Genomic DNA, 439728 nt, shown 5'->3' on the forward strand with positions numbered 1-439728 from the left:
CCCACCCACCCACCCGCTCTCCCACACGCCCGCCCACCCACACACACACACGCACGCACCCACCTTCCCTGGTGCACCTGTGAACAGTCCATTGGTGGGAAGCAGTGTGTATAATACAGTTTTACGCTGCAGTTCACAATATTCAAGATGTATTCGTGCTGTGGTAGAAAGCATAGTGAAAGCACATTTATCAGCCACTCACTTGTTTATAAAAGGAAGTGTCTTCAATAATCTCTAAGAATATACATTCTATTACAAAGTCTTTTACGGATCGCACTCCACAGCAGAATTTTTAATTTTGGTATCAAGAGATACTTTCCCAAGTAACTCATTGCATTGACAGCTGCATGCAAAATAATGGAACTAATTGCCCTACTTGACACCACTTTGTAGTAGATGCCCTATTTTTAAAATTTTTGTTTTTATTTATTTATATATTTACTTTCATTATCAATTGGTTACAATCAATACACAAATCACCGTGTGCCTCAATTAATTAATGTGCTTGTATGATACTTTCACATCACCTGATGTCCAGCAATATCAGGTCATGTTATGGTTAGGATCCAAGTCTTTCTGGGTTTTGAGCACAGAATGCATAAAATCATTACAGTTCGTCACACAATGAATACTGCATATAGGTGTGATAATGAGGGGAAAGGGGTAATTTTAGACCATCTCACAAAATAAGACAGCTTTCAGTTATTAGTGCTACAGTCAGACATCTGCTCAAGAACCACTTTTACCTTGCAACCAGGAGTATGTTATGTGTATTTCTGAGCTAGTCTAAACAAAGAGATGCAGAATTTTATTGAAAATATCAGTATAACAGTTAATCTAATCTAAGCTAAGCAAATTCCACTTATTCTGAAGTAGGTGCACCAAATAAAAGATACCTATGTATGAATATATTCTTGTAACAACGTGTTTGGTTTGTAAGTTTTTGGAGTGAATATATAGATGACATTACATTTAAGTGTCAGTTGTAACAGGGCCCTGAACGCTTCCACTGGTAAGAAACAACCAGTCAGCATGGACGGAGTCCACCCGGTCTAGTACAGTAGGCACTGGAGTGAAAAGGTACATTTGGGCCTGCAAATCAATGGTTAAATGTTAGGAAGTACCAGACACACACTAATGTGACCCACTGTGTGAAGGACACTGGTGAAGAATTACACAATTACTTCTCTGTGCAAAAATTCTATACAAATGAATCAGACACACGAATTTCACCATGTGAAAGTGGTGAATGCGATGAAAGTAAGATTTCATCTGTACTCCCAAATCTCTGCATGCTACAAACAACTTAATTTAATTGTGTATTATTTCTAACATTTATATTTACCGGTCTACTGAATAATGAAACAATATATGAACACAAGCAGTAAAAATGAAGGATGTTAATCAGCAATATGTATTCAACACAGCCTTGTAACAACTAGACCATGATAGAGGCTTTTAATTGAAGAGACACATGAATCAGAGTATACCCCATTTTACAGGTAAGACACTACAGGCTTTAAGATGCACCATAATTTTTCTCTAAAATAGTTGAACGAATAATATGTAATCAGTTAAAAAAGTACAATAAAGACGGTAATATTATTCTCAATAACCAATATGGGTTTAGGAAGTGACGAAACACTTTACAAGTTGTAAATGAACTAATCTCTGAAGTAAGTAAATGCCTCGACAACAAACAAAGTGTATCTGGTATTTTTTGTGACCTCTCAAAGGCATTTGACACGGTAAACCATAAGCTACTGCTCCAAAAATTGAATACCTATGTCTTCCATGGAAAATCTATAAGATACATCAAAAGGGAGAGAGAACTTGCTGTAGCTGGAAAGAAATTAAAGCAGGCGTGCCCCAGGGCTCGATATTAGGACCATTTCTGTTCTTATATTACATAAATGACATGCCTAGCAAAGTAAATACAGATACAACACTTTACGCAGATGACTCAACTGGTGTAGTCTGCTGCAAAAAGACTAATGAATTAGTATGGACCACAAAACAAACTCTACAAGAACTTGAAAAATGCATAAAAAATAATGCTATTGAAATTAAATCTTGAAAAAACCCAAATCGTACACTTCGGGACCAAACTAACTACTGAATGTATATCGCAAATAGAATATTCAGATAAAGAACTGACCACAGTTGATTTTGTAAAATTTCTTGGGATAACTTTAAATAAAAACTTGCAATGGACCGACCATGTGGACTGTTTATTGAAGAGATTAAATAGTTTAGTTTATGCAATGAGGGTACTACACAAAGTAACAGATTTAACGGTGAAGAAAACTGTATACCACGTGTATTTCATAACAGTTATAAGATATGGAATAATTTTTTGGGGTGCTGAAAAGACAAACCACCTTCAAATCTTCAAACTAATAATAATAAGAGCAATGACAGGAACCAATAGTAGACATTCGTGTAAACCACTATTCGAAAGCCTGGACTTCATGACAATCCCTTCCATCTTCATATATGAAATATTTCTCTTTGAACAGAAAAACTTGCATCTGTTTGAAGGAAATACATTCACACATGCCTATGAAACTAGACATAAATTGAAATACATGCTACCTTGTCACCAACTCACATTATATGAAAATACTCCATATTACATGGCTCTGAAGATCAGAAATAAGATAAGGTCAATATTTGGGGAATCCACATTAGAGACTATTGGCACATGCCTAAAAAGCAAATGTTGTTATAGTCTAGAAGAATTTCTAAATGAATAAAAAGCAAATGTTATAGTTTAGAAGAATTTATAAATAGGAATAGGGAGTAAGGATACGAGTACAAATGGTATACTTTCGAAGCCATATAGATACAAAGTATACACGTTCACTGTATATTCATGTTTATATATAGAATTATAGTTTGAATGGCGGTTTGTATTCCGTTCAATACATTCATACTTCATATACAGCAGGTGTGTAAAGTCTATGGTAATGATTTGGATGAGTTATGAAAAGATTTAAAATATATGTTGTATTTTTATTATAATAAGCAATGTTTTGTGGCGGCGTTCGTAGCAACAAACAATTCGTTGTAGAAACGGCTTACGAAGTCACCGCCACACTTTTAATAGCGGGCCGACCGGTCCGCTGGAACAGTGAACAGAAAGATGAAAACCCAAACACTCTGATTAAATAAAAGTCGGTACTTATCTTTATTAACGAAGATACAGAAACACAGTAGTGAACTCCGTGTCTACAGAAATCTGTCTAGTTCGAGTCGGAGCGGCTAGGTCAGCGTCGGCTGACGACAAACAACAACTCTGCTGCGATGAACACACAACTGACTAGCAAGTACACAATTCGGTGCCGAGTATACAACTGAGCGGCGAATACAGAACTGTCCTAGCGCTCGCGACTCCAGCGCTTAAGAAACCAGAAGCCAGCGGTGGCGCGCGCAGACTTGCGGCGATTTCGTGTCTCGCTGGCGCTGCTTATGCGGACGGCGTCCGGACTTTGATGCTGCCAACCTTTTGGCAGCGGGCTCGGGTGGCATTACTGGCTAGGATATAACACAATGTGTGTCACATTTCCTGCAGTATATAAAATACTGGAACAACTTAAGTTAAAGACTGACGAGTCACCAATGTTCTCAATCAAATGATTGTATAAAAATGTGTTATGTGACAATAAAGTATCTTATCTTATCTAAGCTTTTTTTTAAAACAAATAACATTTTATTGTTCATCAATGAAAACTCCAGGTAGGAATATCAACAGTATAGGGAAAGGCAAATTGCTACTTACCATAAAGAAGACACATTAAGTTGCAGACAGCACAATTAAAAGACCACATATATAAAGCTTTCAGTTACAGTCTTCATCAGTAAAAGAAACACACACCATTTGTACACACAAGAAAGCGCACCTCATACACACATGACCACCAACTCTAGAATCCGGCCCTAAATGCCGGAGTTGGCGGTCATGTGTGCAGTGTGGTTGCTTGTATGTATGTATGTCTTCTATATGGTAAAACGCAATGTGTCTTTTCCTACATTTTTATTATTAGATTTCAAAGTGAGACTAAAAAAAATTCTTAGTTTATAAAACCAAACTGACCTTTAAAGTCACTGAAATTCGTCATCTGAACTTTCTCATTCTTCTTCCTCCTCTTTGTCATCATTGTTGTCCTCTTCGTATATAGGAGGATCTTCACTGCCATCGAGAACATTACTTATGCCGCACTGCCTGAAAGATTTAATAATAATGTCTTCTTTCATTCTAGACCACAACTGTTATATTCACTGACAAACTTGTTTGATTGTAGATTGTTTTAAAGCTCCCTTTGGTGTGAATTCATGATGGGTTTCATCAATCATCCATTTTTTCCATTCCTCTCTCATACACACTTTAAATGGTTTATTTACACCAAGTGGATGCAATTATGAAGTAAGATCTCCCAGAATAACGGAAAGCTCTGTATTTCCTTTCTCAATTTCTCCTTCACAGAATTTTTCAAATGACTACTAAACTGATCTAACTCAAGAAGAGAACTTTTCTTCAATGAAGCACCTTTCCTTCTCTTCCAAACTCTGTTAATCCATAATTTCATACCAGCCTCCTCCATCCAACACTTGCCATGTACGTGAACAACACCACCTGGTAGTATTTCAGAAGGTTTTGGCATTATTTAGCTCTTGAAAATGATCAGTGGAGTAAGTTTAGTACCGTCAGCACAACATGAAACACGTATTGAATCATATTATTTTTTCTTTCTTTTCTTTTCCTATATGTAAGCTGTATATAAACAGAAAGAGCTATAAACCAGATGCCACTAAAAAGTAAATTAACAAGTTATTTTGTGGCAAGAAAATGTTTTGATACATCTTTAAATACCTGTATGAAACAAAGTAAGAAATACACTCTCCAATTTGTTAATTCATGTATTTTCCCCTTTTTGTTTTCGGGAAGTGGTAGTGTCGGGACGTATGCTTGAATCTATTGTACCAGAGTTGTTAAAAGTGTATTTTAACCATTCATTAAAAGTATTATAAAAAATTATTAGAAAAGGAATATTTATTCGCACAGAGTTCAACTCCTATCTGTTCATCATTTCATTCACCACTGAGATCCTGCATCAAGAGGTCCAGTGCAGACAAGAATAATTAACACCCTATCTGGAGGAGCATTCCTGCATTGACATTGTCACACTCAAGACTAAACACAATGGGATTAATGTGAAGGTAATGACTCTAGACTTGATAGGCAAGTATTGAACTTGGTTTATTTATGCTAAAAATATTGTGCTTCGTGTGTTTTAAGAACTTATAGATAGATGAACAGTTTCAATGGTTGCGGTGATTATTTGGTACCGCACCACTACTGGAAGCAGCAGTACGTAATGCAAATTATGTTTTTTGACCTTGAATGTAATGATATTCAAGTTAAAGTTCACCCAAGATTGTGCACAGTTTCATAAATTACCTTCTGAAATTTTCTCAGCTATTCTTTCCAATCAATTTTTCCAATTATTCAAGCAATTATTAATCCATTTCCACATCACCTATTCCAAGGACAATATTGTAGTGCATTTGTTCGTGTCTACTTGTTTTTATAGCTACAGTTTTAGCGCCTTTCATGGCAAACAGTTCTGTTACTCGGCATATCAGATTTTAGGGAAGATTCGTCAATATTCACTATTTGGCTTAGATCCCACACTGGTTTTCTTTCGCTGTTGAATAATAAAGTGATGGGAAGATAATATTTTCTCTTCATACTCTTGTGGCATTTTCTGAGATATTTTGGTTTTGGTTTACATGTTAAGTCCACGATACTTCATGAACATGTAGCACCAACCAACTCAACCTTAAAGTCTTTTTAAGTTCCACAGTAGCACTAGCTTACAAGCGTTTATTTGAATCATTTTTGTCTTAATTCCCAATGCCATTTTGACGGTGTCCTTGAATCCATTTCACTACATCATCTAGTTTTAAACATTTTGCATTCACCCCTCTATTTGCACATTTAGTCTTCCTAATTATTTTCAGTTCTTCTTTATTGGCCCACCAATTGCGAATGGCTTTTTTTCTGTTGGTGTAGGGCCAAAATGCCACTCAGCAGCTCCGTTTCCAAGTTCTTCAGCATATACTATTACCTTCAATTTATAGCCCACATTGTATGAATTTGTTTTATTTCTTCCAATTATCAAACAAGCTACTAACAAAAATATAGTACTGTTACCAATTACACAAATCACTTTCAATTCAAGTTCACTGGCACCGTAGGCTGCAATGATGCATCTTAAGCTAGACAGTGTTCTGGGTTTGTGATGGTGAGGTGGAGGGAGACAGTGTTGGCAAGCTTGTGAACCCCTGCAACTTGTGTTCATCGCATTGGTGGACTGCTGCTGTCCAGTTGAATCCATTGTTGCCGGATAGAGACAGGTTTCCCAGAGCATCGAATATAAGGCTATTTTTAAGGCTAGCAGGAATTTTAAATCAGAACACTGAATATTTTTACATTCGAGTATAAACACACCTGAATTTTGGAGGCAATTTTTTTGAAAGGGGGAGAAAAAAGAATAGTATTTAAGCCAATTGCGAATGATCATAGACACCAACAACCATGGCTTAGATGTCATTGGATGGCACTAGTGATAACAATATTATATATGTACAAATATACATTATACATGTAAGCATACATTGGTAGTGTTAGAACACATCACTTTTCAGATCCACTTTTCAGAGCCAAGTATGGTGTTCCTCTCTCTCTCTCTCTCTCTCTCTCTCTCTCTCACACACACACACACACACACACACACACAGTCTCAGGCAACTGAAACCACACTGCAAGCAGCAGCACCAGTGCATGATGGGAGTGGCAACTGGAGGACAGTGACTAATGAAGGTTGAGGCCAGGAGGCAGACTGTGAAACCCAGTGATGTGATCTACAAGCTAAGCTGCAACCACTGTGCTACATTCCATGTGGGTATGACAACCAACAAGCTCTCTGTCCATATGAATGGCCATAGAAACAAGTGGACCCCTGTTGCTGAACGCGCTGCCAAACATGACATCCTTCATTTCAATGACTGCTTCACAGCCTGTGCTATATGGATTTTTTCCCAGCAACACCAGCATTTCTGAGCTGCATAGGTGGGAACTTTCTCTACAATACATCCTATGTTCCCGTAACCCTCCTGACCTCAACCTTCGTCAGCCACTGTCCTCACCCATCCAGCCCATTCCCTGTCCCCATTCCAGAACTACACAGCTGGCATTCCACAACCAACCACTTCCAGTCCTTTTTATTTCTCTTGTTTTCTGCTACTTCCCCACTTCCCTCCCCACCTTTCCCCAGCCCTCCGTCTAACCTACACTTTATTTGTGACAGTCTTTTTGTTGTGCCTATCTGCGACTCAGCACCTCTGCATACGGTGAGTAGGAACTTCCCTATTCATAATATTGTTTACTTTCCATCCTGGATTTTCCATTGTTTAATAAGTGTAAGTAGCACCATTTAAATTTTAATTTGAATTGTGCGTCACTTAGATTAGATTACCTTTCATTTAAATTCAACAAACAATATGTAAAGGATGTATTGCCCTTCACTGTATAGAGGGGGTGTTGCCGCAGACAGGTGCAATCAGAAAGAATGCCAGATATATTCAGCTATTGGACTAAGTCTTTCATCAGGCATAGATAACCCTCATCATGCAAGCACAACTCTCACATGTGGTCACTGTTGTCTCCTGATGCTAAGTCCCAACTGCAACTGTGTGTGAAAGAAGCAGCAATCTTTTCTGGTGTGGGTAATGGAGGTACTGAAGAGACCTGTGGTGATGACAGGGGGGGGGGGGGGGGGGGGGGGGGAGATGCTAGGAGTGCCTGTAGGGGCATGTAAGGAATATGGTGAGGACAGGATAGGGTCGCTATGTACAACTCCAGGAGGCTGTGCTGGGTGACTGGGGAATGGAGAGGGGGAAATAGGTCAGGAGCGAAGTAGAGAAAGGGAAAGGACTAAGGGACTATGAGAGTGCATTGCTGTGATAGAAGGTATGTATAATACTGAAGTGGGAGCAAGAAAGGGGATAAGCCAGTGGAGGACAGGGGCATTGAAGGTTGAAGCCAAGGAGTTTACAGGAATGAAAGATACGTTGCAGGGAGACTTCCCACCTATGTAATTCAGAAAATCTGATGGTGGAGGGAAGAATTCAGATTGCACAGGGTTTGAAGCACTCATTAAGCTCAAGCACATCGTGCTGGGCTGCATGCTCAGGTAACTGGGTGGTACAGCTGTCTCTCGGCTGCCGGTGGCCATTCATGTGCACAGACAATTTGTTAGTTGTCATTCCCACATAGAATGTGGCCCCCATTGTTGCAGCTAAGTTGGTGGATTACATGGCTGCTTTCACAAGTGGGCCCTGCCTGTGATGGGGAGATGCCATTGACAAGATTGAAGTAGAGGTTAGTGGAGGATGTATGGGCAGGTCTTGCATCTAGGTCCTATTGCTGTTAATATGAGCCATGGGGCACAGTATGGATGGACTAGGATGTTGCGTAGGTTGGAGGGGCAGTAAATACCACTGCAGGGAAGCAGGGACTGATATTCAAGGCTCAATGAGTGGTAGTGGAAAACCTGGTAGAGAATGTGATTCTGTTCCTTCAGTAGTGGGTGGCATTGAGTCACAAGAACAGTGCACCTTTGTGGTTGGACAGCGAGTGTGAGGGGAATGGTAGGTGACTGAGAAGACAAGGCATAGATCTGTTTCTGGACATGGTGGGGAGGATAATTTTGGTGAAGTCCTAAGTAAAATTCATGGCATATTTAGGGAGAGCCTGATCATCACTAAAGATGTGACAACACTGGGTGGCTATGCTGTATGGAAGTGACTTTTTTTCTGTGGAATGTATAGCATCTGTTGAAGTGGAGGTATTGTTGGTGGTGGGTAGGTTTTATAAGGACAGAGATACTGGTGTAGCCATCCTTGAAATTGAGGTCAGCATCAAGGAAGATAGCTGGGCTGATGATAAACAGGTGAAATAAATGGGAGAGAATTGTTGAGGTCGTGGAGGGTTGCAGGTAGGGTTTTCTCACGATCACCCTCAGCCCAGATCACAGTGTCATTAATGAACCTGAACCAGGTGAGGGGTTTGGGTGATTAGGAAGGATTCCTCTGGAGGGACCCATGAAGAGAGTAATCAGCCACTGTGGAATGTGCTTGATGGTCAGGTTTATGTACTTTCAGAAGCATGCAGAAGATAAGAGTTATGGGAGTGGTGAAGATTAGGAGAGAGGCTCAAAGGAAAGTTTCTGGGATGGACTTAATTATTTTAGGAGCACTGGAGATCCTGCTGGATTTGTGGAATGGGTCATTGTGGTAGGGTCAAGGGTGGATGTATCAGACAGCTGGTGGGATCCCTTCACCAGGTAATCGGTGCACTACAGGGGATTATTTGGGGGTGAATCAGGGATAGGTGGAAGAGTAAACCTACCAGTAATAAATCTAACAGCCTGGCTCTGAATTGCTTCAATGCCATCCTTTAATCTGATCTGGTACGTATCCCGAACACCTTAAACATACTCAGGAATACGTCTCACTGTTGTCCTATATGCTGTCTCCCTTTCAGATGAACAGCACTTTGCTAAAAGTCTCCCAATAAATCGAAGTTCAACATTTGCCTTCCATTCTACAATCCCCATATGCTTGTTCCATTTCATATTGCTTTGCAAAATTACGCCAGGATGTTGAAATGGTGCAACTGTGTCAAGCAGGACATTACTAATGCTGTGTCTAAACATTACGGGGTTTGTTTTTCCTACTTATCTGCCATTCTTCACACCAACTAGAAATTTTACCTAATCATCTTGTATCAGCCTACAGTTACTCATCTTCGACACCTTCCTGTACACCACAACATTGTCAGCAAACAACCTCAGACTTCTTCTTCTTCTTCTTCTTTTGCTTCTGCCTTTGTCCCGAAGTTTTCATAGGGTCAGCATGGTTAAAATCAGATTTGGCAAGGTTAGTTTGAAGGGGTGGCTGTACTTCCTGCTGCCAACCCATACCCCCCCGGGATGGAATCAGTGCACCCCAGCTGTCTGCATCTAGTGTAAATTGTGAAATAGTGCGAATGTGTTTCAAATCTCTGTGAATCATGTAACTGAGGTGAGACATGAGGAGCAGCCTGGTATTCATGTAGTGGGATGTGGAAAACTGCATAAAAGCCACATCTAGGCTGGCTGGCACACCGGCCCTCGTCATTAATCTGCTGGGGGGCTACCCAAGTCCAGGTAGCAGCGCATTAGCGCTCTCGGCTAACCTGGTGGGTACTGCTGCCCACCCTGTCTGCCATATCATTTACGTATACAGTAAATAATAGTGGGCCTGTCATACTTGCCTGGGGCATTCCTGACTATACCCGTGTCTCTAATGAACATGCACCATCGAGGACAACACATTGAGTTCTATTATTTAACAAGTCTTCAGGTTGCTTGCACATCTGGGAACCTATTCCATATGCTTGTAGCATCATTAGCAGTATGCAGTGGGGTATTGTGTCAAATTCTTTTCAGAACTCTAGAAATATGGAATCGACCTGTTGTTTTCATCCATAGCTTGTGGTATATCATGAGAAAAAGGCAAGCTGAGTTTCAAATGAGTGATGCTTTCTATAACTGAGCTGATTCATGGACATAAGCTTTTCAGTCTTTAGGAAATTTATCATATTCAAACTCAGAATATGTTCTAGAATTCTGCAGCAAACCAGTGTTAAGGATATTGGTCTTTAATTGTGCGGGTCCATTCTTTTACCTTCCTTATTAACAGGAGTCATGTGCACTGTATTCCAGTTGCATGGGACTTCGTGCTGGGTGAGAGATTCACGATAAATGCAAGCTATACAAAGGGCCAGTCCCTTAGAGTACTCTTTGTAAAACTAAAGTGAGATTCTGTTGGGACCTGGCAACATTTGTTTTCAACTTTTTCAGTTGTGTCCTGTTTGAACGATTTCTTAAATGCAGAGTTTAAAACTTCATTTTGGTGTCTTCAACTCCTGGTCAACAGGTGGCTGGATGGAAGTGTTAGATCTGCTTAGCAATTTTTCTTAGGACCAGAATTTTCATGGTTTCTTGGTCAGATCTCCTGCTAAGGTATGAGGGTGGTAGTTGTCGTATGCTTTGTGCATAGACCTTTTCACAGGTACATGAATCTCTACTAACCTTTGCCTGTTGTCATTTGTGCATTCAATTTTGAACTGAGAGTTCCGCAGCCATTGTGTCTTCAGCATTCTACAAATTTTGTTGCTAAACAAAGGTGGGTCTTTTCAATCCTTACTAGGCACATAATTGTCGGGAGCAAAATTTACAATGTGTTTAAACTTTGCCCATAATTCCTCTATATTCATCATACTGGGACTACATGTTCACAATTCATTGTCTGAGTCAGATGCTAACAACTGCGTATTTGCTCTTTGTAGCAGAAACACACTCCTAACCTTCTTGATTGATTTATTAACTTTCATAACTGTAGTCACTATGATGACATCATGGTCACTAATCCCCATCTCTGTACCGATACCATCAACAGATAAAGTCTGGCCTGCTTCTATGTACAAGGCCTAAGATACTTCCATTGCATGTGGGCTGCTGAACAATCTGCTCAAGACAGTTTTTGGAAAACACGTTCGAAAGTCTTCACAAGACTGTATGTCTGCACACCCTGCAATTAATCCATACACATCCCAGTCTATACTCGATAGATTAAAGTTGCCTGCAACTAGTATTGCATGATCTGGGTATTTATGCACTACTGACCATAGACTTCCTTTGACTGACTTTAGAACTGTCACAGCAGAATTGGTTGGGTGGTGAAAACATCCAACAATTAACTTGGTTTCATCTAGAGCTGTTTTATATGACCAGATAACTTCACTGTCACACTGAGTTCCAACCTAAATAGAAACAATGTTTTTATCACAGTGCACACTCACCCTTCTGTGGCATCTAATCTGTCCTTCAGATAAACATTCCATGACTTGCTAAATATCTCAAAGCTTTCTACTTCAGATTTTAGGCACATATTATACTACACTATACCTGGGCCAGTGAAACATGTCACTTGACAGCTCACATGTAGTTAGCTCCACTGCGATTGCGAGGTTGCAATAGTTGTCACCGCACACGCCCACAGTTCTGAAGTACGGGGTGATCAAAAAGTCTGTATAAATTTGAAAACTTAATAAACCACGGAATAATATAGATAGAGGAGTAAAAATTGACACACATGCTTGGAATGACATGGGGTTTTCTTAGAACCACCAAAATGCAGGATGGCGCTCCACCCCATATTGATATACGCGTGAAAGATCTCTTGCGTGCGTCGTTTGGTGATGATCGTGCGCTCAGCCGCCACTTTCGTCATGCTTGGCCTCCCAGGTCCCCAGACCTCTGTCCGTGCGATTATTTGCTTTGCGGTTACCTGAAGTCGCAAGTGTATTGTGATCGACCTATATCTCTAGGGATGCTGAAAGACAACATCCGACGCCAATGCCTCACCATAACTCCGAACATGCTTTACAGTGCTGTTCACAACATTATTCCTCTACTATAGCTATTGCTGAAGAATGATGGTGGACATATTGAGCATTTCCTGTAAAGAACATCATCTTTGCTTTGTCTTACTTTGTTGTGCTAATTATTGCTATTCTGATCAGATGATGTGCCGTCTGTCGTGCATTTTTTGAACTTTTGTATTTTTTTGGTTCTAATAAAACCCCATGTCATTCCAAGCATGTGTGTCAGTTTGTACCTCTCTATCTACATTATTCCATGATTTATTCAGTTTTCAAATTTATACTGACTTTTTGATCACCCGGTATATTTCATATATGTAAGCTACAATCAACATCTATAGGTAAGAACAACAAAGTACGTTTTTCTAACAATGGAGAGAATGATGACGACAAAGACTAAGTGTTTGATAGTGTATGAAACTGGGAAATAAAAAGACCCGAAGTTTATGACAAAAACTATGAAAAGTCGTTCCAAATTGTGACCATAATAGCTGCATGTAAAACATCATACAATAGTGTGAAACTAAGCGTACCAAAGAACACACTATCCACACTCAGAGAGAAATATAGTGAAACATGCATAGCCTACTCGATTGGAGAGAGAAAGAATTAATTCTGTATACATTTACATTCTCCAATTTACAATGGCAATGGCGAAATTCCATCCAGTTCTCTTTGACTATCATGAGAATCAGCACCAAAACCGATGTCTTCATAATCGTCATTAAGAGAAATCATTAACTGTTCATTTTCATTTATAATCCTTTCTATAGTCTGTGCTTCTCTTATGCGTTTATCAATATGGTCTACTTTCTTCTTCCATGAGGCAGCATCTACAGTAGTAAGACCGTCATGTAGCTGTCTTTTCACTTATGTTATAGTAAAAGTCTTGTTACTTGTAATGTATGCCTTGACTTCACATCAAACCAATTCAATTTGATTAAAATGACAGTGATAAGGTGGTAGCCTAATTACCAAGTGATCCTGTTTGCTTGCAATTTCATCTGCAACGTATTTAGGCATCACAGGCTTATTTTGTTTTACGACCGAGTATAACAGCAGCTTTGTCATGCTCACATTCGCAACAATGTCTCTTGCCTACAACCACTGCACTGTAGTTTCTTTACAGTCACAAATGGTGGGAGTTTCGTCTAAAATTATGGAATGGTACGGTGCATTGTCTATCACAAATACTGTCGGAACACTAAACTGGAGCAACAAATTTTTAAACCACTGTAGAAAACATGGGTGGTCCATATCCTCATGATAGTCGCCAGTTTTTCTCGATTGAAAAACTAGAAGTTCTTCAGGCACGAAACTATCTGAAGATCCTGTATGAGCCACAATCAATCGGGACCCTCTTCCTGTTGGCTGATGACTGGTGTTATTCAGAGTATCATCTGTCCAGCATTTATCAACTGATTCTCCAGTGATGACCCATGTTTCATCTAACCACAGGACTGAGAGTATGTTCTTTCCTACAATTTTGTGTTAGAAAATGCTACAAACTGTAATGATATGAGCTTTTTCACGTAACAGTTTTCGTCCATTTAACTTTTTGAAATGGAAGCCCATACTTTTTAATACCATCTTAGGCTTGCTGGCTGGTGTTGGTTGGTTGGTTTAAAGAGGAGGGGAGGGGGGGGGGGGGGGTAAGGGACCAAACTGCTACTGCTAGGTCATTGGTCCCTTGTTCTTATTAAAATAATTCCACAAGAGAAAGAAGAGAACAAATGGCACTCACAGCACAAAACTGGGAGGAAAGGGAAAAGCCACAAGAACGACAAAAGGGCAACAAACACTACAATGAACAAAACAGGACAAGAAAACCAGAGAGAGATGCAAGAAACAGGTAGAAGGGATTAAAACAAGAGAGCAGATAGCTGTGGCTGGCTGACCATGAGAATAAAAAGAATAAGCGAGCCACTCTGCAACACATTGAGCCTTCCAGCCTAAAAGCACTAGGGTGGAGGACACAGAGGGACAAACGACATGCACTAAAACTTAGATAAAAGGATGAAACCCCCCTCAGGCTTAAAATGTAAAACTAAATCAGCCAATGAGACGTTATCTGCTAAAATTAATGATAATGAGTCTGGTAACCAAAGATTTCATTACAGGGTAGCCGGAATAGGACAGCGCAACAGAATATCATCTTAAGTGACGTTTTCCCCCCTGAGAAAAGTTCACTTTCTTTTAAAGAAATTAACAACTGCGCTATTGTGGGGTATTATTTCCTTCTATAGTATCTGTATATGTGCCAACGAATTGCACTGGTTTGGAAAGAATCAATATCTGTAACAGGACAAGGCTACTTTCTTTCCTTTCCGGGAGTACTTAAAAACACATTGTTTATCCCACAGGGGCATTGTTCCATACTGTTTAATTTAGTGTATAGTGAGTCTTGAAGTAGCACCCCTTTCCTTATAACTGTTCTTTGAATGAGTCCTACAGTTTTTGAGGTACACTCTAAGATTTTATTGGCAGGAATCCACGCATGCCCATGAACAGAAACGAATTCTTTTTCTTGCTCATAAAACTCACGCGTCCTCCATAGCAATTCCAAAGCCTGACTATTTAATGGCACTTGGTGAATGACATCATTTTGTTGACATTGTTTAATAAACAGAAACTGTAGTTGAGTTGGTAACACAACACAATACAAATGCAGACAGTCGTGCACTAACATACAATGTTCACAAGGAAGCTGGCAACATGGTAGTGTTGATGCCGGAACTGGCTTTTGTTCAGTGCTATTATTGGTTCAGAAGATGCAGCATCTCATGTTCCTCACTTATTTGTCAGTTATATTGCCAACTTTACAGCGCTTGGGGAGTGACATTGAAGTGACATGTTTCAGCGGCCTGGGTATACACTACATTACACTACACAAAACTACCCTACCCTATAGTATCACTGCTCTAAACTATTGCTGGCAAATGATTGATGTCAATAATTAATGAAAATAGAATAAACAGAAACTTTTCAAGTCTTTTTAATTAATCAAGAGGGGTTCATCAAGCTTTCCATGACAAACAAGAAATAAACTACACTTAGCAAAGATGTGAATAGTGAAGTGGAATCAAAGATACAGCTTCACAGATTTGTGGAACATTTGGAGGAGCAAGTAATATCCTTCTCAAATAGAAAAAGAACAGAACAATTAATGATCACACATGGTATAATTGTGAAACTGAAGGAAGAAAATAAATATAATTAGCACAATGTACTTGTAATATGCAGTGCATGGTGGAGAACAAAGTGGAAACTGAAGACTAGTGAGGATTTTGAAAAGGTACATCCCTACAGGGACCAGTAGTGTGAAGTCTATGGCTGGATGTCTGGAGAAAAAAATTAAGGAATTACTAAATGTATGTGATTATTATGGGCTCAACAGTTAGGCACCGTGCAATGATGGCTATTTGTGATACTGTGTGGCACTACACCACCGCCACCACATCCCAACACTGTTGGTTGCTGCCTGGGCAGTTAGACATTGCTCATCATGAACATTATCTACTGCATGACCATGTTGCTGTGACCAACAGGAAGGTTCCTTGCGTTTAGGAGAGGTACATAGAGTTCTTTGTTATTTAAGTTTATGAAAAATAGTTTTTAGAAGTTTGATGTTAGCTAATTATCAATAATATACATTGATGCAGCTCCAAGGAATACAGCAATGGCTGTTATTGAGCAGTCAGCAAGAATATTGCAAAAACTACTAAATAGTAGCTAGATGCACAGTCCCATGGCCATGAGACATGCATTTGCATGTCAATCTGGTTGTGTGTGTGAAATGTGTGTACTATTGCTAGAAAAAGAGCTATTGCTCAAAAGCTACTGAGAATGCTGTTTTATGTTAAGTGTTTCTGTGACCCACACATTGATCCACATAAGTGATTGGTTGCCGTTCTTATATTTAATACACACTGCCTCATCCAGGAATATTCATTATTGTTAACTAGTACCTAGAAAATTAGAGAATACAATAGATTGCTTCAAAAATTGTAGTTAATGATGGGTTGGAGGAAATGAAAGCACACTTTAATAACTGGATGGATCATTTAGGGAGCTGAAGTCTTTCTTTCTGAATAATTATTAGAACAGATGTTTAACTGATGCTAAAAGACATTAAGAATTTTCTCTGTGTAAATAAATCTGTAAAGCAAGGAGTGAAGGTCATGATTTAATACAGGGGCTGCATTTTTGCACTGTTCCCACAAATAATGTTCCAGGGAAATGTTTATATATCAGAACTTGTACTCTCTGTAAAGCAAGTTGAAGGCAGTCACCGAGCAGTAGCTGTGAACGCGCTCTCTCTATCTCTCTCTCTCTCTCTCTCTCTCTCTCTCTCTCTCTCTTCTCTCTCTTTCTCTCTCTTTCTCTCTTTCATTTGTTTTCAATGGCAGTATGTAAGTGTTGCTCATGTATCTGTAACCTTGGGTCAAATAATTACGTTAATTTAATTATGATAAGCATGTTTGAATCAAGAAACCTACTTTCCTCTTCCGTTAATGCCACACCTCAATTTATTGTGTTGCATTTTAGAGCTTTTTCAGGCTGCAGCAAAGGAGAGTTGCTGATGAATTGATTCGTGGCTACACCTAAACACTACTAGTGTTCAACTGACATTTATGTTATCAAACTTCTATTTCAGTGTCCCTGAGATCTCTTTTACCAGACTTTTCTAGCAGTATGTGTCCAATTTAATTATGCAAACTGCATAATTTTGAGATTGATCACTGGCGTCTGGACAATGCCATCCATCAACATTCTCGTATGTCTGATGGGAATCTGATGCTGAATGGCAGAATACAAATCTACTAATAAGCAAGTAAAAATTTTCTATGTATCATTTCAGAAGCTTTACCACCAGCATACATAATTTAAAAAGTTTTATAATACTTTTTTTTTCAAATATCAGTAATATTATATTGGTGCAGCCAATGTGATGCTTGAACAAAAAATTGTATGATGTTAATTGTTGATTGTTTGTTCTATTTTTCATGAATCAACTGTATTGTTGGAGTCAAGGAAAAACTGATATTGGCCACACAAAACATAAATGAAATTAACTATGTAATGGGAATTAACAGCAACATGGGAAAAAAGGGTATGGTTATCAACATGTTACCAGTTGCCACTGCTTTTGTAGTCTGCAATGTGTAGCTCATTTAATTCATGGTCAGTTTTGTATTTTCTGCATTTTGTGTAGTTTGAAGTGAGTAATTGCAGTAGGCATTATTGCTAAATGCTATACCAAAATGGCTACTTTTGCGCTGCCCGCAAGCAAGATGAAAACATGTGATAGTGGATTGTTTTAGTTTAAAGCATCCATCTTGTCATTTCAGTGATACAGAAATTAGTTTCTGGTCAATTTGAATACATAGATTCTGTAAATGATAGTGTTTCTGAAAATAACGTCAATGGTGGTAACAGTAGTACCGATCTGACAGTGGCAGAATCCAATGCTCAAAATGTGGAGGCAGAAGCTAATACCCAGGCACAAGCAATTGAAAGTGCTAAGCAAATACCTCCTCCCATCATAGTTCCCTCTTCTGTATTAGTCAATAAAACTGCTGAGATGATAAATACTCGTGAAGTACTTGCTTCACATATTAGCGACACCCATTCTGAAAGGGACAAACAACTGGCATTACAAATCTATATGCAGGGAAGTACTACTCTTGGTGAGAAAGATGTAGCACTGACATCTCAAACAAATAACACCTTGGCTGAACGTGACAAACAGTTGGTCACTCAGATTCTCACTCAGGTAAATGAGGAATTAGTAAAAAAAATTAAACACTGGATTAGAAACAATAGCATCCAAAATTACCAGCCTAAAGGATGCATATAAGGATTTACCAGAAACAAGATGTGGAAACAATACGATCAGTACACAAGGTGATGGAAGATACGATGCATAAATAAGCACAACCTTTCGATAGCCTGTCTGTAGAACCACAAGAAGTAGTGTTGAAAACCAGGCTAGACGAGCAAGGCGCAAAATTAAACCTGGAATTCACCAAGTGGCTTGAGCAGGAAGACAAAATGCTCACCAATGAAATAAACTCAGGGTGGAAAGACACAGTTCAATGCACTGGGAGCAAAGCGATGGCCAAACTCAGCACTGCAAACTAGACGATATGAAGCACATGACATATCACAACCTTCCACAATGGCGAGACAAAGTTTTGTAAGAGGGGAAAGAAGTGCACCGTGCAGTGGAAATAATACTACATCCATCAGGCAAAGCACTGACTATCAATACGCAAATGCAGGGGTGTATACAACTGAGATCGACAAAGCCCAGGGCCATACTTTGATATGTATAAGCCTATTACCCTGCAGTACAACAATTGCCTGATGAGATGGGGCAGCTGCAACCTTAACATAGATCTTTCAGGAAGAAAGCCTGTTAAAACACTGACAATTTCAGGTCTTTATCCCAGTCAAAAGATGTGTCAATCCTGTAGTTTTTAAACATTCATACCACAACGTATTGCCTAGGTCATGGAATGAGAGGCAGAGAATACATTTGTTGCCTCACATATACTAGGAGATGGTGCCTGATGGGCTACCGATGCCGCAGAGAGTAATTTAACAAGATACTGGGACGAGCCAGTCAGGCACAAAGATGTATTACACTTCTTGAAGGGAAATTTGCCTGTGCACAAAAGGAAAAGTTAATAACAGTCCCTGATTTTGACCTTGAACGCTTTTTGTCAGTGCTCGATACTATGGACTCAATACAAGAAGATGCGAAAAGCAGCACTGGCAACAGTGGCTCACAGTCCACAAATAAGAACAGGCTGGCCACAATAATAGCCGTAATGATGAGTTGTGGGGTAACGGAAGCATGTCGCAAACTGAACACACAAATCAGAATGACAACAATGGTGACCCACAAAGCGGACAGACATTCTTTCAAAGGCAGAGATGAAATAATAATCAGTACCATCACAGTTATCAAAGTAATCTAAATGGGAACTGACAAAACAACAATAGGAGTCAAAGCCACAATAATCAGTGGTCGCAAAATAATCAAGGGCAAGTTACACATGTAAACCAAAACAGGAATAACTATATTCGGGATGTCCAGATAATCAAGTTGGTTGAAGCACCACCAACAATAATGTCTGGGACATCAAACTAAACGCCACTGTATTGAGCTCCCTGATGGTAGTCACATGACGGAATGGGGGCAATAGTTTGAATGAACAGATAAACATGCTCCGATATAACAATGAGACTGACATCAGTCAAGAGCTATTTAATGAGGTAGACAATAATCTTGAAAGTCCCTCGGAGTATGTACAAGCCGCTGTTCAAGCATTTGTGGGAGGTATTCCCACAACATTGATTTTAGATACTACTGCAAGCATAAATGCAATAGAAGCTAATTACTTTAAGAAAATAGTGCAGTCTGTAAAATTTTCAACTTTGCCAGTTCAGAACTGAATGGTATCTGGTGCTATTGGCACCAGAGGCCAGACTGTTATGTTACAGGCACAGATAGGTGTTGAATTTGAGAACGCAGTGGATCAATGCACGTTTCTAGTCCTGAAAAATTTAACCATGTCCTGTCTCATAGGCATGGAATTCATTCAGTAATAAGATGCTAAGATCGATCTCCCATATGGGAAATGCCATATAAAGGTACAAGGTGAAGAGTTTGTTTTGAATTTGATAAAGACAAAAGCAAAAACGCAACAGAGTGTGCCAAGGGACGCAAGTTAAAATTATTAAGAATAAAGTGCTGTGGGTGCAAGACCATTCACAGTACACAAAGCTTTCACCTGAGCTGAAGATCAGTGGCCAAAATAAAATAGATTATTTGCTCATACGATGCAAATCCAATGAGACAGAAACCTTATCGGATGAACAGAAAATGAAATTATGTATGTTACGGGAGAAATGTGTCCAGGTGTTTTCATTCAAGCCTGCTGTGATTGAGGATTATGTTTACTGAATGGAAGTCATACTGCATAAAACTTACTGCCAAGAAACCTATTCCATCCCATGGTCCAAAAGGGAGGCTATCAAACAGGAGCTCCAGAAAATGGTGCAGTGGCATATTATAGAGCCTTCCCTTTCGCCATGCAGTAGCCCATTATTAGCTGTGGGCAAGGCAGGTGGAGGGGTGTGCCTTGTTCTTGATGCATGATTCATCAACAAAATAAGTGTTCTGGTAATAACCAGGCCAGAAGTTTTATTACCACCAAAAGGGTCTGAAGAAATATATTCAGCAAGGATGTTTGCCCAGCTGTCAAAGTCTGTTGTCTTTTATATTTTATCTGCCACTCTGTATTGGGAATGTATACACCTTCTGAAGTTTTATGCTGAACCTGTCATACAGTGAAAGACTACTATACAATAAAGAATGTGTACTAGTGTACCACAACTAATTGATATAAATACACTCCTGGAAATTGAAATAAGAACACCGTGAATTCATTGTCCCAGGAAGGGGAAACTTTATTGACACATTCCTGGGGTCAGATACATCACATGATCACACTGACAGAACCACAGGCACATAGACACAGGCAACAGAGCATGCACAATGTCGGCACTAGTACAGTGTATATCCACCTTTCGCAGCAATGCAGGCTGCTATTCTCCCATGGAGATGATCGTAGAGATGCTGGATGTAGTCCTGTGGAACGGCTTGCCATGCCATTTCCACCTGGCGCCTCAGTTGGACCAGCGTTCGTGCTGGACGTGCAGACCGCGTGAGACGACGCTTCATCCTGTCCCAAACATGCTCAATGGGGGACAGATCCGGAGATCTTGCTGGCCAGGGTAGTTGACTTACACCTTCTAGAGCACGTTGGGTGGCACGGGATACATGCGGACGTGCATTGTCCTGTTGGAACAGCAAGTTCCCTTGCCGGTCTAGGAATGGTAGAACGATGAGTTCGATGACGGTTTGGATGTACCGTGCACTATTCAGTGTCCCCTCGACGATCACCAGTGGTGTACGGCCAGTGTAGGAGATCGCTCCCCACACCATGATGCCGGGTGTTGGCCCTGTGTGCCTCGGTCGTATGCAGTCCTGATTGTGGCGCTCACCTGCACGGCGACAAACACGCATACGACCATCATTGGCACCAAGGCAGAAGCGACTCTCATCGCTGAAGACGACACGTCTCCATTTGTCCCTCCATACACGCCTGTCGCGACACCACTGGAGGCGGGCTGCACGATGTTGGGGCGTGAGCGGACGACGGCCTAACGGTGTGCGGGACCGTAGCCCAGCTTCATGGAGACGGTTGCGAATGGTCCTCGCCGATACCCCAGGAGCAACAGTGTCCCTAATTTGCTGGGAAGTGGCGGTGCGGTCCCCTACGGCACTGCGTAGGATCCTGCGGTCTTGGCGTGCATCCGTGCGTCGCTGCGGTCCGGTCCCAGGTTGACGGGCACGTGCACCTTCCGCCGACCACTGGCGACAACATCGATGTACTGTGGAGACCTCACGCCCCACGTGTTGAGCAATTCGGCGGTACGTCCACCCGGCCTCCCGCATGCCCACTATACGCCCTCGCTCAAAGTCCGTCAACTGCACATACGGTTCACGTCCACGCTGTCGCGGCATGCTACCAGTGTTAAAGACTGCGATGGAGCTCCGTATGCCACGGCAAACTGGCTGACACTGACGGTGGCGGTGCACAAATGCTGCGTAGCTAGCGCCATTTGACGGCCAACACCGCGGTTCCTGGTGTGTCCGCTGTGCCGTGCGTGTGATCATTGCTTGTACAGCCCTCTCGCAGTGTCCGGAGCAAGTATTGTGGGTCTGACACACCGGTGTCAATGTGTTCTTTTTTCCATTTCCAGGAGTGTATTAGCACTATAAGGTGCATAAGACTACTGACATTTGTTTGATATTACAGGCAGTAATGATCTTTTAGTTTTAAGTATTTTCTGAACATAAGTAGTAGTCAGGAAGTTTTGCTGTGTGTTTTCATGGAAGTATGTTCATGTTGTCGAAGGTGATGCTATGTAATGGGAAATTATTTCACTGCAGCACTAGAAATGTGAAACATGAAAATGAGGACTGAGTATTTTGTTAGTAAAAAGAATATTTTCAGCATTAATTATATGAACTCTAGAAGTCTGGCAAGTTTATTCTGGAAGATATTCCTGTACAGATCATTTAAAGTATAGGATACAGGAAATTGATGAACAAAAGCCAAATGAGAACTAAAGTTACACTTTTATACTTTGTTGCCTAGTACAAATATAAACAGCTGAACTGTTACTCACAAATAAGTGTACATAGAGCAAGAGATAGTAATATTCAGTGTAACTATGTATCTTTTGATAAGCAATTTTTTAAAGTTTAATTTCTATGGCATAAATAGATGATACACATATACATTGAATACTACCAAGTAAAGAACAATTAGTTAAACCCGGTAGTGAACTGTATGTAAACAGAGTGCATTCTCTAGTTACACTTGGGCTGCATAGAGTGATAATAAATTGAGCTGATCATTTATTGAATGGAAGATGTAGAGGCCATGCAGTAAATATATTTAGACTGTAAATATAAATATTTAACAGCCGAATGAAAATAGCTTTTCTCTTTGATAAATCAAGGCACTATTGGACTTATATTTTATTTTGTATGTAAATATTTATGTGCATGCTAATCTCTTACTTATCTATTTCATGTGAGTTGATATGAATTCCATTTTGAATTAGTGAACTGCTACGCAAAAGTATACTGGCACAATTTAATCAGCTTGATCCCTTATATATTAAGTGATGCAGGACCATGAGTTATGTGAGTTAATGCGGAGCAGGAGTTTAGATTTTTGCCACATGTGACTTTGGAGACATGTGTTAATTTCGTGATAGTAGTCTGTGTTGTATCAATTTTGTTTGTGTTTTTCTCTTTGCTGATCCATACCTACAATAGGATTATTTCATAGGTACATGGAAACAGGACAATAACCTAGGTAATGGTACTCAATGTATCAACCATAAAAAAGAGAGCAGTAAAAAATTTTGTGAACATCGTACCATGAGCAATGCATTGTAATGAACATGGGTAACAAACCAAATATACATGAGTGACACATTATTCATGTAAAGTACTCCATTCGTAAGAAAGACAATTGAAAAAACTATATCAATTAATTTGTACAAGAAATAATGGGAACTAGGGAACAGACTGACTTGTGTGAGTAAGAAAAAGGGACTTGTTTGTTTGTGAGTATCTTTATAAGTAAAGATTGTGACATGAATTAGTGGACAATGGTCACAATAGGACACTTGAGTGAGTGACATTGTGAATCCAAAATGTATAAAGTGAATAAGTGCTATGTGAAGTTAACAGTTTGTTTGTCAAACTCACTGTTGTGAACTGCATGCCAGCTGGTGCAGTGGGACGGTCCTGTGCAAATGACTTGTCTTCGATTTACGCATGCACGGTGATGCATGTACCCGCACACAGGAATGACTTAGTGAACTTGTAAAAGGTATTGTTGCGCTGGCGATGGATGGGTGAAGGACTGCCTTGTCAATGAACGAGCAACATGTGAAAGCATGATTCATTGTCAGCATGCACAAACTTTGCAATTGTACACTGAGTGAAATTTTTTTTTATTGTTTAACAACTCCAGGCAGTGACTCTGCAAGGACATTCTTGAGGTGCCTGTGGTGAATGCTGCAATGCGTGAATGAGTGCTGTTTGTTGGCAGACTTAGCAGACAAGAACTCGACTCATTTAGTTTGAAAATATGACCTGTAGACAGTGATGCCAACTAAAGATTAGTGAGAATTAAATTTCTCTAAAGATAGACCTTGATCACAAGAACAACACACAAAAGACAATAATGAAAGTAAACTCTGTTGTACCAATCAAATTTTTCCCTATGGCAGATCTGCAATATTGAACTAATTTTTGTATAGCTGATACTCATTTGCTTTGATTTTCATGTATCAAAGGAAGCAGCCTGTCATCACATCTATGGAGCAAGCAGGAGTGGGAGTGTGACCAGCCGCCAGAGCTGTTCACATACGTTCCAGCTATGATGGACATTCAGCTGGGCAGCGGGTTTCTTGCAATCCCCACCAGAGGTCACTGTGTGAGCTGACAGGCCTGCCTCCTCTTCAACAGTGCATCCCAAATTGAGAAAGTGTTATGATGTGTCAATCAGATGCACCGCACATGTTTCATAGTTACAGGAAAATCCGTCAAGATTCTTAAAGAAAAAAATTAGTAAAAAAAAAAAGACAAAAGATAAAAAAGGAGATAACAAAGTCAGAAAGAAATTATGTCTGTAATGTTCTATTGCTGTATATTTACTAAAAGTTTATGAACATTTTCTAGAAAGACAAATGTATTTAAACAATCTTTACGAAACAGCTGTACAAAGACAGTGAAATGTAAAGTATATGTACTGAACATTTTCTGTAAAAAAAAACTGCCAAGCAAACGGTGTATTTTGTTGATGATTCTATTGGAATATGATGTTTATTTACTCCTCTGCAGCACAATGCATGCTAATCTTACCACAGTTGAACCCCTGTTCTGTATTTCCTGAGACAAAATAAGAAACAAGTGTTCGAGGTGGCAATGAAATTCTGTTTTCTGAATAATTAATGGAAGATGCCACAAATGTTTAATTAATACTAAAAGACATTAAGAATAAATTTCCTCTGTGTAAATAAATCTGTAAAGTAAGGAGAGAGGGTCATGATTTAATACAGGGGATGTATTTTTGCACTGTTCCCACAAAGAATGTTCCAGGGAAATGTTCATATATCAAAATTTTTACTCTCTGTAAAGCAAGAAAGCAAGTTGAAGGCAGTCACCATAATTTGTTTTGGATGGTATAAAAGCAGGACCTGTGAGCTCTCTCTCTCTCTCGTTTGTTTTCAATGGCTGTTTCATAAAATGTAAGTGTTGCTCTCTTATCTGTAACCGTTGGTTAAATAATTACATTAATTTAACTATAATAGCCATGTTTGAATTAAGAAACCTACTTTCCTCTTCTATTAATGCCACATCTCAATTTATTATGTTGCATTTTAGAACTTTTTCAGGATGCAGTGAAGGAGAGTTGCCGACAAATTGTTTCGTGGCCATAGCCGAACACTACTAGTGTTCAGTTGGCATTTATGTTATTAAACTTGTATTTCAGTGTGACTGAGATCTATTATCTGTGCAATGTAATTATGCAAACTGCATAATTTTCTGATTGGTCACTGGTGTCTGAACGATGCCGTCAGTCAACAATCTCGTATGTCTGATGGGAATCTGATGCTGGATGGTGGAATGAAAATCAGCTAATAAGCAAGTAAAATTTTTCTTTGTACCATTTCAGAAGCTTTGCCACCAGCAGACGTGATTAAAATAGTTTTACAATACTTTTTTTTCAGATATCAGTAATATTCTAGAGTGAGTTACAGGATACCATCAATTGAGGGGAAAATCTTTAATGATAGATGAAAGGAAGTTGAATAAGTGGTATCTCACAAAATGGAGCAGTTATGAGTATATTCTTTGATAACAGAAATTGGCAAATTCCGAAGTTATGGAACCTGCATTTTCTCTGATATGAACCAATGTGAAAATTGATGGGAAGAAATAAATACATGAGGGCATGCTGTAGATTAATGTCATTTTACGTGAAAAAGCTTTTTACATAAAACAAATGTTATTGTAATTCTATGTCTTTATTCTTCATATTTACATATTTATTTCTCAACATAGTCACCCTGGGGACAAATACATTTCTTTCAGTGAGAGAGCAGTTTGTTGATACCATCACAGGAAAATGTTTGACTTTGTTGACTGAGCAGAACCTCACATCTGCTTGCACTACTTCATCACAATCAAAGTGAAGTCCTCAAAGGTATTTTTTAAAGTTTTGGAAACAGATGAAAGTTGGATGGGACCAAGTCCGGGCTGTATGGAGTATGTTTGACAATAGTGGACCCAAGTCACCAGAGTGTTGCTGATGTCACAGCACTTATGTGATCTTCCATTCTCATGTTGAAGGAGTGTGTGCTCCATGTGTGGATAAACTCTTCAAATTCAAAACTTGATTACAGCATGCTGCTTCTCATGCACCAACATAATTACGTTATACACCATTATGTTACATGCTACAATTCAGAGCCCTTTAGCAGCAGACAGCTGCAAATATGGAGAAATGAAGAATGAAGATGTAGAATGTTAATAATATTTGTTTTATTTAAAAAGCTTTAAGAGTTTTCCCATTAAAAACTCAGTGGCATTGTTTTTCAGCTTGCCCTTGTACTTACGTTGAGGGTAGATAATGGGGATACAAAGTTGCATGAAATTAGGGAACATGTATAATTACAATTGAAGCAAGTTGTGGATAAACTAGATATCATAGTAAAGAGCAAAAACCAGAAAATACAGGTAGTCCTGAAAGCATTCAACAGTTGGTCCATAATGTGATCAAACAGGTAACAGAAAAAGTTTACACAAAAGTCTTGGATCAGGTTAAAGAGCATATAAATGTCCTCTGTGGACACTAATTGCTATTACCCATACTTAGAGAACAAATGAAATTTGATGAGTGAAAAATTATTAATAGAGCTGCTGTTTTGGAAATAATTTAAATTCAAAATAGGCAGATGTGGTGCAAACACATTTCCTACTTTCAAACAAAATGAGGGTGATCATTCAGTGCATTTGAGATACACTTTCCAAATATCTAACAATAGTAAGAAAATTAATTAAATTCATTACAAGTCATTTGGAAGGTGCTGCAGCCATGGGGAATATTACAAAGAGATGAATTTAGAAAATCCTAATGATTTTGAGACCTGGCCTAATAATACAAATCTTCTGGAGTCCAGCGTAGGCTAAGATTAAAATTGTTAAAGTTAACACCTTAGTGTAGGGAATGGGAAGATTTGTGCCATTTCCTTGAATGTGATCTCAATAATTAAAAATATTTAGTGGCAACTATTAACAATAATATCTCATTAAGATGGTTACTAGTGTATTACCAGTTCCAGTACAGCAAAAACTTTTTTCCTTGGGGGGGGGGGGGGGGGGGGTTATGGGGAAAGATATCTTTGTTACTGAAATATTTACAGTACTTGCACACCAGAGAAGCTGGAGAGTAGAAAAAAAGAGGTTGATATGAGCACATAAGGAAATGAAAACTAAAAGAACGAAGAAAGCCCCACAGTTGGTAGTGATGTAGGCAATGCCATTTATGGCCATACAGAAAATTAAAATCCATATGAGAAACACAAGTTGGTGAGAACTCATTAGGTCTGCAATATTACAGTCATAACAAATCAGCCTCATTTAAGAGTCATAATAATCTACTACATAGTAATAAGATAACTGTGTAGATTTTTGCAGCCAGATTCGGTTAATATTCAAGTTTTCTGGCAATGGTACTGTGTTGTAATCTAATAACTATACTGGAGGAACTGAAGCTTTTGCCAAGGCTGCACTGGCCTTCTTCTGGGTGTACTGGTGTGTTTCAGCCGCGCAGAGGTATTTATATCTTGACATTGCCGCTCAGTGAGCATGACATTACATCACAGTTTTAAAGATCATTATTATAATTGGTCTCCTAGTACCTCCCGCCATGGAAGTCAAACACGTGCCAGAACAAATGGATGTGGTCAGCCCATAGAGGGCTCTGCGTCCACGGCGGCTATTCCATGCAGTGGCTCTCATGCAGCGAGGGCGCCACCGCTACGCCATGTGCAGACCGTGGCCAATAGCTGCTCCCTCCGGTTTCATATATAGGGACCTGCTCTGCCCTAGTCCAGCCAGTCTGGTACTCACTCTGGATTGTGCCTCTATCTTGGCGGTACTGCGTTCTGGTTGTTGCTCGTTGTTGACATTTGCCTGGCTCTGGTTCTGAGTGGATTTACTGTTTGTGTTTGGTGTTGTGGTTTCTACAAGCCTCCGTTGTTTATCTCTTCCTGGCTTTGTCGGTCATTGTCAGTTGTTGTTGGCTGTCGTCGGTTGTCATTGGTCTGTTGTCCAACTCATCCTTGTGTTTACGTGGTGGTGCGTGCTCCACCACCGGCGGCTTCCCCGCCTGGCGGCTCAGATCCACAGCCCAAGGCGTTCCCATGGTTGGTTTTGGTTACTACAGGTCTCTTAAGGTGTGAGGATGGAAACTTTATTGTTATAGGTTACTACAATGGATGGAGTGGGCATCTACTGTTATCTTCAACTTCATTCACTGTGTGCCATGACTGGTCATTGACAAATGAGGTGTGGGTTACTGTTTTCCTCCTGCTGGCGCAGGCCGTATGGTGACAGTTACTTGCTGGTAGTGCTTGCATCTCATGTTGTTGGTGCAACCTCTTGAATTCGGAGGGTTGTCAACCAGGATGGGACAAAACTGAAAACATCCTCTCTCTTCATGTTGTTAGGGTGTTTTAGTAATTCCATGGCTTCTCTGATTTTGCACTTTACGAAGCTCGGCCAGTTGGCAAGTACAGAGGTGTCATTACATTTTTTATTCTCTTGCCACAGTATTGCTAATATTTGGTCACTGCAGATCTGCTGTGTTGCCGTAGACAAATGCAGCACTCATGTTTCCATATGCACATTGCCATTGGCCTGTCAGTCTTGTCAGTGTAGACTTCTCCACTCTGATATTCCACCTTGTACATACCCACAGTGTGTAGAGCATTTACCCTGTCCTTGGTGGACCATAGCATTTCCTGGGTCTTGTGACTGCTGTAAAAGACAGGCTGGACTCGCAGCAGAGTGAATGTGTGTACCAATGCAGTCACTGACATTCTTCATGTAGAGTAAGTGCACTGATGGCTGCAGTTCATTGATTTCATGCCTATCTTGCTTTCTTTTGTTTGCTGCCATGGCTGAGTGGATTGATTAATATTTGTAACAATTTGGCCAAGAACACTGCATGCTGCTGTTTGAGCTCAGGTGTTAAATCGCGAGTGTCAGTTAGGTGCTGTGCATGGATAACTAAAGAACAAATAACTGAGTTTTACTGCACTTAGTGGTGTTTGTATTGGGCATGCAAGTATCTGTCCACATGTGTAGACTTACAAAATACCCCTTGCCCTAGCATGCCCTCCACGTCCTATAAACTTCCACATACAGGAATGGAATGGTGCCATTCTGCTCTACCTTCAGTGTGAACTCTATCTTCCCAAGCATTTCATTCAACTATTTGAGAAAGCTGTGTGTCTAAATTACACCATGAGGCCACATAGCAAATGTACCATCCGTGAATCTGAACCAGCGCCTAAGTATAAAGGAATGCAACAAAGTGCAGTTGCTTCAAAGGCCTCCATGAATATTTCACCTGCTAATGGGCACAGTCAAGATGCCATTGCTACACTGTCTGTCTGCTTGTAGTATTTTCCTTACAATTTAATGTATTTTGAAGACAAACATAACTCAGTGAGGTTGTGTAAGGTTGGTGAGATGTGCTCTTGTAGGATGTGAATGGTTTTGTCTATTGGCACATTTACAAATAGTGACTGTCAGTCAAAGCTAACATGATGTCTGTAGGTAAAATTGTTTTTCCCTTTGCATTCTATGAAGTGTGTTGATTTTGCCACCTAAAGATCTCAATTTGTAGATATTTTGCCATATTGTATGTAGAAGAGTTGATCCTGTTAATTATGGGCCTTCATGGATATTTTCCTCATGTATTTTTGGCAATCCTTAAATTCTAGGAGCAACTGGTACTTTGGGAATGAGTCTCTTGACTGTGTCAGCATCAATTCTGGAGTCCTTGATTGAGATAAAACACACCAGTAGACCAAGTAGAAGACCACTGCAACCACAGCCAAAATGTTGGTTTCTCTAGTATATTTTTTACATGATGCGGTACCATATCCAGAAAACTTTTATGTTAATAGCAGAAAGATTGCAGAAGCTAGGAAGACTTGAAGGGAAGGTCATAACATACATTTGATTGATGTCAAGGAACATCTCATTAACAGGCAAATTGCTTGAAAAACCAGTTACAAAAACTATAAAACAATACCTGCATCTACATACATACATTGCAAGTTACCATATGGTGTATGGCAGAGAGTACCTTGTACTGCAGCTAGTCATTCCCTTTCCTGTTCCACTTGCAAATGGAGCAAGGCAAAAATGACTGTCTATAAGTTTTTGTATGAGCCCTGATTTCTTTTGTTGCTAACCATTCCACCAAAAACCTCAACTTCATGGAATTTTGGTCCTGTCCAAAGGCCTCAGCTTCTGCCCCAAACCCAAGTTTAACCATGTTGGACTTGTCAAAGGTCTACTCCCCTTTCTTCAGTCAAAGCCAACCTAATCTCACGACTTAACCTTGCCTTTCCCAGTGCATATGAAAATCCAACTGCAAACCTGCCTCCTCCCACTTATTCACCCCCTGGTCACCCCCCCAGGGGACTCGCCACTCCTTAGCAGATTCGTGCTTGGCTACCACAGGGCCCCAGCCTTTGCAGCATTTTTCCCTTCCACGCTGCATGTCTATCCTCTTGCTATTCTTTTTCCCCTCCCTTGGGGAAAATGTCTGGGGTTTTATTGGGAATGCTCTGCATTGTCTGTCGCTGATGTAAGAACAGTCTCACAATTAATTTTTGCTCCCTTCTTCCTTTCATTGTTTCCCTTCTCCTCTCGTTTCTCCACTTTGGTTTTTGAAGTTCCTCTTTTTCTTCTTCCTCCCTGTGCACTCCTGAAGGCTGGCCCAGTTGTCTGACACACAACAGGTGACTGGGTAATGCATAATTCCCAGCCCCGGGTTGACAGGTAGGGTTTGCACGTACCTGTTGGTACAGGCTAGGCCCAGGGAGGGGTGATTGCCTGAGCTGCAACCTTCCCAAATTACTGATTGGTCCCTCTGTCAGGTGTTTGGGAGGTGTGGCCTGAGCTGTGAACAATGATCTAAGGCGGGTGCGCCCCCTTGGAAGGAGTGCGCCCTCAAAGATGCTGGCAATCATGGGGGTTTTCTTGCAATGAGTCAATCATCTTCACAATCAACATCTACAAAACATAAGTATAATGAGGCTAATAATTCAAAGACCCTTCCCACTGCACCATGGTTCCTCGTGGTTTCACATGCTGAAGACGGTTACTCCTTCACCATGGTAAATTTGCTTATTGTTCAGAAAGGTGTTGATGCAACTGCCGGCCCTGTGAAATCCTGCTCTTGTTTACAGAATGGCACTTTGCTTTTGGAGGCAACTTCCGATTCTCAAGCACAGCAACTGCTTGCCACCTCGCTTGTCCATGGTTACCCTGTTCGTGTCGAGGTCCATAGAACTTTGAATTCTTCCTGTGTTGTTATTTACACTAGGCTGCTCAACAGTGTAACTGAGGCCAAAATCCAATCTTACCTCTCTGATCAGGGTGTCATTGTCATCCACCAGCTAATAAAAAAGGTAGATTCCTCCATAGTGCCCACCCGCACTCTTTTTCTCACCTCTGATAGAGTGGTGCTTCTGTCCAAGATGAAAGCAGGCTATGAAATTATCACAGTCCAGCTGTACATTCTGAACTTGATGTGCTGCTACCAATGTCATCATTCAACCATACTAGAATGTCTTGTTGACACCCAGCCAAATGTGTAACCTGTGGTAGGGACACACATGTGAACAAATGTCCACCTCCTCCTCCCCACTGTGTCAACTGCAATGGCAGCCATGCTGCCTCCTCTTGTGATTGTCATGTGTATCTTGATAAGCAGGCTATGCAAGAGATCTAGGTAAAGGAAAAAGTGCCTTACCCAGTTGCTTGCAAGTTATTGGCTAATCACAAACCGTGCATTATATCATCTGGCACCTACAGTTCCATTCTTGTTACCCCTCACTCCATGAAGGACATGGTCACACAGACATGCTACCTCCAATTCAGCTCTGAGGTGGTGAAATCACCCAGTGTCAAGGTAGCTTCGCCATCCCCCTGTCCAGCTGTGGAACAAGCCATCAAACTCTCACCTCAAGGGGCTGAGCCACAAGCTACGCAACTGGTAGACCGGAAGCGACAGAAAGAGTACTCCCGTGAAGACCTCCTATGTCCCTCCACCCTCCCAACAACCAAATAGTCCTCTAACTGGAAAGGCTCAAAGAAGTCCACCAAAGGCAAATGGTCTTCTCCTTTGCTAACTCAAAGATCCCCTTTGACGCTGTCGCCACATGATACCGGCCAATTTCTGTGTCGCCGGCACGCACTACCAAGCGTTTTTCAGCATTGGACTCCACAGACCAACAGCACAAGGAAGCCATTGCTTCTGTGGACCCCATGGAGCAGGATCCTCCTGCTTCTGTGCCCTGTAGCAGTGATTCTTCACAGGCTGTCACTTGCAGCTGCCAAGGTGACACCCCTACATCTATTTCTCATCATGACTCTCCTCCATTGGAACATTCATGGCATTTGATCCCGCAAAGAGGATTTACAGCTGCTTTTTTAGCATCACAGCATCCCCTTGTACTCTGCCTTCAGGAAAGGAAATTGTGCCCTCATGACCGCTTTGAACTTTCACATTTCTTCCTGGTTCGTTTTGACCTTCCCCCTGAAGTTGGCATCCCATCTCATGGGGGTGTCATGCTGCTCATACGGTATGATGTTCATAGTCAACCCATCTCCCTGACTGCCCATCTTCAAACTGTTGCATTTTGCCTTTTCCTTCCCCGCCTGACTTTTTTCCTCTATGCCGTTTATGTCCCTCCGTCATTCAATGTCACCAGGGCAGACATCCATCATCTTATTGGGCAGTTACCTCCCACATTTTTGCTACTCAGTGACTTTAATGTTCATCATCCCCTTTGCGGTTCTCCCAGGACCTGTCAGAAAGGTGCCATCTTGGCTCATCTTCTTAACCACCTTAACCTCTTCTGCCTTAACACTGGAGCACCCACTTTCCTTTCCAACTCCTCGCACACCCATTCCCATTTGGACCTATCCTTTTACACTGCCCAGCTTGCCCATTATCTTGAGTGATCTGTTCTTTCTGACACCTGCTCGAATGACCATTTCCTGTGTGCTATCTGTTTCCTGACTCCTACCCCACCTGTGTGCACACCCAAATGGCAGCTTACTAAGGCTGACTGGCAGCTTTACTCCTCCCTGGCAACCTTCGAAGAACAAGATTTCCCCAGTTGCGATTACCAGGTGGAATATCTCATAAACATTATCCTAACTGCTGCAGAACTTTCCATTCCTCGCACTTCCTCTTTACCATACCATGTCCCAGACCCTTGGTGGAATGAGGCATGCCGCAATGCAATTTGCACGTGGAGACGTGCTCTCCACGTTTTTAACTGTCATACTATGATGGCAAACTGCGTTCAATATAAACAGATGCATGCAAAGTGTCATCGTGTTCTTCAGTATAGCAAAAAAGCTTGCTGGATTTAATTCACTAGTTATTTTAACAGTTTCTCCCCTTCCTCTGTTGTGTGGACCAATATCCGATGGCTCTCTGTGACCAATATCCATTACTCAATTTCTGGCCTGAAAGTAACAGATGATATCATTGTGGACCCTATTGCTATCTCCAACACCTCGGGCTGCCATTTTGCGGAAGTTTTGAGCTTTTCCCACTATCAACCTGCCTTCTTCCATCGGAAACAAGTGGAGGAGGCTCAGGCAATACCCTTCTCTTCTTCGAATCGTGACTGCTACAGTACCATCTTTACTATGAGGGAGCTAGTTCATGCTCTCAGTTCATCCTGATCCTCCACCCCAGGGCCAGACGCCATCTACATTCAGATGTTGCAGCACCTTTCTCTTGTGGGCAAGCTCTTTCTGCTTAACACGTACAACCACATCTGGGCAGAGGGTGCATTTCCCTGACATTGGCGTGAAGCCACCATCATACCCATATCTAAGCCTGGTAAGGACAAAAACCTTCCTCCTAGCTACCATCCCATCTTTCTTACCAGCTGCATTTGCAACGTGATGGAACTTATAATTCATGCCCAGCTGGTATGGTGGCTTGAGTCTCACAATTTATAACGAATGCACAGTGTGGATTTCAAGCACGGCATTCTGCAGTTGATTATGTCATTACTTTTTCTACCCATGTCATGAATGGTTTTCTGCAGAAATCCCATACCATGGCCATGTTTCTCAATTTGGAGAAGGCCTTCGACACCTGCTGGAGAACAGGTATCCTCCATACTCTTTGCATGTGTTTACCTGCCCTGTTTCCTTCAGGAATTTTTAAAAGATCGAGTTTTCCAGGTGCGTGTGTGTTCTGCCTTGTCGGACACCTTTGACCAGGAAAACGATGTGCCTGAGTGTTTTGTCTTGAGCATCATCCTCTTTGCTATCACCATTAATTCAGTTTGTCTCCTGCCAGGCATCTCTGGCTCTTACGATTTTGCCATCTATTGCAGTTCTCCACGGACCTTCCTCACTGAGCAGTGTCTTCAGTTATGTCTTGATCATCTTTACTCCTGGAGCATCAACAATGGCTTTCGTTTTCCTACTGACAAAACTGTCTCTATGAATTTCTGGTGGCACAATTGGTTTTTCCCACTGTCTTTTCATATTGGGCCTGTTGCCCTTCCGTTTGCTGAAACTATGAAATTCCTGGGGCTCATGCTCAATAGGAAACTCTCTTCATCTGCCCATGTGTCTTACTTGGCAGCCTGTTGTATGTGGTTCCTCAGTGTCCTCAACGGTACTTCCCGGTGTGCCGATCAAACTACCCTTGTCAGTTTGTACTGGCCCATTGTCCATTCGAAACTTGACTATGGGTGCTTTGTTTATGCATCTGCATGTCCATCCCTCTTACGCCGTCTCAACACCATCCTCCATCATGGCATCGATTTGGCCACTGGCTCCTTTTATACTTGCCCAGTTGGGAGTCTATGCTGAAGCTGTGGAACTACCACAGTCTTACCGCCATGACTTTCTCCCCAGCAGGTATGCATGCTGTTTGTCTGCCATGTGTGGCCACCCATCCTATGCCTCCTTCTTCAATGATTCGTTTGATCATCAGTTTGGGGCATGTATCTCTTTTCTGTTATCTCCTGGAGTCCACTTTCGACTCTTGCTACAGCAGCTTAACTTCACACTACGTGCAACTTTCCCGGAGGGTGTGAACCCTTCACCACCCCTTGGCTTTGTGAAGCAGCCCATGTTAACCTTGGTCTTCATTTGCTTCCTAAGAACACAACTCCACCCTTGCTCTATCACCTTCAGTTTCATGACCTTCACACGGAACTTCACGATAGTACCTTTGTATACATTGGTGGCTCTCAGACTGACGATGGGGTCAGGTATGCCTTTGTCATTGGCACCCATGTCTTTTGATGTCAGCTTTCAGCACACTGCTCAGTATTTACAGCTGAGCACTTTGCCCTGTATGAGGCCATGTGGTACATCAAGCGACACAGACTTTTCAACTGTGTCCTCTGCTCAGACTCACTCAGTGCCATTTAAAGTCTATGTATGCAGTACACTGCCCATCCCTTAGCGCAGAGGGTCCAGGAAAACTGTCACTTGCTCACTCTTGGTGGAGCCACTGTGATGTTTATGTGGGTACCTGAAGAATGCCCACTTTTTAACACTTTCAACACTGCCCTCTTTACACCCGGCACTTGGCTGTGAACTGGCATATTTAATGAATGTTTGAAATTAGATTGCAAAGAACAGGAAAATGATAGGAATATGGTTCTTGCATCATTTAAAAGGAAAAAGTAAGAGCTTTACATGATAGTGAGTTTATTTTACAATATAAAATACAAATGGGTGTTATAATTAAAAAAGAAAACACAAAAATATCGTGGATAAAAAAGTTTTACATGATCTCTCTCTTGAGTAATGCCATTATTACTGTATCTAAATTTAAAACAAAATATCACTTGACTGTCTAACTGCCGGTACCTGTAAACCAGAGTATTTTAATAGTTCAGATGTAGTTAGCCTTCGTGTGAAAATCCTGGAAACACTGTGGGACGCAAAGGCCAACGCCACAGTCCTTGCACCACCATCTACTTCCTTCCTGATGCGCTTACCCATCTCTTTCTTGCCCCTGTCTGAACATACTTTGCAATACCTAGTAGTATTCAACTTGTTTGCAGTGGGTGGGACCTTCTCTTAGAAAGTGCCTTGCAAATGTCCTCTCAATTTGTGAGGATGAAGCGGCTTGTTGCTGAAAAATATTTCCGCCCTTCTCAGGCAATTTCTTCCCCACTCTGTGAATAAAGTCTACTAGGAATACATTCTACCTAGTGTTCTCTTTATATAAAATAAAACTGCTGACAGTTGACATTATAAAAAACTGGAAAAACAGCTTTTACCATCACTCAAAGTTTTTCGGGCAAACGGGCTCTTCACTTTATGAACAATTGAGACATATACACACCTGAATCGTCACTTGTACTTTCGTCTGGAGAGTACGAATCCTCTTTGTCAGAATCATCAACTTCAGATCCTTCATCTCCACAAAGAATATCTAAGATCTCTGCCTCCGCCAACTCACTGCACGATATTTTCACGATCGTAAACACCTGTGAATGAACTGCAGGTAACTTCAACTTTGCAGTGCTCACAGCCGCTCCCAGGATGAGATAGCTGATAAGTGCTTGCCTCTTGCGGAAGAAGAACGAAATACATCCACATTAGTTGATGAAACTGCTTCGGAGACGCGCTAAATGTGCTTACGGAGCCAAATAAAGGCTTGCCCATTTCGGAGACGCGCTAAATGTGCTTACGGAGCCAAATAAAGGCTTGCCCATACGGTATACGGGCGCCGTCGTCAACGTCAGGGCGGCCGCGCCCGTGTGGTGTATGGGCACCGTGCTGTAAGTGTTAACTGTTTACGTTCCTCTTTGGGTTTGCTGTCTCAGTTATCGGCCATTTTAGCAAATGATGGATGGTCTGTTGAGTGTGGTTTACTTTTCATCTGCAAAAGCAATATGGCAAATGTCATTTAATTTTTAGTTTTTAGACCTCTGTTTCTGTATGGTGTCTTTTTTAGCTCTTTCTCCACATCCCTGTTTGTAGCTGTCTTCTATTATATCATTTGGGACTGACATATTGTTTTTTAACTCCTCTCTGTCTTCATGTTGTGATGTAACAGACTACTGAAACTATCGATACCACTGGCTGGTGAGGTGTGCGGTGCCATCAATCATCTTGAAGGAGCAAGTGAACTTTAACTACGTAAACATAAACTGAAATATTATTATTTTGTTACAAAACTGTTAATATGAGGACAATCATGAGGTATATTGACACAGAACTATATTATAAACACTTTTCATTTTTCATACTATGTTTTTCATATATGTATATGTGCAATGTGTAAAATATCAATATACAACCAAGGTTGGCAGTACTGCACAGTTTGTAAGCTCTGTGAACAGGAGCCGGTTGTTGGCGGGTGTAGAGACATTGGGCAGTTGGTGTTGAGATGTCTTATAATACGCTTGCTTTGAGAAGGTCAAGGATAGAGGGAACAAAATGATGTATTGGAAAAGCTGTTACATTGAAAATTATTGAATATCATCACAATCAGCATTTATAAAATAAAGGTTGTAAGTTTAAATATATGCCAGTTCTTACGCAGCAGAATACACACCCTGGACCTCAAATTGATTTAACAAACAGCGGATGGCAAGATTCATCACTGGACCACGATTGTGCAACAACGACCAATAAAGGTAAGAAAGTTATATTACTCTAAATTCAAATTGTGATGATACCTTTCTTTCTCCATGTCTTCAACCCTGTATGTACTCTGTTGTTAGAGTGAACAGCATGACGGGGGCTTGTGGTCGACTAGGCACACCAGGGAGACCACACAGGTTTAAAATGATAATTTGTAGCTTAATATACTACTACTGACAATAATTAATATTTGTCGCCTGGAGGAAGAGGTGCATTGCATATGGGGGCTTGTCCGGGATCTCAATTGCATTGTTTGAACTGATACTTGTTGTATGTTCACAGGTAACAATACATCAGGCGACAATAAATTAACTAATAAAGACGAAGAGGATAATGAATCCAATGAAGAAGGCAAATAACATTTATTAAAGGACGGAAGCAAATTACACAGCAACAAAAAGTAGGCCTACAATTACAACGGACATGAGACCACGCAGAAAATAAGATAAGTGCAGTAATTAATTTGTTCATATTGTGACTTGTTGAACGTATTTTGTGGGTTAATAGATTTCTAAATTTCTTAATTAAAAATGACAATAACAGAGGATCTTGTAAACAATCAGGGGGAGGAGGCAAAATCGAATGCAAATAGTGAAGCTAATTCCAGTGCAGAAACAATGGATACTGTTTCAAAAACCGATGTTCAAGAATTAGATACATCCACAATGTTGCAAGTACTGTTAAAACAAAATGCTGAACAGGTAAAACTAAACACTGAACTGTTTAATTCTTTGAAGAATGTAGTATCTGATTTGAAAATGGAATTGTCAGAAAATTCAAAACGGGTGGAAGAAAAAGTTTTGGAAGAAAATTGCCTCTTGGCTCAGAAATTCTTTAAAGTAAGTGAAACTATCAAATCAGAAATGGAATTAATCAAAACCAATTTAGAAGAACGTGCTAATGATATTGAAGATAGAATGGGGGACGTGGAAGATAAGCTCGGTAAAGTTGAATTAACAATCAAACGGGATGAGGAAGCAACAGCAAAATGTCTCAAATCCATTGTGGATGAAAGAAAAATTAAAGAGGGGGAAATGATTACCAGACTTGACTTGCATACTAAAAGTTTTGATAGCAAATTGTCCATGCTTGAAAACAATGTAATGGAAAAGGTTAAGACTGTTGAGCATAACAAAATACTGCAGTTAAAGACAATGAGCATGAGGTGACAAAATTACAGAAACAATTAAGTGAAATTCAGGATAATTTAGCCATGAAATCAGTGGCAACTTCTTTTAACGGATTTTGGCCAGGTTTTAACGTGCGTAATTTTTGAGGAGATGGAAAATTACACCCAGTTGACTTTATCATGCATTGTCATGACAATTTTTCGTTCGAAATGAGTGACACTGCAAAGATTAAATTCGTTAAAAATTTTCTTGATAGTGATGCTCTGACATGGGTGAATTTGTAGACCACTACTAATTTAACATACAGTCAGTTTGAAAAACGCTTTTTGAACAAATTTTTCTCAGAATCAGTTCAGGCTAAAATTAAAAGTGATTTCCTTAATGGACCTAACTATAAGGAATGTGATAGCACAATGAGGGAATTCTGTGAGAAACAGTTATGAAAATTGGCACATTTGGACAGACCTTTTGACGAATTAACGCAAACAGACACATTAAGACAAAGATTACCAAACAGACTTCAATGGGACTTAGTTTATGGACCAGATGAATTATGTGGAAAAAATAGATCTTGCATTGGAGAGAAACAAAAGGTTTAGTGGACACCACTATGAACAAAACCAAGGGGGGTGGAACCAAAATTTTAACAGTGGGAATAATCCAAGGAGAGAGAATGGTAATTATCAAAATAATTATAATGGGAATCATCAAAATTATTAGCAAAATTGAAATGAGAATTATCAGGAAACCCCAATAGGCAAGAGAATGGGAATTGGGGACGAAATGAGGACAGGGAAAGCAATAATTATAGCGGGAACAGGAATAGACAATGGGAAAATTCTGATAGAAGACAAGATGGGAATGGACAAGGCCGGTTAAACTAGGAGCCGTCCCGATGATGGCCTGTCAATTTGGGACGAACAGATTTAACTTTAGAAATCAGGGTATGAGAAACCAAAGTAGGCACAGACAGAATAATTACGGAAAAAGACAGATTATAAATATAAGAAGGACACCTGAAAATGTTAAGAGACCTTTTGATAAACAATTTTGGCAGCAAATAAGTGATAGGGGGGCAAGCAAAACTAATTGCAGACACATTAGTAATGATGATTCAGAAATCAGTGGAGATGTAATGAAGAATTTGTTCATGGAGGAAGAAAATGTTATGAGAGGTGATGTGGGGGGTTGTTCCTATGTTAATAATACTAATGACAGCTATGATACTTACGGAATTAATGCATTAATGTATTCTGATGAACTTGTTGTAAATGGTGATCTGAATGATGTGGAGATTTCTGTGAGTGGGAATGAGACTCAAGTACTGAATGGACAATAGAGTTGTAGAACTGAAGGAAGAAGGGTGTGATATTAATGTGAGGGATAATATTGAAGTGGTTGATGTTAGGGAAGTAGAATCATGTGTTGAGATATTGAAGGGTTCTGAAGAAGAGGCTGTTGATGCTAGAAATGCTATGGAATATGGAAGCGAGGTAAAAGTTTTTGTTGTGCTAAAGGATGATGCAGATGTCGATATTAAGGAGGAGGGTGTTAGTAATGAGAGTAATTGTACAGTACAGGAGGATCAGGAAGCAGTCATGTTGGTCAATACATCATCAGTAATCAACAGGATAGATGCTGAGAATGAGGAGGGGGTAATTATTAACATAGAAAACAAGGAACAGAGACTTATTTGTAGGTTGTGGGATAAGCTTAATGAGGGTAATAAAGATAATATGTTTTGGAGGCAATTATTGGAAATTTGCAAGAAGGTTTATCCAGTTTGGTGAGAGGAAGCAAAAGTGGCTGTAATATGTAAAGAATTGTTTATGGAGAATGATATCAATAATGTGTCTAATTATGTTTGTGAGGAGAAACCTGATTGTCTTGTGCACAATGTGCAGACTGAAAATACCTTAGCTTATGTTAAACAAAATGATGAACTAAATTTTAAAAGTGTGGAAGATGATTTATTGCATGAAGATGTTGATGAGCAAGAGAGTGAAATTATAGGCAGCCCTTATATACAAATTTGTATTAATGATTGGACGGGTTGTTGTCTGATTGACACATGGAGCCCCCATATCAGGAGTCAGTGAAAAGTTAAGGGATAAGAAAAAATAAAAACCATGAGTTTGCAGAATTGCCAGTAGTAGGGGTTAAAATCAGGGGGGCAACCAGGAAGGTTCAGTAAAACAGTAAAAAGTCAGATACTTTTATCTTTCAAAGTTGGAGATGTTATCTATGAGCAGGGTTGTCTTGTCATTCCGGAGCTGAGTGAAGATATAATTTTGGGCATGGATTGGATAGTGGAAGTGGAGATGGGATTTGACTGGGGAAGCAAAACTGTTATACTTGTTCATCCTACAGATAAAGATAAGAGGTGTAAAGTGAATTTCATTGAGAAGTGCAGCAATAGTCATAATCAGATCACGGGGTAGATTATTCTGAGGATGGGGGATATTTAGGTTGTTTTGGACAACAGACTTCTGATGATGTGGATTATCAAAACAGTAGAAAACAAAATTGCAGAAGCAGGGAATTTAAGCTATGAAAAGCAATCTGACCTTAAGGAACTTTTAAGGGAATATTCTGATGTTTTTAGTGACAGACCAGGCAGGCAGTTGTACTTAAGCCCCATGAACCCTTTTTCATGAAACCTTATGGTATTCCAACAAGCAGGAGGAAAGCAGTAGAGAAAGAGTTGGAGAAGATGGAGACTTGGGGGGTTATTCGAAGATGCAATGTGAATATAACAATTTGATTATAGCTATTGCCAAGAAAGATAACAGTGTAAGACTTGTCCTTGATTCCAGATTTCTCAATAGATTATTATGTAGGGAAACTGATCATCTTGAAAACATTGATGAATTATTACACAAGTTTGAACATGTAAAATTTATATCAAGTTTGGATTTGACCTCGGGATTTCATCAGATACCATTAGCAAGGGAATCTCAGAAATGCACAGCATTCCTATACGATGGAAAATGTTACACGTTTACTGTAGTACCTTTTGGACTTAATGTTTCTGTTGCAGAGTTTATTAGAGCCTTGGATTATGTTTTGGGAAAAGAATTGTTGAGTAAACTAACTATATATGTGGATGACATTTTGGTTTCGGGAAAAAATTGGGATGAACACATTGGGTTACTTAAGAGAATTTGTGAGGAGTTTAGGAAAGGAGGCATGTCTCTCAAGCTAACAAAATGTAAATTAGGTGTAAAACAATTGATGTTCTTGGGGCACATTATATCAGAGAATGGAATAATGCCAGATGATGAGAAAACTGAAACTATTGCAAAGTTTCCACTTCCTAGAAATAAGAAACAGCTGAAGTCATTCCTTGGAATGTGTGGATTTTATAGGAAGTTCTATGCTACTCAGATACTTAATGCACCATGTTTGTGGAATTTGCTTAAGAAAAATACCATATAGGATTGGGACAAAGATTGTCAGACTGCTTTTGAAGAGATCAAACATCAACTGATAAATAGTAAAATCTTATTTAGGCCAGATTTTGAATTACCATTCTGTATGATGACTGATAGTAGCAACTATGGTTTGGGGGCACATCTTTTCCAAGTGAAGATAGAGAATTTGGTAGAAGAACATAGATAAATTGCTTTTGCCAGCAGGACATTGCAGAAACACGAGAGACAGTACACCATTACAGAAAAGGTATTGTTAGCTGTACACTGGGCCTTTTCGAAGTTTAAAAATTATTTAGTGGGTCATGAGGTAATAGTGTTTTCTGATCACAAAGCACTTTCTTATTTACAAGAATGTACCATAGTAAAATCACAAGATGGGCACTCTTTCTTCAGCAGTTTAACTACACCATCAGATACATAAAAGGGAAAGAAAATTGCATAGCAGGCACACTTTCCAGGCATCCTTTGGGAGAATCAACTGGTGACAATGGTGATGAAGAGGGGAATGAATTTAGAATCCGGTATCTAAAAGGAATAAGTGAAGAGAAAGAGGTCATAAAAATTTGCAATTTCTGACGATTTCAGAACCATGATTCAGAGTGGAAGTTGGTGAAAAGTTATATCGGAAAAAAGGGAAGGGAAAAAGTAGGCCAATATTACAAAGTTCATAGAGGAGTACTATTTAGGAGAATGAAGGAAGATAGTGAGGTATGGAAATTGTGTTGGCCACATGAATTTGTTAACTTACTTGTAAAATATACCTATGAGAGTTATGGTCATTGTGGAGCGCTCAAATGTATTCAGAAAATCCAGGAAAATGTTTACTTTTACAATATGGCAAGGATGGTCAGGAAAATCCTGTCTACATGTGATCTGTGTCAGAATGTTAAGGTGACCAATCAGATGAGTAGGGGTCTGATGCAAAATGTAAATCCTAAACAGCAGCTTGACATTGTAGCTATTGACTTGTATGGAAGACTGCCAACTTCTAGAGGAGTGTTTATGTATGTGTTTGTAGTTGTGGACCTGTTTTCTAAATTTATTAGGTTATACCCATTGAGAAATGCTGCTAGCAAGAATATTATTTCATGTTTTACCCGAGACTATTTTAAATGTGTGGGAGTACCTAAGGCAATTCTCAGTGACAATGGATCACAATTCACATCCAAAACTTGGGAATCATTCGTGTATAGAGAGGAAATTAACCATATTCTTATTTCGGCTTATCACCCTTCGAGCAACCCAGCAGGAAGGTACATGCGGGAAATTGGGAGATTATTTAGAACTTACTGTCATACTGACCATAACACGTGGGTAGAACACATTAGCAAACTTGAAGATGTGATGAACAGCTTACAGCACAGTTCAACTGGGTTCTCCCCTTATGAGATACTTTTTGACAAAAAGCCACCAAATTTTATTAGTGAAATGGTTGAGTTTCCAACATGTACCAGTCTGACAAAACAGGAAAGAGAGGAAATAGTAAGTAGGAATATGAAAAAGCAAGGGGAAATTAGAAAAGCTAGACATGACAAGAGAGGAAGGATGAGCGAGTTTAAAGTTGGTGATCTAGTCCTTGTGAAAGGACTAGATCATTATGTGGAGAGAAGTCAAAATCATTATGTGGGGAACTAAAGAAATTCTTTGACATATATATAGGACCTTTTGTAATATCTGAGAATCCTCATCCAAATGCCTTTAGGTTGATCTATCCAGAATCTAGAAAACTTTTTGGTCTATGAAACATCACTGAGTTGAAACACTATAAAAGTCCGTGGTAGAAGTAAAGCTGTGAGGATGGGGCGTGAGTCGTGCTTGGGTAGCTCAGTCGGTAGAGCACTTGCCCGCGAAAGGCAAAGGTCCTGAGTTTGAGTCTCGGTCTGGCACACAGTTTTAATCTGCCAGGAAGTTTCATATCAGTGCACACTCTGCTGCAGAGTGAAAATTTCATGTTAATATTTACATTGTCAGATCTGTCGGAGCTTAGGTTACAGTTTCTATCTGGAATTTTGCCAGTCAGTTTGCAATGTTGTATATATTTATGGTTTACAGAATGAATATCTTATGCTCTTGTCTTACATAATGAATGCTAACTTGGAAAATTTATTTATGCTCATGCCTTTTGAAAATATCATTTTAATTGTAATATAGATAATTATGTTAATATGCACTTATTGCAGTATTTGGTTTCTGGAGGTCATTTGACCCAGTTTATTAATTTACTGATCTATTCACCCTTGTGCTATGTATCTGTGTTTGGGCAGAAAGTTTATATGTTTATTGTGTAATCCAGTATTGTGTCGAATTTGCACAATTGCTTATGCTTGTGAACTCTTAACCTTTGTATTGGTTAGCATTTGACAACTTTGTCTTATGCAGTTAACGGTAGAATTTTGAAACACACTATTCAGCCATGTGGCGTTATAACTGATTACTAGTCATATTTTGTTTGACAACATGTACTCTGTGCACCTAGGTAGATATCTGGTCAGGTGTACACTTCTGAACCAGGGATATAAATATAATTTGCATGATAAACATACTTGAACTATGCTTTTAGACCACAAATGTACATTATGCTCATTCTGCAGTTTCTTGTTGAGCCATAATGTACAGAGAAGTACTGCATTTGAATTGGAGAGGTATAACAGTAGATGAGATTTTTCAGTGGTAAACCTTTTCATTAGTGAACCCATTTTACATTTTAATTAACTTTCTATAAGCTTTATGCTACTTTATATTCAAAATTTCTGGAGTTGTGATGTTTTTGCTGTACCACTGAGACATCTCATTCAAACTTACGTTGTTTCTGATATTGGATCTGTAATACACAAACATTTATATAATACTGACAAACAATGAAAACAAAATATATAAGAAAGAAATGTACACTTGACACTCAAGAATCTGAAATCAAACTATACTTAACAATAACTGTGAACTTATAAATATGAAACTACCAATCGTCTGCATACATATATAATGATCTGTAGTCTTACACATGATATTAGAGCGAGGCTGAACAATTGTATTGCCTTTGAACAAAATGTTGAACCAATTGAAATCCTGTAGTCACATATTGCGAATAACTATGCTTTATCAAGATTTTACGTGCCATTCAGAAGAGACGGAAACTGTAGCATATGAACATCACGTTCAACTCATTCTTGTACAGTATGATGACACAAGTCAAATACCTATTACTAGGTGAGAAATCATAAGAAATATTCAGGCTGAGGTCGTAACGATGTAACTTTGCTGATGATACTTTATACAAAGACACTGGAAATGTGATACTTGCTGTATCAGTTGTCATTCTTGTGGAACAATTTTAATACAAAGATCATTCACTGGAACTGCCAAGAAGGTTGAGGAGAGAAGGTGTAGTAATGGAATTGCATGGTCAGCTCAGAGTAGTTGGACAGTGTATGATATTTGTGGCACAGGTGACTCATACACACTAAACACATTTTCTGACTTGTGAGGTGAACTCTTGTTGTGACTTTTGTGCTGCGACATACTATGTGACTGTTGGAGGAAGTGACTGGTGTAATGTGCTCATACTGCAAACTGTGTGACAGGAAGTATGAGGCTTTGGAGACTGCAGTATGTTTGTATGAACCAGTGTTCATACACATTTATGGTGATGCTAAACCAGTATCGGCAAGTTGTGAATACTCTGTGGTTCTCACAGAGACACATAGACCTTGTGGACATTGGTACTGGTTGGACTATTGCTCACAATGGTATCTCAGGTTACGCCAATAAGACATGGAACAGTTTATGGCTGTGTGCTGGTGGCAGAGAGGAGAAGACTCGACGATTTACTTGGTTATTCTATACTTTTATTGTTTGTGAAGCATGGACCCTAATTGAAGAACACTGTACATAACTACACATTACATGACATTACATATTACCTATGCCAGAAGTTTAGGGAAGTTTTATATATGATTGATTACCATTTCTATGCATTTTTAGGATTAGGGATGTATTCACCATTTTGTTGTATATCATAAAAAACTGAATTGACCAAGCAATTGCTATCTTCTATTTTACACGTATGAGAAAACAATGACATATTTGTGTGGATGGAGACTTGAACCTCCACAGAATTACTTATAACTACATTGAAAGAAATCAGCTAGTTTATACACATGATTTGATATGAGGGAAAGGTATGAGAGTTACAGGACAGAATGGATAAAGGCTGTACGGTAATGTGGAAGCAAGTACTATAAACACACAGGTTTGTAAGATATTGACAATAATACAGTTTATTTCCTTTCATTTTTGCACACTATATGATATCACAAGTTAGGATTAGATAATTTTGATGCACTCTTGTTTGTAAAGCATTATTCTTTAGGTTAGAGAGATGATGTGTTAGGGAATTATATTTTGTCTGATTCAAATTCAGTAAAAATTATTGAACTTTAAACACTAGTGATCCACTACTGCAAACCAAATCAAGTTGCAATCTGCACTATTATTTCTACATTTTGATGCAAGAGATGGCTGGGTTAACATGTTCCCATTGCATTGCCATCACTGATTTGAACTATTATATATCTTTGAGAAAATATGTTAGTACTGAGGATGACTGGGTTAACAGGTTCCCATTGCACTGTCACCTCTGGTGTGAATTATTATATAACTATGAAGATAATATGTTACTATTGAAAATAACTGGGTAAACCTGCTCCCATTGCACTGTCACTTCAAGATTCGCACTGTTATCTATTCTATATTACTTGTTGATGTGAGAAGGATGATACACATATTAAGTTGATGTAAAGTCCATATTCTAAAACTACTGCATTTATATTTTATGTTTAATAATAACTGGTAGAAATCTTTGCACATTTGTTTATGTAAATATGTAAGTCAAATTTGGTAATCGAACCCAGAATGATAGAGAACAAATGCCCTGGGTGAGGTACCATTATAAATATGTGCCATTAATTGAGTGTTATATAATTCCAGGATAATTACCAATGTACTAAGTCTGAAACCTGACAGATGAGGAGATAAATTCAAGAGGAGAAGATTGGTCGGCACAAGAGGACATCTGAAGAAGATTGTAGTATTTATGTAGTAGGGTCAGTGGTTCATTGCACTGCATGTCTGTCAAGATCTCATGTGAAATTCTTTCACATGAAATCTTGAAATCTCGAGGGGTGTGTGTAATGTAACGGACTGCTGAAACTACCAATACCACTGGCTGGCAAGGTGTGCGGTGCTGTCAATCAACTTGAAGGAGCAAGTGAACTTTAACTACGTAAACATAAACTGAAATATTATTATTTTGTTACAAAACTGTTAATATGAGGACAATCATGAGGTATATTGACACAGAACTATATTATAAACACTTTTCATTTTTCATACTATGTTTTTCATATATGTATATGTGCAATGTGTAAAATATCAATATACAACCAAGGTTGGCAGTACTGCACAGTTTGTAAGCTCTGTGAACAGGAGCTGGTTGTTGGTGGGTGTAGAGACAATGGGCAGTTGGTGTTGAGATGTCTTGTAATATGCTTGCTTTGAGAAGGTCAAGGATAGAGGGAACGAAATGATGTATTGGAAAAGCTGTTACATTTAAAATTATTGAATATCATCACAATCAGCTTTTATAAAATAAAAGTTGTAAGTTTAAATATATGTCAGTTCTTATGCAGCAGAATACACACCCTGGACCTCAAATTGATTTAACAAACAGTGGACGGCGAGATTCATCACTGGACCACGAGCATGCAACAACGACCAATAAAGGTAAGAAAGTTATATTACTCTAAATTCAAATTGTGATGATACCTTTCTTTCTCCATGTCTTCAACCCTGTATGTGCTCTGTTGTTAGAGTGAACAGTGTGACGGGGGCTCGTGGTCGACTAGGCACACCAGGGAGACCACACAGGTTTAAAATGACAATTTGTAGCTTAATATATTACTACTGGTAATAATTAATATTTGTCCCCTGGAGAAAGAGGTACATTGCAATGTTCTATTGTTTTGACTTGGGCACGTATGACCCCAGTTGTTTTTTGCGCCCTAAAGCAAAACCAAACCAAACCCCTTGGTCACCTTCGGGGTTCCTTTTCTTCAACTTAGCCTCACCTTACTGCCCCAGGTCCATACCTAAGAACACTAATCTTTCAGCAAGAGAAAGGACAGCCACACACAACTTCAAAACAGATCCTGACCTTATCACCCTTCCTATAGAAAAAGTCTCCACTACAGTCATGATGAACTGCAATGACTGTCTGACAGAAGGCTTCCACCAACTGTCTGGCTGCTCCAGCCATGAGTTCTGCCATAGTGACCCTATCCCAGAAGTCTGACATAAGCTCCAATCCCTACTGAAATCCTTAGGCCCATCCCTACTCTCTCACCTGAATACATTTTGTTCCATGCCCCAACAACACAAGCACCTACTACATGCTCCCTAAAATCTATAAACCCAACAATCCTGGACCCCAATTGCATCTTGTTATTGTGCTGGTACTGAAAGAATTTTCACTCCTGTTGAGCAATACCTCCAATCTATCACCCAAAACCTAACCTCTCATGGCAAAGATATCAACTGTTTCCTTCACAACTCTCCATACTCCCCACCTCATTACCTTCTGGATCCCTACTCATAATTGTTGTTCCCATTTCCATAAACAGCAATATCTTTCATGCCCATGGAGTTGCCAATGTTGAATACTACCTCTCCTGATGCCCTTCAGACTGTAAACTAATACTTCCTTCCTCATACACTTTGCCAACTGTATCCTGACACATAGCTACTTCTCCTTTGAGAAGAAGGTATGTAAACAAATTTGTGGCACAGCCATTGGCACATGCATGGAACCCTCCTATGCCAAACTTTGGTTAGTCTATCTAGAGGAAATTTTTGAAACATTGTGCCAGGAAACAGTGAACTAAAGTAAACACAGTCGTGGTTGATTATAAGTTGTTGGTTTTGATTTCTGGATGATCTACTACAGGGATCATCATCAGATCAACATTCCTTGGTGGTAATGGGAATCCCTGATGTGGATCAGACCTGTCCATGGTGGCATTGAGAACAAAGCAGTGATGATGGTCACTGCAGTAGATCAAAACTGGTCATCCTCAGATAAAAAAGTAACAACTTACATGTGACCACAGCTGTGTTTACTAAATAATGTGGAGGAAACCTTCCTAACATCCTAAAACCCCAAACTGATTGTCTGGTTTGGGTTCATTGATGATATCTTCATTATCTGGACTCAGGGTCATGACACCCTATCCTCATTCCTTCACAGCATCAACACCTTCTCTCCCATCCACTTCTCCAAGTCATCCTCAATGTACTATACCACCTTCCCGGACATCAACCCCCACCTCTCTGATGGTTACACCCAAACCTCTGTCCATATTAAACCCACTAATCACCAACAGTACCTGCATTTTGATAGCTTTCATCTTTTTCACACCAAAAAGTTTCTCCCATACAGCTGGGCCACTCACGGATGGCGCATCTGCAGTGGTGAAAACTCCCTTGCCTGGTATTCTGGAGGTCTCATGAAGGCCTTCACAGATAGGTGCTAACCACCAAAACAAACTTTCTGTGCTATATCCTCAGACACCTCTAATCCTCCCACCAACCCCAAAGAATCAGCTACAAAGGAATGTCCTTCTCATCATCCATTGTCACCTTGGATTGAAGCAACTGAACCATATCCTACACCAGGGTCTGTTGTATCTATTCCCTGAAATGAGGGAGATCCTACCAAAGATCCTTTCTGCCACTCTTAAACTTGTATTCTGTCACCCATCCAACCCCTACAACATCCTAGTCCATCACTATGTCATAGGGATCATATCCCTGGGGAACATCCAGGTGGAAGATCTGCCCAATCCACTGACCCAGCAGTTCCTACTCCAGTTCTGTCACAGGCTTATCCTACCCCATCAGGTCCTGGGCCACCTGTGAAATCAGCTATGTTATATACCAGCTCAGCTGTAATCATTGCATAGCTTTTTATGGTGGTATAACTACCAAACAGCTGTCCTCCAGATTGAACGATCACCACCAAACTGTGGCCAAGAATGAAATTCACCAACCAATGGCACAAAATGTAGCTGAGCACAAAATGCTCAATTTCAATCGATGCTTCACAATTGAGGCCGTTTGGGTGCTTCCCTCTACCATAAACTTTCCTGAACTAAGTAGATGGGAGTAAAGTTGCAACACATCCTTTTCTTTGTAACCCTCCTGGCATCAATCTCCATTAACCCACATTCCCCATACCCTCCATCCAACAACTTCCCCTTCCTCTGTCCTATCACCCTCTCCCAATACATATCTTCATCATGCACCACACCCCACATGCTCTCGCACCTACATATCACAAGCCTGTTTTTGTGCACCTGACACTCCTCCCTCACACATTCCTAGCCAGCACACCAGCTGCCTCACTCTGGGCCACTAGCTGCTCATCTGCAAACCCTCTCCTGCCTAACTCTCCCTCTACCTATTCCACCCCATCAGTCCACCTGCTGAACTGAAATCTCTGCATGGTGCATCCAGCTGGTATGACTCAGGGGCACAGGCATGTGTGTGCTTGTGTTTTGTTTGTGTATTAGCACTCTAGCTTGAGAAAAGATTTATCCCAGATTGTTGAAAGTGTCCTTCTCTTTTGTGTGCCTGTTGATGACTCATTGCTTTGTTATTCAATGAGTGGTCTTTTTATTCCTAAATGATTTACTTCTTTACTGGAAACATCCTACTATATGCTGGTTAAAATTACTCAGTGTTTTATTTGTGCAAGATTATACATAGTTGTGCCAACACTCCTTGATCAGTTAGTGCACCAGTTAGGTGCAGAATGGCATGCTCACTTCAGGTAGTGTGGAGAAACAAATGATAATTGTCATTTTATGAAATCGTCTGTGTGTCCAAGCAGAAATTCATGTGTTGTCCGTATTGTGTCACCACAATTGTACTCTGCTCTCTAATTTCTGCAACAATGTGGCAGATGAGTCTGGATATGCATGAGCCAGTGACTGTTGCTTTGGTTGATGGTTACATACTGGACGTACAGTAGTAGTTGGCAGTTGCATGACATCTTAAGATTGTCAGATATGCCAGTTTACATTGGTAGTGGACACAACTTTCTTTCTCCTTTTACCTGGAGAGTCAGCATTTTGTCACCCCATTTATGAACAGTCTGCCTCCATAGCTGAGTAGTTGCATAGAAGGCTACCATGCAGCAAACCCAGGTTTGATTCCTTGTACCGCCAAGAATTTTTCCTTTGTGTGAGGATTGGTATGGGGTGCATTCAGCCTCGTAATGCCAATTGAGGTGCTTCTTGACTGAGTAATAGTGGCCCAACTGTTGCAAAATCTGCAAAATGATCAGAAGAGGTTTGTGCTGACCACATGTCCCTCATACCAAATCCACATGATGCTGCAAGGCCAAGGGTGACACAGCAGCTGGTAGACTTTCCTTGGGACTCCATGGCCTGGTGGGGAACTCATAAAAATTCACTGAACAGGTATGGGCCTTGTTATATAAAAGGTCTTGACACAAAAAGGCATGTTTGCCATGGCCAGATCTGAGATACAAAACATGCCTCATTTGTTATGTTCCATGACATGTATTGGTTGCAATTCTTCCTTGTTTTTCTGAAGGCTCGTTTCAAATCCAGGTGATGTGTAGGAAAATGTGGTGAACAGGAGAAAGCACTTGTGTGACAACTGCAGAGGTTCACCATGCATGAACTCTGCTGCAGATGCCTGACATTCCTCCTCCAATGCAGTATACTGTCTGATGTGTACTTGTGCCATCCAAGAACCACTCAAATGACACATGATGGTAGCCATAAGCAAACAATGAAGGCATTCTACCATACCACTAGAAGCTGCTTGATATGGTGTCATTCTTATGAGATGAATACCGGATAAATGTGCCATGATATGAAACTCCTTTGCCTCCCACTGGTGACTTTGATTAACTATCACTTCCTAAAGGTAACTGAAACACACTACCCAATTGATGGTAAATGCCTGGCCCACACTCTCTGCTATTTGATCTTGAAGTGCTAAAACTTCTGATATACTCTTGAACCTGTCAATCACTGTTGGGCAGTAGCAGAAGTTTGGAAAACAGGCAGCAGGCTGACAAAGTCCATACTTGGGTGTGTAAAACAAGTGTCAATAATAACGAAGTTTCCATATCATACATGTACATTGTGCGTCACCTTGTGCTTCTGGCAGGGTAGGGTTCCCATTGGTCTTGATTTTTCTAAGGCAGACCTGATCTTTGACAAAATATCTAGGTGTCCCCAAACTCTCTTGGGTGACAGCAAAATGTTCCAGGTTTTCATCTTGTATAGTGTAATTTTTTTTCTTTCTAAATTAATTACCTGTCCTGATACAATATTTTGTTCACCTGCAGCTTTGGAATGGTGGCATTACACTTCATTTGCATGAAAAAACTAAACTGTATCATTTGTCAAGTTCAGTATAATATACAACTTCTTTCAGAAACTCTATGGTACCATGATCTTGTAAATAACTGTACATGTTCTGAATTCAGCGTGCTGTACTATAGTCTAACACTTCCATTACTTGTGGCAGCAACTTTGGGAAACTTTATTTGAATATTACTTACAACTAAAGAGATTCCGAAATCCAAAAGCATTAATGTAAGAAGGATAGCAACATGGAACGTCAACTCACTTGTTAAATGTGGTAAACTGAAAAACTTGAAAATGGAAATGAAACGAATGGGTATTGATGTACTGGGAGTCTCAGAAATGAGATGGCCAAACATTGGCGACTTTTGGTCTGGGGATTACAGAATCATACACACTGGAACAGCACAAGACAATCTCAGGATTGCAGGAGTGGGAATTATCCTCAATAAAGAGATGTGTTAAGAGTAAAAGGATTTGTTCAACATAGTGAGAGGATAATTTATGTCAGATTGGAAACTAAACCAAGAGACACAATCATAATCCAAGTATACATGCCAACTACGAGGCACGAGGATGATGAAATCAACATGATGTATGATGATATATGACCACCTTGAAGAAGTAATTGGCAGAATTAAAGGAGCTGAAAACCTTGTCATCATGGGAGATATGAATGCCGTTGTTGGGGAAGGTAAAGAAGAGGATGTGGCAAGGAATTTTGGATTAGGATTAAGAAATGAAAGAGAGGATAAACTTGTAGAATCCTGCCAAAGAAATAAACTTTGCATTACAAACACCTTCTTTAATCATCATCCAAGAAGAAGATATACTTGGAAAATGCCTGTTGACATTAACAGATATCAAATTGACTTCATATTAGTGAAGCAAAGATTTAAAAACCAAGTTAAGGACAGCAGATCATATCCAGGCTGTGATGTGGAAAGTGACCACATACTCATTATGATGACGACTGAACTAAAATTCAAGAACATTAAAAAAAGAAATATATGTAAATAGGATTTGACAAACCTGAAAAATGAAAATACACTGAAGCACTATCAACTAGAAACAGACAAGAAAACAAATACAGAAGGGCTGCAATGACATCCAAAGCAGCTAGGAAAAAATAAAAACTGGTATTTTAGAAGCAGCAGAAGAAGTAATAGGAAAAGAAAGGACAGAGAAAAGGAAGGAATGGATCCCTAATGACCTACTAAATATGATGGAAGAAAGAAGGAAACTAAAAAATTCTGTGAAGAAGAAGACCAAGAGAGATACAAGAGTCTGAAAAACAGAATCAACAGAGAGGCAAAACAAGCAAGAGAAAAATACCTTGATGATCTCTGTATTTCAGTTGAGGACAACATGAGAAAGGGAAATATTGACAAGGCCTATAAATGTGTCAGAGAGAAGAAACAAGTGTAGGGCTGTGATGGATGAAAATGGCAATATCTTGGATGACGACGATGAAGTTGCAAGAAGAAGGAAACAATATATAGGAAAACTGTACAGCAGACCAGAACTATCTGAAAACATCATGGAAGAAGAAACAGAAGTAGATGCACACAACATAGGTGAACCTATATTAAAGGAAGAGTGTGAACTAGCTCTGAAAAAATTGAAAAACAACAAATCGCCTGGTATAGACAATATCCCAGCCGAACTTCTGAAATCTGGAGGAGCAAAACTCAATCAGGATTTGTATAATCTTGATTCCAACATGTACGAGCAGTGTAAAATTCCTACAGACTTTGAGAAAAACATTATGATCCCCATTCCAAAGAAGGCAAATGCTACAAGATGTGAAAATTATAGGACGCTCACCCTAGTTACTCACGCCTCTAAAATAGTAACCTCCGTTATCCTAAAACATATAGAACAAAAAGTCGAAGCTACACTCTCCAAAGACCAGTTTGGATTCCAGAAAGATAGAGGAACCAGAGAAGCAATATTTGCTCTAAAATAAATAATAGAGAAATGATTAGATAAGAACCTGACAACATACATAGCTTTCGTAGATGTAGAGAAAGCCTTTGATAATGTTAAATGGGATAAGATGTTTGAGGTACTCAAAAAAGTAGGAATAGACTATAAAGATAGAAAAATGATATGGAACCTGTACAAAAATAAGACAGCAGTTATCCGTGGACGAACAAAACAAGAAGAGGTGCAAGGTTGCGCACTATCCCCTGTTATCTTTAACCTATACATTGAAGAGGTGATGAAAAAAGTAAGGGAAAATTCACAGACAGGTGTAGTAATTCATGGCCAACGAATAGATATGATAAGATATGCTGATGATATAGCTGTCCTGGCTGAAAGTGAAGAAGATCTTGTAGTCCTACTGAATAGAATGGATGAAGTTATGGGGGAAGAATATAATATGAGAATTAATAAAGCAAAAACAAAAGTAATGGCATGCGACAAAAAAGATAAAGTGAAAGTTCAAGTTCATGTAGGCAATGAACTGCTTGAACAAGTTGATAGATTTACTTATCTGGGCAGTAATATTACCAGCGATGGAAGGAGCAAGGCAGAAGTGAGAAGTAGAATTGCTCAAGCAAAGGCTGCTTTTAACAAGAAGAAAAACATCTTAACATCTAAGAGCATCAGCCTTGAAATCAGAAAAAGATTTTTGAGATCATATGTGTGGAGTGTGGAATGCTATGGGTGTGAAACATGGACTCTCGGGACAGTGGAAGACCAGAAGCTAAATTATTTTGAAATGTGGTGCTATAGACGCATGCTCAAAATAAAATGTATCGACAAGGTCACAAACGAAGTGGTTCTGGAAAGAGCAGGTGAGAAGAGAAGCTTCTGGAGTTTGATTGTTAAAAGAAGAGTGCAATTTACAGGCCATCTATTAAGACATAAAGGACTCCTGAACACAATCATAGAGGGATATGTCAAGGGAAAAAGACCAAGAGGAAGACCACGATTGAGGTACATGGATCAAATTGTGAAAGATGTGGGATGTAACATCTATAAAGAAATGAAGAGAAAAGCTGAAAGACGCACAGAATGGAGACAAGTCACCATTGTAGCTGTTGCAAACCAATCCTTGGATTGACCACTACAGAAAAAGAAGACTTGTGTTAATTGTGGGAAAACACAAGTACAAACTTAACAGAAAGAGGCTGCAAAAATTCTCATTTCTTCAAGGACCCAGTAAGAATGGTGTGAAATTTAGGATTGCATCCCATGGATGCACTGACATTGTAGTTCAAATAAAGCCTGACAAATATAAAGCTGCACTTCAGATTAATTTTCAAGGTCAAAAATTGATAACTACTTAGTGGTGAAGTTAGTTTCAGACATGGGAAAGCAACTTTTGATGCAGGAAGCCACATCTGCATGCCACACATTGATGCACAACCAGAGTTTCAAGTCCATGGACTGCATAACTGATATAATTAACTCACTGTTCGATGAGTTGTTCTTGTGCTTGCAGATGAAAACTATATAATTATTACAAATTTACTGCACCATTTGCTGTGAGAAAATAATTTCAGTGGCGATAGATTCTTCCACCCATGTGGACATCAGGCTGGTTTTTTTAGTTGTTAGGTTTTACCATCCATAGAAAGACATCATAGTGAGAGTGTTGGAGTTACTGAACTTTGGTGCTGAAAGTGCAGTGATTTTATATGTTTTACTGGTGTTGGAAAAGTTCAATCTTTAGAAAAAGGTTGTAGCAATTTTGGCTGTCAATACACACACCATTTATGGAATAAATAAAAGGCAAGGTAAAAAGAATATTTTATGTTGCAAGAAAAGTGTAAAAATGATTTAATCGGTGTAGGATGTTCTGCTCATATGGCTGTTCACTGGTAAAAATGGCTTACCCCTTGATGCAAAGCTCATAATTGGTAAAATCAATTGGCATTTCAATATTTATGGCGCACATTTTGAAAAACTAAAACCATTTTATGAGTTTGCTGACTTGAAATATAACAAATGTTTAAGTCATAGTGAAACTAGATGGTTCTCTCTTACATCAGCTAATGAAAGACTCACTGATGTTTTCGAAAGATTAAAGTCCTACTTCTGTTCCTTAACTAATGCCTTATCACCCTGAAGAATTTTAATGACAATCCTTTTACTTTCATCAGCTTTCAGTTCCTTTCTAGCCAGTTAGGTATTTTCTCCACCAGTGTTCTGTGTAGTGAAAGAGAATATGCAACTATAATTTGCAGATGAAATAGATGCATTGCTCAATAAATTAGACACAGAAAATCCAAAAGATTTTTGATATTTGCAGTAAAACAGTTAAATGAATTGAAAAGTGAGGGACTAGTGACACTTGATCAGTTTAGCTATAGCACCACAGCACTGCATGTATTCACGAATAATGAAACATTTCTGGAACTTCAGCCATTGGAGTGGATTGCCCTAAATAAAACCATCAGCTTGAGTAGTGTTCAGGAATTGTATTGGTCCTAAACAAAACCATCTACCAGACAAATGTTCAAGAACTGTATTGTATAGTTTTGTAAAATCTGTTGTAATTAACTGCACTGTGAATGAGGGAGAACTGTTTGATGAGTACTATTGTGTAAATAAATGGTGTGAAGATAACTGCGGGACCAGAATATGAAATCAAAAGTTAGTGTCAGTGAAGAACAGCAGGAAATTTTTATTCATTTTAACAATGAGCAAGTATGTCTGAAACACATTAGAAGTTTGATTGAATTGTTAGTAGTGTTTCCAGGTTCTAAAATAAATAAAAAAGTGTTTCCAGTAATTAAATTTTCATGTACAGATGAGAAAAAGAGCCCCACATTAGATACAGTAAAAGACAATTATAAAAAAAAAACACATTTGTTAACCACCCATGTATGTACTTCTACAATTTGATACTTAATGGAAATAAACTTCTAGAGCAGGTACACACCACTACAAAATACAGCTCTAGTATCAGTGAGTCTGTATCATCACCTACAAGGCAAAATGTGTGAACTCTGTGCTCATATTTACATCTAAATTGTATATTGTAATAAATCAAGCTGTGTTGAAATTTCTCTTTCCCTCCCTCCCTTCCCACCAATAATTCATAGTTTTGGACATTTATAAAGTTTTATAGTACTCGGGCGAAACTCTACCTCATAAAAAATTTTCTGTTTATATATTACTGGTAGCTTATGCTATGATATTATACCATGAAAATTATTTTTCCAATAAATGGAAGTAAAAGTGTATAAAACAGAATATTATCACTTATTTATTAGTTGTCTGAGTCAAATGGCTGCATTTATTTTGTTATCAATTTACAGTCAATATCTGATTAGGCATCAATTTGACATAAACCCAATAACCTTAGAAATGTCAGCAGTATTAAGAAAACATAGCCTGCCAGAGGTGACAGACTTTGTGAAACCGTAATGGCAGACATTTCTCAGTTCATGTAGAAATTAATAATAGCCAGAGGAATAACGATACCTTAAAAAGAAGCAAGTACATTACCATTATTTGCATGACAAGTCTGATGCTGTAATCAGATTTTCAATAACTTTATTAGTTTAAAGTTTAGTATTTGACTGTAAATTATACAAGTAACACCTAGCAATGAATTTCCAAAATCTAATCAGTTCATCCAATTTTGTCGATCGACATGTCTTTAGAAAGCTATTAGTGTAAACATAAATTGGTATGAATTACAGGCATATAACTTGAATAGTACATGAGTTATTCAAGATCAAAGTGGCTGACTATTATTGATCGCATCAAGCCATAAGTACTCCACAGTTACACGAGAAAACGGTAGCAGCATGCTCATAAATATATTTATTCATCTATGTCTTTGTTTATATCCTATATGTACTATCCATGAAGAAATTGGTCAAATATTTACTGTGTTTTAAAAAGCACAGAGACATTAGGCTACTGACCTGCTCTAGTTTCTATTTACTTGATATATGTTTATTTGATTTGTTTATGTATTTAATAATGTGTGTTAGAGCATGTTTATGGTTCAGCCATAGGAATATTTATTTAATTTCAAATAATTTAAATGTAAATCCAGTATTTTGTATGTGTCTCAATATGTTTGTGAGTGTGCATTGTCTTGGAGACATGGCGGGAGCGCTCTAATCAATCACAGTGCTCATTACTACGGTAGGCGATTACCGAAGTCAATGGAGGGGGAGTACTGAACGGGACGGCATGACAGATGGTCACACAGGACACTGGGGAGTGCTGGATGACAAGGCGCAATGGATGGTAGCAGGAAATACTTAGGGAGTGTTGAGCAGTTCGCGCGTGGTAGCGGGAGATAGAAATATTTCATAGTGCCGACTTGTGCAATTGTGAGATTTCTGTGGCTTCTACAGTGAAGATGTGGTATGTGTTTAGAATTGAAAATCTCATGAGCTATGTTGTTGTTCAAAATTAATTATGTGAAATAGGAATCTATTGTTTTCCTGTTATTCAACTTATATTTTATTTAATTTCTGGGCCATCGACACCAATAAGTGATTTGCAATAGTAAATGGCATTCTTAAAGGTACTTCTGCTTCTGTACTCATCATTTAAAGTCGTTGGAAATAGTACCTGTAGATTTTATTTAATTGCAATGTTTCATTTATAAATTTCTATGTTACATTCAAAATTCACAGTTGCCGAGTGCTAGGAACGTTTGACCATTCAATTCATGTGTATATTCATATTGTATACTGTAGTCTCAGCACTATTTAGCTTGTAATGTGGCAACTATGTATCCCAGGCACTAGACAACGAAACCAGCCAAAACTTTTAATATTTCGACTATGAGTCTGAGAGTTCGTATATTTTTTTTTTGAAAGCCCACAATTGGAGGTTTCTCAACTGGGAGTTGTGTCCTGCATTGCGGTAATTCCTTTGCTCTCTTTCTATTCGGCATACTATGTGAAGTGTAGAAACCTTTGCAAAACCAGTAGAGATTTCTGTAGAGTGAATCTCTCACAAAACACAGTGTGAGATTGGTCCCCTCCCACCCGCAAGTAGGTTTCTGAAAATTGTGAAATTACACAGTAAATTTCACAACTAACACATGCTATCGATAAAGGTCCTAATCTATCATGTTAAATGCAATTTGCATAAGGCTCAGAGTCTAACTAAGTTGAGTGCAGGGAACAGTAGTGGTTAACACGTTTAACGGTTAGCGGTATTGCAGATGGCTGGAATATGTGGTAACTGGCAGCAGCTACAGTTACTTCAGGTGACTTGTCCAATGGGAGATGCAGTTCAACAACAGTACAATGGCAGTGTCTTCGAGTACTCCAGGGCAGACTTCCACTACAACCAACAGCATCACCATGGCAGAGGGAACCATCTCAGATCAGATAAATGCCTGTGCAAACAGTGAGATATTGTTTAACTCTGAAGTTCAAGCTCCACTTAGAGATCTCATAAATATAAAATAGTCACCTAGTATGTGTAATTCTGAAAACCGAAGTAAGCCAGTTACTCTGAATTCAGAGCGCAAAAGTGTAACTTGTAGGAATTCAGGCAAGGGGACTGAATATGGGGGAGATATGCTATATCAGCTAATGCAAATGATACAGAGATTGGAAAATAATATGAATAGGCAAATAATATCAGTACAATTCGAACAGATATGAGTACAATGCGAACTGACATAGGTTCTGCTATGAAAGAGAAAGTTGAAAAAATTATGAGTAATCTTGGAAAAGCAATTGATGATAAATTAAAATGTGTCTGAGTGGATATGGGGAAAATTACAGACGAAGTTGTAATAGTAAAATCTAAAATTGAATCAGTGGAAAAAGATCTTGGGGAAAAAATGGATAAGATACAGATGGAAGTTGGGGGCAAGGTAAGCAACTGTATAAAAGCGCAAGATGCTCATAAAAGTGATATAAATTTAGCAATTAGTGACATTGCCAATCATGTAGGTGAGGGGGAGAAAGAAGTCGGCAAAATTAAAGATAAAATAGAGTCCAGTATCACTTGTGAAAATGAATTTAAAAAACAAATGCAACAGATAAAAAGTGATTTAAATTCATTAGCCTCCCAACAGTATCCCTTGGGCAAATACTGGATCTGTGAAATGTTACACAGATGATGGAAGATATCACCCAGTAAATTTCTTGGCTGCATGTAGGGATGCTTTTGTTCATGGCATGTTGGATGAAGTGAAAATAAAATATGCTAAACGGCATTTGAAGGGAGACCCACAGTCTTGGGGAAATGTTTAATGTAGTTGATGTGAATCATACAAAGAGTTCAAAAGGGTTTTTTGAATAAATTTTGGAGTGAGGCAAAACAGACTTGGATCCAAAATTAACTTTTAAATGGGCCAAGTTACAGGTACAGTAAAGGGACGATGACAGATTTTTGCAAGTGTGAACTTGGCAAGCTTATGCATGTGAAACACCCATTGGGGGTTTTAACGGAAATCACCATGTTAAAAAGGCAATTACCCGAAAATTTGCGATGGGATCGTGTCCATAGTCCATGTGATTCGGTGGATGAATTTCTAGAATTTGTAGAAAAATTAGAGAGAGCTTTGAAGCTCAAATCTCAGAGAAAACTGGGTGGTAGTTATCAAAATGGGAATCCAAATAATCATCACCAAAATAATAATCGTGAGAGAAATCGAAGGTATTCTCAGGGAGATAGAAGCCAGAATGAGCAGAAAGGTTGGAAAACAAATGGGATTGATAACTTTTGTGAATGGGACCCAAGTAAAGAATGCAGATTTGATGGGGGAAATTCACGCGTAGTGCAATCATGTAGCAATGGGTCGGGAAACTGATGTTCACCACATCTCAAGTCCGGGGAAGGTGATCTAAACAGGCAATGAAAAGGACTGGAGATAATGGTAATGAAAGAATTTTGATAGGTTTAGAGAAAGGCAACAAATATGTAATATGAAGTATGTTAAAGAGGAAGACTATATAGGTGGCTCTTTCAATAAAAGCAGGTGTGAACAGCGGAAGCATAGACTTGTGAAAGATTTAAGTAAAAGTAATGGGAATAAATTTGCAGGGAATGATGTAAGTTATGAATGTGTAATGAATGATTGTGTGAATGGTGATGAATAGAAAGATTCAGTGGTTTAAAAATAAGTTAAAGAGGAGATGAATTTTGTGAAAGCAAATTGTGTGGAGAGATCTGAAGAGGTATTAGCAAATAGTAGCACTGGCAGTAAGGAAGGTATTGTAGTAACAAGTATTTGTGAGTCAGTGAAAAGCATCGATGTGAGTGAAGGCGATGTAGCTTTGGTCTTGCCAATTGCAAGTGAGGGTGACTGTGTTTTGGCGGAAAGCATCAATGCTACCAAGGGAGGCTTAGCATTGGTCTTGTCAGCAGTTGAAGTTAAAAATGTATTGGCGGAGGTAGATGATTTCTGTTTAAAGGAAAAGAGTAATGGTAATTTATGTAATGATGTAAAAGCTGCTGGTATTGATACTTCGGAGGAAGGAATTTACATGTTTCTAGTCACAAATGAAGGTGAAACAAAACTAATTGATGAATGTGTGGATCTGAAACATTTGTCAGAGTATGAATGTGAGAATGTATGTAAAGTAGGATTGGTGTTTAATCTGGATGAAAAGAGTGTAGAAATGGCAGTGTGTGCTGATTTTTGTCTGATCACAGTGGGATGTAGCAAGTCTGGAAGTCCCAGAATTATATGACAAGGTAGCAGCAATTTGTGTAATGTAGTGGCAGAGGATAAAGTTGTGTACGATTCACGTAAAGTTAATTTGTCGACGGAAGAAAGAGAGGTTTCTGATGTGAATTTATGTAGTGATTTAAATGGTGCATCATCAGATAAGGTTGCTGAGATGAATAATTATGGTGATGATGGCTTAGGCATTGGTGTACTATTCCAGGAAGATAAAGTGTTTAACAGTGAATTGATATGTAATTTTGTTGAAGCTGCAAGTGTCAATATTTTGGAGGGGAAAAACAGTAAAGTTGTGTATGCTGTGGGTAGTGAATTGACGAAAGGTGTGGAAGAACTAAGACAAAATTTAGAGAGGGCTGAAGTAAATAGTGTGGATGGAGGTAGTTTGTGTAATGAAGTTCATATGAATTGGTATTTGAAGGAGGAGTGTGATTTTAGTGTGACTGATTGGCATTGTTAAGGTAGAATGTTATGGTTATTACTGCTGCATATGTGGAAACAAGAGAAGTTTAAAATTGCTAGAGGTTTAGAAAAGGGAAGGAATGAATTTGAAGAAAATATTTAATGAATTATTTTAGGATAAACATGAGATTGAGGGATAGATAGAACAGGATGTGTGTACGCTAGAATTGGAAGAGAGGGATGAGACATAGAAAATGCTTTATTAAGGGAGAAATATTTAGAACAAAAGGAAATGGTAAATGTACAGCCAATTATTGAAATTAAAATTGGCAAAGAAATGGTAGATACACATCTGGATTCAGGTAGTGATGAGTCAGCAGTGTTGGAAAGTCTTATGAGCATGATCAAAAATAGGAAACTAGTAATCTTCCCAGTCACTGGCATTCAGATTAAATCAGCAGTAGCCGCACGGGATTAGCCGAGCGGTCTAAGGCGCTGCAGTCATGGACTGTGCAGCTGGTCCCAGTGGAGGTTCGAGTCCTCCCTCGGGCATGGGTGTGTGTGTTTGTCCTTAGCATAATTTAGGTTAAGTAGTGTGTAAGCTTAGGGACTGATAACCTTAGCAGTTAAGTCCCATAAGATTTCACACGCATTTGAACACACACACAAAACAGCAGTTGGTGGTATCAGTAAGCCAATAAGACAACAAATACTTTTAGAATTTAAATGTGGAGAAAATAAATTTGAGATAGAATGTTTTGTAGTGAGTGGTCTAGTAAAGGAGGTAGTTTTAGATACTGACTTCCTGTGCAGATAGAATACTTAGCTTAATTGTGTAGGGAAATGCCTAGAATTTGAATTTTGGAATGAAAAAAGTCAAGTAAAATTTAAAAGACTTTTAACAGGTGAAAATCAGATTGCTTGTGCCATAGTTACTGAGGGTTGGAGTGAGGAAGTCAATATGCATAACAGAATTAAGGAAGTGATTGATGCAGTCAAAGGTGTATCAGAAGGGGAAAAGAAAGAGTTGTGTGGGTTGTTCTACTGCTACAAAGACGTATTCTTGGATCGACCTGGTAAAGTTACTGATTTTGAGTACTCTATAGAAGTGAAACCTCACGAACCAATAAAGTGCGAACTGTATGTAATACCTATAGCCAATTTGGATGCCATCAGACTTCGATTAAAACAAATGTTGGATTGGGGTATAGTTGAACAATGTAGGAGCGATTACTGCAAACCTATCGTTATTGTTAAAAAATGTGATAACTCGGTCAGAATTGTATTAGATGCGAGAAAAATAAATAAAGTAATTGTAAGGGAATTAGATCAGCCTGGCAATATGGAGGAACTGCTGCAGAATTTCAATAATATCAATTTAATGTCCAGTGTTGATCTGGCCTCAGGATTTTGGCAGATCCCATTGGCAGAGGAAAGCAGATGGTACACTTCTTTTCTTTTTGAAGGGCGAAGCTACCAGTTTAGAGTAGTACCATTTGGACTTACAGTTTCTGTGGCAGTTTTTGTAAGAGCAATGAGTTGTGTCCTGGGGGGAGAGTCTAATGAGTAAACTCATGATATAAGTAGATGATATATTGATCGCTACAGAAATGTGGAATGAGCGTTGTTGAGTTTTGGAGGAGGTACTCATGGCTCTGAGATGAGGTGGAATGACTTTAAAGCTCACAAAATGTGAGTTTGTTTGAGCAGAAATTCAGTTCCTGGGACATATCCTTACTTTGGAAGGAATTTTACCTAGTTCTGAAAAATTAAAGTCCATTGCCAAATGTAATAGACCCAAAAATAGGAAACAACTGAAGTCGTACTTGGGCTTGTGTGGTTTCTACAGAAAATTCCTGGGGGAGGGAGGAATGAATATTCCAAATTTAGGCAAATTGTTGAAGAAAAATACAGCTTGGCGTGAACCAAGGAATGTGAAACAGAATTGCAGGGTATAAAGGATAAATTGTGCAATAGTAAGATGTTGTACTACCCAGACACGAATCTCCCTGTCTGTTTATCATTGGACAGTTTGGACTATGCAGTAGGTTGTGAGCTACATCAGGGAAAGCTAGTCAATGGAAAAATTGAACACCGTAATGTGGCATTCTGCAGCCGCATGCTAAATAAGCACAAATGAGGATACAGCATATCGCAGAAGGAGATGCTCATGATCATGCTCGGATTTAAGAAATTCCACAAGTATTTAGAGGACAGAAAAGTGACGGTGTTGTCAGACCACAAGGCGCTGAGTTATCTGCAGGATGCTGAACGACCACTTAATGCGTTGGGCAATGTTCATGCAGCAATTTGAATACGAAATCCACTACATTAAGGGTACAGAAAATTGTGTCGCCAATGCTCTGTACAGATTACCAGTGGGAGCGGAAGATGATGGAAGGGAGGAGCCAAATGAATTTTAGTGTATATGAAGGGGGTAGTGGGGGAGAAAGAAATTCATGTGGTGTGCAAAGATATGCGGCGAGCACAAAACGACGATCCTGAGCTGACACACATTAAGGTGAATTTCGACAGCAAGGGATATGAGAAAGTACCTAAATATTTTAAGGTACACAAGGGAGAGTTATTCCAGTCGAAAGATGAAGAGATGGACAAATAGAGACTGTGTTTTCCCAATAAGTATGTGAAACAGTTAATAGACTACCTCCATTTAAGTCACAGATATTACGGGGCCGAAAAGTGCACCGAAATCATTGAGGAATACCCCCACATAAATAAGCTGGCCAGACAGGTCCAAATGCAGCTGGTGGTGTGCGACCATTGCCAATGGGTCAAATACTGCATGACCGCGCAACAGGGGGAAATGCAAAGCATTATACCCACTAAAGTGGGCAAGTTACTGGTTGTGGACAAGTTGGGCCCACTACCTACAGGATGCAGCAGCATGAAGTACATCTTTGTTGTGGTGGACATGTTCTCTAAGTTCATTAAAATGTATCTGATACAGAAAACGAATACTAAAACTCTGATCACCAAACTGGAGAAGGATTTCTACAAGAATATTGTAAAACCAGTAAGGCTGTTGTCTGACAACAGATCACAGTTTACTTTGAATGATTGGAACACACTCTTGAGTGACCAGGGTGTGCAACAAATCCATATATCTGTCTACCACCCAGCGAGCAACCCATGTGAACAGTGTATACCAGAAGTAGGATGTTTATGTAGGACGTATGCCAGCAATCATCATTCCAAGTGGGTGGAATACATGAGCGCATTTGAGGACGTACTCAACAGCGTAAAAAGTAAAGCTACAGGGTACTCACTTTTGGAAGCCATGACCAGGGTTAAACCAATGTTCATACTCACAGAAATGGTAGAATTCCTGCCGTGAAAAGCCAAATCAGCTGCTGAAAGAGAGCAGGCAGTAGTGGCCCACATGAAAAAGTTAGCCACTGAAAGGAAAAGATGACATGATGGGTGATACAAATCAATGAAGTACGAAGTGGGGGACAAAGTGCTTGTATGCACCAAAGAGCCTTTGAGCAAAGTGGACAGGGAGATTAATAAATTATTCGAGTTATACTATGGACCATTTGTTGTGGCATAGTGCCCACACCCAAATGCATACCATTTAAAATACCCTGTCTCAGGAAAACCTTTGGGTCTAAGAAACGTAATGTAGTTGAGACTGTATATAGAGAAAGGGGAGAAATAAAAAGCTGTTCTAATTTGTAATTAGTGGTAGTAATTTTGGAAGGACGATTTTATATGTTTTACTTGGAGATACAGTAGTAATTTGTTACTTTATTGTGGCACTGTGCATGTGCAAGAGGGGGAAGTTTAGGCACTGAGTGTGCGTGGAGGTCAGTGACCTCGTGGATTTAAGTAGTATATGTATTGTTTATGCTTTCTATAAGAGTGTGGCGAAAAATCTAGTGGTCAATCTGAAGGGTATTAAAATTGTAATTGTATGTGCATGCATATTTTGGTGCGTGGAAGAGAAAGGATTTATTAAAGTCAATTAAATAGAACTTGTCAGAATTTGAGCTTACTGTGATTCAATTGTTTGCCCTATGACTTTGTTCCTAAAGTATCATTTCCTGCTGGAGGGGATCTTCAGCAAGGATCCTGGTTGAGTTTGGGAAATGGTTTGTTGACGGGTTTCTACTTTTGATTTTCGCTGTAGACAGATTTCTCATGATAAACAGTGGAGCTCGGAATTCAGAGGCAGACACAATTTCTGTGAGGCACTTTGACTAAAGACTGATATGAGTTGATCTATATGTCATGCTAAAATCTGTGCGAGAATATGTAGTGCGACAGAATAATCAGTGCAAGAACGTGCCTTAGCACACAGTGAGTAGCACAAGAAGTGCTTACAAAATCGCACATAAGTGAAAGTGCTTTAAAAAAAATTTATTTCTTGTCCAAATAATTGTTTATGCATAACTCAAATTCAGGCATTTATTTAATATGCCACTGTGTTCATAATTTGTGTTAGTTTAAGTTTATTTCTAAATTCATTCTGCTCCAACACCACTACAAAAATTTGGTAAACACTATTGGCCTGGCGTTTTAACCATTTAATTCTGTTCTTTGTAATTTGTTTTATATGTACTTGTATGAACTGAAGGGTGCTACTTCTGAACATTCTGGCAAGCCAGAATGTTAATAAGTGGAGGTATGTGAGCTAACGGGCGAGTTGTGGTGCCCAGAAAATATTCTAAGTACAGAGTTGGTGTGGCCACTCGGCAAGCCGGGGCTTGTCAGCTACTGCGTGGTGCCAAATGTTACCCAGAGCAAGAGGGGTAACCCCAGCAATTGGTCCAGGCCAACTATGTGGCTGGGAATTCCATGTTGATGCTGTGACGGGGAGTGTGCGTTGTGTCGATGAAGGAGATTTGTATGCCGGGAGTGCCAGAGATGGCGGACTTTGTGAAACCGTAATGGCAGACATTTCTCAGTTCATGTAGAAATTAATAATAGCCAGAGGAATCATGATACCTTAAAAAGAAACATGTATATTACCATTATTTGCATGGCAAGTCTGATGCTGTAATCAGATTTTCAATATCTTTATTAGTTTAAAGTTTAGTAATTGACTGTAAATTATACAAGTAACACCCAGCAATGAATAGATGTTTATTTGATTTGTTTATGTATTTAGTAATGTGTGTTAGAGCGTGTTTATGGTCCAGCCATAGGAATATTTATTTAATTTTAAGTTATTTATATGTGAATCCAGTATTTTGTATGTGTTTCAATATGTTTGTGAGTGTGCATTGGCTTGTAGACATGGTGGGAGCACTCTAGCCAATCACAGTGCTCGTTACTAAGGTAGGCGATTACCGAAGTCAATGGAGGGGGAGTACTGAACAAGACGGCACAATGGACAGTCGCACAGGACACAGGGAGTATGGAACAGGACGGCATGATGGACGGTCACACAGGACACAGGGGAGTGCTGGACAGGAAGGCGTGATGGACGGTCACAGGAAATATGTGGAGAGTGTCGATCAGTTTGCACATGGTCGCAGGAGATGGAAATATTTTGTAGTGCCGACTCGTGCATTTGTGAGATTTCCATGGCTTCTGCAGTGAAGATGTAGTATGCATTTAGAAGTGAAACTCTCACGAGCTATGTTGTTGTTCATAACTAATTACGTGAAGTAGGAATCTATTGTTTTCCTGTTGTTTAACTTATATTTTATTTAATTTCTGGGCCATCGACACCAATAAGTGTTTTGCAGTAATAAACGGCATTCTTAAAGGTACTTCTGCTATTGTACTCATCATTTAAAGTTGTTAAAAGTAGTACCTGCAGATTTTATGTAATTGCAATATTTCATTTATAAATTTCTATGTTACATTCAAAATTCACAGTTGCCGAGTGCTAGGAACGTTTGACCATTCAATTCATGTGTATATTCATATTGTATACTGTAGGCTCAGCAGTATTTAGCTTGTAAAGTGGCAACTATGTATCATAGCCTCTAGACAACGAAACCAGCCAAAACTTTTAATATTTCAACACTGAGTCTGAGGGTACACAGTTGAGGGTCATATTTTTTTATTTGAAAGCCTGCAAGGGGGATGCTGGTGGGGAGGAGGGTGGGGGACAGGGAGTGAGAAAAGAGAAGGGTAGGGAAGGGGAAAGATGCTTTGGCAGAGGGTTGAACAGAAAGAGGGTTGGAGATGAGAATAGGTAGGAAGTGATAGGACAGAAGGGGTAGGAACTTTTGGGCGGAAGGTTGTTATAGATTGGGCCGGAATAATTTTGTGAGCAGATAATGTGTTGTAAGGGTAACTCCCATCTGTGCAGTTCCGAAAGCTGTCGATGGGAGGGGGTGGGGGGAGGATCCAAATGGCACTTATAGAAAAAAAGCCATTGAAATCAAGTACATTATGTTCAGCTACAGTTTGAGCCACAGGGCGGTCTACTTTGTTCTTGACCACAGTTTGGCAGTGGTCTTTCATCCTGGTGAGCAGCTGGTTGGCAATCATACCAATGTAAAAAATGTCCATTGATTGCAGAAAAGTTGGTATTTGATAGTGGCATATGGATGGAGTAGGAGGTTGTGCAGGTTGGTGGACGATGGATCACCACTGTAGGAGGGGTGAGAAGGGTCTCTTCGGGGCTTGGTAGTAGATAATAAAGCCCTGGTGAAGGATGTCATTCAGTTGTTCCTGTCTTGGGTGGTATTATGTGGTGAAGGAGCATTCCTTTGTAGTGGGGTGCTTGGGATGTTGGGAGGATTGGGGGTGTGAGGGGAAACAGCATGGAAGATCCATATGCAGAGTACATCTGGGGAATACTGAAGGCCTTGCCTCAGCATACTGGGCAAGGTAGTTCTTGTCACTGTGGATATGATGCCCTGGGTGGTCAGGCTGTTTGGAGAGGCGGGATTTTCTGGTGTGGAAGGGATGATAGCTGTCAAAAAGGAAGTTACTATTGGTTGAGGGGGGGAGGTGGTTATTGTGGACAGAGCAAACTCAGGGCCTTGATAGTCTTTCAGCATTACTTCAGTTATTTCAAATGTCTTTACTGAGGTTATGTTCACTAGCATAATAGACAATGATGTAGTTATATAGTGGTCTTATTATTTCCCAGTACCAAACAAATAAACTGAAATGACAAATTGTTTGGGGGTTGGAATCAAAGAAAATATTTATTATTGTTTGTGTTGGGAAACCTCTTACATATGACACATTATTTGAGTTTTTGAAATTTTCACACCCCATGAACCGAGGACCTTGCCATTGCTGGGGTGGCTTGTGTTCCTCAGGAATGCGGTTAGCCACACTATGTGTGCAATCAGAATGGAGGGGTGTCTTTTGAGAGGCTAGACAGACATGTGGCTCCTGAAGAGGGCAAGGAGCCTTTTCAGTAGTTGCTGGGGCAACAGTCTGGATGGCTGAGTGATCTAGCCTTGTACCATCAACAAAAACCACTTTGTTGTGCTGATACTGTGAATGGGTGAAAGCAAGGGGAAACTGCAGCAGTAATTTTTCCTGAGGTCATGCAGTTCTACTGTATGGTTAAATGATGGTGGCATCCTCTTGGGTAAAATATTATGGAGATAAAATGGTCCCCCATTTGAATCTCCAGGTGGGGCCTACACGGGAGGATGCCATCATAAGGAGAAACAAAACTGGCATTCTACACATCAGAGTGTGGAATGTTAGAACCCTTGATCAGACAAGGATATTAGAAAATTCAAAAAGGGAAATGGCTATTTTGAAGTTAGATATAATGGGAATCAGTAAAGTCCAGGCGGGAGGAACAGGACTTCTGGTCAAGTGAATACAGGGTTAAAAATACAAAGTCAAATGGGTTAATACAGGAGTGGGTTTAATAATGAATAAGTAAACAGGAAATTAGGAAAGCTTGTATTAACAGCAACAGTGAATGCATTGTCATAGCCAAGATAGACAAAAAGCCCACACTAAGACAGTACTACAACATTACATGACAACTAGCTCTACAGATGATGAAGAGCTTGAAAAAGTGTATGACGAAAATCGTTCAGATAGTTAGGGGAAATTGAAATTTAATTGTGATATGGGACTGGAATTCGATTGTGGGAGGAAGAAGAGAAGAAAAATAGTAGGTGAAGACAGACTGGAGGAAAGAAATGAAGGAGGGAGCCACCTGGTAGAATTCTGCACAGAGCATAATTTAATAATCACAAACATTTGGTTTAAGAATCATGAAAGAAGGCTGTATATGTGAAAAAGATCTGATGACACTGGAAAGTTTCAGATTGATTATATAATAATAAGACAGAGATTTGTGAACCGGATGTTAAATTGTAAGACATTTCCAGAGGTAGATGTGGAATCTGAGCACAGTTTACTGGCCACGAACTGTTGATTAAAACTTTAGAAATTGCAAAAAGGCAGGAAATTAAGGAGATGGGACCAGGATAAGTTGAAAGAACCAGAAGTTGCTGAGAGTTTCAGAGAGAGCATCAGGCAATGGCTCACTAGAAAATGTATGGGTAGCTTTGAGAGATAAAATAGTGATGGCAGAAGAGGATCAAATAGGTAGAGAGACAAAGCCTAGTAGAAACTGTTGGATAAGACAGAAGATCTCCCATTTAATTGATGAAAGGAAAATATAAAACTGTAGCAAACAAAGGGAATGAAGGGAATAAAAAATTTAAAAAATTAGATTAACGGAAAGTGCAAAATGGCTAAGCAGAAATTTCTAGAGGACAAATGTAAAGATTTAGAAGCATGTTTCACTAGAGAAAAGATAGGTGCTGCCCACAGGAAAATTAAAGCAGCCTTTTGAGAAAAGAGAAGCAGCTGTGTGAATATCGAGAGCTCAGATGGAAAACCAGTACTAAGCAAAGAAGGGTGGAAGGGCTATATAGTGGGCTATACAAGAGAGATGAATTTTATGGCAGTATTACAGAGATAGAAGAGGGCATAGATAAATATGCGATTGGAGTTATGATAACACAAGAAGGGTTTGATGAAGCACTGGAAGATGTAAGTTGAAACAAGGCCCCTGGAGTAGCAGATATTCCACCAGAACTACTGATAGCCATGGGAGAGTCAGCCAAGACAAAACTCTTCCATCTCATGTGCCAGATGTGTGGGACAGGTGAAATACCCGCAGACTTCAAGAAGAATGTAATAATTCCAATTTCAAAGACAATAGATGCCGAAAGGTATGGATAATATCAAACTATCAGTTTCATAAATCATGGTTGCAAAATACTAACATGAATTACTTACAGATGAATGGAAAAATTGGTGGAATACGACCTTGGGAATGATCAGTTTGAGCTCTGGAGAAATATAGGAATATGCAAGGCAAAACTGATCCTGTAAGGCAATATTGACCACATAGATGGAAGGTTAAGGAAAGGCAAACCTACATTTATAGCATTTGTAGATGTGGAGAAAGTTTTTGACAATCTTGACTGGAATACTCTCTTTGAAATTCTGAAGGTAGCAGTTTTAAAATTCTGGAAGAAGAAGACTATTTACAACTTGTAAATGCACCCAACAGCAGTTATAAAGAGTTGAGGGGCATGAGAGTGAAGCACTGATTGAGAAGGGAGTGAGATAGACTTGTAGACTATCCCAGATGTTATTCTGTCTGTACATATAGAAAGCAGTAAAAGAAATAATGAAAAATTTTGAGTAGTAACTATGGTTCATGGACGGGAAATAAAAACTTTTTGGTTTTCTGATGACATTATAATTATGTCAGAGACAGCAAAGGACTTCGAAGAGCAGTTGAATGGAATGGACAGTGTCTTGAAAGGAGGACATAGTCTGAACATCAACAAAAGTGTAACAAGGATAATGGAATGTAGATGCTATTTGGGAAGGAAAATAACTGATGATGGTCCTAATAGAGAGGATATAAAATGTTGAGTGCCAATGGCAAGAAAAGTGTTTCGGAAGAAGAGAAATTTTTTAACGTTGAGTATAGATTTAAATGTTAGGAAGTCATTTCTGAAAGTATTTGTCTGGAGTGTAGCCATGTGTGGAAGTGAAAATGGACACCAAACCATTTAGACAAGAAGAGAATGAAGGTTTCAAAATGTGGTGCTGCAGAAGAATGCTGAAGATTAGATGGGTAGATCATGTAACTAATAAGGAGATACTGAATACAACAAGGGAGACAGGAAATTTGTGTCACAGCTAGACTAGAAGAAGGAATCGGTTGATCCAACACATTCTGAGACATCAAGGGATCACCAAATTAGTACAGGAGGCAACTGTGGGAGTGAAAATCACAGAGGGAGACCAAGTGATGAATACAGTAAGCAGATTCAGAGGGATGTAAGTTGCAGTAGTTATTCGGAGATCAAGAGGCTTGCGTGGGATAGAAAAGCATGAAGAGCTGCACCAAACCAGTCTTTGGACTGAATATCACAGCAGCAACTGAATTGTATGACATTTAACCAACAATGGAAACAGGGAAATCTTCATGGTCTTTTTGAACATAATTTATTTATTTTTAAACTGTATTATGTAAACTATGGTATGCCATGGTATATTACTGCTGTTTTGAATAAGCTGACAGTAAACAGATTTGAATTACTGTCATTTTTGGAAGCTTATGTGTATTTTGAAAAAAAAAAATGGATTTTTACAGAAAGCAAAGTTAGACTGAAAATATTTTACTGGATATTATGATTACAATCAGATGGTGTTAGCAACATAAAAACCTATAGTGTCTTAGTGCATGAAAATGTTTAACAGAAATGAAAATGTTACATTTTTGCAAGCTATGTTGACTCCGTTACTGTTGTGGTGTCATTGTGAGAGAAAGGCTCAGTGGAGAATGTTGTTTGATGGACCAAAAGATAAACAAATTATGCAAACAAAAAGGTCATATAAGATGTTTGAAAGATCATTTATGGTGTAAAATATATTTCTTGGTTCAAAATACATTAATGTTATTATGGATGAGGTACATGGAGTATATTCAGAGAACTTTTCTATTTGTGGTGTATTTACAAAATTATGTGAAGCTTTTGGAGAGTCTGTGGCGTTTATATTGAGATGATGTTTTGTTAAATATTCTGCAATTATGAGGTTTATGATGATGATGATGATGATGATGATAGGGAGATGAGTATTAGGGACTTATTTTTTGCTCTCTTCTGTAATTTGTTATACTTTTTGTGATGGTATACTGTACATGATTCCAGTAAAGGCCGAAGGTGAATATATGCTATATGCTGAGGTACAATTTTTCTCTGTGGTTATGCCGATGATTATTATGAAGTGTAGGCAATGGCTCTGATAAATTGGTAGTATCTGAATTTCAGTTGACAGCTTTGTGATGAACTAGGCTTGGCAAGAGAAAAATTACTAAAATGAATTACTAAATATAATGTAATTTCTGACTATAAAATGTTAATATCTCATGAAAAAATTCCTACCCATTACCCTTCCCACTCCTCCGACAGTGGTATTCCCCCACCCACTGACCCTACACAGTATCCTTGTCTATCCGTACACAATCCCTGTTCCCACTCCTTTGTCTCATGGCTCATATTCCTGCAATAGACATAGATTCAAGACCTGTCCCATACACCCTCCCACTACCATCTACTCCAGTCCAGTTCCTGCTCCCAGCCCCTTGCATCATGGCTCATATTCCTGTAACAGACATAGATGCAAGACCTGTCGCATACATATTCCCACTACTACCTACTCCAGTCCAGTCATGAGCATCACCTATGCCATCAAAGGCAGGGCTACCTGTGAAATCTGTTATGTGATTTACCATATAAACTGCAACCATTATGCTGCAATATATGTGGACATGACAACCAACAAGCTGTCTGTATGCATGAATGGTCACCAACAAACTGTGACCAAGAAACAGTTGGACCACCTGAATACAACACCCAACACAACATTCTTCATTTCATTGACTGCTTCACAGTCTGTGCCATCTGGCTCCTTCCCACCAAAACTAGTATTTCTAAACTGCACAGGCGGGGACTCTCCCTTCAATATATCCAATGTTCCCATAACCCTCCTGGTCTCTACCTTCATTAGTCATTGTCCTTACTCATCTAGCCTCTAACGTTCTGTGGACGACACGAGACAGTGTGGTACTGGGATGCAAAACTCACACGTCTCTCACAGTTGACTTACATATTGTATGCAGCCGTTCTCTTCTCTGGTTAATCAGCTACATCGATCTCTCAAAAGCTTCTTCTCCAAAGACTACAGCAGATTACAGGAATTTTTTAAGCTACTTCTCTATTCTTGAAATAATTTGTATAGTTTCAATTCATTCCTGGTATATTTTCATCTGTCAACACAAAGCAACATTTACTCTTTTTCACATAAGTAAGTAAACCCTGGCAAGCCAACTGGTGTCTTTAAATGTCAGACTCAATAAAACACAAGTACAATACCATAGTAACAATCCAACAGTTTATGGACATTACATGCGTCCTGCCTCATGCACAGCTAAGACATGAAAAAATAAAAAATAAAAGTCTCTGGTCTCAAGTGAAACCAATACATGAATGTGCATAGAAATCTATATTCAATTGTTCATTAGTATTTTTACAATCAGCACAGACACCAACACATCAAAGAATACTATATAATTATTCCTTGAGTTCTCATCATCTCTTCTGTGGCGTTGGCAGCAAACACTTGTCATTGTCAGTGACTCATCCTTCTTACAGTATTCTAATAACAAACTTCTGACCTGCACATAGAAACAGGTGGATCATTAGAAATGTTCTCAATCTCCTGCACTCGTACCTAAAATATTGGGTGTTCAAGACAGTGGAAGGCCGAGAGGCACTACATATCCCTCCCCTTAGCTTCAACATGCGATATTTTATACATATTCATTATGTACAATAATATTACACAAGATAATTCATTATCTTTTAACAGTACCTCTCTTTCTACTAATAACCATGCATATTTTACAACAATTATAAAATGTGAACCTTTCAATCCGTGTTGGAGTTAGCTCTTTTCAATCTCCAAAAAATTTGTGAGTACCAAATTTTTCTTTTCTATTCCTCTTCAAATCATAAATTTCAGGTGTACATAACTCATGAATACTCTACTGCTTTGTTCTTATTTCCCGTACTACTTTTCCTAAGTATGTACTTACTCATTACTTATTGTCATTTGGAGGAACTCTGGGTAAAATAAAAGTGTTATCTTCTTGGACATTTGTGAACCTGAAACATAAAAAGGCTATTGTTGCATAAAATTCAAATCTACAAGACTCATCCCTTTAAACGTGTGACTTCTGTCACAATACTGCCCTTTTTCCCTTTAGGAACAGTACCTATATCTCACATGGGTTGGTCGTAGGAGTACCCTTTCTCCTTCTGTTTTGGTTGGTACACCCCTTTCTTATTCCTATCCTCCTATGGTACAGGTCAATCCCCTTCTTGGTGCCCCTGTCTGTGCAGTATAGGTCAGCCTTTCATAGGTCTGGCTATCCACCCTTTTTCTCATCCAGTAAATGTCGAGTGCGCCCTCTATATATTTCTTGAGTAAGCCTCTTGGTTCATTGCCCTAGCATACATCTTTATGTATATTATTCTTAAATTTTCTCTGGTAAAATTACAAATCTACTTTACGCCTCAACTCCACTTTCCAATACTCCATCTAATACCCTACAGTCCTCTTTCACTCCTCGTCCTACTATATAGACAGATATCATGCCCACATGTAGTAGATGCTGTGTCTACCTGTATTTATCATCTGCCAGTAGGTACTATGCCTTTTCTCAAAGGACTAATCCTGTCCTTTTTTCCCCCTAAGGTAAGTGTTCCCGCTCCCAGGATTGGAATGACTCCTTACCCTCTCCCTTAAAACCCACATCCTTTCGTCTTTCCCTCTCCTACCCTTTTTCCGGATGAAGCAACCGTGGGTTGCAAAAGTTGGAATTTTGTGTGTGTGTTTGTTTGTGTGTCTATCAACATACCAACACTTTCATTTGGTAAGTTACATCATCTTTGTTTTTGGATATATTTTTCCCGTGTGGACCCTCTATTTTTATATATATATATATATAAACACAGATGATGTGACTTACCGAATGAAAGTGCTGGCAGGTCGATAGACACACAAACATACACAAACATACACATAAAATTCAAGCTTTTGCAACAAACTGTTGCCTCATCAGGAAAGAGGGAAGGAGAGGGAAAGACAAAAGGATGTGGGTTTTAAGGGAGAGGGTAAGGAGTCATTCCAATCCCGGGAGCGGAAAGACTTACCTTAGGGGGGAAAAAGGGGTATACACTTGCACACACACACATGTCCATCCGCACATACACAGACACAAGCAGACATTTGTAAAGGCAAAGAGTTTGGGCAGAGATGTCAGTCAAGGCAGAAGTACAGAAGCAAAGATGTTGTTGAAAGACAGGTGAGGTATGAATGGCGGCAAATTGAAATTAGCGGAGATTGAGGCCTGGCGGGTAACGAGAAGAGAGGATATACTGAAGGGCAAGTTCCCATCTCCGGAGTTCTGACAGGTTGGTGTTAGTGGGAAGTATCCAGATAACCCGGACGGTGTAACACTGTGCCAAGATGTGCTGGCCGTGCACCAAGGCATGTTTAGCCACAGGGTGATCCTCATTACCAACAAACACTGTCTGCCTGTGTCCATTCATGCGAATGGACAGTTTGTTGCTGGTCATTCCCACATAGAAAGCTTCACAGTGTAGGCAGGTCAGTTGGTAAATCACGTGGGTGCTTTCACACGTGGCTCTGCCTTTGATCGTGTACACCTTCCAGGTTACAGGACTGGAATAGGTGGTGGTGGGAGGGTGCATGGGACAGGCTTTACACTGGGGGTGGTTACAAGGGTAGGAGCCAGAGGGTAGGGAAGGTGGTTTGGGGATTTCATAAGGATGAACTAAGAGGTTACGAAGGTTAGGTGGATGGTGGAAAGACACTCTTGGTGGAGTGGGGAGGATTTCATTAAGGATGGATCTCATTTCAGGGCAGGATTTGAGGAAGTCGTATCCCTGCTGGAGAGCCACATTCAGAGTCTGATCCAGTCCCGGAAAGTATCCTGTCACAAGTGGGGCACTTTTGGGGTTCTTCTGTGGGAGGTTCTGGGTTTGAGGAGATGAGGAAGTGGCTCTGGTTATTTGCTTCTGTACCAGGTCGGGAGGGTAGTTGCGGGATGTGAAAGCCGTTTTCAGGTTGTTGGTGTAATGGTTCAGAGATTCCAGACTGGAGCAGATTCGTTTGCCACGAAGACCTGGGCTGTAGGGAAGGGAACGTCTGATGTGGAATGGGTGGCAGCTGTCATAATGGAGGTACTGTTGCTTGTTGGTGGGTTTGATGTGGACGGACGTGTGAAGCTGGCCATTGGACAGGTGGAGGTCAACGTCAAGGAAAGTGGCATGGGATTTGGAGTAGGACCAGGTGAATCTGATGGAACCAAAGGAGTTCAGGTTGAGGTTGGAGAGGAAATTCTAGAGTTCTTCTTCACTGTGAGTCCAGATCATGAAGATGTCATCAATAAATCTGTACCAAACTTTGGGTTGGCAGGCCTGGGTAACCAAGAAGGCTTCCTCTAAGCGACCCATGAATAGGTTGGCGTATGAGGGGGCCATCCTGGTGCCCATGGCTGTTCCCTTTAATTGTTGGTATGTCTGGCCTTCGAAAGTGAAGAAGTTGTGGGTCAGGATGAAGCTGGCTAAGGTAATGAGGAAAGAGGTTTTTGGTAGGGTGGCAGGTGATCGGCGTGAAAGGAAGTGCTCCATCGCAGCGAGGCCCTGGACGTGCGGAATATTTGTGTATAAGGTAGTGGCATCAGTGGTTACAAGGATGGTTTCCGGGGGTAACAGACTGGGTAGGGATTCCAGGCATTCGAGAAAGTGGTTGGTGTCTTTGATGAAGGATGGGAGACTGCATGTAATGGGTTGAAGGTGTTGATCTACATAGGCAGAGGTTTGTTCTGTGGGGGCTTGGTAGCCAGCTACAGTGGGACGGCCAGAATTATTGGGTTTGTGAATTTTAGGAAGAAGGTAGAAGGTAGGGGTGTGGGGTGTTGGTGGGGTCAGGAGGTTGATGGAGTCAGGTGAAAGGTTTTGTAGAGGGCCTAGGGTTCTGAGGATTCCTTGAAGCTCCGCCTGGACATCCGGAATGGGATTACCTTGGCAAACTTTGTGTGTAGTGTTGTCTGAAAGCTGACGCAGTCCCTCAGCCACATACTCCCGACGATCAAGTACCACGGTTGTGGAACCCTTGTCCGCCGGAAGAATGACGATAGATCGGTCAGCCTTCAGATCACGGATAGCCTGGGCTTCAGCAGTGGTGATGTTGGGAGTAGGATTAAGGTTTTTTAAGAAGGACTGAGATGCAAGGCTGGAAGTCAGAAGTTCCTGGAAAGTTTGGAGAGGGTGATTTTGAGGAAGAGGAGGTGGGTCCCGCTGTGACGGAGGACGGAACTGTTCCAGGCAGGGTTCAATTTGGATAGTGTCTTGGGGAGTTGGATCATTAGGAGTAGGATTAGGATCATTTTTCTTCATGGCAAAGTGATATTTCCAGCAGAGAGTACGGGTGTAGGACAGTAAATCTTTGACAAGGGCTGTTTGGTTGAATCTGGGAGTGGGGCTGAAGGTGAGGCCTTTGGATAGGACAGAGGTTTCGGATTGGGAGAGAGGTTTGGAGGAAAGGTTAACTACTGAATTAGGGTGTTGTGGTTCCAGATTGTGTTGATTGGAATTTTGAGGTTTTGGGGGGAGTGGAGCTGGAAGTGGGAGATTGAGTAGATGGGAGAGACTGGGTCTGTGTGCAATGAGAGGAGGTTGAGGTTTGCTGGAAAGGTTGTGAAAGGTGAGTGAGTTGCCTTTCCGGAGGTGGGAAACCAGGAGATTGGACAGTTTTTTGAGATGGAGGGTGGCATGCTGTTCTAATTTGCAATTGGCCTGTAGGAGGATGCTCTGAACAGCCGGTGTGGATGTGGGAGAGGAAAGATTGAGGACTTTTATTAAGGATAGGAGTTGATGGGTGTGTTCATTGGCTGAATTGATGTGTAGGTGAAGGATTAGGTAGGTGAGGGCAATGGATTGTTCAGTTTGGAACTGGTATAGGGACTGATGGAAAGAAGGATTACAGCCAGAGATGGGAACTTTAAGTGTGAGGCCTTTGGGGGTAATGCCAAATGTCAGACAAGCCTGAGAAAATAAAATATGGAAGTGTAATCTGGCTAGGGCAAAGGCATGTTTGCTGAGGGAATGTAAATAAAACTTAATGGGGTCGTTATGGGGATGTTGTGAGGGTGACATGGTATTAGAAGGTGGAAAGTGTAACATGAGGCTGAAATGAAAATGAAAATAAAAATATATGGCAAGAGATAAGGTGAATTAGAAAGCAACTGGAGATCTGGTGTGAAAAAAGGCGAAAAGGTGTTGGTTATAGCTGGGCTATGTTGATCCTGAGGTGAACTTGGGTTGGTAGACAACAATGTGCACAAAGGTTATGTGGTCATGTTGCCGCCAAAACACGTTAAAGGGTGGAGCAATTCGGGAAAATTTCGAAAAAACTGCGTGTAAATGTATTAAAAGGAGTGGTTTTGTGGTGGCAAATTGTTAAAATGAGGCTAACAATTGTCTTACGAAGAAATAATGACGTTAAAACCTGTGGGAAGCGGCTAAGAAAGATCAGTGATGTGGGAAAAACGGAAATGGAAAAAAAGCGAAAGTTATTGGAACTAGCCAAAATGGCTGTTTAATAGCTGAAAGGAACTGTTTGTGAACTGGAAACGGTGGATTTTGTAGCAGCAGTATTGTTGAAAGCGGAAGAAAAAAATTTTTTTGGTTATGGTTTGGATCAACATAGCTCAGCTATAACCAACACCTTTTCTCCTTTTTTCACACCAGATCTCCAGTTGCTTTCTAGTTCACCTTATCTCTCGCCATATATTTTTATTTTCATTTTCATTTCAGCCTCATGTTACACTTTCCACCTTCTAATACCATGTCACCCTCACAACGTCCCCATAACGACCCCATTAAGTTTTATTTACATTCCCTCCGCAAACATGCCTTCGCTCTAGCCAGATTACACTCCCATATTTTATTTTCTCAGGCTTGTCTGACATTTGGCATTACCCCCAAAGGCCTCACACTTAAAGTTCCCATCTCTGGCTGTAATCCTTCTTTCCATCAGTCCCTATACCAGTTCCAAACTGAACAATCCATTGCCCTCACCCATCTAATCCTTCACCTACACATCAACTCAGCCAATGAACACACCCGTCAACTCCTATCCTTAATAAAAGTCCTCAATCTTTCCTCTCCCACATCCACACCGGCTGTTCAGAGCATCCTCCTACAGGCCAATTGCAAATTAGAACAGCATGCCACCCTCCATCTCAAAAAACTATCCAATCTCCTGGTTTCCCACCTCCGGAAAGGCAACTCACTCACCCTTCACAACCTTTCCAGCAAACCTCAACCTCCTCTCATTGCACACAGACCCAGTCTCTCCCATCTACTCAATCTCCCACTTCCAGCTCCACTCCCCCCAAAACCTCAAAATTCCAATCAACACAATCTGGAACCACAACACCCTAATTCAGTAGTTAACCTTTCCTCCAAACCTCTCTCCCAATCCGAAACCTCTGTCCTATCCAAAGGCCTCACCTTCAGCCCCACTCCCAGATTCAACCAAACAGCCCTTGTCAAAGATTTACTGTCCTACACCCATACTCTCTGCTGGAAATATCACTTTGCCATGAAGAAAAATGATCCTAATCCTACTCCTAATGATCCAACTCCCCAAGACACTATCCAAATTGAACCCTGCCTGGAACAGTTCCGTCCTCCGTCACAGCGGGACCCACCTCCTCTTCCTCTAAATCACCCTCTCCAAACTTTCCAGGAATTTCTGACTTCCAGCCTTGCATCTCACTCCTTCTTAAAACACCTTAATCCTACTCCCAACATCACCACTGCTGAAGCCCAGGCTATCCGTGATCTGAAGGCTGACCGATCTATCGTCATTCTTCCGGCGCACAAGGGTTCCACAACCGTGGTACTTGATCGTCGGGAGTATGTGGCTGAGGGACTGCGTCAGCTTTCAGACAACACTACACACAAAGTTTGCCAAGGTAATCCCATTCCTGATGTCCAGGCGGAGCTTCAAGGAATCCTCAGAACCTTAGGCCCCCTACAAAACCTTTCACCTGACTCCATCAACCTCCTGACCCCACCAACACCCCGCACCCCTACCTTCTACCTTCTTCCTAAAATTCACAAACCCAATAATTCTGGCCGTCCCACTGTAGCTGGCTACCAAACCCCCACAGAACAAATCTCTGCCTACGTAGATCAACACCTTCAACCCATTACATGCAGTCTCCCATCCTTCATCAAAGACACCAACCACTTTCTCGAATGCCTGGAATCCCTACCCAGTCTGTTACCCCCGGAAACCATCCTTGTAACCATTGATGCCACTACCTTATACACAAATATTCCGCACGTCCAGGGCTTCGCTGCGATGGAGCACTTCCTTTCATGCCGATCACCTGCCACCCTACCAAAAACCTCTTTCCTCATTACCTTAGCCAGCTTCATCCTGACCCACAACTTCTTCACTTTCGAAGGCCAGACATACCAACAATTAAAGGGAACAGCCATGGGCACCAGGATGGCCCCCTCGTACACCAACCTATTCATGGGTCGCTGAGAGGAAGCCTGCTTGGTTACCCAGGCCTACTAACCCAAAGTTTGGTACAGATTTATTGATGACATCTTCATGATCTGGACTCACAGTGAAGAAGAACTTTAGAATTTCCTCTCCAACCTCAACCTGAACTCCTTTGGTTCCATCAGATTCACCTGGTCCTACTCCAAATCCCATGCCACTTTCCTTGACGTTGACCTCCACCTGTCCAATGGCCAGCTTCACACGTCCGTCCACATCAAACCCACCAACAAGCAACAGTACCTCTATTATGACAGCTGCCACCCATTCCACATCAGACGGTCCCTTCCCTACAGCTTAGGTCTTCGTGGCAAACGAATCTGCTCCAGTCTGGAATCCCTGAACCATTACACCAACAACCTGAAAACGGCTTTCGCATCCCGCGACTACCCTCCCGACCTGGTACAGAAGCAAATAACCAGAGCCACTTCCTCATCTCCTCAAACCCAGAACCTCCCACAGAAGAACCCCAAAAGTGCCCCACTTGTGACAGGATACTTTCCGGGACTGGATCAGACTCTGAATGTGGCTCTCCAGCAGGGATACGACTTCCTCAAATCCTGCCCTGAAATGAGATCCATCCTTAATGAAATCCTTCCCACTCCACCAAGAGTGTCTTTCCACCATCCACCTAACCTTCGTAACCTCTTAGTTCATCCTTATGAAATCCCCAAACCACCTTCCCTACCCTCTGGCTCCTACCCTTGTAACCACTCCCGGTGTAAAACCTGTCCCATGCACCCTCCCACCACCACCTATTCCAGTCCTGTAACCCGGAAGGTGTACACGATCAAAGGCAGAGCCACGTGTGAAAGCACCCACGTGATTTACCAACTGACCTGCCTACACTGTGAAGCTTTCTATGTGGGAATGACCAGCAACAAACTGTCCATTCGCATGATTGGACACGGGCAGACAGTGTTTGTTTGTAATGAGGATCACCCTGAGGCTAAACATGCCTCGGTGCACGGCCAGCACATCTTGGCACAGTGTTACACCGTCCGGGTTATCTGGATACTTCCCACTAACACCAACCTGTCAGAACTCCAGAGATGGGAACTTGCCCCTCAGTTTATCCTCTCTTCTCATTACCCGCCAGGCCTCAATCTCCGCTAATTTCAATTTGCCGCCATTCATACCTCACCTGTCTTTCAACAACATCTTTGCCTCTGTACTTCTGCCTCGACTGACATCTCTGCCCAAACTCTTTGCCTTTACAAATGTCTGCTTGTGTCTGTGTATGTGCGGATGGATATGTGTGTGTGTGCGAGTGTATACCCCTTTTTTCCCCTTAAGGTAAGTCTTTCCGCTCCCGGGATTGGAATGACTCCTTACCCTCTCCCTTAAAACCCACATCCTTTCATCTTTCCCTCTCCTTCCCTCTTTCCTGATGAAGCAACCGTTGGTTGTGAAAGCTAGAATTTTGTGTGTATGTTTGTGTTTGTTTGTGTGTCTATCAACCTGCCAGTGCTTTTGTTTGGTAAGTCACCCTGATTCTTCAGCCTACTTATACAAAATAACTTGAAGGTTATTGGAAACCACGGAAAATAAGAAGGACTTCAGCAATGAATTATATGCATATTCAAAGAGGGAAAGATAGACTGGTACTCAGATGAGAAGTAAGAAAGGAAAAAGTAGAAACAGTTGCTAAAATCAAAGAAGAGAAAGAAAATAGCCCCAAAGACAGGAAAACCCTTCCCACCCCCCTTTTCCAGGATCCCTACTTCGCCAGTACTTGAGTGAGAAGCCAGAGGAGGTATGACGTTAAACGTCTTCTCCTACAGAATGGACATTCTCATCTTCACCTTTGAAGCCCCTGACGAAAAATCTTAGCATCACTATGGAACACCAAATGGTGAAGAATCAATTACACTTGTTTGCGAGGGTTGTCTGAAAGGTGGGGTGTGTGATTAGTGTTAGTCATGCATGTTCTTACACTACCCACCCCTTCCAAAACTGTTACAAACCCTCTCATTTACATTATATCTCACAAAAGGTATCAAATATTCTATAAAAATAGAAAATTATACACTATGATAACGTAGTTGTTTAGTTATTCATTTTACACTATATTTCATACACACATAAAGTACTCCATTCAGTTTATGACATCTAGATATTACTTTGTTTGAATAGTACCATGATGTTATACTTCTCACTCAAATAATAGTTTATCTGTTTCATTTCATGTCTAGAGATCACTGTCCATCTGTGACTCTCTTAATTTTCTCTCAATCTTGTAGTCATATCTGTTTTCCTACATACTAAAATTATAGGATAGTTTAAGAATTCAAGAATAGATTACATATAGTTGAAGAATTGAAGGGAATTCAGTTTAGGAAAACTAAGTTTGAAGAAACACTGAAAACAACTAGGGATCCAACTTTCGTTACTCCGTCCGTTAATACAGAATGTTAAGGGGAGCCGGAGGTGCCTATGCTGCCCATGTTAAAATCACTAAGTTTGAGGAACATTTATGAATAAACTACCAAATAGAAAAAAATGAATTTTTTTTTACATATAGAGTGATTTAGTATTGCAGTTATGACTGAGGGATTTTGGAGTATCTTTTCTAGTTTCCTTCCAATTATTTTTTTTATTAATGACCCAAATTTTTTTACAAATAATTGCTTTATAATTAAACTGAAATGAAACTACTTAACATATTGCCAAATGGCTGTGTTACAATGTAAGTTTGACCACTAGGAGTGCTGCATAAAAATTTCATCTCTCTAGCTTGAGTGGATTTCGAGAAAATGTTCCTTATATTTGAAAAATTCTAATTTACGGGAAATGGCTATCAAAGTTTCTCGATACATTCCTGCACTATAGGATGGATTATCAGGGTCTTCTTCTTCATCTTCCAAAAGCTTCCACTTCTGTCTTCTTTTCTGGCCTGTTGTTCCATCATACTTCATATGCCTTTCTCTTCTTTCTGCTCCTCTTATCCTTTCTCTGTCAATATTTCTTAGTGCTCGTACAGTGTTCACCCCAGCTGTAAATCCTAATGCCTTCAGAACTTCTCACTTCACACTGTTCCCTTGGTTGTAGGTTGCTATTGCATCATAAATGCCAAAGTGCAGTGTTTTTATGCTTACAAACACCCTTTTATGAATCACTTTCCAAATAAAATTGTTTACGCTCTCATTAGAATTCTGCGTCTTTCTGTGTAGACATTTGTGTAACAATTCTGGCTGTGCTAAGTCATGAAAAAATGGTTTTATTGCGTTTATCACAGCTGCTGGTAAACCATGTTTGTGATCATGGTCCTTTTTGGCATTATATTTGCACCAGGAATCTTTTGGGCACAGGCTGTGTTTAACGCATTCATTGGAAGAGGCAGTATGAAGGAACAATGCCCACACTGATTTTCACATGTCACTAACATTACTAGTATTTTGCCTTATAGCATACCCATAGTATCTCTGTAGACGTTCAATCACCTCATCAGTAAGCCTGCATCTCCCTCCTATTGTCTTTCCATCACTGAGGTTACTTGAAGCCAAAGTTTGTTTGAGCCTTCGAAGCCATGCACCCGTACGCTTTTTCACATGCCCAGTGCATTCCAACTTTTCAACTACAAATTCATTTCCATATGGTTTCAGTTCCTCTATAGTCTTGAAACCTGTGGAGTCACCATTCCCAAGGTAGTATTTGTAGCTAACGTTATATCTGGGAACTGAACGTTCAAAAATTTGTTTCACTCCATCCACTTCCATTGCTCCACTTGATCCACTAAAATTTGCCTCACAGATTCCACTGTGCTCTCCTTTGATTTTACTTTTGCACCTACAATGTTTTGATAATATTGCAACATCTATCACTTATGCACTATCACCACAAGTAGCAGTTACAACCCCATTCAGCGATTTACGACCCCTCTTTTGCCAGGAACCATCTAATGCCACTACCAAATCTCTAGAACCACCATTCATTTTTACAGATTCCTCCACTGCTTCCTTCACGGTTTTCAAAGCCACATCTTCAACAGAGGATGCTACCAGTTCACAGTAGTACCCAAATTTGCTTGGAGGCGATGGCAAGTTCATAATACCACAAAACAGTTTACCAGCAGCAGACCATTTTCCAATGGATCGAAGACCATACACAAGTCGAACATTCACATCAAACACTCTAGATCGTCCATTTTCACCAAAGAGACTGTCATGTGACTTGTGGAAAGTCGCTTGATATTTGCAACATGCACAGATTATCTTCATCTCACAAGCTAAACCAAAGTGCTTTATTATCTCTAGTCCCACTCCTACACTTGAACACATTTTGCACAGAACACTTTCTTTCAGCACAGAAGATAATAATCCAATATTCAGTACTTCATTAATATCATCACTGTCACTAAAATATTCACGAAATCTGTCACTTCCACCAGTCAGCTTCTTGCTAGAAGATGTCACAGGGCTATGGCCGGCCATGTGTTGCTTAGCAGAAGAACGCACTGTTTCAGTAATTGTAGTATCGCAACTTGGTATTAGTGTTCATTTTCTTTTCCCTATGTTCTTCCTCTTCTTATATACACGGTTACTAAAATGTGGCATCGTAACCAGAACAATGCTTTACACAAGAAGTATAATACTACCAACAACAGGCGCAACACTGAACTAATTCAAAATGGTAAACACCAAAGAGACGATTTCCACGCTCTTAGCGCTTCATTTGTCACAGAAAACAATGTAGCCAACCCTTGCATACTCGCTGTATGTGTAACATAAGGCGCTGTATGCGTAACAGGCCGAGAAAATCCCAAGCAGTTTGCCAGGAAGTCACGAGAGGGTGTTAGATGCATTCAGCGGGTGCCAATTTCCTCTGCAGGCGTGGGGGAAAATAACTCCACTTGTAGGGCGAGTAGAACAATAATTCAAAGTTTACATTAAAGAGGAATGTTCCAATTAATTTTCAGTAGCAAAAAAAAAAAAAAAAAAAAATTGTAATTTTTTGGGTTTGACCACCTCCGGCTCCCCTTAACATCCTTGGGAGTAGATGTGACTCCACCCAGGTCGCACAGATCTGATATTAACCTCACTTAATTTCTCACGGACCAATAATTCTCATTAAATTTTGTGTGAAAGTCTCCCCATATCAAAACAATCACCACTTTACTAGGTAACACAACATTAGGTAAAATTATTTTATGTTCTAATCTGTCCTGGATAAGTTTGAATTCTTTCCACGAGTCGTCTATAACCTTGTTAGTATCATTAGGTTTGGAAAAAGCAACACTCACAACGTTTCCAAAGATTATACTCTCAGCCATTTCTCGATCTATAATTAGCTCAAATGGTTCCACTAGATTACTTACATTTATCATGTCTATGTTGGCTAATTTTTCCCTAACATTCCATCCTACATTATTTACACATGAACTGACAGCTTTGGAAGTAAGATCTCATATACTAACACCTGAAATTTTTGATTGAATAATCGATATTAATTCCTTGGGCTGCTCTGTGCTCTCTTCCAAAGAATTCGTTTTCTGACTTACAGAATTAAATTAGACTTTACATAAATTTTTACAAAATTTTAATTTTTCACCACATTCAGATTCTACCTTATTACTATTATATTTTTGAACATTTCATTCAATCTCCAAAGTAACTATGCTTTTGCATCAGTTACTAGATGCTTTGCTTTGAGCATCTATTTTGACAGGCAACAAACCTATATTTGTCATTTGAATATTTAAAGTTTCATTCTGTATCTTTCATCCTGTCAGTAAATAGTTGATTAATGTGGATATTCAAAGAACTAGTGAGTTCACTCTTTAAATCTAACTTCAGATTCTCATCCTTATTATTAAGAGTGTAAAATTCAGTCTTTAACAAAATTATATTTGATTGAGTGTTCAAGGTTTCACTCTGGACATTTAAACTAGAGTGTACTAAACCTATTTCTTTTCTTAGAGCTTCATTCTGAGCATTTGAATCTGTTCTTTGATTATCTAACTTAGCACTTTGGTCATCTAATCTAGCACTCAGTTCTTGTCTTAAAGTGGTTGAATTTGCACTCTGTGCATCTAATTTTTCACTTAAAGTTGCAATTTGACCTGTTTGAGCTTTGATTAAATTCACTACTTCAGACCCATCTGGCACTTCCCTAGTTACTCTAATGGCTGTGGTTGGTTCTGAAGTTGTTGCTGTTCATGATCCATAAGTTTGTTGGTCTTAGACCTAGTAATCATCTAAAAGAAAATTCACCGCTGAGTAGAATAACTACACCAACAGTTTATCATTCCACCATCCCTTCAAATTTACCAGATAATTTGTGGGGATTGAGATGTTATGTACAGTAATACCGAACCCAACATTAAGTATTCACTCGTTTATAATGAATTAATTTTATTTTGATCATTTCAGTACAAACACATCCGCTCGAATACAGAGTTAGGAACACACTGAGATCAACAGTTTTCAAAGAAGTTCATTCTCAAAGATGAGGCAGTTGACTCTTGCAATTGATAATTGTCACAGAGCCCCTGCCAGTAGTGCGGAGTATGGTAAGAATGATGACAGGTGTGTGCGCACCCAGCCGGCTGATGGCGCAGGTATGCATGACCGATCGTGTCGTGGCAGGTGCTAGTGCGAGGCGTGATCAGACCGTTTCTCGATTTCCTGGTTGGCACAACCAGCGGAGGGAAGGAGGTGCTGCTGATGGCACGGTGGAAGCAGAAGGCGGCAGCATGTCGGTGGGGAGAACATCGTCGTGGCGAGGCCGTGTGGCGCAGCGGGGTTTTGATCTGATCAAAGGTGTGGAGTTCATCGAAGATGTGATGGCGATGTATTGCCAAAGTATTTGCTGGCAAGCGCTGCAGTAAGTGCAATGTGTCCAGTAACAGTTTGTTATTGGCTGTATGACATAAGGGAGCAAGCATGCTGTGGCTTAACAGGTTGCGTAAGAGATGCCGGATGAGCAACACTTGCGGTAGTGACGGAGTTACAGAGGCACTTGATGTCGCTGCAGGGGAGAAAACAGCAAGCTGCACATGACTGACCTCGGTGGCGGATGACTTCGGTGTAGATGGAAGCGTCACCTCAGAGTCCGTGGACAGTGAGCGTGTTACAGCTGTAGATGGCAGGATGTTCCAAGCGGAGTTGACAGTGTCGCTGTTTTGATGCGCGAAACAGCCGTGATCAAAGGTTGGGGGGCATGGCCATGAGCTCTGTGCATGAGTCTTGGCGACAGCAAGAGGTGGTGGAAGGCGGACGTGGTCAGCAAAACCATGGTCAGAGCAGGAAGGCGATGAGACGTAATGTGAACGTGAAGAAGTCGAATTGGCGGATGAACCACTGGTCCATGGTGGAGAGGCGACACAGTTCGATGGAACTGGAGCTGCATGTGTCCTGTCGCTGTCGGCACTGCGGTCGAGTCATAAGGCTGCAAGCTGCTCGCGTGAAACTGCTGCACGGTCATGTGTCGGAGCAGAAAGACGCTCACTCGTCGAAGCAGAAATGGCAGATGTGTTGGTCGTACATTGCGAATGTAGTGAAGAGGGCGGCAAAGCAAGCAGCACTGGAATGTGGCTGGTTATGCCGTGGTACAGAAACAAAGTGTCTGGAGCTACCACGGAAAGGTGACAGCGGCATAAATAAGTTGCTTGTATCACATCAGTAATGTAGAATTTCCACTTGAGGCGGCGTGATGATGACAGTTGTGACATCTGGGACATCGATCCATGTGGCGTGATTGTCAGGGTATTAGTTGTAGCTGGTAGTAACAGCGATGGAGTGTCAGCAGTCAGAGACGGAACATTGACAGGAGCATCTCGTTGCATGTTGTGCTCAGTCGGTGTCAGCTGCAGCATGTGTAACTGATCTTGTACCAACATGTTGTATGTCGCAATTTGCTCACGTAGCTGTCGCAGTTCTTCAGGCGAAAATGTATGTCGTGAAGCAGTCTGCTGTGTATCACTGAGTAAGATGGGGTCGAAATCAGAACCTGTCTCTATCAAATGGTAACCTGGCATACAAGACAAGTTTGGCGGCACAGTATTGACGTAACAGTTCAAGTAGAAGAGATCGTGCGTGCGATTGCAAATGTGAGACTCAGTACTCGGCGGCGGCAGAGTGAGAACACGTTCACTTCTGTATGAAGCATTGATACAGGTGAAATCGTCTTCTGGGGTGGGTGAACAAGTTGCGGGCGCAATCGAGTAGTGAACAGCCGGGCGGTAAGCGTGCATAGTGTCGGCGAGTTGTTGACAAGATGCGGGTGCGGTAGCAGTGGTGGGATCGTATGTCGCACAGCTGTTTGTTTTGACTGGGTCGAGGTCAGTGAGCCAGCAGGCGGTGGTCATGACGTCGCAGTCTGTAGTGGTCGAACAGAGTCGGTGAGGCTCGGGTGCTGCATAGAGGGAGGCATGGAACATCCAGTGTTGCACTGAGAAACAGCCGGCATTGTCGTTGGTGTAATTGGTGTATTGTTGTTGATCGGTAGGATATCCTTGATGAAATTGTTCCTGTGATGTTGGTGACAGGTGCTGAATTTAAGCTTCTTTCGCTCTGGTGTACTTGTCACTCAAAATTGTCACAGATAATGTCCAAAATTATATAATGATAGTCTCTGTTTGTTGCAGTCCATTGTTTGGCATGATTGTCTGATGTCAAAGCACTGCACAAAGTTAATTCATTACACAAAAGCAAGCGAAAATTGTCCAAATTAATCGGCGAAGGAACACTGCACTGTCCGGAAGTGAAATTACCGACGCATTGAGCGGATTTTGATGGACGACATGTGCACCTCGGTTGCATTGTTGATGTGTGAGAAGGAGACGAAAGTTACCAAAAAGCACGATTCACACAAGAGTCAGGAATTTAAACACTAATTACACCTCCTGTACACTGCATCCAGATGCGGCGCAATGTGAAGTCGATGGATGTAGAAATTCAACAAAGGGTTGCTGCATTGTTTGTCCATGGCAATGTTCCAGTACACATTTCTGACATTGTCAGTGGCGTTCGTGAGCATTGGGGTCACCAGTCTGGGGATTGAGATGTTACATGCAGTAAAATTGAACCCAACATTAAGTATTCACTCATTTATAATGAATTAACTTTATTTTGATCATTTCGGTAAAAACACATCGGCTTGAATACAGAGTTCGGAACACACTGAGATCAACAGTTTTCAAAGAAGTTCGTTCTCAAAGATGAGGCGGTCGACTCTTGCAGTCGATAATGCCACAAATTATTGGTTTTTGCTCACCCAGCGTAGAGTTCTATCTGCTTTGGTGAGTGAATGTGTTATCAGTGCTGGTGGACAGCACTGGTGCCGGCAGCATCGAATGTTGATTTCAGTGATGTCGTCAGCGAGAGGATGTGGAGTCAGCACCAGTGAGCAGCAGTTGCTGCAGTCGGTGTCGGTGGCTAGTTACTGGGTTGATGAAGATGCAATCTATGTATGTGGAGACTGCTTACTCTCCATCCCTGATCTTCTTAGTCGAAAAGTTAAGGTCTTCTCTCCAGTTTTCTCCACTATTACTTTCTTATGTCTTTTGCTGCGTTGCACTAACACCTTTCTTACATTTTTTTATTACACTCAATACGATTACTGGAAACAGTTCTCGTATCTGGTTATGCCTGGTTGCTATGGCAATACCTAATATCTTCTTTCTGTTTCTGTCTTTAAATTCCTGTTTTCTTCGGGTCCTGTCACTTAGGTCACCACAGTCTAAAGTTTTTCCGGATGACACGAGACAGTGTAGTACTGGGGTGCAAAACTAACGCGTCTCTCACAGTTGATTTATGTATTGTGTGCAGCCAATTCTCTTCTCTGGGTAATCAGCTATGTTGATCTCTCAAAAGCTTCTTCTATAGCAGATTACAGGAATTTATTAAGCTACTTCTCTATTCTTGAAATAATTTGTGTACTCGTGGAACACTTTCAGTTCATTCTTGGTGTATTTTCATCTCTCACCACAAAGCAACATTTACTCTTTTTCAAATAAGTAAGTGAACTCTGGCTAGCTAACTGGTGTCTTTAAATGTTGGACTCAATAAAACACAAGTACAATATCAAAGAAACAGTCCAATAATTTATGGACATTATATGCATCCTGCCTCATGCAGAGCTAAGACATGAAAAACAATAGAAGTCTCTAGTCTCAAGTGAGTCCAATACATGAATTTGCATTGAAATCTATTGAATTGTTCATTAGTCTTTTTACAATCAGCACAGACACCAGCACATCAAAGAATACTTCATAATTATTCCTTGAGTTTTCATCACATCTTCTGTGCCACTGGCGGCAGACACTTGTCATCACCTGTGACTTGCCCTTCTTACAGTCTCCTAATAACAAACTTCTGACCTGCACATAGAAACAAGTGGATTGGTAGAATGGTAGAAACATTCTCACTCTTCCGCACTCATACCTAAAATATCAGGTTTTCGAGACAATGGAAGGCCAAGTGTTTCTAGAATTTACACCGAAATTATTGAGGCACTACAAGCCCCTGTTCCCATTCCAGGACTACACAGTCCTCTGTTCTATCAACCCATCCACAATCTTTTTATTTCTCTCTTTTTCCTCTCCCCCCCCCCCCCCCTCCCATTTGCCCACCATTTAACCTCCCAACTGCACCTAGCTGTCCTAACCTCTCTCCACCTCATCCCTGTATGCTCCCACAAGCAGCACTTTACTGTCCCTCACCCCTACCCTGCTATCCCTCCCCCTCCCTGCCCCAGCTGCCTCTATACCTCCACCATCCAGTTGCTTCCCCCATCATGCACTGCTGCTCATGGTCTGGCCTCAGCAGCCAGACACTGTGGTCATGTGTGTGTAAGTGATGTTTGCATGAGAGAGAGAGAGAGAGAAAGAGAGAGACAGAGAGAGAGAGAGAGAGAGAGAGAGAGAGAGAGATTGTGTGTGGTTTTTGTCTATTTCTAATGAAGGCCTTGTTGGCTGAAAACTCACTTTCTGAGATTCTTTTTGTAGTGCCTCTCTGCAACTCAGCATCTCCACTATATAGTGAGTAGCAACTATCTGTTTCATTATATTGTTAAATATCACCCTGGATTTTCCATTGTTCACAATTCTTATAAGTGTAATATGAATGTGATGGAAAATGTAATTGAAATTAAAATGAATTGAGAATGTTCTTCATTATATTGAAATGTCTCCTCTGTACCTCCATGACAGTTTTCTTTGAGTCGTGCCGTATTTTAGCTGGAGGATAAACTGCTAATGTCAAAATGCCTTTTACCCCTTACCAGCATCTTGACTTGAAAGCATTTATCTCTCTCTATCTTTCTTTATCACTCTCTAAATTGGCATCAGAGGCATTGGGGCCTGGGATTTCAGAAACTTGAATGTGGTAGTGGAGCTAGAGAATCTGAAAAGGGAAGTGCAAAGGCTCAATCATGATATAGTAGGGGTCCGTGAATTGAAATGGAAAGATGACAAGGTTCCTGGTCAGATGAGTATAGGGTAATATCAACAACAGCAGAAAATGGTATAATTGGTGTATAAAAAGGAAGGTAGGACAGAGGGTGTGTTGCAGTGACCAGTTCAATGATAGGGTTCTTCTAGTCAGAATCAACAGCAAACCAACACCAACAACAATAGCTCAGGTATATATGCCAGCATTGCAAACTGAAGAGAACAGATAGAGTGTATGAGGATATTGAAAGGGTAATACATTACATAAAAGGAGATGAAAATCTAATAGTCATGGAGGACTGAAATGCAGTTGTAGGGGAAGGAGTAGAAGAAAAGGTTACAGGAGAACATGGACTTGAGACAAGGTATGAGAGAGGAGAAAGACTAATTGAGTTCTGTTATAAATTTCAACTAGTAATAGCGAATAATCTGTTCAAGAATCACAAGAGGAGGAGGTATATTTGGAAAAGACCAGGTGATATGGGAAGGTCTCAGTTAGATTACATCAAGGCCAGACAGAGATTCCAAAATGAGATACTGGACAGTTACACATATCCAGGAACAGATATAGACTCAGATCACAATGTAGTAGTGATGAAGAGGAGGCTGAAGTCTATGAGATTAGTCAGGAAGAATCAATACACAAAGGAGTGGGATACAGAAGTACTGAGGGATGACCAGACTCATTTCAAATTCTCTAAGGCTATAGATATGGCAGTAGGGAATAGCTCAGGAGGCAGTACAGTTGAAGAGGTATATACATCTCTAAAAAGGGCAATCATAGAAGTTGGAAAGAAAAACATAGGTACAAAGAAGTTAACTGCAAAGAAACTGTGGGTAACAGAAGAAGTACTTCAGCTGATTGATGAAAGAAGGAAATACAAAAATGTTCAGGGAAATTCAGTAATACAGAAATACAAGTCACTGAGGAATGAGCTAAATAGGAAGTGCAGGGAAACTAAGATGGAATGGCTGCATGAAAAATGTGAAGAAATTGAAAAAGAATGATTGTCCGAAGGACTGACTCAGCATACAGGAAAGACAAAACAAGCATCGGTGATGCAAAAAGCAAGGTTGGTAACATTAAGAGTGCAACAGGAATTCTATTGTTAAATGCAGAGGAGAGAGTGGATAGGTGGAAAGAGTACATTGAAGGCCTCTATGAGTGGGAAGATTTGTCAGACATGAAAAGAAACAGAAGTCAATTTAGGAGAGATAGGGGATCCAGTATTAGAATCAGAATTTAAGAGAGTTTGGAGACTCAAGCTCAAATAGATGACATTCCATCAGAATTTCTAAAATCATTGGGAGAAGTGGCAACAAATGACTATTTATGCTGGTGTGTAGAATGTATGAGTCTGAGGATATACCATCTGACTTTCAGAAAAATGTGATCCACACAATTACGAAGGCTGTGTGATGGTTCAACCGCTTTTGCATTTCACAGTTGTTTGCTTTCATTGTTCACAACCCCCAAATATACAAAGTTATATGGCCAGTGCACTATTGTTTAACTTTCGATTGGATTGGATTGGATTGTTTGGGGTAAGAGACCAAACAGCGAGGTCATTGGTCTCATCGGATTAGGGAAGGACGGGGCAGGAAGTTGGCCGTGCCCTTTCAAAGGAACCATCCCGGCATTTGCCTGGAGCAATTTAGGGAAATCATGGAAAACCTAAATCAGGATGGCCGGACACGAGATTGAACCGTCGTCCTCCCGAATGCGAGTCCAGTGTGCTAACTTTAACTTTCGATAAGCCTCATTAATAGGTTGCAGGTGAACATCCACATACTGCTACAGTAGTTTACTGTTGAACATCTACGAGCAGTGAAAGCCTAACCACAAAGTTTGTTGTGGTTCTACCTGCTTTTAATTTCTTAGTTGATCATTTGTTGTCCTCAGTGTCGATGTACTGGCTGAAAAATGGGTTATGTAGATTCCCGACACTGACTACTTTAAATGATGTAGCCGACAGATGTACAGTAGTATTTCATAGTACTTTAATTTCACTGTTCACAACCCCCCCCCCCTCCCCCCCTCCCAATAATACACAGTTATATGGCCACTACACAATTATTTAACCTTCGATAAGCCTCATTAATACTTACCAGGCAAAACTCCACATACTGCTTCAATAGTTTCTTGTTGGACATCTATGAGCAGTAAAACCTAACCACAAAGTTCACACTTTATGAAGAATAAGCAGGTATGTATGGAAACAGTAACTGTCATTGCTTTACACACAGCCTAATTATTGTAACAGTTATTTCAACTGTTAAGTCGATCATTGTTGTCGTTCTAACCAACACAGGCTCCTAGTCTGAAACTTGGCCGTAGACTGACTGATTTGTGACCAAAATCAGGCACTTATATATCATCACAGTAATAGATGCTGAAGGTGTTGAAGTTAAATTTACAGAAATTACCATTAAAACTTACTTGATTAAACTAACTGAATACATCGAAAGATTGGTTCTTTTTAATAGTTTCTTCCACTGCAAGAGTTAGGCCAATTTTTTATTTAAATCATGAAATTAACAAGTATAGTTACACAAACAATACTTTTGACAACACTGTTAATTACTTTGGAATTAATGAAGGGCCGGTTTTGCTAACATGTTTTTGAATAGAGCTAAATAGATACTTTAAGATTACTAGTATTTTGTCTTCAAAATGTTTACAATAATTACAGATTTTATATTTGTTTATACATCAACAATAGAATTTAAGTTACGAAACAATTACTGATTTCACCCTATAACAAAAGATACTAATGACGAATAATCAAAATAAATTAGAAAATCAATTACATACATAAAACTAAGCGCAAAATTAGCTCTGGCATTATTTACTTGAAAACTAAGGGCCAATCTCTCTCTTTTATGAAAATACAGATTATATTCACGTATGTTAATGGTAAACTGTAAAAAGAGAAAAAATGAATTTAAGGAGGCAGATGGCAAAACTAGAGGGGAATTAAAATTATTCCAGCTTGCTTTGTTACAAGTTCACTGTACTTGTAAAATAATAAGGTACACATGGGACAGACACTATCTTTTTTTTTTTTTAACACACGGCCTATTGGTGTAACGCTTATTTCACAGTTAAGTGGATAAATTTATGTTGATCTAACCTTCTGATCTGAAACTTGGCCATGGACTGCCTGTCTTGGGACCAAAAATTGGGCCCTTATATATCGTCATAATAGTAGGTACTGAAACTACACATTGCTCAAAGTAAAATTTACAGAAATTACAATTAAAATTTAACTTGGTAAATTAACTGAATACATTGAAAGATTGGTTCTTTTTAATGGTTTCTTCCACTACAAAAGTTAGGCTGAATTATTTGTTTAAATGATGAAATTAACAAATATCATTATGCAAACAGTACTTTTGACAAAACTATTAATTATTTTGGAATTAACTGCTAACATGTTTTCAAGTAGAGCCAAATAGATCCTATAGGAATACTACTAGTTGTCCCCCCACATGTTTATAAGTACAGAATTTATATTTGTTTATAAGTCAACAATAGAATTTAAGTTACTAAGCAATTACTGCTTTTGCCCTATAATGAAAGATGCTAACTAGGAATAGTCAAAATAAATTAGAAAATCAATTACATACATAAAACTAAGCTCAAAATTAGATCTGGTGTTGTATTCTTTAAAACTGAGGCCACCTTTTCTCTTTCATAAAAATGTAGAATATACTTAATATGTTTATGGTAATTAGTTAAAAGTGAAAAAATGAATTTTAAGGAGGCATATGGCAAAACAAGAGGGGAAGTAAAAATATCCCAGCTTGCTTTATCCATCACCCCACTCACTAGATTGACCAGATAGATATTGCAAATGGCTAACTGGACAATTCAATGACCACAAGTGACCCCAGACAGTGGGTCCAAAATCTACATACAAAAAAATATTACTTAAGAAATCTTATCAAAACTACAGTACATACATTTTTTCCAATTTATACTTATATGAACTGGCCATATGAAAATCCCCATACAAAATATTTACATACAGTGTATTGTACATTTGCACAAAATATCTACAAGTTATACTTTTAATGAAAATTATGCATCTTCATCATAAGCGATATCCTTTTTGGGTAAATAAGGATTACATTCAAAGATACATTTCACTTTATACAACTCCTGTCTTGCTCTTTTTTTTTTAAAAAAAAAAGAAAAGAAAAAAAAGCACCACTCATTGGTTGCACAAAGTTAAATTAGACTGCGCACTGCAGTTTAATTTTTTAGACAGAAATTTTCACTTGCTCAATGTTTAGTATTTTTCACAAGCACTTTCACACTTTTTATGAGCTTTTACACACTTTCTCACCAAGTTGTCCACACCTTCAACAGGTCTAAGTGGCAGTTAGTAAGGAAATGCACTGCTATCAGTTCCCTTGAGGGTGGTTCTCCTCTGCCACAGTACATGAAAAAATCAGACAAAATACCGTACTTTAGTTCACTTACTTTTACTTCTAACTTAATTTTAAGAAAAAAAATGTTTGACACAAATGGAAAATGATAGTCATTACATCATAAATAAATACATAGTTCTCATAGCATTACAATAATTAGCACTAAATTTGACTATAGTACAAAAGGTGTGGACTAAAAAAACTTTTTAAATCAAGTACACATTATACTACAAAACATTACTCCAAGACATAAGTGTCTGAAACTGGTTAAACCTGAAAGATTTTTTTCCCCATTTGCAAAATAGCAAAAACTCAAGGTGTGGATAGCATAGATTTACTAATCATTAAATTATGAAGAGAGAACAGAGTCACCATCACATAACTTAATTATTATTCAAATCAAAATTAAGGGAATGGAAGTTGTACCAAATCACTGACCTATTTCTCCACTCTGCGTACTACTCTCATTCAAACACAAAATTAAATCCTCACAAAATGTTATCAAATAATTGACCTGTCAGAACATCACATCAGTTTACCATCACAGTTATCAGTTAATCAGCAAAATTACTTTTCTTCCTTCCAGTATTACCACCTCAAGCTCGTAATTCCACCAAACACAAATAGAAGTTTTAAGATAATCTATAGATCCAACAGTGCAGGATTATTTTACATGTACCTCACTAATATATTGTTCTTTCTGTTAAGTTCTCATTCCCAGCTGCAGTGTCATGAATTGCACAATGTACACAGTCCCCAATGTTGCCTAGTTCACAATTAGATCATCAGGGCAGTTACATCACATTTGTTTGTATATAGTTATCTTTTTCATTACTCAACCATGTCTGTCATCTCCATTACTTTACTTACCTTTCTCACCTTGTTAGCTAGTGGAGTGCATTCTCAAAAAATATACCTACTGCAGAGACAGGCTCCCTAAACATTGAGACCCGAACATTATTCATTGTTTTATTATTTCATTATTGCTTGATTAACTAATAAGTAAAACCCTGCTCAGCTTATCAAATGCAAAATTGATTCTACTGAAAAACACTCCATAGTAACAGATCCTTATGCTAATGCAAACTTAACTCTCATTACTGATCAGACAAAATTATCACTTAGAAAAACTATTGTTTGCTTGCATTGTAGCCTGAAGGGCAATATACATACAAATCTTGCTTAGTCTTTCCAAACACATTACTCCAAGTAACTATGTTTAAAGTTGTAATTCCTTAATGTTAGAAAAGGCTGTACCATGACAATTCTATGGGTGGATAGTTATCTCCAAATACTGATTGCACAGAACACAAACACTTCTATTATACTACAATTAAAATTAAGATGTTTTATACTGCATATTGCCTCTGTCACTACATCCATGAGCTGATTACTTCAGATGGTAATTATCCTCCACATATGCTGACACCTTTCATTTTCAGTTTACCTTACATCTTTGACAGATATTCTTTAACCATGGTACTACTTTATTTTCTTCCATCCTCTTATGATTACGTTACTTATCACTAACACAACATAATATACATACATAATATTGGAGAAACCTTTTTCTAAAATATTCTTATATTAAAGAATCCTACTGTACAAAATCACATGAAAGTAGAAGATAGAATAATTCTGATTCACTTATAAACTACAGATAGGATAGTAAAAGAGTTTGACTGCCTCAGGAATCATGAAAAATGAGACGACAGCTGGGGTAAGTACTATCACCACATAATGAATCCAGAACTGAACACTGTAAACCACTATTTCAACAGCTAAAAATCCTGTCACTGCCATGCCTCTATATATTGGAACTAGCTTGTTTTACAGTACAGCACTTGGACACCCTCAACAGAAATGCAGACCGCCACACACATGGCACCAGAAACAAGACACAGTTACAAATTATAGCCCACAACACAAAATTATATGCAAATGGGGTTAAATGTATGGGCATTAAAATATACATCCACCTCCCAACAGACATAAAAAAACAAGTAAAAACCCAAAAATAATGAGAATTAAATTAAAGGAATTGCTACTAAATCACTGTTTCTACCCGTGCATGAATTTCTTGAAACAAAATTTTAATTACTTGCAATAAGCTGTTTATTCAGTTGTAGATGTTTCTACTTAGTAAGATAATTTAATAATTGTATTTTATCTATATTCTGTCTGTATCTCATATATGTATTCTGCTATGTGAACTATGTACCACAATATTTTAATTACTTGTAATAAGCTGTATATTCACTAGTAGATATTTCTAATTAGTAAGATAATTTAATTATTGTTTGTTACTCATATTCTGTCTGTATCTCTTATATGTATTCTGCTATGTGCAGTATGCACCACCGTCATCTCTCATCACACACCACTTTTTTATATTTTGTCTATATATCCTATACGTATTCTGCTATGTGAGTTATGTACCACTACTGTCATCTCTCATCATATACCATCTTAACACAATTTTTCAAATTGACTTGTCCTATATCATGATGTGCTTTGCTGTACAAATTGTATGATCTACAGGACCAATAATAAGTCAAATCAAATCAAATCAAACCAACACAGAATGTTGAACACCCAACTTGCTAACTACACAAGGAATTTGTTCCTCATATTACATCAATGCTGAGATTTTGAATCACCAAGAAATTGCACCCCAACAGCTGTCCTGCCAATTCCATTGTTAATAGTATCTCTTGTTTCACACCCTTTGATAGCTTACCAGTAGCACAAATAATTTTTGTTCCAGACATGTGAATCACCACTATACCCTCTGTGTTCGTAATAGTTTCAAAAAATGTCTGTGAAATTCCATTTAAGTTGCTACCACTGTCCAGTAAACACTTAACATGTATACTGTGTACACTTGCTGTTATTACAGGGTGCCACACTTCCTTCTTACTTACCATACAACAAATCCTCATTAATATTTTCCCTGGAAAAACTATCATCCTGCGTATCAAAATGATTATCAGACACGCTCTCAAACTCTAACTCTTCATTAGGCTTAATATTATCCTCCTTTATTCTTTCTTTGCTTAACACATTGCCATCATTATTAATTATAAATTCCAATACATTGTCATCATCACTACTGAATTCATCACCGCTATCATCATTACCACTACTGTCAGAATCAGACCCACTGCCACTTTCTCTATGCTTTAGATTTTGTATCTCTTCCACATTTATCTCCTTTCAGTCAATTTTGAACCTATATTTTCATTTAATTTTTCCAGTTTTTCCTCTACCACTACTGCACACTTGGTTTCTAACTCTGTTTCCACATCATTTCTAATGTGCTCGATTTGTTTCTCAAGTTTAACCCTACTTTCAGTACAAAATTTCTCAGACTTATTAATGCTAATTTCTCATTAGTATTGTGTACTACTTTCTTTATACTATTTCCCAACTAACTAATGTCCTTTTTCATACTATTTTCCAACCTACTAATGTCTTCTTTCGTACATATACTACTCAAACAACAGAAACTACTCATAATTTGTATTAACATCACTTCCACTTTTCCATCTGTCATAAACTTTTGGTCTTGCTGACTTTCACTACTAGGCTCCTTCCTCTTAACCTTAATGATTTCATCCACTTCAGTACTATTTTCATCCATTTCACTCACATCACCATACAATGTATACGACACTTTTATCATTCCATCTACAAAAGAACTTTCATCCCCATCATTCAAAGCTACATTCATGTTTGATTTATAATCAGTATCGTCTACAGAACCAGTCCCACTTAGGTCTTTCTGTTTGTTCAACAACTTAAACCTTTACAGCTTTGTTTTCAGTCACACTGTCTTGTTTGTTAAGGCCACTCATTATGTATCACTTAAAACAACTTTTGCTATGAAATTACCTTATTCTCATTCACTCTTCTTCTGCTACTCTGTGTTTGTCATCTTGATCTGTACTGCTGCGGCAAGTTGTAATTCTCTTGGCGAGGCATCTTGTTTATCTCCAGTCAGCTGTGTCCACCTGTGTGCGGATTGGCTGCTCCTGTACTCAGTGGCTGCTTCCATAGATCCCACTCGCTGATTGGTTGCTGTTATACTGTGGCCATGAAACCCATGTGCTGAATGGCTGTTGCATCACTGCACTGTAAACTGCTGTTGAGTTCACTGTTCAGAGTTTGCAAGTCCTATTTTATTGTGGCTACGTACAATATTCCTCACCCGGGACAGCAAATGTGGTGGTTCGCCTGCTTTATTTCTTCGTCTGTTGTCCTCAGTGTCAACGTACTATGTTGCTATACTGGCTGAAAAATGGGGGGTGGAAGTCAAACACAGACTACTTTAAATGATGTAGCTGACATGTGCACATTTGCATTTCACAGTTGTTTACTTTCACTGTTCACCCCCCCCCCCCCCCCCCCCCCCCACCAATATACACAGTTACATGGATAGTGCACTATTGTTTAACTTTTGATAAACCTCATTAATAGGTTGAAGGTGAACATCCACATACTGCTACAATAGTTTACTGTTGAAAATCTACGAGCAGTAAAAGCCTAACCACACAGTTCACTGTTCTTGTAGAATAACAAGGTACGTATGGGACAGACACTGCCATTGTTTTAACACACGGCCTGTTGGTGTAACACTTATTTCACTGTTAAGTGGATGCATTGTTGTTAATCTAACCAATACAGGTTCCTCATCTGAAACTCAGCTGTGGCCTGACTGTATTGGGACCAAAAATAAAGCCTTTATATATTATCACAATAATAGGCACTGAAACTACACATTGTTTGATGATTAATTTACAGAAATTACAATTAACTTTCCACTAAAAGAGTTAGCCTAAATTTTCGTTTAAATGATAAAATTAATGAATATTGTTGTGCAAACAGTACTTTTGACAAAACTGTTAATTATTTTGGAATTAATTGCTGACATGTTTTCAAGTAGAGCCAAAGAGATCCTTTAGGAATACTATTAGTTGTTTCCCCACATGTTTATAATTAGTACAGAATTTATATTTGTGTATAAGTCAACAGTAGAATTTAAGCTACAAAACAATGACTTATTTCACCCTATAATTATAGATACTAAATAGAAATAGTCAAAATAAATTAGAAAATCAATGACATACATAAAACTAAGCACAAAATTAGATTTGGTGTTATATTCTTTAAAACTGAGGGCTAACTTTTCTCTTTTATGAAAATGCAGATTATACTCATGTATGTTAATGGTAATTAGTCAAAAATGAATTTTAAGCAGACAGATGGCAAAACCAAGAGGGGAAGTAAAAATATCCCAGCCTGCTTCATCACATCTGCAAGAGCTAACAAGTGCAAGAATTATCACACAACTAGTTAAACAGCTCATGCATCCACATTGCTGACAAGAATAATATACAGAAAAATGGAAAAGAAAATTGAGGAAGTGCTAAATGATGATCAGTTTGGCTTTAGAAAAGGTAATGGAAACATACAGGAAATTCTGACCTTGTGGTTGGTAATGGAAGCAAGACTAAAGAAAGATCAAGTCACGTTCATAGGATTTGTTGACTTGGAAAAAGCATTCGACATTGTAAAATGTTGCAAGATGTTCAAAATTCTGAGAAAAATAAGGGTAAGATATAGGGAGAGATGGGTAATATACAATAAGTACAAGAGGCAGGAGGGAATAAAAAGAGTGGATGACCAAGAACAAAATGCTCAGATTAAAAAGAATGTAGGACAGGGATATAGTCTTTCCCCTAATGTTCAATCTGTACATCGAAGAAGCAATGATGGAAATAAAAGAAAGTTTCAGGAATGAAATTAAAATTCAAGGGGAAACGGAATCAATGATATGAATCACTAATGACATTGCTATCCTGAATTAAATTAAAGAAGAATTGCATGATAAGCTGAATGGAATGAACAATCTATTGAGTACAGAATATGGACTGAGAGTAAATCAAAGAAAGATGAAAGTAATAAGAAAGTGAAAAACTTAGCTTCAGGGTGGATGGTCATGAAGTAGATGAAGTTAAGGAATTCTGGTACTTAGGTAGCAAAATAACCAATGATGGTTGGACAGATGGAGCAAGGAGGACAACAAAAGCAGACTAGCCCTGGCAAAAAGAGCATTTCTGGCCAAGAGAAGTCTACTAGTATCAAACATAGACCTTAACTTGGGAAGAAATTTCTGAGAATATACATCTGGAGCACAGCTTTGTGTGATAGTGACCTCATGGATTGTGAGAAAACTGGAAAAGAAGAGAATCAGAGTGAGGTGGACGCTCGGGTGAGATACACCAAACAACACCTTATAATCAGGAGTTCATTTATTCACATCTTCACACAAAAAAGGATTACACAGAACTGGATAGCGGCACTACACAAAGATAATGTTTTGCTTAGTCCAAAGATGATACTAAGATTGATACTGGTGTCGATCTCATCGGTGCCACATAGCCCCCCCCCCCTACCCCACCCCACCCTCCGCAGTGTGGAGTACTTCTGAGAAGCCAGGGAGGGGGGGAGGGAGGGGATGACTAAGGTGTCGGCAGGGGTGGTCCGCGGGAGCCAGACCACGGTCAGCTCGACAGCGTCGTCAGGGAGCTGCGTGGGTAGATGTCATGAAGGAAGGTCTGGCCACCGAACCTGGAAGTCGTTGAAGCGCGCCGGGCGTCATACTGGGCGTGCTGGTCGTGCGGCGACAGGTAGGCCGGCGGTTTGCAGGAGGAATAGAGCAATGACAATGATGTCTCCGGTGGGTGTGTCAAACACACGAAGCATGTCCAGGTCAACATCAGGCGACAGGGGAACACATTTCACCAGGTGGCAGGGAATGGTGGAGGTTGTGTCATGAGCACTGGTTGAAGGCAAATACATGACAAACAGTGTGTCATCGCATAGTATTATAGAGATGTTGTGGATTATGTCTGGGGGGACAGGCAAAAGCGCCTCAAGCGATGGCACGTTCAAAATTGGGGGGGGGGGGGGGCGTGAGAAGCTTCGATAGGGTGAGGCAGGTGACGGGGGAGAGGTCAAAGGGACCAGAGACAGGCCTGGCAGTGAGGGTGTGATCATAGGGAAGCTTGCCGTGGGGAGCATATGATCACTCGACGGAGTGCGTGAGACCGGAGTAGAGGGTGAGGTCAGAGAAGAGCTCGACGATTGGAGCTCGAAGTCACTCGACTGTGTGAGGAAGTCCGACATGGAGGGAGTGGTCGGAGCGTCATGAGCCATAGCCATGACAGTGAGTGGCGTGGACGTGGCCTGAAGGGGCATAGAAGCGGGTTCAATGTGAGCAGTCTTGTCTGTTGAGAGAGACTGTAACAGTTGCATCTTTTATCTGGATGTCATAGGTGTTGGTTGAGTGCTGGAGAACTCGGTATGGGCTGGTATATGGGGGCTGGAGGGGAGCACGGTCACAGTCACCTCAGAGCATGATGTACTCGCAATTGTTCAGAGATTTCAGGACGTGAACCTTAGGGCGGGAATGGCTGGCAGGCGGAGGGATGTGGAGGTTGATAAAGTGGTGTCTGATGCAGTCTACGAAGGAAGGTAAGTCAGACTGAGGGAGAGAAGCGGAAGGGCTCACAAGTACGCCAGGGAGAACAATCTTCTTGCCGTATACGAACTCAGCTATTGTGCCTTTGAGGTCTTCCTTATAGATCGCATGAATGCTGAGTAGCACAAGGGGAAGGGCCTCTATCCAAAGAGAGTCGTGGCATCAAAGAGCCACCTTGAAAGTGTGGTGCCAGCACTCAACTAACGTGTTACTTTGCGGGTGATATGCTGCAGTATGGACGCACCAGATGCCAAAAATGTTACAAATCTCGTTGAACAGGGCTGACTCAAATTGTCTGCCCTGGTCAGTCGTGATGATAGCTGGACATCCGAAATGTGATACCCATGACTCGGTGAATGCTCGAGCAACAGTTTCTGCCATGATATTGGGGAAGGGGACAGCCTCGACCCAGCGAGTTGTTCAGTCGATAGATGAGAGAACATAATGAAAGCCGTCAGAGGGGGGGGGAGAGGACCGACAGTGTCAATGTGAATATGCTGGAAACGCCCAGGAGGGATCGAAAAGGCGTCGAGGGGGGGTGAAGTGTGCTTGTGTACTTTGCAGCGTTGGCACGCGATGCAGGAGCATGCCCATTGTTGACAGTCCCTGTTGACGTTTCTCCACACAAAGTGCTCCGCTACAAGGCGGGCGGATGCACAAACACCGGGGTGGGCTAAATTATGCAGTGCGTTGAAGACAGCTCGACAGAGTATGGTTGGGAGGAAGGGTCGTAATGTGCCCGTACTGTCATTGCACCAGATCTCACCAGAAATGCCAGGGAAGGTGGTGCGGACGAAGTGTAGTGAAGAGGTAGAGTCTGAAATCAGGTTTTGTGTGTCCTCGTCAGCGGGTTGGAGGTTAGGCAGTTCAGAGAGGTCTAACAGCGAATGAACGGCATCGACTCATGAAAGGAAATCAGCAACTATATTGTCGGCACCCTTTATGTGTCTGCCATCGGTGGTGAACTAACATATGAAGTCCATGTATCTGAAACGGTGAGGAGGCAGGTCAGCTGGTGGGTTTGAAATGGCCGCAGCCAGGGGCTTATGGTCTGTTAAAACATAGAAAGGGCATCCCTCAACGTCAGTCTTAAAATGCTTGGTCGCTTTGTAGACCGTGAGCAACTCCCTGTCAAATGTGGAATATTTCAGTTGTGCATTAGTGAGCTTGCATGAGAAGAACTGCAGAGGCGAAGTTTGGCTGTTGACTGTGTGGCTAAGGACAGTGACGATGACATTATTGCTCGCGTCTGTGGTGATGAAAAGCTGTGCATTGGGATGAGGATGCGCGATGATGCAGGCTTTGGCAAGAAGACTTTTGAGGGGAGTCAGTCATAAAAGGGGTCCATGGAACGGGCCGAGATCCAGAAGTCTTGGTGCCTGCCAAGGCGTCCGTCAGTGGAGCCTGAATCTCCGCAGCCCAAGGTAGATGACGGCGATAATAATTAACCATCCCCAGAAAGTGCCAGAGCTCCTTGAATGATGAAGGTCTGGGTAGGTTCAGTATTGTTTGTACTTTGTCAGGGGGTGATGAAATGACATCGGCAGAGACCCGAAAACCAAAAAAAGTGACAGCGGGTTGATGTAGCTGCAACTTGTCCTGGTTGGTCTCGATGCCTGCTGCCGCAAGAGTGTCCATAACAGTTTGCACATGTCGAATGTTGTCACCGATGGAGGAGCTGAACACAAGATGTGCAAAGCAGAATATTAGTTCGAATAGCACTTCGTTGATGAAGCGTTGCGAGGTCTGGGTTGCATTTTTCAGACCAAAGGACATGAATCAAAATAACCAGATTGGGGTGGTGATTGCTGTCTTCTCAATGTCTTCAGGAGCCATGGGGATCTGATGGTAGGCCCGTTTGCAATCAATGACAGAGAACATGGTCGCACCTGCGAGGGAACTGGTTAAGTCGGCAATGTTGGGTATGGGGTAGGTGTCCATGATTGTTCGTGCGTTTAGTTGACGATATTCTCCACACATGTGCCAGGACCCTTCTTTCTTGGGTGTCATATGAATGGGTGTAGACTAGCTGCTGGCAGAGGGTTCAATGACGCCGGAGCTTAGAAGTTCAGAAATCTGCTTTTGAAGGTCGGAGAGGCGCTCGGGACAAAGTCGATCAGGGGGCCTGGCATGTGGTGAAGCTTGTGAACCATGCCATTGGTGATGACGGAAATGTTGCCGGCGGCACAGGAGGTGGTTTGTTTACAATGAGCGGCGGGCGGGGCAGGCGAGGCGAGGTCGTGGTGTTCGGAGCCACTCGGCAGATCCGATGGGAGCCGAGGTGGCGAAGTGTCCCAGGAGTCAACGTGACAAGATGGCCGCCAGCCCGAAGCAGTGGCATTGTGGTCGGGTGAGCTCGGTAGAGCTCGTGAAGTGTTAGTGAGTCCTTTGTCCGAGGGCGCAGCCTGTAACAGCACGATCATGGACGAAGTGCTAGGCACAAGTGCACTGTTTGTCTTTTCAGTGGCGGTCACATGGCGGCGCGCAGGAGCCGAAGATGCATAGTTTGAGATGCTGCCCACAAAGGGAGGGGTAGGAGCTGTCAGTTCTGGAACACGTGACACTCGTCGCACATGCGCACTCGTGTCCGGCCGAGTAACAAATGCTGCCGTGTTGGGGGGGGGGGGAGGGGGGGAGGGGTCCTGTGGAACTGTCAGTACACGTTAAGGTAGACTTGATAGCACAGTTGCGAGGGGTAGCAGGAAGTAAGCACACAGAGGCTCAATTGCTGGGACTACAAGCAGATTCAGCACACTTACTGACCTTGCTTTGTCCTTGCTGCAGTGTCTGTAATTCCTTTGCTGTGTCAGATAGCTGGAGCCGAGTTTTGTGGAGCCGGAGGGAGAGCTAAAATTTTTCCTTGCATAGGTGAGCAACATTTTCAAGCTCAACAAGGCACTTGTGCGTTGTTTCTTGTAACATCGTCGACAGAGCCGAGCATGTACGGATGAGATGAGCCCAGACCGACGTGTTATGGGGGGGTTTGCTCAATGGAAAACAGGGGAAGTGAGTTTTGGATGGGTGTAGAAACACGGTGTTTCACACTAGGTCCGGTGAAAGTTTGTGGTGTTGCAAGAAGTCAATGCCTAGTATAGGTTCCTCAATATTGCATACTAAAAAGTCCACTCGAGTTTGCAGTTTGCGGAGAGTCAAACGACGTGGGAGGTTGAACCTGAGCATTGTAGTTTAGTAGAATTCACAGCTTGCAGTGAAGTATGATGAGGGCAGATGTTCAATGTCACTAAGGACATAGGCAGCAGTGATACAACGGTGCCTGTGTCCACTAGGAGAAAGTGTCCCGACAAAATGTCTTTAATATAAATTCGTCCATAATTATGTGATTGTTCCCAGACAGATTGGAGCACTGGGAGGTGCCTGTCATGCTGTGCGCAGGAGGTGGCACCCAGACCTACCTGCCATTGGCGTTTGGGTAGCAGCAGGGTGGTCTGCAGTTCCGTGCCACCTCACCAAACCCTGTGTGGAAGTAACAGTATGGGTAGTGTGGTTGCATTTCCTGCGGAAAGTTTGTTGCCAGAGGCAGTGGTTGAGGTTTGGTGGCCGCAGCCGGTTCAGTTTCAGGAGGAGGCGTGACTGAGGGCAGAGCCGTTGACATCCCAGTTGCTTGTTTACTGCGTCCTGGAGCAAGCGGAACAGTAGGTACAGTACGGCCCCGACCACGTCCATCCGCGGGATGAAGAGCCTGAACCTGAGACTTGCCAGGTAGGCAGTAGCTGGCGAAATAGAGCAGTGAAGCATCATGTAGTTTGTCAGCAATTGTCATTTGTTGCTCGACAGGTTCAGGAGACCTCTGAGCCAGAGCAAAGCGGATGTGAGGAGGTAGTTTATCTGACTAGATGACGAGGAGAGCTGCGTCAGATAATAGATCGTCACTGATCAGGGCCCGTAGCCATCTCCAGAATTGTGAAGGTTTGTCATTGCCTAGTTGCTCGACGTGGAGCACTTGCCGTATTGCTGTCTCTGTTGAGTGCGCAAGCCAACGTAGAGTTGTCTTTTTGGCTAGAGTGTACCAGGTAGCAGAGTCCGGGGCGTCGACCAGGTCAGCAATCATGTCCTCCTGGTCATGCAGGTGGGTGATAAGGCACAGAAATCTGGTTGATTCATTGAGTTTGAAATGGTTGAACACTTCGTCCACAGGTTGTTGCCCTGTTGGGATTGAACGGCGGCAGCGTCAGTAAGCATTGTAGAACGTTCGGAAGAACAGGTTGAGTTGAATTCGTTGGGGCACTGACTGTAACGAGCTGTTGTTGCTGCAGTATTCCAGGAGAGTGTGTCTTCCGGGTATGTGGCAATGATGGCTGGTCAGGTGGCAGCGTGAAGGTGACACATTGTCGTTGAGCATGATCCGTTGCGACGCGGAAGGCCAACGCGGGTGAGACACCGTAATGTGTCAATTGCGGTTGCGGAAGTTCGACTGGAGCCGGCGTGGGGACAACAGGTGAGAAAAAGTTCAAAGTTTGAAAACACGTGCTGGTCCATGGAAAACTCGATGTGTGATCAGAGTTGGAGCCACCTGTGTTGCAGGGAGGCTGCAGAGCTGCAGGCTGCCCAGAAGCACAGTGAGGAAAATGATGTCGAACGTCGGGTGGAATGTGTGAATGTTCACTGTTCATAGTCACTTCACTCTAAACGGTGTGCGGATAAGGTGAATATTGTGGCACAAAACACAGGCGTAGCAGTAGGACGGAGATGGAGGTCAGACACAGATAACAAGCCATTGTTCCTGTTGCAGGCCGAGGTATTGAAGCAGGAGGGCATGTGCTGATGCTGAACCGAGGCAGTCATGGCCGTGGTCAGATGCTGAGGAGGTGGACCTGTGAACAAAGTAGTGCCAGCCATGTGGCAGGAATCTGCATGGTACTGCATGGATTGCAGCATGGCAAACTGTTGTCCTGGCAGTGGTAGATTATCCAACGAAGCATTTGCAGAAATCGGCATTGATCCTGCACTGTACAGAGATCCGTAAGAGGTAGCTGCACCGTCGATGAGGGAGGGCACATGTGGTGGAAACGAAGGCATCTCATAGCCGGAGTCATGCACACTCCTAACCTCAGTATTTGTTACAGGCACGAAAACGTCCAGCGAAATTGGCATAATCAACGAGTGAGAGGCATCGTGTTGCAATCCTGGTGGGTGTACATCACCCGCAACACAATGCATGTCGATTACAAAATCTGGCGTTAGGCGTTGGGCCAACGCCATTGTTTGAATGTTGTGTTGATGTAATACACGCGAAAATAACTGACGCAGAGGCTGCAGACACAGTAAAATGGCGAAAACGGAAGACATTACAACTTGGGGTCACCAGTGAGGTGGATGCTTGGGTGAGATACACCAAACAACACCTTATAATCAGGAGTTCATTTATTCACATTTTCACACAAGAAAGGATTACACATGGCAGAACTACACAAAGATAATGTTTTGCTTAGTGCAAAGATGATACTAAGATTGATACTGGTGTCGATCTCATCGGCGCCACAAGAGCATTTGAGACATGGTGCTACGGTGAATGTTGAAAATTAGGTGGACTGAAAAGGTAAGGAATGAAGAACCTCTGCACAGAAACAGAGAGGAAAGGAATATGTGGAAAGCATTGATAAGGAGAAGAGACAGTATGATAGGAGATCTGTTAAGACATCAGGGAATGACTCCCATGGTACTAGAGGGAGCTGTAGAGGGCAAAATCTGTAGAGGAAGGCAGAGTTTGGAATACATACAGTAAATAATTAATGATGTAGGTTGCAAGTGCTACTCTGAGATGAAGAGGTTGGCACAAGAGAGGAAATCGTGGCGGGCTACATCAAACCAGTCAGAAGACTGATGATCTGGGGAAAAAAAAAATATTGGCAGCCAGCTATATTGTGTATCCTCATATCACTGACTTCTTCTCCTTTTTGAAAACTCGACAACAGATTACTACTTTTCTCAGTACTAACTGACAGTATTTTCTCCTTTTGGAAACCACATATATTATAACAACTTTTTATACACGGGAAACACTTCAGAAAGTTCTCTATCTGCTTGGCAAATGTACTGAGCTACAGTCCATAGCACACCCTACTCTCAAATTTCTTTCATTCCATGACTTTACTGTGCATTGTCATGGGTATCTTTTTCCTTGGAGGTTGGCACAACTCTGAGGCTGGATTCTGCTGCACAGAGTATACATAAACAGCAGCAATTGTGGCTATACTTGAGTCACCACTAGTGTCGCCCTATCCAATACCAGTACCATCATTTTAACAAAGTAATATGTTACACTATAATACCCTAAATATTCTTTCATATTTAAAAAAAGATTGAAAAAATATTAATTGTAATGTCTGGTTTCTTTGTATTGGAAATTGGATTTTACTTTGCAACCATTTTTATAGAAGAAGACAAGAATGTTATATAACTTCATATGTTTTATCAACGAAAATTTAAAAATATATATTAGTCTTAGATATTAAAAACTTTGATTGCAATCTGAGCCTATAATTTTTTTACAGTTGGTATTAAAATTTTTTCTGTAAATCTTCCCACTGTTTCCTGCAAAAGGGTTTCGATATCTTAATTTCATGTAATTCCAATTTTCATGATGTTATCCTTAAAAGAAAGACCTTTCACACTCAAAAGAATTCAGAAAGTTCACAAACCATTAAAATTGCTCTTATGATAAGTAATTTTCTAGTTTATTGTATGACTTTCATACAAATTCTGTCTCCAATATTATTTGAGGGGGTACTGTACTAAACAAAGCTCTATCAGAATTTCTCCTCTAACTGACATCTGCAATACCACATGATCTTTGGTCATATTTAAATTTCTTTTTAATTATAAAGTATGTAATTCATGATTTTGGAGTAAGTTGTCTAGTACAAGTGCAAAACTTTGCCTCACATATATTTTTCCATTTTTCCATTCATTTTCTACCATGAAATTAGTTTTCCAATAAATGACAGTAAAAGACTGTAAGAAAGAATATTATCACTTATTCTCATTTTGCAAAGTCATTTTGATGTTGTTCAAGACAATGTCCATATTTTTACTGATACTGATTTAAAATCAATATCTGATGAAGGTATCAACATAAAGCCAATTTTATAAATGCTGTAACATGCCCGGGAGGAAAGGTGGTAGATATGCAGAACTAATAAAAGCTGGCCTTAAGCACTTGAGCCTGTACAACACTCCATAAACACAGGGAAAGGGCTGTTTATTGAATGACTGTGTGCCTAAACCCATGTATCTGGTCCTTCCTGCAGTGGTTGATTTGCTGCTCTCTGCACTGCTTGCTATGATATGTCCTATAATAACTAGTGTCTAGCAGGGAGAGAAGCCACTCACACTAACAATATCAAGTTGATCTGGTAGAATTCACTGTATTCTGTCAAACACTTGCACCGGGTGGGGCTGCACTGTTGACATTTAAAATTATTAAATTATTCCATAATGGACGTGATCAGTACTTGTAATCCCTGTACATGTCTGTTATGACGTATAAGATTGCTGTCTAAATGATGGCATCCAATGTAAAAAATGGTGCATGGAATACAAAATAATCACTGTTCAATGGATGTTTTATCAGCCAGATATTTGCACAGTTCTTCCAACAGTACTTAACAATTCAATAGCTTATAACATGAGCGTGTGTGTGATGGAATCGTGATGCGGATGGTCCACAAAATTTCAGATACAATATACGAAAGACAAAGTACCTCCACTCGTGATATTCGGCCAGTCAAAATGATATTTGTTTCTTTCACTTAGAACTTGCAATTAGGATCATACCAGTCCACATTATTTTCCCATAACCATTGCGAAACAGTTGATTGTTGTTCTCCCGACATGACACACAAAACTGGAAACATCACCTTTTGTATAAACATTGATACTGTATCATGAAAACTGAAATTAAACACAAAACATGTGTGGCAAACATTTTCAATTACTTCACTATAACTTGTAAGATATGTGCTGCAGCCACGGCATCATAATAACACTCCACCCATGCTCCACGAAAGCTACACTATGACTCTCCGCTGTTGCTCTCCACTCAGCAGAGAGGCAACTATCAATAGTCAATGATACAACTCTATGCTTACAATATGTACCCTAATTTTACAATACTGTTATTACTTGTTATTTCCATAAGTCTCAAAGAGAATATAATTTGAGAAACATAAAATTTAAATTTGATGATAAATCTTAAAAATGGAAATTACCTAGATAGTAATTAAATCAATACAACTCTCTGGAAGCTTCCAGAACAATCTGTGAAGTAGATACTACTCTTGTTTGGCACCAATTGCATCAGACTTGTTCTCCATCTGAGAGAGTGAACACAACACAGGAGGAGCTGGCCACTGTTCACGAACAGTTGAACGTGTTGATGGCCGTGGTCAGTCGTCTTCAGGCTGCTGCCTCGGAGTGTAGCGGCAGTGGGGAGTCTGGTGCATTGCTTGGTACACCCCAGGTGTTACATGCTTCACCCACTGTCCCTGCTGTTGTGATGTCTTCGCGGGTACTGGGCGCGGTTGGGCCACCCTCTCCCCAAGGGGAGTGGCAAATTCAGCGGCGTTCGCGGTGCACGAGGCAGAGGGTCAATGTGGAGGCTGGCTGTGTGGCATCGCCTGCTCTGCCTGTGAATGGACATGTGGCTGCTCCTCCAGCAAGGTCCAAGCAGGCACACGGGGGGAGGGGTTTATTAGTGATTGGGAGCTCCAACACTAGGCGGGTGATGGAGCCCCTTAGGGAAATAGCGGAAAGGTCGGGGAAGAAGGCCAGTGTTCACTCTGTCTGCTTGCTGGGAGTTCTCATCCGAGATGCGGAGGAGGCCATGTCAGTGGCGATAGAGAGCACTGGGTGCACCCGACTGCAAATTGTTGCTCATGTCGGCACCAATGACTCCTGCCGTCTGGGTTCAGAGGTCATCCTCAGTTCATACAGGCGGTTGGCGGAGTTGGTGAAGGTGGAAAGCCTCGCTCACAGGGTGGAATCTGAGCTAACTATTTGTAGTATCGTTCCCAGAACCAATCGCGGTCCTCTGGTTTGGAGCCGAGTGGAAGGCTTAAACCAGAGGCTCAGACGTTTCTGCGGAGATCTTGACCTCCTCTATCGGGTGGAGAAACGTGGGGTACCCCTGAATAGGTAGGCATGCACTACATGCAAGAAGCGGCTACAAGGGTAGCGGATTATGTGTGGAGTGCGCATGTGGGTTTTTTAGGTTAGAGAATTCCCTCCCTAGACCCGACAAGATGACTCCAGAAACGCGGCAAGGTAGGAGTAGGCAAAATGCTACAGGGAATAACAATATTAATCTGCTAATAGTAAACTGCAGGAACGTCTAGAGAAAGGTCCCAGAACTGCTCTCTTTAATAAACGGTCACAATGCCCACATAGTACTAGGGACAGAAAGTTGGCTGAAACCAGATGTAAACAGTTATGAAATTCTAAACTCAGATTGGAATGTATACTGCAGAGACAGGCTGGACAGTGAAGGGGGAGAGATGTTTATAGCAATAAGAAGTTCAATAGTATTGAAGGAAATTGACGGAGATCCGAAATGTGAAATAATTTGGATGAAGGTCATGGTTAAAGCAGTCTCAGACATGGTAATTGGATGTCTCTATAGGCCCCCTGATTCAGCAGCTGTTGTGGTTGAGCACCTGAAGGATGATTTGGAAAGTATTTCGAGTAGATTTCCTCATCATGTTATAGTTCTGGGTGGAGATTTTAATTTGCTGGATATAGACTGGGAGACTCAAATGTTCATAACGAGTGGTAGGGACAAAGAATCCAGTGAAATTTTCTTAAGTGCTTTATCTGAAAACTACCTTGAGCAGTTAAACAGAGAACCGACTCGTGGCGATAACATATTAGACCTTCTGGTGACAAACAGACCTAAACTATTTGAAACAGTTACCGCAGAACAGGGAATCAGCCATCATAAAGCGGTTACTGCATTGATGAGTTCAGCCCTAAATAGAAATATTGAAAAAGGTAGGAAGATTTTTCTGTTTAGCAAAAGTGATAAAAAGCAGATTTCAGAGTACCTGATGGCTCAACACAAAAGTTTTTTCTCAAGTACAGATAGTGTTGAGAACCAGTGGACAAAGTTCAAAACCATCGTACAATATGTGTTGGATGAGTATGTGCCAAGTAAGATCATAAGAGATGGAAAAGAGCCACCATGGTACAACAACCGAGTTAGAAAACTGCTACAGAACAAAGGGAACTTCACAGCAAACATAAACATAGCCAAAGCCTTACAGACAAACAAAAATTACGCGAAGCGATATGTAGTGTGAGGAGGGCTATGCAAGAGGCATTCAATGAATTCGAAAGTAATGTTCTATGTACTGACTTGGCAGAAAATCCTAAGAAATTTTGGTCTTATGCCAAAGCGGCAGGTGGATCAAAACAAAATGTCCAGACACTCTGTGACCAAAATGGTACTGAAACAGAGGATGACCAACTAAAGGCCGAAATACTAAATGTCTTTTTCCAAAGCTGTTTCACAGAGGAAGACTGCACTGTAGTTCCTTCTCTAGATTGTCACACAGATGACAAAATGGTAGATATTGAAATAGACAACAGAGGGATAGAGAAACAATTAAAATCACTCAAAAGAGGAAAGGCCGCTGGACCTGATGGGATACCAGTTTGATTTTACACAGAGTATGCGAAGGAACTTGCCCCCCTTCTTGCAACGGTGTACCATAGGTCTCTAGAAGAGCGTAGCGTTCCAAAGGATTGGAAAAGGTCACAGGTCATCCCCGTTTTCTAGAAGGGACGTCAAACAGATGTGCAGAACTATAGACCTATATCTCTAATGTCTATCAGTTGTAGAATTTTGGAACACGTATTATGTTGGAGTATAATGACTTTTCTGGAGACCAGAAATCTACTCTGTAGGAATCAGCATGGGTTTCAAAAAAGATGATCGTGTGAAACCCAGCTCGCACTATTCATCCACGAGACTCAGAGGGCCATAGACATGGGTTCCCAGGTGGATTCCGTGTTTCTCGACTTCCGCAAGGCATTCGATACAGTTCCCCACAGTTGTTTAATGAACAAAGTAAGAGCATATGGACTATCAGACCAATTGTGTGATTGGATTGAAGAGTTCCTAGATAACAGAACGCAGCATGTCATTCTCAATGGAGAGAAGTCTTTCAAAGTAAGAATGATTTCAGCTGTGCTGCTGGGGACTGGCGTAGGACCACTGCTATTCACAATATACATAAATGACCTTGTGGATGACATTGGAAGTTCACTGAGGCTTTTTGCAGATGGTGCTGTGGTATATCGAGAGGTTGTAACAATGGAAAATTGTACTGAAATGCAGGCAGATCTGCAGGGAATTGACGCATGGTGCAGGGACTGGCAATTGAATCTCAATGTAGACAAGTGTAATATGCTGCGAATATACACAAAGAAAGATCCCTTATCATTTAGCTACAATATAGCAGGTCAGCAACTGGAAGCAGTTAATTCCATAAATTATTTGGGAGTTCTCATTAGGAGTGATTTAAAATGGAATGATCATATAAAGTTGATCAGCGGTAAAGCAGATGCCAGACTGAGATTCATTGGAAGAATCCTAAGGATATGCAATCCGAAAACAAAGGAAGTAGGTTACAGTACGCTTGTTCGCTCACTGCTTGAATACTGCTCAGCAGTGTGGGATCTGTACCAGATAGGGTTGATAGAAGAGATAGAGAAGATCGAACGGAGAGCAGCGCGCTTCGTTACAGGATCATTTAGTAATTGCGAAAGCGTTATGGAGATGATTGATAAACTCCAGTGGAAGACTCTGCAGGAGAGATGCTCAGTAGCTTGGTATGGGCTTTTGGTGAAGTTTCGAGAACATACCTTCACCGAGGAGTCAAGCAGTATATTGCTCTCTCCTACGTATATCTTGCGAAGAGACCATGAGGATAAAATCAGAGAGATTAGAGCCCACACAGAGGCATATCAACAATCATTCTTTCCACGAATGATACGAGACTGGAATAGAAGGGAGAACCGATAGAGGTACTCAAGGTACCGTCCGCCACACACCGTCAGGTTTCTTGCAGAGTATGGATGTAGATGTAGAATGTGAAGATCTTTGACTGATGTGGTTAGAAAGGCAATGGATCTCTTCGTAACTTTTGTGTGCATTCTGAATGTATGTTTTCCTAGTGATTTTTGACAGTGTTTGTGACTGCATATTGAATAATGTTAAATTGTAGTAAATAATTGGATTCTGCAAATAAGTAGTTATGCTTCAAGCTTCTCATTCACAAATACTGGGACCTAGTGAATTACATTTATACTACTAATATAACAACAAAAACAATCAATTATTGATAACATTATTTAATTGGATAGCTCAAAAATCTACTCTCAAAAGCAACAGCAGAACACACACATAAAAGACCGTTGTGATTGGCAAGCTTTTGAAGCCAATGGCTCATTCTTCAGGCAGAAAGGTTGAAGAAGATGGAAGAAGGGTGAAGGAAAAGGAATGGAGAGGTCTAGGAAAAGGGGTAAATTTTGCAAAGTCAACCAGGACAGTGGGTCAGAGGAGACTTACCATACAGGATGAGAAGGAAAGGCTGATTGTTGGGCACTGCATTGGACAAAATTTAACATGAGAGCTTAAAGGTGGAATACAGCATAATATGCATGACAGAGATTACCACTAAAACATCGTGCATGAGTTAGTAAGAGTGAAAAGCTAAGTGCATTGTATGTGCAATGTATGTTTTAGAAAAACCACTGAGATAATATTAACCTGTTTACAAGGTAGAAAGAACTTTTGGTATCGATAACTTCTGTTGAAGGTAGGTAATGCTAGGGGAGGGCATCCCTTTACAATATTCCCCTCACAAAATTTGGAAACAATGTGTTTATACTACATTCATGACAAAGAAAACAATTATATAGTCTTATAAACCTGCAAATAGATTAAAACTTAGTCAGTAGATAAGACAGAACTCTAGAAATCACATCATCTTACATACAAAGCTCATGACAAATAAAAACAGTTATACAGTCTTATAAATCTTCAGACACAGTGTATATTTTCTTCCAGACTAGGAGTCATTATGCATCCATGTTCAGAGTCTTGTCCTCTACACTAAATGTTAACAGTGCTTGTGATTTTACCAATTTGCTTTTTTTACCAGTAGGTCCTCTTTATCTTCACACCTAAAATGGGCATTTCCACAAAATTCTTACTATACATAATGTTGTCTCTAGCTTGTTCAGATATACCATGATCAATCTTAATGTAAGGACATCCAAAATCTGAATCATCATCTTTGTTATTAGAGATTTCATGGAAAAGGTGACTTTCAATTTCATCAAATGCTACATTCACACTATCTTTACATGGTTTTATCAACTTTATTGTTACCTTAGCATTACTTTGGTTTCTCATTTAGTCAGGCAAAGATTGAACACAATGATTGGATTCCATGGCACAACTAACATCACTTATTACAGAAGGAACACAAAACATATTACTGTCAAATTTACTTTTCCTGCTTAGCTCTTCTTTCATTTCATTCCACTAATTTTGATACAAATTTTGACTAACCACAGCTGACTTATTCCAGAATGCACATTTATCTATATTATCATCAATCTGGTACCAAGAAAACTTCAAAATGTTTTCACGTTTTTTCTCTAGGCTTACAGATATCTCACCTTTACTATATGGATAATTACTCTGCATAATATTAATGAAAAACTGCTTTGACTGGACTGGTATTCCATGACTGTCATTTACATCATCACCTACATCACTTACCTTATCTGTATTGTCAATAACATTCACAAATAACTCTGAAACTTCATTATTCATAAACTCCAAAAATACCTCATATTCATCATCATCATCACATCATCATTTTCTTCCAAAATTACTTCATCAACAACATCATTAACAACACAAGTCTCATCTCCATCAACACCTCCATTCATTTGCAATTAGCTACCAGTCTCAGACTTACCAACCTCAGTTATTTCACAGCTCTCATTCACATCTACATCAAAAATATCATCTAGTTCAGATCCAATACAGTTGTCACCCGACCAACATATATCAATAAGACTGTTTTCTGACCAAGAGAAGAAATCATTACTACATACTGCATCAAAATTCTCATTACTCTCAGTTTTTGGTTTGTAATAAGCACCTACATCACTATAATTAAACATATTATCCCAATATTTTTGATCAAAACATTAATGACAAATTTGGTATTCCTTCTGTTCAACTTCAGATACCTGTGCCATATCCTTAACACTGTTATTATTGTCTAATTGCAAGTGTAAATTGGAGGTCCTGTCCTTGTTGTTTCCTCACCCCAAAATGGTGGACCTTCTTTGAGGCAGACTGCCGTTTCCCAAGTGGTTACTCTATGATTGTTTCTTCTATTAAATTGCCCGTAGTTATCCCTGTGGGAGTGACTAGTCGATAGTGGACAAGACACTGAGAGATTCTCTTTACGAGTGGGGTTCCTTGGAGGACACGATCAATGTTCGTTTCCCGCGTTAACGTATGTATCTATTGTGTTTGTGTGGTACAATAAAGGTGGTCGTTCACAGTATAAATTCCACACAAGTGTTTTCCTTTATGTAGTGAAATTACTCCTATATAAGTGGTGACCCCGTAACTAAACAGAGTGACAGTAGGCAAGTTTCTTTAGATATTTTCCGCGATGTCTCGTATCGACATGTCGTCTGCACAGAACCTCTTCCACGACATCGACGGCGTCATACAAAATATCAAGAAAGAGCTTGACACGATGCAGAAAAGCCCTCAGTTCACAGTGCCACAGATGCCAGCATCTCAAATCGACTTCGCCCACGACATTACGTTTCCAACTGCGCCGCGTGTGCCGGCGGGTCCCGCACCGCCGCCACAGGATATTGCCTCGCACAACCAGCGCGCAGGAGACGCCGATATCAGACCAAAAGTGCTCCCATTTTCATCACCCGCGTCGGCACCGCTCCCACGAGTTTCGCACTTTCCGTTCGCCAGTGATCGTGGCCCACCCGCGTCGCAGTTACAAATTCGGCCCCACCTTTCGTTCCCGAGCGTCTGGAAATTTGGTTCGCTATTATGGAGAACATTTTCGTGCAGCAACAAATAGTCGACGATTTTGAACAGTTCACGCTAGTGATGCAACCTGGACCAATGTGTGTCGCCAGTGGTATCGGATATAATTATGCAACCCCCACCACAACAAACCTACGCCACTCTCAAGACGGCTTTAATTTTGCGTTGTACAAAACCTGTGGACCAGCGGATAACACAGCTCCTGTACCATGAGAAACATGATGACAGGTCGCCTTCAGACTTTTACTGGCATTTACGTGCTATGGTGAACCCTTCCGTGTTCTCAGACACATTACTTTTGCACATATGGCAACAGCAGTTACCTCCGCAGGTGGGCTTACCCTTAATCGCTTACGAGTGCCACCCATTAAGCGAGTTGCTGCAAGTGGCTGATAGAGCACACTCCCTGTTTGACTCGTGCGCCACATTGGCCGCCGCTGCAACCACCTCAGCCAACAACACCAGCCAAGCACGGCCGGAGCCGGTCGATGCGGCGCCTCCAGCTTGTGCTGACAAGACCGCACGATGAGCGCCGGACGTGACCAAAGATTTCCGATCTCTCTGCGCTTCCATCGATCAGCTGACTGCCCAGCTGCAGCGGCTAGAGCCACGCGACATTGCGGCGGCTGACACACACACATGCATCGTCACCAGCCGACGCGACCGCCGTGCCACGCAAACAACGGCACCGGTTATTGCTGGTTCCACCAGCGATTCGGCGCGCAAGCTACGAAGTGTAAGGCGCCATGCTTGCACCCAAACGCATCCCACGACCTGCTTTAGGTGCAGCCGATTGTGACAACAAGCAACTGCGCCTAAACTCACAGACGCATGGAAGAACACCCCCATTTCAGCACGAGCCTACGTTATGTGGATTGACTTCTCCCACAGCTGTAAGGTACGCTGCTTCACAAAGACTTTTCATTCCTGATCGCTCTACAGGATGAATGTTCTTGGATGACTCCAACTCAGATGTCAGCACTCTGCCTGTAAATTTCTTCCCTTCAGACAAAATGCACTGAAGAGACCACTTTGAAAGCAGTCAACGATTCAGTCATCCACACATATGGACAGAAAACACTGCCAGTGGACATTGGGCTATCAGAAAAATGCAACTGGACCTTCATTAAGGCTGATATCGACCAACCTATACTAGGTGCTGATTTCCTGGCAAAACATGCATTGTCCGTGGATTTACACAAGTCATTCTGTCAATGGATTTGTTTTTCTGGGAATACAAGGACGTCCAACCTCTCATGCATGCCAAAGGGTAGATAACCTCAGTGCACCCACCTGGGAGGACACCATAGCAACGAAGGAATCTAACCGGCAGATGGCTCAAACGACATTAAAACAGTTGATGACACAACGACAGGCTCCTGCTGTTTCAACCACAAAGGCGACACCCAAACCACAACAGGGAACAAGAAAGAGCAGGGCGAAGCATGAGACAGTGCACCACATCCGTACAACTCCAGGCCCACCAGTCTCCTCACGTGTTCGCAGGCTTGTACCTGATCGCTTGCAGGAAACCAAGGCCATTTTCAACCAGATGCTACAGGAAGGAACGATACAGCCATCCAACAGTCCGTGGTCCTCTCCTCTGTATCTCGCCCGTAAAAAGAATGGGTCATGGCACCCGTGCGGTGATTATTGAGCTTTGAACGCCTGAACTGTTCCAGACAGATACCCTGTGCCACATATACAGGATTTCACCCACTCACTGGCTGGGGCAACCATATTCAGTGTTTTGGATTGCCGTAAGGCTTATAATCAGATCCCAATGGCAGAGCAGAACATACCAGAGACTGCAGTGACAACCCCATTCGGGCTGTTTGAATTTTTGGTGATGCCATTTGGGCTGAAAAATGCTGCCCAGACATGGCAACGGTTCCTAGACAGCGTGCTAAGAGGACTACCATATTGTTTCGCCTATTTAGACGATATTCTGGTGTTATCGGGGAACGTTTCTGACCAGCAGAAACACATAAGCGAGGTGCAAAGCAGGCTTAGTGCTCATGGAATAACACTTAACAAGGACAAGTGCATGTTTGGGGAACCCATGGTAACCTTCCTGGGCTATAAAGTGTCAGCTCAGGGCATTTTCCCACTACCAGAGAAGCTGGGATTGTTGCGTACCCTACCACGACCTCAAACCTACCACGATCTCTGACGATTCCTAGTGATGATAAATTTCTATCATCGCCACCTCCCCGGAACAGCAGCAATCCAGACGCCACTGAACAATGCCTTGGCTGGACACAACAAAATTGGCAAGCGCCCACTCCCATGGACACCCGAGATGGACTCGGCTTTCAAGGCACTGCAAAACAGCCTTCACAGCGCAGTGGGGCTTGCACACACTGCACCAGGAGCTCAGCTAGCCCTAGTAGGGGACACAAGCCAAGTTGCAATCGGGGCAGCACTGCACCAGAGAGTGAAGGGTCATTGGCAGCCACTAAGTTTTTTCTCACAAAAACTACAGATGAGTCAAACTCGTTGGAGTGCATATGACAGGGAACTCCTCGCAATGTATGAAAGCGTCATGCACTTCCGCCCCTTCGTTGAGGGCAGGCAATTCACCATATACACTGACCACAAACCTCTCATGGCAGCTTTCTACAAAGTCAGCGATTCATGTTCCCCCTGCCAGGCCCACCATATAGAGTTTATATGCCAGTTTTCGACAGACATGTGTCACATCCATGGTGCCGACAACATTGTGGCAGACTATTTCTCACGTATTAATGGGATAAGTCCAATGTTGGATTATTCTGAATTGGCAAGGGCTCAGGCTTCAGATGCACATCTGCAGTCATTGTTGGTGGACCCGTCCACTGGCCTACGTTTACAACTTGTGGACGTCCCCTGCAGCCCATGTAAGGTATGGTGTGACACCTCCATGGTTAGACCACGCCCATACATCACCCCCAGTTTCGACGAAAGGTATTCGACAGCATTCACAACCTGGCACACCCGTGAACCAATGCCTCAGTGAAATTAGTGACGGACCGTTTTGTGTTGCCTTCAATCAAGAAAGATACACGGGAGTAGGCCCACAGCTGCTATCAGTGTCAACGTAGCAAAGTGGGACGCCATGTTCACGATCCAGTAGGACAATTCCCAAACCCAACGGCACGTTTTGGGCATGTACACATTGATTTGGTTGGACCCCTCCTCCCTTCACAACGTTACAGGTACTTGTTTACGGCAGTGGATCGTTGCACACGGTGAGCAGAGGCTACACCAATCAGGGACATTTCTACAGACACTACTGCACGGGCATTCTTAGAAACTTGGGTGGCTCATTTTGGGTGCCCATTTTTTGTTACCACCGACCAAGGACGCCAGTTCAAGTTGACACTGTTCCAACAACTGTCAAAACTCTGCGGCTTCCAATGAAACCGTACTACTAGCTACCACCCGGCCAGCAATGGTTTGGTGGAAAGGTGGCACCGGACCTTAAAAACTGCCCTGATGTGCCACAAGGACTCATGGACTCAAGCGTTGCCATTGGTTTTGTTGGGGTTACGGACCGCATTAAAAACAGACATCAATTGTTCCTCGACAGAGTTGGTATATAGAGAACCACTCCATGTTCCAGCAGAATTCCTTACACCAGTTCCTCTCCCAGATGACACACAACTACCCCACCTCTTGCAACAAATGAGGAAGCAGGCAGAGACGCTATGTGCAGCCCCGACGTCTCAGCATGGCACGCATCCAGTGTTCACACACAAGTCCCTCGATACTTGTTCCCACATCATGCTCTACACAGACCTGGTACGTCATTCGTTACAGCCACCGTACACTGGACCATACCAACTGCTAGGACGGGACACACACACAATGGATATCCTCCTCCAGGGAAAGTCGACCAAGGTTTCCATTGAGCGAGTAAAACCCGCTTGGACAATGGCAGCACCGACTACAGTCTCACAGACAACTTCAGACACAACTTGCAACGAACCCACACCTTCCGCAGAACCAGACAGCTGTGACCCACAGGAGCCCCACACCAGGGGACCAAATGCAGCAACGGAATCATCAAGCAGCACCCACACCCGCACTATCAGCATTCGGGCAGGCCGAGAGGTGAAGTTTAAGTACCCCGCCATACCGGGTGCTTCGCACTTCAGGGGGGGGGGGGGGGGGATGGGGGCTGTGTGGGAGTGACTAGTCGATAGTCAACAAGACATTGAGAGATTCTCTTTACGAGCGGGGTTCCTTGGAGGACACGATCAGTGTTCGTTTCCTGCGTTAACATATGTAGCTATTGTGTTTGTGCGGTACAATAAAGGTGGTCGTTCACAGTATAAATTCCACACAAGTGTTTTCCTTTATGTAGTGAAATTACTCCTACATCCCCATTATTCCTATTCTGCTGTTATTACCATTGTGACCTCTATCATTCTGATTGTTACTTCTCTCTACTGCCCTACCCAGTATGTCAATATGTCATAAAAATTGTTCAATACAACTGTCAGGCCTGTGTACTAAATCCCACTGCAACCTTTCAGGTAATCTCCTTTTAAGTGCATGAATCAATGTCATTTCATCAAATGGTTTGTCAGGGTGTGTTAATTTTTTAAGCTGATTCTTACAAAACTCTCTCAGAGTACTGTCCCTATACCTGTAATTAGGACCATTCAAAAATTAACTTTTAATTCTCCCCTTTTCAGCTGCCAACCAAAATTTATTTAAAAAACTTTTTTTAAAACTTTGATATGATTCCCACTGACTTAAATTTAAATTTACCCAAGATAGACATTTTTTAACAAATTTAATTTTTTGATTGTCACTTATGCCTGACACAAAACTATCAGTGGTGCAGAAAATCCACTGGATTAAAATTGTTTGATGGAAAACTTTTGATAGGGATGTTGGACCACACAATACCATGGTTTGAATACAGATTTTTGTGAATGCAATTTTCTTGAATGGCTGAAATTTTTTGATCTAAAACATTAGTTTCCATATTGTTTTCAACATTTAAAATTTTTTGAGCTAAACTATGGAAGTTCTGTTCCATTACACATCAAAACATTCAATCAATCAAAAACAAACTCTTAAACTTACAAGTAGCTATAGGACGCAGTGGTATAAGACCTACTGTTCTCTGTGTAACTGAACATTGGCTAAAAACAATGAAATAACTTGTATAAACGTAGAAATTATTAGTATCATACTTTTGCAAAAAGAATTTAAAAAATGGTGGTAGCTGCATGTTTGTTAGAGATTGCATCTCCTGCCCTGCAACTGCAACTCCATTGGAAAGGTATGCAACTGAAAAACATTTTGAGTGTAGTGGTATAAGAATTGAACTGCAAAATGTAACCTATGAAATAATGTCCTTATACACAGCTCCCAGTGGTGATTTCAGTGTGTTCATAAAAAAAACTTGATTGGCTGCTAAATCAACTTTGGAAGAACAAGTTAATTTTATGTGGAGACTTGAATATTGACTATCTATCTGAATCAAAATATAAAAAGGAACTAGAGAGCTTACTTTAATGTGTGGTTTATGTAACACAATTCAAAACTATACGAGGATAGATATGAACACTCAAACTGCCATTCATTACATAATTACAAATATTCAGTCTGGCAGATATAATTGTCTTATAGAAGATATGAATTTATCAGATCATAACTTACAGACAGTAATAATAAAAGAAGTGGGGAAATTAGATTCACTCAGCTTTATCCCTTACAGAGATATGAGGAGTTCTAACATAACAGACCTAAAGATAAAACTACAAAATGAAAAGTGGCCAGAAATATACTTATCTAACAGTGTTAATGATAAATATAACAGTTTACTAGATATCTATTTAAAAATCATTGAAGAGTGTTTGCCAACCAAAACTAAATCAATAAAGAAAAAGTGAGAAAATCTGCCTTGGCTAACAAAAGGTCTATTAGTATGCTGTAAAAAGATGAAACTTCTTCATGCAATTTTGAAAGCTCCAGATAGGCCTTTTCATTTTGTTGAATATTATAGAGCCTATAAACAGATTTACAATAAAACTTTAATAGCTGCAAAAAAAAAACTGTATAATGGAAATGTTATTACAAAAGCTCCCAACAAAATCAGAAGCACTTGGAAGATAATAAACGGAGGAACAGGAAAGTCATCAGGAAATAACAATAAAAGTCTTAGCCTAAAAATCAATAATGTTGTAACAGAAGATCCAATAACCACTTTAAACCAATATTTTACCAGCATCTCACAATAACTTACACAGGTTAACAACAGTAATTCTCTGCAAGCCCGAAACTAGTTGAGAATAAACAAAAGTCAGTCAGTAGCTCATGTTACCTGTATCCGGCATCTGAACAAGAGATAAGAAAAATAACAGAGAAACTAAAAATAAAGCATCCACAGACATAAAGGGCCTGTCAAATAAAATCTGGAAGCTAACTACTAGGGAAATTGCTAAACCCCTCTGTCACTTAGTCAACTCATGTCTCAAAAAAGGAATCTTCTCAGATAGAATGAAGACTGCCAGAGCACTACCACTATTCAAAAAAGGTGATCACATGTATTATAGATCAGTTGGCCTCCTTCCCATTTTGTCAAAGATCCTAGAAAGAAATATATCTCTTAGGTTAATGGCAGTTTTTGATAAAAACTGTATCATAAATGGTAGACAGTTTGGGTTCCAGAGGGAAAAATCTACAGTGTCAGCTGCATTTGAACTTATTAATATAATCTCTGCAGGCCTAGGTCAAGGCCAAATCCTGGTTGGTGTTTTTTGTGACTTATCTAAAGCTTTTGATCTTGTCAATCACCATGTGAAGCTACACCACTATGGAATTAGAGAAACTGCTCTTGATATCATAAAGTCATTTCTGCAGAACAGAAAACAAGCAGTGGAAGTGTCCCAAAATCAAGGGAAACAGCTATTAGAACTACAAGATATAAAACATGGGGTGCCACATGATAGTATTCTAGGACCCCTCCTTTTGCTTATATATGTAAATGATTTACCTTGTAATGTAGACAGTGAATTGAAACTCTTCACAGATGACACAACAAGCATAACTGTGAGACCAAGCTTACAGGAGGCCATAAGTAAAAGTAATCAAACAGTTGAAATGATCACCCACTGGCTTGGAGTCAATAGGTTCATTCTCAATAATGAGAAAGCTAACGAAATCCTATTTAGGAACAACAACAAGAAAGAGGTGAAGTAACAAATTTGCAAGAGCTAGATGTAAGAATAATTGAAAGTGCTAAATTTTTAGGGATCACCATGGACAGTTGTTTAGGATGGAAAGATCATATTACCAATATAAACAATAAAATTAGCAGTGCTGTTTTTGCTCTGAGACAAATTAAGCCACTAATAACTGAAGATGATGTGCACATAGTGTATTTTTCATATTTCAATGCTATAATGAGCTATGGTATAGAAATCTGGGCCACTTGACTGAGGAAATTAAAATATTCAAATTACAGAAGAGAGCAATTAGAATAATAGGAAACAAAAGAACAAGAGATAGTTGCAAGACTCTCTTCAAAAAATATAAGATTCTAACCTTCTACAGCTTGTACATACATAAAATTCTGCTCCTTGCTTGGGATCATAAAGTGAATTCAGCAGAAATGAAGATGTACACCACCACTACATCAGAAACACCAAGAAATTAAGAATTCCACAGCATAACAAAACTCAATATGAGAGAAGCAGTGGTTACATGGCAGTAAAGTTGTAAACTCTTTACCACCACACATCACTAATGCCAAATCAAAGGATAGGCATAAACAGTCAATCAAAAAACTGCTATTAGAAACCCCTTTACATTCAATCAGAAAATTTCTATCAAACGAAAATAACTGAAGCAAACAGGCATAGTACACTAACAAAAATGTACACAGGTATAGAGAAAATGTACAATTTGTTAACTTCTTAACAGCATTGTTTTATCTAAATATTTTGTTTTCTACAGTATTATTGCTGTTAAATTTTTTTATAAATGTAAACAAAATGGAATGTAGAATTTGTATGTGCTATATGATTGTATTATACCATATATATAAAATGATGGACCCACAGTATAGAATTATTGCAATTAAATGTTCTGTAATTTAGGTACATAGATTATGTATGCCTCATAAAATCCATTCAGTTTACAGTATCTAAAATTTTGTAACTATGAGTTATCTTAGGAAAACTATAGTTAGAATCAGTAAAAGCAATGTATTTTATTGAAAAACTGACACAGCAAGTATGTACTTGGACTTACTCCATAGATGTACATCATGAGCTGCTAAATAAATAAAAAAGTAAATAAATACATTTTTTCCATGATGGCATTCTGTTCAACTCTGATGTCATTAACATTCTATGTCTGTCTGGCAGTTTCAACAATGAACTTATTTTCCAAAACAATAAATTTATTTTCTAAGGCATCAGTTTTTTCATTCACAGTTTTTAATCCCTCTGACAACCCATTTTTTAGATCTGAAACCTGTTTACTAAGTTGGTTTATTGGGTATTGTACCCTGTCCATTTTATTGCAGTTTCAGTTCTAATTTCAGCTAGCTAAATTTACTAGTCTTATCTGTCTTCATTTCCTCTAGTTTTGCCAAAATCAACTGCAAAACATCAGATTTTACTGTTTCTTTCCTGACTATGCTTTCACTCACCTCAAACGTATTGTGACTGGGTCCCACAGCTTTCACTTTGCATCACTTCAACCCTTGTTTCTATTTGTGATGTAGCAAGCTGGGTATTTTTACTTCCCCTCTTGTTTTGCCATCTGCCTCCTTAAAATTCATTTTTTTCAGTTTTAACTAGTTGCCATTAACATATGTGAGAGTAATCTGCATTTTCATAAAAGATTGGCCCTCAGTTTTAAAGTATACAATACCAGTTATAATTTTGTGCTTAGTTTTATGTATGTAATTGATTTTCTAATTTATTTTGACTGCGCCTAGTTAGTATCTTTTGTTATAGGGTGAAATCAGTAATTGTTTCATAACTTAGATTCTATTGTTGATTTATAAACAAATATAAATTCTATAATAACTATAAACATTTTGAGGAACAACTAATGATAATCTTAAAGGGTCTATTTGGCTCTATTTGAAAACATGTAAGCAAAGCCAGCTTTTAATTATTTCCAAGATAATTACCAGTTTTGTCAAAAGTATTGTTTGCATAACTGTATCTGTTAATTTCATCATTTAAACAAATATTTCAGCCTAAACAAAGAAAGATGCAATGTCATCCACATAAGTACTAATGAAATACGATAAATTTTGGGTATACAATAAATCACACAAATGTAAGGGCTGTCAATTCGACTAAATACCTAATAATTACAATTATGAGAAACTTAAATTGGAAAGCCGACATGGATAATATTGTGGGGAAGGCGAAACAGACTGCACTTTGTTGGCAGAACACTTAGAAGCTGCGACAAACCCACTAAAGAAACGGCCGTCCTCTGCTGGAATATTGCTCCACGGTGTGGGATCCTTACCAGGTAGGATAGACAGAGGACAATGAAAAAGTGCAAAGAAGAATTGTGCAATAGGGGCGAGAGTGTCACTGATATGATCCGTGAGTTGGGGTGGCAGTCACTAAAACAAAGGCGGTTTTCTTTGCAGCAAGATCTATTTACGAAATTTCAATCACCAACTTTCTCTTCCAAATGCAAAAATATTTTGTTGACACCCACCAACATGGGAAGAAATGATCATCATAATAAAATAAGAGAAAACAGAACTCGAACGGAAAGATTTAGGTGTTCCTTTTTCCCACGCGCCATTTGATAGTGGAATGGTAGAGAAGTAGTATGAAAATTGTTCATTGAACCCTCTGCCAGGCACTTAAGTGTGAATTGCAGAGTAACCATGTAGATGTAGACCCTTGTAGGAGAAGAAACTGTTAGAAAGAAGCAATTTTTCGTTGTATTCAGTTAATTTAATGTGTTAAATTTTAATTGTAATTCCTGTAAATTAATCAGCAAACAATGGGTAGTTTCAGTGCCTATTATTGTGATGATATATGAGGGCTCTATTTTTGGTCCCAAGACAGTCAGTCCATAGTCGAGTTTCAGACAAGAAACCTGTGTTAGTTAGATCAAAAATAATGCATCAATTAAACTGTGAAATAAGTGTTACACCAATAGGCCACGTTTTAAAACAATGACAGTATTTGTTCAGTTTATTTGAAAGACTGCAAAGTGTGTGATTAGGTTTTTACTGCTCACAGATGTTCATCAGTAAACTATTGTAGCAGTATGTGGATGTACACTTGTAACCTATTAATGAGGCTTATTGAAAGTTAAACTATATTGCACTGGACATATAACTGTATTATTGGGGGGAGGGGGGTTGTGAACAGTGAAAGTAAAGAACTTGAAATGCAAATGTGCACCTGTTGGCTACATCATTTAAAGTAGTCAGTCTTGAACTTCCACTCCCCATTTTTCATCCAGTGTAGCAATTCAGTACATCAACACTGAGGACAATCAACAAAGAAATAAAGCAGGCAAACATCACATATTCATTATCTTAACAATCACACAAGTCCACAAACATCTTAATTTCACACATAGTTTGTACTTTTCGTTCCCTTTTTTTATTTATTTTTATTTTTTGTCTCTCATTGTATTTTTAAGGTCCTCTTTCAATTGATCTGGTCCGTCATTGTTGGTAGTACCTCATGCATAACCTAAAAATGGCACAAATTACTCTCCCTTCTTCAGCAACAGACAAAACTTCACTATCAGTCAATTGATCCGGGACAATGCCACCAATTGTAATCTTACTGCTGTAGCCACCAGAAAGATCGCGGGAGGCGCACATTGGCACAGCGCGTCACGGACGGTAGTTGCTGCAAGTAGAGTCCCGTCCACCAGAGGGCACGCGAGAATTCGGACGCGACCTCTGCCGGCATAACAACAACAACAACTCCGGCAGCACGGGCCAGGCCCAGTCAGTTCACATCGGGCAGGTCTAGCAGACAGTTCCCGGTCTACACTAGGTGAAGTGCGACGGAAACGTGAATCGTGTTACTACACTTACACTGCCTCCCCCCAACCCCCCACCCCCTCCCCCCCCCGCCTCCCGTGCCCCCCTCACCTTATCTATTAATGTTCACTCATTTCATAATAGATTCTTATAATAAGCTTCAAGAGGGTTAATATTTACAAATAACTTCTTTACTTATCTTTTCTCATAGTTGGCTCCAGTTAGTCAAGTCTAGGAGTTGGTTCTTGAGGCTGAAATTTTTGATATTGTAGTCCCAAATGACATGATAATACTGAAGAACTGCCTGTTTTTATCTTGATTTTTATTTTGTTTCAGATTTTTCTATATCACACCTTCCTTGCAATTTCCATTTCATTATTAAAAATTACATTGTTATTGCCAATCATAAAACACTTTGATAACATTAGAGGCATGCCCATTAGTACTTCATTCTGTGGTACTAACAGTATTTCAAAGAGTTTACAAACTTTCTTGACAAAAGAAGAATCTTCACCAAGTTTTTTCATTATTTTATAAATGAATCCAGAAATAAATTTAATAATTAGCATCAGATTGTGCAATTAATAATAGGAATTTTAAGTGTGCTAAATATTTCACAATTTCAAATATTTCTAAAAGAAAAGCAATTTTAACTGTACATATAGAGCTAGTACATATTGATTGTAATAACAAAATAAATTAATTTCTGAAATATAATACTTTGTAGACTAAATCATATTGAAATCTTTTAGAAAAATAGCTGAGATAATATTAACCTGTTCAAAAGGTAGAAAGTACTTTTGGTATCGATAACTTCTGTTGAAGGTAGGTATTGCTATGGGAGGGTGCCCCTTTATAATATTTAGATGGCAGTGAGCTGGGAATTACAAAAGTGGTAAGTATTTCTGCCAGTATCTGTCAAAGGAAGGGATATGTCATAATAAAGGTCAGTGAAAAGAACTCTTTCTACATAAAGAAGCAGGTGATAAGTATACTTACCAGTAACTGATAGAGCAGGGCTTCCTAAGCTGTGGTTCGCGGACCCCTTAGGGGTCCGCCGGCTTTTTCTAGGGGGTCCGCGGCCACCTTTCACCATATCGTGTAAAGTAATGAATAAAATTGTTGAATAAAAATGTGAACAAATTCATCACTTCTTTTCGTGTGAAAAACATGTGTACTTTTACTTCAGGTCGTATTCCCAAGCAGCCTTTGCGGTTCCTAAATGAGAACGCATACACAGTTTAGTGCCAGAGAATGCGGCTTCTCTGATCGATTGTTTCGCAACAATACAGGGGTCGTTTGTGCGCCGGCTCATGGCGCTAGATGCGCTGAAACCTTTACGCATGAGCGGAGTGAGCTTTGTCAACCAATCCCAGCGCTCACTGGCACTTATGCGGCCCCAGGCATCATTAAATGTTACACTTGCTTTGTCAGTGCACTACCTATTTCGTAAGTCGATTTTTGACCTTCAAGTTTTTTCATTCATCTCTAAACCAAAGACTATTGATACTTTGGGGGGGGGGGGGGGGGGTGTCATTGGGAACATGGCACTTACATTAAGAAGCTTTCAGTTCCCATAGCTTTCGCTCTGAAATTTAAAGTTACTGTGCTCTTGACTGACTAGGGGTCCGCCATGGATTTTCGATTGAAGAAGGAGTCCTCCAGCTGAAAAGGTTGAGAAGCCCTGTGATAGAGGATTACAGTTCTCAGTGCATTTTACATAGTCCAGCAAATAACATTTCACATTTATTTGCACATTTAGCTCTCAGTGATGATTACTTTGGATTACTTTGTAGGAGGATTAAATTTTCCACACTGTAGTCTTTCTTGTGAGTTATTTTTCAGTCAATTTTTTTCCCCCATTATGTTGCTCGAAATGACAGTGTAATAATCACTTGTCTGCATTTGTTTTCAGGTGGAATGTCAGTATATTTTTTCCATTCCTTTGATCAATATGACAGTGTAATAATCACTTGTCTGAATTCATTTTCAAGTGGAATATCAGTGTGTTCTCATCAAAGTTTATTTTGTGATAATTCATTTCATTCTTTGTTTCCAAGCATTAACTGATGTAGCATTAAATCTGCAGATAAGTTGTGATAAATTGCTTATGGTCTCCTGAAACTGATACAGATAATCAAACGTTTTCCTTGTCTCTTGGAACAATATAGTCTCATAAACTGAATCAGTTTAGGAAAAAGTTCACCTTTTGGTGGTGGTTTCTGGGTGGAATCGTGGTATAAGTATGTGCTTAACATGTGAATCTGCTAAAAAGTTGCACCATTGATAAATTAGTAGGCTTTCATGGTCAGCGTCATTTTGGATAAAATAATTGTGGCTACTGGGCCATGTCAATGTAAATCAAACAACTAGACTATCAAATTTTGATCAACTTGTTGCAGTCCTCTTCAGACAGTTTACTTCCATGTGCTGGTGAATATCTTCCTTTATATACTGTCATTTCTGTTTATCTGGTGACTACCAATGTTCATTTCTGGGATGTCATTGTACAATTTAAATAGGTTGTTATGGTGGGGAGGCTGTATGGTATACTACTGCCTGTGCTATCCTGGTGGCTAATTGGAAGGCAACTCTAGTAGGTGATAGGTAGAAGGTAGCATATTGGCTGTCTGTTGCCTGTGCCACTCTGGTGAGTGACATGGTGGAAAGCAGCGTATTGGCTGTCTGTTGCCTGTGACACTCTGGTGAGTGATTGGTAGGCATACACTCGTTGGTGATCGAAAGGCAATAGCAGATTGGCAGGTTGTATCCAGGGAACAGTGCTTTCCTGCAGCAGGGTGTTAAGGACGCACAGCAGTTCTATTGTGGCTGCTGTATATACTGTTAGACCTGAGTCAAGTGGTGCTGTTGGCTGATGAACACACTTGGTCCACTAGGCTGAAACTGTTGGCAGCTAGGTTGCAAGTCACTTGTGGCCATCCTCCCTGTTCATTTTGTTAGGGCATCTAATTATTTCAATAGTCTCTTATTTTCCCTTTCTGCATCCACCAGGAATGTGGTTGGCTGTTAGTTGCTGCACTGGATAATGCTGCCTGATATTTAAGTGTGGTTTCTTGTTCTAGTATTTCAGATTTTCAAGTTGTAATTCTCTTTGTGACTATAAGTGCACTACAAAATATATTGTGAAAATGTAGTGAGTTAACAACTGTTTTTTTTTTCTCAAAAAGACTTAGCCTGTTGGATAGCCCAAATTTCATCCTTTACAGTAATCAGTTTACTTTTTCTGAAAATTTAATAATGAAGAAATTATTTTTAAATACAATTTTGACCCACCTGAATTACTTTCATTACTTTCAGTTTTAAGTTCATTCATTTCCCAGATTTTACATTATACTTCTCCTGCCTCAATTTTTCTGATCCAAATAGCACATTTGATCATCTTAATATTTCACTGATGGAGAAATTGAATAAATTAGAGGAATTAAGAACCTGAGAAACAGTTCCTTGAACTTTAACAGGTTTAGAAATATGTAGCATACAGTTAAACAAAATAAGTACTTGATTCAATAGAGTGATACTACAAATAAGTGTGATGCTCAGTCACAAATTTTCCATACACGTGTCTTTTATACCTCTACCAAACAGCAAGTCAACTGTCCACACTTAGCTGTCATATGGGTAGCTTCTCCATGATGGAGTCTGCATTAACATCTCTGTATCAAAGTTCATGCATAGCTTTCAATCAGTTAACATTTCTATATCAGTTTGTGTAATCATCAAGCAGCAGTCACTTTGTCTCCATTCGATATCTCTTTTTTTCAGTTTGTTTCCTGTTACATACAAACTGGTCTTTAAAGTGAAATTTTAAGTGTCCATTTAAAAGATCAGTGCCACATTAGTCTAGTGCAATATTCATTTTTTTAAATATGTATTAAGAGGGCAGTAATACATGATGAATAACCAGTACTCCAGCAAGGACTGAGCAGTGTTACTGCAAGGCGGTAGCTGTCAGCATGGACCAGAGCGGCACTGTCGCTGCTGGAGTACTGGTTATTCTTCCTCTTTTACTGCCCCTATTAATATCTATTGATAAAACAAATATCACACTAGACACATTTTGGACCACTCTAACAAATGGACACACAAACTTCTGCTTTAAAAATTATATGTCAAAATAGGATTCAATCCAAGAGCCTTTGCATCCATCCCAAAGTGGTGTTCATTTGCCCACCCACCCTCTGCAACATCCTAGCACATCCCTATGTCACTTTCAATCGCAACCCATTGTCATAAGATTTATATCCCTGTGGAAGACCAGATACAAGACTTGACCTATCTGCCCACCCCAGCACTTCCCATTCCAGTACTGTCACAGGCTTACCCTACCCCATCAGAGTCTGGACCACCTGTGAAAGCAACCATACCATATTCCATCTCTACTGCAATCATTGCAAAGTTTTTTATGTTGGCGTGACTACCAGACAGCTGTCCAATAGGATGAATGGCCACAGCCAAACTGTGGCCATGAGCAAAGTAGACTACCTGAGGCACAACATGCAGCTGAACATAACATGCTTGATTTCAATGTCTGCTTCACAACCCAGGCCTCTTGGATCCTCCCCTCCACCACTAGCTATCCTGAACTGTGCAGATGGGAGTTATCCATGCAACACATTCTCCATTTCCTAAATTATCCTAGCCTCAGCCTATAGTAACATACTGCCCCACACCCTCCACCTAACACTTTCCACTCCCTCAGTCCTATCGCCTGCTCCCTACTCTTGTCTCCCACTGTCTTTGTGTGCCACCCTCTGCCAGTGCACCTGGCCATCTTTCCAAGCTCCTCTTCTTTTTCACTCTGTTCCACCTCCCCTCCCTTTCCCTCCCCTCCCCACCAACCTGCCCCATAGCTTTCCAATGTTGCACCAGTTGGCAGTCTAAGGCCTTGCATGCTCTGCCAAACAGTACTCTTCTCTCCCAGCATCCATACACCCCTTACCCTTCCCTGCCCCCTCCAGATTGCTGCTACCATGCCATGTGACAGTTGCATTCTGGTCTGAGCTCCTAGAGATGATGGTCAAGTGTGCATGAGGTGTGCTTGCTTGTGTGAATAAAATGTGTGTGTGTTCCTCTTTCATTTTCTGACAAAGGTAAAAGTGTCTTTCAACTATGCCTGTCTTCAACTTAATGTGTCATCTTTATGGTGAGCAGCAGTCAATCTTTTCCTTACACTGTAGATAGATTTAAAAACACACACACAATATTCTATAAGAGTTGCTTATTGTTGTTATTGTCTGTTCTCAGATTTCCAGACTATTCTAGAAGCTCAGTTCCAGTTATCACTGTGATTTTACAGAAGTCATAATGTAAGTTCTCACTTTAGTTAATATTCACTGCTTAATGATTGATGCACAGGAGTTGTCAATGAGGGTATTTCACTGTTTATTGCTGAAGCATTTACCTATTTAAGCCATAAAAATGTACTACTAGGTGTAAATTTCAGAGAAAAACACATTGAAACTGTAGTCAGTGAAACATTTATTTCCGTTTCCCATATCAGTATGATTTGGTACCTTTCATGCTATTAACTTTTTTAAACATAGGTTAAAAATATGATAGAATGACTTATAATATCTCAGTAATGTCTGGCAATTAATTACTAAATATGTATGTTGAAATGAGTACTTGTATTCCCTTTTTAGACTAGAATAACGTCTACAAACCTTTCTCTGTAGCTTGAATTCATTCCACATTTACTTGCTTCTGAGTACTTAATGCACTCCTGCTTTCTTGAGCACTCTGTTCCTATTCTAAACTTAAAAATCTAATCAATATATCAATCCACATCTTGTTATCATCCATTATCTTCAGTATCAAAACAGTATCTCAACCCATTAACAAACAACCATGATGTGCTACAATACGTTTATGAGTTTGGTAAAAATAATGAAGACAGGGCGTACATAAAGTCTGGAAACACTTTCAATTATTTATTGCACAAGAACTAAACACTGAACAGAGGTCATACATATTGCATTTTTAAGAGAGACTCTGAAAGTTGTTTTTACAAACCATGAGTGACCCAGCAGATGTCAATATGGTAATCAAATTCTTGCCATACCCCTCCCAGCATGGCATTGTCCACTGTGGCAGTTGCTTCCTGTATTCTCTCCTGGAGTTCTGCTACATCATGTGGTAGAGGCAGTACATACACCTGATCTTTAATGTGTCCCCTCAGAAAAAAGTCACATGGAGTGAGATCTTGTATTGGGGGAGTACATTTTATGGAACAGCTATCCCCTTCTGTAGCATGACCATGTTTGCGACTAGCACTGACTACCAGCAAATTACCAAAATATGCTGTGACGGTATACATGAAAAAAAAACTTTCAGGGTTTCTCTTCAGAATGACATATGTATGATATCTGTACAATGTTTGGTTCTTGTGCAATAAATAATTGAAAGTGTTCCCGTACTTTATATACACCCTTTATTGTTGAGCTTTTCCGGCATTACACTGAATGATGATGGAGTGCTCAAGGACTCAAAGATATTTAATGTACCAGGAAAGCCTCAAGCCAGTGAACTTTGTGAAACCATATTGTGCATTTTATGTTTTATTTAATCAAGTGCTGTACTGTTTGATAAGATTGTACAAAAAAGTAATTAAAAATTTTTATATAAAGTATACTGTGGACAAAAGCTATATCATTATGCATGTGAGATTTTTCCATTTCTTACATCTGATTTAACCTTTTTAATGAGCTCGCTTTCTTCAACAAGGCTTTTCTTTACAGAAGTTGAACATATTCTTCTAGATGATGTCTTGTTCAATTGTTCGAAGCTTCCACTTGTTGGTCTTAAAGTATTTTTCATCTGCAACAGTAAATTAAAATATAAATATGAATATTCCAGACAAGATGTGTGTTCTGTGAACCAAATCTGCAATAGCTTACAATGATGTGGAAATTTGCCACTAGGCTCACAAATATTATACATCTTCACAGTGAAAATATGGCTATATGTTGATCAGTTACATAACTGGATTTTTGCTTTAATCTTAACCTACAATAACCTTTGATGAGTACAACATAACCACACACAGATATTATCTAGTTACTAATTAACCTACCAAGCAAAAGGAGCAAGTAGGCAGAAATTATTTCATTTTTTTGAACTGGTTTCATTGTCTGGCACTATTGACACGGGAAATAGTAAAATATTTTTATGGATATATATTTGGTTCCTTTCTGTGCTAGAATAAGGTGAAGCTGTGGAGAGTGGACTCCATGTTTGTTCCTAATGTTACATTCATCCATTCATGCAGTACATTCCATAGATCCCAGAAATAAGGAGACTTTGTTATATTTACTAATGCTACTACTGTTTTCAAATTGTGACTAGTTCTTCCTAATAAACTCAAAAAAGGGTAAGTGCATTATGAGGATGTTGTTAGTGCTGATTTTTAGTACGGTTGACTAGATGAAGTTTAAGAATGGGCACCAGCATGTGTCTGAACAATGAGTACTATATGTCTTTGTGTGAAATAGCACCAAAAATTATTCCATATGATATTAATGAATAGAAGTGTGCATATTAACCTACTTATCCTGATGCTCTCCTCATCAAAATTGGAAAGCTCTCACAGAGCAAATGTTGCTGAATTCATGTTGTAATGTAGCAAATCAGGAAATATATATTGACCTATCAGTGCCAGAAATGATGCACATTCTGATACTCAGGTCACATATAGAACATTGATTTTATAAATGACTGCTAATATAACAATTCTTGCTTCCAATTTAATGTAAGATTATAATTATCATTACACTGAGAAAGACTTGTTCCCAGTTCTCAAATTCTCATTATTTTACTTACATATATTTTCACAGAAATTTCCAGAACATCATTTTGACATCAGTTTCAGAAATTACATTCCCAGAATATTTATTCTGTGGATATCAGATGTATGCTGTTCAGTACTAAATCAAGACTCAGAGTAAAGGTTAGCACTGAAATGTATTTCTTAACTAAAAAGTAAGTTAATGTTTTCTGAAATTAACTGTTAACCCAACACATCAATAAAATTTCATCCTCAAAAACATGTTTAACAACATTCATTTTATGTAAAAGATACTTAAATTTTTTGTAGAATGTATTTCTGTACCAGAGTGTATGCAAGGGTACTATTTTTAATTATGAGTTTAATTATACACATAATAACAATAGTAAGTTACAGCATGATACTTAGTCCAACTGAGTCAGTGTTGTGTCTTCAGTTTATCATGTTGTGCAACATATCTGTCAACATTGATGTGCTTAATGATGTTTTATAGTTTAATGAAGATAAAACCAAAATCAAGTATACATCATTTCATTAATTATAGTGCTGTAAACTTTGTTTCTTCACACAAAATAAATCAAATAGGAGTGTAATTATGTGAGGCAAGATTGATGATAATCACCCCTATAACAATAGATAAAATCTAAGTTAAGTAGCATTCCACTATGAATAGTTTCGATATTTTGTAATTCGCCACAAAAACTGATAAGAACTCAAATAAAAAATTTGCCATTTTTCATCAGTATGTTTAAATATTTTGTAGTAGAATGTTACAGTTTGGTACTCTACCTCAATTACCTCATTTTGAGTTTCACATTGCAACCATCTGCAAACTGAAGAACATTTTGAAAGGTCAAACAAAACTAAACTGGAAAAACTAAAAAATCATATTGCGTATTGGAAGAACAAGTTAAACAAAGATCCAAAGAGGGATACAGTGATTATTGATAGACTGAACTGGAACAACAACACTGCATACAGCAAAAGGATAAGTACTCTTTACTTTTTATTTTCATACTGAATTTCGTGCATTGACCGGAGGATTTTTTATTTTCAGCCAATTACTATTATAAAAACAGGAACTAAATAATGAGTTGGACTATAATAAAAAAGGAACATTAAGATTGATGACTTAAAAAGGGAATTTAAATTCAATCTCTTGAATTACAGATCACAGAAATTAGGAATAAAATTTTCAATTAAATCATACTTTCAAATTAGTGGAATCTCATTCAAAGGATGTACAAAATGATGATAACAATGTTGATGTAGCTAAAGTTGACAATCATACAATTAATTTATGTAATGATGTAGATTACATTGATGTCAAAAGCTAGACAAAACCTGTATATAGTCTGTGTGGAAAAAGCTGTCTGGATTTCATAAAAATTAATCTGCTTGGAAGATGTCAAAATTTTGTCATCAAATGCAGCTTGGTTGGAGTGAGATGTACTCAAATAAATTTTTTAGTCAGTTAAAATACAACTGGAAAAAATTTTCTGATACTGTAATGAACAATGTAAACTTGTGCAAAATATTTGGTTCCAATGAGAAGATACAGAATGCTGTCTTGCCAAATTCATTCACTATTCAGAAGCCACTGCACATGAGCGACTGTAAGCGGAGATACAACACGTTCCCGCTTCACTTGTGTGGCGGCAGCACCGTCCAACGCACGAAGGGCTGAACTACGGCACTGCCGACACAAGTAGGGGCAGCTGTACCGTTATGCGGAATTTCGGCAACGGTGCGTCGCACACCGGACCGCACGGGAACAAAGCTGCCACCAGTGCGAGCTAGTCGACGAGACGCGACACACGTCTCCCCAGTTCTTCCGCCGCGGACCACGTGCGTCGAGTCAACGTGACTCCGCCGTAAATGCGTACGCGCGGTCGTAAACGCAGTCGCCGTTAAATTGTCTTTCGTTTCTTCGCGGACGTTACGGCGCCTCCGGTCGCGCCAAGAGCAGAACATTCTGTGACGCGGTCTTTTGTCTCGCTCGGTCCACGCGGTCGCGCCACGGCTCGTCACTGGAGTGTACACCCTCCGGGATCGGTGACCGAGCCGTGCCGCCAGTGCAACGCGCCTATGTAGACGGACATTAGCGAAGTATATTATTTGTCATTTATTGTAACGGCAGGAAAAATAAATGTGTCCTGTCCAGAAACCGCTTTAGTCATTTATTGCCACAAAGCCTCTCCCATGAGCATAGTGCGTGGGCGCGGCGATAAATGCCGGTTCACTGCACATGAGCGACTGTAAGCGGAGATACAACACGTTCCCGCTTCACTGATGACCCCGACGTGATCTGAGGCTAAAAAAACACGTGGTGACAAACGTTCGTCGGTACGAGAGACGTGGAACCGCGAGTAGGCTTGCGCGCATACGCCCGCGCCGAACAGTGCTCCGTAGTAATTTTTTTTTTTTAACTAACTTTTTTGTATTGTTTTTGTGTGCGTATATTTTGATCGCGGACTGCTTAGTGTTATTTTTTTCTTTTCGTGTGTTTCCCTTGTGTTATTTTCACTGTGTGCTTTCCTCTTGTACGAGGATTCGACTCTGAACTAAGATGGCGACACTAGAGGAGTTGCGAAAGACCGTCGAAGAACTGCTCGCACACAACACGAGGCTAGAGAGTGAGCTACAGGCACGGACTACACGCACGGACGCCGCGCAGCCGCAGATAGCTCAGGACAATGTTGGCGCGCAAATCCCCGCCACACCAACGCCTCCTACGACCGCCGGAACGCCGACAAGCGCTGGACGGGCATTGATCAGGTTGCCTCCCTTTTGGCCGCGCGACCCCGTGATGTGGTTCAGCCAGGTTGAGGCGGTATTTATGAGCAACCACGTGACCTGCGACCTGGCGAAATTTGGGCACGTAGTGAGCCAGCTGGACCAGAACTATGCGGCCGAAGTGCGGGATATAACCACCGCCCCACCGACGCAGTCGAGCTACAAACGGCTCAAGGAAGAGCTGATCCGGCGGATTTCGTCGTCAGAGGAACAGCGTGTGCACCAACTGCTGCGGCAAGAGGATTGCGGTGATCGGAGGCCCTCGCAATTCCTACGCCACTTGCGGAGCCTCGCGCAGTCCGATATGGTGCCAGATTCGCTGTTGCGCACTATCTGGGTGCGCAGCCTCCCAGCTCAGGTGCAGGCAGTGATAGCCGCACAGACGGAGATGCAGCTGGACGCTGTCGCTAACTTGGCCGACAGGGTGCACGACGCGCTGACAACGGCGCCTAGCACCGCGGCTGCGGCAGCTTACGACTCCGTCCCCCCACCTCCGTGGCGGCCAGCGCCTCCCGCACCCGCATCGGATGCCGACCTGCACCAGCTAGTGCAAAACTTGACCGCACAGGTGGCAGCTCTCTCGACGCAAGTCGACCGGATGGCACGCTCGCAGCAAGAGGGCAGCACGCGCCGCAGCGGCAGCAGACCGGGCGACAGGCGGCGTGGCTCGCGCAGCCGGCAACGCAGCAACAGCCGCTCCAACGGTACCCCGCCGACGTCACACCACGCACAAAGCGGCTACTGCTGGTACCACGCCCGCTTCGGCAACGAAGCAACCAGGTGCCGCGCTCCTTGCTCGCACCCAAACGCCAGCTGCGACCGGACCTAGGCGCACCCGGCTGCAATATGATATCGAAGCGTCTGTTTGTTGCGGAATGGGGGGCAGGCGTGAGGTACCTCGTCGACACGGGTTCGGACCTCTCGATCTTCCCCCGTTCTATGTTACGAGACCGCAGGCGGGCCGAGGCACTCTGCCTTACAGCGGCGAACAACTCCACTATTAAAACTTACGGCACACACAGCCGCAATATAGATCTGGGCCTACGGCGCACGTTCTCGTGGACTTTTACCGTGGCCGACGTCAATGAGCCGATCCTGGGCGCAGACTTTCTCGGCCACTACGGGCTACTAGCCGACATCGCAAACGGCCAGCTCATCGACGCCACGACTAAGTTAAAGATAGCGGGACAGCGCCGGCAGGCTGCATACTACAGCGTTAAACCCGTGAAGCGCCCCGGACCGTACGCTGACATTCTGGAACAATTCCCCGACCTCACCCGCCCAGCCGGTGCACCGAGAGACATCAAACGTTCGACGGTGCACCACATAATAACCATACCCGGACCCCCCACATCGTGTCGCCCACGTCGACTCGCGCCGGACAGACTCGCAGCAGCAAAGGCGGAGTTCGAGGCCATGCTGCGGCAAGGCATCGTGCGACCATCGAGCAGCCCATGGTCATCGGCGTTGCATTTAGTGCCCAAGAAAGACAATTCGTGGCGCCCGTGTGGGGACTATCGCGCCCTTAATTCGCGAACGGTGCCGGACCGATACCCAGTCCCACACCTTCAAGACTTCAGCTGCGCCTTGGCGGGCTGCGCGGTGTTCAGCAAGATTGACTGCGCAAAGGCGTACACCCAAATTCCGGTGGCGCCCGAAGACATCGAAAAAACAGCCATCGTAACGCCCTTTGGGCTTTTCGAAAGCCTGTTTATGACTTTCGGTCTTCGGAATGCTGCCCAGACTTGGCAGCGGTTCCTGGACGGCGTCTTGCGAGGCTTGCCATTTTGCTTCGCGTACCTCGACGACATCTTGGTGTATTCCAAGTCGCCCGAACTCCACCGCCGCCACTTAACGACCATCTTTCAGCGCCTGAGTGAAGCCGACATCGTCATTAACCCCGCTAAATGCGAGTTCGGCGTGACGGAAATTGAGTTCCTCGGCCATTTAATTACGCCCACCGGATCGACACCGCTACCGGAGAAAGTTAAGGCAATACAGAACATGCCGCGTCCACAGACGCACAAAGAATTACGACGCTACCTCGGCATGTTGAACTTTTATCGTCGACACCTGCCCAACGCCGCAGCAGTGCAAGAGCTGCTGACTAAGGCGTTACAAGGTCCTACTTCAAAAGGAAAGACCCTCGTGAATTGGACAGACGCAATGGAGCAGAGCTTCACGGACTCAAAAAGGAATCTCGTGGAAGCGACGCTGCTCGCGCACCCGGTACATGACGCGGACTTAGCTGTAGTCGTGGACGCCAGCCAGGCCGCCATCGGCGCGGCGTTACAACAGCGCGTCGGCGGGAGTTGGCAGCCTCTCGGTTTTTTCTCCAAAAAGCTTTCCGATTCGCAACGTGCTTGGAGCGCTTATGACCGAGAGTTGCTTGCGGTGTACGCGGCGGTGAAATACTTCCGACCGTCCATAGAAGCCCGACAGTTCATCATTTTCACCGATCACAAACCCATTACCCACGCGTTCGAGAACAACCACACTAAGTGTTCACCGCGCCAACTCCAGCAGTTAGAGTACGTGTCGCAATTCACGACTGACATTCGACACATTTCGGGGATAGACAATATCGTCGCCGATTGTTTGTCCCGAGCGTGTGCCGTTATTTCACCCCCTGTGAACTTTGAGGACGTGGCCCAAGTACAGGAGAGTGACGAAGAACTACACCGATTCCGTCACGACACTTCCAGCGGCCTGCAACTGGAGCTGGTGCCTGTCCCCAGCTCCGCACGGAAGATTTGGTGTGACACCTCAACCGGCACGCACCGACCGTTTCTCCCAGAGAAATTCCGACGCAGTGCCTTCGACCGTATCCACGGACTGTCACACCCCGGCACCAACACCACTGCGACGCTCGTGGCTGCGCGTTTCGTCTGGCCCGGGCTTCGGAAGGACTGCCGTGAATGGGCGCGCACTTGCACGTCATGTCAGCGCGCCAAAGTCAGGAGGCACACCCACGCACCCGTGGGCACCTTCCCGAACGCGACACGCCGATTTGCACACGTCCACGTGGACCTCGTCGGCCCGCTTCCTCTCTCACAAGGCAAGCGGTACCTCCTAACAATGGTGGACCGCTTCACTCGCTGGCCGGAAGCAACGCCCGTCGCGGACGTCACAGCCGAGACCGTCGCCACCGCATTCGTCGACACCTGGGTGGCACGCTTCGGATGTCCCAGTCACGTGACAACTGATCGCGGCCGCCAGTTTGACTGCGCGTTGTTCACGCACGTCGCCAGATTGTGTGGCACCCGGTTACACAGGACAACCAGCTACCATCCGGCGTCGAATGGCATGGTCGAACGGTTCCACAGGACCCTCAAAGCCGCTCTAACCTGCCACGACACCTCATGGCCAGAGGCGCTTCCACTGGTGCTGCTCGGCCTGCGAGTCACGCCGAAGGAGGAGATCGGCGCGTCACCTGCCGACCTCGTTTACGGGCAATCCCTGACAATCCCGGGCGATTTTGTCGAAGATGCAAGACTCCCACGCAACGCCGTGGCACCCACTCTGGCGGAACGTCTGCGCAGTCACATGGCCGGCCTCCGAGCGCACGCACCGACGCGGCACGGCACCGGGAAGATATTCGTCCACGCCGACCTGCAGCGCTGCACGCACGTCATGTTGCGTACCGACGCAGTACGGCCACCTCTCCGACCGCCCTACAGTGGACCGCACCGCGTGATCGCCCGAGGAGACAAAACGCTGGTCCTCGAGTGCAACGGAAAGCCGTCGACAGTGTCAGTCGACCGCGTCAAACCAGCCTATGTCTTGCCCGCTCCATCAGCCACGCATTTCTTCGACCCGGCAGAAGATCTGTTCACGGACGACACGCCCTCTGCCAGCGGTCAGACGGAAAACGCACCCGGAGCCGCCGGTGACACACAGCTGCAGCCCGCTGTCATCGCGCCGCCACGTGCGCCTCCCACCACCACGCCCAGGCAGCTGGTACGGCCGCCCGGACCGCGCCCACCACAGGCGCACCGGTCGCCCCCACCACAGCCGCCAGCGGACTACGTCATGTGCGCCGGCCGCCGCGTCCGATTCAAACGGCCGTGCTGCGTCGCCAGCGCGCCACGACACCGAAACCGGCAGTCACGCGCCCGAGCCGCCGAACGCCGTCAGAATTCGGCGCCCACGAGCCGCCGTCCGCTGTAGAGACCCGACCTCCAGCTGGAAGTGCCTTCGGCCGGTAACTCCAGTCGAGCGTTTGTCACAGCTCCTGGACCCGCGTTCGCGTCTTTTGCCTCCGCCGCGTCGGGCGTTGAGGCCGGATCGGCACCCGTGCCTGCTTACCTCATTCGCTTCTCCCTCGAGCTCCGGACATCGCGCACCACACCGCCCGGCTTGTCCGTAGTAGCTCCCGGACCCGCATTCGAGTTCCGACGGTAACGCACTCGCGCAAGCGCCTTCGAGACGTCACCACCAATGACCTGCAACGCGCGCCTTCACGCGCATCGCCACGGACATTCGCAGCCAGTGCCTGCTGCCGCTGTCACTAGCCGCCAGCGCGAGGACACGCCCACCGCACGCTCGCCGGTCCGGCGCGCTGACGTCACGGGCCGCCGCCCTTCCGACGCCGACCGACCCCCACCAAAGCTGCCGCACTGCCATCACGCAGCGGGCGAACTTTAAACACACGCGCGCCACCGAACGATCGCCGCGTTTTCGCAGCTACGGAGCTCTGCTCTCCAAGGGGGGATCTGTGTGGTGGCAGCACCGTCCAACGCACGAAGGGCTGAACTACGGCACTGCCGACACAAGTAGGGGCAGCTGTACCGTTATGCGGAATTTCGGCAACGGTGCGTCGCACACCGGACCGCACGGGAACAAAGCTGCCACCAGTGCGAGCTAGTCGACGCGACGCGACACACGTCTCCCCAGTTCTTCCGCCGCGGACCATGTGCGTCGAGTCAACGTGACTCCGCCGTAAATGCGTACGCGCGGTCGTAAACGCAGTCGCCGTTAAATTGTCTTTCGTTTCTTCGCGGACGTTACGGCGCCTCCGGTCGCGCCAAGAGCAGAACATTCTGTGACGCGGTCTTTTGTCTCGCTCGGTCCACGCGGTCGCGCCACGGCTCGTCACTGGAGTGTACACCCTCCGGGATCGGTGACCGAGCCGTGCCGCCAGTGCAACGCGCCTATGTAGACGGACATTAGCGAAGTATATTATTTGTCATTTATTGTAACGGCAGGAAAAATAAATGTGTCCTGTCCAGAAACCGCTTTAGTCATTTATTGCCACAAAGCCTCTCCCATGAGCATAGTGCGTGGGCGCGGCGATAAATGCCGGTTCACTGCACATGAGCGACTGTAAGCGGAGATACAACACGTTCCCGCTTCACACTATTCAGAAGCCATCCAACTTTATTTCAAAACATATTTGTATGAGTAGTGCTGTGAATGTAACTAACTTATGTGGGGTTATTAACTTTGATGAAAAGTTTCATAGTTTTGAATTGTCAGTTATTTGAGGAGAAAAGAACCAGTTGTTTGTAAAGTTGGGAATTTGTTTGCTGCCATCAAAAGATCATGTTTCAGTTTTAAAGCAAGTTTATGGAAAGAAATAGCTATGAAATGCACAAATAAAATAATGTTTAACTATGACTGTATCATACAAAATGTACCACAGATTGTGTTAGCAAACAAAATTAGAGAGCTACCTGACAGCTTAATATGCAGAAGTGTTTAGAAATTTGTATCCATGTGAAAGACTGGGAAAAATTTCTTTTGTCACTGTATGAACTTAGGTTTTTCCACTTTGACAAATCTTTACTATGTTGCATTGAATTACTTAGTATATTTGCTTATTGTGTGATTTTGAGCTAATGATTGCTGAATGCTTACTGCCTTATGTAATATTTTATGTTGACAATATGATTTAATATGCAGACTGACATTCAGATTATGTGTTGTAGGGTTAATATCAGAGAGCAAGGTTGTGTAACAATGATTGTATTGTATTTGAAGTACTGTGCTAGGTAACACATTTGGCTAAGATTTGAATTTTAATACATTATGATTGTTTTTATGCTGAGCATACGTCTTTGTGTCTACTACATATGGGTCTCTGCACTCTTTATGTGATGTACAGTGGTAAGCCTAAGTCCTCGAACAGTTGTGCCACTGTTTCAATTTTCATTTTCTGTGCCGCATCCTCTTCTCTTCTGTCAATGTTTCCTTCAGCTACCATTCTGCCCAATTCTGTTTAGTTGGCAAGCTTGAGCAGTTATGGTGCTAAGCATATGATTATCATTACTATGCTCTCACACAAGCTAAAGATTTTTTTTAGATATTGTGTTATTAACTTTGCCTTGCCTGTCATTCTTTGTGAGATATCAAAATTATTTTATAGCTGTCTGGATATTATTCCTGATCTGTGACTACTCTGCAATTATCAGAACAAAAAGTTTTCTAATCAGGCATACTATGTCCTAATAGAAAAACTTTGTCATTGCTTTGCAGCTTAAGTTTTACATTGCTGTAGTGTGAACATTAATTTTGTATTGCTATTTTCTACTTCACTGGTATTGTCTGTTTTTTGATATGATTAATATTGAGATAGGAACTATAATTCCTGCATGCTTTTGCTTTGCTTGTAATAATGATGATTAGAGAATTTAATATGTTGTGGACAAAATTCGCATAAAAAGACACCGACAAAGCAAATTCACATGAATATGACATAGTGAAAGGCACAGCAAAATTCCTGACTTAAGAACAGGACTGAACCTACAACTTCAAATATAGAGTCAAATTGCCCTCAGAGGCATACAGACAGTGAAAAACTACTTACTTTTCTACAAGTTAACATATTTTGTATTATACATAAGATTTTAGAATTAGAACATTTATATAACACTGAGCAAGTAGATATTATATGTGTATCTCAGCATTAGTTAGCCTAAGAAAAAGTAAATACATTTGTTCCCCAATGGTATGTTGTGGGAGATGGGATATGTAGAAAATAGAGAAAGAATATTGGGGCTGGAATTTTTGTCAAAGATGGAACAAAATTTTCCTGAATAGATGTATCTATGTACTCCTCAGAACTAGATCAGGAGTTAAGTTGTGTAAAACTAATGAACGAATATATACTGGTAGTTAGTCTATATAGGTTGCCTGTTGGTGATGTAAATTTGTTTATTGAGAAATGTGAATTAATAGTTAAAAAGATATTGAAGATTAAGAGAAGAATTGCTATCTGTGGTGATTTCAACATAGAAATGGCAAATACATGGAGACAAGTCAGTAGGCCATTCTTGAATATGCTAAGACCATTGGACCTGTATTGTACAAATAACTGTGCCACACGTAAGAATGCTTGCATAGACAATATTGTTATGAATTTTGAGAGGAAAGATTTTACAGACTTGCAGGAAGTGGACTTGCAGATTATGAACTACTACTCCTTACACTCAGTAAGAGGCAATCAGTTAAAATTGAAGAACCTAAAGTAGTAATGGTATGAGGGCAAAAGGAAGAGTACATAAATATTTTTATTGATGGATTAGGAAATGCAGATTGGGACTTTATCTATAACTGTCAATCTGGGAAAAGGGAAGCTGAAATTGCCTTTGATAACTTCTTTAAAAATTACACAGATTTATGGTACTCCAGCTCATTAAAAAAAAAAAGAAGATAACCAAGTAAAATGAAACAGAAGAGACTGAACTGGTTTACAGAAGAGCTGTACCAGATGCATAAGCAGGCCTCTACCAAAGGGGTAGAACAGAGTGTGAACTTCTGGCATAAAAGCAAACATTGGAAAACTATATAGAAAGGCAATGTGCATAGCAAATAATAAAACAAAGGAATACACCAAAATGCATAGCAACAGCTCTGCTTGAACCTGAGGAATTAAATCAGTACTTTTCAAACTCAGTTAAAGAAATAAGTAACAGTATTAAAGCAACAAATTCATCTGCAATGGACTTTGTTGGAACACCACTGCCTGTTAACCTGGTACTTCAGTGGAGGGCTCTCACACCTGCTGATATTATAAAAGCTGTATCCAAAGTTTCAGGTTCTAAAAGTATGGGCTGTTATTGGTTATCAAATAACATCGTTAAAAAGGCAATACACACAATCACCAAACCATTAGTTTTTATTTTTAATCAATTTGTGGAATTTGGAGTTTTTCTGGATGCAATTAAGGTATCAAAAGTCATACCAGTTTTTTAAAAAGGGGACAAACATCTTCCCCAAAGCTACAGACCAGTCTCCATTGTTCCAATATTCTCAAAGATATTTGAGGCAATAAAGACACACAAAAAAGCAGCTCCTTTGAAAAACACAATATTCTATGTAACAATCAATTTGGTTTTTGCAAGGGAAGAAACTCAACATGGGCCATCTTGGAAATAATTTACAAAACCTTAAAAGCTTTTGAAAACAATAACATGGTATCACTGGTATCATGTGACCTAAGCAAAGCTTTCTACTGCATTCATATTGACGTGCTACTGAGGAAACTAGAGTTTCATGGGTTGAGAGGGAGCACTTTAGCTCTGATAAGTTCTTATTTAAGTAACAGAAAACAATTTGTCTTAGTCAGAAATGCAAATTTTTCTGTAATGTAAATCAGCTTATGTGTATGACAAGGGTCTATATGTGGACCCTTCATCTTAATTGTAGCTATCAATGATTTACCTAGTAATATAGCCCACCCTGTCGTATATTATGCTGACGATACAACACTACTTACCACACATCAGAATATTTCAGATCTGAATAGCCTAACAAAAGAAACACTTGTTAAGGCCCTGGACTGGTTTGCAGCCAATAAGCTCCTGTGCAATCCTGATAAAACACAACAACTTTTGATGGGAATATCAAATGAAGTAGGCAATAAATCAGTAAAACTCTTAGGTATTTACATTGACTCAAAACTCTGTTGGGAGTAACATATCAACCTTGCATTTGAAAAAATATCCCAGGTGGCATACCTTATCTTGAAACTAAGGGAGGTAGTGAGCTTGGAGTAACTTAGGGTGGTATACTTTGGGCAATTCCAGTCACATATTTCATATGGTCTGATTATATGGAGGCATTCCCCTCACATCAAGAACATTTTGAAATTACAAAAAAAAACTCTTACACATAATATGTAAAAGAGGTTATATGGGGCACTGTCACCTCCTTGTTTCCAGACTCAGAATACTCACAAAATTACAAAAAATAACTCTTATGCATAATATGTAAAAGAGGTCATATGGAGCACTATCATCCTCTTTTTTCCAGACTCACAATACTCACAATTACAAGTTTATACATTTATGTGTCTTTGCTCTATATTAAAAATAATGTTTCAGAATTTGTTGCCAGAGGGGAAATACATGAACACAACACCAGAGCTAAGAGTAATTTAGACATACCACACCACAGATTAGCAAGAACAGGAAATTCCCACAAAGTAAACCCATTCAAAATGTTCAATAAACTGCTAGTTCATGTTCAGTCCATGGACATAATATTTTTTTCAAATTAAGTGGTACAGATGGCTGCAGATCATCCATTTTATGACGTTAAAGAATTCTTTGAGATGCCTGAGGAGGATATTAACATTTAAAAGTTTTCTGTAGTTAAACATATTATTGTGTGCTGTGGTTAAGTCGTGTGTAATTGCATAATGTATACAATACACAATACACGATGTACAGGGTATACTATACTATACCATACTACACTATATTATATTATACTATAGCTTATTGCATTAGCTTTTAGAAACATCCTGTTGTAATTTGGTACACTGCCATGCTTAAAATGTGTACTATAAAGTATTGACATTAATTTATTTTATTATTATGTATGTACTACTACAGCCTGTATGATGAAGCCAATATCATTGTAAAATGATCCATGGTGAATGAAATTCTCGATACCTGCAGTTGCTGTGAAAGATAGAAATAAATGCAGCATGGTAATGTGGAACAGAGTGTGTTCAGAAGACATAATAAAACACTCATGAAACCCTGCTGTTTACAGCATGTCCTGTACTATATTAAAAACTATAATTGTGAAATTGTTCAACCAATGTCAGTAATAATAAATAAATGCCCCCATACCAGGGAATTTCTAGGCTTCCTGAAAGCAGCACATATAGTACCAGTTTAAAAGAAAAGTAATCCACATGAAGTCTCAAGCTACAGACCTATATCTACAACACCAATGCTAACTAAGGTGATGGAGTCGATAATTAAAGCTCAGCTATTAAGTTATTTTGAAGGAAATAACCTCTTTTATCACAAACAGCATGGTTTTCATAAGGGCAAGTCAACTTCAACAGCAGTACTTGACTTAGTTACATATATAAGTCATATGGTATTGAGGAAGCTGTTCTACAAACTCTCAAGTCTTACCTAAATAAAAGGTGACAGATTGTATCAGTGCAAGGAGCAAACTCAGGTGAAATAAAGTTAAAACTGTGTGCCACAGTGATCTGTTATAGGGGCCCGTTGTTCTTAATTTTTGTTAATGATGTAGGCTACAATTGGTACACCTTGTGGTTTAGAGGTGACCCAACTTTGTTCTGAAAAGGGGAGAATGTATTTCAAGCTGTTCAACAAGTGCAGGCCATGTTCAGTGAGGCCAAGTTCCTGCTCATCATCAACAAGATGAAAATTAATGAACACGAAACACAGAGGATGATATGTAGCCTAATTGATACTGGAGCACTGGGTGACACAGCAACTGTTAAGCTGCAGCACTTTTTCATTGTACCAAGTTAATTTGGCAACAGCACACTAAACATGTATGTTTCAAACTCTCACAGGTTCTATACCTCTTGAAGAAACTAACAAAAAAGTGTTATATTATAGCAGTATACTATGCAACATTCCACAGCCACATCAGCTATGGGCTGTATTATGATGCCATTATGCTGTTCTGCAGGCTGCAAGAATGTGCTTTTATTGCACAAGAAAGCAATGAGGATCATTAACTCAAGCAAAAAAAAAAAAAAAATAAAAAAAAAATAAAATAAAAAAAAATAAAAAATAATAATAATAATAATAATAATAATAAAAACTGACCATTGCAAATCAGTTTTTCCCAGCTTAGGAGTTCTGAATGTTTTCAGCCAATATATTTTCAATTGCCTTATTCACACAACAAAGACAAATCATGAGAGAGAAAGAGAAATGAAGTTCATCAACACAGCGCTCGCTATAAGGATAGTGTAGAAGACCTAGATGTTGATTAATTAAGAGGCAAAACAGCTTCCCAGTGGTGGCCATAAAATTAGTTAATGCTCTACCGAGAGATTTGGGGGGGGGGGGGGGGGGGGAGATTGAACATAGTTAACTATAAATCACTGAACACATGTGGAAAAAAACAAAACAGAACTTAATGAATCACGTAAATGATCAACATTTTGTTTTGCCATATTTTGTGCAGAAAAAATGTATTATAAGACTAACTCGTTCCACTTCATAGCAAGAGGTCACAATGTTGAGTCACGGAACATGCAAATAACTAACTAATTTTATAATTATATCTTATAAATTGTTAATAAGCCAACTACAGATATATTCTAACTGATGCATTATTTATCTAAATGGGGGCATGGTTATAACTTGATTACAATGGGTATCTTAGGTGCCAAAATACTTAGAACAAGTCCTCCATTGACATACTTCCTTGCCAAACTGAAACGTTGAAACAACTGCCAAACACATAGTCAATAATAATGTTGTTTCTAGAAGTCTCTTCAATTTTATGGTGAATATGGAATGTTCTCACATTTCTTGCATTTAGAAATCAAATAACAGATCTCACACCATAAGTAATGGGATTTTTAAAAGTATTTCAAATGCCATATTAAACAAGTCTAAAAGCGATAACACAAATAACTAAGAGCCAAATTGTTCTTTAATAGCAGGTATTCAGTTCACAGACAGTATGACTTCTTCTTTCTGGAACTTTATTTAAATTCAGGTACACATTGATGTAGTTGTAATTTTACTTACACCTTTACACTGCATTGCTTTACTTGCCCCCTTTACACTGCACCAGTCCCTGTGGTTCTCACAGCACTGGCTGGAGCTTCCTCTCTCTGCTGCCAGTCCTTCCTTCTGAAAGTGGCAAAGAGAAAGTATGCAAATAATATATTAATATGGAGAAAAGTTAAGATACATACATACAAAGGTTGGTAAAACAAAAAAGATGGGAGCTATTATAAACAGTGGATCTGAAACCTACAGACAAAATTTTTGGACTCTTTGGGAATATTTTCTGAATATTTTGGTATTAGGTACACATGATCTCCAGTGGCTCATTACACAGTAATAACAAAATTGTATTTTTTAATTTGTTACCTGAATTACATTTGTTTTTGTGAAAATACCTTCACAGTCGCAGAAATGCCTATGGTATCTTCCAAAATAACATGTAATAATTTTCTTTCTCATAGTTACATATATGTACAGATGCAAGAGTACTGTTGTTGTCACTGTAGAAACAACTCAAATAGTGCCATTGCATCATTCTTCCATTGCATTTAGTGAAACTATAGTGTCATATGGCAAGCATCTATAATCCTACTACCCTTCATACAGCCATTTATCATGAATGGCTGCATTCCTTACCCAGTCCCTATATGGACTGACATACAACATGGCATCCAAATAAATGGGGTGGATTGTTTTTCCCCCAGTCACCAGTGATCGTCCCATTTCCTGATGATGCGGTCTTGCCACATGAGTCACTGCCACTGCTGGCACCACATAGCTGCTGCGAGTCACATACCTTCAAGTGTTGGTCTCTGTATTCTTCCACAACCTGGTTATATCAGCTGCCACTTGGCCAGCCTATACTTGGGCAGGTGAAACATGTCACTTGACAGCTCGCATGTGGTTGGCTATACTGTGGTTGCAAGGTTGCGATAGCTGCCACCGCACACGCCCACAACTCCGATATACATTTTGTAAATCTAAGCTACAATCAACGTTTATATGTTGAGTGCAACTAAGTAAGTTTTTCTAACAACAGAGAGAATGATGAGGGAGACAAAGCATTTGATAGTATATGAAACTGGAAATAAAAACACCCGAAGTTAATGACAATATCTATGAAAAGTCATTCCTAATTGTTACCGTGATTGCTGCACGTAAAACATCATACAATAAAGTAAACCTAAGTATACCAAAGAACACGCTATCCACACTCATAGAAAGAAATAAAGAAAAACATGCATAGCCTACCCAATTGCAGAGAGAAAGAATTAATGCTGTGTATATTTAAACTCACCAATTTATGATGTCCATCCAGTTCTCCTTCACTATCATCATAATTGGTGCCAAAACCATTGTCCTCTTCCTCATCATCATCATTAATAGAAATCATTAATTGTTCATTTTCATTTATTATGTTGTCTACAGCCTCTGCTTCTCTTATGAGTTTACCAACATAGTCTACTTTTTTCCTCCATGAGGTAGCATCTACAGTACAGTAACAAGACCTTCACGTAGCAGTCTTTCCACTTCTGTTATAGTAAAAGTCTCTAACGTATGCCTTGACTTCAAATGGATTAAAATGACAGTGATAAGGCTCTAGCATAATTACCAAGTGACCCTGTTTGCTTGCAATTTCACATACAACGTATTTAGGCGTCATAGGCTTATTTTGTTTTATGAGTGAGTATAAAAGCAGCTTTGTCATGCTCATGTCTACAGCAATGTCTCTCGCCTGCAACAACTGCACCATAGTTTCTTTATGGTCACTAGTGTTGGGAGTTTTATCTAAAATCACGGAATGGTACGGTGCATTGTCCATCACAAATACTGTCGGAACACTAAACTGGAGCAACAAATTTTTAAACCACTGTAAAAACCGTGGGTGGTCCATATCCTCATGATAGTAACTGGATTTTTTAGATCAAAATACTATAAGTCCTTCAGGCACAAAGCCATTTGAAGATCCTGCATGGGCCACAATTAATTTGGATCCTCTTCCTGTTGGCTGATGACCACTGCTATTCAGAGTATCAATTGTCCAGCATTTCTCAACAGATTCTCCAGAGCTGACCCAGGTTTTGTCTAACCATATAATGTATGTCCTTTCCTACAATTTTGTGTAAGAAAATGGTACGAGCTGCAATGACATGAACTTTTCCGAGTAACAGTTTTCGTCCATGTAGCTTTTTAAAACAGAAGTCCATACCTTTTAATATCATCTTAAGTGACATTTCCTGCCCTGAGAAAAGTTCAGTTTCTTTTAAAGAAATTAGCAGCTTTGCTATTGTGGGGCATAATTTGCTTTTATAGTATCTGTATTTGTGCTGACGAATTGCATCAGATTGGAAAGAATCAATATCTGTAACAGGATGAGGCTGCTTTTTTTTTCTTTCCCAGAGTACTTAAAAACACACTGTTTCTCCCACAGGGGCTATCTTTGACATAGTTTACTTCACTGTCTTGTAAGTCTTGGAGTAGCACCCCTTTCCTTATAACTGTAGTTTCACTGAGTCCTAGAGTTTTCGAGGTACACTCTAAAACTTCATCGGCAGGAATCGACGTATGCCCATGAACAGAAACAAATTCTTTTTGTTGCTCATAAAAATCACTTGTTCTCCATAGCAATACCAAAGCCTGACTATTTAATGGCACTCCATGGCGAAATAGATTGTTGCTTGGTGAATGACAACGTTTTGGTGACATTATCTAAAAAACAAAAACTGTAGTCGAGGCAGTAACACAACACAACAGCAGGTGTTCAAGCACTAACATACAATGTTAACATGGAAGCTGGCAACATAGCATTGTCAATGCCGGAACTGGCTTTTGTTCAGTGCTGTTATTGGTTCAGAAGACGTGGCGCCTCGCATTCCTCACTAGTTTGTTAGTTATATTACCAACTCTATGGCGCTTGTGGAGTGACCTTGAAGTGACACGTTTCAGCGGCCTGAGCATAAACCAGCTGCAAATTGGGAGCCACTCCATGGCCAAGCACTAACCACCCATATTCCCTCAATATGGAACTCCCTTCACCTAGCACGCCAGTCTCTCTGGATTGATGTTTGCCTTTATCTAAAGATCAAGGAACATACTGACAGCTGCTTGTCAGAACTCTGGGCCATCACTGAGTGTCTCCTCTGCACCATTTCATGGGACATCACTTGCAATGTCATCTCCAAGCCATGGGACACTACCTATTTCTGACACTGCTCACAACCAAAGACAGAAAATCACATTACAGTGGACATGTCACACTTCTGGGGCATCACCAGGTGCCTCCTCCACATCTCTTCTTGGAACGTTCCTTCATCATTGTGTCAAAGTTCTCAGCCTTGGGGGACATCATCCTACCACTGACTGGCCACCTACAACCATTCCAAGGACAATGCAGTGAACAGTGATGGACTCTAAGGCTGCACCAAGTTACGTGGCTAGAGATTATTATCCTGCTTGTTCACTGTGCATCAAGTTATGCACCAAGAGACTGTTGTTGCATTTAACTTAATAAAATTCATTGTTCTGGCTGCCTGGGCTGATACCTAATAGTGTGTAGTTCCCACTTGATCATGATACCAAAAGAAATCATACACTAGGAACATATCAGCCAATGCTTCATCAGTAAACCTACCCCTTCAGCTGTTAATGTTCAATCAACTCTACCAGAGAAACAAACATATGACCAAACCAAGCAATAGTGAAAGCAAGCTTTAAAGGTGAAAAGTAAAATGGGCACTACCAATGTCAGCAGCAAGTACTATGGGTGAATGGAACCAGTTTGCTTCCAAACAGAACACACAGTGTATACTGCTGTCATTTGCACTGTTGGACAAATATTTTCAATGCAATAAAAATACAAAGATAATTGGGGTTAAGAAGCCATACAAAATGCAATTAACCTGTATGAGCCACTGGAGACCACAGGTTTCTGTCATCAAGAAACTCAGAAAATATTCCTGAATAAGCCCTGAAATTTCATTGTAGGAGTTAAAGGTAACACTGCATATATATATTCACCTCTAATAAATTATACAGAAAACTGTAAAACAATATGAAGTAGATAGAAGTACAGTATATCACTATTCTGGGATCTACTGAAATATTACTGAAATTCATCTAGCCCATGAAGTTAGTTACATAAAATGTTCTGTAAGTCTCATCTACAATAATACTGAGAATGCCAAGTGCACATTTTTACAAAAATTACATGTAGGCTGACAGACTCCATTTTGTACTCAACTGATGTGTTTCTTAAAAACAGCAGCAAATACATCATCCTCCATTTATAGTCATTATTTCCTTTTAATATATGCTTAATTTTGGAGTGAGTCTCATACCTATAAATATCAGATTCCACCAAACTTTTTGTACTGTTCAGTAGGTAGATAAACAAACAGTTCTATGGGTGTGAACCTCTTGTATTCTAGTGTTGTGGTACTCTACACATGGGGGTAGCTATTTCAAATTGTGGTTGTATAAGAAATGTACTGGTGCCTATCAAAACTATGACACCATGAAGGCAGTGTGCAATAAGCATCAAGAATTGGCATAAAATGTGCCACATGCTTGTTTATGCAAATAATTATCATTCAGTGCAACTGCATGAAATAACTGGAAGTAACACTATTTACATTCTGTATGTAAGGAAAAATTACACAGCAGATTTATAATTCATAACTCACATTTAAATGTTGTTTATTTGCAAGAAGATTGTGTTATTTCTTATGTAAGAAGGAGAAATGTCTACAGCATGTGTTGCAATTAGACAGTGGCACGATTGTGGCCTATTGAGACTGTGGTTTATTTTTGAGTGGTGGCACGATTGTGGCCTATTGAGACTGTGGTTAATTTTTGAGTGGTACTGCTGCTCATAATTGGTCAAAATCCCTTGACTGTCATACAAATATGGAATTGATAGGATCAGGAGGGCCATGCTGAAAGCCATGCAACATCTTGGTGGCTCCACACAGCTAGCACCTGAGAGGAGAGACATATTATTCACTCACCCATGCAGGATCATCAGCCACATCACCTACCTCTTGTCACATAATGTGATACAGCATCTGCAAATCTTCTGGGCCACAAGGCTGTACAGTTTACCTAAACTCCACAAAGAAAGCATTCCATTGTGAGCTACTGTTAATGCTATAGATTCTCCAACCTATAGGCTACCAAAATATGTAGCCATGTTGCTTAAGCCAATCATGGGTTGCTATGAATATCATACTAAAAACACTCACATTTTCATGGACATAATTAAAGAAATTAGAATCAGTCCAGATGAAATGATCAGTTTGAATGTGGTCTCCTTATTCAAAAAAGTGCTGTGGAAGACACATTTGTACAGGTGGTTCAGTAGACTGTATGTAAAATAGATTTATTTTTAGTAAAACTGTTATTCATCATTGGATCTTACAAACAGTAGCTGGGTTTGGGATGGTTGGTACTAGATACTAGCTGGATGCCAGCATCAATACATGTCATGTTCATGTGCCTTGGCAAACTCCACTCACATGGCTGGCAATGTTGATGAGGTAATGTTTCCAGAACAAGTGTCAATAGGAACAACCCAACAATCAAGAGGTTGAAAGTGGTCATGTGAGGGCTGGGTGCACACTTGGAAATGCAGTGGAGCCTAGAGCTCTGCCTTTTCTGTCAGCCAGCTCTCGACCTCAACAGACAATCCTTTCCTGTCCTCTTAGACACCATGTCCACACAGTCTGTTAGTGGCCTCCCAAGGTGCTGCTGTATCCATTAATTATTAGGAATAAAGCTGGAGAATTAGCCAGTTTTACTTTATTTATTTATTTATTTATTTGATTAGCCATCCGTAGACATTTTGCAATGTATGGATGTTGTCAGTTTGGATACAGTGATTTTTGCAGATACATTGACACTTTTATATGCATTTACAGAGTATACAAATACAATGACATTTATCACTTAAATTACATTCAAACAATTAAATATTCACTTATTGTTTAGAAACAGTGTTCCTGAAAATATAGTTTAAGGGTTTTCTGTAACAGTACATGTTGTTAATTTCTTTGATGTCCTGTGCAGCTTGTTATACATTTACAGAATATACAATACAATGTCATTATGTCACTTAAATTACATTCAAACATTTAAATATTCACTTACTGTGTAAAAACAGTGTTCCTGAAAATACAGTTTAAGAGTTTTTCTGAAACAGTACATGCTGTTAATTTCTTTGATTTCCTGTGGCAGCTTGTTATACAATTTTACACCCTGATACAAGAAACTTTTTTGGGTCTTATGCTTGTTTCTCCTATCTAGATGAAGGCAGTGGCTTGTTCTTGTGCTATAGCTGTGTAAAATGCTGTTTGTACTATAATTCACTATATTTTTCTTTATATATACTATAGTGTGGAACATAAATAAACAGGGAACAGTTAGAATACCAAGTATTTTGAATAGTTCTCTGCAGTGAGCCCACTTACTGCTTTTAGTTATAATTCTCACTGCTCTCATCTGCACTTTAAAAACTGTTTGTAAGTTGAGTACATTATTTCCCCAGAAAATTATCCCATAGCTTATGACTGATTGTACATAGCTAAAATATACAGTTCTTAGACATTCATCGCTGCATACTGAGGAGAGAACTCTAAGTGCGTAACACGTTGTAGATATCTTTTTTGTGAGTTTTTTAACATGTTCACTCCACCTAAGCTGGCTGTCAATATGCAACCCTAGGAATTTTGTGGTGGGCACTTCGTCTACAGAGGTGTTATGTAGCTTTAACTTAGGGGACTGTTTTTTCTGTTTATTCTAAAGCATATGCTATTTGTTTTCTTAATATTTAAGGTCACTTTATTCTCTGTAGACCATTTGTAGACATCTTTCAGTGATTCATTACAATTTTCCAACATTTGTGCTGATGTCTCACTGGTGATTATAATATTGCTGTCATCGGCAAACAATATCTTCTCTCCATGTCGGATATATTGTGGAAAGTCATTTATATAAATCAAGAACAACACCGGACCCAGCACACTTCCCTGAGGGACCCCAATATTAATATGCTGTGGATCTGACAGGTGTTTTTCTATGAACTTTGATCTACTGGAGACATGCGAGATCTCTACCCACTGTACTCTATTTTTAAGGTATGAATGGAACCATTTGTTGATTACCCCTCTTACTCCTAGTGCTTCTAACTTAAGTAATAGATTCTGGTGGTCAACTGTATCAAAGGCCTTTGACAGGTCAAGGAATATGCCAGATACATAGTTGCCTTCATCCAGTGCTTCTAGAACCACTTTAGTGAAATGTGCTATTGCCATTTCTGTATCTCTGCCTGGTCTGAAACCAAATTGGTCATTTGAAAGAAGGTTGTATTTGTTTAGGTAGCTCATAAGTCTGTTCTTCATTATGGACTCTATTATTTTGGAAAATGATGACAGTAGGGCAATTGGCCTGTAGTTCTCAATGTTTTCTACATCATCTTTTTTGTGTAGAGGTAAAATTTTTGCATGTTTCAGATAATCAGGGAAACAACCGGCTTTGAAAGATTCATTTATGATATTGGTTAGGGGGGCTTTGATACTATTTATGCATTTTTTCAGCACAGACATTGGAATTTCATCTAAACCTGCTGAATTTTTGCTCTTTAATTTCCTTACCACATTACATACTTCTTCCTCAGTAGTGGGTAGCAATACCATTGAATTTGATGTATATTCCCGTGTTCGTGGATTATGAGATTTTGAAAAATTTTCCTGTAACTTTGTAGCTATACTACTAAAGTAAGAATTAACCAAGTTTGCTAGTTCTTTTGGGGTACTTGTTAGGTTTTCTTTGTTCCTGATTTGGGTGTTTATTTGCCTTTGTGTTGCTGTTCCTGTCTCTTGTTTCACTATAGTCCATGTAGCTTTACTTTTATTTTTAGCTAGATTTATTAGTCTATCATTGGCCTTTTTTTTTTGCAACATTGAGCACCTTCCTATAGATTTTTTTGTAGTTTCTGTAGTAATGAAGAAAATCTGGATCACTGTTGTTGTTTTTTATAGAGTTTAGGTATTTAAAAGTTTGGGCAGATTTTCTAATTCCTGTGGTAATCCACTTATTTTTGGTGGATGTTCCAGTAGAACTTAGTGCTTTGGGGAAGGCTTCTTCAAATATTATCTTAAACTCCGACATGAATTTGGAGAATTTCTGATTCACATTATTTTCTGAATATACTTCTTCCCATCTTTCATGTCTTAATTGTAAGCAAAATTTTTGTATTGCTGCGTCTGACTAGACTCTTTTAAACATGTGGAGGTTTACTGGTTTTTCTACAGAAGCTTTTACTTTTATGATTTGGCATAAATGATCTGACAGTCCAAGATTTTTGACAGTTATGACACAGTTTTCCCCACCTATATCTGTAGCTACATGGTCAATGGTAGATGTTGAGTGTTTGGTTATTCTTGTTGCACAATTAACTAAAGAGGACATGCCAAAACTATTCAGAATATTCAGAAAAGTGTTACTGGTTTCATCTGCCTTAGCTGTGTTAATGTTTAAGTCACCACACAAGAGTATATTACTTTTCAGGGATGACACTTGTTCTAGGCTTTGCATAAGTTTTGAAAAGAATGTTTCTAAATCATCACTGGGAGAACGGTATACACATAGTACAATTAGTTTTTTGGGCATATCTACAGCTGGTATCTCTACTGCTGACACTTCAAAATGCTTGTCTACACTTAGTAGGATAATATCATTCCTGACTTTAAATGAAATACCACTCTTAACAAAAATACATGATCCTCCACCTTTCATTGAGTTTCTGCAATAAGAACAAGCTAGTACATATGAGGGCAAATTTATGTATTGAATTTCATTGACTTTGCACCAGTGCTCTGTGATGCAGTTTTACAAAGGAAACACCTGGTTTTCATTTCAACTACCCTCACAAAATAGATGTCTACAGATTCTGATCACCTGACAACTGGTCAACTTGCAAAACTGCTGTTAGAACTTGGCGTAGTTCATAACGTTTGGTCCGATATCCAAATTATTCATCCTTTGTGGATGGTTGCTGCATGAAATTCCTCAGTCACGAGCTGTGGTCTGCATGTTGTTCTAGCCTGTAGTCACTTTGTTTTAGCCTGTAGTCACAATTGGCGTCTGCAGTCAGTGTGATAAATTTGGACTGACTTTGTCAGAAAGTATTTTCACTTCTTTTGTTGGCATTAAACGTGCCTATGTGCACCACTCTGTGTGAATACAGACATTGGTTGCACCACTGCAGGCACAGAGTTGCATTTGTCCACACCTTGCCCTTTCCTGCTCCCCTAGTAGATCCTTAGAGCCAGCCAACCAATGGCAACACACTGTCCACGCAGCACAATGTGTCTTTGCACCACCTGTGCCGATTACTGTTGATGCTAGGGTCATGAGACACCTGGTGCTGTCATCAGGGGTTGATGTCATATAACATAGGATCATCAGCATTGCAACTGCCATCATCTGCACTATTGCTGCTGAAGCTGCTGCCACATCACACCATCCTGCAGCTGACACCACCATCACCACAAGTCAAAAATTACTGTAAATGTCACTAGCACTGTACACTTGTTCTCTGCTGTCACCTTGTTGTGAGCATCCTTTGAGGATCATTGCGGATAGGAATAAGTTTTTTCTGTTGGTTATCACTGTCCTCTGTAAAGTTATTTCTTGTTATCATTGCATAATTGTATTTCCCTGACTTGTAACCATGCCTGAATTATGTTCCCAGCAACAAGAAAGGCAGGAACTTGCTGCTGAAAGTGGTAATGTGGCTCCTGGTGCTGTTATAAACAAAGAAACAAATTCATTTAAAAGAACAATGTGAGGTGCTGAGGTCTGGAGTGACTACACAAAAAGCGACTCAGACTATTACAGCAGACCCTAAGGAATCTGCAGTTTGTCCCATGACCTCTCTCACTTGTACTGCAATCAGTTTTCTTGCTGAAACTTTTATACTCACCTTCTCGGGGAAGACAAATAAAAATGTAGCTACTTTCTTGCAAAGTATCCATGATGTAGGATATGCTTGTTCCTGCCTGGATGGATTATTATCAAATGTAGCCATATTGAAGCTATCATGAGATGCCCATACAAATATTGAATCTGTAAACTCCTTGAGAAATGCAGAAAAATTGGAAGTTTTTGTATGAGTGTTAGCAGAACACTACTCAGATAAGAGAGTTGTTTAGCTTTTTATGGCTGCTGGAAAGTTATTGAAAATGTGTGTTCCTGAATAATGCACATCTTTTTGTACAAGACTAAGTGACTTTAAATCCTTGTGAAGATTATTCTTGTTTCTAGTATTTATTCCATGAATTGAGCTGTTGGTTTGAAAAAGTGATATATTTTTAATGACAAATTTCATTAAGGAATAACTATATTGGGAAGCAGTAGTTAGTATCCCTAGTTCCCTAAACAGGCTTCTGCAGGATGTTCTTGAGTTCACACCACATATAACTCTTACTGCACGTTTTTGTGCCCAGAAAACTTTAACTTGGCTTGATGAATTACCCCAAAAAATAATCCCATATGACATTATGGAATGAAATTAAGCATATAGTATGCCAGCTTTTTCATTTTTATATCCCCTATGCCTGACACAATTCGCATTGCAAATAGAGATTTGTTAAGATGCTTTGTTCTGTGGTGTGCTCCTCCCAGCTGAAATTATTATCAAGCTGTAATCCCAAGAATTTAACACTGTCGACTTCTTCTATCTGCTTGTCATCATGTGTTAGGCATATACTTGTGGGACACCCGTTACAAGTTCTGAACTGCATGTGGTGTGTTTTTTCAAAGTTCAGCTAGGAACCAGTGATTAATGTCCACAAATATTTTATTAGCTGTTCTTTCTAAGACTACACTTGATTTGTTATTTATTGCAATGTTTGTATCATCAGCAAACAAAATGAACTTGGCATCTGGTAATGTTGCTGATGAAAGGTCATTCATATACACAAGAAAAAGTAAGGACCCCAAAATGGAACCTTGTGGGACCCCACATGTAATTAGTTCCTAGGTAGATGATGCCTGATAGCTTGATACATGTCTCTCTCCTAATAACACCCTTTGTTTCCTGTAAGAGATATAAGATTTGAACCATTTTGCAGCATTTCCTGTTACACTATAATATTCTAATTTATTTAAAAGGATATTGTGATTTACACAGTCAAATGCCTTTGACAGATCACAAAATATACCAGTTGCCTGCAATTTTTTCTCTAATAAATTAAGCACATTTTCACGGTAAGTGTATATAGCCTTCTCAATATCAGAAACCTTTAGAAATCCAAACTGTGACTTTGACAGTACGTTATTTGAGATAAGATAGTTATAAAGCTGATTGTATATTAATTTTTCTAAACTTTTTGAGAATGCTGGCAACAGTGAAATTGGATGGAAATTTTATGCTATTTTTTTATTTCCCTTCTTCAACAGTGGCTTAACTTCAGCATATTTCAACCATTCAGGAAATATTCCACTGATAAACAATTGGTTACACAGATAGCTTAATATGTTACTTAGCTCAGAATCACATTCTTTAATTAACTTTGTTGATATTTCATCATACCCACTAGATGTTTTTGATTTTAAAGATTTTATGATGGATGTTATTTCTGCTGGGGTAGTGAGGGTCAAATTTATATTATGGAAGTTACTTGAAATGTCTGGTCTGAGGTATTCCATAGCAGCATCTACCAAACCTGACAGCCCCATCTTTTCAGTAACAGTTATAAAATGTTTGTTAAAAAGTTCTGCAACACTATACACATCTGTCACCAGTGTATCATTTACTCTTATTGCTATTTGTTCCTGTTCATGTCTGGTTCTACCAGTCTCCTCCTTCACTATATCCCGTATTGTCTTTATTTTGTTATCTGATATGACTATCTTTTCGTTGTAACATATTTGCTTTGATGTCTGTATTACAGTCTTTAATATTTTGCAGTACTTCTTGTAATGTGCTATAGCATCAACATCGGAACTGTTTCGGATTGACAGATACAGTTTTCTTTTTGTTTTACAAGAGACCCCTAATCCTTGAGTAATAAGAATATACTCACCTCCTCACAGTATGGTTTCAGATATAGCCTTTCTACAGTCAAAGCAGTTGAGAGTGTGGTAGCAAAAATATACAATTGTTTTGAAAATAAAGATATTATCTGTGCAACATTGTTGGACCTCAGGAAAGCTTTCGATATGGTCTCCCACAACATTCTCATAAAAAACTCTACCATTACAGAGTGAGAGAGAATGCTCTATGTCTAATGCAGTCATTCTTGGACAATAGACGACAGTTAGTTAAGGTAAATTATCAAATGTCAGAATGGCTCCCAGTTGTAAAGAGTGTACCTCAAGGATCTGTTCTTAGACCTTCCCTTTTCATTATTTATATAAACGATTTACCTGCAGTTGTATCATGTGATGCAGTGCTATATGCTGATGACACGACACTCATCACATGTGATACCAATCTTGAAAATGTGCAACACAGCATTTCAGTGGCAATGGAGAGGTGCACTACTTGGTTTGAGGCAAATGTACTGCAGAAGAATGATAGTAAAACTGAAGCTATTGTATTCAATCTGAATGCTCCGAGTCATGGTAATAAAACAGTAAAATTATCAGGATTTCATATAGATCAAAAGCTCAGCTGGGATACTCACACAGGGAAGATATGTGGCAAATTGGAATGTGCCATATATCTGCTATACAAGCTGAGGAGCAGTGTCAGTAAAGAACTTCTGTTGTATGCATATTCTGTGTTCTTCAATTCAATTCAATTTATTGTCATCCATTTTATCATATACATGATATAGGAACTGTCATATAGAAAGAAAGAGAGAAAGAGAGAGAGAGAGAGAGAGAGAGAGAGAGAGAGAGAGCATGATCTATATTTTTAACAATTAAGGAAAATAACATTTTGTTAGTTACACTTTACATATTTTGTCTTCTTTTTACATGAAAGATGAGCAAAAAAAATTTACAAGGTTTATACAAAGAAAAATCCATTAAGGGGAATACCATTTTCTTAATTACACTTCAATATTTTTCTTAATTAAACTTGACATATTTTGTCTTCTATTTACATGCAAATTGGAAAAAAATGAAGGATTATGCAGAAAAATCAAAAGATGAGCACTATCTGTTTAGATAACAAAGAAAGTCATCAATATTATAGAACCCTCTGACCTAATAGTAGCTTCTTTAATTCTTTTTTAAATATATGTAGGTTTTGTATGCTTTTTATTTCTTTTGGTAAGGCATTGAACATTATTTTGGGTAGATACATCACACTATTTTGGTACAGGGATTTTGAATGTATGTTCCTATGCAAATTGTGCCTGTTTCTGGTCTGATAGTCGTGTACTTCACTGTTTAGAGAAGAGAATTCTTCATTTGACTTTAGGAAACATACTGATTAATAGATGAATAAACTAGAGAGGGTCAAAATTTTCAACTCCTTAAAGAGTCCTCTACAAGGATCTCTGTAGGCAACACCCTTCAGAATCCAAATACCTCTCTTTTGGAGCTTAAAACAACTTTTTGCAAAACCTGTATTCCCCAAAAATATAATACCATATAATAATAATAATAATAATACCATATCTTAGATTACATTGGCACCTGAGTTATGGAATACCATTATGAGGCAATTCTGTAGGCTCAAAATTAGTGTTTAAATGGTAAAAGAAAGCCATAAGGTGCATAGCAGAACTTAGCCCATATGAATCATGTAGAGATTATTTTAAGAAACTAAATATAATGACAGTGCCTTGCCTGTATATTTACAACTGCCTTGTCTTTGTTAAAGAAAATCTGAGTAAATTTGACTGAAGGAGAACAGTTCATGACCATAACATAAGAAGTGGACATACAATTAATATGCCATATGCTACAGATATCTTGGTCCTGTCTACTTCAACAAATTACCTGAAAATGCCTACACAGAGCCAGTAAATAAATTTAAAACTAGTCTCTTGAGGTGGATCAAAAGTAAAGTAATTTACTTTGCTTAAGAGTTTCTTGAGTTTGTAACAAATGACCCACTTTCCTTATGAGAATGAACTATAAATTAACTGAAAACTATACATATGCCATACTGTGCAACTACTGTATTACTGTTTCATGTACTTACAGTTAATTATCTGTATGATTATTTATTTGTCATTCACTGAACCATGTACTTCATTTATCTTGTAATTGACCTATTAGAAAACTTCTTGTCGTTATTTACACTTGCACAAATGTGTATTGCATCCATCCTGGATTATTATATTGTAGTTAGTAACATTTGTCCTGTCAAAGTTTATAGTATTATTATTGTTATTATTACTATGTAAACACTGACCATACCAATTACATGTAAATATGCTCAATGGTGGAGTAAAGCATTTGTATTGTATTGCATGAGTGTTTTGTTTCTCACAGTATCCACTAACCACCATATGGGTCACTTTAAGGAAAACAACTAAAAGAAACAGTATCATTTATACATTTTTTGCATTTATTTGTGATTACTGTTATTTCAATGTGCACTTTTTTCCTTTCATACAGTTCTGGAAATGCAGACACCTGTATCTACCAACCACTTAAGATACATCAAATTTGATGCATACTACTGATAAATTAAATTTGAGTTTACATTATCTTGTCCTTGAGGACTCCATTTCCCAGAACATTACTGTTGACAATCTTGTTCTCCTACATACGTGAAGAAACACCTCTTGAGAGTACGTTGTACTCTGATCTGACACCAGTGTTGAGTCGTCAGAGGCCCATGTATTTGCAAATAAATTTAAATACTCCATTTGTAAGACACTTTACTAGCTCCATTTATCCTTCCCTTGCTGCACAGTACAGATAAGTTAGAGCTGTTTCATGCAGATCACACAGAAGCTTGAAGGTACATCATTGTTGTGTATGTTGTCCACCACTTAGTGAATGCTTGGCAGTGCTGTAGTACACTTTATCTTTTTGAGTGAGCAAAAAGCTACTTACATCACAGGACACATCACCAGATGCAGCATGACAGATACAAGTGCCCATGGAAAGATGATGAATTTTCAGTCTAATTACTCATTTATCACATGTACACCTGGGTACAAAGCAAGCTGTGACTTCACCTCTTGCACATGCACCACCTTACTGATTATCTTTACACTGTTATAAAAAAGTATCAGTTACTCTAGGACCATCTCTGTTTACAGCCTTTGAATGTGGCAATCAATACTAACAGTATATCATAAATACTAGGAGAAAAGAGCAGGGGATAAAGAGACAATACACACAAAAGTATTTACAATGCTGATTGATTCTACACTCAATCCATAGGGAGGTACTAAGTTTTAGGTAAGTCAGTCATGAATGACTGCCACTGCGTTATGAGAGCTTCAACTCAACTGGGCTGTACTGCAACATTGTCTCACTCTTATTTTTACTCAGCAATTAAATGACATTTACTGGAAACAGAAAAGTAACCCACTTGATGGAACCTCACATCAAGTCAACACCATTTAAGATATAACACTGAGCTATTAGTAGATTGTTCTCTTTAAAGAAGGAATAAAGAATAATTGTGACAGATTAAGATCAAATTAGTAGGGAGTGTTGAAAACTAATGCCTCCAATTTTTTTGTTCTGTTCTCAATATTGGATGAGGTATTACATGCCACACATATTACTCAGACAACTTTCCCACTTCACTTACAAGTTGCAACCATCTGCTGCTAGAGGACTCCAAATTGTATTGCGTAACAAGGTAATATGTAACATAACTATGTCAGAGCATGAGAGACCCCCAGAAAACTGAAAGCATGAATTCAAAGAGTTCATCCATACATGGAACACCCAACCTTCAGTATGACAATGCCAGACCACACATGGGTGCTGTGACATGTGCAATAATCCAGTGTCTTGGCTTCACTGTCATCTACCATCCTCCATATAATATTGACTTGGCAACATCTGATTTTCATCTACTTCCAAAACTTACAGAACACCTTTGAGGACTTTACTTTGATAGAGATGAAGCAGTGCAAGCAGAGGTGAGGTTGTGGCTCAGTCAACAAAGTCAAACATTTTACAGTGATGATATAAATGTTCATAACATTTCTTTAGAAAGTTTGGGAGTTTTTAACAAAAAAATTAGGAGGTATTACTTTTCAGCATGCTCTCATATATGGAGAGTAAATGAAGTATGAAATTACAATGAAATCCAGACCATTAGCTGCTTACAGGCATTGATAAATATCAATGGGGACAGTTGAAAATGTGTGCCCTGACTGGGACTCAAACCCAGGATCTCCTGCTTACCTGGCAGATGCTCTATCTAATTGAGCCATCAAGGACACAGAGGATAGTGCAACTGCAGGCACTTATCTCTGGCACACTCCATGTGAGACTCACATTTACAGCTTACTGTCCACACACTATATTTGTAGTGCCCCTGCTCCAGTCTCTTTTCAATGCAAGTTTTGTTTAGTGCCTAAGGTGCATTTATCTCATTATTTCAATGTTTTGTGTGCTGGATTTGCCATGTTCTCTATTTGCTATTTTTTGTTATATTGCTAATTATGTTCAACATATGTAAAAATGCATAGGTCATGACAGTTCCTCCCATGAAGTTAGTTGAAGTTAAGTCAAGTAACTTGTGTGAGATGTATTTTAGTAGATGTCCACCATCTTCCTGGTATATTTTATTTGAAATATTTTGGGTCCATGTCTAGACATATTGATGTACCTTGGAAAATCAATATCAATAAATGGGCTACTGACAATTTCTCACCTTTTAGGAGCCAATTCAGCAATGATATTAAACCATCTATTTGGATTAATTTTTGTCACAGAAAGTACACCAGCACATATCATCACATCTTTTAAGTTACTTAATGAACTTCATTCTGAAATATTACACATTTACAGTGACATAGTTTTTATAATTTTGGCCAACTTTCCAACAATGTTTAAATATTTTAGTTCAGGCTTAACATAATTTTATCAGTCAATGATAGTAGCATCTATGATCATAAAGGATCACGTTTCTTCCTTTCTCTTATGTCCCAACTTATGATTAAAAGTGTTTTAGCCACACAGGGTAGCCGCACGGTCTAAGGCGCCTTGTCATGGTCCATGCAGCTCCCCCGTCAGAGGTTTGAATCCTACCTCAGACATGGGTCTGTGTGTGTTGTCCCTAGCATAAGTTAGTTTAAGTTAGATTAAGTAGTGTGTAAGCTTAGGGACTGAGGACCTCAGCAGTTTCATCCCATAGGCTCTTATCAAAAATTTGAATAAATGTTTTACTTCTTCCTCTCTTTACTAAAAGCACTTAAGCAAGAGAGTTCACCTGGTCACTCTGAGCTTTAAAATTCATGAAGTTTTGTGTTTCCACTACAAATAGGCTACTTAAGTTTCTATAAGTCCTTTATGTTCCTGTTGTTAACATTTATATTTGTATGTTTCTCTCTTTTCAGGATTACTGTTGCTATGCTCTGCAAGATGTTCTTCTCCATATAATTTAATTAGTACTAATGTGGACTAATTAGGTGCATGGTTTAGTTACAAGAACAGTTTCCTTTTTGGACTGAACAGTGACTAAGTCACCTTAATTACCTCACACATTATTTCGCTGTTGTGGACACCTTTTCCCTGTTCATCACACAGCGAGCTATTCAGGTGGCATGCAACATGCCAGACTGCCAAGGATGTTATGGGCTTGGACAGCTGATCACAACTGTTTCCTCTGTATAATTCCAAATGACATTAATTCAGTTTTCATACCTGCATGAGAATGTTCAGTTCGCTCTTTATGTTTATGAACCCATGCATTAATACTCTTAAATTGACAAGCTTTTTGGAGGATAGTGTAAATAACAAATTCTGTGTAAACTTCATAAGCTATAGTTCAATAGAAGTGCCATATGCCTACATGGACATCTTGCTTGAACGTAGACTCTCTAAATTTCTCTATTATATTACAAATTTTGGTGACCCACTACTAGGTCAACAGCTGATTGGACCCGACGTATACTGTTACAACTGCCATCACCCATGAGTGCTGGCTGTATAGAGTTGTAACTTATTCAGTATGACAATGGACCCACTGCCCTTTATGACGACTTGTTTCCTTTCATTGTGTTAGAGATGGCGTTCAATCCATGATCACTCAGTTGAGTGTTTAAGTGCAAGGTAACACACGCTTTCCATCACTGTACCATGTTACTCATTTGCCAGAATATATTACAGGTAATCACTAACATTCTTATTTACTTCCAGATGTCTTGTGTGGAACATACCATTTTACTGCTTTACAGCTGATTCAGCCACACGAGTCTCTCTTTATGTTTCAGCACTTGTGTTGGTGCATTTCTAGGCGATCGGTTTATGGTAGTGACTCTATTAATGTACCCCAAACTTGTGATAGCCTCATCCATCAATTCAACTACTTGAGCTGCTGTGGCTTCACAAGTCATTGCCAGTCAACTGATATGAGGTTCTATATTCCATTTACTTTGTTGATTACTGTTGTTGGCACTCCATCATTCTGAAACCATTATTCAGCTTCTGGTAAATGTTAGAGTGGCTGGACAATCTATTAATTCCCCTCACCAGGTTGTGATAACAGCTGCCATTAGCAATTAGATTAGATTCAGTTTTTGTTCCATAGACCCAAAAATGAGATGACCTCATGGGTGTGGAACATGTCAGAAATAATAACATAAAATGCATAAAACATTTGAATACAGTACTCATGACCCTGATCATTTGTCAGGAGAGTGTCAAAATAGGCAAATACATTACAGTAAACCAGAACTGCTAATATTTACAGAATTAATACACTGTCAGAATGAAACATTGTTATCCACTTTTAACAATTTTGTCAAACACAAAATACCTAATCTTGACTGTTGTGACCAAATGCTGGCAAAATTGAAATCTAACAGTCATTTTTATTTAAGCTGGTCTAACAGTCCCAGTTAATATATTCATCTATAGAGTAGAAGGAATTACCTATCAAAAAGTCTTTCAAATTCTGTTTAAACCGCACTTTATCTGAAACCAAATTTTTAATGGTTGCTGATAGCTAATTGAAAATGTGTGTCCCTGAATATTGGACCCCTTTCTGGACCAAGGTAAGTGATTTTAGGTCTTTATGTAGATTGTTCTTATTCCTAGTATTGATACTTATACTGGCCTATTGGTTGGAAGTAGAGAAATATTACTTGCACAAAATTTCATTAAGGAATAAATATACTGAGAAGTAGTGATTAGAATACAAAGTTCCTTGAACATGTTTCTACATGGTGTTCTTGAATTTACTGCACAAATGATTCTATTAGACACTTTTAAATGCTAAAAACTTTTGCTTGGTTTGATGAGTTATCCCAGAATATGATCCAGTATGACATAATAGAGTGAAAGTAAGCAAAGTATACAAGATTTTTATATTTATGTCTTCTACATCTGTTGTCTTTCTCACTGCAAATCCAGACCAGGTTAAGCACTTCAGCAATTCTGTGGTATTCCCTTCCCAAGTGAATTTATTATCAAGCTGTAATCCCAGAAATTTAACACTACCAACCTTTTCAATCTGCATGTCTACATACGTTTATGTTATACACATGCTGGAAGGAAATCTCTTACAGGTTTTGAACTGTATATAGTGGGTATCTTCAAAGTTTAATGACAGTGAATTAGCTTTATCTAATTTGTTAATCTCAGTGGAAATATGATTAGCAGCTATTTCAAAATCTGTACTTTTCTTGCTACTTTGTATCATCTGCAAAAAAAAAAAAAAAAAAAAAAAAAAAAAAAAAAAAAAAAAAAAAAAAAAAAAAAAAAAAAAAACTTAGCATCTGGCAACATAACAGACGAGAGGTCATTAGTGTATACAAGAAAAAGCAATGGGCCCAAGATAGAACCTTGAGGAGCACTACATGTAATTAATTCCCACTCAGATGAAGACTGACTGCTTACTGCACAGGTGTTTTGAAATGACACCCTTTGTTTCCTGTTAGTTAGATAATACTCAAACCTTTTTGCAGCATTGCTGGTGGCACCATAATATTCTAATTTACTTAAGAGAATGATATGGTTCACACAGTCAAAGGCTTTTGGCAGGTCGCAGAAAATTCCAGTAGCCTGTAATTTATGATCTAATGAATTAAGTACATTCTCCTTTCTATTTACCAGAACCCTTAAGAAACCCAAATTGTGACTTGGACAATATATTATTTGCATTCAGATGCCTAAGGAGATGTTTGAACACAACCTTTTCAAATATTTTTGAAAAAAAACAGCAAAAGTGAAATTGGTGATAGTTTGATGGTATCTCTTTATCCATCTTCTTGTAAAGAAGCTTAACTGCATATGTTCCAACGATAAGAGATTGATTACACTAATAACTTAAGATCAAACTCAACTCACATTAGCACACTTTGATAAGCTTAATTGATTTGTTGTCACACCCACTAGAACAGTTAGATTTTAAGCATTTTATGATGGATGCTACTTCTTTGGTATTATTTCCATTTTGCTGAAGTCATTTTTAAAGATTGGTCCTAATACCTTTATTACCAATTCTATGTCATTCACCAGCCACAGCTGGACAGAGAGCGTCAAGATACAACATTATCAAAATACATGAATACAACTCTACTATGATAGTAATTTAGTACCACAAGACATATTTAAGTTATAAATTAGATTACAATAATATCACAACTATAAAATAGATACAAGTATATAATGAAATTAAATATAACAGTTGCTGTTGGAGTCTGGAACTGAGCTGCAGCTCAAGTAAACACTATGCTATTACTAGAGAAGAATTCATCAATGTTGTAGAAGGGTTGCTCTTTTAGCTTACACAAAATAGTAGTTTTAAACTGGTTCTATGGTAAAGACTGAATGTGATCGAGTAGAGTATTAAACAATTTTAGGGCCACCATTGGGAAGCTGTTTTGTGTCTTTGCTAATCGACACCTTGGCATGTCAATATGTGGAAGAGGCACTTCAGTATATACTGGCTGTAAACAGTCAGAACTCCTAACCTGGTGAAAACTGGTTTACAGTGGTCTGTTTTTTTGCTTGCAGTAATGATCCTCATTGCTTTCTTTTGCAGTAAAAGCACATTCTTGCAGCTTGCAGAATGACCCCAAAACAACAGCCCATAGCTGATGTGGCTGTGGAACACTGCATAGTACACAGTTAGAAGGTACTGTTCTGGTACTATACTTTTTCAGTTTCCTCAAGAGGTACAGGACCCGTGAAAGTTTGGAACATACATGTATGGTGCGCTGTTGCCAGGTTAATTTGGTATCAGTGAGAAAGCCCAGAAGTTTAACATCTGCTGTGTTACCCAGTGCTCCAGTATTGCTGAGGCTGCATATCATCCTCTGAGTTTTTTCTTCATTAATTTTCATTTTGTTCATGATAAACCAGGCCTTAACTTCATTGAACAAGACTTCTGCTTGTTGGACTGCCTGTTCAACATTCTCTCCTTTTGAGAACAGGCTGTATCATCCACAAACTGCAAGGTGTGCCCATCTGAGCCTATGTCATTTACGAAGATAAGGAACAGCATGGGCCGTATTACCGATCCCTGTGTCATGACATGCTTTAGCATCTTCTCACCTGAATCAGCTCCTTGCACAGAGACAATCTGTCGACTGTTTCTCAGGTAGGATTCAAGAGTTTGCAGGACAGATCACCCTATACCATATGTTTTTAGCTTTCTGAGCAGGGCTTTATGTGGGATGCAGTCAAATGCCTTACGAAGCTCACAGAGTGCTAGTGCTATAGACTCTTTGTCTTCAAAACCCTGACTTATGTTTGTAACTAAGTCAAGTACAGCTGTTGTTGTTGACCTGCCCTTCCGAAAGCCATGTTACCCATCATAAAAGAGACTATTTCCTTCAAAGTAACTTAATAGTTGTTCTTTAATTATCAATTCCATCACCTTTGCTAGTTCTGGTATTATAGATATGGGCCTGTAGTTTGACACTTCATGTGGACTGCCTTTGTTGTAAACAGGCACTGTGTGTGCTACTTTCAGGAAGTCTGGAAATTACCTTGCACGGAGGCTTTTATTTATTACTGCTAATGGCTGTGCAATTTCACTGATTATAGTTTTTAACATAGTACAGGACATGCCATAAATATCAGGGCTCCCTAAAGATTTGTAGCTTTTTACAATTTTTATTATTTCTTTTGGATACACTCTCTTCCACATTACCATGCTGCATATATTCTCAAATTTCACAGCAGCTGCAGGATCTATTCCAAAGTCAGGAATTTCATCCACTGTGTTTTCCACTCTTCTGGACTGCAAGAATTGGAGCAAGAGGTGGGATTTTTCCTGGGCTCATTAACCAGGACCCATGCTGCTTTACAAGTATTGTGAGCTTCTTCAATAAATCTGGCATTGCTTTCCTTCTTTGCTTTTTCTACTTCCTTGCTGTAGATCCTTTTGGTCTGTAAATAACTAGAGTACAGTCTATCCTTAATATCTATATCTTTAACAGCTTTGACCTTATCATTTAGTATTTGGACAATACATTTTATTTTGACTAGTCTAGGAGTATACCACCTCTTTACTTTGTTAGTTTTTTGTTTACATTTTGATTTAGCATTTGAATATCTCTTGAGCTTTAATGGGAAATGTTCATCAAATTTCACTTTAAGAGTCTGGAACATGTGACTGAATGCAGAGTTGTACCTCGCTTAAGTTATATGGACCATAGGAAACAAAATGGCGGCCATTTGAAAAAATAGGGTGTTTTCATTGATTTTTTGACTTCGTCGGCCAATTAAAAATATTCATAGTTGATGGATCAGAATAAAAATGGTTCATCACCTAGACAATTTAGTTAGCTTCATCAGAAACAAAGAATCATGCCAATTAGTTCAGTAGATTTGAAGTTACCATACCGTGCGATAACAAAAATGCCATTTCGAGAAAAACGCGTTTGACGTTTTGACTACATATAAATGCAATATTATGCACCATATGTTCAATCTGCTATTCTGGGTCCATGAACTAGTCCTTCCTCTTCCTCATAGAGGGCATTCTGCTCAATCTGGGCCATCCTGCGCTGCTCCAGAGCCGCTCGTAATGCCGGTGGCAAGCAATTTTCAGCTACTTGAATCCGGTCACCCAAATGCTTGGCAAACTGTGTTGAATAGAGTCCCAGGGTGACATTCATCGTTTTCATTGTCTTCAGAATTGCTGAATATGCTTCACTGAAGCTGCTCACTGCCAGGAAAGTAGCAATCTCCACAGTCTTCGCACCAGAATGCAAATGCTCTGGGATTAACTTCCAAACTCACATGTTCAAACTTTCATTTGAATTTTGTGTCTCCTTCCAAACACCACTACAATAACTCGTCTTCGAAAGAAAAAAAAAACTGGTGTGTGAAAAAGGCCAATTTCAGACAGGTGCATTTTTTTGTTCAACCGTGAATAACAAACATTTCTGTTCCGTATTCAGAAAAACCGTTTCAGGGGTGGATTCTAAACACTTTTATGGATCCAAAAATGCAATTTTTAAAAAATCGATTTTTTGAACCAAAAGATAGTAAACCTCCTTTTAATTGGGGAGATGTATACAGGGTGTTACAAAAAGGTACGGCCAAACTTTCAGGAAACATTAGTCACACAAAAATAAAGAAAAGATGTTATGTGGACATGTGTCTGGAAATGCTTAATTTCCATGTTAGAGGTCATTTTAGTTTCATCAGTATGTACTGCACTTCCTCGATTCACCGCCAGTTGGCCCAATTGAAGGAAGGTAATGTTGACTTCGGTGCTTGTGTTGACATGCGATTCATTGCTCTACAGTACTAGCATCAAGCACATCAGTACATAGCATCAACAGGTTAGTGTTCATCACGAACGTGGTTTTGCAGTCAGTGCAATGTTTACAAATGCGGAGTTTTGCGGATGCCCATTTGATGTATGGATTAGCACGGAGCAATAGCCGTGGCGCGGTATGTTTGTATCGAGACAGATTTCCAGAACAAAGGTGTCCCGACAGGAAGACGTTCAAAGCAATTGATCGGCGTCCTAGGGAGCACGGAACATTCCAGCCTATGACTCGCGACTGGGGAAGACCTAGAACAATGAGGACGCCTGCAATGGATGAGGCAATTCTTCGTGCAGTTGACAATAACCCTAATATCAGTGTCAGAGAAGTTGCTGCTGTACAAGGTAATGTTGACCACATCACTGTATGGAGAGTGCTACGGGAGAACCAGTTGTTTCCGTACCATGTACAGCGTGTGCAGGCACTATCAGTAGCTGATTGGCCTCCACGGGTACACTTCTGTGAATGGTTCATCCAACAATGTGTCAATTCTCATTTCAGTGCTAATGTTCTCTTTATGGATGAGGCTTCATTCCAACGTGATCAAATTGTAAATTTTCACACTCAACATGTGTGGGCTGACAAGAATCCACATGCAATTGTGCAATCACGTCATCAACACAGATTTTCTGTGAATATTTGGGCAGGCATTGTTGGTGATGTCTTGATTGGGCCCCATGTTCTTCCACCTACGCTCAATGGAGCACGTTATCATGATTTCATATGGGATAAACTACCTGTGCTGCTAGAACATGTACCTTTACAAGTACGACACAACATGTGGTTCATGCACGATGGAGCTCCTGCACATTTCAGTCGAAGTGTTTGTATGCTTCTCAGCAACAGGTTCGGTGACCGATGGATTGGTAGAGGCAGACCAATTCCATGGCCGGCAGACCAATTCCATGGCCTCTATGCTCTCCTGACCTCAACCCTCTTGACTTTCATTTATTGGGGTATTTGAAAGCTCTTGTCTACGCAACCCCGGTACCAAATGTAGAGACTCTTCGTGCTCGTATTGTGGATGGCTGTGATACAATACGCCATTCTCCAGTGCTGCATCAGCGCATCAGGGATTCCATGCGACGGAGGGTGGATGCATGTATCCTTGCTAATGGAGGACATTTTGAATATTTCCTGTAACAAAGTGTTTGAAGTCATGATGGTACGTTCTGTTGCTGTGTGTTTCCATTCCATGATTAATGTGATTTGAAGAGAAGTAATAAAATGAGCTCTAACATGGAAAGTAAGTGTTTCTGGACACATGTCCACATAACATATTTTCTTTCTTTGTGTGTGAGGAATGTTTCCTGAAAGTTTGGCCGTACCTTTTTGTAACACCCTGTATAATGAGCCAAATACCAATGATAAATGCAATACCTTTCTTGATGAATTTATATCCCTTTTTGAACACTGGTGTCCCAAAAAAGCTACTAAAAGATACATCAAACAGTTTTCAAAGAAATGCTGGATTAATACAGGTATTAGAGTCTCTTCACTAAGTAAAAGAAAATTGTATGAGGCAGCAAGAATTAGTAAAGACCCAGAAGTAATTTTACACTATAAAAATTATTGTAACATACTGAGAAAAGTTGTCAAACTAGAGATGAAATTAACAACTTGGCCAATGAAATAAAATCAGGATGGAATGTTGTTAGAAGAGAGACAGGAAAAGTAACCACTGGAGTAGATAGTATTACTGTTAACAAGAATGAGACCACCTTTAGTAGGTAATGTATTTAACATCTATTTCTTAAGTGTAGGTGAAAAAACTGGTGAGACTAAATCAAAAGAAAAAGCCAACCGATACATGGAAGAGTCAGTTTTGAGAAATCCTAGTCAGATCAACTTTCATCTAACAACCTCTTGTGAAATAAAGGAAATCATCAAATCTTTGAAAAAAATTGTTCTGTTGGAGTAGATGACATCTCTGACAAGATATTAAAACAATGTGGAGCTGTTACAGCTGATGTTCAGAGTCAGATCTGTAATGCAATACTAACTCAAGGTATTTTCCCAGAAAGGTTAAAAGATGCAACTGTCAAGCCTCTCAGCAAAAAAGGGGATATCACAGATGTCTATAATTATTGGCCAGTATCCTTGCTTACAGCATTTTTAAAAATCATCAAGAAAATAATGTACTCAAGAGTGGTCAGCCATCTTAAAAGTTATGGGATACTTAGTAAATCACAGCTTGGATTTCAAAAATGCTGTTCCACTGAGACAGCAATATACAATTTCACTGCCAACATAATAGAATCTTTAAATATTAAAATGTCACCAATAGGAACTTTCTATGTCTTACCCAAAGTGTTTGATTGTTGAACCATGACATTCTGTTACAGAAATTACAATTCTGTGGTATAAATGGAGCAGCATATGAGTGGTTTAAATAATATCTACAGAACAGGAGGCAAAAAGTTTCTTTATATGGTTTAAGTGATTTAAAGAAGTTTCTCACTTCATCTAAATGGGGTGAAATTACATTAGGTGTTCCACAGGGTTCAATCATTGGTCCCCTTCTGTTCTTGATACACCTTCCTTCTTATCTGAAACAAGAAGCTAAACTGACACTGTCTGCTGATGATACAAGCACGATTATTAATGCAGAAAAGAAACTCCAATAGAAAATTATACAAATAATGTCTTCAGAAAAGTTATTGATTGGTTTTCTGCGAATGGGCTTGCTCTGAACATCGAAAAAAACACAGCACATCCAATTTTCTACTGCAAGGAGTACAGTTCCTCCAATAAATATAACACATCAGCAGAAGTCAATAGCCAGGATAGAGCATACTAAATTTTTGGATGTATATATAGATGAGAATCTTAACTGGAAAATTCATATTTTGGATCTCCTAAAGTGACTAGGTTCTGCAACTTTTGCAATCGGAATAATTGCTAATTTTGAGGATACAGATTGTAGCAAGCTAACACACTTTGCATACTCTCACTCTCTGATGTCATACATAATAATATCTTGGGGTAACTTAACACTTAAGCAAAATGTATTCACTGCTCTAAAGAAAGTAGTTAGAATAATGTGTGGGGCTCATAGTCTCACACCCTGTAGGCACGTGATAAAAAGGTTAGGAATTCTTAGAACAGCCTCACAGTACATTTACACAGTAATAAAATTTGTTGTCAACAACATGGACCTGTTTAAAAACAACAGTGACATTCATAATTATAAGTCCAGAAGAAACAAAGACTTACACTATTCTCTACTTAACCTATCTTTGGCACATAAAAGGGTAAAATATGCTGCTGTAAAACTTTTCAATAAATTACCAGATAAAATAAAATGTCTGGCAGACAGCAGTAATACTTTTAAAAATAAATTGAAATCATATCTCTTTGACAACTCCTCCATACCAAAGATGAATTCTTGAATAGAATAAATAAATCTATAGGTATAATATATGTATCTTGTGCCATTTAGGGGAATGGAGTAGGTAATAAAAATTTTAAACTTAAAAAAAAAGCTTGATTCATGTGCACATTTCTTATGCACTTGATGCATTCCACATCATAATGCTTATCGTGAGATTGATCAATGGAACATGTAACTAACTGGGATCTCCACTGTCTCCAGTACTAGCTAATTTCTTTTGGAGTATTACAAAGGCCACACATTAAATTCAGCTCCTCTTCATCCATCACATGTCTTCCACTATGATAGTGACATCTTTGTGATCTGGTCACAGAGAATAAAAGCTCTTTAAGTGTGCATGAACAAAAATCAGATGGGCAAGTAAGCCACTCAATTTATTTGGTTCCAGCACATAATGACTGATATCTCAGTCTGCAAAGCTTTCATCATCCAGCCCAAAGGAAAGCAGTTTTAAACACACTGATACATAGAGCTAAAGAGGACTGTGAAAGGAACACCTGGATTCTGAGATCAGATATCTAGGAAACTTGTTCCAGAAGAACAGGTATGTTGAAGGAAATGTTAAATTAACCACCTCTAAGAAACAAAACAATAAAAGCTTATACCTCTCCTTCCTTCTTTTGGCACTACAATAAATAAGTTTTGGGCAGACATGGTGTTCAGTTCATTTTTTGATTATCTAACGTAATGAAAGAGACGCTGTGACCACTAAGAGACAGTCTTGTTCTTGGTGTTCCTGGAATTTAGAAAATTCCTTATGAACATGGTCGCAGTGTCATTGTTTAGTCAATATGAACAATTTCAGAATGCTGCACAGAGCACCAATTCCACATCAAATACAACATTAAATACCACAATTTTGACAAATCTGATGTTGGCGAATGCAGTCTCATGAGTAAACATACAATTATTTTTGATGAAACTAAAATATTATCACATGTGTCTATCTACTGGGATTCTATCATCGAAGGAGCCATAGAATTTAGAATGTGCATCATCAGCATTAACTGGAACAGTGGCTAGAGCGTTAGTGGTACATGGAAACAGGCACTTGATGCTGAAAGATAACAAGAAATAAAGTGAGTCATTCAACATCTAACAATATTAACATTTTTATCAAAGCTCTTTCATCACAGACATCGATATAAGCTGTGGTAGCACATCAAAGTTTCCCTGAATTTGTAACATTTCCATGGCGTAATGTGAGCATTAAATAGAACACCAAATGGCTTACAGAAATCAAATGAAGACAACAAGGAAATCATCAAACACTTGAGACACAGTACAAATTTGATGTGGCAAGAACTCTGTGAATCTTTTTTTTTTCAGGTAACAGGCTTGTTTTTAGCAGTACAAGTTGGATTGTTGCACAAATCAGGAGTTTCTCCATATTTCTCACCCACTGAAAACATTTTTTCATGTGATGCTGATAGACTGGTATGCCACCATTAGCCACTCACTATAACTGATGAACTCTGGTGTAGAGTTGAGGCAGCATGTAATGAAATATGCATATTTGTCATCCTAGCTCGGTTTGATTTGATGGTGTTAAAACATTGCTGCTACACCTCAGGCAGCATCTGTGTGTACTAAATTTCATACCACATATACCCCCAAATCACCTACCAACATAGTCATATATTTTACCATGAATTCTTATTACATAACATATTCTCAAAGGCATAGGAAAAGATTATGTAGGTAAGAAAGAAACACATTTCTCTTCATTTCGATTTTGAAAGGGCCTCTCCATGGAACATGGCATTCTTCAGTTCACAAATCAGATTATATAGAATTTAAATGGCAAAATATTGCCAGATTGTATTTTCTGCAACTTGTCAAAAACGTTTGATTGTGATATTCACAATTTTCTCCTAAAGAAGCTCAAATATCAAAGTATCAGAAATGAAGATGGGAACAGATTTTTATTCTCTCTAACTAAAAGGATGCAAAATATTGTTCTTGTTATAAGTCTATATAAATTATCTTCCATCACATATCCAACAATTAGAAATGTCCCCTTTGCTTTCAATGCAAGTATTATAATCAAGCCAAAAGGAGTAATTTAAACACCTGGAGATGTAGGTAATATTTCTTTGAAAAATTATAACTGATTTTCTGCAAATGGTCTGTAATTGCATTTAGATAAAACATAATACATTCATAGACAAAAAGAAAAATGATGCTCCATAAATGAATTGTCTAAATGGGGCAGAAATTAGGTAGATGTGATATACATGTACAGATAAACAAATGATTACAATTTCAGAAAAAATGGATGATTTATTCAAGAGAAAGAGCTTCACAAATTGACCAAGTCAATGATGCATTGTTCCACCTCTGGCCCTTATGAATGCAATTATTTGGATTGCCATTGATTGATAGAGTTGTTGGATGTTCTCCTGCAGGACATCATGCCAAATTCTGTCCAATTTCCGTGTTAGATTGTCAAGATCCCAAGCTGCTGCTCCAAACATTCTCAGTTGGGGGGAGAGCTAGTAACCTTGCTGACTATTAGTACAAAATGACTAATCAGAAAACAATGAATATATGCCTATAAGTAGAAAATGGCTGTATTTTTGAACTATACAAAGGGATTTTTTTCTCCTGATCACGCTCTGGCTTCTCAAAGCCAACACTCATCAAAAAATGCTCAAAAAGCACACTTGCTCTTAAATAGTGTGGCATGTCACCCACTTTTTGGCTAAAATGTAATTTTTATACGCTAAATGAATAAAGAAATTTCTACAATTTTGGCAAGGCACATCACATTGAAGTTCATCAAGTGATGTGACCAGAATAAGAGCTCAAAGTGAGGGATCGATCATTATGAATTATATAATAGACCACAGAATAATTTCTGACTGTGTTATTATGTGGTTTGTGCATGTGTTGTGCCTTAGAGATAGAGAGATTTTTACCCACTTGGGTATGAACACTGTATGCCACAAAAAATCAATAACTTCAGACAATTACAAATGGTTGTCATCTTGCCATATTTTTCAATGAGAAAGTGCACTACAATTGTAAAACTGACTCATTCCACATCATAATGAGAGGTTGCAATAACATGGAATATGCGAATAACTAACAATACAGTTGCTGTTATAGGGATAGGAGATCATTAAGTTTGGAAAATAAATAAATAAATAAAAATCCTGTTTAAGGTGCTGAATCCCTTGGGGATTTTCCAGTAAGTAATCTCATACAACATTTACATTTATTTCTCCTCACTCTTAGTCTCAGGTAGCGTTATATTCCAGAAAATCACTATTGTTTTCAAACTGAAATAGTGCCTTGACAGAAAATTTTATCAGGGTTGTTGTTATTATCCAAACTGCTAAAATAAAAGTCTATAAGATGCTTGTGAACTACTGAGTTATTTCTTACATTTCTTTCTTTTTTACTCTCCTCCATGTTTTTATTCTTTACACAATTCCAGTTATCCTCTCATTAGTCTAATGAACACTTTTGGTCTTACTGATGAATTTTTCAACAGGACATCAATGCTGTGGTCTCAGATTAACAATTATTCATGTGGCAAAAATAGCTGAGTCTAGCAACTTTAGCAGAACAGCACTACAGCATTTCTAGTTAAGATTTTCATCATTATGTTCTCCCCAAATCTTAGAACTTTCATTTCATCTACTTTTCCCTGAGAGTATCCTGTAATAAGTGATAAAATATTATTTACAGGGAAAAATAATATTAATTGTGTATTTTTGGTTTTAAAGCAAAGCTATTTGTATACGTATATGTTTGTTCTATTGATGTTATGAACTAAATTGTAGCTACCCATAAGGAAAATGTTCCCAAAAAGGAATTACAATCACATTAGTCAGAAATGAATGTGAATTGTGAGACTATGGAGGAACAAAAGCGAGAAGGAAAACTGTAGCATGGTGTGTCTGAAAGCCCTAAAGGAAGAGTTAAGGAAAGTTAAGACAGAAGGTTAATTCTAAACATTCAAGCAGAACATTGTCAGAAGATGCAGAGAAGGCAGATCTATATAACTAGGAATACAGTAGTACAGTGCAGCATTTCTCAATCACTGTGTCACAACACAAAGGCGTGTCAGGTGTGTCACAAAATTTTTAATGTCCTCTAATCTTCTGTAGCTAAAATATCTAGAACATAAAAAAATATGTCACTACATTGTTCCTTGGAGTAGCCCAATTTGTAAGAAACTGTCCATCATTATACATGATTATATTCCTAATTAAAAAATGTATTGTATATACATTATGTGTTTGCATTTCTGCATCTGAAGAAATCATATGAAAGAGCACCACAAAAGTTTGAAATGTACTTTGGCATGCTCCAAGGGGAAAAAGGTTGAGAAACATGGGCGTACTGGTTATGGGCAGGGAAGGGCAGGGTGAAGAAGTAAGGGGGGAAGAGAGGGGTATAGTGAAAAGTTTCACAGTTTACAAAAAGGAAATATATATAGCAATAAAACCAATAGAGTGAATGACAACTGCAGGGGTGGACAGAATAAGTCGAGAAATACTTATAAATCATGTGCACTGTGCCTTACTTAACATACCAGTCTGACATTTGTATAACTATTAATGTGCTCCCAGATGAATGGGAAGTAGTAGTAGTAACACCAGTCTACAGCGAAAAGGAGTATATCAGGAAGGATATAATAAATGGCCATGTGTCTATTAACAACAAAAACTGGAAAAACAAGAAAATAGTAGACTAGGAGGAGCTAGATGATACACTGAAAGGCATAACACCAAGACAAGTGAAGATACTTGTAGGTGATTATAGTGTACAGACTGAAAGGGAGAACCTACATAAGGTAATAGAGAACCTAAATAAGGGAATATTAGGCAAGTACCCAGTGCACCAGAAGGTAAATAAAAATGGTGAAAAGTTAACTGAAATGTGTTGAGAACACAAAATGAGATGCATGACAATGCAAGTAAGAAACAGACAGAACCCAGCTCATGCTCCCATGTTGTGGAATTCCAGATTGACAATATAGCAATCACTCAAACAAACACAAGAGAGATAATGAACATGATGGTCACAAAGAACACTGGAATAGAATATGATCACTATTTTATAGACGTCAAATGCCATTGAATTCCAGACAGGAGTAGACAGCCACAGACGAATAGAGCAATAGGAAACATGAAGACAGACAGTGACAAATTTAGATGCAACCAAGCCAAATACAAGGAACAAATTGAAATGTACATGTGCATGGAGGAGCAGACTGAACTACAGGGAAAGAGAGAAAAGAAAAAGAGATACTGCTGGTGGAACAAGGACTGTGAAGAAGAAGTAAAGAACTGCAGAACTGCAGGAAAGCCTGGAGAAACTAGAGCAGCAAAGATGACCTGAAAAAATCAGAAGTTTTGCTAGGAGTAAGGAAGGAAGGGCCTAGGGACAGAAAAAAGAAGATGAAGTGGGAACTGGACTTCGTTGAGAACACTTTCATGAAAAATAACAGCAGTGACCTCTTAAGTAAATTAAAAAAGAATCTAATTGAATACAAGGACAGAGACCTGTTTATAAGAGATAAGAAAGGGGAGTTGGCCATTGGTGCAAATAATAACTGTAAAATACTTGCAGATTACTTTCATGACCTGCTGAATTGTGAACCATCAGAAGACAAGCTGGAATTGGGAAAAGACACAGAGAAGAGGGAGTCATGCCTTCCAATCAGGGATTAGGTAGCAGAGGCATAAGTGATATAAGGAATCATAAGCCAACTGGAGAACAGAGGATAGCAGCCAAGATGATAAATTGGGAAGGTGACAAGGCAAAAGATAACATGACCAAGGTTATCTGTCAGATTTGGAGAACAAAGAAGTTACCAAAGGATGGGAGAATGTGATCACAGGGACAATACATTACAAGTGGGGCAAGATGGATGCAAATAGCTACAGGAAAACATCACTACTAGAGGTTAGCTGCAAGATGCTGTTGAAAGTGCTCCTGAAGAGATTAAAAGAAGGACAGAAAGTGCCACTGGAGACTCTCAAGTTGGATTTAGGGAGGGAAAATTATACACTGAACAGGTATTTACCCTAAAGCAAATGATAGAACATAGGGCTTTAGGAACAAAAAGATTGTAGTAATCTTCATGGCTTTCATGAAGGCATATGACTCCATTGACAGACACTCTTGGAAGGATCCTGAAGAACATATGACTGGATGACTCTATACAGGAACTCAGAATGGAAATTCTGACAGACACAAAGACAAGAATGAGAGATTCAGAGGAGTACTGTCAGAAGAGTTTGAGATTATCAAAAGAGTTTGAGATCAAAACTAGTGTCAAACAGGGAGATGGACTGTCACCAATTTTGTTCAACATACCATTGAACTAAGTGGTTAGGCAGTGAGGACAATAATATAGAAAATGGGGCAAAGTTGACTGCTTAGCCTTTGAAGACAACTTACTGACAGTGAGACAGAAGAATGCGTAAAAACGCAATATGACAAACTAAGCAAGATAACTAGGTGTCTGGGACTGAGGATCACCTACAACAAGACAAAGGATCTGAATGCCGCTGAGGATAGGAAAACAACAGAAGGCACTGTGCAAAGGCTCTCATGGGATGACTATATCAGCTATCTGACAGGCAAATTTGCACGGGTAATATTCCTGCTGTATAAACTAAGATATTTGGTCAGTGAAAGTTTATTGATGCTTTGCTACTATGCATTCTTTCAGTCACATCTGCAATACAGGATTCTGTTATGGGGTAATTCACCAGGCACAAACTGTGTATTCAAATGGCAAAAAAAGCAATTAGATGTTTACAAGGACTGGGTCCAAGAGAAAGCTGTAAGGAGCACTTCAGTATATTAAACATAATGACACTCCCAAGTCTCTATATGTATAACTGCTTAATATACGTAAAAGAAAATATACATCAATTTACACATAGAATGAATTTACAATTGCACAGCACTTGAAACAATTGCATGCGTGATATACCATATTCTAGGCTTTCACTGACACATAACAGTCACAAACAGCTAAGTCTAAAGTTATATAATAAACTGCCACAATCTGTCAAAACCCTCACCCACTTTAAATTTAAGGAGTTATTAGACACATGGCTCAAAAATAAATCATATTATTCAATTGAAGAATATCTTGGGAGTAATTTGAGAGGAATGTATAAACAATGAAATAATGTTACTATCGTTAACTAAATGTGAAAACCCTATAATTAATTCTTTAAAGTAAACCGCTATAATGATTTTTGCTTAAATTGTCTGATCAGTAAGAAGTTTATGTATTTATATGTATTTATGTATATTTAAAATGATGATGTGAGTAAAATGTACAAATTACTAACTACTAAAAAGATGTATGTATATGTATGTGTAATGTATAATGTAAAAATTAGTAATGACTATACTTTTATGAAATATGTAAAATGTATTCTGACGAAGTGAACTGTGTGGTAAAAAAGCTGAACAGCTAATAAATAAATAAACATATGAAACAAAGAAGGACAAATTTAAATACCAGAGGAATATGCAACAGGAAGTAACAGGACTAATGAGGGAATAATATAGAGGACGAAGAGGATACCATGCTTCTGATGACCAGAGAAACATACAGAAAAAAGGATATACCTACACACCCAAAAATGAGATGCTACAAGGAAATTGCCAGGAGTGTGGTACTATATATGGCTGAGATACTTACACAAGGAAAAAAGGGTGCAAAGCAACTAGAAAAAGAAGAGAGAAAAGTACTGAGGATATTAATAGGCGACAAAAGACAAAGTGAGAAATGGATGCAAAGAGCTAGGTAAGAACTGTTTCAACTTTCAGTTTCAATTTATTGCTCATAATGTGTAATTTTACATGCATGTGCTTGTCAACTAAGTATAAAGTTCATACAATTACATTTTTTAGTTCACATTATTTCTTATTACATTCAAATTCATGATAAATTCAAGTTATAAGGGCATTTTTGGATAAGTATCCCCTGTCAATATCTTAACATCATTGGTAACAAGTTATTAAAACCAGCTCCTTTGACATAGGGGTTTTTTTGCTGTTAAAGTTAATCTTCTGTTAACCATATGAAAATCTATTCTATGCCTTGTTTCGTAGTTGTGAATATCCATGATTCTGTTTGTGATATTAGTGTCTTCTTTCACTAGGATTATAGTTTCTGGTATAAACATGGCATAAACTGTGAGAATATTGTGTCTAATGAATAGTGGTTTGCAGGAAGTTCCTGCTTTTACTTTTGCTCTGGTCCTCAAGGCTCACTTCTGCACTATGAAAACTCTTTTCATTATAGCTTGGCACGTCCCACCCCACAGTACTATTCCATAACACAAGAAAGGATACACTAATCCATAATATACAGTCCTTAGGGTTTCAGAATTAAGATATGGTGATAATCTTCTTAATGCACATAGACTGGGTGCTATTTTTTTACAGACATAATCAGCTTGTTGCTTCCATGAAAGTTGATCATCTATGCATAAACCCAAGAATTTACAATCAGTACAGGTTTTTGGTAGAATTTCATTAATCACAGTATTTTGTCTGTTTGGAACACTTGGTTTAAAATGAATGATATTAGTTTTTTCTATGTTTACATTTAGGTTCTCTCTTTCAAAGTGAGCTCTTGCCTTCTCAATAAAGTTATATATCTCTTCAACTAGGATGGGCTCATTGTCTGCATAGCAGACACCAGGTTTAGCATCTGCATATATAGTTACCAACTGCTTATTGTCAAGAGAACTTGGGAAATTATTTACACAGCATGTGAATAAGACTGGATCTAAAATAGAGCCCTGTGGAACACCAAAATCTATATTTCTTATATTTGACCTTCTGCTCTTCACTATTTCTCCGTTAGAGTACATAATCTCCGTGCACTGTTATCTACCCTTTAAATATGTTTCTAGCAACTGCATGAGTTTTCCAGACACCACTCTTCACAAGTTTTGATTACAGCATGTCATGATGTACTCTTTCAATAGCCCTTGAGAGGTCCAGGAATGCTCCTGCTGCTTGAGATTTTTCATTGTTTTTTCAAGTACATTATGGACAAATTGTACTGTTACTGACATGGTACTTTGACATCTTCTGAAACCATGCTGGAAATCACTTAATATGTCAGCATTGTTGTAATGTTCCAAGATGTTTTTCAATATTATTTTCTCTATCAGTTTGCTTACAGTTGAGATCAGGGCAATGGGTCTGTAGTTCTGTACATGCTTTACTTCCCCCTTTTTGTGTACCAGTTTTACCACAGATAGTTTCAACTTGTCAGGGAACACACATCTTTGAGAACACAGACTATTAGATGAACTAGTGGTTTCATAAGTTCATGTTTACATTTTTTCAATAGATATGGAGAAATTTCATCTAATCCTGCTGATTTTGTGTTTATGAGGTTATCAATAAGCTGCAGAATGTCATATGTGCTTTCTGCAGGTAGTGTACTGCAGTTCTATTTGTAACAGGACACAAATAAGTGCTGTATATCCTGTTTCATAAAGACATCATTTTCAATGGTATCTATGAAGTAATTATTAAAAATATTGCTGGCTAGAAGAGGATCAGAGATATGTTCATTATTCACAGTTAACTGGACAATATTAATTTTAGTTTCTGTTTCATTGTTTCTAATTTTATTTACAATTGACCAGCAAGTCTTTGAAACGTTATCTGAACCTCGTATCTATTGGCTGATTCTTTCTGATTTTAATCTCCTGGCTTCTTTGCGGTACTCATATTTGTACTGCTTGTAGACTTCTTTACGTAATTCTGAGTTAGTCAGTGTGTGTAAGCTATGCATGTTTTCCATTTTTTATTTCAGATATTTTGTTTTAAAATCTAATGGCACAGGTTTTGATTTCAAAGATTGATTTTTCTGGATACTCACTTTTATTAATGGCATGGCTCTATTTAAGTGCTCAGTCATAATTTCTGTGAACATGTTCCATTTATTGTTGACCCCAAGGGTAGTCATAACTGATTCCCATGATTCCTGGCTTAAGCCCTGTCTTAGCGTAGCAATGGTGTTTGCAGATAATATTCGTGGTGCTCATACATTTTTCTTGGTTTTAATTTGATGTAACATTTTAACACTAGTGTTTGCCCTACATGATCCGAGAGGTGGTCATTTATTACATCTGTTGAGAGGATGTGGTCATAATTTGTGACAACATGATCAATTGAACTACTATGTGTGTTAGCTATTTTGGTGGGTACTAGTCCAAGGACACTTTTAGCCCCATAAGACAGCATACAATCTGTAAAACATTTGCTTTCCTGACCATAATGTAAAGTGTTGTTGTTCAGATCTCCCAGTATGACAAGATTTATGCGTCTACAACCTGACATTAATTTACTTAAAACTCCATCAAGTGATTTCAGAAAAGCAGCAGAATTTCCACAGGGGGTCTATATACACCTACGACAAAGAAAATGAACAGTGCAAAATCTGAGTTTAAGAACTGCAATTTCAAAATCTTTGTAAACACAGAAATTGTTACACCGTAACATCTGTTCCTTGGTGATTATGGATTGCAGGCCTTCCAAGACATGCCAAAGCCACTTTCGTCTCCACCTCCAGGCCACCTACCCAAGCTACCTTCCCTATACGAGGACAATCCAGTTTCATGGTTCACACTGGTGGAGCACCTCTTCGAGCTGCATCAAGTGACTGATGACAACCCCAAGTTCCTATGTTTGGTCACACACCCTCACGACCACTTAGATTTAATTTGTGATCTCCTACTTTCATCTCCACTGTCACTGAAGTACGAGTTTGCCAAGAAACTGATATTGGACTGACTTGCCTGCTCACCACAGGAATTGATAGTCAAGATTCTATATGAGGGGCACCTGGGGGATCGCACTCTGTGAGAACTTTGGCACTGACTCAGGTTACTCATGAGTGAACACACGATGCCAGACATCACTCTGTGGGCAGTATGGTCTGCCAAGTTACCTACCAACCTACAGATACACCTACTGCCACACTCTTTCAAGTCTATCGGTTCTTGCCTACACATCGCAGATCAGCTGTATGCACTCCTGCACCAGAAACACCCAGCTCATCCACCATCGCTGTGTGACACTACACCTCCAGTTTACCAGCCGTCTGCAGGCAGGGGCAGGGCCCGTTCCACTTTCATGCCTTCTATGCTGCCAGGCAGTACTTGTTTGCTCTCTCCTCTTTCTGAGCACTCAAGAATCACCCATGCTCCATACGTCCTGGTTTACGTCCCAGAACAGATCAACAAGAACAAGCCTCCCCCACTATCACAGTTGACACCACCGCCACATCCAGCTCATCCATACTGTTGGTACCACAAGATTTTTGCTGCTGAGGCCAAGAAGTGCAGGTTACCTTGCCAACACCCAATCGCCGACCACTGGAATTAAGTGATGCCGAGTCCTGCGGGGAACTTCACAGGTGTCCCCTAACATTGCACTCCATCCACTCGTCCCCTTGGCCGAGCAGTCATTTATACTTGACAGACATTTAATCACAGTTTGTCTACCCAATTGACACTGGTGCTGATGTGTTTATCATACTTCGATCATTGGCTCCTACTGACCTTTCACTGACGAAGTCTCTCCTATGAGATGTCAATGCATCAACGTTACGAGCTGTTGGTTCTGTGAAAGTGATGGTGCGCCTATCGCCTTCTCTGCATTTCCCATGGACCTTCTACATCACCGACATTGATGAACCAATTCTCAGTATGGATTTTTTGTCCCATTACAAGCTCTCCTCGAACGTAGTCCAGTGTTCAGCGTTACACCACCTGTCTAACATTCAGATACCATACACCGGCACCCATTCTCCTCGTTCCATTTCCACAGCAACATGGGATTTAGTTCACGAGTGTTTTACCCTCGTGGACAAGATTGAGACATGTGTCACTAACCTTCTTTCAGAATACGACTCAGTGGTGCATCACCACTGGGAGAATGACGAGCTTGAACAATGCATTGCTCACACTTACAACGAGATTGCTGTGGCCGCACCCTGCTGTTGAAACTGCAATCTGCAGTTCCTTCACCAGATTGAACTTCATCATCAAACATCAGTTCTAACACTCATCAGGTTAGTTCAAAGCATTCATTGTGTGCGACAATTTGTGTTAAGTGATCTCTGCACTGCCAAAGTGCCCACTAAGCACAGTGCCTCATGTTTCAAACAGTGTCTCTAGTAACAGTCGCTCATGCAGCACGACCAAGACCACTACACAGGCAGCTGCCCCTCTCCCGCGCACCAGGCAAGCAACTCGGCGGCCATCACTTTCTTTCACACAATGCCAGCGCCTCTCTTGCCTGCGCTGGTTGCCCAAGGCAAAGTTAACAACAGACAGTTGCTGCGTGCCCCACTCCACATCGATGCTATGCGCACAGCCAACCTCTACAAACAAGTGCATGTCACACTCGTGTAATAGGCATGTGAATTTGGTGCTGCCTTTTCCCACTCGCGCTAATGACTATGCCTCATCCCAAAACTCCATGTCAGAATGTTACTCAGCCTCGTGTGGAGTTCTCAGTCTCTTTTGTCACTGACGGAATGACACACAAGATAATTACCACTGCCAGCCCTCCTATCAGACACAAGGTTAGATGCCTCAACCCCATTAATTTGTGCACAAGCCAGCAGCAAATTAATGAACTTCTGGAGGCAGGATCCTACAGCCATCAGATAGCAATTGGTCTTCACCAGTTCACCTCATCACCAAACACAACAGTTCTTTTTGACTGTGGTGATTACAGACGTTTAAATGCTCACACTATCATGGACAATTACCCCGTGCAAAACATAAACAATTTCACTCATATGTTTTCAGGTGCCACAATATTCAGTGTGATTGACTGCAAACATGCTTATCACCAGATTCCCATAGCGCTGGAAGACATTCTGAAGACTGTGATCATCACACCGTTCAGTTTGTTCCAGTACAACTTCATGCCATTCGGTTTAAAGAATGCAGCACAAATGTGGCAATGTTTCATTGACTCAATCTTATGACGATTTGAGTTCTGCTTCGCATACCTGGATGACATACTCATTTTCAGAAAATTGACTGAAGACCACAAAGAGCATTTATCCCAGGTCCTCCATACTTTGGCATCCAATGGTGTCGAGGTCAACAAAGAAAAATTCCAATTGCGTCAGCCTTCTATGACATTTCTGGGTTACACTGTCTCCACAGATGGAATACAGCCTCCCAAATCCCATGTGCAGGCTATCACGTCATTGCCACCCCCATCTACGTACAAAGAACTCAGACATTTCCTAGGTACTATAAATTACTACCGCTGTCATCTACCTTCTGCCACTGCCATGCAGGCCCCATTGACAGACTTGTTCTCTGACAAACAAACTTTGGGCATTAAACCAGTCCGTTGGACTGAACCCATGCTAGAGGCTTTCAGGGCTCTTAAAACAGCTTTAGCTCGCACAGTTTTACTCACCCACCCTGATCTGTCTGCCAATTTGTTCATCACTACGGGTGCCAACAACATTGTGGCTGGGGCAGTATTACAACAGAGCAAAGGTGACACAGTTTCATCACTTCATTTCTTCTCCAAAAAACTGTCTACAGCACAGAAGAAATATTTCACTTTTGATAGAGAGCTTCTGGCAGTGTACAAGGCCATCAAACATTTCTGCACTGACATCGAGGGCCGTACTTTCTTCATTCTTACTGATCACAAACCGCTGGCTGATGCTTTCTGCAACCCGCCATAAGGTCCCCCCCCCCCCCCCAAGCTTCCACCACTTTGACATCAAAGGCACGGAGAACATCCCCACTGATTTCCTCTCGCGGATCATGCCATTTCAAGTATCATCAATTTATCTGACCTTGCCGCTCTACAAGCTTCGGATGAGGACACTCAGGGTCTGCTCACAGACCCGCAGTCTTTGCTCATGTTTACCAAGGCTAAGTTCCCTGGCATTTTGGACGAAGTGTGGTGCGACTCTTCTGCAGGTATTCTGTGGCCTTTGGTCCCGCCCACCCTGCGCTGACAGGTTCTTGATGCCTTGCATAATCTCCTCCCCCCCCCCCCCTCCCTCCCCCCGTCATCCAAGCCACCACTCGCTTGCTTCATCACCGAGCGTTTTCTGTGGAAAGATGTGAAACAGGACTGTCAAACATGGGCACGCAGCTGCATTTCCTGTCAACAAAACAAAATAGGACATCACACCTCTCCACCAATAGGCAAGTTTGACATCCCTAAAGGACATTTCCATCATGTAAATATTGACCTTATCAGTCTCCTGCCTCTGTTGGGGAGCCACAGGTATATCCTGTCCACAATAGACCGAATGTCTCGTTGGGTGGAAGCCGTCCCCTTACCAAACATCACAGCAGAAACTATGGCCAAATGATTTGTTTCTTCTTGGATCATTAGCTTTGGTTGCCCATCCACCATCACAACTGACCAGGGTTGACAGTTCGAATCTGCACTTTTTACAATTCTCTGTAATCTTTGCAGTATTAAAAAGATCCATACAACAGCCTATCACCCCCAAAGCAACGAGTTGGTAAAACGATGGCACCACACCCTTAAAATTGCACTATGGTTCCATAACTGTCTCTGGTCTGAGGTGCTTCCTTGGGTGTTGCTGGGCCTACGTTCTACATTAAACCAGATTTACATGGAACAATTTCCGAATTCGTTTTTGTCAAAAACCTGGTTTTACATGGGGAACTAATTCTCCCTCAAGATCGTGGGGATTCCCCCTCCTTCCCAGACTTTATCAGAATGATGCGTGCACACTTTAGAAACGCCCAGTTACACCCACCTGTAAGCCATTCCCCACCTGACACTTACAAGCCAATTTGCACTCAGCACGCGATCACACATCATGCTCAGGGACGACTCTGTCAGACAACCCTTACAACCCCCTTACCTCGGCCCCTTCGAAGTACTCTGGAGGGGTGAGACCATGTTCGACATTATGATAAAAGATTTCCCGCAAACCGTTTCTCTACACAGGCTCAAGCCTGCCTTTGTCGACTCTGACACCCCTCTGCCATCCCAGTTGGACTTCCTGAGCACATGTTCTTTTGACGAACCCGCTAACAAGTCCATTCAACCTATGGTTGGGTTTTCTCCATCCAACGTGTCACCACAGCAGATCGTGAGTTCCTCAGACATGTCATCATCATCCCCATTCACAGGTTTTGAAGGCATTTCAGGTAATAGAGATGCGGACACCCCGTCCTTCATTTTGCACTGTAGCGTACCACCTGACCGCATCGATGATGTGTCGATTATGGTGTTAGATAATTGTGTGTTTTACTGCTCACCGACAGCACAGACCTGAGCCTCACTGAGGAACTCAACATCAAGATAGTGCACAGCTTGTCCCTCCAACAAGAGTGAGATCGGTCATGTGTTCGAGCTTTCATTTCTTCATACGGCTCAGTATGCATTCAGGAAAGGCATGCTCACATGCTGCCTCCTCTCCCATACTGCTCCCCCCTGCCCCTGCTGGTTTGCAGATTATGAGTTGGACCGGCGGCCGCCCGCCGCACCTTTGCACGCCGACCCAACAGAGATTGAGCTTCCGGTTGTGCGCCTGCCGCCTCGCACCACTCACGCCGACGCTGACACCCACACGACCCCCCCCCCCCCCTCAGGGCTCATTAGGCCATACTCCGTACTGCGTCGGGGTGGGGGTGGGGGTGGGGGTTGTGGAGTCAATAGGTCACATCGAGCACACAAATTACAATCTTTGGAACAATAACTGCTCTGATGAGCCGCTGTGTTTAATTCAGGCTGCATTTGTACTTCATGCAGTGTTCATGTGTATCAGTCTTTATGGTAAAAATATATGTGTATATAGAAAACTTGGGAACTGTTTATTACATATATTATGATCCATATCCAGAATCCCATAAGTTAATGAAGTTGCTGATACTGTTAAAGGGAATGTATAGCATTTTAAACTGTTAATAAAGTAAACAGAATGTAATTAGCTGAAACTAATGCAAAAAAAGTTGAGACAGAGTGTATGCAGGTAATGAAAGAAAGGTTAGGAAAGTTAAAGGTTGACTCTTGCTAAATGCAAATTGTTGCTAAATATTCAGTATTAAATGCATCAAAAACATTAAAAAGTGAAACAAAATAGGCCTAAACCATTTGCAGAAGGTAGCTTTTAATGTGAATGTAATATTTAAGGGAAATGTATTTGTGAGTTGTAAAATGTTCAAAGGATTAGATGTGCATTTTGTTGTTCTGACAGTTGAATTGTATGATAGTAGCATAATTTCACCCAGCAATGAAGACTAGTATGTGGAGCAAAGTAATCTTGAAGAAATTAATAACTGGGGGTTCACTGAACTTTAGTGAATGCACTACTTAGCAAGTAGTTCCTCTCCAGATACGTGAATCCATCCTTATTTTTCTGGTTCAGATCTATCTACTACTCTGTCTATGAATTGTAAGAGAATGTAGTCATCTTCTACCGTTTTCACTGAAAATGTATATTAAAAAGTCTATTTTTGGTAATTGAATTCTTTTGTTCCAGTCAATAGTAAGTACTAATATTATTCAAGAGGATAAATGTTTCTGATACATCATTCAAATTATGTGAAAATCATTGATTTTGCTTTTGGGTACATGGTAATGTTAAAATAATAGGTCTCTTTCTGCTATAAATAACAAAAATTTCAGGGAAGCAAAAGAGGGAAGACTGTAAAAAATTTGTTAGAAAACATAGTTGGAAAATAATCAGAACTCTGAGTGGGTAGAACCACTGAACTTTATACAGAGTTAATAAGTTGTAATGTTATGAATAATGTGGTAGAAGATAAAGGGTGTAATATGCATTATTAAGAAATATCAGAAAAATATGATGTAGAGAAATACATAAGGTAAAAGAGAAAATTTTCTGACTTATGGACATCAACGTAATTTAATGGCAACATATTGTTTTGTCACGTAAAAGCTATGGCACTCTACCAAAAAACGCTATTTTCAGAAATATGGTCCTAATTAAATTTCAATGTTGAATATATTAACAGTTCAACAAAATTCTTTAAAATGCAAAATGAAGTAAAGAATCACTCCTATTACGGTACACAGATTTTATGAATACAAATGAACTTATTTCCTTTGTAATGTCAATATATAGCTATGAATTTCTGTGCTAATAATTTCAGATAATAAGGATTTCCAAAAATAACAGTATTATGAAAAGAATCAATTTCCGACAATATTGTGTTATTAGATACATAAAAAAGATCTACTCACCAAGTGGCAGCAGGAGAACACAAAAGTTTAAAAAAAAGGGTTTTACTTATGCAAGCTTTCAGTGCCAGTGGCTTCTTCTTCAAGTGGAAGGGTTGAATGGTAACAAAGAGGGGTGAAGGGAAAGGAAATGGAGAGGTTTAGCAAAAAGGGGTGGAGTTTGGAAAAGTCACCCGGAACCCCGGGTCAGGGGAGGCTTATAAAATCTACAACTTTCGCTATACCCCTCCAGTTCCTTTCCCCTCACCCCTCTTCCTACCCCCTCAACCCTTCTGCTGGAAGAAGGAGCCACTGGTTCCAAATGCTCGCGTAAGTAAACACTTAAAAAAATAGTAGATCTTTTATCTATCCATTTATATAATATGAATATAATAGAGGGAAACATTCCACGTGGGAAAAATATATCAAAAAACAAAGATGATGTAACTTACCAAACAAAAGCATTGGTATGTTGATAGAGACATTAACAAACACAAACACACACACAAAACTCAAGCTTTCGCAACCCAGGGTTACTCCATCAGGAAAGAGGGAAGGAGAGGGAAAGACGAAATGATGTGGGTTTTAAGGGAGAGGGTAAGGAGTAATTCCAATCCCAGGAGTGGAAAGACTTACCTTATGGGGAAAAAGGGACAGATATATACTCGCACACACACACATATCCATCCGTACATATACAGACAGAAGCAGACATATGTAAAGGCAAAGAGTTTGGGTGTTGCGAAAGATTGAATTTTGTGTATGTGTTTGTGTTTGTTAGTGTCATTATCAACATACCAACGCTTTCGCTTGGTAAGTTACATCATCTTTATTTTTAGATACATTTATGTAATAGGTCCCGAGTTCGAGTCTCGGTTGGGCACACAGTTTTAATCTGCCAGGAAGTTTCAGACCTCTTTCTTGATTGCTGAAAAAGTAAGCATCCCAGTTATTTTAGGTTGTGATTTCATTAAACGTATGGGTTTGGCCTTGGATTTCTCTGGGAACACCTTTTATTTTAAATTCAGTCCTAGCACTTCTATCACCCTGTGCTCCTGTAATTGCGAGAATCCAACCGAAACCCTTTGTGTTATACAAGATGAGGCGAGTGTTGATCTGGATCGTCTTGAGCAGGTGTCTGCTAGCCAACTTAAGTAATTAATTGAGAAGTTCCCTGAGGTAATTACTCAACACTTGGGTATGACTGCCCTGATTCAGTATGAAATACAGTTATCTGATAACGTCCCCGTCCGTCGGGTACCTTACTGCCTTTCTCCACCAAAAATGGGCATTCTTCGGCAAAAGATTGAAAAGATGTTACAACAGGGAGTCATTCGCCCTTATACTTCGCCTTATGCTGCCCCGATGTTTTTAGTACCGAAAGATGGCCAGAAGGACTTTAGGACAGTGGTAGATTATCGCGAACTTAATAAAAAGGTAATTTTGGAGTCTGTTCCTTTACCCGATTTACATAACTGTTTTTGCTGGTTCAAGGGGGCTACCGTTTTCTCGGTGCTGGACCTTAACCAAGCATATTACCAAATACCTCTCGCTGAATCATCGAAGCGAGTAACAGCATTTTGTACGGACTGGAACCTATTCGAATTCAACCGGGTCCCTTTTGGTCTTGCGACCGGTGCAGCTGTGCTTTCACGCCTGTTCAATAATGTACTACGCGACTTAAAGTTTAAATGTGTGTACAATTATTTAGACGTTGTTGTCTTTAGTAAATCCTTTCCTGAACACATTCACCATCTTGAACAAGTCTTTCAAAGGCTTAAAGATGCCGGGTTAACAGTCAGCCCCGCCAAGATGACCCTATGTAGAGATAGGATTTCGTTTTTAGGGCATATTGTTTCAGTCAAATGTGTCGGCATTGATCAGGAGCAAACCAGAGCCATTAGGGAATTTCCTCCACCTCGTGATCAACGCAGAGTAGCTCATTTTGTCGGCATGGTTAATTTTTTTCGTAAGCATGTCCCTAACTTTGCTCAGTTGGCTGCTCCTCTTAATTATTTAAGATAAAAGAATGTGCCATTCATTTGGAGGGAACAGCAGCAACAAGCCTTTTTGGGTCTTAAGACTGCTATTAGCAATCCTCCTGTGTTAGTGATCCCAGATTTCAATCTCCCCTTTGTGGTTCAGACTGATGCTTCTCATGCGGGCATAACGGCTGTCTTGTTACTGGAGGAAAATGGTGAGAGGCATCCTGTAGCCTACGCCTCTCATTGTCTTACTGAAATTGAAAGTAAAAACTCTGAGTATGAGTGTGAAGCTCTGGCTATTCTGTTTGCCATCAAGAAATTTGCCTTTTTCCTCAAACATCGAGAATTCATTTTGGAAACTGATAACCAGGCTTTGAGCTGGGTTCTGACGCATTCCCGTAAAACAGGTCGTATTGCTAGATGGGCTATTAGGTTGCCTTCATTTTGTTTTAGGGTTCGTCACATCAGAGGTGTTCATAACGAGGTGGTCAACACATTGAGTCGTATGTTTACTGAAGAGCCCGACGTTGAAGTACATGAGATGGCCGTTAACATCATACTGAGCGAAGTGCCAGATCTATTTTGTGATTTACCTCAAGAACAGAAACAGGATTCTAAGTGGAGTGATATTCATACTCATATCCAGAGTGGAGAGGGGGTGTCTGGCTTTTCCTTGCATCAGCAGGTCCTGTGTAAACAATGTGCTCCCAGAGTGGATTGGAAAATTTGTCTTCTTAGTAGACTCATTTTGAGTGTCTTGCACTATTTTCATAATTCGGCCCTGGGTGGTCATCTTGGTTTTTTTAAAACCTTAGCGAAGGTCCGTGAGAAATTTTTCTGGGAGGGCATGTATCACGATGTTTGTTCTTACGTCAACAATTGTTATGATTGTAAAAAGGCTAAACCTAACTCCGGGGCTTGGAAAGGTCTGCTACAGTCTACTTCCAAGCAGTATCCTTTGGATCATATATACATTGATTATGTCAGACCTTTGCCGCATATTAAGAGAGGAAACAAGTACACCCTTGTGGCCGTTGATGCCTTCTCTCGCTTTCTCTGGTTGAGGCCTACCACTGGAGTTACTGCCTCTGTCACCGTTCAGCAGCTAACCCAGATTTTTGCCTGGTTTGGACCCCCGAAGAGTTTGGTTTCTGATAACGTGCTGGCCTTTTTGTCTCACCACTTTAAGGCGTTTTGTTTTAATCAAGGTATTAGGCATATTGCCACCACACCTTATTATTCCCATCCTTCGTTTGCAGAAAGCATTAACCGCAATTTGAAGGCGGCTCTTTGTATTTATCACGCTCGGGCCCCTTCTAAGTGGGATACCACTTTAAGTTGGCTCAATCAGGTGTTCAACTCCACCAGGCACGAATCTACCAACTCTTGTCCCAACAAGTTGATGTTTGCGGGTTTGGGTTTGGGTTGTTTGGGGAAGACCAGACAGCGAGGTCATCGGTCTCATCGGATTAGGGAAGGACGGGGAAGGAAGTCGGCCGTGCCCTTTCAAAGGAACCATCCCGGCATTTGCCTGGAGCGATTTAGGGAAATCACGGAAAACCTAAATCAGGATGGCCGGACGCGGGATTGAACCGTCGTCCTCCCGAATGCGAGTCCAGTGTGCTAGCCACTGCGCCACCTCGCTCGGTTTGATGTTTGCCTATCAGGTCAATTCGCCACTCTCTAATCTCTGGACCATCAATGATATTCTTCCGGAGCAATTTACTCCTGTGATTCTCCAGGAAAACAGGGAGAGAGCGAGGAGAAACGTCTTTGCAGCCCACCAGAAAGAGGCCGACAGGTATAATAAGGGAAGACGGCCATTTAATGCTGAAATTGGCGATTTAGTTTTCGCCGAACGATTTCTGAGACTGGTGCACACTGTTTCAAAGGGAAATTTACACCGCAGTTTCAGGGGCCCTGTCACATTGTTAAAATCTTGGGACCACTTACCATTGAGGTAAGAGATCTCTCTTCCAGATATATTTCCAGGGTACAACTCAGCCAGCTTAAATGCCCGTCTTATACTCAGTAGTGTTCCCCCACCCCACCGCCCCCTCCCCGAGTTTAGCCTTTGGGGGAGGGAGATTGTGCCATTTCTCTGGCGCGTTGCGTATCTGGCACTATCAATAGCGACTTGTATTTCTGTTTCCGTCTGGTTTGGCCTGCGCAGGCGCTGAGGTGGCTGCTGCCCTCTGGAGCATTTTTTGTGAGGGGCCGCACGCGTTCGGCTTGGCAGTTGGATTTGCACCATGCTGGTGGTATTTTGCCTTCTGCCTCAGCACGGAGGTGTGGTCTCGTTGTTGGCTGGCCTCGTTGATTTGGGCATTGGGCAGTGTGGCATGCTGATGATGTGGTGTAGTGGACAACTGATGGATTCCCGCACGAGATCGCTCAAGGTTCTCAGCCTCTGAAAAGGGTACCACGATATCGCTTGGGTTTCCGCACCCAGGAGTTGTAAGGACTGCAGGGCAGGTTTTTTGTGTGTTTGCTCTGTCCAGTCTGTGTGGCAGGGTTCGTTTCACCTTACTTCAGCTGTTGTTTATATTTTCTGCGTGATTCCATTTTAGCCGGAGTCTAGGTGTCGAGTTATCTGCTGGTGTGTACCTGGTCGTCACCCCTGTACAGCCGTATCTGTTGGTGGGATTTATTAGCAGTGTGTGTTTTGCGTGGACCCGGTGTGCTCACATGCCCTGATTCTGAGTTGAAATTACTGTGGTCGGGCTGGCTCGGTTGCTGGAGTGTGTATTATTGCTTTTCTGGCTTGCTGGGGACTGCGCGCGTGCCTGTTTCGTTTGTGATGTGGCAGCAGTCTGATATTTTTATGCGTGCTTGTTAAGTTGCTAGCAATTGCTTTTAGCCTTGTGCTTACTTATTTTATTTAAATTGCTGGGCATTGTCATTTGTCTGTTCTTTTACCTTTATTTATTTGTAGTACAATTAAGCCTAAGACGATGTTCAAGGTGCTGGCAATTGATTTTAGCCTCGTGTGTACTTAATCCTATTTAAATTCTTGAGCATTGGCATTTGCTTGTTCTTTTACTCTTATTTATTTGTTGTGCCAGGTAGCCCTAAGATGATGTCAGACTTTGGTATCTGTCAACCTTATTTTGGCTACTAGTGCTCAGGTGCAATATTGCCTGGTCTATCCCAGATTTGTCATTAATTGAGAGCCTTTTTTGTACTGTATTTTTAGTAGTAGGTTTGGCAAGTGCACTTGCGTATGGTATTTATTGTGAATAACCCCCCCCCCCCCCCCCCTTCTTACTCCTTCGTGTAAACTGATTTTGGCAAGATTGCTAGGTGGCCTGTGTTATTACCTATGTAAGTTTGCCCACTGCTGTAGTTGTAATATGTTTTGACTGGCAAGCGGCCCATGTTGGCGAAAGTTTGAATGTGTTTTGCACTGTTGATGTTGGGCCTTGCCGTACATATATTTGTCTATTTATTTATTTATTTATTCCATGTGATCTGATGGTACACAGTGTGTTGCAGTTGTCGGAAAGTATCATGTAACATTGTTAACATATACTAACGTAAGCCTATAGTATCCTAATGTATTATATTGCTCAATGTTTTCAATTTAACACAAACAGCAAGATAACTGTTCTAAGTATTCATTTACAGAGTAAAAACAGTGACACAACAAATATGACTTCACGGCATTGCTAAATTTTATGTTGTCTTCGATGGACTTAATACTAGTGGGAAGATTGTTGAACAGTTGGAGGCCCATGTGGAAAACTCCCTTTTTACACAGTTGAGTGTTTGTACGTATAACATGCTGGTTTGCATTTTTCCTGGTGTTGTGTTAATGTATTTCATTTTTTTTTTTTTTTTCGACTCTGGGGTCAGTTGGCACTATGTGTGTCATGTACGTGTTGTTGTGTTAAGGATTTTAGGGCATTTTTAACTGAGATACCTGTTGAAAATTTTATCACTCTTTAAAGAAAGTATAGGAAGGAGTAACTTCAACTCAAAATTTAATTGTAAATTATACATTTGTGCTTCACATTTAAAAATTTAACTGTATTAGGTGAAAGTATGTAGTTTAATGCACAATGATTATTTGTTAATGTATCAAATTGTAAACAGTTTTGAAGTTTCTCTGTTTACCTGTGGTATATAACATGTTTATTACCTCATTTTGTAAGCAGCTTGATTTGTTTGTGTTTCTGTAATTTGTAAGCCACAGTGTAATTTATTACAATTAATTACTTGTTTTGGGAAAATAAACCTTGAATTGTATGTCCCCTTTTCATTAACCAAATCCCATCCAAATCATCCACTCAATACGACTGTTGTTATTTTCTAGATACATAAATGACCTGATGGATATGGTAAGCAGCATTCTCTGGCTGTTTGCTGATGATGCTGTGGTGTACAGGAAAGTGTCAAAGTTCATTTGCTGTAGGAGGATACAAGATGACTTAGACAAAATTTCTAGCTGCTGTGATGAATGGCAACTAGCTATAAATGTAGATAAATGTAAGTTAACACAGATGATTAGTAAACACAAACCCATGTTGATTGAATAAAGCATTAGTAGTGTGCTGCTTGACACAGTCACATTGATCAAACATCTAGGCATAGCACTGTACAGCAATATGAAACGGAGTGAGTGTGTATGGATCATAGCAGAAAAGGTCAATGGTCAACTTTGGTTTATTAAGATGATTTTAGGAAAGTATGGTTCATCTGTAAAGGAGGCCGCATTTAAGACACTTGTGTGTCCCATTTTTGAATACTGTTCAAATGTTTGGTATCTGCACATGTTGGGGTAAAGGAAGACATCGAAGGAATTCAGAGGTGGGCCGCTGTATTTGTTACCAGTAAAGAACATGCAAGGCATTCAAATGGAAATCACTTGAGGAAACGTGACATTCTTTTTGAGGAGCACTGTTGGGAACATTCAGAGAAACAACATTTGAAGCTGACTGCAAAATGATTCTACAGCTGCCAACATACATTTTGCATAAGTACCATGAAGATAAGATCAGTGAGATTAGAGCTCATATTGAGGGATATAGACAGTTGTTTTTCCCTCACCCTTTTTGTGAGTGGAACAGGAAAGGATATGATTAGTAGTGGTACAGAGTACTCTATACCACACACCATACAGTGGCTTGTAGATGTAGATGTAGATGTAGATGAGTTGTGTTTGCTTGTGTGAATATGTGTATGATTCACTTTTCTGAAGAAGGCTATGGCCGAAATCTTTTATATAACAGACTTTTCATTGTGCCTATCTGCAACGCAATGTGTCATCTTTACGGTGAGTAGCAATCTATCCTTTCCAAGCGTTGTTGATATTACAATCTGGTCTTCCCAAGGATTTCAGAAATGTACCTACAATTAATGTATGTGATGAAATAGTAAAATTAACAGACACCCTGACAGGAATGAATAACAAAGCCTAGTAATATTGAAAATGTTCAGTTTTCTTTGGTTGTGAGACTGTATCTTTGAGGTAGTTTTCATCCACTTAATTTAGTTAATATTTCAATACTGAAATTTTGGTGTATATGTAAGAATTAGTCAAAATTTTTGTAGATTTTTTTCCAAACTTTTCTATAATTTACTAACGTAGAGTTTTTTTTTTCATGTATGTCAGCCTTGAAGACTATGTTATTGGATAAAAAGACACTGAATGACAGCAGCACCAAAAACTGGACCACATCCAAAGGACCAGTGAGTGTTGGGGGGACATACATGAGGAATGGACCAAGGAACAGAATATGCCTAAAAGAGGTTGTGGGTTGTGAACAAAGTGATAGGTGAAAATACTGAGGCACTCAGAAAAATAATTGGCCAGTGTAACAAAATACTCACAATATGTACCAAAGCCTTCTTGAATAAGTATTGTGGAAACATTTAATGTCCCTAAATTTTTCTGTAAGTCTATATAAGTGAACAATGATACTGTAATGGATGTTTCTTCAGGTATTGTACACTATGCAGCAAAATTAAAGGACCACTTTACTGAAGCCACACAACTATCTCCCTTTGGGATATATAAATTTGAATATTGGATTAAAGTTGCCTACAACCCTCCCATGTAATGGAACAAAACTGTGGCATCCTGCAATGTCACTCTTGTGCTCAGAAGTATTTCAAACCAATACATGCCAAAGAAGGCTACAACTCAGAAATTCATGTGGGTTAATGATGTCACATTGGCACAAATTTTCCCCACAGTTCTGCCCAATGCTATCGTAGATGTGTCACACAATGGAATGGTCATCACACACTCTCTTACCAATATTTTCCACTTCTTTTGATATCTCTGAGATGGAGGTCAGAACTGCAACACCCAGCATTGAACTTGTGCAGTTTTCTTATGGATGGTCGAAGAAAACATTTCAGACACACTGTCACTCAGAATCAACACAGAAGTCCTCAGGGGGGCATACAGGCCATCAATGAAACCACCCCCTCCCTTGTGGCATTAATTCCCACACATTTTTCAGTGAAAAATGACAATTCAGATTGTGATAAGCAGCAGGACCACATTGTTGGCAATGTTTGTGTTGTAACGGTGACTGGAATGGTCATGGGGTTGAAGTGACAGAAAGCGTGGCGGGACCCATGGAGTGGCCCACGAACAACAACACAACGGGAGAGGACAGACGCGACCAAAGAAGGACAGAATGAACAACAAGATCAAAACAACAGAGTCACAAGAAAACCTAAAAACCACGTCTACTCATACACAGAATGAGAAAGTAAATAAGCTGTCTAAGGCAAGGCGATGTGTCCAGAGACGTATGCGTGGTTAGACTGGCTAGCTGAGCTACAGGCAGGCACTTAAATACTCTATTGGGGGCATCGCTATTGGCCACTGGAACCACGTGTTCCACTGTGGCTCCGTCACACTAAATGCGGGCCACGCCACGCCTTACAGCGTGACGGTGCAGAGACCTCTAGGGGTCTTCGACATCCATGACGTCTGGTGGCAGGAATTCAAATTCCGTGGCGAGCGGTACCAGAGTTTGACATTGCTGTTACTCCCCCCCCCCCCCTTCCACCATCCCCCCTTCCCAAACAGTTCAATCCTACTCTAACAACATTGTGAGATGCCACTGAATGTTATCTGACCACTTTGGAGCTAATTGCAGTTTTTGCTCTAGTGTGTAGGGTGGAACCACTAAGGGCTGTTCAAAACCATTTGACAAAATTTGAATGTAATTGAAAGCAGCAAAGGGTGTTCATGCTATTTCAGTCCCCCTGTTTCACACCCTCCTGTGGCATGGCCATGGGGGGCTACAAAATTGACACGTGCATGAATAAAATGGCAAAGGATCCCTCTAAAAACCCCTCCCTCCCAGTTCTGCAATGCCCTCAGTGCCTCTCACACATTCCTTTGTTGGGCACCTTAAAATGTACCTGTACAGAGATGTTGACAACCATTCATCTGAGTGATGCCCCACTGCTGCTCTAGTGCTTATCTGACGGGTGTCAAAGGGGTTGCCTGATCTCAGGCACTAGAGCAGCAGTGAGGCTCCACTCAGATAAATGGGTGCCGAAGCATAGTAACATGCCTACTAAGCCTACTAACATGCTCAACAGAAATTCATGGGTGAAATCGAGGGTATTGCTGAACTGGAGGGTCTTAGAGGGACCCTTGCAATTTTATTCACACATGTGTCAATGTTGTAGTCCCCACATCCATGCCACAGGTGGGTCTGAAACAGAAGGTCTGAAAAAGCATAAACACACTTTGCCACTTTGGATCACAGTAAAATTTAGTCAAATTTCTTTGAACGGTCCCTAGTGCTTACATAATGCATACCAGAGCAAAAACTGTGGTCGCAGTATGCTCCAAAGGGATCACATATGTTCATTTGGGTTACTGTTCCATGATGAATTGTCCAAGGGGTGTCAGTAGTTTTGAAAGTTGACGAGAATGTCATACTGTTACTCCACTGTGAAGTGTGATTTTTGACCACAGGATATGTGGGAATCAATGCCCCAAGGGAAGGGGTGGTTTCATTGACACCCTTCTTGCAAACTCCTAAGGTTTCTTTGGGCTGATTAAGAGTGGTCATGCATTTGAAATGTTTTCCTCAGCCACCCATAACAAAACCATGTTATTTCAATGCTGGGTGTTGTGGTTCTGATCTCCATCACAGAGTCATCAAAAGAAGGGGTGAAATGTGGATAAGAGGGTGATTTTGCACGGTGCCAGACATTTGCATCATTACAGAGAAAGTCTATTGATGACGTTGAGGCAGTTTTCAAACTTTTGCATTCTATGGGATTTGGAAATGTTATTCTTTAATTGTGTTATGCAGTGTAATATACTTTTGAACAATGATCATCTGTTTTGTTTTGAGTGTTTTTAAAATTGTTATGTACAGGACTGTTTAAGGCCTAACTGACACAAGCAGCCACTTGGAACACCAAGCTCAGAGGGGCTTCAAAACTGCCCAAGTGTGAAATTTCTGTGGAGGGTACATCATAATTAGAAGCAGAAACTGACAGGGATGAAAGTATACTGTCCAGTCACATTAATGTGATCACCTTTTGCAGTGCAGACCACTACAAGACATGCAGGAAGAGAGTCAGAGAGATTCTGGAAGGCGCTGAGAGAGACATGGAGCCATACCAACTCCAGTGTCATGGCCAGCTGCGGTAAGTTTCTCAGCTGAGGACCCATGGTGCGAAAATCCAATGAAGGTGGTCCCACAGATCATCAGTGGGTTTAAATCTACATCTACATCTACATCCATACTCCGCAAGCCACCTGACGGTGTGTGGTGGAGGGTACCTTCAGTACCTCTATCGGTTCTCCCTTCTATTCCAGTCTCACATTGTTCGTGGAAAGAAGGATTGTCGGTATGCCTCTGTATGGGCTCTAATCTCTCTGATTTTATTCTCATGGTCTCTTCACGAGATATACATAGGAGGCAGCAATATACTGCTTGACTCCTTGGTGAAGGTATGTTCTCGAAACTTCAACAAAAGCCCGTACCGAGCTACTGAGCCTCTCTCCTGCAGAGTCTTCCACTGGAGTTTATCTATCATCTCCATAATGCTTCCACAATTACTAAATGATCCTGCAATGAAGTGCACTGCTCTCTGTTGGATCTTCTCTACCTCTTCTATCAACCCCATCTGGTACGGATCCCACACGGCTGAGCAGTATTCAAGCAGTGGGCAAACAAGCGTACTGTAACCTACTTCCTTTGTTTTCGGATTGCATTTCCTTAGGATTCTTCCAATGAATCTCAGTCTGGCATCTGCTTTACCAACGATCATTCCATTTTAAATCACTCCCAATGCATACTCCCAGATAATTTATGAGTTAACTGCTTCCAGATGCTGACCTGCTATATTGCAGCTAAATGATAAGGGATCTTTCTTTCTATGTATTTGCAGCACATTACACTTGTCTACATTGAGATTCAATTGCCATTCCCTGCACCATGCGACAATTTGCTGCAGATCCTCCTGCATTTCAGTACAATTTTCCATTGTTACAACCTCTCGATATACCACAGCATCATCCGCAAAAAGCCTCAGTGAACTTCCGATATCGTCCACAAGGTCATTTATGTATATTGTGAATAGCAACGGTCCTACGACACTCCCCTGCGGCACACCTGAAATCACTCTTATTCAGAAGACTTCTCTCCATTGAGAATGACATGCTGCGTTCTGTTATCTAGGAACTCTTCAATCCAATCACACGATTGGTCTGATAGTCCATATGCTCTTACTTTGTTCATTAAACGACTGTGGGGAACTGTATCGAACGCCTTGCGGAAGTCAGGAAACATGACATCTACCTGGGAACCTGTGTCTATGGCCCTCTGTGTCTCGTGGACGAATATAGCATGAGCTGGGTTTCACACGATCGTCTTTTTTGAAACCCATGCTGCTTCCTACAGAGTAGATTTCTAGTCTCCAGAAAAGTCATTATACTCGAACATAATACATGTTCCAAAATTCTACAACTGATAGACATTAGAGATGTAGGTCTATAGTTCTGCACATCTGTTTGACGTCCCTTCTAGGAAACGGGGATGACCTGTGCCCTTTTCCAATCCTTTGGAATGCTATGCTCTTCTAGAGACCTACGGTACACCACTGCAAGAAGGGGGACAAGTTCCTTCGCGTACTCTGTAAAATCAAACTGGTATCCCATCAGGTCCAGCGGCCTTTCCTCTTTTGAGCGATTTTAATTGTTTCTCTATCCCTCTGTCGTCTGTTTCGATATCTACCATTTTGTCATCTGTGTGACAATCTAGAGAAGGAACTACAGTGCAGTCTTCCTCTGTGAAACAGCTTTGGAAAAAGACATTTAATATTTCGGGCTTTAGTCTGTCATCCTCTGTTTCAGTACCATTTTGGTCACAGAGTGTCTGGACATTTTGTTTTGATCCACCTACCGCTTTGACATAAGACCAAAATTTCTTAGGATTTTCTGCCAAGTCAGTACATAGAACTTTACTTTCAAATCCATTGAACGCCTCTCTCGTAGCCCTCCTCACACTTCATTTCGCTTCGCTTAATTTTTGTTTGTCTGCAAGGCTTTGGCTATGTTTATGTTTGCTGTGAAGTTCTGTTTGCTTCTGCAGCAAATTTATAACTTGTTTGTTGTACCACGGTGGCTCTTTTCCATCTCTTATGATCTTGCTTGGCACATACTCATCTAACACATATTGTTCGATGGTTTTTAACTTTGTCCACTGATCCTCAACACTATCTGTACTTGAGACAAAACTTTTGTGTTGAGCCATCAGGTACTCTGAAATCTGCTTTTTGTCACTTTTGCTAAATGGAAAAATCTTCCCACCTTTTTTAATATCTCTATTTATGGCTGAAATCATCGATGCAGTAACCGCTTTATGATCGCTGATTCCCTGTTCTGCGTTAACTGTTTCAAATAGTTCGGGTCTGTTTGTCACTAGAAGGTCTAATATGTTATTGCCACAAGTCAGTTCCCTGTTTAACTGCTAAAGGTAGTTTTCAGATAAAGCACTTTAAAAAATTTCACTGAATTCTTTGTCCCTGCCACCCGTTGTGAACGTCTGAGTCTCCCAGTCTATATCCAGCAAATTAAAATCTCCATGCAGAACTGTAACATGGCGGGGAAATCTACTCGAAACATTTTCCAAATTATTCTTCAGGTGCTCAGCCACAACAGCTGCTGAGACAGGGGGCCTATAGAGACATCCAATTACTATGACTGAGCCTGCTTTAACCGTGACCTTCACCCAAATTATTTCACATTTCGGATCTCCATCAATTTCCTCCGATATTATTGCACTTCTTATCACTATAAACATGCCTCCCCCTTCACTGTACAGCCTGTCTCTGTGGTATACATTCCAATCTGAGTTTAGAATTTTATTACTGTTTACATCTGGTTTCAGCCAACTTTCTGTCCCTAGTACTATGTGGGCATTGTGACCATTTATTAATGAGAGCAGTTCTGGGAACTTTCTCTAGACGTTCCTGCAGTTGCCTATTAGCAAATTAATATTGTTATTCCCTGTTGCATTTTGCCTACTCTTACCTTGCCACATCTCAGGAGGCGTCTTGTCGGGCCTAGGGAGGGAATTCTCTAACCCAAAAAACCCACATGTGCATTCCACACGTACTTCGCTACCCTTGTAACTGCTTCTAGTGTATAATGCAGCCTGACCATTCGGAAGAACCCTACATTTCTCCACCCGATAGCGGAGCTTGAGAAATTTGCACCCCACATCTCCACAGAATCATCTGAGCTTCTGGTTTAAGCCTTCCACTCGGCTCCAAACCAGAGGACCGCGATCGGTTCTGGGAATGATACTACAAATAGTTAGCTCATATTCCACCCCAGAGCGAGGCTTTCTACCTTCACCAACTCCGCCAACTGCCTGTATGAACTGAGGATGACCTCTGAACCCAGACGGCAGGAGTCATTGGTGCAGACATGAGCAACAATTTGCAGTCGGGTGCACCCAGTGCTCTCTATCACCATCAGCAGGGCCTCCTCCACATCTCGGATGAGACCCCCCAGCAAGCAGACAGAGTGAACACTGGCCTTCTTTCCTGACCTTTCCGCTATTTCCCTAAGGGGCTCCATCACCCGCCTAACGTTGGAGCTCCCAATCACTAATAAACCCCTCCCCCCATGTGCCTGCTTGGACCTTGCTGAAGGAGCGGCCACATGTCCACTCACAGTCAGAGCGGACGATGCCACACGGCCAGCCTCCATATTGACCCTCTGCCTTGTGCATGATGACAGGTGGCCTTTTCAGATGAATCTCGGGGAGTCTGGTAGCCAGGGGAACTTGGTAAACTCGTCCTGGTGCTCTTCGAACCACACACATGCACTGTGAGCTATGTGATTCATTGCACTGTCCTGCTGGTAGATGCATTTGCGCTGAAGAGAAACAAACTGCATGTAGTGGTTCACATGGTTCCCAAGGATGGATGCATACTAGTAATGATCCAATGTACCCTCCAGAATGATAGGGTCACCAGGGAATGCCACAAAAATATTCCCCAGACCATAATGCTTCCTCCTCCCATGAGGAACCTTGTGATGATTGTTGTTGGGTATTAGCTTTCAGAAGTTTCACATCATACATGCTAATGGCCATCTGTCTGATGGAACACAAAATGTGAATAATCTGAAAAGGCCACCTGTCATCACTCAGTAGACATCCAGTTGTGATGTCAGTAGACAAATTCCAGCCTTTGTCACTAATGAAATGCAGTTATCAGGGGTGGGTGAACCAGGTGCCTGTTGTGTAGGCCCATACACACCAATATTTGCTGAACAGTCATTGAGGAGACACTGCTGGTATCCCCCTGGTTCATGTTGTTGTTGTTGTGGTCTTCAGTCCTGAGACTGGTTTGATGCAGCTCTCCATGCTACTCTATCCTGTGCACGCTGCTTCATCTCCCAGAACATACTGCAGCCTACATCCTTCAGAATCTGCTTAGTGTTTTCATCTCTTGGTCTCCCTCTACGATTTTTACCCTCAACGCTGCCCTCCAATACTAACTTGGTGATCCCTTGTGCATCAGAACATGTCATACCAATCGATCCCTTCTTCTAGTCAAGTTGTGCCACAAACTTCTCTTCTCCCCAATCCTATTCAATACCTCCTCATTAGTTATGTGATCTACCCATCTAATCTTCAGCATTCTTCTGTAGCACCATTTTTTGAAAGATTCTATTCTCTTCTTGTCCAAACTATTTATCGTCCATGTTTCACTTCCATACATGGCTGCACTCCATACAAATACTTTCAGAAACGACTTCCTGACACTTAAATCTATACTTGACATTAAAAAATTCTCTTTTTCAGAAACGCTTTCCTTGCCATTGCAAGTCTACATTTTATATCCTCTTTACTTCAACCATCATCAGTTACTTTGCTCCCCAGATAGCAAAACTCCTTTACTACTTTAAGTGTCTCATTTCCTAATCTAATTCCCTCAGCATCACCCAACTTAATCTGACTATATTCCATTATCCTTGTTTTGCTTTTGTTGATGTTCATCTTATATCCTCCTTTCAAGACACTGTCTATTCCGTTCAACTGCTCTTCCAGGTCCTTTGCTGTCTCTGACAGAATTACAATGTCATCGGCAAACCTGAAAGTTTTTATTTCTTCTCCAAGGATTTTAATACCTACTCCAAATCTTTCTTTTGTTTCCTTTACTGCTTGCTCAATATACAGATTGAATAACATTTGGGAGAGGCTACAACCCTGTCTCACTCCCTTCCCAACCAATGCTTCCCTTTCATGTCCGTCAACTGTTATAACTGCCATCTGGTTTCTGTACAAATCGTAAATAGCCTTTTACTCCCTGTATTTTACCCCTACCACCTTCAGAATTTGAAAGAGAGTATTCCAGTCAACAATGTCAAAAGCTTTCTCTAAGTCTACATATGCTAGAAACATAGATTTGCCTTTTCTTAATCTAGCTTCTAAGATAAGTCACAGGGTCAGTATTGCCTCACATGTTCAAACATTTCTATGGAATCCAAACTGATCTTCCCCGAAGTTGGCTTCTACCAGTTTTTCCATTCGTCTGTAAAGAACTCGCATTAGTATTTTGCAGCTATGACGTATTAAACTGATAGTTCGGTAATTTTCACATCTGTCAACACCTGCTTTCTTTGGCATTGGAATTATTATATTCTTCTTGAAGTCTGAGGGTATTTCGCCTGTCTCATACATTTTTCTCACCAGATGGTAGAGTTTTGTCAGGACTGGCTCTCTCAAGGCTGTCAGTAGTTCTAATGGAATGTTGTCTACTCCCGGGGCCTTGTTTCAACATAGATCTTGCAGTGCTCTGTCAAACTCTTCACGCAGTATCATATCTCCCATTTCATCTTCATCTACATCCTCTTCCATTTCCATAATATTGTCCTCATGTACATCACCCTTGTATAGACCCTCTATATACTCCTTCCACCTCTCTGCTTTCCCTTCTTTGCTTAGAACTGGGTTTCCATCTGAGCTCTTGATAATCATATAAGTGGTTCTCTTTTCTCCAAAGGTCTCTTTAATTTTCCTGTAGGCAGTATCTATCTTACCCCTAGTGAGATAAGCCTCTACATCCTTACATTTGTCCTCTAGCCATCCCTACTTAGCCATTTTGCACTTTCTGTCGATCTCATTTTTGAGACGTTTGTATTCCTTTTTGCCTGCTTCATGTACTGCATTTTTTTATTTTCTCCTTTCATCAATTAAATTCAATATATCTTCTGTTACCCAAGGATTTCTACTAGCCCTCATCTTTTTACCTACTTGATCCTCTGCTACCTTCACTATTTCATCCATCAAAGCTACCCATTCTTCTTCTACTGTATTTCTTTCCCCCATTCTTGTCAATTGTTCCCTTATGCTCTCCCTGAAATTCTGTACAAACCCTGGTTTAGTCAGTTTATTCATGTCCCATCTCCTTAAATTCCCACCTTTTTGCAGTTTCTTTAGTCTTAATCTACAGTTCACAACCAATAGATTGTGGCCAGAGTCCACATCCGCACCTGGAAATGTCTTACAGTTTAAAACCTGATTCCTAAATCTCTGTCTTACCATTATATAATCTGTCTGATACGTTCTAGTATCTCCAGACTTCTTCCATGTATACAACCTTCTTTCATGATTCTTGAACCAAGTGTTGGCTATGATTAAGTTATGCTCTGTGCAACATTCTACCAGGTGGCTTCCTCTTTCATTTCTTACCCTCAATCCATATTCACCTACTACACTTCCTTCTCTTCCTTTTCCTACTGTCGAATTCCAGCCACCCATGACTATTAAATTTTCGTCTCCCTTCACTATCTGAATAATTTCTTTTATTTCATCATACATTTCTTTAATTTCTTCGTCATCTGCAGAGCTAGTTGGCATATAAACTTGTACTACTGTTGTAGGCATGGGCTTTGTGTCTATCTTGGCCACAATAAGGCATTCACTATGTTGTTTGTAGTAGCTTACCCAAACTCCTATTTTTTTATTCATTATTAAACCTACTCCTGCATTACCCCTATTTGATTTTGTATTTATAACCCGGTATTCACCTGACCAAAAATTTTGTTCCTCTTGCCACCAAACTTTGCTAATTCCCACTAAATCTAACTTTAACCTATCCATTTCCCTTTTTAAATTTTCTAACCTACCTACCCAATTAAGGGACCTGACATTCCAAGCTCCGATCCGTAGAACGCCATTTTTCTTTCTATTGATAACGATGTCCTCTTGAATAGTCCCCACCCGGAGATCCAAATGGGGGACTATTTTACCTCCAGAATATTTTACTCAAGAGGATGCCATCATCATTTAACCATACAGTAAAGCTGCATGCCTTTGGGAAAAGTTACGGCCCTAGTGTCCCCTTGCTTCCAGCCGTTCACAGTACCAGCAAAGCAAGGCCGTTTTGGTTAGTGTTACAAGGCCAGATCAGTTAATCATCCAGACTGATGCCCCTGCAACTACTGAAAAGGCTGCTGCCCCTCTTCGGGAGCCACATGTTTGTCTGGCCTCTCAAGAGATACCCCTCCGTTGTGGTTGTACCTATGGTATGGCTATCTGTATCACTGAGGCCTGAGGCACGCAAGCCTCCCCACCAACGGCAAGGTCCATGGTTCATTGGGAGGGGGGGGGGGGGGGGGGGAGGGGGCCGCTTGGTTCATCTGGTTGGTCAATTGCTAAAAGTTGCACATCTATTTGCCCACGCACATCTCTGCAGCCACTGTTCAACCCCATCATCTGTGGTCCATGGTCCACCACATTTGCCTCAGTGCCAGTTTTGGATAGTGCCATTTTACCATGCACAGTATTTGTTATTTGTTATTTATTGAGCATCCATTTTATCATATACAATGGTATAGGAGTTGTAATGTTCCATTATATGAGTTTGTAATTATACAGTATATTAATAACATAGGCCTATGGTGGTAAACCATATATAAATATACGTCTCGTGCAGCGTACAGTAGAGAATAGCAAAACAAACTATAATTAATTATTTATAGTGAATACTATTTTCATACATTTGTTTTTCAGATATGATTTATCATTATCATTGACCACTATAGTAGAGAATAAAAGAACAAACAATAATTAATTAATTATAGTGTGTGCAGGCAGACTATTTTCATACATTTGTTCAAATATGAATTATCATTATCATTGACCACTATGTCACTATGTTCTGAGAATCCTTGTACTCTGTAACATTGTAAAAACATTCTCTTAATTACATTTTTTTAAGCTCATTTTAAAAGAATGTAAAACTTTTCTATCTTTTTGATGCTTAAGGGAAGAGCACTAAAAAGGATTTTGGGGTGATATATTGCATTTTTGTGATATTGGGCTGTTTTGTGTGTTTCTCTGTGGAAATCATTCCTGTGTCTTGTTGGGTAGTCATGGCACTCAGTATTTAAAGAAGAAAATGGGGGGGGGGGGGGGGGGTGAGATTTGAAAAAGCAGTTACTTTCGTAGATATATAAAGATGAAAGGGACATTATTTGAAATTCTTTGAAAATTTCCCTGCAGCGCTCTCTTGGTGCAGCCCCTGTCATTATTCTTAATGCCATTTTTTAATAATGAATGGCCGGTTTGACAGACTTGAATTACCACAAAATAAGACACCATACCACAATAGACTATGCGTAAGAGCATAATAAGCACTTATTACTGTTTTTTCACTGCAGCAGTTTTTCAGCATTCTGAGTATACAGCAGCATTTACTTAACTTTTTATCGAGCATTTCAATATGTATATGCCACTTTAGATGCTCATCTAACTAGATACCTAAAAATTTTGTGTTTGAAGTTTGTAAAATCCTCTTTTCACCAAGTTTCAAATTTATATTTGGCTTTACTTTATTCAATAGGTGGCTGAAATTCATCAATACTGTTTTTACTGTTTTTTTTCTCATTTAAAAATAAACAGTTGTCTCTAAACCATTTTCCTGCTTCTTCTTTTGTTATTTCTACTTTGTGTTGCAAGTCAGTCTCATTTTGAGCTTTAATAAAAAGACTTGTATCATCCGCAAACAATACAGCATTAGCTAGTGTTAAACAGTTGGTAGGTCATTTTTGAAAATCAAGAACAAGAGGGGTCCCAGTAAAGAACCTTGTGGCACTCCATTACTAACTTTCTTATATTTTGAAAAGTAAGAGGTTCCTTTGTGAACTATTTCTACTTTCTGGTATCTGTCTAACAGGTATGATTTAAATCAGCTGTGAATAGTACCATGTACACCATAGCAATATAGTTTCTCAAGCAATAATTCATTATCAATAACATCAAATGCCTTTGATAAATCTAAAAACACCCCACAGTTTACTTTGTTTTGATCTATAGAGATCAGGAGAAATTTTAGGAAATTATATACAGCTGTTTCAGTTGACCTATTTTTTCTGAAGCCATTTTGCTAACTGACTATTATTCTACTTGTGTTCAGGGAAGTGGAGAGTCTTTCATGCATTATTCTTTCAATAACTTTTGAGAAGCAGGATATCAAGGATATGGGTCTGAAATTTTTTACATCATGAAGATCACCATTTGTATATAATGGTTGTATTATTGATAGCTTTAGTTCTTTAGGGAAAGTGCCAGTGCTGAAAGAGGCATTAATTATGTGTACAAGGGGACGAGCAATATTTATGCTGTGTTTAAGTCCTTTATCTGGAATGCCATCAGTGCCACAAGACAATTTACTTTTTAGTTTGTTGATTGCATTTTGTACTTATTGTACACTTATAGGATATAAGAACATAGTTTTAGGATTTGTGGAGATGTTATGTTTAATCTTCCTTTTTCTTTGGGTTTTAATGAGGCTTTGTACAATACTTGCATAATGAAGGTTGAATATATTGGCTACACGTAAAGGATCACTTATAGTTTTATCCTCACTTTTAATAACAAAACTGCTGTCTCTTACTTTACTTCTGCCTACAGTTGTATTTATCACATTCCAAACTGATTTCATTTTCTTGTTACCTTTGTTTCTACTAATGTATTACTCATTATGTAACTTTTTTGCTGCATTAATGACTTTCCTGTACAATTTTCTGAAACAGGTGACATACTGTTTCAGAGCTGGATCTAGCCTGGCTGATTTACTTAGCTTTCTAAGTTGCTTTCCAGATTTCTGTATCCCCTGTGTTACCCAAGTATTAGGCTTGCTTTTTATTTTAATTTTCTTAAGAGGGAATGCAATTTCATAGTTATGTTTACAACAAGTTAAAAATGACTCAAATTTCATATCCACGGTGTCGAGTTTGTCTAAATCCCAGTCTGAGTTTTTTAAAAAATAATTAAAAACCATAATATTGTCCTCATTGATACATCTTCTGTAATATATTTCTCATGCATTCTACAATTTGTGCCCAGTACATTATTTATATGAAGTTTTATTGCTTTGTGGTCCAAGAATACTGTGTCAGTTACTTCAATAACATGATCTAGATTTTGCAAGTCAAAAAATATTTGATCTATTATCATTTCAGAGCGTTTTCCAAATCTAGTGCTTTCATGGACAGATGGTGCTAAATTTGTGATTATAACATATTGTTAGGTTTTGATACTCTGACAGTTCATTTTAAAGTTGACATTGAAATCACCAAGTACAATAATGCTCTGTGTAAAATGTCTTAATTCACTAAAAAGTCTTTCAACACTGTCTAAAAATGTCATAAACGATATATGCACACAATAATTATTTTGGGTTCTATAAGTTTGCACATACTGCATTCGAACTCTTTTTCATACTTTAACCATGGCAGTATGTGAACAATTTACAAACTTAGTCATTTTAAAAATGCTTCCACCCTTAACTCAAAAACCAATTATCATGCTTTTTTGGTGTCAGATAAATTGTTCCATCATTTCAATGTTACAACAACAGCTGTACTGTTTTATGTGTCCTCCCCCCACCCCCCCCCCCCCCTCCCACCCCCACCCATTGCACTTTATATACCCTCCATTGCTTGTGCTGCCACCTGTGAGTGGTTATTGGACATTGATGACAAACATAGATGGTGGTCACGTTAATGTGACTAGATCATGTATATAATAACACAAACAAAAACAAGGGTCTGCAAATGAGCCATTTGCGAGATAATTGCAGATGTATAGTTACGAGCCTCCACTGACTTCATTATCCAATATTGTCCTCATCAGTATAAATGTATTTGGAACATAAATTTTCAATGAAGTCCTCATTTCATTTGTTTTAAATTTCACCAAAGATCTATCTTAACAATAAATACTATATCACTTCATCATGTTACATGTCACAATTTACTGTCCACTTGCATGTGTGAAAGGAGGTGTTCCACATATCATCCTCACATTTGGTGGCAATACTGCACTCATCTCTGCAGTGTGTTACAGATTACTTCAAACATATTGGATGATCTTGTACAGCTTGACAGGACTGTACAATTCATTGCTCCAATTCATCTGTGTCCTTGGGAGTGCTGTATACTTCATGTTTGAGATAATCCCTAACAGAAAAGTTCCAGAAGATTGAGGTAAGATTTCCTTGCAGACCATAGTACAGGTTGTGCTTGACCTTTCCACCTTGGACCATACTGGTGTGTTATATGTCATTTTACATTAGTAGTAAAATGTGCCTTTGCCCCATCATGCATGTACTACATCCCCTAATGTTGCAAAAGGTAAGGTAAGCCAACCATATAAAGGCGTACCAATCATGGTGGGAATTACATTTATCTTTGGTTTAGGCAGAATGTTTGATGAAGAAATCAGAGACTCTTCCAGGCTGAGACTGAACACTGGTAAAATTGGCATTAATCCTTTTCGTTCTTTTTGTTTCCACAACACAATTCCTGTAGAAACAAGTGTTGCCATTTCAAGAAACAACAGTTATCTTCCTTTTTTTTAAAAAAAAGTTGGGAATCTCTTAAAAATAATAGAACACATTGCACTTTTGATGTATTGTTGAAAGAGCACTTGTAGAGAGGAAGTTCTCATGATACAAATGTTCATTCTCTCAATAAAGTTCACAAGATGAATTAATCACTCTGTTTTCAATACATATTCACGAATACATATTAAATAAAATTAAGAAAGTGACATACCGCTCAGTTATCTTGGATTATACTTTTGGTGTGAGTCACACAGAGAGAATTTCAGCTGTCATTCACTTTGTTCAGACAGAAACTGATGAAGAAATTACTATCAAAGAACATTTCCTTGGCTTTATTTCAGTCACAGGCACAACTGTTTTTTTCCGATTAGAAGGAAGAAGAAAATAGAGTGGAACCCTTCCATGCCCCACACCAGTGTGGTGACCAATTCAAAAGGTCTATTGTAGCCTCTGCATTTGTTAGTAATACTAATCAAGAAGATCACATAAGAGGGGGATCTGACATTGTCCATATGTGTTGGTAAGACTACCCACTAATACAGCCCCTTTGGGAGATAGTAAGTGGTTAAAAACTTGGAAAAAGAATGGGTTTAAGGGCAGACAGAAAAAGTGTGAAGGCAAGTGCCATGGGAAACAAACCAAAAAAAAACCTCTGAGATAGTCTGGACAGGTAGTAAGAGCAGTAGCTGATTTCTTGCTCTCTGTGATAGATCATGCAAGGGTATGCTATGTTAGTAGTGAGTGTCATACAGCTCAGTACTGTGTCATGCCATCTGGTCTTTTTGAAGAGGTCAGTCTGAATCTGAGCTGCAGCACAGCATGCTGGGATTAGACACAGTAGCACATCTACTGTTCAGCAGCATTTTGTCTCCAGCAGTGCTGTTGCCTGCCTTTGCTGCCCCCTCACAACACCTGGTATGCAGTGGGGGAAGTTCTGGCAATGCAATTGTACTGTCAGGCATCGCATTCCTCAGTTGTTGCTGCCTCACTGTGTGGTGCCCCCATGTGCCAGTGCTGCCTTGGTGGTCACATGGGAATTCTGTGTGCAGCTGCTGTAGTTGTTGGGAAGCCTCTGTTGTTTCTGCTGCAAGGGTGGCTTTGAAGGCAGCTCTTTCTACCTCTATGGTGGTAGTTGCCTTCTCTGGAATGGTGTGAATGTCATTACTGGTCTGCCTCTCTGGAACAGGAGATGCTTCCCATCTGTCCTGCTTTCAGCCAGTCCTGTTACAATGAGCCTTCAATCATGCAGCTCACTTGAAATTGCTGATTTGACTAAAGAGATTTGAGGAGAAGAAAACTCATATCCTTATTCCCCCTTTGTAAATTGAGTGCAAAGGCATTGGATGGTTAGAGCCATATATAAGGTAATGAGCTACTGCAAGAATGAATCAGTCATTGAGTCTGACTACTCTGACTCACTAAGTCCCACTGTTGGTGGGTCATTCCAGCCATTGATTAAGTCGGAGAAGTTGCTACCATGCCATCCCTCTGCTACACCAGTTTGGTGTTCACCCATTATCACTGTTGACATCTTTGTCATTTTATCATTGTGGCCAAGGCTGCAGCCACCGTGCTGCCATCAGCCTGGCTGTGGCTTGAGAAAGCCAGGCAGCCTTGCCAGTTAGTGGTATCAGGCCTGCCACCCCAAATGCTGGGTCAATGTAACTTCTCTGTCGCAGTTGCAATTGCGGCTGTCATGCCTCTCCAGAGCACTTCACGCACTGTGCAGACTACAGTACTTGGCTACATGGCCCTCACCCTGGCACCTGAAGCACTGGAGCTGAGGGTCCATGCTGAATGGGAGAGCTTGTGTGTCACAGGGAAGGCCAGGAGCTTCCTTAGAGAGAAGACATCACCTACCCCCACCTGCCATTTGCATGGCCACAGCAGTAGCAATGGTCTTCTCCTGTTGGTCTGAGTATGCACCCTTACAGCCATTTTATTGAACCCAGCACATAGCAGTTCTCGTCAGACTCTCCATCATCACAACATGGAGGTAGGCCCCTTAGGAGCAACTTAGTCATCTTCTCTGGCTACTTTGGAGTTATCTTTTCTCTTGCCTGTGGTGTGTCAACAACAAGGGCAGCCACAGTGCTCTTGACAGCCCTGCGGTCAACCATGCTAGTAGATTGCATGGAATTCAGCAAGTCAGGGTCAACAGATTCAATTACTGCTTTTTTCTTGTAGCCACTCATTATCTTACCATACAGCTCTGTCCACCCAATGCTTTTGCACTTGATGTACAAACAGGGGACAGGGATATGAGATTCTTCTTCTTGAATCTTTTTAGCCTAATCAGTAGTCCTGCTGAGTTATATGATCAAGGGCCCCTTCAGAGTAGTAGTTTTCCTCTGCCTGCTTTTTCTTCCCATGCTGTGGCATGAAGAAATGTGATGTTTCTTTGCTGTGAAAACAATGTACGACAATTGCTGTGTTTGCCCACAAGCACAGTATGAAATTCTTCACAAGCTTTCCTTCAGCCCTAGTAGCAAGGTGCACAACAACAGCATTCTGCTCGCCATACTGACTCAGGTTGAACTACATGGGACTACTGGTGAATGAGAGTCTAACTGATGTTCTATTTAACAAGTTGCTAAGGCAGCTGGTTCCTTCGAAAAATATGTGTGATCAAGGATATGAAAGGCAAAAATATGGAAGTCCAAAAAAGAATTAAAGACCTTAATTCTCAAATATATTTTGTTCCATGTGTATCTCATTTGTTAAACTTTATATTGAACAATAAAATGCTGTCAGGACCTGTTGCTGACGACTTTTCCAGAACAATTCAAGAAGTTCTCAATTTCTTTTTTATGCATTCCTATTGATGCGGTATTTCAAAGAGGCATACATCTAATCTGAACTAAAATTTCTCAGCAAAACCCACTGAGGAAGCTGACTAAATGCCTTGGAGCATCTTAAGATATTATCTGTATTAACTATCTGATGCTATTTATGAAGCTAGCAAGAATGCTAAAGTAGATGCCTCTGAAAGAAACAGTGTCATTATTATTTGCAAGAAGGCTGCAAAAATTGAAATTTCTTTGTTGTACAGTGGTTCAGCATGAAATAATGTTTAGGATCAAATTTGTCAGCAAAGCTCTCCAAATCATAATGTAAACTTGCAGAGTGTTGTGGATCCAGTAGAAAGTGCTGCAGTTTTTTTAGGGAGATGAGATTAGAAGAGGACTTTAATAATGTGGTAACAGATGCGAAGGTAGTTGCTGGTGAAGTTTAGTCTCATTCAGAATTATTGAAGAAGCAGTTTACCTGTGACTGTAAGGATGAACCTATTGATGAATGCAAAGCAGAATGCACCCTTAAGATAAAGGTTTTATACCTATCATGTATATAGCTATTTACTCTTACTCGCCTGGCCCCACAATCCACATTCAGTTATTGGTCTCATTGAATAGCCTCCTCCACAGCATTCTTTTCTTGGCAACTTGTTCCCTTCCTCCAGGTGCCTAAAGATCCTTGGCCACCCAGTCTCCTCATCTTATTTTTGGCCTGCCTAAATGTCTTTGTCATTCTGGTTTCTTCTCTAACACTTCTCTCAGTCTTGATCTCTCCTCTCTTCTATAGATGTGCCCAACTCAGCCTCCTCGTCTTGGCTTCCATAACAATATCACGTACACCTCTCTGAGCTACCCGCTGCTTTTTGTTTTCTTTATCTTTCTTTCTATATACTTATCTATTCTCCATATTTCTGTCCCATATAGTAATAATGGTCTGATTGTGGTTTTATATGTTCTTATTTTGGTTCCTCTTGATGATAGTAGTTTGTTGAGTGAATATGATGATCTGGGTGCCACTTTTATTCTCACTTCTGTTTCTGTTATTTACTCCAGTCCCCACATATTTAAACTCTTCTGCTTCTTTAAACACATGGTCTCCAAATCTGTATGGTTTCCCACCTTTCTGTCTTGTATTTTTTTCCCTATCCTCATGAATTTCGGTTTCTCATCATTTACAATGAATACAACTTCCTTCACCTTTTGAAATAGCTTTCTTGCCACCATTTTCTTGTCATCTAGACTCTTAGCAATTAAGGATACACAAAAGGCTCAGTATTAGGACCTCTGCTATTTATCCTAACGACAAACGATCTACCATCTTACATAAATACTTACTCCATTCTCTATGCAGATGATACCACTTTTTTCAATATCAGCTCAGACATGAGTATGCTCCAAACTGTGGCAATTGACACAATATCACAAGCATCAGTCTGGTTTTGAGCTAATGTGTTCCTGCTTAATGAGAGTAAAACTCAAAATATTGTATTTAGTTTAAGATATCTGACAGTAGAAGACTTCATGGATAGTGTTAAGTTCTTAGGTATTGTTAAAGATAGTAAATTGACTTGGGAGCCACATATTAAATACATTAGTGCAAGGCTGTCTAGAGTGGTGTATTCGTTAAGGAATTTAAAAAACCATGTACCTGTGGCCTATGTAAGATCGGCCTACTCTGCTTTTTTCCAAAACATTATATCTTATGGGCTTTTAATATGGGGCAATAGCTCACACCTTCAGGACACTTCGGTACTTCAGAAGAAAGTAATTTGAATTAAACTGGCCCACTGCAAACCACTGTCTATCAACTTAAAATATATCTGCTTGTGTCTGTATATGTGTGGATGGATATGTGTGTGTGTGCGAGTGTATACCCGTCCTTTTTTCCCCCTAAGGTAAGTCTTTCCGCTCCCGGGATTGGAATGACTCCTTACCCTCTCCCTTAAAACCCACTTCCTTTCGTCTTTCCCTCTCCTTCTCTCTTTCCTGATGAGGCAACAGTTTGTTGCGAAAGCTTGAATTTTGTGTGTATGTATGTGTCTGTTTGTGTTTCTATCGACCTGCCAGCGCTTTCGTATGGTAAGTCACATCATCTTTGATTTTAAATATATAAAAATATTAACTGTTATAAACATGTATATTTACACTGTCCTACTGCATATAATGAGCAATTTATCAGAATACCAGTGTAGAAGAGCTGCACACTCTCATGAACCTGAAATAATAGCCATCTTGACATACCTTACTACAGATTATCCAAGTCACTGGACAGCTACAAAGTGGTGGGTATGAAGATGTTTAACAAACTGACACTAGAATGGGTACAAGCTCCATTTGATTTATTTAAAGACAAATTATACAGTTGGCTAGCTGCAAATCCATGCTACTCACTTCAGGAATCTTTTTAATGTAAAATATCATAATGGTACAGTTTGGAAGTGCAGCATAACTTCTTTAACTGAGTAATTTAGTATGCAATGTTTTTGTATTATTTCATTTTAAATATTGTATTTTATGGAAAACCAACAGTGACATATTGATCTTCAACCCACGTATATATGCTGTATAACTTGTATATATGTAACTTGACTTTGTCAATTGCTGTAACAGCTAAACGACAATAAAATTTCATTCAATTCAATTCAATTTGCAAAGGCCAGTACATTAATTTTTATTCTTAGGCTAATTCCCTACTCTGCTTTACTTGTTGCATCCAGTGCTTCTTGTACTATTGCACTGAGCAAGAGCGGCGATATTCCATCTCCTTGCCTGAGTCCTGTTTTAATATCAAAAGTCATAGAATATTCTCCTTCCATTTTCATTAGTCCTTATCAGCCATCCAGTGTAACTTTTACAAGATTTGTTATCATCTTTCGTATTTCAGACTTCTACAACTTTTCTCTGTTTATGCTGTCACAGGCTTTCCTAAAATCAACAAACAATATTGCCACTGTCTTTTTTTTTTTTTTTTTTTTTTTTGTATTCGCAATATTTTGGTATGGCTTTTTTCAGCATGAATATCTGATCAATGGTGGACTGATTCTTCATACACCCCAATTGCTTCCCATCTATTATCTTCTTTAAATCATAGTATGGTCCCAGTCTTTTCTGGAGAATCTTGAAAGGCTGTTACTAATTAACAGGATGTCTCTATTATTTCTGCTTTCTTATTTATTGCCCTTTTTATGAGTTGGTACTATGATTACCTCTTTGCGCTCAGATGATACTCTTTCTTTATTCCAAATGTTAGTCACAAGTTTGTGTGGTTGATTCATGACCATATCTCCTCTCTCTTTAAACAGTTCATCTGATATTCCATTTCTCAGTGGAGCTTTGTTGTTTTCACAGTTTTGATTGCATCTGCAGTCGGCGCCGCTAAGGGCTCTATGTTCTGATATTTATGTTGTTCCTGCCTTTCTGCACTTTTATCATCAGTATTTAAAAGCTCTTCAAACTATTCCTTCCACATTTCCATACTTTTTGTCCTTTCCAAAACCATATTGCCATTTTTATCTTTAATGCCCTAAATCCATGGTATGCATCCTTTTCTGAAGAGCCTAATTGACCTGTAAAAATCTATTGCATTCCCAGAAGTTTTATCCTCTTCTGCTGTTTTCACTAGACTTTTGACATGTTTTCTCCTTTTACTTCTGAGAAAATTTCTGATTTCTCCATTATCATTTTCATATACTCCTTTGCTCTCTTTGGAATTGTCTTGTAGGTGTTTTTGCTTTGCTAATCTTGCTCATATTCTTCCAAGAGCCTCTCTTCTTTTCTCCTTTTTCTGGACACTTATACTGCTGCTGCTTCCACATTTGTTTTTATCATTTCCCACAGGCTTTCAATGTCAAGGTTGTCTTCCAATGTAAGAAACTCAAACCCGTTTTGAAACTTAATGATAGTTTTCTGTGACCTTTCAGTTTGTCCATGTCAATATTGCATTCTTTTATCTTATCCCCCCTTAAACCCCCCCCCCCCCCCCCCCCCCCCGCACCCTGCTCATTGGTTTTTCTGTATATAGCTGTCTGCTCACTAATATACAGATTTGAGATTATGGACAGCCATGATAAGAGCATTCCTAAACAATATTCATGAGCTTCAGACATGGGATGAAGGAAAACTGAGAGCCTGTGCAAATGATGACAATGAATGTGACAATAACAGAAAGGAACTAAATGATGAAGTCTGGATCTTAATTCCCATTCTTCCTGCTGGAAGTTCTCCATAAAGCTTATTATCTCATATTATGAGAAGCAATTTTATTGATGTTTATCCCAGTACTTTAGTAAACTTATGAATCGTATTGGTTTTAACTATATCTGTAGATAGTGACAGAAATACATTTTCAAAGCTCAAAGTAATAACTTTCTCATGAATGACTATGTATTCTGCCAACTTTAACCACTGAAGGCAATATCTCAGAGTCAATAAATTATGATTGTATTTTGAAAGGTTTTGCTAAGTTATTGGCAAGAATAATGATTTTAGCCAAGGGAAACGGTATCAGTACATATACTGAACAAATTCAACCCTGCACTATTTTAGAAGATGTGTTCACTAGAATGAACAGTCATGTGACTATCATAATTGATGTCATTGCATAGCTTATTGGATGATTTTATAATGAAATTTTACTCAAAACTGGTCATCAAATAATAAAGAAAATTAATATTGCAGCTTTGATAGTTCTTTGCAATTTATTGCATAATTTGGCAAATTATACATGACATTAATAGAACATTTCCCGTTCGCACCATTCACTACTTTGAGCTTTCCTTCTGAGTTGTATACATCAAAAGTTTGACCATGTTAATCATATTTCATGGTAAATTTTCTAAAATTTAACTAATTACTGGTGAGTTTTCTCCACAGTTGAACACTGTCTTATGTGTAGTAGGTTAATATAAAGTTAAATGATATAATGCATTTCTGTTCCACTTTTTTATGGAAAGTAAAATAATATGTTAGTCATGGAAATAAAATGTTACATTCTTAAACTAAAAGAAACAAATTTTGTATTTTTTGTTTTCCGGTAGGTTCAATAGGCAGCACATTTTTACTAAAGCTGGAACAGCAGAGTAGATCTATTTCATTCTGCTTTCACTAAAAACTTCTTTTAAAGGTCTCAGAAATTACTTGGAATGGAAATGAACTATATTTTTTCTTTTAAAATATAGCACTACAGTTTGTTGTTGTGTCTTCAGTCCCGAGACTGGTTTGATGCAGCTCTCCATGCTAAGCACTAGAGTAAGATTCAGAAATTTACTTCTGTTACACAGGAATGTTCATGTAGCACTTATTTAGAAAAGAAAAAAAAAAGTATTCCTACAATCACTAGGTTTAGACGTATTGTTAAAGACCTTGCCAAGAGCTCAACAAAAGGCAACTTATGTCTGGGGTGAGTGGGGATGGGGTGTGAAATGATATGTCACATGTGAGGGAAATGTTTTCAAACCAGCCTTGATTTATTTTTATTTATTTATTTATTTGTCCATATAAATCTCTTTTTAAGTACATTTTAAGTACATATATTGTACACAGGATATCGGACAGAAAACCTTTTTAGCTATTGGATTTTCAAATGTCAAACATACATTTTATAAATTTTTATGACAAATTGGATCTATACAGTTAATAATTACAAATTTTTGAAATACTGTATATTTATAACTTATTTCTACAATTAAAGATACAAATTACATTTTTTCTTGCATAAGAAACTGTGAGATTGAGTAGTAGCAGTTTTTCAGAAGGTAGGATGTCACAGACTTTTTAAAGCTTTGTAGTTCAGTAAGAGATTTTATATGTCTTGGCAATCTGTTGTAAAGTTTTTTTCCTGCATGATATACACCTTTTTGGCATAATGTGGTGTTACAATGATTATCATGTATGTCACTGTCTGACCTGGTACTGTAATCATGGACACTTTTGTTTTGAGGAAAAAGGTTTTCTTTTCTCAGTATGCTTTTTTTGACATGCATGACTACTCCCAGTATATAAATGCAGGGAAGAGGTAGGAGCTTTAGTTCTTTAAAGAAAGATTTGCATGATTTTCTGCTGCTCACTTGTTTCATTATTCTTATAATTGCCTTTTGTTTCCTGAAAACTGTTATGGCCTGATGTACATTTCCCCAGAAAATGGTACCGTACTTCAGTATTGAATGTACACGAGTACAGTATACAGCCCTAACTGTTTCTGCACTAGTACTGTTGCAGAGAATTCTTACCACATAACTCATTTTTGCTAGTTTTGAATTTAGGGCTGTGATATGAGTGTTCCATTTAAGATTTTCCTGCATATGAATCCCAAGAAATTTAGTTTCATTGACAGCACTAATTTTTTGGTTATCTATACATATTACAGGTTGTGCCGGATTTTAATTTGATCAGTGTGGAAATTCATGAGTACCGTTTTTTGGGGATCAACTATTAGCCTGTTTCTGGTAAACCATTCAGACACTCCTTTTGTAATATCTTTTGCAGATGCAGTAAGATTTTCTTCATTATTCCCTTCAATCAATAGACTGGTGTCATCTGCAAAAAGTTCAGAATCCCTAACGTGTGATGGGAAATCCCCTTAATGTAGACCAAAAAAAGAAAGGGACCTAAAGTGGAGCCCTGTGGAACACCATGACTTAGTCCACATGGTTCTGAAAGGTGTACCTGGAGTTCATTTCCTTCCGTGTACTTAATTTCAGTTACCTGAGAATGATATTCCAAATATGATTTAATCCCCTGATTTGGCACACCTCTTACACCATACAATTCGAGCTTCCTCAGAAGTATAGAATGATCAATCACATCAAAAGCTTTTGTTAGGTCCAAGAATAAACCTGAGATATTTCTGTGGTTGTCCACTGCATTTAAGACATGGTTTATCAGATTGGAAGTGGCAGTTTCAATTGATCTCTGTGGTCTGAAGCCATGTTGACATCCAGAAATAATATTATTCTTGTCGAAGAATGTAATTAGTTTTGAAAAGAACACTTTTTCAATAATTTTCGAAAACCCTGACAATATAGACACAGGCCTATAGTTACCCATACATTAATGATCACTTTTTTATATAGAGGTGTTACTTTTGCCATTTTCAGTTGCTGAGGGAAGACACCACATGATAAGGATGAACTGCATATGTCCAATAAAGGTGAAAGTATTTGGCTTGCTGTTATTTTTATAATATAATCTGGAATATCATCAATACCAGTTGAATACTTACTCTTCAGTGAATTAATGGTATTTAGGAGCTCTGTTGGGCTTACTGGACTGAGGAACATGGATATATTATTTATTTCAATAGATGAAAGTTCTTTCCATGTCGTTACATATATGTATTGAAAGCTCATCAAATTTTATAAATTTTTCAGGAGAAGCACTTTAAACATTTAATTTGTGTAAAAACTGTATTTTACAAAATATTCATGTGTTTTTATGTCACATTTTAGCAAATTAATTATAAACATGTAGATACTTCTAAATTCATCATAACATGAACAGTACAGATAATAAACAACTTCACATTGATAACTGCACAATTTTAAACTAAGAGAATGGCTCATTGCACATTGTAACTTCTTTCATCTTAACTTTACATTACCAGAAGTTAATGTACTAATAGATAAGCTTGTCATGAAGAACATTCAGTTAATTTTATTTGTGTTGAAGGTCTGAAAAGTACTCCTTGATTTCCTCTCCACAGAACTTCATTAACTGTTGTATGTCTCTATATTTCTCTGCAGATAAGGGCAGAGACCCTACAAAGAAATTAGTTTGTTACATATCAAGTACCTACTCTAAATTAGCTTGGCGAACATTGGTTTTATATTAATGTATGAAAGAATTCATGACAATGCTTTGCTTTAGAATTCAGGGGAATAATATTTTTGTCATTTTCCAGATATGAATGTCCTCATATAGGGAAGTTTACTTGACTGACTCCAGTTTTTCTCAGCTTTCACCAAATTACAGGTGAACTGCAAAAAAGTGAAGTTCTTCTACTGTCTGCCACATGAGTCACAGAACATACTCAGATATCATAAATGAGAAAGCTGTAGATGTAGTGATGCAACAAGGAGCAAACATTATTTCTTTCTTTCCCTTTGTGCTCTATACATACATACACTACACTTTTGGAACTGGACTGTATAAAGACACTGAATGCAAATGGGGATGGTTGCCTTTTATAGTAAATGTGTTAGTAAAAATATTAGACACTGTAGAGATTTTATCACAACTGAAGCAAACTGCTACAATTTCCCTCTGTTTCTTTGATTTCTCATTAACAGATGTTTCCCTAGAGTAAAATACTTTTGGATGTTTTTCTTGTGCCAGCTGAGGAAACTCAGTTCATTTATTTTACAATCCACTCTTCTCATTTCTTTTTGTGTAGACTTTAATTTCTTCTTTGCCCCTAAACTTTTCTTTTTACCAATATACTCATTGCATACACTGCACATATCCATCCTTGGGGACTGGGATGCAATACTGAACTCTGTAGAAAATATGCTCCTACATATCTTGTAGCTCATTTTTATATCAGGATATTTTTCTTGGAATGTTCACAACATTTTTGTAATATGTTTTGAAGAATCATGCAAGCTGTAGTGAGTTTGATGATCTTTACAGGAATTTTATGCTGCCACATTCATTTCATTCTCATCATTAAGTTTGTGACAGTGATTGCCATGTTTTCCACACATGTTAGTTGGTGCACAGCCTGTTTTTTTGTACACTCTTTCATGAGATATTCAATTTTCTTCCTTTTTATTTCATTAATAGCAATAAAAGCTTTGCGGCATACATGAAATTCTTTCACAGATTCTATCATGTCTTCATTTTCAGTTAGCCTATAACTTTGTAGAGGTAAGAAGCTGAGAAACTACTTCTTATGAAGATCTGTTTACTGGCAACATGAAAATCAAACCAGCAAAGTAAATATTCTGGTCATAATTTGATTGAAGGCAATTGAACTGTTTTAAAATCCCATATCTTGTTTCTTTTGCTACTTATTCAAACAACTGACTGACTCATAGATTGGCAGTTATCTTCCATTTCACTTAACCGTAGATTAAGTTTTTTATCCATTGCAGACAACTTTCCATGTGATTTATGTTTTTTGTTTTCATGCCCATATTGTATTTCACTTACACACAAACTATAAAATAATGTATTCTTACTAAATCTGCATAAGAAGCACTGGATAAGCAATGTAAACAATGTTGTACTACTGTTAAAACAGAAACAAAAATGTGGTATTACCTCACCAAATGTCGGGATTGTTAGATAGAAGAAGGAAACAAGCCTATTATTTCTCTGAAAAAATGTTGGTAGGTCTCTTCTTCTTATGTATGAGTGTTTTTCTTATGCCATTTTCTCCACAAGGAACCCCTTTATTTCAAATTAAGAGTAGTCCTTACTGAAGTACACATTGATGGGAAAATGTGATACTCAAATTGGCAATTAGGAAAAAGATGTCAATGAGCTCCTTGCTCCATGCATGCTTTCATGTTGTTATTAGTCATTTCCAAAATTTCAGTCTCATTAGTGATTTACTGTAACTTGTGATATGTAATATTCTCATTGTACTTTGCACACTCATCTGCATCACATGAGTAGATTTTTTTTTTCTTTTTCCACATTGGATTATCCCGTCATATATTTTTAATACCTGTCTGTATAATCCAGTAGGGGAGGGAGGGGGGCAGGCAATGAAATGAAGCAAATGGAATGACTCCATTAGTAATATTTCTACTGCTTAGACAATTATGTTTTTTCTTTTCTCTGTTATACTGGTACTAACTGTCTGTCACATTTACTTAAATTGTTGAAATTCTTATCTACACTATGTGATCAAAAGTATCCAGACACCTGGCTGAAAATGACTTACAAGTTCATGGTGACCTCCATGAGAAATGCTGGAATTCAATATGGTGTTGGCCCATCCTTATCCTTGATGACAGCTTTCACTCTTGCAGGCATACATTCAGTCAGGTGCTGGAAGGTTTCTAGTGGAATGGCAGCCCATTCTTCATGGAGTGGTGCACTGAGGAGAGATATCAATGTTGGCCAGTGAAGCCTGGCATGAAGTTGGCGTTCCAAAACATCCCAAAGGTGTCCTATAAGATTCAGGTCAGGACTCTGTGCAGGCCAGTTCATTACAGGGATGTTATTGTCATGTAACCACTCCGCCACAGGCTGTGCATTATGAACAGGAGCTCGATCATGTTGCTCTTCAACAGTGGGTAGCAAGAAAGTGCTTAAAACATCAATGTAGGCCTATGCTGTGATAATTCCATGCATACAACAAGGGGTGCAAGCCCCCTCCATGAGAAACGTGACTACACCATAACACATCACCACCTCCAAATCGTACTGTTGGCACTACACAAGCTGGCAGATGATGTTCACTGGGCATTCGCCATACCCACACCCTGCCATCAGATTGTCACATTGTGTACCATGATTTGTCACTACACACAATGTTTTTCCACAGTTCAATCATCCAATGTTTATGCTCCTTACACCAAGCAACGTGTTGTTTGGCATTCAGTGGCATGATGTGTGGCTTATGAGCAGCCGATCGACCATGAAATCCAAGTTTTCTCACCTTCTGCCCAACTGTCATAGTACTTGCAGTGGATCCTGATACAGTTTGGAATTCCTGTGTGATGGTCTGGATAGATGTCTGCCTATTACACATTATGACCCTCTTCAACTGTCGGCGATCTCTGTCAGTCAACAGACGAGGTCAGCCCATACACTTATGTGCTTTACATGTCCCTTTTATGTTTCCACTTCACTATCACATTAGAAACAGTGGACCGAGGGATCTTTAGGAGTGTGGAAATCTTGCATGCAGACATATGAGACAAGTGACATCCATTACCTGACCACGTTCGAAGTCTGTGAGTTCCACGGAGCACCCCATTCTGCTCTCACGATGTCTAATGACTACTGAGGTCACTGATATGGAGTACCTGGCAATAGGTGGCAGCACAATGCACCTAATATGAAAAAACATATGTTTTTGGGGGTGTCTGGATACTTTTGATCACATAGTGTAGGTGATATTTCATTCAAAATGGAATACTCACTGGGCTACTTGAGCTCTGTTAAATCAAATACTACAATTAGTTTATCAGAAAACATTTTCTTTTAAGAGAAATCTTTAATTTATGATGTTAAAAAACCATGTTCTCATTAAAATTTAGGAAGCTAATGATAGGTCAGTTGAAAGCCCCAATTTCACTTTTTTAAAGTAAATGTCTCACTTTTTCTGAAAAAGTCATTAACTAAAGATATATTGATAAGGAAGTTTTCCACCCTCTAAGGACATATTTTTGTTATTTTGACCTTTGAGCATATTTAATTAAAAAACTAATGTCACAATTTTTTGACCTAATTTTTCTGACCAAGGAGATACCTTTAGTTATAGGAATAATGTGTTAATTGAGAAATTAGGCAAATTAGGAAAATCGATCACCCTTGAAATTTATGTGGATCTTCATAAGCCTCTAAACACATGACAACTGCACTATAATAAAATAAAAGGTATTATTCAGTTCATTCTCTAAATACTCAGTGCTCAGTTTGCCCTTTCCTCGCATAATATCTTACAAAGCATGAATGGAGGGCAATGGACAGGTGCCATATTCCTAGATTTAGAGAAAGTGTTTGACATGGTGCCCTGCTGCTATATGTTGATCAAGGTTTAAGCATACAGATTAGGTTCCCAAATGCGTGAGTAGCTCAAACACCTTTTAAGTAATAGAACACAGTACATTGTCCCCAATGGTGAGTGTTCCTCAGAGACAAGGGTATCATAAGAATTGACCAAGGGAAATGTGATGGCACTGCTCTTATTCTCTAGATAAGTAAATTATCTAATGAACTGGGTGAGCAGCAATCTAGAGTTATTTGCTGATGATACTGCATTGCATGGGAAGGTATCATGACTGAGTGATTGTAACAGGGTACAAGATAACTTGGGTAAAATTTATAGTTGGTTTGGTGAATGGCAGCTGCTCTAAAGGTAGAAAAATGTTTTAACGTTGAAATTTTATTGCCTTTGTTTGTCAAAAATGAAGCATACTTTCAGCTCTCCTTTTCAATAGCAACATGAAAGAATCTATTCTTCAGGTCTAGCATTCAAAACACTCAGTCATCTTGCAGTGCAGAATCTTACGTAATGGGCAATGAATCTTATGTAATGGGGAATGGGTACCAATCTTTCACTGTAATTTAATTTGATATTCCATAGCCTATACAGACATGATGCTCCCTATTAGTTATTTTTTAAAACTAAAACCTGATCAGAAGTTTTTGGCTCTACTATTCCTTGTTCAAGCCACACATGCAGTTGATTGTCATCAATTCATTTTTCTCGTGGTCTGCTATTTGTGTGTTGTTCTTCTGTACTATGATATTCATTCTACATCTATATTTACACACGAACTTTTAAAACCACTGTGAAGACCATGACAGAGGGTATACAGCAAGATACTTCATTTTAGGATTTCCTTCTGTTGCAATTAGTTATGCAGCATAAGAAGAATGAGTGCTTAGATTCATCTGTGCACACTATAATCAATTTAATTTAATTTAATAATTAATGCAGAAGACAGAAGAATTTCTCTATTTTCTTCACTTAAAACAGGTTCTTGAACCTTCATAAGTAGACTTTCTTTTGTACAACTAGTATCTCTCATTAAGTATATCCAATTCAGGTTATTCAGCATGTTCATAATGCTCTCCCACAAGTGTGTCAAACCTTTAGCAGTTTGATCAAGTATACTCAGAAAGTTTTAAATGTCACCTAGGTGGTTGAATGTGATCAAACAAGTCTCAATTAAGAAGAATGATTAACATGAAAGGATTATGGTACTGTGTCATATTACAAAAAACTATTACTGAGAACACCAATATTTCTGCTGTGGCTGTCATCTTGGCCTACACCACTAGAAGGCCACTATAGCCATGGTCAAAATGTAGGTTTTTATCAGTAACAGCTTTTTTCCATTATGGTGTGGTACCATACCCAGGAAATTTTCATGTTCTTGACTGTGGCTGCAGAAGCCTATGCAGTTATAAGAAGAATGAAGTGGCACACCATCTCTGTGGTGTTGGTGGGAGGGGGGGATCAGTAAATTTGTTATGAAATGATTTGACTAAAATTAATAAATGAAATAAAAATAGATTAGAGAAACATTTGATGCTCCTCATCTGCTGTACATGGCACTGAGCATCATTCAGAGATGTGCCACATGCATCTTTAATCTTTTTATTTATTACTTTTAGAAAACTTTGAGTAAACATTTGGCCACATTTTTTCCATAATTCATGGTATTACTGACACCTCATTTGCTTTCCTAGTGTTGTCTGTTCTCAAAATGTCCTGTATTTAGTATCTGATTTGACGGAAAGCATTTTGACAGTCAAATATCACACCAATGTAACTTTTTACAAGCAAAACAGTTAAATCTTGAAAAGATAAGCTTTTTGACACCTCATTTGTCTTCCTAGTGTTTACTCTTCTTGAAATATGCTGAATTAAGTACTTGATTTGAAGGAAACAGTCCTGGAAATCAAATATCACACCAATGTAACTTTTTACAAGCAAAACAGTTAAATCTTGAAAAGATAAGCTTTTTGACACCTCATTTGTCTTCCTAGTGTTTACTCTTCTTGAAATATGCTGAATTAAGTACTTGATTTGAAGGAAACAGTCCTGAAAATCAAATATCACACCAATGCAATGTTTTTACACAAAATAGTTAGGCTTCGAAGAGACAGACTTTTTGATGCTTTGCTTGTATAACAAGCAGCAGCTGTTTTGTGAAATATTCCTATTTTCCCTCAAAACACTATTAAGACTTTCGTAATTATCATTATTACTTTAAAACAATTAAATATTTTTTCTTATAAAACTAGACCTCATATGGGTCAATTTGAGACCACATTTGTCCATTCACCACCATTCATTTGGCTATGAAAATTCAGGCAAAAACCCACTAGAAGGCCGCTATAACTATGGTCAAAATGTAGGTTTTATCAGTAATAGCTTTTTTTCCAATAATTTACATGTAGTCTCATTTTTGCTCTACTCAAACATTTGACAAAACTAGATATTGTGAGAGAAGTGGGGGGCACCCGGTGTTCAAAGATCAGTTATCACAATCAAGGTGATAGTTAAAACAAGAAAGAAAATCAGTTGTGGATCAGTTTTCAACATCTTTCATCAGGATCTGCATATGGCAAAGGTCACCACCCACTGTGTTCCATGACTCCTCACACCAATTCAGCAAGCCCACTGAACAGACCACTAGCTTCAATTTTGCTGCTGTGTCATATAAAATCAGAAGACTTCTTTTAATTGCCTAAGCACTATGGACAAGCACTGGGTGTGTCATTATAATCCCAAGACAAAGGAGCAAAGCAAGCAGAGACAACATGGATTCACCATTGTCTTTAAATGTGAAGACCCAACTATTATCTGACAAGGAGATTGAGATGTAACAGTCCACTGAAACCCATTTAATCCTTTATAGGCCTGATTTATCATTACCATTTTGCTTGATGACTGACAGTTGTGATTATGGTTTGGGGGTACATTTGTTCCAAGAAAATGAAATCAATGGGGAAATGGAATATCACTCTATAGTGTCTGCAAGTAGAACCTTACAAAAACATGAGAGAAGTTATATGATTACAGATAAGGAACTTTTGGCAATATTATGGGGATTCAAAAAATTTAAAAATTAGTTGTTTGGACATGAAGTCAAAGTCCATACTGATCATAAAGCATTAACTTACATACAGGAATGTAAATTGTATCATGGGAGAATTACCAGGTGGTCAATATTCTTACAGCAGTTTAGAATACAGTTCATTTCATAAAAGGAAAGGAAAATGTAATTGCTGATGACGTGTCAAGAATGCCAGTGGAAAACGTAAATGATAATGAAAATGATAGTCAAGGAAAGAATTTCAAAATTATATACTTTAAACATGTGAAAGAAGAAAATGACATGAGGAAAATCTGTAATCAGTTGAGAAGATACCAAAATGGTGATAATCATTGGAAGCTTGTTAAAAGTTATTTAGGGAAGAAAGGACATGAGAAGGTACAAATGTACTATCAAGTCTTCAAAGGCATTCTGTTTTATAGACACAACCCAGACAGTGATGTATGGAAAGTTTCCTCACCAGATTCTCACATCAATACTTTGATAAAATATACACATGGAAGTTTCGGACTCTGTGGTGCATTGAAATGTATTCAAAAAATCCGAGAATGTACATATTTTCATAACATGTCTAGGAGGGTTAGGACTTTACTTACCAGTTGTGATCAATGTCAAAGAACAAAAGTTAGTAACAAAGCCAATAAGAGTCTTTTACAAAATGTGATACCTCATAAACAGTTGGATTTAGTGGGAATAGATTTGTATGGCCAGCTTCCGAGAGCTAAAGGAGGGTTTCAGTATAGTTTTGTTATTGTAGATTTATTTTCAAAATATGTAAAATTTTATCCTTTAAAGAAAGCAACTTGCAAACAAATTTGTGAAAGACTACTTTATTAAAGTGGGTATATAATTTTATCAGACAATGGGAGTCAGTTTGCTTCAAAGTTTTGGAAGGAATTTGTAGAAGAATATAATGTCAGTCATATCCTAACTTCATCTTATTCACCAAAATGTAACCTGACTGAGCATTATATGAGGGAAATTGGAAGAGTATGTAGAACTTACTGTCAGAAAGATCGTACTAAATGGTTAAATTATATCAATGATTCTGAAGATATTATGAATAGCCTACAACATACTACCACAGGATACTCTCCTTTCGAGATCATGTTTGATCAAATGGCACCTTACTTAATTAAAGAACTTACAGAGTTTCCAGCATATAAAGGCATAACAGCAGCTGAAAGAGAGGAAGTAGTTAGAAGAACCATGAATGACTATTATGAAAAAAGAAAGAAATGGCATGACAAACACATAAAAAAAACACAGAATTCAAAGTTGGAGATCTAGTTTTGACAAAAAGTTACACCAAATCTAAAGCTCTAAATAATGAAATTAAAAAGTCCTTTCATATTTATGTAGGACCATTTGAAATTGTTGAAAACCCACATCCAAATGCATACAGGCTTGTATATCCAAAGTCCAAAAGGTTATTTGGACTTAGGAATGTTACACAGCTAAAATTGTACAGACAACCTTAATTACCCATTTAGCATCATGATATTTGTTCTTTGATATTTGACACACCATCAAAAATTTATTTGAAATGCATCTTACATTACACAGTCAAGATCATGCTGCATACTTTAGCAAACCCTACGGTGAGTACTTTAACCCAGTGAAAGTGAAATAACTAATAGAAAGAAGTTTATCCTCATCTCTGTTATCACTGAATCTTTGGAAAAAAATTTTAAATTCTAATAGCCATCATGTATTACAAATTAAAAAGTGATTTGAGGAATTGAAATAGTTGAGACTACATTCTGTGCACTGTATAGTCAAGGCAAAATCTGGGGGGTGAAAATCCTCTCAGAAACATTTTTTCAATAATTTTGTGATGAAATTCAACAGGTACGGGATCTGTGGTACTTTCATGGATACACCATGTGGCATATGGTGCCTTGCCCCAGCCAGTGACTTCATATTTATTTTCTGGAATCACTCCTCTTCTACTATCCTACCAAGATAGTAAGAGCAGTTAGGTTTCTTTTACTATCCTATGGTATATAGTGTGCAACATGAAGACACAAGACTATATCTTGACCAGTCACTTAACGTACAGTATGAGAAAAGTAAACAACACCAATTTCATTTTTTAGTAACCAGTGTTTTCAAAAATGTTATCCATTTTCCTTATTAAGATTCAACATGTAGTAGCTTGCCACTGTGTACCAGTAAAATGTAACAGAGTAAGAAAGATTTTTGTGGTAAGTGGTGGTAAGATTTTATGCTAATTTTGTAAGCCATGCCTATGAAATGTAAGACAGGAGAACTATGATAACTATGTATGTTACTGCAGAAATTATTGAAATTCCATAAGTCTATGAGAGATAATGATGTTTTTGTGGTAGCAGATTTGCAAATGAAGTGGATTATACATTGATATTTGCAATTTTGTTTGATGATGATGATGCGTATATGAATGTAATGGATGTTTAGGTAGGTTAGGACATGATATTGGGGCACTCTGTTTTTCGCTGAAGTTTAATTTCTTTGACTAAGAAATATCTCATACAAGTTGCTTGGCAACCACCTTTGAGTAATATGATGCACATGTAATCAACTGTTTAACTTGATCCATTTTAACTTCGGCAACTGTTGATGTTCTGTTACATGTAATATAATTTCCAATACTCATTTATTGTCTACGCATTCTCAGACTTATGGCTGTTTACCTACATGCTCTCCTGCTTGAAGTACCTTTACCTCTGCTATATACACTATTACTTGAAGTTGATTTTCTTACATGAACTATGTCACTGGACTTATACTTTACATATGCTTTGTCGATTGGAGGGAGAATGTATGTGATGTGTGGACCAGAATTCTGTAACTTGATTTTGTATCTCTCAGACCTGCCTCCTGACAGAAAATACTGGCCAGAAATGATACATATTCATAAGGGAAACAAAAACATAACAAGCTCAATAAGGTGAGATGTTATTATGACTCATGTCCATGTTATGCTGGAATATTGTAGATTATGGTTTGGCTCGTCGCAATTTCAACAAAAAAAAAGTTATATAATTTTTCTTTGTCACTTTTCACACCTGGCTTTAAGGTGTCTAGCAATTATATGAAAGTTTATGAATACTCCGTGACACATATTGCTAATTCTGACAAAGAGATATTCATCAGATGTTGTTTCTTGTGGTAAACATACTATTCATTTAAAAAATAAAAATAAAATGAAAAGAAGTAAATAACTTTAGCTTACCTAATTATGCATGAGAAACTTCTTCTCAAAATGAGGGCATTTTTCAGACTTGGATGATCAGCCCAAAGAGGCATTCCACTTTGTTTATTTATTGATCTGAAACTTACGGTGATTTGTATGATATGAGGTGCATTCAAGTTCTAAGGCCTCCGATTTTTTTTCTCCGGACTGGAAAGAGATAGAAACATGCGCATTGTTTTAAAATGAGGCCGCGTTCATTGTCAATATGTCCCAGAGATGGCAGCACCGTACAGCAGATGGAATTTTACCGCCAGCAGCGAGAATGAGAACTGTTTTAAATACTTAAAATGGCGACGTTTTCCTTACTTGAACAGCGTGCAATCATTCGTTTTCTGAATTTGCGTGGTGTGAAACCAATTGAAATTCATCGACAGTTGAAGGAGACATGTGGTGATGGAGTTATGGATGTGTCAAAAGTGCGGTCGTGGGTGTGACAGTTTAATGAAGGCAGAACATCGTGTGACTTTAAACCGAAACAACCTCGGGCTCGCACAAGCCGGTCTGACGACATGATCGAGAAAGTGGAGAGAATTGTTTTGGGGGATTGCCAAATGACTGTTGAACAGATCGCCTCCATAGTTGGCATTTCTGTGGGTTCTGTGCACACAATCCTGCATGACGACCTGAAAATGTGAAAAGTGTCATCCAGGTGGGTGCCACGAATGCTGACGGACGACCACATGGCTGCCCGTGTGGCATGTTGCCAAGCAATGTTGACGCGCAATGACAGCATGAATGGGACTTTCTTTTCGTCGGCTGTGACAATGGATGAGACGTGGATGCCATTTTTCAATCCAGAAACAAAGTGCCAGTCAGCTCAATGGAAGCACACAGATTCACCGCCACCAAAAAAATTTCGGGTAACCGCCAGTGCTGAAAAAATGATGGTGTCCATGTTCTGGGACAGCGAGGGTGTAATCCTTACCCATTGCATTCCAAAGGGCACTACGGTAACAGGTGCATCCTACGAAAATGTTTTGAAGAACAAATTCCTTCCTGCACTGCAACAAAAACGTCCGGGAAGGGCTGCGCATGTGCTGTTTCACCAACACAACACACCCGCACATCGAGCTAACGTTACGCAACAGTTTCTTCGTGATAACAACTTTGAAGTGATTCCTCATGCTCCCTACTCACCTGACCTGGCTCCTAGTAACTTTTGGCTTTTTCCAACAATGAAAGACACTCTCCGTGGCCGCACATTCACCAGCCGTGCTGCTATTGCCTCAGCGATTTTCCAGTGGTGAAAACAGACTCCTAAAGAAGCCTTCGCCGCTGCCATGGAATCATGGCATCAGCGTTGTGAAAAATGTGTACGTCTGAAGGGCGATTACGTCGAGAAGTAACACCAGTTTAATCGATTTCGGGTGAGTAGTTAATTTGAAAAAAAATCGGAGGCCTTAGAACTTGAATACACTTCATATTTGTGTACCTTATTTCTATATTTCCATGTTTATGTGTTAATTATGTTTGATCTGAACCAGTTATCAGAGGAACTGCTTGTAAGTTAGCTGGTTATATCTAGCATTTGATACTTGTATTAACCAATACAAAGTTAAATATTTCAATTACTCTGTCTGGCAGAATGCTATTGTTTACCCTTCATCAATCAGTTGACAGGGAGTGTTGAGGTTAATTTTCAGGGACTGGAAAGGTGAAGCTGTGGCAAGTCCATTCTGTAGGGAATGCTGAACACTCTTCTCCCTCTGGCAACACAGTGAAGTTCTTGAACATATGGGGTCCTGGGTAGGGTGGTAGGGGGGGTTTCCTGTCTTAGAGGTCTGTCATCTTTTCTTCTTTATCTCCAACACTCTGAATCTTCAATTTCATTTCTTACTTCTCACCAGAGTACCAATCTGTCCTTCCCTGTGTCCACATGCATATGTCTCTATTGCTGAGACCCTTCTCATTTTCCGTGTCAGTTCTTGTCTCTATGACTAAATCCTATTGTATAGGAGGATCTGGGTACAAGCCAGCATTTCTGAATTATTAAATATACTGAGTTTCAAAGATGTCACATGTATAGATAATCTTTGATGTAACTGATGATACACTTTTGTTAATTTGAGAGCAAGTAATACAGTTTTCAGCTTGATGTACTGGTGGTTTCAGATAAGGATGATTTAAACATGTATTATGTATAGGTGTTTAACCATAGTTTCAAAGATGTCACATGTATAGATAATCTTTGATATAACTGATGATACGCTTTTGCTAATTTGAGAGCAAGTATACAGTTTTCAACTTGATGTACTGGTAGTTTCAGATAAGGATGATTTAAACATGTATTATGTACAGATGTATAACCATAGTTTCAAGTATGTCACATGTATAGATAATCTTTGATATAATTGATATATTACTCACTTATGTTTCGTTCTGTTGTGTGTTGGAACCCAAAGTGGTGAAGAACCAAATTTCAAGAAATTTCTTGCATTATAAACTGTAGTACCAAATTATAAAAATGTTTCTTGTAGTGGCCATTTTCACAGCAACTGTATATAAATTGGAGTTGTTTCAAAGAAAATGTCTTTTGCATGCAGTACATCGAAATTTTTATTTTTATTTATGCACCCAGATGCGTTTCACCTTTTTTACAAGGTATCTTCTGTGGGTGTCCTGAAATATTACGTGATTTCTCCTTTAAAACGTTAAGGAACTATTTTCAAACCTATAACCTAGATGTGAAACCATAATCTATGTATAAAAAGGACAAATCATGTAATATTACAGGACACCCACTGAAGATGCCTTGTAAAAAAGGTGAAACACATCTGGGTACATAAAGAAAAAGAAAAATTTCAATGTTCAGCACGCAAAAGGCATTTTCTTTGAAACAACTGCAATTTATAAAAATGTATTTGATGAGCCAAAAATCTTGAAACAGTCTGTGTACTGTGACTTAATCAATATTCGTATATGTAGTCCAAGTGGACTCTGTGGAGAATTGTCTTTTAGTCAGCCCCAGATGGCAACTTGTGGAAGTGTGATTATTCAGTAATGTATGTGAACATTAGTGTAAAGTGCAGAGACTAGTGCAATAGCACTTGAGAATTTTGTACTAGTTATATAATTTGAAATCCAAAGTTACAATTTTCCTTCACAAAGTTAATAAAAAAATATTTTTAGTGATATGTTATCAAAGAACAAGTTAAAATTGCAAAATGAGACTTAAGACAGGAAGCCCTGTGCCTGCTATACGGACGTCTGAGTCACAGCTCTCGTACAAGATAAGTAATTTAAGTAGTAATAAACTGTTTTTAACACTTTAAATTAATTTATTACATTAATTATAGTGCTCTTCAAGTGTATCATTAAAGGTTTTTGTCTTACTCACATATTTTCACAGTAATCATGTAAAGTTCGTTATGTTTACATATCGCGCTTTTGAGCTTTCAGATTAAACTTCATACCGCAATTTTAAATGCATTTACTGATAGTTTAGTGTGCTAAATACGTTTGCTGCCCCTTTATATCTGTAGAGTATCGTTATCTCATAAGTAATTTCCAGTAATAAACTTCTGAACCACTGTTTACATTGTCGCGAATAGGCCTAATTTTTTGTACACGTATTTTCATTGTTTTCCGGTAACTTAATTGTCTTTCTGTCACTAAGATCGATTTGTACCATGAGTGTAAAGTGCCTGACATGCTGTAGAATCGTTAGCTCTGGGGTCTGGTGTGATGGATGTAGTAACTTTTTTCATTGGGGCAATTGTAGTGGAGTGGGAATTGGGAAAATGAGCGAGACTCATCAGTGGTTCTGTAGGCTATGCAGTAGAGATAGAAAGATTTTGGAACAGGAGGGGAAAATTGCTGCCCTTCAGACTGAGTTAGATGAGGCTAGGTGAGAACTGGGCAGGTTAAGGAGGGAGAAGGGTAAACAGGGGTGGGAAGTGGCAACAGGCATAAGGAACAGGCCAAGAAATTCTTCTGACAGCTTTGTTATTAATGTAAAAAATAGGTTTGACCTGTTGCCTCAGTCAGAAACTGATGAGCCTCTCACAGAAGTAGATGTAGACAGGGCTCAACAAGCTTTCAGAAGCAAATTGAATAAGAATGTAGGGCAGTCGGTAAAGAGAAAGAAAGTCTTGTTGCTAGGTAGTTCGCATGCTAGGGGAGCAGGCCAACTTCTGCAGGATGAATTAGGGTCAGAATACCAGGTCACAAGTTTTTTTCAAACCTAGTGCTGGACTGGGGCAGGTGATAGAGGATTTAGGTTCACTATGTAGAGGCTTTACTAAGGAAGATACCGTGGTTATTGTGGGTGGGCTGGGCAACAGTATTGACAGAGATCTGGGGTACAGCATAGAGTGTGACCTGGCAAAGATTGCATCAACATCAAGTCATACCAGTGTTGGGATTGTGTCGGTTCTGGAGTGCCACGACCGACCTCATTTGAGCTTTTCTGTCAGGAGAGTTAATTTGTAGTTGGAACGGCTACTTGGATCTGGTGCAGGATCACACATTGGTGTGGTTCCTGTTGATTCACTCTGTAGGTGGGACTATACTAGACATGGCCTACACCTCAACAAGAAAGGGAAGGGTAAACTGGCTGGGCTGATAGCAGGATATTTAAAGGGGGGAGGAACTACATCTCATGGTGGAAACTCTTTTTTAGTGTAAGATCAGTGTCCAGTGGGAAACTCAGCCATGCAAGTACTAAAGATGTTAAAAAAAGTTCAAGATACTCACAAAAGTAAAGTGAAAAATAATGTTAGTATATTTCATCAAAATATTGGGGGATTGAAGAATAAAATTGATGAGCTTCTGCTCTGTTTAGAAGATATAGAAACTGAGAATGTAATAGATGTACTATGCCTGTCTGAGCATCACATTGTCACTGATATGCAAAAGGTTAGCATCAATGTGTACAAATTAGCTGCAGATGTAAGTAGAGATAATATGATGAGAAGAGGAGTTTCCATATATGTCAAAAGCTTCCACAGTGTAAAAAATTTAGAAACTGAAAAATTTTGTGTAGAGCAACATATGGAAGCATGTGCCACTGAACTAAAACTAAATGATGGCACTTTCACAATTGTAACAGTGTATAGGTCCCCCTCAGGGAATTTCCAGCTATTTCTAAAAAACTTGGATGCTTTGTTGTGCTATCTGTCAGACAGGGGGAAGAAAATTATCATTTGTGGGGATTTCAATGTTGATTCCCTGAAAGAGTGTAATAGGAAGAATGACCTTGTAGTATTACTCAGTTCTTTCAATTTGAGCTCCGTCATTGATTTTCCTACTCGGATAACAAAGAACAGCAGGACATTGATAGATAACTTTTTTATAGACTAAGATAAGTTTAAGGACATAAATGCTTATCCTGTTGAGAATGGTCTTTCAGATCATGGTGCACAGCTAGTTACAGTACATGACATAGCTCCATGCAGTATATCAAATCAGAATTTCAAAGCAGTGCGTTCAATTAACAATATAAATATTGCAAACTTTAGGGAAAGCCTACAGCAGCTAGACTGGGATGAAGTGTATAAGGAACCCAATGAAAACTTGAAATATAACTTATTTCACGATACATTTTTAAGGGTATTTGAAAATTGTTTTCCCAAGAAAATAATTCCAAGAAAACATATAAAAAACCTTGGCTAACTAAAGGAATGAGAATATCTTGCAACCATAAAAGAGAACTGTATCTAACAGCAAGAGGGAGTACTGACCCCGAAATTGTTCAATATTATAAAAACTATTGTGTGGTACTAAGAAAAGTTATTAAAAAGTCCAGAAGCATGTGTATCATGTCTGCAATCAGTAACTCTGATAATAAAATTAAAGCAATTTGGAATTGAAAGGGAAACAGGGCAACCAAGAGGACAGGAAGACTTTAGTGCCATAAAACTGAATGACAAGTGTACTAACAAACAATCAGAAATTGAAAATATTTTGAATAATCATTTTTTAAATGTTGTGGAGAAAATAGGATCTAGATCTTCACTAGAAGAGGCAAGGCTACTAATAGAAGAGGCCATACCTGTGCAGTTTGAAACAACTGTATTTCCACCAACCTCTCCCTCTGAAATCAGTAAAGTAATAAACTCACTGAAAAGTAAAAGCTCTTATGGAATTTATGGCATTTCCAGCAAGGTACTTAAAGTTTGTTCCCCACAGATAGTTAGGATTCTCAGCCACGTATAAAATAGCTCTTTGGAGCAGGGTGTTTTCCCCAATAGACTGAAATATGCCATTGTAAAACCACTGCATAAAAAGGGGGATACGTCAGATCTCAACAACTACTGCCCAATCTCTCTTCTGACAGCTCTATCAAAAATTTTTGAGAAAGTAATGTATTCAAGAGTAGCCTCCCATATTTGTAAAAATAAAGTACTAACAAAATGTCAGTTTGGTTTTCAGAAAGGCTTTTTAACAGAAAATGCTATATACGCTTTCACTGATCAAATATTAAATGCTCTGAATAACCGGACATCACCCATTGGTATTTTTTGTGATCTCTCAAAGGCCTTTGATTCTGTAAATCATGGAATTCTTTTAGATAAGCTAAATCATTATGGTTTGAGGGGGGCAGCACACAAATGGTTTAATTCATACTTAACTGGAAGAATGCAGAAAGTTGAAATAAGCGGTTCATGTAATGTTAAAACAACAGCTGATTCCTCAAAGGTACGGGGTCCCACAGGGTTCAGTCTTAGGTCCTTTACTGTTCTTGATATACATTAATGACTTACCATTCCACATTGATGAAGATGCAAAGTTAGTTCTTTTTGCTGATGAAACAAGTATAGCAATAACATCCAAAAACCAAGAACTAAGTGATGTAATTGTAAATGATGTTTTTCACAAAATTATTAAGTGGTTCTCAGCAAATGGACTCTCTTTAAATTTTGATAAAACACAGTATATACAGTTCCGTACAGTAAATCTCACAACTCCAGTAATAAACATAAACTTTGAACAGAAGTCTGTAGCTAAGGTAGAATTTTCAAAATTTTTAGGTGTGTCCATTGATGAGAGGTTAAACTGGAAGCAACACATTGATGGTCTGCTGAAACGTCTGAGTTCAGCTACGTATGCTATTAGGGTTATTGCAAATTTTAGTGATAAGAATCTCAGTAAATTAGCTTACTATGCCTACTTTCATTCACTACTTTCATATGGCATCATATTCTGTGGTAATTCATCGTTGAGTAGAAAAGTATTCATTGCTCAAAAACGTGTAATCAAAATAACTGCTGGTGCCCACCCACGGTCATCCTGCAGACATCTATTTAAGGATCTAGGGATCCTCACAGTAACCTCACAGTATATATATTCACTTATGAAATTTGTTGTTAATAATCCAACCCAGTTAAAAAGTAATAGCAGTGTGCATAGCTATAACACCAGGAGAAAGGATGATCTTCACTATGCGGGGTTAAATCTGACTTTGGCACAGAAAGGGGTAAATTATGCTGCCACAAAAGTCTTTGGTCACCTACCAAACAGCATCAAAAGCCTGACAGATAGTCAACCAACATTTAAAAATAAATTAAAAGAATTTCTAGATGACAACTCCTTCTACTCATTGGCTGAATTTTTAGATATAAATTAAGGGAGGGGGAAAAAAACCAACTTAAACATTAGTGTCATGCAATATTTTGTGTAATGTAATATCTTCTACAGACATCTTTTATTGATCTGACATGTTCCACATCATTACGAAGTGTCGTATTCATGATCTATGGAACAAGTATTAATCTAATCTAATCTAAATGTTTAAATATGATCTGTTGGAATTTTGCTGAATTGAACAATTCTGTTCAAAACAATCAACCACACGAAATATAATGGTCATAAAGAGTGGAATATGACCCACATTCCAGGTTTTGCAACAAAGAACTTCCGACGAGCAGAGAACCACATCGCACTTCGATTCAGTGCTCCTCATTACACATGGAGGAGACTGAACACTCTGGTATATTATGGTCTAATGCTGTGCATTACTAAGAAGAATTTGGTGCTCCTGCCTACAATAGGAGGTTGCCAAGTACAATCCAATATGGATTTTGAGTATTGTAGTATCTGATACTAATGCTTGTTCCACAATGCATCAACACTATAGAGAAAGAGTTATGTACACCAGTGTCTCCATTGCACTCAGGAGAACCTGGAGGCTCTAATGACTGACATAATTATTCAGAAACAAGAGCAATTCAGCTAACTTCCATTCAAAAATTTTTCTGATGGAAATAGATTTACCTCATTCAGCTACAGACAATCCTGTGAATTAACTCGTTCCTTCTTTGTGCTATTAATCAATATTTTGTCTGGTCCAGTTGAAACTGATAAAAAATAATTTATGATAATCTTACATATTTAGTTGAAAACACAGTTTAAATTTCACTGTGATGTATGTGTACACTTCATTTTTGAGGTTAATCAGAAATCTGACCTCATATCATATGTATATTGCTAATCCATCTAACTGATTGTAAAATGAGTACTGTTACATAGATCTGCCAGAAAAGGTTTTGTTCAACTTTTAGTTGGACACATACTTTTGTGGGTTGTTGACATGTAACAGTCCATTGACACCCATTTGAAACACATATTTTTGGATTCAATTTGAAATAAACAGGAATCACTGATGTAAACAAAAGGTAGTGATATAGGTAAAACTATATTTATAAAATTGTTACAATGAAACTATTTACTAAATTATAATTGTATTGAAGTATATAAGTCCTGTAATTGATAGGAAATTTAGGATTAACATAATTAGGTGAAATCAGGAACAAATGATCGAGTACAATGGTCAAAGTCATTTCTTTGAAACTTAGATGGATTTGTGTTAAAACAGTATCTAAATTAAATTCTGTGGTATTTAAAAGAAAAACCAACTGAGAGAATCAAAATTGGTTAAAAAATTAAAATGTAATTAGCAAAGATGTTACAAGTGGCATGTAAACATAGGCAGTTCTTTAGGTGTTTTGTCAATAATAGAAAAAACACCTATTTTGCCACATTCAGTGGGAGACTTGGAAACATATATATTGGTAGGAACATTTTACAAACCATATATCTTCTGCATTTTATAAAAATAGTAGAAGTATTGTTAATATTTCACATTTTGAGTATTTACACACTCCTAAAATGTTAAATGCATGAAAATCGATAAATGTATTTGCTCTATAAGAGTCAGTGCCAATGTTGAAATATGTCATTCATTTTGAGGCAACAGTTTTAGTTGTAATTTTATTAAAAAAAAACCCTTTATAACAATACTGAGGATTGTTCAGATTTATATAAAGGGTGGTCCATTGATCGTGACCAGGCCAAATATCGCACGAAATAAGCATCAAACGAAAAAACTACAAAGAACGAAACTTGTCTAGCTTGAAGGGGGAAACCAGATGGCACTATGGTTGGCCTGCTAGATGGCGCTGCCATAGGTCAAACGGATATCAACTGCGTTTGTTTAAACAGGAACCCCCATTTTTTATTACATATTCCTGTAGTACGTAAAGAAATATCAATGTTTTAGTTGGACCACTTTTTTCGCTTTGTGATAGATGGTGCTGCAATAGTCACAATCATATGGCTCACAATTTTAGATGAACAGTTGGTAACAGGTAGGTTTTTTAAATTAAAATACAGAACATAGGTATGTTTGAACATTTTATTTCTGTTGTTCCAATGTGATACATGTACCTTTGTGAACTTATCATTTCTGAGAACGCACACTGTTACAGTGTGATTACCTGTAAATACCACATCAATGCAATAAATGCTCAAAATGATGTCCATCAACCTCAATGTATTTGGCAATAAGTGTAACGAGATTCCTCTCAACAGCGAGTAGTTCATCTTCTGTAATGTTCACACACGCATTGATAATGCACTGATGCATGTTGTCAGGCATTGTTGGTGGATCATGATAGCAAATATCCTTCACCTTTCCCACAGAAAGAAATCCGTGGACGTCAGATCCAGTGAATGTGCAGGCCATGATATGATGCTTTGACGACCAATCCACCTGTCATGAAATATGCTATTCAATACTGCTTCAACCACATGCGAGCTGTATGCTGGACATCCATCATGTTGGAAGTACATCGCCGTTCTGTCATGCAGTGAAACATCTTGTATTAACATCAGTAGAACATTACGTAGGGAATCAGCTTACATTGCACCATTTAGATTGCCATCGATAAAATGGGGGCCAATTATACTTCCTCCCATAATGCTGCACCATTATGCCAGTTTACATTACCGCTGTTGGTGAATGATGCTTCGTCGCTAAATAGAACGCATGCAAAAAACCTGTCACTGTCCAGTAATTTCTCTTGTGCCCAATGGCAGAACTGTACACAACGTTCAAAATCGTCACCATACAATTCCTGGTGCATAGAAATATGGTACAGGTGCAATCAATGTTGATGTAGCACTCTCAACACTGATGTTTTTGAGATACAAACATACACACAAAATTCAAGCTTTCGCAACAAACTGTTGCCTCATCAGGAAAGAGGGAAGGAGAAGGAAAGACAAAAGGATATGGGTTTTAAGGGAGAGGGTAAGGAGTCATTCCAATCCCGGGAGCGGAAAGACTTACCTTAGGGGGAAAAAAGGACAGGTATACACTCGCACACACACACATATCCATCCACACATACACAGACACAAGCAGACATTTGTAAAGGCAAAGAGTTTGGGCAGAGATGTCTGTCGGGGCGGATGTACAGAGGCAAAGATGAAGTTGAAAGACAGGTGAGGTATGAGCGGCGGCAAATTGAAATTAGAAATTAGCGGAGATTGAGGCCTGGCGGATAGCGAGAAGAAAGGATATGCTGAAGGGCAAGTTCCCATCTCCGGAGTTCTGACAGGTTGGTGTTAGTGGGAAGTATCCAGATAACCCGGACGGTGTAACACTGTGCCAAGATGTGCTGGCCGTGCACCAAGGCATGTTTAGCCACAGGGTGATCCTCATTACCAACAAACACTGTCTGCCTGTGTCCATTCATGCGAATGGACAGTTTGTTGCTGGTCATTCCCACATAGAACGCTTCACAGTGTAGGCAGGTCAGTTGGTAAATCACGTGGGTGCTTTCACACGTGGCTCTGCCTTTGATCGTGTACACCTTCCAGGTTACAGGACTGGAATAGGTGGTGGTGGGAGGGTGCATGGGACAGGTTTTACACCGGGGGCGGTTACAGGGGTAGGAGCCAGAGGGTAGGGAAGGTGGTTTGGGGATTTCATAGGGATGAACTAAGAGGTTGCGAAGGTTAGGTGGACGGCGGAAAGACACTCTTGGTGGAGTGGGGAGGATTTCATGAAGGATGGATCTCATTTCAGGGCAGGATTTGAGGAAGTCGTATCCCTGCTGGAGAGCCACATTCAGAATCTGATCCAGTCCCGGAAAGTATCCTGTCACAAGTGGGGCACTTTTGGGGTTCTTCTGTGGAAGGTTCCGGGTTTGAGGAGATGAGGATGTGGCTCTGGTTATTTGCTTCTGTACCAGTTATGCTAATAAGCCCATCTGTTCATCATTTCACCCATGCCAAGAATCCTACATCAAGAGATTCGAAGCAGCCAAGGGAAATTTGTGTGATAAATGAAAGGGTGATCATATATTAGCATCGTCATAAGCAGCACTAAGCACAATGGAATTAATGTGAAGAAGTATGTAAATTTAAGTGATGAATATTGATCTTAAAAGTATTGATATTGAAGGTCTGTTGATACTAGTACCAGTTAAAGCTCACCCGGGATATGTGTACCTTCCAGTTTCTTTCAGTTATTCTTTCCAATTAATTTTCTTTAATTATTCAAGCAGCAATTATTAATCAGTTTCCATTATACTATTTTGCCCCCCCCCCCTTTATATTTTGCCACTACTCAATGGCGATCGTTTAAAGAACAGTTTAAAATGGCTCTGAGCACTATGGGACTTAACTTCTGAGGTCTTCAGTCCCCTAGAACTTAGAACTACTTAAACCTAACTAACCTAAGGACATCACACACATCCATGCCAAAGGCAGGATTCAAACCTGCGACCATAGCAGTCGAGCGGTTCCAGACTGTAGCACCTAGAACCGCTTGGCCACCTTGGCTGGCCTAAAGGACGGTGCTGAGTGGAATATGAACAGACCTTTTAATTGTTGAGATAAAAAAAATTGAGATAAATGATCCATTTTATTGTCACAAGAAACTAATGAACCCTTTGTTGTATTTGTTAATGCTTGTGAGATTGGAAACAAGAAAAAAATGAAGGATCAAATTAAAATTAAATTCTGCCTAGGAATGAGATGCGCTGGGAATGCTGAGTTTCAGTGGTAAAGGCAGGAAGCCACACTTGGTGCCATCTCTCTGGCCATAGATAATCTCTTTTCCTTCCAATTAATATCTTTTATGGAAAGTGCATTTCTATAGAAAGGACAAAAATTTGTACAAGGTCAACATTAAAGAGCAAGATAACTCATCAAGTTCTGTAAGACTGTATCAGAGAACAATCATTAATGAATACACAGATAAATCTATTTTAGTGGAAAAGTTACTGATACAGACAACATTTCATTTTTGAAAAATTTTATTCCAAATTTTGTTAAACACTATTCAGAATGGAGTCAAAGGAAATGGCCATTGTGGAAAATTCATTACAAAATGCACTAAGCCAAGATGTTGGAAATCCAAGTTTGGCAACATTTGAACATAACACGCCAACTTGTGAAATGGCTGATGGCTACCAAAACATTGAGGTTGGCATCCCACTATAAAAAATGATGACATTGGTTATACAACTAACCATGATGCCACTTTTATAATGCTCAATGCGACAATTTCTCAGTTCTCACTGCGAAACATTTTTTCAGATAGTGAAACTGAGGCATGTGATAGTGAAAATTCCTTTGATTATTTGCCCATGGCATCACAAACACAAGAACAGGAAACAGTTCATAAAAGCAATGTAAATACTAGCAAGACACACAATTTGACAAAACTCATGCATCTAATAACACAACAGTTTATACAGTAGTTCACAAGACATCAGGAAAATATAGGACAACAGTTTACATGGCAAAATGAGGCATTTAATGATTTCAAGAATAGTATTAGTCAACAGCTCATTGAGGTGAACAAAACTAGATGCCCTCAATAACTGGACGAACTATCCGGGAAGTTGACAGAGCTAGATAAACAGCTGAAACAAGAAATAATTACTGATATGCCCTGCAATATAAGTACATTAACAGATAAAAGTATCATCCAAAGACAATAAACAGGAACAACTTGCAGGTGAGTTACAAAACCTTAGTGAAGCATATTCTCAAATTCAGAAGATGCAGTCCGAAGTGGATGCATTGGTAAAAAGTGTGACAACCGCAAACAGCAAGCTGCAAGACGTATGCAAAAACTTACCTACAGAAATACAAAAGTTGAGTGTAAGAGTAGACCATTTAAGTTTAGAGTCAGATTTTGCCAAAAAACAGAGAGATAAATTATGTGCAGATGTAAAGTAAAGTAAATAACTGAAAAAGCTGAAGCTGGGATGCCGGATAAGGGCAGCACCCTTGCTGAAAAGGTAGTGTCAGAGTGCAAAATTTATGTAGATACTGTAGAAGAAGCTCTAAAAGAGAAATAAAGTCAATTTCTAGCTAAAGTAGGTTCGGGTATAAAGGAAGCAGAGGAAATGTTATGAGGCAGTATTACTAAAACTACTGACATTCCAAAACAAAATTTGACAGAAAACAAACCCATGCTTTTAGAGAGGTTAGATACTTTCACTGGTTACCCACAATACAGGGCTAGCCTGCCAAAGGAAAATAGTGAAGGTTGTAGAATGCAACAACACTTTCCGGCAGCTGTGCTACGCCACAAGCAAACATAAACATGCCTGTCACTGACAGCACAGCAAGCTTGTCAACATTACTTGCAGATGAGGGATTCCTTAGACATTGACAATTTCTGATATTTACCTCTGAAGGGAAAAGAACACACCCTGTGATCTTTATCAGAGTATTTGAAAAAGTTTTACCTCATACCTGGACCAAAGCCCAGAAAATTAGAGTTGTTGTTAGATACACAGAGTGAAATTGTGCTATCGGCTATGGACATGGTGGAACACTGCCACTACTATGAACAATTTGAGAAAGCCTTTCTGGATAAATATTGGACTGAGGGTGTACAAGAGAGGCTCAGACGTTAAGTCTTCAACCCAGTGCTGTTCAATAGCAAACATTGAAGCTTAAGGGCCTTTTTTGAAAAATATTTGAATAAAACCTGATCTGGACAAACCTGGTATCTTGGGTAGATGTGCTGAAAATTTTAAAGAGCCATCTTCCTGCCCACATTAGGGAAAAACTCATTACCACTCTGGAACATGACACTGAATACTTTCTATTTGTTTTAGACTCAATAGATTTGATATACAAAAGAGGCCAGTACAATCCAAGCCTGGTAATATGTAAATAGTCCCACTAAGATGTATGGACCAACAAGTGAACAACAAATTCACAGCACAACACAGATGGTAACCTTACCCCACACAAACCTATGGTTATGGTAATGGTTATGACAACAGCAATGGAAAAAGCTGTAAATTCAAAGGCAGATATTAAAAAAAATGGGCAAAAATTTAGCAAAAACAGCCTGTACAATATGTATAATCAGCCGATTACTTGGCAAACAGAAAACAATACCAGACAGCCAAATAACCCACAGACAGTGGGATTCAGCCAGCAAAATAACACATATATGTCAAACAGCTAACACATATATGCCAAATAACACACAAAGGCAAAGAGAATTTCAGTTGAGAGCCTCACAGGATACTAATTGGTGTCATCAAACACCAATGGTCCATATAGTGGAAGTTACACCTAACTCAGTGAGCGATGCCACTGTGATGCCGGAAACTTGAACCGGCCATGGAAGGAATCCTCAGAACTTTAGGCCCACTACAAAACCTTTCACCTGACTCCATCAACCTCCTGACCCCCACTGACACCCCGCACGCCTACCTTCTACCTACTTCCTAAAATTCACAAACCCAAACATCCCAGCCGCCCCATTGTAGCTGGTTACCAAGACCCCACAGAACATATCTCTTCCTACGTAGATCAACACTTTCAATCCATTACATGCAGTCTCCCATCCTTCATCAAAGATACCAAACACTTTCTCGAACACCTGGAATCCTTACCCAGTCTGTTACCCCCAGAAACCATCCTTGTAACCATTGATGCCACTTCATTATACACAAATATCCCGCACGTCCAGGGCCTCGCTGCGATGGAGCACTTCCTTTCACGACGATCACCTGCTGCCCTACCTAAAACCTCTTTCCTCATTACCTTAGCCAGCTTCATCCTAACCCACAACTCCTTCACTTTTGAAGGCCAGACATACCAACAATTAAAGGGAACAGCCGTGGGTACCAGGATGGCCCCTTTGTACACCAAACTATTTATGGGCCACTTAGAGGAAGCCTTCTTGGTTACCCAAGCCTGCCAACCCAAAGTTTGGTACAGATTTATTGATGACATCTTCATGATCTGGACTCACAGTGAAGAAGAACTCCAGAGTTTCCTCTCCAACCTCAACTCCTTTGGTTCCATCACATTCACCTGGTCCTACTCCAAATCCCATGCCACTTTCCTTGACAATGAACTCCATCAGTCCAATGGCCAGCTTCACACATCTGTCCACATCAAACCCACATACAAGCAACAGTACCTCCATTATGACAGCTGCCACCCATTCCATATCAAACGGTCCCTTCCCTACAGCTTAGGTCTTCATGGCAAACGAATCTGCTCCAGTCCTGAATCCCTGAACCCTTACACCAATTACCTGAAAACAGCTTTTGCATCCCACAACTACCCTCCCGACCTGGTACAGAAGCAAATAACCAGAGCGACATCCTCATCCCCTCAAACCCAGAACCTCCCACAGAGGAACCCCAAAAGTGCCCCACTTGAGACAGGATACTTTCCAGGACTGGATCAGACCCTGAATGTGGCTCTCCAGTAGGGATATGACTTCCTCAAATCCTGCCCTGAAATGAGATCCATCCTTCATGAAATCCTCCCCACTCCACCAAGAGTGTCTTTCTGCCATCAACCTAACCTTCGTAACCTCTTGGTTCATCCCTATGAAATCCTCAAACCACCTTCCCACCCACTGGCTCCTACCCTTGTAAACCGTCCCCAGTGTAAAACCTGTACCATGCACCCTCCCACCACCACCTACTCCAGTACTGTAACCCGGAAGGTGTACACGATCAAAGGCAGAGCCACGTGTGAAAGCACCCACATGATTTACCAACTGACATGCCTACACTGTGAAGCCTTCTATGTGGGAATGACCAGCAATAAACTGTCCATTCGCATGAACGGACACAGGCAGACAGTGTTTGTTGGTAATGAGGATCACCCTGTGGCTAAACATGCCTTGGTGCACGGCCAGCACATCTTGGCACAGTGTTACACCGTCCGGGTTATCTGGATACTTCCTACTGACACCAACCTATCAGAACTCTGGAGATGGGAACTTTCCCTTCAATATATTCTCTCTTCCCGTTACCCACCAGGCCTCAACCTGCACTAATTTCAAGTTGCCACCCCTCGTACATCACCTGTCATTCAACAACATCTTTGCCTCTGTACTTCCACCTCGACTGGCATCTCTGCCCAAACTCTTTGCATTTAGATATGTCTGCGGATAGATCTGTGTGTGTGTGTGTGTGTGTGTGTGTGTGTGTGTGTGTGCGCGAGTGTATACCTGTCCTTTTTTCCCCCCTAAGGTAAGTCTCTCCGCTCCCAGGTTGGTATGACTCCTTACCCTCTCCCGTAAAACCCACATCCTTTCATCTTTCCCTCTCCTTCCCTCTTTCCTGATGAAGAAACCTTGGGTTGCAAAATCTTGAAATTTGTGTGTGTGTTTGTGTGTTTTTTATTGTATCTATCTACCAGCACTTTCTCGTTTGGTAAGTTACAGCATCTTTGTTTTTATATATATATATGTTGTTGTTGTTGTGGTCTTCAGTCCTGAGACTGGTTTGATGCAGCTCTCCATGCTACTCTATCCTGTGCAAGCTTTTTCATCTCCCAGTACCTACTGCAACCTACATCCTTCTGAATCTGCTTAGTGTATTCATCTCTTGGTCTCCCTCTACGATTTTTACCCTCCACGCTGCCCTCCAATACTAAATTGGTGATCCCTTGATGCCTCAGAACATGTCTTACCAACCGATCCCTTCTTCTGGTCAAGTTGTGCCACAAACTTCTCTTCTCCCCAATCCTATTCAATACTTCCTCATTAGTTATGTGATCTACCCATCTAATCTTCAGCATTCTTCTGTAGCACCACATTTCGAAAGCTTCTATTCTCTTCTTGTCCAAACTATTTATCGTCCATGTTTCACTTCCATACATGGCTACACTCCATACGAATACTTTCAGAAATGACTTCCTGACACTTAAATCAATACTGGATGTTAACAAATTTCTCTTCTTCAGAAACGCTTTCCTTGCCATTGCCAGCCTACATTTTATACCCTCTCTACTTCGACCATCATCAGTTATTTTGCTCCCCAAATAGCAAAACTCCTTTACTACTTTAAGTGCCTCATTTCCTAATCTAATTCCCTCAGCATCACCCGACTTAATTAGACTACATTCCATTATCCTTGTTTTGCTTTTGTTGATGTTCATCTTATATCCTCCTTTCAAGACACTGTCCATTCCATTCAACTGCTCTTCCAAGTCCTTTGCTGTCTCTGACAGAATTACAATGTCATCGGCGAACCTCAAAGTTTTTATTTCTTCTTCATGAATTTTAATACCTACTCCGAATTTTTCTTTTGTTTCCTTTACTGCTTGCTCAATATACAGATTGAACAACATCGGGGAGAGGCTACAACCCTGTCTTACTCCCCTCCCAACAACTGCTTCCCTTTCATGTCCCTCGACTCTTATAACTGCCATCTGGTTTCTGTACAAATTGTAAATAGCCTTTCACTCCCTGTATTTTACCCCTGCCACCTTTAGAATTTGAAAGAGAGTATTCCAGTCAACATTGTCAAAAGCTTTCTCTAAGTCTACAATTGCTAGAAACATAGGTTTGCCTTTCCTTAATCTTTCTTCTAAGATAAGTCGTAAGGTCAGTATTGCCTCACGTGTTCCAGTGTTTCTACGGAATCCAAACTGATCTTCCCCGAGGTTGGCTTCTACTAGTTTTTCCATTCGTCTGTAAAGAATTCGTGTTAGTATTTTGCAGCTGTTGCTTATTAAACAGGTTGTTCGGTAATTTTCACATCTGTCAACACCTGCTTTCTTTGGGATTGGAATTATTATATTCTTCTTGAAGTCTGAGGGTATTTTGCCTGTTTCATACATCTTGCTCACCAGATGGTAGAGTTTTGTCAGGACTGGCTCTCCCACGGCCGTCAGTAGTTCCAATGGAATATTGTCTACTCTGGGGGCCTTGTTTCGACTCAGGTCTTTCAGTGCTCTGTCAAACTCTTCACGCAGTATCGTATCTCCCATTTCATCTTCATCTACATCCTCTTCCATTTCCATAATATTGTCCTCAAGTACATCGCCCTTGTATAGACCCTCTATATACTCCTTCCACCTTTCTGCTTTCCCTTCCTTGCTTAGAACTGGGTTTCCATCTGAGCTCTTGATATTCATACAAGTGTTTCTCCTTTCTCCAAAGGTCTCTTTAATTTTCCTGTAGGCGGTATCTATCTTACCCCTAGTGAGATAGGCCTCTACATCCTTACATTTGTCCTCTAGCCATCCCTGCTTAGCCATTTTGCACTTCCTGTCGATCTCATTTTTGAGACGTTTGTATTCCTTTTTGCCTGTTTCACTTACTGCATTTTTATATTTTCTCCTTGCATCAATCAAATTCAATATTTCTTCTGTTACCCAAGGATTTCTACTAGCCCTCGTCTTTTTACCTACTTGATCCTCTGCTGCCTTCACTACTTCATCCCTCAAAGCTACCCATTCTTCTTCTACTGTATTTATTTCCCCCATTCCTGTCAATTGCTCCCTTATGCTCTCCCTGAATCTCTGTACAACCTCTGGTTCTTTTAGTTTATCCAGGTCCCATCTCCTTAAATTCCCACCTTTTTGCAGTTTCTTCAGTTTTAATCTACAGGTCATAACCAATAGATTGTGGTCAGAGTCCACATCTGCCCCTGGAAATGTCTTACAATTTAAAACCTGGTTCCTAAATCTCTGTCTTACCATTATATAATCTATCTGATACCTTTTAGTATCTCCAGGGTTCTTCCATGTATACAACCTTCTTTCATGATTCTTAAACCAAGTGTTAGCTATGATTATGTTGTGCTCTGTGCAAAATTCTACCAGGCGGCTTCCTCTTTCATTTCTGTCCCCCAATCCATATTCACCTACTATGTTTCCTTCTCTCCCTTTTCCTACACTCGAATTCCAGTCACCCATGACTATTAAATTTTCGTCTCCCTTCACAATCTGAATAATTTCTTTTATTTCATCATACATTTCTTCAATTTCTTCGTCATCTGCAGAGCTAGTTGGCATATAAACTTGTACTACTGTAGTAGGTGTGGGCTTCGTATCTATCTTGGCCACAATAATGCGTTCACTATGCTGTTTGTAGTAGCTTACCCGCATTCCTATTTTCCTATTCAATATTAAACCTACTCCTGCATTACCCCTATTTGATTTTGTGTTTATAACCCTGTAGTCACCTGACCAGAAGTCTTGTTCCTCCTGCCACCGAACTTCACTAATTCCCACTATATCTAACTTCAACCTATCCATTTCCCTTTTTAAATTTTCTAACCTACCTGCCCGATTAAGGGATCTGACATTCCACGCTCCGATCCGTAGAACGCCAGTTTTCTTTCTCCTGATAACGACATCCTCTTGAGTAGTCCCCGCCCGGAGATCCGAATGGGGGACTATTTTACCTCCGGAATATTTTACCCAAGAGGACGCCATCATCATGTAATCATACAGTAAAGCTGCATGCCCTCGGGAAAAATTACGGCTGTAGTTTCCCTTGCTTTCAGCCGTTCGCAGTACCAGCACAGCAAGGCCGTTTTGGTTATTGTTACAAGGCCAGATCAGTCAATCATCCAGACTGTTGCCCTTGCAACTACTGAAAAGGCTGCTGCCCCTCTTCAGGAACCACACGTTTGTCTGGCCTGTCAACAGATACCCCTCCGTTGTGGTTGCACCTACGGTACGGCAATCTGTATCGCTGAGGCACGCAAGCCTCCCCACCAACGGCAAGGTCCATGGTTCATGGGGGATATATATATATATATATATATATATATATATAATAGAGGGAAACATTCCACGTGGGATATATATATATATATATATATATATATATATATATATATATATACAGGAAGCTAATATTCCAGAATTTATGTTAAAAGTTTTTGTTTGTGTTTTTTTATTATATGTCAAATTTGTAAACAATAAGATGAGTGGATGTAACAAGGAAAAATTTTACTTTCATGTGTCTCGAGACAATGACACTCTAAATACAATGCTTTGCCTTGCACATGGCCCAGTTGTAAACAAATAAACGAACTTGTGAAATGCACAGTAGTGTGCAATGCAATACACAACTCACCACAATATAAGTGGTAACAGAGTGATGCAGCACATGCACATCGGGGAATGAGTTAGTCATCAAACAGCAAGCACATGCATGCAAGACAGAAACAGTTGGGGGTGTTAGGGCACCCAAAACAAAGAAACCCTATGAGCTACATCCTGTACTAGCATTTGTGAAGCCTATTGCATAAACAGGGACATAGAAAATTAAGGGAGAGTCTATTCTACCAATAGGACTATCCACACAATACACACATACAAAGATAAGCTAGGGGATGATGTACACATGAGAGAAATGCTAAATTATGTGATATTTACTGAAGTTACACCACTATTACATTGTATCTATATATGTACAATATTTACAAATTTAAGTATTGAAAGTACATGCACTGATTATATTTGAGAGACCAGAAAACTCTTGCTGCAGGTAAACAAGCAAGTCCAGTATAAGTGGCAAACTGAATAAGAGGTCACACTATGCCCATAATATATTTTATCTTTCAGATTTATAAGATAAGTACAGATGCACACATCACAAGTTTTGTTATAGCACGACTGCACACTGATGTGAATGAATACACGGTTGAATATATGAAAGAGGTATTAGTATCCATTGAGCCACTCTACGCTTATCTATGAAGATTCAGTTTTAAGTTAGTATTAAGTTTTTTCTTCCAGGGAACAATGCATTGACACATCCTAAAGTGAAGAAAGATAAATGCTTGTAGGATATTAGGTACCATATAAGAATAAGAAATGCCTGCACCGCAAGATAAATATAGTTATGAGTTGAGGATACTTATGAGTGAGATTGTATGAAAGTATGTGAAGAAGAAAACAGTTGCAGTACATCACATATCATGATACTAAACAAAGGTTGAGCACTGCCAAATAATCAATGGGTCAAAACCAAACTATTGTGAGTGTCAACTAACCATGAAAGCATCAAACACCTGATTTACATTGAACTTTTTTGCATATTTGTTACTTATGTAAACACTGTTTTACTCTCATTGTACATAACTTATCATATTGATGATACAACTCTGTACACCTCATCCAATGAAATGGTTATCCTTTATACAATGAACATCACAAGTAAATACTGAGCTGCACTTTAAAACACTGAATAAGTATATGATACGATTGGTATCATCAGATTTGAGTTGTGTTTATAAACAACAAACTAATTTTTTTTGGGAACACAGTTAAGACCAGTAATGAAACGTAACTGAGCACATAAATGCCTTTCCATTGAATTTCCCCATCCCTGTAGTGTGTAGATCCTTCATGGAGAATGCTAGAAAGGCAAGGCCATATGTAGTTATTTGAGCAGTGTATAGAATCTATCGTAGAGACTATTGTTTACTTATTTAATTCTTTGGAACTGATGAATATATTCTGTACATTCAAATGAAATGTCAATTTATGCCATAAAGGAAAACAGAATCTATTATTGTATGAATGTTATGAAAAGAATGTATAACCAAATGAGGGTAAAAAGGGTACTCATATAATTGGAATTGAACAATGTAACAAAATTGTAATTTAACAAAATGTAATAAAACAAAATGACAAGCAGACTATAATGTGTATAAGTGACGATAATGGCACATCAGCAAATGAATAGGATAAGTGTATTTTGTGATTGTATTTGTATTTTTTTGTTATGTGGATAGTATGTGAAAAGCACACTACAGAAACTTTATGTAATGCAACTGTATGAAAGACGCTCAAAAACAAAGTGCAAAAACATATGAAACCTGGCTGCAAAGTGTTAAGTGTGCATGTGATATATGTGGTGTACATGTGATAAACTAAAGATGACAATACTTCATGTAAAATGAATTTTGTGTGCTTGACAATGTTGTAAAAACATGAATTTTCTGTGTTTGACAACATCATAAACGGGGCAAGAAACTTACCTTGTCAATGGATGTTGGACGTACGGCTGGTGTCCCCACTGAATAAGTGAGAGCAACAAGTTGAAATAAATTCCTTGGGCTGCTGATATGCAAACCAGTTGTCACCATATTGAAGATTTCATAAAGAATCACACCAATGAACATGAACTTCATGAATTCGTGCAGTGAAAGCTCCTGTAAATGCATGACACAGACACTCTGGGCCTCGTATTGAACATGTTAGCATGAACTGGGACAAAAATGGTCATTGAGCTGCACATCCATGCTTCACAAGCTACACACTGGACAGATACTGACTGACAACAATGGGACGATGCGGTTACAGCAAGCACTTTGTTATGAGAGAAAACTTTTGTATGTATGTGTTAAAAGGAGCGGACATACCCACATAAATTGATAACCATACAGTATAACTCCAATGGCCAAAAATAAAGCCAATGCCCATACCAGCCAGGGTTATCAACCCTCAAAAAGAGAAAAAAGTTCAGACACTGTGCACCTCTGTATGATGTCAGTGCACAGTGTGGGGCAATTGTAATGGATCATATTGTTTTTTTCTTTCTATGTTCTTTTCTTTTTACACATGTAAAGCCATATATAACCAACAGTAAAGTAACAAGTTATTTTGTGCCAGCAATAATGTAGTGATGCAAAAAAAAGAGAGTATTAGTTGTTGTTGTTGTTGTTGTTGTCTTCAGTCCAGAGATTGGTTTGATGCAACTCTCCAGGCTACTCTATCCTGTGCAAGCTTCTTCATCTCCAAGTAACTGCTGCAACCTACATCCTTCCTTCTAAATCTGCTTAGTGTATTCATCTCTTGGTCTACCTCCAAGATTTTTACCTTCCAAGCTGCCCTCCAGTAGTAAATTGGCGATCCCTTGATGCCTCAGAACATGTCCTGCCAACCAATTCCTTATTCTTGTCAAGTTGTGCCACAAATTCCTCTTCTCCCCAATTCCGTTCAGTACCTCCTCATTAGTTATGTGATCCACCCACTTAATCTTCAACATTCTTCTGTAGCACCATTCTTCTGTAGCACCACATTCTGAAAGCTTCTGTTCTCTTTTTCTCTCTTCAGTCGACTAATTTCTGTATCTTCACCTGTCTGTTCTTGAAATTAGTAGCGGACTGCACCAGTATTGTTTACAAATGTGTATTATGACTATATATTAAAAAGTGTCATAAACGTTATCAGGAAGATCAAGTTTATTTACATATACAGTTATGCCAATAACACCCGTCTGTTCATCATTTCACCCACACCGAGAATCCTACATCAAGAGGATCGAAGCAGACAAGAGGAATTTGCGTGAGCTGCGGAGGGGCAATCATATATCAGCATTGCCATAAGCAGCACTATGCACAATGGACTTAATGTGAAGAAGTATGTAAATTTAAGCAATGAATACTGATCTTAAAAGTATTGATATTGAAGGTCTGTTGATATTAGTACCAGGTAAAGTTCACCCAGGACATGTGTACCTTCCAATTTCTTTCTATTATTCTTTACAATTAATTTTCTTTGATTATTAAAGTACCAATTAGTAATCAATTTCCATTATATTATTTTGCCTGCCCCTATTCTGCCACTACTCAAGGTTCAAGAACTGACCAAAAAAGGGAAAAAAGAGAGACAGTTTAACAATTAACTAAGAGTTCTCCTACCTTTTGTTTTCCCAACTTCTGCATATGAGAAGAAGCCTTTTCCTCAAACTGCAACTGTAAATGAAAGCTGTTGTCGCAGTGTCATTCGTACAATGTCATTTTATCCAAGAAGCATAATAAGAAAAGAACTACTATCAGTGTAATTCCTACAATGCCGTTTCATGTAAGAAGCATAATAAAGAAACAACTACTACCAAAACAGCCATCTCTAACAAACATTGTCTACAAGGCGACAGTGCACTTGGTTCACACACCTCCCACCTACATATCTTACTCATGTTTGAAAGTGGAATTCCTGCTGCTGCTTCTCAATAGTATTGTATGATATCAAAGGTTGGCAGGTGTGTGCTATAGCAATGCTACTTGAACAAAGGATGGCTGTATGGTGATTTCTGCCAAGTGAGGATGCAAAGGAGAGGAAGATACTGCTTTGAGGGCATGCCAGCGAGTGCAGTATCTTGTGAACACAATTAGAGCAAATTAAGGATGACAAAAAATTACTTAAGCTCGAGTATGAGTGAAAGCATCGGTTAAATTTAGCTGTAGAATACAACACAGCTACTAAACTTGATTTGAATGATGTATAGAATGAGTTTTCTTCACTCAAAGCAAGGAAATGCAAAGTAAAACTACAATAATATTGTAATTTCTTGAAAGGAACATTTTCTGAAATTCTAATTATAGCCCTTGGGTAGTAGAAGTGCTCTGAGTACAGTGTAGACTCTTCGGTGGACATGCAGTATCTCCATTTATCCCAAGGAACTCAGATAGCCTCTCCTTAGTAGTAGACACATTTATGTCTTGTACAGAGTGTAGGTTAATACTGTGTAGAAATTTACAAACAGTAATCAAATTTAGTTCTTGTTCAGAATTTTTGTATGTGTAATATAAGGAAAAAGATAGACTACTACTCACTGTTAAGAAGACATGTTGAGCTGCCATCTCCAGCAGCTTGGACTAGAATGCAACTGTCATGCTGAATAGAAGCCGCAGTCTCGAAGAGGCAGGGAAGGGGAAGGAATGTAGCACAGTACAGGTTTGGGGAGAGAAGAGCTCTGTCTGTCAGAGTGTGCAGGGACTAGAAGGAGGTATGATAAGACTGCCAAAAGGTGCAGTGTCAGGAGGCTGTGGGGCAGGGTGGTGGGGAGATGGGAAGGGCGATAGGGACAGGGAGCAGAAAAGGAGGAGAGCAGAGAATGCAAAAACGTGTGGCGCATTTGCAGGGGCAGCACACAAAGAGGGCAAGGGTATGTGAAGAGTGGCAGGCGATAGGACAGAGGGGTTGGAAACTGTTGTATGGAGGGTACGAGGACAGTAGGTTACTGTAGATTGAGGCTGAGGTAATTCCAGAAGCAGAAATTGTCTGGGATAATTTTGGAAGTGGAGAATGTATTGCGAGGATAACTCCCATCTGCACAGCTCAGAAAAGTTGGTGGTGGAGGAGTGTATCCAGATGGCCTGGGTTGTGAAGCAACTATTGAAACCAAGCATGTTATGTTCAGCTGAATATTGTATTACAGGATGGTCTACTTTCGCTCTTGGCCACAATTTGGCAGCGCCTGATTTCATCCTGGTGGAAAGCTGGCTGGTAGTCATACCAGTATAAAAAACCGTGCAATGATTGCAGCAGAACTGGTTTACAACATAGCTGCTTTCCATTGTGGCTGGCCTCTGATGGGGTAGGATAAGCCTATGACATGGCTGGAATAGAAAGTGCTGGATGGATGGATAGATCAGGTCTTGCATCTGGTCTTCCACAGATATGATCCTTATGGCAAGGAGTTGGGATTGGGAGTGGCATAGGGATGGACTAGGATTGTGGAGGTTGGGTGGGTGACTTTACACCACTTTAGGAATGGTGGGAAGGATGCTGGGTAGTATGTCCCTCATTTCAGGCCATCATGATAAGCAATCAAAGCTCTGACAAAGGATGTGGTTCACTGGTTCCAGTCTGTGGTGGTACTGGGCATCCAAAGGGGCACTCCTGTGTAGTTGGCTCTTCGGGGTGGTGCCAGAATTGGGGGCACATGGGAAAATGGCACAGATCTGTTTCTGGATTAGGTCTGGGAGATAGTGCCTATCTGTGAAGGTCTTGGTGAGAGCCTTAGCTTACTGGGCAAGGGAATTCTTGTAACTGCAGCTATGCTGTCCCCAGGCGGCCACACTGTATGGGAGAGATTTATTGATGTGGAAGGCATGATAGCTGTCAAGCAGGTAAGATTGATGATTGGTGGGTTTAACAGGGTCAGAGGTCTGGATGAAGCCATCAGAGAGGAGGAGGTCAACATCTAGGAAGTGGCACACTGTGTTGAGGAGGAGCAGGTGAAATGGAAGGGAGAGAAGGTGTTGAGGTTGTAAAGGAATGAGGACAGGGTGCCTTGGCACTGAGTTCAGTTCATGAAGATATCATCTGTGAAACTGAACCAGACTAGGGTTTTAGCAATTTGGGAGTTTAGGAAAGTCTTCTCTAGATGGCCCATAAAAAGGTTAGCGTAGAGGTGCCATGTAGTTGTCAATGGCTGTACCACAGATTTGTTTCTATACCTTCCCTTTGAAGAAGAAGTAATTATGAGTTAGGAAATAATTAGTAAGGTGTGTGAGGAATTAGGTAATGAGTTTAGAGCTTGAAGGAGGTTGGAGAAAGTAGTGTTCAATAACGGCAAGAAAATGTGCATGAGTGATGTTGGTGTATACCAGAGTGGCATCAACAGTGACAAATAGGGACCCAGGAGGTAAAGAAGTGGGGATGGTGAAGAGTGGGTGAAGGAAGCAGTTTTTGTCTTTTACATGGGAGGCTAGATTACAGGCAACTGGTTGGAGGTGTTGGTCAATAAGGGCTAAATTTTTTTCAGTGGGGGCACAATAACCAGCTACATTAAGGCATCCAGGATTGTTGGGTGTGTGGATTTTGGGGAGCATGTAGAAGGTAGGTGTACATAGTGTCATATGGGTGATGAGGGAAATGGATTCAGGGGACAGGTTCTGTGAAGGGCTTAAGGCTTTAAGCAGAGATTGGAGGTTATGTTTGACTTCTGAGATGGGATTGCTCTGGCAGGGTTTATAGGTAGAGGAGTTGGATACCTGGCAGATGCCTTCTGCTAGGTAGTCACTGAAATTCATAACAGCATTGATGGAACGTTTGTCTGCAGGTAGGGTTATTATGTCAAGATTAGTTTTGAGGTTGTGTATGGCTTCTTTCTTCTGCTGAAAGATTGGTGTTCTTAGGAAGGAATCTGGGGAAGGATGGTGAGGCCAAGTTTTAGGTAAGGATTTCCTGGAAGATGACCAGGGCATGGTTAGGTGGGAGGATGGGTTAGGTCACAATTGGATGGCAGTATGAACTGGGAGAGCCAGAGTTCATTGTTGGGTTTAGGATGGTTTTGGTTGGAAGAACTGGTGGAAAGAATAGTTTCTGTTGCGCAGATTGGGAGCAGGAGAGTAGGTCTTTAACAAGTCCTACGTGGTTAAATTTGGGTGTAGGGTTAAGGTGAGACCTTAGGATAGGGCTGAATCTTCTGTGGAAATAAGCGTTTTGGTGGAAAGGTTAAATACAGCGCTCCAAAAATGTTTCAGCTCTGGATTTGGTGGAGTGTAGGTAGGGAGTTTTGGGGAATGTGACATATTCATAATGTCAGCTAGGCAGGGTCTGGGAGTTAAGTCGGGTTAACCTGGAGCAGCTCTGTGAGTAGGAAAGGGGTTGAATAGCATTATCCTGAGGTGGCAATGGGATGTCAGGAGATTTCATAACTTATGGAGGTGGTATTCAAAATCCTGTTCCATGTGCTTTTTATTTATTTATTATCTTTTTTTGCACATAGTCACCAACTGGTGACTTTTGCAAATGTCATAGCATTTTATACAATTTTTTACAAACAGTAGGAATTTGCAATTCAAATGTACAAGAAGCCACTTACGGGTGATGCACTTGGCAATATGCAGTACAGTACCTCATAATGCAACATACAGTTGTTACATAGTAGAGGTATTTGAATTTACAGCATGTTGTTACAAAAAAATATGTATTACAATCACCTCAGAATACTACATCGTATTGATAGAAGAGTTAGGCCTACATTTAAGAACAGCTACATTTTAATATCAGTATTCATTCAGTGAGTACAAACATTTGAGAGTTATAAATGATTTTAATTCCCTTTCGAATACTTTACGACTGTGGCATCTTATAGCACTTGGTAGTTTGTTAAACCATATCTGGCCATTAATCCAAAGGCTATGATCTGTTGTCTTTAGTTTAGTTCTGTTTCTGAAGAAGCAATCTTTTCGTCTTGCATTATGGGTATGCACATCAGAACACTTAGTTTCATTATTTTTATGGTTCACAAAGAATGTTATTAATTTGTATAGATACAAGAAATATACTGTTAGATATTTATGTTGTACAAAGGTTTCCCTACATGGATCTCTGTACCCTAGTCGATGCATGGTCCTGATTGCTCTTTTCTGTAGTGTCTGGATTCTGTTCATGTGTCTATCAGCAGCACATCCCCAAACCTCTATTCCATAATTAATATATGCAAATATTGTCCCATAGTAAGCAGTTTTTCAGAGACTAATTTTGATAGTTTGCTAATTAAGTGCAGTGAACTGCTGATTTTATTGCATATGAAATTGATATGGTCTACCCATCTAAGATTTTCATCTAGGCATATCCCCCAAAATTTACATTTGTCAGTGTCTACTTTTTTGATGCCACTTATATTATCAATACAGGTTTGGTATGAATTACCAAGTTTAAATGGTAATATCTGGGATTTGCTAACACTGACTTTTAGACCTTGATCAAGGAATTAAGTAGTTATTTGACTTAAGCCATCAGTTGCAGCCAATGTCAAGTCATTAGTTTGTTTGCAAAAGAACGAAAGTCAGGTATCATCTGCATAACTTACTAACTGGGAGTGCAGAGGTGCCTCTAAATCATTAATGTAGACCAGGAAAAGGAAAGGGCCCAATATGGATCCCTGAGGTACACCTTGTTTTACTGTTTCATAGCTGGATTGGAAATGTTTGATCTGACCATTAATTTCATAACTCACCTTTGTACACTGCTTACAATTGGTTAGATAAGTGATCAGTAGTTGTAGGTATGTGGCATTTATATTCTAAGTTTCCACTTGCTTAGTAGTAGTAGCTCATTGTTCACTGTGTCAAATGCTTTAGTAAGGTCTAGAAATATCTCTGCTGTCCGCATCCCCTCATCCAGGGCATCATACATATTGTGGAGAAATTCGGTAATTGCCATAATGGTAATGTGATGCTTTCTGAAGCCATGCTGTGTTTCTGCTAGTAAATTGTTCTTTGTGAAATAATCAGTAAGTTGTGTCAACAAAACAATTTCAAATATGTTACTGAAAATTGGTATTAATGATATGGGCTCAGTTTGACAGCTCTTCTTTCAATCCTTTTTTATGCACAGGTTTACTGTACTTGTCTTCAATATATTTGGAAAAATGTGTTCCCTGATACTACTGTTGATCATATGGGTACTTATTCCAACTAATTCCTTATTGCATTTTTTAATTATAATATTACTCAGTCCATCACAGCCAGATGAGATCTTATTCTTTAAGTTATTTATCATTTTTCCTATTTCCTCTACAGTCACTTCCTTAAATTCAAAAGCAGTTTCCAGCCTAGGGTAAGGCTTCACCATTCGCGTCAGACCTGTGTTATTAACTGGATTCACAGCTGAAGATATAAAATATTCATTAAATATATTGCAGATTTCATCTGGATCATTAATATGGTTTCCTTCATGTTAGATTCTGTCAATATGAGCATCTAACTTAGGGGCGGCTTTGCAATATCTATTTATTATATTCCATGAAGTCTTCCCTATATTTGTTGACTGAGCTATTTCCTTATCTAGGATCTGTTTTCTTAAATTTGAGAGCTGTTCCTGAAATTGTTTTTTAGCTTGATTGTACTTATCCTTTTATATTTTTATTTAGTTGACTTATGTAGCACTCTTAGATACTCAATATTTTGCATGAGTTTGATCATGTAAGCTGGAAGAGTCAGTCTAGTGTTTTTTACATTGTGGTCGTGAATTACTACTTTCTTAATTTCTTTCAGTGGGCAGCAAAAAATTAAGATACTGTAAAATAATACGTAAAATTTGACCCATTTGTATTCAGACCATTTTTGCTGAAGAACTAGTTGCCATTCCTATGCTAGTTTACTTTATAAGCATTAATGTTTTTCTCTTTAAGTATTCTCTTATGTTCTATGACCTGAGTCCTTTCTTGGATGCTTGTGTGTTCATAGTCTACAAATTGACATTTGTGTCTGAGTAGTGGAAGTCAACATTCCAGCAAGGGATTCAATTTCAGAGATGTGATGTATGCAGCAGGAACTGCACATTAGCAGTGTCTTGCAGAGGGAGCAGATGTGCTTCTGGGATGCCTGTGCCTGAAGAAGGCGTAGAGTACCAGTTTGTGACAGCCACGGCCTGTGGGAACTGAGAAGGTGAAGGTCATTATGAAGGGAGGAGTCTGATCCAGAGAAATGAATTTTTATGGTTACAACATTTTTGGGATTCCATGGTTTAGGCAGCATTTAAGAAACAGGCTGTGGGACTTGGTTTTAGCTGGGGAAAGGGATACTCTTTTGAACTGGTGGAGAAATGTTGAGCAGCAGTCCATTGTGGCAGGGAGACAGCTTCTGCCTTTGTGCTATTACCTCTTCTGTACTCACGTCCCCTCACCCTCTTTGTGTATTCATGTTACAACCTCTGCCACCACACTCATTCGTGTATCCTCTTCCCTGCTCCTCTCCTTTATTCCCTGCCCCACAGCCTCCTGACATTGCACCTGTTGGCAGTCTTGACATACCTCCTTCTTGTCACTGCATGGTCCACCAGACAGGACTCCTCTCTCCCTCCTCCCCACCTGAACCCTGCCATCCCTTCCCCTTGCCCTTCCCTCCGCCTTTGAGGTTGCTGCTTCCATTCAACATGACAGCTACATTCTGGTCCGAGCTGTTGGAGACGGCAGACATGTGTGCATAAGGTGTGTGCTTTCTTGTGTGAATGAATGTTTGTGTGTTTACTTTTCTGAAGAAGGCTTTGGCCAAAAGGTAAATACGTAACAGTCTTTTCATTGTGTCTGTTTGCAACTCAACATGTCATCTTCATGGTGAACAGCAATCTATATTTTTCCTTATATTTTTCATATTCAAACCTGGAGTTTCCATCGTTTGCTTTCTGTTAATATACCTACAAATCATTGTCTGCAAAAAGAGAAATGTACACTAAAAAGCAAGGAATTTAAAACAAATCAGTGATACCTACAACAAGAGACAATTTTATGCCAAATCACCTGTTTGGACAGCTTGATACAGCTGAACTTGGTGCATATACTGACTTCAAATAGTGACGGACAAATATTTTCCCAATTTCAAGATTTTCATACCAGTGAAAAACACTGTGCCCATCATTTGCAGCGTGTCAACTGCACTGTGAAGCAAATTGAATATTCTGTCATATTTACCAAAGCAACAATAATTATGGTTTCATGAGCTGGAATTTACTTTTGCCACATATAGTGTTTTAAGTTTTGAAATGCAATTCATGCTGACAATTGATTCCTGGGACTCACATACATGAATTTCAGTACAGGAACTGGAATCTAAAGGCCACCTTATTTAAAAAGGGGTCTGTTAATCACAGGCTCAACACACTGAATAAGTGTTAAACAATGAACATACCAATGATAGAGCACCATCTGATTATTGGTGTCGCATAAGCCATTGTTGATTAATGAAAAGTGAAGTACACAACAGCACATAATATCTGGATCAACCAATGCCACCAGCTGTTAAAATGGCAGACATAATAAGCAAGTAAAATTACATTAACTCTCAGCTAGAAATTGCAGACAAGGTCTGTTGTATGTTTCACAATGAAAAAAAATGCACAGTTATATGATCCCAGGGAGATTTTCACCATGGTGACACACTCTGATGTCAAACAAAAATATTAACTGATGGCTTACAAGCAGCTTTGTACTTCGTAACACAGTTTGTGTGAAGGTACAGAACTTTTTGAATTAACTTCGAGATTTTTCCCACAAACATCAGAGGAGCAAAGTTTTCTGCACTTTAACTGTCCATGAATGAGTAAGTACTTTTATAGTAGATTTTATGATGAAGGTTCTGCTTTATAAACAATACACAAGTGTATTTCTACAATGACACCACAGTGACTTGACAACAAAAATCCATATTTATACAGCCAATATCTCCCCAAAGTCATCCATCATCAGGAAAAATGTGTTGCACTGATGGGTGAATTTGCAGAGGAGAACTGACATCTTCACAAAATTTCATGGTCACAGTTTAATTTTATCAAGACGATAACTAAAACTTTGTAACTCACCTTCTGTACATTCAGTAACCCCTGTTAGTCCTAAATGGTATTGCTACCACACATCTGAGCAACGTTTTAAGATGCCATGCACATGTGATTTGTAAGGAGTCAAATTTGTTGACTGACTGCATTTTGTTAGTGTATAGTGTCCCAAAAGTGATCAGAATACTACTGCCTGCCTTACCTATGATTGAGCCTCTGTGTTTATTTAATTTCATATCCCCATTAACAATTTATTAATTGACTGATTCCAGTTGTGACTCATTGATGTTATAGCCTGGGGATACTATTTTCTGTTATTTGTGAAGGGCACAATGTCACATTTCTGATCATTTTAAACAGGCAGCCAGTCTGGGCATCACTTTGAAATTTTATCAAGATCGGTCTGGATAGTTGTGCAGCTTTTTTCAGATAGTATATCACTACAGATAGTTGTATCAACTGTAAAAAGTGCAAGGTTACTATTAATACTGTCTGGGAAGTCATTAATGTTCTCTACACAATTTCCTGGGACACACATAAAATTATGTAATTCTACTTCTGTCAATGACTCTAAATTCAAGACAACACGCTGTGTCCTTCCTACCCATAAATACTCAATCCAGTCACAAATATCATTTGATATTGCATATAATCATACTTTGGTCAAAAATTTTGGTGTTGTACCAATTCAAATGCTTTTCAGAAACCAAAAAATACTGCCGCCACTTGATTTCCTTGATCCATGGCTTTCAAGTTGTCATTTGAGGAAAGCACAAAAGCACAAATTGAGTTTTCCATAACAAGTGCCTTCAAAATTCAATGGTAGTTGGCTTGGAGGAGGTCATTCTGTTTGACGTATCTGATTATTTCTGAATTTGGAATATGTTCTAGGATTCTGCAACAGATTGAGGTCAATGAAGTTGCACAGTAATTATGAGGATCACTTCTGTTACATTCCTTGCAGACAGGTGTGGCCCATGCTTTCTTCCCTCCATCCCTCCACTGCACACAGTTTTCATGCTAGGTATGTATGGTACATTATGCTTAATAAAGAGCTAACACAGCTGCAAATTCTGTATGGACTCTAATGGGGATTCCATTGGGCCCTGGAGCCTTGTTTAATTACAGTGATTTTGACTGTTTCTCAATTCCACTGACACTAACATCCATGTCTTTGTTATGGTGTGAGAAATAAACTGGAGTAGTTTGTTAGTAACTTAGTTAGCAACATGTTCCATGGATCATTTTGCATGATAGATCATAATGAGTGGAATGAGTCATTACACATTCACATCACAAATTAATTTGCACGAATAGCTACATTCTGAACATTCCTAATTTTATTTTTCTTTTCTTTACAAAAAGAGAAAAAAGATGAACAGATGTAAGCTAGTAATTTCTACCCACAACCTTTTACACATTACAATAATAGAAATTTTTCTATGGAATAAAAGGAGTTGTCAAGGAGAAACTTCCTCAGTCTGTTACCAAATTTTACTTTGCTGTCTGTCAGAAATTTTATATCACTGGGTAAATGATCAAAAATTTTTGTTGCAGCATTGTGCACCCCTTTTTGTGCTAAAGACAATCTTAATGTGGAGTAATGAATGTTATTTGTCCTTCTGGTATTGTAATTATGTACCTCACTGTTCCTTTTGAACTGCAGTGGATTATTTACAACAAACTTCATGAGGGAATAAATACACTGTGAAGCAGTAGTCAGAATGTCCAACTCCTTAAACAAATGTCTACAAGATGATCATGGGTGATCAATACATATTATTCTTACAGCTCGTTTCTGCACAATAAAGACTTTCTTTCTTAAAGATGAGTTACCCCATAACATTTTTCTATATGACATTATTGTATGAAAATATGCAAAATATGTCAAGTTACTGATTTGTCTCTCACCAAGATTTGCAATAATTCTATGTGCAAATGTGGTTGAACAAAGTTGTTTTAGAAGTTCCAAAATGTGGTTTCTCTATTTCAATTCTCAGCAATATGGACCCCTTAGAATTTTGAAGTTTTCACCCTATTTATTATTGCCTCATCATGTGTTACACTTATCATTTGACTTCTCTGTCTGTCAGACATTTTATATCACTGGGTAATTGATCAAAAATAATTGTTGCAGCACTGTGCATCCTTTTTGTGCACATGTGTGGAACTGGGTCTTTTTAAAATTGAGAGTGAGACCATTCGCAGAAAACCAGTCAGTGACACTTTTAAGAACTTTGTTTACCATATCTTCTATTTCTGTATGTATACTTGGACTAATTACAATACTAGTGTCATATGCAAAAGGAATCAATCCTGCTTGTTGTATACTAAATGGAAGATTGTTCACATTTATGAGAAACAGTAGTGGACATAAGATTGAACCCTGGGGAACAGCACACTTGATTTCCCACCTGTCAGAATTATGTTCCTGGACTATTTTGGTTGAATTACTAAGTACAACTTTCTGCATGCTTTTGGTTAGATATGACATTACCCATTGGTTGACTATAACACCAATCCCGTACAATGTTAATTTATCTCAGAGAATACTGTGAGTCACACAGGCAAATGCCTTAGAGAGGTTGCAGAAAATACCAACAGGTGCTATTTTATTATTTAATGCTTGTAAAATTTCATTAGTGGACATGTAAATGGCATTCTCAGTTCAGCAACCCTCCTGACATCTGAACTGTGTTTTGCTAGGGATACTATTGTTGCTAAAGTGAGATACTATTCCAGAATACAACACTGTCTCAAAAATGTTTGAGAATGATGTCAGTAGTGAAACAAGTTGGTAACTATTGACACCTCTTACCACCTTTCTAAAAAGGGGTTTAACAATAGCAGATTTCAATCTCTGGAAAAATGCCTTGAGTTAGTGATTCATTACACTTTTCAGATAAGACTGGGTTGATTACATGGGAACAAATTTGTAGTACTCTATTGGAAACACCATCAAAACCAGATGAGCTTTTATTTTTGAGAGAATGTATAATTTTCTTAGTTTCAGAAGGAGAAGTTGGTGATACATTCACATGATTGAATTTTTTGAAAATTACATTTTCAAAATACAGCTGTGATTTTGCTCTTAAACTGTTTGTGCCTATGCTTTCTACTAAATTTGAGAAATGATTATTAAATGTATTTGTTATCTGTAACTCACCATTTATAGTCCATCCATTCAGTTCAGTGGAGCTGTTGTGTTGTGACTGGTTGTCCTGTCTCTCATTTCACTACATTCCATATTATCTTAAGTCTGTTGTCAGGAGTACTGATTTCTGACATCATGTGCATGTCCTTTGAATTTTTAATAACCCTTCTTAGTAATTTCGAGTATTTTTTTTAGTGTGCAACTACTGCAGGGTCCCTACTTGTTCTTGCCAAAAGATACATTTCCCTTTTCCCTTCGTAAGATATTTTAATCTGTCTAGTGACCCATATTTTTTAAATGAAGACACTGCCATTTCACTGTAGTGTTGTTTGTATAATTACACCCAGGTTTTGGTCTTTTATGTCATTTTCAAGTGACTGAGTTTATGTCATCAACATTAGAAGTATTGAACTTCACCATACCCTTAGTAGTATCATGGGTGTCACATTTGACCCACAGTAGGAAACCAACATTTTATTCATTTTTGGTTGGTGTTTTGAATGTCACCATGTTGACAATACGTTCAGGAAGACTCTAAAGTCTAACCAAAGGATGATTTGGTCTCTAAAATGAATAGAACACTATCAAATATAAATTTTCTGAGACAAACTTTTTTTATTTTAAATTTTACACAAGAAATTCCACAGTCTTTCATCAGTCATCGTTAAAACAATGTTACAACGTTTTTCATTCCAAAAAGGTTGAAAAGGAATCAATACATATTGTTTCTATGAGTACCAATAGCATTTTTAATTTTACAGACAAATTAAGTGCCAAGTATTTGTGAAAGATTTTAAAATGCGCCAAGTGACTAAAATGCTCTTCGTGTTTTCTTACTTATTGTAATTGAGAAACTAAAACATGAGAACAAATAACGTCAGTCTATAATTATAAATATTTGGAAATATTTAGGAGAAAAAACTTTACATAATTGCCTAAGCTGGGATGGACTCACAGTTCAGACACTCGACAAGAGTTTTTCATTGACAGCTTTTGCACGCATACTTGTTTCACTTGAAGCATATGTTCCATGTTTTACTCCCCTTTGTTGTTTTGTTGTTTACGTGAAACATGAAATTGACAACACCTTCTATTTCCATATTGACCAGCACCAGCATAAAGTGCCTGCAAACGGAGATTGGCTCCTATCTGCAGTTTGTAGAGGGCAGCAAGCTTGTCTGATACTCTGGGGATAAGGTCTTGGCGAAAAATCTTAGAGGGAAGTATAACTTAAAAATTGTGTGCTCGTTGATTATGGCAAGGTCAAGAATATTGTAAAAGACATGCACAGCCCATCAGTGGGTGCCAGCTTGTACACTGTTTTATCTAGCCATTTGGTCAACTATATCGATTCCACCCTTAGTTTCATTATAAAACTTCACAGTTTCTGGAAGTTTCTTCTCAGTATTCTCATTCACCTGACATCCAGAATGCATGTTAATCAGAAAAAGGATATTTTTTTTCTTTTTCCCTTGATATATTGTGAGAAGACTGTCGCCTGTCTTGTGTCCTGCGTGCAGTGCACCATCTCCGCTTCACACCATAGGAAGGACCTCTTTAAGTGATCTCCAATGAGTGACAACTAAGCATGTTCCTTTTTGTTTCAGCTCATCCGCCAGTTTCATGGAGTTGTCAGTCCTGATGTTCCATAAGGGCAACGTGGCTGACATCTGCTGTCGTGTAAGAGAACTGTCCCAGACAGAGGTGTAGGAAGACGGGGTGGCCCAGTTTTCCCACTCTAGAATATGTTACCCAGTAGTTTCCCCTGTGTCATTCTGTAGGTCTGTATGCCACCAGTCCATAGAAAATGGAAAGCCATGCTGATATAAAATATCGCCCGACCTCCGAATTCTTTGTATTTCACGTTGTTTTTGGTCCAAAGTGTCACAATATAATCCAACATCTTGTGAATGCTGTAAAGGCATGCCCAGAAATTATTTAGTGTCTGAATAATGGTGTTGTTGATATAAAATTGCTGCGTTAAAACGTGTGTGGGTCAAAAACGACCCACTTGATACTACTAGTATAACGAGTAACTTTTTCATACTTCCAGGTGGGCTCGGGGGATGAAATTTTGGTAAATTGTACAACCCCATAAATGATGAAAAGTCACAGGAATGTTTGGTCCTGGGACAATTATGGACAGGGCTATGGCCCTCAAAAAGCCATCATGGGTAAAAAATGACCCACATGGTACTTGAAGTGTTAACATATATTGCAGGACACCAAGCTCAAAATTGGCCATAAATTGAGCTTCGTGTCCTGCAACATATGTTAATCACATGAAAATGGCATAAAAGGATAAAATATGGCTCATAAGTAAATAAACAACAATACAGTGAAATGGCAGTGTGTTCATTTAAAAATTATTGTATGGCTGTTGCTCAGCAACATCAAAAACTGTTTAATGATCCATAGTTTTTTACCTGGCTAGTTTAGTGATCCTTTTGACTAGCTTATTTAGGAAGCTATTTTCAAATAATGATATGAATTTATCATGGAATAGATTAATTTTGTCTCACCATGTGGTTAATGATAAATTACATCCCATGTCATCTCCTGTAAACTATTCTTAAAAACTTTGTTTGGAGCCATTAATTATTCTAACTGATTTCTACTGAGAAGTGTCCATATTGTAAGGTATCATGATCAGAGAGACCATTTGTTAGTGGGTAAGCAGTTGTTTCCTTACACTGAGCTTCATCAAACAAAATATTATCAATTAGGGTCCTACTATCTTTATCCACCCATGTTGGAAAGTTAATTACTGAGACAAAACTTTAGCATCCAAATAAGGTTTCCACATCATTTTTCTTATCAGAATCCTTTAGAAAACATACATTGAAATCACCTCAGACTATTAACTGCTTGTTGCTGTCTGACAGACAGCATAGTAAGGAATCTAGATTCCTCATAAACAGTTCAAAATTTCGGAGTGGGGATCTATAGACAGTTACAATTAAAAGTGAACTGCAGGGTGCCTCATGAAAGATGCCTGGGAGGGGTCCACAGGTCATGTGCCATGTTTGATGGCTGTTGCCACTGCGTCTGCCAGTTGTCACCATGCGTAGTTCGCGGACACCACTACTTTACGTGTACCACCACACTTTGTGACTGAGTGTACTGGTGTTTTCTTTTAAGTTTTCTTGTCAAGTTTAATCACTTAAAATAACATTGCTAGATGTCATTATTGCAACTGCACTAAGTCCAGGACTTTCCCTGTCCATATGTTGCTGGACCTCACCATCAGACAGAAACACTGTGCGTGTCTTCTATACTGTTCTCCTGAGTGTTCAGGTGTTTTGTTTTGAGTTTCCTGTTGAGTTTCCATTTGGTATGGTACACACAAAGAATAATGAGTGTTTCTTGTGTTGAAATATCCAAAAACAGAATCATATGTGGAATGTCAGCTTGAATTCAGACAGAAATTTTCCAGTGTGCATGTTCCCAATGATTCAATGAGACACAAATTAGTGAAGAAATTTCAAGAGACTGGATCTGTGTTACGCAAAGGAACGCCTACAGAACCTACTGTTTTAACTGAAAATAAAGTATATGTGACAAGGGAAACCTTGGAAAGAACTCTAAGAAAATCTTTGCATCATTTGGAACTTCAAACTGGTGTGTCACGAACATTCACTCACATAACTGTGCACAAACAGAAATTGAAACCATACAAAATAATGGTGCTGCAAGAACTGGGGAACTCAATGCATGATGTGAAAACAGGAGTGTGGTGTGCAATTAGTGCAAGATGAATTATTGGACCAATATTTTTCCACAAAACGGTACGGTATCTCCAGCCTACCTCTACTGAATCAATATCGAAAGAACACTGTAGTAAGCCATATAGGCCTTTCTATTGTCTCTGAAATAAACTTAGGGACACCTCCAATGCCTAACAGTATTACTTTTCAATGGCATGTGTGTAAACAATATGCTGCATACTTTTTTTCAAGAACCAACACCTAGCAAAAAGATGTACAGTTATTTCTTTCAAGACAATGCAAGACCACACATTGTCAATGCTTAAATGGCAGCAATACAAAGTGTTTCTGATGATAGGATGGTTGACTGTCCTCCTCATTCTCCTGATCCAAATCTGTGTGATTTTTATCTTTGGGGTGTGTTAAAAGACAAGGTGTATGCAACCAATCCCCACAAGCTCAAATAGTTGGAAGACAGGGTTCAGCTTGTCATTTCCCATATTGCAACAGACAAAATACATCAAGTGTTTGCTAATGTGTTCAGGAGATGTCAGGCTGCTCTTATCACAGAGGGACATCATTTTGAACACCTACTGTAAATAAAGGTAAGCTTAAGTTAATCAGATAGCAACATTGTTTATGCTTTACTCAGGGGAAGCATGCGCACAGCCAACTACTGACAGATTAGTGTCCGAGAGTCGGGTGTGGTGATGGCCAGCAGATGCGGTGGTTGGTGGCCATGCTGCACAACTCACAGACCCCTCCCAGGCATCTTTCATGAGGCACCTCATCTACTATATCTGCAACTAGTAGTACTTCTGTATCTTCCTTAATAAAGGACCATTTGAAAATTAAGTTCCAGACTGCAGTTCCTGTGGACACTAACTTTGCTGCTATTCACTCCTTTTACATACGAGTAGAATTTGTTGAGGTTTTGTAAGAGACTTTGGTGGACGTAGTTTTTATGGGGATGTAATTAGTCACTAAATATTTCATGTTTTTTTTGTTATGTTGTTAACAGAGCTTTCGGTATCTACTTCTGGTTTGTTCCTATACACATACACATGAGAGGAGATTCCACTTCTGACTTCCTAATAGTACACCATCCATTTTCATGAAAATTCACCTAGATCAAGAAGATTTTTTACAAGAATTATGTCAATTCTTAGTGCCTCCAGAAATAATGTAAACATCTGTTTCACTTTAACACCACCAATCTTAAAATTACCTGACTTCCAAATTCAATGATTGTCTTTACTTTTCAACCAGATATTCACAGATTTTTTTCAGTTAATAAGTGTTTGTGCTGTTGTTAATAGCATTTACATTTGTTGTTGCCTCTTCAGTTTTCTTCTCCTCCTTTATGCATTCAGATGAAACATTCCCAAAATCAAAAATTAAGCATCGAGTATCCTTGCTCAAGTAATCACAGTCAGTTGCCAGTGACCACCAGGACCAAAGATGAGATGCTTTATATTTAGATTTGAGCTATGATTTTGGCGTTCTTGTTATCTGAATCTTTGTTATTAGAATTTCCAAAATATTCATTGATGTAACTTTTTCTTTTGTTTTTGGGAATGACTTCACAGTATTTTTAAAATGCCTCAGCTTTTCATTAAATTCTTTTATATTTGCTATGGCATAAAGTAGAAGTTTTTGCATGATTTTCTTCCTCTCTCATCTGTCACATAATGTAACAGCAAGTCATTTTCAGTATCAGCATGACAGGCAAGCTCTTTCATTACAAGACTCTTTAAGATATTCTTCTTTTTTTCTTCTTTTACAATCATCATAATTTGTGAGACTCTGCAGTACTGGCTATGATACTGAATTCTTGTTGCGAAGCTGTTTCAGGGCAGCCTATGATTTAAGAACCTTCTCACCCTGAATAAAAATCTTGGGTAAGCCTTCGAGTGCCACCAACCCCCTAAAATAAAATTTAAAAAATAAATAAAATAAGTAATAAAAGATGCAAGCATTTCAATTAGTTCCATATTATTAAAACTGCTGTTTTATCAAAGTCAAAGATTCACTTTTTAACTGGATAACCTCACTGCCATTCCATGTCTTAAGTGTACCCTCCAGACAGAGGAAAGGATGTAATGAAAACTGTGATTCACTTTTATCATCTGTTTCTGTTAGAGATTCTTTTTTTTTAAAAAAACTCAAACTTTTATCATTACCCTTTGGATTTCATCATCTTCATCATCATCAGCATAATTACCTTACTATTCACATTCTATCATTCTATATCATTGTTAATTTTCAATGCAAGTTATTCTATGTTGAATACATAATAACACATTTCAGTAATTATATTATTTTTCCACTGTCTCTACACAGTACATTTCAGATGTCTACAGCTTGTGGTCTAGTGGTTTGCAAACCTGCATCTATATTATGGGGCCCTGTGTTTGATTCCCAGCTGGGTCAGCAATTTTCTTCTCTCAGGATCCAGGTGTTTGTGTTGCCCTTATCATTTCATCTCACCTTCATTGATGTACAAGATGCCAAAGTGGTGTCAGATTGAAAGACTTGCACCAGGCAACCAAAAAATCCCAGATAGGAACTCCCAGCTAATGATAACACACTATCATTTAAATTTTTTCCCCTCAGAATGTTCCCACTCTCACTTCTGAAAATGTTCTTCAGTAATTATCTTCTCCTCTTCATCTTCACCAGCTCTTGTGTGAAAAGCAAAGCTACAAAATTCTTTCATAAGATTTTTTTCTGCCATACAGAACTGTGTCAAAATTATTTTGTGTAAAGAGGTCATATTTTGATTTACTTTTTCTGATTTTGTCTAACATTACCATTTCTAGGTATTTTATCAACTTGTTTTCCTCTTGTCAACATTCCACAATAACCCCAACAAATACGTGATAACATCTCAAAATTAATGTATAGGTAAACCTTTGATTGCAACTTTCAGCACAGCATTACAAGTCCACACTAGTTTCATCTAATAATTTTGTTTCATTGGTTACGTCTCCTTTCATGGCACTGTGTACAATTTCTCCATGTGTTGTTCTGTTACTGCTAAACACAAGTAAAATGTGAATCCTCAATGTAGAACCGAAACCCACACAACCACACATTGCTACATGTTCATTGGCAAAACTGCTCTCAAGAAAGATTGTCACAAATGTCATAGCTATGTAGCCAAAAATAGACTTGTCAGTCACTTCACTGGTAAAAGTACAGGCCCCAAAATTGGTAGGAAAAATGGTTCCATGTTTCATGCGATTACTACCACAGTTACAAAGTCTAGTGACATATTACATAAAAGAAACTAACTAACAGAACAATGTGATTCATGTCTTCACAGTGACCATAGTTTCTCTGTGAACATAAAAAAACTATGCTACATTATTTGGTTTATTTTGTGTATCACTTACCCAGTTGGCAGAAAAAAAAACTGTTAAATCACCATTAAAATTCAATATCATTATCCAAAAACATTGTAAACTATAGTAAATTATACTGGGTATATGCATCCATGTTGTCAGAATGATCACAACAAATCCATTTAAATATAAAAAGGAATAATATAAAACCATTATTTCAAAATTATAAGTATTTGAAAAGGTGAACGTAAAATATGAATATTGAAAAATACAACTTGTAAATACACTCTAAGAGGGAAAAAAAGAGGATGCACCACAGAGGAATTGTCTGAATGGGATGGAATCACAGTTTAAGAAAACTTGGATGATTTATTCAAGAAAAAGAGCATCACAGATTGAGCAAGTCTGTAACACATTGGCCCATCTCTGGCCCTTGCGCAAGCAATAATTTGGCTTGGCATTGACTGATAGAATTGTTGAATGTCCTCCTGAGAGATATCATGCCAAATTTTATCTGGTATGTTTAACTGCCAACAACCCAAGCTGGTTGGAGGATCCTACTCATAACGCTCCAAACATTCTGAACTGGAGACCTTGCTGACCAAGGTAGGGATTGGCATGCATGAAGATGCAGGTGAACATTATCATGCTGAAATGTAAGCCAAGGATGTATTGTCATGAAGGACAACCAGATCAGGTATAGACTATCATCAACTTACTGCTGTGCTGTGAGGATGCCACAGATGACAACCAAAGGGATCCTGCTTTGAAATGAAATAGAACTCAAGACATCACTCCTGGTTGTCAGGCTGCGTGGTGGACAACAGCCCAACTGGTATCCCACCACTGTCCAGAGCATCTCTAGACCTGTCTTTGCTCATCATTGGGGCTCAACTCAAAGTGGGATTCATCACTGAAGACAATTCTACTCCAGTCAATGAGATTCTGGGCCAAAGTCATGTCTGGAGATCCCCCAGACGTTAGTGGGATACCAACCTGACTCATTCAGCCTGAGAACCAGGAGTGATGGTCTGGGATGCCATCATCTCTTTTTATAGCAGGACCCCTTAGTTCCTATTGCTTGTCTTCATGGTTGACCAACCCTACCTTGACCAGCAAGGTTGTCAGATTTCTCACCAATTGAGAACATTTGGAGCATTATGAACAGGGCTCTCCACCCAGCTTGGGGTTTTGACAATCTAAAGTGCCAATTGGACAGAATTTGGCTCAATATTCCTCAGGAGAACACCTAAAAACTCTATCAATCAGTACCACAATGAATAACTGCTTGCATAAGGAACAGAATTGGACCAACATGTTACTGATGTGCTCAGTTTGTGAAGCTCCTTCTGAAATTGTTGTCATTTGCTTGTCTGTACATGTATGCCACATCTGCCGACTTCCATCCCATTCAGAAAAGTCCTTCTTCATGTATCTTTCTTTCTTTCTTTTATTGTTTTATCTCAGAGCATATAAAAAACTAATACTGTTATAAGAAGATCAGTTGGAACAGGTTTCTATTTTTCTTGTTTTGCACTTCCTTTGTTAAGGGATATAGTAAATAGATGGCAGTAAGTAGTGAGAGTTGGAGATAAGACACAAATACGGCATGGTCACCAGTTTTATGTAACAAGAATTTAACCTGGTGTAGTTGCAACAAAAATAAATGAAATCTTACAAAAAAAAAACTGCTAATAAATTACGAAACAAAATTGCTGACCATAACTTAACTTCAGGGGAAGAAATGTGTTTGCTCACAGGCACATATAAAAGTAGAAGTTACACATTAATCAGCTTTTGAACTAACGACTCTTTCATCAGGGAGGACACAGAGAGAATTTGAGGAAGGTAACATGAAGATGCAGGATGTCCATGATGTACCATCGTGCTGTCATAGTTCCCTCAGTCACACATATTTGATGGCTCCCCACACTGTAATTCTGGGAATAACACCCTCTTGCCTCTCCAACACACTGTAAATATGGGACCTCTCCTCAGCCTGCCACCATACTCATCAACAATTGTCATCCAGGGTAGTGAAAAGCCATGATTCATGGCTGAAAACACTGCAATGCCATTCATCAGCAGTCAATGCTTTGCAGTCATTGTTTTACTGTAAACATAGTCATTTGTGTTGTGACATTAATGGCAGCCTACGTATGGGTTGGGAGTTTCCTAGTTCAGCTGCTGTTAGCCTCTGGCCTATAGTGCAGGATGATACACAAGGTTTCAGGGAGCCCAGGGAGTCATCCAATAGCAGATGCAGATGGAAAGAGATTAGGATATTCTTGGTGCATGGAATCCTCCTTTGAAGTGATCACGTGTGGAACCTTGGCAATGAGTATGCCTGCCCTCAAGCTACCATGTAGCCTAACATCAGGTCACTGTCACATCTGAATGCCCCATAAATCTGGATATTGCATGATTTGACCAGATGGCCAAATGGAGTTGCACAATGAAGTGCCTTTCAAACTCTGCCAGGTGCTATAAGGGCCAATCAAATGAAAATGAGACAGACGGCATAAAATAAGTACACTGCTTATTATCTTAAAAGTAACTACCAAAACTGTTAATAAATTTATCTTACTTTGAGAGAAGACTGCCAAAGCTTTCACAGAAAACTGTTTGCAGTTACCTACAGAACTGTGATTGTACCCAAGCATGCACCTCTTTGTCCAAAGCAAATCAACAGTTACAAACGTCTTCCTTCAGGGCTCCAAAAATATGGAAATTGCATGGGGAGAGATTAGGACTGTACAGAAACATGTAAAGGCTTCCCAGAAAAACTTCTGCAGCATAGTCCAAATGCCCAAGAATGTTGATGGCCAGCATCATACTGTTGCAGGATAATCCCCACCCACATGTTGCCAAAGTTGTTTTGGATTATACTGCTGAAGCTTCACTGCAAAAGCCATTACATAGCCTTCATTCAGTCCTGATCTGTCCCCATGTGATTCCTACATTTTTGGAGCCTGCAGAAAGACATTCATGGCCTTCAGACGAAGAGGTGCATGGCTGGATATAAGCATGGTTCCATAGACAACTGCAAACATTTTTCCATGAAGGCATTGACAGTCTTGTCTCACAGTGGGATAAATGTATGAACAATTATGGTGATTACTTTTAAAATAATAAACAATTTACTTACCTTTATTTCATCTGTGTCATTTTTATTTGACTGCCCCACAACATAATGCTCTCTCACATAAGTATGCTGCATCTCCATGTTCTTCACACTGATCACTCAGTATCCAATGCTATTCATGCTCCTAAAATATCCTAACAGTCCAGGTAACAATGCTAAACACTAACAACACTAATTCACTCTGTAGGCCATTCTTCCTGTCACACAGAATTGAGAAATTCAACAATTTATATACCTGCCACTTGTGATCTGTCATATGCAAAGTTACACTGACAACCAACCATGTACTGTGGGTACTTAACTTTTTTTTCTCAGGCAATTTTATGTGTTTGTTGGAATTATGTAATACATTTATATCGGATATGAGAAAGTTCCAGAACATCGTTCTAGAATAAGTTATATCGAGTATGTTCGAGAAGTATCGATTGTGGTGACAGCTATGTTTGTGTATATACGCGTGAGTGGTGAGGCGCAATAGATAGTCTTCGTGTGTCTTTTGTAAAGTGAACATATGTATATTTTAATAAAGTATTTTATAAGTAAAAGTGTGAACGTGATTCAAAACATGGTAGCAGAGCGTGGTTATTGAAAAGAAAAGTAGAAGTTAAATATTATATTGTGGCCGTCGCGTGTTATTCAGAAAGTTCGACATGGCTGATATAACTATTCCTGTATTTGATGGCGAGGACTATGAGAACTGGAAGCAGCGGATAATCATGTACCTAAAAATGAAGAAATGCCATACAGTGACTACGAGGGCAAAAGTGAGCTCAGACAACGAAACGTGGGATGAAGAGGACTTGAAGGCTATCAACTATATTTATGGTGCAATCACAAATAAGCAACTAGAATTCGTGAGTGACAGAGAAAGTGCTTTCGAGATCATGAAGAAATTTGATGAATTATATTCGAAAGAGTCTACAGCCCTTCAAATATTATGCAGAAACAAGTTGGACAAATTGAGGTTAAGTGATTACAGTGATACGGGGACATTTTTCAGTGCATTTGAAAAAACTGTAAATGAGCTGAAATCTGCAGGCGCTAAAGTAACGGAAAAGGAGAAGTTAAATTATATGCTGCGAACGTTACCAGAGTCAATGAGCTATATTGGGGACGTCTTGAAGGAAGAGGACCAGACAGTTGAATATGTTAAAAGTAAGATTCAATTATTGAATGCAAAAACTGGAAATGAAGAGGTAAAATCAAATGCATTTCACACAGAAAGAAAATTGAATTCAAGAAATCAGGAGCAAGTATGTTATCGATGCGGCAAAGCAGGTCACTTCAAACGTGATTGTAACCAGGGAAGAACAAGTAACAGAGGCACATGGCATCGTGAAGTACATTTTCAAAGTAGCGACAGAGGTAATGGAAATATGCAGCATGGAGGCTATAGCAATGTACAGCGTGGAAATTACGGCAACATGCAGCGTGGAGGTTATGGCAGCAGGCAACGTGGTCGAGGAGAGCAGCATGGTTTTAGCAGCGGTCGGCATCACAGCAAGCAAGGTTACCATCAGAGTGATCATGGTATGAGTAGTTTTATAACAGAGGTTAATTCTATGATAGGTCAAAATAGAACAGTAGAGTCAAGTAACAACAATCAAATTCAAGTCAATTGGTTATTAGACAGTGGCTGTACTGATCATGTTATTAATAATGAGGAATATTTTTCTAAGAGTATAACTTTAAAACAACCTATAAATGTAAAAATTGCTGATGGAAAAATTTTGCAAGCTACTAAAGTTGGTAATGTAATTAGTAATTTTCCTGTCTATGATCAAATGGTTCGAATTAATATGCGAGATGTTTTCTTTGTAAAAGACATAGACAAAAACTTGATCAGTTATGCCAAAATTACAGATAATCACAAAATTGTATCGGTAGGGAATAATGCTAAAATTTTTGATAAAGCTAATGGATTGATTGCGATTGCATGGAAAGAGAGTCGGTTGTATAAAATGAGTAGTACTATTAATAAAGGAGAAGTTAATGTTAATGTTATGAGTAAAGACAATAATATGACAACAAAGAAAAAATGGCACCGCATTTTGGGACATGTTAATTTCAATTATCTAAATACTTTATGTAAACATCAATTGTTAGATGGGGTTCCTTCAGAACTAGAATCAGAATTTATGAAATGTAAAATCTGTATCAAAAACAAAATGCATAATGTTCCTTTTAAAAATAATAGAACCAAAGCAAAAGAAATCTTAGAAATTGTTCACACAGATCTAAATGGGCCTCACTCAACTACTGGAATGCATGGGGAAAGATATTTTCTTTCTTTCATTGATGATTACAGTAAGGCAGCTCGTGTTTACACCATAAAATCTAAAGATCAAGTATACAATTGTTTTGTAGAGTATATTAATGAAGTTGAGAATCTCACTGGGAAAACTGTTAAAAAGATAAGATGGGACAATGGGAAGGAATATTTAAATGAAAATGTCTATGAATTTGTGAGACAAATAGGAATTGTATTGAATGTTTGTCCACCTTATGTGCATGAGCTTAATGGTACTGCTGAAAGGTATAACAGATCCATCATGGACATGTCTCGGTGTCTGCTAGCCGAAGCACGAGTAGACACAAGATTTTGGCCTGAAGTGGTTTGTGCAGCAGCGTACCTCAAAAACAGAACTTTAGCTAACACCATTGAAAAGAAAACTCCTTATGAGATATTACTGGGAAAAGACCTAATGTTAATCATTTGAAGTTGTATGGAAGTAGAGTTTTTGTAAGAGTACCTGAGCAACTGAGGAAGTCGAAATGGGATAGGAAAGCCGATTTGGGGGTTTTAATGGGTTATTGTGAAGTAGGCTACAGAGTGCTAATAAATAATAAGATAGTTGTTGCTCGACATGTGGACATTGTTGAAAGTGGTGTTAAATGTATTGGGTTTAAAGATTATGATTCAGTAAGTGAATATTCTAGCGATTCTGAACACGAAAGTATAGAAAATGAAACTGAACTAATAGAAAAACAGAAGGAAATTGAGAAAAATGAAAAGCTTTCTGATAATCATGAACCAGAGAAAGTACTTGAGTTGAGGAGATCATCTAGAGAAAGAAAACCAAAAATATTAAATGATTATGTTTACAGCAATTTTATTTATGTAAACTTTTGCAGTGCAAATAGTCCAGAAAGCTTTGAGGAGGCGATTAACAGCGCCGAATCAAATTATTGGGAAAAAGCGATGAATAAGGAAATTGATTGTTTGAACAAAAACAAAACATGGGAATTAGTAGATAAACCAGTTGATAAAGAAGCCATTGATGTAAAGTGGGTTTTCACAAGGAAATCAGAAAGTGTTTACAAAGCAAGATTAGTTGTCAGGGGGTTTCAACAAAAAGAAGTCGTTGAGGATATTTATTCTCCAGTAACCAATATGCAAACATTAAAGATTTTGTTGTCATACTGTTGTCAAGAAGGTTTGGTTATAGAACAAATGGACGTAGAGACTGCGTTTCTAAATTGTAAAGTTTTATCTGAAGTTTATGTAAAGCAGCCAAGAGGATATGATGATGGTACGGATAGAGTCTGTAAATTGTATAAAGCATTGTATGGTTTGCGAGAAATCTCACGAGCTTGGTACAATTGTCTTGACGAGTTTTTAAGAAGTTTAGGTTTTAAAAGGAGTAAATATGATTATTGTCTTTATGTATTGCGAGATGGAGATGTCTTGATTTATTTGATTATTTTTGTCGACGATTTGCTCATTTGCTGTGTGAGAAAAGAAAAAATTGTTAAGATTAAGAACTTATTGTCAAAACGATTTAATATGAAAGATTTAGGTGAGGTAAAAAGATATCTTGGCATCGATATTAATTATGATTGTGAAACAAGAGTTATGAGTTTGAGTCAAGAAAAATATATTGATCCGTTAGCTGCGAAATATAAAATTGAAGATTCGATCTTGTACAAAACTCCAATGGAAGTAAATTTAAAGTTAGAACCAGCGTATGAAGATTGTAATGACGTTAGATATAGAAACTTGATAGGTGCACTCTTGTACGTAAGTTCGGGTACTAGACCAGATATTAGCTATAGTGTGAATTACTTGAGCAGATTCCAAAGTTGTTACAGTAGTACTCATTTTAAATATGCTTTGAGAATTTTGAAATATTTATATTTAACTAAAGATTTGAAATTAAACTATTGTAGGAATGAAAGTGCTGAGATATTAGATTGTTTTGTGGATTCAGATTGGGCAGGTGATAGTGTGGATAGAAAGTCAACTTCTGGTTATGTAATTAGATTATTTGGTAATGTTGTATTTTGGAAGTCAAGAAAACAAGTGAGTGTTACAAAGGCTTCAACTTTCGCAAAATATGTAGCATTGTCTGAAGCTGTAAGCGAGGTGAAACTTGTACATGATATTTTAGACATTTTTAATGTTAAATTTGAAAAACCTATTGTCATATATGAAGATAATTCAGGAGCATTAAATATAGCGAAGTTTGGTAATTTTACAAAGAATTCAAAATACATAGAAGTGCATTACCATTTTGTGAATGAGTATTATTTACAGGGACTCATTGATATTGTTAAAGTAGATTCAAATGAAAATGTTGCAGATATATTCACAAAGTCGTTATGTAAAGAAAAATTCATTAAAATTAGGAATATGTTAAACATCGCGATATAAATGTAAGGAGGTGTGTTGGAATTATGTAATACATTTATATCGGATATGAGAAAGTTCCAGAACATCGTTCTAGAATAAGTTATATCGAGTATGTTCGAGAAGTATCGATTGTGGTGACAGCTATGTTTGTGTATATATGCGTGAGTGATGAGGCGCAATAGATAGTCTTCGTGTGTCTTTTGTAAAGTGAACATATGTATATTTTAATAAAGTATTTTATAAGTAAAAGTGTGAACGTGATTCAAAACAGTGTTTTTAATGTCTTTTGTACATGGTTCTTTATAATTTTAAACATTACCTCAATTTTTTGTATTATATGTGACATTATAAATCTTGAATTAATCATTGAAAAACTTCTGTGACTCTCAATAGAAACCAAGAAACTTGTATGATAGCATTTGCAGTAACTACAGTGACTTGTTTCTATGGCAATAGTGGAATTGCTTAATTTGTGAAACATATCACATGGGCTAGAGAACTAAGACAGAATGCAGTAGTTGATGATGGTAATGAATCATTTATAACTTTATGACAAGTTTCTTAGTATACCTTATCATAAAAAATATTGTTTTTCATCAGACTCCTGTTTTGCTTAGTGTATGTATTCCATGTATACTTATTCCATACCTTCTGTTTGCAACTGAAATTTGTCTTGGTACCAGTCCAGTTGTTCTGGAATAATTCTTGCAGGTCCTTGAATTTAGAATTAACATCATTTATCTAGAAAACATATTACAAAAGGCATTAATCTGCTGTTATTTGTTGGCACAAATACATTACAACAGAGCAAAAATGAAAGTAAAATACAATAATACTTTTGAATCTTGGTCACCAAACAAACACAATAAGAAAAGTGGGCATATTTGTCAGCAATGATGACAATTAGTAAGTTACATTTTACTAAGCAGGTAGAAATTGGAGCAGCAGTAATCCACATTTCTTCAAAACTAAAAACACTTATGAGAATAAAATAAGATAAATATGTAACTATAATAGCAATATGATTCACTAAATTAAGCACATGTCCCTGTTATCAGCAAAGACAATTAAATAAAACATTGATTTTTAAGACAAATCTACAATGATGATAAAGAAGGTGGAAAGAGTGAATGATATATCCAAACTACCTGTACCACAAACTAGTTAAAATATAACACTGCAGAACAGTAGTAAAACCATAATTCAAATGTCTCACACTAAATTATAATAACTCAGATGCATAATATTAGTACACATAAGAGTAAATATTCAAGGCGTTCCAGTCCGAGCTGCCAGAGATAATGGTCATACATGCTTCAACTGTGCTTGCTTGTGTGAATTTGTATGTTCTTTCTTTTCTGAAGAAGGCTTTGACCAAAAGCTAACTGTGTAACAGTCTTCTTGTTGTGCCTGTCTGTAACTTCGTGTGTCATCTTTACAATGAGTAGCAATCTATCCTTTACTAGTATTTTTAACATTCAACAATGATTAGATAAATATTGAACTTTTCCTTCCAGTCAACTTAAACTGCTTTCAAGCACTTCCAAAGATAATTTTAAATAAAAGAGAGAGGGACCTAGCAAACTGAACAAGATACCTTAAAAATCTGTAGTAGTATTCTTCAGAATGAAGTTTACTTTAGACCAAATCTAAAACTAAATTTCTCATACTACATTTCCCTAACAACTACCACACTGCTCCTAATCATCCACACTCTACATCATCCATTACTGCTCTGGAAGTGAAGAGGTTAACTACAGGATTTTCCAGGGTTTTAGCTGATTTTCTGTAGAATTATCCTTGACTTTACTCAGCTCTTGAGGCTGTGGGTGTACTTCTGTCTTCTTGCTCTGTTTCCCTTTCCTCACTGTGGTTGAGGCACCCTTTCATGTACAGATAAGTATTTCATTAATATTGTATACCCAAGAGGTAATGTGAAAGAGTAAGAATTAGAAAAGAGAGAGACAAAGGAGGTAAAAGGAGAAGAGAGAGAAACAGGAAGGAGAGTGCAAATAATCATAAGGATAGTCTGGATGGTATAGAGGAGGCAAAGGATGAACATGAGGAGCAAAAGAAGTAATATTATCTGTGTTATTCATGCTCACCTGTAATCAGAAACATAATAGACATACTGCATATTGAACTTCCTTTGACTGAGGTCTTTCAAGACTGTTAAGAGGGATCTACAGTACCGGTAGCTTTTAAGTTCACACAGGTCAGTCATATCACTTGAGTGAGAGATAGAAAGAGAGATGTAGCTTCAGGTAACTTAATTTGTTACTAAAATGATTGCATGGATTGCTTTTAATCTGATGTTTAGGACTATTCACTTCAAAAAGATTACTTTTACTGCACTGGCACTGACAGCCTCTCATAAACATGTATATTTGAATAATATATTTCAAGCAACTGTAGTTAAGTCACTGCAGCAGCATTCACAAATCATCTAAACTTGACACCTGAGTAGTTGTCAGTGACTGCAGTATGCAGACAGAATAATTTATGTGATTCTTCTGTTTCTCCCGGCGTATTTGCTGCTCGAACAGTCCACGGATATACTGCTGGTTCATAGTGTCCAATAGGCACAATATTTCGGCGATCAGACATGTCACCATCGTCAGGTGTGCTGACGAACTGAGCTCCTGAGATGTAGCCCAGATGGAGCTCAGTTTGTCAGCGCACCTGACGATGGTGACATGTCTGATCGCCGAAATATTGCACCCGTTGGACACTTTGAACCGACAGTATACCTGTGGACTGTTCAAGCAGAATAATTTATGTCAGAATGGACAAGTGTGAAAGTATTGCAGTCACATGTGTAAATGCAATGCAAAGATTGCTTTTATCATTTTTATGAAAGAAGTTGACAAACTTCATTGAGATCAGCACTGTGAATCACCTTTGAGAGTTTACCAACTATGACCTACACAATTTGTAGTAACACTGTTCACGTTTACGTAGCACTTCACTTAGCATAGACCGGGACTGTGTCCTAGGCATGCCCAATGTTAACTGACTGGGCACGGCCCGTGCTGCCGGAGTTGTTGTTGTTATGCCGGCAGAGGTCACATCTGAATTCTCGCGTGCCCTCTGGTGGGCGGGACTATACTTGCGGCAACTACCGTCCGTGACGCGCCGTGCCGATGTGCACCTCCCGCGATCTTTCTGGTGGCTACTGCACTCCTCCTCCTTCGGGGGGTGAAGCCACTGTGATCCACTGCATCGGAAGGTGGAGCATCGGGCAGGAGCAATGACCTCCACATCCATTGGAAGGCCGGAGTCAAGGGGATCTACCAACCCTCGAGCCGGAACCTTCGAATACGGCTGGAAGTGACCCACACGAAGAGGCCCCCATCGTCCCACCACCGGAGCCCAGGACAGAACGGGTGACAAGCTGTCAAACTCCGGATCCTGTTCCACCTCGGGAGGGGCAAGACCCAGTGGCGGGGACGATGGGGAAGGGACAACCACAGGTGAACCAGCCTCCTGAGAAACCGGGCCTGCGAGGGGGGCCAGCTCTCGCTGGGGCATCTCGAACAATGGCGATGCCGGTGCTGGAGCTACTGGAGGCTGCCAAGGCTGAGAACCATCGCAGTGCGGCAAAGTCACAGCGGGGAGAGGCGGTAACGTCCCCTGCGAAACCAACACAGGTGCCGGCAATGGGGAAGTCAGTGACCGAGAGGTCGGAGGGAGGGCGCCCAAACATGGACGTAGCTGATTTTGGTGACGACGTACCACCCGGTCCCCCGCCTGCAAGGTATAGAGCCGGCGGACATTTCGGTGCAGGACCACCGCCAGTATCCAACGTGGATTGCGACCAAACCCACGGGCCCAGACCGACATACCCAGTGGAAAGCCAGGTACTCCATTTTGCGAAGACTGGCGAGGACCAGGCCGGAGGAGGTGCAGCAGAGTCCTAGGTTGACGCCCATGGAGGAGCCCTGTGGGGCTGCGTTCTCCCATTGGCGTGGTCCGGTATGCCGTCAGGAAAAACGTCAATGCTTCCTCCGCAGGAAATTCGTGCACATACTTTTTCATCTGCGTCTTAAATGTGCGCACCATGTGCTCAGCTTCCCCATTCAATTGTGGATGGAAGGGGGGGGGGGGGGGGGGGGGGGGGAGAGAGCAAACGTGCCGAGTACCGAATCGCCTACAAAAATCCTGGAAGGTCTGCGAAATAAACTGCGGTCCATTGTCGGAGACCAGGGTGATTGGCAGTCCTTCCACAGAAAAGATTTTTGCTAGTGCCTGGATTGCAACTTCTGAAGTGGTTGAGGAGCAGCGAACCACATATGGGAATCGGGAATAAGCATCAATGACAATGAGCCAAAAGCCATTGAGAAACGGGCCCACAAAATCGATGTGAACACGTTCCCATGCTTGGGTTGCCGGCGGCCATGAAGAGAACACTGGCCTGGGAGATGCCTGTTGGCTCGCACACTGGGAACAGGTGGCCACCAACTGCTCAATTTCTCTGTCAATACTGGGCCAGTACACATGTCTGCAAGCCAAGGTTTTAGTACGGAAAACACCCCAGTGCCCCGCATGTAATAACGTGAGGACCTCCCTTCGTAAACTTGCAGGAACAACCACGCGAGGAGCTGTATCATCGGTAGCCAGAAGGAGAACTCCTTCCAAGACCGAGAGTCGGTCTCATAGAATAAAATAATTATGAAGAGGGTCAGAGGCCCGGCCCGGAGGGCGGGATGACCACCCCTGCTGAATGAGGTGAACTACTTGCCGGAGAACTGGGTCAGCTGCTGTTTCCCTGGCGACTCGAGAACTAGTGATCGGGAAGCCATCAACCGCTTGGTGGCACGCCACATCCAAATGAAAACACATAATCTCCTCTCGATCAAACGTAGGATCCAGGCCCACTGGAAGACGGGAAAGAGCGTCAGCATTGGCATGCTGTCCGGTGGGGCGAAAATGAATGTCATAATGGTACTTAGAGAGGAACAAGGCCCAGCGCTGTAGTCTGTGGGCCGCCCTATCCGGAATTTGAGAGGCGGGGCCAAATAACGATATTAATGGCTTATGGTCAGTGATTAACTGAAACTTCGTGCCATACAAGAAAGGGTGAAACTTGGTAACAGCGTAGACAATGGCCAAAGCCTCTTTTTCCACCTGGGAGTAATGGGCCTGTGCGGGACAAAGAGTTTTAGACGCAAACGCCAGTGGTTGCTCGGAACCATCAGCATTGCGATGGGCCAGGACCGCCCCCACCCCATACTGCGAAGCATCTGTAGCCAGGACCAACGGCTTATGGGGATCAAAAGTAGCCAAACAAGGCACTGACGTGAGGAGGCCCTTCAATGAGGTGAACGCTCACTCGCATGCAGGCGACCAATCAAAAGGAACACCCTTGCGCAGAAGGCAGTACAGGGGGCGGGCTATGGTGGAAGCCCTGGGAATGAACCGGTGGTAATAGGCTATCTTGCCTAAAAAAACTTGTAACTCTTTCAGTGAAGCGGGCCAAGGAAGGTCGACGATACCTTGGACCAAACTTCCTAGTGGCTGGATGCCGTGCCGAGAGATGGTGTAGCCCACACACTCAATGGACGGTTGGAAGAAATTGGACTTATGCAGGTTGCAACGCAAGTCCACAGACCTGAATTTGAGAAAGAGGGTGCGAAGGTTGTACAAGTGTTCCTTCGTGCTGCGGCCTGTGACAATTATGTCATCCAGGTAATTAATACAATGAGGAATTGGCGACGTGACGTGCTCAAGATAACGCTGGAATATCGCCGGGGCACTGGATATTCCGAAGGCCAACCGCTGGTATTGGTAAAGGCCAAACGGGGTGTTGATGACCGCCAGCCGTTTGGAGTCCTCATCAAGTGGTATCTGATGATAAGCTTCCGAAAGACCGATTTTCGAAAAATGTTGGCCTCTCGCCACGGCGGAGAACAATTCATCAGCACGAGGCAAAGAGTAGGTGTCCACCACCAATTGGGAATTAATGGTGACCTTGAAATCGCCACAAAGACGTAATTTTCCCGAGGGCTTCCTTACAATAACGAAGGGCGAAGCCCACTCACTAGAAGAAATGTGAAGAACGACTCCTAGGGCTGTCAGCCGGTCTAGCTCTTCCTTTACCTGAGGGCGGAGAGCCAAGGGAATCTGCCTCGCGCGTAGAAAACGCGGGCGAGCCGATGACTTCAAGGTTAAGTGAGGTTCAAAATCTGAAACACGCCCCAGGCCCTCCTCAAAAATATCTGGAAAGTCTGAGATCAAAGATTCCAATGATTGATAGGGAACATCTTCGGAGATCAACTGTATGGTGTCAGCGATAGAAAAACCGAAAGCTTGAAAGGCATCCAGGCCAAAAAGGTTAGCGGAGCTCGCATCACTGACAACAATAAAAGTAATAGGCCGAGTGACTGATTTGTAAGTCACGTCGGTAGTGAATTGACCCAGTAGGGGAATGAACTGTTTACCATAACCGCATAGACGCAGGGTAAACAGGCGCCAATGGGGGTGATCCAAGGCCGGAATAAGTTTGTGCATTCAACAACGAAACTGCCGTGCCCGTATCTACTTGCAGTTGTAACCGGCAGGACCGAACCGACACCTCGATAAAGAGTTTGCATGCTGATGCGTTGGGAGCTTGGCCCGATGAAACTTCCTGAATGTCAATGTCCATGTCCTCTGTACCTGCTTCCTTCGATTCTTTTGAGGCTGAGCGGCAAACTTTAGCAATGTGACCTTTTTTATTACATTTGCGACAAACAGCCCAACGCTGGGGGCACTCTGACCGATCATGATGTATAAAGCACGACGCACAGGATGGCAACAGGAGCCGGCGACCAGAATGCTGTTTACTCGCCGTGCGGGAGCGGCCATAACGGCCGGATTGTACCGCTCACACGTCGTCCACCCCGGACACAGTGGACGCGGCCGCGCCACCCTGAACCGCCGCGACGTCGCACCACACTTCCAGCTGTTGACCTGCGGTGAGAGAGACCGAACGAACAATGACGTCGCGTACCGTAACGTGAGCATACGACTCTCGCAACTGCTCCATGACAAAATGACACTTGCGACTAAGACCGTGCAGGGTAGCGGCCCACGCCCGGTAAGACTGATGGGGCTGTTTCTTGCATTGATAGAACTCGACCCTAGCCGCCACAACATGCGTGCGGCGGCGATAATATGAAGACAGCAATGAACACAATGCGTCAAAAGACACGTACGAGGGTTCCTGCAATGGCGATAGCTGCCGCAAAACTTGATACAGCGAGGGAGATATCCAAGACAAGAAGACAGCACGACATACCTCCGCATCAGCAACATGAAATGCCTGGAAATGCTGCCGAAGGCGATGTTCATATGCGTCCCAATCCTCCGCCGTCTTGTCATATGGGGGAAAGGGAGGGGGGAACGGCGCTGGAGCAGACGGCGTGGAGAGCAACGCCGGAAGCACTTGTTTCATGGTGGCCATGAGCTCTGTCTGCTGCTCAACCAAAGCCCACACTAAATCCTCCATGCCGTGGAGAAGCTGCGAAACCGGAACAACGACGCAACATGCGAAAGAACAACCCTACTCGTCGCCAATTGTGTAGTAACACTGTTCACGTTTATGTCGCACTTCACTTAGCGTAGACAGGGACTGTGTCCTAGGCATGCCCGATGTTAACTGACTGGGTACGGCCCGTGCTGCCGGAGTTGTTATTGTTATGCCGGCAGAGGTCGCGTCTGAATTCTCGCGTGCCCTCTGGTGGACAGGACTCTACTTGCGGCAACTACCGTCCGTGACACGCCATACCGATGTGCGCCTCCAGCGATCTTTCTGGTGGCTACTGCACAATTACTCAGAAGAACAGTAGATAACTGTAAAGAAAGAAGAGGTGAAAAACAAGCGCTAGTTCATATCTCATATCATCAGGGATAAGTTATGTCACTGTATAAATATTAATCCAGCCCAATGAGGAAAGATTTAGGAGATGATGACAAGCTACATTCAAATCCCATTATTTTGTTTTCAGTTGCTTTAATCACATGGGATACAGAAAATTTACTTGCAAACCATCAAGGATAAAATCCAGTTTGACTTAACAGATGTGAAGTACAGCAGAGCATGTTGCAACAAATAGTTAAAAATTGACTGCAAGAAGTATTGTAAAAGGCTCCAATCTGTTTTTAAAAAAGCAATGTACATGCACCATACACAAAAAGAATAACAATCCAGAGAAACATTAAAGAAGTAATTAAAAATTGTGAGTTGATGGTAATTAAGTAACCAAATGATAGCTTTCACAGAAATTACAAAATACTAACATCATTGGACACCAGTTCCAGTTACTGTCACCTCAAAAAATCTTAGATATTGGACCCGCTAATAAACAACCAAATATACAAGCATTATATGTACTATGGCAGACATGGTTTATATGACCTCCAGGCATTAATTTAAAAAAAAAAAAAAAAGCTTCTTAAAAAAAATTTAAAATAATCATTATCTTGCTAAAAGTTGTAATTTTACGGCTGTGATGATTTTCCTAGCAGAGTATTAAAATCTTACACTGTAGTGGCAGAACCCATCTTGAGCTTTCTTTGTAATCAGTCTAACACCTAAGAGAAATTTCCTGTCAGATTTAAATAAACAGCGTTGATAAAAATGTACACAGAAAAATTTTCAATGGGGAAAGCTTTACATCATTTCACAAATAAAGTGCTGGTAAAACCAACCAACAGAAACAATTCTAATGAATTAACAAATACCACCTGGACCACTATTTCTTTTATAAATGATTACCACTTTCAATCTACCCAGCAGGTCATCTTCAGATCTGACATCACAAGGTGTGATTGTCAACAGTGGTATGAGTGACTGAAAAGTAAGCAATGGAAACTTCAGGTTACAGATCAACAATGTAGGAAAAGATAGATTGCTACTTACCATAAAGATGATGTGATAAGTTACAGATAGGCACAATTAAAAGACATTTACATATAAGCTTTTGGCCACAGGGAGAGAAACACACACTTTTCATTCACACAAACAAGCACACCTCACACACACATGACCACCATGGCAGCTCAGACCAGAATGCAACTATCACATGAAATGGAAGTTGCAATCTAGAGGGGGCAGGGAGGGGGTAGGGATAGTACTGTACAGGTGGGGATTTGGGGGGGGGGGGGGGGGGGAGAGGTGTGCTGTCTGGTAGCATGTGCAGGGACTAGACTGCCAACAGGCTCAGTGTCAGAAGGCTGATGAACAGGGATGTGGGGAAAATGGAATGAAGGAGGAAAGGAGCGGGAAAGATGGGTGAGTGCACTGGCAGAGGTCAACAAATAGAGAGGGTGGAAGACAAGAATGGGGAGGAGGTGATAGGACAGACAGGGTGGAAACTGTTGGGTGGATGGTGTGGGGACAGTATGTTACCATAGGTCGAGGCTGGTAATCATTTATAAAAGAAATATAATTATGGGAGCGGGACATGTGTTGTAAGGATAACTCTCAGCTGCACAGTTCAGAAAGCTGGTAGTGGAGGGGAGGATCCAGATGGCTTGGATAGAGAAGCAGTCACTGAAATCAAGCATGTTATGTTCAGCTGATTGTTGTGCCACAGGGTGGTCTGCTTTGCTCTTGGCCACACATGTCAACTTTTTTTTAATTTTTTATTTTTTTTAGCTGAAATAACAATACTAATAGTATGAATATATGCAATACATCATTTGTTTCTATTAAAAAAATTCGTCAATGGAGTAGAAGGAGTTGGCCACTAGTAAGTCTTTCAGGCTCCTTTTAAATTGATCTTTATTTGTAACTAAATTTTTTTATGTTTGCTGGCAAATTATTGAAGATGAGTGTTCCTGAGTAGTGGACCCCTTTTTGAACTAAAATAAGTGCTTTTAAGTCTTTGTGCAGATCATTTTTGTTCCTGGTATTGTATGTATGAACTGAGCTGTTTGTTGGAAAAAGAGATATATTATTTAGGACAAATTTCATTAAGGAGTAAATATACTGAAAGGCAGTGGTTAGTATACCCAGTTCTTTGAAGATGTTTCTACATGACGTCCGTGAATTCACTCCACAAATAATATGTATTACACGCTTTTGAACTCTGAAAACTTTTATTTGACTTGAAGAGTTACCATATGACATTATGGAATGAAAGTAGGCAAAGTATGCAAGCTTTTTCATTTTTATGTCGCCTATGTCTGCTAACACTCGAATTGCAAATACAGATTTGTTAAGGCGTTTCTGCAGTTCTGTGGTGTGCTCCTCCCAACTGAATTTATTATCAAGTTGTAATCCCAGGAATTTAAGACTGTCAACCTCTTCTATCTGCTCTTTTTCATACTTTATGCATATGCTGGGTGGAAACCTCTTACAGGTTCTGAATTGCATGTAGTGAGTCTTTTCAGAGTTTAATGTCAATGAGTTGGCTTTAAACCATTTATTAATATCCATGAAAATATCATTAGCAGATCTTTCTAGAACTACACTCGACATACTATTTATTGCAATACTTCTGTCATCTACAAACAAAACGAACTCTGCTTCTGGCAGTGTAACTGATGAGAGATCATTAATGTACTCAAGAAAAAGCAATGGCCCTAAGATGGATCCTTGTGGGACACCACATGTAATTTCTTCCCATTCTGATGATGACTTAATTCACTAGTCCCTTGTACTGACACCCTTTGTTTCCTGTTGGCTAGGTATGACTTGAACCATTTTACAGCACTGCCCGTGACACCATAGAATTCTAATTTATTTATAAGGATGTTGTGGTTCACACAATCAAATGCCTTTGACAAATCACAGAAAATACCTACTGCTTGTAATTTGTTATTTAATGAATTAGTACATTTTCACTGTAGGTGTAAATAGCCTTCCCGATATCAGAACCCTTCAGAAATCCAAACTGTGTTCTTGATAATATGTTATTTGTGGTCAGATGGTTGAGAAGCTGCCTGTACATTACTTTTTCTAAAATTTTTGAGAATGCTGGCAAAAGCTGGCTGGTAGTTGTAACAATATAAAAATCTTTGCAATTAAATTACATTTGTTGTTAAGGGTTTTAACTTCTAATTAGAATGATGTACAATACCATAATATTAAGCAGACTTTTAATTGTGCCTGTCTACATTTTAACATGTCATCTTTACAGAAATTAGCAACCGATCTTTTCCTACATTGTTGGCCTAAAACTAACCAACTTCTATGTAATTCATTCCACACTGATAAACTGCATCTTATGGCACCACATCTCAAGATTATCTGATGGGAACATTGAAGCCAGTAATCATCCATAGAAAAAACAGCAATCCAGAGGGTGTTTGTTCATTAATTTCCAACAACAAAGATCACAACAAAGATCAAGAAACTTACTGGTAGGTTAAAACTGTGTGCTGGACTGAGACGTGGACTGAGATGTGAACTCAGGACCTTTGTCTGTAAAAGTTCTGTTGGTACATTTGTAATTGGCAGTCTAAAACAGTGTAATGGCACAATAGCAGTTTTATTATACTTTTTCATCATCAAATATTCGCAAGTTACCTCACTCAAAAAGTTGATTATAATCAAAAGTGGTCAGCTTAAAAATAAAAATTTGTATTCCTTGTTGACTGTTAAAAAAATTGATATTTGAGTGTGTGTGTGTGTGTGTGTGTGTGTGTGTGTGTGTGTGTGTGTGTGTGTGTGTGTGTGTGTCTTTTAATTTGTGTTGCAGAGTTTTTGGATTGCTGAGCTGAGATACATAATGTAGCAGTGTGTCTCAAGATTTCACACAGGATGTGCCTGCCACAGAGTTAACAGTGCTCTGGCCAACTCATCTCTGAGGTCTGAAAGCTCTACACCAATGATAATACAGTGTAAAGAGTCTCAAACACGAATGACAGATTCCAGCAATCCACCACCAGGTTGTGCAATCTGTCTGGAGATTGCACATGTCTGGACAAATCACAGTGTTTGATTGTTGGTTGCTTGAATTTCTCATGCAGTCTAATGAATTGCAAGTTATGTGTGGCAATATGGCTACAACTTGTTTGTCTAATTACAGTATTAATCATGTTTCTATAGTTTTATTTTGTTTCATTCTGCTCAAGTTGAGTAGGGACTTTATGTAAGAATTTGTAGTTCTTTAATGACCACAAACCACTCTGAGAGGTGAAGTTGAGGCTGGAGTTGCCATTTATATTAAGAAGTACTGCAAATACAGAAATTACAGCAATATCAATAAAAAAATATTGATGACCTCCAATGTTGCAGCAATTAGCATTTTGAAGTTAGTGTTGCAGAAGTCGAATTTGCAATGATTCACCTTTTTGTTTCTTCACTTGTTGTCCTTGGTGTCGATGTACTGGCTGAAAAAATATTGGGTGGAAGTGCAGTACTGTCTACTGCAAATGGTGTAGCTGACAGGGGCACATTTTCATTTCAGAGTTTTTTACTTTCACTTTTCACAGCCGCCCAATTACACATTTAATATGGCCAGTGCACTATTGTTTAACTTTTGATAAGCCTCATTAATAGTTTTCATGCGAACAGTCACATACTGCTGCAATAGTTTACTGTTGTACAGCTATGAGCAGTAAAAATCTAACCACAAAGTTCATTGTTATTGAAGAATAGAAAGGTATATATGTAGCAGAAACTGTTATTGTTTTAACACACAGTCTAGTTGTGTAACACTTATTTCATAGTTAAGCTGAAGCACTGTTGTTGTTCTAATCAACACAGATTTCTTGTCTGAAACTCAGCCATGGACTGACTGTCTCAGGACCAAAAATTGGGCCCTTATATATCCTCACAATAATAGGTACTGAAAATACACATCGTTAGAAAAGTTAAATTTACAGAAATTACAATTAAAACTTAAGTCATTAAATTAACTGAATACATTGAAAAATTGATTTTTGAACAGTTTCTTCTACTACAAGAGTTAAGCCAAATTATTTGTTTAAACCATGAAAATAAGATATGTAGTTACACAAACAATACTTTTGACAAAACTGTTAATTACTTAGGAATTAATTAAGGGCTGGCTCTGCTAACATGTCTTCCAATAGAGCCAAATAGATCCTTTAAGATTACTCTTAGTTGCTTCCCCAAATGTTTATAATTAGTACAGAATTTATATTTGTTTATATGTCAACAATAGAATTTAAGTTATGAAACAATTACTGCTTTCACCCTATAATTAAAGATTCTAACTAGGAAGAGTCAAAATAAATTAGAAAATCAATTACATACATAAAACTAAGCACAAAATTAGATCTTTTGTTATATTCTTTAAAACTGAGGGCCAACCTTTCTCTTTTATGAAAATGCAGATTATATTCACATATGTTAATGGTAATTAGTTAAAAGTAAAAAATAGATTTTAAGGAGGCAGATGGCAAAAGAAGAGGGGAAGTAAAAATATCCCAGCTTGCTTCATCACAAATTGATGGAAGTTCATAATAGTAGTCACTATACACTGGGTGCCATCTGATAATTTTTAATTATTTATGTAGTTACGTGCATTATTAATAGCTTTAACTCCTAATCAGAATGATGTACAGTACTGTAATATGAAGTGGACAATTTAGTTTAAATGTTTAAGGCAAATCTATGAAACAGTTATACTAAAGTCACTTATCATTTCAAATTGCCAACTTCTACCTCATACAATTTATAACAAGTTATACGGTAATCCAATTTATAACAAGAAGTGTGTTAATCAGCAACATTGCTGTTGACAAAATTTTATAAATGCTTGTAGTTAAACTATAAAACTAATGAACAAAAAGGAACTGAGGACTAATAAACAAAAACAAATTGTATTAACATACTGAAAATATGTACACAATCCACTTGAGATTGATTAAAAATGTGATACATTTTGAAAAGAAACCTATAATTCTCAACAATAGTGCTTCCAAATAAGTTTAATAAATTACAATTCCCAGTTTTTTAATTCATTTTTTGCAAGTATTTGTGGGGGTAAGGAGATAAACTGCCACTGCAGCTAAAAATAATTAATTTCCCATAGCAGAACTTCTTAACAAAGAGGCATTCATAATACTTGTTAAAATTGCTTAGCAAATTGCACATGTGTAGTGGGGTCAAGTTGAATGACTGGCTTGCAGCAGTACAGCTTGCGAAAGTCTGCTACAACCTGTTGGTCATGTGTGAGGCCCTAACCCTTTCAAGGACTCATAAGGATTGTAATAATTGCTTTGGAGAATTTAGATCTTGGAAATAAGTTGGCAGATGCACTGGAAGCTCCATGATAAGCACCGCTACTGCACTACTGACCCCACCTCATTACTCCAAAAACCCTGCAACAGAAATTAACAAACACCCAAAATGTATAACCTTTTTCATAACAAAAAACAATAAATGGAGGTTTTTCAGCTTTTGGAACAGAGCTCACTCAAATGAAGTCAAGGAAAAGTATTTTACACTCAACAACTGCATTAAATACATCTGCCAAGGAAGCTAGAGAAAAATTGTGGACAGCAGGAGTAAAGTTAGCAGAATACTTATGAGCCAGATATGACTTGTGCAGAATTGCATGGCAATCAAAAAACAAACAACAAATGGGTGTTGTGGGTGTTGGCAAATCTAGGGGTAAGTTAGTGAAATGGGGATACTTATGGCAATCAACACTGTAAATGTGGAGAAGTACAGACTGTGAAACAACTGTTTCAGTACTTATGTTGCCCTGATCCATGCAACCAGAAGGAGTTGTTCAAAGCAAAAGAAAATTGCGCAGCAGCTGCTTGTTTCTGGGCAAAGACTATTGCACTTCAGTTTTGTGTATGTATATACTCCTTCTACTTTCTTACCTGAAATCGTAAATTTACAGACTCCTATACGGGGTTGATTTAAGACACAAGCAACACAAGCCCCCGCTACCTCAAAGGACCCCGTCAAAGGACCACCTCACACCCGTTCATCAGAGGCATTTATCCAGTGTTTTTTCCAATGTCATTAAGTTTTTAGGGTGGCGACTGACTCTTTGGTCATTAATCTATACCTCTCACATTGTGCCAAAACATGACCAATGTCAGCACATGTGCAGGCTCTCCACTGTTTTCCCCTATGCTGGTGTGGTCAGGCATTGCCCTGTCATACCCTCTCCATCACCAGGTATGTCATGCATGTGAGATCAGTATGCTGACAGTTGCTGGAGCATTGACCACTGATGCGTGAACAGTGCTGGTCATTGTTCTCCTTGGAAGTATTGGCCATCTGCTTGGTCGCTGATCTGTCGATGTGCTGACTGCTGCTGCACAAACTCCACTTCATCGGCCTTCTCACATTGGGCAGAAACGTGACCAATGTCACACATGTGATGCCCTTTCTTGTTCAACTGCTGTCACTTCTAAATTTTGTTGCTTACGTGTCAAAAACTCTAAAATATTCGCTTAACCCATAACAATTCCTTGTGTATTTTTCTGCTTTGAATAACCATGAATAACACATAATTATTATACATCCTACATTCCTTCTCCATTCAAAAGAATTCATGCTAAAATTTTCTCTTATGTCCATCTACGAATGACTAACAAACAAGAAACAAAAACATAGTGGCAACCTTACTCTGTCAGGGAAATTATATAATATATTCATTTTGTAATAACTTGAAATATATAAGCATTAAGAAAACTTTTGAAAATAATGTTAGAAATATGGTAGAATGAAGGTCAGTAACAATAGAATGAAGTAGCAAGCAACAATTGCCTCTACATACATTTTAGCAGTACATGTATATGCTCAGGATCTTTGTAGCCATTCAACTGGAATTTGATGTAGTGATATGTCATTGTTTGTCTTGGATTTTCATCTGATACACAGAAAATCAGTGCAAAGTATAATTATGTACAAGAAGGTGCCAGAAATACCTGTTCCTAATATCTTAATTTGCATTTTATGTTGCTTTTTAAACTTTACAATATGCTACATCATAGTGTTGGTATCAATCTTGCCTTGTTGTCCAGTGATATGAACATCTAATAACTGCAGGATGGAGGAATCAAAAGAGTTGTTTAGGTAAGACAAATTTTGAGTTGTAATTTTATAGGTGTTTCTAGTCAGTAAATTAGTGGTAAATTTCATGCCTGTGATACAACATAAATGTGCCTTTAATACGAAAAATAGTATTGCTAAGTACAAACATCCATAATTGTGACTTTACGGCAAAAGAAAAATTATTTTGCAGTTTATATGACCTAGATATCCTTATCAATACATTCTGCTGAAGGACTCATACTTATTTAAGCACACAGTGTCTAATCATATGTTGGTACTCCCTGTTATTTAAAATCCAGAATTCCCCTTTGCATATTTTGCTAATTTCCTTTTCTGAATCTATAGTACACAAAGCTTATTTATATTTGCATTAGAATTGTTGATTTTGTATTGTGGATGCATAATCGACTGTGTGCTGTCAAAGTTTATATGGGGCTGAGTGTGTGTTCTGTGCTGATGATCAGTGGTCTTCTGTTTCTGAGGTCCAGCATGCTTCGGAACAGTATTTGATTGGTCAGCACATCTGTCACTCCCTTAAAAGGTTTCAAGCAGCTTGCATGAACAATAGCTGTTTTTGTGGGTAACTGTAACTTGACAATAACTGGTGAAGTGATTTCAACAACTTGGTAAGGACTCTGATAATGTGTCACAAATATTTTCGTCTTTTCTTCAGCAACTTATGGAGTGGATAAGAAAACCAACTGTCCTATTTTGAAATCCAGATACTTAGCGTATACATTGCCTAATTTCTCTTGCCATTCCAATGCTCTGGTATTTGCTTCCTGTACCTTTTTCCACACGTCCTTAATGATTCGAGGAAATTGCTTAACAGTTTCTCCATTCTTTCCTTCTTTGGACTTAATAACATCGAATGGCAATGGCATCTACCCTCCATAAATAACCTCATAAAGTGACATGCCCATTCCTTCATGTGTTTTGGTGTTGTATGTGCTTACACAATACAGAAATGAGAATATCCCAGTTGTCGTGTTGGTCATTGATAAAATAGCTTAGCATTTTCCCGATAGTGTGGTGGACCCTTTCTCTGTCCATTTGCCTGTGGGTGTAATAGGGTGGTGCCCAATTTACTTACTTTCAGCAAATGGCAAATTTGTTTCATGAGGTTGGACATGAAGTTACTACCTTGGTTAGTTATAAGTGCTTCTGGTAGGCTGAATTTTTAAAATCCAATTATTGACCATAGCCTGTGCAATGGTGTTTGCTTGTTGATCAGGGAGACTTATCATGGTTAGATATCTTGAGAAATGATCTATAATCATTAGTATGTACCTATTCCCAGATGGTGTTTTACAAAAAGGACCATATATGTCGTCAATTGGCAATGCAATTGCACACATATTGTGCTACATCATGCTTTCTTGTCTCCCACCAGAAACACTCAGCAATACTTCTTTTAGTAGCTCTTTGGCCACCGTAACATGGAAGACTTTGATCATGGGCCTCTTGTATGACTTCCTGTCAGAGCTGTTTGGGAACCATGATTCTTGGCTTGAGTCTAGTTGTTCAACGCAAGATCCCACCCTGTATGCAAAACTGCTGTTGTGTCACATATCTTTTGCAATCTGCATCTGAAGCCTGTGTTTTTCACCATTCTTCTGCTTTGCAACCTACTGCTTCTAATACCAGTACCTTTCTACTAAGACAATCTGTGTTGGAATGTTTCTTCCCCGGTTTATGAATTACTTCAAAGTCCATTTCAGAGAGGCATAGGGACCTATGCATCAAATGACTTGATGCGTCTTTTAGCCCAAGTAACCACTTGAGAGCAGCATGGTCCATAATTATCTTGAATTTATTCCTAGATAGCAACTGTAATATTTGATGCCATAGACAACACTCTGTAACCCCCTTTCCATTGTTGAGTAATTGTGCTATTTCTTTAAGAAACTTTCGATAATAATTTTAGAGTCTTAGAAATTGCTGCACTTCTTTCGTAGCTTGTGATGTTGGAAAATCTTTAACTGCTGTTATTAGCTGGCTAATACCATAGCCTAAACATGTTACTTCCTTTAATGCAAAGTGACACTTTTTCCAAATTTAATGTTAATTTAGTGTCCCTGAGACAGTGGGAAACTTCTCATAAGTAAAACTTATGCTCTTTGAAGTCTTTTGAAAATATGATTATGTCATCAAGGTATATCATGCTTTGTCAAGGTTTTAATCAATGTAACACATCATCTAGCAGTCTCTGGAATGTTGCAGGAGCATTCTTTAATCCAAAAGTCATCCTTAAGAATTGCCAATGAACTGAAGGTGTGCAGAAATCAGTTTTATGTCTGTGCTCTGGTGTAACTTCTATTTGATGGTACCCAATCCTCAAGTGAATTGTGGAGAAATATTTACTGTTAATGAGATGGTCAATGGTATGTACGATATTTGGCAATGGATACTCTTCCCAAATTGTTTTACTATTTAAATGCCTATAATCATGACAGGTTTTGCACTGCTGGCAGATTTCTTTGGCACAATTATGACATTTGTGCTGTATGGCAAATCCTTTAATTGCTGATCTATGAATTCATCAAGTAACAGTTTAACTGGTGAGGAACTCTGTATGGTCTCCTATAATCTAGGTTGTTATCTCTTGTTGGAATCCTGTGTTTTGTGATGTTTGTTGCTGGGGTAGCAGTCCCTGTGAACTAAACAGATCCTGAAACTCTTCCAACACTGCTTCTATCATGTCCTGTTCGTTTCCTTTTAAGTGTGATATCTTCTGGCACAATGCAGTTTTGTAGGCAGCTGTTTGTCACTACTGACTATGCCTGACCAATCAAAATCATCTTCCTCTAGGGCACTTATGTTAGCTATTAACATTCCCTTTTGTATCTCCTTATCTTCTCTCCCAAAATTATTTGTATGCACTGGTATCTTCTGTACTCTATCAACTGTTGCAGCATGCACTATACTCATGTGCACAAAACAATGTTCTGTGTCTAATTCATCATTTTCCTCCAACGGTTCCACTATGCATAGAGTGTTTGTAGGAAAAGCAGCATTAATGCCCACCCAAAGTAGCTTTTCTGTACTGAATGGAATTTTATCCCAAGAATCTACCTGCAAGGACAATGCTCGCAGTTTAGTTGATTCCTCCTTCTGGGGAGAGGGATCTTGCAGCAGCTGTGTCGCCTAACCAAAACAATGTCCTGCTATGCCCCACTGTTTGCTGGCTGAAGTTGATTATGGTGTGATGTTTATTCAGGAAATCTAGCCCAAGGATAGCATCATATTTGTTGCTTACCCTTGACACAACTTCCACAACCTCCTGGAATCTTACACCCTCAATATTAAAGGTCAGTGACATACAGCCTACTGAACTTATGTCACCTCTGCCTCTACCATTTAACTCTTGGAGGGTCATATCTCCTCAATTCAGTGCACTGTTTACTTACGACTGACACCTGAGTCCCAGTTTTGGCTAATATTCCGTGTGTTATATCATTAATAGTGCCTGGTAACCAGCACTCTGCCTTTGCATGCACTCTAATAGCATGGAATTTTAATGGGAAGCCTGCTGGCATTTTCAGGATTCCCATTCCTGTTTAATGGACCTCTGTTTGCAAATTTCTCAGTACTGCTGCATTCACAATATGTGTGGCCCACCCTTCAACAATTTGTACACTGTGGTTGGTGACAGTTTTTCACTATGTGTCCCTGCCTATGACATCTGAAGCAATGAACCCCTGTGGAAAATACATTCTTTCTTACCTTTTACCACATCGCAGCATCTGTTTCCTGTAATGCTGTAGCAATGTTCACTGCATCAGAAAATTCTTCAGAAATTCTGCCCTAACACAGCATGATGTTTCGGGTGCCAATCTTCACAAAAAAAGGCCCTATTCTCTGCTTCTTGTAGGATATACTTATTGGCTTCATCACTGACTGACAATTGGTAAGTGTTACTATTAACTTTTCCTATTCTATCCACAAAGCTTTCTATTGTTTCATTGTGCCTTTGGGATGCTTTTGGGACACAGTGTTCAATTGGTCCCTATAAAAACAGCAACTGTTCTGCTTTTTAAATCTTTTGAGCAAACCTTGTTTCAATTCGTCAAAACTTAATGCATTTCGTAACTCCTCATGATATAGTATGTGCACCTTAGCTTCCCCAGTTAACCATTACTTTGTCATTTGCAACATCTGTTCATTTGACCAGGAACCAAGTTTAGCGGCTGCTAACAAATCAGCAAAAAAATGCTTCTATATCCTCGCTTGGCTTGCCAGAGAAGGGGTCACAAGGGTGGCTGCTGATGAATCTAGTATGGGAGGGGTTGCACTAGATGTTGATCTATACTTGGATAATTGAATCAACAATTTGTTGTTGTCAGACATCAATTGGGCTACCTGATTAAGTAAGTTCTGCATAGCCTCATGGGAGGAAACTCCCTGTGTCTTACTGTCAGTCATTGTAATGCTTTCATGTTTAACAAATGGTTATTCCCAGAAATATACTTCCTAAGACCACAAAAACATAGACTCAGTTATATAACAAGTAACATTAGAAATCTGATAATAATTTTGCTCAAAAGAACATCTAACACCATCTGAAAAGAAATTCTCTAGTGTCAAATTTTTTTGAAAAAATAAGGGCCTTACATCACTTGTTGTTACACTGTAAATGAGTTACTTCAAAAGGAAAACTACTGGAACCAATTTGCACTCACCAATGTACTGAAATACTGTCTGTTGGCTGCAGGTTGTAGTCAGCTGACTGTGGGATGGTCACGGCCTTTTGTTGGTGAGGGCATTATGAATTTGTTGTATCATTAATTCCCACCATATACACTTCAAAATAGAGCCAAGGTCACCTGACACCAAATGTAGCAGGTCGGAGTTTAGTGACACTAGATATTGAGTGTCAGTGCCAGAGGGCAGCAAAGGTCATTATTTTGTCAGGAAGGGTGGGATGGAAGCAACACGTGGGCGGCAGAGTCGGCTCATACCTTGGCTCAGTGGAAGAGATGTGAGTGAAAAATTGGTGGTTCCACTAATAGTCATTTATTGAGACATAAGCCCTTTAAACAAGCAGACTAATACATTTCATTTTAACTAGCTCAATTCCTTGTGGTTGTGGAGTGCTGGAGTCATAGTGTGCAGATTCTGGTGACACCTGAAGTGGCGATGGCTCATATTGCAGCAGCGTGCCGACAGTGTATTCTTCCCTCAGTACCATGCCCGTGACTCTCTGCAGTGGCAGCGGGGCATCCTTCTTGTGAATTTTCTCATTGTGTACTAACAAGCAGCTACACCGTGACGCAGAGTGCTCCATCCCGGAATTGAACCAGCGACCCTCAGATCGGCGACTTCTGGCAGAGTTCATCAGCCTCTAAGTTCATAGATGACCCATTTGGTGTGGCCACAGTCCTTTTGTCCTCACAAGCCACCTGGTTAAGCACCACATGAACATCTTTCTGGTCACATTTGGGATGGCATCTTTTGTGTTGACCTACTGGAGCGGTACCGGCACCATCTTATGTCAAGCAGTTTAGCAGCTAATTTGTTGTAGTGAAGTATGACATCTGCTGACTAACCATTGGTCCATCCATCCAGATTATGCTTCTTTCTGTCTTCTTTCTCCATTTGAAGAAGCTTCCAAAGGACCACCTCAAAGGACTCCATCAAAGAGCCACCTCACGCCCATTCATCAGAGGTATTTATTTGGTGTTTTTGCTAATGTCGCTAAATTTTTAGGGCAGCAACTGACTCTTCAATCATTGATCTATGCTTCTCTTGTTGGGCCAAAATGTGACCAATGTCAGCACATGTGCCGGCTTTCCATTGTTTCGCCCCTATGCTTGCGTGGTCAGGCATTGCCCTGTTGTCTCCTCTGCATCGCCAGATATGTCAAGCATGTGAGTTCAGTATGCTGACAGTTGTTGGAGCATTGACCACTGATGTGAGAACAGGGCTGGTCATTGTTCTCCTTGGAAGCATTGCCTGTCTACTCAGTCATTGATCTGTCGAGGTGCTGACTGCTGCTGCACAAACTTCATTGGTCATCAGCCTTCTCACATTGGGCAGAAACGTGACCAATGTCATGCATGTGCCGGCCTTCCTTGTTCAACTGCTACCACTTCTGAATATTGTGGCTTAACATGTCAAAATCTCTAAAACACCCACTTAAGCTATAATAAGTCTTTATGTATTTTTCTGCTTTGAACAACCATAAATAACACATAATTATTATACACAATTATTATAAAGCCTACAGTGGCCAAATGGAGAACCAGGCTTTCAGAGACGCCCAAGTACAAAATTTGTACGCAGTGTGCATCACAATTAGTAGCAAAATCTGACATGGGTGAAAGTGTATGAGGGAAAGGGGGGAAAGGCCAGGCTCATCAAATGATAAGCTGCTTCTGTGGAAAGATATTCTTGAACGAGCCATGCTCCTATGCATATTGGGCAGGGACAACCTGCTTGGAGAGGGTAGGGGCAGTAAATTTTTGTTCCTTTGGTACAAGCTTGAACACTGTGCAGATCGCCCAAATCCTAGCCGCGGCTTCAGCACATGCTGCTGACCTGTTATTGTTCATATGGTAAGGACTGCTGAATGGGAGATGCCTTGAGTGGACTTCATTCACTGTCCTTGGCCAATTTGGTTATGAGAGCAGATCATGTGTTGTCATGGATGCAGGCACAAACAGGGCGGAGCACTGATACTTTGATCTCTTGCACAATGGTAGCTGACCAGCTAACATGTTCCTCATCCACTCTCACGTGCCATCCTCTGGATTTTGGTCCTAGTGGCAACCCCTCCAAGCAGTTGATTGTTTCCCTAGATACCTCAAACGTACTCCCCTTTTCTTGAGTAAACCAGGATTCTTTGTTGGAAATTTACTGTTTTCTTTTTTACTTGAGACCCTGAACCAGATGCCCACTTAGTACCTGTTTCTCCCATTCTATACAAATCTGGTGTCAGAAGTGGGATATGTTGTCACAAGCCAATCCAGACTAGCAGTCTTCTTGTGGCTGGGTGCCACCATTATCCAATGTAACATGGTCTGGTGCTACACAAACTTACGGTGCAGGCTGTAGTGACCCTGGCTCATATGTTACCTGGCACTGCAAAGTGCACAGACTCTGTCCTTGCCACAAAGTCCATCCCACCAACATAGCTCACTCAATGCGCACATGTGTGGGGGTGCCATCCTGCAGTGCGTGGGCTGCCTCTGGCCTGCACTGTGTCCCTGCTCATTGTGGCCATGACACTGCTGCCAGCCAGGACCTGCTGATTCACCCCATCCACTCCTGCTGTTCTACTGCCTGATGCCAGGCTAAGCTCAGCACTGCTGCCACATATTCTTGCTGTCACCATGAGGGCCATGATTTTGATGCCTGAGTCATCATAACCTCACTGTCACTATCTCCACTGTCTTCACACAATCCGTCTAATGTGAATTTCACTAGCCACTGCCTTTGCATCCTGTCGCCAAGTGTATGTGCCACCTAGCACGTACAAAATAGGGAACCTTCACTGTGTAGGGTCTGTTTTATTTCCTGTTTTGTTCTGACTAATTATTGTTAACTGTTAAAACCCCTTTTGTTGTAACTATGCCTGAAAACAAGTTTCAGGCAGATAATACATCAGAAAATGATGAAATGACAATGTTGGAACTTGCAACAAAAAGCTGCTAAATTCATGATCAACAACAATGTAGAACTGGAAGATCAGAATGTTAAGTAATCAAAGCAAACAGCCACCGCATAGGAAAATTTCAGTCTTCAATTTACCCTTTCTGAAGTCAGAAGGGTCAAAACCAGCTCAGCTGCTACCCCACCTGCCATTTCAATTAGCCTTTCTGCAAGTAATTTTATCTCTTCCTGTTATAACTTCAATTGACCAAATATATTTCAAGGTAAACACAATATATGAAAGTCAGAGATCAAGTAAACAGAGTAAGACGTGCGCACACTTTAACGGTCAAATCATAACTGAGTCTGAGTCTAGCGGCCACTGGCTGGCTGGCCACTAAGGTGGCGCTGCTGCTGCATGGCTGGCACACAGCGCTGCATGTAGAGGATGCACGTAACTGCGTGGCAGCACTTTCAAAGATCGGCGAGTCACAACACTTTCCCCCCCTTTGACGTTCTTGCACAGGTCTTGATGGAGGTGGCCTGTAGATTGCTGACGTCCATAGTTGTTGCTTGACTGGCCGTAAAGTCTCGAGGAGGAGGCTTCCCATACGGACGGAAGTGTCCCCGATGATAACGGGTTGAGATGACAGGAGACATGGGGGTCGAATCTGCTGGGGCCCCTTGCGGCAAGTCCGGTTGTTATAACAGGAGACATGGGTGGTGTGTCTGTGTCCGTAGGAGAAGGAGATGAGAAGATTGGCTCTGACAGATGATGGTCATCTGGTTCCTGCATGGGCACGTCTCCTGGTGGCGTCAGTTCTTGTGCTGGCACCGATATGATGGTGAGAGGACTGCATTGTGAGTAATGAGAGATTCCAGTATCCCGAGCGTCCGGTAGAGCCGAAGGTGGTGTAGCGGCATCTGGAACAGGCGTTGCTGGCACATGAGGCTGAAGCTGGTCCGAATGATGCACTGCAACACCCTTGTCCATCTGTATTACATACAGACGTTGGCCATGGTGTCGTAAGATACGGCCAGAACTCCATTTTGGCCGCCTGCCATTTCCCCATACCCATACAACATCGGCGGCGGCGAACCGGCAAAGCGAAGGCACCAACGGCCCTGAGGTGGAAGGCAGCAAAAGATGAAGTAGTGTGCGGGGCTGTTGGCCATGTAAGAGCTCAGTCAGGCTGTGGTCGTCCATGCGGGTGAAACAGTAAGAAGCCAGAAATTGGAGAAGCGCATCATCAGCAGCAGAAGAAGACAGGAGTTTCCTCATCTGAGCCTTAAATGTGCGGACCAGTCATTCAGCCTCACCATTTGACTGTGGATGGAACGGGGGGCCGTGACATGCATGACGCCGTGAGGGGCACAAAAATCCACAAAATCGGAAAAGGCAAATTGCGGACCCTTATCAGTAACAAGAGTAGAGGGAAGGCCTTCCAAAGAGAAAATGTGAGCTAGAGAATTGGTGGTTGCCACGGTGGTAGGGGCGACTTGCAACGGACAATGAAAGGAAAGTTAGAGTAGGTGTCAATAACAAGATGCCAATAAGTACCTAAAAAAGGTGCCACAAAGTCAGCATGAATATGCTCCCAGGGCTTCTCAGGCGAAGGCCACAGTGACAAAGATGACTTCGGGGCAGCGGCCTGTGACACACGAGGGCTGCAGGCAGCGACCATGTGTGCGATTTCAGAGTTGATGCCGGGCCAGTACACATGATGGCACGCCAGAGATTTCATGTGAGAGACACCCCAGTGCCCTTGGTGAAGGAGGTGCAAGACCGAAGCATGCAAAGATGCAGGTACCACAACACGCGGCGAAGCATTTTCAGTGGAAAGGAGGATAACACCATCCCTAGCCGTGAGGCGGTAACGCAAAGTGTAGTAGTTCCGCAACGGATCAGAAGTCTTAGCAGATGGACGATCTGGCCAACCCTTCTGAATACAGCGTAAAACCCAGGAGAGGGTAGGGTCAGAACCCGTAGCAGCCGCCAGCTGGTCCCCGGTGATGGGGAACCCGTCCACAACCCGCTGCTCTGCAACATCCAGGTGGAAACGCAAAAGTTCATCCCTATCAAATGCCAGATCCATGGGACGGCAAGACAGTGCATCAGCATTCGCATGCTGAGCCACTGGCTGGAAATGAATCTCATAATTGAAACGAGACAAGTAAAGAGCCCAACGCTGGAGGCAGTGTGCAGCCTTGTCGGGAAGTGACATTGATGGATGAAACAAGGAAACAAGTGGTTTGTGATCTGTAACAAGACGAAATTTGGATCCATAGAGAAAAGCACCAAACTTACGAAGAGCATAAATAATGGCCAAAGCTTCTTTTTCAATTTGAGAATACTTTTGTTGGGCATCCGTGAGCATTTTGGAGGCATAAGCAATGGGTTGTTCAGAACCGTCAGAAAAACGGTGCGCAAGGACTGCACCAACCCCGTATTGAGAGGTGTCCATGGCAAGAACAAGATGCTGACCAGTTCGATAAGTAGCCAGGCACAGGACCTGTTTCAGCATAGTCTTCAATTTCTGGAAAGCCGCATCGCATGACGCGGACCAGTGAAAAGGCACATTTTTATGCAACAGGCGATGCAACGGCTAAGCCACCAAAGCATCAGAAGGTAAAAACTTGTGATAGTATGCTATTTTCCCAAAGAAGGCCTGCAGTTCCTTAATAGATGTAGAGCGAGGAAGGGCATCAATCGCAGCGACAGTTTGCTGAAGCAGACGAATACCATCCCGAGAGAGTTGAAACCCCAAGTACGTGATAGATGCCTGAAAAAATTTTGATTTCTGAAGATTACACTTAAGACCGGCAGTCTGAAAGACATGAAAAACTGTGCGGAGATTTTGAAGATTTTCGTCAGTGGTGGAGCCAGTGACAACAATGTCGTCCTGGTAATTTATACACCAAGGGACAGTGAGCAATAATTGTTCCAAGAATCGCTGAAAGAGAGCAGGGGTACTGCCAACCTCGAATGGCAGTCGTTGGTATTCATAGAGGCCGAAAGGCGTGTTAAGGACCAGAAACTGCCGGGAAGCAGCATCGAGAGGAAGTTGATGATAAGCTTCTGACAGGTCAAGTTTAGAAAAATACTGGCCTCCAGCAAGTTTAGTGAACAGTTCTTCAGGACGGGGCATAGGGTAAGTGTCGATGAGGCATTGAGCATTTACAGTCACTTTGAAATCGTCACAGAGACGAATATCACCATTTGGCTTAGCAACGACAACGACAGGAGAGGACCACTCACTGGAAGTGACAGGAAGCAAGACCCCTGAAGTAGTGAGACGATCCAACTCCCATTTTACCCGATCATGAAGGGCCACAGGAATGGGCCGAGCCCAAAAAAACTTAGGCCAAGTAGTGGGTTTGAGCGTGATATGAGCTTCAAAGTCGTTTGCACAGCCTAACCCAGGAGAAAAAAGGGACAAAAATGTTGTCGACAAGGAATCCTGTTGAGCATAAGGAATAGCATCAGAGACAATATTGACAGAGTCATCTATGGAGAACCCAAATACGGGAAAGGCATCGAAACCCAAAAGATTTTCTGCGTTGCTCTGGTTGACCACAAATATGGTAACAGTGCGAACGACGGATTTGTAAGATACCTCAGCATTAAACTGTCCCAAGAGAGAAATCTTCTGTTTATTGTACGTCCGTAATTGCCGAGTGACAGGTGACAGGAGTGAAGAACCCAACTGAAGATACATCTGAGAATTAATTATAGTGGCAGCAGAACCAGTATCCTCTTGCATGCGAACATCTCAACCAAGGATTTGGACAGTGAAGAATAACTTCCCTGAAAGGGAAGAAGTGCAACTGACAGACAACACAGACTCAGAATCAGCGTCATGTTCATGAACATCATGTATGCGGTCGGATTTGCAAACGGCTGACACATGATCCTTTTTTTTGCATTTGTGGCACACGGCCCAACGTTGTGGACAACCTTCTCGTGAATGTTTCGTAAAACACTGCAGACATGAAGGAAGTTGCCGTGGGTTTTGCTGCAGTTTGTTAGAGGTTTGTTTACGGTTAGGACGAGACTATGCTTGGAAGCGTACTGCAGCCACGTCGGCCGGCGGGGAAATGCCACACGCTTCGTCAACATCGCACAGAGGTTTTATTTCCCCGACGTCACCCCATGCCTCTATTTGCATTCCAGTGGCATGAGAAATTTCAAAAGACTGAGCGATGGATAGGACTTCACCTAGAGTTGGATTTGCTAACTGAAGGGCACGTTGCCTAACTTCTTTGTCGGGTGCTGATTGGATAATAGCATCACGTACCATGGAATCAGCGTAGGATTCATTGTGAACTTCAGTAACAAATTGACACTTTCTACTGAGGCCGTGAAGTTCAGCAGCCCAAGCACGATAGGATTGATTCAGTTGTTTTTGACAACGATAAAAGGCAACATGAGAGGCTACCACATGCATTTGCTTTTGAAAATAGACGGACAGAAGTGAGAACATTTCAGCAAAGGACAAAGACGCAGGATCTTTCAAAGGAGCCAATTGCGACAACAATCGATACATTTGAGGTGAAATCCATGAAAGGAACAGAGACTTACTTGTTTGTTCGTCCGTAACATGAAATGCCAAGAAGTGCTGTCCAAGACGTTTTTCGTAATCAGACCAGTCTTCCGCCGTCTCGTCATAGGAGGAAAAGGACGTAGAGACAACGACGAGAGACGCCCCGCATTTGATGCCATGACGAAATCACGAATCACATTTGTGAGAAGCGTCTGCTGTTCTATGAGACCTTGCAATAGTTGCTTTAAAGTAGCCATGGAAACATGTGGGTCAATGATGGAAAAGAAAAATCCCATCCTCGTCGCCAATTGCTATAACTTCAAGTTGAACAAATATATTTCAAGGAAGACGCAATGTATGAAAGTCACAGATCAAGTAAACAGAGTAAGATGTGTGCACACTTTAACAGTCAAATCATAACTGAGTCCGAGTCTAGCGGCCGTTGGCTGGCTGGCCGCTTAGGTGGCGCATGCTGCTGCATGGCTGGCAGACAGTGCCGCATGTAGAGGACGTGCGTAACTGTACGGCGGCACTTTGAAAGATCAGTGAGTCACAACACTTCCTTCTTAGGAAAACCCACAGAAAATGTGGATTTTTTTTGTGCAAAATGTCTGCAATGTGTGTCACATTTGAGCCTGGACAACAATTTTATACTGAATGTGGCATGACTGAAGTTGGCCAGGGATATGCATGTCTGTGTAGAGTAGATTGAACTGTGAAAAATACTGAAAGATTTGAATCTTTGGCAAGAGGTTTAGTAGAGTGGTACCTCAATAAGTGGTGTTTTAGTTACTACTGTGACAAACTATCTTTAGACAAAGGTTGGGAGATCTTGAACAGTTTGCAGTCACATAATAGCTACCTCATGCAAAACTATACCCCTGGTTGAAATACCACCCATAACAATGTCCTCCTAGAAGAAGTCAAAGTATGTAAGCTTTAATATTTTATTGCTTGGTACTTCAGTTGATAAAAACAGAGCCCTTATAGGAACCACTGTGTTGTCTGTCTGTCTGCCTCTGTCTGTCTTCCAACTGTTAAAAAACACTTGTTCTCAGGTACGGATAGACATATCAAGTTGAAATTTATAGTACATACTGAGGTCTACAGTCCCTTAGCTGTGTAAAACATTGATGTTTCTAAGTCAGTGCAATCAAAAGATACAGTCATTTATGTCAAGTATTTTGATACTTGCAAACTCACTCATCAGAACCTATAGAATACTTCCCACTGCCCTTGAATCATGAAATTAGGGAAAAAGGAAAGCTTGAGGGTGCAAGCAAAGGAAAAAAATCTGAAAAATATACATTTGTAATTGTATCGCATGTAAGCAAATTTTGTCATTTGATATCAGAATGTCTGTCTGATCATACAATGTAAGCTTTCATGGCTGGTACTGACATCACTTAAAACTTCCTATGGTCAATGCATAAAACTTTCTTCTAACATTGCCTCTCCACCTGCAGGACACATCTGCAGAGCTAAAATGGCAACCAGAACTTGAGGGAGCACTGAACATATAGCCAGTGTGGGAGAACACCACAGTCTATCATGTGATCTTGGCTATGAGATTATCACTGGTAATGCCAAAATTCTTGATTGAAAGTAATCAATCATCATTCTTATGTTGCAATGTTGACATCCAAATTTTATCTAATTTAACACCTTCCCCTTTTCTGTTCAAATTATTATGGTGTTTATCAATCTCAATAGTCTCTCTATACATTCATGCATGATAATGCAATGTTTTTGATATGATACTCATCTCAGTGAATTTTATTTCATGATCACCCTTTTGGTAAAGATGTTATGCCATGGCTGATTTATCCATGTGCCCCAGATCGCAATTCCTCTTGTGTTCAATGAGAGGGTTAAAGTAGCCTCTCCCAACCCATACATTATGTTCTACTCACTGCCACCGCACACCACACCTCTTTGCCATTGAGTAGGTCATCAATCTGTGTGCACAAGGCAAGATGCAGTGACGCCATAATTTTCCGCTCAAGCAATACATTGGACTGACAGGAGGACTCAGAAAACAAACAAAAGAAAAAATTTAAACACATTGTAAAAATTATTTTTAACACTGTCAGATTTTTTTATCAAGCAGATTGAGTTATAAAATACACCCTCCTCCCCCTATTCATTTTAAATGAAATAATAATAATCCTCCAGTCAATAATGCCTCATTTCCATGTTGCCTGTTCAAGGAAGATTTAACATTGAACTCCTGCAGGAAAGGATTGTGCAGGGATCACCTTGCTTGAAGAGGGTAAAGGCACTAGATTTTTAAAAATTTTATTGATATATTTTATTTCCTTGCTACAAGCTTGGATATTGTGCAGACTGCCCACAGCTAAACTGGGCTCCAGCATGTACTGCTGAGCTTTTATTGTTCACATGGTAAGGACTGCTGAACAAAGGACTTCATTCACCATCCTTGATCAATGTGCAATTCGCACATTTATTTATATACAAAACTCAACTTCAGAATTTTCCTTTGTATGAGACCACACATACAAGATTCATGTGCTGATTTTAAATTCTAGATTTGCATATTTTGCTGTGCACATCGCTTCCATTTGCGCTGTTATATATTGTGGAATTTTGAACATTTGTGAGTGCCGCAATAGATCCATACTGTTATTGTCAATTGTGACATAAACTTATCTCGGCTCTTTTAAAATTTTTGAGAACAGCATGCCTATCCTCACACAAAGCAATCATTCTCTAATTTCATTGGATAATTAAGTAAGAAACATGTTATTTTTGAGAATTTTTGGACACTTACAAAACAATATTTTCGTTAGCTGCCAGTACAAGTGCTTTGGATATGTAACTTATTTCATAACAAATCAGCATTTGTAGCTCACATTTACTGCCAAAGAATAGATCACCTCTGAATTTAATTGTATGAGGCCTGTCTAAAAAGTATCCAACCTTTGGCCAGAAAAAATATTTTGAATACCTGACGGAGTTGGGACCCTAATCCCCTTCAAAGTAGGCCCCTTGTGCTTGCACACACTTAGCCCACCAATCCTTCCACTGCCGGAAACATCTCTGGAAGTCTTCTTTTGGAATGGTGTTCAGCTCTGTCGTCATGTTCTGCATTATCTCTTCTCTATTCTCAAAATGGGATCCTTTCAGTGGTGAAGTTGCAAGGAGCCATGTCTGGAGAGTAGGTAGGTTGGTGAACAGCTGTAATTCCGTGTTCGGCCAAGAAATGTTTGATCAAGTGGGATGAATGTGTGGGCGCGTTGTCGTGATACAGTTGCCAGTTTTTCGCTTTCCACATGTCTGGTCTTTTTCACCGAACCGTGTTATGGAGTCACTGGAGAACATCTTCATAATACTCCTTTGTCACTGTTTGTCCTTCCAGTACATGTTCATGATGCACAATTCCACGGACATCAAAGAAAACAGCCAGCATCACTTTGATTTTGCTTCATACCTGCCGCACTTTCTTTGGCCTTGGAGACTCGGGATGCTTCCATTGGTATGACTGTCATTTTGTTTCTGGGTCATACCTGTACACCCATGACTCATCTCCAGTTATCACAGTGTTCAGAAACACAGGATCAGTGTTGGTGGTGTCCAGAAGGTAGTGTGTAATGTCAAAACAGAGGTCTTTTTGTTCCGGCAACAACAACTTGGCACGAATTTTACAGCCACTCGGTGCATGTTCAAATCATCATGCAAAATTGCATGTGCAGAATCTTTACTCACTCCAACCTCTTGGTCAATCTCCAGCATGGTCAAATGACTATCTGCCAACACCAAATTTTGCACCCTCTCAACAACGGCTGCACTCCAAGCAGTTTGGGGCCTGCCAGAACGTTTGTCACTCACCGCTGATGTGTGGCCACTTTTGAATCGGTTGAACCACTCCTTAATTTTTGTTACACCCATTGCATCTTCTCCAAACACCTGCTGAATCTTATGAATTGTTTTGCTTTGAGAATCATCAAGCTTTTGACAAAATTTGATGCAGTATCTTTGCTCAACGCATTCAGTCATCTTGAGAGAATCGGTAATCCGATGAACATGTTGTGTAGCACCTCACTCAATGACCAACAGTCAGCGACTGACACGCTGGAAGGTAGCAACAAAATTCATGCGTGCACATGAAGGTCTTTTCCTTTACTGTGTACAATGGCACCACATTATTGTCTCTATTTTATGTGGGAAAATCAAAGGTCATATACTTTTTAGACAGACCTCGTATGTCAGTGTAAATAAATTGAAATTTTTGAGAATTTTTGGAAGCTACCATAGCCATGTCCACAATCTAATTTGTAGTAAATCATTGTTTGTGATTTAATTACTGTAGAAGATATTCTAACTAACATACCATATTATAAATAGTTTCCCTTAAAGGGGAGTACCCCCACATATTATCTACAGAGATTGTCTGTTAACTCTGCTTTCACATTTGCTAACAGCTATAATTTACCTCAAAAAGTTTTAGGAAGCTAGTAATTTTTAACATAGGTTTTTCTGTTGCCTTAATAGAAATCATGTTTTGTGTATTTGCTTAAATTCTTGTAGGGAATTAGCAACTTTTTAGCTCAACAAACTAAAGGATAATAAGGGGGCTTAATTTAAAGTTATTTGTTCACTGTTCTGTAATACATTGTTCTGGCTAAAACACAGCCCCAATATGTTAGCTGTTCTTGAACACAGACTGAGTTGGTTGACATTCGTAAGCAGCCAGAAATCGCCCTCACTACCATCAGGTGACTGACAGCTGCTGCAAGTCATTGTGTTGAAAGAGCTCCCAAGAGTCTTGTACCTGTGGTACCAGTACCAAAGCTACCTCAAATACTATCTGTTACTGTGGATCCTGTCTCCTCTGCTGGAAGTATGGCATCTATCATTACTCATCCATTTGATTGCAAATGGTGTTTCAGTGGGAGAGCTAGATATTGCCTACAGGCTGAAGAGGGACCATGGAGGACTCAGGATGTAGTACTGATCCCTCTAACCAACAAAATTGGACTTGCTGTCTTTCACTGCAAGTAAACCAAGGGAACTCACTTCACCTGTTTTGTTTTGGTGAGACCTGTTTTGTCAAGCGTCAAGAGGAGTCAAATGGAAAAAGGTATGGTCTATTAATCAACAGCAGTTCAAATGTGTGGTGAATGATGGTACCACTTAGGACAATGGCAGCAAGGGACAGGAAGGGGGACCAGATGCACTCAGTGTGTATCCCCAAGGGCTTCATTCTAAATATTGAAAAGACTATTCTGGCAGCCATTGCAGAAGCAGGGTGCAGCCAACTGCAGATTGTGATGCATGATGGAACAAATGATGCCTGCTGTCTGTGCTCTGAGGTCATTCCAGTGACTGTCAGAGAAGATTGAAAACACCAGCCTTGCACATGCAGTTCAACGAAGCTCACAATTTGCAGCATTGTCAGCAAAACTGATCATTGCCCTTTTAGTTCTGAGTCAAGTGGAAGAACTGAACCAGAGATGTTGAAGGTTCTGTGACATACTAGGCTGCAACTTCCTGCACTTGCACCACAGGGTTGAGAATTGTATTGTGCCCCTAAATGGTTCAGGTGTGCACTACATATCAGAGGCTGCTACTCAGGTAGCTGACTGAGTGCGTAGTGCACACAAGGTTTTTTTAGATTAGGCAACTCTCCACCCAATCCAGATAAAGACAGCTGTAGAAAACCCAGAAATATCAGTGTAAGATCGAAAGAAATGGTTCCCCCAGGTAACAGTATTAAAAACTTAATGGTTAACTGCTGAAGCGTCTGCAACAAACTGCCTAAGCTTGAAGCAGTGAATATTACATAATTGTAGGTACAGAAATCTGGTTGAAACCTGGAAATGATAGCACTGAGATTTTTGGGAAAAATCTCAGAGCGTATCGAAAGGACAGGCAAATGGGAAATGGACGTGGTGTATTTGTCTCAGTAGACAAGAAACTCAGATCCACCTAGATAGAAATTGAAGCTGTATGTGAAATTGTTTGGGCAAGACTCAGTATCAGGGGTGGGCATACAATGGTAATTGGATCCTTCTGTTGCCCACCACACACATCTCCTGAGGTAGCTGATAACTTTAGAGAAAACCTCACTTCACTTGCATGTAAGTTCCCCAATCATACTGCAATCATCGCTGGAGGCTTCAGTCATCCAACAATCAACTGGGTAAACAATAGTTCTGTTAGTGGTAGGCGTGATAGGATATCCTGTGAAACATTACTAAATGCCTTCTCTGAAAACTACTGAGAATAGATAGTAGGGACCCACTCTCAATGGAAATAAATTGGATCTAATGGAAACAAACAGACCTGACTTCTTTCAGCATAGGGACTGATGACCTTTGTAGTCTAGTCCCTTCAACCCCCACAAACCAACCAACCAGCCATTTTTCAGCATGTCCACATCAAAGCTGGTATCAATAATTGTAGCTCAGTAGTGGTAACAATTATTACCAAAGTACAAAGGATAACTAAAACAGACAGAGAGATATAAATGCTTAGTAAACTAGATAAAAAATTAGTAGTGACATCTCTCAATGAGGAACTTGAAACTTTTCAGCATAGGACAGGAGCATGTAGACGAACATCGAAACTAGTTACCAGTGACCATGATGCAGTTGTGGCAACAATTTTACCAATGTACAGAGGACAACCAAAACATACAGAAAGATATGCATGTCCAGTAAACTAGATAAAAAAACCAGGAGTGTCATATTTCAGTGAGGAATTTGAAACTTCCAGCACAGGACAGGAGCATGTGGATGAACTATAGCTCCAGTTTAAAAGAAGAATTGACTATGCACTGAATAGATATTACCCAGTAGGACAGTTCATTATGGAAGGGACATCTCATGGTATACAATCACCATAAAGGAACTTCTAAAGAAACAGAGATTACTGCATAATAGGTGCAAAATCAAGCATAGGGCTACAGACAGAGAGCTGTTGGTTGAGCATGTGTTGGCTGCCAAGAGAGCAATGCATGAAGCCTTCAACAACTGCCGTAGCAGAATATTGTCAAATGATATTTCACAAAACCCAAAGAAATTCTGGTCATATGAAAATGCTATTAGTGGCACCGAAGTTAGTGTCCAATCCGTATCGAATGAGAAAGGAACTGAAACTGAGGTTAGCAAAACAAAAGATGAAATGATTAACTCTATTTTCAAATCTTCCTTCACAAAGTAAAACCCAGGATAATTGTCCCAATTTAAGCCTCACACCTCTGCAAAGATGAGTGAAATAAGTATTAGGGTCAGTGGCATTGAGAAACAGCTAAAATTGTTAAAACTGAAAAAAGCTCCAGGGCACATGGGATCCCTATCAGATTCTATATTGAATTTGTGGCTGAGTTAGCCCCTCTTCTTATGATAATCTATCACAGATCCCTGGAACAAAAAACTGTGCCCAGTTCTACCCTTCTACAAGAAGGGTAGTAGATGTGTTCCTCAAAACTACCCTCCAATAATCTTGACACTGATTTGTTGTAAAATCTTAGAAGATATTCTGATCCCAAAGACAACAAGATATCTCGATAGAATGAACTCCTCCATGCTAACCAGTATGGAATCCAAAAACATTGATTTGTCAAACCCAACTCACATTTTTCTCACATGATGTACAGAATGCTTTGGTTAAGGCAGGCAGATAGGTGCAATATTTTTTTTTTATTTCCAAAAAGCATTTGACTCAGTACCACACATATGCTTATTGTCAAAAGTATGATCACCAGGGGTATCAAGGGAATTTTTCAAAACAATGATTCTCTAATTTCATTGTATAATTAAGCAAGAAACAGGTTATCTTTGAGAATTTTTGGACACTTACAAAACTATATTCTCATAAGCTGCTGGTACAACAGTTCTGGATACATAACTTGTCTCATAGGAAATCAGAATTTGTGGTTCACAGTTGCTCCAAAGAACAGATCACCTCTGAACTTCATTATATATCAATGTAAATATATGTGCATTTTTCAGAATTTTTGGAAGCTACTGCGGTCCTGTTCATAATCTAATTTGTAGTAAATCAGTATTTATGATTTAGTTATTGTAGCAGATATTCTAACTGGCACACTGTGTTATATCTAGTTTTCCCCACATATTATCTACATAGATCATCAATTAACTCTGTTTCCAAGTTTGCTAACAACTATAATTAACCACAAAAAGTTTTAGGAAACTAGTAGTCTTTACCACAGGTTTTTTTTGTTGCCTTAATAAAAATCTTGTTTTGTGTATTTGCTTCAATTCTTATAAGGAATTAGCAACTTTTTAGCTCAAGAGATTTAAAAATAATCAGTGGACTTAATTTAAAGATTTTGTTCACTGTTCTGTAAAACATCACACTGACTAAAATGCATTCCCACTATGATTGCTGTTCTCGAACATGAAATGAGTTGGTTGACATTCATAAGCAGCTAAAAAATTTCCGTCAGAGCTCCTGAGAGTCTTGCATCTTTGGTACAGGTATCAAAGGTGATTCAAGTACTATTTGCTCCTGTGGATCCTGTCTCCTCTGCAGAAAGTATGGCATCTGTCACTACTCATTCACTTGACTGCAAGTGATGTTTCAATAGTAGAGCTAGGCGTCCTGTACAGGTTGGATGGAACCATGAAGAATTCAGGGTGTTGTTCTAATACCTCTAAGCAACAAAATTAATGTGCTGTCTTTCACTGCAACGGAGCCAATGGGACTCACTTAACCTGTTTTGGGGTAACCTGTTTTGTCTGGTGTCAAGAGGAGGCAAATGGGAAAGGGTAGAGATCTATCAACCATTGGCAGTTCAGACATAGGGCAAATGATGGTACCATTTAGGGCAATGGCAGCAAGGGACAGGAAGGAGCACCAGGTGCACTCTGTGTGTGTGTGCCCAAGGCCCTCATTCGGCATGTTGAAGAGGCTATTCTGGCAGCCACTGAAGGAACAGGGTGCAGCCAACTGCAGATTGTGGCACATATTGGAACAAATTATGCCTGTCATCTGGGATTTGAGGTCATACTTGGGTCATTCCAGCGACTGGCAGAGAAGGTTGAAAACACCAGCCTTGCACATGGAGTTTCAACAAAGTTCAGAACTTGCAGTATTGTCTGCAGAACTGATTATAGCCCTTTCAGTTCTGAGTTGAGTGGAAGGACTGAACCAGAAACTTTAAAGTTTCTGTGATATGCTAGGCTGCAACTTCCTACACTTGCACCACAGGGTTGAGAGCTGAAGCGTACCCCTAAATGAGTCAGGTGTGCACTACACATTAGAGGCTGCTACTCAGGTAGCTGACTTTGTGTGTGGTACACAGAAGGGTTTTTTACATTAGATGACTCTCCACCCAATCCAGATAAAGATAGCTGTACAAAACCCAGAAGTATCGGTTTAAGTTGAAAGAAATGCCTCACTTAGGTGAGAGAATTAAAATTATAATGGTTAACTGCTGAAGCAATCGCAACAAAGGACCAGAGTTTGAAGCACTCCTCATAAGCAGTGAAGCTCACATAATAGTAGGTATAGAAAGCTGTTTGGAACATGAAATTGACAGCAGTGTCATTTTTGGGGAGAATTTAACTGTATGTCTAAAGGATGGACAAAAGGCAAATGGAAGTGGTGTATTTGCCTCATATCCATCAAGACAGAAATTGAAGCTGCACATGAGATTGTTTGGGCAAGGCTCAGTACCAGGGGTGGGCATAAAATAACTGGATCCTTCTATGGCCCACAATTAATTGGGATAATTTCAGTTTTATTAGTGGTGGGCTTGATAAGACATCCTATGAAACAATACTAAATGCTTTCTCTGAAAACTACCTACAACAGATAGTGAGAGACCCCATTCATGATGGAAATATATTGGGCCTAATGGCAATAAATAGACCTGGCTTTTTTGAGATTGCCCAAATCAAAATTGGTATCAGTGACCATGACAAAGCTGCAGCAATAGTAATTACCAAAGTACAAAGGACAACTGTAAAAATACACACATCAAAAAAAGTTTAGCATCACCCCAATTCCTATAACTCCTGAAGATAAACATTGACTGTGGATATTGTATCACAGACACAGTCCCTTTGACTGTTCAGAGATGTCAGTAAACCCAACCAAAGATGTAAACAACCATGCATGAGCAGTGCCTATTATACAGAGGGAGTTCAACAGCCGATCAGTTCCAGGCATTCCACCAGGAAGGAGATACACGGCTTCTGTTGTCTGTAGTTCAACCATGTCTAGACAGTCAATACCATAGTTTGATCATGTTCATATTGTTACTTTGTGCCAGGAAGGGCTCTCAACAACTGAAGTGTCCAGATGTCTCAGAGTGAACCAAAGCGATGTTGTACAGACATTGAGGAGATACAGATAGATGGGAACTGCCGATGACATGCCTCACTCAGGCCACCAAAGGGCTACTACTGCAATGGATGACCACTGCCAATGGATTATGCCTTGGAGGAACCCTGACAGCAATGCCACCATGTTGAATAATGCATTTCGCGCAACCACAGAACGTCGTGCTATGACTCAGACTGTGCGCAATAGGCTGCATGATGCACAACTTCACTCCTGATGTCCATGGCGAGGTCCATCTTTGCAACCATGACACAATACAGTGTGGTACAGATGGGCACAACAACATGCTGTATAGACCACTCAGGAGTGGCATCACCTTCTCTTCAATGATGAGTGTCGCATTTGCCTTCAAACAGACAATCGTCGGAGACGTGTTTGGAGGCAACCCGGTCAGGCTGAATGACTTATACACACTGTCCAGTGACTGCAGCAAGATGGAAGTTCCATGCTGTTTTGGGGCGGCATTATGTGGGACCGACATACACCACTGGTGGTCATGGAAGGTACCGTAACAGCTGTACAATACGTGAGTGCCATCTCCGACCGATAGTGCAACCATATCAGCAGCATATTGGCGAGGCATTTGTCTTCATGGATGACAATTTGTGCCCCCACTGTGCACATCTTGTGAATGACTTCCTTCAGGATAATGACACTGCTTGACTAGAGTTTTCCAGACATGAACTCTACTGAACATGCCTCAGATAGATTGAACCACCACTCTGTGGCGTCTATGCCAAAACGCCGTTGAGTTGTGGGACAATCTGGACCAACAGTGCCTTTATGAACTTGTGGATAGTATGCCATGACGAATACAGGCATGCATCAATGCAAGAGGACATGCTACTGGGTATTATAGGTACAAGTGTGTACAGCAATCTGGTCCCCCACCTCTGAAGATCTCGCTGTATGGTGGTACAGCATGCAATGCGTGGTTTTCATGAGCAATAAATAGGTGTAGATTGAGAGATGTAGAATGAAATAGTTTTGGTTGTCAGGAGAGCAATACATGAAGCCTTCAATGACTACCATAGCAGAATATTGTCAAATGATATTTCACGAAACCCAAAGAAATACTGGTCATATGAAAATGCTGTTAGTGGCACAAAAGTTAGTGTCCAGTCCCTGGCAAATGAGACAGGAACTGAAATTGAGGGTATCAAAGCAAAAGATGAAATGTTTAAGTCCATTTTCAAATGTTCCTTTACAATGGAAAAACCAGGATAAATGCTCCAATTTAGGCGTCATGCCACTGAAAAATGAGTGAGATACGGTAAGTATTCTAGTCAGTGGTGTTGAGAAACAGCTGAAGTTGTTAAAATTGAACAAAGCTCCAGGGCTCATGGGATCCCTAATGACAATCTATCATAGATCCCTTGGACAAAAAATTGTGCCCAGTTCTGGGAAAAAAGAACTGGTCACACCCACCTAAATGAAGGGCAGTAGAAGTGATCCAGAAACTACCTTCCGATATCCTTGACACTTATTTGTTGTAGAATCTTAGAACTGATCTCAAACAGAATGAGGCATCTTGGAGAATGAACCTCTTCCATGCCAAATGGCAAGGATTCTGAAAAAAATTGTTTATGTGAAACCCAACTCGCACTTTTCTCACACAATATACTGAAAGCTTTGGATTAAGGCAGGTAGATAGACACAATATTTTTTGATTCTGAAAATCATTTGACTCAGTGCCAACTCGAAACTTATTGTCAAAAGTATGATAATAAGGGGTTTGATTGATTGATTGATTTCTTTATTAATCCATTTAACAATTTACATTGCGTGGATTTCGTCAGCAAAATCATATACAGTACAATATACCTACAATTTATACAAATAAAATTAATATTTACACACATTTTTAAGGTATCTTACATTAGTTTTATATCCTTATGTAATTTTCTTATAGTACTGAACAATTCTGGATTTCATATTATAATTTTTCCATGTGTATTACAATGCAGGCTTAATTACACTACGTGTTTTAATTCAGATAGTCCATTACTGTGTAATAACTTTTATTTAATAAAAAATTTTTTTAGTTTTGTTTTGAACTTTCCAATTATGTCAATATCTTTTATATTTTAGGGTAATTTATTATATAATTTAACGGCATTGTACAACAAGCTCTGCTGAGTTTTAACTTTGTTTTTCCTCTCTAGGTGCAGCTTGTATTGGCTTCTAGTTTCATAGCTGCGTACTAAAGAATTTTTAACATAGCAGTCAATATTTTTTTTTACATACATAATACTTTGAAAAATGTATTCACAGGGGACAGTTAGGATTTCCAGCTTTTGGAAATGTTCAAGGCAGTGAGCCCTACTGCCGCTCTTGGTTATTATACGAATTGCTCTTTTCTGTAATCTTTTTTTTGATGCCCAATCACATATACTGTTTAGTGTTTGTTCAGCTTTTTCTTTCAGTGCATCTGCTGATTTGTCACTGATTAGAACATCTGCGAACAATATTGTTTGTCCATGCTTGATGGTCTGTGGGAAGTCATTTATGTAAATGAGGAATAGTACTGAGCCAAGGACACTACCCTGTGGGACACCTATATTTACATAATTTGGGTCTGAAGTATACTTTACAATATAGTTTGAGCAACTTGAAATATGTGAGATTTCAGTTATCTGTCTTCTATTTTTTAGATATGACTGGAACCACTTTTTCACAAGTCCCCTTATTCCCAGTTCATCTAACTTATTTAACAATATGTTGTGGTCTACTGTATCAAACGTCTTAGTTAGATCAAGAAATATACCTGTTGTGTAGTTCCCTTTATCTAATGCTTCTAGAATGTTTTGTGAGGTGTGCTGTTGCTGATTCTGTGCTTTTCCCTGATCTAAATCCAAACTGGTCAACAGACAGTAAGTTGTATTTATTTAAATAATTCATTAGCCTATCTTTCATAATAGTTTCTAATATTTTTGCAAAGCATGAGAGTAGAGAAATTGGCCTATAATTTTCAATTTTTCCTGCATCACCTTTTCTGAAGAGAGGTAGTAATTTAGCATATTGAAAGATTGATTTATAATATCAACTAAAGGTGGAAGTAGGCTCTTGATACAGTCCTTAATTATGAAAATGGGGACTTCATCCAGACCAGCTGAGATTTTGTTTTTCAGTTTGCTTTGTAGACTTCTTCTTGTGTTGTAGAGAACACAAGTGGACTTTGTGACTGGAATGAGGAGCTATTTGTAGGGAGGGTGCAGCATGTTATCTTGGATGTAAAGTCATCGTCAGATGTAGAAGTAACTTCAGGTGTGCCTTAGGGAAGTGTGTTGGGACCCTTGCTGTGCATGTTGAATATTAATGTCCTTGTAGACAATATTAATAGTAATCTCAGTCTTTTTGCAGATGATGCAGTTATCTGTAATGAAGTTCTGTCTGAAAAAAGCTGCATAAATATTCACTCAGATCTCATTAAGATTTGAAAGTGGTGCAAAGATTTTCAACTTGGTTCAAATGTTCAAAAATGTAAAATTGTACACTTCACAAAATGAAAAAAAAAACATAATATCTCTTGATTATAATATCACTGGAATCAGCCATCCCACATAAATACCTGCGTGTAACACTTTTTAGGGATATGAATTGGAATAGTCTCAGTTGTGAGTAAGGTGGGTGATGAAATGGAATAGCCTCAGTCATGGGTAAAGTGGGTGTTAGACTTTGGTTTATTGGTAGAATACTAGGGAAGTGCAATCAGTCTACAAAGGAGTTCACTTGGAAATCACTTGTGCAACTGGTTTTAGAAAATCGCTCAAGTGTGTGGAACCCATACCAAATTTGACTAACAGGGGATACTGAATGTATACAGAGAAGGACAGTATGAATGGTCACAGGTTTGTTTGACCCATGGGAGAGTGTCATTGAAATGTTGAAAGAACTGAACTGGCAGACTCTTGAAGATAGCTGTAAACTATCCTGAGTAAGCCTACTAACAAATTTTCAAGAGCCAGCTTAAAATGATGACTCTAGGAATATAGTACAACACCCTATGTATCGCTCACATAGGAATTGTGAGAATAAGATTAGAATAATTACTGCAAACACACTCATTCTTCCCATGCCCCATATGTGAATTGAATTGGAAGAAACTGTAATAATTAGTAATTTCATGGTGGTTTGCAGAGTATATATGTTGATGTAGATGTGAGTGTGAGAGAGGATCATGTGATGTAGAGCTAACCAGCTATGAATAAATAAAACATAGACAGAGAAAATATATTTCAATCTAAGTGCACAAAAAGAATAGAATCAAAGTATCAAAGTGTTGGGCCTCATAATAGACCAACATAAAATATGTGCCCAGTAAACTTGCACATGTGATTTTCTACTGTATAAGCGAAGGTATTTTATCAACAAAAACATTGCTGGTTCCCTGTTACTGTGCATTCTTTCATTCAGAGCTGCAGTGTGGGATATTATTATGGGGAAATCCACTAGGTACAAATTGCCTTTTCAGATGGCAGAAAAAAGCAGTCAGATGAGCCCAAAGGTTAGGTCCTAGAGAATCCTGTAATGCACAGTACCTGAAACAACTCCATACCACACATATCATATTCAAGGCAGTCACTGATACATAATAGCAACAAATATCTAATAAGTCTGAAGATGTATAATAAACTGTCACAGTTTCTAAAAATCCTGACTTGAAGCAAATTTAAGGTAGTATTAGAGATATAGTTTAAAGATGCAGACTATTTAGTGGAAGAATACCTTCACAGTAACCTGAAGGGGAGTGAGGGAGAAATTCCTTAATATTAGTAAATAAGAGTATCAGCTGTGTAATCATATTATACTTCTTAATTCATGTAAAATATACATAATGTGATAGTAGAAGAAAATGTGTATACTGCAGTTTTTTATTATTAACTTTTTTAATTAAAGGGTGGAACCCCTCTACATCCACAATGACTTGGTGACCATCTCAGAAGATCTACTGTCACCTCTGTATTTGTTAATTACTAATCGAGTACTTCACAGGGTGTGGGGCCATGATGTTACCTGTGCATTTGGGTAGCACTACCCACTAACATGGGAGTAGCATCGAGAAGGTAGATAGTGGACAAAAAGCAAATGAAGGGTAGCCGTTTCAAGGGCAAAGGGAAAAAAGTGCCAATGCAAGCACCAAGGGAAAAAAACCTCTGCAACAGTCTGGTCAAATAGTAAGAACAGAAACAGTTTTCTTGCTATCTGTGACAGATCATGCAAGGCTAGATTGGTTGTTAGTTTTGGGTATCATGCAATGTTCGGTACCATTGTCATATCTTAGGTTGTCATAAAGAGTGTCAGTCCTTTCGAGATGGGGTACTGCTGGGCTGAACACCTGTGAAGTCTCCTGGGCAAGCTGCAGTGTCTGTACCTGTAGCATGTCAAGGGTATCACATAAGTGTTCAATTCGTTCAAATGGCTCTGAGCACTGTGGGACTTAACATCTGAGGTCATCAGTCCCCTAGACCTTAGAACTAGATAAACCTAACTAACCTAAGGACATCACACACATCCACACCCGAGGCAGGATTCGAACCTGTGACTGTAGCACTCGGGCGGTTCCAGACTGAAGCGCCTATAACCGCTCAGCCACAATAGCAGGCCATTCGATTGATCATAAAGCAATCACTGTGTAAAGGTTTTGGTTGGTTTTTTTTGCATTTAGTGTGTAAAGGGGCTTCCCTGCTTTGCTGGTTAGTTGGCTAGTTGACACCTGGCAATGCCAGTTAATTTTTCTGTGCTGCAGGGGTTCACCAGTATTTGGGGCTGTGTTGGTGTTATCCATAGGTGGTTAGTAGTCCCTAACTAGTAGTGCTTTTGCAGTTGTGTTTCCATCTATGGTTGTTATCGTAGTTACCCAGCATAAGCAGGAAAGGATTATTCAAGTGCCTAGTTTTCTTGTACAGTCATGTGGTAAGTTTTTTGAATACCTCCATGAGAGTCTTAAAACAGTATTTTCTGGAAGGTCTGCATGTGTGTCTATCATGAAACATTGCTTATGATACATAGCACTTTGTTCTGTATGATCTGCTGGTAACACAGATGATTTGGAGCTGCGTGTACCCAAACTGGAGCTGCATACATCATCAGTGGTCTAATTAGTCTTGTGTACATAGTCCTCAACACCCTCCTTAAGTGTGCTTTGCCTGTTGAGCATGGGGTAAAACTGTTTGAGCCTTGTGTATTTTTGGTTGGTTACATATTCAACATGCTACACCCACGTAAGTTTCTGGTCAAGCCAGATACTGAGGTATCTGAGTTTCTTATAGAAATGTATTGGAAATGCGTGTAGTGTTATTTGTCTGCAGTTTTGATTTTTGTGCACGTGTTTTGGTTTTTGCAGGTGTCAACGTTTACTTTAACACATCATCATTCCAACCAAGGCTTGGCAGTTCTGAGTACTCTCTAATTGTGAATTGATGTTTGATGGTTTCCAGTCTTGCACTAGGATGGCCATGTCATCTGCATACATGGCTACCATCGTGTTTTGTGTGGCTGGGAAGTCATTGATGTATAGGTTAAACAAGAGGGGCCACAGGATGCTGCCTAGGGGTCCTCCCGCTTATGTACCATGTTGTGTTGACTGTTTGCCCTGAATGTAAATGTAAAAGCATCTGTTGATGAGATATGATTGTATGAGACAAATCAGTCCACCACGGAAACCAGCATAACTGAGTTAACAAATGAGACCATTGTGCCATAGGTGATCAAAGGCCTTTTCAATGTCCAGGAACAGGAACATAGCCCCTGTTGCTATGCTGGTGTTGCAGCTGTCTGTGATATATTCCACTATGCAAAGGAGATGTTGAGTTGTGGTTTCTGAATCCAAATTGTTTGGGCTCAGGGTGTTATTGGTGATGCAGTGTCTAATGATATGTTTAAGACTTACCTTACCAGCAACCTTGCTGAGTGAGAACATCTGGCTGATGGATCAATAATTTTGTGGGAAGGAGAGGTCTTTCCCTGGCTTCCTGAACATCAGGACCTGGGCTGCCTTCAAATAGTCAGGGAACTGTTGGTGCCACAGGACGACATTCACAATGTGTGTTAGGTACTTATTAGCTTTATCTGTAAACACCTATAGGGCATGGTTTGAATCCATCTGGACCAGGAGCTTTTCTAGCTATGAAATGTTTGAAGATTCATGAGATTTCATGTGTACTAGTAAATCTAATTTCATGGTGTGTGGGCTGGGCAACAAATCACGTGATCTCCTGGTCCTGGTCCATAGTTGCCTGTGTGGCTGGAGTTTTAGTTTCATTCACAAGAGTGAGCAAGATTCCCTTCTCTGCCATGAACACAGCTCATTCAGCCCTTTTGTTGCCAAATCAATCTGCATTCCACAAAAGGGTCTATGTCAGTGTGTCATTGTTTGTGTGTTGGGGCAGTTGTGGTGTATTAGTCATGGAGGCGTGTAAGTAGTGCAGTGAAAGCTGTTTGTATGACAGCCATGCACTGGCCAGAAGAGCCCATTGCAAGCTGTGTGCCATATGTGATGACAAAGCTAATACCCTTGTGGAGGATATCTTGCCACATATGCATGGGGGCTAGTGCATGCACTGCACCTCCGATTGTTGTAAAGATGTTTCATTATTATGAAAAGGAAAGTTGCCACTCACCATATAGTGGAGATGCCGAGTCTCAGGTAGGCATGACAATGAGACTGTCACAAATAAAGCTTTCAGCCAGTAAGCACTTAATCAAAAATAGACGACAGACCCACACACACTCACGCAAATGCAACTCACACACATGACTGCAGGCTCAGGCAACTGAAGCCACATTGTGAGCAGCAGCACCAGTGCATGATGGGAGTGGCAACTGGAAGGGGGTAAGGAGGAGACTGGGGTGGGAAGGGGGAGGATAGTAGGGTAGGGGTGGCAGACAGTGAAGTGCTGCAGGTTAGACAGAGGGCAGGAAGGAGGGGGGGAGGGGGCAGGGAGGTAACGGAAAAGGAGAGAAGTGAAAAGACTGGGTGCAGTGGTGGAATGAGTGCTGTGTAGTGCTGGAATGGGAACAGGGAAGAGGCTGGATGGATGAGGACAATGACTAACGAAGGTTGAGGCCAGGAGGGTTATGGGAATGTAGGATATATTGTCATGTAGAAGAAGGTGTAAGCAGATGAATGATGAACACTAACTTCACTTAACGAAGGTTTATTTAGCACTTGCACATACGAGAGCGTAGAGCAAACTGCTTCTGGCCAGAACACATATGGTATATATACAGTTACAGAACATTCCAGTACAACGATTCTTGACATTTGTGGATACTTCTAGAATCTACTTGAACCAAATATAGAAATTAAAATCTTACACTTCAAGTGACTTTTGAACTCATGACCCTCCATGCAACAGTTTAGTATCATAACCACTACACCACAGTGACTGTGCTACTCAGCCTCTTCTGTGACATTGCTCCTTCCTTAAGAGAACAGCATCTCGGTGTTATGCCCTCCTAGTCCAGGAACAAGTCATCAGTCCTGCATACTCCGACTCCCAATGACTGATGTTCACCCTATCGGTGATCTTCTTAGAACTTCCTTTGCTGCTACACTCTTCATCACCTTTCCGATTGTTGCCTGTCACTGGAGCTTCGAATTTACCCAGGGTTGCAGGACCCTTATAGGGTTTCATTCGAAGGACGTGGACCGTACCTCTGATCTTTTGTCGTCTTGTGCTGGGGTTGAAATCTTCAACTTCATATGTAATGTCAGACAACTGTTTTACAACATTATAAGGTCCAAAGTAGCGCCTGAGGAGCTTCTTAGAGAGACCAACGTTCCGAACAGGAGTGAAGATCCAGAAGAGGTCATCAGGCTGGTAGACAACAGGGCGGTGGCTCACATCATACCTTTGGCGGTCGTTTTCTCGAGCCTGCAGCGTGCGGAGTCGAGCTAACTGCCGAGCTTCCTCAGCTCTGGTTAACAGCTGGCTGACGTAGTCATTGTCCACGTCATCAGGATGTAATGGAAACACAGTGTCCATCGTTGTAGTCGCCTCATGCACATGCACCAGGGAAAATGACGGAAATCCTGTGGTATCTTGTTTGGCGGTGTTGTAGGCAAACATCATGAAAGGTAGCACCTCATCCCACTAGCTCTGCTCAACATTGATAGCATGTCAGCCAAGGTCTTATTAAGGCATTCAATAAGCCCACTAGTTTGCGGATGGAAGGCAGTCGTTATGTGATGAGTAATGTTGCACCGAGGGTTTCTCTCTGTCACAAGATTTGATTGAAAAACTTTCCCTCGATCCGTAATTAATGACCTTGGAACACCATGTTTTAACACAATGTCTACCATGAGGAATTTGACTATCTCAAATGCTTGGGCTGTTTTCACAGCTTTTGTAATGGCATAGTGTGTCAGATAATCAGTGTAAACAATAATCTGTCTATTGCCACTAGCAGACATTGGAAATCGTCTGAGGAGGCCAATCTCAACATGCTGAAAAGGCATTTCGGGTGGTGGAATTGATATGAGTCGGCCAGGAACTGCCTTTCTCCTCTGGCACTCTCAACAGTGCGACACATAGTGATGTACGCTCCTAAATAAACCTGCCCCGAGACATCACTTGCTGATCCTATCGTATGTCTTAATAAATCCTAAATGTCCGGCCTCAGATGTGCCATGGAATTTCTGTAGAACACCTACGCGCATGTGTTTAGGAATCACTGGTAGCCACCTCTTTCCAAACAGATCAAAGTTTTTCTAGCAAAGTAATCCATTAACTACCTTAAATTGTCCTTTCACATCCTCTGACCAATTTAAGGCAAGCATAATTTGAGATATCTTGGCGTCCTTCTTCTGCTCAGCACAGAGATCCTGGAGTGCAGCGAGACTGTCACTACCTTCATCAAGGTCTTGATGATCTTGCACAGAGTTTCTTGAGAGACAGTCGGCAACTTGGTGTTTTCTTCTACTTTTGTACACTATGGTACTGTCACACTCTTGAAGACGTAGTGCTCACCTGGCAAGTCATACTGCTGGATCCTTAAGGCCTGTCAATCGACAAAGTGAACGATGGTCTGTAACAACTGTGAATGGCCTTCCATAGAAATACTGTCAAAATTTTCACATGGCCCAGATCACAGTAAGACATTCTCTTTCTGTAGTTGAGTAGTTTCTCTCGGCTTTTGTAAGTGTCCTAGAAGCATAGGCTATAACCTTCTCTTTTCCATCCAAAATTTGCACCAGAACAGCACTGATCCCACACCCACTGGAATCTGTGTGTAGTTTTGTAGGTGCTCTCCCATCATACAGACCAAGTACAGGGTCAGTCACCAGATCTTTTTGCAGTACATCGAAAGAACCTGGTTGAGCACCACCACAGATAAATTTAGCATTGGCTTTTAACAACTCTTGAAGTGGCCTGGCTTTGATACAAAAGTCTTTGATAAAACGACTGTAATAAGAACATAACCTGAGGAAGCTTCTCACATCTCTAATACTTTTAGGAATAGGAAATTCCATTATAGATTTCACCTGTTCTGGGTCTGGCCGCACACCTTCGTTTGACACAAGGAGTCCCAAGTATTTTGATTTATTTTGTTCCAATGTGACACTTTCTTGGATTAATTTTCAATCTGCCTTGTTGGAGACACTTAAGAACAGCTCTCAGTCTTTTACATGATCATCAAACATCTCTGAGAACACTATAATGTCATCTAAATAATAAAGACACATCATCCACTTCAGGTGACTTAGAAGATTATCCATCATCCATTCAAAAGTTGCTGGTGCATTACGCAAACCAAACGGCATTACCTTAGACTCATACAGGCCCTCAGGAGTGATGAATGCAGTTTTCTCACAATCAGCCTCATCTACTTCAATCTGCCAGTATCCTGAGTACATGTCCATGGTTGAAAAAAACTTAGCCCACTTTAGACAATCTAGTGTATCGTCAGTTCGTGGAAGAGGGTAAATGTCCTTTTTAGTTATCTTATTAAGTTTCCTGTAATCAACACAAAAGTGCCAATTGCCATCCTTCTTCCTGATGAGAACCACTGGTAACAACCATGGGCTCTGTGAAGGCTGAATGATGTCATTCTTCATCATTTTCTCTACCCTGTCGCGAATTATTCGACATTCCGTTGCTGACACATGGTATGCTCTCTGGCTTATTGGCTGATGGTCTCCAGTGTTAATCCAGTGCTTCATCATCAATTTGTCTAATTTTCTCTTCACCTATGGATTGAAGCATTCAGAGAACTCTTGAAGAATGTCAAGTAGCTTCTTCTGTTGTTCCTTAGTGAGATGTGGTGATAGTCGAACTAGAAGATCTTGTCTCATAGTGGTAGTGCCAATTTCGCTCACAGACTCGGCATGGGAGGTTTCTATGATGCTCAGCTGTTCGTCAATTAACGGCTCAGCGTTTGCTATGCACATGCGTCTTGGAAGGATCTGTGGTTCTCGGCAACAGTTAACTATCCACAATTCACCTAATCCGGTCTTAAACGAGACAATAGAGGCTGGGATGACCAAGTTATTCTTCAGTGGTATGTTTCTCTTACATTCCACTGCAAGATGCATGGGTTGATGCATGGCATGACACAAGGCAGTTACCTTTCCAGAGCTGACTGCAGGAATGATCACTTCATCCAGCAGACATAGTCTCCACACACTCGGATGCGCGTCTTCCTGTCCACAGCATCTCATCTTGTATAGCATAATCTTTGAGGGATCACAATCTATAACGGACTGTGAAGCTTTCAAAAAGTCCCATCCGAGAATGATGTCATGACTACACTCTTTTAAGATGATGAATTCTAAGGGCTGTGTATGGCCACTTATACCTGTACAAATTGCACATCTTCCTGTTGGTTTCACATATTTCCCATTAGCCACCTTCAGCAGAGATGTTTTGTTCTCAACGAATATGGTTTTCTGCAGCTGGCGATGTTACTTGTCTGAAACGACTGATTATGATTCTCCAGAGTCCACAAGAGCTCGGGCTGGTCAGACATCCATGAGGATATTGACATAGTTTCCTATCATTTTTGTAGTGATCAACAGTGGAGGATTTTTCTCTTCGGTGGCCTCACCTCCAAGGAAGATCGCACCCTTTAGTTTTCTGGGTTGTGGCAGCTAGGTGATCGGCTGGAGCTTCTAAACAGTGATGGAGACCTCGATTGGCGTGTTGGGGAGTGTCCTCTCCAGTGGCTAGCTTGCGGCTATGGTGACCTACATTGCCCTGCACCCACATCTTCTTGTTCATCTTCATCCTCCTGGAGTTGGCATCGGCTAAGATCAGTCTGCTGTCTTCTGGCACTGGTGTCATCAATGACCTCTTGAAGCATCTTGGTTTTTCGCTCGCCATACTATCCAAGTGACTTCTGAACTTCCTCTCTCACTATCTGACAAAGAACACTTGTGAAATCAGTTCCTTCCTCCATCACAGACATTGATAAAATGTTTGGAAGCCGTTCAAACTTCTTACGCGTAATTCTTTTTTGATGCATTGTCTCGATATACTGGCACCATTTTATGAAGTCGTCTGCTGCCGAAACCTCCTTCAGGAGTATGGCTTGATACATGTCCTCAGCAACACCCTTCATGAGATGTGCAACCTTACCTTCCTCCTTCATTCTAGGTTCCACTATTTTACACAGCTCCAAGATGTCTTGAATGTAGGTTGCTGTAGTTTCTCCTGGACACTGCACCCTGCACGTCAATTTATCTTCAGCCTTGCACTTCTGTCGTAGTGTGTCACCGAAATACTTGTGCAGTTCCACCAGGAATACTTCCCAGCTTGTGAACTCCTCCTCATTTTTCTCATACCATTGCTTGGCAGTGCCTTCCAATTAGAAAAATACGTTAGCTAAACACACAGTGTCATCCCATTTGTTAAATCTGACTATATGCTCATATACCTTCAACCACTTGTTTGGTACTTGGCCATCACCACCAGAGAATCTGGAAGGATGTCTCATGTGGTGGCACACAGTTGCTGTCATCATAATGTCCTCTTCTTCTTCTGTCTCTGATCGACTGCGATCTGTTGAATATGGCTCGAACTTGGGTTTCTCGCCACATAAACGGCGGCTCTGTTGTGTGCTATCACAAGTTCCAATACCCAGCGTTTCCACCAGAATAATGTCACGTAGAAGAAGGTGTAATTAGATGAATGGTGAAAACTAACTTCACTTAACAAAGGTTTACTTAGCACTTGCACATACAAGAGCGTGGGGCGAACTGCCTCCGGGCAGAACACATACAGTATATACACAGTTACAGAACATTCCAGTAAAATGATTCTTGACATTTGTGGATACTTCTAGGATGTACTCGAACTGAGTAAAGAAATTAAAATTTTACATGACCCTCCATGCAACAGTCTAGTATCATAACTACTACACCACGGTGACTGTGCTACTCAGCTTCTTCTGTGACAATATTGTAGGAAAAGATCCTACCTGGACAATTCAGAAAAGCTGGTGTTGGTGGGAAGGATTCATATGGCACAGGCTGTGAAGCAATCATTGGAATGAAGGATTTGGCAGCATGCACAGCAACAGGATGGTCCATTTGTTTCTTGGCCACAGTTTGTCAGTGGCCATTCATGCGGACAGAGAGCTTGCTGGTTGTCATGCCCGCATAGAACGCTGTAAAGTGGTTGCAGCTTAGATTATAGGTCACATGACTGGTTTCACAGGTAGCCCTGCCTTTGATGGGATAGGTGACATTTGTGACCGGACTGGAGTACGTGGTGGTGAGAGGAGGTATGGGACAGGCCTTGCATCTAGGTCTATTACAGGGGTATGAGCCATGAGGCAAGGGGTTGGGAGCAGAGGTTGTGTAGGGATGGATGAGTATATTGTGTAGGTTCTGTGGACAGTGGAATGCCACTGTGGGAGGGGTGTGAAAGATAGTGGCTAGGACATTTCTCATTTCATGGCACAATGAGAGGTAGTAGAAACCCTTGTGGAGAATGTAATTCAGTTGCTCCAGTCCTGGGTGATACTGAGTTACAAAAGAATGTTCCTATGTGGATGCACAGTGGGACTTTTGGAGGTGATGGGAGACTGGAAAGATAAGGCATGGGAGATTTGTTTTTGTACAAGGTTGGGAGGATAATTACAGTGTGTGCCCCAGTGGTACTGATCAAGCCATCTATGAGGTGGAGGTCAACATCTAGGAATGTGGCTTGTTTCATTGAGTAGGATCAGGTAAAGCAAATGGGAGAGAATTTTTTGAGGTTCTGGAGAAATGTGGATAGGATGTCCTCACTCTCAATCCAGATCACAAAGATGTCATCAGTGAATCTGAACCAGGTGAGGGGCTTAGGATTCTGGGTGTTTAGGAAGGATTCCTCTAGATGGCCCATGAATACGTAGGATGATACCATGCAAATGCCCATAGCAGTATCCCAGATTTATTTGTAGGTAATGCCTTCAAAGGAGAAGTAATTGTGTGGTGAGGATATAATTGGTCTTGGCGACTAGGAAGGAGGTTGTTGGTTTGGAATCCACTGAGCATTGAGAAAGGTGGTGTTCATTAACAGTAAGGCCATGGGCATTAGGGATGTTAGTGCAAAGGGAGGTGGTATCAATAGTGACAGGCAGGGCACCGTGTGGTAAAGGTACAGGAACTGTGGAGAGCCGGTGGAGGAAATGGTTGGTATCTTGTATATAGGAGGGTAGGTTCCATGTAATAAGTTGAAGGTGATCGTCTATGAGAGCAGAGATTTTCTCATTGAGGGCAGGCACAGTAACCAGTCACAATGGTGTATCCCGGGAAGTATGTAGAAGGTAGGAGCGCAGGGAGTGATAGTGGTGAGCAGAGACATGGACTCTGGGAAGAGGTTCTGGGATGGACTAAGAATTTGAGGAGTGACTGGAGATCTCGCTGGATTTCTGGAATAGGGTCACTGTGGCAAGGTTTGTAGGAGGAAGTATCTGACAGCTAGTGGAGTCCTTCTGCCAGGTAATCCTTACAGTTCAAAACAACAGTGGTGGAGCCTTTGTCTGCAGGTAGAAATATAAGGTTTGGATCAGGTTTTAGATGGTGGACAGCAGTTCTTTCTGTGGATGTAAGGTTAGTTAGCATGTTGACAGATTTTGTGAATGAGTGAATGATGGTGAGGCAAGGTTCAAGGTTAAGAAATTCTGGAAAGTCAATAGGGGGTGATTCTGGAGCAGTGAGGGTGGATCACAGTTGGATGGACGAGTGAACTAAGTACGGCAGCGTTCAACATTGGTCTCTGGTTGAGTCTGATTGGTAGGGTTGCTGCCGGAAAAGTGTTTCCACTGTAGGGACCGGGAGGAGGAGTGAAGGTCTCTAACAAGTCCTGCATTATTGAATCTGGGACTGGGGCAAAAGGTGAAGCTTTTAGAAAGGACTGATATTTCTGTGGGGCTAAGGCTTCTGGAGGAAAGGTTCATGACTGTTTCTGGGTCAGTTTAGGTTCTGGATTCTGTGTGGGGGTAGGACGGTTTTGGAGGCTGGGGTAAATGTAGTAGATCTGTGAGACAGGGTTTTTCAGCCATGAGGGGACATGGGGGAGGCTTGAAGGTTGTTGTAGAGGAGGACAGTGAGCAGGATGGAGAGCTTTTTGAGGTGGTGATGTGCAAGTTGCTCCAGTTTCAGCATATTTGCGACACAATTGTCCTCGGGCAGCTACGCCAAGTGCAAGGAACGGGTGTCCGCTCATGTCGGCTGCTTAGTTGCGAATCCTTCTCTATATAGTGGAGGAGATGACGTATTTATTTATGTAGGAAAACGTAGGTATGTAATGAGATGTACTACAATGTAAATTATGTAATGAGAATCATCAATTTTGTGTTAAAAATGTACTTGCGGACTGCAGTCGCAAACTTGTTGGTGTGTACACACTGACATCACGGAATTACGTATTAACTGGTTCCTCTCACATTAAAACAAAAATGTACATGTACGTGTATAACTTAAATTGACGAAGCCAATTTGCACATTATTACTCTTTGTTCGACTTCCTTATATTTTGCTACAGATGTAAATGTGTTGAAGATTCTCGGATGTAGTAGCTACTGCGGAATTTTTTTTTTTTTTTTTTTTTCTATTTTGAGATACAGTTTTATTGCTTTTGACGTTTTCTGTATGAATTTTTCTTCAGCTGTAGTTGTGGTGGCTTATTTGGTACGTTAAATTATGTCGGTATTGCATTCCACACAAGACTGATTATTGGGACAAGTATGTCACGAAGTTTTGATCTCAGGTGTCAGGCTGCCACATTTACTTTTTTTTTTTCCACATACTTGACCATCTTGAGCTCAATTTACTATACTGTCATTAATTTAATGACATCTCTGCTCTGATTCGACTATTACTAATCGATATTTAAACATAAACAATTCTCATTTGGTAATTCCAGAGTACCTTTCATAAGAAGTGAAACTAGTTTTTCGTTAGTATTTATGTAGAGAACACATGTACATGTTACGAACAATGTCCAACTAATAGTCTTCATGATATAAACAAGTTTACGAGAAACACTGTTGACAAATTGATTTTAGGAACTTCGTACTAAGTCATATAAGACTACGTTGTAATGTGAGAGGAACGAGTTAATACCAAATTCCGTACTATCAGTCTGTACACACCAGTAAGTTTTTGACTGTAATCCATAAAATATCTGTTTGTAATAACGGATGACGTAAATAGTGAATGTTAACACAATATGCACTGAAGTGCCAAAGAACTAGTATAGGCATGCGTGTTCAAACACAAGAGATATGTAAGGAGGCAGAACATGGTGCTGCGGCCGGCAACGCCTCAAGTGCCTGGAGCAGTTGTTAGATCGGTTACTGTTACTACAATGGCAGGTTATCAAGACTTAATTCGGTCTGAAAGCGGAGTTATAGTCGGCGCACGAGCGATGGGACACAACATCTGCGAGGTAGCAATGAAGCGGGGATTTTACCGTACGACCATTTCACGAGTGTACCATGAATATCAGAATTTGGTAAAACATCAAAGCTCCAACATCACTGCGGCTGAAAAAAGATCCCGCAAGAACGGGACCAAGGACGACTGAAGAGAATCATTCAGCGAGACAGAAACGCAACCGTTCCGAAAACTGCTGCAGATTTCAATGCTGAGCCATCAACAAGTGTCAGCATGCGAAGCATTCAGCGAAACATTATCAATATAGGCTTTCGGAGCTGAAGACCCACTCGTGTACCATTGATGACTGCACGACACAAGGCTTCATGCCTCACCTGGGCCTGTCAACACCAACTATGGACTGTTGATGACTGGAAACATGTTGCCTGGTCGAACAACTCTCGTTCAAATTGTATCGCGCATATGGACATGTACAGATATGGAGACACCCTCACGAATCCATGGATCCTGCATGTGAGCAGGGGACTGATCAAGGTGGTGGGAGCTCTGTAATGGTATAGGGTGTATACAGTTAGAGTGATATGGGACTCCTGATGCATCTACATATGACTGACAGGTGATGTGTACGAAAGCATCCTGTCTGATCATCTGCATCCATTCATGTCCACTGTGCATTCCAACAGACTTGGACAATTCCAGCAGGACAATGCGACACCCCACACGTTCATAATCACTACAGAGTGGCTCCAGGAACACTCTTCTGAGTTTAAACACTTCCGCTGGCCACCAGACTCCCCAGATATGATCATTATAGGGCATATGTGGGATGCCTTGCAACATGCTGTTGAGAAGAGATCTCCATCCCCTCATACTCTTACAGATTTATAGAGAGTCCTGTATAGAGAGTCCTGTAGGATTCTTCCAGCATTACTTCAGACATTAGTGGCGCCCATGCCACATTGTGTTGCAGCATGTCTGTACGCCTTCAGGGGCTCTATCCGATATTAGGCAGGTGTACCAGTTTCTTTGGCTCTTCAGTGTATAAGTAGCAGTGAAAGAGCCATCAGCGTCTCAATTTTCCGATAGTTTCAATTTTGTTCCAGTATTAAGCAATAAACATATAATTCTGAAAGAAGAACAACCTGTCAACCTAAATTTCTTGAAATTTGCCAAATCATAAGCTAGACTATCAAAAACAGAAAGTTGCAGCAAATTTTAGTGGAACAGATGCTCGTAAATTCTTTTACAAACTCTGCAGCATCGGAGATCGTCGAGAAACGAAGATGAATATTTGATATTAACAGTTATGCACTGTTGCATTTCTATTCTGGTAGAGGATCCTGGGATAACAGCTGTCCTGTTAATAAAGTTCTCATAACATAATTACGAGTTTCAGGTCGATTTATGCAATTATTGATACTGATACAATCGGAAATTTAAAAGAAAGCAATGGCATGGAAAACTGAAATGGACTACATATTGACGCAAAAAGGAGAATAAGGAGACAATAACCAGGAAGTGTATACGAAGAAAAAACAAAAAGGAAAATAGTTGATGTTTATGGGATGGAACTATGTCAATGCAGACAATTAAGATGAGTAGTTTGATTGCTTATTCTTTTTTCTCATGGTAGAAATTTCGTGTGAAGACTGAATTATTCATTTAAAGTGCTTAGAACTGCGTTTGTTTATCAATGTGGCAGGCAATAGTTCAAAATGGTACAAATGGCTCTGAGCACTATGGGACTTAACTTCTGAGGTCATCAGTCCCCTAGAACTTAGAACTACTTAAACCTAACTAACCTATGGACATCACACACATCCATGCCCAAGGCAGGATTCAAACCTGCGACCGTAGTGGTCGCGCGGTTCCAGACTGTAGGACCTAGAACCGCTCGGCCACCCCGGCCAGCGCAGGCAATAGTATCCAACATAGTGTACCAATAGAAAATCAGGAACAGCTAGTAGACAATGTTGCGATTTTAAACAGTAGCATTACTGGCAATGAAAATGAAATGGAAGTAAACAGTGAAGTACTACAGACTCAGGTTTGTGACAATGAAGCAGCAGGATGTGTTAATGTGAGTCGTCGTTCACAGTTCCTTGGTTTTGACGAGGCTGAAGCTGCAGGCTCGAACAGTAGAGTTGTAATATTGTTGTCTTGGTTATTAGCTGAAACAGCTAATTCTGTAACTAGTACCTTAGGTGGCCAGATGTTGGAACAAACATTACTTTGAAGGATCTTAAAACACAATTGGAAAATAATAATACAAGAATAACGAAAGACGAAGAGGACATAACAAAGCTTAAAAATGAGATAGAAATGGATCAGAAACAGGTTGATACTCAAGGTGGGTCTGTGAAAACCGATGTAGGTACTCACGAAACAGACTGAACGTAGGAATTACTCGAATCGAACATAATTTCAAAGCTGTACAGAAAGATGTAGTAGACAGCTGTGGTTCATTTGAAAAATAATGAATCAGAAGAAGTCAGACTTAGATTTAAAATTTAAAAAAAATTAGAAAATCATTGTAATAACAGGGTACTGGAGTTAGGCTCCAAAGACACTAATGTAGAAAAATTTGTAACTACCAATACAGATGCCTGAAGTAGTTAAATGAACAATACGAATAAGAAATTTACTGAGTAACAGACAATTTTGTACCTAAAATCTTCAGCGATAATTGTTGTTGGTTTGTAAGGGAACATCTCAATTAAGCAATTTCCAGGTGACTGTAAGATTCATTCTGTTGATTTTTTAGACCAACGTAGCGACAGCCTTGTAAGTGACATGACTGATAACTTAAAAATCAAATTTGTAAAGGATTTTTGGATGGGGAAGCAGTATCACGGACAAATCAGAATATTAATACTGTAATGTCTTGTGATGAATCTGAGAGGTGTTTCGTAAGTGAATTTTGACATGAAACAGAGCAAGCAAAAATAAAGGATGAATTTTTGAATGGGCTAATTTATAGAGAGGAAGAGGAAAGCATTTTGCAAAAAACAACTTATGAGACTAATTCATTTAAACAAGCCATTTGATGAACTCACTCAGATTGACAACTTGAAATAAAGACTTCTGAACAGAGAGAAGTGAAGACTTATCATGGACCATTTGAATATGTAGAGGAATTCCTGAAATACATGGACAAATGTGACAGGACCTTAGAATGAAGTGGAAATGGAGACAGTAAGTTTAGTAGGAAAAACATATATCAATCAAATGGTTGGAATCAGATTAGTAATTGGGATAACTATGTGAAAAGACATAGGAATAACTTCAGAAATGAATATCACGGGGAAGGGAATAGAAGAATAAATAAAAGGGTAGTAGAGATTGTTATAGAAACAGACGGCAGGAATATACCATGTGAGGGAAAGAGGGTAGGGAATATCATAAATTGAGACAAAACAACAAAGACAATGATTAGGTCATCTCAACAGGTACCTGCCAGTTTGGGGTGAGAGAAATTAATTAGAATCAGGCGAAACACTGAGAAGGCAATGTGAAGTCTTACAGATTCAATAATAAGACGATGTTGAGGGCCCATAACCCCCCCTCCCAATAATAAGAGGACTCACCAGGTTGGCGAATTATGTTTTGATAGAAAATTTTGGAGAGCAATGAAATTTAGTGAATACAATAGGAGGGATTTAAAAACTAGGAAAATACATGAATGCGGATGATGTAGAAGCTTTTTATAATCTATATAGTCAAGAGAGTAGCTAGAATGTTGGGGGAGAAAATGTTGGTGATAAATTTGATCTTTATCATATAAAAAAGTCTCATGAGTAATGAAGGTATGAGAAGTGTTAAGTTAATCTGTAGTGCTGAGGCAGAGAAGGTTGATAACAATTATATGAATTGTGAGGCTGAGGAAACCGTTAATGATGCTATGATCTGTGAAGCTGAGAAGATTGATGATGTTTCTGTGGTTTCCAAAAGTAATATGGAGAGTTTTTGTGATGATGTAAGTGATAATGTTATAGATGTCATTGGTGAAGATTTGAGAAGTGAAATCATTTTTAATGATGAGTTATATGGCGAGATTAAAGATGACATTAAGAAGGTTGGTTTGTGGGATTGAAGGGACCAGACTGCTACGGTCATCGGTCATTAAGACGGGAGATGATGATGCAAGAAGGGATGATGACTCGCTGGGAATGATGCTTATGATAGGGTGGCACAATAGGACCAGATGTTGCAATTGATGTCAGAAAATCAAGAAGCACTGACAAAAAAGAAGAGTAAAGATTAACTTGCTGATGAGATTTTAAAAGTTGCTGGGGTTCATTACAAAAATATGGATAATAATATTGTTGGGAAAAAAGATAATTTGCAACCAATTACACCTAGTCCATAGGAAAGAGAAAAATTAGGGTAATTTAGAGAAACCTGAGATGCCTTTAGGAGCTTTCCAAACAGTTTCTGATAATGAATGTGAAAATAATCAAAGTGTGGGTGGCATTAGCTATGAAGAAGTAGAAAATGATTTGTTATTTGAAGAAGAAGTTAGAGGTGATGGGCAGATACAGGGGAGTCCTTACGTCTTGGTTAAAACGGATAACTCAGAAAGGGCTGTTTGGTTGACACTGGCAGTCCAATCTGTGGAATTTCTGAGAAATTGAGAGACAGAATTAAATGCAGTAAGAATTTTATTGAATTACCTGTTGTTGGTGTGAAGATTAAGGGAGCTTCTGGGGAGCATAGTGAAGACTAAAGTTTCGTGTACAGTTAGACTTTTAAATTTGTGGTTTACTGAAACGTCCTGGCAGATTAAAACTGTGTCAGACCAAGACTCGAACTCGAGACCTTTGCCTTTTGCAGCTAGTGCTGTACCATCTCAGCTGCCAAGCATGACACACAACCTGTCCTCACAGCTCCAACTCCGCCAATACCTCGTCTCCTACCTTCCAAACTTCACAGAAGCTCTCCTTGCACACAGTTTTAATCTGCCATGAAGTTTCATATCTGCACACACTCTGCTGCAGAGTGAAAATTTCATTCTAGTGGTGTATTCTGTGTCCAAGACCGTCTTGTCACTTCATGTAATTGACGAAGAATACAGCACTGATGAGGAACAAGATGAAGATGGGTATTATTAATTGATAAATTCAAAAGTTAATAGCGCTAGTAAGCTTAACCAAGAATGAAATGGGGAACTGGAAGAATTTTTATTTGAATATGATGATGTGTTTAGTGAGAAACATAGAACAGTGAGGAACTGTGACTGTAAAACAAAGCTGACACCTCATAAGCCATTTTTTGTATTCCAGTTTCAAAGAGACGAGCTATTGAGAGAGAATTACAGAAAATGAAGAGATGTTCGTTCATAGAAAGGGGTGGTAGTAAGGAAAGGGAAGAAATTATTAGGAGGAGAATGGAACAACAGTACAGTTTAAGAAAACTAAGTCAGAAAAGAGAAAGTTACACAATTCAGAATTGATGACTGCATACTTGTGATGACCAGTGAAAAATCTAGATCATTAGCAACAAAATAAAAAAACGTTTATAACATATACATTGGGCCACTTGAAGTGATATCAAATACTCATCCAAGTGCTTACAGATTAGTTTCTCCTAAAACAAGAAAATGGGTTAAGGAATGCAGTACAACTAAAAGCTTACAGAAAAGGTAAGAGATAGTAAATTGTCAAGTGATGAGGAATGGGAAAGTTAGAAATCTTTTACCTACTGTTCTCTGAATACATAAAATGTGATATATGACTTTTATTCTACACCAACATCATTATCACTCAGGGAAATGGGTTTACTTTGCAAATGAAGAGTGTGGCAACTTGTAGAGTCCCATTGCTGTACCATTTGCTACTGTAACTTGGCCTTCTGATGGTACAGCTATATTCTGCACATACTCAATCTCATTTACCAGATATGAGGAATGTTATGAATATTTCATTCCTGCGCTCGTGGGATCAAAAGTGACCATGCTACATAAAATACTTTTTCTCGATACTGGAGACAGACTAAGACATTTTCTCAAGGCCTCAGAAAAATTCAGTACCTTAGTTAAATTTCATTCGCAGAAACATATGGTGTAATATGCACCAAACGCAAAATCATAGCGGCCCCTATTTATCATTGTAACATTTTAGAATTTTGTTATTTATATAGTAAATATCGCACTAAATATGATCGTCATCGAAATGATGGGCAGTCCACCATGAAGCTGTCATGTAAAGCTACAAATAACGTAGAAACCATATTTGTTTTACGGAATAGATGCTGTAAAACCGTTGAGAAAGATTGCAGGGGTGCACCTCGATTCTACCAATGTAGAAACTCGCCAAACTTCAACTAAGCGCACTGTGGTCTTCTCTTTAGGTGATGGTGGTTTGATGCAGCTCATTAGTAAGTGGGTACGCTGAGTGCACTTGGCATATTTTTACTGCATAACCTTTTTATGAATTAATTACATTGTATTATGTGTACCTTTTTATATGATAAAAAATCGCTTAACAAACACATCCCATAATGTGCAATTGGTGGAATGACCAAAACAAATTGTAAGAAAATGACTCGCTTAATGTGCAATGTTTCGAATAACGAGTGACAACGATTTAGTGTCACGTCACAAGCTATTCGCACGCGGAGGGGGGGGACGTTCAACAATATGAACATGTTTCGTTGTTGGCAGCGGCATATGATCAATGTCTTTTGCACGTACTGCAGTCTCAGTTTAGCGCTCTTTCTGATGTCACCTTATTTTCCTTAACTTGTGCTCACACAGTGTTTTTTTGTGTGCAAAATTTAATAGCCTTCATAGAAATGTCCCTGAAGATAACGCCGCAAGAAGACAACCATAAGAGAAAGAAAATGATCTTAGAAATTAAATGTAAAATCATTGAAAAACGTGAACCTAGTGTGAGCATTGCTCATTTATACACATACAACTGGTCTACATTTGCACTATCCTCAAGAACAAGGGCAATATTAAGAAGATAGATACTTCAAAGGAGGTGACAAGAATATCTAAACCATGGTTTCGTATTCTGGACGATGTCGGAAGGTTGTTTGTTATATGGAGAAATGAAAAGCAATTGCAAGGCGACACTATTAACAAGAACATCATCTGTGAGGATGCGAGAATGATTTTCGCCGACCTTGTTAAGGGCGCTCCAGGATCATCAGCGGCTGAAGAAGTGGTTAAGGGAAGCCATGGATGGTTCAAGAGAACAACCAGCATCCACAGCGTTGTGAGGCACAGCAAAGCACTGACACAAAGGCCACAGAGGACTTCATCAGCAACCTAAACATGCTCATAGATCCTGAGGGTTATCTGCCGCAACAGGTTTTTAATTATGACGAGACAGGGCTATTATGGAAAAAGATGCTGAAGCGTATAATTATGACGAGGGAGGTCTATTCTGGAACAAGATGCTGAAGAGTATTTTATAACAGCAGAGGAGAATGAATTGCCCTGTCACAAGCCAATGAAAGACCGTCTCACACTACAGTTCTCCGCCAATGCAAGCAGCGATTTGAAAATTAAACCGCTACTTGCTTACCAGTCAGAAGTTACATGAGCCTCAAGAAGCACAAACTTCAAATGAGCAGGTTAAATGTGATGTGGAGGTCCAACAACAAGGCTTGGGTGACACATGATCTTTTTTGTGGCAGGATCAATGAAGTGTTTGGTTACTTCAGTGAAAAAATATTTGCCTGAGATGAATCTGCCACTCCATGTGATGATTGATATGGATAACCCTCCTGTCCATTCTCCAAGTTGGTTGATATGGATAATGCTCCTGTCCATTCTCCAAGCCTGCATGACCACCTCCTTGAAGAATTTCAATTAATCAAAATCCAGTTTCTGTTTACCAACAACACTCCATTACTCCAGCCTAAGGACCGGCAGATTATTTCCAGCTTTAAGGCGCTCTACACTAAAACACCCTTCGAGCATTGCTTTGAGTTGACTGAAGCTACCAATTTAACTCTCAGGGAGTTTTGGAAATATCACTTCAATATCATTGCCTGCATCAAGATGATCTAAAAGGCATGATCAAGGTTTACCAAGAGAACTCTCACTTTGCTTGGAGAAAGCTTTGGACAGAGTGTGTTGTCGAATTTGACTCTGAGGAATTTGAGTCGGTACCTGTGGAGCCTGCATTCAATGAGATTGTGCCTTTGGCCAAGAGCGTGGGACTACAAGTGGATAACAATGATATCGATAAGCTTGTGAAAGACCACAGCCGAGAAATGACCACCTAAAAGCTTATGAAGTTGCAGTATATTTCACAACAGGAAGTTGTGAAGAGCAGTTCTTCAGAGGAGGGAGAAAAGCAGTCTTCTGTGGAAATAAGGGAAATGCTGAAAGCATGGGATTTCGTTGCATTGTACATTGAAAAACATCGCCCCAATAAAGCAGTAGCTACGCGCACTACATATTTATTTGACAATAATGCTCTGTCACATTTTCGCCAAGTGTTGAAGCCTCAGCAGAAACAAATGACTGTAGATAGCTTCCTACTAAAAAACATTGTACATAATAATTTTCATTGAACTAATTACATGAACAAGAAAAACTTTTACTATTTTTTCTGCATAGCACTCATTATCATATTTTACATTGATTTATATGGGATAAACTGTTCTGGTTAACGAGTATTTTGCACTGTGAGTCAGACTCTGGAATGAATAGTGCTGACTATGCGGTGTTCCAATGTAATATAATATAATATACTTAGTAAGAAGGTTATGCAATAAAAGCTTGATCAGAGCAAAAATTGTAGCTCACGAAATTCATTACCACTATTTATAAGTTTCTTCATTTCTTTATATCTCAATTCAATATCCAGTGCTCCAAAAAATATAAAATTCCCAGCTACAAATTAATTTCAAATATCTGTTGAGCAAAATAATTTTAATTCATTATTCAGTTTCAAGCACATTTTATCTCCAAGTATTTTGGTATTTACAACTGGTGATGTTATATAAAAATTTACTTATGGCTCACTAAGCCTTTTAAACAAATTAATATTCTTAACATTGTTAAGCTTCTTCAGTAAGACTTCCATTTATATTGAGTAAAAGTTAATTAACAAAATTTAAAATCCATATGGTACTGTATCATAATTTTCTAGAAAAATTCTTTTATCATACTGAAATTAGAATTATTTCTTAACTGTTTTGTTTATTATATTTTTAGTATTTACATCACCAGTTTTCAGTGTACTCTAATTGCATTCACTTCATCCTTAATTAATCTTATCATAGATTCACCATTCAGCATTTGAATATTTTTGTAGTTTACAGAGAATCCCTTAATTTTCATCTATCTATTTTTATCATTTTTCTCAAAATAATAACTTTTAGGTCCAATTGAAGCCCAATCTGTAATCCACTTATTTCCTAATTTATCAGTCCATTCACCTAGCATACAACATGTTACCACAGTATTTTCGCCACCATCAATACATTCTTTTCTGTCAGTATCAAAACATATAACAGCTTTTCCTAGCTTATCTAACATATCATATAATCTGAGTCTTTCATTTGATAATCTGAGTCTTTCATTTGATGTAGTGAATGCAACTATAAAATTATTTGCAGCTGTGTTATTTTTCACATAATAATCCTTGAAACCATACTTCATCTGAACCATATTGTCTCGTAACACTGAAAGACCTGACCGCAGTGCCGTTGCAGACAGGAAATTCACATCACATGAACATACCAACCCAACTAAAGCAAACACATTGCTGTATGTGCTCTACTATTCTGAAAGTAGCTGCTAAGACCTGTGCTGTGCATGATTGCTCCCATATCACTTGCTTATTCACAGTTTTCTTTGTTAGTTTTTTGTTACTTATTTTTTATATAGTTTTTCCTGTTCAACAGGTGAAAACAATAAACAGGTTCAAAATGATGTAAGGTGAAGTAGTTATTCGGAGATGATGAGGTATGATGGAGCAGAGCAGTGTGGAGAGTTGCATCAAACCACTGTTTGGACTGAAGATAACTACAATAACACCACAATTTGATGATGATGATTGTCAATGTACAATTAGTGTTCTACTCCTTGCCCATTATCTTAGCTTTAAAAAACAAGAGTCACAGTAATGTAAATACACAGTAAAAGTGGAATAACTTAACTGTAAAACAGGCGCTCACAGGAGTTTCTAGGTTTACATCCCTTATGATATCAAAGGACTTTTTTTGTATTCTGGAAACTCTTGTAGCTTCTGCCAAATTATGACCCCAAAATATGACTCCATGCTTAGATGGGACACAGAGTAGGAATAATAGGTACTTTTTTCACATAACTCTATATTATATTTAAGCTAATGCTACTTATATTTTCCATCACAGACTCAGTGACTAAGATGATATGTATGCTCAGACAGCCAGTCGTACACTTTGGTCTCAAACTGACATGGTAGGCACACACTCAGCAGGTTGCTATCAACCTGTTGAAAGTGGTTCCCCCTTCACAAATGAGAAACCATTGTAAGTGAAAAACCGTTGTTTATATACTACACTTTCTTCTACTAAAATTGTCTTGTTTGTATTAGTCTCTGTGGAAACTGTGCTATGCACTAACAGTACCGAATACATGGCTGTGATTTACAGCATTAACTGTATTACCACTGTCTGGTAGAAAAATGCCTTGTTCCGAAAGCAAGCAAAAGTTGGGTGAGTCATAATCACAAAGATGCAATGTACACCTACAAGACCCCACAAATGATACTAATAAAGATTTCGCTTTTAGACTGAATAAAACGTAATATTTTTAATTTTGCTGTAATGAAGATGTCAATGTGCTATCTTTACCAATGATACAGACACCTATAAAAATATAAGAGTTTTGTCTCATACACCAAGTGCTAACAGAGAAGTGTGTATGAGATTTGAAGGCTGTTTACTTGGCTTAGACAAAGAGTTATATGACATTAAGGCAATTTATGGGCATAGAGTAATAACTACTTCTAAAATATGTCTATAAAAGTATTTAAAATAATCCCCAATGTGCCAGTAGTATATGGTATGCTCTTGTTGTACTAATTGTGTGGGAGAAATTCAGCACCATAGTACATTTCTCAATATTTTATGCACAGTGATAATTAACTTCAGCAAGTAAGTTACTGGTACAACAAACGTTGACTATTACTTAATCTTGAATCTACTTCTATAAATGAAGCACACACTTGTGTTAGATACAAAAATGGCAATCACATGCTTTCTTTCTGTTTGAAGAAAGTTTTTAATCTCAATAGAAATGTAATTAGCGCCATATTTTTCTTTTTAATAGTAGTCAGTTAATTTATCAAGTGCTTATGGATAACGAAGGGATCAGAATGAGGAAAAGTACATGAATTTTATTGCTAGAAATGTACAATCATATTCCACTCGAGCATAGAATTCCGCATCGGCTGTCCATCTGTCATTGCAACCACTTATGTACAACAGCTGGCTGTCGGTACAAAACGTCAACGCAGCCAGGCGTTTTACTGGCACGAGATACTCCCTGCTATCATTGGTCAAAATCCCGTTTCGATATCACGAACGACTTACGAAATATGAGGGATGTTATGTATATGCCACTCCTGCGCTTGTGTGATCAGAAGTGAACATGCTACATAAAATCCATTTTCTCGAGATTGGAGACAGATAGAGACCTCCTCCCAACTCCAAAGAAAAATTCCATAATTTAGTTTAATTTCATTCATAGCAACATATCATGCAATATGTCCGCCCATGGTAGCTGAGTGGTCAGCGTGACAGAATGTCATACCTATAGGCCTGGGTTCGATTCCCAGCTGGATTGGAGATTTTCTCTGTTCATGGACTGGGTAGTGTGTTGTCTTTATCACCATCATTTCATCCCCATAGACACGCAAGTCACCGAAGTGACGTCAACTCGAAAGAGTTGCACAAGGTGACTGGTCTATCCGATGGGAGGCCCTAGCCACATCATGCAATATGCAATATGCACCAAAATGCAAAATCATAGCGGCGCCTATTTTCCATTGCAAAAGTTCCCAAATTTGTTGTGTACTGACACCTGTAACTTGCGACTGAATGACTGGTATTAACTCATTCTGCTTATGTACACTCTCTTGCACAGTATCCTGGAGCTAGAATATGATTTTCAATCATTAATATTGTAATTCCACAACCACTTGGACATATTATAACACACTAAATAGAAGTAGTAAAAGCTTACCATCTCATTTTTTGATTTCTTCTCTGGAACTCTTCTTTTTGGTTCCCAATCTGTTTTCATTTAATTAAGTAATATTTTATTAATATTAAATGAGCACCCTATATGAATTGAGTGGTAATTCATCTGTTTAAAAAAATGACTGTACCTATATGAGAAAGTTTTAATAATGATCCACTAGTTGGTTTATATACAAAATTTCTAGCTCCAAATATTACATGAAAAAATAACTTATATTGTTATGGAGAAGTTGTCCAATATAGTTTGAAAAGCTTGGAAAAATTTATTCATTCAAAAAAGCCAAATATTCACATTAAAGTACAAGAAATTTTCAGTGGTTAATAATTTAGAGTGATGTTAAATTACATACAGATATAAAAGATAGTATGGGAAGTGTGCTTTGATTTAGTAACCAAATCATCGCAGCTGATAAAAAAACTGTTGATAGTGATCTTCCTAAATTTATTCACTTTGAATTAGTCTATAAGAATTTTAACCTAACTGATAGAATGTTTGTGAAGCATACTGATCATTTTCATCAAGAAACTGATATGATTGCTTCATTCAAGCATAATGCTGAATATGGTGGACCAATAATACATGAACTACATTGTCCTGTATATATTACTATTTTTAAGATGGCACAGAAATTAGAAATAACTGTAACTGTTGAAGATTTTAAGTTGATTGATTTTAATGGTGCTACTGAAGATAAGGTGGGTAGATCACGTAACTAATGAGGAGGTATTGAATAGGATTGGGGAGAAGAGAAGTTTGTGGCACAACTTGACTAGAAGAAGGGATCGGTTGGTAGGACATGTTTTGAGGCATCAAGGGATCACAAATTTAGCATTGGAGAGCAGCGTGGAGGGTAAAAATCATAGAGGGAGACCAAGAGATCAATACACTAAGCAGATTCTGAAGGATGTAGGTTGCAGTAGGTACTGGGAGATGAAGAAGCTTGCACAGGATAGAGTAGCATGGAGAGCTGCATCAAACCAGTCTCAGGGCTGAAGACCACAACAACAACAACAACTGTAAAAGTTTTGGTTATTGGTTATTGTTACAAGGCCAGATCAGTCAATCATCCAGACTGTTGCCCTTGCAACTACTGAAAAGGCTGCCGCCCCTCTTCAGGAACCACACGTTTGTCTGGCCTCTCAACAGATACCCCTCCATTGTGGTTGCACCTACGGTACGGTCATCTGTATCGCTGAGGCACGCGAGCCTCCCCACCAACGGCAATGAAAATGAAGCAGGCAAAAGGGAATACAAACGTCTCAAAAATGAGATCGACAGGAAGTGCAAAATGGCTAAGCAGGGATGGCTAGAGGACAAATGTAAGGATGTAGAGGCTTACCTCACTAGAGGTAAGATAGATACTGCTTACAGGAAAATTAAAGAGACCTTTGGAGATAAGAGAACCACTTGTATGAAAATCAAGAGCTCAGATGGAAACCCAGTTCTAAACAAAGAAGGGAAAGCAGAAAGGTGGAAGGAGTATATAGAGGCTCTATACAAGGGCGATGTACTTGAGGACAATATTATGGAAATGGAAGAGGATGTAGATGAAGATGAAATGGGAGATACGATACTGCGTTAAGAGTTTGACAGAACATTGAAAGACCTGAGTCGAAACAAGGCCCCCGGAGTAGACAATATTCCATTGAAACTACTGACGGCCTTGGGAGAGCCAGTCCTGACAAAACTCTACCATCTGGTGAGCAAGATGTATGAAACAGGCGAAATACCCTCAGACTTCAAGAAGAATATAATAATTCCAATCCCAAAGAAAGCAGGTGTTGACAGATGTGAAAATTACCGAACTATCAGTTTAATAAGTCACAGCTGCAAAATACTACCACGAATTCTTTACAGACGAATGGAAAAACTAGTAGAAGCCGACCTCAGGGAAGATCAGTTTGGATTCCGTAGAAATGTTGGAACACGTGAGGCAATACTGACCCTATGACTTATCTTAGAAGCTAGATTGAGGAAGGGCAAACCTACGTTTCTAGCATTTGTAGACTTAGAGAAAGCTTTTGACAATGTTGACTGGAATACTCTCTTTCAAATTCTGAAGGTGGCAGGGGTAAAATACAGGGAGAGAAAGGCTATTTACAATTTGTACAGAAACCAGATGGCAGTTATAAGAGTCGAGGGACATGAAAGGGAAGCAGTGGTTGGGAAGGGAGTGAGACAGGGTTGTAGTCTCTCCCCGATGTTATTCAATCTGTATATTGAGCAAGCAGTGAAGGAACCAAAAGAAAAATTCGAAGCAGGTATTAAAATCCATGGAGAAGAAATAAAAACTTTGAGGTTCGCCGATGACAGCGTAATTCTGTCAGAGACAGCAAAGGTCTTGGAAGAGCAGTTGAATGGAATGGATAGTGTCTTGAAAGGAGGATATAAGACGAACATCAACAAAAGCAAAACGAGGATAATGGAATGTAGTCGAATTAAGTCAGGTGATGCTGATGGAATTATATTAGGAAATGAGACACTTAAAGTAGTAAAGGAGTTTTGCTATTTGGGGAGCAAAATAACTGATGACGGTCGAAGTATAGAGGATATAAAATGTAGACTGGCAATGGCAAGGAAAGAGTTTCTGAAGAAGAGAAATTTGTTAACATCGAGTATAAATTTAAGTGTCAGGAAGTCATTTCTGAAAGTATCTGTATGGAATGTAGCCATGTATGGAAGTGAAACATGGACGACAAATAGTTTGGACAAGAAGAGAATAGAAGCTTTCGAAATGTGGTGCTAGAGAAGAATGCTGAAGATTAGATGGGTAGATTACATAACTAATGAGGAGGTATTGAATAGGATTGGGGAGAAGTTTGTGGCACAACTTGACCAGAAGAAGGGATCGGTTGGTAGGACATGTTCTGAGGCATCAAGGAATCACCAATTTAGTATTGGAGGGCAGCGTGGAGGGTAAAAATCGTAGAGGGAGACCAAGAGATGAATACACTAAGCAGATTCAGAAGGATGTAGGTTGCAGTAGGTACTGGGAGATGAAGAAGCTTGCACAGGATAGAGTAGCATGGAGAGCTGGATCAAACCAGTCTCAGGACTGAACACCACAACAACAACAACTGTAAAAGTTATTTTATAAATGGTTTTATCTTTAATAAATAATGAACAAAATAGAGAGTTATCAGTTCTACTTAATCCATGCGAATGAGAAATCAAAAAATAATCTAAATGTTCCTAACAAGGAGACAGGAGACATATTAGATGGATGGCTTCATCCTAATCATTCTCAGCTGTAGATGAGCTTCGTATTATTGAAGTTGATGGTACAGATTATCCAATGTATGGTGGAAAATCTAATAAAAGTAACTGATAATTATGTGGCAAAGCTATTTAATTTTTTAACCATAAAAAAAGGAAGTCATTTTGTGTCTAAAATAGAGCATCCTCTTATTTCATTATCAGTTTTGTTGTGTTTGACTTCATGTCTGAATGATAAAATAAGTATGGAACGACATACACTTCATAACAGTAAAGAGTAAGCAAAATGAAGCGCTTTATCACTATATATGCCTTTTGATTTGTTTAGGGACTATAAAGAAATATTATAACAAGGAAATTTTGCTACAATTTTTACTTGGAGGTCCATTCCTGCTGTGCTCTTCTTAGATGTCCTGATTAAATTAGATTAGATCAGATTCAGTTTTCGTTCCATAGACCCAAAAATGAGATAGTTCTTGTGAGTGTGGAACAACATAAAAAAATATGAATTTAATACTCACTGCCATGGTCATTTCTCAGGAGATAGCCAAAATAGATCATTACATTATAGTAAAATGGACCTGCCAATACTTACAGAATTAGTACTCTGTCGGAGTGATAGATAGTAATCACTTTTAATAAATTTATCACATACAAAATACCTAATCTCGACTCTTGTGAAAAAGTAGTGTCAAAACTGAAATCTAACAGACATCTTTACTGAAGCTGGTCTAACAGTCCATGTCAAGATATTCATCTTTAGAGTAGAAGGATTTGCATCTCAAAAAGTCTTTCAAACTCTGTTTAAGCCATGTCATGCATACCTGATATAAGGGTTTTTATGGCTACTAGCAATTTACTGAAAATGTGTATTCCTGCTGAATACTGGACTACTTTCTGGACCAAAGTAAGTGTTTCTAGGTCTTTATGCAGAGTGCTCTTATTCCTAGTGTTGATGCTATGTGTTGAGCTGTTGTCTGGAAGTAGAGATATATTACTTGCATCAAATTTGATTGAACAATCAATATACTGAGAAGCAGTGTTTATAATACAAAGTTCTGTGATGAGGTTCCTACATGACTTGAATTTACACCACAAACGAGTTTTATTACATGCTTTTGCACACTAAAAACTTTTGCTCGGTTTGACGAGTTATCCCAGAATAAGATCCCATATGACATAATAGAATGAAATTAAACAAAGTACGGAAGTTTTTTATATTTATACCTTCTACATCTGACATCATTCTCACTGCAGATACAGAATTGTTTAGGCATTCAGCAAATCTCTGGTATGCCCATCCCAGTGAATTTATTATTGAGTTATAATCCCAGAAATTTGATGCTGTCATCCTCTGCGATCTGCATGTCTTCATATTTTGTGCACTTGCTGGAAGGAAATCTCTTCCAGGTTCTGAACTGCATATAGGGAATCTTTTCAATGTTTAATGATTGTGAACTACTTTTAACCATTTATTGATGATAGTGAAAATTTGATTAGCAGCAATTTCTAAATCTGTATTTGACTTCCTACTTATTGTGATTTTTGTATCATCTACAAACAAAACAAACTTAGCAACTGGCAATGTAACAGATTAGAGGTCATTAATGTACACAAGAAAGACAATGGACCCAAGATGGAAACTTGAGGAACACCACATGCAGTTAATTCCCAATCAGATGAAGACTGACTGCTTACTGCACAGACATTTCGCAATGACACTCTTTGCTTCGTTTTAGTTAGGTAACTGTGGTGTCACCGCCAGACACCACACTTGCTAGATGGTAGCCTTTAAATCGGCCGCAGTCGGTGAGTATACGTCGGACCCGCGTGTCGCCACTATCAGTGATTGCAGACCGAGCGCCACCACACGGCAGGTCTAGAGAGAGACTTTCTAGCACTCACCCCAGTTGTACAACCGACTTTGCTAGTGATGGTTCACTGACAAAATACGCTCTCATTTGCCGAGACGATAGTTAGCATAGCCTTCAACTACGTCATTTGCTACGACCTAGCAGGGCATCATTACCAGTTACTATTGATACTGTGCATAATGTATCGTCAAGAGTGACGTTCACCATTAATGGATTAAAGTTAAGTATTCCACCAGCTACGTACGTTTTTTCTAAATTCTAATTTCCTTGTCCTGTTCCACACCTCACGCCAGCCTGCGTGAGCTAAAACATGTGCCTTTCGGCTTCCTCTTGTAACCCGGTGTTGGCTCTCCCACAACAGTAACACTCAAACCATTAAGCAGAACTGCTGATGACACCATAATATTCTAATTTACTTAAGATAGTGCTATGATTCACACGGTCAGACATTTGACATGTCACAGAAAATCCCAGTTGCCTTTAATTTGTCATCTACTGAATTAAGTACATTCTTATTTTACATGTAAATAGCTTTCTCTATATACGAACCCTTGAAAACCCGAACCATGACTTGGACCATATATTATTCTTGTTTGATTCTTAAGGAGATGTTTGAACACAACCTTTTCAAGTATTTTTGAAAAAGCTGTCAGAATCGAAATTTGTCGATAGATATGCACCTGCTTGTAAAGAGGCTTAATGTCAGCATATTTTAGGCAGTCTGGAAGTCTTCTGCTGATAAGAGATTGATTACACAAATATCTTAAGATAGAACTCAACTTGCATGAGTGCTCTTTGATTAACTTTGTTGATATATCGTAACAACCAGTAGAATACTTAGACTTTTATGAATTTATGATGGATGCTACTTCTTTGAGAGATGTGAGTGTCATTTCCATTTTACTGAAATTATTTCTAAACATTGGTCTCAGGTACTCCACAGCACTGTTCACCAAACCAGATAACCCCTAGTTGTCAGTAACAGTAAGAAAGTACTTGTTAAGGAAGTTTGCAGCACTACATGCACCCTGTTACCAATGTCTCATTAATTTTATCTGTTCCTCTTGCTCTTTGGCCCCACTTGTATCTGTCTTCACTATATACCATACAGTTTTTATTTTGTTGCATGATGTAATTATCTTTTTCTCATAATGAAGCTGCTTGGATTTCTGGATTACTTGCTTCATATTTTGCAGTATTCTTCACAATGCATTACAATGCTAACATCAAAGCTATTTTTAGATATTACATACAGCCTCCTTTTTGTCCCATATGATATCTTTATTCCTTGTGTAATCTATGGTTTTTTTTAGACTTCTGTTTGATTGGAATTAGCTTTAAGAGAAAAGGACTGCTTTGTATTTTCTGTGAGTTAGAAGTACTGTAAATGTCTACCCAGTTCATTTCTTTGAGCAATCTCCTAAACTTCTGATTTTTGACGGATTTATTATCTTCCCGTAGCCAGATTTAATACATTATTTTTATCCTGACAAGTTATACTCTTCTAATACAAGAAGCTGCATGTCATAATCAAGTAGCCCATTTACTACTGATTTTGTGATATGACCTTTTTTGCCTAGATCTGTGTATAAAGATATTATCAATAGAATTCTCAGAGCATTTACATACCCCAGTTGTACAGTTCACAATAGCAGTTAAATTGAATGACAGAGTTACTGATTGCATTAACAGTTCACTGACAGAGATTTTCAATAAATTCATATTAAAATCACCAGCAATCATTGTTTCTACACAGAAGCAGGAGTTGAAATAAAAGATGTTTCCAAAATAAATTAAATTGGAGTAAAATGTATGAAAATTCGTGTACCTATTATTAAATATGAACCGAATTATGAGCTTGAAGAACCAGGAAACATACTGAAAAATCATAAAGCTCCAATATCTTTCCACAGGCTACAAGCAGTTGAGGTGGCAGGATTCAATGGGAAGAAAAATTTCGAGCAAGATCTCATGAACTAGTACACAAGAACAGAACTTGACGTGCTTTATTTTATTTTTGTTGTGTATCGAACTAATAGAAAAAATAACTAATTGGCTGATTCATCACTATATGATCACTTGAAGCTGTGTAATCTATATTGGAAAAATGCAAGAAATGAAGTATTTTCTCAGCAAGCACGGTATTTAGTATCACCAGTTAATTATTTCTCGATTTTAAACCAGTTACTCAACAGAAAGCATAATATTTCATAACAAATTATCCTTTACATGCGATTTTATTTATTTATATACACGTCAAGTTCTGTAGGACCAAATCGAGGTGCAAATCTCCAAGATCATGGAACATGTCAGTACATGAAATTACAATATAAAAGTAATAACACACAAAAAATGTTTATGAACCCGAAAAAAGTCAGTCCGTAAGTATAAGCAAGTGCAATAAACAAATACAACATGAATAAGCTTACGTTTTCAAGGAACTCCTTGGCAGAATAGAAGGAGTGATCCCTGAGGAAACTCTTCAGTTTCGTTTTGAAAGCGCGTGGATTATTGCTAAGATTTTTGAATTCGACTGGTAGCTTATTGAAAATGGAAGTAGCAGTATCTGCACACCTTTCTGCACAAGAGTTATGAATTCCGGTCCAAATGAGGTTTGATTTCTGCCGCGTATTAACTGAGTGAAAGGTGCTTATTCTTTGGAATAAGCTATTACTGTTAACAAGTAATGACAGTAAGGAATATATATATTCAGAGGCCAATGTCAAAATACCCAGTCTTGTGAACAGGGGTCGACAAGAGCTTCGTCAACTTACACCACTTATTGCCCAAACCGCCCATTGTTGAGACAAAAATATCCTTTTAGAATGGGTAGAGTTACCCCAAAATGTAATACGATACGACATAAGAGAATGAAAATATGCAAAGTGGACAAATTTTCATGTTAAACGATCACTCACTTCAGACACCTTTCAAATAGTAAAAATGGCAGCATTAAGTCTTTAAACAAGATCCTGAATGTGGGCTTTCCATGACAGGTTACTATGTATCTGAACACCTAGAAATTTGAACTGTTCCATTCCACTAACCATATGCCCATTCAGTGAAAACAAAACGTCACGTTTTATTGAATTGTGTGTTAGAAACTGAGTCATACTGTGATTTAGTGTTAATTTATTTTCTACAAGCTATTAACTTAGGTCACGAACTGCACTATTTAAAAACGAGCCAGTGTTACAAGCAACATCCTTTACTAACAAGCTAGTGTCATCAACAAACAGAAATATTTTAGTTACCCATAATACTACAGGGCATACCATTTATATAAATAAAGAACAGGAGTGGCCCCAAGACTGATCCCTGGGGCACCCCTTCTCTCCACTTGACCCATCCCGTAATACTAAAGGGCATATCATTTATATAAATAAGGAACAGGAGTGGCCCCAACACTGATCCCTGGGGCACCCAACCCACCACACTTGACCATACCCCACGTCACAGCCTGTCTCAACATTGTGAATCATGACCATTTGCTGTCTGTTGCTAAAATCAGATGTCAACCAACTGTAAGCTACTCCCCGTATTCTGTAATGGTCCAACTTCTGGAGCAATACTTTGTTATCAACACAATCAAATGTTTTAGTTAAATCAACAAATATGCCTAGCGGCCAAAACCTCTTGTTTAACCCATCCAGTACCTCACAGGGAAGAGAGAATACAGTACTTTCAGCTGTTAAACGACTTCTAAGGCCGAACTGTACACTTTATAGCATATCGTGTGATATAGAATGCTCAATTATCCTTACATACACAGCCTTTTTGATTACATAACATGAAGAAAAAATATTGTTGCAAGTCAAAAGACAATGATGAAACTGGTGGGTGCATTTAATGATAAAGTACTAAACAACACACTTCGCTTTTTAGTCATGTACCCTAAGAAAATGTGACTTAGGGGTTTTTCAACTCGGAATATTAACTGTGAGTATTTGAACTGAAAAACTGCATATCTAATTATATCCAGTTATATTTATTGCTATTTTTCTGAATAGCTCTTTTCATGTGGATTGTGTTATAATTTAAAATTTTTAAAATCCGTTGAAATTAGCACAAGAAATTAATGAAAATCGACATATTCAGCAGCCCAGGTGGCGGTAAATATTGTGTAGCTCCTGTTTATAGAGTAACTCGTGACTTAATGAAGTTTTTATTGCCATCCAGCCCAGTGAGAAGGTTGCACTGCACTATCAAGCCATAGTTTCCTGGACGGATGTAGCCACTGGAGCTTGTTTAGGAAGCTGTTAACAGATGTCTCATTTTTGTTCTCGAATCAGCTTCATTTCTCAAATACCAACACTTAGTCTACAGGAAGATGATGTACCTGGATCTTTACCTTAAGGGGGTAGATTAGTACATAAATATTTACTAGCATAATTTTTTTATTAGCCTAAAACGTTTCTTGGAGAACTTATTCTTAAGATTAATTCATGCAAAGCACAATAGAAACTGGTATAGGTGTGCGTATTCAAATACATAGATATGTAAACAGGAAGAATACGACACTGCGGTTGGCCTATATAAGACAAGTGTTGGGTGCAGTTGTTAGATTGGTTACTGTTGCTACAATGGCAGATTATCAAGATTTAAGTGAGTTTTAATGTAGTCTTGTAGTCGGCGCACAAGTGATGGGATGCAGCATCTCCAAGGTAGTGATGAAGTGGGGAATTTCCCATATGATCATTTAACAATTGTACCATGAATATCAAGAATCAAGTAAAACGCCAAATCTCCAACAGTCCTGTGACCGGAAAAAGATCCTGCAACAATGACGACTAAAGAGAATCGTTCAATGTGACATAAGTGCATCCCTTCCGCAAACTGCTGGACCATCAACAAATGTCAGCATGTGAACCATTCAATGAAACATCATCGATATGGGCTTTCTGAGCTGAAGGCCCACTCTTGTACCCTTGATATCTGCATGACACAAAGCTTTATGCCTCGCCTGGACCCATCAAAACCGACATTCGACTGTTGATGACTGAGAACAAGTTGTATGGTCAGATGACTCTCCTTTCGAATTGAATCAAGCAGATGGTCATGTACGGGGGCCAACCTCATGCATCCATGGACCCTGCATATCTGCAGGGGACTGTTCAAGCTGGTGGAGGCTCTGCGATGGTGTGGGGCATGTGCTGTTGGAGCTATATGGAACTCCTGATACATCTAGATAAGACTCTGACAGGTGACACATATGAAAGCATCCTGTCTGACCACCTACATCCATTCATGTCCATTGTGCATACCGCCACATTTGGGCAATTCCAGCAGAACAATGCGACACCCCGCACGTCCAGAATTGCTATAGAGTGGCTCCAGGAACACTCTTCTGAGTTTAAGCACCTCCACTGACCACCAAACTCCCTGGATATGAACATTATTGGCCATACGTGGGATGCCTTGCGAAGTGCTGCCCAGAAGAGGTCTCCTTGCCCTCATGCTCTTATGGATGCATGGTGCCAGTTCCCTCCAACACTACTTCAGACATTAGTTGAGTCCATGCCACGTCATATTGCAGCACTTCCGCATGCTTGCGGAGGCCCTACACGATATTAAACAGTTGTACCAGTTTCTTTGGTTCTTCAGTGTATAATATAATGTAATATAATATAATTAATTTAATTAAATCATAAAAAGATATGCAATAACAACATGCGTAGTGCACTCAACGTACCCATTTACTACTCAGCTCCGCGTGTTACTTCATCCCGTGGAAGCACCATCACCTCTGAATTACTACTGTAACCTACATCCTTCTGAATATGCTTATTGTATTCATCTCTTAGACTCTCTCTACGCTTTTTACCCCCCATACTTTCCACCAGTACTTAATTAGTTATCCCTTGATGTCTCAAAACGTGTCCTACCAACCGATCCCTTCTTGTACTCAGGTTGCACCATAAAGTTGTTGTCTCTCCAGTTCTGTTCAGTAGTTCCTCATTAGTTATGTGATGTGCCCATTTAATCTTCAGTATTCTTCTCTACCACCACACTTCAAAATCTTATATTCTCTTCTTGCATAAATTGTTTATAGTCCATGTTTCACTTCCACATATGGCCACACACCAAATAAAAACTTTCTGAAAAGACTCCCTGACACTTCTGTTGTTGTTGTTTTGATTTTGTTGGTGTTAATCTTGGATCCTGCTTTCAGAATACTGTCCATTCCGTTCAAGGGCTCTTCCAAGTCCTTTGCTGTCTCTGACAGAATTACAATGTTACTGGCAAATCTGAAAGCTTTTATTTCTTCTCCATAAACTTCAATTCCTACTCCAATTTTTTCTTTGGTTTCTCTTTTCTGCTTGCTCAACGTACAGGCTGAATAACATCAGGAATAGGATTCAACACTGTACCACTCCCTTCTCAACCACTGCTTTACTTCCAAGCCCATCGACTCTCATAACTGCTATTTGGTTTTTTAGAAGTATTAAACAGCCTTTTGCTAGATGTATTTTACCCCTGATACCTTCAGAATTTCAAGAGATTACTCCAGTGAACATTGTCAAATGCTTTCTCCAAGTCTACACTGCCATAAATATAAGTTTGCTTACCTTAACCTAAAAAACTAAAAACTAATCTCCACCCGAGCATTTCATGGAGGCCCAACAATAATGACCAGCCACCATGTCATCCTCAGCCCACAAGCGTCACTGGATGTGGATATGGAAGAGCATGTGGTCAGCACACCACTCTCCAGTCAGTTTGCGAGACTGCTGTCCTTAACCTAAAATAAGTTATAGGGTCAGTATTGCCTCAAGTGTCCTACATCTCTCCGGAATCCACTCCGATTTTTCCTGAGGTTGGCTTCTACCAGTCTTTCCGTTCTTCTGTAGAGAATTAGTGTTAGTATTTTGCAACCAAGACTTATTAAACTGATAGCTCGGTAATATTCACACCTGTTAGCACCTTCTTTCTTTGGAATTGGAATTATCATGTTCTTTTTGAAGTCTGAGGGTATTTTGCCTTTCTCATACATCTTGCACACCAGATGGAAGAATTTTATCATGGCTGGGTTTCCCAACCTTATCAGTAGTTCTGATGGAGTGTCATCTACCCCTGGGGCCTTGTTTAGACTTAGGTCTTTCACTGCTCTATCAAATTCTTCTCACAGTATCATATCTCTCATCTCATCTGCGTCTATGTTCTTCCAGTTCTATATTACTGTATTCAAGTTCATCTCCCTTGTACTTGCCCTCTATATACTTCTTCCACTTTTCAGCTTTCCCTTTTTGCTTAGGACTGTTATTTTATGTGAGGTTTTGATATTCATACAGCTGCTTACATTTTCTCTAAAAGCCACTTTAATTTTGCTGTACGCAGTATCTATCTTTCCCTAATTAAATCCGTTTCCATATCATTACATTTGTCCTCTACCCTTTGCTGTGGTTTGTGTGTGCATTTTGCACTTCCTTTGCCATATTTGTATATTTTCTCCTTTTATCAGTTAAATTCAATATCTTTTGTATTATACACGGATTTCACTAGGCTTTGTCTTGTTACGTATTTGATTCTCTACTGCCCACACTATTTCATTTCTCAAAGCTACCCATTCGTCTTGTACTCTATTCCTTTCCCCTGATCTAGTCAATTGTCACCACATGTTCCCTCTGAAACTCTCAACCACCTCTATTCCTTTCAATTTTTCTATGTATCTTCTCCTTAATTTCCTATCTTATTGCAATTTCTTCAGTTTTAATCCACAGGTCATACCTAATAAATGATGGTCAGAGTCCACATCTTTCCGTGAAAATGTCTATACAGTCTTCTTTCATGATTCTTAAACCAAGTGTTGGCGATGATCAAATTATGCTCTGTGCAGCTAATGGTCTTTCAATGTTGGTAACACAAGTCTCAGGATGATCACTGAATTTAAGCAATGTTTGGTCCAGCTAGTACTTGGATGAATGACTGGCCAGGGAAAACTGGGTGCAGTTGGTTTTAAGAACACCCAAGTAGCCGATGTGGCGTCCAGTTAAGAGATTTGCACCAAGCTCTGGCACCAAATAACTTTTTTATGCTCTGTGCAAATTCCATCAGATGGCTTCTTTCATTCCTTTCCCAAATTCACTTACAATTTTTTCTTCTCTACCTTTTCATAACCCATCACAATAAAATTTTCGTTTCCTTAACTATCTGAATAATTTCTTTTATCTCACCATAAGTTTCTTTAATCTCTTCATTATTCATGGAGCTAGTTGCATATAGACTTGTACTACTGTGGTGCGTCTGTGCTTTATGTCTGTTCAAATCTTTGAGACTGTAACTGAACAAATATCTTAGTTGTCAAGAACACTAGCTACAAAATTAAACCATATTGCATTTGACATGACGATATAATCCAGGTAACAGACAGAAACTGCAGGAAAGTGGTGTATCACAGTTACTTTGAATCCTTAATTACATAGGGTTAAATTTTGGTGGGAATTCAAGCCAAATGTTATGAATCCTGCTACTTCAAAAAAGTAGTATTAGAAAAGTGTGTGTTGTCCCTCCAAAAACTCCCCGTCATCCATTATTCAAGAACCTAAAAATATTAGGTGAATCAAGATGGGGGCTAGTGTTGATCTACATAGTGTTCATGGAAAAAATGTGAAAATTATACCAATAAAAACAGTGTGTGCACGAATGGTATGGATGTAATCAGAAAGTTAAATGATCGTGTAAGTAGTCTGCAACTAACCATTAATATTCTGATGAGAGAACTAAAAAAACTTAGATCTGGAAAGTGTAAACCTACAGCAAACTTGCCTCGCAATAACCTCGATATTCCAGGCAAGGTGAAGAACAAAGTACCCCATTCTCAACGAAGCTTATTGTATGTACCTAATATCGTGTTTACAAGCAGATTCAGTGAGCATTCAACTTTGCATGTGACAAAATAAATTTCTGAGCTGAATATGGAACTACAAATACGTGGAGTGATACATCCAAAAGAATGCCTAACAGCTCAATTACTGTTATGAAAGAAAATGAGACTGAAAGACCTGAACACTTGCGTGACCTAAATATCAAGTGTTTGTCCAGTGGTAATACTAAATTGTTTGGCTATAGTGCCGGTGGGCCTTCTAAACATGTAGAAAAACCTAAACGATGAAAAGTAGTTGTGATGGAAGACAGGCATGGTCGTGGATTTGCTCACCTTATGAACGGTCAGTCCAGTGTACAAACAATAGCTTACATAAAGCCTGGTGCTTCTATGTCGAAAGTTTGCAAGCATGAACGATCCAAAGACGTTGCTGACTTATCCTCTGACGACTTTGTTGTAGTATTTGGTGGGTCAAATGAAGTGTACAAAAACGAAACTCACAAAGCAAAACAAGAACTAAAAAGGTGCTTAGGACAGTTGACACACACAAATGATTTAGTGCTGAATACCCCACATCGGCATGACTTAGAATCTTGGTCATGCGTAAATAAAGAAATAATCAATGCCAACCAAAAAATTTCATTACTTTGCAAACATTTCAGAAATGTAGAACTCGTAAATGTTAACAATATTGGGCGCAGATTCCACACATTACGTGGATTGCACGTTAACAACATGGGGAAAAAACTGCTCAACAGAAAAATTGAAGAAATTATCAACATGAGGCATCAAACACTCAAAAGGTAAATCATCCTGGATTGTCCTCCCCCTCAATATTCGAAAGAAATAACACCAGCAAGACCTCTTTCAGCAACATCAACAACAACAAAAGAAGAAACACGGTGCCTCCAATATTCAGGCACAGCTACAACAATTTATGCAGTAACAGCTCCACCAATTGCAGACACAACTCTAACACAAGCAGCAATCTTATCAACAGTAGGATCAGCAGCAGAATCAACAACTGGAGCAGCTGAACAACTACCAGGGGAGCCAGACACAGAAGAAAAATCTGCAGCAGATGATAATAGAAGAATTGGTGCAGTCGGGAAAAGAAAAGAAGTACTTCCAGCACACCTGAATGATTTTTTACTGACAAGATAAAGGTAAGTGATCAATTAAATATGCCAAAGTGTAACAATATGCCACAGCCTAACAGATGTTTTAATTTTATGCTCATTCATCAAAATGTCCAATCATTGCTAAACGAATTAAGTGAACATGAAATTTTATGTACCTATGAGCTAAAAAACGCTTCTGTAATGTGTATAACAGAACACTGGCTGCCTAAAGATGCAATGTCAGTCACAAAACGTGCAGACTTCAATTTTTCATCATCATTCTCTAGAATTACATCCAGTTTTGGAAGGTCATGCATATTTGTTAAAAGTGGCATTGATTATTGTAACATAAAACTCGTTGAACAGTTAGCTGAAGAGAAAGGTTTAGAAGTATCCAGAGTTGAACTCTCTGCATTACAATCAATAATCATATGTGTATATAGGAGCCCTGACGGGAACTTAAATGATTTCTGTCATCAACTAGAAGCAGCTTTAAATACTATAAAAAACCTCAACAAAACAGTGATCATATTTGGAGATTTTAATAATGATTTCTAAGAAATCTCAAAAGACCAGCAAAGCTTAATGGCCCTACTGGAAACATATAACATAAAAGTCACCACAGATTCTCATACAAGAGTTACACCAACAACTAGCTCAACAATTGATCAGATATTAATAAACACAAATGTAAATCACAACTTCTGTGCCGGAAATCTTAATACTGGCTTCAGTGATCACTGTGCACAGTTTATTGCTTTACACACCCAAAGTGAAACAACTGAGAAAGAGGAACTTGTAAAAGAAACAAGAAAATTCACTAACAAACAAATAAACTTTCTTATACAGAGACTAAGTGAAAAAACCTGGTTAAAGGTATACTTGTGAAAATACTGACAAAAAGTTTAAAAAATTCATGGAAATTTTCATGTCATACTTTGAAGCTGTGTTTCCATAAAAAAAAGTCAACCTAACTTCAAAAAGAACAAATGGATTACAACGGGTATTACAATCTCTTGTGCAGAGAAAAGAAGATTACACAATATAGCAAAGGCACAGAACGTGCCTCATGAATTTCATTTGTACCTGAAGAATTACAAGAGGATCCTCAAAAATGTTGTAAGGAACGCTAAAACATTGGCAAATGATAAATACATTCAAAATTAAAAAATGTAAAGCTATATGGGAAGTTAAATTTTGCAAACATAAGTGAACAGCTGGTGAGTGAACTGGAAGAACACAACAAAATATAACCTCCATCATCCAATAGCGTGAGAAATGTGTCTACATCATTGTTCCTTTCACCCACAAATAATGAAGAAATTTTATCAGTTATAAAAAACCTTGAACACAGGGTACTCATGTGGAACTGATGGAATACCAGATGTAATTATTAAAAAATGCTGTCTTGCCTTAGCTGAACCCTTGACACACTTGTGCAACAGCTCACTGGCACCAGGGACCTTTCCTTCATGCTTAAAAACAGCAAAACTGAAAGCACTGCTCAAAAAAGGAAATCCACACTGTGTTTCAAATTATAAACCAATAGCCCTACTGCCTGTATTTTCAAAAATTTTAGAATTTTTTTTATAAGAGATTGATTTCCTAAATAAAGTTCTCTCTCCCTCACAGCATGACTGCAGGAAAGGCTATTCAACTGAAAGTGCAATATTTGAATGTCTTAATGAAATCTATACTTAACTGGATGCAAGTGAGTTTGTGTTGGGGATATGTCTTGATTTATCTAAAGCTTTTGATGTCATTGACCATAATGGCCTACTGCAGAAGCTTGACCAATTAGAAATTCGTGGTATATTCAATGAGTGGCTCAGGACATACCTATGTGGTCGCATACAGGTGGTTGAAGTGCAATATACTGATCATAACAAAATCAGCTACTACTATTCGGGATATGAAAATGTGAAATATGATGCCCCTCAAGGATTAGTATTATGACCCATTCTGTTTCTCGTCTATGTCAATGATCTTATGTACAACAAGTATTGACAAACTACCTTCCAATTTGCAGACTATATAAGCTTCCTTATTAGTTGTAAAACAGAAGAAAAACTAAAAGACTCCACTGTCCAGACAATGAACAGTGTAGAACAGTGGTTCAGCTATAACAAGCTAATTATAAGCAAAGAAAAGACAGTAGCACTGAACTTCTATAACATAAAAGGAACACACCACCCAAACATACAAATAGAACTTAGGGACAGAGTTCTTGAAAGTGTTGACAGCACAAAATTTCTGGGACTCTGGCTCCAGGACAACACAAAATGGGAGGTACACATTGACTATTTGCAAAGAAAACTAAGCAAAACCTGCTACATGATAAGAATCTTAAAGACATATTGCAGGAAAGCCAGCTTGTTAAATGTATACTACTGCTATGTGCATTCTGTAATTAAATATGGCATCATCTTCTGGGGCAATGCAACAACAAATATTAAACTTTTCAGGATGCAAAAGAGAATATTACGAATTATTGAAGGGGTAAGCAATACGAAATCATGTACACCCATATACAAAAAACTGTCAGTTCTTCTTCTTCCTTACATTTTTATCTACAAAACATCAGTATTCATCAAACAATATATTGATAGGCACCCAGATATCTTATTAAAAAATTAAGATATACATGCATACAATACAAGGCAAAAATCTGACCTTCATATGAAACAGGTGAGAACATCATTGTGCCAAAAAGGCACACTACAAACTGGGATAAAAATTTACAATAATATACCTAACCATATTAAATCAGTAGGCAAACCCAGTAGTTTAAAGCTGAACTAAAGACATATTTAATTGATCATTGCTTTTACAGTCTGACAGAGTGCCTAGAAGCCAAATAACAATAATGAAGATGCATTATGAATATTCTACTTCGTATGTTGCCTCTAATGTTTGTTGTATGTATGATTCTTTGCTAAATTACTTCAATATCTAGTTCTTAGGAATGCAATACAAGCTCTATTTTATCTTGTAAATAGCTAACCATGTCCAATATCCTTGTATGTATTCAATACATGTAGGGTTTGAAGGACTAAATAAATAAAATAAATAAATATTACTTATTCTGAATTTTACACATTTCAGATTGTCATCTTTTTACAAAGTTATATTGAGCTAACTAAAGAAAATCATTTCAACTGTATGTGCAACACTAGGCACAAAGAAAATTTCATGCTTCCAAAAATCACTAAGACAGATTCCAGAACATGGGAATGAAAATCTACACACAATAAATTCAATGGTACAGATGTACTGAGCATGGAGATAGGTTCACTAAAGAGAAAGCTACATAATCTTCTGGTGGAAAAAAAACTTCAACTCTGTGAAGTTATTTATGATAACAAAACGGAGCACTGCTACTGCAGCGTAAAACAAAAATGTAGAGAAGTGTTGTGACTTAATGTGTTAGACTGTGGCAAAGGTTGTCGATAAAAGAACACATGGTGATTTTTTTAGAAAACCTTTGTGAGTTTGTGATTACACGAACAACTAATAGTAATATCAAAGTGATTGCAAACATCGTTGGTAACTTGTTTTATTTACAAGGAAATTGTCGAAAGGCGTGCGTAATTGCCAAAATGACAGTTACGAAAAGTTGTTTGCAAAATTGGCATGCTCGATTAGGCCACCTGAACTAGAGAGGTATTGCCAAAATGCTCAAAAACGAGAATGTTACAGGTTTGAAATTCACTGATGTCGATGTCACTAGATGCGCTACATGTCTTGAGGAACAAGTCACATCCACTCTCTTCATCAAAGAGAAAGTAAATCTAACGAACTTATAGGGTAAATCCGCTCTAATATCATTTAGAGGTGGTGTGAAATTTTTTGTGAGCGATATAGACGACCACAGCAGATGGCGTCAAGTCTGTTTCCTTTGACATAAAAGAGAAGTTGTCGACAAATTTGTTGAATCAAAGAATCTAGTTGATCTAGTTGCAAATCAGACCAACCATAACATTAAATCTATCAGTCTGACATCAGGTAGAATGAGAGAACGGTCTCCACTCTCAGAATGGCAAGAATACAGCGATGTCTGACAGTTCTATACACACCACAGCAGAATGGTATCGTTAAATGAAAGAATCATTTGTTGCTCATAGAGACTCATTGCACGCTGCTTTAGTCGGGACTACTTCCATTATTTTGGCTGAAGCCATCAACACAGCTAACTGCATCTGAAATCGTTGTGCAATTAAAGGACTGTGTGATGGATCTACATATGAGAAGTGGCTGAAGAGAAAATCTGACATATCTCATCTTCGTATCACAAAGGCAAAGGAGCGATATTTGTAGTCTATTTCGACTGTTCGAAATCCTGTCATATATGTGTACCAAGAGGTCATGTGATTCATACGTCAAGAGCTGTGATGTTCCCTGATCATGAGAGTTTTGAGCCCAAACGACCTTGTGTAGACTGCTATGACCATGAACAAGATCATCACCAAAGAGGTGGTATCGCTATGAATACGGTCAGAGGAGGTTTCAGTGGTGAGTCAAACACCAAATCAGCGCCAAAGACAGATCATAAACAATTCTACAGCTTCGAAGAAAATGGGATTCTATCGTACAGGCCAAGAATTCACGCCCACACTTGACTTACCATGTGAAAATGACAATAATTTTCAGGTGACGCACCTGCTCAATAGTTTTTGCCAGGTATGTACTCATCAGATGTTTTAATTCATGACGTTAACTTCATTTCAAATGCACGAGGTCAGTGTCAACGATGCAGATTATATTACATGTACTTTTCATTACAATTGATCCTTATTGAGGAGATCCTCTGATATGCGGAACATGTCAGAAAAGAAGAATACACAACAAATATGCATAGAATAAGAATACATATGCTATGAACTTTCCACAGATACTAAATGAAATTGCCCTTGTGGATGTGGAATCGGTCAAAAAATCTTAAAAGTATTTATATTTAAAAGGATAAAAAACTTGTCATTAAATATGAATTGATCCATACAATTGGGTGTATGTGACAATTTTTAGGCTATTGTAGCCATATATCATCACACTGAAAAAGTAAAATAAAAAAGCAATTATTTACAATGATCGAATTACTGCACGAATTTGTACAGAAGTCTGATTGTATGTAACATTTCCATTATGTGATATTATTAAGCGCATCAATAGGTTCTGCTATGAAATTCTTCAAAGAAGTTGTAGTGCTTCAAGAATTTCGGAGAAAATTCTAGAATCCCTTGGCCTTCCACCGTTTCGAACACTCGACATTTTACATATGAGTAGGAGAAGCGAATCAGGCGACTGCGCATAGTTTATTTTATGTGCTGGTCAAAAAGAACAGCCACGAGGAAAAAGATGGATAAGGTGGCCAAACAGCTGCAGACAAGTACTTGCTGTATGGTCCACAGAGTTTTGTGTACGGGCAAAGAAGAACAAGAAAAGTTCATGTACTAATCTGTGCTCTTTAATGTCTTTGATGAATGTAAAAAGACTAGTGAACAGTTGAATAGTAGTTTTCTAAGGACATTAATGAATTGGACTCGTACTGAGACTAGATATTCTCGAATTACTCTATGTCTTGGTTATCGTGGAAGCGAGACATATGTAAGTTATTTTTAAGAAGTGTAAATGATTCTAATGTTTGAAGAATGAGTTAGCTCGCCGAAGTTATTGTTTATGAACGTTCAAAATATATTGTGATTGAACTGAAAAGTAATATACGAGTACTCAAATTAGTCCAAGAATAGAAAAGCAGTTAGTTTAACCAGCACCATATCTTCGGAGAAGAAGGTTTCGGGAGATCGCTGTAGCGGATTAACCAGAGAAGCGGATTGGCTACACACAGCGGGCAAGTTAACTTAATTGAGAGACGTGTGAGTCTTGCACCCCAGCACCACCCTGTCTCTTGATGTCGTCCAGAGAACGTTAGAACGTGGCGGCCTAAGTGACAGGATCCGAAGAAAACGGGAATTTTACGACAGAAACGGGAAGAAGATATTATGAGTTGCCATAGCAAACGGACAGAACAAGATACGAGAAATGTTTCCAATACTTGTATTGATTCCAATATACCAGTCGAAGAAAGTTGCGAGTCCAACGCAGTAAAACACTTGAGAAAGTAATAGCTGGAAAAAGAAAACGGAGAGGAGACCTCAATTTTTCAACTAAGGAAATTGGGTGGGGAGAGTAAGCAGTTTTCTCACCCGTACATCGAGCCGACGCCGTAACCAGCCACCGACCCCAACTGTACCAGTTCCTGCTTACCGGTGCTGATTACGCATCAGCTCACTGACGCCGACGCTGAAACCAACATTTGTTGCCATGTTTCTTGACTACCGCAAGGCGTTCGATACAGTTCCCCACAGTCGTTTAATGAAAAAAGTAAGAGCATATGGACTATCAGACCAATTGTGTGATTGGATTGAAGAGTCCCTCTTGTGACATTATCCTGACTGCCTTGTCCGAGAATTACTTCGAGCAGATAGTTAGAGAACCAACTCGTGAAGCTAACGTTTTAGACCTCATAGCAACAAATAGACCGGGACTTTTCGACTCCGTGAATGTAGAAGAGGGTATCAGTGATCATAAGTCAGTGGTTGCATCAATGACTACAAGTGTAATAAGAAATGCCAAGAAAGGAAGGAAAATATATTTGCTTAACAAGAGTGATAGGGCACAAATCGCAGAATATCTGAGTGACCACCATCAAACGTTCATTTCTGAGGAAGAGGATGTGGAACAAAAATGGAAAAAATTCAGAAACATCGTCCAGTACGCCTTAGATAAGTTCGTACCGACTAAGGTCCAAAGCGAGGGGAAAGATCCACCGTGGTATAACAATCATGTACGAAAGGTACTACGGAAACAAAGAAAGCTTCATCATAGGTTTAAGAGTAGTCGAATCATAGCTGATAAGGAAAAGCTGAACGAAGCGAAAAAGAGCGTAAAGAGAGCAATGAGAGAAGCATTCAACGAATTCGAACATAAAACATTGGCAAACAATCTAAACAAGAACCCTAAAAAGTTTTGGTCATATGTAAAATCGGTAAGCGGATCTAAATCCCCTATTCAGTCACTCGTTGACCACGATGGCACCGAAACAGAGGACGACCGAAGAAAGGCAGAAATACTGAATTCAGTGTTCCGAAACTGTTTCACTGTGGAAAATCGTAACACGGTCCCTGACATCAGCCGTCGCACGGACGCCAAAATGGAAAATATTGAAATAAACGATATCGGAATTGAAAAACAACTGCTATCACTTAGTAGCGGAAAAGCATCCGGACCAGACGAGATACCCTTAAGATTCTACAGTGATTATGCTAAAGAACTTGCCCCCTTTCTATCAGCAATTTATCGTAGATCGCTGGAAGAACGTAAAGTACCTAGCGACTGGAAGAAAGCGCAGGTCGTTCCCATTTTCAAGAAGGGTCATAAATCAGATGCGAATAATTATAGGCCTATTTCGCTTACGTCAATCTGTTGTAGAATAATGGAACATGTTTTGTGTTCTCGTATTATGACGTTCTTAGATAATACAAATCTCCTTCATCATAACCAACATGGATTCCGCAAACAGAGATCATGTGAAACTCAGCTCGCCCTATTTGCCCAAGAAATTCACAGTGCCGTAGACACTGGCGAGTAGATTGATGCCGTATTCCTGGACTTCAGGAAGGCATTTGATACGGTTCCGCACTTACGTTTAGTGAAAAAAATACGAGCTTACGGAATATCGGACCAGGTTTGTGATTGGATTCAGGGTTTCCTAGAAGAAAGAACACAACATGTCATTCTTAACGGTTCAAAATCTGCAGATGTAGAGGTAATTTCGGGAGTACCGCAGGGAAGCGTGATAGGACCTTTTTTGTTTACAATATACATAAATGACTTAGTTGACAACATCGGTAGCTCCGTGAGGCTATTTGCAGATGACACGGTTGTCTACAAGAAAGTAGCAACATCAGAAGACTCGTACATACTCCAGGAGGACCTGCAGAGGATTAATGCATGGTGCGACAGCTGGCAGCTTTCCCTAAACGTAGATAAATGTAATATAATGCGCATACATAGGGGCAGAAATCCATTCCAGTACGATTATGCCATAGGTGGTAAATCATTGGAAGCGGTAACGACCGTAAAATACTTAGGAGTTACTATCCAGAGCGATCTGAAGTGGAATGATCACATAAAACAAATAGTGGGAAGGGCGGGCGCCAGGTTGAGATTCATAGGAAGAATTCTAAGAAAATGTGACTCATCGACGAAAGAAGTGGCTTACAAAACGCTTGTTCGTCCGATTCTTGAGTATTGCTCATCAGTATGGGACCCTTACCAGGTTGGATTAATAGAAGAGATAGACATGATCCAGCGAAAAGCGGCGCGATTCGTCATGGGGACATTTGGTCAGCGCGAGAGCGTTACGGAGATGCTGAACAGGCTCCAGTGGCGGACACTTCAAGAAAGGCGTTACGCAATACGGAGAGGTTTATTATCGAAATTACGAGAGAGCACATTCCGGGAAGAGATGGGCAACATATTACTACTGCCCACATATATCTCGCGTAATGATCACAACGAAAAGATCCGAGAAATTATAGCAAATACGGAGACTTACAAGCAGTCGTTCTTCCCACGCACAATTCGTGAATGGAACAGGGAAGGGGGGATCAGATAGTGGTACAATAGGTACCCTCCGCCACACACCGTAGGGTGGCTCGCGGAGTATAGAAAAAAAAAAAAAAAAAAAACAGAATGCAGCATGTCATTCTCAATGGAGAGAAGTCTTCTGAAGTAAGAGTGATTTCAGGTGTGCCACAGGGGAGTGTCATAGGACCGTTGCTATTCACAATATACATAAATGACCTTGTGGATGACATCGGAAGTTCACTGAGGCTTTTTGCGGATGATGTTGTGGTATATCGAGAGGTTGTAACAATGGAAAATTGTACTGAAATGCAGGAGGATCTGCAGCAAATTGATGCATGGTGCAGGGAATCGCAATTGAATCTCAATGTAGACAAGTGTAATGTGCTGCGAATACACAGAAAGAAATATCCCTTATCATTTAGCTACAATATAGCAGGTCAGGAACTGGAAGCAGTTGATTCCATAAATTATCTGGGAGTACGAATTAGGAGTGATTTAAAATGGAATGATTATATAAAGTTGATCGTCGGTAAAGCAGATGCCAGACTGAGATTCATTGGAAGAATCCTGAGGAAATGCAATCCGAAAACAAAGGAAGTAGGTTACAGTACACTTGTTCGCCCACTGCTTGAATACTGCTCAGCAGTGTGGGATCCATACCAGATAGGAATGATAGAAGAGATAGAGAAGATCCAACGGAGAGCAGCGCGCTTCATTACAGGATCATTTAGTAAACACGAAAGCGTTACGGAGATGAGAGATAAATTCCAGTGGAAGACTCTGCAGGAGAGACGCTCAGTAGCTCGGTACGGGCTTTTGTTGAAGTTTCGAGAACATACCTTCACCGAGGAGTCAAGCAGTATAATGCTCCCTCCTACGCACATCTCGCGAAGAGACCATGAGGATAAAATCAGAGAGATTAGAGCCCACACAGAGGCATACCGACAATCCTTCTTTCCACGAACAATACGAGACTGGAATAGAAGGGAGAACTGATAGAGGTACTCAAGGTACCCTCCGCCACACACCGTCGTGTGGCTTGCAGAGTATGGATGTAGATGTAGATGTAGATTCGTCGTAGCCGGTGCCAGTGCTGTCCTTTGGCATTGATTACACATCCGCTCACCATCGCATCACTCACCAACGCAGTTAGAACTCTACGCCAGGTGAGCAAAAACCAATAATTATTTGGCAAAGTTGGATAAACAGTTATTGCAGTTATTATATGTAGAGGTGATTTTTTTAATGATAACAAGACCAGGTATCAAGAACAACAAAACCAGTCACAGCTATCAGGGTGACTAGGGAAACGCCAGACTTATCTGAATTAGTAAATTTAATTAAAGCCCAGAATGAAACTCTAACTTGATTAGATGCTAAGTTAGAAGCACAGAGTGTAGCTCCAACTGCTCAAAGTTCTCATTGAGGAATGAAATAAGTACTACTTTAAGTGAAAAGCTAGAAGCACAGGGCGAAGTTTTAGATTCTAGGTATGACATATTAAATGATAAAGTGGAGAATTTGCGATTAGATTTAAAGAATGAATTAAGTAATTTCTTAACTGTCCAGATGAATCAAATGTTTACTGACCTGAGCCAAAAGCAGGATGACCAATTACAGAAGTTGATCCAGAAGTTAGAATTTGACATTGAAGACAAATGTAACAATATAGAGTCTGAATTGAGTGAAAACTTTGGATCATTTCAGAGTGTGTGTAATGTTACATTTGATGCAGTGAGATAAAGGCTGCATACTTGGAAAGACAGGATAAGCTGATCTCTATTGTCCAATCGCAAATTGCCGGCGTCAAAGAAAGAAATTTTAAGGAAAGAAATTTTAAGTAAAAACTAGCAACTTCAGACACTATAAATATAAGCGGTCTGGAGCAACAGGTAGAGGACACCATGTCTACAACTTTCTCTTATGAATTCAGTGACATTAAGAGGAATGTCGAGGAATAATGGAAAGAATTCAAACTTATGCAGGCTAGAATAGATAAAAAAAAGTGACTTCTTCTAAGGTCGTATTGACTAGTGAAGTCATGACAGATTTATAATGGGGAGCGAATTCAGGATTTTCTGGGCAGTTTCCAAAGTTTAAGCCAGATGGGGATGAACAGCATCCCATTTTTAAAACGATTTGACAAGCTTTGCCTAAAAACTGCGAACACTCGAAAATAATACAGTTCGCAGTAGGGTACCTTTAAGGAGAAGCTTCAGAATGGGGCACTGTGAACAGTGAGAATTTTTCGTCTTGGGCCGACTTTCATAAAACGTTTAAGGAGAAGTATTGGTCAGCGAGTGCCCAAGAAAAATCATTATTTGATTTGTGGGAGTCAATGTATTATAACAGTATGTGTGGAACAATGATAAGATATTTTGACTGGCATCTGACACGAGCAAAGTACTTGGATAAACTCATGGAGGAAGAGGGATTAGTTAGAATCTTAATAAGGCTGTTACCTATCTACACTAGGAAGGATATATCATGCATTGGGTGGAAGACTGTAGAAGAATTGTTATTCTTTGTAGACGCACTGGATACCTTGAATAAAGTCCGAAATGAGAACTTAGATCAAAATGAAGGTCTGAATTACCACAGAAGTAATAATAGTAGTAGTAATAATTTTAAGAGACATGAGACTAATTTGGCTAGAGTACACCAGTGTAAACAGAGTGGTGGTGACAAGAATTATCAAAAGAGACATCCACCCTCGAATATAGGCCCAGTAACATCGCAGGAATTTGCACCTAGTAGTAAGAGAGTACAAATTGGTAATGCAATATCCCGGTTTGGTAACCAGCTGCTGATTACAAATAATGAGGAAAACGTTGTGCGATCTGGATCCAGGGCCGTAAAAATACATTAGGAGTCCTAGCTTATAATAAATACACTCCTGGAAATTGAAATAAGAACACCGTGAATTCATTGTCCCAGGAAGGGGAAACTTTATTGACACATTCCTGGGGTCAGATACATCACATGATCACACTGACAGAACCACAGGCGCATAGACACAGGCAACAGAGCATGCACAATGTCGGCACTAGTACAGTGTATATCCACCTTTCGCAGCAATGCAGCCTGCTATTCTCCCATGGAGACGATCGTAGAGATGCTGGATGTAGTCCTGTGGAACGGCTTGCCATGCCATTTCCACCTGGCGCCTCAGTTGGACCAGCGTTCGTGCTGGACGTGCAGACCGCGTGAGACGACGCTTCATCCAGTCCCAAACATGCTCAATGGGGGACAGATCCGGAGATCTTGCTGGCCAGGGTAGTTGACTTACACCTTCTAGAGCACGTTGGGTGGCACGGGATACATGCGGACGTGCATTGTCCTGTTGGAACAGCAAGTTCCCTTGCCGGTCTAGGAATGGTAGAACGATGGGTTCGATGACGGTTTGGATGTACCGTGCACTATTCAGTGTCCCCTCGACGATCACCAGTGGTGTACGGCCAGTGTAGGAGATCGCTCCCCACACCATGATGCCGGGTGTTGGCCCTGTGTGCCTCGGTCGTATGCAGTCCTGATTGTGGCGCTCACCTGCACGTCGCCAAACACGCATACGACCATCATTGGCACCAAGGCGGAAGCGACTCTCATCGCTGAAGACGACACGTCTCCATTCGTCCCTCCATTCACGCCTGTCGCGACACCACTGGAGGCGGGCTGCACGATGTTGGGGCGTGAGCGGAAGACGGCCTAACGGTGTGCGGGACCGTAGCCCAGCTTCATGGAGACGGTTGCGAATGGTCCGCGCCGATACCCCAGGAGCAACAGTGTCCCTAATTTGCTGGGAAGTGGCGGTGCGGTCCCCTACGGCACTGCGTAGGATCCTACGGTCTTGGCATGCATCCGTGCGTCGCTGCGGTCCGGTCCCAGGTCGACGGGCACGTGCACCTTCCGCCGACCACTGGCGACAACATCGATGTACTGTGGAGACCTCACGTTCCACGTGTTGAGCAATTCGGCGGTACGTCCACCCGGCCTCCCGCATGCCCACTATACGCCCTCGCTCAAAGTCCGTCAACTGCACATATGGTTCACGTCCACGCTGTCGCGGCATGCTACCAGTGTTAAAGACTGCGATGGAGCTCCGTATGCCACGGCAAACTGGCTGACACTGACGGCGGCGGTGCACAAATGCTGCGCAGCTAGCGCCATTCGACGGCCAACACCGCGGTTCCTGGTGTGTCTGCTGTGCCGTGCGTGTGATCATTGCTTGTACATCCCTCTCGCAGTGTCCGGAGCAAGTATGGTGGGTCTGACACACCGGTGTCAATGTGTTCTTTTTTCCATTTCCAGGAGTGTATGTTGGCTTTACGCATAAAGTACCGACCAAAGAATGGTTGTTACTAGAAGATCCTAGCTTAACTACAGTTAATCCACAACCAATTTTAGATGGAAAGGTAGAAGATTTTGAAGTCGACATATTTATTGGTTCTGGTAGTGAAGTATCAATTATTTCTAGTGGTTTCTTTAATACATTGCGAACTAAACATAACTTACCGCTATTACTGGTAACAGGAGTGTATATAGTAAGCATTAATGGAACCAGAAGTAAAGTTGTGAAACACGAGATTCAGGTGAACTGCACTGACGCCATGTCCAGTTGCATCCCAGATGTATTCGATCTTCATTTCTGGCGAGCTGAGGGGCCAGCACATCAATTTGAACTCGCCACTGTGTTCCCTCAACCACTGCATCACACTTCTCACCTTATGACATGGCGCATTATCTTGTTGAAAAATGACTCTGCTCTTAGGAAACATGATCGTCATGAAGGGTTCATGTGGTCCGCAACCAGCGTGTGAAACTCCTTGCCTGTCTTGGTGTCTTGCACAGACTCCACTGTATCCATGGATGCATATGTGAATGTTCCACAGAGCATACTGGAGCTGCCGCCAGCATGTCTCCAGCCCACAGTACAGGTGTCAAAGAGCTGTTCACCTAGGAGACGATGGATTTGCGCCCTCCCATCTCCATGATGAGTAAGGTATCGTAATTCATCAAATGATGCAACGCTCCGCCACTGCACCAACATCCAGCGCCAATGGTCATGTGCCCATTTCAATCATAGTTGCCGATATCATGGTGTTAACATTGGCACATGCATGGGCCGTCAGCTGCAGAGGCCCATCGTTAGGAGAGTTCAGTGCATTGTGTGTGAACTCTGTCCAGCATTAAAGTGTGAAGTTAGTACCGCCACAGTTGGCCGCCTGTCTTATCAGTCTGCCCAGACTATTACGACATCTGAAATCTGTAATGATGTGTGGGCAGCAAATCCCACGATGTCTGGAGGTGGTTTTATCTTGGTTTTGCCATACGTTGAAGACACACATCACAGTATCAGGTGATGCTGCTATGACCTGGTTTGGTTTATATCTATAATAGGTCAGTGTTCTGGCTGATCAGTGCATATCTTAAACCATTGAAAATGATGCTCTTGTTACTTTCCTGCCAATATATTTAATTAGATAGCTGTTTTCACGTTCCATCGACAATTTGAATGGTTAAGAGTAATGATTTGGAACGAATCATTTTACTTTCTGATTATACATTGATATGTAAAAATGGCTACATGTTGATCATTTGCAGATAGTTTTTTAATACAGATGTTAATAATTCATATTTTCCACATTTTCTGCATTACAAAATAAGATATTTTTGTAAGAACAGGAGGAGACTTAACTCTGCTATATATCAGATATTTTATATCATTGGATTAGTGATTAAATACTTTGGTACCATCATTGTGCACGCCTTTTGTGCTAAAGACAACCTTCATATGGAGTAGTCAATGTCATTTTTTCTTCTGGTAAGCCTACTGTAATTATGTACAGTTCCTTTTGAATTGCTATGGATTATTTACAACAACTTCATAAGGCAATAAATAAGCTGTGAAGCAGTAGTGAAATGCCTAGCTTCTTAAACAGATGTCTGCAATTTGATAATTCTTATATACTTCTTACAGGATGTTCTTAAGCAACAAATATTTTCTTTCTTAAAGATGAGTTTGCCCATAAAACCTTATTACATATGATATTACTGAATGAAAATATGCAAAATATGTCAACTTACTAATTTGTCTGTCTGCAAGGTTTACAGTGAGTAGAAGGTCAAATGCGACTGGACTAAGTCATTTGAGAAGCTCCGAAACATGTTTTTTCCAATTTAAATTCTCACCTGTATGGACACCAAAGATTTTGAATTTTCTGCTACAGTTATTATTTCTTCATCATGTTACACTGATCAGTGATGTACTACCTCTAGATGTGCATGACTGAATATGTTGTGTCTTTTTGAAATTGAGTGTAAGACCATTCACAAAAAGCCATTCAGTATTACCTTTCAGAACTAAGTAAAGTCGATAAATTGTAGTGTCTGATGCCACCCATCAGCTTTGACGCATGATGCTATACCTAAGTCAAAAACGCTACATATGAGCGATATCTCTAGACAATGAGTTTTATTTGTAAACTAATGAATGTATCCTAAAAAATACGCATAAATATGATAAAATACAATCATAGTTCACACAGCTAATTACACAGTCACGAATTATATGACAGAGCAATTGAGTTGATCAAAATAAAAGCAACAAAAACAAAAAAGGAAATACACATGTGTGAAATAAATTATTATCATAGTGTATGAAAGTAATTGGAAGAACCACAGCCGACTTCCACTACAATACCACACATCTTGAACGCATAATATTATGGAATACAAGTAATTGTTAATAATAAACATTGAATCAAGAGAGACTACCACAGGAAAGTGGGGGACAAACTAAAATCGAAACCAAATGGGAAATGAAATAAATAGTAACATACACGAAATGTGAACATGATATAAATAAGAAATAAAAGAGAAACTAACACAGAAATCGTGAAAGAAAATGTACTACACAAGTATCGAAAATTCACGGAAAAATAATGGTTCTTGGAATATGTAACTAGATTTGAGCTATATAAGACAACAGTAGTTACTGACAGCAAGGTTCATATTATTCAGCATTTCCAGTAGACATGTGAAGTTGTTTATGATATGATTTCTAATCTTGATGTTGCTTTCTATAATATCGTAAAAAAAATCCACACATCAAAAAAGTTTTACATTACCTCGGTTCCGAGATTTCCTCTCTAATACCCAGTAGCACGTCCTCTTGCATTGATGCATGCCTGTATTCGTTGTGGCATACTATCCACAAGTTCATCAGGGCACTGTTGGCCCAGATTGTCCCACTCCTCGACGGCGATTTTGTGTAGATCCCTCAGAATGGTTGGTGGGTCACGTCGTCCATAAACAGCCCTTTTCAATCAATCCCAGACATGTTCCATAGGGTTCGTGTCTGGGGAACATGCTGGCCACTCTAGTGGAGTGATGTCGTTATCCTGAAGGAAGTAATTCACAAGATGTGCACGATGGGGGCGCGAATTGTCGTCCATGAAGACGAATGCCTTGCCAATATGCTTCCGATATGGTTGCACTAATGGTCGGAGGATGGCATTCACGTAATGCACAGCCGTTACAGCGCTTTCCATGACCACCAGCTGCATATGTTGGTCTCACATAATGCCAACCCAAAAGAGCAGCAGGGAACCTCCACTTTGCTGCATTCGCTGATCAGTGTGTCTTAAGGCGTTCAACCTGACCGAGTTGCCTCCAAACACTTCTCCGACGATTGTCTGGTTGAAGGCATATCGACACTCATTGGTGAACAGAATGGGATGCCAATCCCGAGTGGTCCATTCGGCATGTTGATGGGGCCATCTGTACCGCACTGCATGGTGTGGTGGTTGCAAAGGTGGCCTCGCCATGGATGTCGGGAGTGACATTGTGCATCATGCAGCCTATTGCGCACTGTTTGAGTCGTGACACGACGTCCTGTGACTGCACGAAAAGCATCATTCAAGATGGTGGCGTTGCTGTCAGGGTTCCTCCGAGCTGTAATCCGTACATAGCGGTCATCCACTGCAGTAGTATCCCTTGGACGGCCTCTGCAAGGCATGTCATCGACAGTTCCTGTCTCTCTGTATCTCCTCCATGTCTGAACAACATTGCTTTGGTTCACTCCAATACGCCTGGACACTTCTGCTGTTGAGAGCCCTTCCTGGCCCAAAGTAACAATACAGACGCGATCGAACCGGCGGTACTGACCGTCTAGGTTGAACTACAAACAACACGAGTCATGTACCTCCTTCCTGGTGAAATGGCTGGAACTGATCGGCTGTTGGACCCCCTCTGTCTACCAGGCGCTGCCTATGCATGGTTGTTTACATCTCTGTGCGGGTTTAGTGACATCTATGGACAGTAAAAGGTGCAACGGATCCATGTGAGCCGCTACATGGCTCGACACAATCTTCTTATACTCAGAACACACCTGTGTGCCCTTCCGACACTCAGGGAAGAGCAATATAAGATTTGGTATTCGGAATTATGTTACATTATCACTCTTAGTATAGTCTGCAAGTGTAAATACGGGTTGTCTGCTGATGTATGCGTGGGTTGTCTACTGTGGGTTCTGTTAATATGGAGAACCAGTTTACCAACCATCGTATTAAGTAGAGTGCAACTGCACTGGACCAGAGAGACATGTTTCCTGCGTGTTAGCAGGCCCCGTTAGGTTGGCAAATAGCCGCTATGCAAATTCTCCAAGCCCTTCTGACCAGTGTGTGCACACCGGACGAGGGGAGACGATTATGCACATCATGCTGAGACTCTTGTAAGTACAGACACTCTGTGTGATGGATCCTACAGTCATCTTAGTTAGGAGAGATAGTCAGGTTGGATAAAATTGCTATTTCGGTTTTGTATAACGGATGATGGGCCGGTATTCCATATAATCGTACTATTAATTAAAGTGAGTGGTTAAGAAGTATTTTCGTGAATTTTATTAAATAAATGTTACTGTTACAGAAAATTTGTATCTTGGTTTCTCACAGCAAGGCCATATTTCCGTTACCATTCCAATAAAGTTATTCAAACTTACAACTTAAAGCTAATCAATAAGTAGAAATTTAGAAATTTTGTGCAGTGATGCATGTTCACACAAACTGTCGTAGGCGTCTTCCACAAAAGACAGGTACCATTTTCAAATTGAGGATACCTGCCAAAGCTTTGCAGAGAGCAAGTATCATGCATAATGGCGACACTTTAGCCTAGGATCTCGTTCAAATTAGGAACCCTTTTTTGATGCTGTGAAATTGCTACGGTGTACTTAATAGATGATTAAATTTCCACAGGTGTCACAATTCCAGCTTGTGAATAATCACCAATGCAAATAGTGCGTTGCATATACTGTGTTGCTTTGTGATTTTATTTGTGTAATTTGGGGGGCAATTTTCTTTGTGTGTTATATTCATATATTTTGGGGAATGTTAAATAACTTTGCGTGTGACAATAAATGTGTTAGGCTGCGTGTGAGGACTACGCTAGGTTGTGTGTAATTATAGCTTGCACTAGGCTACGAAAAATAATCCGTCGTGATTCGCGTAGTCAAGCAGGAAATTTGTTTTTCTGTCAGTGAAGCTCTATTAATTACGTGCTTCATGCAAAAGTGTGATCCCAGTATCCAAAAATGGAGACACTAGGTCGCTCGAGGAGCGATGCGAGGATAAATAGGTCAGACACAGAGGAAGTTACCATTAATCAGGTAGCCGCGGTGAGAGAGAGAGACAGGCGCAGGTGAGACAAGCAACGGGAATATCCCCGATTTCAGTTGTGCTGCGGCAATGTTGAACTAAGAAAATGTGCACGCTATCTCCCAGACTGATAGCGGGACTTCTGACCCAAGTGCGAGCGCAGACGAAACCGAGACAATAGCGAGCAGACAAAGCACATCGGCTAAGAAAGACCCGAATAACATGTGGGTGGCCGAATTTGTCAGGTTGATGAAAGAAAGTATGGTGAAACAGGAAGACAATAATACGAAATTAAACTCAAAACTCGAGAACTTTATGCGTGGAGTAGACAAGGAATTAAGCTCAAAACTCGAGGGCATTATGACTGGAGTAAGTGCGAGATTTGAAGAGAATAAGGCGTTACTTGAAGAGGTTCGAAAGGACGTTGTAAACGAGGTCAACGAAAAATTTGAAGTAGTAGGTAGTAGATTAAGCGCTGTCGAGAAAGAACAGAAAAGAGTTCAGGTCGAAATGAGAACACGTGTAGAAAAATTAGAGACTCCAAACATAAACAGACAGATGTAATAGCGAAAAGAAAAAGGTGATCGAACGTATAAAAGCTGTCGATGCAATTCAAGAAAGGGTAGATGCAAACACTAGGGCAATCGTGGAACTTGAGGGAAAAGTAGAAGCAGTAAAAATGCAAAAGAGGGAGGAAATAAAGAAGGTAAAAGAAAAGTTAGAAAAACTCGCGGAAAAGGTTGCAGATATTACAGTATCGGAGAGGAGCGAGAACGCTTCGTTGCTGAATGCAATAGATAATGAAGAAACCAAATTATTAACGAGATTGTGGGAAGGCCAATTCGAGCTCAACAGGCGACAACGCGATGCTGCAAACGAGGTATGCGAATGCGTGGCTCACGTGGAGAATCTTCCCGCATGCAGAACCGAAAAGGGAAACCTCGTGCGCAAAGCCGCACAAGACAGTGGCGAGGGATGTGATTCCGGACATGAGGGGGACTACAAAGAAACTAGCTAGCGTAGGGATATAGCGAAACGTCGGGAAGGACACAGGAGGGAAGCAGAAGGGTTTGACGACAAACACTTTCTCTCTGTGCGAAAATTCGAAGTCTGTACAACCCTTACAGTCCGGGCGAATTGGTAAGGCTGTGTATAATGAAACTTCCAACTCAGCTGCGCCATATCGTACTAGCTGGACAATGTAAGAATGATACAGAACCGTTTAAACTACTCCTACAGGAGTTAGAGTACGACATCGGCGAGTGGGAACATGAAAAGGCACAGTTCGCAGAAGGAGACGATGTAGGACAAAACCGGAACGAGTCGAGGCCACAGTACAAACGCTGAGGCGTACGGGCTCACGGGTAGGCGAGTACTCAAGACACTAATTATCAACTGTATAAAGGTAATTGGGGGAACGGTAACAAGTATGGTAAATATACAAACGAATGGCGTAATGGCAATCAAGACGCGCGCGATAACCGCAACAGAGGAAAATACGATCACAGTAACCGACCGAGCTCACCATGAAATAGCAGTGAAAAATACGATGAGACCCCAGCGAATAAGAAAGGAGAAACAATTCCCGGTGATGTGGAATCAGACCGGCTGATCCACGAAAAAACCCACCGGAAATGGAGGGTAAACAACAGTTACGACCAATGCAGATCGAGGGAGACGGTATTAGTCCACACCCGATGAGGGAAAGTTGCAAAGTACGTTACATAGGTCAGGAAGATATCAGGAAAACATTACTTCAGGAACAAATGGATAACAGGATTTCAGCCGTTAGTCCGGCGATTGCCATCTCAGTGAAAGGGGTATCACTGGACTGCTTAATCGACACGGGGAGTCCGATCTCAATTGTTAGTGAGGCTGCATTCCAAAAATGCGGGGTGGTGGAAGCTTGGCCGACATTACTATTGCGAGGGAGGAAGTGGAAAGGGGCAATATACGGAAAAAGTGTAGAAGTCAAGTGGCAGACTAGGGAAATGTTCTAATGCCAGGTCAAGGATTTCAAGGAAAGCTTCTTCATTGTGCCCTTAATGAACACTGAAGTAATTTTAGAGGTAGACTTCATGAACGCTCGCCAGGCAATTGTAGACTTTGGTGGAGGTATCATGCCTCTGAACAGAGAGGGGAACCCCGTTGAACTGAAGTTCGATAATTGGGTCATACGGGACGAGTCTGAAGCCAGCTGCCTAAAAATTCTCGCTTACCCTGGATTGCACCAGGAACCAGAGACTCTCGTAAACTGTATTAGCTTACTGCTATCTGCGCATGGATGGGATGGGGTTTTCAGAAAAATAACCGAAGACAGCATGCACAGCGTAGGAGACATGGCAGAGGACGCCCGTTTAAGATTGCTAGAGGTTATAAGGAATCACGAAACAATATTTTCGGACGCATAGAGTGCGATAACATGCTTTGAATACAAAGTTTTTCGTGAAGCCGTACTCCATTCCATTAGCACAGAAACAAAAAGTGAGGGCAGAGGTCGTGAAGATGCTCGAGCAGGACTTAGTCAAACGCGTTGTGTTATGGGAACTGCTACCAATTTGAACAGCTTCCGTTCGGACTGAATGTTTCGGCGGCAGCTTTCATACGAGACCTGAACAGCATCCTTCCTGAGGACCTACATGAGAGAATTACATTATGCATTGACAATGTGCTAATAGTAGAAAAATCCTGGGAAGAACACAATGAGGTGTTGAACCGTTTATTAGACGCTTTTGAACGAGCCAGTATAACAGTGAACCTAGATAAATCTCAATTTTGGCATAATAGAGCAAAGTTTCTAGATCACATAGTTTTGGTGGACGGGATACAACCCGACCCTGAGAGAATTAAAGTGATTGCTGAATTTCCAAGGCCAACAACGAAGAAATTTCAAGAAATTTATGAACTTAAGCGTGCTGGCCACGCCACGTCTCTGCGCACTAACAGGAAAGAATACGATTTGGTATTGTGTCACTCAAGCGCAGGACGAATTTGAAATGTTGAAGGAGGCATTAGTAGAAAAGATCTGAGGATAGTCATTATGGACTGAAACCGGTCATCTTCAAAAGAATTGATATTGTGATCAAAGACTGGAATAAAAAACATTTGACCATTAGTAAATGCAACTATTCTCGCACATCCAGACTTGACTCGCGACTTCTACCACATGACGGACAGTTCGGCGAACGGCATTGGTGCGGCTCTGTTTCAAGGAGAAGATGCTAATGATTCATCGACCTGGAAGCCCGTTTCTTTCGCGAGCAGAGTGCAGTCGCAAGCAGAAAGAAATTACTCGGTCACGAAACTCGAGGGGCTGTCAGTTGTCTGTGCATTCAGTAAATTTAGATTCTTCTTATACGGAAGGAACACGAAGGTATTTACCGACCATCGGGCGCTACAATTCCTGATGTCGGCAAAATTGGCCCACAGCAGGTTATCTCACTCGGCTCTTTACCTACAAGAATATAACTTTACAATCGAGTATATACCAGGGGAAAAGAACCTGTTGCAGACGCTCTCTCTCGGGCTCCAACAGGCCTAAGACATGGAGTAGAGGGTGACACGGGCAGAAACAATTTCAGCATTTTGTACCTGAAAAAGTCACCTTCGAAAACTTTGTGACAATGTCACCAAAGAACGTCTGTCGCGAACAAGGCTAGGACCCCATACTCAAAGAAGTGAAGGAAAAGTGGAGGGACAGAAATAAAGCTGCCATTCGGCAATATTATAGGATAGAATACGGGATTCTTTTCTGGAAACGGAGCATAGAAGTCCCGCAATGGCTAGTGGTAATACCTGACGAAATGATCAATAAACTAGTATGGTACACCCACCTAAGCTATGGACATTTCGGGGCACAGAAGAGCTTTCAGAAGCTACGCGAGGAGTGCTATTTTAATAATATGCTAAAAAGAATACAACGGGTAATCAGAGTGTGTAAGCCGTGTCAAAGGACCAAGCCACTGACCACATCTTTCGCAGCTCCGATGTACCCGATAATTTCAAACAGGTTGCAAAAACTCACGGCGGTGGACTTGTTCGGGCCAATAACTCGGACAAAGTCTGGCTACATGTACGTTTTCGTAGCTGTGGAGCTAACATCAAAATTTGTCTGCTTTAGGCCTACTCCGCTGAGGAGAGCAACGGGTAAAACGGTGGAGGCGGCATTCTTAAACGATTTCGTGCAAGAGGTCGGGCTGGTCAAACGGGTAACCTCGAACAACGGGCCGCAATTCCGGTCTCATCATTGGCTGCAGATGTTAAAGCAGAGAAAAATGAAGGCGAACTTTATCTCATTGTTCCACCCATCGTCTAAACCCGCAGAATGCACCATGAAAGAGTTAGGGTGGCTGTGTAGGTTATACTATTACTACAAGCACAATACGTGGGACGTGCATATAAAGGCATTCCAAGAAATTCTGAACAAGTTGCCGAATGCATCAACGATGTTGCCACCAGTCTTAGTACTGAAAAATAGCGAGCCCCCAAACTGAATCAAAGAAGTGGTACCATGGCCAAAGCAAAGAAAACTCCGACACAAGGAGATCACAGACATAGCTTTGAAGAACATCAAGCGTGCTGCCGAAATAAGGCAGAAGACATACCAAAAGAAAGTACGAAAAATCGACTTCTATATTGGACAAAAGGAGTGGGTTCAGTCACACAATCTATCAAACAAGGGCAAAAGGATCTGAAAAAAAAATTCCTTAGCCTTTATAGTGGACCTTACTGAGTGTGCCATATCCCCCACCCTAACGCTATCAAAGTCCAGACCCTATGGACAGAGAAATCGAGAGGTCTGCATCATGTATCCAACGGGAAGCTCCTCATAGAATAGCAAACAGTGTATCAATGTACACTTTATGTACTATAGGTCAATAGCGGTTTTTTTTTGTATATTAAATATCACTCACAGATTTTGTGTCCTAGTATTATATTGTATACTGTCAACAAGGCAATGTAAGTTGTCTCTGATAGAGTCAAAAGGGTGAGAACAAGATTTATCAGGAAGATTTGATTGTAGAAGAAAATTTATGGAGAGAATTTATGTTGCAGCAAATAAGTCTTCAACAGCGCAAAGAGGAAGGAAGCAAGACGCCACATGAAGCGTGCCAGGGGCACAGAAAGGAAAAACAAAAATAAGAAAGCCAGAAGAGTAAATTACCGTACAAATTAAGGTTGTAGAATGCATGCTAGACATTGAAGAGGGTACTATGGGGCAATGGTAGTTCTGTGTTTGTATTTGTTAATGTAGCATTGACGTAGCCTGTAATCATTTAATATGTATGGTAGAAATTCTGTATGTTCTATGTATTACGTGTGAAAGTAGCTTGAAATGAATAGCTATGCATGTGGAAAATGTGACGTCACCAGGAATGCTTTCTGCGTAGTTAGTCAAGATTTCCTGTGTATGTTAAGTATATGTGTAAAAGCATGTGAAATTTGAAGCATGAATGACACGAGAGTGTAAAGAAATGAGAGGGTTCTTTTCATGCTAGATATTCTAGCTTCCTAAGTAGTGCTGATAGGATACACAAAGGATCGATAAACAGTTCATGGAATTAAAGTTCAAAAATGGTTCAAATGGCTCTGAGCACTATGGGACTTAACATCTGTGGTCATCAGTCCCCTAGAACTTAGAACTACTTAAACCTAACTAACCTAAGGACATCACACACATCCATGCCCGAGGCAGGATTCGAACCTGCGACCGTAGCAGTCGCACGGTTCCGGACTGCGCGCCTAGAAGCGCTACACCACCGCGGCCGGCAATTAAAGTTCAATTCATTTCTTATTTACCATTAAGTAAAAATCTTTTAAGTGTTGTAAAAAAATCCCTGTTGTAAAGCTATTGAGGGAATGATTAAGAAACAAGACTCTTGTAAATTAGTGATAGAATATTGGTTTACATAATAGTCGGCTGAATCACAAGCCATGGTAAATATAATTTGAAAGTTAACACCTATAAGGCACAATATGAAGAGAAAAATGTTAAAAAATTATGATGAAGGGTGTGTTAAGAACAGTGTTCCCCTGAACACAGATTCCCATCAAGACCATCAAGAAGCAGCTTGCAGCTGGAGAAAGTGGAGGCCACAGGTGAAGGCGGTTAGCGGTTGAGGATGGGGCGAGCGTGCTGCGTCTGGAATTCCCAGGGTGACGAACGATGCCCACGGCCGCCGAAGGCGATAACGTGCCCCCCCCCCCCACCCCGGCAGAAGCGGCAGCCACTCCAGGCGGTCGAGAGCAGCACGAGCAACACAGGGACGTGGCGAGAGGTTGTGACCCACACTTGCTGAGCGCCCACACTGACTGGCGACACGCTCCCCAATGCTGAAGGAGTCACACAGAAACATCAAAAGGGTCACGGGCAGTCCGTACAGACGACCTGTAAGGCGACACGCTGCCAGCTTGGCAGCTGTTGCCAAATACAGAATTGAAGAACTGCAGCATCCGCAAGAGGCGAGCTTGGCTTACCCTAGATCAGGCATTGCAATGAGGCAGGATGAATGAGAGAAGAGGGACGAGTGGAAGCAAGGGGCGTGGCGCCAGTCGTGACGCATCAGCAAGACCACGACACCCACAATGTCTGCAGTACCGTGTCAAGAGGCATGTCAGACTCACCACCTGAGTCGGGCATGGTGGGACTGCAGGAGGAAGGACAGGGAGTGATGCTACTGAGGGGTGATGTCTGAGTAGTGGCTGTTAGCACAACACTTACTGATAAGGCCACACTAGTATGAGACGTCAGGCAGGCAGGTCCAGGCACTTGCAACACAGCAAGAGGTGATGACAGAAGGGTCGAGTTTATCCTGCCCTGGAGGTTGAGGCTCAGCTCCCGCGGAAACGCATGCAGCCGTGTCCTGATGCAGCTGCAAACATGGAGCACCACAGGTCCTGTTGAGCTGCTGCCAAATCGTGAGGGAGAGGCCAGAGGCAAGGAGTTGATTGGCGTGACAGAGGGACAGTGTACAGTCCCTAACACCTGCACAAATTTCCTCCCCCAGCCCACCAAGCAGTCCAACACATATGTCCTCCGAATGCCCCAAGCCCAATAGTGAAGTGAATAAAAGTGCTCGAAAGTGCCACATATGTACCAAAGGTAGAGAGTGGTTTTCTTTTGCAGCAGAACTGATTTTATACGCTTATTATCTTTATGTAATTTTCCAGAAATGTACTTAGGTTAATAACAAGACTGATTTCTTAAAATCTGTAATTGTTGTAGCGGAAAGGAAATACTAATTTCAAACTCATATTTTGTTTTCTAACTAAAGAAAAATACGGACCAATCTTAAAGAAAGGACTTAACCACATAAATCCGAAGTTCAGTAATGAACCTTAAAAGAATTTCAACGACTTTATGGAATAATCTCAGAAATTTCAATTATATTTGTTTGCAAGAAAACGGCAATTATTTATGAAGTGCCGAAATAGGCTTGGGAATGTTGCATTAACTGTACTTGGTTAAGTTTCTCATATGATGTGTTTGAATTTTTCAAGTCTAGAGATTCTATGTTTTCCTCTGCCTTGCAGATTTTTTTTCAAAGGAGGACACTTACGAAAATATATTAATAATTTGAGTGCCTGGAAGTCGATTATCGATTTGTATGCACGTTTTATGAGAATTATGTATTTGTACACGAGTATGTGAAAGATTCTTCAGGTTTCGAATATTCAAAATATAGAAAATGATCATGTCTTTTTTAATAATTTCAAAATTGCACTCACATACATAACATTTAAAAATGGAATGCTTGGCCTAGGTAATACATGAAATGACTTGTGTTTATTTAAATGCTAAGTCAAATCTTGTATGTTTTGCATATTGATATTTGAGAAGGGCGTAGACCTACATGTTACTGTGTTAGGGTTGTGTCGATATTCACTGAAGGAGAATAATTTGTTAGTAGTGAATAATTTCTATATATTTTGTTCTATATATTAGATGATTAGGATTCTATGTACTTAAAATTAGTGATCAATTACATATTTACATGACACAGCTCTTATCACTGTGATTAAAAAAGTGTTTGAAAGTGCCCTTCCAAAGCAAGGACATTTACTGCTAATTTTTTTTCTCAGAAGGGGAAGGTTACGTAACGGCTCCATGTGAGCCGCTACATGGCTTGACACAATAGTCTTATACTCAGAACACACCTTGGTGCCCTTCCGACACTCAGGGAAGAGCAATGTAAGATTTATTATTCAAAATTATGTTACATTATCACTCTTAGTATAGTCTGCGAGTATGAATGCGGGTCGTCCGCTGATTTATGTGTGGCCTGTCTTGTGTGGGTTCTGTGAATGTGGAGATGCAGCTTAGCCAACCATTGTATTAAGTAGAGTGCGACTAAGACATGTTCCCTGCGTGTTAGCTGGCCCCGTTAGGTTGGCAAATAGCTGCCGTGCAGGCTCTCTCAGCCATTCTGGCCACCATGTGTGGACCCTAGATGAGGGGAACAGTTAGGCATTCTCTGCTGAGACTGTTGTAAGTATGGACGCTCTGCGTGATAGCTCCTATAGTCGTCTTAGGAGAGATAGTCAGGTTGGATAACATTGCTATTTCAGTTTTGCATTATGGATGATGGGCCAGTATTCCATATTATCGTACTATTAAGTAAAATGAGTGATTAAGAAGTATTTTCATGAATTTTAGAAAATAATGTTGTTGTTATAGAAAAATTGTAACTTGGTTTCTCACAGCAAAGCCATATTTCTGTTACTATTCCAATAAAGTTATTCAAACTTTCAACTTAAAGCTGATCAATAGGCAGAAATTTAGAAATTTTGTGCAGTGGCATATGCTCTCACATTTGGTCATAGGCGTCTTTCACAAAAGACAGGTGTCAGCCGGCCGGTGTGGCCAAGCGGTTCTAGGCGCTTCAGTCAGGAACCGCGCGACCGCTACGGTCGCAGGTTCGAACCCTGCCTCGGGCATGGATGTGTGTGATGTCCTTAGGTTAGTTAGTTTTAAGTAGTTCTAAGTTCTAGGGGACTGATGACCTCAGGTGTTAAGTCCCATAGTGCTCAGAGCCATTTGAACAGGTGCCATTTTCAAATTGAGGATGCCTGCCAAGGCTTTGCAGAGAGCAAGCATCATGCAAAGGGACTGTGTCTGTGACACAATATCCACAATCAGTGTCTATCTTCAGGAGTTCTGGGAACTGGGTTAATGCGAAACTTTTTTTGATGTGTGTAGATCGGTAATTAGAGACAATGTGTGTAAATCAATTACAGTTGTTAATTATTTTTTGTTGTAGTACAAGAAGCGATACCATACTGTCAAATCCTTAACGAATTAGAAGTCCACATTAATGAAAATGATGTAATAAAGGAACATGGAATCGGCACTTATACCACACATGAAAATTCTAGAAGGCTACACAGTAGATGTATGCAGTAGTTTGTTGTAGGATTTTTAATTTTGCTGTTGCCTTCTGGACTACTGCGAAAAATAATAAACTTTTTAGTGTTGCTGCAGTATGTGTATGTAATTCTTCTTTACAAGAACCCTGTTTTTCATATTGTTTTCTGTACTGAAATTGTCAAATCTTGGAATCGGTAGCTAGAACTGATCAATATAGTGATTCAATAGGTAAGTATATTTCACGTTTTGTTACAGGATTTCTGTTTTTGGAGTTAGTTTCTGTACTACTGTTGTTGCCCTAGGGCTGTACTGTGCATTCTTTGAGAATATTCATACATGCTATCACTTCATTTGCTGACTTGACAACCGTTATTATTCATCATTTTCATTAGGTGTGGACTGCTAATTCATTAAAAATTTAATTGTATGGTATCGCTTTCTGTACTACTTCAGAATATAATAAAAAGCAAACCTTGGAGTGAAAAACTGGAGTTGGCTTATATAGGACAACTGTAGTTACTGATAACTAGGTTCGTTATTTCTTGTCATAGTATAGAGACCAATATCAAAAATCGAAACGCGGAAAGAAAATGTTGTAGACGCGTATTGAAAAAAACTCATCTATACACTGCAAGACATGCAAGAAGAGTCACTGAAGTTCTAAAAAGTACTGACAGAGGTGTGGAGAAATTTTGACACCAACGGCACAACCAGCTGTGCTAGGTTTCTTAGTTGAGGATCCATGGTGCGAACAGCCAAATCAATGTAGTCCCACAGATTCTCGATCGGGTTTAAACTCGAGGAGTTTGATGGGGAGGGGAGTACAGTACAATCATCCTGGTGGTCTTTGATCCATGCATATATATTGAGTACTGTGTGACACATTGCATTGTCATGCTGGTAGATGCCATCTTGTCGAAGAAAAATAAACTGTATATAGAGGTGGACATGGTTCCAAAGGTAGATGCATACTTGTGTTGATCCACTGTACCTTCCAGAATGATGAGATCACCCATGGAACGCCACAAAAACATTTCCCAGACGATAATGCTCCAACGACTATTGCAAGGTGTTTTTTTTTTCAGATATGTCACGCTTGCTGTACATGCCAGCGGAGATCTGTCCACTGGAGCATAAAACATGATTCATCTGGAAAAGCCACCTGTCGCACTCAGTGTATGTCTGCTTCTGATACTGACTAGGAAATTCCAGCCTTCATTGTCGATGAACGGCAGCATGTGAAACAGGAGCCTGCTACAGAAACCCCATATTAGCTGAACAGTCGTTGAAGAGTCACTGTCAGTAGCACCTTAGTTCATCGGGGCAGTGAGTTTCTCAACAGTTGCATGTCTATTCACCCTTACACATCTCCCCAGCTATTTTTCACTCCTGTCATCTATGGCCCATGGCGCACCACAGTTGCCTCAGCACCCATTTTGGCACGCCATTTTGGAATGTATGGTATACTTTAACCACGGCAGCACGCAAACAGTTTACAAATTTAGCAGATTCGGGACTGTTTCCACAGTAGGCCTGACAGCCAATGATCATGACCTTTTCAATCTCAGATAAATACTTCGTTTCTGCATTACAATAATGACTGCACTGTTTTCTACATCTTCTCAGCATAATTTACATACCCTCCAATGCCAATGCTACCACCTATTGTCTGTGAGTTATAATTGCATGTTAATGTCGAACATAAGTGGTGCATACATTAATTTGACTCTACTATGTCACAGACCTTAGAATCAACAAGTAGAATTCATGTACATGGATCATATCTATTCAACATTTACAATGTTCTTTATTGTTCACAACAGGTTCAAAAATAAAAATATTAAAAAATATCAGTATGCAGGCCAACTAAAATATGTGGAAAGTAACAAACCTGGGAACTGGTTACTTGAATTCATCTAGATAGGTAAATTCTAGTTGTCGATTCCAGGTGTTGCTGTTATTCATATTTTTGCAGTAAGTCCGGGAAGTGTTTCCTTTTAAGATTTAAAATTTTTGTTATTAATGGCAATTCTAATTGTCAGTTTTACATCATGTTATCATTAGTGATCTTTATTGTCAGTTGTTATGTCATTAAGGATTTAATTTCTTCGAATTGGTCTCTATCCTACTGCGAAAAATAACAAATGTTGGAATTGACAACTATTGCAGACTTCACATATATAGCTCAAGTACAGGGACCAGAACCACAAAAATAAGTCCTAAAAAAATAACAATATATACTTATCGGAAAACCATATACATTGGGATGAACTAAAATTGACCTATACAGCTGCCCAATTAGAGCCGGTCTTACACAACACACCTATAGCATACAAATCTACTACAGCACCCCAAGTGCACAAATCTGTAATGGCGAACTTTTTTGTCAACGCTCTTATGGTACACAACGTGTAAGTCTGCACCAACTCTAAGGTACACAGTCGGAACTCCAGGGTTGTTTAAGTCACTGAGTGCGAATGTTCACATTTTTGTAACCTGCTATTTACTGACACTGAAACGTCTGAGAGATATAATTTCCTATTTATTAAGCAGTTACTGTTGTCTTGTGCATTAGAATGAAATTACTTCATTATTACACAGAATTGTGGATTAAAGTGTTCGTTTTATGTCACGCTGGTACAAGCAAGTGATTAAATTTGCTTTTCAGCATTGTGGACATGGAGAACGCAATTACCTATGCAGCTCTTGCTGTGGCAGTGGCCAACCTAATCGTTAGTAAGGCAGAACGGCGACGTAATACTAGGAGTACGAATTGTGTTCAGCCCTGGCTGGGCAGAACCGGTGAAGGCACCTCCTTAACGAAGCAGGCCCAATGATGCACAGGAATTTAGGAACTTCGGCAGAAGTAATGTGTCTTGTTTTGACAGCTTAGTACGGATTTACTTGAATGAGTTCGCACAAATGGCACAGTGATGAGAGAACCACCACACACTTGTTTTATGCACTTTCTTCATGCCTGTGCTACTCCTCTCTGTCTGTCTTTTCGAGCTCTGTACAATAATGCGAGCGTAAAGATGCAAAACGACTTTTAACAGTCCTGACTGGTCGTGGCCGGCAGATGTGCTCTGATTCTGGTGGCTATTCCCTCAACAGTGGCCATTCTGGTATGCTGAAATAATTCAAAAGATGCAATCACTTCAAACACACGCGGTAATAACCATTTAAAGTGATACGTGCACACAGCGACCATAAACTTTGTGCACATTTATGTAAGACATATAAACTCAGAATTAAACACTTGTAGACATACCTTATTACTGCACAGCTGTATGCCTCAATAAACACACTTATACTTACTTTAATTCCTTTCCTTTTTGTTGAGCAAGACGCTATAATTAAATTCATAGCTTCTCTCAATAGCAATATAAAAAAGAGAATTTTCGTTTGATTGATTGCTGTATTTGTAAAAAACCTACGCACGGAAAAATGTGTAGAATATGTCACGCAACATCCAGAAGAGTCTTCAAGAGGACCCAAGCATTTCTCATCTGCTGATCACACATTCTTAGGTGAAAACAACAACAAACACAAAGCCTGCTCTAAATGCTGTGTTCTGCACATGCCGTTACGTGGCAGGCTGTCTTACTTCATCCTCGGAAATCGTACCACATTCGGAAAAAATTGCCAAATATTTAAGAAACCAAGATTATAATTACCACTGCTAATTTATTCACTCGCAGCAAAAAAAGCTCTGGACTTAGTTAGGTTCCTTCGTAACATGGTCTCGGAAATCGCGACATTTACATCCTTCGCATCTTCAACAAAGGAAGTCACTAATCAAAGCCGGCATGCGGAATCCAACACTAGAATTGACTCGCACAACTTTGTGCATTCTTTTAATTAGATAATACATTATCTATTTGTTGGCTATACCATCAGTTCCATAAAACCTCACTTGAGCAAAGAGAATATTGTGATCCAGTCAGACAATGGCAACTGGTGCTATTTTATTATTAAATACATGTAAAATTCGGTGAGACGAGTAAACATGTAAATGGCATTCCCAGTTGAGCAACTTTTCTGAAATCCAAACTATGATTTATTGATGATATTATATTATTGGTCAGGTGGATACTATTATGGAGTAAGCTACATCGGAAAAATGTCAGTACTGAAATGGATCGATAGTTAATGGCAGCTCTCCCATCACCTTTCTTGTAGATGTTCTACGAATACAAATGTGTTAAATAAATCATACGCTGATGTTATCTCAATGTGTAGGAATTTTATTTTACATGAAAGACAACATGTTATACTGCAGAAATGTGCTATCTGAAGTTGAAATGATACTGCTACAAGTACCAACTGTTGAAAAGATTTATTTAATTAGTATTTACAAGTCTAGTGACTATGGCTGGGGATTATCTAGTCATTTAAGTAACTGATTAATCTTAAGAGTCTAATCAAGTCTATGTGTTCACTTTGTAGTGACTGATAAATAAATTTTCCTACATGAAAAAAAATACATGACTAATGGTATACTTACCTCAATTACGATTAAATCCCAGTACGCCTGCAGATCTTCGGGCGTAATTCTTCTTTCGCTATCTGTGTTGTCAGCCATGTCCAATAACTTGTGAAAAAATTGTATCTTGTCATTGATCAGTAATCGGGTTGAACCTTTTAGGAAGCAGAATGTTTCATGAATACTCTTTTTCACCGTCAACGCCAAATTTGAAACGTAAGGTTAAGTCATACCAATAACAGAACGTATTTGGCCAACGATATCCTCACTGATATTCCGATTATCCTGCAAATTACCCCATTCTTGGCACTTCTGAGTTAACGTTTCTGTCTGTTCATTTGCTAAAGTTCGAAAGAGCTTCGTTTCACACATGACGTGCTTGATCACGAATCCAGATTTAGGGGAAAAAAATGTTTGTGATGTCTCCGAAGTTGGGTCCGATGGTTTACTGCATAGCATACAATCAACAATGTTATTCATCTATTTACAGTTCTTCCTGTGAAGATGATGGTCGACCCATATGATTTTCTGTGACAATTGACAAGTTTCCGCCACTGCTTTCCGTTGAAACTGACTAAATGCGAATAGGAAAGGGTTCCGGAGGGAGGTGGGATGATGAAATCTGAATGCCAATGGTTTGGAAGCCCAATTTTTACAACTGTAATGTTGTTGGACGTATTACATTGCTACGTTGTGCTTCTCACAGATAACTTACTAATGAACATCTGTGACGGCTACAGTTGACATAAACAGAGTGCACGTGTTCGAAGTGCATGTTATAGACAGTACTGCCCGCGTGATTAATGTGCGAAACAACGAGATGTTTCGTAATGGTCGTCCTATAAAGTTTCAGACAAGGTGCTGAGATTTTACGTACGGTACATTTAGAGATATAGGGAAGTGAGTGAGTTGTTAATCATTTGTTAATAGGTTGTTATGGAAAAGTACGTTTATTTGTTGTCACAAATTAACTAGCTACTCCGTAATTCGATTGAACGAAATTTGTGACGAAAATCTTGATACCGGATGGCATTTCGAAAGAGAAGCCTCCAAATAGGAGGCTTAGAATCAAGGTCGTAGGCCTGCTGCACCTTCGTTTTAGTTTCGGTTTTTGTGGGTTATTAGTTCCTTTAATGTGTAAGCACTTTTTGCGAAAAAGTTATTGCAATTATTTTGTTACAGATTTTACAATATAATAAAATTTCCTCATCAAACGCAGTAAGGTAATCGTGGAATGTGGACGTAGGTGTACATTAGCACCGTGAAATTGTGCCTCTTGAGTACACGCAGCAAGGAGACGCAGAATTGTAAATTGTCAGATTGCATACATCTTCCCAAATATTGTTCCTCTTCTGCGGTTCTTCACTGATGATGATCCATGCATTATTGAAAGACACTTGGAGCCGCCACTAAGTGGGGGGAAGGGTTTGCTTCTGATTTTTGCAGATTTCGTAGGAGAAAGACTCGTTTTTTCCAGTGTTATTTAAATCACTAAATCTGATATTGGTTTTGCTTAACATGATCAGTGTCCTTGAATTTAGTTAAATTACCGACTTGCCAAACTATGATTTAGCCCACAACTCCATCAAGGTTCTCGCCCACCTTGTATTGGCTTTACGATCATGAAGTTAAAATAAATAGGTATATGGCATTTGTACTGATTAAACCTATCGTCTCGTTATGTGATCATCGTGTTCTGTAACATAACAGATATCAGTATTTTTGTACAATTTGTTTACGTTAATTATTTTCCAACCAAATAGACCTATTTTCTTTCGTGTTATAGTGTGTGTGTGTGTGTGTGTGTGTGTGTGTGTGTATGGGGGAAATCGCAGAAATCGTCTAACGATTTTGCTTTCTTTTGTTTGTTAATACAACCAATGACCCTTTTCAAATAACATTGAATTCGTCATCATAATACAATGAAAATAAATTGCTCTAAAATATATATACAGTAATTTTACGAGGATAGTACAGGTGAGAGCTGTGGCCATGATGAAGGAACCGTCCTGGCATTTGCCTGTACATCTACATCTGTATTCTACAAACTGCCATGAAGTGCATTGCAGAAGCTATGATCCATTGCGCCAGATATTAGGACTTTCATTCCATTGATGATGTAAAGAACGATAGCTTAAATGCTTCTGTGCTTGCTGTAGTTATTCTAATTTTGCCTTGTTGATCCCTATGGAAGTGATACATAGAAAGTTGCAATATATTCATATATTCAACATTTAGTTTGTTCTAGAAACTTTCCAAGTTAATTTTGACAGAATAATGTGCATCTATCAGAAAGTGTTTGCCAGTTAATTTCCTTCAGCATTTTCGTGACTTTGTCGAACAACCCTGTGAACTTTCGTGCTGTCCTTGTTTTGTATCTGTTCAATGTATCCTGTTAGTCGGGTTTTGTATACAGTGATCTGAATACATTTTACCAGCGATCTGTAGGCAGACAAACGTTTTACACACTTCCAATCCTTGAGTTTTAGTGTGCCAGGAAGTTTCATATCAGCACACACTCTGCTGCAGAGTGAAAATCTCATTCTGCAAGTTGTCAGTATTTGCACCACTTTGAAATATTATCAAGCTCTGACTGAAGATCTGCGGACTTTCTTCCAGTCAGTGCTTCATTACAGGTAACTGCTTTGTCTGTGAAAAGTCGGAGACTATTATTAATATTTCCCACAAAGCCATTAATATTCAGCATGGACCTCAAGGCCCCCGTCACACATCCATTGGGCATGCTTGTAGTTATTTCTGCACATGGCGAGGACTCTCCATCAAAGACAATGTATTGTATCTGGAAATGAAGTATGGAAACGTAAATCGGGGTGGCTCGACAGTTCAAAATACATCCTCATAAATATTAGGTCAGTGTCTTAACTACTGACAAGCCTCATTTGGTTGGTCCCTAAATATTGTATGATGATCTTTGATAGAAACACAGTTTTACTCTGCATCACTGCACATATAAAGGACACCTACTTCTTCTGGCTCTGGAGTCATGCTCGTGCTGCTGTGCCCCTTTGTGGACAACTGACTGCAAGCTGATCGACATGCCACTATTTCCCAGTCATGTCTTCATGTTTTCCCTCTATCCACATCTGAAACTGAGGAAAACAAGAAAGATATTGAACTGAGGATAATAACAAGACTACTATAGTACACAGTAGAGGGTGGTATTAATCAAACCTTCGCTAATTGAGAGGTCTCCATGAGAGAAGAGTGATCATAGGACAATGAATCTATGTGGAAAAATTTGTGAGGACATGTGGAAGAGAAACAATGAGTAAACAATTGTAGAAAACACACATTAATTTCCGCATGAGAGGGTAACATCTGTTAATTGTGGGCCACGTTTACTTTCCAGGTTACAAATATTGTGCAATGTGATGACCATATGCGTACAAAGCAGCCTGGAACTGCGCTAGACACACCATTTCACAGTTGTTTACAGCACATTTTGAACGATGGAGTATGTAATGTTCAGCTGTCATGGCACAGCTCATCCACTGCTTGAAGGTTGCAGATTGTGTGATGAACTCTCAGCCATGGCAACAGTAACTTCTTAAGCAATCTGTGATCCAGTTGGCTGTCGGCCTCTCCCAGAGGAATTACCAAATCACCAACTATTTCTAACTTCCAGATCATGTTCTTGAAACCCAGTGGACCTCTCCAGCCTTATGATTAAGTCCTACTCACCTTGTCCAGACCCATGTTGATGCAGCTATAATTGACACTGATGCTTGTGTCTCAACACTATGTCTCCATACCAGTCCTGCCACTTACAGCAAACCGAGCGAGGTGGCGCAGTGGTTAGCACACTGGACTTGCATTCGGGAGGACGATGGTTCAATCCCGTCTCCGGCCATCCTGATTTAGGTTTCCCGTGATTTCCCTAAATGGTTTCAGGCGAATGCCGAGATGGTTCCTTTGAAAGGGCACGGCCGATTTCCTTCCCTAACCCGAGCTTGCGCTCCGTCTCTAATGACCTCGTTGTCGACGGGACATTAAACACTAACCACCACCACCACTTAACAGCAAATCATGACACTAACACTACTAACAATGCAAATCTTGCAGTGCACAGAGTGAACATCATTCCTATGAAGTTGGGTACCCATGCAGTAAATAGGTTCCTGTCTACAATGACTCAAATAGCAAAACTGTAATCGTGACCATTCTGCAGGTCTTGGCACCTGATTTTCTTGTAAAAGTATTACATTGTGATCAGGTATGGTAAAGTGATAGCATGTTGTAAATATTCCCTTTCATTATTAACCACTTCTCAGAGTCCTTTACGTAATGAGTCGTAACTCGCGAAGCACATTTTAACTTTCATTTTAAAGAGATATATTTTATTAACCTCTTTTTGTCTCCTTGGGCACCTTATTATACAATCCTAACATTTTGATGACAATCTTTTTGCCAGTATTTTATTTCACATTGTAAAATACTGTTTTGAGTTTTTTGTTTTTACTTGAAAAATCTAAGTCCAAATTAGCTCTTGTTCCATGATTGCATGTAGAACTATTAATAAAATACATGATAATGTTTTCCCTGATATACATAACAAATTGATAGATGCACTCACTTGGTGCCATAAGGATATCTGCTTTTCCAAACAGCTCTGTAAAATTAGCCAGACACATACTTCAGAATATTAGTCGTATGGTCCTTTCTTGCAGTCTAAAAGCTGTGTCCATGTTTTGTGCCTGTGATCTTGAGAAGAGAATCACATAGCTAAGAACTGAGTGAACATAAGAATAGTATGTCACAACAAGACATTGGCAGTTATAAACTAATGATAGAACCCTAAGAGCATAACATGTTGATTATGTTCTTTTTGCCAGTAGCTTTGCATGTTCATTCAGTGTTAACTGATAATCAATATTCATCCCTAAAAAAATTGTTTTTTATACAATCTATAAATTTAGCATCTGTGCATAATGTGACAGAATTGTTCCTTCTTTATGCTGAAGTAAACTTGTTTTATGTTCGGTTTTATTACATACCATTGAAATGTAAATGTTTGCTTTTTGTAATAGGAGTTCTGGTGTTGTATTAGTAACTAGGATGTTGCTGTCATCAGCAAAGAGAAGTTTTTCTCGGTATCTTTACTGTCTGAAAATGCATTGATATATGGAGAATGGAATTTGACCTAATGCAGTATTGTGGGGAACACCTATGTTTATATTTTTCTTGTCTGATAATTGTTTTACTAAACATTTGTCAGCCTTTCACACCATGTTTACCAACTAACACTGGAAACATTCGTTTGCAGGCCCTATTACTACTAATGTGTCTAACTTGTTTAATAGTATTCTATTGTCAGCAATGTCAAAAGCTTTGGATCAGTCTAATAATATGCCTGTAACACAGTCGTGCTTGTCAAGAACTTTAAATACCAGTCTTGTGAACTCTGTAATGGCCGGTGTTGTACTGCTCCCAGTTCCGAAACCAAACTGCACTTGATTAGAAAAGTTTTGTGTGTTTAACTTGTGATTGATTCAGATTTTTGAGAATGCTGACTGTAGTGACTGTCCTGTATACCTTTTTTTAGTAAGAGCACAATTCTTGCTTGCTCACACTGGATTTGCATTAGGAGGGTGACAGTCTAAATCTGCAGCCGATCATCCTGATTTAGGTTCTTCATGATTTCCTGAGGTTTTAAGACAAGTACTGGGATGGTTTCTTTGAAAGGCCATGGTCAATTTTCTTAACAGTCCTTTGTGATCAGAGCTTGTGGTTTGTGTCCCTAATGACATCATTGTCAACAGGACATTGAACACTAGCAATCGTACTGTCGAAAAATACCTGAACTAAACGATTCATTTATTATGTTTGTTAATGGGGTTTGTATGCTCTCAGAATGTAGCATCAGAATACGAGAATGGAACGTCAAGTATGCCTGCTGATTTCTTATTTTTTAAATTTCTGTAATGTCTTGCTGACTGCAAGCTCTGTTGTTGGAATCATCATCATTGGGCTTGCTATGTAAAGCATTGTGAGTGCTACATGTCTCCAGTCATTTTTTTGAGATACGCTGTCCCTATCATTGCTTTTAAGCCCTGTTCCAGTCACTTTTAATACATTAATTTTCTATTTGAATATTTAATCTTTTTTTAATCTACATTGTTGGGCTAAATGCTGAAATTCAATAATTTTTTACAATCTGAAATGTGATTAAAAGGAGGAAAAGGGCTAAAACCTCTATTTAGCTGATCAATAGACAAACTGTGCCGGTTTTCCATGGTTTCCGCTAATCACTTTGAGTTCCTGGCCATTTTTTTTCTTCCAGAAATAACTCAGGTAATTCCTTGGTCTGTCTTCGTGAACCAAATTGCATTGCCCTGATGCAGTTTTATAACCTAATAAAGCATACAGATAATGTCATTGGTATAAACAACATTTTTATTATGTGGCTAGCTGAATATTTTGTTTGTAATTGACATTTTGATTCCTTGATGTTACAGCCCTTTCTTCTTTGCAGAATGAAATTTTCACTCTGCAGCGGAGTGTGCGCTGATACAAAACTTCGTGGCGGATTAAAACTGTGTGCTGGGCCGTGACTCGAATCTTTGTTTTGAAACATTATTATGATACCATCTTAGATACAAAATCATTTATTGGGTTTCTTGATGGCTGTTGGCCTCTCACAACTGCAGTTTTGTGATTTTTCTTAGTCCTGTCTGTTGAGTGCTCAGCATGATTGTTTTCCCCAAATAGCATTGCAACTGCTTTTTGTAAAGTGTTTACTGTATGAAACATGCCATGTCTGCTCGTCGTACTTCCGCCAGGCAGTCAGCTGAATGTTTCTGATCATTGTTTGTGGATTGGGTCTTTGGCGTCACCAGTGATAGTAAAACCATTTATGTCATGCCTTTAGTACATCAGAGTAACCTGAAGATGTTCAGTGAAGGAAACTGATCATAACACAATGAATGTGTAATACTAAAGCTCATGTGGCTTTCTTTAATCACTAGCCAGCCCATCATTGCTTCACAATTACTAAATATGTATGGGAATTGGCTGTATTTCCTAATCTCAGTCTCTTCTCTCTCTTTGTCCATCTTCTCCTCCTCTTCCCCCCTCCCCCCTTTATGACTATTTCCTCCTCCCTCTCTGCCACCTGCTCTCCGCCCCCCCCCCCTTCTCTTTCTCTGACTTTGAGCCTTGTTTATTTGTGTTGCAAAGGAAAACTCAATTGGAAACGGATTAATGGGTAAATAAGTTGGGATCGTTGGTGTATGAGGTATAAGGCACCTCTCCACCTGCTGGATCAGAGGATAGTAGCTCCAGCAACAGTATTTCACATGGTTTTAAGCTGCAACCAGGTAGGACTACAAAGTTTCACACAATTCAGATTCTGTAGTCATATTTTAATCTTAACTTAATAAGCCATATATGCAACTTTCCTGTTTTCAACTGAAACTGTATGTGAGGAACAAAACGAAACAGCCACTGTTGTGTATGAGAATTTTGTTTAAAATTGTATGTAAAGAGTAGGGAATTTGTATAAGGGAAACAATTTATTTAAAGGTTTAAATTCCCCGATATCATAGTTAAAATTGAGTGCGATATAGAAAACTAAACCATACATTTTCATAGCATAGCGTTTTATTTTTATTTCTCTTATTTTATTTTGTCCCTTAGCTTTTGGTTTTAACAGAAAACCTATACAGTGTTATTTAAAAAAATATATAGTCTATGTCCATCTGAATGTTTGTTAGAATATTGTACACAAATTAAAAGGAAATTAATCCAGAACTTTTTAACTTTATGTCAAAAATGTGTGCCTATGCATCAAGTATATAGTATATATTTAAAAATATATAGTCAGTTGCTGTGCAGATAAAAATTTGAAGTAAATCAGTGAAGAACATTCTGAGATTTTTGCTAGATGTGGACATATGTCCTATTCCAAATGGTTTCCGAGATAGAACACTTTTAATGTACATTTCTATAATTTTCTGTATTATTCATTGTCATTGCTTACAATGTACCCTAGTAATATAGAGGAAGTTGAGACGAGCATTTTGATACAGGACGCTTGTGGTCTAACAAGTCGGAAAACTGCCTCAAATTGGCCTACAAAAAGTACCTAAGCTACAGAGCACACGCCTCGCGCAAGATTTTCAATATTCCTGTGATCTCTCTGCGCAAACTATTAGTCCTAGACAAAAAATAAGTAGGACCTTTTTTTGTAGAAAATTTAATTCAGTTTAATTGTGTACTGAGACACATTTTCATTGGAAAGTTATTAAAGAAAAGTTATTAAAGAAAAATGCACAAAAGTGATATTAAACGTGCTCTATCTCGGAAACCGTTCGCAATTGGGCATATGTCCATATGAAATTTTTTTGTTCAGAATCACTAATGCTATTGAGTCTTGAAGCACGTACCTTTCCTCTTGACTCGCGCTGTGTGCGTGCGTGCACGCATTACACACACACACACACACACACACACACACACACACACACACACACACACACACATACACCTACTATAATATTAAAAAAAATTGTAGTCTATGTCCATCTGAACATTATTAGAATAAAAATGATCAGTTGTGGACAATATAATGTAAATGAATAGATAAAAAAGTACTCACCCAGCAGGGGAACACACACAAAAGGGTTTAACTTTTACATACGTTCGAAGCCTTCTTCTGGCCGAAGAGTTGAAGGGGAAGGAAAGGGGTGAAGGAAATGGACTGCAGATGAGTCTTTTGTTCTCATCCCATCCGGTAAGTCTCCACTGACCCAGGGTTCTGGATGACTTTTCTGAGCTGTACCCCTTTCCCTAAATCTCTACAATCCTTTTCCTTCAAACATCTTCCTTCCCCCACAACTCTCCTGCCAGGAGGAGGAGCCACTGGCTCCAAAAACTTTTAAAGTTAAACCTTTTTGTTTGTCCGTTCCCCTGCTGCTGCATGGCGAGTAGATTTTTTTTGACTGAACATTACTAGAGTAATGTGTGAAAATCTGAAATAACTCGGTCTAGAACTTTTAGAGATTTTTGGTAACAACTTTAAACTATGATTTGTCTTTACATAGTAGTACAGATTAAAAATACTAGCAGATACTCACCTTGCCATGTTATCCCAGCAGGCAGACCACAAGATATCAATCACTGCACATTGATGGCAAAATCCTGTTGTTGCATGAGAAATGGGTCAAAAAATCAGAAACTTAGTCAAATTTAAGGATAAAGGAAAACTTGAATCATTATTTGTTTCATAGATCACAAAGAAAGATAAATGGGTTCATCAAAGCTGTGGAACTGGAAGCCAGCATATGGAAGACCACTTAACATTGGCATCAGAATGTTAAGGACTTCCTTGTAGAGGCAAACAAGAGTTATAACCTCCACAAAAAGGATGGTCTCTGTGGGTGAGTAGACTGAAAGTCGTGTCTACTTTTCTCAGTGATGTATGCCATTACTGCCTCTGTGTCCTCTTCATCTCTCATCGAATGAGCTAGTGCAGGGGTAAGACACTGGGCATGTATTTGCGAGGGCAGCAGTGCAAATTCTCATCATGGCAGCCAGATTCAGGTTTTTCCATAACTGTTTAATCTGAATGCCAGAAAAGTTACTTGGACAAGGCATAGCCAATTTCCTTCCTTAGCTTACCTTACACCATTTGAAGCTTGAGCTCCACCTCAAATGACCTTAACATTGATGGAACATTAAACCGTAATTTACATTTCTTTTGTTATTCCCCTCTCACCTCCCTTTGGACAAAGATTTTGTAGCGGTGCCCCCTGCTTTATTTATTTTGTTTGTTGTCCTCCGTGTCAATGTACTGCATTGTTATACTGGCTGAAAAATGGGGTTTGTAATTTGGACACTGACTACTGTAAATAATATAGCTGACAGATGCACAGTTGCGTTTCAGTGTCTTTTACTTTCACTTTTCACAACCCCCACCCCCATATACACATTTATATGGCCATTGCACTGTTGTGTAACTTCCCATAAGCCTAATTAATAATTAGCTGGCAAACATCCACAAACTGCTACAATAATTTCCTGTTGAACATCTAAGAACAGCATAAGCTAACCACAAAGCTCACAGTTCTTGAAGAATAATCAGGTATGTATGGAGCAGACACTGTCATTGTTTTTACACGTGGCCTAATTGTTTAACATTTATTCCACAGTTAAGTTGAAGCATTGTTGTTCTAACCAACACAGGTTTCTCGTCTGAAACTTGCTCATGGACTGATTGTCTTGTGACCAAAAACCGGGCCCATATATATCCTCACAATAATAGGTACATAACTTAAGATTGTTTGAAGTTAAATTTACAGAAATTACAATTAAAATTTAACTCATTAAATTAACTGAATACATCGAAAAATTGGTTCTTTTTAACAGTTTCTTCTGCTATGAGGGTTAAGCCAAATTATTTGTTTAAATCATGAAATTAACATAATATAGTTATATAAACAATACTTTTCACAAAACTGTTAATTACTCTGGAATTGATTAACACGTTTTCGAATAGAGCCAAATAAATACTTCAAGAATACTCTGTTGTTCTTCCAAATGTTTATAACTAGTACAAAATTTATATTTGTATGTATGTCAAAAATAGAATTTAAGTTACGAAACAATTACTGATTTCGCCCTATAATAAAAGATATTAACTAGGAGTAGATGAAATACATTAGAAAATCAATTACATACATAAAACTAAGCACAAAATTCGATCTGGTGTTATATTCTTTAAAAATGATGGCCAACCTTTCTCTTTTATGAAAATGCAGATTAAATTCATGTATGTTGATGGTAAATTGTTTAAAGTGAAAAAAACAATTAAGGAGGCAGATGGCAAAACAGGAGGGGAATTAAAATTATCCCTACTTGCTTCGTCACAATGTGACTTCATAAGCTCTCTCGGCGAAATAAATTGTGATACTCTTCTCGGGTTTCCAGACGAAGCTGAAGTTCCAGATGCAAACTGAGAATGGTATCTCTGGACAAGAACATTTTTCCGGTGTCACACAGCTCATCTTAACAGTACTACTTTGGTAAATCAACTTACACAAGACAGTGGGGTGCTGTCAGCACTTTCCCCTCGATCCAATCTTTTGTTATCCTTTTATTAGCAAAACTGCTTATTTGGTATGTGGTGTGTGTCAAAAACCCACAGCTGCATTGCTATGGGATCATCCTGTGATAGTTAGGTCTGTTATCCATTAGTTCAAACACAGTGAATAATGAAAAGTGGTTAGCACTTTGTACATCAATGATGCTAACTAATTAGACCCGACCTATCAGAAACCAGCCAGACTGGAAACTTGGCAGTCTGTTACAGGTTAGTTATTTTCATGTTCAGTTTTAGATATTTGTTTTTAAAAAATGATATCATGTAAGGAGGAGTGTATCATGTCCACTACTGAGCTAGTATGTGCATATCACTTTCTTGTCAGTCATGTTGGAAAGGGACCTGTTCCTGCTGGAGTGACGCTGCAATAAAGTTAATGAGCTACAAGTCCGTATATCATTTGAATGATTATTTTATCAAATTGAATGAGTCAGTTTACAGGATTTGTGTACATGATTTTTAGGTAATGAACACACATTTTTTTTAGTCCTGCTCATATAACTGCACAAAAAACAAGTTTTTTTTCCTTCGGGCTACCAGCTTTTAACAGAAATTCCTCCATGGAATAGGAGTTGTCCAGAAGAAATGGCTTTGGGTTAGATTTAAAACGTGTTTTGCTTCCTGTTGGACACTATACTATTGTTGCTGTATATTGAACTCCTTTCTGAGCTTCTGAAAGCTTTAATAATGAAAGCTTTTAGTGTCGTTGGCGTGGACATCATTATTCTCTGAAAAGTGTGATGGATTCTCTATGAAGAATTTCATTAGCAGGTAAGTGTGTATCATGATGGTGTAGTTACAATACCTAACCTCTTGAAGAGGTAGTTATGTGATGATCATGGTGAACACCACATATTATTCTTACCGGTAGCTTTTGTGTGGTTCATACTTTTTTTTCTGAAGTGGCGAGTTATCCAAGAGAATTATTCCGTAAGACGTTGCTGAGGGGAAATATGCAAGATGTCAGGCAGTTGAAACTTTGTTTTCAAGGCTAGCAGTTATATGAAGAGCAAAAGTAGCTGAACTTCATTGTTTGAAAAGTTTGGTAAGATGCTTCTTCCATTTCACTGAGTGGTCAGTGTGACAGAATGTCAATCCTAAGGGCCAGGTTCAATTCCCGGCTGGGTCGGAGATGTCCTCCGCTCACGGACTGGGTGTTACGTTGTTCTAATCATCATTATTTCATCCCCATCGATGCACAAGTCACCGAAGTGCCGGCAAATCGAAAAACTGCACCTGGAAAATGATCTACCTGACGGGAGGCCGTAGTCAGACGACATTTTTTATCAATACGCATACCCAAAGATTTCTAGCATTCAACCCTACTTACTGACTCCTGTTCGTAGGCTATCTCAGGTGTTGATATGTTTTTATTTGTTGTACAGAACAGAATTTAGTGTGCTTTCTCAGAGTTTAGGAAGAATCAATTTTCAGAGAACCACCACTTAATAATTCTCTAAAGAAAAAAAAAATAAAGTCTCTTCTGTGGCTTTCTCTATAATGAGATTTATTATATCACTAAGCTTTTCCCCCCCACTGCTTTGCCCCTCACTTTCCATCTACACCTCCTGCTTCCTTTTCCAGCTGCCCACACTACCCCCTCTTTACTTTCCACCTGCCTCATGCATCTCCTGCTCCCCCTATTTCTCTTGTTCTGTCCATTGTTTCCTCTGTGTCTGTCTATCCCCAGCCACGCTCATGGACTTGTGTAGCCCCTGCAATACAGTTCTGGTAAGCAGGTCGATACTACTCCCACAACACACCTATCAAGCAGGGGTGGCTGCACATCAGGGCTCGAAAATAATTTATTTGCCTCTTATGTACAGGCTGCCGTGCAAAGCAGGCTGAAACTATTCCAGCACAACATGCCTATCGTGCAGGGCCAGCTACATGTTGGAGCCTAGAGAACACTTTCGTGCCTGACATGTAGGCTGCCTTGTAGAGCAGGTTGATTTGGCAAGCTGTTACTGTACCTACACAAGTTGCCTATTGTGCAGGACAGTCTATACCCTACAGGCTGGAAGAAACACGTTTGCCCATATCCCCACTCCTATTGGATGTAGCAGCTTGTAATACCCACAGTGCTCATCTTCATAAGGCCTGCTGTTTCCGTGCCAAATTTCGATGAAATTGATCCAAGTGTTTGGAAGAAGACATACGTACATACATACACCCTGCTTCCTCCACATGTGCGTTCAACACATATGAGGTTCATTCAAATGAAACCTGGTCAGTGCGTCTACCTTTGCCTTACACATACGGTGGCACCCTGTAACTGCGTGTGCACCATTTGATGTTGCATAGCACCAGTGTGATTTCATGCCGAAGTGGTCACACAAGTTATCGTCCACTACCGAACATGCAGGCGAGTAAGCAGGAACAACGAGGAGTGATCAGATTTTTGGCGGCAGAGGGAGTTGGAGGCCATGAAATGTATAGAAGGATGAAGGCAGTGTACGGTGAGTACGGTCTGAGTCGTTAAAGTGTTGTGGAATGGACAATTCCTTGAGGGGTGTGAGTTACTGGAAGACGATGCTCGTCCTGGATAGGCTCATTGTGTCATCACACCGGAAATGGTTGCAGAAATGAATGAATGCTTTAGTCTTGCACAACTGCAGAATCACCGTGGAATAGATCCATTGGATACTGGGTAATAGTGTGGGCACTGCCCACACCATAATGCATGACTTGAACTTTTGAAAAATCTGTGCGCAGTGGGTTCCCCACCAACTGACCACCAAACAGCGCAATATTTGAATGGCGTGTCTGTGAGTCATCTGCAATGCTATCATGAGGAAGAATACGGCTTTCTGTCGCGTATTGTCACAGGTGACGAAACATGGTGTCACAATTTTGAACTGGAAAGCAAGTGTCAAAGCAAGCAGTGGAAACGTGTGATTTCACCACCTCCAAAGAAATCAGACCGTGCACACCAGTTCTGGTAAGGTCATGATGTCCTCCTTTTTTGACCACAAGGGCCCACTGCTTGTCGAGTTCCTGGAATGGGGAACCACCATCAGTGCCCAGCACTATCAAGCCACTTTACAAAACCTTAGACGAGCCATAAAGTTGAAATGCTGAGGCATGTTGTCCAATGGTGTTATCCTCCTGCATGATACTGCCCACCCACATACGGCCAATGTGGTAAAGACAACGTTGCACCAGTTTCAGTGGGAAACACTGGCACATCCACCGTACAGTCCTGACCTTTCACTGTGTGACTTTCATATGTTTCGACCTCTAAAACAAACTATTCGCAGACATTTATTCACAATGGACGATAAAGTGTGTGACTGGGTCCAGGCCTGTATCTGACAGCAACCTACTAGCTTCTTCAAGGATGGAATTGACCGACTAGTGTCACAATGGGGTACATATGTCAACTGTTTTGACAACTATTTTTGAGTGTGTGTACTGAGTTAATAAAATCGTTACCATTACTTTACACTAGTAATGCCCCTTATATATTAAACCCATCTCCTCCATCCTGTTTCTGTGTCCACCTCATCTCCTCCTCCACCCACCCACCCAAGGGGGCTCACATCCGTCTTGTGAGTACGTGCTTGCCCACAGCGGGCCCTAGCCTTTGTCCATCCCTCTACTTTTCCATTGGATAATTTTCTTCGTGCCAATTGTGCTTGGATCATATTTGTGATTTTGGACACTCACTTTATTCCCTTCTGCCATTCTACAACTTTTCATTCTTAATTATATGGTTTCCTTGTTGGGTTTGACTTTGAACTCCTTTCCCAAATTTTGCTGAAGTGTGGATGCTGAAGGGGATGTCACCCAGTGCAGTGTATATTCTGCTTTTGTGCTTTTCCCTTCTCGCTTTCTTCCTTTCTTGCAAGGTGACTACGCACAAAACCTAGCAGGGTTGCCATTCTATTGTGGAGCGGGTCATCAAGTACCAGAATGTTGGTAGCTCTGACCACACAGGGTTCGCACTGTTGGTGCCTGAGTTGGAAACTCCCCACCCAAACCAAGGTCTATGTGCCTGTCATGGTTGGGGCAGGGAACTGCAGGCAACAGTTTACTGGCCAGGTTACAGTTGCTATAGATGAGTGGAGCCCATAGACAGGTCCCCTGTTTGGAGTGGGTGGTACCATGGCGGAAAATTCATACATGAAGCGAATTTAACTTACTTCCTCTGGTGGCTGCAAGGTCCCAAACATTCTCTTCAGAGGGGTATATTATTATAATGAAGAGGGATATGATCTCACAATGTTTCTTTCCTTGTTTACATTGTGGGAAGAGGGACAAACCAGATGTGTGGGAGTGAAATACTTCACCAAATACTTAGTATATATTCAGACTTATGGGGATACTTTTACTGCAAAGAAACCATTGTTTCTTGTCGAAAGCTTAGAAAACAAATTTGGGGGAGTTGAGTCTGTGGGAAAAATGTGAAATGGTTCATTATTAATTAAAACTTCCTCTGCTGTCCAATCTACAGGCATGTGATTGTCTAGATTACTTACCTGTAAACAATATCCCACACAAAACTTTGGTTATGGCTTAAGGAATCATCTTCCAGAAAGATCTTATGCTCCAGACACATGAGGAGCTCTGGATCAATCTCCAGTGGCAAGGCAGACATTTTATCAGGCATGTACAAATAAGGCCCAAGGATAATTGTACAGATACAGGTGTTTTTATCTTAGCCGTTGGATTCTGAGAGTACATTTGTGGATGTAGTTCCATCCCACTGGTGACAGGCAATGATCCTGTGATGTGACTGGTCCTCCAAGCCCCTTCACACACAACCTGGCCACCAGTCAAGTGGTTATTCAGTGGAATTGTAGTGGGTACTACTGTCACCTGCCAGAGCTACATCTTACAACCTTCTCTTCTATGATTTGCATTGCTCTTAAAGAAACACACTTCACAGATACCATTCCCCCCCTGCGGGTCCGGGGGTTAGAATAGGCTCGAGGTATTCCTGCCTGTCGTAAGAGGCGACTAAAAGGAGTCCATCCCCCTCAAGGGGGTAGTTAGCGCCTGCGTCCGGAGACGGACGGTTCCACGACCTATATTTGTGGTCTTTTTGGTTTTACACTTCTCGTTTCTTCCTTCCTTTGGTTGGTTCCTTTCTTTGTTCTTCTCCATCTCACTGTCTTCCTTACTATTTTCCTTGCCTTCTCTGGTCTCCGCCTCGGCGTTTGAGACAGTCTGTCCTCTCTCTCTTCCTTTTCCTCTTCTTCCTTCCTCCCTGTGCGCGCCTGAAGGCCGACCCACGCGTTCGCACGCGTAGCCGGTGACGGTGTAACGCGTAATTCCCCGCCCTGGGTAGACAAGTAAGGCACGCACGTACCCCCTGGTAAAGGCCAGGCCCAGGGAGGGGTGATTGCCTGATCTGACACCTTCTGACCATGCCGATTGGTCCCTCAGTCTGTTTCACAGGAGGTGTGACCTGAGGTGTAAACATTCACCTAAGGCGGGAGTGCCCTCTGAGAGGGTCCCCACAAGGAAGGAGCGCGCCATCGGAGACGCTGGCAATCATGGGGGATTCCTCCGCAATGGATTTCTCTACTTCTCTCTCAACTTCTGCCCACAAACGGAAACATGACCAGCCACCAGTGACAAAAGTACTACCGCCTGCCCCACAGTTCATCGTCGTTTCTCGATCTGAGGACGGAAAGGATTTTTCCTCTGTCAACCCTTTCGTTATCCGGAAGGGCGTAGATGCCACAGCCGGTACTGTTAAGTTTTGTACAAGGTTGCGTAATGGTACCTTGTTACTAGAAACTGAGAGCGCCTTTCAGGCACAGAAACTGCTTCGAGCCACACTCCTGTACACGTTCCCTGTCTGGGTGGAGGCTCACCGAACTTTGAATTCGTCTCGTGGTGTAGTCTATACTAGATCCCTCGACGGATTGACTGACGAGGAGATTCAATCTTTCCTCGCTGAGCGGGGTGTGACGGCTGTCCATAGGGTCATGAAAAGGGTCAACAATGACCTTGTACCGACCCGGACACTTTTCTTGACCTTTGATAGTGTTCAGCTGCCATCGCGCATCAAAGCGAGCTACGGGGTTATTTGTGTTCGCCCCTATGTCCCGACACCTACGCACTGCTACCAGTGTCAGCGTTTTAATCACACTCGCCAGTCTTGTTCCAATGTGGCTAAATGTGTCACTTGCGCCAGGGATGCCCATGAGTGTGACTGTCCGCCTCCCCGTCTCCTCATTGTGTGAACTGTCAGGGTGACCATGCAGCGTCCTCCCGCGACTGTCCCATCTATAAGGAAGAACGCTGTATCCAAGAAATTCGGGTCATAGAGGAAGTGTCCACCTCGGCTGCTCGCAAGCTATTTGATAGTAGGAAGCCCACGCTGCTCCCAGCGGGGAAATATAGTACTGTCCTCACCTCTCCTCGGACTACCAGGGAGGTGGCAACCCAAACATGCGATCTGACCTTCAGAACCACGGTCGTCTGTTCAGCCAGTGCTAAGATCGCGCGGTCGACGTCTCCTCTTCCTCCCATCACCCCACAGACACAAGCCCCTTCATCAGCTTCTGCTAAGACGAAGACCCAGAAGTCAGATGCACGGGCCTTCAAGAAGGAACCGTCCCGTGCAGACTTCCTATGTACCTCGACCTCCCAGCCCTCGACCAGTACTTCCACCAAACGACCTTCCAAGAAGGCTCATAGGAAGCACAGTTCTCCTTCTCCGCCACGGCGCATTTCTTCTCCTGCGCCACCCAGTGGTTGCCGCCCCAGGCCGTCATCCGTTTCGCCTGGCCGCACCGCTGGTAGCCGAACATCTGGCCGTTCACCGGCGGAGGAAGCTCCCCCTCCCAGCCATCTTACCAAGATGGCCGATGAACCTATAGAACCAATGGACGATGACTGTCCGCCTACTGATAGCGGCGGCAGTGCTCGCTCGAAGCCAGGCCCTCAGCGGCCTTCGAGGTGACCCCTTCTTTCATCTTCCTTTTCTTCTTACGATGGCACTTATTCACTGGAATATTCGCAGCATTCGCTCCAACCGAGAGGACTTGAAGTTGCTGCTCCGCTTGCACCGTCCGCTCGTCGTAGCCCTCCAGGAAACGAAGCTACGTCCATGCGATCAAATTGCCTTGGCACACTACACCTCTGTGCGTTTTGACCTACCCCATGTGGTAGGTATTCCGGCTCATGGAGGGGTTATGTTGCTGGTCCGGGATGATATTTACTATGATCCCATCACATTGCACACTGGCCTGCAGGCAGTTGCCATCCAAATAACTCTCCCCACTTTTACATTTTCCATTTGTACCGTTTACACTCCATCGTTGTCTGCCGTTACCAGGGCAGACATGATGCAAATTATTGCTCAGCTACCTGCACCATTTTTGTTAACTGGAGACTTCAATGCCCACCATCCCCTTTGGGGCTCTCCAGCATCCTGCCCGAAGGGCTCCCTGTTAGCAGACCTTTTCAATCAGCTCAATCTTGTCTGCCTCAATACTGGCGCCCCTACTTTTCTTTCGGACACATCTCACACCTATTCCCAACTTGCATGCCGGTTTGAGTGGTAAGCACTTCCTGTGTGTTATCCATCTCCTGCAGCATACCCCCTCTCCGTGCTCATCTAGTTGGACCATCTCCAAAGCAGACTGGGGGCTCTTCTCTTCCAGGGCGACCTTTCAGGATCAAACCTTCACAAGCTGCGATCGTCAGGTCGCACACCTCACGGAAGTCATTCTCACTGCTGCTGAATATTCCATCCCTCAACCTACTTCTTCTCCACGTCGTGTACCGGTCCCCTGGTGGACCGCAGCATGTAGAGACGCTTTACGTGCTCGTCGACGTGCTTTACGCACCTTTAAATGCCACCCTACAGTGGCGAATTGTATCAATTATAAACGATTACGTGCACAGTGTCGTTGTATTATTAAAGAAAGCAAGAAAGCCAGCTGGGCTGCTTTCACAAGCACCTTCAACAGTTTTACTCCTTCTTCTGTGTTCTCGGGAAGCCTGCGCTGGCTATCTGGCACTAAGGTCCACTCACCAGTTTCTGGCTTGACGGTTGGGAATGATGCCCTTGTGGCCCCTGAGGATGTCTCCAATGCCTTCGGCCGCTTTTTCGCAGAGGTTTCGAGCTCCGCTCATTACCACCCTGCCTTCCTCCCCCGCAAACAGGCAGAGGAGGCTAGGCCACCTAACTTCCGCTCCTCGAATCGTGAAAGTTATAATGCCCCATTCACCATGCGGGAACTCGAAAACGCACTTGCCCAGTCACGGTCCTCCGCTCCAGGGCCTGATTCTATTCATATTCAGATGCTGAAGAACCTTTCTCCTGCGGGTAAAGGTTTTCTTCTTCGTACTTACAATCGCATCTGGATTGAGGGACATGTTCCCGCATGCTGGCGCGAGTCTATTGTTATCCCGATTCCTAAGCCGGGGAAGGACAAGCACTTGCCTTCCGGTTATCGACACATCTTGCTTACCAGCTGTATCTGTAAAGTGATGGAGCGAATGGTTAACTCTCGTTTGGTTTGGCTGCTCGAGTCTCGACGCCTACTTACCAATGTACAATGTGGATTTCGTAGGAGCCGCTCTGCTGTTGACCATCTGGTTACCTTGTCGACCTTCATTATGAATAACTTCTTGTGGAAGCGCCCGACCGCGTCTGTGTTCTTTGATTTGGAGAAGGCTTACGACACCTGTTGGAGGGCGGGCATTCTCCGCACCATGCATACATGGGGCCTTCGCGGTCGCCTCCCTCTTTTTATTCGTTCCTTTTTAATGGATCGACAGTTCAGGGTACATGTGGGTTCTGTCCTGTCAGACACCTTTCGCCAGGAGAATGGGGTGCCACAGGGCTCAGTTTTGAGCGTCGCTCTCTTCGCCATAGCGATCAATCCAATAATGGATTGCCTCCCAGATGATGTATCAGGCTCCCTTTTCGTGGACGATTTTACCATGGCGCTACAAAGAGTTTCTCCCACTGGCCTTATGACTCAGTCCCGTTGCTCTCCCATTCGTGGAGACAACAAAATTTTTAGGTCTTACATTTGACAGGAAACTTAGCTGGTCTCCACATGTCATATTTGGCTGCCCGTTGTACCCGTTCTCTAAATGTCCTCCGTGTTCTCAGTGGTATGTCGTGGGGAGCGGATCGAACCGTCCTACTTCGTCTATATCGGTCGATCGTCCGCTCCAAGCTGGATTATGGGAGCTTCGTATACTCCTCTGCACGGCCATCCATCTTACGCCGCCTCAACTCCATACAACATTGGGGTTTACGACTTGCGATCAGAGCGTTTTATACTAGTCCCGTCGAGAGTCTTCATGCTGACGCTGGTGAATTACCACTCACCTACCGGCACGATATACTGCTTTGTCGGTATGCCTGTTGGCTACTGCCAATGCCCAACCACCCATCTTATCGTTCCTTTTTTGACGACTCTCTCGACCGTCAATACGGGTTGTATGTCTCTGCCCTGCTACCCCCTGGAGTTCGCTTTCGTCGCCTCCTTCAACACCTTAATTTTTCACTCCCTGCAACCTTTCGAGTGGGCGAGAGCCACACGCCACCTTGGCTCCAGGCTCAGGTTCGCGTTCACCTTGACCTCAGCTTGCTCCCAAAGGAGGTTACCCCCGGTTCGGTCTACCACTCCCGTTTTGTCAAACTTCGTTCGAAATTCATTAATATGACCTTCATTTATACAGATTGCTCTAAGACCAATGACGGGGTCGGGTGTTCTTTTATTGTCGGGGCACAAAGTTTCAAATACCGGCTCCATGGCCATTGTTCGGTCTTCACAGCTGAGCTCTTTGCTCTCTACCAGGCTGTTCTTTACATCTGCCACCACCGACATTCTGCTTATTCTGCTCCAATTCCCTGAGCGCCATCCAGAGCCTCAGTGATCCGTATCCGGTTCACCCTTTCGTGCACCGGATCCAACGCTCTCTTCAGCAGCTGGTGGACGTCGGTTCTCCGGTTAGCTTTATGTGGGTTCCTGGCCATGTCGGTATCCCTGGGAATGAAGCTGCAGATGCCGCGGCCAAGGCTGCGGTCCTCCAGCCTCGGACAGCTTCTTGTTGTGTCCCTTCGTTAGATTGTAGCAGGGTCATTTGTCGGCACATTTTATCGCTGTGGCATGCCGATTGGGCTGCACTTACAGACAACAAGCTTCGGGCCTTGAAACCTCTTCCCCCGGCTTGGACGTCCTCCTCCCGCCCTTCACGGTGGGAGGAGGTCGTTCTGGCCCGGTTACAAATTGGACATTGCCGGTTCAGCCATCGCCATCTGCTGACGGCTCCGCCGGCGCCGTTCTGCCCATGTGGGCAATTGCTGATGGTCCGCCACATTTTAACGTCCTGTCCGGATTTTAACACACTGCGTCTTGATCTTGGCCTGCCATGTACTCTAGATGCCATTTTAGCGGGTGACCCACGAGCAGCTGCTCGCGTTCTTCGTTTTATCAACTTGACAAACCTCTCTAAGGACATTTGATTATGCTGTTTTTTAATCCTATGCCTGTCAGTCTGTCTTTTATCGTGTTTTCCCTTTTAGTTGCTGTTTTAAACTTGTGCCTCGCGGTGCATTCCTAACGTAGTCTGGGCGCTAATGACCATTGAAGTTGTGCGCCACAAAAAAAAAAAAAAAAAAAAACCATTCTCCAATAATCCGTGGTTGTCTTGCTTTTTGTCAGAACTGTGCTGGTTCCAAGAGGGCATCTGGTGGGATTTGTATTTTGGTTCATACAGATGTTATCAGTGCATGGATTCCCCTTGATACCTCATTGGAAGCCATAGCATTGTGGGCACAAATGACCTCAGTAATTATCATTTGCAATGCTTATCCTTCTCCAAGCAGGCTCCTTATGTTGTATTGACCACATTGGGAACCATATGGAGCCCACCATTCAGAACTTTTCAGCTATCAAACTAAAAACCTCTTTCCCAAATCTTATGGCTTCACTAGATTGGTCACTACATGACGACTTTTATGACAGTGACTGCTTTCTGGTGACTGTCCTGTTTCCTTGCCAACATTGGACACTTCACAGAGCCAATTGGTCTTTGTATGCCTCTGCTGTTACATTTGCTGCCTCTGTCAGTTTGTATTGGTGAGGAGGTTGTACAAGGCAACTCAGACGATATCATCCACACCACTGGAACTGCTACTCCCCTTTCAACAGGTCCTCCCATCATCAGCCAATGCCGTTGTGGACCAAAGACTTTGCAGTTTAGCTGTTTAAATTGCCGACAAGCCCCGTAATGGTTCAATCATCGTCCTTTACAGTCCTGCCTTATCACTTTTAAATGACTTCTCATTAAGGTTCACTATCTAATCAAGCACAGTCAGAAGGAGTGCTGTCAACCCTATACCTCCTCCCAGGCCCAAGCTCCATGGTCTTTGTACCAATCTATCAGTTCAAGTAGAATACCTTGTGATCAACTTTGCAACAGCATTGCCATCCATTTCCTATCCAGCTACCTTTCTACTGCAGAAGCAACAAGTTGAAGACATCTGTTTATGTTGCACTCCCCTCCAAGCTCAATCCCATAATGGACCCTTCACTGACTGGGAGCTACTTCAGGCTCTTGCCTCATCCTCCTTGGATGGTGCCCAGGCCACGGATTAGACTGATCTGTTCCAAGGGTCTAGTCTCTGTTGTCCCCCCGAGATCCTTCAGTGTCTTGTTACATCCCGTTTTTCGAAAGTTCAACATTAATGGGTGTAAGGCTGCGAAGCAGTTGGGATATGCTTTTACATCCCTTGCTGGTATGGAACACCATTTGTTGACAGGAATGTGTAGTGCATTTACTGTAGTGCTGACAGCTGTTAGCAAAGCCCTTCATTTTGTTAAACATGCATCCCTCGACTGTGTGTTAATATGTATCTGACTCAGCAGTATTTAAGCTGTTGACTGACAGTATTCTTGTCACCCTTTGGTCTTTGATATTCATGAGCTTCTTGCTGACCTTTGTTGTGTAGCCTGTTCAGTTGTCTTTCTGTGGGTCCCCCGTCACGTGGGTGTCCCAGGAAATCAATTGGCCAACCGTTTGGCTGGAGCAGCGCTTACTTGCTTCCTGTTTGCTTTGCCGACCCCAAGATGTGATTTGTAGGTGCACGCGAGATGTCTGCTCCCTCGGAAACGGAACATCCAGTGGTCTACTGCCCCATCCAATAAACTCCACACTATCAAAGAGACTACTGCAGCTTAGTAGTCTTCCCTTAACTTCTCCCAGAAGGAATACACAGTCGCACATCATCTCTACACCAGTCATACCAGATTAAACCATAGTTTTATTTTGTGTTGTAGCGGATCTGCCTGCTCTATTTATTTCATTTGTTGTCCTCGGTGTCGACGTACTGCATTGCTATACTGGCTGAATAATGGATTATGGACTCCTGTAAATAATGTAGCCGACAGGTGCGCAGTTGTGTTTCACAGTACTTTAATTTCACTTTTCACAACCCCCAAATAATACACAGTTATATGGCCAGTGCACTATTTTTCAACTTTCGATAAGTCTCATTAATAGTGTGAATGCAAACCTCCATATACTGCTACAATAGTTTACTATTGAACATTTATGAGCCGTAAAAACCTAACCACAAAGTTCACAGTTCTTGAAGAATAGAAAGGTATGTATGGAGCAGACACTGTCATTGTTTTTACACATGGCCTAATTGTTTAGCACTTATTCCACAGTTAAGTTGAAGCAGTGTTGTTATCCCAACACAGGTTTCTCATCTGAAACTTGGCCGTGGATTGACTGTCCAGTGACCAAAAATCGGGCTGTTATATATCATCACAATAATAGCTACTGAAACTACCCATTGTTCGAAGTTAAATTTACAAAAATTACAACTAAAACTTAACTCATTCAATTAACTGAATACGTCGAAAAATTCCTTCCTTTTAACAGTTTCTTCTGCTACAAGGTTTAGCCCAAATTATTTGTTTAAATCGTGAAATTAACAAATATAGTTACACAAACAATACTTACGACAAAATTATTAATTCTTTGGAATTAATTCAGGGCTGGTTTTGCTAACATGTTTTCGAATAGAGCCAAATAGATACATTAAGATTACTAGTATTTCGTCTTCCAAATGTTTATGATTAGTGCAGAATTTATATTTGTTTGTAAGTCAACAATAAAATTTAAGTTACGAAACAATTACTGATTTCACCATATAATGAAGGATACTAACTAGGAATAGTTAAAATAAATTTGAAAATCAATTGCATACATAAAACTGAGCACAAAATTCGATCTGGTGTTATATTCTTTAAAACTGAGGGCCAACCTTTCTCTTTTACAGAAGTACAGATTATATTCACCTATGCTAATGGTAAATAGTTGAAAGTAACAAAATGAATTTAAGGAGGCAGATGGCGAAACACAAGGGGAATTAAAATTATCCCAGCTTGCTTTGTCACAGTGTAATGAGCCACTCCTACATTGCAGTTGTGGAGCCTTAGAGACGAGAACTCTTATCTTGGCAGAATACCCTCTCCTTTTTGCCCTCAGTGTTAAGGATGAACTTCCAGATTAATTGCCTCTAATATTGGAAGATGTTTCAGGGATGGTTGAATTTGTTCTCAGTTTTTTTCCATGAAAGTGATCTTTATTCTCAGTTACAAGATTGCAGGATGTATGGAGGTGCCTGCTAGGTCTGGCACTTCCCTAACTCACACTCCTTGACCAGGCTTATCTTTCATCCCTCTTTTACTCTGTGTAAATTACTTTTAAAATTCAGTTTGCCTCCTTCCCTCTACACACAGTTTTCTATTCTGTGTGTCACACTGTGTTGAATAGGGGTTGCTCTTGACTATAATGAATCAAGAGTGGGACAGCTGTGGGTGCGTCATCTCCAGTCACATGTAGAGCCCCAGGGACACCCACCTGTTACTTCCCTATGTTCTTCACATTGCTTTTGTTATTGACAGTACAAAAGATATCCATTATGTTTGTAGCCTTCTTGCTTTTAGCATTATGAATCTCCTGACTAGGTCAGAAAACGTTGTGGGGTAAGATTTTTACTATTTGGATGCACCACTCGTGGGCTAAGGGACTGAAGACCTTGTTATTTGTTCCCTTAAACCTGTCCCCCACTCCCCCAATCAACCAGCCATCCACCTCTTCCTCCCTCCATTTGCCCACCTCATCCTCCCACCTTTATCTATTACCTCATCTCCACTCTTCAAGTCTCTTCATCTTCCCCTCTCTTCGTACTCTCTCTTCACTCTTCTCTTCGACCATATCTTCCTAACCATCTCATTTTGCATCTCCCATTACTCCTCAACACCTTCCACCTGCCTCATGCATTTCCCCCTCCTTCCCTCTCACTATCCATTTCCTCCTCCCCTCCCTCTGTCGATTCCGTGACCTGTCCAATTCAACCTCTCCCCAGCTGTGCTTATTACCACTTGTAGTTCCTGTGACACAGTTCAGTAATGCAGGCCAGTACTGCTTCCACAACACACCTTTCATGCAGGGCTCCTGATATACAGGCTGCCCTGTAACCTGGATTTTAGATCTTCATTTTGAAACATTTTAAACATTCATCACAGTTTCACTATAGCCTTCTGTGAAAGGTGTATGTAGGGTAATGTCATCAGCTATAAATAGTTTTCTCTTCCCTGTATGAGACTTTTACCCAAACTGAATGTACGATATTTTGTAACGAACTGTAGTACAGTACAGAGGTACAAATGCATGTACAGTGTCATCACATTATCTTCTTCGCTTTGTAAATGTCCTCCAAGTATTTTTGGGGATATAGGCAGCAGAGAGAAGAGAGCAGATCATGAGGATTCCTTTCATCTTGTACAAAAGCAGAAGAGAGGTACATCAGTTCGATGTATAGGAGAACCCTGTTATCTAGGAAAACTGATTGTCATAGTAATTAGGCAAGGGGACATTGTTGCAAGTGATCCCATGTTTTCCTTGGCCACCATCCCCATGTTGGTTGGGTGATTCATAGATCAGTGGGAGTAAGAATGGCCAAATCGCCTTCAATATTGAGTATTCTTGCCTGGTCACATTGATGGTACAAACTGATCTACATGTACTTGTATATGGGACATTGCTCTGTAATATATGCCCTTTTACTCTTGCAAGATAACCCACTATTTTATATTGTGTGCTGCCTTTTAACAAGGTACATTTTATATTTGGACTTGGTCTAGACTTTGAATATAACTGAGGATCTCAGTCCAGGTGATACAGGTTGAATGCTGTGTGTGTGTTTTAATTTAGTGCATTATTGAAGTCACATTTCACTATCAAAATGAGTGGTCAGAACTTGAATTACTGAAATTCGTTCTTTTCAGCCAGTTCTCGGTGAGCTGGAAGATTTCAGCACTTACCTTCCAACTGAGGGAAAACTCCTGTAAATGCTGGCTGGATGTAGAAGATAAGACCTGTATCAGTTGATTTGCTGGGATAATACTGCCTCGGGTAAAATAAAATAAAATACATGAGTGCACACTCGTGTGTGTGTGTGTGTGTGTGTGTGTGTGTGTGTGTGTGTGTGTGTGTGTGTGTGTGTGTGTTTTACATTTTTTGTGTGTTTTTGATCAAAATGTCAGACAATAAATAGGTCTTCAAGCTTTGTTGGTCAGCAGCACTCATTGCAGACAAGCAGCTCCTCACTGGTAAAGTGTTCCACTGCGTCAAATGGTCAAGTATTTAATTTAAAATCATCAGAGTACTGGAAGGTCCTTTTTGGAGAGGAAAAAAAACCTGTTCTAGTACATCCTCACAAGTTTGAAAGGGGGAAAGGCACATGTGTATATAAAAACATTTACACACTAGTGACAGTTTTATGATGATCATATTGATGCATTTAATGAGCTAAAGCTGTGTGCCAGACTATACTTGAACCGAGATCTGTTTTGCTCAGTTAATGTTTGAGTCATTCGAGTTTGCCCCACTTCAATGCGTTAGCTATTCAAACAGTATTACTAGGGGTGTTTGAAAATTCCGTGCAAAAATAAAAACTACTTACGTGTTTGGGGTAAAACTTTTTTATTTATTGATGTAGTCTCCTTTTAGATGTAAACACTTCATCCAATGCTGTTCTAATTTGTTGACCCCTTCTGAATAATAGGAATTGTCCAAGTCTGCAAAATAGCTATTAGTTGCTACAATCACCACCTCATTTGAATAAAATCTTTGTCCCGCCAGCCATTTCTTCAAATTGGGGAACAAATAGTAGTTCAAGGGAGCCATCTCTGGAGAATAGGGGGAGGGGGAGTTGGAATCCTATTTCCATTAATTTTGCGTCCACAACTGCTGAGGTGTGTGCTCTGGTGCAGTGTCATGATGGAAAAGGACATTTTTGCGTTCCAATCGCTGGCATTTTTCTTGCAGCTCAGTTTTCAAACGATCCAGTAACGACGAATAATATTCACCGGTAATAATTTTACTCTTTTCTAGATAGTCGATGAGGATTATCCATTGCGAATCCCAAAAGACAGTCGCCATAACCTTTCCGGCCGAAGGAATGGTCTTAGTCTTTTTTTGTGCAGATTCTCCCTTGGTAACCCATTGTTTAGATTCTTGTTTGGTCTCAGGAGTATAGTAATGTATCCATGTTTCATCCACAGTAACGAAACGATGCTTAGTCCTGCGGATTCTTCCTGAATAGCTGCAAACCATCCTTGCAACACTTTACGAGTCCATTTCTGGTCAAGCATGAACAATTGTGGAAACCATCTTTTCTTATGTGCAAATGTTAATGCAAAATATTATGTACCCATTCATTCGAGATGCCCACAGCACTAGCAGTCTCACGTAACTTAACTCTTTTGTCATCCATCACCATATCATGGATTTTATTAATGATTTCTGGAGTTGTAACCTCCAGAACGTTCAGCATCACTTGTGCCCATATGGCTACTCCAAAAATTTTGAAACCACTTGTAAACTGTTCTAATCGAAGGTGCGCAGAGTCATTATGTTTATCAAGCTTCTCTTTAGTCTCCTGATGCGTTTTGCCTTTCATAAAGCAATGTTTAATCACCACACGAAATTATTTTTCATCCATTTTTTGACAATCACTCCACTGCTTTGATACACAAAGAAATAGACCAATATAGCTGAAACTTGGTGTGTGTTTTTTCCAAAGATGCTACTAACTAAACATGATCTCGATACATGCTGGTGGTGCCGTCTCTCGGACTTTGCACGGACTTTTCAAATGCCACTCATCGTTATATAATTCCAATTTTAGCCACACCTTTGTGCTGGATGGCCTCCATGTATCCAGCAGATAACTTAGTCCATATAAGACATAACACCATTTGTGTCACACAAATGCAGGGAAAAGAGGGACTATTTTACTGGATTCTAGGACATGTGGATTGAGAGAAATTATATACCTGATAGAACAAGAAAAGCAGTCTGCCAGGAAAACACTATTTTTCAGTTTTATGTCCTACATAGTACTGCAGACAATTGAATGAAAAGCAGCTCATGAAAATGAAAATGTTTGTGCTGACACTCTGAATACCATTGCCATTGATTACGTTTCTTGACAAAAGTGATTGCATGTGACAGACTTTTTTTTCCACTTATGACCAGAGACTAAGGGCCAATCCACGCATTGGAAGGCCCCAACTTCATTGAGAGCGAAAAAAAGCAAGAATAAGCAAATGAAGATTCAAAGAGATTAATGATTCTTCATTCTTCTTTCCTCCTATCCTCCCCCAACCCCTTTCAATATTCATGGAATTGTGTATCTACACTATGTTTCTGAAGGTCAAACGGTTAATCAGCAGCACCATCTTGAGCTTCTTGCTCAACTCCATGGCAAAATCAGAAAAAAGATCCAAATTGTGGAAGAAAAAGTAATGGATTCTGCATCAAGACAACACAATGGCTCATACCACATTGCCTGTTACAAGGTTATTAGCAAAGTGCAGCATCCAAGTGTTGGACGACGATGACACACACACACACACACACACACACACAGGTCAGATATGCATAGAAAGGAACAAGATTTCAGTCTGTTGAAGCAGCGAAAAAAATAAATAAATAAAAAAATAAAATAGTGGCTCGCATCAAGGAGTTCAGAAGAAGACTTCCAGCACTGTTTCCATCAGTAACAGATCCGCATGGAGCGTTCCATGCGAGTATATTTGAGGGTGACAATAACTAAATACGTATTTTTTTAAATAAAATCAAACAATGGAAAATCGAGGATGGAAAGATGACAGTATTATCCTATCCTGTTCATAAATAAAACGTCTTACAGCAGTAGTAACATTGTATAGACAAACCTTGTTTGACCTGTTATGGGCTTCCCATTAATTTTAGTTTGTAATGACATGATATTAAGACAATTTTTATGGCGTCGGAACTCACCAGTTTGACTTTGTTGGCTTTTTTTTTTTTTTAATGTGTTAAATGGTTGCTCGTCCCTCTTGTAAAGTGTATAATCAACCAGTTGTGTGTACCTGCTAAATTCTATACAGCACATTTACAGTAACAAGAATGAGTCTGCTTCATTTTAATGATATCAGATACTAATTATATCACCAGTAATTAAATCAATCTACTAGTCCACTTTGTGATGCCCAAAGTACATTACAAACTGCAGTCAGAATTTAAATTTTTTTTGCCTTTAGCAGCTTGTATTCTGTTTTGATCAAATGAAGTTTCTCTGTGCATTTGCCCAAGTGGTTAAAGAAACAAATGGGCCAGAAAATTAGAGACTCAAGATGATGATGATGATAATGATCAATGTATAACTTTTTGGACTTTATTAATATGAAATAAAGGTATTACTGTTGCTTCATAGTTAACTGCTGAAGTAGTACTATTAATGACTGAAAATTTATTTTGTTCTTCTTGCCCATAAAAATTGTAAGATTATTTAAATACATGCCTTTTGTGTATGGTTTACCTGAATGATTGGGAACAGAATGCATTACTTTTTTGTGTTTATTTTGTAGGTGGCAGCCAAAAATGCAGTTTATGAGACTTGGTAAAATCCATGTGCTGAGGCAGTTGGCAAGTGGATGTCGCAATGTGGGACACACTATGTTCAACAAATACCTTCTTCTCACCAATGTTGGAATCTCCATGTGCCTCTCTGCTACTGGTGATGTCATCCAGCAACATTATGAGATGATGCATAACGAAAGAAAAAATGTGGAGTTAATAAGAACCCGAAACATGTCCATATCAGGAGTTACTGTTGGTGTTGTATGCCACTTTACATATAACTACTTAGATAAAAAGCTACCTGGAAGATCTCTGCAGACAGTTCTGAAAAAGGTTGTGGTGGATCAACTTGTATTTTCTCCCATATATTTAACTGTGTTTTTCTTCACTCTGGCAATATTAGAGGGTTCTAACTGGGTGACACTAAAAAAAGAAGTTACTCATAAGGCATGGCGGTTGTACCTAGCAGAATGGCTAATTTGGCCTCCAGCACAAGTAATAAATTTCTATTTTTTACCAACAAAATTTCGCGTGCTGTATGACAATACCATATCTCTTGGGTTTGATATATACACTTCATACATCAAACATAATATACCTATTGAGGAAGAAAAAGTGACTCTAGAAGAAAAGTGATCAATATTTATTGCTTAGATGCTGTAACAATATAGTGGCTGTGATAATAAAAGTATGTCATGTTCATTACTAAGGTGTTCCCTATTCTTATTTCATAAATGGGTCAAAAATACTCTTTATTTATTGTTTTTTGGTTTTAGAACAGTCCTTGCAGAGAGTAGTGAAGTTTATATGTGAAATGAATGTTATGTTTATAAGTGAAATGAATTTTACATTCCATCCTGTTGATAGTTCAACACAAATGTACAAATAAACAATGACCAATAAACAGTGCTTAAACTGAATAAAGAGCTACATCTGTCCCATCAAACATTGTATTCTTGGTTTCAATTTAACTCTCCTCCCTTTTTTTTATGTGCCTGTCTACAGCGACCCTTCTACTAACTAGTGAGTTGACACATTTGACCACTGTTATGTAGTATGACATTTTGTTTTACCTGATGACTGGACAAGATGTAGGGATGCACACAAGGTTTTTAGATTAGGTGACTCTCCATCCAATCCAGATACTGATAACTGTAGGAAACACAGAATTATCAGTGTAAGATTGAAAGAGGTGCTTCATACAGGTGATAGTATTAAAATACCAATGGTAAACTGCCAAAGCATTCACATTAAAGTACCAAAGTTTGAAGTGTTAATGGAAAGCAGTGAAGCTCACATAATACAAAGTACAGAAAGCTAGAAACTCAAATACATGAAGAAATATATTGAAACTGCATGTGAGATTGTTTGGGCAAGACTCCGTATTGGGTGTTTCTGTCACCCACTAGACTTGTCTCCTAATGGAACCGAAACCTTTACAGGCAACCTCATTTAACTTGCATATAAGTTCCCCAATCATGCTGTAATCGTCCAACAATCAATTGGGAAATGACAGTTTTATCAGTAGTGGGCGGCGCAATAAGACATCCTGTAAAATGTTAGTAAATGCCTTCTCTGAAGACTGCCTAGAACAGATAGTTACGAACCCCACCCATGACGGAAATGTATTGGATCTAGTGGCAACAAATAGTGGCCTCTGAGGTTTTGCACATCAAAGCTGGTATCAATGACCATGACATGGTTGTAGTGACAATGAGTACCAACACACAAAGGACAGCTGAAGAAAGCAGAATGATATATTTGTTCCGTAAACTAGCTAAAAAATCAATAGAGTCATATCTCTGTGGGACTTGAAACTTTCAGCGCAGGGCAGGAGCAATGTTGGAACTATGACTCAAGCTTAAAAGCATAGTTGACCATGCACTGGATAGATATGTACCCAGTAGAACA

General features: G+C 39.9%; 3 protein-coding genes across 22 annotated transcripts; 1 reads left to right on the forward strand and 2 right to left on the reverse strand.

The window, feature by feature from the left end:
• Positions 1–139054: 139054 nt before the first annotated feature.
• LOC124788778 lies at positions 139055–299877 on the reverse strand. The gene is made up of 4 exons (XM_047256060.1): positions 299770–299877; positions 293761–293853; positions 154967–155071; positions 139055–139219 (listed from the first exon to the last, which is right to left on the reverse strand). The coding sequence occupies exons 1-4, from the start codon at positions 299875–299877 to the stop codon at positions 139055–139057; spliced, it is 471 nt and encodes a 156-aa protein (XP_047112016.1).
• Positions 299878–306992: 7115 nt separating this feature from the next.
• LOC124787792 (disks large-associated protein 5-like) lies at positions 306993–408219 on the reverse strand. Its single transcript, XM_047254713.1, has 3 exons — positions 408023–408219; positions 407811–407944; positions 306993–307392 (listed from the first exon to the last, which is right to left on the reverse strand). The coding sequence occupies exons 1-3, from the start codon at positions 408159–408161 to the stop codon at positions 307354–307356; spliced, it is 312 nt and encodes a 103-aa protein (XP_047110669.1). The 5' UTR covers positions 408162–408219; the 3' UTR covers positions 306993–307353.
• On the forward strand, positions 407981–438746 carry LOC124787790 (mpv17-like protein 2). Of its 20 annotated transcripts, none has more exons than XM_047254697.1 (5): positions 407987–408005; positions 414987–415126; positions 417038–417187; positions 434196–434322; positions 437826–438743. In XM_047254697.1, exon 5 carries the CDS (start codon positions 437839–437841, stop codon positions 438451–438453), a length of 615 nt encoding a protein of 204 aa, XP_047110653.1. In that variant the 5' UTR covers positions 407987–408005; positions 414987–415126; positions 417038–417187; positions 434196–434322; positions 437826–437838; the 3' UTR covers positions 438454–438743. The 20 variants fall into 20 exon arrangements, 19 of the variants coding, with proteins under 19 accessions (XP_047110663.1, XP_047110653.1, XP_047110648.1 ...); XM_047254694.1 differs by lacking the exon at positions 407987–408005 and adding an exon at positions 408370–408689; XM_047254693.1 differs by lacking the exon at positions 407987–408005 and adding an exon at positions 408370–408647.
• Positions 438747–439728: the final 982 nt, after the last annotated feature.

This window comes from Schistocerca piceifrons, chromosome 3 (genome assembly GCF_021461385.2).
Source record: "Schistocerca piceifrons isolate TAMUIC-IGC-003096 chromosome 3, iqSchPice1.1, whole genome shotgun sequence".
Classification (NCBI taxonomy): domain Eukaryota; kingdom Metazoa; phylum Arthropoda; class Insecta; order Orthoptera; family Acrididae; genus Schistocerca; species Schistocerca piceifrons.

What these genes read in the sequence shown, in the direction of transcription:
- LOC124788778 (XM_047256060.1), bottom strand. Translation starts at nt 299,877, where the DNA reads ATGATCGGTCAGAGTGCCCCCAGCGTTGGGCTGTTTGTCGCAAATGTA. An exon ending in AAAAGAATCGAAGGAAGCAG is followed by an intron (nt 293,854 to 299,769) that starts GTACAGAGGACA and finishes TATGTTTTCTAG; the next exon opens with ATAAATGATGTTAATTCTAA. An exon ending in ATTTCAGTTGCAAACAGAAG is followed by an intron (nt 155,072 to 293,760) that starts GTATGGAATAAG and finishes TGCCACTTTCAG; the next exon opens with AAGGAAGGACTGGCAGCAGA.
- LOC124787792 (XM_047254713.1), bottom strand. Translation starts at nt 408,161, where the DNA reads ATGTGTGAAACGAAGCTCTTTCGAACTTTAGCAAATGAACAGACAGAA. An exon ending in CCAAATACGTTCTGTTATTG is followed by an intron (nt 407,945 to 408,022) that starts GTATGACTTAAC and finishes GCTTCCTAAAAG; the next exon opens with GTTCAACCCGATTACTGATC. An exon ending in GGGATTTAATCGTAATTGAG is followed by an intron (nt 307,393 to 407,810) that starts GTAAGTATACCA and finishes TTTCTGTTGCAG; the next exon opens with GGTTTTTGGAGTAATGAGGT.
- LOC124787790 (XM_047254692.1), top strand. Translation starts at nt 408,610, where the DNA reads ATGTTTCGTAATGGTCGTCCTATAAAGTTTCAGACAAG. An exon ending in CCTATAAAGTTTCAGACAAG is followed by an intron (nt 408,648 to 437,825) that starts GTGCTGAGATTT and finishes TTTATTTTGTAG; the next exon opens with GTGGCAGCCAAAAATGCAGT.